At 41.5% G+C, this 576,716-nt stretch overlaps 9 protein-coding genes and 1 long non-coding RNA gene across 22 annotated transcripts; 5 read left to right on the top strand and 5 right to left on the bottom strand.

Moving 5' to 3' along the window:
• Positions 1–106,857: 106,857 nt before the first annotated feature.
• IPMK (inositol polyphosphate multikinase) lies at positions 106,858–147,367 on the bottom strand (the record flags this gene model as incomplete). Its single annotated transcript, XM_083866203.1, has 6 exons — positions 106,858–112,503; positions 113,469–113,550; positions 121,265–121,437; positions 127,047–127,143; positions 143,000–143,085; positions 147,142–147,367. 6 exons carry the CDS (start codon positions 147,365–147,367, stop codon positions 111,869–111,871), a joined length of 1,299 nt encoding a protein of 432 aa, XP_083722329.1. The 3' UTR covers positions 106,858–111,868.
• An 8,027-nt stretch (positions 147,368–155,394) lies between these two features.
• Positions 155,395–168,736, bottom strand: CISD1 (CDGSH iron sulfur domain 1). Of its 2 annotated transcripts, none has more exons than XM_083866491.1 (3): positions 168,606–168,736; positions 161,573–161,778; positions 155,395–157,322 (listed from the first exon to the last, which is right to left on the bottom strand). In XM_083866491.1, the coding sequence occupies exons 1-3, from the start codon at positions 168,616–168,618 to the stop codon at positions 157,233–157,235; spliced, it is 309 nt and encodes a 102-aa protein (XP_083722617.1). In that variant the 5' UTR covers positions 168,619–168,736; the 3' UTR covers positions 155,395–157,232. The 2 variants fall into 2 exon arrangements, with proteins under 2 accessions (XP_083722617.1, XP_083722616.1); XM_083866490.1 differs by lacking the exon at positions 168,606–168,736 and adding an exon at positions 167,259–167,375.
• A 126-nt stretch (positions 168,737–168,862) lies between these two features.
• Positions 168,863–184,801, top strand: UBE2D1 (ubiquitin conjugating enzyme E2 D1). Of its 2 annotated transcripts, none has more exons than XM_083865908.1 (7): positions 168,863–169,005; positions 176,728–176,791; positions 176,877–176,908; positions 179,529–179,606; positions 179,841–179,946; positions 182,142–182,235; positions 183,922–184,801. In XM_083865908.1, exons 1-7 carry the CDS (start codon positions 168,982–168,984, stop codon positions 183,965–183,967), a joined length of 444 nt encoding a protein of 147 aa, XP_083722034.1. In that variant the 5' UTR covers positions 168,863–168,981; the 3' UTR covers positions 183,968–184,801. The 2 variants fall into 2 exon arrangements, with proteins under 2 accessions (XP_083722034.1, XP_083722035.1); XM_083865909.1 differs by lacking the exon at positions 168,863–169,005 and adding an exon at positions 172,968–173,082.
• Positions 184,802–186,826: 2,025 nt separating this feature from the next.
• Positions 186,827–195,100, top strand: TFAM (transcription factor A, mitochondrial). Its single transcript, XM_083866262.1, has 6 exons — positions 186,827–187,109; positions 188,877–188,947; positions 190,812–190,961; positions 192,291–192,386; positions 193,188–193,244; positions 194,203–195,100. Exons 1-6 carry the CDS (start codon positions 186,842–186,844, stop codon positions 194,413–194,415), a joined length of 855 nt encoding a protein of 284 aa, XP_083722388.1. The 5' UTR covers positions 186,827–186,841; the 3' UTR covers positions 194,416–195,100.
• Positions 195,101–195,812: 712 nt separating this feature from the next.
• On the bottom strand, positions 195,813–235,580 carry REEP3 (receptor accessory protein 3). 2 transcript variants are annotated; one of them, XM_083866263.1, is made up of 8 exons: positions 235,506–235,580; positions 216,544–216,616; positions 212,262–212,338; positions 211,642–211,762; positions 210,195–210,308; positions 203,053–203,200; positions 200,460–200,611; positions 195,813–199,714 (listed from the first exon to the last, which is right to left on the bottom strand). In XM_083866263.1, exons 1-8 carry the CDS (start codon positions 235,535–235,537, stop codon positions 199,658–199,660), a joined length of 774 nt encoding a protein of 257 aa, XP_083722389.1. In that variant the 5' UTR covers positions 235,538–235,580; the 3' UTR covers positions 195,813–199,657. The 2 variants fall into 2 exon arrangements, with proteins under 2 accessions (XP_083722389.1, XP_083722390.1); XM_083866264.1 differs by lacking the exon at positions 235,506–235,580 and adding an exon at positions 223,874–223,954.
• An 18,431-nt stretch (positions 235,581–254,011) lies between these two features.
• JMJD1C (jumonji domain containing 1C) lies at positions 254,012–411,888 on the top strand (the record flags this gene model as incomplete). Of its 7 annotated transcripts, XM_083866739.1 has the most annotated exons (26): positions 254,012–254,152; positions 305,124–305,288; positions 354,730–354,843; positions 371,842–371,947; positions 376,941–377,065; positions 378,350–378,493; positions 378,611–378,797; positions 378,886–380,552; positions 383,632–383,804; positions 384,122–386,307; positions 388,860–389,061; positions 390,736–390,950; positions 391,880–392,032; positions 394,808–394,897; positions 396,204–396,331; positions 396,512–396,725; positions 398,076–398,287; positions 398,555–398,833; positions 399,240–399,408; positions 399,822–399,912; positions 400,007–400,137; positions 401,249–401,371; positions 402,398–402,537; positions 405,234–405,410; positions 410,524–410,655; positions 410,989–411,888. In XM_083866739.1, the coding sequence occupies 26 exons, from the start codon at positions 254,012–254,014 to the stop codon at positions 411,076–411,078; spliced, it is 7,554 nt and encodes a 2,517-aa protein (XP_083722865.1). In that variant the 3' UTR covers positions 411,079–411,888. The 7 variants fall into 7 exon arrangements, with proteins under 7 accessions (XP_083722865.1, XP_083722866.1, XP_083722869.1 ...); XM_083866743.1 differs by lacking the exons at positions 254,012–254,152; positions 305,124–305,288 and adding an exon at positions 349,594–349,678 and having other exon boundaries at positions 410,989–411,886; XM_083866745.1 differs by lacking the exons at positions 254,012–254,152; positions 305,124–305,288 and adding an exon at positions 349,982–350,017 and having other exon boundaries at positions 410,989–411,886.
• A 5,235-nt stretch (positions 411,889–417,123) lies between these two features.
• Positions 417,124–432,619, bottom strand: NRBF2 (nuclear receptor binding factor 2). The gene is made up of 4 exons (XM_083866817.1): positions 432,024–432,619; positions 421,186–421,270; positions 419,760–419,800; positions 417,124–418,692 (listed from the first exon to the last, which is right to left on the bottom strand). The coding sequence occupies exons 1-4, from the start codon at positions 432,075–432,077 to the stop codon at positions 417,976–417,978; spliced, it is 897 nt and encodes a 298-aa protein (XP_083722943.1). The 5' UTR covers positions 432,078–432,619; the 3' UTR covers positions 417,124–417,975.
• Positions 432,620–506,207: 73,588 nt separating this feature from the next.
• On the top strand, positions 506,208–508,220 carry EGR2 (early growth response 2; the record flags this gene model as incomplete). Its single annotated transcript, XM_083866928.1, is given in 3 exon segments — positions 506,208–506,465; positions 506,467–506,674; positions 507,022–508,220. Coding segments are annotated over 3 exon segments (1,665 nt in total).
• Positions 508,221–512,829: 4,609 nt separating this feature from the next.
• ADO (2-aminoethanethiol dioxygenase) lies at positions 512,830–513,579 on the bottom strand (the record flags this gene model as incomplete). The annotated part of the gene is made up of 1 exon (XM_083865849.1): positions 512,830–513,579. The coding sequence occupies one exon, from the start codon at positions 513,577–513,579 to the stop codon at positions 512,830–512,832; it is 750 nt and encodes a 249-aa protein (XP_083721975.1).
• Positions 513,580–513,645: 66 nt separating this feature from the next.
• LOC310912108 lies at positions 513,646–571,211 on the top strand. 4 transcript variants are annotated; one of them, XR_014590622.1, is made up of 10 exons: positions 513,646–513,733; positions 514,264–514,407; positions 532,394–532,537; positions 533,218–533,328; positions 535,179–535,374; positions 545,028–545,123; positions 547,010–547,137; positions 566,768–566,810; positions 568,605–570,034; positions 570,075–571,211. It is a non-coding gene; the product is annotated as an uncharacterized lncRNA (long non-coding RNA). The 4 variants fall into 4 exon arrangements; XR_014590619.1 differs by lacking the exon at positions 535,179–535,374 and having other exon boundaries at positions 532,394–532,533; XR_014590621.1 differs by lacking the exon at positions 535,179–535,374.
• The last annotated feature ends 5,505 nt before the right edge of the window (positions 571,212–576,716 follow it).

The raw sequence follows: 576,716 nt of genomic DNA, 5'->3' as shown, positions 1-576,716 counted from the left end.
TGATATTTTTGAACTGATAAACAAATCCACAGCTGTGACTACTACTGAAATACCCTGGTGTACTAAATGGCAGATCTTCAAATTATTACAATTTTACTACAAGTCTGAACAGAGTTATCTTGGGGGAGCTTGCTTCTTCAGCAAGCATCAGACAGTAACTGCTAAAATGGAGTTGTACTTGCAAATTTCAGTTAATATATTTTACCTGAATTTCACTGTCTCTGATATTTCAGTCCAGCTGAAACCAGAAGAAAATTAAAAAGCTTCAGTATTTAAGAGAAGAATAGCTCAATATCTCATGCTATTTCCCTTTCCATTGTGCTAGCCAATTCCATGTGCATGTGCCCTGAGAGTGCAGCAGAGGATTCACGCTGGTGCTGAGCATTGCACAATTACAGGAGTAGAGCAGAGTGCCCAGGTCCTGCCTGTCAGCAGCAGTCCCCAGAGGCACACAGGGCTGAGAACTTCCCTCATGGCCCTGAAGTCCATATTGCCATGGCAGCTGACAGGGCTGAACATGAACCAGGATGATAGGATTGATTTTGGAGCATGCCCAACCAGTAATCAAAATTTTTGTGCAGCAGCATGAACACATTTTGCTGCTGTATTATTTCAAATCTTTTTTTGATAGATTTTTCTCTTAAGGTTCTTGTAATACATAGGTCTATTGAATGAAAACTTTCTCCTACTCCCTGTGATGATCAACCATGTTCAGTGAGAGCACTACATAAAATACAACACGCCAGGAAGAGAGAATAACTGAAGCTTTGAATGAGGGCTGCCACATACTATCAGTCTTCTCTAGATAGAAATATTTCATGTATAAGGTGTGAAGTAGTTTCAGTAAAACTACTTCAATGATTTTTAAAAGAATTAAACTACCACTTCCATTCATTTCAGTACTGAACTGTAGCTGCCCAGCTCTGTTCAGTATTTAGCTCCTATAAAATATTTACAGTCCAGACTCCTTCCATTAAGAAATGAAACCACTTAAAATGTAATCAGCCTCTACTGTTTTATACTCAACACTAAAAATAAAGGTAGGAATTGATGCTGAGATATGTTTATCCACAGCAGCCTACAGGACTGGAATAATTATTCAAAAGAGACCAAGTCCTTATACTTTAATAGAACACTTCATGGTCAGAAGACGATGTTCAGTGACAGTGTCAGCATCCCGTTCAGCTGAAGAAACACAAAGGCAGCAGGGGGAAAGAATAAGGTGAACCAAATGGCAGGCAAGTGATCACCAAATCTAAATAAAGGTCCTTGAAAAGGCACAAATAGCAAAGCTTCCAACTTATTTTCATCTTTTCTTAGAAAGCCATTCACACCTCTTCAAGTAGAGTGCACATTATAAGAAAAAAGAAGGGTATCATGACTTAAGAGATTAACAAGAGACTAGGCCTACAAGGTAAATGGAGAATACCTGAAAAATCTTGCTTTGAATTACAAGTAATTACAAAAATTTGGGGGAGTATTGCAATCTTGTCTTCCAAGTCAATAGATATCTGCCTGGAAATGATAACCCAAGGAGTCACTTCCCACATAAAGAAAGGAGCTGTGTGTGCAGCCTTGCAATGATAGTCCCCTCCAGGGGGAAGTTTGGATTGGATATTAGGAAAGAATGTCTTCAGAAATTTATGTAAGAAAGCGCTGTCAAGCATTAGAATAGGATACCAGGGTGATGGCAGAGGTGGAGTCACCATCCCTGGTAGTGTTCAAAAAAAGTGTGAATGTGGCACATGGGAATGTAGTTTAGTGGTGAACACGGTAGTGCTGGTTAACAGTTGGACTCAATGACCTCAAAGGTGTTTTCCAACCTTACTGATTCTACAATTCTATGGTATTGGCACTATGACTAAGAATGCTCCCACCAGGTCAGAGGCTCATTGCTTCTCTGCCTGTTTCTTCTCATCTAGAGAAGCAGTTTACTATTAATAATATCACTGAAGAATCATTCAAATACTTTTGTTCATAACTTCCCAATGCATCATTTTAGCACAGTGGCAATACACAATATTTAATTTGATACTGCCAGATCTTGAAGATTTGCATCTGACACACTGTGCTTCATAATATCTATTGTGTTCATTCAGCATCTTCCCCTGTCTAGCAAAAAAAAAAAACCTCTGAATAAACTCTCTTCCCAGCTCTGCTGCCCCCCTGAGCCAGAGAGCATAGCTCCTTCCAGGTCAGGTTAGGTGGCTCCAAATCAGCATTTTTGAAATAATGAGCTCTCCAAATAAAGAGGTGCCGTGGAGTGATGGATACATGGTATAGCAGAAGGCAGAAGAAAAAAAGATTTCCTGCAATGAAAACCCTCACTTTTGGCTACTGTAGAAAAATGAAAACCAGTAAAGACAAAGTAGAAAGAAGAGAGTCATGACTCTTCTGGATTTCCTTCAAGTGTATATAACAACATACCATATTTGTTTCAGGCTTGTCCTAAATCATTAATAGGGCATCCTCAGTACCTCCCATTCCAGGCAGGACAAATATTTATACATAACGTATCTCTGCACATATAGCTTCTATATATATATATATATATCAGCCATAATACTAACTTTATACTAGCAGGTTTCTATTACTTTATGGCACAAAATACAGTATTTTCTAGAGGAAATAAGAGACACTGTCTTTGCCTTGGCACTCTGCAGTTTCATTCAGTGACAGAATGCATTTAAATACCCAGGGACAGGCATTATTTTTGGAGACATCAAGTATCTGGATTCATTGCTGACCAAGCTGAGCCAAGCACAGAACATAAGTCTAAACTCTCATCTATCCTCAACAGACTGAGGAATATCTTCAGGAATAGAAAGGACTTGTAACAGCATTCAAGCAGAAAGAATGTGTTTAGAATTAAATGCTATCATACACCACTCTAATGGGCTTTGTACCCTCCTATTATCACATATACTGAAGCATAAAGTAATCAAGCTAATTATTTTTCTTGCTTTACATTGTCCTGTACTTTATAGTGCTTTTTACAAGAATTGCTCAGAGATTATAATCACTACTCTGTGTACAATCACACCATCTGAAATGTTCCTGCTGTCTGTTCAATCATCTGAAGCTTTACTTCTGTTCTGCCCAACAGCCTTGACCAAATGATCAGCAGTGATTTCCTAACATCCTTGATGTAGTTCAAACATATTGATCCTATCGCCCTGAAGTCTTTTCTCAGAGATAAATAACTTCAGGGTTGTAGATCTTTTATTAATATTTATCCACCCTCATATGATATGCCATGTAAGCTTCCCTAAGCAAAAATAATAAAGTGTATTTCAAGTCTATTTTGAGAAACTTTCTTCCTGTAAGTTTAGGGTACATTGTAAATGGGAGGTGCACTGCTACAGTTTCAGAACCTATGGTTCTGTCACCCTTCAGTCTAATTCTTGTGTGTGATTACACACTTAAAATTCACAGCTCATACTTCCAAAAACTTCAGTAAAACCAGAAAGAAAGTAGTTCAAACTATCCCCTTTCTATTAATGGCATAATGACAATCCAACATCTTTTTATCAGCATGAATATTAAAATCATGAATTATAACAAACACCAACCTCTGGAGAGGCAAATTTTCACACAAGTTAATATAATGCTGAAATGTATACAAAATACCAGTACATACATCTAGAAACTTCATCATATCTAATAATTCTCAGTAAAATATTATGGTTAGAACATCACATTGGCACCACAACATACTCTTACATAATTATTTAAGTACAAGCATTGCTGTATTTCCACAGACCACTGGAATCTAGATTCTAGCGTCTCAAAATATAAGGTCTTTGACTTCAAAGATTTAGTAGATTTTATTTGCGCCAGACTACAGCAGTGGGTACCACACAGCATTCATTCTCCTGTTAATGTTCTGCAATAATTGGTGTGAGCCCAAATAATTGCCAATTTGTTACCTAACAAGTGGATAAAGTTTATCAACCCAATACTGCAAAATACTCCATACAGGAAAAATGATGGCACTAACTGGAGTATCTGATCCTCAAATAACCTGGGGGTTTAGGGGAAGAAATTTGACAGAAAATCCAGAAAGCAGAAAAGCAACTGTTTTGGAAGTCTGGGGAGTATTTCAGAAGCAAAAATATGGTAATTTTATTCCAGTACTCTGTTTCTAATGATCTGTCCATATTTTCATGCTGTGAGGGCAAAAAGAGTTCAAAACTCCACAAAGGACAAGATAAAGTTCCTGAAGGTACCCCCTGAAGTTGGGAAGTCTGTGTTCTGTGTCTGGCCAGACCGAAGGACACAGGAGCAGCTCCTGGACCTCGCAGCTACTGGTGCCTCTCCTCTTACACCCACCCTCTCCTTGCAGAACCTGTCTGAATCATGTCCTGCTCCAAACCTATCAAAAGGGCTGCTGAGATGGTATTCTATGATGAGATGGTATTTTATGATTAGCCTTCTCAGTCCTTACCCCATTTGTTCCTAATTCAGGCAGCAGCACTGCTCTTTGAGGATTTATTTATTTATTCACAACCACATGTGTATCAGATGCCTGAATATCTAAAATTAGCACAGTTCAAAACAAATCCTCCATGTTGACCTCAAAGTCACATCAACACCTTACCCAGTAGATTTCTGTATGCATTGGAAAATTGCTTTTCACAATAAGCATCACAAATTTTAGCAATGGCCATCTCTAACACTTGACTTGCTCTCTTCGTTTTGTTTTCTATGACAAAAGAAACAGATTTTTTTATTTCATTCCAGCAGATTCCCTGTAGCCACCAAGGTGTTCCTACATCACAGCTACAGAATTGTATTATGTAGCTTTGAAAAAAATGTGAGGCAGAAGGAAATTTGAAAATTGAGCAGGAACATAGATATCTACATATTTCAGCATGCAAACGAAGGCACATGCAAAAAGCAGAAGAGTTGTAGTTCATGTAATACTGTTTGACTTCTTCACAGTGATTTTGTAACATTTTAAATTCAACCAAAAAGCTGAATACTTGGTGTTTATGTTCTTTACCTGATGATGGTTTCTTTACTGAAACAGAGAACATACTCCCTTCTATTCCTCTAAATCCTTTCCTAACACTTGCCATTTCCACAGCACATATACAACTATATTTTTGAGGACAAGTCATCAGCCCTTCTGACCTCCATCAGCAGCTCCAGCTTCCTTCACACAATGTTTCTAACATTGCCCTGCTCCTTCCACAAACAACAACATCTTACCAAACCCATCAAAACATTTTGAACCTTGCACTGTCCAACCACCAGTGTCCAAACCCCATCCCAGGAATAGGGTGAGGCTTCAGAACTCAACACACAAAGCTCCTGTGACACCCAACCCATGCTACATAGTGGTATGTGACATAGTGAGATCTGCTCAAGGAGGTTAATTCAGCTTCATTATATCCAGCTGACTTTTTGGAAAAGTTCAGTGGTGATAAAGATGAAAAACTTGTGAGCTGATAATGTCAGAATAATTTCTACTCTCTCTTTTTAACCTTACTGCTGTATGGGCAGAAGCTCAGGAACACAGATTTCGCAACAATTCAAAAACAAATGAAGTACAAGATCACAAGAGCCTTGTGAAAACTAACACACATTTAACATTTTCCAAACAACAAATGAAGAGAATTAGGGGATTCTATCTCACGCAATGTTGGAAACCTGTCTCAGACAACTTGTTTTGGTAGTTTAGGTGTCATCCACAACCAGATTTCTGCGTGCAAATGTCTTTCCAAAGTGCTGCAGTAGCCACATTGGTCCGTGAAATCTGAGGCAAATTCTTTTATCCCCAGCCAGGTAGACACCAAAAAACCCCACCAAGGTGAGTGTGTACAACCCCCGGAGAAGACTTCCACCAGCTGCCATAGCAGATAACCACAATGAAAATAAATTAATTTTCCTCCTAGTTTTGCCCAGGCCATTCTTTTCAGAAACTTCGCTAGTTACACTCTTCATGATCTGCGTTTATGTGTTCACAGGGAAGCAATTAGAAAGGAAAGGACTGCTTTTCAGCAATTAGATCACCATTTCCATCCAAATAAGGCAATTTAAAAAACCAAATCAGTTAAGTTTCATTCCGTGTCACAACAGGGACAAACTGCTCAACAAAGAAACTTCAACTGGTAATACCCAGGACAAATACCTAATTAAATCCAAATGAAATGTCACTAATTTTGGTGATGAAGCATCTGACATCCTTCCTATCTCTTAATTACACAAAGATCTAATAAACTTTATGTTAGTATAAATTTATTCTTTTACCTCAGACCTAAATCCCAGATTTTGAGGAACAGAAACATCTCTTTTCTGTTATTTTAACTTTCCTTTCACCTTTCTATAGAGGAGGTGATTTACAGCCACAAATCACTAAAATTGCACCTGCCACTGTTACATTTTTCTGCTTCTTCAGAGCTAATTTCAGCACTTTTTGATGTCACAGGATAAAACATTTTATTGACCAACAAAGCATCCTGAAATACAAGGATGTATTTCATCATCCCATTACATTTCCATCACCCTCCTATTGATTTCAGTCAAACCTGGCAATCATTTCAAATCAGACACTTTACAGTCAGCCAGAACAATCTGGAACAGCCAACAATAGACAGAGAAAGTAAAAGTGACACCAAAGAAGGCTTCAAGCATCAGTACCTTGTTATCTAAAAGTGTCTCATACCTTTTCTGTGTAGCCTCCCATGGGCAGCTCCGCACAGCTCTGGCTCTTTCTCTCCTTCTTCTCTCTTCTTTCTGCAGCTCCAGCTCCCTCCTTCCTGTCCCCAGCACAGCCAGCTAACCCTGTCTCTCCCCCATACAACACCTTACTCTCTTCTATCCCTCACAGGATCTCCTCTCCCTCCTCACAGCACAACCAGCAGACTCCAACTGACTCTCTACCAGCCCACTCACTCTTTATCACACCCACAGCTGTGAGGGCAAGGCTATTCCCACTCTTTGCTAATTAACACAGCTGCAATATATCAGGGGCAAGATTGCCTTGAGCATTATCTCTGTCTCCCCATAAACAACAACAAAATTGTTTGTGCACAAGTGAGTACACAGAGGGCTCAAAAAACCACACGACAACATGTGGGGGCCTTTATTCCAAGCTCTTTGAGTCTCATCCCCAAAGAATCAGTTCTCCACAGTCTGTCAAAGCACACAGGCAAGGTAAAAGACAGGAAAAAATGCCTTAGAGTAGAAGATCTGAGGAGATCAATCCATTTGGAATATCAGATGAAAGGTTTAGTGGTGGCTTGATCACAGCCTCTTGCCAGCTGCAAAAATTTGACAATCCTGGAATCCAGCATGCTAAAGCAGACCAGACTGAGAGTAGCCCAACAAACCAGATGCAGAATAAAGGGTAGTTTTGAAGTAACAAGGTAATAACCAGCTGGAATTAGAGGTCATGGGCTGATGTGGATCTTCTGCATCTAGTGGTTTAAAAAAAAAGAAATGCAGTTTGTCAGTGACTTTCAAATTGTTCTATTTGTTCACGTCTGAAAAATTTCAGAAGATGGAAACTTCCCAAAACCTTCCTACAAATACTTCAAGGCTACAAATGAAAGTATATCTACTCTTTTTTTGTGTTACCTTTCTGTGGTAACTAGATGTAATATTAGGACCTAAAAAGATCACACAGACCACTGGTCTTATTCACTAGCACTTAGTTCAGAGAAGCTTAGGTGACATAAGAGCCCCCACTATAAATCACTAGATCACCCTCATCATCTCCTGTTCGAGCTGCTACAACAGGGGGAGGACACAAAACTATGCCACCAGAGATAATAACACTTCAAAGGTCCTTTGGAGAAACCAGCAGCTGGAGAGGTACAAAGAAGATGATGCAGCAAGAAAAACCAGCACGGAGGATAATGACTCCCAATGGAATAGCCCCAAACTTGCCAAGCAGCAGTAACAGCCATAAAATGCATATTTTCTAACTTATGCAACATATTTTCTAACTTATGTTCCCTGCTTGATTTGTACCTAATATGATCTACCTCTGTCACTCCAGTTTTTACTGAATGGTAAAGAATACACAAGGGAAAAATCCAACATTGAAATTTCTGTCATTTTTGTAAGCAAAGCCACAAAGAAAAATGTCTGGCAGGCTAATCATTTCTGAAGCCTCATAATTGTTTTCCAATGGAAACTCAGGATGATTTGCTGGCTCTCTGAAGACCTATATTCAGCAAAACTACTTTCCTATTGTTTCATGCATTCACTATAAGCCTCATGAACAGCCTCATACTCTAGGAAGTATTTTCCACGCTACAACTGAAAGTTTGTGATGTACAAAAAGTGATGTTTATACCGCACAAATCTCTAAGAATTACATAAGCACACACAAAGCTACAGGTAAAAGAGCAAGGCCTGCTGCCTCCTTCAGCATCTCCTGCCCAAAACTGCTCAGCACACACTAATGGGACAGGGCTTAGAACAGCTCCACAGGTATCACAATGCTCTAAAGACCTGCTATTGAATATATGCAGATATTCGTTATTTATATGAAGTCATTTTACTGTAAAAGTTATGTTCATGTGGAAATCATGTCTACCTTGAAAAGTTTCACCAAAACTGTGTCATTTCTCTAACAGATATAAGAGTCTTTGGTTCTTATACACAAAATTAAGGCAAGTATCTAAAAGCTAAGCACAGGAAGGGTTCACAGAGAGTAGCAATAAATATCATATTACATTCTTGTTCTTTTAATTGCTGAATGACATTGCTTTAATTGCTTCTGACACCAGTGTCATAAGACCTCATTTGTGAAGTCAAGATACGCCACCAAATTACTCAAAAGATTCATGTTTAAGCTGAGCTGCAACTCCTATTAAAACTAATACATGTAACACTTCTCTATCATTAACCAGCAGAATAAGGCATATTAAGTATAAGGTATATGACCAAATCGAGGGTACAAAAGGCATACATGGAGCAGACAGTTTTTACTTTAGTTTTAAATGCGAGGGGGTTGTTCATGTAGAGGAGTGGCTCTTTTGAAAGATTTCTCCTGTTCTTGCCTTGCAGTCATCAAGCCATAAGAATTCTCAGTGTGACATTAAATGAGGGGTCTCTTGTTCAATGCATGTCTAACCCAAGCAGTGGAGTCTGTCAATTGTACACTCCCACAAGAGCATAGAATATTTCCTGTGGTACCTCCACGAGGCAATTTAAAAGCACAGGCTTGATTCAAGAACAGGTCTTACTTTTACCTTGCAGCCTACACCCAATTTTCGTGGAACAAGCATTTAAGCTGAGGTGTGCAGAGAGGACATAGCAGTGATCCCTGTGAGAGGGATGAGGTGCCAGGGCTCAGGAAGGGTTCAGTGGGTATCAGACCACACGCGAAAGAAGGACCACAGGCTGGTAGCACTCTTCCATGTTACCTGTATACAGGTCCCAATGGAGATTTTTCTCCTGGCTAGCAGCTGGACCGGAGCATAGCACAAGGAGACTGCTTAGGACCTGTCTGCACCACCCTCTTGGACATCAGGTTGTAGCAAGGGCTACAAGTTACATCTCCAAAGAGATACTACCCATGGGAGCAGCTGATGGCAACAGCTTCCTTGTCTTTGCCTCGGCTACTCAGGCAGCAATCACACAAAGCTAAATGATTGCCAATACATGCAGCAATTATTAATGCCTGCAGTGGCAGAGGTGCTGATTCTGTGGTGCCAGAATATAGTACTGACCCACAGAAGAAAGAGGAACAATGAGATACAAAACTACTAATAATTTAGCCTGACTCTAAATCCCAGGGTGCCATTTTCTTCTAGTAAATATCCCATAACAACCATCAAGCGATGAACCAGCCATCATAGAGCTGAGCAGTAGAAAAATGCAGAATGACTAGCTAATGGTGTGTGCTTTTATATTAAAGGGAGTTTTCTGTGTCACAGATGCATAGAGAAAGGAAGTAACATTACCAGGGATGAGGGAGGAATATTCAACCTTCCTTTGGGATAGCCTACAAGCACAGCAGGTCTGAGCTGGGTACCTACCATTTGGCATTTTGGTGGTATTCTGCAGTATTTATATAATGCTGGTTTCTGGCTCCCTCCACTGCAGCTACAGAGACACTAACACAGATGCTTAAAATGTGTTTGATTTTAACTTCCAAACAAATCACCATGTGCCAGTATATCCAAAAATACAAATTTTTAAAGCCAGATTTCAATCCTAGGGGCATTTTCATGGGTTTAACTTGAAACCACAACATGGGATCTGCTCCTCTTTTGCAAACAGACCTTCACAGTACTAAAATATGTTTCCCAAGTTTGCAGAGCCCACTTAGGTCAAACACATCAGAAGTTCTGGCTGGATGACCTAGGTCATAACCTATGTTTGTTTTTACTTTGTTGGTCTTTCTTATAGATATTTACTTTAAATTGAGAACATTTAGATAATGCATTGAGCATTGTCAGTGTTAGGATTTTTCCAGTGTCTACAAGTTCCCTGGCTGGCTGCAGTGCCAACTATGATCTTGTTTTTCTGAAGTCACAGGGAATCCAGTCCCACATTGCTATCACTAGCTGTGAAATTCAGTTCAGTTTCAGCAGCACTTTTTCCTTCCAGCAGCTTTCAAAACCCTAGGAATGACAAAGTTTTCTAGCTAAAATGATGTCAAATTTAAATGAGTGGTTTATTAAAATTGATTAAAAGGGCTTAAAGAATATTTTGAAAACTACTAAATGTCAACATCAAGTCAAATGTACTAATTATTTCAAAACAATTATTCTGACATGTAAATAGAATTTTGTGAACAACCAAGTACTGAATGATATTCCAAACCTGCCTTTTAGGTTTGAGAAAAATTACTATTTAGAACCTAATAGATTTCTAATTAAATCTCATTTTCCAATTGACTATATTTTCAAAGAAATTGGTCACATTAAGAATAAAGGAGGCATTTAGACCAGAAAAGTATTTATAGAGCAATTAGTAATTGTAATGATAGACTCAGTCTAGTAGAAAGCAAAAAGGGAATAATGTTGGAGGTTAGACCCAAGATATTTGATACAGCTGCCTCCTTTGCTGGTGTAGATCCAGGGAAGGCTCAAACCCAGCTCCCTGGCTACTTCTACATTGCAATGGCTCAAAAGGAAAGCTGAGGGAGGGGTGAGAAATCAAACTGGGCAAGAGTGGAATTTTTCAGTATCTCCACCACAATTCAAAGCAGGGAGAGGAATGGAAGAACAGGCTTCAAAAAGGGGGCTGCTACAGAAACAATGTTCAATGAGAAGGCAGTTTTCTCAACACCGAGCATCAAGGAAGTAATGAATGGCTGAGATCACTCCAGGTGCCCTGAAAAGTAACAAATCCCCAACTGTAAAGTCCCCCAAAAACACCCTAAGCCTAGAAAACATTAGTCTATTACACAAAAGTCGTCTCTTCTCCAAGGGAAAGCAGGCAGCACTTGTGAGGACATTTGAGAACATTCCTCACCTCTGTTTACCTACTTCCTCAGTCAATTGGCATCAATAACACAAGGAACACTCACAGAGGTGGCAAATGGCCTTTACTCCGAAGTCTCCCAGGAAAGGAAAAAAACCCCTAGTTTCAAGAGTGAGCATATACTGACAGCAAATGGTGGAATAAAGATTCCTTCACTATTCTCTGTAGGGTGTCCCTTGGTTTGGAACACCAGTTTCCAATCTGAGCTATTTCCCTGAAGGTAATGGCCATTTACCCAGCATTTTATCCATTCTCCTCTGCTGAAGGCTTCAGCTTGCTTTAATCAGGAGGAAAAAAAGAAACAAATTAAGGGGTGCATTTCTGTATTTGCCAGGAGAAACATGCTCATTTGCCTGACAGCTGTCATAATTCATAACCACAACCAGAGTAATGGATAATGTGCATTTTACTCACTTAGATAATAATGATTAACGCCGATCATTAACACCTCAATGCATTAGTTAAGACATGAGAGTGGCTAATCAATCTGACTCAAAGTAGGGATATTAGATTTAGCAGCAGATCAAAGTGAAAGCTTCCAGGAAATCATAGCTTTTCTAACACCTTTGAATCTCCAGCATGGGTGCTGAATAGGGGCATTCGAGAGGCTCTTAATTATGTAACAAAAGTATAAAACAAATGTACAAAGCAACTGCTAAAAATGCAGAGGAACAGTACTCTTTCATATGTAAACCAGAGCCAGTAATTACGAATATTTTACATTCTTTAATTGTGAAAGGAAATCAAATTCCAGATTTATAGCCAAAAATGCAAACTGTGTATCTCTTCTGCAGGTTCTGTGCACCTGCATGAATCCATGCATACACACACACACACAGAGTACTCTGGAGAGAGACTCACAGCACTTGGGCTATTAGTTAGGATCCCTATTTCTCACAAAAACAGCTTTGTATCCCAGCACCATTCACACCTTGGACATTCACTACCAAGACCTCCATCCTGTATCAGAAAGGGATTGTTCCTCTTGGTTTTCCACTACTGAGTTTTCCACTACTGGATTACTGTGTCCTGATTTGGGCTCCCAAGCATAGGAAAGGCATGGATGCACTGGAATGAGTCCAGTGGAGGGCTACTAAGATGCTCAAGGGCTGCCTTGGCACCTGAGAGAAGAGGCTGAGAGATGGGTTTGTTTAACCAGCCAAAGAGGAAACTCAAGGGTGAATCTTACTGCTGTCAAGCACCATATCAAAGGAAGTCCAGCAAAAGGGTTATCAAATGCAGGGATTGAGAGACAGACCATGCTATGCAAGCAAGCCACTTTATTACACAATTTCACCAGTATTTACATGTCTCTAAGTTCATACAAAATTTTCCACTCAGACCCTTTTGTTCTCTTAGTAACAAGATCTTCTCAGTTATCATTCTTGCGACAGCAATGCCCTTGCTACATTCTTTTGCCAGCAATGTTCTTGTTAGACCTTTTCTCCTCAGAGTGACCAGACCTGATGTCTTCACTTTTGTTCTTGCCTTGAGTTTCGCTCTCCCACAACTTCCACTGTACCAGGGCCAAGAGGTTGGTGGCACTACCCAGTTCAGCTTCCATTCCAGTAGCCATTCTGATCTTCCACAACCTAACGCTGGAACCATAAGAAGTTGTGAAATACCCCATCCTTGGACTGGACTTAGCCAACCTGATCTATCTTGCAAGTTGAAGCAAATCTTGAAGCCAGCCATGTGGAAACAACCTCCCCACAAAAGTCATTCTGTGCTTCTATCTTCTGGAAAACACATTAGTTGTGATAATTTAACACTTTCTACTACCTTGCTGTATGCAGGCATTTTCCTTCAGAAAAGAGAAATAGTCTAATAATCAATAAATTAACAAGCAATGAGGAAGAGATGGTCAACTAAACCAGAAGGAAATGTATCATGCAAAAAGTCCTCTCAATGTGTGTTGCACACTCCAGCACTTAGTCTGGTTTTTTGGTGGTTTTTAATTCCCTTTTTTCTCTTCTTTTTTCTTACACTAAAGCTGCACATAAATAAACACTAACATGCCTCAGAGCTACACCAAAAATAAACTTACACAGAATCCACAGTGAAACAAATTAATCCCTGGCACTACATCCTGTGTGTAATGACAAAGAGATGAGCACAACCCAAGCACAAATCACTGCAAAGCCAGATGCAGCTCCTTTTTGGAGTCCTCTTTTCCCTGATTTTCTTGCCATCTTCCAGCAGTAGGACTCCTGGTCAGGTGCCAACTCTTCAATTATTGCATTTTCTCCAGAGCCCAAATTCTCTCTAATTTCATGGATTTTCAAGGTGACACCCTGTGTACTGTAGGAGTTGTCTGGCTTTAATCTCAGTTTTCACACCAAGTTCAGCCAGCAAATCCTTGTCCACTACTGCATCAGCTCAGCTGTTTCATGTTTCTTATTGCAAAAAATATTGACACCAAAGACCTTTTCAGAGGAAAGGGCTGCAAAACCCAGGATTAACAGTTGGAGCCATCAGTGCATCATGAACCAATAGCTATGTGGATTACACCAGACAGATTCCTGCTCCAGGGACAAAATGCTTTCACACTGCAGCTACTACTCTGGCCTTTGATCTGTGTGCTGATTCTTTAATCATGAGCACTTCTCAAGCTGCAATTGGTAATGCAAACAGAGGCTTAGTTATATGCAGAGAATATTTTCAGCATAATAAAAATGTTCTCTTCTAAGGTTCAATTGTTTTTCTTTTCTGCGATTCCAATGCTGGTGGTTCATGTGGGCACGAAGGGAGTGATTTTCCCTCTTGACCTCTGAAGGATTTAGAGTCTGCTGTCTGACTCTGTGTCTCTGTGTTCTGTGCTGAGCTCGGTGTTTGGTGCGAGAAGGATGAGGAGTCTCAAGGTCTTGGTTTTCTGGTTTCTCGCGTTGTTTATTAGCTCTTATCTTACAATTCTCAGTATCCGGCCAGGGTGTTCACAGCAGCTCAGACACGATGTGATTCCCCTGTGTCTGGCCAAGGTGTTCACAGCAGCCTGGACCCGAGGTGACTCCCTCCCATGATGGGAGGTTGCTACCTCTTATACAGTTAACTATGTACCCATTGTTTACAATTCTGTGCTAATGTCTATCACCTATACTAACAGAGTCAGGTCTACTTTGATCCAATCCACTGAAAGTACTTTGTGCCCACGTCACTGCAGAAGATGAATGCCAAGGGAGAAGAAGAAGAACCCAGGGCACCGCCCAGATTCCTCCATCTTGTCCCCTTGCATCTACATTCTAAAAACCCAAAACTACAAAATCTTCTACACAGTGATAATTACACTACTCTCTGTAACACCTTTGTGACTTGCAATTCTTCTCTCTGTTAGATTTTTTTCTCATGGACCAAAATCAAAGACTGTGTCTTTCTGGGCTCTGTGCCAGGCAAATCCCCCTGCACAGACCCCAAACCCTCATTTTCGGGTCCCAGGCCTCTCTACTGAGGTCTGTGACTTTCCAGGGTGCCCGGAGGGATGCCCTGGACTCCAACATTCTCTCATGTTCCCAATGAAACAGATGTCCTGTTTAATTGCACTTGAAATGTAAAAATATTTAGAAGTTTGCATAATAATAAAAGTAGAAAGTTGTATAATAAACAAAGTAACTGCTATCTTCATAGAATCCCAGAATGGTTTGGGTTGGAAGGGACCTTAAAACTCATTCAGTCCCACCCCCTGCCATGGTCAGGGATACCTTTCTACTATGCTAGGTTTTTCCAAGCTTCACCTAACCCAGCCTTGGACACTTCCAAGGATGGGGCAGCCACAGCTTCTCTGGGCAACCTGTGCCAGGGCCTCGCCACCCTCACCTTCCCAATATCCCATCTAACTCTGCCCTCTGGCAGTGGGAAGCCATTCCCCCTTGTTCTGACACTCCAGGCCTTTGTCCCAAGTCCTTCTCCCCCTCTCCTGGAGTCCCCTTAGGCATTGGAAAGGGCTCTGAGATTTTCCTGGAGCCTTCTCTTCTCCAGGTGATCAACCCCAGCTCTCCCGGGCTGGCTCCAGAACAGAGGGGCTCCAGCCCTTGGAGCATGTCTGTGACCTCCTCTGAAATTGCTCCAGGAGTTCCACATCCTTCTTGTGCTGAGGACCCCAGAACTAGAACTCCACGTGGGGTCTCACAAGGGCAGAGTAGAGGGGGGAAATCATCTCCCCTGCTGGTGACAGGATTTTTGATGCAGCCCAAACACACTTGGTTTCTGGGTCCACAGCACACAGCCACGGAATGTCCAGCCTCTCATCCACCAGCATCTGCAAGTCTTTCTCAACAGGGCTGCTCCATCTGCTCATCCCCAGCCTGGACTGATACCAGAGGTTGCTCCAACCCAATGCCTGGAGAAAGGGGTCATCCTCAGTGTGTTCTACTTCAACCCCACTCATGGATCCATCCCACCACATTTCCATGATGCCAGTAAAATCACAGACCTACAGATGTACATGAGTCTAACCCCTCTTGATTATTCCCCATGCTGCATAAAGGCATTGAGGATCCCTGATGCCCTGAGTGTCTTCAGTCAGTCACTGATGGGTCTGATTGGAGTAGCTGAGACTCCTTTGTGCTGATCTTCAGGTCTTCTCCTGCTGACCTGAGACCTCTCTCCAGGCGTCTCTTGATGTCCAGGTCTTCAAAAACAGGGCAGTGGGGCATGGGGGCATAGCAAAGACTAAAAAAAAATTCCAACACACTTTATATCAGAGCAAGAAATACCTTTATTTTTGTTGTGATCATGAGCAATAAAATATTTGCTAATATTGGAACCTGCATGTCAGCATTTGGGAAAGAATGCAACATCAGGCTAAAATTGCACTTACAGAGTTTCTCAACTCACCCTCAGCATAAAATAATAATTAAAGCTATTAAAATTTCTTATCAGGATTTTTAGACTGTTTGGATAAACTTTCAAGACATGCAAATCACTTACCCTTCTTATATAGTTCTGCATTATGTTCAGGCACACGGCACCATAGAAAATACCATACAAGGGAAATCAAAGGATGCTTAGATTTTAGTCTCAAAATAATGCATTGTTCAATTACTTTTGTAAGTTACAAGAAGGGACACTGGTGGGGGGGGTTAAAATTTTTCCTTTTGTTTTATTTCTCTTGGGGAAATTTCTCCCATTTGTTGCTAAGGAACAATAATAACCAGTACTTAAGAGAGACAAGAGATGTAGACAGGGAAGAGGGGGGAGGAGTGCAGCTGGCTGCTACTCTCCTACCTGAGGGGTTTTTCTCTTGGGAAGGGCAGAGTTACCCTGAGATTTTGGGCTGGGGGAAGGAGCTGGGTGCAGCCTCTAGCTCTCTCTCACACTCAGCATCAGAGGAGACAGGCTACAGTCCCTGTTGGGAGAATTTGCCAATACTGCAGGCTTCTGTCTGCTACTGTCCTCTCGTACCATGAGTGAGGCCCTGCTCATAAGGGCAGCCACTGATCTGGGACCTTATTAACACCCGACCTCACTGAAAAGGACCCTCACTGTCTACTTGGGTGCCTCAGGGGAAAAACCAGCACCCCGAGCCCCTCCAAGGGGAGTCTCTCCCGACTGTGTTCAGGAGCTGGGCAGCTGCCACTGCCTGGTCTTGCCTTTTCTCTGCCACAGCTCTGCGTTTTTCCCTACACTGTAACCCTGCACCCCCTGCCTGCCTGAACACCCTTCGGCTCCTGCTACAGCTGCCAAGTTTCTGATGCATTTCATTTAACGATCCCAGGTCTGCTCGCCTCTGCTGTTCCAGCCTGCTGCTTCTGAGGTCCCTGCTACAGCTCATTTCACCATATGGAGGGGCACTTGGACCGGCTGCCCCATGGGTTTGTAAAGGTTTGTAATGGGTTTGTAGAGGAAGCCCCTTCCTCATCCCTTCCACCCGCTGCACCTGCCATTAACCACATGGATAAGGGATCTGAGCCCGCGCCACAGCGCCCCCTGCAGCCGCGGGGGAATCACTGCACCTGCCCTGCCTGGAGCCACCAGCGCCCCTGCTGGCCGTGACAGGAACTGCACCAAAGGGGGAGTCACCCCCACCCACCCTGCCTGCCTGGAGCCACCAGCGCCCCTGCTGGCCGTGACCGGAACTGCACCAAAGGGAAAAGTGCCCCAGCCAGAAACAGGCTGGGACTGGGATCCTGCTCTGTTTGTTGGTGCTGCCATTGCTGTGGTTTGTTTGCCTTGTTATACATACACAGACTAGTAAAGAACTGTTGTTCCTTTTCCCAGATCTTTGCCTGAAAGCCCCTTAATTTCAAAGTTATAATAATTCAGAGGAAAGTGGGTCATGTTCTGCATTCCAAGGGAGGTTCCTGTCTTCCTTGGAAGACTGTCAATAGCACATGAAACAAAGATGCTTGACTCCAGTCAGAAGGCAGTAGAAATCAGAAGGCTTTATTTACAGTTCACTCAGTCCTTTTATAACATGCTGTGCTAAGAAGGCATGTTATTGGTCCATTGGGCTGACACCTCTCCCATTGGCTAAGTAACAGAAATAGCAAACAACACCTGTTACGGGAAAGGAATATTGTTTACACGAGGTTGTTTTGGGGAAAAGAAAACTGTGAAAAGTTTTGAAAGAAAAGTTGAAGTTTCCCTTGGAAAGAGCTAGCAGTTCTCAGGCTCAGAAAATATCGGGTCCACAGACATCTGTCTCTCAAACCAAGAGAGATACCTATATCATCCAGACTTCCACACCATACCCTTTATTTACTCCAACTAAAGCACAACCAGAAAACATTTCACTAAAAACTAGTAAAGAGATGCAGCCACAATGAATTAAAGAAAGACAGCTGCTACAAAAAAAATTACCTTCCATTTCTCCCCTTCATTTTGCTTAATAATTTCCTAAATAAATCTCAAGTTTGCTTTCTTAAAAGCTATTGGCTTTTCACCTTCCCACTCTTCCTGTAAATCCTCAGTCCAGACACCACCTTTTGGCTATTGCAGCTCAAGCTACTGCCTAGGGCCATATTTTTCCACCAGATACTGTCTTCTGTGTGCAACCAGCAGGTTGGGAAGAGTGTTAGCCATTTTTTTTTCAGTGCATTAGATTCTCACAGGCACTTGTGAATGCAGCCAAAAAACTGTTCTTGAAAATCTGCCCTTCATCTGGACAGTCTGGTGGCATGGAGAGAAGACAGGAGATGAAAATGAGCAAATTTCTCTCAGTCTTCAAAGCCAAAGAAGTCCTGCTGCTTTCCAGGCACTGGGAATCCATGGGGCCATCCCCACAGGAGAGATGCACTGCAATTATTACTTTGGGGGCCTTTCCTGGTCTTTTGGAGGTGCATTTCCCCAGAATTTCATAAGGTCATCTTTTCCCAGGTCTGTCTTAAAACACGAAACCTGCAGAAGTCCAAATGCCCTGGACACTGCTGCAGCCCTGGACATTTCTTACCTGCTGCGGACAGCAGCTTTCAGAGCTCACCTGAGTACGCCCCATCAGAAGGACAAGCAGCTCCAAAGGCCTTCAAAAGCCCAAAGAGAGACTCTGCACCTGTGCTGTGGACCTCCTGCCACACTCCTTGGTGACTGGGATCCAGGTGCACAACACATGCATCCCCTTCAAGCACAGAGATGGTTCTTTGGATTATTTTTCTCCTCATCATTCATAATTTAGGTGTAGCTATTAGTGAGTAGCTCTCTGTTCAAGTCAGAGTGTTCCTGGCTTTGCATTATTTCTGACAGGGTGACTAATAATTTACACAACATTGTGTCTCACAAATATTAAATAACCAATAAGAAGTATTAATAAAATGGACTTTTCACTTCCCATTTTTGGTCATTAATAGCATTAGGGGACAAGTTATGCATAAAACACATATGCTGTATGTCTTCCTTTAAATATTAGTTGCAGGGTTAATTAAACACTCCAATCTAATCTCCCTGCACTGGCAGTGCAGCATGCTATACCACATCAGCATTTTCACTTGAGCTTATTATTTTAAACAGCTACAACAAAACAGTGACACCAAAGAGAAAAACAGCACTGGGGGGAAATATTTAAAAACAATGGCCCTGTTGAGATAACAAGAAAGGCTTCTATTTTAACAGGCTTAAGAATAGCATTTTTCATATTTCAGCACATTTTTACCAAGCTACTCCTTCATATTTCCTGAATTCATAGTCTGTCCTGTATCAAGGCTATCCTATACAGGGTACAAGAACAGAGCAACAAAATCACTAAGGTCACAATGGTATCGAAAAGTTATCTGGACTGATAGACACTTCAGTCTGTGTAGAAAATCACACTATGGAAAGCCAGTGTCCATAAGGGAGACAGAGGACTCCGGCAACTTTATTGGAATAAAGGGAGGGAGTCCACTGGGGCACACACCCGCAGGGTTTTCTCCCTCAAGGTTTGGGAGGGCACAGCCTCCCTTTTATCCCAAACTCCCGGCTCCATGTTGCCCTCTTCCTTTCCCCATTGGCTCTGGTACAGGGAAGGTAAAGCCTTCCCAGGCCACCTACCACATAGTCCCCCTTAAATATATCATTTCCCACCAAAGTTCAGAAACTCAGGCTTGTGTGGACCCATTTGTCTGTTTTAGGAGTCAAACTGTTTGGGTTCTGCAACAAACCTGTGCCTTGAAGTTAGTAGAGACATTAAGACCCATTGTTTGTAAAGACATTGACACACATTTTTCCTATCAAATCCATTTGATGATGACTTTTGAGGACAGGCGTTTATTGAGGACAGGCATCAATGTTAAAATATCTTTTAGGACTTCCTACCCATTCCTAAAATCCTCATGGTTCACAGAATTAATACAGTTTTTTGTCACCAAGTACATAAACTCCTATTGTATCACCAATATTCTCACAAACCCTTGGCTATTACCAGTTTTATATATATTGGTATTTCCTTTGATATCTGACTGCTTGACTATGTAGTCATTAGCGCTATTAAGTCCAGAAAAAGACATCTTATTTTACAAGAGTGACATAATTTTAGTAAAAGGGCCTTTCCTGAAATTCAGCCAAGCCAAATCCAAGCCAGCTAAATCAATCTTTAAAGCCTGTGCATTTTGACATATAAATAAACTGTCACACCTTTAATCCATATGTTGCTCTCTGTGTAGCTATTTGTTACATGGATTATCTCAGTAAGTGCTGGCAATAGCTCCAGACCTCCGCAGGGCACAGGAGAACAGCCACCTCTTGCACTTAATAAAACCTGACAACAAAGGAGCTATCAGCTTTGTCAGTTTTCAGGGCCTTTCTCAGCAAGGTTCAAAACCAGAGCACTCCTTTCTCACTATAATGCTGAAAGAAAATGGCACTAAGGCAACAACACCTACCACTAATACAGACCTCTAGCACCAATTGCCAGCACAAACTATTCACACCTATTACAAACAAAACACATCTGACAAAGCGCACAGAAGGGTATGAATAGCTACTATACAGTCTTAGAGAGTCTCTGGGCATGCATATTCTAATTTTTAAGTTTTTTTGGGTTTTTTTTCAAAACCAGTTAATTTCTTAGCAAATCACTGGATTCTTTTCAATGCAAATTGTGTCTGAATTGTAAGTCAATGGAGCAAAGGAACTTATTCATGGGGAGTGGTTCAAGAAATCCTGTTGTTAGACAACAAAGGTAACTCTTCAAAGTAGGGAAGTGATGAGGACAAAGCACTCAAACCCTTCTATTCTCAGACCTCTTACTGAAAAAGTGAGATAGTGATGATGTCTGACTCACCTTCCATTGTCTCAGGATTAACATGTTCAGTAATATAGGAAGTCAAAAAGGCAGAAGCCGCCTCTTCAGGCAGGAGCATGCAGTCAGATTCCAATGGGAGAACGATGGTGCTTAAGGCAAGCAGAGAAACCTGGAACCAGAAGCCTCAGCTGTTTGCTCACAAGCACAGCAGTGGTTGCTGCTGCTGTCAGTACTGGCAGCACACTGGTCTGCACTGTTACAGGGTTGGAAACGCGTCATTAACGAGCGGGACTGGAATAGCAAAATTTATCAGCTTTGTTTCTAATGTCTACAGACAATAGTCAGGGGCAATATTAAAGACTCAATGACCATCACTCACTTTTAATCTGCTCTCTATTCCAGACTCATTTCCTTTAGTGAGCACAACCACATGTCCAAATGAACTCATCCAGCAAACAACATAGGGTGTAAAAGCCACCTGGCTCTAGATCTGTATTGAAGGGTTGAGATTTTCTAAGTATTCACTGATACAACTAGCACAGTGGGTAGGCCATTGCTGATGCAAGAGGGTAAACTTTAATAGGGATTAGAGAGATGGAAATACCCTGTCACACTACGAAGGTATTCTGTGTGCTATCTAGTAATTAATCTATTTCAAATGCAACAGGAGAATAATTTAAAATGTCAGTTTAAAATTCAAAGAGATGAAAACAGCAATGAGGTCAAATTTGAAAAGAAGAAATAAGAAGAAACAGAAAGCCAGCTATTATAGTTGCAGAATAATTTTATAAACATCCTCTATTGGATGAAGCCTTATAAAAATGAACATAGAAGGATCTCCAACAGAGCCAAACCAGCAGGTAGTATGCAAATACAAGTTTAAAAAAAGGAGCTGAAGAGTGGCTTGTAGGTATTAAATTAAACTTTCAATATGCAAAATTTATTGTAAGCTCTTCATAAAACATACAAAAGCAAGAATTAAATATTAGAGTAATATACTCACAGCAATTGCCTCGCGTTGGAGATCTACCTCACCAGACCCCAATGAAATACAAGCAAACAGCAGGAATAGTAACAGAAAAGTCAGTGAATTTACTAATTATCTCTTTTAAAGCCTCTTACCTTTGTTTTAATCATAAAATCTCAAAGTAAGACCAAAATATGAGTCCCGCTGGTGTCTTCCCTCTCTATGCAAAGAGCTGCTAAAAGGAAAACTCCACACCATCAGCAACACCTGGTTTTTAGCATCATATTAATGTGCATGGAGGGCAGCATGGAGTTTGGCTCACAGCTCAGGTCAGGTGCCCAGCAACCTTCATCTGCAGTTCATGAGCTAGATAGCTTTAAACACAGGCATTGGTTTCAAGACCAAATACACAAACCACAAATTGAATTACAGCTGTAGGAGAACTATCTGTAAATAAGACATTGCAGGAGTTTGTACATTGTCATGCAGACATTTCATATTTGAATTGGTGGCTTACGTGCTTATACTGCAGCAATAACTAGGCACATGCTGTTTTTAAGCCCCTTAAACAGAAAAAAAACACCTCAAAATAGGACAAGGACATGAACAGAAACACCAGTTTGCAGCATGTTTTTCATCATTAATCTTATGGGTTGTTGACAGTCCAAGTTCTTGTGTGGGATGGGGTTTTTTGGTACAATTGGAGATTGATAAAGAATTCCAATCCTGCATATGACACACAGTCTTCTTGGCTATACTGAATTTTAAAGGTTTTCAGAAGTTGAAAAATTATTACATTTGCCAACGGAATGTTATATTTATCAACTGTGTGTCTTCAGGAAAATGAATTTGCCATTCTGTCAAAAATTGTCAGCTTTAGGAGGTGTGATTAGACTTTAGCCATTGGTGTAGAAATGTAATTCTCTCTTGCAGTTCATTGTTTCCAGCTCAAAGGTTTATTCATGGACTGTGGATTATATGAGACCTTAAAATGAATTGTGGGTGTAGCAACTGTTTATAAAACAATCAAACCTGATTTCATGTTTTGAATAAAAATTCACTTTTGCACGTAAGTGTGTTATGAGGAATCTTTATCTCACTCATGCCCTAAAGGAAGCACATGGCTGGTGAATTCCCTGCTTGCATTTTTGTGAGTAGAAGCTTGCAATGTGTAGAGGAGTCCACAGACATGCCAGAGCAGCAGATTCAATACAAACATTAGCAAGAGACAGGCCATGGAGAAACCAGAGTAAGCACATCTCAGCCTAGGAGAGAAATAGCCAGTAAGTAAAATATGAAAAGGCTAGAGCTATTAATCTGTCACGCACTACTTGACAGCTCTTGAAGATACTCTACCAGAACTCTTTTCCCATTGCAACAGCTAATCTTTCATAAGGCTAATACTTAATCACTAACATTTTTGTTAGGCAGAAAAACTAAAAGACTGAGTTCTCTATGTATTACATTATTGCTACCTAGAGATGAAAGCAATGGGATTGCTTTCATTAACCTTTCATTCTTAGAAAAGGACAAAAATCAATATCGAATTTATTCAGGCAAGTGAAAAGCAATTTCAAGTGGTTTCACAAGGGATTTCACTACCATTGCTTTTTTCCTCCCACAAATTCTAATTAAAAATATTATGATCTGTCCACATGTAAGACAAATAGAAAAAGCAAGATATTGTCAGCTCCTCAAAGGCATAGGATAAAACTGCCTTTTTACAGCTGGATAACTGTCATACTAAAAATATTTTCTTTGGAATCCTAAGCAAGTCTGCACCATCTTACTGACAGCCTGTGATACACTTCTTGCACAATACTAAGCTGATCTCTCTTTTAAAAAGTACCTGTGATACAGACTTTTTCCTTTGGTAAATTAAACCCTTTCTTTTTGGTGCACTTTGCCCTTTTGTGCCATGAATAGAGGTTTGAATTACAGGGATTTTTATGCACTTTCTTACTTTGCTGATATGTTTAAATATTCCACGGCATTTTGCCTTTTAAAGAACTAGCTTTGAATTCACAGGCAAACATCTGACAAAAGCAATGATAAAAACCACAAAGTGATTTGGCAGCAGCTCCACTTTCCACAGAGGACAAAATATGCTCAAATCCAAACATGATAAATAACTGTTTAGTTTAATCTGTGACTTGACCCCTTTCCATGAATTCTCCACGCATCCTTTCAGAGTCTGTCACAGTGCTCCGAGGGGGAGGGAGGGAGCAGAGGCAGTCCCAGCCTGGTGCATCAGGTTCCCACAGAAAGCCCACCAAACTGGACTCTTCCCTCTCTCTCTTTTTTTTTTTTGTTTTTTTTTTTTTTGTTTTTTTTTTTGTTTGTTTGTTTGTTTTTTGTGTTTTTTTTGTTTTTTTTTTTTTTTTTTTTTGTGTTACAGTAGTCTTTAAAAATACCTTTTAAAATAAAATTCTAAATTACTTCTATCAGTACCATTGTTCCATAGATGCATCTTTACTGCAACGGTTTACTTTTGGTCCCCTTGCCCATGGTGATGCATTTGGAGAGTTTGAGGTCAGTTATAACTCATTTTCAAATGTTCAGCATCTAGGGAATCTTATGAATTATTTATACTATGGAAAACGGAGCTAAGATTACAAAAAGTTGAGCAGAATTTGAATGCCAAACTATCACCCATCAACAAAGGTGTGTAAAGTAAGATCAGCTCCTGGTGGTGCTTACCCTTATTCAACTGTTTAAAGGTAACCATCATCTCTCTTCCTGTGGCAGAAGTTAGGGTTGCTGAGTCCACCAGGGTGGGTTCCTAAAACCCTCAGCTGTCCTCTGAGCTCTGCCAGCCCACTGCAATCACATTGCACAGGGACGTGCCTCTCCTCTTCCAGTTCCCTGTGGTGGTACAAAAATTGTGTTTGCTTTGAGGATGATGGAAATAACCAGTTTGTTACTTCTTCCATTATGTTTTTGATTGGGCAGTGGAGCTTGCAATGCTGGGAAACGTGCAGGTTTCCTGGAAATATTAATGGATAGAAAAGCAACTCAAAGTTGTATCAGTGTGCTGAAGGCCTAAATCTGCTATGTATTTGGGCACATTTCAATAAAACCATGCCCAAAACGAACAAAAAATATGTCAAGATCCACTCACTTCTCTAAGCAGAAATCCAGACAAAGCCCACTCAAATTCAAGTGAGAAAGCTCATAAAAACTCCCAGAAATATCTCCAGGTCTCTGTGAATAATGTTACAAGGCTACAGGGCAGCCAGTCTATGCAAACTGCCATCAAAAAACTTTTGGGAATACTGCATATAAAGATACCTGTGACATTAGTGTGACAGTTATATTGGAGAACCTCTGAAATGCTAGCAATTCTGTTTGCACTGCTAAAAAATTCCCAGAATCTGTATTTAGATTTATTCACTGTAAATTAATTATTATGCACAAGAAGATTAAAGAAATTATAAGGGATAAAAATTTGCCAGTTAAAGGGATCTGATTCTACTAAATGTCTTATTTAATAAAAAAAGTTACTGTATAAATACTACCATGCTTTTAGGATGCTGTTAATTCATCACCTAAAAACAGGGAAAAAGTAGATAGCAAGAGAATATTCTGGGGAAAACTGAAGAGGTTCTTCTTTGGTTTTTAATTCTGTTTAAAAAATAACAGCAGGAAAACAGAAAAAAAAGTACTTGGAGGTGCAGAATGCACTTCAAAGCCTTCTCATTTTCTCTCAGCAAAGTGTGAGTTGGCAGGTGTGAAGGACCTGCCTTTGACAGGCTATCAATCTACAAGGATGAATCTACTGCTAATTAAATTTAGCTAGGTTAATCAAAGAAATACAATATTTATATTCTCATTTCAAGTATTTATGTAGAAACTTCACAGAAACTTATAGCTATTCTCAAAGACTACTATTATTATATAGTTATAAATTTATGCTTGTAGGGTTATGAGAGTCAAAGCTGAAGTCACACTGTGGTTTTCCCACAAGACACAAAAACCCATTTCCTATATGAAGTCATCAACAGTCCCGTCAGCAAGAACTAGATCAGCAGAACTGCAAGAAGGGCCATGGATTATGTCTTGGTTTAGAGACAAGTTTAGGAGAAAAATACTTAGGAATGAGTGTTTCCTCAAAAAAGAAGGGTTCAAACAATCCCTTTCTGTCAATAAGAAATTAATACTAATGGATGAAAGTGAAAAAACCCAACCATTTACTGACAAATAGACTGCCCACATGGCCAAAACAAAACAAAACAAAACAAACAAAACAAACAAACAAAAAGAAGAAATGCTAGATATTGAATCGTCAGACCTTACCCCTCACACATACACAGAGGCACAAAAAAAAAAAAAAAAATAAAATAAAAATAAAAAGCAGGGAAAGAAAAATAAAACCACAACAGCTGCAACATGGTGGGGGGAAAAAACAACAAATGGCACCTGCTCCTGTCTCAGGGAAGGGAAAAAAACAAAGGGTTCACACAGCAGCTCAGGAAAAACAATTGAGAACTCAGTGAATCTCTGGTGTGGGTTCCCTCTCCATAGCAGATGAAGCTGGTGGATTTGATGCCTTTTCTCTCATTGGCTTGGCTTTTCCAAGGTCTGGGGCCAGGATGGAGCAGCCCCTCACCACCTCACTAGTCCCCAGCCGGTTCCTCTCATGTCAGTTGTTCTCTCTGATCTCAGACCAAAATCAAACCCTTCTGTTGAAGGAAAAATAAAGGACGCTGAAGGATTGCTGTTGCACTCTCCAAAGCCAAGGAAAGGCAAAGAATCTTCTTGCCTAAGCTAACAAAAACCAAGCTAGCTAAGGAAATAAAAAAACCCAGTCTGCACAGCATGCCCAACAGCTGGAGATGGAGGGTTCCCTCCTCCCCCAGACCCACCTTGAAGCTACAGCAACCATCTCTGAGCATAGAAGAGACAATCAGGGAATAGAAAAACCACCCCAAGACAGATCAGCACCCAGGTACACCTCCCTAGAGGACTTTAAATGCAGGTTTCCTAAAGGGATTATGTATCAGAAAACATCCAAGCCACTTATTTCCACTCCCAGATTTGTCATTGCACATCAGATAGCAATTTTAGAATCCAAATTTGCCAAAGCATCACATGTATGTCACCTTTTACCAATCATTAGAGACCAATTACCAATTATTGCCCACTTTGAGTTTGTTTTCAGATCTAAGGCCTAAGGACTAGTATTTAACCCAGCACTGCTCAAGCACAGGGCTGGAAAGGGCACAGATGATCACCACTGAGCCCCTAGATACGCTGTGCAATTGTTGTGCATGGAAGATGTTAATCCCATTCATCTTCAAAGAACTTCACAGAGTTCTTTGGAAGAACTCTCATAAAAAACTTTGGAAGAACTCTCATAAAAAACTTTGGAAGAAGATGGAAGTGCTACATTTTGCCATGCCAGTGTTTGCTACTGCCTAATTATTTCACCTATAGCTATAAAGAACTTCCCTCACTGCAGTTTAAGCCTCATTTCTCCTCATGCTACACACTTTGACTTATGAGAGCACATGATATTTACGATCTTTTGGAACCAGTCAATAGTGTCCCTAGCCCAGACATGTGCTTTCTACATTGTCAGACACAGCCAACCCCAAATACATACAGATCAACTACTTTCTCACTAGGGGAAACTTTTCTTCGATGCAAGAAGAGTTTTAAATTCCACTGGGAAATTTTACTGTTTTTTGGGTAGCAATGCTCTTCCTGGTCTGCTGTTAATCAAGCTGTCAAGTTCATTCAGGTACCAGGGCAGATGATTGCTTATTTATGATGAAATGGTCATGATAGTTACAAAAAACAAAAAACAAAAAACAAACCAAAAAAAAAAAAAAAAAAAAAAAAAAAAAAAAAAAACAACAACAACAAAAAAAAAAATAAATCCAATCTGCTACTTTAGGCTGGCTTTTGTCTTTTAACAGTTCCTCAGCAAGCCTAGCTCCAGTCATGTCAGTATCAACTGAGCCCAGCTCCTTTTGTGGGCTTATGTGCTGCTAAATTTTCCAAATCTTTATAGTTTCAGTCTTCCACATATCCTCCAACTGGCTCAGCTGTGCATTCAGCTGGCTGGCTTCCATTCTGCTTCATGGTACATTGGATACATTATAGACATCAGATTTGAGGTCCTCCAGATATTGCTGTGGTTAATTTCAGATTATCCAGGCTTTTCAAAAGCTCCTCTCTCATACCTCTCTCAAAGCCTTCCAGTTAACAGCACTGGAGCTGCTACCATTCCCACCATTGGAGTCTCAGTGCCTCCCAAATTGGTTTAAGAATGCAAAAATACAAAACTGACTTGGTATCCCTTTGCTCACAGCAGCTGAGGTACAAGGGAGAGGCAAGAGGCAGCCCACATTTACTGTGCTCTTTCCAGGCTGATTCCCAGCATTTCCAAGAACCTCCCCTGACATTCCCTGACTCAAAGGGCAGGGTTTAAAACTGTAATTTCCAACAGGTTTTAACAGAACTTTTTGTTTAGATTAAATATGATGCATGCATGGCCCTTTCAGCACAAGGCAGAACCCTAGAATGGCTGATTTATGGCCTCTCTCAATGGGCCCAGGGTAGAAAGTTCTTCCTGCTCTCACTGCAGTCAGTTGAAGATGTCAGTGGGCCCTTGTCCAAATAGAGAGATCAATTAAACCACTTATGCACAGAACATAGGCTGGGCTTCTTTCCCTCATGACAAATGAGTAACAGCTGGCATACAAAATTAATCAATTATTTCTCCTCCAGCAATTATTATTACAATTGATTTTCTTTTTTAACTAACAATTTTGGGGAGAAACAGAACTCCTTAAACATCCCTCATCCTATGTCCAGAAGCAAAGAGAGTCTAAAACTGACAATCCCTAGGCAGATACAAAAGAAGGAGAATAAGGAACCATGCAATCCTCCTTTAGCTCCATCCTCCAGAGGAGGAATTTTTCCTTTCAGTGAAATAAGAACAATGCACAGGACACCCAGAGTACAGGCCTGGTCAGTCATATTCCCAATACAAAGGATACCAGAATTCAAACTGTGCTATATTCTGAGAGCTAAAAAAGAACTTTGGGGTTTCCAAATAGTCAACAGCTGAAAAATCGTGCTTGTTCATCTGCCAGTATTTTCCATGTCTCTTTCACTTTCTTGCACTGCAGTGTCTGCTCTCCTGGGAAATTAAGATGTTCATCTTATTAGAAGATATGCCTAAGATAGCCCTTAATTTACCTCCAGTTTATTTATTTTATTAGCTGCAGCACTACATATTTTTTTTGCTTTTGAATAATCCCATTTTCCAATCCAAACATTCCGTATTTATCACAACATAATTGCTGATATTTTGGCTATATGGTTTTGCATGGAAAATATTATTTTAAAGATATGCTACAGTCCTGCAGTGACAGGACTTTATTCTGCTTTGTTTTTCTTACAGGCATTAATTGAACTTTCACATAGCATTTTTAAATTTACAATTACTTGGCTGCCTATCTTCCAGCTAGTGAAGCATAGCTGTCCATGTACCTTACAGACTAAACTTGCTACAGTCTGATAACATAACCTGAATCATCTCCATCCTCATCCACAGGCAGATTCAACGTTTTTTATATTTGTAATCTTATTCTAAAATACACTTTGAAGTTGTCAATGATATAAAGCCAGAAAACTTTTAACCAAAATACCCTGACAAATATCCCTTTCTAGACAGTCAAATTTCTAAAAGTGCTTTCTAATTCTGACTTGTTTTAATAAAACCTTACTAGACAATGAGAAGGCATAGAAATCTATAATAGTAATTTTTTAAAAAATAAAAATACGTTCTTTTCTCCCCCTTGAGGAAGCTTGCTCTCTTATATCATGTAGATTTCCGTACTGAATGTTCAGTATCAGTTACACATCTCTCTGCAGTGCCAGAACCAGATCATTAACTTGCTTTTTTTTCTTTAATTATGAAGTTAGACAAATTAATTTTCCACTTCCTTTGAACAGGAGAGACAGGTTCCCAATTAACTCAGCATTCAGGCTCCATGAGTGTTGAGCTTGAAAACTTTTCCAGGCACAATGACAGCAGCACAACTGACAATTTTTCCTATTTATAGATCTTGTACTTAGCTCAGCTGAAAACACCCAGGGTCCCTTAAATAGGCATCCACAAGTGAAGGCACTTTATGCTTTTCTTCATATACCCACAGCATTTCTGCAAAGGAGAGCATCATTTCATCTCATCTGGACTGAGTTACTGGGAATCAAGCTGTTCTGCTTCCAGGGCAGAGCATTTGCAGCCTGTCAGAAGCAGTGAGTTTCTGCTGGCACATTTTTTTCATCTGACACTCCACTAATCACATTTCAACTGTTTCTGCTCTTCATTCATCAATTATGTTGAATCTGAACTTCCCCTTACTGTCACTGGGAGAAAAAAAGCAATATACTGTAGCACTAATTCCCTTCCTTTTCATTTCATTTTTGATCTCTGCATTATAAAATGCTCTGTAAAATTTGCTAAATGCGTTTCATTTAAAATTGCTGATCTATTTTGGTATAAGATCTAAACATTTATATGCTTTTGTTATATTTTCAGCAGCTGGAACATGATGAGCAATTTTTTTCTCTGAGGATAGGTGGGCATCACCTCTCTAGAGCTATTTTTTTCTTTATCCCCTTATCCTCAAAATAATGTTATTTAGATGAAAGGAAGGGCTTATCAGTATCCAAATTTTGACTCCTATGACTTGTGGTTCACAAGCTCGGAAGAAAAGTCTCCCAACACAGTCTGAGCCTTGTCCTGTGGGACTCATTACAAAGAGCAGCTTGGTTCAGTCATCTGGTTCATCTGCTGGGTTGGCTTTTCTTCCCTCAAACATAAGTTGATAGTCACAGGAAATATTCTGTAATTTTTTATGATATGAAACCTTAACACCAAAGATCTCACATTAAGGTTTGGTGATACACTGCTTCTTAGAGACAAAAAGCCAGAACCATTTTCAACTTCTCACAGACCACTGAGTTTGAACACTGAAGAATGCTCTCTTACAGGTTTTCACAGAATCCCAGAATGAACTAGGCTTGAAAAAGACCTTTAAAATTATCTAGTCCAACCTATCCACACCAGCAACACCAGGACAGGGGTTCTGCTATTTCTGACAATAGTAGCAGACTTCTAGGGAAGTCTTCAGGGACCGCTTTGGGTATTTCAAATACATCAGCAAAACTAAAAGTGAAATCTCTCATACCACAACACCAGGAGAGGGGAAATATAACATTAGAAGGGAGAGAAAAAAAAAAAAAAAAAGTAGAATTCCTAGTAAGATGGAGGAGGGGCAGGGGGGGAGGAACCAAAACAACCCACACAGCATGCACTGAATGTTCTAGATTTCTGCCAGCATGCTTGTAGAGTAGGCTTTGGGGATATTCAAACTTTAAGGGTGCAAATAGGCCTTTAGCCTCAACCAAAACCTTGAACACCAGCTCATCTCCCAGACTGTTCTTGCTGCCTTTCAGCACAAGTCACCTCTAGTACGGTGGCAGTAACCCATATAGCCTTAAACCTCTTCCTCCTTCTTTTCCTCCACATCATCACTTCCTGTGCACCTCATAATTATTCTGGATGTTTTTCCTACTTCTCTATTTTCTCTCTTTCCTTCCTCTTTTATAAATACTAAAGTTGCATTATTACTTTGGATCCCAACATTTAACCCTGTTTGTATTTAAATCTTGCTCTTGGATATGTTTAGAACCCAGCTCCTTTCCAAAGTTGGGGATTGAGGCAAAACTTGCCTCTCCTCGCCTTAAGAGGATCAGAACAGGGACCACTTACCAAGTATTACTTAAGTTGTGTATCTTCCATCTCTGCCAGAAGAAGATACCCTTCACTGAAGGCACACTAGGAAATACTGTTTTGGTTTTAGTCCTGTCCCAGCTAAGTCTCTTTGGTCAGTCAGAGACAGCTTTATGTTCTGGCTGTAAAACAAGGGATTTCTGATATTTTAGTAACTGGATCATTAAGATATTGGATACACAATTCTGTCACAAAAGCTTTTGGTTTTGTTTGCTTGAAACTCAGGCGATGAGTACTTGAGAATTTGTGTACAAGGCAGTCAATGCCAGAAAGTAAGGCAAGAAATCTGGCTAGAAACTGAACCTATGCTTCACTTTTTCATTAAAAGAATCATCACATTGTTATTTGCAATATGCTTGCTGTTTAATCAATTATTCCCTAAGAGTGAATTATGCTCAGGTGTCAAACCCCTAAGTAACCAACAATTAGTGCTCAAGAAAAGGATTGATGTGCTCATTACTCAGCATCAATAAATCCACCTTAACTGACAGCATGAAATTGCTGCTGTCCTGTCAGCAATGCCCACAGCTCTGTTAGGCCTTTAAGACAGCTGTGAATATCCAGCTATTCCTCTGAAGGTTTGAGGAATGAGGAAATTATAATCCCCATAGACTTAAGTAAAGGCATCTATTTGTGATAGGCTGCAAAGAGACTGCAAATGCATTTGTGTGAAGGGTAGGAAACCATCCAAGACTCCCTTCAAATCCCTCAAACTAGAGTGTCATGTTAAGCTATTCCCACGATGCTCACAGGAAAAGTTACAAATTTAACACAGGACCCATGTTTTATATTCTTCATGGTATGTTGTATCCTGATTCAAAAATAGGTCTTCAGAAATGCTGAGGTGGGAATCTATCAAGGTAGCAAACACAAGACAAAAAGGAAAGGGATGCAAGAAAAGAGGTCATATACCAACACATCCAACATATCTCAGGTCTCAACATCAAGACAATAGGAGGTGAGGTCTTGCAAGGCCCTACCAGGGAGGGCATTTGGCTTTGACACTCTTGTTCACCACCACTAAGGAAAAAGGACTGATAGTAATGACTCAGACCCAAGTGGGAATGAATTATAAAAGTTTTATTGAGAACAATAAAAAAAAAAATCACAAAGCAAAAGGGACAGTGCTGGAAGCGTGTCTGACCACCAGAGGCTTGTCCACAAAATGGTGGCTCCACCTTTTGTACCCCTGGTGTTGCATCAGCTTGATGCATATTCATTTTGATTTTACATAGTTTCAGTCCATGTCACTCTCCTTGGTACAGACTGTGGTCCTTTCATCTCTGTGGTCCTCAGGGCCATCACTGGATGAAGTTCTGCTCCTTTTAAGGTCATGTCTCAAAGACTTGGCCAGCAACAGTCCATCCACTGTAAACCAACACTGCAACACACAAAACCATCACTGCAAAAACCAACCTCACAATCAGGCCACCACAGCATCATCAACCATTCCACAACATTGATCACTATCCCAACATTAACAACATCACAATATTTAATCAACAGTATAACCAATAATCTATTATCAATTCATATAATACCCAGCAAAAGTCAACTTCCATTAACTTGTTTCTCACAAGGACAGAGCTCATTTTGTATCCTCCCTTTCTCTAGAGGGAGGGACAATGTAAGGCTAGAAGGCAGGGACTTCCATAATCAAAGCAAGAGAGTAATTTCAAATAAAAGGAGGGACACTTCAGCTAAACTGGGGTGAAGGAGAGTGTAGCAGATTGACCTGACTGAGTGCCAGGTGCCCACTCAGTCACTCCTTTTCCCACTGGGACAGGGGAGAGAATAAGATGGAGAGCAACCAGCAGGGTGAGATAAGGCAGTTTTATTACAATAGAAGAAAGAAATAAGCAGAGATCTGCACATGCAGAAAAAAAGTCAGTCTCTACTTCCCATCAAGAGAGAGAGGACTGTGTCCCCATAGAGAGTGGCTTGAGAGCAGATATCCCTGGAGGCAACAGCAGATCATCTTGGCTTTCAGTACCCAAGGATAACCAAGAAAGCCATCCAGGGCAGTTTGTGAAGATATCCAACCTGCAGACATCTCAGAGGTACCTGTGATACCACTGAGCCCAAGTCAGCTCAATCTTAGCCTTTTGCAGGGCTTTGACTAACTTGTTTTTCATAATCTGTGTCTTAATTACTGGAGGACAATTTTTTATTTTTAAACTCTGTCTTGCATAAGCCTTCAGAAAACGAAGGTGGCAGGTATTCCCATCTGACCATCTTGCTGTGAAAATTGTCATCTAATGACCTAGTCCTTTTACATCAGCTTATGAATACATCTCCACAAGAATGGCTGCCAAAAACATCTGTTCTTGCATATATATTTACAGTGGCCAAGTCTAAGAGATTAATTAGTGATGACAGAATTCAAAACGCTAAGTGTGAACAATGAACAATTTAACGCCATTCTTACTAAAGAAATAATTTTTCAGCCCAAACTAATCACTGGTTTTGTTCAGAAGCATCTCTTGCATTACAGCAAGTATATTAAGTGTCAACTTCTAGTACATTTTCAGAGCATTAGTTTCGAAAACAGGCAGAGTGTGCAGAACATCAGACCAAGTATACCTAATGAAATACCACTTTTCCCAATTCAATAAAAAATATAAAATCCTATAACTTAACTTCAGTAATTTTAGAGATATATCTACGTTCTCCTTCATTTTAAGCGATAAATTCTCCATAAATTTTATCATTTGACTTTCTTGTAGAAGACTGGCATTTGAACAATAAATCAATAGTGTGTTATGAAACATTAACTCACTGCAGAGATTCTCTGAAATGATATATTCAAGATAAATTGGATTTGCTAGAAAGACTCTCTATTTTCCCTTTTGGGATAAATAGCATCTGACATTCAACATCACTTTCACTTTGACCAAAGCAAAGAAGCCATCTAAACTCGCACTGACAGTCACAGGAAAGCTGTATCTGAAAGGTCAGCTACAACAAAAAAAGGGAAAAACATAAAGAAACTTGGACTCTAGAAATACAGAGTTTAGTTCTTACTGTTGCTGTCCAAGACATCTTGCTGGACACTGAACAAGCCATTTCTTGTTCTGTGGGGCTGCTCTCCTTCACACAAGGGGACATACTCATTTTTAAAGACAGTAAACTGGCAGATGAAAGGATAAAGTCTCTTCTGAAAGGAAAGTCACATTTTAACAAGCACAAAACATTCTGTCCTCAGCATAGTAGCTGTATATTTCGAAGGGAAGACCTCATTTAATGAGAAAGGAGATTTTGAACTCTTTAGAACTAGAAGCATTTTTTTTTTTGTATTAGCAGCAAAAAAGTGTAACAAATAGACAGTAGTTAATCAGGAAGTTACAAGTATTCTTATCAGACACTATCTACAGCAAAAGCTAACTCATCCTTTGTTATTACACTTCTTTCTGTAAATACTATATTCGATATCCAAATAAAAGCACCAAAGAAAAATTCCAGTCAATTTCTCACTTAAGCTGAAATTCAGTCAGTAACTTGTACTGGCAGTGGTGACATATCCCAAACAATGTAAAATATCAGCAGCCAAGGAGCCAGGAGCTCAGACAATTCTCACTAACAGATATGCTTGTTAAAAGACTTCTCAGAGAAGCTAAAAACAAAACAAAACAAAAAACCAAAACAACCTATATATATATATGGTTTTAATTGTCCAAAGCAACAATTGGCCAGTTAGGAATATTCTGGGATTGACCTGAGGGTGTACTAATGGCAAAGTTGACTCCAGTTCAGTAAACTGGCTGCCAGCAACTCAAGAGGAGAAAAGGGGAAAAAAAAGCCAAACCCAACTGGGTTAACAATGTCGCTGGAGAGCTCATTAAAGTGTCTTTGCTTTATCTTTTTTCATGGAGGTAAAAAAAACCAACAAAACAAACAAAAAAAACCTATCTGGTTTATTAATCAATCATTGTTGCTTTGTGGGAAAAGATACTGTCTCAAAAAAAATCCCCTTCCCAGCCTATTTCCTATTATTAGCACCAGTACCAGTTGTTATCTGCTGCATTTAAAATGTGTTCAATTCCTTGTCTGTAAAATTGCATTAGGAGTTTTCCAGACTTGATCTAACCACACACATCTATGCATTTAACACACTGCAGGCTGTATCTTGCCAGCACTGTCAAACAACTAAATGAGAACAAACATTTTCCAATGTTTTGTTTGGAGAAAGTGGAGTTACCAATATAGCTTACAAACAATTTGCTGCTCCCAAGGCAGCAAACCTCTCCTCAAACAATATCAAGGTGTTTTTTCTTCCATCTCTCACACAACTTCTCACAGCCAAATTATATACACATAACTCATACTCCTTTCATCCCCATCTTAGACTTCTCTTACCTGGACTCCCACCTGTCTAATTGTCTCCTCTTCTAATTCAGAATACTTCCCTCCTGTTATCAGTCACTGTGCAGAGACAACAGCCACATCAACCTCCTAACTGCTCTCAGCTGGAACTGTCAGTTAAAACTGAAAAGTCACTTCTTAACTTGATAAAATAAAAGCCATATACAATTCTTCTGGCTATGGTGATTTCACTTTGTTTCCTGGAGAAACAAACCTCCAACAAGCATCCTCAGAGAACTTCCAAAGAGTACATTGTGCCATTCCAGTAGGATGGTCTGTACAGACCCCTAGAGAATAAAAAAAGCCCACCTTGAATAGAAAAGAATGCACAAGCGCAACAGAAAATAATGAGGTAGGATAAACCAATGTCATGCTTTAGGAGTGGTAGTCTCCAATTTCATACTCTCACTAAAAAAAACCCCTCACCACTCCTGCTCCGCTCCCTCCAATGGGAGGCAAAAAAGGTAAAGATCATGGATTGAGACAAGAAAAATTTACTGGAAACAATAACGAGATAAGAAAATGAACAATGGGAACAACAGTATTAATAACAAAAGTGTGCAAAAGAGAGAGCAATTCACATGCAAAAATGCCCATTAAAACAAACAATACCAGAAGGTTCCCCCCACCCCTTTTTCTCAACCAGAACCCCTTCTCCTCAGAAGAGAGTCCCTTTCCCCCACCCCCAGGAATGACATTAGGTGGTATTGAATAACTTCTGGGTCCTGGCCATGCCCCTCCCTGCCACTGCAAAAATTAACCCAGTCCAGGCCAAAACCAGGACAACCAACATGGAATCTAAAGGCTTTTTTATGGTAGCCCTTTAATTTTGTTTTAAAGAATTCATTGTTTTCATTAAGCTGCTTCTCCTGATGTGAGAAACTTTTGTGCATCTCTTCCCATGAAGGGGACAGCACTGCTGCCAGATAGAGTAGGCACAGCCCAGCATCTCCCAGAAAATATCCACTTTAGAAACTGTCTCCTCCTCACACAAAAATGCTCCAGGGACTGTCCAAAGGAGTCTAAAATGGACAGGCAAATTCCCCAACAGGCAGTGCAGATGTTCCAAGAAACAGAATGTAGCATATATACCAAGCATGCATAGTAAATCAAGGCTGACCACCTCTTTGGAGGAATTTTGCACTAATTTAGGCATGGCACATAAGTGATGTACACCTTTGCACAGATTTTCTCCTTAACACAGTGGTGTGCATGCTTGGCAAAGGCAGTGTGAGCTGCACCTGCCAATCACCATCAAAGCACAGAGATATCAGGGCCAGCACAGCCTGCTCACAACAACAAAACCCACACCACAGAGGAGGCAGGAGGAGAGGGGAGAACTAGACAGGCCCACAAATTTAGCAGGAAAGTTACAGCATTGCATTTAGCACTCCAGGAATTTTGTAGGAGTTTCACCCTTTGAGCTTAGCAGACTCTGCTGATGCACAGCACCCATTTATCACCTGATGCCAGTGGGATTGACCAAAATCTCCAATCTCAAATGCTCTTTGAGTCCCCATTAATGTCTAATTTGCATTTTCAGGCTGGGCCTAATTTATATGTATCTATATAACATATACATTATGCAAATGAACTTCTCCTTTCTACATTTCAATGAAAATAATTGAATGCAACCAATTCAGTGAAGCAAATGAGATAGAATAACATCAGTCCTGGGCCATGCACTTGGCAAACATCTCAGGCTTTGGAAGCAAAGCCAGGCTACTGGGCACAAAAACCAAATACATTATTTGTGTTCACCTGAAAATAATTTCTGGACTGGACAGCAGCTTTAGATTCACTACATCCCCCACATCAATTTGTGTTCATTTCACTTGCATAAACTCAAGGGGCAGAAGATAAATATTTTTCTCCTACTTATTCCGATTCACCTATCTGCAGCATACAAATATTAAAACCAGCTACAACAATAAACAGCCAAAGGCTATTTCTTGGCAGAACATGGTTTGCATTCACATTTCCACTGCTTGTAAGATAGGAGGAAAATTCTCTCAGATATTGTGTGCAGGAAGTGACTCAAATCACAGGCCCTCATTCAGAAATGTGACCCCACTGATAGCACAGACAGTTTTGAGAGACACCTCCTCCTCTGTGGGTTTATATTGTATCATAGATGGGATTGGAGGAGATCAAAAAGCCCTCCCAGTTCATCACCCTGAGCTGCTCTGAATGGTAAGTCAACAACAGTTAGCCCAGGGAGATATCAGACTTCCACCAACTTCAGGGAAGGCACCTAATGTTGTTTGTTAATTTTGCATGTTGACAGATACTTTTCTGCCTCTCAACAAATAAGTTTCTCTTATCTCCATATTTTTAAAATAGAACCTTGGCAGTGATTTTCCCCTATCAATTATTCAAGATACAGAAAAAAATTTGCATAATATGAATGACCAAGAAAGCACGTTTTCTAAATGCTCCACATAACTTTTAGGACTCAGAGCATACATATCTAATTGAGCATCAGCATCCAGCCATGCTGTAATCCTACACCAGCCTCTCACTTTCACATCCTTTTCAGATCATTCCAAGATAATGTTTGGGTGCAATTACTGGAGCTTGTACTAGCATGCTATCAACTGCATATAGATCATCATTTCTTCCCCAAGCCAATAAAAGAATTACTCAGGAGGCCAATATTGGTCTCAAATCAGCGCATCCCAAGAGCCATCTGTAAATACAAGAGGAAGAAAATACTGTGACAGGATCCTGACCTGTTCCAGGCTTTGAGATCGCTATCCTTAAATTATCTCCTTACAATGAGCTGTCTGCCATGATTTCTTTTGAATGAAAAAACAACTTAGATTTTTAAACTGCAAAACCACAAAGCAATCAGGAAAGACAAACCAGAAGCAAGCTGTATATGCAACCCTTGACCCCTGAAACCCTGTAGCTGGGTCTGTGATTCAATCCTTGGGTTCAGCTGGGTATAAGTGACCTGCAGAGCAGCTTGTTGCAGCAGCCCTCTCATTAGAGTGTAGAAATGAGCCAAGACACAGACTTCTTTTTTATCACAGCATGAAAAGGGTCCTGGTTTGTTCCTCTTCACAGCTCAGCCAGCCTGACTCCAAACATTCACTGACACTGGCTGCATAAGCTCCTGCTGGAGGTTTCCCTTGCAGCCTCTGACTGCTGGTTATTTCCTGCTGAACTCTGACTGCAGGGATCAGTGTGCAGAATGTGACTGCAGGCTTTTACCCAGCCAGACTGTGACTGCAGGGATCAGTGTGCAGACTGTGGCTGCAGGCTTTTACCCAGCTAGACTGTGACTGCAGGGATCAGTGTGCAGACTGTGACTGCAGGTTCCAACAACAGGCTTGGACAGCACACCCAGACTGACCTCACAGCAGGTGAATGACCTCTCATTCCCTCTTCCTCAAGGTTCCTCCTCCTTTATGAGCCTCTCTCCCTTTTATCACATATCTTTATTGGCTACAGCTGTGACTCATCAGGGGTGAGGCCGTATTGGGTAATTAACACAGCTCTTACTCTTCAGGGGCCAGGTCACCTGTATTCCCTTCTCCTATAGCAGCTTAGTGTCTTCTCAGTCCTTGCAGGTTCCTCATGCCACCTCGTGGCTGTGGACTGATGCTCACCACATTCTGCTGCCTCTCAAAACTTCCCCAAACACACAGGAATGGGACGCAATTATGAACATAAAGACACAAAATGGAAGGAAGAGCAAATGCTGTCTGTTAAAAATGGGCAGAGATAATATTTTTCTCCTTAAAATGCCTTTATTAATCAGCTTTTACAAGGGTGGCTTGAGGGACAGTCAGCCCTTCCGGGTTCACCCTGAGGAGGAGGGTCTTGTTCGGCTTTACAGGCTCAAGTTGCTGAAGAGTCAGGAGCCCCTCCCTCGTCAGCGGTCGTAGGACTTCATCTTTCTTTGGGTTGGTCTGGGGTCCTGCTTCTTCTTGGGTACTTTTTAGGTTACAGCGAGTTACAAAAAATTGTTCATTAATACTTTAGGGTATACACGGTTTAGTACTGTCTTTTGTGGGTTCAAATTTTACATTGGTTTGTTTTGGTAGGTGGTTTTTGGTTTTAAAAGCGTCCCAGGGTACAGTGGGGTTTTTACTTTGCATGTTGGTGGCCGGGGTTGCCTGGGGGTGGTAGCGTAATTGCCGCGGCGGCAGTCCCATGGCGGTGGCCGGGGTTTGGAGCGGCCCGCTCTGGGAGCCACGGGGCGGGCTTTTGATGGTGCCGGCACTGGCAGAGTTTCATGGCAGGAGTCAGGCTGGGGTCTGGCGGCAGCGGAACAGCCGCGTGGTGGTGGCGGCCAGGCAGCCGCGTGCGGGGGAGCGGGGCGGCCACAAGCGGGTTTATTCTGGCGCACCGCGGCTTTGGGAGCAGCGGCTGCGGCGGCCGCAGGAGCAGCGGAGTGGGATGGCCATGACATGGCGACGGCAGTGCCGCGGGGGAGCAGGACAGCCGCATGCGGAGGGGACCCGCAGGGCGGGGGGGCTTGCTGCACTGCGCTATCTCGGCAGCTCACGGCCCCAGTGATGGGGCGCAGCCCCCTCCCCCAGCCCTGACGGCGGGCGACCAGCCTGGAGGGGGGGAAAGTGGCAGCGGCGGCAGCTTTCACTTTCGTTTAGGTTTCTTCGGAGGCTCGGGAGGGGGGTGCGGCACGCTGGCAGTCGCAGGGGCTCCCCCTCTCCTCTGGCTGCTTGGGGGGGGTTGCGGCTGCCGGCCTCCAGCGACCAAATAGGCCCCCCTGCTTTTTCAGGGGGACTGTGGAGGTGGCTCTCTACTGCTACATTACAATTTAAACATTTAAAACATTAATACACTTATTATACAATAACCAAGGGGTTTAACACTTTAAATTTTTCAACATATACTTAGGAGTTTTCTAATTTTTATTTCTCTCACTGTCAGTCACCAGGAAGATCGGTGCTCCATAGCAATTGAGAGCTCTTCACTAACAAGCACCAGAGTTTGTAAAACAAGCTTTGGAAATAAAACACTCCTGCACTTACTTGCTTGGCTCCCTTGGGCACTGCCTGTAGCTTCACAGGAGGGCCTGTTAGTACACTGAAGTGGGACGTTTAGGGGTAGCCATCACTCTTTACACAAGGATAACATGCTGACAGAAATAAATGTGGCCCAGACAGTATTTCACAGCTCAGAATAAAAAAAAAATGTCACTTGGACAGAGGTCTCTGCACCCATTTCATTACCATTCACTACAGGCCACATAGGGTCAGACAGGGAACAGACACCCCAGCAGTACAGATCACAGCTGCTGCCACACATACACAGGGAGCAGAGCAGGACCCACAGGCAGGCAGGGGAACACTGGTACAGAACAGGTCTCCAGTTACACAGAACCTGCTCCATTAAAATTGGTATCACAAGAGGACAAGGACTGGGATGTCACATGCCTGGCTCATGCCTCGAACTCTCACACAGCTGGCAGCACACAGTGTGCCTCAGAGACACCATCCAAGGTTTCTGTTGGCACCATAAAACTTAGTATTCAAACTGGTATGCAGCGCTGGAAAACTTCTTTACATGAGCCTTATCCTCCCCAGCTCACACACTTACACATCTTCACAGCTAACACAGGGAGTGGCACCACAGCAAGTTTAATTCCTCCTTTTCAGCTAATCAGTGGAATAGCTCTTTTTTGGCAGGATTTAGAGGAAACTTCACACTGCTTCAAAGGAATTAGCCCCATAACCAAAATAAAAATCAACTTTCAGTCTTCTTGCCATCATTCCTCTCCTAAAGCCACCCCATAAAGCTAAACCACTCTTTTTATACCTTCTACTGCTGCATCAGTTTTCCCCATAGCAGTTATCCCTGTACCCCTTCTGTAGAGATAGGGCTCAGACAATATTTACTTAGCTTTCACTGAGTAAGAACTGTACATTTCATGTATACATATATGTATTTCATATATATATGAAATATTCATATTTATTAAATATTCATATATATTAAATATTTCATATACAAAATACATATATGTATTTCGTATATATTTCTATATTTCATGTAGACATAAATGCATTTAATATATACAAATACTCTGTATCAGCTGAATTCCAAGATACCCTAGAGTAAAGCCCTTTGGAGACTCCTCAGTTAAAGTAGCAACTGTTTGGATTAATAAATTACATCATTTTATCTGTCTAGGAAAAGGAGAGATGGAGACTGACCAGACAGGAGTAGTGCTGGGAAAGGGCTGTGGGAAAACAGCTCCAGTTAATTTGTTCTGGACTTACCTGATTTTCAAATATATGAAGATACACAGACTTAAAACTCTGTTCAATGTCTTAAAATATCAGCAAGGGTGAAACAAAGCCAAAAATGAGGCTACAGGTTTGGCAGACTGTAAAACTTTCATGAGTTTTATGGAGTTTTTTCTCATAAAATATTATCTTGTCAAGTGAAAATATTTTGAGAAAACAGCTTCATAGATGGCTTTGTCCCTAACTATAAATAATAAAAATGAGGCAGCTGGGTGTGTCAAAATGGAGCCAAACACTTAGCCTAACCCCAGCTCTACTTCTTTCAAAGTTCCTGGTGAAATTCCACTGCCCTCTACCAATGCAGAGCATCTCTGTATATCCTGCCTTTTAACGTGCAAGTTTATTGGGAAGGACTCTCGGCCAAAACAGAAACCGTGTGCTGAGTTTGTTTTAGGCTTTTATCTTCTTTATTTATTTAAAATAAGATAAATCAAAAGACGAAAAATCATCCACTACCCTTTTCTTTCAATGACACTAGGACCAAAGAGCTTCAAGAGACAAAACTCCTGGTGACCCAAATCCTGTTCTGGCTCCTCCAGCAGCATCACTGCTCACCTAGAGGGCAGCTTCTTCTTCATTTCTGTCAGAGAAACTCCACTAATGATGATAAGCATGCCAAGTTGCAAGGAAGAGAAATCTCCTGCTTGCATAATCCTTATTACTATGAGTCACCTTAAAAATTTCTTTCAAGAGAATAAATGAAAAAGAACAAAAATACAGCAGAGAAATTACTATAGCATAAAACAAACTCTCCCTGGTGGCTGCTATTTGAGAGGAATACACCATTTCTGAACAAAACTGTTTCTCCCCCTGATTACAAAACATATTTTCAAGTATGACTCATATTTGGAGAGGAAAACTTGCTCTCAAAATCTAGTGCATTATGATCTGCAGCCCAATATTCCCTCAAGGATTAAGTTTTACATAAATGCCAAAAGATACCTCTGAGGCCCATCTCTGCTAGTGTTGCTGCAGTCTGAAGGAAAGCCCCTGTGCCTGGTCCCAAAGTGCTGTTTTTTCAATTTCTATAGTGCCATTTGGACTCAACACTGAAAAGGCAGCTTAAACAACTCATCTCTGGTGCAGAACACCTTTTGGAAAACCTGGAATTGCAGAGTGGCAAGAAAGATCACTTGCAGCTCCTGCTGCTCAAACTCATTTTGCTCCAAGACATGGATATGCTTTCCCAGCTCTTCCAGGATAAGCCATCATAGATGCACACTTAATGCACACACTACAGGATACAAATAACCCTTGAATTATTTTGTCAGTGAAAACTGTTTGGAAACACAAACTTCAGAGCAAACCTATTATTATGACATTCTTAACAAACAAAGTAAAACTATGGAACTTCAGACATCCTATAAATTACTCCAGAAGAGACCATTACTTATTCAGCTTGACCAACAGCAACAAAGAGGATCTTTTTTAACATCTCTCTTCCTTCAGTTTAAGGCAACATGCATTTAGTCAGCTCCAGCAAAACCAGGGCAAGACAAATGCTAAGAGCACTCAAGAGCCCAGCACACAAGCTGGCACTTCTCCAGGATACCATTAATGTTACTCCTTGCACGTACCCAGAGAGCTGCACTATCACATGATTTCAACCAGGCATTCTCAGTTTAAATACTTGCTACCATTTAAAGTCACTTAAATGTATGATAGTCAATATTTCTAATCAAACTCTTCTGGCCCAACAAAGTTTGTGATGTTTGATTAAACTTATACTTCCATGCAAATGCATTGGCATCTAGAAATTTCTGCCTGCTTGCTATGCTGGAAATCACAAATGTCTGCACAGAACCTAAATCCCATCTGTAGCCTTAAATCAGCAAAACACTGCATTCAGTATAATAATTTATACAATTATTAAAATAATGCATAATATAAATTATGGAAATGAGTATGTATGCTTTGAGTTTGGAAAATGCTCTGCAGTTTTGTAGGGCAGCAGAGGCAGAACAAATAATTAGAAATAAATAGCTTTATAACCCTCTTAAGTTTGGTTTGGTTGCAATCAGGAAAACATAAACCAGTACATTAAGGTTCAGCTTAGGAAGAACATCAATTCAGACACAATAGCTGTTTGCACTGCTGGAAAGTTGCAGTTCTTTTAAATGAAGTGTAACAGCAGTAATTTTGTTTCTCTGAGTGAGCTAAGAGGCAAATGGTGCATGAATCAATAATGATGTGGCTTGTACACCATTTATCTCTTTGTATGATCTACAGGAAATCCAGTTGCATAATGACATTATTCAATCCAACTGCAATTATGCCTGTGAGGCACAGAATAACTGGTCTCATTAGTATTTACCCCATTTTCAAAGGGCAGACATCCACCAAAGGGGATCTGGTGGGCTATCAGCCTAAGCTTCCACTAATAACGGGATCGCATTCCCTGAAATTACCAGTGCTGCACAACAGGACTTAATTATTACTACCACAGAACCAATTGCTATAAATATCTTGAACACTAAAGACATTTTTTGAAAGCTTCAAAGCCTTTCAGCTGCTATAGAGCTGCTAGAGTACTACCAATATGTCTGCTGACTCCAGAAATCAGACATTGAATTAGGACACTCAGACACAGATACTTTAAACGAATATAAATCCCCTGTTTAGATGTCTGAGGAAGCTGCAGGTATAGAAGAAAGTTTGCAAACCAAGTTCTAAAACATTAACCAGTGCTCACAGGAATGACCTCTGGTGGATGAAGTGTTGTGCTGGGGCTCAATAATCCATAGTTTGAGTGATTCCCTTCCCTCACTGCTGAAACATACATGAACAGTGTTGAACAGTTTCTGATGAAACATTTCAGTATTTCCGTTTAGGCCACTGGGAATGGGACACTAGTGCCACTGCTGATGACAAGCCCAGTTTTACAACACACATTTTAAAATGCTTTTTCAACCCACAGTTACCTCCCAGACAAACGGGAGCTCAGGAAAGGCATCTGGTCCTGACCAAGCATGCAGCCCCTTCCTCTGCTGGCTGGCCAGATAACCTCTCCCCTCCAATCTAGTGCTGTCAAATATTTATCTCCTCTCAGTGTAATCTACCTTGCTCTGCAAAATTTCTATATGAAACCACAAGAACCAATTCTCCTGGCCCACTTGATATAATGAACTGCTAATTTCTACATATCTTTTATTGATTTGGAGAACACTAAACAGTAGCCCACTTGTGGTTAAGGAAAGAGAAGCCTACAGCTGCAAGACAAATGTTGAGCTTCTTAAGTTCAAAAAATGGCCATAGTTCAGTCTTCTGCATTTAGAAGAAATAAAAAAGAAAGGAAAAAAATAACACACCTAAATATAAATTATTTAGGAATAAAAATTATTCCATGGCACAGTTTTACAAGTTGTTTTCTGTACAAACTGCCTGCTTCTTTATAATCTAACCCAAATGAAGCAGTTATTGACAGCAGTATCTGAAACTCCAGAGTTTTAGCCAGGAGGGTCACTGAGCACTCCACCATGCTGCCTTCATCTCCTGCAAAGAACTTCTAATCCTGCAGTGAGATTCTCAGAGGCTATCTGCAGTTCAAACCTTTTTGCTGTGCTGTGCTGCCTGCTCTTTCCTCCCTATATCAGAATTAAATTAAAGTAAGCCTGAAATATTCATCACAAATTATTTCCTTTAGTCATGAGAGTGTTCCCAAAGAAGTTGTCATAGACAAGTAAAGGTCTTCCCAAGGCACAAGCAGAGAGTTACATTTATCCATCTTTATGGAAACAGGGAGAAATGTATTGCTTAATACATCTGGTTCTGTCATAGGACTATCACTTCCACAGTCGACCTACTTAAAAGCGATACTGCAGTTTGCTGTGGCTAAAGGAAGTTACTTTTATTAACAGGATGGATTACAGTTACATGATATGAAACTAGGATAAGAACCCAACCTTATACTGTGACAATAATTTAATTTTACTACTAGCCCTGAAGGAAAAAATAGGAAATGGAAAAATTCGGAAAAAAACACAAAAACTGTCCAGTAAGTCTTAATGGACAAAAGAAGACTTGAAAAATTCAAAAGCTGAAAACAGCAAATACTTTTTAAAGACACCAAATGAAATAATATGTATTTTTACTACAGTCCTAGTTTTACCACAATCCTCACTTGCAAGAGAACAGCTGAAATGCTTTGCTATTCAGCATCTGGTAAATCAAAACAGACCCCAGAGCTTGGCATCATGCATATGAGATGATGGAGGAAACTGGGAATTTTGCTTTGAGGTCATAGCAAAAACCACATGCAAAAGATCACTTCCTATACAAAACCCACTTCAAGATGAACTATTCCTTAAAATAGTGCAAAGTTTGTGAAAATTTATCTATTGATAAAGATGTATAGTCTCTTCCACTCCAGGGTCTTTGGGATGCAATCAAAGGTAACTTCAGTTCTATGGATTCACAGGGAATTAGGGGGCATGAATAAGACAAATGTTTCTTTTTTTGACAGGTAATGGTAGGAGACATTAAGAGGAAGGAAGGAATACATAACCACATCTTGCAACAGGCAAAAATTTTCCATACAAACCACTGAAGTGACAAAATAAAGTAGGAGACAAAAATATCAAATAGATATTTTACATCAGTGATATTGAAATGCTTTATTTTAAAAACAAACAAACAGACATACAAAAAAGCACACCAAAACCAGCCTTTTTGTCACAGATTCTACCAAGCCTTTTATGTAATTTTGTCTTTACCAGATTCCACCTTCATTACTCGTACAATATGGTGTTCAGCCAAAGCCAGCCACATCAAGAAGACCAAAAGTTCATATGAGAGGTGAAATGCTGGTTGAATTCTTTATAAAAAGAGTAGCTTACACAATTATTCACCTTTTGTATGTATAAGTACACTCACACTGTATCCCAGCACTAAAAATGTTGACTTCAGCATAATAGTCTGCAAAAAGGAATTTAAGGAGCTCCAAAAGGATAGCTCCAAAATATTTGTCTGTGGACATGGTCATCATTCCCAGCATAATTTGAAATGTTTGTCCCAAAGCATTGGACTGAAATGAAACCACCCAATTGCTCTTATCCGGCCCCAGAATGCGTTTGCTCTTTAGAACAACTTTGCAAATCTGCAGCTCCCAAAGAGTCCTCTCACATTCCTTGAGGGGAAGAGGGTGTTCAGGGCTCTTACATTCCCCAAGCAAAAGACATTGTCCCATAGCTGAGTCTTCAACAATAAAAGCAATGAAAAATTCTGAAGTGGATACCAAGAAATAATTGTCACTTCAAAGAGACCAGAAAAGCCAAACTGCACGAGACTAAAAAATGCACATCTCTGTGTGACCTAAATTCTGCCTGAGCTGTGTTTGTAATACACTCTGGTTTTCCATACCAAGCACAAGGATAATCATTCTTGCTACACTTCCAGTAGTACGTAAAATAATATTTTGACAGATGGCCATTACAAAAACTATAGTTTAATCACAGGCTTTTAAAACAGTCCAAGATCAAAGGTTTGGTAGAGTTACTCACACCAGCACAGCTCCACTAGTGACTATCAGTCTTACATTCAATTTTGGCCCAAGGATATTAATTTATAACATCTATAAAGCTTAGACAATATTAAAATTTACACAAAATTAGTCCATATATAGAGCACCTACCATGTATCGATGTACTGACAGGTGTAACATTCAACAGTAACACATCAACTTGACACAAGGCCAACTGAAATCAAGGAAATTAAATCCCCTCAAAATTGAGGGGTGTGAAATTACTATAAATAGACTGCTCTGCTTCTCACTCTTTAGGATGAAACAATGGGTGCTGAGAGCTACTGGTGAGAAAGCACTCGGGGACCACTCCTCAAAGAAGTAAACCAGCAGTAACACCAACCTACAGAACAAGTTAACAAGACAGGTCTTTCCCTTCTCTAGTTTGTGAGAAGGATCTTTCTGCTGAGAAAGGCATGAGATGGGCAAGGGGGAAGATTCTTTAATTTTACCTCATGGGGCATAGGAGACTGTCAAAGTTTTCAGTCTTATGTATATCCAGTAATTTTCTTCTTTTAACAATTCAAAGTCCAAGATATCTAAACTGTCATACAGAGCAAGGCACATATGCAAAGACAAGATTGTTGGATTAATGGAAGCACTCTTGTGAGAAAGCTGAAATGGATTTTGTAGGCAAGAGCAACGATCTGGGTCTGATAATTTTGTATATTCTGAACTCATTTTTGACTCAAAAATAAATACAGAGAATAACTCAGTTCCCTAAAAAGTGAAAGATTCTCCTTTTACCAAAGAACTGTAGCATCTGCCAGCGGGAACTCAAAAGTTCCTCTAATCATGAAAGTCCACAAGCTCCTAGTTTTTCCTGATCACCATCAGAGGCAGGACACGAGGTTAGGCAAACTTTTGGTCTGAGCCACCACAGTCACACTTACATTATTTTTGTATTCCAAACAGAGGACATTTGAAATATCCCCCTGCAACCTCCTGGGTCTCCTTGGCTAGCTCAGTTTCTTGAGAGGCTTTGGAGGAATATTTCATGGACAAGATAAAAGATTCCAAAAGATGCTCTTCCCCTGGGATTATTCCAAGGCATTTATTCTTGAAGGGTTCCAGCGGGGAAAGAGGGCAAACAAGGAAGAACAGGGTCTTATGTAGTCTCCTGTTCAGGAAAAGATAGCTGGACCTAAGCCAATGAGGTCAAGAAAGGAAGGAAGGGTCAAACTACGTGGTTACAGACTTCAGGGGTCCTGGGGAAAAACCATTCACCAGAGAAATACAACAGACATTTACATATGTAGGACTTGACAGTGAGTACACAAAACACAGCATTGCTGAGGGCAAAATGCTAATGCTGGATATAATGCTCACTCGAGCACATATCTGTGTTGCAGACTCTGTACTGTGCCAATACTCTTGTGCTGTGAATTGTTACAGCCTATGGCTATCGAGTGTAGGCTCTGCAGTGCAAGCTCCAAGAGCAGTATGTCATTTTCTCAGGTTATCAAACACCCAGCTCAGCTAACAGGTCATTTATACGTGGGTCTAAACACACCAAGGCTCAGCTGCTCAGGGCTAAAGAGCTGCAAGAAAGATAACATTTTAAATTATCTAAGCAATGCGAAGGCTTAGAAGCTCCTGACTGGAGGAGTTACAAACAGCACACACCCAACTTGATTTCAGACATGCTACATAAGGCTAATATGAAACAGAATGAAGAGAACACAGCAGAAGTATAAGATGCAAACAGGAGTAGTTCCAGAGACACATAAAGAGGCACTTTTACCAGCAGAGGTTAGCAAAAACAAGATGTACTTGTCCAGTAGAGATGTAAGAAAAAACAGTTCTGGCAGAGGACTTCCCTTCAAACTGACTTGATTTTCACCCTCAAGTTCCCACTGACAAGATCACTCACAATTTCCTTTGAAATGAAGGGTCAAATCTCAGCCAGAGATAAAGAAAAGTACTTCTTCCTTACAGATTGCTCTTTGCTTACCTATACCACTCTATTGCTCTTCATCTGCTCATCGTGCCATGCCTAAATTTTTAAATTAAATTCTTTCTAAGCCCCCAGTATGGGAGTCTGGTATCTTGGGGACAAACAGTTTCCTAAGTTTTTGGGTTCCCAACTTGCATGTTCTTTAGCTGGAGCAGCATGCAGGGATTTGTGTGTTGAAAGGACACTTTCTTATTATCAAAGTACAAGAACATCTGGAGAGTCGCAGCTGAAACTGTGAAGTCCTTTCAGTCTAAAATCTTCTATAATCCACAGTTCAATTTTCTTGGGTATTATCCAAGCAGCAATCAGTTCATTAAAAAAAAAAAAAAAAAAAAAAAAAAAAAAAAAAAAAGGGGGGGGGAAGGGGAAATGGACACAACACATGACTTTACCTTAGTATCAGAAGATCCCCAAAAACATGCTTAACATGAAATTTTACTTCATCAAGGAATTCCACAGTGTAATTCCTCCCATTGCTAGTAACTCTGGCTCAACTACACCAAGATAAATGATACAGCAAGGCTCTTGGGATATTAGCAGCTCCTCTTTTTAAACAGCTTCTGCAAACCCCCATGTACAGTGGGACACTAAGATCAGACTCTGGCCTACATCTGCACTGACACAATGTCTGGGTTTTCGCAAAATTTCTCTGCCTGCAGATAAAACCTGAGAAAAATCTATTTTATCTGTAGTTATGTCCAATGAACTTCAGAAAGAAAAACAAACTATGCATAAAATGCTCAGTTACTAGAGTACAAAGCTGGTTAACCAGGCAAATAAAGTAAAAATATTCTGGTGACAGAGAAAATACTTGAAGGAGAAAAAAAAATATGACATCTTTCCTTTTTCAAACCTGCACACATATTTTCATCTATTATGAATTTAACTGCAAGTTTTTCGTATGAAAGCAGTGCTTATCACCTGATCTGGATTTACCCCTTCCACGTGGCTAATGAAAATGGGTTCATTACATACAGTCACTGGGAAACCTGGCAAAGGGCTCCTGATTATCCATATCCATGGAAGTGAGAGAAAACAGAGGGAGACACTGAAGTCAATTACTTAACAGAACGTAGTAAAGCACAAAAATGGTGCTTTTCTTCAGTGGAAAAAATTCCAACATTACACCACATAATGGCATTTTGTGCTGAAGATGGTATTGCATTCTGTTTTCACAATGGAGACATTTGATAGGTATTTAAGGGATTTGAAAAACTCAAAAGAGCTCCTTGAAAAATAGGGTAATATTGTGGTCTTCAGTGTTACAATCAAATGCTGAAATTCAAGCAGCAAAAAAAAAAAGCATATTATCAGAGGTATCAGATCAAATTATTAATCTGCCTGTCTATATTGTAACAAAACAAGAAGCAAATTAAGTTTCACCTGCTTAATCTGTACCAAAGTGAAGAAGGTGGTGTGGGGTTTTTCTGGTTTATAAATATTTAGACACTTAAGAAGTGTCTTTAACACCACAGGGCAATTTCTCCAAAACACACGGAAAAGCCCATCACAGAGTAGACATTTATCTATTTGGAGAGATAATCAGTGCTTTTTGCATTTTAATTCTTGTCTTCATCACTACATTTTTCTTTTGTTTCCCCTGCAGAAAATTTGTATGCAGAGCACAGCTGTTCAAGCTGCACAGATGCAGGTATTACTGGTGCCAGGAAATAATGTACAAATCTACAAGTATAATAAAATTGCCTTTCCCAAGCAGGTGTTTGAATGCTAGTTTGGCTGCAATCCCAAGCTGCCAAGGCCCTCTCAAAATGGCCTTTGACATATCTACGTTTGGGTTCAGCTTCTGTCCATTCCCCTGAGTTGAGACCCAAGCTGAATGCCTGTCTTTACACCTTCAAGTCACCCAGGAGCTCTCATCCCAAACCCTGGCAGCATTCATAACTTTTGCAGCATATTTAGGACTCTCTTGGTATGAATGACAGGTGTCTTCCAGGGAAGGCAGGAACCTTCCTTGGAATGGAAAGTATGAGCCCCTTACCTCTGAATTATTGTAACTTTGAATTTAAGGGGCTTTCAGGCAAAAATATGGGAAAAGGAAAAACAGTTATTTTACTAGTACATGTATTTATAACAAGGCAAACAAACCACAGCAACGGCAGCAACAACAGTCAGTCATTCACTCAAACATGCTGCCTCCCAGCATTCTGGAAGGCAAAGGAAAAACATTCATACATGGTATTTGTGGCTGTAGTCATTCCTCTAGTGTGCACCTTCCCCAAGAGAACAGAGGGGTTTATCAAAGTTAAGTGTAACAAGCTGCTCTTCTACACAGGACTCTCATTAATGCCAGCATGGCTGCTACAGGTCTCTGCTTCTACACTTCCTTCCCATAATTTCCCAAATGCATATATCACCCCACAAGCATATTTACAATCAGCAAAAACATTCACTATCTTGTCCCAATGTAATTCACAGGCTCTCAACAAGCACATACAGCTGTGTTGTCGGAGCTGACCATGTGGGTGGCAAACTCCCCCCTTCCTTTAATTCCCTTCCATTAATGATAGTGTATCCTGTAAAATCACTCCCCTTCTACCACCCTTGAAGACCCACCAATAAACACATTTTCTCTCTCAGGCCAGGGAGTGTCTTGTGCATCTTCCCTAGCCCTGGTCTGGAGATCTATCACCTGAATGCAGTCATGGGTTTCTTCCTGCCCCTCTCTCTTCAGGGCCATTCAGACAAGAGATTAGGGTAAACCCTTCCCCACTTTTCAATTCAAAATCCTCCTGTTCCATTGAACAAGATTCATACTGTAATAACCGAATGCTGGCCATCCACTTAGAGGCTCTTTCCTTTAACAAAGCTTTAACTTAATGTGAAACTTTAACAGTCACATATCTTTCTATTGTCAGTTTTTGGGCCTCAGTCACCATCAAAGCTGTGATTGCACAGTTCTGCAGACAATGAGGCCAGCCTCTGGCCACTGGGTCTAATAGATTAGAAAAATAAGCAACAGGTCACCATGTTCGCCCATATTCTTGTACCAAAATTCTTTTAGAATGGCTCTGTTTAATATCCACATATAACTCAAATTCCTTTTCTGAGTCTGGAAGAGCTAAGACTACAATATTAGGACTGTCTTGGGTTAAAAGGTCATATAAAAGTCTGGTTAAAACAGGAAAATCAACAATCCATGCTCTGCAGTACCCCACTAAGCCTAAAAACTGCCTTACCTCCTTTTTTATCTGGGGTAATGGTACTTGTAAATTTCCTTCTATTCATTCTGGATGAATACACTATAAACCTCCAGAAAAAATGTGTCTCAAATGTTTAACTTTTTCCTCTGCCAACTGCACTTTCTTTTCAGATATTCCAAGTCCCTTTTTAGCAAGAAAATTAAGCAACTTCACAGTAGGCTCTTCAATCACCTTTTCCTGTTCCCCTGATAAAACAAATCACCCACATACTGCAACAATCTGACTCCCAAAGGTGGAGTAAACTCTCTTAGTATTCTCTGCAAGGCTTGCCCAAACAAAACCAGTGACTCTGTATATCCCTGAGGGAGGTCTATCCATGTCAATCATTGTTTCACCATCTTCCCTCCTTCCTCCTGTTCCCACTCAAAGGCAAAATACTGTTTACTGTCCTCAACAATTGGACACCCACAGAAAGTATCCTTCAAATCCAGTGCTGAATAATACTGATGTGAAGAAGGGATCTGATTCAGGCTTGGTATAGGGATCTGGAACTGTCCATGCCTTGATTCAACAATTTCATTTATTAGTCTTAAGCCCTGCACCATCCTGTAGGTTCCATCTGGTTTCTTAACTGGCAGGATAGAAATATCATAGGGAGACACCCCTGACTCCAAAAGACCTGTCTTTAGCAGGTACACACTGACTGGCTGTAGCTCAATCCTTCCCTCCCTTCCAATACGGTATTTCTACATCACTAGTCCTGATTGTTTCAAAGTAATTTGGAGAGGCTCCATATCTAATGTTCCATATTTCCTTGGGGCTGCCCACACTTCTGGATTTATTTCAGCATAAGTATTTTTTCAGACATTTTACACAAAGTTATCAAAGTGTTAGATTCTGTACCATTTTTTACAATACCAATTTTTATTCCCACTTTAGCCATCAAATCTTTTCGCAGTAAATTACAATCACAATGAGGAACAAACAGGAATTCATCTCTTACAAATCTAATCGCCCACATCTACTAATAGCAGTTGAACCTTGCAGCTGCTGACAGCTCAGCCATGGAAAAGACGAAAGGAGGCAGCAGGGACTTGCTTCTGGCTGCTGCAGACATGGGAAAACACCAAGTGTGGCAGAATGTTTTTCCAAACCAGTTGGAGCTACCACCGGCTCCTGACAGGCTTATTTTCACTTGGAGAACACAGAAAACACACCAAGGTGCTGCTGCAAGCAAAGCTAGAGAACCCCTCCTGAGAGGCCCCAAGCTCTGTGTGCAGAGTTGCTTCTCTCCGCAGAAGTCTGCAGCACAGTATCCAGATTTCTTTGTTTGAACATGCACCAAATGAATGAATGCACCTCACCATCCAGAGATGTCTCACCTCAGCAATGTTCTGAACTCCTGTCTAATTTAAAAATTTTCATCTTAGCTCAGACACCTATCCAGGTGAGCCTCCCAGTCTAATACATTCAAGTTATGAAGCTGAAAGGAAACCAGCATGGTATTTCTGTCTGATATGCTGCACATAGGATTTTCCAGAGTTAAATCCTGTTTGCATTAAAATCACATCTTGTAGAAAAATAGGCCAATCAGTTTCTAAAATAACCAGTGTCAGAAAATCCTCTATTGAGAAGAGCAAGTTGTCCCAAATCTTAACTATTCATCCAGGAATTAAAAAGCTGAATCTTATCTGCTGAACGGTTAAATACCTGTTCCCTTGGATAGAGATTATCACCAAGTCACTCCTCAAATTCTCCTTTATTAAAGCAAGCCTGAGCTGCTTGAGCCTTTTTAGTCAACCCTTGCCAGTTCTCCAGACAACCCTCTGACTCTGCTCAGCTCTCTCTGGTTTCCAGCTTCCCACTGAACTGCAGGACACAGGGCAAGCTCGAGGGTGCTTGGGTGGGTGACTCACAGCCTTCCCATGCCTGTCCTGGATGCTGTACATGCAGCCACAGACCACACTGGCTCATCTTTCCCTCATTTCATGTTTAATCCTCTTACAAGGTATGTCATATGAAATTTACCAAGCAACTGAACAAACGATCCCATCTGCCCATTACTTATCATTCCAACTTCCCTCCCCTAGGTTAGAAGTTAACAGTGGTTATTTGTGCTATCTGAAAATGTCTGCTAGTATCCTACTAGGCTGCTATTTCTTCCTTAAACTACTGATTTAACATCAAAGTAGCATGGAGACAAAGCACAAGTTCTGTGAAATACACAAGGAAAACTGCTCTAAACTTACAGGTGAACAATGTCTATTTAATCATGACCTCTGCAGTCCCACTGCTTAGCTGATTTATAATGCATTTGGTATTGGATGGTTAAATTCTTAACTCATGATAGCTGAGATTGTATCCCACAGAAAAGTGTACTTTATCAACATTATTATATTTATCATTTGTGATTCCATCAGTTTTACAAGATGTATTTTCTGCACCTATACAAGATCAATTACTTTCTGATCTTGTATTAATCATTCAAAACCTGTATCAGTATTTCACACCATAACCAAAATCAAGGTAGATCAAGTCAACAGCCACCTAAGGCTCTTTCCCTGTGTTCAGCTGTATTCAGAACAGGAACCTTTAGCCTTTTGCCTTTCTCCCTCATTTCAACATACGCTAAATAAAATAAAATTCAAATCAATTCAAGCCAAAAGTACCTTCTCTCCCTCTCTCATATAATGCAAACCACCATTTACAAATGACTCCATGTTACCTAGTATCCTCATATGTGGTCATACTATGAATGATAGAGGTAAGCACTGTGTGAAATACAGGTGAGCAGCTCATCTGCATCAACATCTCCAGTACCTCAGAGCCCCTCCTGATGTATGTGAGGTGGTGTAGCCAGAAACCAAACACTACTCAAAGGCAGAAAATCAGCACTGAGGGGCTCATAGTGGCTTATCCATGGGCCCACAATACTGGTACAGCCATGCTGGAGAGAAATAAATCACCACCTCCATGACATGACCACATCACCTGGCTGTTTCCCAGATACATTACATAAGCATGTTTCTACACACAACTGCCAAACCCCATAATTGTTATCAATAATACAAGTGGTATTCTCGGTCGCAGTTTTCTGTAAACTTAAAAAAAATCTATATTATATTCAGTATTGATAACTTAGAGTTATTTCTTGTATCCTGTTTCTTTCTTCACCAGTTTCTGCTCCTATTGAAGCATCTAATAAACACCCTTACTATCCATTTTTCCTTGCTGTTTTGGATATATGCGTGCTTTATATTATATCCAGATTTAACAACACATTTATTTTACAGATAGATTTATTCTTGACTGAAGGTTTCAGGATATACAGCAAGATACTCCTCCGGGCAGTTTCAAAATGCCATTTATTTTTTTTCCATTTAGACACCATCTTCCTACTTGCTTGACTAATAATCTTGTCAATTTTTAGAATGGGCCTTCTAAGGCACCAGAAGCATAATTGGTCGCATTTTTTTCTATGCACATCACACACACAATCAAATTACAATCATTGTATTTAACTTAGCCTCAATTTTCAATTCCATGTTTCATTTTTAATCTGCCAGGGCAAAATCTAATGTAGGTTTTGCCCTTGTAGGAAATAGGAAAAAAATTTGCAGCTCAAAACATGCTGTAAGTTTTTTTTTTTTATTTTATTTTAAGAAGGCTCCTGCCTTGCACAAGGAAAATCATACTGGCACTTTGGGGAAGCTGGGCAATGCAGCCTCTGCCTCCCACACAACCATCAGTCCTCCATAGCAGCCAATTCCACAAATAACAGCCTCCTGGCTTCTTGGGCATCCTGCCTCAAGGGAAAGAAAATAACCTCAAGACTGCTACTGAAAGGGTATCAGCCTCTCTGGAGTGACTCGAGCCAATAACTCATTTCTGATCAGAGCCTCTGAAGTGGTGATGCCTTTCCTGAGAGTGACACTCACACTCTTCTCTCACATTCAAACTCTGCAGAACAGGTCAGACAGAGGTTTTAATATTCCACCCATGACAATTTTACCACAAGGTCTCAGTAATGCAGCCATGCCCAGTAATTAGCTAGTTTAGACCCAATACCCCCCCACCCCTTCCCCCCCCGCCTATTTTTCCAGGTTCCTAGCACTGACATGGAGATAATTAGAAATTTTATTCTCTCTACTTCTTCTTCACCTCAACTAATTTTGTCCATAACATCTTAATTTTGCACTAAATGGACACTCATTTGTTCCCTGTTTCACCCTTTCTTCCTGTGCAAGTTAAACACTCTCCAGTTTATTTCTTTCCTAAGCCACAAAAAGTTGCTTCCCCATAAGGGTCAGAGGCCAAAGTCACCATGTGTGGGGGTGCTGAAATGTTATCATAAGTTTCTTAGTTGTAGGTTTGATGTGATTTGGACTTTAACCCTAGCCTGGTAAAGTTCCTGTCTTGGATTGTGCTTATCAGAGGTTGATAAGAGTTGCCAAGACAACTCTAATCCTCTGCCCTGGGTTTCGATCATCCTATTGTATTTTCCCCCATCCCATTGTATTTCTCCCCCACATGTCCACCATCCCCCAGGCCCCAGAACCTTCAGGAGAGGTGTCTGACAGGGATTGGTGGGTCTCACAGGACCACATCCCAAATTCACCTGATTTGTTAATGTTGTGTATTGCATTTTGACCTTACCCACCTGGCCTTGTTTCATTGGTCTGGTAACTTGTGTCCACCCCTGAGATTTTGGGGGAACAAAAACCCCCTGTAACCGAGGCTGGGGGTCACTCCCCAGAGGCACAGGCCTGGAACCAGGGGCTGCCCCTGAGTTACCCGAATAAAACCTTTTCTCCCTGAGCCTGGAGTGTCCCCTCTTTCGAACCACGGCCGAGACAGCTAAGGCAAAGGTGCTGCGGAGCCAAAGACCCACGCAAAGGTACTGTTGGGCGTATCACAGCTAGCAGGGTGGCCCAGCTGACGCTGAGCTGACCTGAGAGACAGATACGCGAAGCAACAACCATGCTCTTCCCTGTGATAACTTGTGACCACAGCATAAAATGCCCTCTGAAGAACAGCAGTCTCTTTTGTAGTAAGCAATTGCCAGATGTTTCTTACCTAAATTGTTGAAACATCTCATACATTTTGAGATTTTCCTCAACATCCAGAACACCTCCTCAGGAGCTGTCCTCAAGACCAAAGAGAAATCATCAACCTCAATAATTTATGTATTTTTGAGCTGCAAAAAGGACTTTTCACATATTTACACCCACAAGAGCTCAGACACAAATCTGCCAGGACTAGACTCAACATCCCTGAAAACATTCAAGGTCAGGTTGGACTGAGCTATGAGCAGCCTGGTCTGGATGAAGATATCCCTGCTCATCTCAGGGGGTTGGATTAGATGCCCTTTGAAAGTCCACTCCAACCCAAACTGTTCTACAATTCTATTATTTCATTTTTATCTAGGTTAACCGAGGAGAAATGGAGCATTTGCCCAGAACCATCTTCCCTTAGAAGGACACTTTCCAGACTCTGTGAAAGTAACTCCTATATTGGGCACCCTGAATCATTATCAATTTGAGACCAGATGATGTCTTTTGAAGTTATGTCTGATCTTTCATGAAGGTAAGATTTCTGTTAAATGTCAACCCAAGTTTCAAAACAGATCTGACCTTTTCCAAATATAGATAATGTTTAGGTCTAGAAAACTGAAAGCTGTTCTGTAAGTAATTTGCCACAAAGAAATGTAACACATTTAGGGAGTCCTGGGTGATGCTGCCTCCTCATCAGCATTTCCTTTCAGATCTCCACAATGAAGCCACCCTACAGCTAGGCGAAGGTCACTGAAGTGGCTCTGCAAAGCACAACTTCAAAGCACCTTTATGTAAATTAGTCTTGTTCTTGACCTGCAAAAAAAGCAAAAGCAAAAATTCGGCTCTGATAATGAATGTTGGACTTGAAGACAAATAGGATATAGGGTCACCAGCATTTTGCCATGGAATCTCCCCCGAGCAGAGGCACAGTGGCCCACATTCTTCTCCCAGTACTAACTGTGCTGAGATCAAAGCAGGGAACCTTAATGAGCATATTAGGGAGTTTCAATTTCACACGTCTCACCAGATCTGTGATTCTGTGAAATTTGAAAAGAAAAATGCAGAATTCGATCTAAACAAGTGATAGGCAAATGTCTCAACATGCTGTGGGGTAACTGGCAGGTTTCACTAACCCCAGAGAGAGAATAGGGGCACCCAGACATCTCTCTCCCTTCATATCACACAAAGTCTATAGGTCCTCACAGCTGCTACAAGCTTTCTAGCTCTGTTTAAAGAGATTTATTGTCCAATAGAGGCTTATGGAAACCGAAAAACTGGAAATGCTGGCTTCTTCCTAGAAGTTTGATTTACCTCAACTTGCAGGAAGAGGCCTGTCTAAGGCGATCACATCTTAACACAGAAATAAAAGGTAGCCCCAGTAGCACATTGACAAAGGAAAAAATAGAGCTAATACCCTTGCTAAATGTATATCTTCTGACAGTGACCCTTCCATATCTAAATCTGCCCCCATTCACATTCTGAATTTATAAATAAAAGTTAGCAGTGTATTCAGGTGACCTTGTTTCTCTTCAACATACAGATTTCAGAAAGTGAAAGCTAATGAATCCTGGAAAGAGAGAAAAACTACAAGCAGTAGCCATGTGGAAATAAAACAGCATCTTCTCTCAGAACTGAACATGCATAGGCTGAAAATATGTCAGAAAATATGTTAAAGAGCTCTGGTAAAAGTGGCATTCTGTAGATGAGAAAGGAAAACCAAGATAAGAAGAAAGAAACAAGGACATACAGCATATAAAGGGCTATATTGTCATTTCTTTACTGCAACACAGCAGAGGACCAAAGGAAGAAGAACTGTCTGTGTTGGGATTGGAAGGCACATTTCGGATGTCATCAACACTACTAAAAAAACAATAATTTCTGCAGAGATAACAGAGCCAGGAAACAACAACAACAACAAGTTAATGTTGGTAATGTGCAGGGTGTTGAATTGTGGGGAATTTTTAAGGGGAAAAAAGCTGTCTTAAGGCAATGATAGCAGATTCCACTGAATAAAACATATAGGGACATGCAAATGAAAAAATTAACCCAAGTGCTCAAGTTCATCTCTCCTTTCATGCTCTGATATGGCCTGAGCCACCAGAGACTGGTGACCTCTCCCATCTCCGAGAATTCAAGGCAGATTTGATGAAAAGCATGAGCATTCTTAGAAGCTGCCACAGAGACATTAATTCTTGGGTTGATGAAGTGCAAACAGGAGCAGCTGGAGATGCTGGGCCTGCTGAGCCACCTGACACAAGCTGCTGTGCTGTAAGAGAGCAGGGGGACACCACCAGGCTGGCTAACCAAGGCATCCCACTATCCTAATTAGAAAGCACAGTAAAAATTAAGTTGATTGTATGCTACACTGCCACGTGTCTCAGCTTGAGACAAGCTAGGAGGAAAAGTCCCGAAAGTAACATCTCTGGAAAAAAGGCAGGTTTTGGAAGTCCCTCCCCCACCAGTTCAAAAGGAATTACTTGGAGGAAAGTAGAAAAAAACCTGATTATTTAACAAGTAGAGTGCTCACGAGGAAAAGATTGAATAACATTAGATATTAAACCTTTCTTGCTGCAGAGAAAGCTGGTGGATTTCGGAGTCCTGCTTGGCTTTTCCCAGGGTCTGGAGCCAGGATGTGGCACCCCGGGCTCTCCCCTCCAGGCTGTGGCATGGATCTCCCAGCGATGGTCTGGTGTTTTGGACCATGGCAAAGATGAACAGTTCCAGGAAAACTTCTTGCCTCAGCTAACAAACAAAAAGCTAGCTAAAAGCAAAGAATGCAACTCCCTTTCCCTGCTGCACACACAAAGCCAAGAGCTGGGAAAAACCAGGCAAGTACCTGTGTTTGAGCACAGACTGCCAAAAGAATTACCCCGGCTTCTCCTCACTCTCCCGGTCCTACCTTAATGTTACAGGACCTATATCTGGCCATAAAGCAGATGATAAGGGATACAGTATCATGAAGTCTCCCCAAGACACCATGTGAGTCTGGGGAGGAAGATGTCTTACATTTAAGGAAAGCAGGAGTGAAGAGGGAAAATTAAGTCATTTTTTTTCTTTACCTTATTAGTGTTAAAACCATATTCTACCAATATGATTAAGTAATGCGTATGTGGATAAGGCCTCATGATTTCTGATTGCATTAAGCTGCCAGTATGTTGCAGTAATAGATTCAGAGCATTCATTAATTTTGTAGCAAATTTCTATATTGGCCCTGCAAGAGAATATCCATTTTTACCAGGAAGAAAGCTAGCATATTGTTCAGCATAAGAGTAAAATTTATTTTAGTCTCTTTGCATAAGCCATATCGGAGCAGTCTGAATTTGTATCCTCAGAGCATATAAACATCCCATATAGATTTCAGATCCTAACTACAGTGGTACAGACTTAGACTCTGATCTTCACAAAGCTTTCCTCCACATGGACTCCTCTTAATTCCAGCTGCAAGATGAAGACACTGCAACACTCAAACACTTACAGAACAAAAAACATCCAAGGAATAAAAATCAAAAAAGAGATGAAAAAAAAAATATATATAATGTAGAGGTAGTATTTCAGGTGACTGTTAACCCCACACCACCTTTATTATCTAGAATAAGGAGGTGGTGCTTTGAGTGTTGGAGCAGAGATTCCTCTGCAAGCCATAGTGAGGACTATGGTAAAACAAACTGCCCCCTTGTAATGCATGAAGCCCATGGGGGATGTAGAGATCCACTCACAGCCTGTGGGAAAAGTGCTCACTCTGGAGTGGGTGAAAAAGAAAGAGAAAGCTATGATCTAGTTGGGAGACCCAGCTAGAGAAAGATAGGACCCCTGCTTCCAGAGATGGAGAAGGAGGGCCCTTGCAGCCTATTCTTAAAAGATTACACCCTGTGGATGAGTGACCTATGCCACAACAGTTTTGGGATGACTGTTTGCCTGGAGGAGGGAGCATAGGAGAAAAAAGATTCCTTTCCTTGTGCAAATGGAAAAAGATCTTGAGTGATGAACTGATGAAAATCCCCTGATGCCCAGATAATTCCACCTGAACATAAGGAAGAATGTTTTTTCTGTGCAGTGCTTAAGCCCTGAACAGATTTTCCAGAGAGAGTATGGAGTCTCTTTCACTGGGGATACTCCAGAGCTGTCTGGACACAATCTTGTGCTATGTGCTCTGGGATGACCCTGCTGGAGCAGGGAGGTGGCACTGTGGGCTCTTCCAGCCTGAGGCATTCAGGAATTCTGTGATATGCTGCTTATTAAAAAGGTAAGAAAAAACAGCAAGCAGCCTTCTGGGGAAAAAAAAAAAAAGTACTTGCAATTTTTGAATAATGTTCAAATTTATTTTGCATTTTTACTTTGCTTCATGGTAGCTAACTATTGCTTGGAAATATTGATTTTCTCTAACTGCTGTACATAGTGTCAGACAGGAAAATGAGGGTTCTGGCTGGTGTTTGAAATGATGTGGAACTGTGTTGCTTATGTATTGGCAGTCATCAGTCTTGCTATGCAAAGTGGTTTGTTGTAGCACACAAAATGTTTGCTCTATGCCACAGCATAGAGGTCTTTGCTAGTTAAAAAATGTGAGCCTTGTAGTTGATGCTCTTGCATGAGAAAAGTGATAGGGAAATCTGTACGTATCCACGTTGTCAGCGTAGGCTTGGCAAGTGCTTGGAAATATCTGTAAAGAGTGCAGGACTTAGGGTGTTTTGGGTTTTTTTTCCTTCCACAGGAAGTCTTGAAAAAACTGATTTCTATATTGTGTCATTGAAAGACTGGCTTAATTGCATACAAAAGATATATAATAGGGACCGAGTCCTTCTGCTTGATTCAGAAAAAATGTTTCTTGTATGTTGTAATGCCAGCTTTAATATACATGGTTTCATTGTTAAATGTATAATTGTTAAATGATACTTTGGCAGTACAAGGTTTAAACTGTTACATTGGTGGGTTTTTTTCCTTTACATTCTGCTATTCAGTTGTACCTGTGTAACAAGTCCTTTATCTTTTGCTTTGTATGGGGCTTGTTAAGAGGATGGCTTTGGGCGAATATTTAGGGCAATTGATTTTGACCACTCCAGTAAAGGACCAAATTGTCAGCTTTATTGTGGAGTGGCAGATTCAGATGTGGATTTAGGGACCTTCTGAGAAAATGCTACTTCACTCTACTTCAACACTTCAGTTCTTCCCTGGAAATAGCCAGGCTGGGAAATGACCTCTTGTTCCATTATCTGTCTCTGGAATACATGTGTCCCCTGCTCCCTGTCCTCCTTTGGATCAGTGCTGATGGTCCACACTAGACCTCAGCACCACACCGTGTCATCCACCAGCTCTTTTTGAAAGGGTTTGAACAGGATCAGCTCTGTTTTCTTTATGCTGTTGCTGCTTTTGTCTCTTGAAGCTTTGCAGCATACCCTGTTATTAAGGTGTCAGATAGTCTCTATGTGTTTACACCCTCATTCTGTGGGGCCTGTGTTCTCTGTTAGGGTTTGGGAATGTGCTCGTTGGCATGCAGCCAGATGAGTGCTGCTGCTTGCCCAGCTGTCTTCTGCTGGCCACTGATGACAAATCTGTGTCACACTGTGGAGGTTGTAGAGAAGCTGTCATGAGAACAACAGCCCTTGCTCTCCCTGTGCATTTAATGGCTTGAGGAATTGCATCAGTCTTCTGACTTTCCAAGCGTGCCAGGGCACCCTCTCTCTGTTCTGCTTCTCTTGTTCTCTTCAAGTATTAACACGAAGTATTCACCAGGAATAAAGCCCTATGAGTTCTGCTGAAAACATGAATTGATGTTTCTTATCTCTATCCTTCTTAAAGCTGCCTCCATTGTGTCTTTAAAGTCTATCTCCTGTTTTGTCACAAAAGTAAATCCCCAAAACAGTATTTTAAAAGTTCCAGCATAGTCTCCCCATCACATCATATTTGTTGGTCAGCTCCTTGGACTTCTAAAGCTTTTAGCTGAGGTTGGGCTTGTAATGAGGCTAGTGTTGTCTGTCTTCTGCCAGTGGTTAAATGCAAAGGTTCTGCTGTGCAGTCAGCTAAAAGCCTCTGCCTTTTCCTCATGCTTGGACCCTGAAAAGACACTCCTCCTAACTTAAGCACTACAATCAAGTCAGCAGGCAACCAAACCCAAAAAGGACTATCTTACTCCTATGCCATCAAGAACCTGCCTCTCATTCTCATCTGCTGCTGCCCTACTGCCTCTGCCCCTTCTTCAGCCAAAAGTTTAATTTATTCCAAGCAAGGTGGAAAGAACAGTTAAGAAAAAAGTCTTATGCAGTAAAGACATAAAAGTGTAAATGCTTTGAAGAGGTTTGTTGTGATGGATTTCCACAAGTATTGATTGGGGTACACAGGTAGGTCACTTGAGGCAGTGATGTGTTAAATGAAGTGGGAAAGAGGAGCTTAGTCCAGTTATTGGTTTTAATTGTTGTGAAACTGATAACAAGTTTTCCATAATCTGAGTTTTTAAAGCCCAATCCTTTTGCTCTCCAGGCAAGATAAGTAGAGATGGGTTTCTCCTGTTCTTGAGAGATGGTTCAACTGATGTCAGCCCATGCCCTTCTCTAGTACACAGGGGCACAGTGGGAGAAAAGTGGTGGTAGGGAGAGGAGCAAGAGCAGTGACTCCTGCCAGCTGTGAAGGAAGCTGGTATCCTGCAGGAACGACTATGCAGTAGTCAGTTTCAGAATCCAAGTAAGACTTCGAAAATAATTTATTTAGTACATTACCCTTTTCTCTTTTATTCTAAGAAAAAAAAACCCAGTATATGAAATGACATACTTAAAGAATTGCATGTCATGGGAGCAAAATGAATGTCTAAAGCAGGCTGCAGAAATTTGTGTAATGCATCCGCTCATACATCAAGGAAGCCTAAGGAAATCAGCAGGCATCGCTTGGGATTAGGAAGTACTTGCATCCTAATTTTGGGCTGACTTCAGTAAAGACACTTGATTTTGAAATGAATACTTAACTTTATTTCTAAATATTTTTCTATTAATTTCCCATTTTACCCATGGCAGTGAAGTTGAGCACATCTATAGGTTTATGGCACTTTGGGGCCCTGTTTGAACTGCTGCTGCTCCAGAAATCATATAAATGATAATGTGAGGTGCACTTCATTCAGCCTCTGTGAGTAGGGAATTGTCCTGAATAGCCCTTTCATGGGATTTTTGGGATGTCTTTGGTTATTTCACCTTTGCCTGCTTGGCTTTCCTGGGGACTAGGAGTGTCTTGAAAAGTTTCTGTCTTACCTTATGTTTTTTCTGTCTTGCAGATTACTTTTTTTATAAGAACCCAAAACTTTCTTTTGAGTTGAGAATGGAAAAAAGTTTTAACTTTCATTCTATCATCTCTAGGTGATGTGAATTTCTGAAATCTGTGCTCAGCAAAAGTGAGGTCAGCTCAGTAAATCCTAATTAATTGAAATGATAAAGGATGCCCAGCTTTACGCAGTGGTCAAAATTGTTTTTCAGCTTGAGGAGTCACACACCATCAACAGTAGACAGCAACACATGAAACTTCAGTAAAGTATGTTAAGGTCCTAGTCAAAAACATTAGATGGCTCTTAGGCTTAAGAGGTTTGCACAATGTTTCTCCTTTTTACCACTGACCTTGGTGCCACCATGTTGTTTTCCTTCACATGTCCTCACTTCCTCCTCTTCACTGACTAGAAAAAAAACTGCTGCTTGTAGGTACCATTGCTAACAAGTTCCACTAATTCAAAAATTCTTGCAAGAGCTTGCAGCACCAAGAAGTTGATCTCATCTAGGTTCCATGTCAGGGAATCAATCACTTGTCATGATTCCACTGCCAGCCATGCAGTCCCATCACCATAGTGCAGGCCATGGGCAGCCACCACAGAGCTGGGACTGCTTAATGACTCTTTTTATGTGGGGCAGCAGGAAAGGGAAGCTACCACTGCTGCCCCAGCCCTTTTTGCCCACAGCAGTGTTGGCTAGGGGTGGCTAGGCAGGCCAGGCTCATTCTGGGCTACACCAAGATGATGGCAGCCACAGTACATTGCTGCACACCATGCTGGGGATGGCCTCTGGCAGCAGTGCTTTGCCACCCCAGAAAAAAACTGTGCATGTGCTGTTTTGATTTTCTTCCTAAATATGTCATCACAGAGGAGCTACCAACCTCTCTAAGGGCCAGCAGTATTTCCATCTTCAGAGCCATCAGAGATTGGCTCTGTTGGACATGGTAGAAGCTTCTAGGAGCTTCTCAGAGAAGCCACCCTGTTGCCCGTTATAAATGCAACGGCAAAAATCGGATTAATAAAGAAATAATTTATTAATAAAACAATCCAAATCACCAATAAAGAGAGAAACCACAAATAGGACGGGCAGCACAGTGCTGGGTGGACAAGAGGTCCGTACTCTAAGGTACAGATTTTCCCAAATCCACACAGAGTGGATCGCAGCCCGGAGTTTTATAGGGTTTTTCATGTCCCAAGGTGAAACAGGTGCATGGAATAGTCCGGCAAATAGTCCAAATAATCTTTGGATGGGTTTCCCGGATTTGTCGAACTTTGCAAATTGTATTCCGGGAAGGTTCCTTTCACATGCGGATCGGGCTCGCCAGCCCATGGTTATTTCAATGTGTATTCCTCGGCGGAGAATTCCCCTTCATTCGGGGAGGAATTTCTCTGTCTGGGTATGATGCCGATTCTTATCTGGGTTGGCCAGTGTCTTTGTCCATCCTGATGGCTCCTGTCCCGTTCTTTGTCCCAGGACTGGGGGGCGGCAGAAGCCTGGCTTGGAGGGAATTTTCTACAGACTGTACCTTTTCACATTTTTTATATTAACACCAATCTAACATATATTTCTATATTCTCTTATCACAAATTTTTACCCCAATGTCACATTTATCACATCCCCACTACCACAATCCAGGCTGTGCCAAACAAACACAAAGAGGAAAAGGGTTGGGATCCCCAGGTTTCTCCCCAGAGGCACCCAAGCAGATGGCGAGGGATCCTTTGTTTGGTGAGGTAGGGTGTTATTAAGGTCCCAGTGCAATGGCCACTCTTATGAGCAGAGCTCCACTCACGCTAGAAGGCAGCAGGAGAAAAAATCCTGCAGCAGTCGTGAATTCTTCCCACACCGACTGCAGCCTCCTTCCCTGCCAAATGCCAAGAGTGAAAGAGGGAGAGAGAAGCTGCACCCAATCTCTTCCCCCAGCCCAATTCTCTCAGTATCTCCACTTCTCCACAAGAAACCCTCGGATAATAGAAATGCAGCCAGATGCCCTCCTCCCCTGAGCTGGGCCACTTCTTTTATCTCTCTTTAGTACCGGGTCGTTATGGTTCCTCAGCAACAGATGGGAAAAAATTCCATGAGAGAAGGGAACATAAGGACAAATCCTAAACCCCAAAAATGGTCTACAACAAACCAGAGCAAGAAAAGCAACAGAGTCACTAAAGTTTCTCTTTCCAACCCTCCCACATTTGATTTCTGGAAAAATAACTTATTATGGAAAGACTATTTGATGCAATTATTTCTCAAACAGAACCATGGTGAGACATTATTAAAAAGATATTTATTTTCCACAGGATTCTTCAAACCTTACAGAAATGATTAATTCAGAAAGAAAAGATATAGCAGCACTCAAATAAGACTATCAGGAAAACAGATTTTAAAGAGCTTAATTTTTTTCATTTATAATTTCTTGTACTTTTTGACAGCTGTTCATGAATATTATGGGTTATGGGTTGGTGTTTTGGGGGTTATCTTTAATTTTTTTTAGAATCATTTGTTATCCAGTTACCTTTTTATTTTTAGCACTTGAAGGCTACAATCAGATAATATACAGAAATATTTCCCATCTCAGTAGGTACAGCCATGAGCATTCCACACTCTGGGAAACACAGAAGATTTAAAAGCCCCTACAGTAATCTTTGGAATCACAAACCCAGTTAAGAATGTATCAATAGCATGAAGGTGACATAGGCAGCTCAAGGTAACACACTTTTTATAGAAAACAGGGATAGAATAGAGGGGACCACAAAAATTCTGTCCCAGCTCTTTTCACAGGGTACAGTAACATACAATAGAGTAAGACTTCTTTTAAGTATAGCTGAAGAAAGCAGAAGACTATTTTGAACTGATTTTTGTACTATATTCAGAAACTTACTAGGTTTTTTGTCTGCTGATAAACTTGTCAAGTAAGAAAAACTACTTGACCCAGCTCAAATATTTGACCTAAACCTCTAAATCAGCCTTCTGGATTTCAGTGGATTTTGAGGAAACTTCACTGCATAGTTTTATATCTACACATTGCCACAAGGAGTAACTTGTCTTAACATTGGCTCTCCATAATGCACTGCAGACTTCTTTTACAGAGAACATTAAAATCCACTTTAATACAGGAAATAGCATAAGCAAGGAGCCAAAGACTGGTGCATATTTCTTAGCATGGTACTCAGTGGTACTCAGACTCCTTTCTAACACTCTCCATATAACTGCTACCTTACATAGGATTTTTCTTCTTTTACCTCTGCTATCATAATTAAAGACCCAAAATTCCATAGTATTCTGAAATTCCTCTCCAATGCACTCTAGCTATTGGAGAGACACTATCACAAATACTGGAAAAAAATTGCTGTTAGGACAGAACTCAAATTTTAAGAAATACCTGTAAAAAGTAACACAGAAACTCAATGCAGTTCAATAAATCACATACTAACACCAGCTTATAGCTGGTGTTAAAAAAAAAAAAAAAATTGGCATACTCATCTCAGTGAGCACTTCAGACTACATTAACTTCCCAAGGGACCCCTAAACCACATCACCCAGCAACAGATCAAGACACCTCTTGGACACCTCCAGAGTGGTGAATCCACCACTTCCCTGGGCAGCCCCTCCTGATGCCTGACAACCCAAACAGTGAAAATTGTGGTTTTTTAATATCTGATCTCAATCACCCCTGTCTCAGCTTCAGGCTGTGTCCTCTGCTTCTCTCACTGAAGGCACAGCAAAAGAGGCAGCCCCACCTCACTCCACCCTCTTGTCAGAGAGTTTGGAGAGGTGCCCCCTGAGCCTCCTCCAGACTAAACAGCCTCAGCCATTCACCAGGCTTGTTTTCTAGATCCTCCCTGAGCTTTGTTGCCCTTCACTGGACACGCTCCAGAACCCCAATGTCCTTTATAAAGTGAGGGGGCCAGAACCGGATACAGCATTTGAGGTGTGGCCTCACCAGTGCCCAGGACAGGGGGACGGTCACTGCCCTGGTCCTGCTGGCCACACTATCACTGATACAGGTCCAGATGATGCTCTTGGCCTTCTTGGCCCCCTGGGCACACTGTTGGCTCATGTCCAGCTGCTGCTGACCAGCACCCCCAAAGCCCTTTCTGCCTAACAGCTCCTGGGCCACTCCTCCCCCAGCCTGGAGCTGCAGGACCTGGCACTTGGCCTTGGTGACCCTCACACCATTGTCCTCAGCCCACTGATTGAGCCTGCCCAGGTCTCTCTGCAGAGCTCTCCTGCCCTAAAGCAGATCCAGACTGGTGTTGTCCATAAATGTACTGAACATACACTCAATCCCCATGCATGAATCATCAGTAAAGGTGCCAAACAAGATCTGCACCAAAACTGAGCCCTGATGAACACCACTACTGACCAGGTCTATCTCCACTTTGTTACTTCTATGATGCATGGGAGTATAACAGCACAATATTTCCTCTGACTAGGAAAATACTAGGATGAACTTGGACTGAAATTCAAGAGGAGGGGAAGAGGGCCAAGGTGACCCTCCAGACAGGCCCTTGCTGCCTCCGAAAACCCAAAGCAAAATGAATGGTGCCCATTTGTATCACAGTTAACTGCTTTAATGTGCTGAGGCTCCTCCCATAGCCCAATTTCTAGGGCATTTTTCCCCAGGAATCTGCCCCACCAGCAGTGGGGGGTTACTTGCAGCCCAACCATGGAAGCTTTCTCTGCACTGACTGGCTATCAAGGCAAAGCCTCTCTGGGGAGAGGTTTCCCCTTCACCACCTGTACAACTTCCAGAGTAATTTTTCACCCTGTGTATAACATGTGTTGATGCACAAATGAAAATCAAATTGGTCTGTCTCATCAGGTAACAAAAAATCATGTAACACTTTGAAACAACTGGTTTCCCAAACAGCAAGGACCTCTTCTGTATACTGCTAAAAACTACTAAATCTAGTTTGACTTATCTTAACATCTTTAACCTTGAACCACAAAGGCCCTCAAAACATTCTAGCGAATGCTTTATTGCAGCAGGAACCATTATTACTGCACAATCTCCTGGTCACAGCTATAAATGAAGAAAATCTCATTATTTCTGAACATTAGCCTTTCCAAATGCATTTATAATCAGCATTGGTATAGTCTGAAAATAAAGGCATTGATAATAAAGAGTTTAAGAAATGAGGCAGAAAAATCCCACAATTTCTGGACTTCCACATAGTGCACGTTATTTGAATAAAGCTGTGTAATGGAACTGCAAGAGCCAATTCCATTCATGAAGGCAGAATTAAGTATTTCATCATCAAAAAATAATCAAATCAAGCATTAGCTAATTAGGGATTACTTATGGAAGCAGCACTAGCAAAGATTCAGGTGTGTGATCCCAGTCACAACAGCAGGAGGGGTGGGACTCCCTCTGCGACACACAGATGGAGGACCAAAGGCAGTGGGGACTAACAGCTGTAAGAGCATCTCTTCAACAGTTTCCCTGCATGTATTCGAGTTATCTCTCTAAGACTAACTAAAACTTTTTTCCCCCTCTCCAATTAATCCAAACTGCTCTAAACTTCGTGCAAGTTCCTACTCCTGCAGCACAACAAGGCAAAAGTATTTTTAGGACGATCACTACCCCTGCCACACTTAGAAGTTTTATGGGTTGTGTTAATAAGCCAGCTTTTTTAAAAGTAACTTGAAATGCAGGATAAAGCAAGCACTGCAGAAGTGGCTGATGACTGCCCCAGTTCTTTGGACTACCTGGTGGATAAGTGGATTTAATGACACCACCTGAGTTATAAGTTTCCATAATGGATTTTCAAAGTGTGTCTGCCCATGAAGCTTCAAATCATTTTCCAATTTTATGCTAAATAAAAAACACATACAAAAATACTGAAGATAAATCTTCCCTGCAAGTATAATTGAAAAAATGCCACTATGCAAAGATAAGTTTGTACGGAAGTTTTTTTTTAAATAAGATATACATGAAATATTATTTGAAATATTTCAACTGAAATATACTTTTTCCCTTTGGAGATGTTTAAAAGATCACATAGGAGTAGAGATTGAATAATTTGGCATTGTTTAGCCCCAAGAAAAGGAGATGAAAGAGGAACAAAAGGATAGACTACAAAAAAAGTTGCTGCACAAAGGCAAGGAATAATCTGTTCAGTGTCCTTGTGGATAGGGACAGAGATAACTCACTTCTACTGGTGAAAAGAAAATCTAAGTCAGGTAAGAAGTGAAACTTAACAATTAAGTCCAAGGCAGTACTGGAGGATTAGGCTTCCTAAGCAAGCTTAGAAATCTCTGACATGGGAAATGCTGAAGAAGCAGAACAGAGCCAACATTTATCACAGAACAAATCAGGAACAGCTGATTCTGGAAAGAAGACAAAAGCTGGCATCTATTTTTGTCACTATGAATTTCTACAGTTGTCTCCAAAATCAGTAACTAGTGTCACCAAGCAGCAGCACCCAAAGAAAATTCCAGCACGCAGTGCAAATGAAACCACGAAAGAGAGTGAGTTAGCCATTTAAACCTCTCTTGAAAAGTAGCAGCCACTAAAGGGGCTTATGGCAAGGGTTTTACACCTTATCCTGTCTGTAAGAGTAGAGCAGGAGGGGTTTCACACTGCAGTTCAGATGTATGATTAACAGCATCAGCAGATTGACACAGTTTTGCTTGAGTCTGAGGCAGAGAAACACAAATTTCAGCAGGTGCCCAGGCTGAAAACCCAGGTGTTCCTTGGTTAGAAAGCAGAAGCCTCACTAAGAACCTTTGCCAGGGTGGAGAGGGGAGCATCAGCTCAGCAATCTCCCTTTTAACAGCTGTAACATACCCAGCACTCACAGAATATGCTGAATTGAAAGGGACTCACAAGGATCATCAAGTCCAACTGTGCCCTGCACAGCACCATCCCCAAGAGTCACATCATGTGATTGATTGAGAGCATTGTCCAAATACTTCTTGGTCTCTTTCAGGCTTGGTGCCATGACCACTTCTCTGGGGACCCTGTTCCAGTGCCCAACCATCCTCTGGGGAAAGAACCTTTTTCTGATATCCAACCTAAAGCTCCCTGACACAACTCCATACCATTCCCTGGCATCCTGTCACTGGTCACCACAGAGCAGGGATCAGTGCCTGCCCCTCTTCTTTCCCTCATGAGGAAGTTGTAACTGTGATAGAGGCCTTTTCCAGCCCTAAGGATTTTTGGAATGGTCTGCCTGGTGTCACCATCCCTGGATGTGTTTAAAAAAAGACTGGATGTGGCACTCGGTGCCATGATTTAGTTGAGGTGTTAGGGCATGGGTTGGACTCAATCTTGAAGGTCTCTTCCAGCCTAGAAATTCTGTAGAGTCTCTCCTCAGTCTGCTCCAGCTGAGCAGACCAAGTGCCTTCAGCCATTCCTCACACATCTTCCCCTCAAGGCCCTTCACTATTTTTATGCCCTACTTTGGACACTCTCTAATAGTTTAATGTCTTTCTTATATAGCAGTGGTCAAAACTGCCCCGAGGTGGGGGCAGCACTCGAGGTGGGGCTGCACCAGTGCAGAGCAGAGTGGGATAATCCCTCCCTGGCCTGGCCAATGATGCTGGGCCAGATGCCTCCCAGGATATGGATGTCCCACCTGGCTCCATAGCGCTGCTGTTCAACTTTCTGTTGACCAGAAGCTTCAGGTCCCTTTCCATGGCACTGCTCTCCAGCACTTCATGCCCCAGTCTGCCTGTACATCCAGGGCTGCCCCATTCCAGGCGCAGAATCTGGCACTTTCCTGAACTTCATATGGTTGGTGATGGCCCAGCCTTCTAATTTGTCCAGGTCCCTCTGCAGGGAGTCAACAACTCCTCCCAGTTTTCTCTTAGTATCCCTTCCAATCCCACATCCAAGTAATATATGAAGACATTGAAGAGCACAGGGTGAAGCCCTGTAGAGCCTCACTATTCACTAGCCCAACATCACCCCAGTCACTGTCACCCTTTGTGGGCAGCCCATGAGCCAGCTGCTCACCCATCACAGGATGTGTTTATCCAGCTGTGAAATGGGCATTTTGTCCAGGAGGATCCTGTGGCAGACAGTATCAAAAATTTTGCTTTTGTCATCCAAGATTTTAAACTCAATGGCTTTGTAGCCCAAGCAGCAGATCAAGAAGGGCATCTTTCTGAGTCAGCTCCCTTAGGACCTGTTCCATAAAGTTGTCATCCAGGTGTTTAAGGAATCTTCTGGCCCACATTGTATCATCTATGTGGTGTTCCCAACTGATTTCTGGCAAGTAGAATTCCCCCATAAGTACAAGGGCAGTTGATAGGGAAATGTCCCTGAGCTCCTCAAACAATAATTCATCATAAGAGCAGAAGTCAGCCTGAAGTTTCCCTGTTGGTACTCACTGGGGGTGGCAATCCAATAGGAAGGGCTCACATGCTAAGGGTGCTCCTTAGCAAGAAGAACATAAACAGTTCACTTAAATGCATACATCAGAGCTCTTTTTTGGGACAAAGTTTCAAATCACAAAATCCTCCCATGTCCTTTTCAAAATTTCAAAGTACATTTTCAGGAGGTAAAAAAGAAGAGTAGGGGCAGAATGCTCTTGGTTCACAGCCCTTTCATACTCCCAAGTTAATAATTAACATCCCCCCAGTGGTGTGAATCCTCCCTATTTAGTACCTGTGACAATTACATGAAAAATAGCTATTAGAAATGTGTGACCTGTGTTTGACTTTACATCTTTACATATTCTCTACTCTGAGAAGGAAAAGAGAAGCAGAAGATAGTACAAAAAGACCATCTAAATTGCCACTGACAACATATTTTGAGCTTGGCTAACTGTGGAAGTCTCTCCAAAGAGAGACTGCTAGTGGAAGCTGATCAATACCATAGTAATAGAGACCCAGCTGAAGAATTAAGATTTTTTCAAGAAACATCTGAGGCAGGAAAACTTGCACATCCCTCAGTCAGTTAAAAACAATGCCCAAAGCTGGACAGAGTCTGTCAATCCACTCTGACAACACATGGCCTGGAAAAGAGAGAAATCCAAATGGTGCAACAGGCCACACAACACAAATGTGTGTTCAGGCACAGCATCCTCTGTCCCTGGTGTGCCCCAGCACAGTACCACGAGGCCAGAGCACCACCCAGCAGAGCACAAGACATGGATTATCCATCACAGCAAACTCAACATTAATTTTCTTGAAATGGAGTGCAAAAAGCAGTGGGCTGCTGGGCACTTGTGCCTGACTTGAAAAGCCACTAAGCATTGGGATCTAAGAAGGCAACATCCCAGATTCCACAGGTCAGCTCCAGAAAGGAATATGTGATTTAGCTATATGGGTAAACATTCCTTTAAGTTTCATGTTCTTTTTAAAGAACAAAGAGACTACAAAGTCGTTGATGAAGCACTTAAAAACATCTTTCAGGGAACAGAAAAAACAGAAGATGAAGATCCCAGCCTCTTCCCAAGACTCATGCCCACAGGAAACTGTTCTTCTCCTTCCAGCAGCAGCCAGAAGAAGGGCTGGAAAAGGCCAGTTTCATGTATAATTAAAAAATGACAAGTAAAAACCAACAAGGCAAGCAAACTCACTGGTCAAAGCAGGAGAAACATCATCCCTGGCAAAGCTGATTTTTACATGAGGGGGAAAAAAGTAATTTTATCGCAGTCCTACAGGAAATTATAAAGGACAGCAATTGATGCCAGATGGTTCCCACACTCTGTGTCACCTAAGTATGCTGAGGAAACCAGAGAGAATGTCTATGCTCACCCAGCTCTCTTTTTGGGATGGACTCCCTCCACCAATTGCCACTCAGGTACAGCTACTACTGTTTTGGCCCCAGTGGCACTTTTCATCACAGAGAGAGCAGGAAGTCTCCATCAATTGCATAACACAGATATTTTACCTAGGGACACACTCTAATTCCCTTTGAATAACTTTTATGCATCATCCCTTGAAAAACATCACCACCTCAGTGGGCAACAGAGGGATGGACTAACCTGGAACCTAACTTAGTCCTTTCCTATCAATGCAGAAATGCCTTTCTCAGCTACAGCAGTGTCCCTGACAAGGGGTGCAGAACAGGGATGCTTCTGTGCAGTGCTTTGCAACAAAATGGAAAGGTGTGCCCCTCTTTTTTAGTTGCTTGCTGTGTGTTTAAAGCACCAAAGGTGGTAGTGCTTTTGGATCAGGTGAAACATTTGCTTTCAGTTTTAGTTCTTTGGCATTGAAGGAAGTACTGACAACACCTGATACCAGCCATAAACAATGAAACCTGTGAGATGATGGCTAATGATAACCATTTCCTTTAGTATATCAGAGCTCTCTAAAGCCCTGTGTTATGTGCAATTAACACCAGAAATGGTTGGTCTCACTTCCTGACAGTTCTCATGGCTATATAATCACAGGTGATGAGCAGACAGCAATGCAGAAGATGCTGCAAACATAAGGAGAAGTTGTTTGCCCTTATTAAATGATTGAGAACCATAAATATGCAAGAAGAGCTATTAGAGGTCTTACATCTATTAAATAAAGGTAGCATACTAGATTAACAGTTGGACTAGATCTTAAAGTTCTTTTCCAACCTAAATTATTCTATGCTTCATCCCTGGACTCTCTCTTTCCTTTCTGGTATAGGGAGAAACTTCCCTGCCTGACCCATCCCCACTACCACAGATATGAACCAGGAGTAACACAGACTGTTTCCAGATTCATCACCACATAGGTTGAAGAACGCCTTCTTGACACTGAATCTGCTTAGAAAATATAAACTTAATCATCTCATTGAGATAGTTATACATAAATAAAAAGCCCTTAAACAATATGCAAACCAGATGGTGTCACTGTAAGTGTTACAGAAAATACACCTGCTAAATAAGTGAAATAAGTCAAAATTGGGGTTTAATCAGGCACCTTTCTCACCCCCTCTCTACCTCCTCCCTAACCTATCTCCCCATCCTCTCCCTCCTCCTTCTCTGTCTTTCCCAGACCTGTTTTCTGCAGATGTTTTCTCAGGGCACATTCATGTCTCACATCTCCTTTCATACCTTGACCTGCAGGCCTAAGCTCTTTAAACTTTTTTTCCGCTAAACATGCTAAATTTTAGAGCCAAACTCCCCCAGACCTGGAGAGTCCGGACAGATTACATCCCTTCTACTGACATGTATTTTAGTTCCTCATATGCAGAAAAGTACACAGCTTTTGCTAGAGACATAATGGCTCATCATTAAACCATGTGCTACCCCTTGTCCTACCTCAAGCCAAAGCCTCTTTGCTCTGACAACGCATTCTATGTCAGCATAGCAAACACCCTGCACACGGGGAGCTGCACAGGACTGATGTGCTTGGCACATTACTGACTTCAACAGAAGGTCAGACACAATGGTATTTAACCACTTTGTGGTGGCAATGCTTTTAGAGGCAGTTGAACTCTTTCTTTCTTGCTTCCTATATTGTGAGCCACTAGAGTGCTTAAAATCATCTCAAAGTTTGCTGTGTATAACACAAACACCTCCTATCATTTGAGGACAAACAAGAATCAGGCTCCAAATTTAGTCCTTCTTTTTGTTCCTTTTATTTTCATAATAGTATTCAAAATTAGGTCAAGTTTAGGAGGTGCAATGATGATTATGTTAAACCACATTTCATAGCCCTGCCTACAGACACTATTACTATCCTTGAAATATAAGGATAATATTTTTATTCTATTCCAATACATTATGCAAGACAAAGAAGTAGCATCTGGAATGTTACCACAAGTTAGATATTTTTATCTTATACAGACTGATACCCTTCTGTGATAGGATTTTGCAGTTTCACATACTCATACAATATATCTATATGCCTGGATCAAGAGGTAGAACTGCTTCCAAATAGTCTCCTCTTCCTTCTAACCACAACTGGTGAGACACTGAGTCACTTAGTCAGCTGCTCGCCATGTAAATGAGATGCAGAGGTTAAGTAGCTTATTGAACTGAAACTCCACAGATGTTCTAGTTTACTTGCCCATTAATGAGAATTTAAGCACTTAGTTCATATTTTCCCCATCTCAGTTAAATAAAAGGCTTTGGTGACAGCAAGGCTTAAATAAACATTGGGTTTGTTTCCTCATGAAGAACTGTACATGCCATTTCACATCCTGCTCACCTCTAGATTTGCTGTTATGGATCTACATAATTAGGCTGCACATTATAGTAGTAGTAGCAAGAAGCTTTACAATAAGTAGTTCCTGTGCTTGTTCAGCATTTCTGTCTAAATTGTGTATCTGTACCATTTAATCTGAAGACCACAGCAAGCACCTAAAAAAGCTGGCCATAGCTATTACATAATTCATCTTATTTAAACATTTTCTTGCTTTTTGGGTTCTCAGTAAGCAAATTGCCCTTCTGTAACATGCAGAGCTGAGCAGCAGCACACAAAACCCAAAGTGAACTACTTGCTCTGCAAAGTTTTACTGATCCTGAAAAAAATCCCCAAAAACCTTATATTTTCACAAGGAAACCCAGAAGTGCAGGGATTATCTCACTGGAGGTTATATTGGCAATGCAATTCACCTGAAGTGATAATGTATTTTTATCAAGGGAGTTGGAATCTAACATTCATTGATTACACTAAAATGTTAATTCTAAGACAACATGCAATAGCTTTGCATAACACTTTTAGTTTAAAGGCTGTATTCAGTCACATGTTGGGCTTGGACCACATTTCTAAAATAGTTCTAGTAAGATTGTTCCAGTCATTAAAACATAATTATAACAGCAGTTTACACCATTAATTCTTCTCTTAAATGTAGAAATCATTTTACTACAAGTCAACTGGAACAAGTATCCCAGACACTGCTATTTAAGCCGTTAATGATTTATGATCATAGTCATTTCAGAAATTATTTTCCAGCAATTTCTTCTCTTTTTTCCTTATGTGAAAAATAGCAAACACTTTGTACTGTCCAGAGGTGGTAGAACTAATCATCACTGGTGCACTAATTAATCCACTCAAAATACTCAGGAGAACTCCTTCCTTGGGATAGGGAGAAGCTGGGTCACACACCCTATCAACACAACAAACATTTAAAGACCTCCATCAAAAACTGCAGCAAACACCATCCTAAATCTGTGTTTAGGCACAGTAAGATATTTGACTTGATCTCATTCACTGAGACAGATAAGCAAAACATTTTCATCAAATCCTTACTAAAGGAATCAGGTCAACTGAAATTATTCACAGAACAATTGTATTCTTCTATATTTCACTGAATTGAGGAGAGATCCCATTGTGGGTTTTAAAATGTGAGTATTAAAAATGAAATTCTTTAATTTCTAAAAGTTATCAGTAACTATATTTGCCTAAATGAAACATTTTCATTTCAAGTCACATCTCACATCAAAATTGAAAATCCCAGCACTAGGAAAATCAAAATATTTTTTACTCCTTTTCATTTAATTCTTATCTACGTCTGTGATTTGCTTCCTTGTGTTTTGCCAAACTCAATATACCAGTTTATTCACAGCATCCTGCTGATTACAAGTGCAGCAAAATTTTCTTTCTGAAATACAAACTTGAAACCAGATGACATCCAAAACCAGCTTACTGAGGAAGGGCCAGTGATAAATCAGGCAATGCCCAACTTTCTACCACCAGTATGCTCCCTTTCAGCAGAGGAAAGCTTTTCCATCTGGTGCATCCCAGGAAAAGGTTTCAGGTACATCCTTTCCTGAGAGCCCAAGGAGGAAAAAACTTCTGACATTGCAGGAAATTTTTTCATTGTCTGAGTTATGCCTTGGACCCTAAGCCAAATTTTTAATAAAATGAGATGGTATAAGAAAAAAAAAATAAAGAAAACATTTCTCTTATCCCAAATGAGAAACAACAGTGCCTGAGAGCCCCTTAATTTTGAAATTACAGAAATTACAATAATTTGGGGTTTTTAATTTTTTCATTCCAAGGGAGGCTCCTGCCTTTCCTAGCAGACACCTGTCTTTCAAAGCAAGACAATCCTTTAACTGAAATACATCCCTAAGGAGACCATATGGCATCCTCTTTGCTCATGTTCCCTCAGTACTTATCTGGAAAAAGTGCCTATGGCTCAGGATTGAAAAGACAACATTGACAAAGTGTTTTGTCTGTGCAGAATTAATACCAGGGAAAAAAAATCAAATTCACCTGCTGCAGTTTTGAATACTAGGTTTGGATAACAGCAAATCTTCTTTTATCAAGCCTACACAGTCTGATGGAACAGACATGCTGCTATCCTTGTTTCCTCCTGTATAAGTAACCCAGATTTGCATGAGACTGGATTGTTGCTGGCACTGGCAGAGCCTGCAGCCATCCTCTTGCCCCATCCTCCTCTCCTCCAATACCACTGCCAAAGCTTCCTCCACCCCAAGTTGACTTTGGGGATGTCATTGGGGCCCTTTTTCTACTCTGGCACCTCACAACAATGCCACTTTCTGTTCTCTTTTAAATCACATCTCTCTCTAATTTGCCTTTTCAAGATCATTAGCAGCAAAATTGCCAACACATTGCATTCTGTCTAGGTTGTCTTGCCAAGGGGACACTCATTCCTGTCGACTCCATTCCTGTATTATCTGGGCTTCACACATCTGCAACGTACCACCTCATTTGGACCACATGCAGGCAGTCCTTATTCTGGGCTCTGGCTTGTTGAAATACTTCCAGTGTATGGGTTTATTTGCCTGCTTGAGTCTGACAGCAGGCCAAGCTTGTTATTTGCTCTTTGCTCATGTGGCTGACTCACCTCTGCTCTGGTGTCATACACTAAATTTTTAATTCTCATTAATTTTTAATGCCACAATAGCTTATCACTAGGTATCATACGAGTTAGTCTGATATTAACAGGGGTACAAACCTGCCCACCTGTACACAGCTTCTGAACCAAGCCCTTCTTTAAGAACTTTGTAACTCTCTTCTGTTTACACCAGGCAGCAGCTCCAAGGCTTTACTTTTCAGACCTTGATTAGCTATTCATTAATATGGCAAAGCCCAAGTCATTCAGCACAAAAAATGTTCTTTTTATCTTATGTGTCAAACTGAGAAGAAATCATTTCCTGCATTGTGAAGGCTCTTTGAAAACAGCAGCACTGAATAACCATTAAATCACAGCCAACAGAGGCTTTACAGGAAATATTTTTGTACACAAACACAACAACTGAAGGATAATTGATCTCCATAGAGCCAGCAAATTCTGCAGAGGTAAGAGATGTTTCACCTAGACAAATAAGAGATGCCAGAACATCATTTGGAAGAGAAAACAACATAAAAGCCCTCCAATAATACAGCACAGAGACTACAGCGTTGCAGGGATTGCATTTGTGACACAAAATGAAAAGGCAGGTTGGCTGTGCAGTGCTGCACCATTGCAACACAGTACCATGCATGTCACTGCATTGCAATATAGAGGACACAGTCCCTGACACCACGTCACCAGATACCAGCCTGACCCAACTGATTGCCACCTCCTCATGAAAGACTGCAAAAGCCCCAGATGAGTGTTCTGCAAAACCACCGGACAAATAACTTCAACACTTTTCTGTGAGTGAAGGAAACCAACATTTTTTCCTCCCATGCTTCTACCCAACCTGAGTTCTGATAGCCATAATGCTGCAAGGAGAGACAACTTTTCCTAGTGAATAGCCAGGAGGAAGAGGAAACTCCCACAATCAAGCTGTTGTTAATGTCTGATGTTAATTAGAGGGAGAGATTTTATAATGCCATGTTTAACATCATGAAACATATGATAAATAGTTTTAAGGAGTAAGGACTCCAGAAAACATTACTTCCCTGTTCATCCAGATACAATTCAGTAACATGCTAGCTTAGATTGCTGTTTCTCATTTTTACTAGTCTGAATTTAAATATGCTAAGCAAACCCCATCATCTAACCATTTTCTATATAAATCATTTAAAGAAAAAAAAAAAAAAAAAAACAAAATTAAGGGGACACATGAACTGACTTCATGAATCAGTATTCTAGACTGACCAATAATAATTTTTTTTCTCTTAAAAAAACCCCAAACATTAGTGGGCAGTCTTACTTTTTCCACTGTGCTCCTTCAAAAAAAGTTTTAATTTCTGTCATAATTCAGCATTTCCTTGAGAAAACCAAAGTTGAGAGCTTAAGGCTTCCCTCCTATGCCTGCCTTACCTTAATAACTCACTTCTCTTACCTGTCAGTGAAGAGAAGGTTTAACTTACCAATTTCCTCTGAGAACTCTTACTATCACTTGATGTTTTATTCACTTCCTACAAAGTATATTCTTAAAGTATATTTTTTATTCACAGTGTTTTAGTACTTCTGCAGCTTTGTTAGATTTTCTCCCTTGTGTGATGCAGCCTTCTTCCCAACACCTCTCTCAGCTCTGAAAGAGATGAAAGCTGAAGGGAAAGAAGCATTTTGCAGAGTCTAGAGTGACTGGGGATGCCTGGGAGGAAATTAAATGAGTTTCTCCAGTGATCAAAAATACCACACTAGCCATTGTTGCCTAGTGCCAAGCAGTTGGATTTTCCCTGATGAGCATTTGCTTTGCTGCAGCTTTTTTTTTTGCATAGTGTCTCAGTGTGAGGAGCTGCACAGAGATCCATCTGTGGCAGCAGAAAGAGGGAGAACATGCTTAGAGAGAGCTCCAGATCACTGGTTTTCTCTGGGCTTCAGCATTACTGCACAGAGCATCATGCAATCTGCTTAGATGAATCCAGAAACAGGAACTTGTCAGAAAGCTGCTGAAATCCCCCACAAGAAACAAGGAGTTCACTGTAAAATGGATGAGAGTATCACTCAGACTTAAAAACCCATATGGATTGGCCCCCAGGTGTAAAAATCATGAGCTATTTTCTCCATTATAAGGTTGTTCTCTCATTTTGCTTTCCCAAATCTCCCATGAAGACTGGGCTACACTGTGCTAATTGCTGTATAGAAGCCTCACCGCAGAAACACAGTCCGTCTTCCAAACAAGTCATACTCCTGATCACTCAATACCAAATATGAGCAGAGTTGGCAGCACAAAGATGAACCCTAGGGGTTACTCACACCACCCTCATGAGGTTGGATGATTCCACAGTAGCATTTGGAAAAGAGTTAACAATAAAATACATAAAGTGACACCTTGATTTTAATGAAAGAAATGGCCTCTGGATGTCAGAAATCTTAGAGGGACCCTGTCATTACGTAGGTTTAAGTTGTTACCTAATGTTTTGAGTTTTCAAGGATAAAAATTTCATGACTGCTATATTCTACTGTAGGCAGAAACCCTGGAAAGGGTGGAAGGAGGAATGAAAAACCACACAAAAACTTAAACATAAAAAAAAGCAGGAAAAGTGAGAAAACATCCCATGCAAACATTCTTTTTACTTTAGCACTAGAGGATGTTGTTTTGCAGATCTCTCTTCTTTTATGGAGCAGGCAACAGACCCACTCAATCTTTTAGACAGTAAAAGACAGCAGCACCTGTCTTATTTTTTGAAGCAAGGCAAAAATGCAGTTGAGATGGAATGAATCTGCTGTTATGATAGTCCATGTCCGTTTCTTGAAAGGATGAAAAATGAAAAATCAAAAAGCAAAGGGAAAGGTTCTGCTTGAGGCAAGCTGCTTTTCTGCATGCAGCCTCCTATCCCGAGGCTAGAAGGTACAATGCCTAGGCTTAGACCTCCTCCAAAAGCTGGACACTGTGTGGCTGCTTGGTGGTCATGAACTCATTGCAGTGTTAAAAGAAGTCACCTGAAGGTTTTTGAAAGAAATCAAAGAGGCCCAAAAGGAAAAAGAAATAACATGGAGAAAGATGAGGAGGTAGGCAGGAGTCAGAGGATAAAGGGCAGTAGTCTCAAGCAAGTTCTCTGTGGCTGATTAACCTTACCCAAACACAACCCTCCCAGCCACAGGGGAGGAGAAAATGGGGCAGATTGCAGATGCTTTAGAGGAAGAGATTTAAGAAACAGCTTACATATTTAGAGAGGACAACAGGGAGGAACACAAATAACCCATGTCTTGACAGCCTGATAACAGGTCAAAATGCACTGGTGTCATCTGTGGAGAGAACAGGAGGAAAGTTTGGGTGATTAGCCTTATCACTTATTACTTAATAGTATCAAATTTAATCTGACAAATATCCAAAGAGAAGTGTCAGTGGCAGAAATGGATGAACTGGTGGAGGAAGACATACAAAAAACAGAGAAAAGTGGAAATAAATCTTCCCCAGAGATAAGCAGAAGCTGCACCACATCCATCCCACTGTCCTCACCCTCAAGAATCTTTTCCTGACTACCCTTAGCACTGTGCTGCTGTTGCTGCTTTCCTCTCCTAAAGCCAACTCCATGCCTCCTACGCGTGCTCCTGCCTTCTCACCTGGGAAGGGCTGGCCAGCTCTGCCACTGAGCACAGGCACCCACACAGTTCTATAATGCCTGTGAGTCACAGGACTGAGTAGAAAACCTGAACTTCAGCTACAGATTTGCACTAATATACATATAAATAAAAGTTTTTTTTCAAAACTCCATGAAGAGCTAACAGCTGCTACATGCAAGACTGACACCGTCCCACAAATACCAACAGCAACTCCTCAGCTTAACTCTGGCACTGAACAAATTTGTGCCCTAACCCCAAAGTTATATTAAAATAATTCTCTGCAAGAATTTTATTTTAAATTATGTCATAGCCTGCCTAGTGATATGAAATCACAGATAATACACATATTTGCACTGAAACCATTATCCTACAACAGTGATTTGTGCATTGTAATAGATTCATTAGCCTCCCCTCAAATAATTTAATGCCATTTCAAATTTTAACAGAACTGTAATGATATTGGAATAGGCTGTCCATACACTTGCATTGAAATAAGACTGATATAATAATCACCATTCATCAAGCTGCTTACACTAAGTATCTACAGACTTACACAAAATTTTGCCACTGAACTCCAGTACTCAGTAGATTTCTAGCAATATTTTTCATTCTGGATACCTTTTTAAACCTATATCTACTCCCTCACCATAATCCAAATGTAAATATGGATGACTGTTGAAGACAGAAGGTATGTTTCCAATTCGAGTGCCAAGGAATACATATTGCAACTATAGCACAGTCACTATGTGTGACCACCCCTTACTGGGGATGCATTTGATATTTTATTGGGCAAATCATTGAGAGAGCAAAGGGAGAGAATTTTACACCAATCAGTAACAAAGGTATGCATGACTAGAGTCACTCAATATCCACTTAAACATAAAGAAAGAGTCTAAAAGTAAGTTAAGAATGGGAAGAAATCAGGGAAGACTCCATTGTAACTTCTGGGATCAGCTGAAGGGTTGAACCTGCCTTCTGCCTCACAGGTGCCCACTGGGTAAGACCTGCAGTCTGTGAATACTGAATGATTATCTCAAGCTCACTTTTACTAGGGATTACAACTGGTCTGTATATCACTTTGAATACTTTCTTGCAGCCAGATACTGTTACTGGCAAACCTTGAACCTTAATCTTAACAAGTCACAATTTTCTATTACCAGTGTGTGTAATAAAGAGTGTTATTCTATAAACTGTGAGGGTGATTCCTTCACAGGTGCTGGCAGTCACTAGACAGGAGGAACCCACAAGACTCTGAAACCCCTTCTCCTACAGGTACCACAGAAAGGAAGCAGGGGTGGGACTTTCTGCTGTCCCCACCTGCAAATATCCCTTTAACTAACCTTCAAAAAATACAGTCACTGAAGAAAACAATCCAGCAAGCTGTGGTACATAACACTGTTCCAGCCCCAAAGCTTACTTGTTCAAGCTATTACAGCAGTATTTTTCCTTAGAAAGTTACCTAAATTTATGTATTTATCCAAACATTGGACTTACTCCTACCTTTAAATACTTCATTATAGTTGTTTGTTTTGCAGCAAGAAGTTTGCAAGAACAACAAATTTCTTCAATGTCATTCTTATTATTGACTAATATGAGATGCTCTGAGACAAAAGACAGCAGCAGCACATACTCAGGAGCAGCTACAATATGTATCCAGGTTTTAAAGAACAATGTAAGTTTGTCTGCAAGGTTCGGGCTTGTAATTCTTTATTCCTCTAAACACCCAGAGCCACAGCATCCACTTCACATTCACTAGGGCCCACTTCAAAAAGCAAAGACAACCAATAGGTGACAACCACAATTTCAAATCCAGCAGGTCCCCAGAGGCAGGCAAAGGCTAAGCACAGCAGACACAGCTTTTTCCTCTCTATAATCTTGCTCCTCAAACATGCAGACTTGTTCGATGCCCCAAGAATTAATGAAATTTTTGAGCATGCTCATGCATAGCACAGAGGTGGCTGAGAAGAAATTAATTTGGCCTGTGGTATCCAGAGAAGGAAAAGTTTGCACTGTAATGTGCTCTCTTTACATGTAAGGGCATAGGGTGAATCTGCCACTTAATGACCCTTTTTACTTCATTAATGGTAGCAGATGAGACAGCTCTGAGGTGCTATTGCTCTCGAATGAATATTCATCACTTCTACTGCATCCCAAGAGTGTATTTTGTCGTGGCTTTTGCTATCCAGCAGCTACAAATCACTAAAAACCACTAGGATTTCCTTACAGGATTTAGGGATTCTCCACACCTAGACAGCTTCTAGGACAACACAAACCTTAGTCAAACAAAAAAGCACCTGAAGCATGTATACATGCACCCCTGCAGAAAACAGTCTCACTGAGCTAAATTCACATATTTCAAAGACTTCAAGTCAACAAAAAACTCTTCTAACTTACTGCTATCAACTTCACTAGAGGGCACAGACTTGTATCAAAGGGAAAACTTTTACCCTTGTAGCTTTGGAGCAAAGAGATGCATTCAAGGAATCCCATAAAGTGAATAACTATCCCCATGTCGGGACTGGGATGTGATACAACGTCTTTCTCAAAACATACAACTAACAGAGTGCTGTTGAGAGACTCGGATTTGTAATAAACACTGGTTAGAGGGAACCCTGATTTTGCTTCTCTCACTACAGAGCCACTCCATAAATTTGGAATGAATCATCTCTCTGCACTTTATGCACAAATGGGATCCCACATTACTACCAAGAGGAATAGTGAATATGTACAGTGGCTCACTTGGAAAGAGTTAGAATACCAATTCAACTGTCTTTGTTAAGGAAATCAGTGTCTAGTCTATCAGCATGGCAGGTTGGGAAAAGCTTTAATGAAATAAGGCAGGAGCTTCTGATAAATATATTCCTCACTGTCTCAGTGTGATTAATACCTTTCAGCTTGCACTTACCCAGATAACCTTGTGAAGGTGTCTGGTGAACTCTTGGTGTAAGTGTGCCTTGAGGCCACTTGGGCAATGAAGCAATCCCAAATTTTACTGCTGAAATCTTACTAACCGTTTCCAGCATTCTGTGTCTATTATATGTCAGTTTAAAGCTTCACATTCTTTGAACCAAAAATCTTTTAGGAAGTTCCTCAAGACTTCTACTTTTTAAATTTAAAACTGATGTTTTTAATTTTTTTTCAGATACTGAATTCTTACTCGCTATCAATGAAATGATGGAAAGTTAATATTATTGCAATAACTGGACACTAGGTAGAGCTCTAGGGGCATTGCAAGGCCAAACTCTCCTGTGCCAGAGAAAGCTCTCCAGGACATTGGCTATTTCTCTTTAACTTTGCACAGGCTGTCAGTGACTACCTTTGCTTAAAAGCACTTACATATGGAAACAGCCTGAGCTCAAAAAAAAACCCCAAACCCCACATATTGCCCACAATTCATCCCTATCACTTCTTTCTCCAGACAGAGGGACCCAAAAGACCATCAAAATAGGCTCAAGAGCAGCATTTCTACAGCAAGTAAAGGAAAGCATACATCCTCTTGCTGCTGAAAACCATTTCACTGAATTTGGACCATCAGAAGATGGCAACAGCTCACCCAGTAATTCAACAGGAGCTGCAGAGAGAGGCATGCAGGAATACTGTGAGGAAAAAGCAGTGTTCAGTGGTGCAGCACACAGAGCAGGCTGTGGGCACAACAAGCTGGTTTTGGACCCAACTCCAAGGACAGCAGGGACAGTTGTTGTTAAACACTATACATTTGCTCTTCTCTAAAAGGGGCTCTCATGAAAAAATTATTTTGTGCTCAGGTCGTGTTGAATTTAAGTGAACAACACACGCATTCTTTAGAAATAATTAACATATCATTCATATAATGTGAATTAACATTCATCAGTGTTTGTGGTGGTGCTTGTAAAGCATTCAGAGAACTTTCCACAGGGCCACAGAACAATGCCAGTAACTTTCATACTTTTCATTATGAAAAGCCAAGTGCCCACCACTAAAATGAAAAGCAACTCGATGCAGACAGTGAAGCTATGACCTTACTGGGAAGTTCAAATCACAAATCTTAAAACAGTTTAATCTTACAGACTGCTGCCCACATTTCCATGTGGAATAAAAAAAGGCAGGACAACAAGAAAAAGCAAGCCCATCAAAGGATGCTGTGCACAGCCTCTCCTTAACACACTGCCACACAAACTGACTCCAGTTAAGGAGGTTAAGCCCACAAAGGCAGACACAGAGCTGCACTTTTCTACTAATCAGCCCAAGGTGCCCTGACAGCTCCAGCACAGTCACATCTCTCAGCCTATTCATGGAAAGTTGGAAATGAAAAAAAAATTGCCCAAGAGGTAGGGGGAAAAAATGGTTTTCTCAGTTGTTCAGAGCTCCAAATAGTTGCTTTTAATCCTCCCTCTTGGGCTGGGATATTTTTCCAACCACTGTCAGCCCTGCACACCCTCTGTCAGGGACTTTGCAGAGGGATTTCCATAACAGCATTCCCAGCTGCTGCACTGCCAATGCCCACTTCTCTGTTCCTCACTGTCCAGCCTGACCACCTCAGCTCAGAAACAGCAACCAGCTCCCCCACCTCAGCACTGTTATTCTGATTCTACCAGCTTTGCTTTCTTTTGCAGTCTTCACAGGTTTCCCCCACTGACCTTTCTTACTCTTCTCTTATCAACAGCACATATTTCAAGGCACAAAATCTGCCTAATGAACATGAGGAGAGTCAAGAGCCAAAATCAGTTGCTTTCTTCTGGAAAGAACATTGATATGAGAAAGTCCCAGAGTACTCAGACCCTCAGGCTATGTTTCCTAGTGAAATTTCCCACAGTTGCTGTCAGAAAACCTGCTCTATGCTTTATGGAAATCCTATTCTGTTGTACAGAGAGACCCCAAGAGTAAAACAGCTTTGAAATCTCAGGCTCCCACAGCAGGTATGGGCTGGTCACATATGAACACCAGCTGCTGGGTGAGCATCTTTAGTCTTCATACAAGAAGTTCTGTTGGTTTTTTCTGGCCCCATATTCTCCAAGCTGAAGGTAAATACATGTCTTGATACACTATGAACTTCACAGAGGCTGGGGAATCACTGATGTGCCCAAGCCACACGGCCCTTACTAACACCCCTCTAGTTGTGTTTGTTCCAGGTAAGGAAGCTCCACCTGGCCCACATCACCACCAGAACATGGATGCATGTCTGACTACAGGAGATGCTCTCACCACACTGGCTCTGTTCCCTTTATTCTGTTACAATAAAGTATTCTTTTCAAGTTAAAAATCTCTGCTTTAAGGAACTCAGATTTCATTTTTCTTTTCATAGTTGCTCATACACTTGCTCCATTCCTTATCCTCAGGTATTTTCTGCTTTTTAAGTTACAACAAATCAGCTTTTAAAACTTTTCAAAAGCCACTTCTGATGCAGTAGGTAGTTTTCTTTTGTCTATAGCACAAAAGTCTTCAAATTTAGTTCTATCAGTATATCAGTACAGAGAGGAAGGCTTGAATCTAACAAAGACTCATCTTCTTCACTCATATCCAGCAATTAGCAGATGTAAAATTACCAGGTGTTAAAAACAGCATCATTTCTGAGTGAGCCTTTCCACACTTACATTCACATGCAGGAATTAATTTGGAAACTTAAACTTAGTACAGCCTCATAGTTCTCCTGGCTGCAGGAACACTTAGGTTGGTTCACCACCACCATCATACCTCTTCCAAATATCTACTGCTGCCTTCAATTCCCTCTCTGGTACAGCAGATTGCTTTTCAAATAAATAATTATTTACATCCAGAACACTGCTGCCAGCTTAACAAAAATGGCACCAAAGAGTGTCACCTCTATCACATCCTCTACAGTTCCCCATGCATTTTAAAGATTATTTCTACCATAGAAGTCTCTGCTGTTTCCTGCCAAGGCCTTGAATGCACACACTCTCCCTAGCAGGCTGGCCTAGAACCAAAGAAACACAGTCTAAATACACAAGGCAGAGGATGAAAGGAGAAAAACACAGAGATGTGAGGTCAACAGCAAAATCAGGGACAAAATCATCTCCCGTGAGTCAGGCACAAGTGCCTTTATCAGCACAGCCCTCCTTTGCTTTGTGAATCAAAGGCCTCTCTGGACTGCACGTGTTCTACTACTCAGGGAATTTACTTGTTTCTACATTCCATTCTGCCACAGTTTGTACGTCACTAACTGCTTCCAACTCTTCACTACAAAACAAGCAGTAGTTTCAAGGCATAAAAATCTCCTCCTTGCCAATCCACCCCATTTCCTCCCATGGGGACAGTGACCTCTTGTTTGTCTCAGTACTGCTAGATTATCCTCCTTCAGCAACTCCTGTATCTATTCAAGTAATTTTACTTTAACATTGCAGTTTATTAAATCCCATATCAAATACTGGAGTACTTTTTGACCAAGTTAAGGAAATTTCGCAATAAAATCTGTAAACACTCTCTGAGGGCTAATGGAAGGTTTCTGATACCTTATGTATTTTTATGGTTTTGAGAACCAGCATTTGCAAACTGTTCTACCTGAGACCAGTCACAGGAAAAGGTGACTGAAATGCTTGGTTCCTTCCCAACAAACCCATCCATGCTTGGAAAGGAACACGTATGGCACATATCGATAGTATATTTTGTCTTTCATAAACATTCAAGTTTGACCAAACAATTTACTGCTTGGTGTAAATCCACCTCCTGCTTTTTGGAGTACAATAGAGTGCTTTGTGTTCACTAAAGCTTTTTGGGGTAAGCTGTGTGTGCTAATGGGTTATTTCTATTTCTACCACTGAAAACTCATCCCTGAAACTACATGCAGGAAAGTCACTGGCAAGTTCCTCCTGCTTAGTGAAGGACTCCTCCAGAGACAAAGACCCCAGCAATCTCTCCTGGAAGCAAAAATTATGACAGAGCTTTTTGTGACCCTTCTTGAAAATGGTCCCAAGCAAAGCCAGGGGAAAGTCCTACTACTTGAGGACCTGATATTCTTTCTAGTGTAGCAGTAAGAAAGCCCACCAGAAATCACAAGGAGAAGTTCGTGTGTAGCAAAACCAGGAGGGACAGGGTAGATGCAAGGGAGCTCTGTCCAGAAATGCCAGGGGGTATAGCATTGGGAATGACCTTAAAAAATCACTGCCTGTAGTGTCAGAGTATACACTGTCAGGTAACATTTAACTTCAAGAGCCCTATCTTCCTAAAAATCATACATGAATCTGGAGCCCCTCATTTGAGGCCCTTGTACCAACGCAAGGGTTTCTCCACAAGGTTTCTCCAGTTTCATTCTTGACCACCATGCATCACCACAACCCATCTCATTTTCCCAATATGATAAAAAAGCTTCAGCTAGCAGAGGTAAGTAATCCACCATGGCAAGAGGTGAGGTGGGACCTCAAAAGTATGACAACACCAGACTTGCCCATTAGAGAATTTTCACACCACAAATTTTTAAAAAAAATCTTTCATTTGCACTTATTTTTCAAAAGTTAAGGGGAAAAAACCCTCAACCTGTTCTCAACTCATTAACGGATTTGAAATAAGACCACTTAGCCCTTTAGAATTTATAACCCTATTTTGGAGAACAGGATGAAGCTCAGCATCCAGGAAACAATTTAAGAAATTGTAGAAGAATTCCACTTTCATTTCCTGTTCTAAAAATCCAGCTGTCCAGTTACATAACTCTGGTTTGCTGCTTAATATATGGGGACACACTGAGGAAAAAATAGTGAGAAGTATAAGCAAAAACTTCACTGAAATCACTCTCAAGTACATTACATCTTTACATACATAGGTACAGCTACAGAATCTACTTTATTAGCACCAGGCAACCAGATACTCTTGCTAGCAACCTGAAAAGCTAACACAATCTTATTGTAAAATGTAGTTTTGCAGGACTCAAATAGCTGTTTGTACTGATTAATTCAAGTATATATCTTCTTCATATTCACAATACTTGTCTCTCCTTATAAGCTTTTAACACCAACATCATCCATATTTACCACTTTGCATCTTCCTACTGCTCTTAACTAGAAATGCAACTATTTATTTCTGGGAATGATAGAGCCAGTCTGGAAAGCCTTCACTTAAAGAGTAACACCTGATCAAATTCCCACTACTAGAAATAATCACACAGAAAAAGCAAACTGTACTTGTTTTAGAGACAGTCTGTGTACATAGAATAACTAAACAGCTTTAAAAGTTTTGGTTTTGGTTTTTTGTTTGGTTGGTTGGTTTTTTGTTGGGTTTTGTTTGTTTGTTTGTTTTTGGGTTTTTTTTAATACTTTCCTGTCCTTTAGCTGCAAAGCTCAGGTCAGCTGATGCCACCAAGCAAAGTCACAAAACACATTCATGTTTTCATGAGAGCACCTTAAATTGAGCAACACTAGATTATATTTAAAACAGTGGGATCCCAAAGGGCAGATTCACATTTGGATTAACTTTTCTAACCTTTTTTTTAGCTTTGGTTAGTATTTGACAGTAGTTCACAGTGACTGGACAGCAATGTTCACTACCAGGTGGAAAATAAAATCTCACAAGTGTTCCCTTCACCCCAGTACAACTGTCTTTCAAAGTGACAGCATATTCCTTCTCAGGAGGGATCAAGAGTACCCATCTTTAGTGCCAGGCAATATCAGAGTACATCACTCCAGCCTCTGTCCCCCCCAGTGTAATCCTGACCCTTTGGCAGATGGATGGTGGCAGTTTTTCTCAGACTGGGACAGGACAATGACTCTGGGTTCCAGCCACCTCTCATACATACACCTGTTTGAATTGCAAGGGATTGTGCACACAACATACAGAAACATATACATGGATTCTGTATGTCACAAATACCTGTCTGCAATGGACAGGAGGCCTCATGTTTCATTTCAGGTTATCTTATGATTAGTTTATTTCAGCTACTGTTGCAGCAGCCCTCCTGTTAGAGAGCAGAAATGAGCCAAGACACAGACTCCTTGTTTATCACAGCATGAAAAGGCTCCTGGTTTATTCCTCTTCACAGCTTAGCCAGACTGACTCCAACCATTCACTGACTCTGGCTGCACAAGCTCCTACTGGAGGTTTCCCATGCAGCCTCTGACTGCTGGTTATTTCCTGTTGAATTCTGACTGCAGGGATCAGTATGCAGACTGTGACTGCAGGCTTTTACCCAGCCAGACTGTGACTGCAGGCTTTTACCCAGCTAGACTGTGACTGCAGGTTCCAACAAGAGGCTCTGGCTGCACACCCAGACTGACCTCACAGCAGTGATTCTCTCTCCTCAGGATCCTGATCCTCCTCCTGATCCTCTCATTTCCTCTTCCTCAAGGTCCCTCATGATTCTCCCTCACCAACTAACCCACTTCCTTTTATCACACTTATGTTTATTGGACACAGCTGTGACTCATCAGGGGTGAGGCTGTGTTGGGTAATTTACTCAGCTGTTACTCTTCAGGGGCCAGGTCACCTGTATTCCCTTCTCCTACAAGTTATCTTACACAATTTAGTAGTAGTAGTAGTTTCTCAGCTCTTTTCCACTACAAAAAAAGCATTTCTGCATGACCAGTATGTCTATCCATAAACTCCTATAAACAGAGCAAGTGTTTAATAGGAGAAGTTCATAACGAGCTCATAAGAACCACACTCAGCTACATCACAAATTGTCTTGCCTGTTTCCCAGAAGATGGACTGACCTTGTATTGGGGTTCAGCATAGAGAATGAAACTAAAAGCTGTGCTTCTAGATCATAGGCTTTGTTGGTCTTAAGAACAACAGCAGCTACAAACAGCCCACAGAGCTTTTTTTGTCAAGGGATGCAAACCCTGGCCTGTAATTTAGACTGGGCAGAGTCACAGAGTCACCCTTTTGTAACAGCTGGTGTAAAGCATGGCAGAGGTGCTGTACAACTGCAGTGCAAACAGGCAGCAACAACATTTTGAAGTTTTAAAGGACAATTTTGTCAGTCCCTCAACAGTGACATAGCTCTTGCTGATGGGAATCTGCAGATCTGGGACCCCATACCACAGTCAAGAAAGAGAGGAGAGAAAAAAGGAAAAGGAAAGGAAAAAATAAAAGTTCAAGCTCTCAAATTCCTCACCTGCTTGGTAGGCACACGTGGGAACAGTTTGGGGAGTCACCCCATGCTGGTGGAACCTGGCCAAAAAGCAGGGTGACACCATACCACTCCTTTGCCCCCCAGCACACACAGAGCACAGTCTTTGCACTATGATGAATACACAGGACAGGAATATTTTAAAAATCTTTCCTTTGCCAAGCTTCTCTAGTCTGCTCAGGAACTCACAGGAAATAATGTTTCTTGTAGTCCTTCTGCCTGTCACATTTACTTTCTAAACACATCTGTATTCTTAATCACTTCTCTTGGAGTAGACTGCAAAGGGAAGTGCCACACTTGCGAAGTCCAATCTTCTGCAAAACAACAGCACTGAGCACATTTTTGTAATATTACTTGACAGACCCTGAACAACAGGCCCTAAGCCAAAAGTGACTTATAGGTGATCCTTCCAAACCAAATGTGATACATATACACTCACTCATTAACAAAGTATTGTTATATGTGCTCATTTACTGGCAAAACATGTATTCACCTTTGCACAGCTAGAAACCAAGTAAGGCCACATCTGGCCTAACTAGGGGGTATAGGATCAAAGACAACTCCCTGGTTCCTCCTTGAGCCCTGGCTAGGCATTGGGAGAAAACCATCAGAGGAATGAAACAAGAATTTATATCAGCTTGTTTGTTGAACAGTATAAGAGCTGGGCTACTGTCACAGCAAATTTGGGGGACCTAGTGGCCTGCAAAGGTGAACACAGTGCAGAATGTGTTACCATGGTCCTCCAATCTTTCACTGTGACAGCTTCCCCCAGCTGATGTTTCTGTGACCTGCATCATGTCTCTTTATTGGGATAACTGGTGATGTACCTTTCTGAATCACTATAGGCATTCTTTTTTTGTAATGTTTAGGTGCATTGGCTAGACTTTCTTTTTTGTAATTCTTCACAGTTTCACATTATAGTAAATTACACTGTTCCTTAAGTTGGTGTCTGTGTCTCTGACCCCACTCACTGGCAAATCAGAGCCACACTCATGAACCAAGAGAGTAAATTTGATAGAAAGTAATTTTTTTAATTAATTAATTTAAAGGACTTGGAACAACTGTAACAGCTGAATTTTGTCTCCAGAAACAGTCTCATACCCTAGTGATAAAGTACTGAAAAACCATTTTATGGATTAAAGTTGCCAAAAGAGTAAGTTAATCTGTTAAAGGGTTTCTGCAGGCATTTTGCATCATATATGAATTATGACCTTAAAGAAATATTTCCTGAGTATGCCTAAAGCTGCTTGATGAAGAAGAAACACCCATCCCCAGATTAATTACTCTTTCACCTGTGGCTGCAGTGGAGAACACCACAGTGTCCTACAATACCACAGACATCCAAGTGGTTTTCCATAATACATACTCCGTACAGACCATAACAAATGCCAACCAAGAATAAACACAAAGACATGAGCCTGTCCAGCTGGACGACCAAAACAAGCTGAGTACAAAGAAACACTGTTTCAAAAAGAAATCTCAGGAACAGAGATAAATGGATCAAAAGCCCTATGTTGCTTACACATATTTCAGTGGAAGGAAACTTCCTCTTTGGGCTAGCAGCTGCCTTGGAGTTACAGCTGTATCCAATCTCAATAACATAGCTCCCAAAGAAAGGCAAAGAGATGTCACAAAGGCAAATATTACACTTCATCTTCCATCTTAAAATCAATGGCATAAGAAGTGTAGATAATGTCTGCATACCTACACTGCACAGGTAAGGAACTTACTGTAACACTTCTTTAAACTTTAAACTCCCTTCTAAAGAACTGTTAATTTCCTCTTTTTTATGTTTCTATTAAGAATTTACTAATCATAATAAAAAATAAGTTCTTCATGCAGGACAGCTTCCCCTGGAGTTGTGTCACAGAGTGTTGTTTTTCTCTGATCTCCAGTAAGAAGGAGTAATTTGTTTTTCCCAACAGAAATCCCTTCCCAGATGCTTATTCTCACAAAAAGTTGCTTGTTTCTTTACATAAAGACAGTAAGACTGGTAGTAGGGACAGAGGGACCTGCTGCCTGATGTCCCAGGCTTGATACCCCTCCACTAACCAGACAAGGAACTGCTTCTCCCCATGTACAATTTCTGCTAAGGCTATTGCACACAATCCCCTGCTCCAAGGATCAGCAAAACCTGCATTTCTTGTCCCTGATCTATCTTTATCTAACATAAATTTTTATTCCCTTTTCCAGCACACAAACTTTTGCAGTCCCCAGCAGGAGCAAACCCTCCAGTTTCACAGAACTTTGTGTAAAAGACATCCTTTGCCCTGAACCTGGCAGCTATTTCATGTTGCATTCCCAGCTGTTGTATTAGGAGAAATTAAAAATGTCCTTCCATCTCATTAAATGAAATCCATACACAGATTATTGTAAAGATTGCTGCTCTCAGCATATAGGGAAAATTAGAAATTTTTGAAGTTTCACTCTGTGATTAAGATTCCTCTGGTGTATTTGATGAGCTGAAGCCAACTCCCTCTATACAGCTTCCTTTTTTTCCCCAAGTTTACATCTCTCCTCCCCACACTGTGGAAGTGTTGTATCCAAGAGGTGCAGCTGGGATCAGAACCCCATACACTGCCCAGCATTCAACCACCCAAGGACAGCAACTGCGTGGAGAGGCTGAAGTGACTTTGAGGGAGGAAAACAAGACTAAACATTCAACACACTTACATGTTAAACTCCATTCTGAAGTCAAACAGCATAACAATTTGATACAGGTTTTATTTTTACAACAGCATATCCATGAGAAATGACCACAACCTCCAGAAGCTCTTTCAATAACGGAAATTTGGGGTCAGAAATTTTATGTTAATCTGTTAAATATTTCTCAGGAAGAAGAAGCAAGAATCATAGAATCCCAGAATGGTTTGGGTTCGGAGAGAGCTTAAATACCATCCTGTTCCAACCACCCTGCCATGGGCAGGAACACCTTCTAGGCCAGGTTGCTCCAAGCCCTGACCAATCTGGCCTTGAACACTTGCAGTGATGGGGAAGTGGCTATATCAGCCAGCTTCTCTCACAACATTAGACATAGAATTTTTTTACTAAGAATTATGAACCAGGAAACAATCTAGGATCACTATGAAAATGCACTTCCTGCTTTACAGAATTTTAAGCAGAAAAATCTGAGTCTTTCGAGCAATTATGCCATCACCTTTTTATGCTAGCTTTCCTGAGGAGTGATAAAGAACACTTCATTAAAGCACCATGCTGGCAGTGGTCTAGTGCAAGTTTAACAAAGGCAAATAAAAAGTTCTTTGGTAGTGTTTGAATCACTTTCGAAACTTTCACACCTGTATTTTAATGAACAAGTGTGACAAGAGTGCTATTTGCCAAGTTATGAGCCCAAATGCAACTTTTACACAGAAAGAACTAAATAACCTATGCATGACCTAGGGAAATGCCAAAAAACATGTTATTTTTGAAAGCTGGTGACCTAAGATAGTTATTCATCAAGTACAGCAAAGTACGGGAAAATATAGTTTTGAAGGACAATATACTTGTATGTATTTATTCTTGAAAATATGGAATAAGGAAAGGGCATCATGTGCCAAAAGCCAGCAGCAAATAAAACCCATAAGGGCTGACACAGATGCTGGCAAAGCATTACTGACATCTAGTGCTACACCACAGCTTGTCAGCATTGAGCAGGCACTGCAGAAGCACTTATTTCTTTCTAATCCAAAAAGAGAACTCAAAGCTATATTTGAGACAACACTAAAAAATTTTTACTAGTTAAGACTTTTAAGAACAACAGGTCAGGACTTTTCCCATTTTGGCAAAGACCAGAAGCATCGTTTCCTAGTAATGCACTACAAAGGCGTTGCAGTACCCATCAGTACATGGAAATCTTTGTTTCTACAAGATGTTGTCTCACCTGACATTGTTTCAGCATAAAAGCAGGCAGCAGCTTGCTCATGCTCCTGAACTCTAATTTGGCCTGTGCTTGACGTTCCTCTGTCTACAGGAACACAATATCCAGGCAGGAGGTGAAGAGTGCAGGCAGGCAGGAGGTGACAAGGTGCAGGCAAACCCTGCCAGACCAATGCCAGAATTTGAGCCCTCAATTCACCTGATTGAACCACATCACTCCCGCTGGCAGCACCGGGACATGATTTCACTGCAGGACTTCAAAGCAGATCTGAGCTTTGATGAAGGAAGTGTCCAGCAGCACACACCAATGTGATAAGCTCCAGGCTCTACCTTTTCGCACTTTCAAAACAGCGAAACAAGCAACACAAGGGAGTTTTGTCCCCCAGAATGCCGTACGTGTCACCCAGAGGCAGCTTTTCCTGTCATTGCACAGCCCAGCCTGCAGCTGCCCTCAGCCTGGGGGAAAACAAATAATCCAGGCTCCGAGGGGTAAAACAAACTCTCCATGAGCCAGGTTCCAAGGGGTAAAACAAACTCTCCGTGAGCCAGGCTCCAAGACTGTGGTGAAGGCAGAGTCCTGAGCACTGGCAAACTCCAAATTCACCTCACAGCAGGTAAGTGCCCTGCAGAAAGGAGTGACTGCAGGAGTCTGGGTCAGCTGAGCACTGCCCTGAGGGCAGCCTCAGACATTTATCCACACACACACAGCTCACATATGGTCCTTCCAAGCTTGTCTTCCTGGCTAGCTCTGCTCTTCAGATACCATATAAATGAGTTATTCCTTTGGGTCCAGATTTCAGACAGACGTGACTTTGCTTGGAAAAAAAGGAGCAGCTCACACTTGGTGGTACTTAGGAAGGTGTTTATTCAGGGCAAAGGCCCAGGTGGTCAAAGTGTGAGTATTTTGGCTCTTACTTCCTTTAAATACAGGGGCGTTACTGATGGAAATGAGGGGGAGTGATTCAGGTACAGGGGGCATTGACATGGCCATTTAGGGGTAAAAGGGGTGTGGAGATACCTAAGCCTTGGCTGAGCCACCTGGCTCAGCCAGGGCCATCAAGCACCAGGGTGTGCCAATAGGTAAGATACAATAGGGGTACAATACACTGGGACAGGGCTATTGAGGAGGTGCAATGGAAGAGAGCCAGGCCTATTATGTGAGTTAACGACAGTGGTTAAGGAAAGGGGTGTGGGGGTAGGAATGAACCATTACAGGAACTTAATAACAAAAATCATACAGAACTTTAGAAAACCCAAAATGCACACTGCAACACGCACACAGGCAGTGACAGCATTTAAAGTCCGGCCTGGCTTATTCCCAGCATGAGCTTCACCTACCTGGGAGCCGCTGGATCTTTCCCTGTGGGAGCCCCAGCTGAGGGCCAGGAGCAGATCCCACTGCTGCCCCTCGTCTGGCACAAACCAACCTGACTGGCATTTGGCTTATCGGGGTTAGAAATAAACCAACTTTTACATACAATCACATGGGGACAAAGTCATTGAAGCAAAAGAAAACTGTTTATTAGTAACGGTTCAGCTGAGCCAGGTGGGTGCCTCTCACCACACATACTCCCGCCAAGAAAAGGGCTACATTTTATACTCTATCCCCAGTCAGGAACTTCCATTCTCTCCTGAACAAAACCTCCAGAGAGAAAACCCTGTGCCCTAGTGGACTCTCTCCCTTATTCAAATATGGTCCTTCCGAGTTTGTCTCCTGGCTAGCTCTGCTCTTCAGATACCACATAAACGAGTTATTCCTTTGGGTCCAGATTTCAGACAGAGACGTGACTTTGCTTGGAAGAAGGAGCGGCTCACACTGGGTGATAATTAGGAAGGTGTTGATTCGCGAGTGTGAGTCCTGATTTGGGCTCTTACTTGGCCTTAAGTACAGGGGCGTTACTGATGGAAATGAGGGGGAGTGACTTAGATACAGGGGGCATTGACATTGCCATTTTGGGGCAAAAGGGGTGGGGGGATACCTGAAGCCTTGGCTGAACCATCTGGCTTTGCCACAGCCATCAAGTACCAGGGAGTGTCCATAGATAAGATATAATAGAAGGTACAGTAGACTGGGACAGGGCTATAGAGGAGACATACAATGGGGAGGGCAAGGCCTGTTGAGGGGGATAATGACAGGGATTAAGGAAAGGCAGGTGGGGGTGAGTGAACTTTTACAGAAACTCAATAATAAAAATCATACAGAACTTTAGAAATCTCAAAATGCACACTGCAACATTCAAATAAAGTTGCAGGTGTATGGAAAATCACACTATGAAAAGCCAGTGTCCATAAAGAAGACAGAGGACTCCTCAAGGTTTGGGAGGGCGCAGCCTCCTTTTACCCCAAACTCCCGGCTGCATGTTGCCCTCTCCCTTTCCCCATCGGCTGAGGTACTAGGAAGGTACAGCCCTGCCGAACTCCCTATCACATATTCCCTCTTGAATGTGTCAATTCCCCTGAATTTCAGAAACTCTGGCTTGTGCTGACGCATTTGTTTCATTGTTTAAACTGTCTGGGTTCTGTAACAAACCTGCAGCTTGAAGTTGGTAGAGACAGTGAGACTCATTTCAAAGATGTTAACACCCACACTGTCACCCATGGAATTGTGTAAAGACAATAGAACACATCTTTCCTATCATCAGCACAGAGAGCCAGCGGCCTCCAGGGCTGGGAACAACCCTCATCTGAAAGGAGTTCTCAACAACCTCCAGGTCAGCTTCTGACAAGACTTTTTCCAGTGTTTTTTAGCCCACCTTTGAGATTGGTAACTTCTCAGCAGTAGTCTCCCCACCACCACCACCCACCCACACACACAAAAGTCCTCCCAATAGTTAGTCAATAAGCATTGCAAAGCTTTGCACAGGTAGCTAAGTGCTACCTTTGGTCAGTTTTGGTTTTTAACATCTCAGGTTTTAAAGTTAACCATCCCCTCCCCTAATCACCATCTCTAAAATAGCAATAAGTCTCAAAAGCCATCACCAAAAAAAAAAAAAAAAAATCCACACCCACTGTCTATATTTTGTAGTTTTATCAATCCCCTTGTTTCTCTAGTCCAGAGGAAACTGACACCCAGGACAGAAAACAGAGGTGGTCTGATGAAAACACTAAAGCTTGACCAGCAAAGACACAGGTGAATACTGTGTTCAGAGACCTCAGTAACTACATTTGAAGGTTATAGGTGCAGGACTAAGTAAAACAATTTCATTTTTAATCACTCAAAAGTCTATCTACACACAAATGCCTAACATGCCACCTCTTTAAAGTTTCATTGTGGCTGAGAGGAAAAAAAATGAAAAGAAGTTGTGCTGAAACACTGAGCTTACAGCTCCCTCCAGAGTTTCTGCTGCTGGAGCCAGCTTGGAAATGCTGCTGCAAGTGCTGGTAGAGCTGTGAGTAACTCCCTCAAATTTTCACCAGGGAGCAGAAATTTTCCCAACAATTCCCAGCCACTGTGACAATAAGACTGCCCCAGATTTTCACGGCTGGGACAAAGCTCCTACTAATATATATCAGTCACACATTGCCCTAAACATGTACCCTTGGGAAAGTGCTCCTGCTTATTAGTAGTAATTAATAATTAGTCCAAAGAGTATTTACTACAAATCCACTGATAGAAGAGCTCTATTATTTTGCCTCATCTGGTGAGATAATCCCATTCATGTATAGATTGGTTTCTCTAATAGACATTTATAAAGCCAACAGATAAGCAGTGGTAAACCTGTCTTGGTCAGGTTTAATGCACTGTCTCCAGTATTTATTGAGGCAGAGCAGCTCTCCTTATTGTTGGCAGTATCTCAGCTGCTGCCTCCAAAGAAAATAGTTGTAGATCTCCCATCAGGGGAGAGAAATTCAGGGAGGTTTTCAGGAGTTGTCTGTAATATTGTTGTCTTTTCAGGGAGGTTTTTAGCAGCCCACTCAACAAACCCCCTTTGTGCTCACCTGTTTTTACACAATACACAGAGTATGTCTAGCACCAGGGGAGCTCCACCAAATACTCTTACCATTAACAAGCCAAATTTTTAACCTTATTTAACCAAATCCCCAGTACAACCTAAATGCTGTACAAAGGACTGACAAGTGTTGTCCTTTCCTCCCCATGTAATTCAAACACCGACTTTAGGATGGACAGGACACTGAAACATCCCACAGCTGAAATACAAATACACAGCACTTTCCAAAGGCTCCTGAAGGATGCAGAGCCCATCTCATGCATCTGAGTGGGAAAAGAAAAAAAAAAATTTAAAAAAATTATTACTAACACAGAATAATCATTATGTCTGATAATCTTAAATTAAAATAATTGCAGGTCAAAACCTAAAAGCTCCATCGGGAGTAGCCATCTCTGCCAGGAATTTGGCAGGTCTTAGTCCAGGACCACTCCAGGCTTTCTTGTCCTTTGTTAGCAAGGTATGAACATCCTCACTAAGAACAGGACCAGGGCTGCAGCAGTGCCAGAAAGTGTGAGAGAACCTGGGAGACTCCAAGGCCTCCTCACTGTGCTGGCAGGCAGGAAAAATGCAGAAAAGACTGTTTGCCCAAACCCCCCCAATAATTCTCTGTGTGTAAGAAAGCTGCATGATATATTTCCCATGTTTAGGATTGCACGAGCCTGAATAGCTGTTAACATGTTTGGAAAGAATGTGCCAGTGGTGGAACTCAACAGTGTCTGCTGCTGGTAAATTTAGCTCCTGCAGAAAGACAGGGAAAGAGAAAAAAACCCTGAAGCAAGAAAAGAATCTCAAGAGGGTCACTGGAAACGCTGGAACCAGACAAGCTGAGAGGCACTGAGCTGAAATAGGACCAGAATTTCTATTACTACACTGTTACGCTGGTGTGCTGTATTGCTGTGTAGAAACTCTTCTTTTTGTTAAACTTCTTTTATTTCAATGCACTTTTCTTTAAGGGGGAATGTCCAGTTCCCTGCAAATGAATTCCTCCTCTTCAGCGTGGTTGTCTCTCCCTGCCCTTTCTTGAATTGATTGTTCATTCTGCCTTGGGTTCTATGTAGATATCTTCACTTAAGAAAACTAACATAATTGAGGACTAAAAGTGGAACCTTTCTTTCCTGGTGGCAAAAAAGTTTTCATTATAAATAGTTCCTGGTTCACTTCCTGGGCTTCCCTGGCTGTCCTGCTGATTGCTCTAACACGTAGCACAGCAGTTTTTGCACTGTTACCAGGTGAGGTGGAAGCCTTTAAAGTGAAAAAATACTCAAATAAAGAAGTGCAAATCAAGGGTGTGCACAGGACTTTTGTGTCTTTGTTATTTTCCTAGAGGCACAACAGCCTTCGAAAAATCAGATAATTCATCATTTTACTTCTCAAGGCAGAGTTTTAAATGTTTATACATTAGTGCTTCTGGTCATGCCCCACACAAATGGATGTGAAAGCTGAGCTGTGACAAAGCCTGGCTGGTTATCAGTCTCTGGTAAGGCATCACCATTCCAGGGGAGACACCTGGATTTCCTCCAAGCTCCAGCTCAGATTTCCTCCTTGCTCCAGATGTCAGGGTACCAATGTTCAAAATGGACCCAAAAAGCTTCCAGGCGGGGTAAGAAGAAGCTGTGAGTTCCAGCTGATTAAATGCCAGTGTGTGGTTCCAGTCAGTGGGCTGAATTCTGTAGGAGTCCTGACTGAGGGGCAGTGCAGGAGAAGTGCTGCACTGGAGACTTGCCTTCTCTCACTGCACAATTAATCTGAAAAGGCCACTGAACAAAGAGCTGTCTCCCTGAAAGGAGTGCATTTTACATTCCCTGAGAGTACCTCTCCCTCATGAGCAAGCAAATTCCAAGGTTGGGTCAAACTTAGAAACTGTCATTAGCATTAACATTATGTATGTCAGCTCCAAGATTTCAGAGATAGCTCGAGCTGAGCTGCTTGAAAACCTTCAGGTTACTTCAGAAGAGCCTCACAGACTGTGTGAGCTGTTGGGTTTTAATTAGACTGAAAAATCCAGTTACATGAGTTTTGATCAGCTTTAAGGAAGAACTAATTTAATCAAAGGTTATGTATGTGCCATCGGTTTGGTTTCATTTGTTAAACACTGCAATGGAAAAGCTTGTCTGAACTGCCCAGCTTTCCAATGATAATTACAAGCACATTGTCTTAGGTTACAATGTAAGATGTAACCAAAAGTATGTATTCTATTACCATCTTCATAAGGTGTTAAAAACAGGTGGGGCAGTGTTCTTCATCTCTTCTATGACACACCCCTGATAACTCCCTTTGTTAATGGGCCATCAAGTCTCACTGCATGACTCACAAAATTATACCATCCCATGGTGAAATGCTGTGCCCAGGGGGAGGAACCAAGCATTCCTATCTGGATATAATCTGAGTTTTGGAACACCACAAGCAGCCTTACCTACTGCATTCCTAGAGGACAAGAGCTCAATAACTTCTACTGGACCTTCAGAGGAAGACCAGACCCCTCTACAGGATCACCACTTCAACAGAACCACATCACTCCCTTCAAGAGGACTGCAGCCACCATTTAATGGGACTGCTACCACCACCCTGCAGGTTGTATCCCAACTCTGTCAGTTTAAGCCAGCGTTTTTTGCCTCTATTTTTATCTTCCTATTAAGTTGTCATTCTGACTTGGAATTTCCCACTGCTTTGTTTTTAAACTAGTACTCATAAAAATACAGCTCTAGACCCAGACAAATGGTAACTATTGCTTTGATGCTTGATCTTTTTCCACTTCACTGCTGCCATCTTCCTCATACAGATCACGAAACAGTATAACTGATAAAAACCAATTATGTTTCTTAGTTAATTTTTAAACTGTGGTTTTAATGCTAAAGTTTATTTTAAAAGCTTATTAAAAGTATTTGAGTATCAGAGTATTTGAGAACAAAAGGTTCGGGCTGCCCAAGCCCAAGTTACCAGCATTTTCTTTGTAGCTGTTCAGATTTGTTTCTTTCTTTTGAGAAGTAATTTTGCAAAATTAGTACTTGGGCGTGGTATCTATTTGACAGCTTCCCATCTGCTGGCCCAATTTATACCCACTGAAACTGCTAAAAAATCAAGTTTTTATTGCCAGCCACATTGCAGTTTATATAGCTGTGGAAAAATGGGCTGAACTCAGTTCCCCCTTATGCTTCATCAACCAAAAGGTGTGCACTGACACCAATCCTCTACTGCCATCCAGGGCAACAGGCAATTGGCTGCTCTTCAGATACCATGCACAACACACAGGTGCATTTCTTTGCCCTGTTCAAGGTCAAAGAAAGTGCAGAGATAGCCAGAAAAATGTATATAGGGCAGCTATTTTACAGTCCTTATTCTAGATAATATTTATCCTCAAATCTTGTGCTGGCCTAAACCACAAACTACAGCTACATTTAGAGGAAGCCTAAATTTGGGGATGGCAAGAAGGGTGAAAAGTATAAGCAAAACCAGCAGAGCAGCAACAGGAGATAAAGGAAATGTCTGATATTAAAGGTGAGACTTTTAAATGGCTCTCTAGAAAACTTCCCTGCTGAGCATCCAGGATCACTGTGACAGTCACTCTTGTGCATCACCTGAGCTGGACTGAAGCCCTGCAGCTCACACACACACACACACACTCTGGCTTTCCATACGGGCTTAGACCCAGGGTTTCCGTGGCGGAGTCCCAGACACTCAAATTCTTAAAATAATTTCATCCTGGTGCAATGACCAAATAACTAAATAACAACTCCAGCTGGTTCCTTTGAGGAGGGGGCCCAATAAAAAGGAACCCCTTGGCTTTTATCCCCTCACAGTCTGGACACAGCAGTCTGGGGTCCTCTGCTCCTGCTGTGTCTCCGTGTCCAGCCCCTTGGCCAAGCCACAGGTCCCCAGGGCCCTTGTTATGCGCAGAGGGTCAGCAGGTCACAGCCTCTGGCCCTGGGCTGCCCCAGAGTTCAACCTGCAGCTCCACTGCAACTGCCCCGGACCTGCACTGAACAGATTCTTTAACATGCATTCTCCTCCCACAGCCCCAGTCTTTCCTCTACACAGAAGAGGCACTTCTCTCCCTAAATGAGAGCCAAACTGAGGAAGCCAGGAGAGCATAAAATCAGTAATTGATATGTCAGATAGGTGGCACTGTAACATTCAGCATCTGCCAGGCATCAGTCACGCTGTGCAGAGGCAGTGAACACAAACCCAAGAGCTACACTAGCAGAGACTCAGGGGGAGGTCTTTGTGCTAAGAGAACAGCAGAGAACAGCCGTCACACAGGGTCATATCCCAACAGCCTGAACTCCATGTCCATCCTGGATGGGATATCCTTGTGTGGGGGCTCTGGGCAGCTCCCCATCTCCTCTCCACATCTCCCCACACGGCATTTTCTTAATCTGAGGCAGTTCTCAGCTGCATCAGCTCCCTGACACATTTCACTGCAGCTGTTCAAACATGCACATGTGTGAAAGGAAGGAGAGAGCAGACACAGTAACCCCAGCCAGGCAATACCTCTGACAGGTGATGTGAGCAGGCATTGAAGGAGTGTGATTCCTTCCTCACTTTAAACCAACAAGGAAATGGGGATTTCTTTAAAACATTCTTCAGTGCATAACCGCTATTCATTTTTTAAATTCAAAACACAAACCCCCTAGATCCTCACACTACTGTGGTTTTTGCCAGTTACAGCCTCACCCCATCAATTCTTTCAATTCTGGAGCACTGGAAGAAAGGCTGCACAGAGCCATGGGACAGTACTTATGACTACTGAACACATTTAGAAAGCTTTTAGTAGATAAGCAAGACAACACATTAAAAAAAATAATAATAATCCCAAATCCCAACATAATCCTCCCTCTAAACCAAACTTAGAAGTGAAGCACTTTTCACTTTTAAGGGGAGGCTGTTCTTGCATGCTTTCAGAATTTGGGACTCATGTTATGCAAAAGGACTTGTAATCAACAACATACACAGCCTCTTGTGGCCTTGTTAAGGGTTTTCCAGGGTGGAATTTTTTTTTTTTTTATTTTATAGAGATGATTCTTGTATACCCAGCAGGTATTCCCAACAAACGATGGCAATGGATGGTGTGACAAAAATATGGTGGTAAAGCAAACCTGGTAAATCCAAGGGAAACCCCTTATAGAGTGCACAATAAAAAGAAATAAGAAAGAAAGGAGGTTTCATCAGTGCAGGTAAGAGTCAAGTCAACTTTTTCTCAACAATATTCTTGTATTTAAAAGAAATCAATTATACTTGCAAGTCACTTACAGAAAATTTTAATAATTTACCAAATATACAGCTATTAGAATGACCCTAAATATCACTAATTAAGTTACAAAAGTTGGTAGATAGCACAGTACAATGTTTTATAAAATAAACATGGGTAATATTAACAATATTCCCTGTGACCCAGGAATGTCAGAAAATAGCAAATGAAATTACAAACACATACAGATCAGAGGAGATTGAGGGGCAGCTTTAGACACTTGGATCAAAGAAACTGAGACGAGACTAGACACATTCATTCATCAACCATAATGAATGTAGAACTTTAAATCTCAAAAACTATTAACAACACAGCATCAGGTGCAATTTCACATGGTTTTATCTATGTTCCAGTACAGTTCCCAGAGGATTAAAGTGCCTTTGTGCACTGTAGTTTCATTTAGTCAGGTACAACACACATTGTATTTGGAAGTTACTTTTTTTAAAGGTGACCTATGAAATAAAATAACTACTTGAACCAATGTACGTAATTCAAACTAAGGTGTTTTGAAATACCTTTGTTCTGACTTTGCTACTGAATGTCACACAACAAATTAAACTCCAAATCCACAAGGCTCATCTCCACCAAACAAGACCATAGTAAAAGGTATTTATTGAAACATATTTTTCTGCAGTACAACCCTTAGTTTACTTATTTTCCCCTTTCAAACATATTTGCCCTTTGGATGACAATTTTCTACTGCAGCTTTAATTTAAAGATTGCTGTGAACATGAAAAGCAGACACAACTTGGCCCATGGCTATGGTGATGAATGCACTTCCCAGATAACATCCTGTTCTAACCCACTGAAAAAGCACAACACATTCTATCTGTGGGACACCTGAAGAGCTGCAGCCTTTGGATTTTACTTGTAGCCATTCTCTATCCCCACAGCATGGAGCCAGTGTCCTGCTCAGGGCTCCTTAGGAACTCTCACTGCTCCCTGCTGTACTACACCTCCTTAAACCCAAACCTGCACCTGAACTGCAGTGAGAAAACTCCACACAGTTCAGCTGTCACTCACCTCACCCCCAGAATGTCCTCTTCAATGAGTAAAGAACTCACACACAAAGTCTACAATCCAGTCTCCCATCAAATCATGCTGTCCACCAGCAACCACTCTCCTGTCAGGGGAGAGCATATTCCCACAGTATTTGAGGCATTTTATGGTGTTTTTCAATAGTGGCACTTCAAGAGCAGTTATGGAGCATAAGCTTTTTAGGAAACACAGATTCCCATCATGATGCCACCTGCAGCAAGGGCACTCGGGAGGAAACTGCATGTAGGGGAAAAAAAAAAAACCCTAAAGGAATTAGGAGGATGAACAAGGAATCCTAACTTTAAACAGCAAGTGTACATGTGAGTTTCCACTCTTCCAGTGTCTTCTTACATTTGACTGTGCTTCCCATCACGAGGTGAACAAGTCCCTCCAATGGTTTTAGGCTCATAATGTAAACAGCCCTGCACACCTGACAGGTGACACCATTCCTCCACCACTGCTGCTGGCACACCTGAGGAGGACCAATTTACACTCTGCACAATCCAGACCTGGATCAGGAGCTCCCTGCAGGTGAGGAAGTTTTACTGGGATTTTAGATTTGTAGCATGTCAACACTACTTACAATATTACATGCACTGAAATATTTTAAGACCATACACACTCTTGTTAATCAAATTAATGGGAATTGGTGATTTTCTAATCTACTCAGTACTTTTAAAAGTTCTCCATGGAACTGTGAGATTATGGAAAAGAACACTCTGCTTATGCATTACAGTAGAAAGAAATAAAACAGTACAAGTTTCATCAGAATAACAACTACAAGTAAAGTCTCCAGTTCAGCTTATAAAACAAATTATTTTAAGTATTTCATAGTGGTAATATAGTATTATATAGTAACTTCCAATGCAATTTATGCAACAAATTCCACCCATATTCAAAAATACATTTGTAAATGCTTTTCATAAAACTTTATACAACTCAAGTTCTCCTTAGGTAAGCCTAAGCCCAGTTCTGACACCACCCAGGCAGAAAGGCTTCAGAAGCCTATATTCTCAGAGTCAATGAATGACAATGCTGCATGAGTTCTTTCTTTTTGAGAGTCAGCTCTGCTAAACCCAAGTCTTATTGCTTAAAATCATCCGTTTCCTCAGCAGGGCAGCACCCAGCTACACCACACTAGTCTGGGGCAGCAACCCACTGTTGGATGGGACATAAACACCTACAAGCCTTGAAACTATTCCAAGATTTCCATGTAATGGTTGCCTGTCCTGTATACTTTGTCCAGAGAACAAAAGGGGCATTGCTGAGAGGGAAGGAGATCAGTCCTTGCGAGCACATCAGTACAGTGACCCACTGCCTCCCTCTTTCTCTTCTGATTAATTATGTATTCTGTTTAATGATTTCTGTGAATTAATTTCCAATTGTAACTGAAAACAGTTGGTTCAGACACAAGACACTAGATACACTATGTCTAAAATCTGCAAGTGTGAATATAAGGCCTCTGCAGGCTCAAACTCACAGCTGGTACTATGCCCAAACATCTCCACGGCAAGCTTTATTTACACAATTTCCAATTAAAAATACTGTTATTTCTCAAGCTACATTTTAAATTATCAGGAATACATTCATAATAACTACTGGTACAAAAACCATGATAAATTTTTTTTTATTCAAAACATTCTGACAGGTTGACAATATTCCAGGCATGTTACAAATACTGCCATAGCCAACAAAACAATCAATACTTAAAGAACATTCAAACACCAAGGACATGTATCTTAAAGCAGAGACAGGAGAGTGCATGGTATTAAGTGCATACTAATCATTTTCCAATAACTGATTTGAGGAAAATGCCTCATTTCTCTGGTACAAAATGGATTAAAATCCAGAAGAGATGAATTACAGAGGACAAAAATGATGATGTTGAAATGTTTTTGTCCATATATTCCTATAAAACCTTGTAACTTTATGATACAAGGCCACTACTAGTCCGGACTACCCTCGTGTTGACTATTTACGGGATAGAACAACAAAGTCATAACAGAGAAACCAGCGACAAAGCAAACAAAACCACAAACTCTTTCTAGAATATGGCTTAAATTAATTCACGGAGAGTTGGGAATATATTAACTATAAGGTGCAAGAGAAATACCAGGTAGGAAAGTAAGTCCCTCTGTTCCCGGTGTTTTCCCCCTCAGACTTCACTGTATTTCCCATAAAATTTTCCACACACTGGTCTCACTTTTCCTGCAAGCCCCGTTTCCCATACTTCTAAAACACCATGTTACTAAATGGTTGGTTTCAATCTTGAATGTATTGGCCAATATGAGCTCTAAAGTTTAAACCATGTAATTCTACACATAGTAATACCCTGTTTCTCCCAATTAACCCAAGCTCTCAAATGGAACTAAAAATTCAGCTTTATTTAAACCAACATATTTGCTTGTAAAAGTAAGAATCTCTTTGTCATGTAGAAAACAGATGTCCAATGAAGAACTTGTCAAGATGTGTACACAGCTGAGTGCATAGTGCAGAACATCATACAGAGAGAGCAGCAAGGCCACAGGGTCACTAAGTCGACATGAAAAAAATGTATGTTTCCAATGACCAAATTAATTTTAAAACATTTTTGTCCTGGAAATGCTTTAAGCATTAAAATCTTGCTCTAGGGATGGCAAGACTCCTCCATTCCCACTTTTCACACAGTTCATTGTAATATGCATGGCAGCACAGCCACATACTCCGCATACAGAAGGGACATACCAAAATTGCTTTGGATACAACATCATCCTGATCTCAAGTATTCCATACAAAAGTTGAATTTTTCTTGTGGAAAGGAAGGAAATGGGACAGCTTTCAAATTCCACAGCTTGCCTGTGTGTCATTAAAGAGACAAACCTGCAGTGTATGCAGCCCAGGACGGGAGAGCCACAGCTCCAGTGGCACAAGGGGTGGCACAGCTCGTGGCTCCAAGGCTGAACGATCCCACAGGAGGCTCCTCTGCCCGTATTGCTTCTGGTTCCAGTCAGTGCTCCCCAGCAGTGGGAGCATCAAATGCTCATTGCAAGAATACAAGTGGCTTACAGCCAGCACAGCTCTGTACACTCACCCAAAACACTTGTTTCCCCATTCTACTAGTTTGCTTTTTAAAGCAATGTTGTTGGAGAAGGGCCATGAGAACAGAGTGAGACATTTTCCTTAATCACAGCATCAGACACTCCATTAACAGACTAACAATCTCCTAAATCAAATTAGTTCCTGGAACATCTTGCATTTGCCTTCTTTCACTCGTTCTTAGGAACAAACAGTTTCTCTAGAAGTTGTGCAGTTTAAGCCTGTTATGGTATTGTACTCCAGCATTTTCTTAGCACCTCAACACAAATTACATGGTAGCTCATCTGTGGTGAACATCAGCTACAGACATCCACAAAAGGGGAAGGACTGAAAGAACAATGATATTGTCCCATGACATGGAAAAGCACTTTGGGATGCACTGGCTTCAGGTGAGACTGCTGACTCAGAATGGGATTTCTCTCCAAGCAGAGTTACTCCAGTTATTCAAATACAGTAAACACAAGGGCAGTACTGAGGACATCAATCCTGCACCTTACAACTTTCAGTCTATTTTCTAAACACCTCTTAATGGAGATGTGGCTCAGTGTCAAGGCTAAGCGGGCAAAAATGTCATCTATGCTAAAGTCATTAGAGGAACTAACATAACCCTTGCTTCTGGTGGTCCTAGGACTTAAGCCAACCACATACATTTCATTCTATTAATTTATCTATCCTGCTTTATCTCAAGTATCTTCATCCTTTCACACTTCCTAATTAACTATCAATATTTTTCCTGAGTGAAATTATAAAAAGTTAAACCCTTCTACCAAAAGTACAAAGACAAATAAAATATAGAACAATACAAACCCAGTTATACAGAACTACAAGTGCAGAAATTCTTCATGTTGTTGCTCTTTATCATTGGCCCCCAATAAAAAACATAGCAAAGAATTTAGTTATCCAAAATATTTTGCAGTACTGTGATTAGATTCTTCAGACCATAAATATAGCCCTCATCCTTTGTGTTGCTAGGAAACACATGAGCAAAATCAATCATTCGGACTTCGACATTTGCACTTTCCTTGGTCTCTGCTGGCACGTGATAGAAAACTTTTTCCAGTTGGGGTAGAACATTTCCATTCAGGTGCTCCTGCGTAATGCATGTGCTGGTTTTCCACACATTATCCTGCTCTGAGTTTTCAACTTTCAGCGAGAGCTGACTGTGGTGCCTCTTCGAGCACGCCTTTTTGTGAAGTGCATAAAACTTAGACAACCCTTTGTTTACAGAGGCTTCAATTTTTCCATTCTCTGTAGAATTGATTACATTAATATTATTGTTATACTCCAATACATCTCCACCTGATAACAGGCCTTTGGGCACTCTTCTCTTCTCTGCCAAGGTGACGTCACCCAACCGCACAGTTGTCGCTTGACACGAACCTTCATAGACAAACAGCAAAGAGCTTGCGTAGAAGTTGAGCTGTGTCTGGCCCTCAAACCACTCCAAAATCTTTTCAACCTTCTGAATACTGGCAGCTATCACATCTTTCCTCAAGCAGTACCCACTGTGGAAAAACTTTGAGATGCCTGCAAGAAATACACACATATTGGGATTATTTTAACTCCTGAACAGAAAACAAGCTGTTCTTATTTCTCTTGGGAAGAGAATAGTTTTTATTTGAAGGCATAGACATCATTCTGAGAGCTTCTGTTCAGGCAATTCCTAACTAAACCCAAAGCGAACCTAAGAACTCTGAGACCTTCAGTCACATCACCTGTGTAATATTACAGCTTGGGCTTGGGTTTTAAGTAAAAGTCAATTAATCAAGAACACAGTAAATGAACATGGTTCCTGCTCCCACGTCAGCTTAACAAGTGTCTGGACAGTTTTGGGCAGGGACCTATTAAACTCTCCATGCATAAACAGGCTCAAGCAGCTTGCTATTTATCAGTGTGTTTGTGTGTGTACCTTCTGTCCCTTGCTGGGGGACAGATGAGCAAGTGTCAACTAATAACTAGTTTGCAATAACAGTCAGCAAACAGCCCCATGATGGCAGCATTTTTACTGATTGTTAATATAGAGCAACATGTGGATTGACTTCAACTGATAAAGTCCTTTGAATTGAAAGATGCTTTTGTAGTAGCTTTCGAACAGAAAACACACTTAGATATTCACAGAAGATAACTAGAGAAAAAAATGGATTTATAATAACAACATGTAATACTTTTAAAATATTTCTATTTCATTATAGTTTCAAAGCTGCAAAGAAGTTGAATTCTAGAATCCTCTCCCCCTTATTAGTGGTAAAAGAAATGTGAAGAGAAGTTCCTATAGTCTGCACTGCTGTTACAGCCAACTGCACACTTAATTTCAGATTGACAGGCAGCTCAAATACTACAGGGAACCACCAAAGACCTACCTGACATGAGGACAAAAAAGGACTTTTAAAATGGGAACACCCAGACCACTTTTTCCATACAGCTCTATAAATAAGTATTTAAATGAAAAACTCAAGCACACCAAGTTCTGACACTCCAATGCCCTTACTTACCATCCTTTACTGTTTCCTTGGTCAAGCTCCTTCCATAGTGCTGGTTTTGTGTCTCGTAGCTGTCTGAAGACACGTGGTACACCTGAAAGAGGCAAAGAGGGGGGATCCCTGTGTATTTTGATCCACTAGTATTTCTGCAGAGCAAGAGACATCTCACAGACAAGCCACAAGACATTTAGCCCTTGCATTTCTTGCTGTGCACTGTAGTGCTCTCCAAAACTCTCCCTTCAGCCTTTGGTCTCAAAGCTACAGCTTTCCTTCGCCAGAGACATCCTGGTGGTGACAAAAAGCAATGTACCCATTAGAGGGAACTCTTTTATAAGGCCTTGCAAATCACAACTGAGATCTGGAACTATGGGACTCCTATCTCTGTTACTGAGGATGTAAAATCAGTAAGACAACAAAGCAAAAATTTCAATGCAATTATTTTGAGTTGTTGAAACTATAAGACTATTAGCACGACAGCAAATCAGTAACAATTACTGTATGCGACCACCAAGGCCCAGCTCTGTAAGACCCATCAGAGCAAATGAAGCTGCACTAAAGTATCAGCAGCCAAGCAAAAGCTGGTTGCAGCATCAACAGCAGTACTTCCGCTCCCAACTGAAAGGGAGGCAACTCACATGGGTACAGTTTTGTCCATATCAGGAATTGTACAAGCTTAAGAACTTCAAAACTGCTTCACATATAGACATATTTTCTCTCACACTGAAATGTTTCCATAGCAGAAACGTGCGAGGCAGCAAGGCCCAAGTATAATTTGTTTATGAGAGTGTAGACAATTTTTATTTGCAGAAATAATGGTGTTACCAAGCAGGCAGTTGTCTCTTGCAGGAACTTGGTGCTTGGCACTTGTTCAGACCACCCACCTCTGTGGTATTCACCCCATCCACAGCCCTGCCCTCCCTTCACTGCTGTAAAAAGAGAGGATCCCACTGAAAGAGAGTCAGGGCACACTACTGAGGTGCCTGCTCCTCATCCCTCCTCCAGGGCCTTATTCTTGCTGAAGCCAATCAATGATGTCCGTGACAGTGAAACAGCACCAATAAAAAGGAGCATTAAATAAAGAAAATAGAATTCCCTGTTTTCATTACAGCCCATCGCCCTGAAATGTTTCTCCCCTATCCAAACAACAATAAATCCAGTATGATTACACAGATCCCCACATCCTGTTTTGCAAAGCAGCTGGGAAGAACAGTCTCAAATAGCTTTTATTTTGACAAAAAGACAGAAGTCATTATACTCAGTGCTTGAGGAACTTAAATCATAGTGTGTAGAAACTGATTTTAAGTCACCAACCATGAACTGATGTAAACAGTTTTCATTATTCTAAAAAAATAGAGAGCTGTAAGTCTAAATGTTCGAACTCAGTAGCAGAGACACTTCAAATGCTGTTAGGATAGTTGGAGAAACTGAGGCCTCCATGTCTATGAAATGAAGGCCATAGTACAGAGGAGTTACTCTAAAACTGCATCTGACAACTGTGATTTTGATTTCACAAGAACAATAATTTTTCTCCACTCAGTTTTTGCTGGCTTTTTTTCCAAAGCACCTAAAAGTAGTACAGCATGACAAAGAAACTCAAAGGTTACTTATGTAAACACTTCAGATACCAAAGTAACCTTCAAAAACATACCAAAAGTCTCAAAACTTTTTAAAGAGCTGCAAGTCAAATGTAGTTAAATAAAGAATAATATTGCTTAGAAAGAAAATCAAGAGTCTGATAAGTACAACTAAGTTTTCACTAGCTGTGCCTTCAATTTTAATGATATTAAGCATTCTCATGCAGTTGGCCCAGAGGCAGCTTTCTGCAGACATCAGCACTGCAGCAGTACCCCACAGAACCATCTTGTTTACCAGAACCTTATCTCCTCCCGTAGGAACTGCAGTTTTTGTGACATGGGCACTACCTCAAACACGCTGATTAAGATCTGCAAGCTCATTCTGTTTTCTGAAGAAACGCTGGAGCAGCACATCAGACCCTGAGCTTCTGAACTGGGTTTCTCAAGAAGCCACCCCACTTCTTCTCATAATTTGAACAAAACCATTCCCCAAATGTCCTTCTGTATAGCTTATAAACACCAAGGCAGATGTGCATGCTGCATTAACAGCACATTTTTAACTATACAAAATAGTGACCAAGCACCAAGCCCCATCACACAGCACAAGTGTAATGTGTGTGTTTAACTGCCTTGTGCACTCAGAAGGCCCTTGGCTGCAGCCAGTGGCATTAAATGACAACAGATCCAGAGAATCACAGAAACTGTCCCCTACCACCACCTCGAGACTCTCCGCAACTGCAGGAAATGACTAGTTGAACATTCCTGGAAAACCTCACTCAAATACAAACATTCTGAAAGCAAGGGAGCTGAAAGCCAAGTTCAAACCCAATCAATCTCTCACCAGCCCTTGCTCCACCCTCACCGCCCAAACACAGGGGTGGCTGTGCTGGAGGAGCAGGAGGCTAAAATCAACTTCCTATTGGACAGACCTCTTCCTCTACTGTGCTTTTGTTCACATGGTCACCACCAATCCTCTGCTATTAACCCTTCCCAAAACAACACTTGGCCTTTGAACCAGCTTTTTCTGTATCCCTGTTGCTGCAGCTGTCTGTACTAGCCCATTTCTGTCAGAACAAATGACAAGTCAGATCTGTAACCTTAACAGCAGTCAAGAAATTATTAGACAGGAAAATCTCACTTCTTATCCACCTGCCACAGCTTGTTATGTGTTAGCTCTGTATCCACTGGCAGATTTCCTGCAGAGTGCAAGAAAACTTTCTGTGAGCTGCAAAACACTGCCTTCAAGAAATCTCCTGCTTCATCAGCCATTTTTACGTATTCTTACTATGCAAGTTCAGAGCTGTTCTGGCTGACAGGGCAAAGGCTTCTCCTTGTGCCTACAAGTAGCCCCACTCAGTTTCCTGCACAAATGGCTCTGGAATCCAACAAGCTAACAGGTGCATTTTACAATGAGCCACAGTAGTGACTCTGTATGGGCAGGACATCAAAAAATCCAGACCATTAACGGTTGAGGGAAATCATCTTTAGATGTTATAAACCTGCACTTGGCTTTTTCTCCCTGTGAGGTGTTCAGTCATTGCTGTTCACATACCAAAACAGCTTTCTGTAATTTTTTTCAACTACAGTTCCTTCTTTTTTGTACCCTTTTTTCAGCTACAGTTCCTACATCTGATGTTCCTGGACTGATGGAAACCTTGAATTAAAATAAGAAGTTGGTCCAGCAGAGTCCTTAAAAAAGCACAACCCTTGCAAGGTCTCAGCAAAGATACAGAGTTTGGAAACCTTGCATCTTCAGCTTTAGGACATTAAACTGAAGGCAAACAGATACTAAATGTTATGTAATGTTAATTATAGTAATACAGTATCAATGTCCATGGTAAGGCAGGAAAATGTACACACTGTTCAAATTCTTACTGCGGCAACTCCCTGACTTCCAGAAATACAATTTAAATACATGCTAAGAACTATTTGGGGGAGATACTGCTGGCACAAATAAAAACCCCTATTCAGTAACTTGCAGAGAGCTCTTTCACATCTGCGAAAAAGATCTGCTAATCCACATCACTGAAACTGGGAAAAAAAACCCCAAAAACCCAACCTATTTTGGGCAGGCCTGTAGAATACCACAGAGAACCTGGAGAGCGAAGATCATCTTGATGACATGCACAACATGGACCTGTGTGGCCCTGACATTCCCACAGTGCCTGGAAAGCTGCCTCCTGTGCAGCTCCCACTGCCCATCCCTGCTCCCTTGCACGCTCCGCACAAGGGCAGTTTGGGATCTGCTGTCCTCAGCAAGGACATGGAGATTGGAGATATCTGCTCTGATGTTGAGGCACCCAGACTCCACAGGGCCAAGGGCTGAGCTTCCCACCCCTCAGATTTTTTCTGTAAATACACTCACCAGCTGCATACAGGTAGGGGTGAGCGAGTGCTTAGACATCACACAGAAGTTTCTGTTTACAAAAAGGCACCTCTGCACTCTGGAAGGTCAGTACCCAGCTGCTACCAAGGCTGGAGCCACAAGCTGAAGGTGGGGCTAAGCAAGTGACACCCCAACTCATCTGGGCACATCCAACACCAGCATCCACCCCCAGCTCTGCAGGGACCCTCCTGCTTTATAGTAATGCTCTCACATCACCACCGCTGCTGAGAGTATGAGCAGTTACCCAAATCCATCTTATCTAAACATCTCATTCTCTAATTTTTACTTTTTTTTAAACTTAATTTACTGTTGCTAGACCACAAGTGGTTAAAGGATGTATACACACCCCTGCTTGCTGCTGAAGGATGCATCCCTGCTCCCTCATTTCCAAGACTACACTTAGGTATTACTCTGCCCATTTTGCTTCTTTGTTCATCTGGACTACTTTGAGTGCTTCACATGACTAAGTGCACCCCCAAATGCTCAGACAGTCAATATATAGTTTTAGCCAAGTCCTTACATAAACAGGTTGTAGAATGAAATGATGTTGGAATTTTATCTAGTGAAAAAGCAGACTATTAATCTCCTAAATAAAAGAAACAACAATACTGCAATTAAATCATGAACCATCTTAAAAATAGTTTAATACAGTATTTTTAGATTTTTAGATTTAGAACTTCCATGAAGCATCTCATTAGAATAAATTTATTTTAGGGAATAAAAGACCACCTGCTCCAGCTAGGAAGATTTCTTTTTTCAGGGATTTCAGTTGGTTTCTTTGGGCTATGATTTTATTTATTTATTTACTGTTTCATGGAATTTTGTTTGTTTGTTTTCTTTTAGGTTTTGTTATGCTTTGTCTTCCTGTTTTCTTGAACATCAAAGGTTGAATTAGACTTAAAAATGTAAAAGCTCCAGGTAATTTTTTAGTGTAGAAGAATCTGAACCAGATGCAAGATTTAATTCCAACTTCCCTCCTAAATCTTGTTATTAACAGATCAGAGCTTGTGAAAATTACCACAATACTAGAAAGAGTTCATAAAAACCTCATAAAACAGAGTCAGCTACAGTCAATTTGAAAATATCCTGCAGAATCATGTGCTATAGATGAGAAAATTCACTTGTAAAACCAACTTTGATTACTACATATTTACTGTTCATAGGGACAAACAATAGAAGTCAATGATGGACTATATTAATGAAATTACATAATCATCACTTTGTGCTTTTAAAAAAGTGTTTCACAAATATTTGGAGTAAGTGAGATTGCAATTGATGTCCTGGAAACAAAAGAGAATCTACAGAATCTGGAAACTGTGGATTGCAAAAGGACTGTGAATCTGAAATGAGAGCACAGCCCACACATTGTGCTTGTACTCATCAAGAGCATGTAGAATGCTCTGCATTTAACACTGCCTGTGCTGCTAAGAGATTTCGTAACGTTTGTATGTCTACTACTGAAACCATCTTACTATTTGTATTTTTGCTATTGCAACAGTACCTGAGACTTCCAATTTCTATATAAACTCTAACTAGTTTCATAATAAATCGTGTCCACTCTGACAGAATCCCAGAATGATCTGGTTTCAAAGGGACCTTAAAGACATCCCAGTTCCAATCACGTTTCATTACATTAGGTCACTTCATGTCCCATCCAACCTGGCCTCGGACAATTCCAGGGATCCAGGGGCACTAAGAGAACTGTGTTTTTAAACAATGTTATTGAAATCACTCTGCTTTTTAAAGGTATTTCCATGCATTCAGTGTGTTTAGCTAAATACAGGTGAAATGCCAGAACTGTGTACATAAATTAATGCTGGGCTAGACAGGAGACTCCTATTTTTAAGGACACACCATATGTATTTTATATATAAACAGATGACTGCTTGTTTACCAATGCATAAGAAAAAGCTGCTTCAGTAGCCTTTTGGGTAAAAATAGATTTTGGGGTAAAATCTCCATCTATAACACTTTTTTGTTTCTATCTCTTCCTAACAACTTATATGATGGGAGTTTTAGAAAAAGCATTGTTTCGTTCCCTGTTTTTCCTGGCCCTCTCCTTCTTGGTCTAGTAAAAATGTACCACACAAGCCCACCTCCCTGGTAAAAAAAACACTGAATGGAGAAGTTAAAACCAAACCCCTGCACCTCCTCATTACATCATGTTTTGTGCAACAAACAAGAACAACCAGCACATGAGCTGTTCTGAGCAGTACAGATCTGTGTAGGAGGGTTTTATAGCATGGCCAGAATGTTGCAAAAATAAAGCAAGCAGACAAGCTGAGAACATCCCATAATGAAGAGGCAGAGAACATGCCTTGTGAATTCAGACTTTGCCAAGTGCTCTGTGAGGGCAGGAGGAATCTTTCGATTCTCTTTGGAAAACAACTTCCAACATGCCAAAGGCAAAAATCCAAATCTCATCTAGTTAAAACTGGATGGAAAACTGCACTACTTGGGAGAACCATCATTATACATCCAGCCTGAATTAGGAGACTGAAAAAAACTCTGCAACAGGACAGAGACACACGTAAGTGACAATGTTAGAAACAATAGTCACAAGCACACCATAGAAACAATCCATCATTCTTTTTGCACTGTCATGAAACAAAGGACATGAAGCACATTGTTTTACAAATGAGATAAGAAAGGTCATGTAATGACATCAACCAAATCCAAAGCTATAACCTGTAATCTTCCTTTTCCATCCAAACTGTTTGGCTGTTTTTTGACTTAACTCCCACATTCTTGCTCATAGGCTCACATAATTACCACTCATGACCACTATAATTTATATAACAGTTTATCTCAAAGCAGAGTTATGGGCTGGGAGGATGGGCAGTTCTGCACAAAACATTACAGAGATATTAGAATTATCTTGAACAATGGTGCAATCTGGCTGCTGTTGCTATTGAACAGCAAAGAGGAAGCTTATCAAAGTCTCCAGCCATTTGTGCATGTTGATGCAGAGCTTGAGGAGCTCTGGCTTTGTGTGTGAGAAGGAAAGCAAAAATCTCACATCAAAAAGAAAACTATTCCTGTACCTATCACTGCAGAAAACTTCTTTGGAATTCCATCAGTGACATCGACACATTTCTCTTACTGAGCCACAAATGCCCTGTACAGCTTTTCTTTACATTGAAGTTTTAAAGTGGCCAATACACATATATTGACTCAGTATTTCTAAGAGTACTAAGAGTTAACAGGGATGTCTGCATGCTCAACTATCCCTGACTACCCCTTGAGTGTGTAAATATCAAAGGAAGTTTCCTTCTGATGTAAAGATTTTTAAATGTAAAACATAAGCAGCTGTTCATGGCTATATGCATCACTTATGAGAGCTCACTTACTCTTCCCTAAATAGAAAAATTATAAAATTTTTACTTAAAAACAGAATATCAAGATGAAAAATGTGGAGGATACAGCTCATCATTAAATTATTAGAAAGACTGGTTCACTATCTGTAAATCTCTGATATACACCTGAAAGAAAACAAACACACAAAAATCCTCTTAGTAATCTTAAATATCTGTTTTGGTGGTGAAGAATTAATTGCAACTATGTTCAGTTTTAAATACTCAGCCCCTCTCTTGTATACATATACAATGCTCAGGTTGCAAACAGCTTGCCCTAATGGACAGAGTCAAGTTAAATCATTGTTTTGAAGCAGAGCAGTGCTTTGGAACAGGTTGCACAGGACAGTTGGTACCAGCACTACCAAGACCTTCAGGTAACACAGTATTCATGTAAAACTCAAGAGGATTGTTGTTTGCTAGGGAAACCAGCTGCTGTACCAGGTGTAGGACAAGAGGCCTGAGCATAAACTGGAAGTGAAGACAAGTTCTTACCCTCATTCCAAGAACCAAAAAGCCAATCTCTTCCATCAGTGGGTACTTGCTGACCTGCTGCTGGATCTTCTCTGCTGAAGCATAGGGGTCATAACTCTTCTGCCCTATTTTGACATCCATTATGCAGGGCTTATTAAACTTCCGAGTCACATCTTCCAGTTTTAGATACGTATCTGTCCAAAAACCAAGACTTTTGTTAACAGTGCAAAATTATTACACAGCTTCTGTGTGTTGAGCACCTGTGGAGGAATGTGAACAGTTTAAGGCTCAACATCACATGAATTCTCTAAGAGTCAAATTTGTCTCTGAATGCAGATTAAATCATGGTCACTGACATCCATAAATTCTATTGCCATGAAAATCTAAATGCTTTCTTGTTCAGAAAACTGTATACAATTAACATGTGTTAACCTAGCATTCAAATTCAAATTATTGCCCAGATAAAATCCATGAGTAACTTTTATTAAGCCATTACCATATCACACAGAGCATTACTAACCACATACAAATGCAGGTTTTGCAATTCCAATGGCCTCTTGTGTCATTTTACAAATGAAGAAAACATTTCAGTCCTAGCCTTCAGGGGCTGAAGTGCAGCTCATTTTGCTTCTTTTTATCCCACTCTCATCTGCACTCATTTCTCCTGGCACACCTTTTGGAGAAAAGGCTCTTAGAATCCTAGGCTGCCTTTCATCCATTTCTAACAGTCCCTTTGGGAGGGTGGCCAGACTATGAAACACCAAAATTACCTGGAGTGTCTGAAGATTTAAACGAGTATGAAAAACCTGATGAAAATTATCATAATCAGCATGAGCCCCACACTGACTATCAGAAATAGAAATGGACTCTCAGACAACTCTGCCTGGGAGACAGCTGCACCCACCTCCAGCCCTTGCCAGGACACGGCAATAGAAGGCAACAGACAGCCTCAACACTGGTCTCATTCTTCATGTGTGCTTTGTAAATCCTTCTGTCACCAGGGACAAACTTCAAGCCTGCTTTTCTTTCCAGTACAGCCTATTCCATAATTTTGTTTGTTTGTTTTAATGCAGTTCAAATACAAAAAAACCCCCACTGTATTATACCCCACTCATGCAGCATGATCTCAAATGGGATCGTGAGAGAAAGCAAAACTAGTTCAAATTTAAAAAGAGGCACAAAGTGCCTTGTTGGAAAGCTGTACAGACAGGTAACAAAACCATCTTAGTCAAGGTAAAGTGAACAAGCAACATTTCATTCACAGAATAAGTAGAAACACTTTCTTAGGGAAAAAAATGAAAGGGATTTTACTACTTTAAGTCCTACTGAGAGCTTCAGTTTTTACACCATCATGATCAAATGTCCTAATTTCTCACAAAGTATGTAATTATTAATTTAAACAGGTTTGATTTAATCCTTAGATACCTGCTTTCTGTATGAATGGAACTAGGCACCTTGTTAATGTAGTCATTTTTAGGAAAACATGTCAAACCAATATACTAATTTAAAACAATCAAAACAAAACTACTCTTCCATTAACTCACTTCACCAGCTTTCAATGTCCTTTGGGCTACAGGACCAATGTAGCTACAGCAAAAAGAGTTCTGTTATAGGCTGGCTCACCCACTAACTACAACTGCAGGAATACATCCAAGCTGAAATAACTCCTGGTTAACTTTGAGGAGCCCCAGGCAGGTAACACACTTGATATTTGGTCACTGAATATCCCCAAAGGAGAAGCAGGATAAACGCTCTTCCTATTTGGCAGGGTATTCTGTATCACCTGAACTGCAGGTGCTACTTTTACTCTTCAAAGTTGTTATACAGAGGTCTAATTCAGTCAGATATTAGCACAGCTTTGCAGGACTTCAAGAAACCACTATCAATACCTGGGAAGTCCATAAAATATGTTAGCTATCTCTAATAAACCAAAAATTGTAAAAATCTAAGTGCTATCCTTCTGACTCTTTCTGCATATTACAAAAATCACTGCAATCAACAGATTTGTGTCATTACTCTAAAACAATGCAGAAAATAACTAAATAAAGCTCAAGGTTTTCAGTACATAGCTCTCAAAAGCAAAGAGCCATAGATTTACATGGGAGGTGAAGAAAGACAGTAAATGCAAAAAAAATCTCAGAGGAATGCAGTCCTTCACCACCAATTACAAAATGCTTTGGAGCATGTTGTGAGCACTCCAGAATCAAACTGTTAGAAATAAAAAAATTATACTAATTGTTTAGATGCAATGTTTTCATCAGCTCTAAAATAAAGCCATACAGACAGTAGTATAAAACATCTATTTCCATAGGTACTCGTGGGTATCCCACTGTTCTCTACTGCACCAGTCTAATTCCCACTTTTTAATTAGACAGCACCAACATTCAGCACCTCCCAAATACTTAAAAGTCCTAAATATCTCTCACTTCATTCCCCCTCCTTTTCAGATTTCTTAAACCAGACTGTCTTTCTGACCTCCTAAAAATGTAACAATAACTATTTTTTAAAAATTTAAGCATTAAAATTACCTTTGTAGATAACACCTGCCCTGGAAAACACTAATTATTAGGAAAAGCCAGTAAGTTATCCAGAAATCTCTCATCTCTCACACACTTTTTGGAACTAAATCTTTGTTAGGTAACCACTAGCTCAGAGTCAGGCCTGTTAAATCTGTTAACACACCTCTGCTCTCTCAAAGCTTGTTGGCCTTGTTGGCAGAGCAATGCACCCAGATAAAGTACCATATAACAAATTACTTTTTCTCATTATTGCTTCAAACAAATGGATCAAATGTTTACACTCCCATTTTTCCTGGCACTGTTTGGTGCTTATTTGCACTGTATTCAATAGTCTAATGAAACAGCTCCCAAACCCACAATATTGGCACATCTGTAACTTCTACTTCCAGCAGTCACCCCTACGATACCTCCAAGCACTGAGGGAAATGAAGTTAAGCCTCAGATCGGTATCAACTGCTCTCCAATTTCAAGTCAATTTCTGCAAGTCTCTGCAGCTCTGACCATAAATGTCCTTCTCAAGGGCATCAGTGAGTCTGCACCTCAGCCCAGAGTGCTCTCCTCCCTTCTCCTTGCTGGGTTAAACAAAAACCTCCAGATTTTTCAAGCAATTCAGACTTTCTAAATTATTATGTAGTGCCCTGCTAACCCAGTGTGCTTCAGGAAATTATGCATTTGCCATCTAAAACTAGATTAAATTAATAAACCCCCACGGAGAGAAGAATTCATCAAGATTTTTATATTAAAACTTGCACTGTTAGATAGTCTTAACCATACATTTCAAGGATTTAAATAAATCATTCATCAGAGACTTGCCCTGCCCTTTTCTATTTACCAACTGCAGGAAGGTGTGGCTTAACACATTATTTACATATTTTTTACAGTTCCAATGAAGATAAACCAAAAGACCACTAAAATTCAGCAAGTATCCATGGCATGAACCACTGCAGACTTCAGCACAAACACGCCAGTGCATTCAGTCCTCACTGCAGGCAGAAGAGACAAAATCACTTAAGGCATCTGATTCCTTCTCATAACTTAGGAGACATTTCTCAAAACAGAGGATTAAGAGCCTCAATTGCCAGCAGCAACAAAGGAAGAAAAGAAAGGTTTGAAGTTGGGTTATTTATATCTATCCTGTTCTCAGGTTAGGCAACAAAATTAGGTAACAGTATGAAATGAGCAGCAGTGAAGTTACTTTAAAAAAAGAAGCACAGGCAACAACTAGGCAGCCACAAAGAAAACTCAGCAGCAGATGGCTCCTACATCTTTGTAACAACTTTTCCACTGCTTTGTGAATAAACTCCAAATATACACAATGCCAGTGAAGCTAAATTTCAAATCCAAGCCATTTTAGATGAGCTTAGGAAAACAGCATCCCACCTCGACCTCCATTTCCTTTGCAGCAGCATTGGGTATGTGATTTCAGTAGAATTGGAGTTATTGTACAAATTGTATTGATACTGGGAGTCCATCCCTTCTGTCACATCTCCTACATTCTCACACTTCCTACATTTCACCCCTTTTAGCTAGCAATTTCATCCACTGACCTACTTTTTCAGTAGAGAATGCTGATGCTTCTCCCTAAATATTTCTCTAAGGAAATAAATTATGTTCTTCACCTGACAAACTCCAGTTCCTGATTACCTGTCACATGGAAACCTAGAGATGGTCACAAATCAAGTTGAGAGCAGACTATTGTTTTCTCAGAAGTCATCTATGACCAATTTAGTAACAATAGGAAATTACTGGGTTCACTACTACTGAGTTGCACAGAGCTGTGATCCCAGAGCCTGCAGAGCTGTGACTGCCAAGGGAAAGGTCGGCTTCCAATGTCAAGGCTGCAGCAAACCTACAAATTTATCTTCAATCTACATTTAAGAACAAGATACACACACACTCTGCTAAGCTCCATCATCTCCAGTGACTTTGATTTCTATCAAGACTACACAAAGCTCATTAGTACTACAGATAACAGAGTTGGCAGTGCAGTGTTTTGGTTGAACTGTCGCCATAGCTTTCTATGAAGAGGACACATGATAGTGCACAGCCTTTTCAAGAAGCAAAACAAACAAAACCAAGAGTTTCTCCTCCTTTAAACAGTAATTCCTACTGCCTCTGTCTGAATGACTGGTGGTGACCTTCCAAAATCCAGCCCCACGCTGCACAGTGCCTTTGAATCTCCAAATCAAACGAGCAATGTGTTGAATTACTGTCTCTTGCTTAGACCACTTATGTTCACATCTTAAGATCATACTGCAAATAGAAAAAAAAAATTGCAACTGAGAGGGAATATTAAGTGAACTCCATGACACATTAAATTGTGATGGAAGTAAAAAAATAGCTCTTGTTGAGCTATTTGATTTAGTGCCAAACAGGAAAGCATGAGGGTAAATCTGAGCTAAGAAACTGCTGGTACTACCACAATCTTCCTTTCATTTTTTCTGTAGATATCATACCATGTCTTTGGATACTGTCTTACTACTTCTTTGGAAAACAAGTGACAGCATAAAGAGAAGGCAGTTATTTTAAAGAAGCATGGCATCTAGTTTGGTGCCCACATACTAGAATAGATTTCATGCCATCCCTTTGTTTCTGTGTGTTGCAGAAGCTGCACGTCTCCACTGTGAATTAGAAAAGACCCCAGAAGAAAATCTAGTTTCTAATACGAAATATCTATTTTCTCTTGAAGAGACAATCTTCCAATTGTTCTACCAAGACAAACTTTTCTTCCCAACTCCTAATGTTATACTAACACAAATTTTAAGATCTTTGTTTCATTTAAACAGAGGATGACAAGCAGAACTCCCCACCATAGCACCTGCTGAAGTAAGTGCTGTGGGTGGTAAGGTACAGTGATGGGATCCAACCTCTGGAGACACAGCAGCAGTTTCCAGTTTGAATGCTTCCTCAGCCCCAGAGTGTGCATCTTTCCTTTCTCCCAAACCCACAAAATGCTTCTTGCTTTGATCACCTGGCTGGACACAGGTGAACCACGCAACCAGCCCACTCTTCCACCATGACCCCACCCTGAGCAGGAGCTCTGGGCCAATGTGCATCAAGCCCAGCTACTCAGGAAACCTTTGCTGTACAAACAGCCACACCCCATCATCTTCCCTGGGAGGAAGACTCCAAAGACCTAATCCAGCCACAGGACTGCAAACTGGAACCAGCTGTTAGAGGGAATGTCAGTGTGTTCCAAAACAAGTCCAAAAAACCCCTATGGAGCTCACAACTGCCAAAAATGAGTCTCCAGAAAAATTTTCAGGATAAAATTAGAACAGTACCATTTGGTGCAGTAGGTGGTGACCAGACACCGAAGTATTTTGGCAGATATTCCCGCAGCTCCAGAAGAATGCTGTCGCAACAGTCGGAGTCATAAACCTGAAATAAAATAGGGAGGGTTGGAGAGATCATAATTTTAAACATTCAGTCTTGCTGGTGGGGGAGTGAACACGTAGCTGCATGGTATTTAGTAGCTCTCTGGGGCTAAACCATGACAATTTCCAATTGTCCTGTAATTATACTTTATTGTTTTCATAAGTCTAAGATATTTACCTTACATTTAAAAAACATACCAGATGAAGATGATAATTATCACAGTCCAACATAAATGAATGGCATCCTCTCTTTCAAATTTTAAAGTGGCAACGATGCATCAACCCTAAGCACAATTTATGGCTTAACTTCAATAAAAATCTAAACTGTAATTGTTAACTTCAAAGCCTGGCTATTGAAAAAGGTGTTCTCATATTTGCATTCAAGACTGCATAGGATTACCGCATCATATTATATATCCAAATATTTTTAATTTATATCAGGTAAAGTACAGAAGATTAGACTAGACAGCATTTTCTCCTCTTCTCCAAGAGAATTCATGGTGTAGCTACATTACACACACTATGCACAGTTCAAATAGATTTCTTTTAATTTGCTTTAAGGCTTTCAACATTTTTTTCTCAACCTCTGTAGGAAATAACAGCAACAGTTTGGAAACAGCAGCTGGCTTATATTCCTGAAGGAACAACTCTGCAGTTAAAAGGAAGCTTTGGATCCCATCTGTTACGGAATTGCATGACTGTTACCAGTTTGTGGCATTGTTAAGAGGGTTTCAAAACCACTCCTTTGCCCAAATCTCCCCCGTCCTACCCAGTGACGTAGTTCCAGACACAGGGGACTGCCCATATACACTTACACATGCCTTGTAGACTGAAAGATCTCCATCCACACCACTACAGGTTACAAGGATTGCTACTGCATTTAGGAGCCATCTCATCCCACTCCCCATAGAGATGTCCCAGTTGTGCTGCCATTGGAATGCTGTCCTTCTCCTCAGCCCTACATGGGCACACAGCAATCCCCATGGAAGCTGCACAGTGACCAGGGCATGCTCATGGCTCTGCTGTCACTGCAGTGCAGCCAGAGCCCACTGCAAAGTTGGCAGCAAGGCAAAGAAAATGTCAGGTGTTAACAGCTCTGCAGAGTTGGCTCAGCTCATTGTGTCAGGCCACATTTAACCACAGTGGGGGATACCTGGCAATAGCAGCTACAAAGGGGAGGTATGCAAAATACCCACCTGTGGTGTTGCTATGTTAATACAGCTAGGGAGAAAAAAAATGGACCTGAACTCCAGATGCTATTTTAGGGCATGGAGGCAAGCCTTGGCTATCCTCAGCAGGGCCAGGAACTAGAGACAGAGCCTCATGCAGCAGCAGTATTAAAATTAGTTAATGGGAGTTTGTCCTAAATTTAAGCTTCCCTGCAAAAATCTCAAACTAGGTAAATTCAAACCAGCAGTGTGCTTCTAACAGAGAGACTTCCCCACCACTAACGCAGGGCTGTCCTGGGCTTGCACCAGCCACAGTTCTGACACCCTCACTGTTAGTGGGTAGTGATCAAGAGTATGATAAATCCATGCTGACTGTAGGCTAAGGTATTGAATTTGACCCATTCCTTTAACCAACCCACGGTATAGGCCCCATTGAAAAGATCCTAAGGGAAGGGGCTGAATCCTGAAAGCTCAAACCACACAAATATGTGCACAGTGTATTGCAAAACTCTATGGTATGCCCAACACCACACCCTCTGCCACTACTGCTGTTATCTGAAGTATAGAGAATTGCTGGGTGTGTATCTTTCAAGTCACAGTGTCACATCACCGGGCACTGATCTCTCCTCACGTCATGACCACTGAGGATGACACATAATTGTATGTCTAAGTCCAGTTTCCCTCCCACGTTAGCACAAGCTGGTATGCTGGTACACGGCACTCTAAGACAAAAGACCTTACTTGCCCCTGTGATCAGTGTATTTTTGCAGCATTTCTTCACTGTGCCTCAGGGCTTGCCAGCAGAGGACAGTGCTTTCTCCAGAAGACTGCAATGGAGCTTGATCTTACTCATTTAAGGAAGAAAAGAAGCAGCTAAGAGTGGAAGAGAGGGGAAGATTAGCAGCAGGCAGATGCTGAGGCACAGACTTGATCTCTGCTCTCTTTGATAACTGTTCAGTGTTCCCCACTGTACAGACAGCAGTTTCTGGGCCAGCATGCCAAGCACTGACTGGTGCCATAATTTCATGCTATATAAAAATAGTACAAGCCCAATTTTTGTTTACTGTGGTGGTTTATGATCATAGCACCCTACATCCAAGGCAGGGCACTCCACTGCTCCCAGCACTAATCTCTTTTCCCAGATGAGTTTGGGGAGATCTGAGAGGCAGAAATCATTGTACATTTACAGGGGACCAAGTGCATATATTTAGGTCAGGACCAAGAGGCGAGCAATAGAAACCAAAAGTGCAACAGACAACAAGGAGAAATACTGAATGCATCTGAAAAAACAGGCAAACATAATAACTAATTTACTTAATTTATTAGCAAAAGATTCTGAGAAAGTGAAATGTCAGGACACCACTTTACTTTTTTTCTTTAAGAGAGACAGGGCTCCTGATTTATTTTTTATCACTATTAGGCAATTAAACTTTGCAACTTAGCAAGTAAATATGGGTATCCTCCTGGGTATTTCAAATAGCAAGATACAACAAAGATACACAGATAATTTATAATGGGGTATAATAACCCAAAGTCAAGAACAAACAGGGAAAAGAGCCCCAGAAGTAGTATCTTCCAAGTAGTCTGTTCCTCAATACCCTGATATAAAACATTTTAAATGGAGACAGAACTCCCAATAATGGATTTTTCAGTATCACTACTTTGACATAACAGAACTAAGTGCATTCTGTTTCTCGAGAAGTTATCTTGCTCCCAGAATCATTAAGAAACTCCCCTCAGAAGTTTTACATAACATATATACAAGGCACGTATTTAACCTTAACACAGACCTCAGTTTTAGCTGTCAAACAACAATAAGCACTCAATTAATAAAGATCAGAGGAAGTCACTTGGTGTGTGAAAACAACAAAACTAGAGATTTCAGGAATTATGCTCATTCCTATGCAGGGCAAAACCACTTCTGCTCGTTAGAATGGGGCCTCATAAGTAGTACACATGTCACAGGCATTTCTTCTCATTTCATACAACCTCATGTCAGGCACAGAATACCAAAACACCAAATATATCATGTAAAACCATGATAAAATCATCCCTAAAACCACACAGGGACTATACCATGCACCTCATGACCCAGAAAGTATTGCTACTAATACTTCTGGAAGATTCATGAAAAATGCAGGTTATCACTTGCCTCAGGAAAACTTTAACGAACAAATCACTGGATTTTTACTCACATCAGCAACATTCCAATTTTGCTTCAAGACAAAATGTCTCCAGAGAAGCAAGTAAATAGGATGCTGACATTTGGAGGGCTCACAACACGACCATTACAAATAAATCCTAGGAGGAATATGCTCCAAGTATGTTCTGTGGCAGCTCAGATAGTCTAATAGAAGTCATAATTTCCAGTCATGCAGGAATTTTTAATTCTGAGGTGAATTTACCATCCCTAAGTTTTTAATCCAAAGTAAACTCTGGGGTTTCTTGTAACAAGTTCATCTGCTTTTAATGCAAACAGGGGCTGCTTAGGATAATGGGAATGTTCTTTTCCTTATTTAAAACAGAACATTCAGAGTTGTTTTCTGAAGACTACCTAATTACCTAAATGATAGAGGGAGGGTAAAACAAGTGTTTAAATTTCAACAGGAAACTAGTTCTGGCAGTACAGACCTGTCTTCAAATGTCCTGATGAAAAAAATATCACTTTGACAGGAAAGTAATCTATGGAGAACCTTCTAAAGTACATTCAATAATTAGTTTAACAGAACATGTATTTTAAAGCTCTTTGAGTAGGAAACTTTAAATGTCAGAGTAGGCATATCAGTCTGAAGCACCACCTTTCTGTGTAGCCAGCTATCATAAAGTGTCCCTAAAGGCAGCAGCACTACAGCCTGCAGAGTCTCAGGATACACAGACACAACCAGCTGCCAACATCAGGCAGAGAATTCACTGTCCATTGTGGGATTTGAGACTTTTGAGCAGTTAATGCAGCTAAGTCATGCACTTAAATTAGCAAATGCAAGATTTACAGATGCTAGGGCAACCTTAATTCCCTCTTCCAGTGGGTCTGTCATATATCACAGACTTTAATTACCTGAGCACACACTGCATTTCCCTCTGGACTCTTACATCAGCCAGTTACACCAGGAAGTGGAAGGGTCAAAAAATTGAGGTTGAAATAGCAGCTGTGATTTTAGCAATTCATATCTGCTTGGTTCTACAACTCAAGACAGCCCTGGCTTTTTTTTTTGAAGTCGTACCATCATGGTTTGAGCGTGTCCACAGAACCTTTTTCCACAAAAGTGGCTGGCATTGAGCCAGCTCTGCTTATATTCAAAATCTCATACCACATTTACTTCAGAAGTTAAATATTTGTGAATGTTGTTACACTAAATGCTATTATACCAAACTGCTAAATTAACTATCTAATATGCAGCTATATTAATGAGATTGCAATCATTTTCACTGAAAATACATATAGAAAGAGAGTGTGTTTAAAACAAATGAGGATCTATTCCCACAATCTGATCACATAAATGGGTTTTCAAGTAAAGATGGCACACACTTCCGACAAAGTCAAAGGTCTTTCAGGAGTCAGGAAAAAAACCTCCCACATTATAGAAAGCACTTAGCCATCTTACCCTCCAAAAAAAGAAGGCTGTGAAAATAAGCCTCAAAGACCTCACAAAGAGACACTTATTTGGTGATGCGTATCAAGAAGAGAAATTCTATCAATGCCAAAAAACCCAGCAGGTTTCATTTCATCCACTTTCACGTTTTACATAGTCCAGTTTAGGCTTGACCCTAGAAAGATTTGAAATCCCAGCCATGGAAACATTTTTAAAAGAGACAAAGCAAACTCTAACTCATTTTGAGGGTGTGGTAGAGCTTCAAAACTTCAGTAGACAAGAGAACCACCCAAAAGGCTGTGGTCAGGCACAGCCACCAGCAGCAACACTAAACAAATACCGCAGCCTGGCTGCAAGTAGAGCCACAGGCATCATCTGCAGCAACTTGGTAGAAAATGGTCAGAGCTAAGTTGGGTAGAGACAGATCCTGCAGTTCTTCTTTCTTCCCAACAACCACTTACTACAGAGGCAAGGCAGTGAAGGATTCTGAAAGACATGAGCAGGCATTTGGCCATACCCCATCACAACTAAAAAAGGGTTCACAAGACAGCAAACTCCCATCTAATCTTTCATCCCACAAGATTTCTGGGCAACTAAAGATTAACAACAAACAAAGTTTAAGTTGCTTACTCTACCCACACTGCCCTACAATTTCTGCAAGTCACCCCACTGAGCATGGAGCAGGGCAGTGGACGTGTAAGAGCCTTCTTTGTCAAAACTGCAAAATTATAAATCATCTTTCACCACCAATCCCTTTCCTTAGAACTGAACTTTCTCTTGCCTTTCAGCCTCTCTTGTGTTCACAGCTCACTAGCACAGTCAGGTATTATGTTCAGCTTCAACTGCACAGGAGCTGGAGTCTTCAGTGAACTTGAGAGCACTCTGAAGTCAAGGACAATCCTTAAAGACACTCAGGAAAATGTAGGGGCTGTTACCATCACAAATACCTGTTAAGCAGCCTCTTAAATAGGTTATGAGACTCTCAGGTGAATGGTCAAAAAATACACAGCTAATTGCAGACCAAGGTCTCTACTCCATAATTTAACCAGAATTCAGTTCAGTTATGTCAACATGCATGTACAACAAAATGGAGCAGAATTCACATTAGGTACTATCCACTAGAGGCCAAAATAAAGAGAACACAGACTAAAAATATGGTTAAGACTTACTACCACTGGTCATCTGATAAGGAACTTTCAATTTTAACACACTAAATATTTCTCCCATTCTTATTTCTCCTTTCTTCTCTGACAACACAGAGCTGGAGAGATGCTGACCTGAAGTGACCCACTGCAAAACTCAAACTACCAGCAGACAAGGAGATCCAGCGAATTTCAAGGCAGAAAGTCAAGTACTACTCCCTTGCAGAGGAGAAGTACAGTACAACCAGTTTTCTCATCTATCTTCACAAGTGCTGTGCCAAAAGGCAGCTCTGTTACTGCAATGCACTATGTGCTGCAATTTGAATATTGCTTGAGATTTTGAGGGGAGACACAGACCTGGTCAAGAAACCACCACCATATCCAAGCTCACAGAGCCAAAAGTGAGTTAGGCAAAGCCAGCAGCCAGAGTGTTTTAATACAAACTCTCTGCCCCAGGAATAATTTTTTTAAGCAGCTCCAACTATTCAAGCTTAAATTATCACTGAAATTACTGAAAGTGGGATGGTAGATTATATTATTCCCTTATACAACAAAAGGGAAAAGAGGCTAGTATGCCTGTCCCACTTTCTGACAACATTCAGCCTTACTCTTTTTTTTCCCCAGAAAGCAATCTGGTCCAAGCTGAATATTTACACAGAGGAGTGAGAGAGAACAAGAGTTGGAAGGAATTCTGAAGCACTTGCACTTAAATAAGCAAAATTTAATTTTACATTTCAGAGAGACAGAAATGGGAACCAAGTCCTGACAGACTTATGTACCTTGGCTTGTTTTTCCCAGGACTGCAAAAGGTAGCTATGTTATTTGGAGCTATGACACGACAACACCACTAGAATCAGTTATGTCCATTCTGATGTACAGCAAACAGGGGAAAAAAAAAAAAAAAAGAGAGAGAAAAAAAAAGTATCCACTGGAAGCTGTCCATGCCGAAGGAGACCACAGAAGGAATGTACTGCAGCAACTACCATGTGGGGCAGACTGATGGTGGGTTCAGTCATTGAGAGACAGCACCACCACAGTCCCACACACATTTCTATGCCCTCCCCAGCAGCAGTGACAGCACACAGCTGGTGCCACAGCCTCCTGAGCACCTCAAGCTGGCTCACCGCCCATATGCCAGGCCAAGGCACCCCATTTGAACTGCCATTTACAGAATCACAGGATGGTAAGGGTTGGAAAGAACTCAAAGATCATCCAACCCAAACCCCCAGCCATAGTCAGGGACACCTTCCACTAGATCAGGTTGCTCAAGGCCTCTTCCAATCTGTCCTTGAACACTGCCAGGTTTGGGAAAGCCACAACCTCCCAGGGTGACCTGTTCCTGATGCAGGGTGTCTCTCCAGTCACCCTGAGGCCTCTTGAGATCCTGGAGGGTGCTTTGAGGTCTCCACACAACCTTGTCTTCTACAAGCTGAACAGCCTCGACTCTCTCAATCTGCCTTCACAGGAGAGGTGCTCCAGTCCCCTCAGCAACTTCACAGCCTTCTCTGGGGCTGCTCCAACAGTTCCATGTCCCTCTTATGCTGGGGACACCAGAACTGTGTGCAGCACTCCAGGTGAGGAGAGAGCAGAGTAGAGGGGGAGGATCCCCTCCCTCAACTTGCTGGCCACACTCCTTTGGATGTGGCCTAGGATTCCACTGGCTTCCAGGGCTGGGAGCACTCACTGCCAGCTCATGGCGAGTTCTTCAACAACCACAATCCTCAAGTCCTTCTCCCAGGGCTGTTCTCAAACCCTTCTCCATCCAAGCTGTCAGTGTGTCTGGGATTGTCCTGACCCAGGGCCAGGACCCTGACCTTTTTTGTTGAGCTCCATGAGGTTTCCACTGGCCCACTTCTCGAGCCATGTTCTCCAGGATGGCATCCCTTCCCTCAAGTACGTCATCAGCAACAATATTCTCATATTACAAGCCTGTCTGGTGTTTTTTAATCTGGAAACTAGAACTCTTTTTGGAGACTGAATTTATGCTGTTTTTCTTTCAAGTAGGCAACCTACACTTTCCTCAATCTCATTCTGTCAGCTCACGAACCATATCTTGCTTTTAAATGAACTTATAACGAACAAAGTATTTTCTGTGTAACACCAACATGTATTAGTAAGTTGATCCATATTCTGAAACATTCATAACTGAAGTCTAAACAGCATTTGATCCAGGCTGAAAAAGCACTTTCATGACCCTCCGGCAGAGCAGGAGCACTTTTCTGGGTCTTAATTCAATTTAACATACTCTGCACTTTACACACTATGCATTTGCACTTTATTTCCAACCAGATCTACTCTTGGTAAGAAATCTACTTCAAAATCAGATTGCTAAGAGAACTGGATTTTTTCTCCTGCTTATTTGCATAGACTATAGACTACTCAGTCTGTTGCCAACTCCACCCAGTAGCTCCACCATTGCATCAAATTTACTGTCTCCCTTTTTAAAGGGTTCCTTAGATTTAATTAAGTGGGTTGTAGTTTATTCTGTGATACACAATCCTCAGAGAGCATGGGAAACACTCACCAGACTCCTCTAGGTTAACTTTCTACTGTGTCATGTACAAAGCATTTCTTCCAAACTTGTCTTTGCTGCAGAGTGCAAGAACCACAAAAATCAGCCATATTTTCCAAGTCCTACTGTCCAGTCATTTAATAGTGCAGTACAAAAAAAGTATTTATAGAACACTAATAGGACCTCAGCAGATCCTTACAGCTACACTTCATCCTTCATCTCTCTTAGACAACTCCTAATATGAAAAAAATATCCGAATAACCAGCTGCCAGTATTTCACAACTTTGTCAAAAAGCCATTTTCTTCTCATTAGTTAAGAATTACTACATGCCCTTCCTTTTATTGCATATGCCCAGGCTCATGGTTTAGAGTCAACTTCACATGCTGTTTTGCTCATTTCCCCAGCAAAACAGGATCCCTTCTAGACAATTCCTCAGCAGAGGAATGATGCTGAGGGCAGCAATGAACTGCATCAGAACATGCTCACTATGTTTCCCAACAGGTAATTTGTACACTTCAGTACCAGTATCCATGCTGTCAATGCGGAGATCCAGATGTACCAGAATAAGGCACAGCCAAAAACCCTTTTCAGCTACAGCTCCAAATGCAGTACTAATGAGAGGCAAGGGCAAGGCATTGCATCTCCAAAATAAGATGTTAAGAAAACCAGGCATCCTGTATTTTTGTCCATACAAGACTGAAAATCAAAACCTTAGCCAGAGACGTGATCACAGGATAAGGATATTTTCGTACACAACAGCGGCACAATGGCCATCATCCACTCCTTTTTCAGCCAAGGATAATCAGCTAAATCAAGAGTACAAAAGCACTTAACTGAGCTTACAAAATAAGGTAACTTATCCTGAAACAAGACGTACTTTGCCTCCCCAATCCCTTTCCTGTCAGTAGCAGGGAACAGTTTATGGAACACAGGCTGCCTTATCATGATTTATGCTATATAGGCTTAAAGGGAGCTGAGCCTTATGAGTCAGTTCTTGCAATTCTGTGCAAATCCAGGCCAAAACCCATCTTTCAGACTGTTGGCTTCATTTTATGCCATGGAGGGCGGGGGGGGGAATCACCACAAGTCTTCTGCACTGCCTGAAGCTGCTGGAATGCTAATTAAAATTAGACACTGCAGAAAAGAAGCAAGCATCGAGCAGGAATGAAAAGACACAGCCCAGGAGCTGCAGCAGGTTATTGAGAACAAAATAAATAAAACAGTAAGGAGAAGATGACTGCTAATGGTCCAAATGGGCACAATTCCTGCACATTTCTTCTCTGTAACCCCAGAAGCACAAGGAACTGTGGTTTCAGAAATATTAACATAACTTAGGTTTCACTAACACATTATTCCCTGGTTACAAACTCAAAGAATGACTGTTAAAAAAAGAGACAGTAAAGTTGGACAAACAACATCCATTCTGCCTTGTTTATCAGGCTGTAAAATGAGCTAGTGAGTTCTTGAGGGAGAGCAAAACAAACACAGGTCATTGCCCTATGGAAGCTGCATTTCAATGCATCCAAGGAAATTTCAGAACAATTGTGTAGGCCATTCCTTCCTAGCTTTCAAGTGCCTAACTCTCACCTAACCACTGTAAATCTCTTTTACATGTCAGAGCTATTTGTGTCTCTTATATCCTGGCTTTGTTTTTAGGACGCATAACAAGAGTGAAAAACATTTTCTGCTATCTCCACTGGTAACAACTTCCTTGCATTCAGATGTCAGCAGGACTCAAACCCTGAACTCACTGCTACAGCAGTTAACAGAGCCATCACTAACTGGGCAAGGGTGGAAGATTTGTTAATCAGAAGAGCCAAGTGATTAACTGAGTTATCTTTTCACAATGCTGTGTACAGTTAATCAGCTCCCTTGGTTCACCAACATTGGCCGTATGTAAGAGGTTACTAGAGCTGAGCTGAGACTGAGAGAACCCTGTCCACCTTTTCATTCCAGCATTCCAGCTCCTCAAAATCATCCTTGCACGTGGGACAGAACTATCTCAGAATTTGGGTACGACTTGCATTACAATAGTGTTGGAAACCTCATACCACTGCAGCTGTATTATTTGGAGCCATGACATGGCAACACCACTGGAACCAGCTATGACAATCCTGATGTACAGCAAACAGGGGAACAGAAAAAGCTATCCACTGGAAGCTGCCCATGATGCAGGAGCTTTCTCAGGACAGTTTTTGGCAGGCAGCAAGAGGATGGAAAGCGTACTACACTTGCCCCAAATGTCACACAGTCACCACAGGAAAATAGAAGGGCAAATCAAATAAAAGTTTACAGGAACATTTATTGATCTGTTAAGCATAAAATCCCAGTTTATTAGCTGTTCCACTAGCAAACTTTAAACTTCAGAAAGCCATGCTCAGAACGGTTACACACAGTAGCAGGTTTACAACCACACTGAGTGAAAGTCAAGAAGTTAAAGAAGCATTTCAGAACAGTTCAGCAACTTCTCTTCTCTTGTTCTACTGGACATTAAGATACACACCTTCTCTTCATGCTTAACACACAGCTTGTAGGAAAGCACAGCTACAAAGATAACAACAACTGTAAATTCTCTCTTCCTCTGTTTTCATAGACTCACAGAATGGTTTGGATTGGAAGGGACCTTAAAGACCATCTTGTTCCATGCCCCTGTCATAGACAGGGATGCCTTCCACTGTCCCAAGTTGCTCCAAGCCCTGTCCAACCTGGCCTTGAATACTTCCAGGGATCCATGGGCAGTTTCTCTGGACAACCTGTGCCAGGGCCACCCCACCCTCACGGGGAAGATTTTTCCTTCCAATATCTCACCTACCCCTGCCCTCTGGCAGTAAGAAGCCATTCCCCCTTGTCCTGTCCCTCAAGGCCCTTATCCAAAGTCCCTCTCCAGGCTCTCTTGGAATCCTTTTAGGAACTGGATGGGGCTCTAAGCTCTCCCCAGTGCCTTTTCTTCTCTAGGCTGAACAACCCCAATTCTCCCAGCTTTCCTCAATACCAGAGGTGCTCCAGCCCTCTCATCACCCTGGAGGCCTCTTCTGGACTCACCAAAAGAGGTCCATGTCCTTTCTGTGCTGGGACCCCAGGGCTGGAGGTAGCTCTGCAGATGGGGTCTCACCTGAGCCAAGCATTATCCCCTCCTTGCAGCCCAATTTTCTCTTTTAATGCCCACAAAATCAGCCGCCCTATTTAAGGCTTGACATTCCAGCATCCTCCCTCTCTACAGGAGAACAGTTTCTGCAATGCTTCATTCTTGACATGACAAGACAGAGCTATGCTAGCACAGAGTGCTCTGGAGTTCAGCCTGGCATGGCTGAGACAGGAGCTCCACACCCAGCTAAGCTGCAGGTTACCTCAGACAGTGGCTGCACTAACCTTTTCAAAGGACACTATTCTCACATTTTTCAACTCACCTGGTGTATGACAGATCACCATACGAGTGCTGATAGGTTCCCTCCTTCTATCAACACTGCTGAACTAAATCAGAGCATTTCAGCATGGATAAAAGAGCCCTGGCATAAATCAGGCTGAAGCCAAATCCCAAAGCACACTGAGGAGCAGGCCACTGCTGTGGATTTCTTAGCATGCTTGTGTAGGCTGCCTACCATACGCTCATACTGCCTTTTACCAATTTAGTCTCTTTAATTGAAAAAACTACATTTTCAAACACTATTTCCCTGTTCCCACATCACTGTACATCATTCCCTCCTGAAACCCCTTTAAAGGTAGTCCTCTGGAGTACCTCCACCTGGATGTTCTCACACAGCATTGCCATCACACAGAAACAAGTGATCAGCAGTGTAGATAGCCCTTAAATAAACATCACCTTTATACCTCAATTAGTTGCATTCTCTTGCTGCTCATACCTATTGAAAACAAACTATTTTTTAGCTATTCAAGGTTAAAAAAAACCCCTCATATTTCTTTCACACAGATAAGGGTACCAGAATACCAAATAAAGTAAAACACTCCATGGTTATGCAGGCAATGTTTGTAACGAGTTCATACCCTCAGGTACAGAAAGGAAGTTTGCAAAAACGAAATTGAAATGCTATTGTTTTGATTAGATAATTACTCAGATTTCCAGAACTCAACAGCAAGCAGACATTGGAGCTAGAAAGTCACACTCCAACAAAAAGCTAAGCAGTGCACAGTAAGCTATAAACACAGCAGTACAAACAGCCCATTGTTCTACTATGTTTTATCATAGAAGGTATTCACAATAATCTCATCATGCTCTGTTTCTCCCCTCCCTTGTAACACATGGCAAGCCCCTTTCCTAGCAGTAGAGAATGAGACATAGTGCTATAGTAGATAAAAATTTGGTTTACTTTGTGAAATAATCTCTTACAAAAAAAGACCTCTTTTTTTTTTTTTGGACTGCTAAAGGGAAAACATAGTATGAAGAAAACAGAAAGCAGCCTGAGCAGGATTTACTTCAGCAATTTTCCAGATTTGACAGGGACCTGTGAAATTCTTCCAAATTTCAGCTGCCACCAGCTTCTGAGCAAGTTCTGGATCACTTATTAGTATTTTGCAGTACATGTCTCGCCCAAGTTTCCATTCCAGAATGGAAGCCCCTTTTGTTCAGGCTCCACTGGTGTCTTAGTGTCATGCTCAATGGAAAATAAGCCATCAATAACAAGGGGAAAAACACCTGATTCACTGACATAGACTTTTACCTCTGTCATGTTCACACATCGAGCTGCAAGCAAATCCAGCAGTTTCAGAAGGAAAGACTTCCTTGGTCCAAACAGAAGATATTATCTACCTGGTGTCACATTAAATATACCAGAGCTCTAGTCAAACTTGTCTCTTAATGCCTCATTATCATCTATCACGACACATTCCCTGCAGCCTTCAGCTCACAAGCACTAGGACTGCACACTGAAATACCACTTCCTGGTCCTTGGAAGACACTTCTGCTTCAGATCTGTGATAGCTGCTCTCCAGCTGACTCATACAGCTGAAACTGAGACATGCTCATCTTCTTGTTACCATAAACATCAGAGTTTCTCAGTTCCTTCACATGAGAAGGTGTGCTGTTCCAGAAGGAAAGATACCACCCTTGTTTCTGACCCAGCTGGGACACTAATTTTCATTCATGATAGTATAAGGTGGAATGCAAAGGGAGCAATAACTCACCTACCTACAGACAAAGCACTTCTCAGTACATATGAAAAAACAGGAGCAAAAATTTAAAAAAAAAAGTCACAATAAATCAACATACACTAATGGACATAGTATGGACATATACCTGCTTTGATCTTACCAACTGACCTGCTGCTTTGCCCTGACAAAGTGAGAGCTTGGGACTCATCAGTCTTATTTCACTTGTTTCATTTCTGCACTGTTTCTCACCATCTCCTGTACATGGCCACCTTTCAAACAACTCCCTGTCTCAAGGAGCAGTAAAATTATCCTTCCCTCAATTTCTGGAGGCTCATCAGCCTTCTCCAAGGTGATCTCTCTTTGATTATAGCCCACAAGATGGGCTGAACTCAGTCACCAAAGCAGGGCAGCCTTGCTGTTGTTCCTATTGCTTGTCAGTTTAGTCAGCTGTCAGCTAAACTGCCAGCTGTCAGCTAAACAGCCAGAAGACTACCAAGACAAGGAAGTTTTGCCATCTTTCAAATAGGTCAAATCAGTTAATAAATGTCCAAAAAACACCATCATGGTGCAAGGTAAATGGCAGGAATGGGAAGAAAGGCATTTCCCTTTTAGCAACGATGAGCTATTGGATCAGCTCAAGCTGCATGTGAAACTGTACCTTATCCTAAACCTCCCAACCCAGAGCAATTATCATCCTATGACAGTATGGAGTGCAACAATATATAGGATCTCCATAGGCCACATCACACAGTTCTTGCCTGAGAGAAAACATGATAACAGTTAATCATTGAAAAGCAACAAATCCCCAAGACCTTTCTCCTGTACTATCACCAGCACAACACACATGTACGTGCTCTCCTCCCCATCTCCCACTAAAAGGCCTTTTAGTCTACACATAACCAATCATGTCTACACCTTTCCCTTTCTCTGTTATTTTTCAAGAATTGCCCAACCTCTTACCAAATTGCTTATAACCAAAAAAATTCAATGTTGGGAGCAAACCAGCAAGTCCTTAGAAAACAGAATAGAAGGTTACTTTGCAAATCACCAGCATTGAGCACAGTAACAAGCACACTAACACAGACATCCTATTCTCAAAGACTTTGCCCAGGGTCTTGCTCATGGCTTGTCACATGAGTCTAAGCTTAAACAGACAAAATCGTAAAGTCTCTGATGTGAAGAGTTCATGTCCAAGCAATGCCTGAACTTACCCCTCTTATCTGCTGGCTTTAGGCAGGGACAGTGCGTTACTGTCTCTGTCTGAGGATTTCACAGCACAGGAAGTAGCCTGGTACCCAAAGGAGTCTGTTCTAGCTTTCTCCTATCCAAGTTACCACTCAGGCTGGACCACATATTTCTTAACCTCATCTCAATGAGAGTCACAGACAAACTCAGAAAAATATTTACATTTACTGGCTCCTAGTAACTCAAGAGCTGCTGTTCTGTCCCATCATGAGAATTATCAAATAATCCTAGTATGCAAACACACTGTGTTCACTTTAAGCACCTTGTTTTGTTTATGTGAGACATTTTCACAAAATCTGCAAGGTCTTTTGCTAACTTAAATAAATACCTTTTTAGGGAAAAAGAAACCAACTAATCAAAATCCCAGCCAATCACCAGAACAAGCAGAGGTTCTCAAGACTCCTCTTACACCAAGCATGAAGATTTTGATAGGTCTTTTTACCCAATAAGCCATGGAAAGGCCTGGCATATTAGTCTGACACACATAAACGACATGACAGACTGCCACTGGCAGGTAGGACAGAGCAAGCTGTAGAAACTGTTCACAGGAAAGCAACAGCTTTCCTGGTCTGCACTTGTTAAAGTCACTGATAAAGCAAACAGAAGATGAGTAATAGGAAAAAACACAATTGAAGTTAAAACAACTTCAGAGTTTTTATTGACTAAATTTTTTAAAGGAGCTGAGTTTTAATACAGTGAACAGAGCAACACTTCTAACAGCAAACCAGGCTAGGATGATGCATAAAACATGCTAAATTGAGTTGCAAGCAATTTTGAGAGACTTAGCTTAGCGAGAAAGTTGGGATCAAACACACAACCCCTTAAACATAGACAGGAGATAAGGCTTTCCAATAAAATCTTAGATGCTGTGAAAGTCTGTCCTATGAACAAATAATCAAACTTAAATCCTGTGAGTGAAGTAGGTCTGGCATGGGACTGACATGCAAGGAGCAGAAAGTTCCAGAGAGCACATAGATACCATGGCAGGGTATTTAGGTTGTACTTTCCCAACTTTTCCCAATGTACTTCTACAGGAAGCACAGCCCTCACTTCACCTGGAGCAAGCCAGCCTCCTCCACCCTGTGGGACCCTCACCTTGTTGTAGAACTCCTGCTCCCTGGGACCACGAGGTGGTGGCTGCAACTGCTTCAGGACAGTTCCATCTGGATGCTGCAGTATGCCTAGAAGAGAAGCATTTCCTTCAGGGCTTAGTTTTAAGAGGTACAGCTTCCTTTTTGCCTTTTTCTTTTTTCTTTTTTTTTTTCCCCAGAAACAGTGACTTCACCATCAAGGACAGCCTGTTGAAAAGCTGTACTGCTTCCACTGCACACACAATAGAGATAAAATTGTCAGCTCCTACATATAACCCTTAGCAGAGGTTTGCTTGCATTCCTCTTATTTCTACCCACTGAATGATTTCCTGGGTGTAGTTCTGCCCAAGGCAAACACAATACTGGGATTTGACATTAAAACTTCCACCCCAAAAACCCCATCATTAACTAAAAAAGATTACATAGACACTCCCCTTTAAAACAATTCATAAATTGTTTTCCAACAATGCCAAGACATTAAAGGAGTAGCCCATTTAATGCATTTCTCACTACTAGAACAGAAGTAAATCTCCTGTGGATGTATATCATACTAGTGGCACAGAAAGAATACGTCATTACTGAACTCCAAGCCATCAGATGCTGCTATTTGTATCACCCATAATTACAGTACAGAATTTCATCTCAGCCAGGCAGCACCTTCATCAAGCCTGCACAAAAAGCCCCTCCAAAATACTCTTGTGAAACAGCCTTATGACCCTCCAGTCACCAGGATTTCTGAATACCTGCAAGAAATGCAGCTGAGTATCTAAGGATACTCAAGATATGGATGTAGGCAAGAATAGAGAGAAATCATTTGTACTGTGTTGCACCATCAGGTGCAAGGGAAAACCAAAATCCCACTTCTGGAAAAGAAATTTTCTCCTAGGATTAATTTCTAGCTTTTCAGACAGGAATTCATTTTGTTTAGAAGGATAGCAAAAATGTCAACTGTATCTAAAATAGGTTCTATTTTCACTACCATGTGAGAAAGCAGAAAAATGAGCCAGGAGCTTTGCATCCCAAAGAGAGTCTGCAGTTATAATAGCAATTGTATTTTTCACCCCTTAAAAACCATTATCTATGAATGAGCTCTGTTGTGCAGTCTTGGAAACTAAACAAAATCTTTAGAGACCAAGATATTTACTCTAAAACAACCACCAGACTTAGAACAGTTGTCTCAATAGTTTGCTATGCCTAAGATTTTCTTTTAAAATTTGTGTAAAACAGCTCTCAAGCCATGTTTCTTGCTTAAAGTGGGATTTTATATACTTTCCAAAATTAGAAAAATATTGCCACACATGCAGACTACCACAATATTTTCAAGACACAGTAGTTTGTGTTCCCCCTCCCTGTACCCTTTTGCATGTGCTGGAAACCATTCTGCAAAGTGCACCAAGTACTTCAATGGCATGTGTTCTATAGGTGAATTGTTAACCATCATATCACAAGAAAATAGGTTAAACATTAAAATAGGTTTTGTAACACATGCTCCTCAAAAATCTGCTTTTTGGCTTTGATAAGCAGACAATCCACAAGGTAGAAAGACCAGGAAGAGACTCCTGGAAGCAGAATCCATACACTGTTGAGTTGATACACTTAACTTGACGAGTTTATTATAAACTAACAACTAAAGTTCCCTCATTATCTGCATTCTTGCCAGACTAGAGCACTAACTGCACCACTCTGTCACTGTGACTGGGGCAGGCCTGAAAACCAGAGCCATGTTTCCACATTCTCCATGACCTTCCCTCTGATCTACAACAAGAAGTAGAGATACCATCACCTGCAGATCATACTAACATATGGATGTCGGTCATGGGCTTGTTGTAGGCTGCCTGGGATTTTTCAGCACAGATAGGGAACAGGACTCTTTTAATATATGAGAAAGCAAATATATGAAAAAGCAAACAGAACTATGTTGAAAATAAAATCCTGAAACATCTGACACAAACATTTCCCTCTGGCTGTGGATGCAAAGCAGCTGCCATTCTGAAATGAGCAAGTCACTGTGAAGAAGGATAGCCCCTTTAGCTGCAGAATCCCACCAATGGCTTGGGGACCCCCAGCATTCTGCAGGTACAGGCACCAAGCCATAGCCAGGAGCAGGAGGCTCTACCAGGTGACAAATCCCACCAGCTTCTGTCTCTCTCTACCCGCCTACGGAATTAAGGCACAACCCAAAGCCATCACTTCACTCACTACACACGATTTATCTGGGGGAAGCACTACTGCACAGAGCACTCAACAAAAGGGCAGTCACAATGCACAGAAGCCTAATGTCTACACAGTGTGAGAGGCCTTTCTTTGCAAGGCAGTAACAGTCACAGGGAACAAAGGGGAAAAGGAAGGCTATTCAGGAGAAATTTTACAGTGTACTTTTATTAAAAAAAATAAAAGTTAAAAATACTTTGGATACCTTCAAGTCCTTTGTCTGTTTGTATGTGGGAATAGAAGGGAAAATCGAGTTACAAAAATGAGAGCTGTGAGTACCAGAGCAGCTTTGGTCTTCAGTTAAACATAAAAGTTTCCAAGATGTCAACCATGGTTGTACCTCTTCAGAACAGTCTTGGTCTTGCCCACGAGATGCAAAGGAGCTAGCTTTACTAACCCATTGGAGTGGCACCAAAAATACAGATGATCACCTGTGCTGTTTGATTTAACTGCAGTAAGACTGATGTGCCAAAGGTGAAAATCTCCCTGAAGTGAGGATATTCTTTTGCCTGATCCCACCTCATGCTCTGATGTATCAACACAGAACACGTACACCTTAAAGGATCCAATGCACCTCCAGCTACATTTTATTGCACCATCTGCAGCTGGGGCAAGGGACAAAAATTACTTTTCTGTGGAGATTATCAGCAGCAAGACATGCCATGGAAACAGGCTGTAGATAAGACAAACTCACAGCACCCTTAGTGCTGTAATTCCAGTCACTGATGATCGAAAAGGTTCTGAAGTTCAGCCCTTGACAGGGGCAAAGTAGAAGAATGACTTTTTTTTTTTTTTTTTTTGAGATTATCTGCAGCAAGGCACACCACAGATGCAGGCTGTAGATAAGACAAACTCACGGGGCCATTAGTGCTGTAATCTCGCTCACTGACGGCTGACAGGGCTCTGTAATCCAGCCCTTGGCCTATTCAGCAGGGGCAGTTCCCACCGCCAGGGCTCACAGGCAATACACCAGCAGGTTCTCATTACATCTACTCTCAGAGGGCACACTGCAAGCTGAATGGATGTGTACCTTCCACCTGCCGGAGAGGCAGGAATTACCCAAAATTCGACGTCCCTCAAAGGCAAGAAATGCCATTTGGTAACATGAACTTGGCCACCTGCTTTGGCACTGACCACTGCCTATGCTAAAAGGCCCCTTCATCAGAAGGGCCAACACCTTACTCCTCAACACAGAAATAAAACAGCAATTAGAGCTGGTGGAGGTATACTATAAAATGCTCTATCCTCACGCATCTGTATTATTAGATCACTTCCTAGCCATTGGTTCAGGTTTATCATCAAATAAACAAGCAAATAACAATACGCTGAAGTTTCTGGTGGCCACAGGTTCAGCTGGTCCCGTTAGATGAACCGTGTTTTTGACATATGTTCTGAGAGAACCACCGTGCTGTTACCTGAATTCCCACGTTTAAAATCCTGATAAAACGCATCTGAACGGCAGAAGTCCTTTGGTTCAAGGGTGCCTGATAACTACCACGTCCTGCCTTATGCCCTTTAGAAAAAGCACCATAAGAATTAAGCCGGGCAGTGGTTACCCCGCTCCACGCACGGCCTGCGGGCGGAGGGGAGCTGGCCCGGCCCCTGCTCCGGCCTTCCCGGGGAGGCTCCGCTCCCCGGGCACTGCCCCGGGCCCGGCCCGACCTCCCGCGCTGCGGCAGCTCCGGCGGCAGGTGCGGGCCCGGCCCGGCGCCCGGAGCTCGGGAACGGCGGCGGCGAGCCCCGCGCTCCCCCTCCGCCGGCCACGGAGCTGCCCCTTCGCCGCCGGGGCGGGAGGGGAACCGGAGCCAAACCCGCCCGGTCACAGCCGGGCTGGGAGAATTCAGATACACGGAAGGGAGGGTGGGGTGGGAAGAACCCCCTCACGGGTGCCCCGGCCAGGCCCGCCGCCCCCTCCCCGCGCCCGCCGCCGCTCACCGCCTTTATCCTTGCCGTACATGTGCCCGGCCACCTGGTGCGACAGCGGCACGCACCCGTTCAGCGCCCGCCGCCGGCCGCCCCCCGCCGCCGCGGGGCCCGGGGAGGCGCCGAGCACCGGCTGGGCCGCGGCCTCGGCCTCCTCCGTCTCGCCGCGCCCGCCGCCTGCGCAGCACCCGCGCCCGCCCTCGGGGCGCCCCGCCGGCCGCGGGGGCTCCGTGGCCATGTCCCGGCGGTGCGAGGCTGGGGGGCTGCCGGCGGCGGGCGGGGGGCTGCCCGCGCTCTGGCGGCTGCGGCCGGGCCTCAGCGGGCCCCGCGAACCAGGGCGCGGGCGGAGAGCGCCCGGGACTCCATCACCCCGCACCGCGCCGCCCGTCCGCCCACCCCGCCGTGGGGCAGCCGCCGCCGCCCCGCCCCGCGCCTGGCTCCGCCCCCGCCGCCCGGCACGGCCCGGCCCGGCCCGGCCCGCGGATCGCCGCCGTGTGACGGTGACGGTGACGGTGTGTGACGGGGCCCGGGACGGCCGCGGGGGGCGCGGCGCCAGGAGAAGGCCCAGGCAGGCGGCGCCGGTGCAGCGGGCGGCGGGGAAGGCGGCGGGGAAGGCGGCGGGGAAGGCGGCGGGGAAGGCGGCGGGGAAGGCGGCGGGGAAGGCGCAACCGCCGAACCCCGCGGGCAGCCCCGGCCCGGCCCGCAGCCCCGGCTCCCCTGCAGGGCCCGCAGCCTCGGCTCCCCTGCAGGGCCCGCAGACCCGCGCGGTGCCGGGAAGGGGCGGTTCCCCTCCGCTCGTTCTCGGTAGACTGAAATGCCCCCGGATCCTCTTGGTTTTTAAATCAATGTACCGTCATGCCGAGGTTTGTTCAGTTTCTCTGCAGCAGCACATGGGAGCGACTGCAGGCGAGATCCAACCGAGGTATGCGAACAGTATAAACATTTACAGTTGACAGGGAGCCCTTAAAGCAGCCTGAACCAGAACCTTTCCACACTCTGTACATGCTGGGCTCGCATTAGAGATGAGTGAGTGCACCTGGCCCAACACCAGATTAAAGTGGATAACAGATTAATCACTAAATTGAATGTTTCCTCCCCGTGGACAGAGGGAGGTATACATGGCCCTGCATTCACTCCCAGGACCCCAAAGCTTGGCAAAGAGGCTTCATTAACACTTCACAAGGGTTCATACCAGCTCCATTTAGCAGCCTGTAATTACTGCCTTTACCTTTTGCTGCTTCCTTCCCTTATAAAATTAGCAGATCTCTGCGAGTGTTAAATCTGAACTTTCACTGTGATACCTGCCAGTATCAAGTTCTGTTTAGCCTTAGGAGGACACAGAAACAGGAAAAAAAAGGCGAGAGACAGGAAAATTAATTTTAGCAGATATAGATTGTTTTCCTAGGTTTTATAAAATGGCCTGATGCGTATTTGCAAATTGGCACTGACATCAGAGAAATCTCAATATGATGAACTTGGCTATTTACCACCTCTTCCCCATCCCATAGCTGGGAGATGTGGAGATGTGGCAGGTGGTTGGGAGAAGTGATGGCAATTTAAGGGATATACTGGGGAAATTAAACTACCAAAGAAGCAGGAAGGCCACAGGGAAAATTAAGACTTGAAGAGAGAGAGAAAGGAGCAAAATATAAATTTATTGAAACTGACTTTCTTAGTTCACTGTTCATGGAACAGTTTGTTTTACACTCTTACTTGGATAAGGTGGTGCAGACAGGTTACAACTCAGCAAGATCCTTTCTGAAGTAACAAGTTTGGGCAGAAGACATTTCTCCCTCCCGAATATCCCCTTCTCATCAGTCATTGCTGTCCAGCCCTAAAGATTAGGAGCTAGATGGGTGCAAAAGGAAGCTCTTATTTCAGATACCCAATGATGAATTTTCCCAGGGGGCTGCTAGCACAGGAGAGAAATACCACAGATTGACCAACTCTTGCACAAGAATTAGTGAGGTGTACAATGAAAAAATCACAAGTGTGTGTGTCTGGCAGAGAGAAGGCTCCCAGTCTTGACAGCAGTAGCTGCTGCAATGTTTGGATGCCAACCTGAGCCTTGCAGAAAGATACTTTCCTCTGCAAAGATGTGAGGCACTTCAGCTATCTAGGTCTAAACACAGAGAGAAAAACAGAGATGGCATTTCAGACTTGTCTAAGTGCCCATCACTGCCCAACACTGCAATGTGCCTGAACTCAAAATTTTAATGGAAAAAACAATGGAATTAAAAGGCAAAAAAACACTGTAATTTAAAGATTATTCAAGCACCTAGTCCTCAACAGAGAGTTGCTACATATTCTTGCAGCAAACAGAAGCGTGCCTGGAGGGCATTAAAAGAAATACAAAAGCATGAGTAATGGGAATAAGCAAACACTGCCTCTTTCCTTTTCCCTGACATTTGCTTTAGTCAGATTTGTGCATACAGAAATCAAGTGACGTGAGACTATCCTCCACTCACTCATTCCGCCCTCACACTTCAGCACATGGAGTTCACTCATCTATCTGGGAACTTCTCCTAAAATGAAACAAGTGAAACAGAGAAAATAGCAGAAATGGCAAATAATTCCTTTCTCCACAGTGTGATACTGTGAGAGGTTGCACTGAAAACTGAACCTACCAGCGAGATTCCTGAGGAAACTTCTCTCCAGGCTCTGTGACTCCACTCCAGGAGAAAGAAGACACTGTGAACAACTCCTAAAGGAGGGGCATTTGTTTGAGAATCTCCTCCAATTCCCAAAATGCATTTGGAACAATTATACTTAATTCTGGATTATTCTTTCTCACTGTTGCTGAAAATCAGTCTTGGCTCATTCAGTCTGATGACAGTGTACAGACTGACATTGCCTAGAAAACACCAGGACTGCATTTGTGCTGCGAGAGGATGTGTCATGGGCAGACTGCACAGCTGCCCCCAGCTGAGCGAGGATTACAAAAGACTCACTTTCTGCTGAAATAAAGGCTTTTGCAAACACAAGCTAGTTAATAACTAACCACAAGATGCACAGTACTTTAGTACAGGAAATAAGCTCCTATGTAAGTGGAAGTGCAGGAGGACATTAGGTAAACAGAGTAGTGGGGCTGGGTCTTCATCAAAATGTTGGTACTCTTAAGTATGCTGACAACAAACTCTGCTGGATTTTTCACTGTGCCTTCACATGGTTCAAAGCCACCTCTTCCATACCTCTTTTGCCAGAGCAGTGCTTTCTGCACAAGGTCTGTGTGAGAGACATGGGTCCTGCTGCCCACAGAGCCACTTCCTGCCTCAGGCTGCTGCATGTGTGTAGCTCCTGCCAGCCCAACAGATTGCAACAGAGCTGGCCAGGACTGTACATGTGGGCCTGAGAACAAATGTCCATCACCCAAACCAGTGTTTTGCTGGACAGGTGGAAGCACCTGCAGTGGGGCTCCTGTGGGCAGGGAGGCCTGTCCCACTCACAACGCAAGGCAGACACCATCACAGCAGCGTGGAAGTTGCAGCTGCATTGCAGCTCTTTTTTCTTGCCATTTCAAAGCAGAAGTGTTGCTGTATTGTGACCTCTTAAAATCACTCAGGGTGTTTAATCCTTTGTTAAAGTCACAGAAGTTCTGTCCTGTTTTGGTCTTGTTAAGTGAAGGAAAATCTAAACTTGCCCTTACCTGCTTCAATTGTAAAATCCAGGGGTAAAAGTTGTGCTTTATTTCCCAGCTATAGCCTTGTCACTTAGGCATCATGTCCCACATTGATTAATATTTTACCAGGCAAATAGATGCAAACTCTTTGACACTACTCTCCTCCCTGGCAACTGGTCCATTTGGGTTTTCTAGAAGAAAAACAAAGGCATGTTGTCAAAAGCCAACCTACACTCTCTGTGATAACGTGGTACATTTAAAAAATTACTGCAAGGTTAACTCATGGCAGTTGTGTATCTTCTGGATCACCTTTTCTACAATCAGAACTGTAGCTGTAAATTTGGGGAGGTCTGTTCTGTATTAGAAAGATACAAGGACTGTAAAAGTGAAAAGTTCATTTCAACAGTTCTTCTGAATCCTTGGATTTTATTTTCTTCTTAGTGATCAATAAACTAAGCCAAGTATTTGAAGGAAAAATTCATTTTTGAACTGAGAGTAGGTTAAGGGCTGGGAGGCAAATGAAAGGGCTTTGATGGTGGAGAGGAGGCAGCAGTGTTTGCTGAGACTGGTTTTATTAAACATCTTCATTCACAACGTGCAGAAAGTAGAGTGCACAAGATCTCAAGGTGTATGGTTATTCCTGACCTCCTTAGGGCAGCCAAATGCCATGCCAATGACAACATCCTGCAGGATCTCACAAAACTGAACAAAAGGCACACTGTTGGCATAGGAGTTTCAGTATAGATTAAGGTAGGGTAATGCACGTAGAGGAAAATAATCCAAAGCTCTTTGCTGATGATGGATCTGGCTGTCATGGCCCAGGAAAGAAGCCTGAAGTCACTGTTAACAGCTGCCTGAGATCATCAGCCCAGTGTGCATCTGCAGCAAAATTTTTGGGAAGCAGCAGGAAGAGTGCTGAGGGAAAGACAAAAGGTGTCATTTTGTTGCTCTGTCTACCCTCAGCCTGACATATACTGAGTCCCAACTTCCATGCCTGCTCTCACAGACAATAGGAACATACCATTAACTATCAGTATGAAAGATTAATCCATGATCTGTGGAGAGTCTAAATAGCTGAAATAGGCTTTAGCTGCCTCCAGTCCTAGAAAACAGTGGTGACAGATGTGTGTGCTTTGACATCCTTGGGAAAGGAGCTGAGTTTCTATCTGAAACAGAAACATTAGATCAAAGTCTTTGGCACCATCTCCTGATCTCACGGCTTACACACAGATACAGATCCTCCCTTTGTCCTTCTGAACAGGGATTTTTTTCCAAGTACAGTGTTGTATCATTATGAGGGGTTGCTCAGGGTTTACAAATGCATTATGGCATTTGGATTTTACCAGTTACATCCTAATGCTTTAGGATAAACCCAGAACTTGATTTAAGGTGATTAGCATGCCAAGAAGTTTATTTTAAATGCCTGTTTGTCTTTCCCTAGAGGTGACTTAGATTGCCTCCACTTGCAGTAAAATTAAACACTTACTTATTGATTAAACCCACTGGCATTAAAAAAGCCTGTTCTATTAAATGGTATTCTACCACCAAAATTGATTTGCAAAACAACAGTCACAACCCTTAAAAAGTAATTCAACCCACAGAGCTGTTAGAGCCAAGAATGAGACTGAAATAACACACTGTTTGAAAAGAGCATCAAATTTAATAATTACTGCAGTGGAGGGCTGTGCTGGCTGTTGTTTTGGTACCCAAATCTTGAGCAAGAGCCCTGGCAGTGAAGAGACAGTACATCTTGAACATGTCTTACCCATGTATGGTGATATTTTCCAGCTGTAAAAAAGTATTTGAGAAAAGTTATGCAGTGTGACCTTATCATTCATTTTGCTGTCTGTTGCCAGCTAACTTGACTGAACAGAACAAACATTGCAGTTACAGAGCAGACCCTTGGAGTACAGATTTTTGAATGCTTTATACATTAAAGATGTCATTTCTGGGATGCTGAGGAAGCTTTTTTGCATAGGCTGCCCCTGGAAAGGGAAGACAGTTTTTTTGGTGTAAGTCTGCCTCACATAAACAACAGCAAAAGAAAACCACAGTCTGCATGACAAAAAAGGATGTAGAGTAGAGTGGATTAAGGGCAGTGCAATGTCAAATAACAGAGAGGGATAGAGCTGGGAAAAAAATAAAAAGAGACATGATTTATCTGTGCTTATATGAGACCTTTGCAGCTTCTATATATTGAAGGAAACAGAAGTTGCTTGAAAAGGCAGGTAAATCCCTTCCTACCACTGCAAACTCGTGGACTGCATCCTGCTTTGCTAGTCCTGTAAACCTACTGTGATTTTACTGACTTCTGGGGGCATACCAGTTAATACTCCTTCTATTTATTACAACTGCACATCTAATTAAACAGCTTACAAAGTGGGATGTGGAGGAACAGGAGACTGCTAAAGGGATCCACCACACTAGTGTGTGTTGCTTTCTGTGTCCAGAAATGCTTTCTGTCCAGCATTGCAGGATTTCACAAACAGTTGAGGAAGCAAAACTCCAGTAGGAGATGTGTGCTCAAACAGATAACCCCTTCAACTCTGAGAAGCACAGGTTTTGCTAACAGAACTGCCACTTGATACTTTTTATGCTTGGCTCTATTAGGGTATATAATGAAATGCAACATACATACCATTGTGTAATTTGATTTACCCCTTTTTGCTACCATGTAGTACTGTTACATGATGGTAAATCTTCCCTGGCTTATGCTGTCCTCCCATCCACCACATCTGTTTTTCTCCCTTCTCCTCTTCTTATTTCTCTTCTCAAATTTGTTTTATGAAGAGGTAACATTTTTATGTTATTTAGTTTTTACTCAGCTGCTCTCTGCATTAGCCTCAGCATTAGGCAGCTTGGAAATCATCCTGCCAAGAAATGCACTACACACTCAGCAGCTATAGAAAACTCACATCAGAAAGCTTCAAGCAGCAGGCCCAGGTACCTATTCTAAATTAATCATGGCTCTAGGAAAATAATTACGACAGTGCAAAACAATTAAGGCACTCATCAGTGCAGGAAAACCATGGCAGAAGAAGCCTGGATACAGAGAGCAATTGGGGATATCCAACACTGCTGGAGTGAACATGTGTCAGAGCAGATCTGTGGGAAATGTTCTGCCTGGGCTGAAATAGTGATGGTGAACACCAATGAACTCAGCTGCCTGAGTTGTTGGGCATCCTCTCTCTGCCCACAGGCAAGGGGGAGATTGTCCTTGTCCACCTAATCCAGTCAAGGCTGTGTGGGTTTTTTCAGCCTTGAAGCTTCAGGAGTTGAAACAAAAGCCAAATTTAGAATGAGATTTCCAAATCCAGGGTGGCTAAGGAGAAGCCAGCTGCCAAGGTTCCTTTGCAAAACCAATGTTTAGTTTCATGCTTACATTCTCATCCTTCCTGCCTTTGTAAAATGTTCTTCCGTTTCTTGGGAGTGAGCAACTGTGATACAATGGTGACTCATGTTTCCATTTGTTTAGCTGCATTATGCTGAGAGGAAAATTCAAGTCTAACTGCTGCACAAATGCACAAGGTCAGTTTTAAAGACCCCAGCAGCACCAGAACAAGGCCCCAACAGCAACAATGTGGTAATTGTAGGAGGCTGGCTGTTGGAGCTGGCAATATAACTTCTGTACTCAAAGTGCATGAGGCTCTGGGTATGAACATATGCCACTAACATATTTATGCAGCACTTCCAGCTGCCTGGGCTCTGGAATAGCCAGCACTGCTGCTGAAACCCCTGTTAAATACCTGACATTCCCACTATTTTGATGAGTCACAGTTACTCAAGAATCAGTACTTTAATTTCTTGACCTTCCCAACAAACACTTGCATGCTGAAAATAACAATGAGGAGCAGAAATGATTTTACTCTGCAGCAGGGATTTTTCTCTGCTTTGATTTTTGAAGGACTTCTATTAGAAGTTTCAATCTGAAGTCAAAATTGCACATTTGCATCATTTCTTTATGGTTAAAACTGGTAAAAATGTAACCAATGCACTTCATAGTCTAGAGATTATTTGAGAAAACAACTAAAGAAAGAGACTTGAGAAAACACTGGAACAGTCAAGCCCTCTGCCCATTAGAAGGCGGTGACCTCTTATGGTACTAAGAGAAAAAATGAAGTGTTCTCTGTGATGCTCATTGAGACTATCTGATTAAGTTTGTTTCCTCAAACCCAAGACTCTCTTCTCATCATCACATTTGAACAGCTTGCATAAATAAGGTACAGTACAGGAATTGTACGTGCCTCTAATGAGAATCTGACCACTCAAATCAACATTCAGAAATGCAACACTTTTCCAAAACAAAAGTCACCAGGATGCAAATCAACACAGACTCTAAAAAAATAAAAACTTCCCATGGGGCCCACTTCGCTGATGCCCAAACTCCCAAAAATATTTTATTGGCAAACTCCACAAAATAGTTTTATGACTTAGGAGACTCATCTGAAACCTCAGGACTTCATTTCTCAGACCATTAGCACTGAATTTCTATTCCTTCAGGAGCAGCCAGGCTTTGATGTTGACAGGAAAAGGAGTCTCAGAAGGAAAATCCACTCAGACACAGGTTCATGACTACAGCAGCACTGCTGTACAGCACTACTGAAAGAAAGAGCATACCCATGAGAACACACTTTGCAGCCTTGAGATTAAGATGAGATCAAATGTGTATTTGACAAAAATACAGAAATATCCATCCAGTGTCATATTCTAATAATACAGAAGTTACTTTGCTTTGGATAAAATGTATTTGATAATTTAAGGTTAAAACAACTTTCAATATGCATTAGTACTCAGCAATTTAAAAAATATCAAGTGACTTTACACTCAAGACAAACAGAACAGACAAACTAACATACTTGACTGCAACTTCTTTCAAGTAGAGGTCTCTTGGACAGTAGTGCTCTTACTTGGACACTTCACCTTTTTCTACCTGTGCCTCTTTCTTTATGTTTTGTGCCTTCTGCCCAAATCTAGACCAGTTGGCCAAGACCTCAGCCTATGCCAAACATCTTCAGTTTAAGCCAATTGTACCAACCACCCTTAGAAAAATAGAACCTCCCCTGCCCTGATCATCTGAAGAATCCTTAAGGGTCCAGGCAAAAATGTCAGTTTCTTAACAAGGCCTTTCATCTAGCCCTGAGGTAGTTTCTGTCCCAGGATATTCAGAGCTCAATCTTATGCAGGCCACAGTTACACTAATGGACTGGGTTTAGTAGAAAATTGCCCCCTGTTGCCCCACTGTTTGGGTTTTGCTTTGTCCTTACATGCATGTTAATAAATCAAAGCTATTTAAGGAAACCAACATGACAGCCATTAATGCAACCATGCCAAACAAGAAGACAAGTGCCATGGGTAAGGAGGGTAAGAGCTCTCTGTCTCATCCTTCCCTCCCTTCTTGTTTTTATCTGTTTTTGAAGCCTTTCTTCATCCGTGCCGGGGGTTTTTGGTAAAATCAGCTGAACCACATTAGCAGCCCAGGGAGGCAGGAGTTAAGACACATAGAGCCTAAGGCCACATAGTAAGAAAGGTATGCCTCCTCCCTTCTCATGGGGAAAAGCTTTCCAGAACCAGCAGTGCAATGGTGAAGCAGATGATGATGGGTGGGGGTTTAGTTTTTATTTTAGTTTCTGTAATTAATCAGCATAGCCACTCCACAGAAGCATCCTGTGGTCTGGGGAAGTTGGCTTCACTCAAAGACTGCAAGTGAAACTAAGGCTTTCTTCAACAGCAAGAACAACCCTGCTATTCCCTGCCCATCGCTCTTGGACTTTGTGTCATTCCACTCCTCTATTAAGGAATCTCTCAGAGACCATTTCCCTAATCCTACTCTAAATACAGGTCTGCAGTTGGGGTACTATTTCTTGATACCAAATAGAAGTAAAGTCAAGTTTCAATGCTGCTGTAAAATCAAAGGTAAAGTTGCCCTCTAGCCCCATCTTACTTTCAGCCTTTCCTGTTGTCTGTTCATAGCAGTTTTGAATTTGTTCTTTTACAGAAGCCATACAGCACAGTAGTGTAACAGGACAAATGTGACACCTGCAGAAAATGCAGCATAATCAGGATTAAGATGGCACTGTGATTTCTTCCCTGCCACTGCCTTTTACATGGACATCTATTCAGCTCTGTGACTTTAGAATATCTCCAGGATTTTCATATCTACCTTTTAATACATGTATTTGAAAATAACTTAATACCTATTTCCTGATGAAGTACATTCTGTGCCTCATTTTAGTTTCACACTCAGTGAGAGGGTACACACACTTTACTGGACAAAAAAATTAAAACATGACTACTTAGTAAATTATGCATTTGTAGTGATTGAAAGACAACAAGTACCAGAGAAAATATACATGCTGAAGCCTGATGTATCTACTACACTGGGAAGTCTTCAGTGATATGACAAACAATTTGTGGGATTTTTCCCCCAATTACAAGAGAACAGAGGATTTGTCAGACATTGATTCTGTAGCTTCTACTGTCCACTCTAGGCCTCCTTCCTCTTGATGATCAGAGGCCCAACGTTGTCGCCAGTTTCCTCGTTGTGCTTTGTGTGAGCGCCATCACACAGTGGGAACTGAAAAAAGAAAGAACAAACACATCTAAAGTACATCCAGAGTCAGAACTAAGAACCTAGGCTGCAAGTTTATTAGGCATCTTCTCATTAAATCCACTGAAACCACAGAGTACAACTTTTATGCCAGCATCTCAGGTCTCCCTGTGTTTTGGCTAAACACTAGCTTGATCCTTATTAGCATAGAGCAGACAAGAGGCTTGTTCTAAAAAAAGCAACCACCAAACTCCGCTCCCCTTGGTGTTCCTGCCTCAGGTGAGCAGGAGAAAACTCCAGCCTGAGCAGACCTTCAGCTGTAACTTACCTGGAGTATCTTACTGTCACCCTTGCCCCACTCTTCCTCAGTGCTGCCCTTAAGAGCCACATCAGCTGCAAGTAATTTGAAGAAATATTTGTTCCATTAAAAAACCTCAAACAAACCCCACCCTAGGACAGGCTGGTCAGAGCAAGAATTACAAGGACTCCTTTAGCCAGCTCTGACTGCACAGGTCACAGAGAAGTGTGAACTGCTGTTCCTGGGAAGCTCTTATCACATGGAAGAGCTGAAAGACATTCTGTGAGGCAGTTAAGAGTGAGGATCCCATCACTTCTCAAGGATGCAATTTCAGGGCTACCCCACCTCTGCAGAGGAAACTCCGGAGATGATCACAGAAATCACACACCAGTATTTTGCATTCAGTTACAGTTTTGTTTGCATAGAAGTAATGGGACTCAAAGTTGGGCATGACTCAGCTTTTGCCTTTGCAGCAGTACTATTCTCTTGCAGAATTGTTCTCTGACTGTCACAGTCAGTATTCAACATTCCAGTGATCTCAGTGTTCCTACTTCAGTCACAGCCTTTGAAAAACATCAATACCCTACCACTCATGCTTAGTTAGAATAAAAGACTTCAATGTACTGCACAAAACCAATACAATGAAACAATATACAGAGCTTTAAAAATAATGCCACCTTGTCTGTAGAGTAGTATTGGGAGGGAAGGAGAGAGGTGAGGGTTTCTTCTGGCTTTTCACAGTAATGAAATATCTAAACCTAACCTAAAAATGGCATGTAATATTTCTCAATAAAGAAACCTTGAACTCAGAGAATTCTCATATAACTTGATTAATGGAGAAACTTTCTCATCCCATCAGTCACTTGTGACTCAACGAATAAGCAGTGACAGATACTTGGGACAAAATCTGAGCAAACAGGAATGTGTGTTTCTGGGACCACTTTTCAACAGCAGACGTTGCTGGGCCAGTTGTTTTTCCATGCAACACCACAGTGCACTGGTCTTCACAGATGCAATGGCACAGCTTCCATCAAACATTAACATCAAAAGCTCCAAGGAGGCAACTCAGAATTCAGCTACAGCAACATCATCACTTCAAGTTTCCAAGCAACAAAAATGGTGGGATTGCTAGGTTCAGACAGCATCCAGACATCTTTACAGCTACCAACAGAGACTGCTCTGCCTCCATCCTACTGGTCAGCAGCTCTCAGACAGTGGCTCCCAGGGGCTGGCACATTGGACTTGAGCTTCTCAGGAAAAAACACCAAACCAAACACCAAGACTCTTTCCCAGAGCACCCACTAGGTCACCTTGAAGGCCAGATATGGCATAAGAGGATATTGGGCCTGACACAATGTGTTCATTCTCGATTAAAAACAAGGCAGGCTTGCAGCAATAGTGGCCAAAGCTCAAACCCCAGGGGAATTGTTCAGTGATCTGGACAGCTCAGCTGATTTCCCGTGACACTGAACATGTTTGGATTCTCTATCACTGTTTCTGCTGACAGTCTGCAGTAGTATCCCTCAACCCACAACCTGGGGACTAAAACTTCTCTGGAAGACACACAGGCTGCAGGTCATGGTAAAAGGACAGCAAATTAATTTCCCCCTCCCCCAACTCACACCTAAAAACAAAGAAAAGTCAGGAAAAAAGTGTTCTAACTTTAAAGACAAAACTCTTGCCTCTACACTGCTAAGTTTGAGCACTGGCTTTTTCACTAAACTGGACAACTATGAAGTGTCTGCAGAGCACAACACTGAATAGAAAAAGGTCATTTAAAGAACCACCCATTTATTATTAACAGATAAATTACATGCCAAGACAAACTTAGTTCAAGATACCACGTTGTTTTTTAAAACACATACATTCCAGAAAGATTTTGGCCTGCACAAAAGCCTTTCAAGTTCACTATTTCAGAAAAAAAAAAAACCAAAACCAAACTGCTCTTTTTCAAGAGTTACTCTAAAATACTCTGGTACAGCCCAACAGTTTTGTTATTCCATGTAGAGGAGCAGCACCATGTGGGGTCAGCTGTAAGTGCATGCACACCATCAGTGCCACAGAAACATCCTGTGGTTCCTGAGGCTACTGGTTCTACCAATGGCCTCAGGTGAGCCTGAATCCCACAAGAAGTGCACAGAGTGACACAAAAGGACTTTTCTTCTAGCCTTTATATGCACTATTTAACAAAAACACAGCAGGTACTTAATGTATTTGAAGTAACTGTAACTTCCTGCATTAAGGCACACACATTGCACATTCTGACACCATAAAATTACAAATTGCAACAGTCTGAGAACTGTAAGAGCCAGATAATGCTTGTGACAACTTCCAAAGATTACAGCCATGTAAGAATGATGTATTTTATTGCTGTTGGGCAGTAACAAATACGAAAAGCACACAAACCCTATTAAAGGTTATGCTACCTATGCTGCAAAGTCAGCCCATCAAGGCAAGAGGAAGGCAACAGAACTGGGAACTATAGTCTTTGAGGTGGAACATGTTCACTAAAATACTTATTAACAGCAGTAAAAGGAAACGAATACCTTCCAGAATTCCCACTCACCTCCTAAATGCCTTTACAAGACCTTTCAGATCAGAATTCTAAGAATGAACTCATTATAGCCTCATCTACTTTCTTTCTAACTTGGTATGGCAATATGTTCCTAAACTGACAATACCCCTTAAACATATGCCAAAACGTACTTCTTAAGGATTTTATTTCACACCAAAAAGAGGGAAATATCAAACAACAGCAAACAATTGGTAGGGGCTGCAATGAACCAGTAGAATCAGACATTATCTTTCATTTCTGTTTAGAAGATTGAATAGGAAGCAGAAAGGACAAACACCAGTGTTCAAGTAGGGTTTTTCAGTTCAGACTCCTGACAGAATAAAGAAGACAAGGCCACTTCCACAAGACTATTTCAGCATCAAATTATAATGCTGTTTAATCCTTAGCAGTGTTCCACTGTAAAACTGAATTCAGGTACAAATGTGTAAGTTCCTGAGTGACCTGCAAGGTAATGAAGTCAGATCTGACAACAGCAAGAACCTAAAGTTACAGCATCTGGCAATTGCTGAGTTTGGCCTAAGGAGACCAATGTCTAACACCTGAGAAGTTGAATATTCACCTCCCTGGAGAAGAGAGCTAAATTTCAAGGCAGTTATCTGGCTCTGAAGGTCTGTATTATTTCAGTCTCCACACACTGGCACCTTCTAAAAAGGTGTTTAAATGTGCACCAGTGGTAAATGGATAGGATTAATCATGCAATCTGCTTTCTCTCATTACAGATCCCAGAACTACCATTATAGATGAAGTATAATACATCTCAGCTACATCAGGTGTCACATATCTCTAAGATCAGATTTAAATCTGAGGTACTGTTGCTGATAGGCTAAGTTATCATTAATTTAAGGCAACTGAAGCAACCCAACTTCAAATGCAAGCAAGCTGGACCAGTATCTAGGCCAGACTTTTAATTGCTCAAAAATAGGAGCTTGAAGTGTGGCACTGTGATTGCACTGGCATACACCATGTACTACTACCAAGGTACTTTCTGACTAAGCTTCCAACTTTCTCCAGAAAGAGGTGTTTAAGATCCTCACAGACTGTGTTTCCTGAGTTCCTACTGCCAGCAGGCCAATAGTTTTGGGTAAACCTCAGTATTAGCACAGGTAACACACTAAATGGTGTCTGTCATTCATGATCATGCTCCAGACAGTCGCTCTCTTTGCGAGAGATCTTCTTCAGAGATACAGAAACATTTGGTCTACTATTAGCACTGATCTGCAGGCTTTACTCTGAGCATCAGCAGCAATCTGCATAGTTCTACGGATTAGAATATTGCCACATCTCAGTGCAGAATACTTCAGGTGAAAAGAGGTTAGTTTTCTCTAAATAAAGCAGTCTAAAAATAGTTTTGCTGAAAGGTGCATGCACCATGAACAACACTGGACCCATTCCTTCTTCTCTTACCTTCTTAGACCTCCAACAACGACAGTACACAGCCTTGTCTCCCAGATCTTCCATATCAAAGGCATGGACTACCTTGGGGTTATCCTTCTGGATATGGAGATTCACCATTGCTTTGCAGCTCTTGTCTTTAGAGAGAAGTGTTTTGTAAGCTAGATATCCAACAGCAGCTGCTCCAGCAGCTAAGGAGACTGCACCAATCCATTCAACTAGAATAAAAGAAGAAAAAACAAGAGACTGTCAGGTTTTGACCACAACATTCTATTAAAACCACTAAGCAGTAAATGTTTTCATGCTTGCAGCAACACCCTTTTACTTTCCAACAGATCTTTTTGTTCTGTTGTAATAACTCTACTTTAGAAGAGTATTTTCCTTTGACAGTCCCCTAGTTAATATGCTCTTTTCTAATGATCAGAGTTCTACTTCACCCAAGTCCTTTATACACAAGGGTGGGAATTAACCAGGCAGGGTTTTCATAGTTTTGTTTTTTACTCCTCTATTTAGCAAACTCTGATATTAACATCAGTAGAAGGTTGTTTCAAGGTTCAGCATATTAAACCAGGTGTGAGTACATCCTGTAGCAGCAATAAACCTGTGGTGTTTATTTCAGTTGCAAGAAAGTCATTAAAAAGAACAGTCAGCACCAACAACCCAAAAAAAAGTTTCTCCCCTCAAAGGCATGGGCACTGAGTAAATTTTAATAAAATGCATCTTGTAACAAAAACAAAAACAAACAAACAAAAAACACCAAACCACCACAGTTATTTGGCAACAGGGAAATAATTAAATATACTACCACCAGCAACAAAAGCCATCTTAGATTAAATCCCTATTGTGGTATAGAAGAAGGAACAAGGATCCAAAAAGATGATATTTAAGAATCATAGCACATGTTTACGTTAACTAGATTAAGTCCTGAATCTCTGCAAAATTCTCCTGCCACCACTCCTCATCCTCACTTTTCCTCCCTTTATTTACCGATAAAATTTTTGCAGTTTCTTAGTACGTCCATTCCTACAAGAAGTTTTCCTACTTTTCTGTGGCTCTACTGTTTTCTCTCTGCTTCATGAAAATATGCTGGTCTTTGGCTCAAAGGTTCAGGCTGCAGCACCAGGTCTGGTTGTTTCCTCTCAGAGTAACAAGTGGCTGCTCTCTCTTTGTTTTTTATTCACCACTTCTACATACACTGCAAGTTCTGTTTACAGAAAAATAAACAAGAATTTAAGTTTCAGCAGATTTATGGAACTTAATAAAATTAGAACAGTCTCCAGTTGGGAATTTCTGTGTTTTAATTGTATTTCTAAGATGCCAAGCCAGACGGCATCAGTGGAGCAAGAGACATTGCTATGTCCAAGTCTAGGACAAAACAAAAACCTTTGTTAGCTCTTGCTACTTTCCGTGACCAACTGACTTGCTGTATTTCCACTGTGAGCTTGGACTGAAAGTCCCACAGACTCTTCCTAAAATCTGCATCAAGCCCTTTCCTCAGCTAAAGCACTGTTTTAGCTTAGGCACCACAGTGACCCACAGGTGTAGCAGTATGTGGAATTAGCCAGCTATCTGTACAGTGCCTGCAGCCCTGTAAGATCGGGGAAGGCAGGGATTCCTTTAGAGTCTAACGAAAGGAGTAAAAGATGCAGAAATCCTTCAGAGTTAATTTTCTTAGTAAATGACACAAGAGACCAACAAACACTGAGACCTCCCCTGCTAATGAGTGACAAACCCTGTAACACAAAAGTGATATTAAAATACAAAAAAACCATCTTTAACATGGAAGAATTTAGGGCAGGCATGTTTCCCTGCTCCCCAACTCCTTTAATAAAATCCCCAGAGACCATGTTGTGAATGCTGTGTTTTATATCCATCCAGTGAGTTCTCACCCTTTATTCCACAGAGTAATGCATTAATTTTAGTAAAGAAGTGAGGAAATTTTAAAAAGGATTCTACAAAAATCTACTTTAATTTAGCACAGCACACCAAACTAATCAAAAACATAACTAGTTTAAATCCAAACCAGCAGCTCTCCCAAGAAAAGCCACTGCAGCACTGCTGCGCTGTCTCACTGGAGCAGGGCTGTGGCAGAGAGGAGGTGCTCAGCAAGCTCAGGGACCTGCTGTGTCTGACAAATCTGAAGTGACCCCTGATGAAATGTCAAGTGCAGCTACAACAGCCAAAGCAAAACTGAGGGACTGCTCATGGCCTGGCTTTTGGGGAAGCAGCAGCTGCAGGGATTGCCCAAGCTGCTACAATGCACTGCCATAGGTCCAAATGTTCACCTACGCTTTAAATAAGTGATAAGGGGATGGGGAACCATAGCCATTCCCTTATGGAATCTTAGGGGAGTGAGTGACTTTAATGAAGACCACAGGTGGTTCCTGTAACTGAAGCACCCTTTGAGGTACTGCATCTTAAGGAAGCTGATCTTTACCTGTACTTACCCAAAAGTCCAAGACAACTTAGCAAACGAGAAGAGGAAAGACAATTGGTAATATTTCTGTGACTCATTACAAGCAAGAGAAATCTGTACTAAAAATGAGCAGCACATTCAGAAGAGCTGTTCTGCACATCTGCAGCCAACCCAGACCCCTGTGACATCCCCTGGGCCATCTCCCATAACTGTGCACATCAGATCCAGCTCAGCAGGCAGAGATCATGAATTAAATCATCATCTCATCTTGCAGTGACCTCTACCTCTTCTCCCAAGGGCCAGAGTCATCCTTTACACACACAGGCAAGTTGTATACATATCAACAGCCTCAGGTATTTTTTCTCATAATAGAGGAATTTCTTTTCTACTCTATTACCTTTTCTCACTACTTCCCTGAAGCCACTTCACTTTTCCCCTTTCAGGATGGAAAATTATGCATTAAAACCAAACATTTAAAGCAGTCTTACTCTTTAAATTCCAGAATTGCCTTAATAAATATAATGAAAATTTAGAAGAAATATTTGAACTTATTCAATAGATTGTAAAATCATGCTACAGGGTTTCAGAGGCAGTGAGTTTTGTCTTGTTTCACACAGAGATCTGGAAAAGCTGGAACACCTGTTTAATCTTTCTAACTAAGTTAACCATAAAATGCACCTGGAAAAAAGAACACTTTTATTTTTAAATACTCTGAACTGTTTCAAAAGACCTCTGGTACCAATTCAACAGTTTGCTGCCAAACCTTAAGGTCATGCATGAGGCATCTGTTAACAGAGTGACTCTGATGTGGAGTGTCATGGGGTTTTTATTTCTTCTTAAAATAAAAAGCACTAGGAGCAACTTTTGAGTTATTATTAAAGAACTCCCAATTCTGGTATAATACCAAACCACAGTGTTACAAGACAAGACAAAACAGCCCTGTGTAACATGGCAGAAAAAAATGGTTTTGTGTTGTAAGTACTAAACAATGGGAAAAAAGTTTGGCTAAACCTCCAGAAAAATCAACACACAAAGGAGAGAAGAGACAGCAAGAGAGATGGAAAGAAGGAAACAAATTCAAAGAATGCTTCCTCCCAGGAGAGCAGGCAGTGCACAGAAGTAAACAAATCAGAGACAAGAATGGCAATAAGACACTGATAGGGATTTATTCTCTTCTGTATTCTTTGGATATATCCTAATAGAAGAGATTTAGAGCAAAGTTTCTCCTCTCTTCTTTCGCTAAACATCTAGAACATTGCTCTGGATGTTTCCAGAGGTAGTTTTTGGATCTCCTAGAGAGCTGAGAGACTTTATCCACAGGAAAACACCCATTTGCCATCTGCACGGAGAAGTGCGCTAAGAAACTGAAATGGTCTTGCCTCCACCAAGATCCTTGTTAAGAATCCAGATCAATTTACATTTTAGCAATTATCAACAATATGGAGGAGAGCTACACCAAGTTAGTCCAAGACCATCCTAAGAGGCAACATTCAACTTACCTCTGCTGCTTGGAAAGTATTTATGTTACTCCAAAGTCATAAAGTAATAACTTCAGACATGAAAACCTGTGTTTTATGTCTCCAGAAGTGCCTGTAACTTTCAAGCGTTTTTTTCCCCATTTTGTTGCCAATGAAGAGACTACTATTGTGCAAGAGTTGCTCATGACAGTCCAGCAGTGCCACTGCCCTCGACAAAAGGCAATGCTGGAGAAACACACGATACTCACTGAAGAATCATGCAGGGTAATTGGATGTACAAAAAGCCTAACAGTAAAAGACAAGCAGTCACGCTGACAAAATCACTCCTACCCCTCCACAGCATCCACAAAAAATGAGATCATGACCGGCAGGTTTAATTTAACTGAAGCTGTGTGGTAAAGAGGCCACCTGAGGGAAAAGGATTGTTGGATTTCTCCAATAAGCAGTGAGAGACAAGTCACCGTGATCAGATCTGTGGTCGGTGTGGGGTCACACCCACAAACAACCACACCTCTCAGATAAAAAGCATTACCTGTGCTCCTCACTGCCTTCCAAAGGGCACACATGCAAGAAGCGATTCACTCCCCCACTACTACCATGAATTAAATCTCACAAAAATATGGTAAGTTTCTGGTGTCTAGTTTTCAGTAGTGAATAAGTGATTTTCAAAATTCACCAGCCTGAGACTCATGCCAGCTGTGGGAAGAACTGTAACCTACCAGTCACAAGGCACTGATCAAGTTTAATCTTTTCAGAAATCACCAAAACGTAATGCTGTCTACTCCTAAACAAAGCACCCTCCAGACTGGTCCCACCAGCTGCTCCCATACTTTTCTTAGACAATGAGAATATTTTCAGGTTTTTTTAGGGTTATGTTCTTCTCCCATCTCCACATGTTTTTTTTCTGCTTAATTCCTAGAGTCTAGGAACTGTTCTAGTTCTTGCAACATTATAAGATAGCAAGCTACAGTTGGGAACACAACGTGGATGGAAGCTATTACCAAGTCATCTTTTAATAAGCACAGTCTTCCATCTCAATAGGCCATTTCAGACTACTGTCTTTGCCACCATCTTCTGTACCAGCAGCCTCCACCCTCCCCCACCCCTCGAAAAAACCCAAACCATCTGCCCCCTGAATTAAGGACATAAATCATGAGCAGCTTTGCAGGTGGAAATCAGTCATGCACGCGAAGGTCGTTTTTTAAAGAGAAAATTAGGTAATTCAGCTCTCCATTCTATCCTCCACACGGCCGAACGCTTCCATCCCGCCCGGTTGTGCAACAGCATTGGAAACGCACAAGGTGATCTCCGGCATGGCTCAACTCAGTCATTACACAGCCCAATGTCACCGCTACCTCTACTGAGAGCCAGACAAAACCCCTGAAATGTACAGATTTTCACAGGTTTTTCACTAAACGGGTGGAAACGCAAAAATAAAACAGCAGTGTCTGAAAGGGGTTAGAGATAAAAGCCGGGCCGAAGCACCGGCAGGGCCCGGCGCGGAGCTGGGCGGCCCCGGGCCCTCACACCGCAGCGGGGAGAGCGGCGGGAACGCGGCTGGGCCTGAGGGCTGCCCATTCCCGCCCCGCCGAGGGGTTTATCCATGGCGGCTCCCCCCGGCCGCCCCCAGACCCTCCGCATCCCGCGGGGACGGCGGGGGGAGGAGGCAGCCCGCCATCTTGTCCCGGGGCTCCGGAGGGGCACCGGCCGCCAGGCGGAGCGGCCCCCCCGTGCCGGCCCCGAGCGGCCCCGAGCCCGCCGCGCCGCTCGGCCCATCCCCTCCGCCGGCCCCGGCCCGCCATACCCCGCAGGGCGCCGCTCTGTCCCGGCCCCATGGCTCCCGCTCCGCTCCGCGCACGCGCCCTGCCCGCGATGGCCGCGGCTCCGCCCCTTAAAGGCCTCAGGCAGGGCAGGGGGTGCGGGACACGCGGGCCGGCTCTGGGGAGAGGAGGAGCGGGCCGGCCCTGCCCCTGCCCCTGCCCCTGCCCCTGCCCCTGCCCCAGCCCTGCCCCGCCGCCCGGCACAGCGCTCTCAATTGAGCCTCCGCAGCTGTAAAATGCGTGTTGAGCACCGCTGTGCGTCCTGTGCAGACACGGGCTCGGCACGGCCCCGCCCTTCTCCTCCGCTCGTGGTGCCGGGAGTGCCCCACAGCTGTGCAAAAGGCTTAGGACAAATGGCTGTATGAGCCTTCTCCTGTGTCATTATGGAAAGGGAAGCTGAAAAGTGATATCCGCCGAGTGACCGCCGCTTCGAACCTCATAAGCTTGGGTATTGATGTGAGAATCGCTACTCTTTACCTTAAAAAAGTGTTATCAAAGTTCTACACCTGTTAAGCACTCGCTACTCTGGGATCCCGTTTATGGCTGGACTTGATAGGAAAGATGTGTGCTTATGTCTTTACAAGCAATTCCATGGGCGAGGTACGGGTGTTAATGTCTTTGAAATGCGTCTTAATGTCTCTACCAACTTCAAGCCGCAGGTTTTTTACAGAACCCAGACAGTTTAAATCCTGAAACAGACAAATGGGTCAGCACAAGCCGGAACTTTGGGGGAACTTTATGAACTTTGGGGGAATTTACATATACAAGGGGGGAACGAATACGTGGTAGGCGGCTCGGCAGGGCTGTACCTTCCTAGTGCTTCAGCCGATGGGGAAAGGAGGAGGGCAACATGCAGCCGGGAGTTTGGGATAAAAGGAGGCTGCGCCCTCCCAAACCTTGAGGGAGAAAACCCTGCGGGTGTGTGCCCCAGTGGACTCCCTCCCTTATTGAATTAAGTTGCAGGACTCCTCTGTCTTCTTTGTGGACGCTGTCTTTTCATAGCGTGGCTTTTCTGCTCAATACTTCAACAATCTAGTGCTCGTCATCCATTTAGAACTTGATGCCGGACTTTAACAATCCCGCCAGCGGTTACCCTGAAAGCTGCAGCTGCACAATTGCGCAGACAACAGACCCTCAGTTGCCGATAGAGCAAACAATGGGGCCATCCCACACCCTCACCCATCGACACTGGCTTTTCATGCCGTGATTTTCCTGCACAGACTCGATCTAGAGGTTTCTTTCAACTTTAATGATTCTATGATCTATTCAACAGACTTTTCAGCCACAGGTGTCTACTGCTTTTCTCGCACACCATCACCAACGTGACACACCTTTTCCTTGCATGCAGTTGGGAAGCTCCACACAGTTACCTTCCCCTTCCTCAGCTCTCCGCGTGTCGGCAGAGGGTGACTTTCACGCCCTTTATCCTTAGACACGGACACTCACTCTTTCACGCCCAGCCCCGCAGACCCTGAGGGGCGGGACGGGGCCGGCGCGGCCGGCACTTCCGCATCCGCGGACTACACTTCCCGGCGAGCCCCGCGCGCGGCCGCGGCTGCGCAGACGCGGGGGGACACAAAGGGCACGGCGCTCGCGTACCCGCCCCTGCCGCTCCCGCGGCGCGCGCTCCCGCCGCCCCGACCCGCCCCGGCCGCGCTCCCGCTCCGCGCTCCCGCCGCCCGCTTCGCGCTTCCGCCGCGCGTTCCCATGGCGCTGAAGCGGATACAAAAAGTGAGTGGGGCCGAGCCGCGGGAGGGGGCGGAAAGGGCCCCCTGGCCCTGGGGTACTCCCCGGAGCTGCTCCCCCCGCCCTGTTGCCGGGGGCCGAGGCGGCGGCCGGACCGGGCTCAGCGAGAGGTGTCGCGGCAGCTGCCGACGCGCACTTTCTGTGCCAGGAGCCGTCCTTCCCTCGCCGGCAGCCGGGGAAGGAGAGCGGGCGTGAGGCGGAGGAGGGGGGGCTCTTGCCGGCCGCTGCAGGGTTTGGAGGCCGTGCCCCCGGGAAGGCCCCGCAGCCTGTGGCCGCCGCTGGGGCTCCGGGCGGGGAGAGCCCGCGGGGGGACGGCACCCGTGCCCCCAGCCCCGTGCTCGGCTGCTGCCAGCCTGGCTCTTGGTGTGACCTCGGAGCGGGTCCCAGCTGTAGCGCTTTGGGCTGATAGTTGCAAACGGCCTGGTTCGAGTTGCGAATTCCTAGTTTCCTTTTGTTTGCCAGGGCTGAGCCGGCCGCCGTACGGCACAGACAGGGGAGCGCGGAGGGGAGCTAAGATTAGTGCTTTGGCCGGGAACGGAATCCCTGGTGTTTGGTTGCTGTTGATGTGCCATATTTAGGCGGCATTGGTGCTGTTGCTGTCGGAAGCCATTGGCATTGCAGAAAGAGGATTCTGTAGTGACCGATTAACCCCACAGTAGGCAGATCCGGGGTACCCTACAATAGGTACCAATTTATTTACACAGATTTCTACTAGAAGCTGGTAGTCCTTCTCATGTTGCAAAGCTTATGCCTTTACAGGTAGTGCAATTACATGACAGTTTTGTTCCTTCATATCACTGTTGGTCATGAATGTTGATTTGACCATTATAACAATAATTAGCAAATAACTACAGTGTTTTTCTTTAACAATAATTTCGTCATGCTGCTCCATATTGTGGGAATGGTTTGCCTTTTGTTGCCATTTTAATTTCTCACCTCTTCTTGAGTGTCTCCTTTGCCTTATTGAATTATATTTCCAGAAAGGGATTGTTCTGAATACCATCTCGTTCCACTTCTTGTTCAGCTTCTTTCTGCTAAGGTAAACAGACAAAGGGAAAAGTCTAGTAATCTGGTATTTTTGAGATGGAGTGGTTGTTTAGGGCTTTCCAAATGAGGTCCTGGTAGAATAGGATTATTCTTCATACTTTTATTATGCTCCCTGCATAACTTCTCTTTCTTCTTTAGAGACATTCATATATTATATTGGAAAGCCACAATTTTCTTTAGTGTGGCATTTAAGAACTTCGATAGATGTGAGATTATGGTTACACTTTTTATGTAAGTGTCTTTCACTCTGTTAGCTTTATTAAATTCTGTTTCTACTCTTCCAAAATGAAGCGATGCTTTCCAACCTGCTGGCTGCAAAGTGCTATGAGATTTCTTGGTTATACAGTTAACTTCTATCTGAAACATGAAGAGATACTGGGTAAGGACCTCCAAGAAGAATTGAGGCTAAATCCAGAACAAGTTGCTGCTTTGCTTCTTGTTTGCTGCAGAAATGACTTCTGCTGGTTTTCTTTTTTTTCATAAACTACCTTCTTCACTCTCTTCTGCCTTTCCAGGGGGAGAAGAAAGTTCTACTAGAGAGATTTGGCTAGCAGCCTGTCTCTTGAGAAGAGGAAAGGGAATGGCAAGGAAATAGGTTTGTTTCAAATGAAAAGTTAAAATGAAGTGGAGAAGTTTGAAGAGACAAACTGTTTTGATGTCACTGTAATACATAAAATTCTTCCTGAAAGTCACAGAACTGGAAGTTTAATGGTAGATGAAATGTATTTGTATGTTGGTGTATTTTATCTTGTCCACTTTCCTGGTTGTTTCAGACTGGCTGTAAAGGCTGATAGTTATGTTGTATCCCGAGGTTAGGAAGGGATAAGATGTGGAGTAGAGGAAATGCTGTGGTTTCACAGAGTTCCTAGAGGAATTCTTTGGAGAATAAAACTGTCAGCAAACACAGTGGAATTGCTTGGGAGCTCGTCAGTCTAGACACACTGTCTGAAGTTAAGCTTGGGTGGGTTTAGGGTGGTTCAGAGTTGTGCTGAAACGAAGCTAAGGGATTTTGGTGGCAAGCTTGAGTGTTTGTTCACAGTAATTTTGATAATTCGTGTGTTCAGTGTGACGTCACCTATGAAGGAAGCAAAGCTATGATATGTCAACCTGTTAATAAGCACTTTTTTGTCATGCTGGTTGGGACTGTGATTTCTAAATAAATTGCCATTGGGATCTGTGTCATTGCATCCCGCCTTTGGCTGATCCTCTTCGAGAGACTCCTCAAAGGAGGACAGCGTATGGACTTCCAAGAATGTACCCCAGTTACAGGGAGACATATTGTGCTTGGAGCTTTCTGAAAAAATGGGCAGGTGAGTACCCAGTGAAGAAGCTGATCAGTGCACATGGGCATGTGCTGATCTTAGTGCTGTAGGTGGAAGAACAGTGGGGACATGAAGCCCTGCTCTGCAGGCACAGCTGTCAACAGTGTCTCCATGACAAACTCATCTCAGAGTTCCTCAGAGAGTTTAGGGCTGGGGGATTCTTACTCATCATAATCCTGTGTTCATTTACCTTGTGAATGCTTTGCCATTGTATGAGAGAAGTACTGAATTTCTACACTGTCAACAAAGTTCAGTTACTCTGTGTGTGATGTTCCTTGGGGCAGTGAAAGAGCAGCACGTTTTTGTGGGCATTGTAAAGTCCAGATGTTGTAAATGATGAAAGCAAAACAAATAGTGTAGGTTTTAGTTGGGAAGGAATATTGTGCAAAGAAGCCTTTATTCTTGCCACCTCTGGAAAGTGAGATACCACGACTTTTGTGAAAGGTGGAAAATAATTCAGGCTGTCAGATTCTGCAAAATAGTCTGTAGGTCTCGGTTCTGCCCATCTGTCTTGTGCAGAACCATTTTTTGGGGTTCCTGTTCCATATTCTCTGTTCCCATAGCTAATGTGCAGAGTTTGCCATCCTGTTAGTTCCATATCACAGCTGAGACTGGTTTCATCATAAGTCTGTACCTGGTGCTCCTCCAGTGTTAGTGGGGGGTTGATGTGGTTGCTGATGCTCAAGCTGTCTTGGACATACTTTTGTTACAGGCATTTAAAAAAAATCAGACTTAAAGAGATTTTAGAAGACATTTTCAAACCAGAGAGGCAGAGGTAGATTTGAACACTGCTTTAAGAATAGATGTTGTTTTGATCTTATTGATACTTAGTGCTTGACTGTTTTTCTCCTACAACTCAGTAAAAATGGAAGCATTCAAACCTTCCGTTGTTTCAATGAGCTGCGTGTCTCTGTGGTTCAGTATGTTTCAGGTATGTGCAGCCTAACAGGACATGCTGACTTGAAAAGTTATGTTGAAAATAACTTTTGTTATTGTAAATTGACTCAAATAAAAATCATTGATATTTGTGGTTCAGATTTTGACTTTAAAACTGCAGTCTGTAGACGGTAATTGACGTAACAAGGAAACTTTTTTTGGCTCTAACATGTTTGAATTTGCTTTCAAAACCTCAGCTCTGATACTACATATTTTAGCTTTTTTTTTTTCATTAAAACAATGTATGGAAATAGAATATTCATTACTGACTACTCATTATAGCATTACATCTTATTATAAATATGTGGTTTATATTTACCAGATTTGTGAAGAAGCAGAGAATTTTTTAACTGGTCTTAAGTATGATCACTGTGGGTTTTTTGGACAAATGGTTCCAAGCAGCAGTGTACATGGAATTGGTAGGAAATGAGTCTGTGGTCTACAGTGCATTTTGTGCAAGAAATTAAGAACACAGCTGACACATATAAATCTATGTTTTAAATAATAGTGTGGAGAAAGATTCTGGTTGTGGTTGTGTGTTGTTTGGAGAATGAAAATAGCTTTTAGTGATGTTGTCTGCAGTTTATTTTAGTCTTCAGATAATGTGCAGTCTTTTTTTCTGAATTTTTTTTAGACTGAAAAAAGACATGTTTAGAACTTCTATGCCGAGAATTTTTATTTCCTTGTCACCAAAGTATCCTTTACAATGTTGTTCCAATAGCTTTTTGGGAGAGACGCCTGGATGCTAATCAAGCATGTAAGTGTTAAATTGGCCTTGCAGTCTTCAACTTGGTTCTTCTATGAAAGAAATCCTGTATTATTCTTTGACCATGGGTATTAGTCTGCACATCCAGAACATCTCCAATGTTTATAGCTTACCACAGCCTGTTTGTTACAGCTGTTTAACTTGAGCTTTTGCTTCATGCTTTTTACTGGGCTCTTCAGGAGTGTGTGTGGTGCAAGGGAACGTGGTTATTTTGAAGGCTTTGCCCATCTCCAGCAGTATGTGAACCATTAGTATTCTGTTCTACCCTGAAATGTTTTGTGTGAGAGGATTAGAGGATTTATTCCTACCACTGTCCCCAGCTTAGGTATTTTTCTCTGTCCACGTTGATCCTGGCTGTACTGGGATAGTGTGGCACGTGTTGGAGCTCTTGAGAGATGCTTTTATCTGTCACGTTCACCAGTGTTTGAAATAACTCATACTTCTGATGCATCCCTTGCAGACAATTTTGAGTTTGTGTATTCTCATAAAAGATGTTGCACCAGTGTACACTGTGATTTATAGTGGTGACTTTCTCTTTTGAAAATGAATCTGCACTGCTTTGAGCTATAGATCCTGTTTGTCAGCACCGGCATTTTCTATACCAGTGACCAAAAGTATTTGTGCAGACCCTTGGAGTGACCAGACCTGCATCATGCAGCTCCATGGTCAAATAATCCATAAAGCTTGGACGAAGCTGCTGTAACCAATTCACTCAAAATTACAGGGCACTCTCTAATGTTGACTAGTGCCTTACACGCAGCTATTGTGCACTTCTTGATGAGGCTTCAGCACATGAAGTTTTGTGAATCTTCAGCCTTGTCCCTGAACAAAGTTTTGGCCTTCTTCTTCTAAAGAGCATCTGGGCTTTGTATAAAGAATTATTGTATTCAACATCTCATCCTTTTGTGAAGAGGTAAAGTCATGAAGAAGTTTTTCTACATGTATTTAGAGGATCCTCGCTGCTGTTCTGCAGTGTTCAATTCTGGGCACTGGCAGGTCAGCCTGATACCTCTGAGTATCTCCTTGCCTCCTTTCAAAAGGTGTAGGAAAGCTTGAAGCCTGAATCTTACAGCTCTCCAGATAACTTTGCTTTGAATCTAAAGCTTAAACAGCATAATCAACAATATCAATCTGAATAGTTCTTCATTTTTATCACAGCTTAATCTGGATTTCTGTATGTAAAGATTCAAACTGTTCATACTGTTGGATCATGTTACCACTCGTATTTTTAAACCACATTAGTTTCATGTATGGATGTGAGATACAGCTTGAATTTGCTCTACTGATTTTGAAGTTTGATCTGGCTTTGTGTTTCATAGCTGCAGAAGCTCTCTGAATGTATTTGTGAACATTGCTCTCATTTGGTGAAGTTGATTGACGAGAACCTTTTCTTCATTGTTGTTAGGAAATATTAATAACAGGAGTTTATAGTTCTGGGTCTCATCAATGTATGATTTAAAATATTTGCTGGATTTTATTAATCATGAATAGATGTCAGTGCCTTTTTAGCCTGAGCAAATTGAAGTGTAAACCCAAGGAGGATTCCCCAGTTCTGTTAATTCTTAAGTACATGTGTACATATGAAAGAAAACAATTTTGTGTGGTTTTGGGGTATGTAAAGATCTTGATGAATACATCTAGCAACAAAAGCCCTTGTGACTCTAAGTGGTTGCCTGGTAGTCCCTCTATGCCTATGGAATGTTTATATATACTGTAGACTTTCTGAAAAGTTTAAGCTACATAATTTTTCCAGTTACTGCCTTGAATTTAGTAGTCAATAAAGGCTGTTATAAAATGCAGGAGTGTTAGTCTGAGTTCTCTGTTTTGGTGCTGTAGTGTTGCTGTTTGGGTTGGGTTGTGTTGTTCTAGTGCATGTAGAAGACTTAATCTTCTCTTAGGTTAGATCTTGAGTTGGAAATTAGAGAAGACAGTGCCTGTAACAGCTCTGCTGCTGGTCATGTTTGTCTCTGGTGACTGCTGGAAACCTGAGATTTGTTGACTCCCTGTGTGTACTGGCAGTGGCTTGTACATAAATAGCTGGTTCTCTGAATCACTCCTTAATGAAATTTGAATCCTCTGATTAAAATGGGAACTGCTCTTCAGAAGTGCCTTTATTAGTTAAAGTCTAGCCCAGAGTGTTGGTTCTGGATCAGCACAGTGTCACCAAGAGAATAATGTTAAAGGGCAGACAAGTAATGCCCGTTGACAACCTGAGCTATTTCATATATGAAGAAGTGTCTCTCTTGTTTGAAATCACAAGAACTGTGAGAAGTGACTCCAGAGCAATAGTAAGATATGGTGCAGTGCTTTTCTTTGATTTCAGGGCCAAGAGTGGACCTGTAAGTCTGGCTGAATTTAGGTGTCAGGTCCATGGTAAATTGAGTTGAAATATTTACTGGATATTATAAATGGAAAAATATATCACAGCAGTTGAGAAGTGCAGATTTTTAACCCTTCAAATTGTATGTAAGGCCTGATCACACTCAGTACACCAAATTCTACACTTGAGTTAAACTTAACTCCAGTTTAAACCTTGATTTTTTTGTAAGCAGTTGCCTCGACTAATATATTTGGAGTATAAATGTTTCCAGTGTTACTCCTTAAGGTAAACTCACAGACCTACTTGTGCCTGTTGTTGACTTAAATGTGCATTAAATGTGTTTTGAGTAAGGAATTGAGTTAGTTACAAACAGTGATTTAACACACATCTTTTAACTTATTTCAAAGGAAGTACTTGCATGTAGTCATTAAAATTCCTACAGCATAGTTTATATTAGCCTAAAATTGGAAAAGTTGTTTGTCCTTAGTACAGTAAAAGTTCAGACATCAAAAGGAGTATATTGAATTAAATGAGGAGAATGAACTAGCATTACTGCCTCTCTTGTTTTCTGTTTGAAATAGTGCTGATAAATCACATGAAAAATTGACCTGCTTTTGTGAAATCATATAATAATTTTAAATTATTTGGGACTGTGTGGACTCATGCAAGAGAAATAAATCAGCTGACCACTAAAAGCTCCTGAGTGCTTAGGTCTCAACTTGGGAGGTTTTTAGTAGTCATTAAAAAAAAAAAAAAAAAAAAAAAAAAAAGCATGGAATTGAATCAAGGTACAGTAAGTCAGGTGTAGAGCTAATATTTTTACTTTAGTTTCCAGTTTAGTTAGGAGTCTTTATATTCATAAATTCATACATCATCTCCAGGGAGGTTGCAAAATTTTGTGAGCCAGTTTAGCTCAGCTGATGTCGATAGACTAAGACAATCCAGAAAGTTTTGTAAAATCACAAACTAAAGGAACAATCAGATTAGCACCTAACTAAATTAAACTGTGAGTTTACAGACTAACCAAGAAACCCTTTTTATTTGTTTTGTCTCCTTGAAGTATATTGAAGGAGTATATTGGTTGCAACTCTTAAATTCTTTCAGATATTAATTTGTAGCACGGTGTTAGCTGCAGGCCATTTGGCAGAAAGCCTTTTTCAGTTTCAGTGGACATTTCAAGTGTTGACTATTTTATCAAAGTAGCACAAAAAATGCCCATGGGTTTAATAAAGTTGGTTTATGTTCCCAGCTTTGAAGGGATGCTGCCAGGTGGTGTGGATTTTCCTGCCTTTCAAATATTTCTGTGTTTCTTGCAGGAACTGAGTGATCTGCAGCGAGATCCCCCAGCCCACTGTTCTGCTGGACCTGTTGGAGATGACTGTAAGCTCTTCCTAGTACATTTAGTCCATTTCAGTTCTGAAAAGGCTCAGGAAATCTCTAATTGTTGTATCTTTTTGCCTTTCAGTGTTTCATTGGCAAGCAACTATTATGGGACCTGTAAGTATAGGAATTGTTCCCCTTAAAATGTAAGATCTTGCTTCTCTTTTTGTTACAGGAGGATTCATTTGGGTTTGTGTAAAACACAGCAGCCACACTCAGCTGTGCTGTGTGTAGCTTAAAACTTCAGGGTTAGTAGTCTGGTACCAGTTGTTTTCTCTAACTCCTCAAAAATCTCTCCTCTTCATGAAGTGTTAGAGGTGTGTAATTAGTCAGTGTTTGAGTTGGTGTGGGCTACAAAGCAAAGAGCTTGCTTTTCCTAGATGGGTAGAGCAATTCTGGAAGGTTCATCCATCTGAAAGGAGGAAGAGTGGATGGAATCTAATATTAAAGTTGGTAACTAAACAAGAGTGGAGCTGCAGAGGGCTTTTAGATGGATCTTATTTAATTTGAAAACTGTGATGTGACTCTGGCAAAAGCATGTGGCTTTTGCAAGCTGCAGGCCAGCAGTGGGGTGCTTTTGTTGGTTTTTGTGTGAGAAAGGTGAGAAAATTATGACTCTTTTGAAGGCAATTACATAAGAAATGACAAAAAAAAGACTAAACCAGAATGTTTTGAAGAAAAACTGAGAAGAATTTTAGCAAGAAAAATAATAAAGAACATGATCTAGGGGAAGGTGTGCTTATTAATATCCTGGTAAGAAGTTTGTATTTCTAGTGTTTTCCTTTTAGATTTAATGATTTGGAAAGAACAGTCTCTAGTTTGGAGAGTGAGCTGTGTGAGGTGAAATTTTGAGATAATACTTAATCCATTAAGATGCAGCATTAAATAGTGGAGAAAAGTGGAAATGTGTCTGCTTTGAGAGTAATTCTCCATTTTCAGCACAGTTGTTCTGAAGCAATGAAAGATCAGTCACTAACTAATTTGCTGTGGTGTGCTGGAGTCTGTTTTCCACCTTGTCCATGGCCCAGCAGTAACTGTTTTCTGTAGTACACTAATGCTTTTGCCCTTTTGCTTGAACAACAAGCATGTTGGTGTGTTCTTCCACACACCAAGGTCTCCTGACTTTGGTGCCCTGCCAAAAGGGGAATGGCAAAGCAGCAATGAAGAATTAACAAAAGCTTGTGTGCTGGTTGCCACCGATAATTCTCTGTCCTGAATGACTCTGATGACATGAGTAAAGGAAATACTACCGCATAAATTTTGGCCTAAATTCCATTTTCTTCTCCAGCTTCCAGTTCAGCTTTCATATTCTATAGTGGAAAATATTCTTTACTTTGCTTTAAGTTCCTCAGATGTCTCTAGTTAAGGATAAGAATGAGCACCTCTTGCCAACCTTTCTCAGCTGTATCTGCAGAGATACAGGAACAGAACACTTCAGATATTAATGCTTTATCTTGATAACAAAAGCAGTTAGGGGTGCACATTCTGTATGTTTCCTGATGGCCTGAGGGAAGCACAGGACTAAAACGTGCCTTCAGAATTCACTTCCTGTGTGTGGGAGTAGGGTAACCTCCTCTGTCTATGGGTATCATCAATTTGTTTTACATACCTTGCTCATAAAACATAGAGTGACTTCACTTTGCCTTCTTTTTGACACTGAGCTTGTCTCATCTTCAGCTTACTATAACTTTGAAAAATCCATTTAGTATGCAAGCAAGAGATCCTTTCAAACCTAATTGGAAGTACAGTGGCAATCCTCTGAGGTCATCTAAAGCATGACAGTATATAACCTGCCTTACTCTGCAGGTGCCTCTCTGCGCTTTGAGCATGTAAGGCAGCAAGGCTTAGCAGACCATTTGTGACATTGCCTCTTACAGTCGTACAGTCATCTCTAAGACTCATTTCCAAGGTAAAGGTTTTACTTAGAAACAGTCTGCCTTTCCTTTCGTAGGAAAACCCAAAAACTTGATCTTCAGCTTTGCTACAATCGAGTTCCTACATGGTCATTGTAAACTCATCATGTAATGAGAGCAGTTTTCTTTTTTCTCTTAACCAGAATGGCCAAACTGCTCTCTAATCACTTAGCATCAAGACTTTCCACCTCACCTTTTTAGTTAATAAAAATGAAAGTTCTTCAACACATGACTACAACAAAATTATTTCTGTCTGCTAACTGTGTGCAACCTGGGCGTGAACCTGTGCACATGTTGTCTAACAAAATGCACGTTCACAGATCTGTACAGGTCACAAAGATTTTGTGTGTTTTAAAACTCCCTGGTATCATCACAATGAACTGAATTATATTGGAAAATCACACTCTTTGCATCTGCAAAGAGAAACCACTGCTTGGGGTAAGTATGTTTGTAGCTTAAGAATGGAGGAAGATCAGAGCAGCTGTGGTCTTGCAAGGAGACAGGATTTGGAGGCCCTGCTCTGGTTTTTGTATTCCCTTCAGTGCAGTGAAGCTGCTGATCTCCCTCTCTTTTTCTCTCCAGAAGGGCAGTGCTCAATAACTGTGTTGTACTGCTGCAGTAGTAGCCACAGTTGGCTCTACTGTAACTCTGCAGGCCAGTGGAAGGTTCAATTCCCTCTGTGCCTTCCCAATTTATGGCCCATAGTGGGCTGTGTACTGGGGAAAAATGGATTTTCTCTAGGAGAAAGGAAGCTCCAAACAGCTGAAATATATTAATGTGTTTTATTTGTTTTGTTTTGTTTTTGTGTTTTTTTTTTTTCTCAGCCTGATAGTGCATATCAAGGGGGAGTGTTTTTTCTCACAGTACACTTTCCAACAGACTATCCTTTCAAACCACCAAAGGTGAGTCCTTTCTTTTAAGGAAAGAAAGTTTTTTGGTCAAAGTTTATTCTGTAAAGCTTAATTTTGGAAATTAAACTGGAAAGGTGAGCAATAGTATGCATGTTCACCATGGATGCAGGTAAGACTGTAAAAAAAATGTTGGCAGATCTGATATGACTGGAAGGAAGGGATGATAAGGATTCCAAATGTAATAATCCTACTCTGATGTTATTTGTTTTTATTTTTTTATTACAGATTGCTTTTACAACAAAAATATATCACCCAAATATAAACAGTAATGGGAGTATTTGTCTTGATATCTTGAGATCACAATGGTCACCAGCTCTGACTGTTTCTAAAGGTAAACTCACTGATTTGATAATGCCTTTATGAAGCTGCATACACTGCCATGGCACTTTTTTGTGTATTGTTGCACTGTCTTAAAGGTAGCAGTGGGAATTAATTTATCCTGCATGTTTCAGAAGATGCAAATTCCATTGGAATTCTTGTTATGATCCAAAATCTTGTGCAGTTTATTGGGAGTGTCACATTAAAAAAAAAAAATGCACAGCAAAGAAATATTCTAAACCAAGTTGGGTAGGATAATAAATGTACAATTAGTCTGAAATGTGGTAGCTGACTGTGCCTGCTGAGTGGAGGAGAAACTGATGAGCAGGGTTTCAAAATCACAACTTGGAAGTAAGTGTGAAAGGGTTGAGGTTGTGGGAGCTTACATGATTGCCTGCTGATGACTCTTTGAGTTGCCTGAGCATCCTTATGTGGACTGAGGTCTTAATTACACCTTATTTTAAAATGAGATGATTTGTTCTAGTTTGCATTCCTTTGTAAGAAGAATATTTAAAAATGTAGCTCCTTTCACAGTCATCAGTGAAAGATTTATTAAAATAGTCTCATCCTGTAGTTAAGCTTTCTCAAAACTTGAACACTGTAGATATTTGGACTATTGAGTTAAGAGTTAAGCAGTTCTTCTGTTGCAAGCATTTTGTGTCAATTCAAAAGCTACTTAAAATGTGGGTGCTGTTGTTTCTCCTCACCCATCTCCAAAATGCTGAGGCACACTTAGTCATATTACAGAAAATCCTCATGTGACTCTAAAGGTCAGGCCGTATCACATCTCATGTACTGGGGAGCTCTGAGCCATGTGCAAAGTGTCCTTGCATTGGGTGTACAAGCCAAAGAAAAACTGTGGGGCCTTGTCCAATGGGAATGGCTCTGTGCAAGTCCAGTTGCTGTTACTCCTTGGAAAAACAACTTCTCATGCTTACAGGCCTGTGCAGTAATCTCACAAGCCATATAACATCTAAGTTTAATACTGTTTCCTGTAGTCATTGCTAAAGACATTCATTACACTTATGTGTAATTGGAATCATTTTCTTACATAAATTAGTTGTTTTATAGCTATCCAAAAATTGTCTTGTTTCTAGTTATTAAGCAAATGAAAAATGGTACTTAGATTTAACACTTGGCAGCCACAACTGAAAACTCATAACATTTTTAGATCTGCAGCATTTTTCTATCTCTTTACTTGTTGAGCACTTCTTTGGTTGTAAAGTGGAGCAGTTTCCTGGTCTCATGTTCAGATATTATGTGCTTTTAACCTGCTTGCATGTTATGTATGTCATAAACTGGAAATTAGCTCAGTGACTCATGGATGTTTCTCTTTCTAGTCTTTGTTTAAACTGAATCAAAAGTTTACAGCGTATTTTAGCACCTCTGACCATGTGTGTGACCATGTATTCTAACCTGATTTTCTAATATTATTGGCACTTAAAACAAGTCAGTATTGAAGTGGCTGAACTTTCTACTCCTGAAAATAGGTGTGGGCTCTTGGGTAACAAGATAAAGCAGGGGGGAAAAAGGTATTCTACAGTATATTCTATGGTAGTATGAAGTTCCCTTTCATAACATATTTAGAATTACTTAACTGTGTACTCTTGTATGCATATTAGTACTGACTGATAAAATAAAAATTGCCTGAAAAGTATGGCCTGGAAATGTTAGGGGAAAAAAAATTAAACCTCCTTGGTTCAATACCAGGAATATAATATGCAATTATAATGTGAATACCTGTATTTAATGCAGATCAAGTATTTCCCAAAATGGAAATCACACTTAGGTAAAATGTTCTTATGATTGTCAGCACAGAAGTGGAAAGGGATATGCACAAATAGAGCACTGCATGGCAATGTAATATTAATATTAGCCACCTTAACTGCAGATGGGAAGCTTAGTTTGAGCAAATATCTGTATGTAGATATTCTTTAGTTTGGCTAATGTTCCTGGGCTAGGATGTGGGAGAGAGATCATAACAAAAGGTACAGATTCATGGTTGCAAATTCCCTGGGCTTGTGTCAGTAGAAAAATGATGCTGTATAAACATTTCTGGGCAGAACTGTTAAATGACAGCTTATACTACTAATATGCATTCTTGTTCCAATACCTTCCTACCACCCTCCTTCGATGTTCTGGAATATATTAAAGGGTTATAGAAATAAAGCAAACTAACTTGTTTAATCTAGTGTCTCTTTTATTTAGTTTTATTGTCCATATGCTCCTTACTTTGTGATCCTAATCCAGATGATCCTTTAGTACCAGATATTGCACAGATCTACAAGTCAGACAAGGAAAAGTGAGTATAACATACGTAATTGTGTGTGTGGTACTTGCAGATGATTTTCTGCTATGCACCTTCAATATTAACTTTAGCAATACTCTTTTCCTTGTTTTCTACAGGATTAGCTCTTTAATTATTGAGAATAGTGATGGCAAGTAGAAAACTGTAGCCATACACAACTGTTGGTTGTGACTAATTTTTATGTACATAGTTACATAAAACCTTCATGCTTTTGCATAACATCTTAGATTTATTGCATGAAAGATCATTTTCCCAAATACGAGTTATTTGTCCCTACTGCAATCCTCTGGTTGTAAAACCTGTACAGAAGAATTATTGACCTTCTGTTTAACCTGCTGAGTTGTTTGGTACCTATTTTTTGGTGTTGAGTCATTGAGGACTTCCTGCAGTGTATGCAGTGGCCCGTGGCTCATCAAATGTCACGGATTTTGAGTATTGCTTTTACCTTGAGCCACAGACAGCAAAGGAGTGATGTACAAGTTACATGGATGTCTGTGATCTAGTATTTCTCTGCCTAGACTAAGAATTATTAAAATGGCCTTTTTCTCACAGTTCCATGTCTGCTATAGTCAAATCATGTAAGTTCTGAAGTGCTTGAATGCTGTAGCTCATTTTATAGAGTAGATAGTGTTCTGAGGATGTTGTGCATCAGCTTCTCCACATTTGTGGCTCAACTTTTTTCCACCCACCTACTTATTAGTGATTTCAGCTGTTGTGCCTCCTGTTTGTGAAGGAAGTGAATGAGGGATGGTTTTCTGTCTCCAAATCTCAAAATTTAATCCTTGCTAGGGAAAGTGAGAAAATACATAGTCTTGACTATAGTTTTATCTTCTTACTGTGATCAGCTATTAAATCTTTTTTTTTTTTTTTTTTTTTTTTTGTCTTATCTTGGATTTAGGAGATGAAAGCTATGGCTGGTTACTCATGAGCATTTGTCTATGAGTATTTTAAGTTAAGATCCAAAGACTTGTATGGTAGTATATTCTTAAGAAGAAAATCAGCTAGTACATGAGCTATACTGACGTTAAGAGTTAAAAACTTGTCAGTGTTTTTCTCTGGACTCAAGAAAGTGAATCCAGTCTGAAGAGTAGAATGTAGCAAATATAAGGACCAGAGAGCAAGCTGTCAACTCCCTAAGGACATTTACCCTTGGGATTATGGAATTATAAGATAATCAGCTTCATACCAGAAGGAAAAGACCCAAGGCTTAAAACCTAGTAAAAAATGCTTTTCAGAAAATCTTCTTTTCGAGTTCTGAAATGTAGCTGGCAGTGCAGAATGGAGAATAAAATCCCAGTTAATTATACTGAATTTTATGGAACTAAAATGTGTAAACTTTGTTAGACTCTTAATAGCACATGCCTTTAGGAGTGAGTGACAACAAATTCCTGTTAAGGTGCAAATAAGGGAACCAGTTGTGAAACACAAATGGAGGATTAAATTGCTCTGCAATTTAATGCAAACCTGTAAAGTTGGGTTTGAGTCTGAATAGCTATGATAGGTTACCTTAGAAACTGAATGTGTAGTGGGTATATACTTCTTGGGTTTTAGACTGTTTTAATGTTCTTGACTCAGCTCAGATGTGAAAAGCTCAGTAACTCAGTATAAAGTAAATATGTGGCCATTGTCAGTGTATCACTAACAGCTCTTCACTGTAATGCCTTCTTTCTGCACGTACAGATACAACAGACATGCGAGAGAATGGACTCAGAAATATGCAATGTAAACTTTTGAAGACATTTTCATATACCACAGAGTACTGTAATATCTAGGTTTTTTTTCAAAATTAGAAGGAAATGGAGCACAGTTTATGGTTTCAATGTGACACTCTTTGAATTTTTTTTTTACCCATATAAGTGTGTTTCTGGAACAAGAGAGAACAAACTTCTGAAAATAACCTTATGACTTTGATAAGAATATTTATCCTCTTTGTATGCTTTGCAGAAGACATTTATTATAGTTTTTAAGAGTTGGACACCTGCATCTTCAGACTGCAAGATCTATAATTCAGTTGTAAATCAACGAAATTATTTTTGCTGGAAAAAACTAGCTGTTTTCATGTGATGAATACTGTATGTGTGTCATTGAAGTATGTTGTCTGTTTCATAAGTGTGTTTGAGTTTCTTTTTGTTAGTTCTCTTATATAATTTGTATTTTTTTACTGTATAGACTATTTTATTTACAACGTAAGTCATTTCATTTTAGACTTGCTTGTGCACAGTATTGACAAGATACAACTCTAATAGTGAAAATGATTGGAGTATCTCACCCGTTAGAATAGTCTGAAGACTGACTGCAGACTTGTTCAAACCTAAAATGATCTTTGCACTGTAAATCTTTGTATGCTGATTATGGAGAAACACTTGGTTTTGATTCTGTAGCATACTTGACTTAATTTTATTGCAATGTGAACTAATTGCACTGGTATGTAGAAAGATGTAACTGTTCTGTTGCTGTTCACAACTGATTTTTGACGTGTGGGCAACATAATACTATCACAGACCTTTTACAAATCTAGATGTAGCCTTTTCCATATAAATAAAATACATTTTCTACTTTCCTTGGCTATTTTGTATCTTCTCTCATGCATATCCTGAAAGTAGTTGTTCTAACATTCTAACAGTGGATCACCAGTAGTGTGTGTGAGTCTTGGAGACAGAATGTCCAATAAAGCCATGCATCATGTACTCCTTAGAGCTGGTTTGCAGTTTTTGTGCCGGCTCTAGCCTAGTGGATTTAGCATACTGTGCCCATTGTTGGATATAGGATTTCAAATAGATTAATGCCATGCTACACCAATATTCATCTGTGGAGGAGATAATCACAAGAGTCTGCTAAGGTGGGGTATTTGCAATATCAGAATGTTACAGAATGTAAACTCACTCTTGAAAGTGTGTGTTTTCTCCCCACACTTGAAAGTGACTTTGCCATAACTTGCACTTCAGTTGCTTCAGACTGTGCATGTGGAAAACCAATAGTGCTGGAGAGGGGCAATCTGTTCATAAAACATGGATCAAAAGTGAAAAAAATCTTCATTTCCTACCATTCACTCTTGGTTATTTGAAAATAAAAAAAGATGACAAAATACTTTTCTCTGTATGAAAGAAAAATTACTTTCAGTTGGGAAATTTGTCATCCTAGAATACATTGTTAAGATGACAGATACATTTGATTTGGGGTGGGTTTTTTTGTTGTTGTTGGGGTTTTTTTTTTTTTTTTTTTTTTTTTTTTTTTTTAATTGAATACATGTCAAATTTGAATCATGTTTGGATATACATCAAACTGGAATGTGGGGTATGGGTGCTAAGTGTGCACAGTAGGAGCTTTTATTCCTACCAGTGGAGTATTAACTTCATGTTTGCTGATTTACTGACTTTAAGTTGGTCACATCTGGGAAGATGTAATTTCTGTGCTAGTTTTATCTGTGATGGAATGGTGACATTTGAAACAGCAAAGATTGAGAGTGGTTCTAATAGTCTTAAAATATCCCTGTTCACTACATTTTGCAAGCTGAATAAATGGATTTTTTTTCTTTGCTGGGTGCTTCATTGTACTTGAACTAGGGCAATGTAGCTAAGAAGGCAAAGACATTATTTATACTTCTTGCTCAAATGATTGTAGAAAGCTGACCATCAGAATATGTTCACAGTTATTATTTTCTCTAGGTAAAAGTAGTAATCTGTTATTTAATAAAGGTTATTTAAATTTTTGGAATATGTGTACTGAACTGTGTGAAATCAGAAGTTTGACTTGGTTTCTTTTGGTTTGCCAGTTTGTGTTGGGGATGGTTTGAAAACATTTACACTTTAACTGGTGATGTTTCTGCCTAGTGCCGTGCAGCAATGCAGGGATGACTTTCCTTTCACACTATGAAACCAGCAGGAGGACTGAAATTCAACTACCACCACCCCTGTGTAAGACATATTAAACATATGTAAATATTACAACAGGAACTTTTATGATCATGCTGGGTTAGGGGTGTGAAGCTGAATCTTTGATCCTTATGATACTTGAAGCAGTTCAGCCTTTCTGCTTTTGAAATTATTGGAATGAAATGATAAATACATGGTTGAAAACTTCAGTCATGCTATGAAGTGACTGGGTTTAATCTGTGGAGAGAAACACCTCCACTACTGCCCCTTCAGAGCTCCTCCGGTAATGCTTTTTATACAAATTCTGTTTCCAGAGCTGAAAAGTTGACTTTATTTTGTGCTGTTTACTACGCTAAGAAATAAATAAATAAATAAAGGAAAAACAGAAAAAAAATAAAAATAATAAAAAAAAACCCACCCTAAGTAAATCTTCCTTTTTCCGTGAGGGCTGGTTGGAGCTGCGGCGTGTGCTGGTTCAGACACAGCAGCGCCCAAACTCTTGTCATTGCGAAGCCGGCAGTGACCCCGCGGGGTTGGTTTGTGGCCACGCCTCCGGTACAGCCGGAGTTCCTTAGTGCGGGTCGGTGTCTGGTGGCGGTGACAGTTTGTGCCCGCCGTTCCCTGTGCCCGCCGTTCCCTGTCCCGTGTCCCGTGCCCGTGCCCGAGGGCGCGGCCCCGCCCCGCTGTCCCGGCGTGCCGCGCGGGGCGCGCATGCGCGGCGGGCCGGGATGGCGGCGGCCGTGCTGGGCCGGGCCGCGGGGCTGGGGCTGGGGCTCCTCACGGCCGCGGGCGGGCGGCGGCTCCTCCGCTGCGGGCCGGGACAGGCGCTGCGGGACCTGCGGGAGCGCGGCCCGGGTACTGGCACCCTCCTGGGCGGCGCGGCCGAGCGGTGCTTGTCCCGGGGGATCAGCTCGGATCAGCGCCCGAAGCGGCCCCTCACCGCCTACCTCCGCTTCGTTATCGACAACCGGCCGGCTTTCAGGGAGAAAAACCCAGGTAGGAGCTTTGAGGGCAGGCGGGCCCGCTGCCGGTACCGGGGCTCCGGTAGGGCGGCCGGGAGCGGTCCCAGGCCGCGGGGTGTGTGTGTGTCCGTCCCGCCCGGGCCCGGCCCCGCCGCCCGCACGTGCCGCCGCTCCCGCGCCCCGGGGACACGAACGGCACCGGGGGGGGGGGGTGGCTTTAAAAACGCCCCATGAGGATCTCACCCAGGGAATACCTGTTAACAGGCAATTATGGTTCTCAAGTTTGGGCTCTTACGTATTTGAAGTACATTTTTTGCCATATTATGAGCTGTTTGTTTTATTTTGAGGCTTAGGGATTGAGAAATTGCAGGTACTAGATTACGTCACTGTATGTGGGAGGAGAAACAGGTGTATTTAGAGAAAAATGCTTTTCTGTGAATATGTTTGATTTGCTATCAAAAACTTCACTTCTGGGCAATGCAGTGACTCTTGCCAGAGCTGCAGAATAGAAAGGTCTGCTGGGTTTGAAATACTGTTGAAGGTTAAAGTGTTCAAAGAACCATGGTCATACTGGGCAAATCCTGAGGAAGATTTAAGTAGGGAAAACCATTTGGTGCCCTGTTTAACTCACCAGTTCAAGTTCCACACTTTTACAGGCGAGCTGTCAGAGTATGTTGTAGTTACACACTACACCAGTGTTTTCCATGTTCCCAGAATTTGAATAATCTGCAAATAAACATACTGGATCTTACATACAAATTGAGAATTTGGGGTTTTCTTGTTCCAAGAGAGGTAGTGGTCAAAAAGCACCCAGTAATTTATTCTCTTTTATCAATAGTCAAAGCATCACATTTTCTAAGGTTTTAAGGTTGATCTCCTTGCACTAAAACCTTCCAATTGCCTTGTTTTTCCAGAATTCTGAAGGTCAGGTCACTGAGAAGAGCTTGGTTATGCTTTTCCACCACTGAGGTGGCTGAGCTTTACATCTGAGGGGGGAGAAGAAGCTCATCTGTTTTTTTATTTTATTGTGAAGTAGAGGGAAAGCCTGGAAAGGATTTTTCAAGAAAAGGAAACCTTATATCCTCTTTGCACACTTATATCCTCTTATCACACGTGGGTTTGTTTGCTTGGGGCTTGTTTGTGGTTGGTTGTTTTTTAATTATTCTTTTCCCCTTCACAAATTCAAGTCTGGCTGGAGCCTCATCAGATCACCCTAGTGCAAGAGCCAGAGGCAAAGACAGCCAAAAACTAAAGCAGACTAAAGTCACTGATTTTGTTTGTTTGAAAAGGAAATTACTTTTTAAACTTCATTTGAATAATATTGTAAGTAAAGGATAATAAAATCAAAGTATATGTCTTGTATTAAGTGAATAAAGTCACGTTATACTTGAATGAAGAATTCAACAGACTATTTTGCTAAAAAACTTGGAACTGGAAATTTTACTTTGGTTTTTTTGCCTGCTCCCCCCTTCAAATTCAGACCATCTTGCATTGTATAGAAAAGGATCCAGCTCAAAAAGGCAAAAAATATGAAATGGTTGTGGAGTAACAATAGCTGCCTTGAAATGGTGCTTCAGTTTATAAGTGCATGTTGTGTTCCAGGTGAGCAGAGACTCTTCCCCATCCCCCAAATGCTGCAGAGCTCTTTAACTGCCACAGTGAGGGAGTTTTATGAAAGGACAGAAATGCATTTGTGCAGGAAGATGATACCTGTGACAGCTTTCCTTGGGAAACACTGAAGAAGTTCACTAAAGATCCAATGCTGATCTTTATTTCTGACCTTTCTCGTTTTAATGTACAGGAATGAGCAACCTGGAACTGATTAAAAAATTAGCAGGTGCCTGGAAGGAGCTACCAGCATCACAGAAACAGGTATGGTTGTGTCCTTTCCCTGAGTGCTTTGAACTCTACAGGTGGTGGGATTTTATTTTGTTTGGTGTCTTTTGTGGGTTTTTTGTTGAGTCTGGTGGGTTTTTAAAGGGCTTGAAAAAGCACGTGTGTACAAAGGTTCAGACATCAAAACAGGTGGGAGAATTGGGAGCTTTTAATAACTCAAGGGAAGTGTGGTGGGGTGACCCTGGCTGAAGGCCAGGTGCCCACCAAAGCCACTCCCAGCTGGGCAGGCAGAGAAAACAGCAAAACGTTTGTGGGTTGGAATAAAGCAGGGAGAGGCCCCTCACCAGTGACTGTCAGGGCAGAACAGACTTCACTGGGGGAAATCAGTTTGTTACCAACCAAATCACAGTAGGATAATGAGAAATAAAAACTCATATCCTAAGACACCTTTCTCCCCTTACTCTCCCCTCTTCCCAGGCTCAACATCACTCCCAGTTTCTCTGCTTCCTCCTGCCAGCAGTGCAGGAGCCCAGGGAATGGGGCTGAGGTCAGTCTGTCCTGTGCTGGACTGACCTCAGCTGCTCCTTCCTGCTCAGTGGGAGAACGTGGGGCCCCTCCCCAGGGGACAATCCTCCATGGGCTGCTCCCAGTGTGAGTCTTTCCATGGGCTGCAGTTCCTCAGGAACTGCTCCAGCTTGTGTCCCTTTCCATGGGCTGCTGTCCTTCAGGAGCAGGAACAGGCTGCTCTGTTGTGTCCCCCACAGGGTCACAGCCCCTTTGGGCACCCCCTGCTCCAGTGTGGGATCCCCCCTGGGCTGCAGGTGATCTCTGCTCCCCCCTGGGCTGCAGGTGATCTCTGCTCCCCCCTGGGCTGCAGGGACACAGTGGCCTCACCATGGGCTGCTCCCCAGGCTGAAGGGCAACCTCTGCTCTGGTGCCTGGAGCATCTCCAGCCTCTCCTTCCCTGGTCTTAGGATCAGTAGAAACATTCTTCTGACATGGTCTCCCTCCTTTCTCTGGCTGAAGTTGTGCAGTTTTCTTTTTTGCTTTTTTAACTCTGTTATCCCTGAGGTGCCACCACCAATGGCTGAAGGCCAATAGCAGGTGCCCCTTGGAGCTGGCCTTGGCCATGGCAGCTTCTCATGGAACCATCCCTGCGCCCCTTCACCACCAAAATCTGGTCATACAAACCAGAGTAAAGAAGGTACTTTGCTACTTGCATTTGTACATGACCTTGGCTTTAATAATTTTAATCTGTTGCCAGAGAAATGACACAGCTCTGGCTCCATGTGGCTGAGGGGCTGCAAAGCAATTTCTTCTCCTTTTTGAATGGCAATATTGCATTACATGTACAGAAGTTTTGTAAAGTTGTTCTGCTCTCGTGTGTGAGGTAGGTGAAACCTCAGGGAATTGTGATGAAAGGACCAACTTCTTTTGCTTCATGTAAATTTCCTTCAGAGTCATCAAATTAAGTCATGAGTAGTGAAGTTTCTCTTGAGTGGCAGTTTCAAGGAATAACGTGAAGCAGCTTTAGAACTTGCTGATCATAACTGAATTTGAATGCCATTTATGACAAAGTAATGATTGTTCTTCCTTGACTGCAGTTAGCAATTAGAGGCACTTAGGAACTAAATTCCGTTTTCGAAAGGAAATGTCTTTGTTCACTAGAATTGAGGTGCTCTCACATCCCTTCTGGACTTCTCACTCTGTGCACCTTTCCCCTTCTGTCTCTGAAATCTAGAACTGGGAATCAAACATGAAAATCTGATGTTCTGGTGTAAGTTTTTCAGTCTGTAATTTTTCTACTCATAGGTTGGAAGTGTTAGTTTGTCTAGTGGTCAAGCCCTTCTGACTGAGGGCATCCTGCTTAAGTTTAAAGCTGGTGGTGTTTGTGTTGTAGGTTTATGAGGAAGCAAAAAATACAGATTGGAAAAAATATGGAGAGCAATTGGCTGCTTATAAAGCTCAACTGACTCCAGCCCAGGCTGCAGCTTTGAAAGAGGAAAGGAGAAAACTACTGGCAAAAAGAAGATCATTGAGGGCAAAACGAGTAAGTATTTTGAAGTTCAAGTTTCTTTTCTCTCAAGGAACCTGCAGTCTGTTTGTCTAGTACACAAAGCAGAGGTGAAGCGTATTTTAGAAAAACAAAAGCAACTCAAAATAGAAGAAAATACACAACAAACACAAACCTCCCAAAATGCCATGGACTAAAACAGTTACTGGTGTCAGCAGCTATTTTAGTGGCTTTCCCATGCTTGAGGAGCACAGAATTAGCATGGATCTTTGTGCTTAGAGGAAGCTTCTCTATGCATTTTTTCTCCCTGTTTCTAGAGCTACCAGAGACAGGACAGGCACTAAATGGCATTTGGACCAGCAGCACTTTCTTTGGATGGGCAGACATTCAGAAATGGCTTTTCACAAAGACCTTGTACTGTTACCTCATTAGGCCCTACAAGGCAGCAGCTGTTTGAAGTAGCCTTTTTTCCTTCCTTTTTTGGCCTCTGCCACTCTGTAGCTGCTGCTGTGACATCTGTTTGTGTCCTTTACTGACCTATTTATTAGGACCATCTTCCCTGTTCCTTTTGGGCTGGTTTATGTATAAATCCTTAGAGACAGAACCATCTGTAACAGTACAATATTATGGTTTGTCTGGAAAAATCAAAGGGGTAATGTGTTGTTTATTAATTTCTGTGAATTAAACTGTGACATTGCCCTAATCAGCAAAAGCAAAATGAATTTGGTTTTAAAGACCCCTACTTAGAGTTTTTAATCTTAATGATTCTGCTGATCCTTTTTAGAGGATGGCACCACAAGGAATTCAGTTGTCCTATCTAATACCTAAGCAGATGTTAATTTACAGCACCTGGGCTCCAGTGGGAATGTGAGGACTGGAGAAAATAGGAAGTGTATTTTCATTCTCTAGCCATCACCCCTGTAGGCAAAGCTTTCTGGTAGCAGAAACAGCTCTCCTCCACCTCCTCACCTCCCACAGATCAGTGTCTGCCCTCTGCTCTGCACACAGGCAGGATTTCACACCACAAACTGAACCCTTACTGAAGAATAATAGAAAACCTGTCATCATTTCTTTCTTACAGATTTGAATTTAGTAGCACTCTTTGGTTTCTGCAAGACCTAGACCTGTAAGAACCAGTTTTAAATGCCTTTTTAACAACTTGTGAAAAGTCAAGTTAGCTTTTTGTAGTTTAACATTAGTCTTGAAAAGCTTAAGAGCATTTTGACATGCAGTCCAGTTCATACAATAAAACACCAAAGAAAGAATTTGTGTTTGATTTTTGCATAAAATACAAAGATAAATACTGAGTTTAGTTTTGGAGCAAATGCTTGGTAGATGGAATAACTTCTCTTGTTGTTTTTACAGGAATTGAGTCTGCTTGGAAAACCTAAAAGAGCTCGTACCAGCTTCAACATTTTCCTGTCAGAAAACTATCAAGAAAGTGAGGGAATTTCACCTGTGGTAAGCCAGGAAAGATTCTTTTTCTAAAATATATCCACTGTATTGAGTAAAATCTAGTTGAGATTCTGTCATTTTCACACTGTTCAGTAGTTCACTATCTGGATGCTGCATTGCTTAGGTTATTTTTTTTAACCTGTGGCAATCTGGCCATGCTGCCAGCACAGCCTGTATAAAGTGCTATGTGGGTACACAGACCTAAAACATCTGTGCTAGTTTTTGCACTTCAGTGTTACAGACTTCATCTCTTCCTTTTGTAAGGAATTCTTCTTCCCTTTGTTTTGCTGTAGAAATTCAGTTTTTCAATGAGTTGTGGTGGCTGCTCCTCTTCTGGTAGCAGCAGTTTATTGCCCCTCCTGAGGTTCAGTTGGGGTTATGGGAATACGAGAGTTCCTCAGCACACTCACAGGTTCTGCTCTAAACTGCTTTGGGGTGATCTAAGTTACACTGGTGGATTTTAACTTGAAGCGCTGGAGCCCCACCCTGTGTCCTCATGTGTTCCTTACCCTACACATTTTGTGGATATGGTGGATAGGGTTTGTTCCTCAGTTTTCCATGTACAAAGCAGGTTTCTCCAGTCAGCTGAAATGTGGCTCAGATGATGATGCCCAGAAGCTTGTTTTGAGCTACACAGTTTATTATTTGCTTACATTAAAAGAGTAAATAAGGAGAAGCAAACTTTTGTGACTTTGTGCTTTTTTTGCATTGGTTTATGCGTGACTTTCACTCATGCAGTATTCATCTGTACCCCTCTGAAGTCAGTCTGCTCCTAAAATAACTCATTGCATGTTCTCTGTCCCCTAGGCAAAGATGAAGAAACTATTTGATGCGTGGCAAAAAATGTCTCCTTCTCAAAAGCAGGTATGTCAGGGGATCTGCATGAGGCTCTGATCTAAGCAGAATTAAAAACTTGAGTCAAAATTGATGTGTTCATACAAAATCTTGAACTCAGTTGCTTAAAATATAATACTGAGGAAAATACTCCAAGATCTTCATGCATCTTGAAAAAGATTGTCATAACCTTTATTCCAGTAGTGACCATTTAATTCATAGTGTTGTTAAAATGTGAGTCAGGGGGATGGGAGGGAAGTTTGATGTGCCTTGAAGTGGATGCTAAGCAACATCTAGAGATGCAACAATTTGATTTTTTTCTAACAATCCATAATATCTTTAAACACCAGCATAAGATTTTGCTGCTCATGGAAAGACTTTTTACAAGAGAAAGTAACAGAAATCAAGTGATGTGCACAGGGTAATTGATTAACTTTGGTTGTCTGGGGGATAATTCTCTGCCAGCTTGTTCAGTGTATTGAACTATGAACTGTAGATGAGCAAATCCAAAGTGGAGAGGTGCTGTACTGAAATCTAAACCTTGACATTTTCAGGTATTCTGTACTCTACTGTCCTTCCTCCTGAATGGAGGGTTTAATGGTTTTTAATGTGGATTTAGGACACACCTTAGGTTCATGGTCTTACTGCAGATCAATAATTTGAAACAATTCTACAGCAATGTCTATTCCTGTGCCTCATGTAATCTAGCTGTCTCCAACTAGTGCTCAAATAAAAAAGCCTTAACTGTTAGTAGCTGTACTGAATAAATTTCCTCTTTAGGAATGGCCAGCTGTTGACCCAAGTGCAATTCAGTGCTAAAGCTTTGTGTTTTTCTGCAAGTTTGATTGTTTATTTTTCCCAATTAGCTGGGGGTAAAAGCAAATGCCTGGGCTGTTCACTGCCCAGGTGTTCTAAGTCACCTTTGTGTGGTGGCAGTTTTCCAGAAAAAGCCCCTTCTACATCCCCCTGATCCCTGATGTTCTTTCAGCCCTACCTGCAGCTTGCTCAGGACGATAAGGTTCGCTACGAGAACGAAATGAAATCCTGGGAATCAAAAATGATCCAGATGGGCAGAGAAGACCTGGTGCGTTCCACCAAGAAAAGGGTAAGAAAGAAACCTGCTGAAACTGCCCAGAAGGCTGCAACAGCCAAAGCTCCCTCAGATGGAAAGAAGGCAAAATTAAAAAAATCTGAAGAATAAAAAAAGTCCCCTTTGGTTGTCCTGTTTCTGTCCTGTGTTTATGCTGCAGTCAGCATTAGCACTGAAATTGGGGAAGCCCATGAAGGGCCCTTTGGAAAGGTGATCAGGTAAGAGAGGAGTTCCTGTCTCTCAGAAGTGACTGAAATAATCACTGCAGGTATAGCCTGAACTGTAGAACTGTAGTTTATTAATCAAGCTGTGAATACAGATACCCACTGACATCAGCAGAGCTCTCCAGTAATGGTAGATTATCCAGCTTCTTTTATAAGATATTTTTTAATGAAAAAAAAAAATCTTTCTTGAATGAAAGACTATTCTGCAATGTTACCATCTCAATTATGTAAATAAGAGCTGAAATCTGAGTTAACACTGCTGTGTTTTATTCCCTCCATGTTATTGGTAGTGAGATGTTCTCCATTTCAACAGGCACAAGAAATGTAAAATGCTACATTTTATGCATCTTTTTGTATCTGTTAATCTGTGTATGCCACTTCCATTGCATTTAAAGACCATGTGAGTTTTGTATGAACATACCTTGATTGGACTTTTATTTTGTGGGTTTTTTTGGATACATACAAACAGATTTGTCTTGCTGTTGGCACATTAGGGATGACCCAGAGGGAAAAGAAATAATGTGAACGGTTTGGACTTTGAGTTTTGGTGTAATAAATACACGTCTTTTGAAGAGGTGGTTGGTTTCTTTGCTGGGGTCTGTCAGTCTTAGTTTGTCTCATAGGTATTTTGAGGAATCTATTTTTAGAAGGCAGGCCAACTTTTGTAGTATTTGGTGGATCTCATCAGTTCTGAGTTATCCACAAAATAATCCTGGAATTCTAGAAAGGCTTGGGTTCAAGATCACATGGATCCCACAGCCCTCCCTTAGGAAGGGATGCCATTCACTAAATCCTGAGGCTGCTCAGGGCCCGTCCAGCTTGGCCTTGGACACTCACCTAAAAATTACAGTTTCCTCAAACCCTTTGTGTTTGATCAGTCTGTCAGGGCCCTGGGGTTGACTGCAGGAATAAATTGGAAGGAATTATAGACAAGCTCTGATTGCCAGTGCAAACCAGCCTGAGATAATCATCCAGTGCACATGGAATATCCTGAGTTGAAAGACCCATCAGGAGGATGAAGTCCAACTCCTGGCCCTGTACAGGACACTCCAGGAACCCCCCTGTGCCTGGTAATGTTGTCCAAACACTTCTGAAATACTGCCAGGCTTGGTGCTGAGGCAGAACCTCCAGGGCAGTTCAGTCAGACTTCAAAGAGCTTTAAAAGTTTCTCCAAAGCTCAGATAGCTGTTTTTTGTGCTTGAACCATTTTAACAAGTAACAATACAGATTACATAGTGACTAGTTTGTTAATAGTAATTCAGGTAATAAAATATCCACTGCATCTTGCTCAAAGCAGCATTTATTAAAGATAGCATCAAGATAAGTCAATGCATAATGAAGTTTCCATCCTACAAATATGTAAACAAGTTGACAGCAAGTTATTATTACAATATAAAAATTAAAGCTTACATTGCATTTTTTTAAAGCTACTACCTTCAGTCCAAATGTATATTCTCTGGTTTGTAGCATTTAAAAATACAAGTTCTTGAAAAATATTAAAGTATTGCCTTTGCACATACATTTTTGTAGAAAAAATACTTTAAAATACCAACTTCCCATTAATAAAAGCAACACCAAAAATAAAACGCATTTTTATCATGAACAGCACGCTGAATGTGTCCAGCATTTTCTCCACCATTCTCTTTTACCAAGTTATTTTCTATTTTAAGATTCATTATAGTTTGTATGTTGGATATTATTCAGTTACTTTCACATACCAAAGGAATCAGCAATATTAGCAATTACATTGTAATCAAAGTCCAGCCTAAGCTGATTTGCAGCTGAGGCCACCAATTTAATCCTCATCTCAGACTGGGTATTTTAACAAGTCCAGTAGAGGCTCTTGCTAAAAGAGCTAAGTCAGTTCAGATATATTTTGGAAAGGTTTGAAACCTTGATATGATTTAAATGGAAATACATATTCTCTTTTAATGCACTTTTAAACCCCAAGTCTTTGTTTAACTACATTAGCAGTCCTGTTGGTGGCAGTCAGTCAGTTCTCAGAAAACACTTTGTTCAGAAGATTAGATAATTTGACATGAACTACATTTTACATTCCAAATCCAAAAAGAATGTTAAACATAAGTTTTTAACTTTTTTTTTTTCAAGAAGTTTCCTGGCAAGAGCTAGACAGATGACTTCTGCAGTTGCTAAGGCAAGAAAAGTTTGAAAATTCCCTGTAACCAAAGTTAAAGTATTGCAGTATTTCAAAACCAAACTAAATTCCACAAGGAGAGAGAACCACGTATCACTGGGATGAAAGCCAATCATGCCATTGTGCCCTGACAAGCATCAGCTAACAATGAACAGTAAGAGGAAAAAAATGAAGATAATCCAGTGAACCAGTTTGAGGATGAATTCAAAGATCAAAATCAGGCTGGCAATAAAATATTTTTATAGTTGGCTATTAGACTGAAGGACAACAGCTAGGAAAACATTGAAGGTTTGATAATGTAGAAGAGTTATCTGAAAGAACAGAAGTACATTTATATGCAAACAGTAATGAAAATGAATAACACTGCCAGTTTTTCTAATTCTGTGTAAGTTCCAGAAAGAGGAGGATTTATTTAGCCTTTATCACTACTGAGTTAGCAAGTTAAATCTGCCAGAAGTTACAGCCTCAGGTACTCAGAGACACACAGAGCAACTTCCTGGCAGGAGTGTGGTAGAGCCTAAAATACTTCAATGATCTCTAGCCTTAGAGATGTGTTAAAAACAACCCCCAGAACAGGATCTACATGAACTTGTAACAGGGACTGTAATTCTGAAAAAATGGCTTACCCTACTCCTTCGGGCAGGATTATGATTTATAGAAAGATGATTTTTTTTTTTTTTGCCATGCTTGCTGGTAAACCATGATTAGTCAGAGCAAAATGTGTCAGCAAGTGCTCAACTGTACAGTAAGAGTTAGAGATTCCAGGCCCAGGTTAGTCTACTGTTCAGAGAGGGGTGAGATGCAAATACAAAAGCTTTGGGTTCCTTAGTGTCTTATATGCCTTAACACACAGACAAGCCTCAGGGAAACAGAGGAGAAGCACAAACATTCCTGGGGCAGAAGTCCCACACTCCCAGAGAGGTTGCTTTTGTGATCTCTTCTTGCCCACAGCTCCTTAGAAAAGCTGGATAACAAGGTACAGTTTTGGAGAGGGGATGGGATTTTTGCACTGTACTCATTTGGGAGGGAGCAGCCTTCCTGCCTTCTGCTATCAAACTCTGTTTGTGAGTCCAGTATTAAAAGCTTTAGCCTTTTAACCACACCTGGCCTGCTGGGACTTTTCACTAAAGCACTGAGGTTCCTCACAGAGGCTCAAAGGGCTGTTGCACTTGAGCACAGCTTTGCTCAGGGCTTGCAGACACTTCCCACCAACACAGACCAGCTGCACCCAGACCCAGAGAATTCAAACCCTGGCCCAAGTGTGCAGAGGACCACTCTGAATGCCAGTCTGTGCTGCAGACCACCAACTGCCTGCCAGCAGTGATGTAACAGAAAAAGAACTGCAGCAGGTCCAAGCCTCAGGAATATATTTAAAATCTCTGCAGAAGACTTGCAGATGCCTGTCAATCCCTGGGGGAAGGTCTAAGGACTGAAGTCAGAGATCCAAGGGTAAGAGGAATCCATGCCATTTTCTCTTGGAGGGGACTCACGAGCTCTGTCCCAAAGGTACATAATAAAATACAGTCTGCAAAAAGTGAGTGGTTTCTCCCTGAATCCACAGGAGAAATAGAGTCACACAGAAAACTAAAATCAGCCTAATTCTCAAAACTGCAGAAAATAGTACCAAAGGTGGCCTAAAAAAGTAATTTTGACAAGTTACTGCACTGAAAGACATTTCAAAATTAATCCCTGTGCAGGTGTGCCATGGGACTCCTGGTTATAAAATGACTGACTAAATCAACTAGACTCTTAGAAGAAGCTATTTATATGCAAATATTATAGTAATAACTTTAGCAATAAAAAAAGTACTACACAGACCATTTTAGAATCCACATATGGTATGAAATACACACTCATACATTTTCTAAAGTACACATATATATAAATATATTTGTTCTTAAAGCAATGTAAAGCAAAACTAAACCAGGGCCTGACTAAGCTATCATACATGCCTTTATGGCAGCATGACTTGAACACTCAGCTCATGGGCTGATCAGATCCCTGAGGGGTATCACTGGAATTGCTACAAGTTTTACTTACCACCATTTTAACCAAAAACTGACTGAAATCAGGTTACATCTCTTTAGATGGAGGAAGACAGACACAAACAAAACAACCCCACAAGCAAAAAAAAAAAAAAAAAAGCCAAACCCTAGCTCCCCAAAAAACCACACAGACAAAACCCACACAGCCCTATAATACATAGAAAGGCACCTGATAATATCATTAGTAGCAGATATCTACAGCATCCTTAGTGTACTTAAGGAATCAATTAAGTTTAAAAAAGATCATGAAATACAAGAATTGCTGGCATTCAAAACATAACTCTAACCTACCTAGCAAGTCAGTAAAATGACATGTGCAGTTGTAAATCAGTGTGCAAAACCATACAGTTTTGCATAAAGTGCTGTATGTACCCCAGTTTGCTAAGCTTGGCAATATGATGCAGGATGATTATGTTAAGGATGTATCCTACCCACCTCATCTTTCCTTTTTCTTTCCCACTATCATCCATTGTCCTTTAAACTGTACATTTAAAAGTTACACAAAGGCCTTTGCAGGAATTGTAGTTGAGAAAAATATTTCAAGTATCTCTATCTTTCAATGTAAACTTGGGGGCACTATGGTCAGTTTTCACAAGCTCTAGATACTTACAGTTTCTGCTAATTGAATTGGAGTTGCAATGATTTCAATCTGTTCAATACCTCTGGCAAAAGAGTATTTCCTATTACTCATTTAACTCCTATTTAAGGAGTGCTGAAATTCATGCTGTCATTTGTCCAGATTTAAATCTCAACAATAAGTAAGTATAGAAAAATAGAGTAATACTTTATCTGATCACTTGGGCTCACAAAACCAAGTCCTACCACATCTGTCCATACAGACTCATTTGGGAATTGGACACAGATCTTTAACACTTGAATTCAAGTTATTATAGTACAGCAGTTTCTCTTGCAGGCATTGTGCAGTACACTTAGAAGTATACAGCAGGTCTCTTCTTTACTCTGTATTTCAGTGATCCATATCGTGTCTGAGGGGAAAAATAAAATCATTACAAGGAGCTGAGTCACACCAAGCAGAAATATGATCCACCTCCCCACTAATCCTATTTAGCAAATGTCTTTCGATGTGCTTTGGACACCCCAGTTTCACTAAGAGAATCCACCTATGACTGAATAAGATAATTTCAACAGAATTGGCAAGAAGAGTAAGGATCAACTGTTTTCCTGGAATGACCCAAAAACTTTTAAGAGACTCCACAGAGATTTATCCTGATGAATCTTCAAATTTTGTGATGCATACACATATAAAGTGCATTGAAGGCTAACTAGGGTCTTTGTAGATCAAAAAGATCAGGCCATGTGTCTATGAGAACTAAAAAATTCTGAATATTTTCTATCCATTAAACAGCAGATGTTTAAATGTGCACAACATGCAGATGATAGTACTGCTATCCATACCCCTTTCAAGGTGAGCAGTTCCTGAAACCAGGCTTGGTGGGGCCAGAATTAGCATTACGAACACAGAGCCTGTTCCATCTCCTCTCCCTTGCTCCTTGCTTCCTTCATTTCATTCACGTGTTCCCCTAAACACTCCAAACTACAAAAGCTCCAAACTTAGATATTGTTATCACATACTTCCTTCCCCATTTAGCATTCTAGAACCCAGTTATTGCTGACAATTTCTACAAGATTAAAAAGAAAAATAAATTTCTGCACTATGAAAAATGCCAATATACACTGAAAAAAACCTCAGTTTGTTTGTTTTGTACTTGCCTCTTTACGGCCTTTAATGGTTTTCACAGATTTCATACTCTGAGTTCTTCTAAGGCCTCTCTGAGCAAACATTTCATCTTCTGAATGTGTCCCCTCCATCTCTTCATCTGTTTTATCATCTCCAGGATTTTTTTCCAGTGGAGTTTTGTAACCTTTAAAAAAAATAATTTTAAAAAATAACTAACTTTTTGATTTCTAAGAAAGCCATGATTTTCACCTTTAACACACATGATTTCTCCTTTTAAATGATGTGCTCATTTCAAAACAGAAACATCTACCCTGCCACGAGTTTGGTACTTCTAATCCTGCCACTTGGTCCCACAGGTGTGTAATGCAGTGATTGTTCAGCTGTCAAACCTAAAACCACAAGTCTGCTGACATCTTCTGCTTTACACTGAACTGCAAAAACCTTGGTGGTCATCTTAAGAAGTACTTCAGATTTTTGGACACAATCAGCAAGAGAGGGAGGTTACACTTATATAAGCCTTTAAAGGTCCTTTCCAACACAAACCAGTCCTTGACTCTCATTCATAGATCTTTCTCCATACCCTCGTCCTCCTGCATTCTAACACCAAAGCTCCTTTCGGATCCGTAAGACACCAAAGTACCGTTGTTGAGGGTTGTTAACATCCTGCAAAACCAGGACCAAGGTTATTACCTCAGACTCTCGCTAGAGGGCACAAACTGCTTAAAAACACAACCCCAAAAGCTCCTTGGGGTCCAACAGCCCCGATTCCCCATCACAGACCTGTCACAGCTCCCAAATCCAGTCTGATTCCTTCCTCTGCCAAACTCTCCTTTTATCTCACAATCTATAGGCTGTAACACTCAGCAACACCTTTTAGACTCCAAACCAAACTTTATCAATGACCTGTGTACATTTCATCTTAAGCCAATATTTTATTTAGGCTGAGCTAATTTTTTTCCTCTTTTTTTTTTTTTTTCCCTAGGAATTAGAATCACATCCTCTATTCCACAGCAACTTGAGGCAGACATTCTGTCATTCTCCTCTGCCATTTTAGAGGCAACACATCTCTGCTTCCAGTACAGCTTCAATTCATCTTTTTCAATACAAAAGATTTGAATCATATCTGTTTCTCTTTTTCAGAGTAGCAGTGTCTGCAGTGACACCAATACTTCCTTATCTGTGTTTGTAACACCTGGTGCATCAGCATCCCATCCACCTTTTTCACAGTAAGCACACACTGCCAGCTCAGCATCCTCCTGTGATCCATGTCCTACAACTTGGCCTTTTCAAACAATCGGCACACAACTCCCAACCCAGACCACAAAAAATATTCTGTTGCTAAGCACAACAGAATATTGCTGCACAGTGTTCCTAAATCTATGTGTACTTTTGATCTTTTAAAAGTTTCTAATGCTGAAGAAAATTCAAAGAAAACATGAGAGGTGTATGCCAGACAGGAGACCAGGAGCAGAAACAATTAACTAAATTCAACTAACTGTAAGAAAGCTTTTTGACATTTGAGATAGAATCTCACAATCAGTGATTATTTATACAATATAAACTGAAGCATTTTTTAAAAAAATCAAATTTAGAGCATTTTCAAGCTATTTCAAATAGGTAAGTAATGCTGTCTGACTGAGGAACAGACCCTGCACAACAGCTGCAGTGACATCATCTCTAGTGCAGCTCTTCATGAATTCTTGGCTTTCTCTCCAGCCAGAAGCTCCAGTTCACACTGCCCTGCACAGGATCCCTTCTGGAAACAATGTGCAATTCAGCCCAGGTTCCTTCAGCTGGCCATCTCTTCCTCAGAATGGGCTACCACACTATTCATGGAATCCCTTGGACCCCACAAACACTACCCCTCCCCAAAACAGAGGTAGGAGAAGGAATGACAGGCTTAGGTGAAAAGAAACAGCCCAGATCTACTTCTTCTGTGGGAACTAACAGCTCCTTTACATCATAGCCTTGCCATTTAAAAAGCTGTAGTTACCAGACTTGCAGCAAAACCTTCCTTCAAGCATCACAAGCTCAAGAGCAAAGTGATGATGGCAATAACGGTCCATGTAATATAATAATGAAATAGTAGTATCTCTGAACAAAACCATGTATTGGTCACCACACACCATCTTCTGAGTGTTAATGGGCATCAGTCCATTATGACAGCTTGATGCCTTTATTACCCCTATCACCATATACAATTTTACATTTTGATCTATTACTACAAACTTGGTGAATTAATTTCTATTAATTTTCTCTTCTATTTATGAGCTTCCATATGTTTTCATGTTTAACTTCTTGTATATTTGTCACAGAAACACCACTTAATCACATGTTTGACTTACAATTAAGTTTTACTTTGGTAATAAATTCTTGTTGCCAATTGGCAAAGACAGGAGTAATGAATACATTATGATTACACAGAGTGGATGTGAGAAGAAAGTAATTAAGGAAGGATTTCTTAACTGTCATCATTTACTTGGCTTGAGTGTACTCTGTTTTAGTGTACTGGAATTCTTTGAGGCCTTTTCCATTTAGAAACGGGGTAAATTAATTTCTGTCTTCCACTTCTGCTTTGGGTGAATTTTTCTTTTAGGTAGGAAAAAAAAAAAAAAAGATACATACCTGAAGGTTCACTTGCAGAGGCTCTGGTTTTCTTTTTAGCTTCTGGCAATGTCTGATAAGGTCTCTGTCCAACAGGCTCATCTCCTTGTATAGTAGTCAAATCGTGCATACTGAAACTTCTCAGTTTCTCAGTTATTGCACCTTGGCTCTGAAATACAACAACAGTATCTTTGGAAACCAGGCAGAGGTTTAACTTTGCTGCTCAGCTTGGATTAAGATGTTTAAGCCCATGCTTCCTTACTGCACAACAAAACACATTGAGCGTACACATGCAGCTGCTTTACATTTGATTTAGGTATTGCTTTTACTCACACTGAACTGTACATTGCTCCCAGCTGACAAAGCTCCACAAGCTACCAGCTTAATTACAAATGCTGCATTTCACTCCTTTAATCTGAGCAAATAAAGACTTCTTGAGTGAGGGCAAGTGTTTAAAAGAAACACACATCAGAAATGCTCACTTCAAACACGGTAGTTCAAGGTAGCAGGACAGTAACCCTTCCACTTTAAACAGCATGGTTGAAGATAGTTTTCTGCTATTTTGTATTTATCCTCTACAAATTTGAATAAAGTTAAGGAGAAAAGTGTTAAAAATACATTCTGTAACATTAACTGAGAAATGTAACAAGAACTGAGAAACTGGCAGCACTACAAAAGCAGCTTCAGTTGACAGAAACTTGAAACCACAAACCAAAGAGGTCCTGCCTGGACTCCAGGCTAGCAGGTCCTATTACTAATATAGCTTTACTGACATAATACCAATGCAAAATCTAATGCCACACAGGAGAATAGTTAAGCACATATGAACATTAAGTATTCCTTCTCCAATTGTCTTCACTTCTTTTCTATATGGAACATATGGAAATTTCCCTGTTGGAAAGAAAGGTCATCCAGCAGCTCTTTCATCTTACATCAGATGATGTTATTATTAAAGCATTAAAGATTAATTTATTGCATAAGCAACTAAAAGAATAAGACCATGAGAACAAGTACTCAAAGTCATGTTAAAATAACACTTAATTCTTCCCTCTCTGGCATAAGGCAAAAAATAACCATTTCAGGGAAAGGTTGACAAGCCCATGCATGAATTCCACTTCAAGCAAGTGTTAAAGACTTTGTTCCATTCTTACAAATGAAGCTTTTAAGTAAAATTCTTCCTTTGAGCAGCACGTTAGCTAGCAGGAGCACAAAGCTGGGCACAATTCCATACACCTTTCTCCAACAGCACCAGCAGAAGGGAATTCTGGTGCTGCTGGCCACAGCCATTTGTTCCCACTCCCATGACAACAACTGTTTGCAATTGGCAGAACAGCACACTGAATTATTCCATGTTAAAAATAGCCATGTAAAGTGAAGAGAGTTGAATTAAAGCTCCTTAAGTCTGGGTGGGTACCAAAGGGCAGGGGGGAAAGTGGCTGAAACCTAATATTGACTTTCTAATGACTAATTATTAATACAATATATAAAATTAACACAGTGGACAGCATGCTGCTCAAGCATGACAAATTCCTGCCCCACCATTCATACATTGTAACCAAACAATAGCAAAAAAAGGTTTCTTGTGAGAGAAGTAGAAGCCTTAACTTTTCTCTCTCTTCCTACATACTTGTAGATTACCCAGTTCTCAAAAATTTAATCACAGCTTGCCTTTGAGTTAAAATGCACTACGAACACTGTACAGTGTCTATATTAAAGATTACAGAAATCCAGAAGCCAAATTTATTCCCTGAAATGGCTTAAGGTGGGTCTCCTAAGGTTCCTACTAAGGCAGGAAAAATCCTGCCCTTCCACTACTCCACTTCTTGCACTGAAAAAAGCATTTCAAGTCAATTACATCAGGAACCAGCTGTGCCTGAGAACTTTATCAGCTGCCAGGACACGGAGAAGAGAACTGGAGAAAGAACTGCTTCTTTTGACAAGTAACAGCTCACAGTATATATGTTACTCTGCCATAACACACAAGACTGTTCATCAGTCTGTGTCCAATGCTTAAAGAGGTTAAACAGGACTCAAGTCTCAGTCACTGAACACTGGGGTGAATACATAAAATGGAGACTTAGCTGGTTCTCAGCAGAATCCATACAAATTCAGCACAATTCCACTCACCAAGTGTGAACAGAGTCTGCTTAAAATAGTGACAGAAGCTGGTTTTGGCCAGCAGCAGATGTATAGAAAGACACTTGTTTAGTTGCCCAGCAAGTTCATTCATCATGTGATATACTAAAAAAAGACATTTGGAAACTGTACAGAATAATGCAATTAAGATTATAACAACTAACATACTAAGAATTCACACCACAAGCCTGTATTTCATATTCCACTGTAGATAGAGGACTAGATCCAAGTCAGGAACATTCAGCTCTATTTTCTAGTGCAGCTTTTGGATACAGAATTTTGTTTTTCAAAGGGGAAAAAACATCAAGTATATGCTATAAAATAACATTGTGCCCTTAACCAAACTGCACCGTTGAGCTGGAGCTCCTGTGGAGCTCTGCCTCATTCAGGGAGGACCTGATGGCTTCATACAATGGGCCCTTCGTTCCATAACTTGCCAAGATGGAAAGTTTTACTCAAGTTACACACAGAAAGCATTAAGAAGTTTGAAAGGATATATACACAGATAAAGATGCAGCACACATGCCTGAGAGCCACAGCAGGAATGGAAGCTGCACAGCCACTGCTGTGCTGGACAGTCCCCATCACACATTACATTAATCCTGTGCAGGTACTCCCTACAGTGCCCCCAGTCCCTATCCCACCCCTGGGAACATCCAGTCCAGCCAAATCAGCATTGATTTCTACTTTAATTCCATTGCACAGACTGAAGGACAAATTTCAAAGTGTTCTGTGGGAGTGTACAGATCACTGTGCTCACACTGCACGTAAGACTTAAGAAGATTCTTCCACCCCCATGCCCAAAAAGCAGCAGTTAATTGCTTTTTGCTGAAACAAAGCATTCTGTGAAGATCTGGATTACTATCAGCTCAGGATGGAAGTCTGGCTGAAATATATTAAATTCCTTCCTACTGCAGGAAATGTGAGATTAAATACCCTCTACTGCAGGAAACGTGAGAGCAATGTTCACATTTAGAATAATAATGCTTTAAGAGCTTTGATATTTTGTTTAAAAGGTCAAAGAGTTACGGCTTGAAAGCAACTCGTTTGCCCTAAAAACTGAAAGCAGAGCAATTCAGTTGTAGGTGGAGCTGAAGAGGCTCTCTTGCCCCCACTGCCACGCCATGGAGGTGGCAGCAGCCATCCCCTGTCCCCAGATATGCACACCCTGAGATGCTGCTCGGGAGAAGGTGGCAGAGCAGGTACCAGTGGTGGCCCATTACATCACACATCAGGCTGCACTCAGCCCACAGGCTGGTGACTAAATTACAGCACAAAGGATTGGGACACATACATTTCCAATTACAATGCCAGTGGGAGAACAGAATTAATCACACACCTTCAGCACTAAAATTTCTGTGTAGGCAAACACTGAAGAGAGATGAACTGTGAGGTCTGTGTGTAGTCTTAAACAAAATGCAAGTCTTAAAGAATGATTTTCTTCATTATTAAACAGCATTTCCTAAAACATACTAAACATCTTTTGGAGTCCACGTTCATTAGCAATGACCAATGTGAAACACTAATTAAAGTTTCAATTTGTTTCTTAATCATTTTTTAAAAATAAATATAGCCTATTTAAGGGTCTCCTTTCAAGACTACTTGGCCTCTAGTAAGCTATTAGTGTGCAATTTCATCAGCTGACCCTCATATATGAAATGTCACTTTCTATTCTTTTATTGACCATGTACTTTCATAGTCTGTATGCTTAACCCAGGGAAGCTGCTGTAAACAAACACCACGATGTTTTCCGCAGGGACTCTTTGTTTTTTAAATTGGACTTGCACCCCTCCGTGGCCAGGATCACTGACTGAAGCTGCCTGCCTTCCCTGGACGAGCATGCAGCACCCACATTCTCAGCTGTTCTCCCCCGATCCCATCCAAGCTGACAGGGAATGGCTTCTGCTCCCTCTCAACCTGGAGAGGGACTGCTGGCCCGTGGATAACCTCTGCAGCACGCCAGGCAGCCCCAGCAGGGAGCAGGATGAAAGCAGCATTGCTCCCCACAGTGACACTGGCTGTGTGCCACAGCTGGCTGCAAGACTTCAACCTCCTTCCTCTGCCATGTCCCGAGTGGGGCCAAGGGAAGTGTCATCAGGCCAGGAGAAAAACATTCCATCAGCAAAAAGGCACTAGATTCAGGATGACTAGAAGGCATTCAGAAAACATAGCCCTCAAAACATTATCACCACCACCACACTTTACAAATTAGCACTATTTGTGTGACCTCATAAAGAGGCCAGAGTATTTCACAGATTAAGAGCAATCCCTCTGCTCATAGTGATAAATGTAGCAGTTTTCACCAAGAAATGTGAATTCATGAAACTGAAACATAAAGGTAGCCATCATCTCAGAAGACCTGAAAAGCAGATGCATTAAAGTATGACATGACTATTGAGCTATTGAGACATCTTGTTTCTGATTTTTTTTTTGTTCAGTATGTAAAAATCAACAGGTCTCTAAATCTCCTGAAATCCTGATTTTACAAAGATTTGTTTTCTGACATGCTAATTTAACACAATTTATTTTGCTAATGTGTGCTATTTAGCAGGCTTTGAAACACTACATTTTATATGGACAGTGGCTAACTAGTACCAGCTAAAAATATCAGCATGAGAATGTAAGCTATAAGCCACTACTCCTGCCAAATACATTCAAATTTAACTATAGGGGAGCAGGTTTAAATCTATGTCAAATTTCAGTAGAGTGACCTGGCTGGCTGCACCAGCCTCCCTAACAGAGCCAACAAGTCTTTTAATTGTAATCCCCTATTCCTTTGACAATCCTTGAAGAAAATCACTCTCCCCATATTTGATATTCAAAATACATCAGCAAGTTTCCAAGCCACTTTTAACACCCTCCTAAAATCAACATAAGCAGCTTTCTTGGATACTTTAGTGTCTTTTGACACAGGTTTAATTTTGTACATGTGTTTAGCCTCTCCCCCTCTCCTAATCTGAGATCTGCTATGTCAGAATAAGCATGTGTGCTGTATTTTAAAAAAAAAAGGTGAAAAAAAGAACAGTGATGAAAGTGTCTCCTCTTTCCCATCAAGAATGATCCCACTACTACAATTCCACTGCTGAAATCCTATAGCAGGCTCCACCAGCTCTTGGTGACGGGATAATCTTTCCACCTGCTGGAGGCAGCAGTCAGCTCTTGAAAAACAGGGAACAAAATCAAGAACACATGCATTGTGTCCATTTGCCTGCATGGAGCAGGCACACTCAGCATTTTGGAATGGCAAACCCAAGAGGCTTAACATGCCAAAATAAAGATCTTTTCCAGTGAGTCTCCTCTTTCATGCTGTTTAAAAATCATGCCTATTTTAGGTCTTTGGTATTGTGGTGGTTGTTTTTCCGAAGCATCTGATCTGCACTGAACTAATTCTGTACAAATATTCATGAGCATGTTTAACAAGTTTTAACAAATAGAGCAGGCATCTTGCCAGTCACAGCTGAATAGCAATGAAATCTAAACACAGACAATTCAGAAAAAGTTATTCATTGTTTCAGAACAAAGTGGGAGGAGATATTAGTGTTATTTATTTTACACCCTAAAAATTAACAAGGAAATATCCAACCATAGCCAAACATGAGGAAGAAACACAAAGCATAAGAACCCTTACAGGTGCTTACTGTAATAAAATTGTAATGCAAAGAACTTTGCATTTTAGCAATTAAATTTTTTTCCCAATAGAGCACTTTGGGTGTGTGTTTGTTGGGTTTGTTTAAATACCCTATTTTCACTCTGGATACTTTCATCCCTTTGGAGGTGCACTCGATCACATTCTAAACTATTTCATGTCTCAAGGCAATATTAAGAATTTGAATAACAAAAAAACAACACCCTAGTGATCAAACTTAATCACTTTCTCAGTATTTTAGGCTCATTATGATCATATTTAAAAACAAAAGGTTTTAATGCTACCACCCACATGTATCTTTAAAAATAGAGAAAATGAACAAACAAGATATGCATGACTAGTTTTCCAAAGCTTTTGGAGGTACCATCTGAAAATGTAGTTGTTAGGAATGTCTTTTATTTATAATGCAGGAAGTTCACATGAAGCCCAGACATTTAAGCTAAATGCCAGCTGTACATACTCAGCTTTGGCAGCCAGGGATCTCTACACTGTTTTCTGTTATCTACTGACAGTGTTCAGGTTTTCAGTGCTGTTACTATGAGCACAATGGTTCCATTTATTCCCTGGAAGAAATTAATCCTGATTGCTTTAAACCTGTGATTTCACTTGGACATACACCTTTTTCTCCCTATACTTTCTTTTTTTGTGTGTGTGTTTCGGTTTAAATTACTATTAGGTTGGATGCACGTTGTCTGAAGTGTATTCCTCTCAGTGGTGCACAAACTGTTTAGAATCTTACACATAAGCTTGTATTTTGTCTTCCTAGACCCAGAGCCCTCTGAAATACTGAAGGTGATGAGGTTTTGTAGGAACGTAATCTGGGAAAAACTATCTCATAATTTAATGGAAAATACATGACAAAGCAAGTGTATGCTAAACACTGACAGGCAGGCTTATGCTTAGTATATTAATTTAATAATTCACACAACAAGTGGCAAACAGGTTAATTGTGTCAAGATAATTTTTATCCATGGTAGTAGTCTTTCATGCCTTAATTCATATGTGGCATTACCTCAGGTTGATTGGAGAAAAACAGTAGAAAAGCCAGAAATCCTTTTAAAAGTTTGTTTATCAACAAGAAAGCACAACAGAGACAGAAAAGAAACAATGGTCATCTTTATTAAAAGCCTGCACAGAAAACTGAATGGTACCTTTTGAATTAGAGTAAACTGATCCCCATCATCCAAGAAATAACTACAAAACATCTTAAACAAACCAACAAACACAGTATGAGGAGGAGAGGGCTGCAAGCTTTTGCTTGTGTCCGAGGTTTTCAATACACTTGCAGAATTTATCTTTTTATATAAGAGTGGTAAATCCTCAGTACAATCACACTGTTCTATATCAAGCTCCAAAACAATTAATGCAAGCAGAAACTTACCTTTACAGCTGCTGTCACTGCAGCAGTTGCTGCCAAATTCAACCCTTGCCTTCCAAAATTCACCATGGTCTCATAGCCTCTCTCTTTGGCTTGGACGATGTACTCATCAATCTCCTAAAAGAAAAACATATTTAAATTTTAGAGGGCTGTTTATAAGAGAGCAAAGGTACCCCACAGTATTATTTTTCCATCAGTAAAGGACTACAGAAGAAATATTTAAGAAAACATTTAATGGGATATATATTTGTATACAGATATTTCATTCATTACAACTCCCTCATTTTAAAAAAAGATTATATGTGGTCAAACAAGAAGATGAAGTGGATCACTTTTGTACAGCTCAGAAGCATTGCAATAAGTTCCTTACAGAGAATCAGCTTAACTTGTTGGACGGAAATTTTTCAAGAAATAACCTCATCTAACATGAAGTCAGTGAGCTCCCTAGAAAGGTAGAGCAGACTTACAAAGAACTTCCGAAGCCACAGCTTTGAAACAGTTAAGTACCACGGACAATCATGAGAGACATGTTAAGTACCAATAGTTAAGTACCAAGGACAGTCACGACGTTTATCTCCTGGTAAATGCCTGCAGTTGAAGATAAAGTCTGCAAGGTACTTCCCAACACCTTACAGACTACAGGGAAGTATCCCTCCAGTTTACAAAGTTGCAAGTTGTTTATAGCACAACCTTCAGAAGGTCAAGATGACCTCACTGTTCCTATCAGTGGCAATCTTGTCAGATACCTGCTTTGCCTAATAAAGGCCAAGCCTAGCACCGACCTTCAGGAATGCTATTTTCTGTAGTGTGAGATTTCTCAGTGCTTGTCTTCACACCTTTGCTAATTGCTCTTTCCACACACCCAAACAGGATGCTGAGAAAGAGCTAAGCAGAGCTGTGTCCCTGTCATACTTTGACTAAAGCTAAACATCTTCTAGCTATTTCTATGTTTGGGTATTTACTCTTGCAGGCTGGTGTACCCTTAAAACTAAGTAACGAGTCTCCTATTTCGTCAGTTTGCAAACCAAAAAAAGTTCTCGATGTCAATCATCCTGAGAAGTGTTATTCCTAGTTTATGGCAGAAAAGAATGTTAACATTAACAGCTTTTAGTAAAGCTGTGTTCATAATTCTGCACAGAAAACACTGTACACATGCCTGCAATAGAAAGTCGAGCTACATCACTTCCACTCAACTGGGCTCCTCAGAGTGCATCGAGGAGAGCAGGGAACACAAGCTCTCCTGTCAACAGGAAGCAGGACTTGTCTGCTCAGGCAAGTTAAAGAGGTATAGACATCACTCATGTCCATTTGCCTCTGCTCATCCAAACCGTGCTGCCTGGCAAGGCAGTAACAAGCTGATCTGCTTTTATAGGGTATCCAGCAACAGCTTTTATTTCAGCATATGGTGTTTCCATATTAGGCATTAAAAATCCGAGAAGTTATTTCTTACCCTTTCTTTAGAAGAAAGCAGTGGGTGGAGGAATTTTCTGTAGATTAAACTTGCCCCTCTAGTATATGGGGAAAGGAGCCAGATAACGAAAGCTATCTTCAGTTCATAGTACAGTGGAAACCTACAGACAAGTTAAAGGTTGCACAAAATCAACAACTGCAGTAAGAAAATGCATAGTAATTCATCATTATGAAGAGATCTTTTCAAAAAACCACAATTATATTAGCATACAGGATTCTTCAAATACAGGAAGTTACATTAGACAAAAATTAAATGAGTTATGGATTTATGGACTACTGCCATTTAAGAAATGAAAACAGTTAATATACTTGCTTTTCATTACACATTCCTGCACAGAGAAATGCTAGGCCATCCTATTAAGAGTTCCATTTCCCTATTCAGTTTCTACAGTGAAGCTGGAAATGTTCTAGTCCCTACTTCAAGTGACAGTGTACAGCAAACTTGAAAACAAGTGCTGTTCATCCATGCACCAAGATCTTTTCCTGTAAAAAGGGCTATTCAACAAGCACAGCTTCTCTATCAAAATGAATCAGTACAAATCAAAAAACATCAGAAATAAATACAGTTTCCTCTAGAGTTCATAAAAAGCAGAGTCTTACCAGGAGACTGTTAGGTCAGTTATAGTTTCAGTAACTGTATAAAGAGCAAACACAATCCAGTACATCATCCAGCGAACCTGAAAATTAAAAACCATTTTCATTAAGAGCTTTGATTTCACCTTTACACATAATATAATACACACTGTGCAGTTTGTTCAGAGCTGTCAGAGCAAGAGAGTCAACGGTATCTCAGTCTTCATAAACCAGGTTTCAGGTGAAATGATCAGGGGAAGATCCTGAAAGATTTCTGTTCACAAGTAGAACTGGAGGCAGCTGCAACAAGCTCAGTGAAATGGTTGTGTCACCAGGGTCACCACCTCACCTGCTTCACAGATTAGATTCTGTCTCTACGAAGCTTTAGTGATATGGAAAAAAAAAACTAGTGCAGAATTGGCAGATTATCCTAAGTTTGAAGAGCAAATCCCACCGTAACACTAAAGGATATTTCACTCTCTTCCACACTCAACCAAGTGTTCATACCATGCACACCAAAGTTAGCATTAGTGACCTGCTTTCATTTCACAGTATGTGTTATTCAGCTTTACACTGCCATTAAGTTCTATGTGTGCGACTACTGGTATGGTATTAACACTGAGACAAGGCAACATAAAAAGCATTTCCATGGAGATTTTAATTCTGTTCACAGGCCAAGAACTACAAGATTCTTGTTAATAAAATAGCCCACATGTTAATGCTACAGGGGTTTACAGTTATAAACCTTTTTTTTTGTTTAAGGTTTTCACTATATATCATTGCTTTGAAATCAGACAGTGTTCTTAAAATAGCAGAGTTTGTTTTATAACAGTTAAGAGAATCACTTATTTTTCTAGAGCATTTGTTCAAATTTGGTTGCCTAAGCTGATTACATCTTTCAGAATAAATACTACGGAGTTCCCATGCATTTGCCTTCCCTAAGCTATCAGATGCCAAATGCAATGTATTTCCGAAATGGGTCACTGCAAACCACCTCGGTTGTTTGCACAAACTGAACATCCACATGTTCTTTGAATTCCTAGAAAAAAACCCTGCAAAAACACAAAACCATTTAAAAACAAACAAAAACCCAAAACCCCAAACCCAGCAAAGAATAAAACAAAACCACCACAATTGTTAGAGACTAGTTTGAGGCCTAAATTCATGGTACTCTCCTTCAAAGGGAGGAGATATATATATATATTCCTCCCTTTGAAAGTATATTTATATATATATACACCCCTTCCCACAGAGGATGTGGCTCAGATTTAATCTTCACTTTTAAAACAATCTTTTTTGAAGTGGATTTAAATAACTACTCAAAACCTAATGACACACTGCTGCCTATTTCATGGATGTGCATTATAGTTTAAAACCACTTCCTCTGTCAGAACCTGAGACCCATTTATCTTAAATGCTTTTCTGTGCCTCTGTTTGAAAAGAAGCTCAGTCATGTGCTAACATTCTTCACTCCAACCTCTCAGAGGATTTGGATATTTTAGGCTTAGAATACACGAAGACAAAGGTACACAACAGCTGAGGTCATTGCTGAGAGGCCATGTGATATTTAGACTGGTGACCCTTCTGTGAACCAGAGCCAACACCTGAAGGAAAAGAAAATTAAATCCAACCTCACCCTATCAACTGAAGCATTATGTAATGTAATTTCTAAGATGCCATGCAAGACTGTATTTTTCCCCAATATAATTTATCCAGATTGTTGTTTCTTTAATCAACATCTATTTATCCAATTAAGGACAACAGTGGAATTTCTCCTGGGCTGCTAGGAACAGTAAAAAACCACCCTGCAGAAGGGCACAGGAGATCTGCCAGGAGTCCTGCTGAGGACTGGACAAAGATTCTACAAAACACAAATTATATTCTAGCACAACTAATGGAGTAGGTACCACAAGTATCCCTGACAAATGAACCTGAGTGACTTAGAGGGGTTTTCATACCAGAAAGAAAAAAGGACATGAAAAATTGAAGGTCAGATTTTGCACTACCCAGAACATTATCATCATCTACTTTAAGGAACAGAAGGTTCAACTGAGTTTTACTTTTCTTCATGTTAAGTGTGATTAGAAATTTGTTTCATTGAGGTGTTTTTTTTTTTCCTAGCATGCAACTGTTAAGCTCATCTTTGTTGGCTCTGGCTGAAGCACATTCTTTCAGGTCAGGATTTGAAAAGGCTGGTCTGTTCAGACTTATAAACTACATTTCAGATGCTTACTTCAAGCACTTTGGTGCAACACAGTGAAAAAACGTCTCAAATATCTTAGTCAACTCCATTAAACCAGGGTAATTACAAGAACAAATAAATCTCCTCTAAGGCACAGATTCTAATTTTGAAGTCCATAAGTCTTTTAAATTACTATAATCAGCACAACACCTTTTTCCCCCAGAAACAATCTTTGACCAATTTGCTGCATCATGACCTACACAAGTCAAGATGTCTATTCTTTTTGTTTGGTTGGTTTTTAGTGGTGGAAGTAGTGGTTGAGTAAAATACTTTACTGTTACAAAGCTCTTTTCAATTCAGTAACAAACACAGATGACTCCTGAGCCACACAAAACCCTGGAAAGGAAGTTGTGCTTGGGCCATAATGTGAGTGGCAGCAGACCTGTGCCACTTGGAAAGCTGCACTTAAATCTAAACCCTTTACTGTAAAAGAAAATGACAGCCATGGATCATCCCTAAGATTTATCTGGACAGTCAATCCAACCAGCAGTGGAGTGATAATTCACTGATGAATCATTGTCATGCCCTGCTAATGAAAAAGTAACTGGGATGGATCTTATCTTGGCCCCATGAATATTTTGTAAGTGACTGCAAGTTCTGGGACTGTTCAAAGACCACAGGTTCACACGAAAAGAGCTGAAAAAATGTAATTCCAGGCCCTACTAGCAGGGGTCCTGGGTAAGGATGCCCAAGTAAATTAGGTCATAGCTAACTGGACAACTGAGGTGAGAAAAATCTCTCAGCATTCTAAAACAGTACTTCTCTTTTTCTAGAAAACATAGTGCAAGAGGCAATGGTAACCTCTTTAAGTGATTTCCTTTATTTTAGTTGGAAACTGCTATGCCCTACTTAGTCTGTGGATCCATTTTAAAGAAGCAGGGAGGAAAAGCAGATTATAAATTCCTTGCATTGTAGACTTCCCTGACCGAGTAATGCAAGCATGAGACAGAGAAAATTCTCCTCTTAGTTTTGATGATTTTTTTTCTCCCATGAGTTTAGCTCTGGCAGGCAGCAACTCTGCCTCACAAATAAGCTCAAATCAGCTTTTACACAGAAATCAGAAGTACAAATACGATGTCCTTTGAGCCTTGACAGGGTGATGAGATTAAATTAAGACATTCAAGGGGAGGAGCAACAACTACCAGACTCCTCAACTACAGCCAAGTAAAAAGGTACAAGTGCTGTCTCACTCACCAGACATCAGCCCCAGATCACAGCTCTGGTTTATGGAGGGACTGATGGCCCTGACCCCACCCTGAGCCAGGCAGCCAAGTCAAGATTCAGGGCAGATTAGCTGCTGAAATCAAGTCAGGCTGTCTCTTAAAAGTAGCTCAGTGACTAAAGCTCCTTGTGACTGCCACTGGTTAACATCCTCGTGATTATTATCATTGCTCATCCTGACAAGTAAATAATTTAACAGCTTAATTAAAAACTGAAATAAATATATTGTTCTTCTCAATTTTTCTCTTCTGCCTGTGCTGCTTCTTTTCTCCACACCACCTTAACCAAACCTTTTCCTTCCCTGGTTACATGTTTCTCCTCTTTGAGGAACAAGAGATTAACAAGAACTACCTTTTTCTTAGGTAGATTTTGAGTCCCCTATTGAGCTCTGCACAAGGATATTAAGTTGCTGCAGCTCTTCTAGTGGTCACTGACAATCACTTTCCCAATACTTATACTTTGAGGCAGTGGCAGAATTAGGAAAGTTTAATTCTACCCCCTGACTCAAAGTGCATTAGTTCTTGTACTTTTCTGAAATGGAACCAAAACTTTAAGGTTTACATTAAAAATACTCTTTATATATATATATGTATATATATATATATATATATATATATAGCATAGTGTGTTGAACATGTTTCAGCATAAAACTATGTAAAGTATGAAATACTTTAACTTCAGCCTTCCAAACAAAATCACAGGATTACCACCAGGTTCACACCAGTGTTGTACCTAACAGTAACAGAGTCACTTCAAGCTTTCACATGATTTATTGCACAATGAGAATGTCAAAGATCTATGGCAGCAAAGGCATTTAATTCAACAATGAAAAGGAAAGAGACTTACATATTCCTTCACATTTTTTGTCTTCACAGCTTTGTAGGAGTAATATGCAGGATATAGCATTCCAAACACCAGCCTATTGGAAAACAGAAAGAGCCTTTAGGATATGTTACACTGTATATGACAAAACAGTGACAATACATCATGAGAACAATGCAGTCAACTTTATATCCTGCTCTCTAGGTTAAAAAAATTTAAAAATCAGTGTTATTTGTTCCTTGAAGGAAGTTTCGTGATAGGTAAAACTAGAACAACATGAAGATAAAAGAGTGTATGCCCTAAAGATAACAATCTGTTCTGTAAGGATGCTTCTAATAGATAATGTGAAAACAGTTGTTCTGGTTCATTTACAAGGAAAAACCAGTCCTGCAGCCTGTCCACACCAGAAGATAGTGCTGGCAGTGCTATCACACTTGAAGAGCCTCTGAACCTATCAGTAGTTAATCACAGTCATCTACTTTTATCAGATCACCAGAAGTTTATTTCTGAAAGAATTTTAAGACAACACTGCCTTACAAAATTTCATCTCCTTTTGCTAGAACTCTGCAACAGTAGCATTTAGAAATGGAGGAAAAGTGGAAATTAACCCACTTTTGCTCAGACAGCCATTGCTGCTAAAATCCATCAAAAGCAAGGTGCAGAGCAGGGTGAGAAGGTGGGTGCCAAGCAATCCATGCTGAGAGCAGGGTCAGAACAAAGATCTGCTTCCACTCAACTTTGTTACAACACAGTACAAGCCTTGGCCATAGACTTGGCCATAGTAGTTACCATCTCCTCAATAAATGCAAGAGCTCCATATTTCTGTTCCACTGTGGGAAATCAGAAAAGCCTTACAGAATAATGACCTTTTTAAGCTTTGCTAAATCCTGTTCACCAGAAAGCATCCTGGGAAGGGTTCAGCTGTGGGTTGGACGGCTGGGGAGTGGGTTGATGGTTGCCTGGTGCATGAGGCACCAAGGATTGTTTGGGGAGACACACAGACACCACTGGATCAGAGCTGGCTGGTACAGGGATGTGTGAGCAGTGACACTGCAGAGGCAGGCAGCCAATGACTGACAATTTCCATTAAGTTTGGGGTATAAAAAGGCTCATTATAATAAAGATCATCTTCAGAGCAAGCAAGGAGGCGTGGATGTCTTTTTGTTCCCCTGCTACGTTTCACCACCTTGCTACACTTTGGGAAGTTCAGCAAATCACCTGCCCTTAAATTCCATCTGGCCTGAAAGAGCCACTAGAGGAAAGTCTGGCTACACCCCTACAGCATCACTTGCAACTTGCTCTAGGTGGTTAAGTGGGAGAAATTTACATTTGTAGGGATATCTAGAGATTCTCAACGTTCAGAACTTGTAAGTAATTTAACAGCTCATAGTCAGGCAAAGGACGATGCATCACACATATATTTTGGTGTTGGTTTTTTTTTTTTTTTTTTTTTTTTTTTTTTTTTTTTTTTTTTTTTTTTATGTCCACCTGGAACAGACTTGGCATATAAGATTTGAATCCAAATGTATTTACCAAAGTAAATAACTGAAATTTCATATTTTATTGTTGCCCCAGGCAGCTTTAAGTAAGTAGTTCTACCTACACAGCCACCGCAGAAGACTGCCAACTACCACAGACCTTTGCAAGTATACAAGACAACAATGTAAGTTTGGATTCAACCAGTTTGAAATACACCATTTTCCAGGCATCACTCTGGTATGTATGCACAAATCTTCTGCTTGGTAGGAAGCCAATTCAGAGTACTAAAGTCATCTCCAACAGTTAACATACAGTACATAAGTGGGGGGAAAATGGACTTGCTAACAATAAAGACTAATACTTCCTTCAACATCAGACACCACACAGAAAATGTTTCTCCACCCCTTAGTGCACACAGTTACCCCCTGGAAGGAAGCCTCTTGCAGAGGGATAACTGCAGAAGTTCTAAAGTTAAGCTGTAAATGCTTCAAGTGAGAGAGGCTGACAAAATTATGCAGAACCCTTCATGTTTGGAAGGGTCTTGTGAAGTCATCTAGTCCAACCTCCTCCTGCTCAAATCAAAGTCAATATCAGATTTGGACCAGACTTCCTAATGTTTCAGCCTGTCAGGTCCTGGAGCCTTCCAAAGAAATTCCACATCCTCTCTGGGCAACCCAATGCTTAATGAACCTCTTAGTGCAAAGGTTTAGTTGTATTCAGCCAGAACCAGAAGTTTATGACCATTGTCTCTCTTGACTGAGCAGAAGAGCAAGAGAATGGGCCTGGCTCTCATAACCACAAAAAAGTTACATGAAATTGCCACCAGTTCTCCTCAAGTCTTCCCTTTTATGGCTGAACAAGCCCAGTTTGGTCAGGCACTCATCACAAGTCGTGCTGTGATTACCTTGATGGTCTCCACTGAACTTTCTCAAATAAATTAACATCTTTCTTACTAAGAAGCCCAAAGCTGAGCACGTTCAAATAACTAAACCTCACATCTACATCACCATCCTCTTCAATATATAATTTGTTCTTAATTTAAAAATTACAAAACTCAAAATCCTCAAACATTGATCCCTGTATTTTCTTAAACAGCAAAGGAGGCTCTAATATAAATTATGGGTTTTAATACAGAACAATAAAAAACCCACTACTTGATGACAAGTGAAAGTCAAAGCTAATTAATCACACATAACTCTTTCACGAAACAAGGTGAGATTTGAACAAAGCTTCTGGGCCTCATGTGCAGTCCTAGCATGCACTGGGCCTTCACTCATCCAACAGATTTGTTACACCTCTGCTGTTAACAGAGGAGCCAAAGGGCACTTCAAGCCGCTCTGCACAAGATCAGATCCCTCTGGAGTGGGAAGGGACTGGTCACTGCAGATCACTCAAATCAGTACAGATACAGAAAAGCATCCACAGGGGCACCAGTGGCACTTTCACACCTGGATCCAAGTGCTCAGGACTCCACAGTTCACTGGAGGTAACACAAGATGGATCCTGGAGCTCCTTAGTCTATATGAAGACAAGCTGCTACTCCACTGGAGCAAAGCTTACACCTACACTGAAGATGTTGAAAGGCCTTTTGACAGTCAGAGTACCTGAATTCCAGCTCAGCCTATCAGCCTGTAGAAGCCTATCCAAATACAGCTCTGCTACAATCCTCGCACCTTTTAACCTAAGGCCAAGAAAAGCAACAGTAAAAAAATCCAACCCTGAATGGTTTTATTCACAGCTATGAGAAAAGCCTGAGAACACAAGCTAAAAATCTCACTTCACCCAAATAATGTGAGATCCAGAAACACAAGGAATAGGAGACCAAACACCTTTAATTTTGTTGAAATTCTGTAGACAACAGCTCTTCTTTTGATTTTTGTCTTTGTGGAAATCCCTGTTCAGTATCACACCAGCTCTAATGTCTCTCACCTTCCCTTGTTCTGGCTGAAATTATAAACATTAAGTATCAGAGATAAGAAAAGCCTTTATTAATCCTTTACCCATAAAACAGACTTTATAAGGGTGGAAATTATTTGTTCAAAGAGAAGATACAGAAGATGTTCCCAAACACCATAACCACCACCAACTGTCTGACATGCATAATAACTCCACCAGCTACTGGTTATCTATGCACCTCTCCCTAATTCTAAAAATCCCACTCCAAAATTATTTAAGTAACTATTTGTAGTCTGCTCATGTGAGTGTCTTGCAATGAAGCATATGAAAGGGGAACAGCTTGGATCTTTCACTTTACAGATTTTTCAGCTACACTTTTCCACTCACTTTACTGTCAGGTAGCATCACTTCTATAAAGAAAAAAACCCAATATATTTTTAAATTTAAACAGCAATTTATCCTCTCGAACTGCTATAAGCATGAACTGAGATAAAACAGAATTTTGAGAACACTTCCTCAGAAACAACTCATCTTAAGCAGAAAGCTTATTACAGCAACAGTAAGACAATCCTAAAACTAAAGATGACCTCAAGTTAAATAAGAACACTAGCACAAGACAAGCACAATAAATGCAGCTAGTTTTTCCCACCTAGAAAAATCTGTTACTCAATACTAGTCAAATCAGGAGTGAAAAAAATACCTATTTTAGTAACCACTTTTTCTTCTGAAGGATTTTTCTAGAAATCACTTTAAAAGTACAGAGTGCAGAGTGGTTAACACCACAATATATCATTATTATATTATTGAATAATATTGTTATCATTGTATTATATTATATATACACACCAATATATAATAATTTAGTAGTGTTTTCAATACTGCTGTAAAATGGAAGTGTTATAAAAACTTCTAGAAGTTCACTAGAAGTGGGTAGAGATAGGATTAAAACAAACCATGTAGTCAGTAATAACAGGAACCAATACTGTGAAGTTTTTATCTTCTTACAGCCAGAGCTGACATTGAAAGGGTGGCATGATGCTGCTGCCAGCTCTGGCACATCTGTCTTCTTCACACAGGCAGTCCCCTAACTTTAGCTAAATTTATCAAACAATTTTACAGTCCCAAAGCCAACCTGTCAACAATGAGTGTAGCTGAAGACCAGCAAATTGACTTTTCCCTTCCATCTCTGCAAGATGGATCAGTATTCTGGCCAGAGAGACCAGTGCAGCTGACTGGGGCAGAAACACCTGGAACAGGAGCAGCAGGGAGCCTAGGCACAGGCATGGCTAAGAAAGCCCCACGTGTTCTAGTCCTTTTCCTCTCTAGATCCACACCTCCAGAAAGCTCAAAGCTGTCAGCAGCACCTACTGCTACACATCAAAAGCACATCCATCCTCTGGTATTTCTACAGTAACCATACAGCTACTTCAAGGATGTTCCCAATTATTCTATGGCTTTTCAAATTTAAAGCTCAAATGTTGTTCTTGAAAGTGTGGTTTGTATTCCACACTGAATATCTGCACACTGCACGAATGTAGCAGACAAAAACAAAGGCAGTTTCCACAGATGGAAACAGATTTCAGCCGAGTGTGACATCATTTACTTTATATTACTAGTAGATACTGGATAATCCTGCTTACCAATGTAATTTCCCTGCCAGTTGTAAGCCCAGCTATTTCAGGTTTTCAGCTGGACTCAGTAGCTACCACAGGATTCCATTTTTGGTATAGCCACCTCCTCTACATTTTGCTCATTTAAAGAGAAATGTTTCTCAAATATAATAGGAGATTAGAATAAAAATACAAAGAAAAAAGTATCAAAAAGCCTTGAAACATGGATAAAACAATGCATTTGTATATCCATATAGCTGTATTTTAACAAAAAACCAACCTACTGGCTGTATTATCACAGGATCTTACAGTTTTAATAGCTTCAAAGTGAATAATTGTTTGAAAGGCTCATTTATGAAGCAAAGCAACTGAGTTTGCATCTGACTGATAACTGAAAAATCATCTGTACACATATTGCTCTGGCACTGAGCATATTTGACCTGGATAGTAAACAACTCTAGAGCCACAGTTTAAAAAAAATATTAAAAATGAAAGAAACTAAGACAGAAAAGCCACTATATCGCTCAAAAGTACTACTTGCATCCTGACTCCTCAAACACTAAGTCATTAACATTAACAACAATGCATTTTTAAGAGTTCAGTCTGTTCACATTGCCAAAGTATTGCCCACAGCATGGAATAGTGTTTGGCACTTAATTCTTTCATTCCTCCAAAATCCAAAAAGGGAACACTCTCTGTTCCTTACCTAACAGTTACAGCAATCAAGGAAACTCTGAGTATGAGATGCTTTGGAGACAGCACCATTCACTAAATCCCCTTTCCTTAAAAATTTTGTAATAGGGATGACACCCATTTAAAGGCTGAGTATCTCCACAGACTGACACAGAGCCAGACACTGTGTGCACCTACAGCAGGAATATGTACCTATTGAGCGGCAGCCTGGAGAATAAAAGAATCCTCCACATCTCCACAAAACCATGGGCCTGAATATAAAGGCCTGATGCACTGCCTTGTTTTGCTGACCATGCCCAGCTCCCCTTCTCAATACTAAGTGTTTCCCAGGTACATTAGGAGCAGCTTTCCATCCCTGTCATAAACATACACAAGTTTTTTCCAAGAGCTGGTCAGACAATAAGGAAAGACCAGAAGTCATGTAGGTGACACTGTACTATCTATGCAGAAACCAGGTCTGGGGGTGGTAATACAATCTTACTTCTAGATGAACTATAATTACTATTCCACATATGGTTAGCAAGTTTAGCCTAAGCAAGATTTCATTTGAAAAGAAGTTTGCTAATGAAAACTAAATAGCAGAATAAAAATCTAATGAACAATGTTTGATTCTTTGGCTGGCTGTCCTTGGCTGTAAAAAAGGCAAATAGAGCCACATGCCTTAACAATGGGATTTCAGTCAGCACACACTAGAAAAGCAGAAGCATTTTTGCTCAGACTGTATACTGCTCATATACTTCCAAGCCACTCCCACCAAAGATCAGCAGTCTGGATTTTTCTCTCCTTTTTTTATGGCTACCAAGTGATGGGGTTACAGTTATGGAGTAAGGTCCAGCTGCTGTGCACCTCTGTGGCACTCTCAAGCTCAAAATAAGGCATAAGGAGTATATGGAATAATCCTATTCAGGGGAAAAAGCCAAAAACCGTGCATGTGTTGGGTTAACCCAGGCTGGACACCCAAAGTCATTCTGCCACTCCCCTCCTCAGCTGGGCAGGGGAGAGAAGAGACAACAAAAAGCTCAAAGGTTGTGGGGAGAGATAAGGACAGAGATCACTCACCAGGTACTGTCATGGGCAATTACCGACTCAGCTGGGTTTAGGTAGTTTGACTGTTAATCTATTACCAATCAAATCAGAGTAGGATAATGAAAAATAAAACCTTGACACACAAACCCTGACACACCGCCAAAAAAGCAAGACTCTTAAGTCATGCCTTACCCCTCCCCATGAGTGTTACAGCTGGGTAGTGATTTCTAGACTAAGCCAGCTCCCAGCTATGGTTCACATGTCCAGACAAACAAAAGCTTGCTCTGGCATTTTTGCCCTGAATGTTTTTGAAAAGCACTACACTAAACAAAATCCTTCGGTCCAGCACCTGACAGAATTTAGTTCCATTTTGCTATTCAGGTACACAATAGTAACCACACAATCTACAGTAAAACACTACATATTCAAGTAACTACAAAAACTACACTGAGCAAAATACTAGTCTGCTACAGGGACAGGAGCATGAGGATCAGCTCCTGAACCCCACAAGAAATTGTATCCCACTCTTCCTTCCAATCCCCCTGCCTGGGCAAGGAGCAGGGAAAATCATGTAAATCCTATTAAAAGAACATGTCTGCTAACAGAAGCGAGCTTTAAATTCAGCAACTCCCTTAGCAGATTTCACTTACCAAAATGCAGGAATGCAATCAGAAACAGGTCTGTTAAAATCTTCATAGCATTCTTATGACCAGAATATAAAAGCCAGAGAAAGAAAAGTGTCTTAACAGTTGAAGAACAGACCCAGAAGCACTGACAGAGCTGAATAAAGCACATTCTTGAACAGAGCAAGGCAGTTATTAACTTTCCAACTGAGAAAGCTGGAATTCTCCAAAGCAACTGCCAGATTCTTCCAAAGCACAGCATAACCAATAATAATGCAATTACTCAAGCAGTCAGAAACCACCTTAGAATTGTAAGAGGAAAAGTGACATCCCTGCTGATTCCTCCAAAACGTGTGACTTTTCTGTGCCAGGAACTCTTATTTAATGGGTCCCAAGTATAACAACTGCAAGCAGTCTGATAGGAGTCAATTAAGCCTTCCTTCCAATGCAGACCTCTAGGCTCTGTTACAATTATCCCATCCACTCATGTTTATGGACCAATTATTGATCTACCCCAAATTAGGGAGCCTGTTGCCAGATAACTCTTCAAGTTGTCTCAACATGGAAATATCCCTGTCTGAACCTTGAAAGAAATCTTAAACAAACAAACAAACAAAAAAAAACACCACAGAAAATTCTCTTCCTTAAGGGATGTTCTGCACTGGAATCTGTGTGCAAGTGCTGATGTAGTTATGGGCTCTAACAGCCATTTCTCTCTCAGGGGCCTGTGGCAGTCTGGAACAAGGAACTGCTAAAAAACAACTCCTGAAGCAAAATCCAGGCCACCCTCTCGAATGAGTCAGTCTGGAAACTCACATGGTCAAGCTGCATTAATGTTTTAACATAGTTCTCCCAGTCACCCCTATCAGGAGTTGACAGGGCATTACAAGTACATGAAACCTGTGCATCGACTCACCTCCTGTTCACACATAGATCCTGTACAGCACAGAAGTACTTGGGGAGAAGCTATTTGCATTTCATTCTAACTCAAAGAATCTGCACCTGTGCCTGGAGACAGTGCCCAAAACTCAGTTGTGTCCACAACTCAGCAATTTTTCTTCTGCTGCTGGATAATAGGAGGGCATAAGTCTGGAGATACCATCACCATATAATAATAATAAAAAAAAAAACCACCCAGAACAACAACCCACACCCATCAGATAACAAATCCACTTCAAAACACAGTCAAAAAGCCTAACAAACCCAGCTGTAAAGAAAATTCCAAAAAGCTAGTACTGGAAGGCAAATAGAAACTCTCATAAAACCCTTAGTCACTTCTCTGCATGACTATCTATTCACCTCCAGCTTTTATGGTACGTGTTTGACTCCTGCTGTAATAGCGTCCTGCCCATCCTGGTATTCCTTCCTGTTTACAGTCTGACAGAGCTCCCCACGTGTGCAGGGCAGTCAGCTGAGCTCACACCCAAGAACTGAAACCATCTGGAACACTTCCTCGTGATAAAGAGCAAACACTGAATGCCTTCAAATACAGAACAACCCTTATAAGAGAACTTAAATCTCCCACCTAGCTCTTACCTCAAACTCAATAGCAAAATTTCATCCTTGCTGGAGAAGTATTCCTTTTCAAAGCTGCTCACACTTAAATCTCAAGGAAGTTTTTTTTTCCTTCAAATACCTGAAATCATGTCCCGTTTCTCTGTTGCTAAGGCTGCTTACCACTGGAAGTAAAGTATTTGTGGTCCCATGTCAGCCAGCTGTGGTATCAGGCAGGAACACAACTGAACACTGAGAAATAGCCAAGTTAGGAATAATTGCAGGTACTTCTCAGACAGCTGTTAAGACAGCCTTGTACATGACTTTGTTCAAAGAAAAAGATGTGTCCTTGTACTGAACTGTGCTTTTCTTCTAATGAGCAGCAAGGACTGACAGCTGGATTAAGGATGTCAGAAAAAACAAATTGACTAATTTGCTATTTTTCATTTTTTAAAAAACATCAAACCAAGCCTAGTTTTCAGAAGATATTTTCTATTTTCATTTAGTATATGCATGAATAAGCTTATTTCATAAAGCAGGTGAGCAAGATACAATTAAGACTACATTTTTTTTATAAGCTTAAAGATGAAAGCTGATACCTAAATGCATATTCAAAGAAACTGTCACAAAGAGTTTACAAAATAAAGGTAATTGAGAGATGACAGAGAAACACACTTATGAGCTTCCTCGCTTTGGAAAAAGTTCTTTACACTCACTGCTCTTGGAGGTATCACAACCTACACATGCAGTTTTCATGAGCAACACGATCCTCTCCATTTAGGATACTTCTGAGAGCTCCTAAAAGACATAGGTAATTTAATGCAGATGATGTGCTGAACAAGATTAACAGGAACATTACAGATCTAGAATGAGGTGTTTCATTTTGTTATGAGGTTTAAAGTTACATATACACTTGTCAGTTTCTTGGCTTCCATAAATTTAAGTAAAAAACTATCAGTTCTCTTATTTATACTACTTAGTTTTGTGCCTAATCTCTTCAAAATTATGTTGGAAGCGTCTACAAATGTTCAGGTCTTTATTTCTGTGTAAGAACATGATGTCCTTGATAGCAAGGATACTAAATAATCCAGAAGACACCTTAAAACACCTTCCACTGCAATTTATATGGTATATTGGCAAATTGCTCATTATAGTAACATCAGCTAACTTGTGTCAAATCAGCAGCCACTTTGTCTCAAAGGTTTCTCTGCTCTGTGCCACAGCAAATTTTGAAACAAGGAAAGTTAGATGGATGTTTGGAGAATCAAAGCTACCCTAAAAAAAAACAAAGCAAAGACTCATCTCAGTACCGCCAAGTCCTGCACATTTTTAAACATGTTTTACAGTCTTAAAGCTTCAGCTCTGGGAAGTCTCAGAGATCTCAGTCCTGGTGAAATAAACAAGTAACAAGACAAGATAACTCAGTGTTTTAAGTGGCAATAATCCTTTCACTGCTGTTGGGGAAAAAAAAACCCCAAAAGTGGTTGCCTGAAAGGATCCAAGGCCAGCTTTTTATTTATTAAAGTTTATTTGGGCATATTTACTCCCAGTTATATTCCCTTCAATCAAGCTATAGAAGTCACAATGGGAAGCCCACACATAATCATACACTACAGGCATTAAGTCTTGACTGTAGGAGATGGAGAAGAATTCTTTGCAATAAAGTGTTTAAATATCTCTCCTCTATTGTCCAGCAGCTGCCCAAGGAGAAAGTTTCCTGATGTACCCAATGCTTGAACTGTAGGATCAGGAAGCCAGTACTTTAATATTATTTTCAATATTAGAGGAAACCCACTTCAGGGTCTCTCAAGACTGTGAAGTCATGCCCATTCTCAACTATTTTTCAAAACTAAAGCTTAATTCAGCTTTGATAAGTGGCTTCAAAGCTAGCTACTCCACTGGAGCTCCTCGTCCAGGCTTGGCCATCGCTTACAGCCTGGGCTCATTTCCTCCAACACCTCCAAATGCCATAGTCAAAAAATGGATTTCCACTTGGATTCTTACCTTTTCAGCTTTGATTTTCACTCTACATCAAGCCTTTCAGAGACTTGAGCTAATTTTACAAGTTAAAATCCACAGTCATTGTTTGCTGCTCTAAGAATCTTCTCTAATTTTGAAGGAACAATCTACATCAAAATAACTGGCTATAGGAAACTAACATTTAAAATAGGAGTGGTCTCAAATAAAAATTGCTTCTGATTATTCCAAGGGAAACCACATTTTATTTTTGTCTGTTAGTATAAGGCAAACCACATTGCATGTAACCACCCAATCATATGGGTTGCGTTTAAAAATAAGTGTCCACGCTGCTATAGGTCACAGTCTGTGGAATATTAATCTGTCCAAGTGGCTCCAGAGAGAAAAGTGAAGTTCATAACCCAAAGGCTCAGAAATGTGCTACTTAATCATTACACATTCTTGAACCCAAGGGTGTCATCAGAGCCCAGCCTCAATGTCCTGCCTCTCCCAGAAAAATGCTACAAAAATACCACAATCTGAGCAAAGTGGTGAGTGGAAGCATCTAACACCAACTCTTGAAGTAAAAGTAAGCATGTCCCATCTCTACCCCAGAGAGCTGGTGGATTTGCTTTTAATCATGCAAAGTTAGACATGTTAATTTTGTGCCTTAAGGTCCTTGATTTCCAAACAATTCTGTTAATCTTCTAACCCAGAAATGTACTTCTGGAGCCTCTTAGAGCACTCAAAAAACAAACCTCCCCATTTACACACCGGAAAAGGTTTCTAAGAACTTGGTATTTGGCAGATGCTGTTGAGGGAGCATCTGGACTTGTCATTCCAAGTGCACATGTTTCCTCAATTATACCTGGTATGAAGAGAACTCTGAACAGTCTATTGGACACCAAGTTCAGACTGACAAGCAGAATCTCTACCAGCCTTATTCATGCAGTTCTGTTAGTAACTTAACCTTACTGGCAAAAATACCACGCTACTCCTTTTTGAACCCAAATAATTCATGTTTTTTTCTTTAGATTCTCATGCATTAATTAGTTTGAGGGTTAGGTTTTGCTCTCTAAAGCAAATAAAGTACACTATGCTGATTAACCAAAAAAAATTTTTGAAAAAAGAATTCTATTAACACAAGTATGTTTCACTGTTTATATGTAAATGGGCTTAGAAACCAGAAGATACAAAAGAAATATGTGCCTTTTCAGAAAGGTTATTTTCCAAATGCAAATGTAAGATAATTTGCCCGATTCACATTATCCTCTTTATACAAATGTAAATTTCACTTTGTCTCAACCATTCAAGGGTAACTTTTAGGCAAGAAAAACTACCCCTCAAAGTTCTGTAAGCAGAATAGCAAAACCAACACTGCTTACATTGCAACTACAGCAAATTAATGACTGTCAAAGCAGTCATATAAAACATATTTTATGTTTTTGTGGATATATTGTCTTCCAAGTGAACCATAAACTGTTCACTGCTGCAAATTTTGACTAGGTCAGCTTCCAAAACATTCTAACACTAAACACACTGCAGCTGAGTACGTGCCTTTAGACATAAAGGAAATTATGCATTCTAGAACAAAATCCTAATCTGGGAAAAAAAAAAATATTAGCAGACAGAAGTGAATAATGACAGCACAAAGCCAAATAATAATTTTTTGGGGGTTTTATATTAGTTTAAGGTAACATTACCATACTGTAAAAATTAATCAGGATATCTTTAAGCCAGTGACCATCTTCCCCACTCTCCTTTCCATAGTTTTGATCAAGGAGCTCCAAAACAGGGTGGGGGGAGGAAATAACAAAAGCAGACAGTGGTAGGAAGGCACAAGCACAAACTGTTTTCTGATGTTCCCGTTGGAGCACTGGAAGTTCCAACAGCTTTAACACAAAAAAAAAAAAAAAAAGTACAGCATTACGTCAAGCTTCTCACATCAGGAAAAATTCTGCTTGGGAAATCCCTGCACTCAAAGCCAGGTTGCAGGCTTTTGAAATATATTGCACCTAGTTTTCAACAACAAACACAAGTTCCAACTGTCTTCAAGATGCATGAGCAATGCTCCAAAGATGATAAACACAGGGCAAACATTCATCCAGTTAAACCCACCTCCATGTTGATACTTGCAGAGTGCTAGGAAACACAAGAGAAACAGAAGTAACACCCTGTTATTTTGTCAATGATAAACTGAGCAGCAAAGCAACAGAGATGGCAGACAAGAAGCTCAGTGCAGAGATAGCCTCTGTGGGGTGTTTTATTTCCCTCATAGCCAAAACCATCTTGTCAGGTTGGTTGTTCTGTGCCACTGAGGCCAGTCATGTTTGAAGTCATCCCGGTCAGCAAAAAACCTGCAATCACCTTTCCTGCCCAGACTCCACACACCTCGTCTCATTTGTACTGCAGTAAATTGTTATGATCTAGTCTGGCAGGTCTTGACAACAGAGGGACTGTACTGTTGGCAGATGGAATATTTTCTTCTATAAAAACCTAGTGCTTCCACAGGTTTCAAAACTTTGGAATTTCAAAAGCAGAATTAAAAGGACCAAAAAGCTCAGAAAAAGCTCCTTTACACTTAGAACACCAAAACAGAGGACTTTGCCAGATATGTTTTTACATACATTTTGAAGATAATTTCTATCAAATATTAAAATCATTAAGCCAAAGGAACTTCGTTTTTAAAAAATCAAAATTTGGCTCAGGATCCACCTCAGCCTTACACAGGCAGATCAGCAGCTGCCTCTGTGTACAGAGCCAGGAAAGACAGGCCATTCTGTCCAGGCTGCAGAAATGTTTAGCAGCCTACAATGTGCTCACTCAAAGCAGGCATCGGTTTGTGGAATACTGCGAGAGTGGAGCTTGTTTGTTTTAATTAGAAACATCCTTTTGTGCCAGACCATGCAGTTCTTGGTATTTCTTTATCTATAACACAGATTAGGCTATCAAGCTCTAGCTATCTCTTCCACACACATGGTGTTATTGTTCCTTGATTCCATCCATGAGCTGTGATCACTTCATAGGGGTTTCAGCACATTTTGTAACAGAGTACATGCCAAGAGCATTAAGTAAGAATGTCAGACTCCCCAGGACACCTCTAGATGTGCTCCATCTGTTTTGAGCAAGCTTCAGTCCTCCTGCCTGCCAAAGGCTGGGCACACTGACCACGCATGCTCTGCACCTACACCATCCTGTAAACAGGGGAGAGAAAAGAGCAGCCAGGCTGCAGAGCAAATATTGATTTAAGGCAAGGTGTTCCAGAGAAGCAGTAGGGGCACTTCTTCCTTACAAGTCATCAGAGATAGTAATTTTGCATTGTACTAACTCAAGAGGTGTTACAAGCCACATACAAGTAAACAGAAATTTCTCATTGTATACATTAAGACTGTCTCACTGAGAAGCTGAACTATTGGAGAGAAGTGTTCTGATGATTTCATTGCTCAATTATGTAAATGATTTTAAACTTTCACACAGTCAGAACAATACACATAATCCCTTAGACTTACACATGCTTACAGATTTCAACACAAGAAACTGAAAACCCTTGAAAAAATCTGACACACTGTTTGATTAGAACAGCTGCACTGTTATTACTGGAACTAGATTCACAAGAGGAAAGAATAAGCAGCAATGTGAACTCAAAGAATGCAGTTTCAGAGCACGCTTTTACCATACCCTAAAGCCTAAAATAATGCTGGTTTTGTCCTGCAACCTTTCATTCTCAACACAGCACTCACCTAGCAACTACACAACAGCATCATGAGCTGGTGCAGTTCATTGCAACTAACAAAAGATGAACTTCTATCAACGCTGATTTTCATTCTACTTGACAAAACAACCAGACTTATACAGTGGTCACAGAACAATGTTTGGATCCTGTGGAAAGTGCATGAGGAGAGGCTGAAGGGTAGGATGGCCCCTCCCAGCAAAAGGACAGGGAAAACTATTTAAGCATAGCATGAAATGCCGAGGATAACTGATACACCATCACTGATTCATTCCAGCTCTGTGATGAGACAGACACTGCAGCACATCTCACTTAGTCACAATGACAGCAACCCCTTTTTCCCCACAGGTGCAGCAGCAATTTATAGGCCTTTAAACTGAAGAACACCATCAGAAATTCAGCATCCAACAGCAGTCAACACCCTTCATATTTCAGCTGCAACCACTGTGCCAGAGAGCAGGCTACAAACAGTCACAGAAACTCCCCACAAATGGCTATTCTGACTTGAAGATGAGGCTATTAGACTATAGCTATTCCTTGCATACACATGGTGTTATTGTTACTTGATTCCATCCAGTGAGCTGTGAGCACTTCAAGACATGTTTGACAGCATGTCAATTAGCAAACTAGAGGGTAAATACTTTTGTAGTTCATGTTTTTCATTTAAAAAAAAAATGTATTCCAAGAACAAGACATAATCTAGGTTTACAGTCAAAGCATACACAGTTACATAAAACATCACCTACATGCTAAGCCAGGTATTCCTGACAACAACCCAATCAACACAGAAACTGTGGCTTCAGCCCCCCATTCTCAAATATGTAATAATTCTAGGGGCAGCTGGACATCTGGATATGTCAAACAACAACAGAAGCATTAAAAGCAGAGTAAGATAATGGAAACTATCATTAAAGAAACAGCTCCAATCTGTAAAGCAGCAAAGGCTGAAAGAGGCTAATACTACTAGCTAGCTTCAGGTCACCTCCTGTGTCCCCAAGACAGTCTTTGTCCAGCTTAAAGTATTTAGTTATAATCTAATATGAGAATTAAGGAATATTTGCAAGGCTCTAAAACTGAGGTGAGGAAGACAGACATTACAAAGACAAGCAAAGAGAGAACAAACTACTAGTACCTAGGACAAATACATCCTTTCTGTGGAGCACTGCAATCTTCCCTTCCAACATTCATGGATGCTAACCTACTTAACTGGAAACAAACCATGTATTTAAACACGAAGGGAGAGAGCGTGTTGCAAAGCAACACAGATGGGGGAACTTTCATTTTTAAGTGAGGAGGGAAAAAAGTTAACAGATTACAGCAGACAGTCTGCTTTAACAGATTGCAGGAACAAAATGGCCATCTACTTTGTATTTAGGACGCTTTCACATCTTTGCTTGGCACAAGAGGATGGTCTGATCTCATCCATACCAGGCTGTGACTGACAAGTATTCAGTGTGTTTACTATTAAATACTGTCTCAGCAACTGACGTGTACACAGTCACTCAGACCTTACAAATGACAAGAACGAGCAACCCAAGTGAACTAAAAGTCAGGCACAAGCTCTATTTGAAGTTAACAAGATGGGCAGTCACAAATTAAAAGAATTATTTCCACCAATAAAGACTAAGAACAAGATGTGCCACTCTGAGAAGTTTTCTGAGACCCTGAATGAAATAAATTATCTTCTTGTTGGTTTTGTTAAGTGAAAAAAAAAAAAGGGGGAACCTGAAGTAAACATTCCAAAAAATGTTGCAACAGCCAGTGTATTTTAGAAATAATAATGAGCTATAGTTACTACAACAGCATCCAATTGACACAGAATTTGAAAACAGAAAGATGTTTTAATTATGCACTTCAAGTCTTCTGCTTCTTGACATAAAGATATGCAATTAGTACAAGGTACTTCACAAGTTTAAATACTTAAAAATAATAGTATTGATACAGCAAAGGGAAAAGACTTCATTAAAACAAAGTTCTGCCGAAGATTATTATGTGGAACAGTGAATTTGAACCACTCCCTGTTTCCTGTGCATGACTCCTCAAGACAATTCACATGCAATTAAGAATTCAAATTCTCTATTAGCTCCATTCCTTAGTTCCTTAAAGCGTTAACCAAAGTATTTTAGTGGAGTTAATGAATTCAAAATTGCAATGTCTCAGATTGAATCAGAAGACAGTTTGCTGGGGACACACATGTCAGGACAAGTCCAGCACCTCAGAAGTCAGCAGAGGGCACTGCGACACACCTACAAATTAATATTTTGCTGCTCTTTTGGCCCTGAAACATAGGAGGTCAGGGAGTGGAGTGGAGAACTCTGCCACAGACAGAAAAACTGCTGCTCCTTTCCATCAGCAGTCAAGATGACAGGTATTCCTGCTGCACACACACGGGCCTGCTGAGGACATATGCACCAGGAAGTCACCACACCAGAATCAAAGCGCTACATAAGAAAGAGCCTCAGATCTTCACAACCACATAGTATTTGAAAATCAGTTTCTCAGGGCTTCTAAGGGAAAGACAGTACACACCTTCCAAACTCCAAACACAATTCAGAGACACAAAGTCACTGAAATAGGCACATCTGAGAAGAAACCAGAACAGAAAACAGATCAAAAAAGGAAGATAATGGACACTTTGAAAACAGGACAAGAAGGACATTCTCAAGGCCATTGAAAGTAAGACCTCTCATGTCACACCAGATCTGCTTCAGTGCTACTTCTCACCTTCTGTTTCCATGTGAATTTTGCCTTATTAGCAAAACTGAACAATAATCTCAAAGCTGTCCAAGTTTTCATTGAACACTTTCACCTTCCTGAGAAACTGAGCATTGGCAAACTATTTAAATCCCACATCTAGGAAACAAGGACACAAGAAGGTGGAAAGGATTTATAAATAATATTTAGGACTCCCTTTTTAGCAAAAATAATTAGGGCACACAGATAAGTGACCAATGGCAACAAGGAAACCAAACTACACAGAACCACACAGTACATTATCCTTTACTGCCTTTTGCAATAAATCTGTGCAGAACAGTAGCTCTTCTCTTCCCTCCCTATTGGTTAGGCTCATAGAGGACTTTAACTTCTGCAAATAGAAACATTAGGAATTCAGAGGGGAAAAAAACCCAACTAACTACACGAGAATTTGGTGATCAGAAATTAAGGTGCTCAGCACTGCTGCCATTTCCCTTGAAACCAACCAGTCTAAGGAGTTAAAATAAGAATTCTCTGGTGGGTGCTCTTACGTAACAAGGCAGGAACAGGTTGAGCAGCGCCCTATGATGTACAGAAAGCAAGAGTTTCCTCTTGCCTACAGCACCGTGTACAGCCTATGGGAAGACCACACTGACAAAGTGCCCCAGCAGCAATTCCTCCCATAGACTCTCTTCCAAACCTCTGCCGTCCTCTGGCAATTCTGGAACATGATGTTCTGCTCTCCAAGTCGCAATTATGTGACGAATCTCAGGGAGGGCAGCAAGAGGGAGAAGGACTGCTACTTATCTAGGTGGTTGGACTGCAGCAGGAAAATATACGTGGCAGTATGAGAAAGCTTCCTGACAAAGTCTGCAGATGAAATTACACCAGACAGCTTTAGGGGGATGTCCCAGGAACATCCTATTATGCCCGGCTGTGGGCCACACACTCCTGCTACATATTTTATGCTAATTCGGATGTTTGTTGGATTGCTTTGTGAGCAGATTCGCTTCATTTGCCTGGCAAAAACTCACACACAGCAAATCTCAGCTCAAACGACCCAATAAGCACTGGGGACCCCAGAGTCACAGCGCTGCCCAGCGAGGAGCACCAGGAAGATTCTGCTCCCCAAATATTACCCAACCTTTATGAGGGAGTATTATTCAAATGAGCGCAATAACTCATCAGTTTCAGGAAGGAATAGTACAAAGCCTGTGAAAAAAATCCGAGTAAGCTGCAGTGCAACCTTTTTCTCAAGCAGAACTTACACAACAGGTAACACGATGCTTCTCGCCTAAGGAAGGTTCCCTCTTTGGCTTTCAGAAAGTCAAGTTTACCAAGTCAGATAACCCACACTCAGCACAGACCGCCATCCCACACTCGCGGCATTCTCCTAGTGCTCCCAACTCTGCCACAGGTTATAAAGGAAGAGTTACCTGATTTTATAGGTTAGTTTTATAGGTTACTATAGGATCCATTTACAAGCAACGCTTGCAATTTGTGCGTGACAGGCACAAGCAGCGCGACTCGGCTGGCCCCGCAGCGCCGGGAAACACGCGCTTCAGAGCGAGGGACACACGGACTAACCATAACCCGGTCGGTGCATGTCCTGGGGGAGTTTTGGGGAGCACAGGGACTCTCTGAGGCACAGAGACCCAAGGGGAGCGCAGAGCACCCGCCTCATGAGGCTGGGGGAAGAAGAAAAGGGCCGCCGTCCCCCGCTCGTCGCGACCACCCCTGCCCCGGGAAACAAGGCGCCTCCCGCAGCCCTAACCCGGCACTCACACGACCGCCCGGGAGATCATCCAGGACACCATCGCGGCGGCGGCAGCGACGCCTTCCCTCCGCCGGCCGGGCCGCAATGGCCGCAGCGCTGCCCCACCCCGCCCGCCCCATTGGCTCGGGGGCCGCGCACCTGCGCACTGCGGCCGGGGGGCGGGGCCGCGCCCGGCGGGGCGGGGCGTGAGGGGGAGAGAGCGGGGCCTGAGGGAGGAGAGAGAGGGAGCGGGGCGTGAGGGAGAGAGAGGGGCGTGAGGGAGGGGAGAGAGGGAGCGGGGCTGGGAGAGGTGCCCGCTCCTGCCTCTCCACACAGGACCTGTCCGAATAACAGCGGCCTCTTCCCCACACCCCCCCACACGGATACAGCCTTTGCAGGGAACCCGGGAGAGAGAGGAGCAGAAAAGAAGTCGTTAACATTGCAGTAAGGCACCTTTCTCCCCTTCTCACCTCTATTTGGAACATAATGACCAACTCTAGCAATAAGAGGAGTGGGATGCTCACCCCTTGCCTTACTCTTTGCTCCCCGTGTGCTCGCAGTGCTGTAGGATATTTGGTAAGCCCAAACCTCCGTGTCATGCACTGGAGTCGCCCCAGGCTGGCCGGGTGCCCAGCTGGTGGGGTTAGATAAGGTGTCACCCTGTGTGTCACCCGGAGCCCTGCCCTCTGAGCACAGCGGGGCCGGCCCGTTCCCTGCGCTCCTGCACCCCTCTGGAGCACTGCGAGGAGCTGCTTCTCCTCTAAACTTGCTGACAAGCACTCCTAAGACTGTTTAAGGTCACGTTCTTAGGTGGGCCACACAGACTACATGCAGTTAATCCACAAGCGCACATGCAGGAAGGTACGCGTAAGTATTGATGTATTAATGCCTGTCTGCCTTGTTACTTTTGTTTCTTCCCCTACACATGTTTTAACCGGCTGCCGCCCAAGGCCCAACAACAAGCAGGACAGTCCACAGTGTAACCCAGCCCAGGTCCTCCTGCCAAGGTCGTGGTCTGGCAGGGTGAGACATGCGGGAGAAGCCGATTGCTCCCTGACCTTAATGACTTAGTTAATCTATTGCAACCCATCTCTGCGTGTAAGTTTTACACTTCCTGCAGAACTGCTTGGGCGCATAAAAGGACAATATTTTGCTGAAACTGACAGCTTTTTCTTTTCTCAGAAGACTGGGTTGTATGAAGTCCTGCCCAAGCCATCGCTGAAAACATTCCATTTTACTCTTCTGATTGCAAGAAGTGTAACAGAGCAATATCCAAAGGGATAATGTTGATGCTACTGAACGTGACACTTTGCAGCTAAGGTAGGGAAAGAGCAGATTCCTGCTGCCCTCTCACAGTAAATGACATGCCAAAGTCAGTGTCACAATCTCTAGAATAAATTAGTTCTTTTACATAACTTTAAGTGGGGATAAAACAGTTTCCCTGCCTGCCATACAGAAAGAAGAAAGAGCTTAACCTGCATCTTATTCAGATGAGAGGTGCCAGGTAAATGCAGGAAGGTTTCTGTTCCACAGACAAGCACCAGAATTACTCACCTCCACCCACCACTGAAACCCAGCCATGGGCATCTTCACTCCCCTGCAGCCTTCAAACACACCACACACAGTCAAAAGGCCAAAAGGAGGGAAAAAAAAAAAAAAAAAAAAAAAAAAAAAGGTAAATAAACAATTGTGGAACATTTCAACAACAACAGTGTTTGGAAACTATTGTTATAGTTGTATACTGTGAAATTTGAAGCCTGAAATGAGAAAGTAGACAATGTGAAAATAAATTATTTTTAACCATGCAGAAATTCTTGCAAACAATGATACTGCCCATCTTGGGTGTCTCCTCACACTGGCCTTTGTAGGGGGTTACTGATGCAGGAAGAGGTAGAGAGGAATTTGTTTGTGAACAATTTAAAAGCACACCACTCATCAATCTTATTTTTGAAACAGGCCTAACCTGAAAGCATTCTTCCTTTCATTCAGTGAAGGAGAAATCCAAACCACTGCCTCTGTGCTCTTGAATAACAAACCTCTCCAGTGGTGGACTGTGCAGAGGAAGCTCACACAGCAAAGCATTTGTAATATAAATGACCTGGCAGGGATTACATTTTAGGCTCCAGTTGGGTAAACTCCTGCTGCCTGCCTGACACTCTGCTGAAGTTTGTAGCATTCCAGTGAATTCAGAGCAAACTGAAAGATGAGAGCTCTAGCTCATAGCATATGAAATTAAGTATACAATGCATTTCTTTACAGCAAGCAATTATGTTTGGTACTAGCTCAGAGAACCATTCCAGGAAAAGACTGATACTCTTTTTTACTGTCTGAGATTGTATATACAATAATTCCATAGCTGCATAATTTATTTTATATGGAATATGTTTATACAAAATAAAATGTGGTTTTCCTCTAAGAGACATTTATTTTTCTTGTGTTTGTTACCATGGCAATACTGTCTCTGGTGGAAAGCTAAATTTACATTTAAAGAGACATTTTTTTTTAAAGGGTAAAGGCAGATGGCTCCTAAGAGTAATTTATCTTGCTCAGAAGATTACACTTTATTTCACAGAATGTTTTGAGACTTAATTCAGGGCAACAAGCTGGGTGGTGGTTGCTGGGCCCTCAGCAGACAGGCCCAGGGATGCCTCATGAACTTCCCTGTACTCCAGTTCACACAAAATGCTAATCCAGGCTCCTACACGGCAGAAACACAGGGAGCAGCATAGCAATTAAAGCCATGCCATGTACTTACTCAAACTTGGTCTGTCTTACTCATATGTCTATTTCTGTGTAAGGAAGAGACTTATAGACATCTCATTATACGATATTTTTAACATCCCTTCCAAAAGCCACTTAATATAGTTAAAAGTTGCTTTAAGTAGTTTTAACAGTGTTTGAAAAACCATTTGTAAAGGCCACCTTTATTGTATTATATTCTTTGATATAATACAATGTATGTATACAAACACCAGTGTTTAGCTTTCACCTCTTTTAGAGGTAAACAAACATTTTAATTACATTGCACCTGTGCAATCAGTGAATGAGCAACCTTTAGGAAGACACAAGCTAGTCTGTGACAAAGGGATTCAGTTCCCTGCATTACAAGGAAATGCTCCCCAAAGACAGCACCACTTGCATCACATATATTAAAAATACACGTAGGTTAATCACAGGGGTGGGGTTTTCTTAGCTTCACTGTTTTATATTCATCTATCCTAGATTAGTCTCAAATCTAGAATAATTTGAAAAAAAAAATTAGAGATTTCTTAAAGTTCTGAATCATACCACACACATTTGTAATTTTGGGATCAGAACACAGAACAGATGATGCCAATTTATCTATTAAAACAGCAATACAGAATGGGTGATGACTATTTTTTAGACTACTCTAAGCTGATGTTATTACCATGACTGGTTATTAATTAATACAGTTGAAATTTATGGTTTATACTACCTGCAAGTATTTAACTCTTCATCTGCTTTTCCTATGCATGAAGCAACAGCAAAGGTAGGCTCTGATCTCTAGATAAAAACCCCTTCTGCCCCAATGGAATTTAATTTGAACAGGAGTGTTGGGCAATGCTATGGACATTTGAAGAAATCAAAGCAGCTGAAGCTTTTGCATGGAATTCTGGACATGCCACTTCTTGCTCACATGTGTTTCAGCCTCTCAGCACAGCATCTTGCTGAGGAACACGGCAAAGCCAGTTGGTGTCTAATACAGCTGTGCCTTAAGTTTTATTTATTCCAGCACAGAGACAGAATGCTAAGAGACCATAAGTTTATTTCTTTCAGAAATGTTTGTGTGAAATATATTAGCATTCCAAATAGAAATGTAAAACACCCAAGTTAATGAAAAAAACAAAGTTTCAAATTTATGTTTCTGCCTTTTTTTTTTTCATTTGGCAGGTTTAACCACTATTGTTCTCAGTTTTATTATAGTCTGAGATTCCTTTTAAAGTTCTTGCTTCAATATGAATAAGTAAAACCCTTAGGTTTTGAATAATTTCTTTCCCTCATGTTCACAGATATACCTGCAAATACAAAACCTGAAAACACTAACTGCAACATGATGTAAAATTTATGGTTTAAGGTGTTTCTTGACGTCAGTTTCCTGACTTTCAGGGCCCTGACAATTCCAGTTAGTGTTGAATTTTAAGCAAAATGGAATTTGGAATTAAAAAGGCATCTAGGTGGAGTTGTAGGATGACTGCACTGTGTAGTAGAGGGGAATCCTTGCAAGCAGAGGAATTAGCAAATGCAGCAGGCCCGGAAACTTATTTTTCAAGACTATGAAAGAATGATGTCTAGCACTGTTTATTCTGTGAGGTCAAGAAAAGCAGATAAGGCTGAGACAGAACACTGAAAGCAATTCAGAACAGCCCTATCAATATAAAGCCAAAGTGTTTTCATCACTCCAGCACCAGCCAATTATGACTGCACCAGTCAATTCAGACAGAATGCAATTAATCTTATAAGTACAAATATTAAAAGGCCACCCCACTTACTGTTTTAAAGAAAATTCACCATGCTATGAAAAGGTTTATCATGCAACTGCTGATTGGTTTTATCAATTTTTAATGGGTTGCAATGGGTTAAGTGCCTCCAGTTCCTCCTTAGCAGAAACATAAAAGCAACCCATTAGGATTTTTTTTTCTTGAGGGAAATGTGATCTAAAGCAGAAGGGGAAAGTTCAGACTAGCTCCATCTGAGACTTTCTCCTGGCAGCAGTCATATGTCCATCCTACCTTATTGCTTCCATTTGGAGTTGAAAGCTTATAAAATGCAGCCCCCACAAGGGCAAGCTGAGGCAACAGAGGAGCTCATTTCCAGCCCAAGAGGCTCTCACAAAGCTGCTCTGCTGTACCTGTCACTTCCTTGCTTCTGTGTTGATGAGCTATAGACAGAAATGTCTCACATGCATTGCAACTGGCCCTTCAAACATTACACCGTAGATAAGTGTCACCATACCAGCACATTCCACCAGGGCAGTCCAGTGGAGAGATTTATCTAGTTATTTCTCCCATATTCCCAAGTAGAGGGGCATTAAAGCTGTAACTTGTTCAAAAGGTGCACCTGAATGTTTCAGTAAATATACACCTCCCTCATGACAGCAGACCCATTTTAAATGATGAGCTACACAATATCTGGCTGTTGATGATCCACTCTCAGGGATTTGGAATCTATAAACAGAGATGGACACCAAAGCCATATTATTCCTTCCTGTCTGGGTAGTATCATCTCAGCTATATTCCATCACTACTTGCAATGCATCACATTTAATAATTATAGCAATCTGTTGGAGATTGTTTTTAAATGCACTTTTCTGCTTTTGATGTTTCTGATCCCTATGGAAAGCTTATGTTATTTTACAGTCTGCTGACTAAGCTCATGTGCACACCAGCTGCATTTTATCAGGGAACAATGATTGCCTTTTGAACCGGCTGGTAGATTTTACTTAAAATGGAGATATACCTTCTTTGGCAACACTTGGAGTGTTGTTCAGCACAAAATCTTTTTGCAGAATGTCACAGTCTCCAGCTAAACAGTGTTTGTTCAACATTGCCACCAGCTCAAAAGAGGTGGAAAAAACGTACCTTAGAAACAGAAAGGACCCCAAGTTTTTCTGCTGCATAAGGAAACAAGGATCACCTCACCTCATTTGGACAGATGTCTTGTCCTACCTGTTCCTGAAGCCTTGCAACAGCAAGTACACACCTCTTCTTAACTATGTTCACCAGTCCTTCATTATCCTACTGGGAAGCTTTTCCTTGTATCAAAGCTGAGTCAAGGAGTATTCAGCAGTTTTTATCCCATCTTCCCCAAAGTATGGAAGAAAAAGTGTTAATTTCCTTTGCAGCAACTCCAAAAAAACTAAAACCCTGTACTTAAGTTATCAAATCTTCCTCTGAATAAAGAATTCCTTATGGGATATTCTGTAGTCCTTTTGATTCCTTGTCTAACCCAACTTTCTTGAAATGCAAAGCCCAAACCCATCCACAGAGCTTGAGAGGAGCATAATCAGCACCAAGAGCTGAAGGACTACATCATACATTATCCAGCAACTCAAAAGGCTGCCAGCAAAGGACACTGGGCTATCAGGTTTCCCTTTTCTTCTTTCCCACACTCTCAGGGCAGCACAGCACAATTAGCTGGGAGAGATACTCAGGGGAGCCTCTGCTGTGAGGCAGGATGGCAATTCCTGTATACAACCCCAAAATTAGCCTTTAGCCAGCTCACCCCACTATGCCTTCCTTTCTCATTCCAAGACAGGTCTAGTCAAAGCTGCTGACCAACAAATGCATTTAAGGAAGCTGTTTTATTAAACAATATCCTGATCTGTTTTTCCCTTGGAGCTATGCTTTCTGTCCTCTCATAACTCAGGTTCCTTTTTTCCCCAAGGAGTGTCATCTCGCTGCATTCTCCCGTGAATTGGGGAAAAGGTCTCTCTAGATTTTAAAACTGAAAGGAAAAATCAAATCATTTCATCCAACTTAAACCCAGGACACAGAATCATTAATCATGTGTTGTGTCAGATAACCTTTGTTTCCTAGAAGCAGTGCTGCCAACAAAGGATATTGATTTGAAAGCATCAGAACATTGGAGTTCTTTTTTTAAATTTTCATCAGTAAATTGTTTTTCCCTCTAGAAAACTGGGCCCATGCTTTTAAACTTAGAATTTGCCTTTAGTTTCCAGTTTAGGTTCCTGCTATGCTTTAAGTGACAGATTAGAAATGCCTTTCACACTCATTAGGTCTCCACAAGGGTTTATGCATGCATTAGTCACATTTCAATCTCTTGATAAATTAAACTGCAAGTTTCTTTGAAGGGTTTTTTAGTCCCTAAATGCTTTATGGTAGATTTCTAGCTCTAACCCCAAATTTGTCCAGCATTTTCATATACCGAACTTTGTAACCAGATTTCTGTTAACTTTACAAACTTCCTGTTCGAGCAGCATAAGATAATAAATCTGCCACCCTCTTTTGTTCTCATTAATAGAGAAAACCAAATGTTCTTGGGTGCTCATACTCTGTTGTTTGTCCTCTGATCCAGGCACCTTCCTTGCATGCTGCTTCTCAAACTCCCAGCTACCAGTCTGAATGTTTTGTTGATGTCTGTTCTTGGAGGGCTCACCTAACACAAGAAAAATTACTTTCCTTTCAAAGAGCCCAGGTTATTAAAACTTGCACAGGGATACTGTTCTCCCTTACTGGAAGTTAAGAGAGTTAGCACAAGGTGTCCCAAGATTCTTCAGGCAAAGGGGAAGCAGGATGGACCACAAAGGCACAGCTGGATAGGAGCACCCATGTCTCCTCACTCCTGCTGTGCCAGCTGACTGTCCTCTCTTCCTCCCCACCTCTGACAAAGCCCCCTAGGCTTGTCCTGAGGTGCAAAATCAAAGCATGTCTCTATAGTATGTGTCACAATCATACAGAGTGTGCAGTAGACAGCCCTTATATGGTATCTAACTGGTATCTAACTTTCAATTTGCAAAGCTTCTGGAGGCAACACTCATTTCCACCCTGCAAGAAACAAGTACTTGCTTCTTGCTAATGAGAGTGACTCGAGTCAGAACTGAAGAAAATAAAGATTACATAGAAAAAGAAAAAAAAGTTGGCACTTCTGTTTGCCTTCTTGTTCAACATTGCCAAAACCAGCAGATCTACACATCAAAATGTCTCTCTTGGTCCACAGGTCCCTGCACAGAAACCGTTTTTGCTGCCTCAAAAAGAATTTTTCCATATTCTGTGGCAAGGAAGTCACCCTTTCGTTTTCTCCTCTGTTATTTGAGTAGAACATTGCCAGGTAACAAAATACATTTCTGTGTAGTCTGGTATCCTCAGAAAACAAGTGCAAGCTGTTTAATACATTAGCAATTATTGTCAAAGGTTTGAAGCCTCTCTGGGGAACAGCAGGAGGTTTGCACACAAATTTTTGTGCACTGCTAGAAACCCCTATCAGTGTCTATTACTACCCACTCAGAAGGCAGCCTGAAGAATTGTCTCTCATACTCAAAACTCTGCCACCTTTGCTTTCCAAATAGCCTTTTAGTTCTTAGGAAAGTTGACTCTGAGAAAAAGAGCACAGTCTAGACATTCTGGATGCTCAATGTTTAATAGCCTAGTGTAGCATAGTTGGACTAGAGCAGTGGAAAGTGATGAAGGCAGGAAAAACAATAGGCAGACCTTCTGGTTTAACAGGCATAAATACACTGTGTCTGTAGCTGCTCTGAGCTGGTAGCCTGGAGGAGGCTAGGAAACCATCATCCACTTTATGTCAAAGAGGCTCTGTCTAGACAAACCAGAGCTTCACCTTTTTTGCATACCCCTTGTCTCCCAGAAGTTGCTAGAAATAACTGTTAGACGTCAAAATTTACACAAAAGGCACTGTCCAGCAAGTCAAAAATGAGAGTCAGTAGTTGGTTTGTTTTGGCTTCCTTTCACACAATATTCATGTAAGGACGCAGTTCTTCCACATGCTCTTTTTTCATCCTCTCTCACACATTTTGGAAATTAATCCATCAAGATACATGAAACCTGATTTTAAAAAATCCTGACAAAACTTAAGGGCAACCTAAAATTCAGGAACCTCAGCAGCTGATCTCCAGAGTACTTAGGACCATGAATTACACAAATGATGGATGCTCTTCAATTAAATGAGCACCAATTGTTGATCAGCTGAATTAAAAACCAAAGTCACCTTTACGGTCTTGAGTGGCTTTAATGTTTGTGGTTGACCCACTGGGTTCATAGGCATAAAACAAGTACTCAAGTTTCACTATCCTTAGTATGGAACAAGTCTTGTAGCTTATGCAAATGCTGGAAAGAAGACATGAATACCTCCCCTCACTTTATTTCCCTGCAGATGAGTTGCATCACAACTGTGAGCACCACTAAATTTCTCTTGTATCAATTAGTTCAGTCTTCAATTGGTTCAGCAGTTATCCAACACGTGCTTTCAGCCCCCTTTTTCGTGTAAAGAAAGTTAACTTAAGCAACATGAAACACAAGTGTTGAATTGCTGGGTTGTAACTTAGAGGGCTCAAAGCAATTTATGATGTAAGAAAATTGGAGTCAACACAAAGCTCTGAGGTGGTGCTTATTTTCTTGAACTTCCATTTCATCTTTCTATTGACATTAACTACAAACAAGAAAGACAGTGGATTTGCATTGCATTTGGACATATGAGAGTCACAAATTACAGATTTAATAAGAGTCATTTAAAGCCTCCTCCTGCAAAGGAACATCTCTCCCTGGCCCAGCCACACAGGCTGGCTCGCCACCTGCCTTGGACCTTGACCTTTCTGAATCATGTCAATGCTGTGTGCAGTCAAGTCTGCTTCAGGTAAATAACCACTGGCATTACAGAGCCATCAGACATGGCTGGATGGCTTTTTCTGAAGTCCATGTTAATGCAGTGCTTTTAAATACAGACCAGACCATGCTGGGGAATATTCTGTATAATCTCATTACAATTGCAACTTGAGGTTTTGTAATTTGGGGTCATCTTTTTAAGATATGGTCAAATAATGAACATTAACAGGTAGCTACTGCTGCAACTTAGTAACACCAAAACGAATATCTGGGAACATCATTTTGATTGAAAGCGAAAAGATGAAAGGGAGGGGGGAAATAGAGGACCGAGAAAAGAAGATATATCTTCAGTTACTTTAATTTTGCCTTTAATTTACTTTCAGTTACTTTAATTTTGTCCCACTTAAGCTACTTCTAGTATTTAAGCTAACAAGTATTTTGGTCTCACACTCTGAAAGTAGGATGAGTGTCTAAACATAGAAAGGGTGGCACAGCACTCCTGCTGGGACCCAGGAGGTTCTTGGTTTAGGACTCAACAGCAAGAGCAAGCCCATCTTCAGACCACTCACTGAAAGGAGGCAGGTCTTCTGCCCACTTGTACAGTGCATTCATAGTACATGGAACCACCTGCACACATTTTGCTAAAATTTCTTCAGCAGGTCTTGTATTATGAGCATTTTTTCATATTAAAAATCTGCACATGCTAAAGCAGATTGCTCCTTTGGATTCCTGCATATCATCCTACAAAATAGTATGGGACAGGACCAGATAAGTTCTTGTATAGATTAAAATTCAAAAATATTTATCTCTCTAAGTAGAAGCTTCGGGTTCAAAAGTCATATGCAACAGGAAAATAATGATACAAAATGTGATTGAGCATCAGTTACCCTGGGAACAGCAGCAATGCAGATACCTGCAACTACTGAGGACTAAGCACATCTTTCTCCACTAATCCTTCCCAAAATTGTTTTTCCTATTTCAGTCGTGTTTACTGTCAGTGGTGCTACAAAGTGCATGCTTTTCTAAGTTTTACCTGTAATTAGAGACTTGCCTCAGTGAGAAAAACATCTCCCTGGTTTGTACCCTACAGCCGCTAGTGCTTGCATTCAGAGAGTTTATTTACTGAAGACAAATGAGTTTTCTGTTGGCTGAACTTCAGCCAACTGGGCAAGAAGAACCAATTTCTGCTTTTACCTTTTCCAGTAGGCACTACAGGAGCAACAGCAAGGATACAAATGTAGGAAGCAGGTCCGAGCACTCCTGGGATGGGAATGTGTGGAAGAAAACTTAGGGAGATGGAAGACAGAGAATTGGATTCCTTTGGTGCCACAGAAGCAGTAACAAACGTGTAATAATGGGTACTAATCAGGATTATAATATATATATAATATAGATATATAATGTATAATTTATATACAAATTATACAAATATTATATACCAATATTTTATTTATACAAATAGCAGTGATTGCTAGAATCTTTTTTCAAAGACAAAATAGAGGAGCCACCTTTTTGCAGTGGTGCCCAGGGAAAGGATGAAAGGCAACGAGCACAAGCTGAAATACAGGAAATTCCATTTGAACTTAAGAAAATACTTTTTCCACTGTGATAGTTTGCCCAGAGAGACTCAAGTCTCCAGCCTTGAAGAAATATTTAAACTTGGCTGGACGTGGCCCTGAGGAGCCTGCTGTAGGTAGCCCTGCTCTGAGCAGGGAGGGGTCAGACTAGACAGTGTCCAGAGTTTCCTTTCAGCCTCAACTAGTTCATGACTCCAAGACAACTTTCTCATTCAATTAAATGTCACAGCAACAGCCAAACACCATCTACTGCTCTTAAAGCCAAGAAGACATGCAAGTCCCTTCTCATCTCTGTGCCTATGTAGGTTTGTGCCCTTTCAGATTGTCATTATAAGATGTAATGTTTCATTACAGTTCTTGCAGCAAGGGCAGACTTAAATCAATTCCATTTATAGGGCCAATTTTGAATGTAGCCTGAACAACTGTGACAGACAAACCCTGGAACACTTCTAATGAGAACAGTAAATTAATCAAAGAAGTTACTGGCCGAGTAGGAAATTTGTGATCGTTTTAATTGGGATAACAGTGCCAGGAAAAATACAAAAGTAGCACTGCTTGATCAGCACAGAATCAGTAACATAATTTGTTTACACCCTCTGCCAGACAACACTATGAAATATTAAGACCTAACCCTTACCAAAGAGATAAATATTGTTAAATAATAGCTATTACTGAATTGCAGAACACATTTAACACTAATTTGTTGGCTTTTCCTGATACAGAAACACAACAAGACAGGCAGCTGGAATACAGGAAAGAAACCTGCGTGCCAGTTTTAAGCCAATTGGCAGGCAATTTGCTGGCAGGAAGAAAGAACTAGCATCACATAAAAACATTCATCAGACAAGTTTGTTAAAGAGCGCTTACCACACAATAAGCACTCTTTACAGGGGATATACTCCAGTACTTGTATGCACATATGTAAGAAAACACAAAGCATTTGGGATAGAAGAGTAGTAAGTGAGGATGAGAAATGATGTTATGGAAATTTCAAAAAGAAAATGCAACTAATTTTTTTTTCTAAGCCATTAAGAGCTTTTCTTTCTACCTCAGTTTCAGAAAGGCCCAATCATCTTCCTGTTAGTATTTTTTTCTTCCCCAGACAAGCATAAGGAATATTATCATCTTCTTCATCTAGTACACGCTCTAATGGTAGCTGAAATCAGTTGTTTCTTACCTCAGCTTTAGACCTTTCCTAAACCCCAGTGTCTCTAATTTGCTTTTTATTGTGCATACTGTAAAGCAGCATTGTAAACCATTTCCTTACCATAACCATCACCTGCTTTACTTATGTCAGGATAAGCAATACCAGCATCCAAGTCATTTCTGTCCAAAGCTGCTGTTAACAGCAGCCCTGCTTTTGAAGAAGGCACCACCCCAACACAAGTCATAGAAAAGCAGAGGTTCAGACAGGAGGCAGCTTCCTACTCTACAGTACCAGTACAGCTCTTAATAATTTTTTTTTAAAGTACATAGGAAATTTTAAAATAAACAGTAAGACATTTAGGTACGGAATATTATTAAAATTCTAGAACTTCTGTTCCAAGTCCTTCAATGCACTATGTGCCCTTAAACGTCATTCATCCAACATAGAAATTACTCTACAATATTTTGAGAAATTTTAGTACATCTTAAAACTGAGATAGAAGCCTGACATAGAAGCAGTAACTGCCTTCACATAGCTGTTTATGTTTTTAGGGATTTTCTTTTTAGTGTTACCCATCTGCTAACCTTCAAAAGCCACTAATTGTAAAAACACAGAGATAGCAACAGCCAAGCACTTAACATTAGGTAAAAATACTCACACACTAGATAATCCACAAAGCTGGTGTGCCAGGAGCCCATGTGAGAGGAACCTATGTTTCTATATACTGAGCTAATGCTACTCTAGCAGCAGAAAATGTTTTTTACTGTCTGCCCTTTTAACAGCTTAGGTGTGAAGGAGGAAGAAGCACCACTGGAAATAAAGGTTCATGGGAAGGTGATTAATTAATTTTAAGGATGATTGGTTTCAGGTTTAATGTGTGAGTGATTGACAGGAGAAAGGAGCATTGTAGCTGGGCACAGCCTAAGGTAAGGCGAGCCCTTTCTGGAAGACCATCAGCACTGCAGGGGCTGCTCAGGCCCTGAGTAAGCTCCATCTCTTCTGGTGTTTTGTTCTGTAGCTGGATCCCCTCAATTAAATAAAAATTTGTTCTCAGTTCTTGTGCTGTCTTCTGGGCATTACATGTTGTGGGAGAGCTGTTATGGGCTGACTGATAAGCCTCAAGCTCAGTCTGATTCTTAAGGGATACCAAGCCTCAAGCTGGCATCAACAGCAAGATGAAAAACAGGAAAGAAACTTGATTGGAAATCTAACATTGCCAGAATGGCCACAAAAATGCCACACCACTGCTGCTGTGCATCATCCTTGCTCTTCATGCTTTCACCTGGGTTGAGTAACCAGTAGAAATGGCATCCTCCATCTGTGCCTTGAAGAAACGGAGAGCATTTTCCTCCAAACAAATTCAAAGAAGTTGTTTTAGATAGAGACATCATCTGATAAGGTCAAAGCAGGGCCATTCAGTTTCACCTTCGGAATTAAATCTGTAAGTATTCAAGGGGAGGTGGAGACTGAGAACCTTGTTATCTCTATTGCCCCACCCTGTGCATTTTACCTCTGCAGGGTGTAACCCATCAGGAGTGGGACAGACTGTTTGACACCGAGGTCTAGTGCTGGTCTAATGATGCTTTACCCTCAGGCTGCACTTACTGCAGAAAACAGAGGCAGCTGTTGCAGGTGGTACCATCCCCAGCTGGAGAGAGGTGACCAACCCCAGAGCAGGGTCAAGGGGTGAGCACATCTCAGCAGCTCCAGGTCTCAGCAGAACCCACCCCAGCAGCTCCATTGGGCTGAGCTGGCTGACTCTGTATTTAAAGCAGATTTGGGGTACCCAGGAGTTCTGTTTGCTGACTCAAGTGTAAGGCAGGGGTTAAGGGTGGCAGGAAATGGGGCCAGGGGTTGTGTAGGGACAGGTCGATATCTTAAGATGTCAGCAAACTTCTGAGGAAGAGAATGTACTGAAGGCTATATTTATTCAAATTGTTCAACCATTTTTTGGTGCTATCTCATTAGCTGGAACAGGAAGAAAGGTTGGAATTGGACTATGCTGTATTCATCTGTTCTAGGCTATAAATTGATTGTGAAACATCACATGGAGGCTCAGTAGTGCTCCTTGCTGTTGTCAGCATTGATGGAGTGGCACCCTGTGAACAACAATGTTTTCTTTCCAGATATGGTTGGAGTGATTCACAAATGCAGTAAACTTAAACCTTCCTCTTTTGTGTGCTGTAGCAACAGCTGGGATGGTATTAAAGAAGTCCTGAGGATGATACCTGGACACAGGTGCTGTCTTCACCTGCAGTGTAAATATAGCAGCACATTTGCAGCCTTTTTACAACTGCAAAAGCCAAGACACAGGAAAAGATTAGGAGTGGTCAGTTGACAGACCCAGATGGAGAGTGACTGTAGACAGTTGGAGATGGAATAAATCACAATATAGGACCTTAGTGGCAGAGCTGGAGAGGTAATGCCACAAACCACAACTTTTACTCTCATCCACCTTTGTACTCCAGGTGTTTAATGCAGCCTTTGCACATACATTAAATAGATGTCTTCAAAGAATCATGCTGTCCCACTGATTCTATGTCCCATTCAGTGTTCAAGGACTGCCTCACCACTCAAATAACTGTGCTTTCAAGGAGGATGTGTTAAGGAAAGCCCATGGTCTCTCTGTAGAAGATAAGACAACTGGAAATCAAAAGTTGGCTTTGTAGCAGAAATAACTGATGTTTGATGAAAAAATTGTTTTCTCTTGGCTATGGATTTTAAAGTTACAAAACTCTTAAACCAACCTGTTAAATATAGATTCTTAATTTTCTGCTGCTGAACACTGGAAAACAATAAATGTGACTTTCCAAATTTCCAAGGAATTATGAATTCAGAGGAAAGATAGATTTAGAAGTATATAGCACATATTTTAGAAAGAATTAGTTCAATATTAATTCCGCTTAAGAGCTGTGACACTGATAAGTCATTTTGTCTTTCTTTCTCCATTTTCCTTCCTGTAAAATGGAAATAATAATTTCTAAATGTGGCATTTATCTGTATGGAGAAGGTGCAATTACTACTAGTACAGGCTGTGCTGCATTTCCATCTGGAAGTTAGAAAAAGCTCTCAATAAATATCTTGATTTTGCACCTAACCCATGTGTATGCTTTTCAGGGAGTAAGAGGTGAGTTTGACCACAGCCAATTTCCCAAGAGAAGCTCTCCTTCCCCGGGGCTCACCCTAGACCTCTTTTTTTTTTTTTTTTTTTTTTTTTTTTTTTTTTTTTTTTTTTTTTTTTTTTGTGTGTGTGTGTGTGTGTGTGTGGACTTCTCTAGCCTGAAGGTGTCAGCTCTATTTTGTTGTTGCCTATGGACATCTGGCTCTGAGTGTTGCTCCTGAGCTCCAAGAGGATGATTCATCTGGTCTTTTCAGAGTAATCTACAAGAAGAGGCTTCCTTATACCACTTTCTTCAGAAGATGCATCAGTTCATAACATCCCTAATCCTTTTAATGCTGTGAATTTTGGTGCTTTGACTTTTCAGTTCAAATATTCCTTAATATTTATCAAAGAGATAAGGGAGGTGTTGCTTTGAAAGGGGAGTTAATGCATTGGTTTGATGCCTGCAAAGGCTTCTGAAAAAGGAAGAAATCCTACTAGAGTGTGATAGGGCACAGGCTATTTAAAAAGTTAGTGTCTAAGCTATTTTTAGGCCTTGGGCCACAGCACCGTGGCTTTATTTTGTTGAAGACAGAGGCTCTGAGTTAATTTATCCATATCCTGAGCATTTAGTGCTCTCCCAATTTCTACCACTTCACAGAGAAACAAGGAGAGAAGGAAGCAGCAAAGAAAAAAATGGATAAGTGAAGAGAGGCCAAGAAAATACATTGCTGGAGGTGGGAAATGTCCAGCAACCTGTGGGTCTTGTATGCTGATCCACCAGAACATAGTCATTTTGGCCTTCCTAAAGCACCTATGGGTTAAAAAAAGCTACTCCAAGATGATGAAGTGAAAGAGAGAAGAGCTGAGGTGTGGGTTGCTGGGGAGTGAAGCTGCCCTGCAATATGCCAAGGCTTTCCCTTGAGCTGTCTCCTGCTCCAGCTCAGTGGGGTCATGGGGTGCAGAGCAAAGTCCTGCCCATCTCACCTGGCATCTGGGAACTGACAGCTAACCGTGGGAATTGCCACCTAAATGTCCATATTACTTGATCTTACTGATATTTTCAGGTGATTAACAACTATAAAATGGTTTTGCATTGAACAATAGCCTTTCATGAATTCTAATCTATAATAAAACATAATTCTAGTGTCAGTGCCTTGATATTAATTTTTGGAACAAATTAAAAGTATTTGTTTCTTCATAGTTTGGTATTCTGTGATAAATTCACAAGTTCAGTCTATTAGAATCGTGTAAATTGGCTTTTTTGGGGTATACTTAGTGTTTTGTTGCACATTCATGTCATTTAATTCTAGATTTCAATAATATCTCAAATTACTCTTTGATTAAACAAGAAGGAATGAATACAAGAACTTTTGACATGATTCATATTTATTTAATCAGTTTTGTAACTTCTCCTTATACCCTTTATGGATAACTGCCGTGTACTTGCATAATTTTTGTTGTTTCTGCAAGATTGCAGTGCACTTTTGTTGGTTGTAGCATTATCTTGGAACGTAAATGAAGATCTCATTTAGCTCAAATGTACTTTGGTTGCTTCTGCAGCTCCTAAAGAGTGCACCTCCATCCATTCCACCTTGGGATGCCAGGCATCTATAGCTTCTAGTATAAATGTTATGTCTTGTAAGTTATTCTAATCCTGTGAACAAACTTGTCATGGTGAATGATTAATTGATTTCTTTTATTTTTGTTTGTTTTCTGGTAATTAACTTCTCTTGTACCAGAAGTTATTTGTTCCATTAAAATATACAGGAATGTGGAAAGTTTGCACTCTTGATTTATGGCTTTCACCTCATAATTTATTTTTCAAAAATGCACTATTCAAATTTGCTTTTAGTGCTAGATGAGAGATCATTAACCTGCTCTCTTGAGGGCAAGCACACCAGTAAAGGCAGGCAGAAGTTCAGGAAAGCTACACCTCCAGATAACATGAAGGAAAAACTCTTAAAATGGCATTAGCACGGCATGACTACGGGATCCATGGAAAGAACAACAAACCGATAGCAACTGCTACAGACCATGGCTGCGTGGCTTCCTCAGGTGCTGCAGCCCAAGCTCTCAGCTGGAGCCCCTGTGAGTCTCTGAGCTGACTTCTTGGATATCCACTGTTTGCTGGCATTCAACAGAATTCAACAGCGTCTTCTAGGTCTGAAGTGTTGTGTCTCCAAAAGCCTCTGAGGGACTAAACTGACATTACATTCCCAGGGGGTTCCGTAGTCTTTGCAGTAGGGAAAGGTGGATGGATTGGATGCCTTTGTTGAACTCTCCAACAAACTGATTTTAGGGGAGAAGGTGCTGCAGCTGGCAGACCTGGTCCTGGCTCTCCCAGTCCCTGGAGGGCTGGGACATCAGCATGCTGGTGCCTGGCTCTTGGGATACTCTTGCCAGCCTGGGCTATCACAGGATCACAGAATGGGTCAGGCTCCAAGGGACCACAGGGGCCATCTGGTCCAACCTCTCTGCTTAGCAGGGTTGTCCTGGAGGACATGGTACAGGATCGTGTCCAGACAGCTCTTCAGCATCTCCTGCGAGAGAGACTCTGCACCCTCTCTGGACAATCTGTTCCGGTGACTCGAGCGGTGAAGAAGTTCTTTCTCTTCTCCTAGTGGAACTTCCAGCGCATCACAGCACCACCTCGCCTGTTGCTTCGTGTCCTACTGCCCGCTGCCCCCGGGAAGAGCCTGCTTCTATCCCCTGCTACCCCGCCTTCACACATTGATTACATTAATGGGCTCTCGGAGACGCGCGCCTTAGTGGGGTGTGGGCGAGCCCGCGGAGAACGGGCCGCCGCTTCTCCCACCGAGGGGAAACACCCCGGAGAGGCCGTGCCCGACCTCCGCCCGCGGCACCGGAGGCAGGGAGCGGGTACCCCGCCACCGTCAGACCACCGCGGGGCCGCCCTCGGGGGGCGCCGGGGCGGTAGGCGAGGGCCGTGCCGTCCCGGCCGGGGCCGGGCAGGGGGCGAGGGGCCGAGCCCCGGCGGGGTCCCGGTGCCGGCCCGGCGGGCGCGGACTCTTTGCGGCGCGGCGGCTGCCGGCCCCGCGCTGGCTGGCGGAGGGAGACGTCGCGCGGCGTCGGTCTCCATGGCAGTGGGGCTGCGTGGGCGGAGTGGTCGGGGCCGCAGCGCGGCGGGCGGGCGCGCGCGGGAGAGGGGGAGGAGGTGAGGGCGGGAGGGAGCGCGCGCCCCCGGCCCGCCCCCGCCCCTCGCTCGCTGTTTGTGTCGGGCTGTGGCGGCGGCGGCGCGGCCCCGGGGCTCCGACCCTCCGGTTGCTGCGAGCCCGAGAGCCCCGCGCCCGTCCCCGCCCCGCGCCCGCCATGCGCGGTCCCTAGAGCGGCGGGGCTCGGCGGCTGGTGCGGTGCCTGCGCGGCGGCGGCCATGGCGGTGGAGACGCGGCCGGAGCTGGTGGGGAAGCGGTTCCTGTGCCTCGGCGGCGAGGAACCGCCGGAGAGCGGGCGCTGGCGGGCCGGGGTCATCCGCGCCGTGTCCCAGCGGGACTCGCACAGCCCCGAGCTGGCGGTAAGAGCCGCGGCTCGGGCCGGGCCGGGGGCTGCGGCGGGGGGCGGCGGGCCCGGCGTGACACAGCCCCGCGCCCGGCCGGGCACAGTGACGTGGAGCCGGGGGCACGGCCGGCGCCAGGCGCGGCTCCGGGGCGTCAGCGGCCGCCCCGTGCCCGGCCCCGCGGCCGCCGGGAGGGACAGATGGGGCCACCGGGGACAATCGGGCTGCCCCTGTGCGGCGGGGGGAATGCGGCTGAGCCGGGGGAATGCAGGAACTGCCGCCGCGTAGCACTGTCCGACTGGGTCCGGCGCGCTGCTGAACGTTGTTATTAAAAGAATGTCATTGTTTCCCTTCCTTTCATGCCCGCTGTCACTGTTTTCCTAAGGGGTGTAGGAATGTGCGCGTAGGTTAGCGAAGGAGGCAGGATATGCTCTGTTGTGCTCGGACACACTCTCGCTGCGGGGGGGAAACACGGCCAGGATTTCCTTGGGTTGGTGTTCTGAATGCATAATCTGTAAAATGGAGTTTTATTGTGCTCCCCCGACTCGGTCGTTATATTGTTGGTGAATTCCGCAGTGGCGGGAGTGCCGCGTTACCTCCGCGGCTGTCTGCTTCCATGGTTTTGTGTTATTTAGTGCGTCTGAAAGCACATTTAAAAATATCACGACTATGTAAATGGGCATTACGTAGGCTGAAAAAAGGAATCACCGGACTGCGCTGGGCAATCCATATTGCTGCTGGCAGAGGGGAGGCGTTCACAGCCCGGGACTGATCGGGGTGGAATGTTGCTTTTTTTACAAACTCATCAGGCAAACAATTGTCTGGCGTTAGAGATTATCGATTGCTTAGTTCGGGAAGTGTGAATCGCAGAATTAAGAACTCTTGTTTTCATTCGTCCCAGACTTCAAGCTTTGTTTCAAAAGCAGAAAGTGGACTTGAGATCCTACTTTTTTTGCTATATTCTGGGTTAGTTTTCTTGGGTTTTTTTTTTTTTTTTTTTTTTTTTTTTTTTTTTTTTTTTTTTTTATGTTGCTCAGAATTTTTTCCCATTCTCCAGCTATAATTCAAGGAGCCCTTGAATCCAAGTTCGTAATTCAAGTTCATGCCCTTCTTTATGAAATGGTTTGTGTTTTCAGCCTTTGGCTATATGTGAGAATCGTCTAGAACGCTTTATTTTTAGAACCTATTTTGAATGTTATTCTTGCCAGCTAGTCTCTAGAATCTATATACAATTATGGAAACATTGAGTAAGGTTTAAGGAGGTATTTACTAACATTTACAAGTCAGAGCCATAATTTGTAAACTCTAGGGGCAGAGCTGACATAAGGAGAGAAAGGCATTTCAGGGGCAGTGTCTGTTATGTTAAATGAAAGATGCATGCTGCCGATTGTAAAAACTTGCTCCTCTTCTCGACTTTGGTGCCTGTTCTTCTCTTCAGATGCTCCTTCGTTACAATTTTTAGTAATTTAAGGCAGAACTGTCGCATTACAGCTGCTTTCCGAGGCAGGATGACCAAGGGTGTGCTTATGTGTTGTAGTGAAGCACCATTTGGCTCAATCCAAACTACCTGAGGCAGGATGGGTGCTCCAGCTGCACTCCAGCCTGGGTGCAGTGCAGTGCTAACGTGGCCATATTCCTTGTGGTGTTCGAGACAGCTGCACAGCACTGCATTATGCTATGTAGATACACTCCTAGTCATCTGTGAGGGCTGGAAGCCTGGGAAAGGTTTGAAAATAATGTTTAGGTCTGGAGTCCTGCAGTAGTACTTTACTGGAACATCATTGCCCTCTAAAGTGCAGCATTTGGGGTTTGTGTTACGTGTTCTCCGGCCCCAAAGCACAAAAAAGTGGATAGAGGAAAAAATTAAAAGGTTTATTTAAGCAACAGGTAGTTTCTGTAGGTTAGACTCTCTTTCTGCAGTTATAATTAACATTAAGTTGTTGTTAGTCAATATTTGCTAATGTGATTTTCCTCTTCCCCTGCCCCCACCAAAAGACAAGGATGTTTTTCTGTTAGCCCTGTTCTGTGTGTGCTCTCCTGGCTGGAATTACTACTGCTCTTATCCTTCCATGGCTTTTGTTTTGAGGTGGCCATCCCTGTAAATAGCTCCAGACCCTTCTGTTCCCTGTCACTCTAGTGAAGCAGTAATTCTTGTTGACAGTTTCATTGCTGCCCACAGGGTGCAGTATAAAAACGTTGGAATTGACTTTTTGTCAATTTTGTGTTTTCCTGGTCCTGCAAGAGTGGGATGGATGAATGAGAAATGCAGAATGTGCCCTGAACCACGGGACGGGAGGAGGGCAGCAGTGGGCATTTTCAATGTGGATTGCAACTGGCTGGAACTGAGTTATCTCCTAATCCTGGCTTCGGAAGCAAGTGCTATTTGCATTAACTTTGTGTCTTTTCTTCCTGAGTAAGTGTGAAACCCCCCCCGGTCAATTTCAACCAGTTTAAGAGCAGGGAGAGGTTTGAGAAGGACTGCCTTCCCCTAGTGTGTGAAAGCTGACATCTGAGAACCCTCTCCCCAAAAAATCATACAGGCAAGGAGGTCGTGGCATTTGGTGTTCTCCTGGAAGGGAAGAGGTGATCTCCAGCTGGCCATACAGCATGCACCCAGCTTCAAACCAGCTACAGCAAATGCTGTCTGTCTTAGCACCGTGCAGAGATAGGGGATAGAACTGATGGAGTGAGAAGGTGGGTTGAAGGGCATGACAAAGATCTGAGCGTTAATGAAAGTGTGAGAGCAAGCCCCAGTGTGTGAATCTGGGAATATATGGACAAATGGGGAGTTGTACGGGGTGCAGGAGTTCAAGGAAATGTGGGCAAGCTTAGAGGCAACTGATGTAATTAATGTTAAGTGGCCACAGGGCTTATAGGAGCAAATCTGGAGGAAACTGAGCTTCATTAGTTCTGCTGCAAACAGAACTACTCGTTAAATCAGGAACTCAGACCTGAAGGCTGGACTAGCTGCTCTACACCTTTGAGCAGGGAAATCAAGAGGCCAGTTTTCATATGCTGCTAAATTTCTTTCATGATAGTATTTTTGTAGCTAAATTAATGGTTATTTTCATAGTTGAAATTATTGTCCTGGTAGGAAAAAGTAGGAAAGAAATCAATTGTTGAGTATTTTCTTCCTGCTGGGTCTCCCCTACTCCATAAAAGTATGTGAAATAACTCTTTCTTTATACTTTTTCATGACTGCCATATAGCTGATGTCTAATATCTTTTTTATAATGTATTTGTTTACAAAGAAAGAGAACACTATCAAAGTCTTTTCTCCCACTGCTTCATAGAAATTTTGCCTTTCTCAGCTTTCCTATTAATTCTCTACTAGTGGGGAATACAGTGAGAACAGCTGGCACTGATTGTGAGTGCTGTTGGTCTCCTGGAATATGAAAGCTCTTGCCATTAGATGAGACACCCCCATGCCAGGATTTGGAAGCTGTGCCTCTTTCTTAGTCATCCTGCAAACACCTGCCATACAGGTATAATGTGAGCAGTGCATAATATCTAATCCAGAAGTTTTCTTTCTGGTTTTCATGGTCTGAGTCACAGCTTTATAAATTAGACCTCTTGATCTTTCTTTCTTGGACATTGCTGTTGCGTGCAAAGCATTTGTTTAAAAATAAAAACAAGGGCAGACGTTTCATATATGTGTTTGTGTGTGTATGTGTTGCATAGCCATTGAGAGAATTCATAACTGTTTTTCAGCTTCACACGAAGTGTTGTTAGAGGAAACTGGGAGCTCTGTTTTTCCTTCCTTTTAACTGCCTGGAAAAGCTTGTGTGCTGCTCTGATTACAGTGATAACTCTGGGCAAATAAAGAAATGGCCAGGAGGAAAGAGGTGGAGTCCATGCCATATGATCTCCCTGGTCTTTACTGTCCCATAAGAATTGCCTTCTGGGCCACAGGTTGCAGACCTTGGACATGGTAATGAAAGAGAAAATGGAAGTGAACTTTTAAACATACAATGTGCATCTTTTAATAACAAAATCTCATTAATTTTAAGATACTGAAATCTCAGTAATTTGTAAGTATTGATGCGTGAATTTTTCTGCCATGATGCACATAGTTTGGAAGACAGAATAAAAATTGATAAAAATTGAGTTGCTGGTCTTTAATGCATTATGATAGGCAGACTAACATCTGATAATTGTGCACAGGGAATATATTGTGCCAATAAATTGCCATATCAGATACTCTTCATAAAAGCCTAAATATTAATGATAGTTTGAAGGAGCTGGGTGATTTTTATTGACAATAAAGTCAGTAAGATATAGTGGTGTAAAGAATACATTACTGCTTTTGGTGAATTGTAGTTTTTTGGTATCTCATATTTAGTAATTTACAAACAGGGAATTGTTAAAAATTCAGTAAGTCTGGTAAAACCATTTGAAGAGAATATCAGCAGATTGTGTATCTGTTTTAACTGAATTTGCCTCCACTTAAAAGTAAAATGGAAGTTTGCAAAATGTAATGAAAACTTACCACGACTGTGTTACAGTTAATATGAAAATAAATTTAAATAATTTTGGATAATTGGAAAATAAAATATATTTTAGAAAAGTACTCCATACAATTATAGTTTTCACTAAATTAAGTTAAATTTGCCTTCACTGTGTGTGGAGCTGCTCTTACCTAGTTTTTTAGAAATTGTAGCTGTTTTCATCTTCCTGTTTCTGCACTCCCAAAGTTTCTGAATGTGATCTGGCTTTGTCATAGAGGCACAGAATTGCACCTCTGTAGGTTACACTTGGTTTCTGCCATATATTGATTTTTAGTGCAGTGTTGCATGTTGTCTTCTCCTTTTGCTCAGATAGTATTATAAAGTACATGTGTTAATTTTTTGAACACATTTGAGCTGGTCTGTTTTAAAAATGAAATTTATTTTCTCATTCTTTATTTTAGAAGTACATGCTCTGCAGCTTTGACTTGTTAGCCTTGACATAAACTGGAAGAACAGAAAAAATCTTCAGTAAAATTATTGTAGAAAGTAAACAAATAAATATGCTTTAGACTAGTTGTGCACAGCTTGTTGGTGGTTAATGGAACTTAAAAATTCTTTATGTTTCTGTACTAGCCTCTGGGTTAAAGGTAAAGAGCAAGTAGTTGGTGAGGATCCTGTCATGTTATTTACTTCACTTATTGGAGATGCCAGAGTTTATCACATCACTTCCACCTCTGAATGAAGGAATGTTTTAGGATGTGTTTTGTATGTGCTTTGAATCTGGTTTGAAATGAGTGGGAGAAGCTCAAAATGCAACAGGGATGTAGACAATTTTCTGCTGTTTCTGCTATCAGTATTGATAAGAGTCTTGTATATCTGGTGTGTGTCAGCTGGGCAGTCTTTTCTTGGCTGAGCAGTAAAGAAAACTTCCTATTTCCTTTTGTGTTTCTAGTAAGGTTGAGCTTGTGTCTGTGGATGTCACCTCATCTTCTTCCAGAGATAGTTCAGGAAGGAATATCTCTTTCACAGTAATTTCACAAAAAGATCCAACAGAGGAGTATTCCTGTTAAATTGAATGGAAGGATTCAGTGCTTCATACTCTGCCCTTCCCTCTTCACTTCTTTTACTAAAAGAAACCTGAGTATGATGTAGATCAATAAGTAAATGTACCTGCACTGATGGATTTTGAGTAAAGTTTGTTTGAATGTCAAGATTGCAAAGAGAGTTCAGGTGTCCTGAGCCAGGGACGAATCATTTAATTAATTTTCTGCCTAATTGCAAAGTAAGTGACAGTGAACAAAGTATGGAAAAATAAAGGTTTTATCCTATAGTTAAATCTCTCAGGAGGCTTTTAGGAAGAGATATCAGATATTTTCTTAACTAAAAAAAAATGCTTTTGCCTTTTAGATGTTTTGTATATAAATATTGTATTATTCCACATTTACGTTACCTCCGATTTTTCTTTTTCCTGAACTTTGTGTGAGTCTTTGGAGCTGTCTCAAAGCATGGCATAGCCATCATAAAGAGTTGTAAAGAATGAGCAGCTATTTTTCTTCTTGTGCACCTTCCAGGGTCTTTAAACCTGCTGGAGACCAGCAGAACTGTTACTTAATTTCAAATTGAATCAATTGTACAAGTGGTACTTGCAAAATTTGGCCAAAAATCAACTCGGCCTTCTTCTAATCCTACTATCAGTGAACTGTAGAGAGTGAGTTTGAATCTCTGCTGGGATTAGGCTTGACTTTCCCATTCAGTTGGGCTTGGTAAACTGCTGGTGCTTTTGCTGAAAAAAGTAATGACAGATAATCCGAGGAGTTCAGCTGAAGTTGGCAGCCAGTCTCTGAAGGGACACCTCTGTGACATGCTGTCACTGCCCACTGCTGAGCTCTGGGCATTGATGGCCTGTGTTGCCTCAGGGAGGGTTTCCCTCCTCACACTGCCGAATGGGGACTGAGACCTACCCTGCCTGTAACCAGCTTGTTCTTGGAAACTGGGGGAGAATTCTAAGCTCAACTAATGCTAATATTGCTTCATCATATTGGTGCCTCCAGAAAGTTACTATTGTTGGTTGATGTTATACCTGTGCACCACGGATTTTCATGTTATAAGACAGAATAAGAGCAGGGAATCCAGAGAAGCCTCAAGGATTTTGCTGTGTTTTGCTTTCTAGTAATCTTCTTTAAAATATTACTATTTTACTTAAAACAGCTGTTGCTACATTTCAAAATTAAGTGGAATGAAACAACTTGTTTTGCTCCTGGGGAAGTTACTTTCATGTACATAGAGCAACTGGCCTTGAGCTAATTCATGTTCTCTGTTTGGAGCTTCGTGGGCACAAAAGATTTGGGATGAGCATTAAATCTGGAGCTTGATCCTCCAGTGGCAACGTTTTTAGAAGTTTTGGAGACTGTGGTTCCACAGACATTTCTCATGGTGGCACTGCTGGCTTAATTTTTTTTTTAACCCTGAGCAGTTTCCTGATCCATGCACCATATGGCACTTGAAGCACTTGTGCCGAGGCTGAGGAGGTGCCATGGGTTCAGTCCGAGGGTAGGAGCAGCTTAAGGTGGAGCTGTGTCCAGGGGAAATGCCCCTGGGCCATGGCCTGAATGAAGGCGAAAACTGACTTAAGTACCCTTGAGGGTTGCATGCAGTAACTAGGAGATGTGTTCAGTTGTACTGCAGTTGAATTAATGATACTTAATCACATAGGATGAGTAATTTCTTCTTTCAGCTGAATAAAGAAATAAATGTTCACAATAGCGCATGACATGATCACTTGATGTCTGCTGATGCAAGACTTACTTACAAAAGCAAGTTTTGGAAGAATGGATGTGAAATTAAATGCTCTGAGGGAAACCTAAGCATCTCTATGTTAAAATGTCTAAACCTCTTATGACTCAGTAAAGTATTGCCTGTAATTCTTGTGCATCAACGAAGATCTTTTTGAGTGTTCTGAACAGCACTATAGCTGATGCAGATGTTGAAATGACTGCAGCCAGGCTTCCCTGCAGGTAACTCAAGTAGACACTGCTGACTTAATATTTAGATTGGCTCACCGTGGTTGTAGTTTTTTGCGAAGGGAACGGGGCTCTTCAATCAAACGATGGTTTAAAACCTGAAATTTGATTGCTCTGTGAAAAAGAGGGCACTTGCTGAGTCATTGCCAAGTGGTCCAATCTCTTCAGTCCTCCCTGTCTGGTGAGGAGGGACTGGAAAAGCTGTATTTTGGAGGAATGTTGGTAAGGACAGTTCATTTTGAAACATTCCTCCAGCTGAATTCCTTATTTTTTTGCTTTTCTTGGCTTCTCTTCTTTCCTGAAACATGGAATGTAAATTTACTACCTTTCAAAAACAAACAAAGCAGCCCAAAAGCCTAAGTCAAGCAGACAAAGAAACTTGTTGGGGTAATAATAGAAAATACATGATGTCAACTGTTCAGTCAGTATAGAAAATCTTGGAGAAGGAGAACCAGAAAATGGTATTGAAGTCTTAGCCTGGACTTTGTCATTAATCTGCACTTTTTATTGCACCCTAATTCTTCCTACAACATAACTTGAAGGCTTCAGTTTTCCAGCCTTGTTCTTCATCAAAGACAGGAACAAGTGTTTACAATCAAGACATGGTGCAAGCAGCTTTTAGAGGGGAGGTTAATGAGTTTGAGGCTATAGACCCATGGTGAGATTTAAAGATTTAGGAACTAACAGTGGTCTAGTTGGCAACGTTTTAGTCAAAAATGCAAAAGCTGATATAGTTGAAGACTGAATGGAATGAGGTGCCGTGGCCTTCAGAGCTGTTGTGATGCTTTGCTGTCACACCTCTACAATTCTGGCATATAGCTGCACTTCCTCAGTGTTGTGTTACAGGGATTTGGAGCTCAGGGACTTCATCCAGCAGAGATCTTTGAGGTTTGTAGCCCCTCCTGGATTTCTCATAAATGAATTAGTTGGAAATATTCTGGAATCTCTGTGAACTTCTCAAAATCGTGTGACAAAGGTCAGGCTTTACCTGTACATCATACTCAGGTTTCCCTTCTGTTGGATCAGATATGCTTTGGTCCCTGCATTGTGAGGTACAAGTCCACAGTCACCCCTTGTTTGCCATTAATGATTTTTTCATTACTTTTACGTAGCACTCAGGTTTTTGTTCTGTGAGTCAGCTCTGCTCTGTGAGTTCATATTTGTCTCTTGGAGCTTATAAATGTGGCAATTTTCCTTCACTGTTTCTTAACCCAAGAGAAAAGGAGGTATCTGTTCTGTCAGTCCCTACCAACCCTGTCCAAATAAATGTCTCTTTCAGCTAGATTATTCCAGAGAGTGCAGTTTGTTTGCTTATCTTAAATGGCTGTCTCCACCAAGATGTGAATCTTCACATGGTTCCCTTTCTGCAGGTTGTTCTGAACAGATTTAATTTAATATTAATACTGTTGAGTTAATTTTTTTCAGGAAATAAAGTAACATTATAAATGAGTTTTAAATTTTAAAAAATTATAATTAATTTCTTCACTGGAGTATATAGTTGATTTTTCAGTTTTGGTAACAAAAATGTCTGTTAGGAGGTACATTTACATTTAGTATACCCAGATGTTGGTCAAACCTTGGTGGTAAACTATGTAATAGCAGTTAAACAATGAGTAAGGTTTAAAAAAAATGTGGAGGTGAAAATGAAATATTTCTGGCTTGCTAACTGTTAATTCAGGTGTGCTGTCCTAAATACACCTGAACCTTCTGAATATTATCATATTTTAAAATTTGTATGTAGGTCAGAATGTGATACGGGAATATTTTTAGATAATGTCATGATCACTTCTCAATTAAATAGGTGGCTTTCCTGTGTAATGGGGTACTTACTTCCTTCTCTGTGATCTTTTAAAAGAGAGAACACATTTTGACTCATTTAGAGAAAGTTCAATTTGTTTTTATAAATAGAAAATGTTTCAAGTGCTTTGTTACTTTGTAGTATTTTTTTCCTTTAAAAGTTTGGAGTTGAAATTAATCCATTTGTTACTGATTGCTTTTAACAAGATTTCAATTTAGTGAGTCAGGCCCAAGACTCTAGAAAATGAAAAATTTTGTTTCATAAATTATTCATTGACTAACTTTATAATTTCATCAGATGGTTTCTTTTAAAACTGAATGTAGTACTTCGGTAAATGCCTGTAAAGATTTTTGTATTTAAAATTAAAAGATTTGGCTTTCTGTTGATGCCTAGAAAAATGGCTTGCTGATACTGCTTAATTTGTTGGTTTTTTGGGGTTTTTTTTTTTGAGTTCTGTAGTCTTGCCTTTTCAGGTGAAGTGAGATGTGTGTGTACCTTGGCATATTTTTACCTGTCAAAATTTTTTTGACAGTAAGTTTTCTGATACCTGAGATTTTTTAAAAACTTTTAAATGCATTTGAGTACGGCTTATGTTTCAATGACGTGGCAAAATTGACTGCTAAACCACTGAGCAGTGGTTTAGTTTCAAATGTGATACACAGAACACAAGTGTTAAGTTTGCCCATATATTACTTTTCTGCTAGAATAATGGCAGAACTTAACAGGGCTCTTCAGTTGGATCCTCTGAAATGGAGGAAGTTTGTATTTCCAGAGGGTTCTTAGGTTTGTTGGCTGAGGTAAAAGAACTACATTCAATACCCTTTTAGGTTCTTTTCTAAGATGTGTTTTGTATTATGGTAACTACCCATTTCCAGGTACCTGAAACTCGTCTTCCAGGGTTGTTTACTGGTGTATTTGAAAGAGTTTAAGGCTTCAGTTGACATAACCATTAGGTCTATGTCTATGTTTTTCCTTCCTTTTTTTACAGAAGTCTCATTTTGTCTTGTTCTGCACTTTAGGAAGTAGTCTCCAGTTAAGAAGAGGACAATGTAAGGACATGCAGAATGGCCCTCGGGAATCTTAGTAGTGAGTTGGCTGGTGTTTGGAGGCAGGAAAGAAAGAAAAAGAACTTTCCTTTTTTCTTCCCCTTTTTTTTCTCCTTTTTTTCCCCTGAAAACTTTTTTATCAGTTTTTGAGCTTTCTTTAATCAGAACTTCCTATGAAAAGACCAGGCAGGCACATACAGAAACAAGAAGGTATGAGTCAGTCAAGAGAGGAGGCAAGGAAAGAAGAGAGGACTCTGATGGTTTGAATACAGAAACCCATACGGAATTTGATGTAAATTGACAAAAGGAAGGCTCCTCCTGTCTGCACAAAAGGCAGCTTCCCTTCTTGGGAGGCTTCTGGCTGCTCTGGGTTCATTCTATAGCATAAAGAAATATTAAGAAACTTGTAAATAAGGAAAATCTAAATGTTTAAGTTTAGTACCTGAATTGATAGCTTTACTTAAACCTAGCTCAGGAAAAAAGGAAATCCCAAAAGCATTGATCATTTAAGGTCAGAGCAGAGACATGAAGCTGGTATTCCTGTGTAATTAATTACAGCTTGGGCCATGTGCAGTTTTTGTTCCTAAAGCTGTCAGTTTGGTATTTCTTATGTCAGTTGTGGAACTGAGGGGGGTTTTGTGGCTGTTCTTAATTGCTTTGTTTACTTCTCTTTCCAGGACTTTGCTGTATCTGCTGGTTATTTGTCAGCTCTTGGTTCCTGTAAAAGGAGACTCGCTTGTAACATAGCAGGCATGAGCTGTGCTTCCTTGGGACTGCTTGTATAGGACACAGGGCCTGAGTCTTGGATTGCAGGGTCTCTGGGATACACAGCTATGGGCTGGTGATCTAAGTACCATGGATAATGACACAGCAGCATAACTTGGAGAGTTAGGAAAGTTTCTGGAAAGCTGGTCTTGGAAACAGCTTCCCTTAAACATGTTGTGGTGGAGGGAGATGGCTCCTGTGGTAGGTTTGGGTTACCTGTGGCACACATAAAAGTGTTTCTGAGTGTGTCTGTGCTAACACACACACATTTTCTCTGAATATGTGCTGCTTGATTGGCCTCCCTTTCAGCTGATTTAAAATAAAGCTGCTGTTGAATTCTTTAAGTTATGAGAGCTCAAACAGGCAGGTAGCCTTGAAGGGGATTAGTTTATCAGATGTCTTGTAAAGTGCAAACTCTTTCTGCAGCTTTATCCACCTTCAGGCTATTCAAGTGTGATCTTATTGTCTGAACCAGGGAGGCTACAGAATTAACCTTTTTCTTCAGTGTGGAGAAGTTGGTGGTTTTTTTCCCTTTGGGCCTTAAAAGACAGTGATGTCTAACTTAAATATGTGTTTTGCTGAAAGCTACTTTTTAATTAATAGCAGATGTTTTTTTCACCACATCAGTATTCCATACCTTTCTTTATTGGGCCTGTCAGCTGGGCAGTGGCAGCGTGAGGTTTGGAACTGCAGGCCTGCCTTTTAGGCAAGCAGCCAGCTCACCATCAGTACAGTATGTGGATTGGAGAGTCATTGGTTTTGCAAGCCTCATAAGAAATTCATTTGTGGGCAGAAGCATCCAGATCCTCTGAAATTTCTCAGTTGCTGAAACTTAATAAGGAAATCTTGACTGGGAAACATGCTTAAAAATTATATCTATGTGTATGTATATAGACACACACCCCTAGAAACAATAGTAGAAAGTAATAAATTTGTGTGGTAATATTTGGTCTACTAGTATTGACTTTTATGGTGATAAAAACTAGAGATATTTCATAAGAAAATGGATATATCCACTTTGCAGCAGAACTTGAAAATTGCTGCTGCAGTCCTTGTGCAATGGACTGTGCAGGCCTTTCCTCTGCTTTGCTTTATTGGCATTGTTGATTGGGAGAGGAGCGCTGAGGGTGTGGGGTTTGTGTCTGTGGCACTTGTAGGAGTTAGTGAAGGGTGATGTGGGGAGCAGTAAGGATGGTCTGGGGGCAGTACCTGCTGTCGGGTTGTGCTTTGAAGTCTATTTTACTCTATTGGTTGCTTCTGTGTAATCCTTTTATCTGTTTTCCAACACTGCTGACATTATTTAAAATGGCAAGTACTTACTCAGCTACTCTAATAAAAGATTCTGCTAACAATCTGGAAGAAAATGAAGCCCTGTTTTAGCAGTCATGCCAAATGGGTTAACACTTTGAAGGCTGGTTAGCCTGTGACACTGGTTTGAGCTTGCAGTGGTCTGTAACTTAAAGTTATGTGCATTATGGGAAATGCTTTCCTAGAGGAAAAAAAACAATTAAAAATTTTCTACAGCTTGTAATGTATAAAAGTAATTTGCAAAGAAATCTTTAAACACTTTCATGGAACACTTAATATCACAGTCATTGCAACTAGAAGGCATTGCTGATGTGCTTTGAAATGAGTGCTGTTAAATAATATCCCCATGTGTCTTGCTGTGTTCTGTGTTTTTTCTTACCTTCTAATTTTAGAAATATCAAACCAAGGTAGCCAGCATGAGAAAATTGGCAATGCAAAGTGTTATGCAGGGAAAAGGTGTCTTAAAATAGCATATTAGACAGAGATTTCTGAATACATGAGTGAAAATTATTGACACTGCTTTTAATCTTCTCTCATACTGTTTAGCACCAAAGCACCAAGTCCTGTTTAGCATTTCTTATGCCCTACCTCCCCCAACGATGAGTTGTATTTTAATTTTTCCTTAGACCATGTTTCTTTATTGCATCTTTCTATGGTTAGAGTACTTCAGGATTCTCATAATCACCTTGGCCTGTCCTCACAGTTGGAAGACTCCAGTAAAACCTCCCTTCTCTCAGGAAATAAGTTATAGTTAGCTAATTAATAACTTTGATTTTTATTGTGAGGATCAAACTTACTGTAACTACTGATTTCTCATTTTAAAATAAAAGGCATGAATGTTGCCTCTGGTAATGGTAGATGGTTACACAGGTCTGTTGGCTCTTTGCTTCTGTGGGCAATAAATTGATTTAGTAGTGGTGTATATTTGCTGAAGATGATCTGATGGGTTGGGGGGTGGTTAACTACAAAAATGGACTTCTGTGTATGTGATTTTGTTTATCTGAAGGTAAGACTGAGATGTTCCAGTGTAAATAGACTGTGTATTGCATGATAAACTTTGGCCAAGACTCAGTTTTGGAATTGCTGAGATTACAGTTTCTGTATCCATGCAACTCTGTTTGCTTTTGTAGGACACTCTTTGACCAAGACCTCACTGTGGTAGGTGCTGTGCAAACCCAGAGCTAAAATTGTCACTGCTACAGAGTGTCTGAAATCCAGAATGACAAGGAGCTGAAATGAGGTTATAAGGATGTATTGTTTGTGTCCTGCAGCCTCAGCTTTGGGAAATCTTTTGACAGAGGAGAGCAGGAGACATTTTTGAGGTGTATTGCAAAGTAGTTCTACTGGAGTTTCTCAGTTGTCTGTCAAACGTGAAGGATAGCCAGGGATAAAACTCCAAGGTGGCAGGTTGAAATGGAATTTTCCTTTTTTTTTTTTTTTTTTTTTTTTTTTTTTCAAGTGTAGCCAGTGACAGGTTCGGAGTATGCATCAGAAGTGGGATTTGGAATTTTGTAGCCAAGTCTGAAGTCTTTGAAACCAAAATCCCAGTAAGTTACATTTAATAAAGGAAGGAGGCAAAATAATGTGGAAAAGACAGATACTGTCATTATGAACAATTATACGGTTATTAGATAACAGCATTGTGAGGTGCTGTGTGTGAGCAGAGTTCTGTGAAGTCCAAAGGAAAAAATGATGTAATAACTGAAATACAAGCCTAGGGCAGGGCTTGAAGGTACATAAGGATAAGGACCTTGAAGGAGATGACAGAAACAAATAGTATTGGGATAAATACTGAAAGTTCTGTCTTAAGCATGATATTGAGGTGCAAACGATGCATGTTAGTATCACTGAGGGGGTTTTAATGGGTTTTGTGACCCTAACCATAGGATTGTGCTAAGCAGTCTGATTCAGCTCCTATTAGAGGTACATTCTGGACTTACTTCCCCTCAGCACAGAGAATGTCTTTTTCATTTCTAAGACATTTCTTTCTGTGGTATCAACTCAGGAAATAACTTTTGAAATGGATTAAACTCGTGACTTTTGAACCGTGTGCATATAAGTTGTGGTCTGGGAGACTAAGTGGTAAGTGGAACGAGGTATTTCTAATGCAAGTTTAAGTGAATACTGATCTCAAAGTGTGAATGCTACCTTTTCAATCCTGAAGGCTTTGGAATCACTGTATTTGAATATTTTTCTGAAGATCGAGTAGGCCTACCCTCATTGACATCTTGATGACAGAGGCTGGTGGCAACTTGAGTTGCCAGCAGACTTTTTCATATATCACTTGTGATGCTAGTTGTGTTTTTATGTTATAGATGCAGCAAAGTCCCCTTGGTTTTTACTTTATTGTTGAAGTTTTAATAATTGGGAGTGACAGAGGAGTTGAGTAATAATCAAGTTAACCTGGATTGCCTAAACATGTAACAGTTGAGATCCTTTTCTGTGAGGAACTGACTTGATTTGTCAAGATGTCAAATTGGTCACAAGCCAAGCTAATCACTTCTGTGGGTTGCATCAAGAAAAGCAGAAGTGCTCCATATGTTCTGATCTGTATTCATTCAGTTTTGCCTAACAAAATTTTAGGTGTTAAATAGGGTTTGTGACACTCCCTTGTTTTAACATTTCTAACCTGTAGAGGTGGTGAAACATGGTGAAATCTGGACTGTGCTGTTATTAAATGCACTCACAATTAAGTTCTGAATTCTTCCACAAGAGGACAACCTTAGGGAGTTGCTAGGGGAAGAACCAGCATTGGTGTGCTTGCAGTTCTCTGAGACTTTATGCTTCTTGAATTGGGAGGGAGTATTTATCCTAATTTGATAGATTTGGAGCTACTATGGATATTTTATATTGACCAAGTTATTGGAACGCTTAACTGTGTGAACATATTGGTTTAGTTTAATGGGAAGGAGGAGGTGGAGGTGTCTAGGGAAAATAGGCAGGAACAGAAAGAATTTTCTGTCTTGGCAAAGAATTTGAGTGCTGTTAAGCCAGTGACTCTGTCATCCCTTGTGTTTTGGTTTTTTTCTTCTTTGCTTTTTTTGGCTTTGTTTTTAATTAAGCCTACAGGACTGCTGTTGTAAAAGAAGAGTTTAAATTTTTTTTTCCCCACATTTTCAGCTCCCACTCACAAGTGTGGGTTGTAATAATTCAAGCACTCGGACTGAGATGTAGGAGTCCTGAAAATGGGTGTGCCTGAAAAAATAACATAGCCTTAAGTATCACCACAAGATGTTAAAATAGACATTATCTAGACTTCTTTCTCAATCTGTCTCTCATTGTGCTTAAAGAAAAATAGGAAATCAGTTTGGTTACAAGTTCCCAAAAGGATAATGTAAGATATCAGTCAGTAAACAAGGTAGAGCCAGTAGTGATGAACAGTACTTATGATGGGTCACAGGGTTTTGTCAAAGAGCACAGTCAGAGGAATTGCATGTTGCAGCATCTGGGTCTCTGGAGCTGTGCTGAACTATGAGTGAGAGCAAAACTTAGTTCTGTAACTAAACCAAATTTCTACTTTTCTTCAATTCCCTGCTCAGAGAATTGGTTAAGTTTTTGTGCCTTATAATGGGAGAGAGTGTGCATTTTTCAGGCAAAACCTTGGTGAACCTGCAGCTTTTGTATCCTGTGCTTATGGCATGTGTATATATAGTAGGCTGTCAGTTAAAAGGGCTACTGAGAAGGGAGGTCATCTAGATTTAGCAAATGTGTTAAGAAAAAATAGGAGCTCTCAAAAGATGGGCATTATTGCATGATTGTATTAGAGTACAGGCAAATGAAATTTCAGGTAGAGAAGGCTAGAAACCCTTATTAAATGTTTTGCTGTAGGTGGTGGGTAAAAAGCTAGATGTGCTTTTCATCATCTGAGTCTTTGAAATAAAAGTGGTGGGGTTGAGGAGATGGGAGGAGGGAGTGAAAGAAATGCTAAAATAAGTTATTCTCCAGACAAAAAAAAAAAAAAAAAAAAAAAAAAAAAAAAAAAAAAAAAAAAGTTGGTTGGTTGGAACATGAAGGGAGTAAAATTACTGGGTTTATGGCACTTTACTGAGTTTATGGTTTTTGGTGTGCATTGAAGTTTGTCCTTAGGCTCATTTTTCCAAGTAAGTTTTGTAGGCTTCCTTCGTGGATAAGAGCAGAGAGAGCAGAGATTGTTACTCGCTGAATGATGTCTTGCTCTGGCAGCTGGATATTTCTGTCCTTGGTAAATGTCTCTTTAATGAGCTCCACTATTACTGCGGCTACTTAGCTTCCATTAGGCATGTAGTGTATTGGCTGAGGAATGTTACATTCTAGAAAGTGCAGGTGCAAGATCCCAGGATTTTGATGTCTGTGCTACAGAATGTGTTTACTGTGGTGGCATTAGATGTGCTGGCAAGTCATTGTCTGGCGCTAATGTAGCTGCTAAGCGTTGGGACAGAAGCCAGCTTAGTATTTCGTGTGGAAGAGAACCCTGTAAAACAAAACTGTAAACTGATTCATGATGTTCTGTGCTAAATCATCTGTTTATTCACCATCAGTCCTCCTCACAGTTTAACCTGTTGTCGTGCATTGGCTGAGAACCCTGACAAACCATAGGCTGCACTAACTTGTAGGTTTGAATGCTCAGGTATTGCTTGTGTTTGCATTCACAGATCACTCTGACCAACTTGAGTCAAATGTTTTCTTAGCTGGTCTTTGCCCACCTTTTTTCCAGAGTTGGTTTTGCTAATGTGACACTCTGAGCTAATAAATGTGTTGCCAGTTAAGTACCAAAACTCTTGAGTTTACTTAGGCAAATGAGCTGCTGCGCTCCAGATGCAAGTCAGCTGCAGATCCTGTATAATTGGCAATTGCTGGTAAATCCTGTTGTGGCTTATTGATGAACCTAGCACAGAAAGGCAAATCTAGGTTTCTTACAGTGGAAATGGCTATTTACTTGTAAATTCAGCAAAATTCTGATCCATAGTGTTTAGGATTCTTGGCAATAAAAGTAATCCATTTAGGTAATCTAGTAATAATCATCTCTTGAATAATTGAGATGATGAAGCTTTATTATAGGTTGTCTAGCTGGGTTTTTAAAGTGCATTTAATGCAAGTATATTTTCCAGAAAGGGCATTTAGGCTTGATTTGGAGGTTCTGAGTAGTGAGTCCATTGTCCTTTGTTGGTGGTTAATCATTGTCGTTAAAGTACTATTGAATTTCCTATTGAGAAGCACAACAGGGTGAATTTCAAGTCCTGTGATTCCCCTCTCACTGCTCTGCCACCTGATACCAAAATTGTCTATTGCTTTTGTGATTCTCACATTTAGTTCTTGAGCAGAAAAAATTGAAAAGCCCATGAGATCTTGGAATCCTCCGGTGCTGTCCAGAGGCAAGCTTTGAATGCAAACCAGCTAGGTGAATTTTCGAGTGAATAATGTGACACGTTTGTTTAAGTATGAAGCTTTTTGAAAGATACAAAGCATCAGTGACCATTGCTAGTATGCTTCGCTTGGTTCTCAGTCAGCTGTGAGAACTCATGGAAGACATTTGCAGCCAGTTGGAAAGAAACGGAGTTCCTCAGTTCATCTGGGCTCTGTCTTCCCCAAACGGGAGCTCATACGTGGGGCAAAGCAACTTCATGAAGATTGAACGTACATGTTTGCTGTGAAACTTCCTGTTTCCCAGTCTGCATAATTAATTACTTGGGGATATAAATTTATTAGCATTCTGCAAATGAAAAGCTGTCTGGTGTAACATTAGGTTTTTGTCATGAGAGAAGGTCTCCGATCCTGGCAGCACAGGCAGCATTATCACTGTCTTCTCAGCAGATGATTTGTTTGGGTTATGCAAATATACTTTGTCTTCACAAACAGCAAAGGAGAAGAGAATCACATACCAAAGAAGTTTCTATGAAACTTCAGTACCTATCTGTGCCAAAAACTTGGGAGCTGCTGACTGTGTAGACATTTTAATGATGATAAGAAATATTTATTCATTATTTTAGGCAGAGAATAAAAAGAAATAAAAAGAAAATTTTGAAGGACCTCTCATTGTGACTTTGTCATAGTGGCCTATTAGTATCTAGTGTTTTTCTGTGAAGTATTTCCTGGCAATATTTGCAAGTTAGAGTCAGATTTTTCTGTCTTTGTTAGTAATTTGATTATATGGGACTAAATGGATTTTCCTGTCCCTTTTCAGTAGCTTTTCAGCACTCTTATATCCTCCTTTGTTTTTTTAGCATGCTTCTAAACATGTCTGAAATAGATGCAGTACTTCAGCTTCAGTCTCAGAAGATGTTGGGTAAAATGATTTTGTTGTTTTTGGTCTCTGATGTTCTTCAGAGTTTGATTGAAGGAGCAGGTATTCACTGTCTCTCACTATGGCGAGATGCTGCAAATCGTTGATGTCTTCTGGTCTCCAGTGTCTCTGAAAGTGGGGCCTTGGGCTCCTGATGGGGTCCAAACTCGGTGGGACAGTTACCAGCATGCTGAGCTCCAAGTGTAAGGGAAAAAACAATGCTATCTTAAGTACGATCTTACTTTGAGAAGTTGCCAGTTTTACTTCCAGAAAAAGAAATTATGGTAAACTGTGCTGGTTTCCCAGGCTGAGAGGGAAGGGGCTTTTGGTTTGTTTGGAGTTTTGCTTGTTTTTTATATATATTTATTTACATTTAGATTTTTACTTTTATTCCCAGAGATAGTGAATTTCTACATTCAAATCCACCAAAAAAATTCAATACCACAAAGAAGCAAGCTAACACTTCTTAGTATCTTTTTGATGTGGTTGTGACTCCAGATTTATTACGTTTCTTGATCTACCTCTGTTCTAGAAAGTGGCCTACCCTCCTGCTATCTGCAGTTTTTGTTGTAGAACTGCTCTGATTGGCTGTCCATCCTGCTTTTCTTGGTGTGGCTCTTATAATTCTTTACACGTGTTTTATTTCTGTATCTTCAACCTATTTCTTATATGGGTTACTTTGAAACCATGTTGTAAATATCTGAAAAATTTGTGAATTTAAGAACTTTACAGAAAATCTTCTGTTAATTGGTCATTTACCTCGTTATTTTCCATCTTCATGCAAACACCCATTTGCATGGGCAGCTTTCTTCACTTTGAGAGGCTTGACAGACCAGGACTAGCTGTGATCAAATAGAATCTTTTTCTAAAATACATTTCAAACTACAAAAGCCACCTTGGATGAGAAAGGAGAGCATGTAACTGGTGAGGTAACTAGGGCTGGACCCCTTGGCTCCTTCTTGCTCCGTGGAGCCTGAGTGGGGTGACAGCAGGGGCACAGGACTGCACAACCCTAGTGCTGTGAACCAACTGCAGGAAGGACGTGGTGAGGAAAATAGGGGAACTTGAGGACTAAAATGGCTGCATCCCCTCTCTGGAGCATCCTCACTTTGCTTCAGCACAGACATTTTCATCCCAATTTGCTCTTTCCTCATCTCGTAGCTCTGAGACCCCTGGCATTGCCAATCCAATGCTCTGACAATAGCACTAGTGTGATCCAACCTTTCACCCTGCAGATGGTCTTCCCTGTTTTCCTTTAGCCCTTTGTCCTCCTGTCAGTCTGGAAAACAGCAGTGACTCTGTATTTCACCAGGGAAGGTCACATCAATACTCTTTGAAATGTCTGCATGGGGAAAAAGTAGGATTAGCTAAATTGATTTGTTTAGATGCGAATAGAGGGTTCCACCTAAGCCACCAGTGTACTGAAAATAAAAAACCCAAATCAAACCATCCCCAGCCCCAACTGGTAGTCAGTATCTCTGCTGTACCTTGCTTATTAGTTATAGAATGAACTGCTTACTAATTGTTCTCTGAAGTGAGGTGCAGAGAAGTTGCACTGTCTTGGCATAAAAGGCTGCCTTTCCCTGGGCTCTTCCCAGAGATACTTAATCATAATTTCTTCCTAGTGAAGGAACTTTTTTAGGTATGTGTGATGTGCATTTCATCTCCCTCCCCAGTGTTACTGCACACTCAGATCTTATGCTTTATTAAATAGCATCTGTAAATTGTTTGGCATAAAACATCCTGCTTTAGAAAGACCTACTTTTAAAATGAAATGTTTTACTAGGATAAATCCTTTTGAATTTTCGAACAGCTATCAGCATTAGAGGTACAGTGATGCTGGAAACGTGCTGTGTGGTCTTCATATAAATGTATGAATTTCTCACTGAAAGGGAACTGTGGAGCTATTACTGGTATACTGTAGTATAATGGTCTCAAATGCAGTTGTGATTTAGTAAGCTGTACCAGATTTCAAGCTGTCTGCATTGCAGCCTTTTTGTTATTAATAGTTAATGATACTCTCTGTAAGCAGATCCTTGCTTTCAGCCTTCCCTCCCCCCTCAATCCTTAGGACTTTACGTTTTTTCCTCTTCACTGGGGGTGGGGGAATGGTAAAATCGCTTTCAGTCCAGAGCTATCAGGGCTGTTTCGTAGGTACTCTGGAGAGGTTTTGCTGAGAACAATGCGGCTGCCCCGTGTCAGGTCTGCTGGGCTTGCCTGGGCTGCAGGCAGTTTATCATCCCCACACTGATCACACTGATCGCCTTGCAGGGAGGGCAGTGCTCTGGCTTTAGCCTGCTGATGACCCTGGATTATATTCTTGTTCATGACATGTCTGCAGCCAGTGCAAGGTTCCAATTATATTTGCCTTCAGGCGGTTCTCAAGAGATGGTGGGGGGAGGAGAGGGCAGGAAGAAGAGAAATCATTTGTGTAATTTAGAAAAGACTTTGGACAGACTGTTTCAGGGAAGAAACCTGAATTTCCAGTGTAATCCTTATCTCAGACTTGTACATCACAAATACAAATAAATTCAAAATTTGAGACTACTGATAACATAACTACATAACTTGGGTTATGTTTCTTTGTTTTGTTTTCCTTCACAAAATAAGGTCTGTTAAAGTGATCTGTTTTGTTTTAAGGATAATTTAAGGAGACACTACATCGCTGAAAAAACTCACAATTTTCATGTCATGTACTTTGGAAACAAGTAAGACAACAATGAACTCTGAACTGGAGCTCAGAAAATGTTTTATTGTGCCACGTTTTTTTCTTTTTTGCAGATTGAATAATGTCATCAAAACTGCTTGGCTAGTACATTCTTTTTCATTACCTCTCTGCTTGCCTGTTATCTCTTCAGTTTCGATTAACTTCAGCTTTGCTACTGCTTTTACTGGTAAGCAATCTCTTTCCAGACCTGGGGACAGAGAAGCACAGAGCAGTGAATGGGCGACATTGTTGTGCCAGATTAATGACAACATAAACTATAATTGAGCCATCAGTGAGACTTTGGAAGTGACTATTCATAGCTTGTCCTGCAAACAGACACTAAAGAAAAAAGGAATTGTGTTTTCAGTTACAGCAACAAGTTCTACAAGCTTAGTTTGTAATTTCAGTTAGAAGATTTTCCTAGTAAAAATCTTAAGAGCAACTTGTGAAGAGAAGATGTTCCAAAACTTTGGAGCCAGTTGGTCATAACTTTGTGTTAGTGTTCGGGTTACTGATGTAGTGGCTTATCTGCATTTTGAAAACTAATTCCAGTGGAAAGATGTTCGATTTTTCATTTTCAAAATATTTTCATTCTTATATGCAGAAGCAATGCAAAATAGTGGCAGGCACCCTGTGCATGAGAGGTTTGGCAAGTTTTCATTAAGAGTACCCATGAAGGGGACTGTGTGTGGAGTCTTAATGTCCTTGTGCTGTTCACAAGGGCATGGAGGGCAGTTCAGGCTGTCAGTGTGTCTGTTGTACAGTGCTTGGGCAGAGAGTTGGAGTGAACTCATTGTGTCTTATATGGGGAAGGTTTGTTCTTATAAACTGCCTACAGTGAGTGGTGTTTCCTGTAGTTTTATGTGGACAGCTAGAACCAGCTGTCTGGTGTCTGGCAGTGTCCTGGTTTGGCATTTTCTCTTCAGAAGAGATACCTGTATCACTGGTGAGCCCCAAGAAAGCAGCAAGATGTCTGCAAAACTTTATTGCCTCTCTATTTGAAAATACTTGAATTGCAGTAAGGTGTTCTGTGTATGATACTCTGAATGCTGTCAGTGGTCAGATCATTTGGGAGCCACTTAAAATAGATAAAAAATAGTAAGGTCTAACCACTTCCCTTAGAGATATTTTATAGACTGCTACTCTTGCTGAGCAGGACTCCATCTTTTTATTAGGATACTCAAAGTTCAGAGGCAGATTTCTAAGGGAACATATGCAGAAGGCTAGGGAGCCTTCGGTGGTAAGATATCTCAAAGGGAAATACAAGTGAAAGGATTGTATTTCTGGAAATACAATTGAAAGAATCAAGTGAAAGAATCTGTATTTCCAGTTGTAAATCTGGAAAGATTGTCCCACAAAGCCTATTTAACTTGAAGCCAGATATCTATAACCATCATATCCATTCCAGAGCAGTGGAACTTTTAGAAACATCAAGATGTTCTGTAGAAAGGGGGTTGTGACCAGTGATTTGATGGCTTTAACGGATACCATTCATGATCAGGTTTTTGCAATCAGTGATTCCCTTTGCTTTAAGAGGGGACAACCAACCTTCAAATGTTATGAATTCTGTCCCAAGGACAAAGGAATAAAAGACCTCTTAATTGCAGATTGCATCTTGCATTGGCTAAGACAAAGAAAACACAACCCTCTCGTGTGCTGTTGTATGTGCTTTGATGTTGCAGACATGAGTGTTACAGTCGCTGTGTATTTGCAATTGCCAGCAAGAGAGTTTTTACTACTTATTTGCAGTGCATTAACTTATGACTTGTGTCCTATTCTAAACTGACTTCATTTAGCAACAGGACATGCAGCTGCCTTTTTACTTTGAGCAGCTTTAATTGGTACAACAGCTCTCCATACCTCGGATTTTGATGTGTGGCAAAAAAGTAATCTGCTTTTTTCTGGCTTGACCTTTACCTATAGCAGTCCTCTACCTCTATCAGTGCTGTTGTGAGCTTTCAGGCAAGGCAGTGTGAGGCTAATGGTATTCCCTCACTTAGGGGCTGTGGCTTGAGAGAACCTGTGGCAGTAGAAAGTCTGAGAAAATTCCAAAATTCATGCATTTTGGATGTAATAGGGATGAGATGAGAAAGAAGCTTCACTGAAGGTAGGTTAATAAAAAAGTAAGGGAAGGAAATGCCTGCTGGTTTTCAAGTCTGCAATGCTGTCTTGAGCAATAACTGTGCAGCTAAGTAACTCAAGTCAGAATATACCTTGCTCAAGATCTTTATTTTCCGTGATACTCTTTTGGGAGAGGAGGATCTTTAAATGCCTCTTGTTTTTACAGGTCTTAAACCGGATTTCTGCCTGTAGCTTCTAAAGCAGGTTTTTTATGGTTCCTTCAAAGTTGACTGGTAAGCAAGACTTTGTTCATTTGTTCTCTGCTGTGGCCTCAGTACGAGGAGTGGTATCAGTGAAGTAAAACAGGTGGTTAAAATCCGAGTTGTTTCTTACCCTGACAGATCTCAGTGTGCAGATAACTGCTGTGCTAGGTAGGAAATCTTAGAGAGGACTTTGAAAAACTATTAAAAAGAGCCAAGAATCTTTAAATTCTTCTAGAAATGCAGCAATTCTCTCCACAGCAGTAGACATCAACCCAAATGCCTTATTAGGTCCTTTCAATCACCCACTTAAAATAGAGTAATTTTATGATGAAAGATGATATTTTAAAGCTTGCCAAAGATCTGTGGGCCACATTATCTTCTGTTTCCACATCATCACACCATGCTAACCACATAAGTTGGATACCTTCCAAGAGGGCTGAGTATCTTTACAGTACTCTCCTAGTCTCTCTAACAGTCATGGCAATTAAAAATTAAAACAACAGTGCATAAGAAGTTTGATCTCATGGGCAGATGGATGTCAGTAATTTTTTTCTTTTCCTTCCCCCTCTTATTTTCTAGGCAGAACAGTTTAATGTTAACAAAATTCACTGGGGAAACATTCGCCAGTTCTTTTGTCAAACCAACAGGAAGCTTGATAGCAAACTTTGCTGGATTGTTCTGGGAACAGTTAATGGCCAGAGCAATGCTGCAGTCTCTTTGTGTTGCAGATACTGGTGTTACCACAAAGACAGAGTTCTGATTTGCAATACTTTGCTGTTCCTGGAGGGATACTTGGTGATAATGCAATAACTCTCATTTGAACAAATTTTCACTTAGTGCAGAACCAGGGAAAACTGTGGTATGGTTTACAGACTCAAATACTTCATTTATTGCATGTCTTTGTGGTTAAGCAGCTCACAAAATTTTATGAGCTGTCTTTTGGTGGCAAAGTCTGTAGGTGTAGTTATCCATTGACAGGAGGATGCCTGAAACTTCCTTAGTCAGAAAACAGAGTAATTTGTGATTTGTTTTTGGTAGAGGCTTGTGGCTCGGTGTTACAAGGTTAAATCAGGCTGTCCCAGTCCATAATTTTCTGCAGCAGTTGTGGGGTTCCAGAAGGTGAAAGATTTCCATCGGGATACGTTTCAAATGCAAATCTTTGTGGTTAAGCTTACAAAGCCACCCACAACTAGCGCTAAGAGATGTCATTACCTGCATTCAGTTATGTGCATACGTGATACTGCTCACAAGGGTTGCATTGGTGCACCAGCCTTTTTTTAAAAAAGGCAATTGTAAGACAGGTTGTTTTTCAACGGTGAGCAAAGTGAGAAGACGACGTTTGTCTCGGAAATATATTCACTCTTGCATTGCCTGACAGTCATTCGATCAGTGATTACTATCTTCCACATGGGCTGTTTTGAAAACAACCACTTGTAAACACGAGGATCCTTCTGTCTGATTCTATGTGGAAAACAGAGATGTTCTGAGAAACAGCTGGGTTAGGTCAGCGTTACATGACCGGAGAGACAAATACCTTGTCCAGAGCAGTCCAGGTGTGGGAATGGTTGGTTGTAAATCTGCAACATTTTATGGCTGTGGAGCGATTGACAAATCAGCCAATCTTCCTTGTGGCAGAACCTCTGGTTCATAAAATAGACAGAAGTGTTCTGAGCCTGCTGCCCCTCAAATGAGTAATTCCTTCAGTAGGTCAGCTGCTTCTAGAGAGGTCTGTACACTGGCAGGAGAAAATCTCAGTGTGTTGCTTGTGGATCTTAGGCTTAAGTGTTGTGTACTTCTCTGATGTGTCTGTTCAACTCCCAGGTAATCTCACTCCTTCTGGCTCAGCCTCACTGGTTTTGTTCATCAGACCTTGTACAGCAAGATGTTTGTGGTTACAGCATTATTTTTTTGACAGAGTAATAAACACACTTAAGATTTCTCAAGGTGTCTTTGAACCTCTCTTTCTTCAGTCCAAAGAAGTCCAGTCCAAAGTGCCTGCCTCTTGCTTATCAGGATGAAGCAGAGTGATAGATTCTGATTTTTTGGAAATGCTGGGTTTGTGTGGAGCAGGATCTGTTTGCTTAAAGCCTATATTGTTTTGTTTCTTTTGGTTGCAGAAGGAGTAGTTTTTGGCACACGCTACTGAAGTGGATTACAGATTGAGGCATAACAAAGGATGATATCAACAAATACTCCACTGTATAATGGAAGTTTTTCAGCTGGGTCTCAGACTGTCTTCATAGCTTATTTTGGTGAGGTCCCTGTGGTGAGGGGTTGGAGAGAGGCTACGTGGTCTTCGTGTATGTGCTAACCAAACAATGTGCTGATGGAAGCACTGAGAACAGATGCAGTGAGAGTTGCCTCTCTGAACTTTCAGATGAATTTTTAGCTTCCATCTCCTACACGACCAAGCTGCTAAGTAAGAGTCACATGCAGGGATACTCGAGCAAAAAACTGTTACTTAATATAACAATTGTGCTTAGAAATGCTCTGTATTTGTGGATCCAGCAATTTGCCCTCTGCTCGTGCAGCTCAGTTTTATTTGCAGTGGGGCCCATGTGGGTTGCCTTGACCCTTCTGTGCTTGAGCCTGGGAGCTGAGGGCAGGGAGTGTGTTTGTGTGACCCCTAACGGTGGCTCCTGATAGATCCCATACATACATTATGTGTAGATCCATAGTTACAAATGACTGGAATTGTAGTTACGACTTTAGCATAACTTCGGGGTGATTATAATGCTGTGGTGTAAATGCTTTTGGCAGAGATGAAGCAGACACAATTGTTTATTTCAATATTTAAGTAGATTTACTGAAAATGCAGAATCGTCCTTATGATTTAATGTCATTTTAAAAAGATAATTCTAGAATGTGAGTTCAGTATAAGTGTACCTGAAAACGCCTCCTGCAACTGATATTCTTTACTGCAATAAAATATGTTCTTGCTGTCTTTGTTGTGTTACTCAAGAAGTTTAAACTCACTTTGACAAGGAATTGTGATCTGCTCCCTGGAGGTTATCCAGTAGAAGTGGTAGACAGCTTTGTTCACAAATTTGATGGCAAACATCTTCAAAGTTCTATTGGTAGGGAAGTAAGAAAACCTAATAAACCTTAAACTATAGTTGTTTTTATTGTTCTCCACTTGTAGATCTGCATTTTCTCACCTTCTCAACATTGGCAAGCATTTTCAAATGAAAAGTGTTACTATATTGAGTCCTCTTTTATGATGTCTACACGATCCAGATCTTTCCAGTTATATTTGAATATGTGGTTTTACAGAAATACATCATTCAAGTATGGTGGGTTTAACTCGCTTCTCTGACTTAAATAATCCTTGCCTTTCACATGCAAAACCTATTTCTCTTTACTGCTTGACTACTCCACCTTCTAGCATGAGCTTTCCAAAGTGTGTTTAATTCCTTCCACTTAAAAAAAAAGAATTAATCGATATTTTCCTGGAGATGTAGGCATATATTTTGTTCCTGTTGCCTGGTGTTGCATGCCACTGTTGATTCTGAGCAGAAGGAAAATGAAATTAATCAGGAGAGTCTCTTTTTAGACTTTGCTTTCAGCTGTTAGGTGCAGTAGTTAGCAGACTAATGCAGTGATGTTCTGCCTTTAAAATGCTACCTTCTCCTAATAGAAAATTCCATTTCTTCATCATAAACCTATTGGTATTACGGATTTTTTTTTGGTTTCTGTGAGAAAGTTGATTGGTAGTTTCTGTCTGGCCCATTTAATTGTTGGAAGAAATCTGATGCCTGGCTCTTGCCATTTTGGCAGTCTCACAGAAGGGCTAAATTACACTGCAGGTCCCGACTTGCCAGTTGTATGAAAATATCTTTGTGCACAGATAAATCAACAAGCTCTGTAGTATTTTTGTACCTAGTACTGCTGGGCAGGTACAGTATTCCTATGTAAAGTTTCCCTTTGCAGAAGGAAGCTCCCCAGATTACCAGGTTTGCTGTTTTTCCTTACTTTTTGAGTTTCTGGCTCTCCCAGACAACATGCTAAAATGTTTTAGGGGAAAGGGGGAAGGAAGTGACTTGTTTTGTGTGTATAGATATACACAGATGACCTGGCACCAGCTAGCTCTTTGATAATTTAGCTTTTACAAGATGTCTTTTTTTTTTTTTTTTTTTTTTTTTTTTTTTTTTTTTTTTTTTTTTTTCCTGAAAGACTTAAAAACTCCACTCTTATATGCGGGAGTTGGAGTTTTGGGGTTTATTGTTGTTGAGGTTTTTTCCTTCCCCAAGAAAGTGTTTAAATCATTATGTTTATTGTGCACAGGTTTTTCTTGGCAGTGATGTCAGAACAAGGCGCTGTGATCAGTTCGGAAATGCCTCTGTCACCAGAGCTGGTGCAGCTCACAGGGACTCCTGGTTCCAGCTGACCCCCAGCAGCTGTCAGCTCAACAGCTACAGCATTGATGGATGTTGGATTGCTCACATTCCTTGTGGGATCAGTGTTGCTGTTGGTTGGCAAGACTTCTTGACTGCTTGAAAAGTCAGGCTTGAATTTTATTGGGTAGAGGAGCCTGTGAGAGATCGGGGAAGATGCTCAAAATATTGTTTATATGTATGACTTTGTATAGATTTTTGCTGTTTTTACAGTGGTTGGAATCTTCTCAAAGAAGGGTATTTGAAGTGAGTTTGTGCCTCCTCTGCTGAGTACAGTCATCTATCCACCCAGGAGCTTCTTTTCCTAGAGTATTTTTGTGTGTTATTGCTGCTTAGACATCCCCCTTAAAATGATTAATTTTATGTACCATAGTCACACACTTGAGGAGAAGAAAAGGGTTGTTTTTTTTTTCTTTCACCTTCAGCTGGCAGAAATGTAATTTTCAAGATCTGCTCTCTAAAAGCATATGGGTGTCTGGCCAAGAGTTTCTCAAGAATGCAGAGAAACCCTGTTCTTTCCTGCTCTGTAAATGTTAACATACAGATGGGAGGCAGTTACTAGGCAGTAGATACACTGTCCTGAGAAATGATTATGAGGAGTTAGACCTGTAGTGCTGAGATTTTTCACTTTTCTTTATCCATTTTTATAGGTGTTCCAATTTGTAGTAGCACAGTTGGAAGTAAGGACTGTACAGTGTAGTTGATGCTGGATGTCTGAGAGTGTATCTGTAGTCTGGTGTTGCTGCTTTATGACTGTTATGTATAATAAGAACCATTCCACCTCTCCATGATTGAAGTAGAAACTTGGAAAAGTTTCTAGTCTTCACTGGGAAAGAAACATCTGTACTTGAAGAATCTGGTTTGTTGTGCATGACTGTCTTGATAGACAAGAATTTCCTTTCCTGTAACATTAAGATTCAGTGCCCTTTCTCCTCCAGCTCTATCGGCTTCTCTTACAGGTAGCTTTGGAGGACTGTGTTGGTGGGCACCTCCCTCCATTTCAAGGGCAAAGGTCTCCAGCAGTTTGCTTTATTAAGCTTATTTCAGCTATGTGTTGTTTGTTTTGTTTTGTTTTTTTTCTTCCAGACTGGTATTAAGACAGATGCAAAGAAAACTGTGACAGGGCTGTACAAGCTTAAGCATTTCCATAATTTTGCCTTGTTTTTCTGCCCCTTCTTGCTGATGTTTGAATCCCTTGACCATTTACAGTACCATATATGGTGCATGAAACTATGGTAACTAAAGACATAGAGAATTCAATGAAAACTGATGTTTAATAAATGAACGTGAGTCCAAATTAACACTTTGCATACAAAGGCACGGGGAGGTCAGCAGGTGATGGTTTAATTTGGTCACAAAGCAGTTGTGCAGTCATGTATGCTCTTAAGCCCCAGTGTGTGCGGTCACATCCCCATGTCCAGGCTGGATAAAGCTGCAGGATGGTGGTGGGGAGGTAACATCACAGCATAAGAGAGGAAGAAGCTTTGGCATCTAGTTAGATATTGGAATGTGTTGTAGGAGGAAATTCAGTTTTGCTACTCCTAAGGAATTCAGAGTAATACAATGAAAAGTATATTTGGGAACATAAGAACCTACACAGTTGTCCTCTCCTCCTGAGGAAAAAAAAAGAGTTCCAAGAAACCAAAACCGTAAGAAGGCAGTGAGTGATGTGAAAGATGTCTCTTCAAGCTACTTTTTTCAATACAAAAGATGAAGCAACATCAAATTCCTGAAGCAGTTTATCTATATGATGTGGAGAATGTAACTGAGTCTTTTTTCTTTTTTTTTTTTAACATATTTGCACCCAGGTAACGTGGTTCGAAATTGCACTGCCACAAATTTTCTTGATAATTTCTGGTATGAAAATGTTGTAGAAACTCAAGTTTTAGTATTGAAGTATCTTGAGAGACTTGAGGGTATGTAGTAACAAATCAAAATTGCAGACTGCGTGAAATTTGTTCATGCTTCCTGAAGTCTTTGCTGTCAGGTAAGGACAAAATCACTTTTCAGTGTATGGTAGTATAAACTGAGGAGACTAAACAAAATTAAATGAGCACAGTCCCGTCTATATAGAGTATTGTTTTTGTTAGATCTTCAGTGCTTTCTCCTGCAGGTGGGAGGCAAATTTAAATATTTAATTGGATTTCTGTAAGAATTAAAGACTTGGAATTTGTCCATACTGCTTGTGAGGCTTGAGCTCTGCACAAACACAAGCCAGGCAAACCTTGCAGTGCAGCATTCGTTGTTGCCAATGGAATACCTTAGTATTTGCATTTGTGCCTTTATTGCTGTCAAGTGTTGAACGCTGTTTGGGAAGGTAGGCTTGAAACATCAGAGTAGAGTTCTCTAGAAAAAGCCTTGAAGTGCTAATCATTGGGACTTGTTTCTTTTTTCCTTTCTTCCCCTTCATACATTGAAATTTAGCTGACCATATGATGCTCTTTTGTCTCAGCTCATTTCTTCAGGGAAATTATACAGCAGGCCAGCTGATAGATGGATTAAATAAGAAATAGATGATTACAGTTCGTAGGTTTATGTGATGCTGTTCTGAGAAGTTATTAAATGCTGCCTGGGTATTTAAAGAATTATGGAAACATGCTAATTCTCGGAGGCAAGAATAAAGGAAGCCTTCTTGTCAGAATTGGTAATTGCAATACTTTTGCCTGTCTGTCAAATAATCCTGAATATGCTTGCATTTCGAGAAGGGACTTGTCACCATACTAGAAATGCTGAGGTACTGCATACATACAGCATGAACTGCAGTGAATTGGAAAGAGATACAAACAGGGTGTCTTGGGGCTGTTTGGGTGCTCTTTGTTTTCTGGGGGTCAAGCACTCAAGAGGAAGAACCAATGCAGCTGTACAAGTGCGTAGCTGTTGCCATCTTGAAGTTTGCTCTTTTAGTCTGTGAGAGTCTGGGTAAGAGACCTCTAAGATCCTTCAGCCTTTGGGTTGCAGGGGGTAGATCTCTAATTCTTGCAGTTGATCCAAGTGAGTATAATTTGGTATATTAAGCATAAGTTATACTCATTCAAAAAAGGTCTTAAAAGATTTTAGGTTGTACCGTAGCCATGAGCGTATGTCAGCTGTGGTGAACCTCTTGGATGTTGCTTAACTTGTCACTTGCTTAATTAATTGGCCCTGCAGAGTCTGTGGATTACTGGTCACATAATGATGCCAGAGCAGCGATGAGATCTGGCATTTGCAAGCTTGGGTATGGTGAAACTTCTTCCTTGCAATAAACATGGATTTATTGCATTTGTGCATCTGTTGTAAAAATATTCTTTGTACTGTGTGAACTGTGCAGAGTGATAATTTAATTTCCTGATCTGTGTAAGCAGATGATGTTACACTAATCCCATTTTATCTCCAGTGAAATAAGAGGCACCATGTGTATGGTGACAGTTTGGCTGTTGGTGTTTTTGTTTGCAAGCACATGTTCTGCTTTCTGCATTCTGCCCAGCTGTTGGGCATGCAATGTGGACTTTCTCTTAGTTCCCTTGGTAGTTTGGGGCCTTTGGTTTCTGTTTCTTTTTTCTTTCCCATTCTGCTGTCTTGTCTTCTGAAGGAGTAAATTGGTCCAATTGTTACTTTATATGACATGCTTGATTAACTTTACAGACTGCTGCTTTTGCTGACAGTTCAACTAGTAATCTAAGTGTTTATGTGCTCACAGATCAGAGTGTAATTATACTTTCTAAATTGATTTCGTTTTGATACTTCAATTAAGTTTTCTTATAAGTGAGTATTCATGTCCTTGCAAGTGAGGAGAGGAGGGAATATTGCAAGTGCTACATGCAAGAATATTTAATGAAACAAAACCCATTAAATTAACTGGCTGCCTAGTATGCTTCTCAAAATTTTCAAGAAGGTTTGAAACTAAAGTGCAGAAGTCCTGCAGGCATCTCTGAGCTTAAAACATTTTGACAGCTCTAGTTAAGATTATCATGTATCGGTCTTTAGCTTTAATTTCATTTTGCACTGGAATAACAAAGAACATAAAACGATATGAAAGCAATTAAAGACTACAAAATGTAGCACTAGAATGTCAGGAAATGGTAATGCTCTGTCAACTCAGCAGAATAATACTACCTTGCCATACTTTGTAGTTCTGTGCATTGCAATGAAATGTTAAGGACTACTAAGTTAAGGCACAGAGTTTCATTGGTATTTTAGGATGGGGAAAGAAAATGTAATCTTCACACAAACAACTGGAATACTAAAACCATAAACTTCCTAATAGTATTTTACATAAACAATTGCATAGCCATTTTTAAGAGAAATTTTGAGAAAAGTGGAATTGCCTGTGTCTCTTGTTAAAGTCTGCATTTTTCTATCTGTGCAGTTAATCATGGTAAATACAGTTGATATTTTAAATGTTTAAAGGTTGTTCTGTAAGTCTTTGTCATTTTGTCCACGTGTCAGTGTTTCCCCAATCCCTAGTCTTCCCCAGTAAAATGCTCCCTTGGATTTTAAATGAGTGACTTGACTTCAGCCTTTATATAGTTCTCTTCTGGCAATTTCTTTGGTTTGACCCATCTTTCACACTTCACGTAGGCAGCATTCTTATCCGATGTTCATACAAAAGCAAATCCCTAAAGAGTGAATCTGTGTTAAATAAAGTAGACTTCTAACAGTCAGAGGGTCAGATTGACTGGCATGTGATGGCTGTTTTATGCATTCTGGAGCCACAAAGCAACTGGAGAATGCAGAGCTGGTTCAGACAGATTTACAGCTGCCTTGCCTCACTCAGGGCAACAAGACCTACAGTTTATTTTCATTCTTGATACTTTATGAACTCTTGATTTTTCTCATCCTTATTTCCCTCCCCTCTCCCTCCCCTTTAAATACATATCTATTTCCCCTTTCTGTATGTCCATCTCGTTGGTGAATTCAGATGCAGCCGCTCTGAGGGTGTTTGGGACTGAGATTAATTCTTAGCAAAAGGATCCTAAAAGTGCATTTCCCTCCATTGTGCCTGCAACTTCTCATTTTTCTGTCTGAAGCCACAACTGCCTGAACAAAGATAGTCACTACTTGCCTTCTGCTTTTGCTACTGGGAATGAAGCCAACTGCCCCCAGGGGAGAAAGTGGCTTCCTATCAGTAGGGATGGTGACTTTGAGAAAGGATGAAAGCAAAGTAAGTTATTCTTTGCTGAGGGGCAGCCTATGGCATCCATCCTTCTGAGAGAGTAAGTAAAGGGCAGCTGTTGTGGAAAAAGGGCAGTTATTTTAAAAGGTTCTCTGGAGAGCATTATTCTTCATTTTCTCAAGAGCCATGGGAGAAAATTACTACTAAATCTAAATTTTTCTCTATTTCACTAAATAAACTGTAAGATACTAGTTCTTAAATGTACAAGCATGGAGATGATTTTGGGAGCAGTTCTGGTAGCACATATTTAAAGAACTTTTTACATCCTTTGTGCTAGTGAACTTTTGCAAATTCTTTTTTAAAAATCCATTCGGTACAGAATGAATAAGTGCTGTAATTCTGTAGGGGATAGCCATAGTTATGCATGACTAGAAGCTTTAAATCTTAGATTTAAGTACTGAACTCCTTCCCAACTATTTGAAGCCAGGAGAGGAGAATATCTGATGGTGACCTACTTGAGCTTTCCTTGGGTAAGTCATTCACTACACAGCTCTTGTGGAAGCAGCATTTAGGCAGCTTTTCTCTCCATCTTTTCTCCCTACATAATTGAGGTACAAGGTTACCTTGTGACTTAGGTGTGTCACTGACGGTTGTTACTGACGGTTTAAATAATTTGCTTCTCAGTGGATTCTCTAGGAGCAGCCTGAGTGAGTCGCATTAGAGCAAAGCAGAGCAGGCTGACGAGTCTCTGTGTGCACTGCAGTGCACAGCAGATGTACTTGAGCTGGATTTAAGCTGTTGTAGCCATGGTAACACTGAGTTCAAAGTAAATGCTTTGGCAGTTGGCCTGCACTCATAAAACTGGTCTTTACAGATCCTCTAGCTCTCCTCTAACATCCCTCTTCCTCCTTTGTTGGATAATGGCCAAGCTGTGCACTAAATCAGTAAAGGTAGCATAGGTGCACTCTAAATGTGCAGTTTATGTTTATCAGGCATTACAGGCACTTAATTTACTGCTTTGTGGGGTAATGCTGTGTCATCAGAAAGTCCCTGGAAACTGGCACCCTCTCTGAGCTAGAGGTGGACATTCGTGTCCTGGAAAGCTGGAGAAATTCACCCTCTTCAGGATCTTTCCCAAAAGTAAATTCTGCTGACTGTTGCTAATACAGTTCCATTTCATAGCTGAGAGTTAAGCATGCCTTGTCCTGCCTTCTGTAGAAGTGTAAGTAACAGGAATGACAGAACAATATCCTTCCACACATGTGTGTGGAGATATGAAATACTGTAAGTACTTGGGGTTCATATATGTATATATTCTATGTTCCCATCTGGCCAGGTTGCTTCTTGAGTACAATATTTTAAAAAATAAAATCTATACTCAAGTATATCAATGCAGTTGCTAGTGCTTACATATAAAGCACTCAAATTCTGCAAGCTGTCATTGATCTGTGATCCTTACAAAGATTTACCATTGGAATGTATATTGCTGCATCTTCCTTGTGGGTGATAACCCTGCTTCCAAATATCATTTGAAGAAGTCTCTTTATAATGGTGACTTGTACAGACCTGCTGAAAGGAGCACAGAGCGTGACAGAAATTTATTGGTCCTTGTGCTCTTCCCTGAAGCATCTCATACAGATGTTTGTTCATTTTCTTGGCTTCTCTTGAATGGAGAATTGCTTGAATGGTTGAAAGTTAGGAGACAGCTGGATATTGATAGGCCTTTCTGGGGCTGCCTTCCAGTTTTGGAAATGTGACAAAACTCTGTATCTCTGCCCACAAAAATGGGATCAGCCCAGACAGTAACAGCTAGATCAGACAGGAAACATTCAGGAAAAAAAGGTGATTTAAAGGAGTTGAACGCATTTTTCAAAGAAAAAATGGAACTAATACAGAGAAATAACTGTCTCCTTGAAATACGCCCATGTCCTATTGCTCTTCAGCTTTAATAAGGCAATAGTTAAAAAAACCCACCAAACCAACTATCAGAGTCTTTTATTTGCGAGACGGATTTAAATTCAATTTTAATAATTTCATTTTTATGTCATGGATAATACCAAGGCTTATTATACCATTAAAACTTTCTAGTAGGTGTCTGTAGAAGCAGCCTTTACTCCATTGTTTTGCTGCTTCTGCTGGTAAACAGCCCTTTCCAGTGAGGCTGGTCTTACTGTGGGAGTGTTGGTCCCTTTCCCATGCCTCACTCAGGGACGCTCCTGATTCCTGGCACGGTGTTTCTGTTTGGGTTTGCCAAGGGAGCAGTCCCTTTGTAAGGAGTGTGGTGCCCCTCAGGTTGCTGCACTTTGGACCACTTGGTGGATCTGTCCCAGATGTAGCAAGGGGGTCAGGACCTAACTGAGCACCACTGGGCTGATTTTAGAAAGGAAGTCTAAATTTGTAGTTTTAAGATCACTTATGTGACGCATGATTAACATAAAATAATGCCCTGAATTCTGCCAGATTGCTTTGTTACTGGCCCTTCTCTTCTGTGTGCAGAAGGCTTTACTTGTAAATCAATGCCAGATTATCCATATATAAAAATAACATTTTACATGTAAAAATAGAACAAGCTCAGCTTTTCAGCAATGTTGGAATTGATCATTTATTTCTTCTATGTGGACTCTTGCTAAAGTACTGGTTTTATGACACGTGATAAGCTGTTGAAATAAAGAGCATGTTGTTTTTAGCAGGAGCCAACAATTCCCTAATCTGTTAGGATATTTGGATTATATTTCTGAGGTTGCTTAGTAAGGATTTTAGGGCAGAACTTCATGATTTCAGACTGTTTTTTAACTTTGAGATCTGTTTTTTAGAACTCCGGGGGGAGGAAGGGGGGGCGGAGGGGGGAAAGTGTTGTTTAAGTCACTGAGTTGAAACAAAGGCAGCAATTATGTCAATTTTCATTTTCTGAAACTTTGTTTTTATGTTGATTAGCATTTAAGTAAAGCCCCTTCCCCCCCCACCCCACCCCCCCATAATGTTTCTTTGTATGTGGTATCAGCTGCCCCACGGTTTAACAATGTGGAAATGGGCTGGCATTAAGTAACTGGGTTCTGCTCTAAAAAGCAAAACTAGAATAAATCTTAACAGGCACTGCCAGGTAGACAAGTACTAAGTGGCGATGGGAGTGAAGACTTTGCTGGTAGTGTTTTGGAAGATTTCAGACTGCGTTTCTTTGCTTATGTAAAACAGTCGTCTTTGTTTGGCGCTTCCAATGGCGCTGGGACTGCTGTGTAGCTTCATTGATTGGTTCCATGCAGTGGAAATCTGACCTTTAGCAGATGTTTGAGAAATTGCCAGCATTCAGAGTGATCAGCAGACTAGACAGTTTTTTCCTTATGTTGATGAGAACTTCCATTAGATTAGTAATGTGCGTGACAATGCTAAGCTTTTAAATTATTAGTAAACTTTTTGAAACAAGGCAGATTTTCCTGCACTACAGAGCTGCATCAAGTAATTTACTTCCCTACATGCATCATTTTGCTAATTGGTTAGCTAATGGAAATATTTTGATAATGTAAGTGGTGTGGGTTCTTTCTTTTTGTAGTAAAGACATTTGGATTTTAAGTTTTAGTTTGTCCGTATTTTTCTTAAAAGATCAGTTTTAGCATGCTGTTACAGCATCAGTTTGGGATAAATGCTTTCAAAGAAAAAAGAACAAGCTTAAATGGGCTGGGGAGGGGGAGGCAGCAGTGAAACATATCCCATCTGGAGCATTTGGCTTGGAACAGGATGTTGCATGACTCCATGTGAAGTCTGCTCTCACGAACAGTATCCTAAGCAATGTAGGAGATTCAGCTGCTTAGTGGTGGGAGTTTAGCATGAAACGAGGTCTGTTTTCTCAAACTGCAATGGTTAGAGCTACAGGAAAGAGGTGGGACTTAATAAGAGATTTATGTGTTGAATAACTCAACAACGCCAGCAGTTGCCAGATTAAACCCTTTTCTGCAGGTGCTGGCTTTCCTCAGACCTCTACAATTGCTTTTCAGTCTGATGCATGTGGAAAGAATAATTATTTAAAGGATTAGGAGTTTAAAATGAGAACAATAAAATTACGGAGTTGTCTATTTCTGATTCTAAATTGAAAAATCAAATAATTCCAAGAGGATTGATCTTGTCTTGGCATTAGATATCTTGTATACATGTGTGCTTTTTAAAAAAATTTGACTGGGTGGAGTTTTAAAGGTTTTTAGTATCATTTTGGGTGCAGAAAGCATGTTAAGGAAATAGACTGTATTGAGAGCAAGGGGTAGTCTTGACAACCAGTCCTGCTATTGTGGACTCTTGGGCAAAACGTATCCAGTGTATTCTGTGAAAACTTTTTTTTTTTTTTTTTTTTTTTTTTTTTAACACGAATATTAGGAGGGAAGGGCTGTGATGGTAAGAGAAGCCACACACATTACAAAGCCTGGAAATCTTTGCCCTTTGCTCTCAGTGCTCAAGAACACTTAATTTTTTCAGTGCTATGGAACTTGTCAGGTATGTCTCTTTATTTTATGATTCCCATGAATTTGTGCCAAAATTCCTTGGCAGCTCATTTTGTTATCTAATAATCTATGTACCAAATCAGATGAAGTTTTTTTGCAATATAACTAATATTCTGATTTCTTTTTATAAGCAAAACTAGCAAAGCTGTCCCTGCTTGTATGTAGCACATTTAATGTTGCTTCTGAGTCTTGTTTATTCAGCCTTCATTTCCTGATCTAAACATCAAGTAGTGGGAGATGGTAGAACTGAACTGATTCCCTGAGTGGGTGAAATATTTGTTTGTCTGGTTCATCAGTGCTGATCTCCTTCCCACCCTGAGAGGGAGACTTAAGAAAACAGGTTTTTGCTGGGGCATTCCGTCTTTTTTTTTTTTTTTTTTTTTTTTTTCTTCAGTGACTGGGGAATAAAGGCTCTTGATCCCACTGGTTTTGTGGGAAGTGAAATGAATGGGAGAAAAATACAGCTTCCCCACCCCCCCGCCTTGGCCCTCTCCATGCAGTTATTTTCATACATGCACTGAATAAAAATATTGGTGTATGTACTTGTTTGAAATGCTGGCAACTGTTGTCTATTCAAACTATATCAGAGTTGTAAGATTGCAGGTCTTGGCTGTGCTTAAAACTCTTCATAATTATGATACGTGAGTTGTTTGTATCACAGTGACATAACTGAACCAAAAAGCTGTAAGGGATCCAATAATGAACATTACTTTCAAAAGTATTTATTGCATATTCCTTTAATTTATTGCAGTATTAATGTTTGTTGACTGTAAGAGACAGACTTCTCTGTCTTGCATTTTTGTCTTGAATGCTAAATGGACTTTTTCCCATGAGTAATTGTTCCTTTCTTGTGCACAGTGAGTTGATTGCAGCAGAAGGTATATTTTACATACAATACACAAGGAAATGAGCCTGATTGTTAGAAATAACATCCAGATTTTAAACAGTTCATAGAGAGAAGTGGAAGGCATTTTGTAAAGCAAGGTAAAAACCTCAGTTGTCATTCCCTGATCTGTTTTGAAAACAGATTCACTTCTTTATCACTATCAATAAAAGCTGCAGTTATCTGATACCACAAATAGTTCTGCAGCTGATGACTGTAGTCGAAAATATCATCTTACAGTGTGTTCATTCTCCTGAATGGAACACTCCTGTCCCTTAGCTTGAACAGTAATTTTATTGCTCCTTCCCTAAGGGAATGGGAACAAATGTGATGTGACTGTGCTCTATCTTCTCTTGCACTGATTTATCATAATACATAACACAGTAAAATTGTCAGATTCTTCACTGCAGGAAGGCTGGGGTTGCTTGAGTTACCTCTGGAGGTCATGAAGGCCTTACCTAATTTCCTGATGTCTTCCAAAAGTCTTGTCTGTATTCTGTGTAATTGTAACTGTAGGTACAGAATCAATTGCAAGTTGTAGGATGGTTTTGTTTGTTTTCAAGATGTTTTCTGATTCAGAGAGCTTGGCGTAGATAAAGTTGTGCTAACATTTATTACAAAAAAAGGGCTTGGTTACATTCATACTTTTTTTAAAGATTCTGAGCAGAAGTGATTATTGGAATTCAGAAAATAAACTTGCAAATACAGATGGGTGCTGAAAACTTGGGGGAAGTTGTCCTGCATTTTTTGTGTATAGAAATGGTTGATTCAGGGGATACAAAACACTATATCTTAATTTTAAGTAAGCAAGATGATAGTGGGGAAATAAAGGGGAGAAAAGAAGAAGTAAACAGTACCAGTCCTCATTTTGTGGTACATTTATTGTGTGTATCATTTCTAGCATTAAAAGCTGTCTTGGACATACAGTAAACCTTGTTTTGTTCCAGGAACTTGAACAGATGGTGAGAAAATTATGTACAGTTCTGAATTAATGATTTTTTTATTCTCTTCTCTGCAGCATTTTCAGTTGTAGGGAGGACTTTGTTTTAAATCCCAGTCACAGCCTTTATAGTTAGTCTGTAACACCATTGTGCATAAACAAACTTTTTAAAAAAAATTTATTATCACAGTCGTCTTTAAAATGCCATTTATTGAAAAATATTATTCTTGCTGTTGTGACAAGGAGTGTCTGACATTTTCACTAGTAAGTTACCCAGAGATGGCTAATGCAGTCATTAAGGTGATTAATTTGGTTCATTAGGCAGCTTTTGATGTATACTCATTGCCAATATTTTGTTCTTATGTCTTTACTTCTGCCCTTAAGCACTGAAGGTTGGATTGTGTTATCTGTTGGATCTGTTGTTCTGTTGGTCTTATCAATGGATCTATTGTTCCTCCTTTGAAAAGATCTTTGAAAGGAATTACTAGGAGAACTGAAAATGCATAATATTTTGTTGCCTTCACTTTTTTGAGTTGCAGTACATTGGATATTTCTAGGACAATTTCTAATTAACAAAAGATATGCTGCAAGCTTTAAAATGATCCTGCACTTAAGGTAAAAATCAAACATTTCTCTGTAGTTTGAACAATTGTGATATTGAAATAATTAGTACTCAAGAAGTAAAAGATAAAATGACCTCACATTTTTGAGAAATCTTATTTAAGGCCAAAAAGTGATGTTAGATGACAGAGCAAAAGTCTCTTCTGAAAAACACTAGTAGACAAACACATTGAAAGAGAATTTTCATGTATGTATCACATGTATCACGAGTGACTTCTGTAACCGTAAGTGCTTTTCACCCCTGTTTCCCTGAAGCTTTTCTGCCTCGGTAATTCTGTTTATTTGAAGCCATTCCTCCTGTGCTGTAGCCTCAGCAGCTGCAACAACAAAGTGGGCAGTTGTTCAGAGGAGCTGGCTGTCTTTGTAGTTAGTTCTATTATGATCCAGTTCGGTTTGTCTTTTAACACCTCAGTTGCACCTAAAACCCCACGGCCATTCAGTCTGCAATACACCCAGTGTCATGTAAACATCAGCTCACTTCCCAAGGAATTGGCAGTCAGGCGAGGCAACACTGGGCTGAAGTGATTGTACTCTTGGTCTAGAGGATGGGTATGAAGCACAGACATTGTGACTTGTTTGCTGTCATAGAGTGAGGGCAAAACCTCCCAACTCCGTATCAGTGACTGAAGTTTTTGTTTGTTGGTTGGTTTTAATAAAAAAACCCAAACACAAGCAAACTACTATTAAAAGACTTTTAAAATACATTGACAAAAGATAAGTGCTCTATTAAGTTGGGACCAGACTGTTCACATTGCTTATGTCTTCATTCTGATGTAAACCATTTCCTTAAGACTATGAAATGGAAAAGGTGATTTTCCAAATTACTTATCATGCTGCTGTATTTCTCTATAATTCACCTAATATTTATAGAGGTGTAATTTTTTTTGCTCAGACATTTACGTATCTGTGACTCAGGAGTGGCCACTATGGCAAAGAGGAGATTGAGAATGTGGGTTAAGGCAGTCCAAAACCCCAGGAAGCCGTGGTTACATTTCTTCTCCTGCTCCCAAAATGTTGCTTAACTTTGGCAGGCTGTTTCCTGATGTCATGTTTGCCCACATGTCCCACCAGCCCTGCTCTTAATCTCCTCTGGCCTTTTAGTAATAGTTGGAGATACCTCAGTTCAGACTTGAATGAACTTTGATCCCAGTTTGTGGACATTTATGCACTGGTGAACTATGAACTGTAATGACCCAGTTCTCTGTGAAGTCTAGCCTTGCAGTTTGGTATCAGATGGAAAAATAAAGGAAGATCATATAGACCTTAAAAGTCTATATGATTATCTTTTGAAGCTTCAATCTCTTGACTACAGACCTTACTTTTCTGTCTAAGGCTGCGCTTAACCTATAGGAAAGAAGTAGACCTGGGTAAGTTATGTTTATGAATGTCTTGTTAGCAAGTGTCTTCATGTTTTTGGTTACATCAGAAAAATTATATGGGAGTCTTTTTGAGTGAGTGATGACTCTCCAGTGTGAAGAACTAGGTAAGAAGGAAACTACACAAAGAGATGTAGTATAGAAAGACGACTTGTAGAGAAGGTTGAAACTCAAAAGCTGGAGTAGTTACATGAAGTTGACTCTTGAACAACAAAACAGTAATTCAGCTTGTGAGATAGCACTGAAAACAGTCACAACGCTACAAGAGAAGACTTTAAGAATTTGGATTTCCAAAAAAATAGAACTTGAATGAAACAGCCAAAGTCAAATATCTCTGCATCTCAGCTAGGAAGGATTTAGAAACTGTTTGTTGTTATTGTTCTGCTTAGAGATAGTTTTGTCAGGACCAGGAGAAACAGTTTGCAGTGTGGTTATAGACAGCATGTGAAGTGGAGGAAAGAGGACAGCAAATTACTGTTAAAACTGTAATATGTTCTTCTTTAGTTTAAGAGATAAAGCTTTAAAGTAATTGATATGGCACACTTACTTCCACACTCAAATATTCTAGTCCTCTTATAATGGAAAAAAGGCCTGGAAGATATCGCCAAAGATCTTAGCAGATGATCAATGAAGTAGATAAGTATATCACTAATATTTTGTCTTGCTTCAGAAGATTATGATTAGTATTACTATTACTGCTATTTTCTCATCTGCTTGCTGAGGTTTGTTTGATTGGCTTTTGCCTAAGATTAACAAGGCTTGGTTACAAGAGCAAATACCACGTTGTTTGCAGAATACAGAAAATTACCATTTTGTAATTGACAATAATTTATAAAAATTCCAATGCACTCTATCTTTTTGGTTGCTGAATTTTTCTCTTGGTTTCCTGGTTACTCTTGTAATAGTCCTCCATAGTTCTCTTAGTTCCTGTAAGATGACCAAAGAAAGCAGTGAATTGAGTGAGTTTGTCTGCTGGAATTTTTGCTGTTGATATGAGTTAGGCCTTGGGAAAATAGCTCCAGTACAAACAAAATCTACCAGCCAGCTTCCTCTGGTGATTTGTCACACTGCTAAGGATTTGCTGATGTCTTTTTGGTATCTCTGGCTTTATCTGACAAAAAGGAAACTGTTTGTGAGCCCACTCCTGGTTTTGTTTGATTTGTTGTCTGGAGAATGATGTGGGCACTTGGTCTTTCCTAACCTGGATTCCAAAGTATGAGTATCAAAAGTTCATCTCAAAACCTTGGTTTTCTTTTACAGTCTCTCTTCTGTTTCACTTCAAATAAAGATTTGCTGTTCCAAAGTAGAGTTCTTAATCAGTGTCTGCACTGTGGATTTGAGAGGACACCACTTTTTGTAGCAGCATATAAATCAAGTTGAACCCCTGTCTGGATGGATGCTGGGATGTACTTTTAGGCCCTTAGTCAGGGTCAGTCCTTTGAACCCTGGAAGGTTTTAGCTCCTCACCTATTGAAGGTGGCTGATTGGATTGTCTTGGTAGAAACAGGGAAAATCCTGTGCTTTCAGCACTTCTCTTGATTCCCTCTAGCAATGCTTCAGGTTTGGGCTATTCAGCTGGAGTGAGACATCAGAAAAACTCCAGTCACTGTGGCTCCCTGCTCAGGTCCTGAACATCTCCCAGGTGCTTTGCGCATTTAGACTCTCAGGAGGACTGAAGTTGAGCTTTTCCCTGTAAGTGCCTTTGCCGCCATACCTTGCTAGCTAAAGCAACAGCCAGGTTTGTTTGGTTAAGTTTCCTGCCTCAGGAGAGGCAGATTTCTGTTTCTGTCTCAGACTGGGGATGAGGAACAATAGCAATTGATGAATTCTGACTAGGAGGCGACCTATTCCTTTCACCATTGACTTTAATTTCGCCTCCTGTAGTGCATTGTGATTGCTGATGGCCTGGTAGACAAGCTTTGTCTGCATTAATAAGCCATTACATTGTAAATACCGACTTAAATCTATTAATATTTAGTCTTTTAAATAGTCTGATAGTTATTTTTTCTTGGTTTTAGTCTCATCTTCAAATGACAGATATACACAGCATAATAATTTAAAATTGAAACTTGCCAGCAATGGTTCCTTATTAAGTGACAGGTGTTGGCCTTTTTAGTGTGACATTACAAATGTTAGTATGAGCACAGATTAATTGCTTTTAACAAGTCATCTAAATCACTGAAGTTTTTAAACTGGCTTTTAGTTTACCTTATTTAAAATCACATCTGATTTGAAAACAAAAATCTATTTTTAAATTGAGTGTGTAGGCTTTGTATAATATGTGTGCTTCTTAACTACTGGTTTTAGACATGATCATTTAGAAATTTAGGTATAGTAAAAGTTTCCTATGTTGTGTAATAGTGAAAAGAATTTGAAAGATTTTTTCAAAGCTGAAGGGCCTGCAGGTTTTTGTGTGATGTGCCTATTTTACCTAGTTATGGTTCAATAGGCTATGATTTCTTAAAATAGTAAGTCACTTCTATTTCTCACTTGTAATAAGTAATTCAGTACATTTCTGTAATGTAAAACATCTTTCAAATGGGGCTAATTGACTTTGGTTTCTTTGTAAGTCCAGTAGAGTCAGGATTTAATTTCTGGTTTGTGTGTCGCTTCACTTCGCTGTTAAGATCTGAACTTGGAAAAAGATTTGCAAAATAGGTATGCCAAGTAATTTAAACACTTACAGTGATTTAAATAGCTTGTAAAGTAAAACTTGGCACTCCCATAGATTATCTTTTTATCAGAGAGAAGTCTTTCCTTGAGAAATTAATTTAAAACTCACGTACAAGAAGTATGAGGTTTTATTCCTTTCATTTCAATGTGGATCATATTTTCTCCCTTCAGCTTTCTGTTCAGAATATGCACTTTAAATTGTGGGATGAAAGTCACATACTTGTGTTAGATGGTTTTCTTTATTTTCAAGGATGGTATTGGGGCATGCAAGTAGGATGCTTTTTTTATTCTGTCATCTTCTCTGCAATCTCTACTTCGTGCTCTACGTGATGTGCTGGTTGCTTAGCAATCCAAGCTACAGACTGCAGCAGGCTGTTGCAATACTACTGGTATTTTTCTTCAGTTTTGCAACCATTTTTTTCTGCATTTTTCTTCTGCAGTATTGCCAGTGTTCAAGCATGCATTTTGGGAATGAGAATTAAGGCCTGAAAATTAACCATAAATGGTACATGCTGATCGTTTCTTATCCTGTAATGTACCTTGAGATTATTTTCTGGAAATAAATAATTGTTTTAGTTTCAAGGCCTCTCTGTATTTGTAGGATATTGATGTTTAGAAGCTTCATTTAAAGAAGCTACCTGGAAAATCCATGTTTATTGGAGCATGTATTTGCTACATCTGGTCCTGTTCCCTTCTGCACATGGCATATATTTGATATGTCTTCCAGTGAGTGTGTACCTCTGCTTTATTGAGAAGCCCGTGGAGAGAGCAGAGTTGTCTTCCTTATTCTGCCGTCTCTGAAGTGTATTGAGCAATGTTGGCAGGAAAAGTGTAGCCTCAGCTTGAGTGTGTCTGTCGCTGTGTGACTCAAGCAACGATACAGGCTCCTCCATAGCTCTATAAATTTTGAGCAGATGTTCCTGAGGCTGCAGATTTTCTTCTTCCCTCAGCAAGAGAATAGTGTTTTTGGAGAGATGGAGAGATTTTCTCCTTGCATTTCAGAGGAGCTTTAGCTGGATGCTGTTAGGTGTACTCTTTCAATGGAAGGAAGTAAGTCTTGGTGTTTTCCAGCTGAACACACCTAAATTAATTTTTTCCACCAAAAAAGTTTCCAGTTTCCAAGCAGTTGTGAATCCTGCTCTGCAGATAATGATCCAGGCTCTCTTTTTATACACTTCAACTTTCCAACTTCTTATGACTGAGGACTGCTGCTGGGTTACTATACCTATTCCATTTTTCTTTTGAATAAATAGAGAATTTAAGCCTTCAGAATTATTAGTATTATGTTTCATGGTAGTAGGGCCTATCAAACAGGATTTAATCTTTGAGGAATTGTCCTTTTGGTTTCCACAGCTCATCTGAAAGTAGCAGGACTTTCTCTTCTCATATAATAGAAAATTAAGTCTTCTGCCCTTAAATTTGTTACTTCTTGCACAAATAATCAAAAATCCACAAATAATCAAAACAGATGTGCATATTTGAATATTTCTTCAAACAATTTCACGTTTTAAGAGCTGAAATAGCACAAAATAACTCACGCTACTAGTTTGTTCCATCTAAGGAGCTTTTAGTGCTCATGTTGTAAAATATCTATCTGATTCTACAGCTTTTTTTTTTTTTTTTTTTTCTAGTTTGAGAGTTAGAGGGTGGGACTCTTGCATTTTACAGACAAGCTATTATGTTCCTTAAATTGTGGAATACCAGTTTTGTCAAGAACATTTTCAAGTCTTCTAGAGACTTTCTGTGGTATTGTGGGTATCTACTCACCCTGGCTAAAAAATACATTTACAAGTACATTTAGTACTTTTTGTCAAAACTAGGTACTTTCTTGACTGCAAATATAAATGAATGAACACATCTGATCTGCAGTAAAAAAACTGTCTGTTTTTCAAGAATACATGGAGGCAATAAATTCCATCTTTTAATACTAAAGTATTTGCTAGTTAAAGACCAATTTATTGCCATTATTTCAGCTGTTTCAGTTGCTTTTAGGCTATATGGGGAATGCCAATGTGTTTTAAAATGCCTTTTTTTTAATGAGCTCTTTTTATTGTAGAGTGACTGTGAAATGCTAATGTGAAAGACAGGAAATTTTGGTAACAAAAAGCAGCATTGCAAGCCCTTTATTAAAATCCTGACTGCTGCCTTTGGTTGCTATTTCACCACTTTTCCATGTGGAAATGGGTAGCACTCACATAACAGAATAATAATTTTCCTGTGTTAAGCTCTTTTGCTTTATAGTAACTTATGCTTTGATTGCATTTGATTAGATTAAGATATATTTAGAAAGACTTAACTGCTGGGTAGTGCAGTCCATGAAAGAAACAATTTGTAAAAACCTGCAAAGTCAAGGATATTGGGAACAGGATGGGAAGATGAAGTTTTATTAAAGCACCTTTGCTATCACCGTTCCCTATGTACTTTACCACTAGCCTTAGTTTATAACAGCTAGATGTTTAGCAATTGCATCCATCTCAATCAGGAGATGGACAAGATTGTCAGAGTCTAGTGTACTTTATTTTAATTTTCAGCTGTGTACTAAGCTGAGAAGGCACACCAGAGCTGAGCAAAGTGTTAAGAGTTGTCCAGGGTTCAGAACTCCAGACACATTACTGCTGATTTCAAACCCCCATCCCTGGCTTTGGTGGCTCAGTGTGGGATCCGTGGATCCCCCTCTGTGGGCAGCAGCAGGAGCTGCCTGCTCCCTTGGCTCCCTGGATTTTCTTCCCTGTAGGTAGATTTTCTTTCAAAAACAAGAAACTTCCTGAACCTTGTTACTGGTTCAAGAATAAACCTTCCTTAAGCATCCTGTAAAATGCTTGTTCCCCAGAACTAAAATTTGCAGGTTGCAATTAACATTGGGGAATATGGAAAGGGAAGGACTAATTTTGACTTGTATTTTGAATTTTGCCATGGCATCTTGTAATGTCATTTCTGATTCTTTTTGTTACTCTGTATAACTTGGAGATGTCAAACAGAAAAGTTTTGTTTCCCTTCAATGATGGTACCATGGATTGTAAAAGCAAAACGCCTCTCCTGTTGTAAAAAGGCTCTCTATTTATTGCCACTGAAACATGCTTTTCTACAGTTGTTTTTTTTTAAAGTAAATTTCTGTTAAATTACCTGCAAGGTTTACATTTGTGTATTCGCTTGACCATATATCACAAGGCTGGAATATTGACAGCTAGTTTTTGAATCTTGATTATATGCTAAGAGGGCTTGGTGTGTCTTAAGTTGCATAACTAAGAAGTTAGAATTGCACAGATAATTTTTAGCATCTGAGCTGGAGTTCTCAACACTTATAATTTGCTTATGAAGTATGTATGTGTAATAATTGAACATGAACATACTCTGTCTGTTTTAATATAGAAGTGTTAGGAGTGAAATCCAGTGAGATGCACTCTTGAGGCTCACCTTGAAGTCAGTAGCCAAACTGGTGTTGATGAAGGACTATTGAATATTATACAGAAGTAGTGTTTTCTTGGCCCTATTGACAACACCTTCAGAAAGATTGCTTGGATTTTTTCCTTCCTAGAAGTAAGCATTTTGCCAACAATTGTTAGTTGATGAAGGGAAAGCTCTACTCTTACCTTAGGAGAGCAAACAGAACTTGGGTAACAATGCACCTAAGTAGTTTGAAGCAAGTGGATGATGCACGGACTATGCTTTTTAAAGCAAATTGTTTGGAAGTCAAAGCATTGCTTTTGTGGTAGTTCTAAAGGGTTTCAGAATTTCTTTGGTCAGGTGTATTTATTTGGAGTAGAAATTACTGGAAAACTCTGGATCACAGCACTGCATATAGAGAATTGCACCGTGATTGTTGTGTTTGGGTTTTGAAATAACAGTATGTTGTTGCAATTGCTTGGCTGCCTCCATTGGAAATAAGTTTGTTGTCTTGCTTTACTTGGAAAATCATGCTAAAAGCTTATGCTGCTTCCTGTTGGAAAATAGCAGTGAGTTACAAAATTAGCACATTAATGCCAATTATAAATATAATATCATCCCAGTGGGAATTTCTCCTTTTTATTCAAGAAAATGCATACGTGATGAGAAGACTTCAACTACTCTGGGAACATGAGCATATAATATCTATTCACAAATAGCTGACAAGGCAAGGAAGCAAAATTTGGCTGAAAAATCTCAAAATCAACATTCATTCTTAGGGAGGCAAATGTCATAGAGTTTCTTGCTGTATAGAGTTCTGTCAGTGGAGCAAAGATTAAATATTTTTAGGCTTTGCACTCCTTAGAGGGTCTAACTTTGGCTCTATATTTTATTTTGTTGGCGTAGGTTGCTGGATTGCTTCCTTTCCTCATCTTTTTCCCTTTTTACTCCCTTTCATAAATTGTGCTGTTTGAGATAGTGCTCATCTCTGTGTGGGAGGTCAGCGTGTAGAGAAGAGGGAAGCCTCTATTCTTCAGAGGCTTTGCTTTTGCCTTAGAAAAATTAATTTCCCAGCCAAACAGAGAATGGGCAATGACTGGGCACTGTATTTTTGTCTCTCTTGCTCCTCCTTTTCAAAAAGAAACTTTGAAAAGCCAGCAGATAGTTAATAGTCTTGGCATGGAAACCTGCAAGTGGTGGAAGCTGGCAGAAGTAATTCCCAAGTATTGTGTGTGTACGGTACTCGAGGCGGAATGTGGTGCCCTGAGCAATGGCAGACTGGCTCTGTGCCATGCTCCCTTCTCCACTTTTCTTGGAACTGCTCCTTTGAAGATCTAATTATATGGTGCCAAGAGACTCTGCAGATAGCTCAGCAATAACTCCCACTGTCGCTGCACCAGAGTTTGGTTTATTTGGGGTGCAGAACTTGCACACAAACACTAGATTATATCACAGCTATCCACAAGCTTTGGCCAGTGTCCAGAAGATACAGTATGTTTTAGTGTGGCTGTTTCTAAACTGCTAACTCCACTTAGACTTATCTGTGTTTTTCAAAAATATTTATTCACTTGATTCCTCTTGCCTCGTATTTTTTTAAAATCTACTGCTGTGTGAGGTCTGGTGCTTAGCCTCTTAACACCTTGCCAAAGACTACCCAAGTGAAGTGTCTTTCCAGATACTAAACCAAAATTATTTGACCAGTCTGAAATAGAGTGGAATTTGCAGGAGGAGAGGCCAGGAGGAAGGTGACTTTAGAGAATGATTTTTAATTGTACCGTCACTGAAGATTGTCTTTACAATTGATCAAATGACAAAATTTACCAATAAATGTTTCTCCAGAAGGGTTTATAGTAGCTGCAAATACAAGATAATGAATGCTGCTAAAGTGATTTGGGATATGATGTGCTTTCCTGCCAGTGTTTTAAAGTTTTACCCTGTTTACTGTTAACTGTTCTTGTTAACTCTTTTGATTAAGAAATGAATATTCTGTGACTTTATTATATATTTTAGAATTAGTCTCTAGAAACTAAGTTATTAAAAAGTGGGTTTTTTAGTGAAAACAGTGTTTGCTGCTGTTTTCTGTTTGCTTTGTTAGAATAAGAGGCGATAGCTATAGTACTGAACAGTGGGATTGAGAGGATCTTCTTGATTTGATGCTTTAAAGAGGGAAGGGAAAAGGAAAGTGTGTGACAATGGAGTGGGAATAATATGGCTAAAAGAATCTGTGGGGAAAACTGGGATGATGAACTTGGGTACAGGAGTGAGAAGTCGCTTGGTGGAAATTTGTGTTCTCAGAAGGGAGGACAAGATGAGAAGGAGCACAGTGTAGTACACGTTTGAGACAAGTGTGAGACAGAAAGTCTAGACAAGAAAGTATGTTGTAGGCCTAAAATTAACCAGAGTTAAAAGAGAAGAATATTTCTGTGACAGTGATTTTAAGTTCTCAGAAGCAGATAGAGGAAGAAACTCCAGTTTTGGAAATTGCCTTGGGTGTGGCTGAGGGCTGAAGTTCAGAAGGATAGGAAAGCATCTTCCCTCCTTCTCCACTTAGTGTAACAAGCAGTGATTTTTTCTGTATTTTGCCAGCTGATTTCTCTTACGCAATTTCTTATAGTTGGGAAAAGAGAGCAACGTACTACATTGAGGTGTTTTAAATTTTAAAATAAATTCAATAATTTTGAAATGTAATGGGTTGAGCAGAGTTGTGTTTGGTAATGCAGATAGCTCTTGGATAGCTTTGTGAAACCTTTGGTGTACTTAATAGTGAACGCAGCTGAGGGGAGAAGGTCCGGCTGTTCTGTGCTGGGGAGGGACAGGGATGCACAAGAGCAAATAGTTACAAACTGGCTCCACGTTAATCTAGCTGGAAACAAGATGTGGTGGTATTATTTCTTGTTTGGTTTGGTTTGGTTTTTTGAGCTGGATTGCCAGAGGACAGAAACAGCAAGAAACTGAGTTGCTTCTGTGAGCTGCTGTGTTGGACTTGGCTTGTAGTAACAAGGTCTGCAGGCTCAGTATGTCCTTTCTGGTGCTGTTCCAACTGACTTCTTTTTCCCTTAAAACCACTTCATCGGTTGGTTTGTATGACATGACATGTGCTTGAACTGAAAATGAGAAGTATTCTTAAACTTACTGATTGTGCAGATAGCTGTATGTATTATTTGAATGTTACTATTAAATACTTAGTGTAATGCTTTTTGTTCATGCGATAAGACACTCAGTGTTAGTGGTAATGTTTTAGTAAATGTAACTCTCCTCTCTTCAGCACAAAGGCACGACCAAGAAAACTGTCTTCTGTGGTGCAGGAACTGTGATTATATAATTTCAAAACCGTAGCATTAAAGTGGGTAATAAAAAAATCTTGCATTAAATTTTTTAACGTATGCATTGAAAAGTGCACGTAAATGAACATACACTGTGTATGTGCAATAATGTATGTCCTTTCCTTCCTTAAATTTCCCCAGGTATATGTGGAATTTGATGACCTTGAATGGGAAAAGCGAGAATGGGTTAAAGTTTATGAAGATTTTGCAGCCTTCTTGGTGGAGTACCAGCTGGTCTGGGCGAAAAGAAAGGACCCAAGCCAGACTCAGGGATCAAAGATCAAACAAATTCAATGGCCTGCATTGGTAAGATACTTTAATAGTTGCATTTACTAAAGCATTTAAGTCCCTTTAATTCTGTCCTTAAGGAACTGTCTAGGTTACTCCAGTGATGGTGGGAAGTGGTGAGCATGGAGGGGGAGAAGGGTAAGAAAGGATAAGAAAAAAACAAGTAAAGCATGTTTGTGTTGGAGGGATGGAGTGATGTGATAATAGTCACTCTTCTTCCTTTTTGAATCAACCTAAAGCGCTGCAAAAGTGGTCTCTGAGCGATATAATAGGATTAATGTCAATTTACATAGTCAAAGCATCTTTCAAATATAAACTTACCAGTAACACATCTTACTGCTCTGGGGAGGATTGAAATTAAGGTGAAAAATAAACACTTAAGCTTGTGATACTCTCAGCTTCCACAAAGAAGGTATCTGAAATTCAGGTCAGAGTTCAGAAAGACGAGAAAAGATTAATCAAGTAAGTGGTAATTGTTTGCCTGGTTTATGAGGTGATACTTGTGACTCTGTTCTTTCTGGATTGGTGCCCAAGCATTTAAAGCTGTTGAGATAACTGCTAGGAGGCTGTGTGCATTTGTGACATGCCTTTAGATATATCTGATGAGATAATCTCAAAAGCATTAAACAAGTATGCCTTTTTTCTCCAAAGAAACTAGTGGCGCTATCAGAGCCTTCAGAAAAGCCAAATAGGTGTGAGATTTTGGGAACCTCCTGTATTGGATGATTTTGCTTTGTATGCAGCTGGGGAAGATTCCTCACAGGCTGGTGGGGGAAAGGGGCCTCCAACAAATTTGTGAAAATGATGAAGGGAAGTCTTAGATATATTTGATAATAAGCTTAACATCTGTAACTTTACTCTTGTTTTTTTAGATATTTAAAGTCAGAATAAATTTAGATGATTTTTTTCCTCTGGCTTTTGCTGGAAAAAAACATTAAGAATACTCTTCATATTCTTGTCTCTGAGCACCTCTTGGATTTCTTGGAATGCTGCTGCAGGATAATTTTTTTGAAGCTGGGGTGGGAACAGTCACGCTGAAGGTCATGAAGCAGTCTGATCCAAAAAGCCATGGATGATTTGGGATTGACTTACTCTTCTTCAGTTAATATTCCTGCTTGACTCAGTTTGTATGCTTGTGCTAATGTACTTGAGTAAAGTACAAAAATTACCTTTTTGGATGTACAGGCTGTCATAAATTTGCTTGTGCAGGCAAGTTAGTATATCCTTCAGCAAGAATTTTTAGTTTTAGGGAGACATGCCATTTGCTCTTTGAAACCACCCATCTCTCCTTGACTGAGATGGGTATTTTAAAATCTGTTAAAAACTTAGCTTAGTACCTAAGTACTCTGCTCTTTTACATGCTTTTAATCTCACCCTCTAGGACAGAGATGCTTCTGTCTGGCTGCTGATCCTGTCCACAAGTTGGAAGTATGTATTTGTTAATGTGTGAAAGTGTTTAGGTTGAACCTTTCTCCCAGCAGACGCTTTTATCAAACAAAAAGGCAAGACTTTTTCTTCCATCTCTCTCTTATCCATTCCTTTTTTTTTTTTTTTAATGCTTACATTCTTAAGGCAGCTGATAGGCATGAGAAGGAAGGTTTTTAAAAGATCTGCCTCCTGCTTTTACAGTTAAAAAGTTGAAATCGTATAGTCTGAAATGAGGCTCAAATAGCTTGTTAGGTCACAGTTTTCAGATGTTAAGGATGGCAAGTTCTCAGCATTTGTACTTGGCCTGCCTGCAGATGTTCTGGCAGTTGTTTCCTGAGTCAAACCCTCAAGTCATCCATTCCAGAAGAACCATATTTGAGGGAAAGTACAGATACAGGATATTAGCTGTAGTTAGAACAGATTCCTTCTGCAGAGACCTCCCAAGGTTTTGCTCAGTATCAATAACAACTCTGAGTACACTGTGGTGTGGGGAACAGTGAGGGTGCTCAAACTTTTGGGTTTTGTCACCAGACTGTCGAAACACTCTGGTGGATTAAAGTGGATGAGCTCCGTGAAGGTTTGTGTGGTGTTTTGGTTGTGGGGGCATTTTTTGTTTATTTTCCAAAACAGGACTTACTAAAAAAAAGAAAACGTGGAAAAGGTGGTAAAAAAATTGATTTGCCAAACAGCAGTAGGAATATTTGCACTTTTATGTGAAATCCTAAGTGTGGACATGTTAATACGCACATTTTGAAAAAGCTGAGTCTTGATGTAGCCTTTAAAGGAAAAGTCTCAAGCATTCCCATGCATGTGAATGATATTGAAAATAAATCATACCAAAATAAAAGTTTTTCATACAGTTTTATTTTGGATGCTAACATAAATGCAGCGAAGCAATATTTTAGAAAATTTTATGTAGTATTTCTCTAGGATCTTTGCCTTCAGTGGAGTGAATGAAAACTGCTTGCTTATTTAGATGGTTCTTATCACCGTCTCCTCTTCTTTGATTAATATACCCTGTGTTTACTGTATGGTATTCAGGCCTGATCAGAAGACAAGGTCTACAGTTGCTGTGGAGCTTTCTATGTGTAGTTATCAGTCTAGTGTCTGAGTACTCCACAATTACTGATTGCTTTCATCACTCAGTTGTGTGATATGATGTAATCTCCACTTTACAGATGAAATTTCTAGACTGCAAGTTGTTCACAAATGTTGCTATTTTAAAATGCCAGAGTGCCTGAGGTGCAGCTATTCCTGAAAGCACAGCATCCACTGACCTTGTGTAACTGTGCTTTAAGGTTTTAGGCTCTATAGTCAGGCTGGGAAAGGGACCAGATGGGAAGTATTGTCTCTTTCTCCTTGTTTAGAAACTCAGTAACAAGAAAGGGGTCGACTATCACCTGAATTCAGTTTCTCTCATGATGAGATTATCTTTTTTTAAGTGAAGTTCCTGCCTCAGGTAGAGTTGGCTGTAAATGAACCTGGAGCCCTATAAGGAGCTTCACTGTGATGACTTCATGTGACTGGATACCTCTGTCACTGTGCAAGGCTGAGAAGGAGGGAGGAACTGTAGTGCCTCAGGCTGTTCACGCTGTTATCAAATGCTTTTCCCTCTTGTGAGACCATTTCCTGGGAGCATTGGAGGACTTGTCTGCCTAGCTGGTGTAATTGGAAATCACCCTGCATGTGAGGTGTCTGCAGTCATAGAAGAAAAGCCTGTCAGGAAGCCTAAAGAAATGGCAATAGTGATAAGCAATGTCCGTGTATGTGTAGCCTGGATATTGGGGAAAACAAATGTTTGGTAAACAGTGTTTGCAGTTTACCTTACAGTAATAGAGATGCTTCACAGATGTCAGTGCAGGAGAAAACTTCGTGGCCAAAGTGCTAGCATAGGAAAAAATAAAAGTATGGATTTTGAAAAAAAAGTGTAGGTAAGTGGAAGTGAGTGGTGTGCCTTCCCACATTAAAGGATTTTAAAAAGTAGCCAAGAAAAGGTGTTGAAGTTGAAGGCATCAGTTTGGGTTGGTAGATAAGGGAGGGGTGCATGTCACAAAGATACAGAAAGGGAGTAGTGATACGCTCAAAGTGGTGGGTTAAGGGAATCACCAGTACTTCAATAATGAGGCAGAACTGGGTTTTGAATTTCTCAGAAATAACTTTGCATCAATTGACGTGATGAATAATTTTTTTGACCTATATGTACATAAAGAATAGTTGTATTTTAGCGTGAGTAAATTAATTTATCTATGTAGAAATAGTTTGGGTACTGTGATGTTAGAGATCAGTGATAAAATCATGCCTATGATATAGTTCAGTGTGAAGTCTTAGGAATATGGTGGTATCCCCTCAGCAGCCAAGAGGAGAGATGGAAGTATGTGTGTGGGCAGGGTGACAAATTGGAGCCAAGGTTTTAATGTGGACTGAACAGAATGCTTCTGTGAGCTGTCAGTTTGAATTTAATTACTGCCTCTCTAATTGCACATTAAAATATCTAGAAAAAAAGCGTAGAGGGAGAAAGATGACAAAGGATAGAAGCAGCTAGAGACATTTTAGAGAGTAATATAATAATGTGCAGGAAAAGTTTTAAGGTGATAGACTTATTAGCAGAGGGCACTGTGGAAGAAACATAGCAGCTCACTTTTTTTCACAGCATCAACTGTACATGTTTTAGGCATAGGAAGGTGCAGGCTGAGTGTCTTTTTCTTAATAATTTTGTTTGGGAAGAGGGTTTTGGAAACCTGAATGATATGTTGAAACAAAAATTTATTATTGAAGGTCTACAGATAGAAATGAAAGAAAGACATTTCAGACAGACATTTTAAGAAGCATGTTCCATCATCTTGGAAAGAAAATAAGGAAAGAACAGTAATGGAAAATGCAGTTATGATTAAATGAGTTTAAGGTTGATAGGTTATGGCAAGTTTGTGCTTTCAGGTAAAGGATCTAGCAGAACACAGGAGATTGGAAAGAAAAGGATTGGAATTTAATATAGAGAAAAGTGAATGCATTGAATGAGAGCACACATGAGAAACTTCAGCAACAAGAAAGGAAGAGGCTGTTGTAGAAGAGAGAAGGAAAAGTATTATCTTATTTTGGCCTTTTCCTTTTGGAAGAAACTAGTGGTCTTGTCCAGGACAGATATCAAAGGAGTAAACAGTTTGACACAGTCTACTGTGATGAAAAACAGGACTGGGGAATGGTACATTTAGCTGGCAGAGCAGAGCTGGGTGCCTGGGATGTTGATGAATCAGGGTGTTTCATGTGTTCTACTGGGTATGCCTTGTTTTGAGAAGTCTCTGTTGCCTTTTTTTATGCCTGTAAACCAACCAGTACTGCTTGTGAATTCAGTATGAATCCATATGTAATAAACCAGAAAAAATCACAGTTTGTTGCTCTGAATATGAAGACAATGCTTCATTAGCTTTAGAATACTCACCTTGTCAAACCAACAGATTTATCCTTTGGTCTCAACTAGTACAAAGGCCTGCAGTAACTATCATTCTCAGTTTGGGGTTGATATACAGCAAGAACTAGTTCTCCTGCAATTCTGTGTTTCTGAGGAATATATAGATAAAAGCTAAAATATATTTTCATGAGGAGATTCTGAATATTCATATCTCCTAAGGTAGGGAGGCTGGAAGAACAACTCAACCTCCTCCTTGCCCCAGTAAAAAAGACAAGAGCATATCTGTTTGCCTGTCTATCTTTCTTGGAACAAGTGAAGTCATTGCTAAACCAGTGGCTTGAGAACAGTCTTTCCTGGGACTCTGTGCAGGTCTCTGCAAGAAAAAGGAGCTTTAGCCAGACTTAAAGCAAAAACAAGGACAAAGAGTGAATCTTCAGTGGCAATGACGAACCCTTTTCCATGGTGAGAATCTGGAGCTGATTTACAATGGCCAGTGGCACATGTGGGACTGTGGGCCTTCAGTCTGACTGTCATGCTAATGAGGAGAAGAACAAGATGAGGTTTGTTTTGGGTGGTAGTGGATGTGTTTGTTCTGGTTAGATGTGAATGAGTCCGATGTGTTCCTGTGCTGACTGCATGTTACTTGGTGGTAAAGTGTATGAGGAGTGGCATTCTCGGACACATGGAAGAGAAGGTTTGTCCTCTGACCTTATGTAGCCTTTTCCCTCCTCCCTCTCTGCCCCTCTGGCCCAGCTGTCAATTGCAGAATCCCTTTGCTTGACTGCATTCAGCTTCAGCTGCTTTGACTGTGTTGGATTTTGAAGCAAACACTTTTAAAGTGCCAGTTTATTGGCATTTGTGTCATGATTAAAGAAGAAACTGTACAGTTTCTACAAGCTTCTACAGGGCTTCCAGAGGTCATTGAGACAAATCAAATTCTTACTTTTTGGCATGATAATGGAAAGTAGAACAGGTTCCTTGTTCATTTCTGTTTATACTGTGACATACTATCACTTTTTCACTCCCCCAAGGATTTGTTTTCTTCGTCTTGATGATCTAATTTTAGCATTTCTGAGTACGTTCCTCTTTTATATGTTGATCCCATGGCTCAGATTGATCCCTGTCAAAATAAGGAGCTTCTATAGGTTTTGCTAACGTTTCCCCTGCATATTCAGTTACTTCATTGCAGCCTGTTCTCTCTCTGCACTATGAAAAATAGAGGTATACACTGCCAGATACTATGATTAAATCCTCAGCGGACACTCGAAATACTCCAGCAGTAAAAAGAAATTAATTCACAAAGGATTACTGTGTACATGGAAAGTAAGGCAAAGAGAAGACTTGGTCTTCTGAGTCCTAAAAATAAGTAAAAACTTCATGGGTATTTCAAAATTTGAGGGGAGGAAGTGCTGCAGCTTCCAGGGAAAACAATCAAAAACTAATAGTGTTTTTTTCAGGTACTCCATTCTCTGCTTCAGAATTCTAATGCTTGTATCCCTTGGTAATATGGGGTAAAGATAAGATATATGCAATAGAGGAGAAAATGTTTGGAAGCTGTCAGTTTCTTGGAAAACTTTACAGCTTGGGGAAGAGAAAATTTAAGTAACTGACTCAGCAGAGTATAAATGACCTGATTTTTGCTGCATTGTGAAAGACAGTAACATGCAGAAACAGCACTTGGAGATGGTTCAAAGATGACTTTGTTGGAGAGTACGTTACTGTAATACTCCCACAGAACATAAATGTCTCAAGCAGTACCACATCCCGCCTGTGTACTTTGGCACTTGCTGCTTTTAAACTGCTGCATACTGGGAGTCACTGCTCTCCATGCAACCTTCCAGGGAGAGGCCATTACCTTCCCAGGACATGCCTCAAATGAGGAGCAATAAATTGAAATCTACCTCCCCAGATGCTTTGTTATGAAATATGGGTGTTGCCCTGTGGCTTCCCACTCTGGAAATGAATGATGGGGTGGAAAGCCTCACTGCAGTGCTGTTTCCTATGGTGCTTTCTGTGCACTTTACAGTACTGCACTGGTTGTTTCAAAGTTTTTTCTCTTGAGATGTTGGCTAATAGCAGTCTTCCTTTTTACTTTCTTGTTCAACTTCCACTTGTAAGCAATGGGGATGCTTGTTTTGTGTGAAAGGATTTAGTTTCGTAAAAGCTTGCTTACATATATAAAATAAGTGAAATTTTTTTTGTAGTTAGAGAAATCTGCTTGAGTATGTCACAGCATCCTGGATGTCTTTGTACCTCAGCTTCTTTCCTGCTAGTGAAGCACTTCTTGTTCCCCAAGGGTTGTGCCAGTTAAAAAATCTTAGACACAGTTTAGTGTCCTCCATCCTCAGCTGTAACTGCGTGATGCTCGCAGTTGAGTGTGCCTCTGTCTCCTGCACCTGTTCCTCAGTCAGACAGCAGTGAAATGCTGGTGATCATTTACATGTCTTTCTGGAAAGGACAGACATAAAGCATCTTGAGGTTCCTTATTCAAGCTTGGCACTTGAAGCAGAGCAGTTGAAGCCACAGCTGCAGGGAGCTCAGTGCAGAGTGACTGCTTGCATATTGATATTTATAACTGTTGCTGAGACCTAGACTGGTTTGAGATATGGTTATACTCCTGTGGATAGCCCAGCCAGACTGGAGTTAGTGTCAGTGTATCTGAACTGTGTTCACACTTTGGCTTCAGTGCTGACCTGCTGCACAGCTTCTTTGTGTAGAAGATTCTGGATTCTCTGGAATTCACTGGAAAGTCTTAAGTATTTGATTTTTTTTTTCAACAGCCTTTATGAGAACAAAATTTTCACTTGTGCTGAAGAAAACAAATTGCTTTGTAGCTGTCTAGATCATCTGCACTTTTTCAGTGAATTAGAAAGATCATCTCTACTTTGGAGATACCACAGTGAGCAGGATATAGGCTGGTAGATGCAGGTGGTTATTTCAGCACAGTATTGTGGAAATTCAGCTTCCAGACTTTGAGCTTCGGAAGATGACTGTGTATCTCCATCAGACTCATCACTCACAGTCCTACTTGTTGCTGTTTATATAAATTATGACTTGTAATATAAATCTTTACATTATATGTATATATGTGTGTGTGTGTATTTATAGATCCTGTGTATAGAGATATACACATAGACAGAATATTTTTCTCTATATGTTAAAAACATTTTTAAAAGCCTGTCTTTTGAGGTATACCTGTTGAGAGTCTATACAGTGAGGGAGAGATGTCAGCATGGTACTTGTCCTCCATCCCAAGAGTGGCTGTCCAGAGTAAGGAAAGCTGTGCCAGAAGACCTCCATCCCCAGATCCTGCTCAGTGTTTCTCTGGCAGGAGGAGCAGCTGGGCTTCACACCTGTCAAATCCACTTAGCAGCTAATTTTGAAAGCCACCCACTCTTCAAATCTCCACTGCTGTTTCTGTGCATTAATAACTTGTCAGCTGTGCAATACTGAAGCACTGCTCTCATCATGCTTACTTGAGTAAGATAAGTTATGGAAAGCATAATTAGATTTTTATGAGTTTCGTGTTCTTCTTTCCCAGAATTCCAGCAGTTTCTTCTGTGCTTAACAGTGAATGATACCATGACGTGTTGTATGAAGTCTCAATATCCAAGTTACACATATAGCAGTGTGGAAAACCCACCCAAAACATGCAGGACTTTCTCTGTAAAAGGTACTTCAGTAGGTTACATAACTGTGGATATACAGGACCTGGTGCATTCCTGTTCCATTCTCATAGAGCTGAGACATTGGACCTTTAGGTGAAATTCATGTCTCAATAAAGTAAAAATGTTGCAGTCAGGACCAGACACTGTGTTTTCCTAGTTTAGGTTAAAAAAAAAGTATTTTTTCTGTCTTTTTCAAACGAAGGAGGTGTTTTTGGTATGCTTAAGAGAGTGTATCCTTGAGCTTCCCCTGAATGTGGGTTATTGACATACAAACAAAGCAACTGTTGCTGCCTGGGTCTCTCACTGATGCTGAAAGGGCTTTGCTGGTGCCTCCCCTTTTTGGCACTGCAGCTTTAACCTACCTCAGTCTCAGATCCAGAATCTCTGTCCCCTCCATTACATAAATTATTCTTTTAGTTTGCACTAAGCCCTTGTGAACTGAGCAGACATATGTGAGAATGAAGTGCTATTGTTTATTTCTATTATGCACTGTCTGTGCTTGAATTATATTGATCGCTTCTGATGTATTATTTTTTGTCAGTTTGTTTCATTTTGTCATTCTCAGGGCACTGCATTTGTAAAAGATTTTGAAATGAGATGTTGGTAGTTACCTGCTATTTACAGCAATTTCTTTTGCTGACAGATGTTGCAGGCCTTCAGTTATGCTAAAATAGGTGAAATCAAATACTTGGAGAAAAAGGTCGTAGGTGCTAAAGCATTAAAAATGGGATGTCCCTGATATATTTATCATGAGCAATCTTCTTCATACATGGCAGTTTCTTGAGGACAGGAAAAGTCAAATTTCCACAGCAACCTTGTACACTGCTGAAGTTGTTCTAGCAACAATTTGATGCTTTACATCTTGTATGTTTGCTTTTTAAATTTATCTTAACTGCTAAGGAGAAAACTGAACATAGGAAAGTTCAGGAACAGACTGTCAGCTTGAGGTATTTAACTTGCATGAGGAGAATGGCTGAGTGGAACCTGTATTTTGTATTTTTAGCATCCTAAACTTTCTGCTAATTCATTTTGTAGTAAAGTGACCATCATGTACACTTTTTTGAAAAACAAACCCTGAAGTAGTAAACCCCCTATGTCCTCAGTTCCTGACTTCACTGTCACAGGAGCAGGACTTCTGAAGTACTTGCCAGCTTTCCCCATTTTTGTATGGGAACACGTTACTTTCTGAACTTTGTGTTGCACCATTTACGTTGGCTTGGATGTGATCGGTGTTCCTGAAGCCCTTCCTGGATTTGGTGGCTCTGCATTTGCCCCAGCTGGGCAGGAGGAATGGGAGTGTTGGTTGGCTGCAGGTCATACCACTCGTGATGGCAACTAAGATGTAGTTGCTGCCTAATCATGGATTACCTGGAATTGTGAGGGAGTATTGATGGGGAGAGGAGGATAGAGGAGAAGGCTGCTGAAGGCACAGGTTGGTTTCTTCTGCTGAGCAATTTTCCTGTCCTCACTTAATACAGGTTTTATGTCTGTGCTGTGGGTTCAAAATCTATTTGCTGTGCACATGCAGAGCCCAGGGCTGAGAACATGTTTTACCACTTCCTTTCTCGTACCCTTGGATTAATATCCTTCAGCTGCTGGCCAAATCAGGAAGTTGAGTCAAGGGCTAGAAATGGCAGAGACATGTCCAATGACTTCTGAAAGAAAAAGCAAAAACTTAAACTGAAGACACTTGTGTTTCTCTTGCAAAGAGTCTGTCCCGTTAAGATGATGTCAGTCCTAAACAAATGATGAAATAACACTGAAACCATTTAATTTTTTGAAATTCGTCAGGTATCAACAAACCACTTTGTTCTCTGTGGGTTTAGAACACTTCTGGTTTTCTGGCATCTGCTGTGTGATACATTCATGTAAATGGGGGAAGGACATATACTGAAACTTTGGGTTTTGATTGTTTTTCCCCCTCCTAATTTATCTGCACTTCCTTGCAGTAAAGCCTGAGATTACTTCAGGAATAGTTATTGTTAAGTCTTTGAGGTATTGTATCTTATTTAATTTGCATTGCATGTTTAAAGTGTTGTTACATACAGTATCTTTAATACCAGAAGGTGAATAAATGTTAAGAACTATAAATTTAGGGCTATATAAAGTCTTGGGGAACCAAAGCAATTTCAGAAAAGTATTCATTAGGCTGATTTTGTTAGCAATTGAAATAGACTCCTATTGATTAGGGAATTGATGTTTGTTTGAAAGTAATATCCTTTTGCAGTAATTAATACTTTACTAGAGAAATATAGCAGACCTCATCTAACCTTGAGTAAGTCTGACTTCTTATTTACAGATAGGTGAATTATTAACACAGTTAATGATATAGTGTTTATTTTTTGTCTACCAACTCTCAGAGGGTCCACCAGTCATGGGAAAAAAAGTATTGTATTCAGGTTTTTTTGTCTTTTATTAGCTGCTACTGTGTTCAATTTTGACTACTTTATGGAAGAGTCTTGGTCTGTTAGTTAGCCAATTTTTTAATAGATCTGTATAAGAAAAAATTAATTATTCTTACATATAATGTATCATTCTGAAAAAAATCCTGACAGAGTATTTTAATTTGAAATTTCTCATCAATTTTGAGTCTAGGACATTGGGTAAGTACCTAATTTCTTTTAATAAATGATGCAAAATTATATTTCTGTTCTTGGCTCTAGTTTCAGATGGGTTTGAAAAATTCATACATGTTTAATTTGAAGGGCTTTACTGAGATTTTAAATGCATTTACTGAATTGCTGCAAACTGTATTAGCACCATCACAATAGGAATAAACTACTGATTAGTAGGGCTGATTGTGACTGGATGGATGTTGTTGGAATCACTGAAACATCCTGAAATGAGCTGAATAGTACTTCTTACCATTGGCTGATATATTTAGTTATTTTGAAAGTATAATAATAAAACTTTATATTAATATAAATACAGCTAAAATCTCTTTGTGTTCTACAGAATTTTTTTGCATTTGAGTGTGACCAGCTTTTTAGGGAACTATGTTCCTGTGTGTTTTGGTGAATTTGCTGGAATAGGAGATCTTTGTAGGTCTCTTCCAACTCAGCATAATCTATGATCAGCATGATCCTATGACTCAGTGTTCTGTGAGGCTCTTAACAAAATAAAGCCTGTTGGTTTTGGTTCCAGAATTTCTATTTGTCCACATATGCTCTTGCTTGTAGAAGTACTTTTGCTATTCTAAATTACAGTACTTTTAGTACCTGTAGTACTTTAGTCCAAATTATTCATTAAACTTTTTAATTGCTTCTAAATTTAAAATCAACTCTTTTTTTTTTTCACATTATGATTACATAAAATGCTACAGAAATGACAGGATATATCTTTGTAGCTTAGAGAAAGGGGAGTTTGAAAATGCACCATAAGACACTTCCTTTCAGGAATCTTGTTAGTAGTGAATTGTACATGAAGAAGCATCAGCACCTCTGTAAAGTGCTTGTATGATTTTACTGGGATCAGATGCTTTACTGAAGTTTGAGGCAAGATGCTAATCCTTTTAATCCTGAAGAATGGGTATCCCCATTCTTCAAAACCACCCCTCCAACCTCCCCTTTTGAACTATCTCCTTCTGTTATAGATTACTTAGGACATACCTGATCGATTCTGTTTTACTTCCTGGGTAAGACACATTTACAAGGTGGTAATGAATTGATTGTTTACTGGCAAGTAGAGTGGTAGGCATTTGTGTGCAGTCATCTCCTAAGATTCCTGGCCCAGTTTATTCAGGAGCAGTACTTGGGGCAGTTATGGACAATTGTGGAGGGATTACATTAAGTCAGAGATGTCTTTTAGAACTCTGTCATCTTGAAAATAACATAAAACCAAAACAGAATCACCGTGTGTGTTTATTTATTGATGTTTTCCTACTGTCTGTTAAGATGCTGTCCTGTGGTAAAAAGTAGTTATGGGTTTGAAATTGCATCAGAACTTTCATTGAACTTCCTGTCAAACTGATCTCAGGCTGTCACCCAGACAGGCAGAACTGTATGAACCTCCACCAACACCATCAGCTTTGCTGGTGAAGGTGGCAGCAGCAGTGTCTGATCAGTCAGGACTCTGGTGCACTTCCAGCAGAGAATTGTGTACAGCTGGAATTGCAGGTGGAGAGATCATGGATGGTTTTTATAAGCCTGACTAATATGTGCAATATACAGAGAACTTGCTGTGACTCTGCTGTTTTTCCTCCCCCAAAATGTGGTCAGGCAGAAATGTAGCTCTGATGTATGTCTGAATATGCAGCAATTTGTGTTTCCTTTAAACTTGGATAATCTCAGGTGAGTTTTTGTTAGGGAAGAATCTACAGAGTTTTCATATGGTCTCTTATTAATAGTTTTGATTTTTCTGTCCTTTATATATATCTTGGAAACCTGTGTCTTGGAAGTTAATCAACCTATGTAAGTGCTGTATATACATACTACTAGAAGGTTAGGCTTCAGGCGGGCTTGATGGCATTCTGAATTGATCATATGGTTTTTCTATGCCAAGTTGTTCTTCCTGTGTTACTGTCAAAATACCCAATGAACTGTAATTAATCTTATTTTTGCACACAGCTCTGAAATTACTGCCACTGCTGTAGAATGCAGTTTTCAACATCTTTGGCTGCTGCAATTGCGCAGTCTTTTACTTGGAGTTCCTTCAATACAAATGACATTATTGGCACATGTAGGATTGTATGCTGGATTATTTATTAGAATAACCAGTGTACTTTTTATTGTGCCTTTTAAATCCTCTGAATATCTAACCTAAACTTCCTTTCACAGTGACAAAATGACCAGTGTCATATCCTTAAATGCTGTAAATGCTCATGGAATGTACAAATGAAAGCAGCAAGGGCAACCATTCCACACATCCAGGCAGGGAAAGTTGGTGTTATTGGGTGTCATTTGGCTGCTCTGTATTTGCCTGCTTTTGGGGCTGGTGTGGATGACTCTCACCTGCCCAGAACACTGGAAAGCTGTAAGCTGTTTTGTGTCCATACCACATCTTCCTGTTAGTGTTATTTTAATCAGATTTTGGATAGTAGGGAAGATAGACTGGCTTTTTCCCTGGTTTTACAGGATTCTAACCCCTTTTATATGTTAATGGTATTGTAGCATATGTTTTAGTGTATATGTTTACAGTGAGACACAGACAGGTCTGGTTTCTTAATCTGTGTAATTTAACTGTATAAAGAAAATACAGGTCTGTTACTTGGCCATGGATATTTCTGGCACAGTAACACTATGAAAGGTAGTTATTTCCTATCAGGAAACTGGTTCTCTTTAACATATATGCACCTTTTTCACTAGTGTTAACCAGAGTCTTAGCATATCCATTGTGAATTTAAAACTCCAGCTGCAGTTTGCTTTCTTGGTACAGTTTCAGTGTAGAGTTTTCAACTAATGTCATCCAGATTTTTGTTGGTTGCCTTTAGAGTTTGTCTTTGAAATGAACTAAAAGATCTGTTTATCTTCATAAATGAGAGATGAAGGTGGGAGATAACAGGAAAGTCATTGCAAGATTTATAAAACACAGTAAATCATGAATACTGTTATGTTGGCCAGCAACAACATTTTGACTATAAAAAGTAAATGGAGAAAACCCAGTAACTGTTTATATCAAATTTCTTATGGAAAATAAGTCATTAGGCCAAAGCAGATACTTGCTTCACCCTTGAAATTGTTTTCAACAGTGATCCAAAATAGTGAGAAGCCAAAGAATATTGGTAGCCATGTATGCATGTAAACACAGTGATTTTTATTTATCAGAAATCGAGCCTCATTTTCCATTTCCAAGGCAGGCATGAGAAGGTGGGTATGAATTACCCACAAATTAACTGTAATAAGGAAGGCTAGTAAGATTGGAGTTGCTTTTTAAAGCAGTGTTGTGCTCAAACAGCCTTCCCATTAGAGTAGTGACAATAAGAGGTTAAAAAAAGAATTCTTATGTAAAGTGATATTCAATCCTGTATGTTCTCAACTGTTATAATTCTTGGCCATTGGTTCTGTCATACTCTTCAAGTAATTTGTTGTGCACAGAGTTGTTTGGGTTTTCTTAGTGCAAGGTTTTGGGTGTCCCATGTCAGACTGTAGCTTGGCTCCACCTTCACTGGATCTCCCTATGCCTTCCCTCATCCTCGCTGACTTTGATGAGTTCACCAGACCATATTTCTGTCTCTTCTGCCTTGCAGACAAAGCCTGTGCTCTCTTTGTTCTTTACATTTTACTGCTCATTGAGCTGTCCTGCACATTAGTCACCCTCTGAGGGAATGAGTTTGCAAGTAGGAGCAGTTGTGGAGTGGGGGAAATAATGTAGTTCCTGTCTGAGACCAAGTGATGAAATTCATTAGCCAAAATTTCTTTTTCATACTGGATGTTGAGAAAGGCCAGAGTTCTACCTCATGAATATTGACTTAGTAGTGCTTGGCTTTGAGATTAACAAGGCAGTTTACAGATCTGATTCACTTCTCCAGATTCATGAAACAATGATTTGCAGCCTGTTCATAGTTCTAGGCTTAGCTTTTCAACCATGAAGTCTGGAATTATAATTTTATTATTGAGAAGTCATTCTCTTGAGTAGTTTTGTGAGAAGAGATGAATTCAGTTGTCATTTCTTATGATCCAGAGGCACAGAAATAGTAGAGAAGACTTATTTTCCTCACAATTTGTCTGATTTCCAATTCTGGTAAGATTTTAGCAGTCATGCAAAAAAATTTGGCTATATGTTCTATAATTCCTTCATTTGTCTGTTGGGATTGCTGCTCAGCTGAGAAAGGATTCACTACTTCCTTTGCCTCTAGGATGCCTCTAGGATGTGCTGCATATTTTGAGATAGGAGGTTGTATCTCACTGTTTGAAAGGAGATAGCACCAGTAACAGGATAGGTGTGAAAGCAATGGAGTTGTCTACTTAAACTGCTCCTCTTTGGTTCCAAGCTGTGACTGCAGTCTGCTTTAGTTCTCTGCTGCTGTTTGCAAGCAGTGTTGGCTCTTCTAGAGCTGTCTGTGGGGCTTGGGCTGGGATGGAGGCTGCGAGCAGAGGGAAAAAGGGATTGTGGAGTTCATCCTCAAAGAACAAAAAACCCATAGGTGTGAGGGGAACTGAGGAAAGAATGCTCTGTTCCTGTGCCATTTACCACTTCTTCAGGTTGTTTTGACTTTTTGCTTCTGTTTCAGCATCAGTTTTGTCTATATTGAATTTGTTAAAAGACTCAGTCTCCAGGCATTGATGGTTTGCTCTTTTCCCACAGTAGCCAGAATGAGGTATAAACTAACACATAGCTTCCCCAGGTAAGTGACTGCTCAAGTATAAGGTCATCATCTTACAAATTCAGAGAACTGTTGTAGGAGCTCACTGGTGTCAAAAGGGGGAGTCTTTGTTCTCCCTGTTCTTTTCTCTGAAGGTGGTTTAAATGATTCTGCTCTTTCACTAGCACACATAGAGCCAACTTGCTGAGATCAATAGAATCATACAATATCCGGTGGTAGCTGCTGTCTCCATTTCCCCTTTGAAAGGAGAATTACTGCTACCACAGAAGACTTCAGAACAGGATGAAGTCCAGTAGGTTTTTCCTTTTGCTTCCTTGTAGTGATGTTTTCATGTTGTCTTTTTTGCCATTTTGGGAGGGAAGAACAAGAGAGAATACTTTTCCTTGATTCCAGGTGGTGGGTTTGAATAGAGGAGTGGATACTGAAAGAAGTATGTGTGTTTGTCTGTGCAGAGCCTCAGATTACCAGTGACATACTTGTACAGCTTTCGTCAGAGCTCTGGGAAGAAAAACTGAAAGCAGGAAACCTCCCCCACCACTTATGCATAACAGAAACTGGGGTGATAGTCACAGGCAGAGCAATGTTGTCATTTCACAAATGCATCACAATATAATCCAGGTTTGAGGAATCACTGATCCCTTTTCTGTGATGCCCACAAATTCCTCACTTTGGACACATGATCAACTCCATTCTCCTCTTCACCCTCTGTTTTCTTCCTCATTTTGCCAGGTCTTGTGCAAGGATCTGTTTAACAAGAGTGATGACTGTAGGGATGTCATCTCAGCCGGACTGGAGCTGATTCTCCATGTAACACAGAGAAAGCTTTTCATTCCCAGCCACACAACCTCTCCTGCAGTGGTTTTAGAAGAGGGTAACCAGATTTCTGAGGAAATGTTCAGATGTATTTAACAGCCTTGTGACGAGTTTCTTCCTGTGGCCATAACAGATAAAAGGTCTTCTGGACCACAGTTTTCAATCTTGTTCCCATAGTTTGGTTTTCCAGGGCAGTGTACAGAACATGCTCCTTGAGGTCAGGACCAAGGCTCAGAGTTACAGACACCTTGTCTTGTGCCATGTCCTGGCTGCTACAGCTTTGTCTTAAAAACAGTTCTTAGAACTCTTCTCCTTAAAGATTTCTCACTAGTTTCAAAACTTCCCTTCTAAAAGTGCTCCCTCTGTGGAATCTCTGGTTCTGCATTTTGCTAATTCAGCTTCAGTAACCTTAAATTTGTAAAGAAACTTGAAACCGTAATAGTCTAGACAAAAAAAAAAGTTGACATACAAATGCAGACATATGTGTCAATGTGCCATTTGTTGTTTTTCTTTTACTCCCTTTACAATGTCTGAGAGCCATTTGGTATTTCTTCACTGTCCTGGATCCTTGATCCCCTCTTGTGCTCCTCAGCTGTGTTTTCATGGAGCTGGTACCTGCTGCCTGCATAGGGTGCATGTCCCTCTTATAGCTGTGCTTTACATGTGAGCCAGTCCAAGGGCAGTGGAATGAGAGCTCTGCATTTTCTGTGGAGTACAGGATTATTGGTGAGAATCTCCTTTATGTAGGCTTTGTTTTTCTCAGAGGACAGGATGTTTGATTTGTTGAGTTCCTCTCCACAGCTCCCTTTTGGAGCTTGAATGCCATGTTCCAGTATTGTCTGTACATGGTCAGTCACAGCAGTTCACAGGACACACAGGATGCAGCTGCCTCCAGGAAATGCTTCTCTGGAGTGGTGAAGGGCACATTTGCATGAGACAACTCGTGTTCAGTCACCTGATGAGGGTGCAAGTCACCATGGCTAAAATGCAGGCTTTTCCCATGTCTGCTCATGTGCCTTTGCTGCTTTGTCTGCTGGTGAGGAAGGTGGTGAGAAGAGGTGGGTTGTGGCCGGTTGAACAAGTCTCCTGTGGATCTCCTTGCCCCTGTGCAGCTGGGGAGGCTGGCAGAGACTCCCACTGGCTGTGAGTCACAGGTGGCTGTGCTGTGCTGTTCTTGGGTATTGCCAGGATGGGAGCTGACTCCTCACAAAATCCCACCGGGGCTGGTGGTGCAATCCCCAACACGCTGTGCTGACATGGCACAGGAATGAATAACATCTCTGAGAGGAGCATTCCCGGGACCTTCTAACAACTTAAATACTACCACAAAGCCTATTATGCCCCTAGGATGGTGAACATGATGTTTCAGCCTCTTGTTCATCTCACTTTGAGAGATAAAGGATCATGATTTGGATGGGAGAGGAATAAATTACTTGATGAGTATAAGCAACTCTCACAAATATATTATAAGGGTGAAATATTGGCAGTTTAGGTGTTTTTAGTGGCAAAACCATTGTAAATTGATCTTTATTACAGTATGCAGGCTGTCTTAATTTGCAGAGTTGTCATTAATTGTAAAAACAGATAGAGGCATGAAAAGGCTCTTTGAACTAAATGCCAAAACCACATGATGACTTAACAGATCTTGAATTTATGGAGCCCAAATTGGGGAAAGGGATCAAAAAACTAGAAGGATACAGATCTGAAAATAAATGGGTATTTCTGTTTATCAAGTCATGGTGTGCAAAAGACCTATGTGTCTTGGTCATACAGTTGGCATGATTCTTTAATAATCACTGATGGTGAAAAAAAGAATAGATCTAAATTTATATTCATGGATTATGGCACGGATTTCAAATATCACTGGACAAAATTGTTGTAACCATGTAAAATGTATACAATTACTTGCTGATCTCCATGTTAAGAACAATCTCAAAATTTATTTTCTGACCGAGTTATTTATCGCTTTACTAGAACCCCTTTTAACTTACATCACTGAAAACTGCAAGTTCAACTTCTTGCTAGTGAAACCTTCTAAATCTAGGCAGCAAGATCAATTATTCTGGTTTCAGAGTCTGCATTATACCATAAGATGGGACTAATTAATCATAAAAATATCAGCAGATGAAAACACTTGGTTTAACACACAGATTTGTTCTTTCTTAAAGAAAAAAAAAAGAGTTAGGAAATGCTGCTGTCCCTGGATTACAGCATTTTCTTGAAAAATAGTGCAAGTGATAGGTAAATCTGTAGCAGCTATTTTGGGAGTGGTAATGAGCAGTGGAAATTAATGCATTTTTCATTATTTATTTCCAGCACTGTAAGTTAATGGAGTCAATAGTGTCTCTTTTATTGTAGAACCACATCCTGTCTGGATGAAAAGGATGGGATTATTAGCCAAGTCTGTCTCTCTCTGTGACTTTTTTGTCAGGACAGGAACTGCTTCATGTCATGCTGTCTGACAGCATTGCTCAAAAGCTCTTCTGTCATGTGTCCTCCTTTCTTCCAAAGGCACTGGCTCCTTTTCTGAGGGGTAGAGAGGAATGATAGATTCTCTCAAATCTGAAGGTGTTTTCTGGGAATGGTTTTAATGGCTTTTAATGTCAGTGCTTTCACCACAGTCTGCTAATTACCAACCAACAATTATTATTCTGTAATACCAGTTGATGCAAAAGTGGCATATATTTTTACCTTACTTTGGTGTCAGGCATCTCTGATGTTTCTTTTTGGGTGCTTCCGTGGTCAGACTGAAGGTGTGTTTGTACTAAAGGTGGTAAATTTGTAACGTCCTTACTGAGGCTGAAGGGCAGGTTGCTCTACGCAGAATTCTACCAGGTTATTTGCATGTCATATTCAAAGAAGAGCAGGCTCAGAATTTACTGTCTGCTAATGTTGATCTGTTCTCTTGATTTTGGCACTGTGCTGCGTATGAATCATATTTAATGGCATAGGGAAGGTACCGTGCTCGGTGAGGGAATGAGGCAGTGCTGCATCTGTTTGAGTCAGCAGGCAGCGCGTGGTGCTGCAGCCCTGATCGGAACAGTCTGGAGGTTATTTGAGGGGACAGTGAGTCACCGTGGTGCCTTCTTCACTCATCACCAGCCTGCAGGGTGACACACAGCTCTACTGCAAACCTCTGGCTGGCTGTAAGAAAGCCATTTAAAATTAAAAAAGAAAGTGTCATTACTTGAAAAGATTTCTGGTTATACAGAGGAAAAAAAAAGAACTCTATAACCTAAGTCAGTCGTATTTCTGAGTATTGAGGGTCTGCAAGTGGAAAGATTTCCTTCATGTGCTGAAGGTCTAACCACTCCATTTCTACAGAACTTGCATTTTCTTTATATGAAAACAAATCTGGATGATAGATCTCTAAAACTGGATTACTGAACTTACTGCTTGAGCTGACTAGATAGTTTGTTAAACATAAAGCCAGAATTCTGTGGAAAGCATAAGTATGAAAATATGAAATAAATTCTGGTTGTGGCCACCTCTGCTGTACAAATCTATGAAAAATTATGCAGGTATCAGCTCATCCCCATTTCACATAACATTTATGGGAAAACCTGTGAACAGCTGAACGAGAAGTACTGCAATTTCTCTTGTTCAAGTGGGAAGAACGGTGAAAGCAGAAAGAGGCCAACTGGGATTGACCATAAAAAGCATACTTCCTTTCAGAACTAAAAATAAAACCTGTGAATCCTGAGTACCAAAGCTTGTCTACTAGATAATTATGACACTCATTTACATAGTCTTTTATCTCCTTCTAGGGACTGGTCTGAACAGTCTTCTCTTAAAAACTCTTCCAGCTTCTGTGGTTGCCTTCCAGCATAGGTTTTCAGGCTCCTGAGCTCAAAAGACATCTGACAACGTAGGTTGGTTTTAAGCAAGGTCTTGTGGGTTTGTGTTGTGTGGCACCCTGCCAGGGATTTCTGGTGCCTCAGTTACAGGGAGGAACAGAGCTCTGAGCAGAACAACACTTGGTATTAAGTTGTGGAAGCTGAAGAAGATCCTCATCTCAGGCTGTCATTTTGTTTTAGAAAAGAGAGTGTTTTAGAGTAGGCGAATACATGTAGTTCCAGACAGGGGCCCCCATGCCTGCTGTTCTTCCATTCACTTAATTTGGCTAGTAAATGAAATATGAAAGTTCAGATTAGCATTGTGAGCTCTGTGGGGGTCACTATGTTCCTACATGTTGGGGTTTCTTTAATACCAGTTTCCATTTTGAGTTTAGGAGATCACAGACCAAAAGACTCGTGCATTTAAAGCCATTGATCAGGTTGCAAAGTCAGCAACTTTGTCAGGTTGGAAACTGAAAACTGGAATACACTGTTTTCCTATATGTGGATGAGTCTGGAGGTGTAAACTGTCTGTACAAACTTTCAATCTTCTGTTTCTGAACTTCAGAATTTCCTTTCATTTTAGCTGAATAAAATTATAATTAAAGCTGCATACATAATGAAAGGATGACAGTATCTATGCCTAATACTCTTTCTCAGTCATCTCAAAATTCACCAGTTAGGATAGATTCACCCAGAACTGATGATCCACCAGTTTTTCTGTCAGTGGTGTGTTCTTACCTGAGGCCTACTGATTCACTATGCATTTTCCATAATTTTCAAACTCTTGAATACTTCTTTAAATTTTACATGATGCAGATGACATATTCTTCCTTCTGTCCATTACCCTGCATGCAGTTAAGGGAATTGCTGAGAACATGCTTATTCCTAAAAACTGAAAGTTTACTTAATAGCTAGGCTGGGTAAAAGACAAATGAAAAATGTTAAATTTTGCTGGAGTTATACAGAATACCATGGTGGAATATGTCAGAGAGCATTATATGAGTTGCAGTTTTATAGCTGTAGCTGAGACATAGCTGGTCGAAGTATTTCACACATCATAGAATTTAGAGTGCCTCATAGTTATTCTGCATAAAAGTATTTTAAAATATTCAGAGGACAGATTTTGACTATATTTTTGCACTCCAAGAAAAAAGGAAAAAGCCAGCTGAGCAGGTAGCATCATAATACATGATATATTAAATGTTATTCAGGAATGGAATTCTTCTGTTCCATCACTGGTGTTATAAAAATAGAAGTGGTCAGCTAGCTTTTTAATATAAGCATCACTTCTAAAATGTTTACTTTAGGTCAAGAGTTATATAAGGTTTATTCCTAGTACTCCTGAAATACAATTTCTGCTCTACTTTCCAATGCCAAAAATAGTTTTCCAGTTAAAAGGCATTAATTATGAAGATGGCTATACCTTGGCTATACCTGTTGTCATCCTTTATAAAACTTCATACCAATAATGCTGTATTCAGATGAAATTGAAATCAGGCTAATTGAATTTTTTATGCCAGTATAGTAGAGTTCAAGCACACTTTTAAACTCTGAAAAGAAAAAAATGTTTTTATTTATACTAAAAGCCATTGTTGGAGAATCAACTACAGTATTGTCTTGGTTTGAGACAAATTGGGAGGGAACATCCCAAAATGAATGTGTCCTCTAATAAAGGCATGTTTCAGCAACCCCTCCCTTACCCAGATTTGTAAAACAATCTCTGGAAGAAGGGGAAAAAAACCATGTTTATTTAACAAGCAGGGTCCTCACAGGCATGAGAAAGAATGAATAATAAATAATAAAACCTTTTGCTGCAGAGAAGAGCTTGGAGATTCAGAGTCCTCTGTGGAGGTGTGGCTCAGCACTTCCCAGGATCTGGAGCTGGGGGAGCCACTGGTGATTCAGACCAAAGAAAAGTTGAACAATTCCAGAAGAAGAAGCCACAGTCCCAGGAAAAAAACTTCTTGCCTCACCTAACTAAAAAAACTAGCTAAAAAAAAAAGCCAAGAAACACTCTGTGTCCCTCCCCAGAGAAAAAAAGGCTGAGAGCTGGAAAAGACAAGCGAGTTATCTGTGTTTTGAACACAGCTGCCAGAAGGGTTCCGCCCCTTCCCTCCCTTTAGAACTTAAAGCTACAGGACTCATGCCTGTGCACAAGGAAAATGATGGGGATAAAAAAAATATACAGTCACTCCAGGACAAGTATGGATGGTTCCCTTTCTGATCCAAAAGGGATTTGTTGATAGATAGTCAATGGGATGTGGTTGCCATTAAGAATCCACTCTTACAGATAGAACCTTAGGGCTTAAGGCTGTCTTTAACTGTTCAGGAAATAAAAAGAAAAACTTTCTCTTCCTTGTCTGAAGGGTATTGGGGTCTTTTGTATGATCTTGAAAATAATATCAGTATATCTTTCTTCTGCTCAGTCTGTATTTTTACAAGCTGCTTTGTCAGCAAACATCCTTTGGAATAGCCTCAGGAAATATTTTCCAGCGAAGTTCACCCAAGGCAAAGATACAAAATACTGTTTTGGTGTTTGTGCAAAGTGAGATTTATCAACCCAGAAAGACTTTGTGAAATAAAGTAACGGAAATGGAAAAAGTATGACTCTTTCTCTCATAAAAGGTATGGATTTCTGGTGGTCTAAAGGTACTGTATTCTTGCAGTTTCCTTCTTGTTTCACCTTTTGATACTCTCCCTATAAGCCTTGTCTTGCTAAAGCTGTGGGCTTTTTCCTAATATTTTGTCTAGAAGACTATGAAAATTTTACAGCAAATTTAAATATTTTGTATGGCAAAAATAATTTTAGTATTTGTGAGATGTTTCAAATAAAAACAACAGAAGTGTTTACCTCAGCCATCTTTTTCAATTATGACAGTAAGAAAGAAATCAAATCCATTACTGCAGCCTTCTTTCTCAAATATGGGTTTTTACAAATGCAGGCTCATTTCAGGACCCTGGAGTAACACTGACAGCTTAAAATGTTTTACTTTGGCTCATTCCCACCTCCTAAGGGAAGCAGACATTTATTTGATACAGGTGTTGACAGTGTCAGGCACTAATAGAAATACACTATTCTGGTAGATCAGCCATTAATCTAAAATAACATTATTTCTCATTTCAAATTTTTATGATGTTGGAACTCCATGAAATGAAGAAATTTTTTTGTCAAACTTTCCACCTTTATTATGTAAGCCTTTCTGTGAAGTTCTTTGTCCTGGTTTTTGGGAGGGCAAATTTGAGAGGAAACCTCCAAAGGGGTCCCTCTAGAAAGCAGATTCAAGTGGCCCCTCCCCTTACTGGTTCGAAAGACATAAATCTCCTTTGAGAAAAGTGGAAAAAAACTGTTTATTTAAGGAGCAAAGTATTCACAAACATGAGAAAATTAATAATATTGAACAATGGAACCTCTCACTTCTGAAGAGATGGCAAATTCAGACAGTCCTTGTCGTGGGGTGCAGCTCTGCTCTCCCAGTGTCTTATTAGCCGCTCCTGCACTGGAATGGAGTGTCCAGCCCTGTGGGCCACAGGTGTGAGTGAGCTCCTGCTGTTTTCTGGGTTTTTCAGTTCCAAGAAAAAAAAACACCACAGTCCAAGGACTTCTTAGCCTCAGCTAGCTAGAAGAAAAAATTAAAAGCTAAGGAGAGCTTTCTCCCACTGTCTGTGCTACAGACAACACACACCAAAATAAAAGGAATTCCAAGGGAGTGACAGTGAAGTTTCTGCACACACAAACTCTGCATCACAGCTTCCCCCTCCCTCCACTCCTGGATCTAATTTTAAAGGTGCAGAACTTATTTCTGGGCTAAACAGATGAATGGGGATACAATTCAGCATCATAAAGTCATCCCAGGACACTCTTTCATTCAGAAACGCCTAGTGGCATTAAAAAAAAATACTTAAATAATAGAATACAACTAGCTCTCTAAAAAGTTGTCTTAATTCTCAGTTGAAGTTACCAAGTGTTTTAGCATCATGCTAAAGAGCAGGTAGTGGTTACATGTCCTCATTTGACCTTAACTATGGTTTGCCTTTTCCATCTTGGTTTTAGCTCTAGCGATCTGCTGAATAACAGCAAACAGTGGAGAAAGACTAAGTGTAAGGACAAAGTGAAACTTAAAATTATGTTCCAGTAGGAACTAACAGTGCATGTCTGCCTGGCATAGCAAATGCAGGTTATCTTAAGGCTTGTATAGTAGAACTGTAAAAGTAAAGAAGACCAGAAGAAAATATTCTTGTCTGGACTTTTAAACAGGCTTCTTTCTGTTCTTTGGTTTGGAAGAGGGCTGGTGTTGGGGGTAGCCTTTTGTATGGCCATGAATGCTGCTGAGGGAGCACATCAGAAATGACTGCCTTGAAGTACCAATGGATGCCCAGTGATGAAACATGGGAGCAGCACATTCACAACAAGCAAAAGGAAGTTCTTTATCAGCAAAGGGAATGATAGTTACTGCCATGGTGCCCTTGATGCTGAATGCTGTGCTGGAGTGGTAAAAAATGCTCATGGATACGGTAAGTGGTTATGGTGACTCAGGGAAAGGATGATGAAATAGGATGCGGACTCCAGCTCAGGAAGTCAGTCCATAAACTGCTGTTTGCCAGGAGCTGCTGGATCATTTTGGGTTCCCCTCTCCAGTTTCAAGGAGAGTGTGTGTGTGGGAATTGCTGAGACCTGGTGTGACCTAGGATCACTGCTCATAGTGAGTGAGATAAGATATGGGAATAACAGTAGTTAGCAGTTTTGTCTGCTATGAGACACCACTTGGACAAGATTTTGTCAGTTTCTTTGGAAAAAAATTCTTTTTTTTTCCTTTTAGGTTTTTGATTTCTTTTTCCTTTTAACATCCTTTGATGTGGTCTAGTGAGCTGTGTGTGTGGTCAGAGGGGGAATTATGCTCTTCCATTTTGATATGCCTTTTCCAAGTCTCTTTCTGCCCTCTTGGAAGTTTCTCTTTATGTCCTCTTGTGCCCCTGCATTAAAGTGAACAACTCTCTGCAGTGATTTCATCCTCAATGAAGACAGGACAGATGATGTTAACAGCACAAATTAGTGAAGCTGTAAAGTAAAAATTCTCTGCCTTCCCAGTTTTCCTTCCTTCCCCTTACTAGCACGAAAAGTCAATTAGCATTGCTTCAGCAGCTGCCTGGGTTGTAAATTCCCACTGCTCTTCCCAGCCCCCTCAGGACCATCCCAGCTTTAATTCCATAGCATTAGCTGCCATGCATGGCCATGGGTATTTGTCAGCCTAAAGTTCATACCTAAGACTTCAAAGCATGGCACGTATCTGAGAGTGGCTTTCTGATAGATAAAAGTCTCATCCAAATTTTCTGTGACCAGTTAGAAGTACACTGTACCAGGAAAAAAATAACAAGCCCATACAACAAGACAACATAATCCATAGTTTTCAGTTTGTGATTCATGGTTTTCGCAGGAAATCCATATGTTTGGATATGGTTTATTTTGGGCTTTGAAAATGCGAGGTAAGTTTTCTGGCTTGAATTAGTCTATGCAAAACAAAAAACCAAAACAAAACTCACCCAACAAACCCAAACAATAAAGCTGTTACTGAGGTTTAGCTTCAAAGTTGTCGTTGTCAGCCAGTGCTGAGGGCCACTAGCACACGTGAGACATAGAGGTAAACCCAGTGTGTCACCAGCTCCCCGATGGCCTCAAACACACAGAGCCCCTGAAAGCCTATGAGCCTGTGGAAGAGTCTTCAGTTGGAATATACAATTTCTGAGTGCTGCTCTGTGTGCCTTGAACAGAAAAATTGAGCTACTTAAAGATAAGTTCCTGCCATCAATTAATTGACATGTGCAAGCATCTGTTCTGCAACCATCAGAAAAAGCAAAAGAATTAGAGGAGCTTCCGGATGAAGGAGGTACCAGCTAACCTCATCACCACAGCAGCTGCAACAAAGCCTTTCCAAAAAGAAGGGTTGAAATCTCGGTGCTGAGAGAATCAATATGAGAAAGCAATTTTTACTTTTGCAAACAATGCAAAATTAAGGGTAGTAATGGTTCTGCCACAATACTTGCGTGAGCTGTTTTTAAGGAATGGTAGCCCATGATCTCTCCATGTAAACTTGGCAGTGTTTTTCAGTCTCAGGTGTGTACAAGGTACAAATCCAGAGATGTTTATATGGAGCTCTCAATGTGAGCCCCAAGCTGTCTCCTAGGCCAGAAGCTGGGCTGTACGATTCCTGTGTGAATCCACAGGCTGCTGCAGTGCATGCACTGAGATCAGCACTGGATAAACTACACCAGACATCTAGAATTTCACATTAAAATAAGTGAGCATCCACCTGGCGTGCTTTGTGTTTTCCAGCAGCAGTGTGGATGCTGTGATAGCAACTCTGCATGTTGAGACCTGTGATTAAATGCTGCTTTTTGTCAGCCCCACCTGGGTTGCTTTTGTCAGTCGGAGCAGTTCTCATGTTTGAGGTTTCTCAGCTGGGGTGATTATCTTTGTGTGATTGAAGAGGTTATTCTGAATCTAGAGAAATGTGAAGGGCTGATGCAGGTACTGCTTTGGCCTGCTACCTCACACCTGCCGTTTTGAGGAAGGCAGATTTTTTTTTCTTAATTAATTCTGGGAAAAAAACCCCAAACCTCATGTTTGGAAATGAAGTCCTGAAATGTGGTGTGAATGTAACAAATCCAGGGACATCTGCTTGCTGCTTCTGAGAAGCTATAAGAGGAACCATATACTGCCTTAAGGAGTAAATGCCAAAACACGTGTCTCCTCAGGGAGACTTGCCAGCACCAGTCCAACAGAATACTTCTTGTAGGGAAAAGAAGGCTGCAGTTGCTTACCCAGGTCTTCTGCCCTTGTCATGAGGTTAAGATTTCCTCTCATCCGAAGTGTGCTAGTAAAAAGGCTGTGGATTTTTGCTACCTGCAAGCAAAGAAAGGAAGCTGCTGTGTTTAAGTGCCCCGTGATGCCACCTCTGCTTCTGTAGGAGAGGAACACACTTGGTAAGTCAGTTTGAGGAACCTGGACTTGTGACCCTGTGGGGATAAGCAACAGCATCAGGGACCAGCTGGGACACATGCAGTGCCTGCTGGAGCACGTGACATGGAGCAGCTCAGCGATGGCCTCAAGGCATGCTCTGGGCATTTTTGTTGTCTCATCTTCCAGGCAGGAGCTCCCAGTGGCAGTGGGAGCTCCTCAGGAGCTTGTTGTGGGTATTCTGTGGGTGCATGGCTTGTGTTCTCAGGGTGGAGTGTGGAGTTTTGTTCCTGACTATGCTCTGACACCAAACAGCGAGGTCTTACAGACCTGACTGCAGCTCCTCCAGTCTGGCTTTAGGGGATCGTTAATATGTTGGCTACACAGTTGACAACTGCAGTGGAGGAAGTCTGTGAGTATCCTGTGAGTATTCAGGAAGGCATGCTCCAGTACAGAGCCCTGGTGAAAGGAGTGCTGACACTCCACAGTTCCTGTGGTCTGACTGGCTTCTGCTTTCCACCACACTGCCACACTGCTACAAAGAGACATGTGGGAGTCTGGGTGTGCCTCTGCCCTCTGCTTCTTGCCACAAGTCAGGTTGTGGTCTTCCTTCTGTGGCACAAAACCTACACCAGCAAAGTTTGCATGAGGGAGAATTTTTTTTTTTTTTAATATGTATACACAGATATATATTTCTCCATATATTTTTTTCATCCTCATTAAGCTACAAGCTACTGTGATCCTTAAAATGTAGTTTTTAAGCCAGTGCTAAGGGTTCTCTGATTGGAAAAGTAAGATTGTGCAGTAAAATGTCAATTCCAATAAAGTATATGTTTCATATTATGAAGACTATTACAATCTAGAGTTCAGTGGGGTGTGTCTGTGCATCACAGAGGAAACACTTCTGAAAATAAATGTTAAGTTTTTGTATCTGGGAAGTAGGGCAGCAAGGTATTACCAGACCAGACAACAAAACAGAGGGTTTTCCCTTTTTTCTCAAAGATGATTGAAAATTTCTCCTGGAAAGAGAAATAAAAAGCTGATAACTGAATGAATAGCTTTGTCCTTTTAATTTCTTTAAAGATCTAGAACTCAGCTAGTTAAACTTCACTTTCCAATTTCATATGCCTCCCATCTTCTACAAATTAGTTTTAATGTTGATGTTATAATTACATTTGATACACATCATCATTACATATAAATTTCTTTGATTGCACTCTTTTGCCACTTACTCGTGTTCAGGAGCTTCTGCACCAGCTTCCTATGAGTTCTTTTGCCCTTCAACTGAAGCACATTACTATCCTCAAAAGAAAGGTGGTACTTCTAAATATAGAAACCTAATTTAGATTCTGCTGTGACAACTAGGGGTCCATTTCTTTCTTAATACAATGATGAGGTATTTATTGCTGAAGTCCATTAATAATGTTACTTAGGTCGTTTAGCTTGAAGGCAGACAAAAAGTTGCCACTATGGGGGTTTCTTTTGTTAAAACCACTATTAGAGCCAATTAGTGCAAAGCATCTTTACTGCTGCTGAAATAGACTCAAACCTGTGGATGTGTTTTTCCTTACCCCCTTTCTTTTCAGGACTAGTAATCTTACAGAGAAAGTCAGGTATAACTCAGTTTTAGAGAAACCTAGAGAGTTCCAGAGGCTGAATAATGACTGAGAGAGAGAAATGAAGCATTTCTCTGCAGGTATGCCAGAATGATTTTGTCATACGAGAAGGTAGTTCTAAAAGTAATAAAATAACTGTGCTTCTTTCTCAAAATGTTCTTAGCTTTCATATTCATTGGAAAACATCACACTTACTTAATTTTTCTGTACCAGAACAAGTTGAGGGGTGGGGATGTCGGGTGGTGGGATGCAGGAGAGTTGATGTTTTTTGCTTTTTATAGGCCAAATGGCTACGTGATTCACTACTGGGATTTTTGACCAGAAATGGGTCATTTATTTTATAGATTCTCCTGAAGTAATTCAATGTGCAGTGTTATAGCACTATGCAGTTGTAGGGGGGAGGGAGGAAGTGTCCTAGAGATTTAGTGCTTCCTCTATTGTCCAGCTCTGTTTGTGAGTCTTGGTCTGAAATAGCTTTCTTTCAGAGAAAAATGAAAACCTGTCAGTGAGAGTTACTCTTCTCTTCCCTCAGTACCTGGCTTATGTAAAGCTTGTTCTTGTTACTTTGGGGTTGAGGAAGAGAGTAAAGTTCTTAAAAACATTTTATAGGTATGAGACTATAAAGAGCAAAGGGAGGCTTTGTTTTAAACTTGCATCTATTGCTTATGTCTTTAAGCTCAACTTGAGGATATCTTAAATAGGAGTAAACCCGCCTAACTTTGAATACTTTGAGATTTGAAGCTCTTACCTGATTTATTCATTGGCTAGTTGGGCCAAAAAAAAAAAAAAAAAAAAAAAAAAAAAAAAAAAAAAAAAAAAAAAAAAAAAAAAGTAATTTAATTTAAATAGTAAATTGAAATACTGTTACAAAAAATTAAACACGAGTAGGAGAATTATTTTAAATAATAATTACTGCACTAAGTTGAAAGGCAAAAATAAAAGACAGTGTTCTCATCCTCACATATGAAGTGTCTTGCAAGTGGCAAAAAATACTCAGAAGTGACACAGGCCAGGAAAGAGAGGAAGGTGTTGAGCAGAACAGTGTATGAGGAGAGTGCCTGGATGATTTCTGCTTTCACACTGTTGTGAGCAGGTGGTATTTGTAGAAATAAAATGCCAGTCAGTTTGGTGTAGGGAGATCCCTGAAGGATACCTGTTTTAAATGATGGAGAGAAGGGAATGAGGTAGAAAGAAGCTTAATCCCTCTTAGTAGTTTAGCATTTTACAGAGCAAAGTGCTTTTTTCCATATCAGTTGGCTGGCTGGTTTTGTAGCCCAGGTACAAAAGAAGCACTAAGTTGTCTTTGTAAAAAACCAGAGGAATGTTGCCTGGGGTTTCTAGGTGTGTTTCCAGTTTCCAGGGGGGATGTGTGCTGGTTGTACACAGAGCTTTCTACTCTTGTTAATCCATTGCCAGCTGTTTTGTGTGTTCATTCCTTCTCACCCACCTGGGTGGTTCTTTCCCTGCCCCTGTGCCTTCTCCTCTGCTTTTGTCTCCCTTTTTTTTTTAGTGCTGGGTGCCAGCAATGGAGGAGCACCTTTTGTCCTGATCTCTAAGACCATAACCCTCAGTAATCAGGAACAGTGATTGTCAGCAATGGAAACAGCACCTTGCTTGCAAATATTTCTCAGTCAGACATCTGTGAAGTCTTTTTTTTTTTTAAGGCCTCTAACTGTGCCAAATTTGGACAGACTTCCATGGGAATAACCAAAACAGACATCTTTGACACATCCAGTTTGTTATAAGGCACTGAGCTTATAGCAGAGGTCAGCAAAGCCAGCACAGCATCCTTCTCCTGAGGCGTTGGGAAGCAAATCTTGTTTCTTGAGGACCAGTGACAAGTGTTTGATTTGAATGTAATTTATAGACAACATTTCAACTTAAGTATGAGGCTGATGCCTGCTGCTACCCACAGCTGATCTAAATGAAAGGCTGAAATGCCTTTAGACAAGAGGTTTCAAAAGTCAAGCAGCTGGTAAGTAGTTGCTGTGAGTATATCAAGGGAGTCCAGTGTGTCCTTTTTAAAGGCAGGGACTCGAAACAAAGGAGAGTTAATAATCAAGGGAATGGTGGAGGAAACCTAAAAAATAGTAGATTTAATAAAGATGACTAAATATAGTATGCATGAAATTACTAGTGCAGTTCAAAAGTGAAGAGGAAAAAAAGCCAGAAAAGCAGGGAGGCTCAAGATGCAATTGGCAATGAGGCTGGAACTTAAACCAGATCCAAGAATTAAGGGAAGCCTGAGGAACTGCAGATTTCTTGGTGGGACTTTTGATGTTGCTGAATGGGAAGATAAGGAGGAATGAGAAAGCTGAGAAAGATCCTGAAGGGATTTGAGTGGGAGTGGGAAGGAAAGACTCCATCGTTAGCCTTCATGATAGGGTAAACGATAGTAAATTTTCTCCCGTGGTGGATTACAGATGTGCATACCAGCCTGGAGAAGGCAGAGGAGATGCCTGACAATCCTAAGTGGAAGTATGGTACCTGGTGGAGAGAGCACTGAGGAGATAACTCATAGAGAGGCTCTAATCCCAAGCACCTAGAAAAACTGCCTTTGGAGAAGGTGGCTAGTGCAGTGGCTGGGAACTTCAGTGTAAGGAAAGCTCTGACCAGCAATGCAACCTCCATTCAGACCTCAGTTTTTAGGAGAGCTGTTGGGTAAATACTGTTTTTATTCTTGGCATATGGCAACGTGCCAGTGGGTAAAGACTAGTACCAACTGAGGAGGAAGAGTTCCAAGATTAAGAAATGACAGTCAGGCATTGCAGCTAGGGAAAAGTTTCTACTGGACAATGGTACGTGATTACTAAGAAATAACTGAAATGTTGAGAGCCTGGACAACAAAATGGAGAAATCTGAGTTTCTCATAGAGGTCAGGCTATAAAACATCCAAGTATCAGAAGGTTGGCAGAATCCTGTTACTGACTGGACTAGGTGTGTTTAAAAGGCTTTATGCTGTTCAGAAATAACAGAACAAAACGAAAAGTTGTGCAGTAGTAATTATATAGTGGAGTAGAAAAAAGGCTTTGGTGTAAAAAGGTCAGACTGAAATCACTTTGGCTGAAAACCACTTTGGAAAAAGATGACAGAAGGAGTAAAGAATCTGTGTTAGCCCCAGGGTTAGACTCGAATAGGGGTAGGGATCTTTGTATGTAGTGTTGTTAGATAAATACTGCCTTATTATCAGGTGGTTTACTTTCCCAGGTGGAGATAAGAGAAGAAGTGATAGGGCCAAGGTACTCCTGGATTTGATTGCTGGCAAGTTTCTTCCTCAAACTACTCACTGAACCAACAGGAAGAAAGTGTTACTTTAGCCTTCACTTTGAAAAGCAATGAGGATATTCTAGAAAATAATTTTGGATTCAGTATTCAGTTTCCCTTTATGCTTTATCATCTGCTGAAAGAGCTGGCTTCCCTCTCTCTGCCCTGTCTAGCTCATCTGAGCAGTCACGCAGCCAAGGATGAGTTACACCAGCAAGGTGACTCCAGTGGGAATGAGTCAGATGGGGCCGAGTTCCCATGGACCAGAGAGCTGCAGCCACTGCTTGGGGCTGCTGGGGCACTCGGGCATTCCCAGTCAGTGCCAGCTGACACTTCAGCAGATGGAATGGAGTGTAAAATTGCACCCTTAGTAATCATGAGTTGATTCAGTTTGAAATACGTGAAAATAATGCAGAGAACTTGGTTTGGAAATCTAGGTTTTGAATCTTAGGGGCAAAATTAAATAAGCAAAACTCGTCACAGGTGTTAAGGAGCCTCAGGACTCAATTTCTGGAACTTACACATATAGAAACTTGCTGGAAACTGAATCCTCTGTAAAGAGTTATCCTGGTCTGTAGCTCAAAATGGATGAATAGTCAGCCTGAGAATATGTAGTACAACTAATGCAGGAATCCTGCAAGCAATGGGGTGGGGGAAAGATGGAGGGAAGGAAGAGGACAGGACAAGTTAATTCAGATTTATTTCTAAAAATTAAACTTGATCTTGCAAATGATGTGAAAGCAAATGAAAATAAGGTTTTGTGTGGTGAGAAGGATAGAGAATAACCACACTACAGAAATAAAACATTAAATATTTTTGGCTTAATACTCAGTAAGGATAATGATAAATAGAGGAAATTATTACATGTGTGAGAATAACAGAATGGAAATTGCTACAAGCAGAGGGAACCTAAGGATTGTAAAAGAGAGAGAGACCAAGAGAAATTTTCATCTCACAATTAGGAAAAAATTAGTCTTGATTGTAACTATTTTGGCTAGTTTTTCCTTCAGGGTGATACCAATCACTGGAGAAAGCAGTGCCAACATGAAGAGGGAGAAAGGAAGAATTAGGCAAGCAATTAAAAGCCTCTCAGTCTATCCTCACAATATGTATAACTTTGGAAGGCACTGCAGGGTGAGGGACAGTCAAGGATTTGGGAGATTAGAGAAAATAGAGTAAACTACAATCTATCTACTTCAGAGAGTGAATTTTATTGACCCTGTACTTGTCCTTGGGGAGAATTAATCTTCAAGACAAGGAAGGCCATTCTATGGCACTCAGGTCAGGCATGATCTGCCAGAACCTTTCCTAAGGTCTGCAGGTAAATCTTCCTGGCGGGAATATGGAGGCTGGGATCAATGCAGCCAGGGAATGCTGGCACCTCCCAGCTCTCAGGAGCACAGGAATCCTGCTGCCAGGGAGTGAGGTCTTGAGACTCTTTTTGCAGTGCAGCCCTCCCAGGAACAATGGTTTGTTGCTGTTGAGAGAAGCCATGAAGTAGGTGATGTTGGGCAGAGAGGTGCATGGCATAATAAAAACAGACTTAAATATATTATTAATTTGGCTATGTGTTTCCAAATGCTGTTTTATTTGGGAGAGGTGAGTCGGCAGATACTCTAGAATCATATGACTGAAAAAGACCTTGAGATCATCTAATCTAAATTAAGGCAGTTAAAACTTGTTGTGTCTGCTGTAGAGATTAAGAAATTATTCCTTGCAGCATCCTGTTTTCATAACTGGAGGCACACCCAGCTGTTTTCCCCTCCCAGTCTCTTCAGTCTGTATTCATCTATGGTATTTTCCGAAACTATGTTCATTTTATTGTACATTCCTATCTTGAAGAGCAATATCCAGAACTGTGCTCTTTATAGTACTCTAACTGAGGCTTTATGAATGCTGAACACAGGTTGTACAAACATTCATATATCCCTGTACTGTGTTATATTTTTACAGTGTGATACTGTTAACTCAGTCCATATATTGAACCTAACCTCTTTTTCTATGGAATTCTTCCTTAGCCACTCAGTACTTTTGTTGTTGACTTCTGCCTATGTGCAATGTTTTGTATGTCATCTTTTTTCTCAGACCATTTGTCCAGCTTTCCTTTTTGTCCACTAATATCATTTGCAGTCCCATCAAGCTGGTTGGTTGTCAATTTAATAAATGTAGTCTCTGTTCCATGATCTGGGTCACTAATAAATACAGTGAGTAAGACCAGACCCAGTGCAGGTGACTTTGGGAACTGCATTCTACATGCATATTTTGCATATTTTGACAGATAATGGTGATTTCTGAATGTTTGGAGGTGAGGGTTTTTTTTAATTGTTTTGTTTTGTTTAGTCTTTCTTTTTTCTTGATATGCATCTACATTCATTTCATTTGGGTCTAATGTGTTCAGCTTGCACACATGAGTATCATAGGAGGCAAAGTATCAGGATATAGATCTGCTTCTCAAGCCTGCTTTTCCATTTGCTTTGACATTTTTGATTTAATGCTGCCTTTTACTCATGGTCTTGTATTCTTTAAAGTCTTCACAAATAGACTGATTATAGCTACTGTATGTTTCCCCCCTCTGCCCTTAATCCCAGTCTACTCTTACCATCAGTACCTTGAAATGCTGTATCATGGACCCACCTGAATAAAAACTTTGGCTGGCTTTGTTGTGAGGCAAGAAAATGCAATTAATATAATTCATCTAGACTTCTGTAATACATTCCACAGTATGTCAAGCAATGAACAATCAGAGGAAGACTGGGATTAGTAGAGTGAACAGTAAATTAGGTAGGAATGAGTTTATAAAATGTTGGCTGTGTGGTATTGAAACAGGTGGAGTGTTGTGGTGAAATAGTTTTGTCTGCCAATAGCTGTTAGCAGATTTTGGGAATGACTTGCTTCGTGTTTTTACTGAAATGTTTGGACTAATTGATTAAATTTTATTAAAGCACTAGGCGGTGCAGAATAGGAGAAGCCCTTAACACAGAGGATGAGGCTTTTTTATGCAACTAAAATTGAATATCCTTGAGAAACAAAGTAATAAAAATGGAACAAAACAGCACTGCATAAAACAGGAAGTGGTGATTTAGGACCAGATGGCAAATGCAGACAAGAGCTTATCCAGCAGAAGCACTGGCAAGGAGAAGGTTGGAGTCTTCTGGGCAGTCAGAGGAGGGCAGTGAACTGGCTGTGTGATGTCCAGCTGATCACAGGTGTGACAGTGGCATGTGTGAGAACAGAGGGATGCTTGTGTCCCCCTGGAGCTGCCCCTGAGAGCCCTTTTACACCAGCAGACATCATTCTACTCATCCATGCTGGAGAAAGATCATTTGAAGCCAAACAGGATACAGGGGAGGACCATGAGGATAACCAGAGTGTAGAATACAATCTAACATGAGAGACTATATGGGAGGAGAAAATGTAGGTTAGTAACACTGCCATGTATGCTAGTATGGGAGGAATGAGGGAATGCAATCACCACTATAAATAGATCTTGGAGGTAAATACTCTCTGATAAACTGTACAGATGGATCCAGAAGATCCCAAATTCACAATACAGACCTGAGATATAACTTGGAAAAAATGCAGAATACAGTGCTTCTTTCTAAAATACTAGTAAGTTTGAACTTAGAAAAAACATTTCACGTTCAGTAGAAAACTTCTGAGTGAGACATGTCTGTGTGACCTTTCAGAGACCCTAGAGAAAGGAGATGAACAAGATCTGGATCATTTTGATTTTATCTTTAAACTCACAGCTGTCACAGTTTGAAGATAAGTGAATTTATAAAAAGCGGAAAACTTGTTATCTCAGAGAGAAATACTTTGAACACCATCTGTCCTGTGTTTTCCTGAACAGAATAAAAAGTGTTTGTCCATCAAGGTTGCTACTGGACAAGCATGTAGGGCAGATGTGAGAATCTAAAAATAACACTGGGCGGGGGGTGGGGGGGGAGCAGAGAATCCATTATGATATCTAGGTTATTTTCTAATTTATTTACTAGATAGACTGATGGTGTTTCAACATTATTTCAGCATTATCCTGATGCTGGGATATATTGACTAAAACCCTGTCTATTCCATCAGACTTTTTATTGTCAAATATAAACTTTTAACCTCACCTTCTTAGTGGCTTATGCTTATAAGGGCTTTTTTTTTTTTTTTTTTTCTTTTCCCCAGAAGTTCTCTCAGGCCTTTAATGCTGTAGATTCAGGGATCAATCAGTGTATTAGCAAGTGTATCTGTGTAGGAGGTTTGACAGAGTTAGAGTATGATTATAAAATAATCATAGCAGGAGAAAATACTGCTCAAGAAGGTTAAAATGCATTTCTGTGTAGTCTGGCACTTGACTGTTTCCCTCCCTCACATAGGTGAGGTGAACAGTCTGGTGTTTTTATTTGAGGAGTATATATTAGCATGTCTCAGTACAATGGAGCTTTTTCATAAAGATAATTAAAACACAATGCACCACTGTTGCTTAAGTCTTAGTGTTTGGAACTATGAAAATACTACTTTTAAGATACCCTTATGGGTAAAGTGTACAATGTTTAGAATATAAAAAAGATCTATTGCAAAACACAGACCAGTGTTCCAGTCTGACCTTACTCCCAACAAGCTGGACTAAGAGCAAGGAGGCACTGAGTCCAAAATGAGTAATCCTCCCCCTCCATGAATGGCCTTTCCCTATTATGGGAATCCATAGGCAGCCAGATAAGAAGCCTGAAGAAATGGCAAATGGGGTTTCTGCTTTTCTGGAGACAGTGAAAGTAGAAAAGGAGGAAGGAGTAGAAGTTGCAGCCTTTTAACTATTCACCAACACCCCTGGACCATCCTCTTCCTCCCCAGTTCAGAGTATGTTGCAAATTGAATGTGCTTATTCTACAGCTCTTACTGTGTCTGACAGTGAAATGAGGAGTGGCCTTGAGGAGTCTTTTACTTCTCAGAAACTGAATCCAGATCTATGTACAACAATTTTATTCACATGATAACATGAAGTAGGTATTTCCTTCTTTCAGCTTCTACAGTATGTTCTTTTAAAATACTGCTCTTTATTCTTGATTTTTTTTTCAGTATTTTTCTTCACCTTCTGTACCTTTTTGAGGCTTTTGGTATAGCAAACAGCTCCAAAGAGGAGCTCCTCTTTAACGTATCCAGCTCTGTTTCAAGAGCCAGTTCCACTCCCTGTAGAGACTTCAGTGAGTTGTCCCAGCCTACCACTCCAGTGACCATTTTATAGCATGGTGTCAAGAATGCATTGCATGCCCTGGGTGTGGCGTCAGGCATATAGGGAGCATTTGATGTTCCAAGAGTCCTGTGGGGCTATAGGAATGGAAAATACCAGCATGGCTGCATGCTCACCCCTGCCCTAAGAGAGGAAGTGACGCCTGCAGTGAGACTCCCTCAGAACCACACCCTGATTCGCCTCCCATGGAGCCAGTGGCTTCTTTCCAGGAGGCGTCCCTGGACCAAAGGGCCTGCCAGCAGCCTGAGCAATCGGCTTCAGTGGGAAACCTCGAGTTCAGTGGGAAGCTGAGCTTTCTGTGGTGAGGATGCTCCCGAGTTGTTTTGAAGAGCAAGTAGAAAAATGCAAAATAAAATACAGTCCATTAAAAACACAGGAAGATGACTAAGCTGCTGAATAAGATGCTCTAGACAAAGGACAGGGAGTGGCAGGGCAGAGGAACTGAAAAAAAACCCAGCAGAATTGGGAAAAAAACCAGTGCTCTGGAAATCCAATTTAACAAATATATAGGGGATGAGGTAGAAAAAGTTGAGGCAGGTATTTAAATTCTGGGGAATAAGAACAGAAAGGGACTATATTGAAAGCTAGATCTGGGTGACTCAGGAAGCAAGATGAGCTTCTGAGAGGCAGTTGGGAATGTAGTCTGAGAGGAACAGGAAATAGTAGGAGGGTGAAAAGTGGACTCCTGATCTGTAATGGACTTCAATTAGAGGGAAGAATGAGAGGGACACAACGGTGCCTCTGAATCAGAAAGGATGAAATTCAGTGGATGTTTAGAATCCCAAAGCTGATTTTCTTAATAAGGCTGTTTTTCCCGAGGTGAGACTGGAAGGAGGCCAGGTAAATGAATGTTACCTCCAGTAAGATATAGGGGAAAAGGATGCAAGAACATTGTGAATGTTGCTGATAGGGTTGGAAGAACAAAGTAAAGCCAAGAAATGAGTTGGATGGAGTTTGGCATCGCCGTGATGCAAGAAGGCTGAAAAAGCATGAATACTGCAAAACATGGATGGCACCCAAGTTAAAAAGGGTTTGATGAATATTGCAGACAGAGTGTGGGTAAGAACATTATGAACTTGAAGCTGTTGTGCTTGCTTTGTACAAGACAGAATCTGTCCCAAGGTTAAAGAATGTTTTGGCACATTACCGTGACACTTGAAAACACATGAGAGTCCAGAATTTCCTTGTCCAGTGAGTTGTACAGCAAGCACAGAATGAAAAAGGTTCCTTTCTGCACAGAGTTAAAATCTGAGAGTGAGTCAAGGGCAGATGACACACAGAGACAGGGAAATAGAAGGCATTGCTTATGAGGGAAGATGAGGCTTCCATCAAGCAGTGCCCAAGCCATTGTCAAGGTTTCAGAGGTCAATATAGCAGGCAGAGTTTTAAGGAGAAAATGGAAAGATGTCAGTGAATCAGCTTTGCTAGTGTTGCCAGTAAATTGTTCCTGAAATTCGTAAATGAGTGATACCAGGACTGGAAGATGCTGTGTTGGAAAGTGCAGTGTGATGTGATGGGGCTGCTGGGGAAAGGAGTGCAAAGAGTGGGCTGGGAGTGTTCATGACAGCATTTTGCATGGTCTGAACATGTGTGCATTTATTAAGGCCAGAATGAAATGCAGAATGAATATAAGCTGGTGCTCTGAACTATGGGGATGGGTAGAAAAATGTGTTTTACATGCTTTGTTAGAAAGACCTGCACCCAGAAGTGACAGAGAGCAGGTCACATATAAGGTGATGTGGATGTTACTCAATTTGAGTGAGTGGCAAGGGTCCCAGCATTTTTGCTCAATTAATGAGGCAAGGGGGCTTAGAAAAACACAAGTCTGTTACAGTGATGTTTGGCTTAAAATGAGACATCCACAAAGTGATACCTGAGAGACTGCTCAATATTTTGTATTTGAACATAAATCTGGAGTTAGAGCACTGTCCAGCAAATAAGAAAACTCATATAATGCTATTGACTACAATGATGATGATGGGGTTTTTTTAAGGCCATGCATCTGGTTTTTCTTTTACCACAATTATTGGTCTCCTGTTGCAGCAAGGACAGTGATTCAGCCACAGATATAGCACCAGATCACTAACAGGACTTATTCCCAGAGTTGTGTTTACAATACTGGTATGATGAAGTAGATGGGTATGAAGTAATGGGGAAAATTGCACAGTCATGTTGATGCATGCAGCATTAAAACCCCATGATGCCTGCCCAGGGAAGGACAAAATTGGTTTTAAAGGTTGATTGAAAACATTAAAAATATAGAAACCATATTTTAAATTGGATTAATTTGAAATATACTGTAAAATCTGTTAGCACTGATTTCGACTGTATTAACTCTACTGTTGCATGTGTTCCTTCACGTACACTCCTGTCCTCAGCTTCTGCATTTTGAAAAATTACTAAAGACAGTCTGATTAAGTTTTTGCATGTCTGATTTGCCCACCTCAGTAGCCAAAAAAGGAGAGTTAAATGAAGAATTTGCCAAATGAACTGGCACCTGAATGCCAGTTACTGCATTTCATGTGTTGCAGTTCCAGTAGTAATGATTGTTTCACACACATTAATTCCACCTTTGGACTTTGGCTTCTGCACTTAAGTACAGGGTCTGAACTCGATGGGTTGCACAAATGCGTAATGAGAAAGTTAATTTCTCCACTAACGTGAGGCTGACCGGAGCTCTGCCCTTACACTGCATTATTTCTGCAGGAACTATCTGCAGGACTATCACTATGAAACAGTTCTGCTTGCTAAGCAAATGTGGAGCAGCACAGACAGGAAGAAGATAAGTTAAAAAAAACCCAACTAATTTAAATGCTGAAGACTGATTTAACTAACCTTCATTTGTTTTGAAGTTTAAATATGTACTCATTTGCACTATTTGCATGGCTCTTTGCTGGCCCGCAGCGCTGCGCACGTGGGTTTCCCTGGCTCGCAGTTGAGGGGTTCGCTGCCTGCAGAAACCAAAGGAGGTCACAGCAGAGCTCCCCCGGTGCCAGTGCGGCATTCCCGGTGGCCGCGGCTCCCCCCGGGGCGGTGGCACAGGGCCCGGGCGCTGGCTGCCGGCCAGCCCGCAAGTGCGAGGGCTGCAGCTGCCGCCGGCCCCTGCCCGCGCCGCCCCGCTGGAAAACCTGCCAGCCTCACTAACGGGGGGGAAAAAAGAGCAGCTCTTGCACCACTGTGCCAGCACAACCCGCCGTGCCTTCCGCCTCAGAGCAAACAAAAAACAAACTGAAAAGCTCCGGCGGAGGACGGCAAAGCCATCCACCACCTGGAATTTTTCATTCAGTCACTAAAAATACAAAACCCGCAGTATTGCTGTCCTCACATGTGTGGCCTGAGCCCGGGCTGTGCTGCAGAGCACCAGGGAAGTTACATTTGCGATTTTAGGAAGGGAATGTTTGCGTTTTTCCGTTGATTTTCATGATTATCTGTAGTTCTAGCGATTATCTGCAAAATAGGGCACGCTGTGTTACCAGTAATACATGTATCCTGTGGCAGTGAGCCAAGGCAGTAATTGAAGGTCAGGGATTGTTTGTCGAGTGCAGTTCAGTGTGCTGCCTGATTCCATAGGGGTCTGGCAGTGCCAAAGAACAAAGGCAGCTCTGTTCTGCAAGCTTATAGTATGGCTTGTTTGACAGACTTCAGGCCCAATTGTGAGAAGCAGCAAACAGTAGTGGAAAACAGTTCTAAAATAATGTGACTACTAAATAAGCCTTTTTAAAACATAGTATTTTGCAAATGTCAAAACCAGGCTTGGATAGACACTAATTTTTAAAATTCTTGTTTAAAAATTGGTTAATACCTTTACATGGCAAATCTGTGTTTTGTTAAGAACATACAGATATATTTTGTAGTAAATTTTATAAGTAGTAATCATGTAAATGTCACTTTATGTTGCCTTAGTCTAGTTAACATTAACAATTGTACCAGCAGCAAGTTCCTAGAGTTTTTTTCCTTTACTTCCAAAAGGTGTTTTACCACTTTGTGGATTTTTCCTGAGGATGTCTTTTAGTGAAACTCTTGGAAATAGAGTTGCCCAGTTAGTATTCCATACATAGCTGGTGCAATTTGAGAATTTTTAGCAAAATCCCTCTGTGGTAATGAATTGGTGGTGCTGGACTGGGTATTAATAATCTTTGTTACTAAGTTGCAATCTATTAATAAAGCTTTGTCCAAACAGGCAAACTTGCCTGTCCTCCAGACCATCTTGTGATTTGTATTTTAATAGTGTGTGTCTTGGATATTATTAAGGATTGCCTGTTTTGACAGTTGTACTACATACCACACAGATATCACAGCACCATTAGATCAAGAGTAGCATGAACTATGTTGTGCTCTGTAATAGCCATTTTTCACTTGTTTGCCCTTCCTGAAATAGCCATTAAGTATCTGGGCTCTTCAGAGAAATGGGAAAACAAAACCTATAACTGTATGAGAAAGGTGGGAACCTGGTGGTGGAAGTACTTCTGGTGGGATGCTCAGTACTTCTTGGAGGTAATCTAAGATGTGCTATAAAAGTTAAATTGAAGATCATACAAGTACAGAATTAAGTTTGGGAAAAATACTTTGTTAATTGATTACTTGGCAAACTCTTGAGTTCCAAGATAATTTTTTGTGTCAGCTATTACTGAGAGGTCAAGGTTTATTTTTTAGAGGTGATGAGGCCTCTGAAGGACCAAGTCTATGAAAGACTGTCCTGCTCACATAACAAGTGGCTCTGTGGCTGTTGGGTAACAGATAACAAGGCACAATTCTGCTCTAAAGGGCGAACAGCAGTGCCAACTGCAGCCCCAAACCTGGAATAAGGTTTGCTACTGCATGACCTCTGCCAGTACTGGTGAAAGTGACTGAGGTGTTATTCCCCCCTACCCAATGAGAGGTGGTCTGGAGAAAAAAAGAGGTCAGAAAGGAAGTCAGGTCAGAATGGTGTCACCAAGATGTTTAATTTTTTCTCAGGAGATAAGGCAGTGCAGCCCTCCCATGGTACGGATGGGGCAGGAGGTGTGTTTTGGGGGAACCAAGGAGGTTAGTGAGCTGTGTTCCCCTGGTAGCAAGTCCTGACTGGATCTGGTGAGGGGCTGTGACATGGGCGCCAGAAACCAGAGGAGCAACTGTCCAGTCTGGGTGGTCAGGAATAGATGGAGGCTGCTCCAGACACCGCTGCCTCCCCGCAGCCTCACTGCCATATAAGGCTGCTCAGCTGCCTTGAGCCAGCCAGGATGGAAGACCACTTAAAAAGGAAAATCAATACAATAAACTGCCTCTGCTAGTGTCCTTTCCAAGCAAAATCCAGGAGTCTTGCAGTTATGTGGTTTGAGCACAGGCCGGGCAGTGTACAAATGCCACGGCCAAGTGTTCCTATCCTTGCTTGTGTGCATGCAGTGTCACAGACTGTTAATGGAAGAAAACCAGTTTGCTGGAGAAAAGCCTGTGGTTGGTAGAGAGCCTTCCAGTTCAGCTGTAATGTTTAGTATTTTATTTCTGAGCTTAGTATGTTATAGCATTCCAGTACACCTTTAAGCTTACATCATTTGGAATAATTCAAGATGAGAACAGAGATGTAGTCATGCATTGATTTCCCATTATGCTCAGACTTTCTTGGCAAATGACATGCCTTGTATTTTTTCCATGAAGTGAAAAATGTACAGCTGTTTATGTTTAAAGAGTTTGGGGAAAACAAATGTCTCTATCGCAACCTCCCTTGTGATTATTTTTTCGGTTTTTTTCTTACTAGCCATGTTTGTGTATGTGAGCTAAGCTCGAGGAGTATATTTACAGGTGCTTTTGCTAAATTTCTCTCTGGAAACCATTTTCTCATTACAAAGTGTCCCCTGAACATTTTCCCTTTGGACTATTCAGTTGAAGTTTCCATGTGAACTGTAAACAACTATTTAGTGACATTAGGTTTTGTTGGAAAGTGGGAAAACGCGTACTTGATTTTGGTTTGTGGTGGTTGTTGTGTGTGGGTTTTTGTGGGGTTTTTTTTGGGTGTTTTTTTTTTTTTTTTTGGGGGGGGGGGCGGGGTGTCGGTGGCGTCAGGGAGAAAATAGGTTGTGTATTAAAAATGAGAAAATCGTGCTAGAAAAGCGTTCCAGCAGTTCCCGGGCCGGGTCCCCGCTGAGCGCTGTGTGCTCTCGGTGGAGGCTTTGGGCCTGGCGGCGCAGGGGGCGCGGAGCCGCCCACCGCCCTCTGCTGCTGGACCCAGACCAGGCCCTGAGCTCATGCCTGACCCGCCCTTCCTTTTTATTACTTCTTTTTTTATTTTTCCCCTCGGTTGAATGTGGACGAACTGCAGCCCTCGCTTGCTAACTTTCCAAAGCCCACCCGCGGGAGGGATAGAGAACAGCTCTCCGAGGCCGGGCCGGGCTCCGCGGGGGGAGGAAGCGCTGAGGCCACAACCGGAGCTGGAGGCTGCGGCGCGGAGCAGCGCCCGCAGGAGGCTCCGGGCTCCCGAGCACGGCCACACGTGTCCCGGGACTCCGCCCCCGCGGGACGTGGCCGCGGGCCGCGCCTGCCGAGCGCCACCTCTTCCCGCGGCGTGCTCTGCTCTGCTCTGCTCTGCTCGCCGCTCCCCTCGGTGCTTCCCCGCCCGGCTCCTCCCGCCCCGGCACCGCGCACCGCGCGCCCCCCTTATGTAAGCGGCGGCATCGGCAGCGCGCCATGACCCAGCAGCGGGGACGCGCCGGGGCCTCCGCAGAGCGCACAGCTGCGCGCTAATCCGCGCCGGCCCCACAAAGGGCGGCCGGTGAGTCGTCCTCCTCCTCCTCCTCTTCTCCCTCCCCGCCGCCTCCTCCTCCGGCCCTGCAGTCTCCGCCCCCGGCACGGCCGCCCGGCCCGACCCGGAAGCGGCGCGGCGAGAACCATTTTCCTTGTGAGTTCAAAGGCGGAGGCGGGCGCGGAGGTCCCGCGGGCCGGGCCGGCGGACGAGGTGCGGTATCGATCGACGGGGCGGGGGCAGGGGGACGATCCCCCGCTGTGCTCGGGGGGGCGGGGGCGGCCCCGCGGGACGCGTACCCGAGCAGACGCCGTAACTTTGCGCCGGGCGCCTTTGTTTGCCCTCCGAGGCCGCCGAGGCGGAACGGGCCGCGCCCCCGGCCCGCGGGGCTGTGGCGGCCCCGAGCCCCCCCCCGGTCCGTCCCGTCCCCGCGGAGCGCGGAGCGCGCACGTGACGGACGGGCTCGCTCGGGGGCGCGCGGCGCGGCACGCGGCCGGCGGCGGCTTTGTGCGCGGCCCGGCGGGGCCCAGAGCGCGGCCACCCCGGCACGGCGTGAGTACCGCGCGTCTCCGCGCCCCTCGGGAAACGGGAGAAAGGGAGTTCAGGGAAAAATTGGAGGCTTTGTGGGTTTTTGTTTCCTCTCTTGGGTTAAGTTTGTGCCGTTAAGGCGGGGTGCGGGAGCGGCGGGACTCGGTGCCGGCCGTTAACGGCGCGGAGCCCGCCGTTAGAACAGCCGGGGCGCCGTTGGAGCGCCCTGCCGTGCGGGCAGCGGGCCCGGCTGGCGCTGCCTTCCCCCCGCCGCCCGACCGGCACTTCCTTCTGCTCCCCCCGGCCCAGGGCTGCCGGAGTTCCGCCCGGAATAGCGCCTTGGCTGGAGACGGGCGCTTCCGTAGGGATTGCGGGCAGGGCAGTCCGCGAATGAGGAAACCCCGGGCTCGGTTTTAACGTCAGATCTGCTTTACTGTTTGTCCGCTCTTTTCCACTGGGTAATTCTGCCTCTGAGTACAAACCATGGCAACAAACAGGCGTTGGAAGAGAGCTACAGCTATTTTGAATGATTAAGTGTCATAATGAAAAGGTGCCGGTGTTTGCGCTATTGCAGACTAAACAGCGAGGCTGGGGAACAATATGTGGAAAAGTTTACTGAATAGCACGTAAAAATTAGGTTTAAGTGATCTTTTCAATTTTTTTGCTTTAAAGAGGAAGGAGTATAGAATGTAGATGTTTCAGTGTAAGAATAGCTTTCTAAATTACATTATTAACTCTTTAAAAGTCTGTTTGCTTTACGGCATAAATTTCTCTAGACAGATTTTTTTAAAGGGTCACTGTGGTACATGTGCACAGTGGGATGTGCTTTTGTGGTGCGGGGAGCTGGCTGGAGGCACAGTGCCCAGCCAAGCAGGCCGTGAGCTCCAGCGAGGCAGCTGAGGCAGTGGTACGTGCGGGATGAGCCGGGCAGCAGCTGCGAGCTCAGCTGTAACCCGAGCATTTGCTGCATTGAGCCTGCTGGGTGTCACAGCCTGGCAGCGCCTGGGCTGCAGCAGCCGGGGCGCGGCGGCTCCTGGAGGCCGGGCCAGTGCCAGGGAACTGCCTCTCTCCTGCCGGAGGCACATTACACCACTCCAGCTGCCTAATTGCACCAGGCAGAGGTGAAAATGCAATGTGTGCTCGCTCGCTGCTGCTTCCCTGGGAAAGTGGGTCCTGCGATTGCTCTGGGGGTTTTGGAAAGATAAATGAAGAGATGACTTGCGTTATTGGGCATTAGAAAAGGCGGTTACTGAGTAATCTGCTGTACTGGTATTTGGTGAATGCTGTTGAATTATTTGCTGTGAAGTGATGATAATTTATGTCTTCTAAAAAATTATTTGAATTTCCAGAAAGTCCAGAATCCAATTCTCAGACTCATTGCTGTGCCAGCTGCCTCTTGTAGGCAGGTTATTTCTGGCATGAGCTGGGGTAAAATCATGGTGAGGGGGCAGAGGAAGAAACACTTTATTCAGCACCAGGGAACTTGTTAGCAGAGCAGCCAAAGAGTGTGTATATGTGTTCATGGAGCTCTCGTCTGCTAAGCAGGGAAATCTGGTGAGGGGAAAAGGTGGTGTGGGTCGTGGGTTTTTTTTTTTTTTTTTTTTTTTTTTTTTTTTTTTTTTTTTTTTTTTTTTTTCCCAAGCATTCAGTTAGAATACTGGTAAAGCCAGATGTCACTTCAAATTGAGTGTTTGAGTCCTTTGCTTAGTTGTGGTCTTTGGGGAATTGGGTTGATATATAAAGCTTCCTTTTACAAGCTACAGGTTTGAAAGGGAGATTTTAATTTACAGAAGTTCAGTTTTTCTTGGTTTCTGCCAGTATGCTTGGTTGTCCTTAAAGTTGTCCTCCACTTAGGGAATGGAAAGAGGGAGTATCTGCAAGGAGCTTTTCCTCTGAAAATCTGCAAGGAGCTCGTTGGACCTTCTTCTATCTATTTTCATGTCATTACATGCCTCACATGCTTACCTCTAATAGCTGACTCTTGCCTGCTGTGCTCTTCGTCTGATTTTCTTTGTGCATGTGTGATATGTAGAGTGAAATTTGGTTATGTCTTCCATGTAAAGTTTTTCAAATCCCTGACCTGTCCCAGGCTGAGTATCTCCTTGGTGGCCTGCCTATCTTGTGGAACTGATGGAGTCTGGACTTTGCTTTTCCAAGAAGGCGTTTACTTAAGGGTGGCATTTTGTTGTTCTTTGATAGGGGGAATGTTTTTTAATAGTGTCTGAAAAATCCCAAGTTCTGAGCAGCTATCCACGTAGGCATGTGACATGGCTTGGTTTTGCTTTATTTATTTACATATTTTTCTTCTGTGCAGTAGGATGGCCTGCATCCTCCACATGAGTATTTTGGGGGCGTTGACCTGTCTAGAGGCAGAGATCTATGAAAGTAAGGGAGAAGGCATTACGTCTCTCTTCTCAGAATAATCACACTCACAGATCTATATTTGGAACTAGTTCTTTTAATACCAGTAGGAAGATAAACCAGGGGCTCACATGTACCTTAATCTGTAGTGTTGTCTGAATCCTGAATGATAACTGCAAGCCACATTCCACACAGTTTCGTTTCAGCTAATGATACGTAATGTCCTGTTGTTTGTAGTCGGAAACTCATTTCTTGACCTGAATAATAGCTCAGAAAGTTAGAAAGAAGGCAGTATGGAAAAAGTAGAACAGTCTGAGGGAGGACATGGGGGCAGATTAGGAGGTGAGAGACTACAATGTTGGCTTTTTCAAAGAAAAGTTTGTCTGCTTGTTGAGTTTAAACGCTTGGCAATTTGGTGATGTGAACTCCACCCTCTTAACCATGAGCAATACAAGATCCATTATAGGAAAGTGATGCAAGAGCAAAGGTCCTTTCTTAGCTATTAGAGGTTAAATAATTATTTACTATTTGGACTCTGTAGTTGGAATATTATCATATATTCTTGCTTCTCCAGCCCTTCCATCTAGTTACCTGTTGTGGAGATGGCTGACTGGTGGAGAGATTTGGCTTTTTTTCTTCCTCGTCAGAGAGAGAGTAGCAGCTGAATTGAAACCTTAAATTAAATGGCAACAAGAATGCTGTGCATTCAGTTGGAGCATTCATGGAGTTTGATAGATTTATTAGAAAGTATAATGTATCTCCCATGAAGTATTCTCTCATTTGTTTAGTAAGTGCCAAAGCTGAAGCTCCAGAGACACTTGGGTTATATTTAGCCTAATCGCGAGGCAACACCTTTGAAAGTAGGTAATGAAGCCTGATAAAACCTTGAGTGCTCTCTTACTGGCTGCCTGCAGACTGGCTGAGGGCAGGTCACTGGCGCTGCTGCTGCCCTGCTTAGTGGCTTTTGTCAAGTTATGGGATTGCTTTGGGCCTCAGTTTCCCCATCTGTAAAGAGGTCGTGGTGATCCTGCCTTCCCCTTGTAAGTACTTGGGGTCTGTTGCTGTGGGACATGGTATGTGAGCTGTGATAGCAGCGTTTTACAGATTTTGTTGTAGCATTTGACAATGCTCCGTGTGGTCTGACCTGCCCTTGTTTCTCCTCTTTGTCTTTTTCTCCTGCATTTTAAATTTAGAATCAGTCTCAAAGGGCTTTTTTCTTTTCCTGTTTTCCCTCATTACTATTTTTTTTGTTCTGTAAAATAACTTTCCTCTTATTTTTTTCTGTCCCTCCTTGTTTTTTCCCCCCTGCATCCTGCACGTTGTTTCTGCCAGTCATTTCTTTTGTTCACCGATGTCTTCCTCTCGCTGTTCCTGTCTGTCCTCAGAGCGGCATTTCTCTCCCCTCCATCCGCTGGGATTTCCTTTTCACCTGACTCATCCCCAGTAGGTACATCCCCGCTCAGTCACGCTCTCCTTGTGCTGCTGTTCCAGGAAACGCAGCCAGCAGGGAAGGGGACCGCCTGCTGGTCCCCTCTCAGGGGAGATCCTCCCTGCTCGCCTGCTGCATCCTGCTCTACCTGGATGAGGGCAGGGGTTTGGGCAGAGACTGTACGAGGGTGTAGAGGAGCCTCTCTGGCTTCCTGCTCCCCTTTCTCTGTGCCTGGCTTTTGCAGCAGAGCTGGGAGATTCCTTGTTTCCTCCGGCAGCGAGGGTGGTCAGCACCTTGTTGCTTTCCCAGCACATGGGGTGGGTGAATGGGGAAAGCTCCCGGCCGTGCTGTGAAATGCCCGTGCCTGGCGCTGGGAGCTCGGAAGGCGTTGTGCTGGAGCAGCCGGTTGCTGCAGGGAGGAGCGGCTGCGGGGGCGGCGGGAGCACAGTCAGAACAGTTCAGAGATGGGCAGGGAAATGAGCTGGTTGACTTGAGGCAAGGTGAACGATTTCAGAACAGGAAGGGGGGGAGGGATTTCTCTGCAGTCTGATTCCACTTGAGCTGTCCTTAGTATAATCACTGCTGTGCTAGCTGGTCCTGCAGGCAGGGAGAGAGGATCTGCGGGCTGAGCTCAGTGTTTAGGATGGAATGGTGCTCCTGTACTTTGAGCTTCTCTGGTAAACAATCTTGCTCAAGCATAGGGAAGGAAAGAAGGAATGTGTGGTGTAGTTATCTTTTCTAGCTGGTTTTCCACAAACAACACAAAGGAAAAGAAATGACAGAACACAAAATCCTCCTTTCTTGTATAACTAGTAACTGTTTTAGCTTATTTTGATGGAAAAATACATCAGTCTTTATTCAGATTTGGGGGGTTGATGTGCTGAAGGGTTTTTTCAGTTGCCTGATTTTTCTCTTTTTTTTTTTTTTTTTTTTTTCCCCTTGATAGACATTCAAGCCCTTGGTTGGAAAAAGTGTATACAATTCAATTACTGCAGTAGAATTCCTTGTGGACAAACAGCTGGATTTCATAACTGAAGATAGTGCCTTTCAGCCCTATCAGGTAAGAAATTTGACTAGAGCATAAGTACTACCCGTTTAACTTATTTAATTTACTATTGTTTAAGTGTGTTTTATGTTCAAGTTCTGTGTTACAGGAACAATTTCCTATTGGTTATTGCAGAGATTGTTCCTTGCTTTGAGAAAGGTTTTATTGGGTACTCTGTATGATTCTAGTTAATCTAATCACATCAAGGACTACTGTGCCACGAATATTACTGTAGCACCTTCAGTTAAAATACTTGACCTATTTAAAGGTTAACCAGTACTATTAACTGTAGAGCAGATAGAAGATAGTATCCCTTCTTCTGAAGCTTTCATTTCCAGGTCTTTGCGTGATTATAGTGATATTCCATTTACTGATTTTTGGTTCACTTGGAAAATGAATAACAGAAAATGTTAGTTTCTTAAAAAATAAGCACTTTTCTTACTGTTGTTTTTAGGCCTGCTAAAATTTCCGGTATCTTTGATTTTAATGCCTCTCCATTAATTAGAAACACATTAATATATTAATGTGTGTGTATTTAAAGAACAAGAGAATTAGTGATTCCCCCCCTTGCTGCTTCAGAAGAAGGTCTAAAAATCTCTTCTATGACAAATAGAAAAAATATCTGATACTTCAACATGTGCTGAACTGATTGCAATTACAATAGCCATAAATTCTTCCTTATGGCTTGGGTGGTACACTGTGGTGATAAAATATATCTTATTTCATAAGAAATAGTACTTGGTGGCTTGGAATAACAGATGGCCCTGAATAAACGCTGTGTAATTTTGTCCTGACACCCCTTCTTCCCTCCTGCTTCAGCAAGATGGTTTTTTTTTCCCTAGTGCCAAGTACAGAGCTAGAAAAAGAGAGTGACTGAGAGAGAATCCTAGAGAAAAGAGAGGGAGGTTCAGTTCATGGAAGGGCTGGTGCTTTTGTGTGTCTGTGGTAGGGAAGCCAAACGAGCTGAACATTTCTCATCACGGTGAGGTTACATGTTATGACTCGAGCTGCTAGAACAGCTCGGCTGTGCCGCAGACAGCAGTTCCCACTATCAGACCCCATGCTGGTGCCTGCAGTGCTCTGAACCAGCACAGCCTTGATTTTCCAACACGGGAGGGGGGGACACGGCGCAGGGGAAAAGCCTGTGATGGTGATGAGCTGAGCTGGATTAGCCCAGGGTGCATCCAGTGCTGTGCTTCCTTCACGGAGGGGGTCAGCATGACGCAACACAGAGTGGGATATCCTCCTTTGGCAGCAGCAACTTCTTAAATCAGCTGAGCCATGAAGTGTAAATTTGTCCTCAGAGTCCAGTCGCAATCTTCCAGATTCATTTTACAAAGCAAATACTGCTGCCAGTGTCTGTCCTTTCCCTGAAGTCTGTCAAGATCATGTGTCTGATAATGCTCATTCCAGTAACAGTGATCAATCTCCTCTTGGCAGTGGATCATTTCTGATCTGAACAAACCAAACTGAACATGGGAGGACTGCCTTTTGTTAAACAATGCTATTGCCAGGCAGTGACATATCAATGCTCTATGCATTTTAGGCCCTTCAAAGAATATTAACAGAACATTAGACTTGGAAGCACCTTAATTTGGGAAGGTGCATTCAGGCTGAAGGTGTCATTTTTTAAAATATGAACAGCTGGCTTCATACTGTCTTGATTGGTAATACTGAAATTAGCAGTGTTTGCCACTTCACTTCTCAAAGAGATACTCACCAAAAACTGCTACAAAGCAGTAGCTTGTCAAAAATAGTTGCAGAGATAAGTTTGCTCTCCCTAACTCTTGGCATCTCTTTTTGACACGTAGAGGGCAATTCTGTTTCCTCCTCCCCTCATGGAGCAAATACTTGCCTATTGAAACCTGAGATGGAGGCTGTATCCATTATGAGTAGTTTGGTGACAAGATTGTTTAAATTGTTTATTTTAACATTACAAGAAGTTTGCTGATGGAGATAGCTGTAAGGCACCCAGAATTTGCTTTTTAACTGGATATTACTTGGATATTGAGTGTAGTAGCATAAAACAGCATTGTGCTCACCGATGAATAGTGCAAGGATTTCTTTATTTGAATGATTATAAAAAGCTCGAGAGATGTTTTTCATAGGAATGTGTTTGCAGGGTTAGCAATATCTCAGTGCCAAGTTTTACAGGTTAATTGTACAGATAAGAGCTTTACTGAATGATAATGTCTTCAAGAGAACAGAAACTATATATACTAACAGTATGTTAGACAGAAATATTACCTTTATTACTGAGACTTAGTTTCTGCTCAAAGATAACTGAAGTGGGAGGATTGTTTCTATTCCTTTTGTGTGCTGTTTTTTGTTAATGCTGGAAATCACATTCCTAGCCATTAGTCACTTAATGTAAGGTAGTTTGCACTTGTATGTTTTTTCTGAAAGATCTCTCTTTTCTTTAGCCTCTCTTTTCTTTGCCATAATACCAGATCCTAGACAAATCTTTGGTAAACTTCTTGTTACTGTCTGCTCTGCAAAAAAGTGGCATTTTTGTGCCCTTGTTTAGTCTGGAATAGCATTGATCTGCAGAACATAGAACTGAGGAATCATTCTTTGCAGGGGATGAGTTAACTTTAAGTCTTCTGAAACGTATTTGTTTTTTGTTTAAGCTCTCATGGCTGCACATTTTCAGTATGAAGTCCTTAGAGACCATGGTGACCTAAACACTTTTTTATTGCATTTTGCTGTTAGTGCCTAAAATTCCAGTATCTTCCTACCAAAAAAAACAAAGTTTGAATTTGTGTGGGAAGACTCCATTTCACTTCAGATACAATTCCTAACTACCGACTAATTTTTCCCATCATTACATAGACTCATAATACTGGTAATGGGCAGCAGACAAGTATGTGGTACAAATTCTGCTCACATCAGTTCTGATGAAGAAACAGTGGTGTTTCACATAACTGTTGGGCCAAAAGTCTTCATGAATAAGGTGCTGCTGTCCAGTGTAAAGGTGACAACTGCTCAAAGCAAAGAAAACAGCACACTTGGCATCCTTTCAGACTTGGCAGGAAAAACAAAGTTTGAGTAGGCAAAGAACTAAATTACTGTTGTTACCAGAAGTGGTTCTTCCAGAACAAGATTAAAGAGACTTTGGCAGGACTTCTGGGGAATTGTGACCCATGCATTCCCATGCCATGTCTGCTCTTTGCATAAATAAACATGTTTCAGTTGTTAAAGAGATTCAGTGACCTTGCTGAGGGCTAGATGAATATCGTTATTAAAAGCAGGGTATGCAGCTGCATTATATGAGCCCACTTCCATGTCTTCACAAGGTTTGCCATACCAACTATAACACTAGCCAGTGAATTTGTTCTTTACTGCTAAACATGCATGTGATTCTGCTTTTCCCTTATGTGTGTACTGCTTAGAATCCTGCCCTTCTCTTTAGAAAGTGCTTGGATTCTGTATATGTGGTGCCTCAGACACCAACCTACAACGTGCTTCCGGTAGCTTTTATCTCTGTTGCTTCATGGAGGATGTAAACTGTATTAGTCTCTATGTGAAACTTGTGTGTGACTGAGTGACTCATTCATTAATCTGGGATGGTCAGACCATTTAGTCATGTAGTTCTTTTTATGGTGGTGACAAGGGGATATTGAGGATAAAGCAGATGTGAACGTTTGTTGTGGTACTTTGCTCAGCAATGGAATGAAAATTCTGTCCTATGTAGGAAATAATAGACATAAAGTTTACAACATGCATTTTTAATGTCAAATTAGTATCTGTATGAAGTGTAGTCTTGAAATGGGCATGTAGGTTAGGTCCTTAATGTGAATTCCACTTTGCATTCATAGCATATCATGTGTGTTCTGTCTTTAAAAATTCATAAGTGTAGTGGGTTTAATAAAGTCTCTTGCCATAATCTGAAAATGAACACTTCTTCCAAAAAGCTGTTTTAAGGAAAAATTACAGTTAAGTCTACACACACAAGTGTGACCTAAATCAAATACTTTGAACTGAATTGGTTTTCTGTAATAAGTTATTTGTACTGGTGTGTGGCATCTATGTGTGTCTGTTTTGTGATACACATATTAAGTTAGGCAGCAGCAAAGCTAATCACGCCTTAATTTGTTTAAGCACTGTCGTTTACTTGAAGAACTATAGATGGGGATGTGAGGCATTAAAGCCCAGCATATGGTATGCGTGACCTCATCAGAGTGGTGTTTATGTCTGGGTGGTGTTTGGCAGTGCCCATCAAGGACATTGTTGAGCTGAAGTGTGTGATTCTGCTGTTGCTGGCTGAAGCAGCTGGAATCAACTGCATTATAATTCGGACAAGCAAATGAAGAATAACAAAAAGTGGTTTATATTGTGTTTTTCCACAGTAAAATACGCTTGTGGAAAGATCTGGAAAGACTCTGCCTGAAGCACTGAGTGCATTTCAGCTGTGTGTCTGGGTCGGGCAGAGCAAGGGTGCATGATTGATTATATACTTCCAAATACGTACCTACTGTGTGTGATAATGTATTTCCAAAGGATTTCTGAGCACACGGTGCTGGAGCAAATGTGCACAGTGGAGGCAGAACAGAATTCAAATGAAGTTCCTTCAAAATCATTAAACTTCCTACAAAGGGTATTTTACCACTCAGGGAGGAGGAAAGTGGAAGGAAGGGTGCACAGTCTTTAAAAAGTCTTCTTGCTTATTTGGTATTAAAAAAAAAAAAAAAAAAAAATCTTGCAAACAATGAACGTTAGTGATGAAATCTCTCTTCAGGCCTTACACTCTCCTTCAAAACTTTTCTCTGGGAGACAAGCCTGGTTGCTTTAGTGTTTCAAAATGGTACAGTCTGCCTATCTATCTTTGTGTTGAAGGTTGCAGATGTAAAGATAGGGCAATGAGAAATCCCCCGTGGGAGGTGTTGCATGAACAGTGATAGGCACCTGTACTTTGCTCTTTTTCTAAATGTGTGTGGCACGTCTGAATGCTGGCAGGTCAAATGTCTAACACGCCTTAAAGATTGTTGAAATAATAAACGTTCTCACTAGTCATGAAGTAGGTACATCAGATACAGGAGCTAATAGACACTTATCTTGATCTGTTACAAACTCAAGTCATACATGCCATTAAGAAAGACTTGAGTGAAAGGCCATGGGCAACTCCAGTGCTCTGCTTTTCTGTTCATCATGGGCAGACTTTGGGTATTTCAGACCTGGATGCCTTTGGGTTCCATGACTTGTTTGCTTGTAAGAGCAAGTAAGCTGGGCTTGTGTAGTAATGACATGTGCACATAAAAAATTCTTTAAACATCTTGAAACAGGGATAAAATAGTATTTTTCTGTCTGTATTTTAAGCACCCCATAATTATATGTGCACTCATCTTTCAGACTTCTTTTACTTTAAGCTTCAGGCTTAAAAATAACTAGTGCAGCTGAAAATTGCTTTTCCCATAAACTTGTGGCTCCACTGAGGAGGCAGGCAGGAGCTTTTGGGGTTGGTCCCACCCTTGGAGGTTGCCAGAAGCAGCTCAGCAACTCCGGGTGCTGGCCACAGAACCTGTCTGCTCCTCTCCTGCTTTCAGTTCCTCCACAGGCAGCCCAGGCACACACAGCTCTCTGCATCTTTAACTCCTCTCAGTGCTGTGCTGAAGGACTGTCTCGATTCTTTCCCATGTCTCTGGACCACCCATAAGGAGTCCAGCTGGCTTCCCTGGCAGCCTCGTAAAGAGCCGTGGTGTAAACAGCTTGTTACCGACACATCTGAGTCGGAGTGTAAGGCTCCAACATGTGGGGAAGCAAAAAGCTGCGTCCAGGAGAAGTGGGTCAGATGAGTCACCCCAGTCCTCAGGACCAGTAACACGTGCAGGACAGAGGAGTTTCATCAGAGTGCTCACAAAAGGAGAGGAATGAGGGAGGAGGGATTGGCACCTTCCATTTGTAGGGTCAGAGGGATATGTACATCATCTACCCTAAGCCTGTGTTTGTGCTTCTCTTTGAAAAAGAGCTTCTTGCTTGAGAACTTTCTCTATTTTCTCAAAAGAGGTGGAATAAAATGGCACCTCTCTGTTTTACCTTGATCTGTTAAGAAGTAAGGGCTTCAGTCACTTTTTTTTATCTCTCTCAGCGTGGTTTGATGCAGGAGTGGAGCTCTTCAGATCTGCCAAGTCTTAGGGAAGTGAGCAGTGTGGAGGGGAGGCTATCAGTCAGCAGGAAGGTGACGTAGCTGCCACAAATAGTGTGGCTCCTCCAGATGGGAGGGAGCTCCGGTGGAACTGCTGAGGCTGTGGGAAGGTACACAGGGAGGAAGGAAGGGGGAAAGGGTTGTGAGGTCCTTGGGATAAGCCGAGGTTGCTACAATGCAGATGACACTCAAATCCATAGGAAAACGGTTTTCTTCCTCTGTCATATTCTTCGTACAATTTCCAAAGAACCAGTCAGTTAAACGATTTGATTTCATTAATCCTACTCAAGGAGGTAGTATTTAAGTAAGTAATTAAAAGTTTGGATATCAGAATAGAAGAGATGGAACAAAACCTGCTTCTTTTTTGAAGGTGAATATCACATCCTTTTACTGAAGTATTTTGGTACTTTCGAAATGCCATGCTTGGGATTACTGAGTTTAAAAATCTACCCAGTGTTTCTGGGTAAAAATTTCCTGTGTTTGATCACAAGTGATAACTTTTTCACCAGTAAAAATCCATGGAAAATACCACTCAGTATTAAGTGCAGGAAGCCTTATTCTTGGTTCTGTGTCCTTAAAATTTCCATTTAATCTCTGGATGAATACTGATTTCCATTTCATCTAAAAATGAAAGTTTAAAGTATTTTTCTCAAGTGGTGGTCTTGACCACCCCTTCTTCTGTAATCCAGACTCCAAGTCAGCTCCTAGAAAAGTCTGTTTCACGTTATAACCAGTTGCTGCTCTGCCCGTGTTCTTGGTTTCCCAAGTTGCTCTTTGTTGGGATTGGGAATCCTTGATGCTTTAGGAATCCCAGAACTGTGAATGCAAGTAAACTCTGCAGTGTTGCATGGGAGTTTGTACCCAGAGCAGGAAGAGAGTAAGCATTCCTGCATTTCAGGTAGGGGGAGACTTGAGTTTCATGAAAATGTGTTCTTACCCAAATTAAGCCTTATCTTGACGTGATAAACACAATGGCTCATTTGCTGAAGTGCTCATGGGTTTGTTTGCTTTTGTTCCTCCCTTGGATACAATGTCCCTTTGTTCTGGCTGCTACTCTAGACCTTTTTCTTACAGAATGTTTTTGAAATAACACTAATAGAAGTAATAATTTGTAGTCTGGTGTTATTGCTTCCCAGGAATCACTCCACAGCCTTCAGCAAGCTACAGTTGGTAGAGGCTGAGAGCTGTAGCAGTTCCAGGTCTGTGTATCTAATACTTTTTCCAGGCTAGACATCTGGGGAGAAACTCAAGTAATTTTATACAAACTTGAATTTTTAAAATTAAAACTAAGTATAAATATTGCTATTTTCTTAGACGTTGCAGTAACTTAACTACGGGCTTGTGGAGGGCTTGATGTACAGAGCATTTTTTTAAAACAATATATTAGTAATTACAGTTAAAAAGTCTCTTTACTACTATTGTTTATAAATACTGACACCCCCATTTCAATCTAGCAAACATTTCCTGTCCTTTGAATGGAATTCAAATGAACTATTCCTATTCTTCCCCTGTAACCTCTTCTGCTTGAGTGTATCTGCTAGTATTATTGAGGGTGGTGTTTTAGTGGTTTTGCTGAGCAAATGGGTTTCAATCACAGTAATTTCTGGGCATCTCAGTAATTACATTTTTTGTGATTTTAGTTGTGAATTTTAAGCATGCAGTTTAGAAATTACATTTCAAGCATAGAGGCAGGGGTTTTACCCCATTTGAATGTTTTCTTTGCTTTTGTGGTCTTCTTATCACCAAGTCACACCATTTTGGTATACAGCAGTTAAGATCAGGTTAAAGCAGGTTTCAGAATGCATAACACTTGGTGGCTAAATTATGGTGGCTTAATTATGGTGCTTGACAGGCTTGAGCTTTTTTCTTTTTCCCCAAGTGATGTAGTTCAGTTTTGAATTAAGTCTTCAATAGGAATTTTTTGGTTCTGCATGCTGGGAGATTTATCTATGGAAAAAATATTGTGAAATAGAAGATCATTGAATCAATTTTAAATTCTGAATGTCTTTCCTGAGTTTACCCAGGGAATTTATTGCAGCAATAACTGAAACATCCCTGTTTTCTGATTAGCAATTTAATCTTTCCTCTTTGCAAGACCGTTTTTCATCAGTTCTATAAAAGGCATATCTATGGCTTTCTCCAGAGTTGCAGAGAGCTGTAGTGTTAATCCAGCTGTGATATATGTTCCAGCTGGTCAGATCTGTTATTTATAGGGAAAATTTCTAGAATGACTTCAGCAGGTCATAACAGGGCTCTCTACAGGAAAAAAAAAAAGACAGTTCTGCCTTAAATCCTATTCAAAATTAACTTTAAAAAGTTCCCTGCAAATACAGTGGTACTTTTAAAATGTGAGAAAAATTAGTTTTATTTTTATCTACTTTCATAATACCAGCATGTGGGCCAACATGTATGTATTCATATTCTAAGAAACACATTATCAAATAAATCCCTGAAAGCCACTTGAAAATAAAACATTAATGTAATTCAGTGGACTAAAACACACTGGGTTTCAAGAACATTTGGATGGTATCTCATATATTATTTCTGCCTTAAAAAAAAAGAAAGTTGAAATATTTTTATTATTTGTAGGGATTTGTTTTCTGCCCATAATCCTCATGAGTATAGAGAAAAGGAACTGGAAAGTTATGTTTCCAGAGTTCCCATTTGGTAAATAGGATTGAGGATATCTGCAGAAGAGACTAGGTAGCTGTGAGATTACTGTTGGCAATCTCAGCTGGTGGCAGTTCAAATTCCAGAGCAGGGAGTCATCCTAAGAGTGATACACTGATGGATATCTCTGTGAGGTGGTGTTAATTCTAGGATCTGTCATCATACATAACATGTATTGGTTAGTTTTCTGGATAGTTCTCTTCTGCAGAACTGAATTGAGAGGCCTTTGTCCTTCACTTGAGTAAGCTCTCAGTTAACTGTAGTCTCATCAAGGAATGTTGTATTGCTGAGTAACCCAGCTGCTAAAAGACTCTATGGAGGTGACTGCTGTGAGCTAAGAGAGATGGTTGTGTGGTCAGTCATTTTGTGTGGTGGTGGGACACAGCCTGCCAGCTGCCACAGGTAACCTCTGCTGTCCTTTGTAAAGTGCTCAGTGTCTGAGCAGGCCTCATGTCTTGGCTTGATTTCTGGTTGCATTAGACTGCCTTTCTAGTAGCCCACTCGTCCAGACAACTAGTGATGCACAGAATGTACTTCCTTTTTTTTTTTTTTGCTTAGAGATGCTTTCGTCCATACAGCTTGTCCTTCAGCTGATTTGGGTCTTGTTGAGTACCTTCTGAAAGCTGTTCACAATTCACAGGGTGTCTGGTTCTCACTTTAAATTTTAGTACCAATGTACAAAAGAGATTTCTTCAATCTACTTACTTAGCAGGTCTCCTTGTTAGCATCAACTTCATTCTGCTAATTGCTTGCTTCAGAGAAATGTCTGCACTTTGAGGTTTCTTTTCCCATAGTGGCAGTGAGTTGCTCAGTGACTCAAAGGCTTGTTCCAGTATCACCACATGACTGAGTGGCTTAGGACCAGTAGTACTTCCTCTCTGTTTCTCTTACAATTAGAAAAAAATAGTACAAGTCGCATATTGCTGAGATGGTGATGATAAATCTGTGGAGCCTGCTGTGAGGAAGCGGAAGGAAATGTGATTCAGTGGAAAATGAAAGAAAAGCAAATGTGTGGCTGTGTCATCAAAATGAGAGAGAGGGTGGACATGGAGTAGTGTAGTTCATTTGACCTTTATTTGTCTGTATGTGGAGAATATAAGTTGTGCAAATGGTCACCACAGTGTTCTAGGTGGAAGCTGAAAGACCTCTGTTTTGTGGCTAGGAGCCACTTTTTTTGGGAAGTCTTAGATGCTAAAAGATACCTGACTTCAGGGGTAGACTTTGCTTTTCTGACCCAGATTGTCCTAGCTGCTCAGAGAGAGAGTAACGTAATTTGTGAGCATAAGGGTCATCTATTTTTTAAATATCTGTTTTCAAAAGTGCAAGACTATTGTAGGTGTCACTAGAGCAGTATTTAGGCTGGTTATTGACAATATTTGTCTAGCCCAGGTTTGGTTTTGCTTATCCATTGGTTGTTTACTTTCCTGCTGAATGTTCATCCTGTCCATGTTCATGCTGTTCTGATTGCCCCTCTGCCTTCCCATACCAGATTGTCATCTACAGATAGAAGAATAATAAACTGACTTGTAAAATGTGAGTTTTACACCATGCCCCCTTTCACCTGAGGTATTGATAGTTTTATAGGAAGGCAAATACCTCGGTTGAGTTTTGTGTTAAAGTCATGCAGAATATTAGACTACAAGTCAGATTCCCCCCCCCACCCCGTATATTTATGTTCCTAATGTTAGTATATCAGTTATGCTTCCAGAACTGAACAAATCAGTGTAATGATCCATCTTCAAGCCTGAAATCAGGACTTGGAGAAGTAAGTGTATGTAGCCCTGATCCCCTGATTCTCAAACCTGATAATTAAAACTTTAAAATCAGTTTCAACTCTTGAGATAAAACGAGGAAGGGAGTAGGAGTGTGTGGAGAAGTATTATGCATAGGGAAGAGTGGGGAACAGCAGAAAAATCGTTGATAGCTTTTCCTGAGAAACGTTAACTTTACTGACAGTTGGAAAATCACTAAATTTGTATTCCTCATCTTTTTTTCCCCTTGTAATTTTAACTTCCTACTCACAGAAACATAGTCGTTGCTGTCACACACTGAAAATAACCCCTAATCTTTAAACGTTTGTGGTCTGAAATATCTATAAACATTTGTCCTTGGAACAGTGCATTCAGAGCCCCTTGCTGGGTGGGGATTAGTTCTCCCAGTCGTCTGTGCTGGCCCCTGCACGCAGGGCCAGCGTCACTGCCCGGCCCTGCTTTCCCCATGTGGCCATGCCTCTGTGCACGTGTAACTAGGGCTGACCTCGGCTCGACTTTGTTTCTGCTTTAGGGGTCAGGGTTGTGCCTTCAAGCTTGACTTAACTGGTTCAGATGTAGCCCAGCAGCTGCCGGGTTTGAATGAGGTAAATTGTGACTGGGCGCTCAGAACAGCAGAAAATAGGTCAAGTGTGGGTTGGGTTTACATAGAAAGCGCTAGCGTCGCCTGGTAAGCCTAAGCTGCTTCTCTCAGCTCAGACAAAGCCGTTTAAGGTAAACTGGGAAGTTCCAATCTCCCCAAAAAACTTTCTAGCCTTTCTAGCCTTCCAGCCTCAGTGTAAGTAGGCGGCGTTGTCCTTGCTGGAGGAGCAGCGTGGAGCGGGAGGGAGGTCGGTGTGTTCCCCAGAGCAGCCGGCGCTGGCGAGGCGTTGCTGCTCTGGCTGTGTGCTGCAGCACGGCCCTGCAGCCTCTCTGACCTCCTGCCCGCCAGCTGCAGGGCCATGGCAGCTGGGGTAGCCTTTCACTTGTCAGAGAGAAATCAGGAATATACCGTTTGCCGGTGGTTTATACTTGCTGTGTGTCTGGAAGGAAGCTGCAGCAGAGCTATATTTAGACTCATTTAAATTTGGTTGTTTCCCTCCTAAGTTCTGGTGTGGCCTGTGTGGCAGCCGCAGTGCCTGCCTGGTAATACCCTCAGGAGTGTCAGTCGCTGCCAGTTTTTCTGTGTTTCAGTTAGATGCATATCTTTTGCCACTCTGGTAGAAAGGTAGAGGGATACTGCCAGTTCATAGGTGATGCTCTTGTTATGATCTTTGGTATTCTGCCTGTCTGCATTTTGTGTGTTTTTTCTCACTCTGATGTCAAGCAGGACAACGTTAAGATTGAAGGTCTGTTAAAAATTACAGTCAGTGAAAGAGATTACAGATCAGTGATACAATCACGTATGTCAGGTGACATGATCAGTGAAAGATGAAAGGAAAAGGAAAGGATTTTGCTGGTTATCAAGAAATGAAAATAAGGAGAGAGTTATACAGGCCTGCTTTCAACTGAGGGGTAGAAATGGGCATGAATGTGTTTAAGGCTGGGTGCAGGTACAATAGTTAATCTTTTAAAGGGAGAAAATAATTTAAAAATGGCATATGGAGACTAGTATGAACTGTCAGGAGCTTAGATTTTAAAAAGTGCTTTTTTGCTGCCCCTGTTCTGCTCTCTAAAGGCTTGTGGCAATCAGTAGGGAAGTGTTGGCTTGTTTTCACACTGCAGTTCTCATACCTAATTTCCATGCAGCTGAAGTTCAGTGCAGTTGTACCAATGACTTACTGCAAAAGGGAAAAAAAAAGGGGTTGGGGGCTCATTTTATAGAAGCTGATATTCACTTACGAACCAGGAACAAAACTGAAGGTTCAGGACACTTTGCTCTTTGAGGTTTTCTTTTGCACTGTTTGAATTTAAATGTGGTCCCTCTATCTGACAAAATGCTTATTTCAGTGTGCAGTGCACACTGTGCAAACACTGTAAACAGGACTGTCTAGTTGGTTATGTACTAGTTTCCATCTAATTTGTGTCCCAAATTATCAGAAAACCTCTAAGCAGCCAGAGGAAGCTATAGTTAATTAAGCCACAGATGGTGAGGACTAATGTGGCGTTGACCTTTGCGAGGACTGCAAAATCTACTTAGTCTTTCTCTGGAAAACACTAGCTGAAATGAGTTCCTCCTGATATTAGAAAGATGTCCTTGATGCATGAAGCCAAATGCAGAGACACCACAACCAAGGAAGGAGGTTTTGCAGGTTTTCCTAATGTGTGATGTGCGTTGGGATGTATAGTCTTCAGGGCTCTGATTCAAGCCTTTTTAGTGTCAAATGCCACTGTTTTTCTAGGACTAGCTTACCTGGAATGCATATTGTCAGTTCTTCTTCACTAACAGTGGAGAGTTGGCAGCTGACTGGAGTCTGTGTATCCTCCCACAAGCAGCATGCTTGTAGGGGCAGCTACTGGAATCCACTTTTTAATTCCTCTTTACTCCAGGATTTCATCTCTCAGTGAACTCATTTCTGCCCCTCCAGTTTCTGAACAAGGACTTGTAAGAGTATTTTAAAATGGCGAGGAAATCTGTTGCTTTAGTAGTTCAGGTCTTGTGGAGGAGGTAGCTGTGGGAATGCATAGGCCTTCCTATCACAGTCATACCTGGCTGCTCAAAGTGCAAAAGGAACTTCTGCTCATTTGAGCCTTTCAGAGCATTTTGTATGGTCTTTGGGCAGTGGGCAGGTTCAGCACATCTGGGGATAGCTCTCAGTGTCTTGGACAATATTTTTTTGTGGGTGGAGAGTAAGTAGGAGTATTCTCATTGAGATTTTGATTTGTTTTCCTGTGGGTGCTATCTCGAAATTCCTGTTTGATCTCAAAGGAATTTTGATGTGTGACAAGTGATCTAAGTGCTTGTTCACCTGTGACTCTGAGTGATAAATTATTTTTGTCTGAATAAACTCTGAAAATGCTTCTCTGAACAAAACTGTCCTTCGTGGTCAGACCAGTGTGATACCTTAACTTGATGGTATTGTCTGTGGTTTCAACCTGCTTGTATCATTTTGCACAAGGATAAAGAACAGATACACTCAGAAAAGTGCAGCATCTTTTTGATACTTGGGGAAAATTTCATTCGCTGTTCCTCTTGGGACATCCTTGGAGTTGAACAGGTCCCCAGCAGGTGAGCATGATCACCCAGAGAAACATGCAGCTGACTCAGTTCTTTGGATATTTGAGTGTAAAGTCCAGTCCACCAGAAGTGAATTCCTCTTTTTATCTGGAAAGAAGGAAGAATATCAGCAAAGATGTAAAAAACTTGTCATAGATTGACAAGCTTCTGGTAGTCACATTGCCTCATGTGACTGTTTTCCAGAAGGGCAGGAGGGGTTATCTCAACCATGTTTTTCTAGCCCATAGGCCCTTTGTCTTCTTCCCAGAGTTGCATATAGTCATTTGTGGAGCAAGGGGCGCTGCCACTTGAGATACATAAAAAGCTTCCTACAGTAGGTTTGAAGAAGAATATAACAGTCCCCTTTATTTGATTTGCATCCTGATTTGCATCAGGATTTCAAACCAGTATTAACATTCTTCTGGAGGAGGTATTCCAGGACTTGTTGAAAAACTAGTCTAGGAGAGGGTGCCATACTTACTTTTGTTTGTAAATCTACTTTCAAATGAGGAAAAGTCTGGAGGAAAATCCTGTAGGGCATTTAAATCTTCTGGAGGTTAGTCTGTCAATCACGCTGCATTAACCAAGAAGAAGAGGAAAACTGAGGGTTACAATTTCCAAGGTTCAAATCTGTAGACAGTAATTGTTCCTTGAGCAATATAAACACAGGGTAGGGAAAAGAACTGGGAACTGCAGAGTCATCTGCTTGTCTTCAGCACTAAACTAGGGAGGAGACTGTAAATCATCAGCCTTGCCTGTTGTCCTTTCCCTGCTTTTGCCAGAGTTTGAGATGTGTGCTGAAACAGTGTGGTTAAGGCCACTGCTTTATAGTTTAACACATTATGCAAATAATTTCCTGGGTTTTGCATATTCAGATTTAAGACTAAAGATGGAAAAAGGTAAGTCATGGCACACACGTTTTTTCATAGATATATATAGAAAAAAGAACAGAATTTTTGAGATTGCAGAAATTTGCTCTACTAATATCTTCCCCCTACTCTGTGATTGATGTGTTAAATATGGATTGTGTGTATATTTAGAAACTCTGGGTTCTCTTTGATATTATCCACATAATCCCAGTCACACCTGCGTGCAGTTTGTGTGATGGGTCTTTGACATAAGTTGTGCCTTTTGTAGCTCATCTTTGAGCTTGTCTTTCTCCAATGGTGAGGAGATAAATACAAAACAGATTTTACAGTCTCCTTTTCTAAGTGTTGACATGGAGCACTCAGCCGAAGATGCTGATGTCATGCATATGAATAGGAGATAGAGGTTCAATGTGTAGGATGGACATATCTTCAGTGTCAAGTTCAAAGAAGGCCAAGATGCTTAGGAAGGATGTGAAATCTGAAAAAAAGCACCAGTGTGTGTTGCTTGCAGGAAACAAATCAGAAGTAGCTTATGATGACATAGAGACTCAAAGACTTCGTGTAGAGAACTCATGAAAATCGTACAATGTTAAGAGTAACAGGTTTGATTTCATGATGCTTAATCAATGTGTATAATCTCAAAGTGAAGGTAAATTTTCTTAGATGTGACTGAAGAGATTACTCAAAATGTACAAGATCTGCTCATTTGACTACATCCATAAGTCAGCCAAGCTCAAGTGTTGCAGTCCTTGGTCTGTTACTTAGATCCAGTGCATGTGGATCTGAGTGGGGAAATTTCTGGTGCAGGAGTCTCTTGCAACTGCTGTGAAAGAAGGTGCATGGGAAGGAGGGCAGATGACTGATCATCACACAGCTCCCCTTCCAGGATCTGTTGTGTTCCCCTGGCAAATCATTCCCCCTTTCTGATGGTGGTGGTGATATTTCTGTATGTAGGATTGTTGCATGAATGGATTTGCACATGTAGATAAAATAGCTAATACTCTTTTTTAAACTGCTTTGGGGGAGGCCATCCTTGAGTAAATTTTAGTTATGACCCTCTTGTGCCTCTGGTAATGCTAGCAGCATACTTATCTGGTTGGTATTTTGAACCTTGTGGTAGAGGTCCTGTTGATCTTCCTTCACTTTCACTTTGTTCTAATTTACATGTATTAAAATGGTCATCTTGACCATTTCTTCCATCCAAGGTCACATCCTTTTAAGAGAGAGTAATTTTCTCTAATAACCAAAGCATTGGTGCATTCTCCATAGTAGAGCACAGCAAATCTCCAAGTGTCAGGAAGTGAATTTTGAATTGAAAATAGATATCCTGTCATCAGTAGGTTAGCAGGAATAATCTCATCCAGATGAATAGAGAGAAATTGTTTGTGTCACTGGAGGGCCTGGGAGCAATGCACGATTCTCTGGGTGTTGCTTGTATCTCTGTGTTCTGTGGCTGGAGCTCTTCATAATAAATTGTGAAACATCAAGGAACGTGTTGGAGATCAAGGAAAGAAATTGCTTGATCTCAGCTGCAGTACTGATAAAACATTCTACATTTTGTATGTGGAGAATTGCACTCATTATTTTAGCTGTCTGAAGTTCTCTTGGTATAAATGAATGTTGCTGCTGCTCACAGATTTCCAAGGCCATCTTCTGCGTGAGGAGCCACCAGGCTTTTCTTTCTTTGCCTCAAAGACAGAAATAGATGTTCTAGGAGTCCAGAGACCAATGGTGATTCTTAAGCCATGCTTGCAAGGACATGAACCAGATTCTGTGCCCAATTTTTTTCCTGTTAGAAGGACAGAGCCACTGAATATGTCTTAATTTCTCAGATGATACCCTACCAAATACTGGGAAATAATCTTTTCCAGGAGAACTGATTGTAATAGAAATTAAAACATGTCTTATTTGGAACTACCTAATTAACAAAGGCCAACATATTTGAAAATCAGCAATGGTGTTTCTCTCAGAATTGCTTGTTTCTCTTAAAATACTGCTTATGTATTACGTTTGTAGATTTGATATCTGTGTTCATGCTCAACATGTCCATATTACATTTTAGAGATAAGGAAAACAGATTTTTTAAAATTAGTCATTATTCAAACTATTATTTGTGCATACCTGTGTGCATCTAAGTCTTTAGAGGGCATTTTTAGCTTGTAGTAAGACAGTATGAAAGTGTGATCCTATTAATAGCTTACAAGTCTGGCCACATGTGGGATCTGACATACCATGTTCCCATGAAATAACTTCTAGCACTATGTTATGCTTTTAAGTTTTTTCTAAAAATAGCACAGGGATTTGTAGGCAATCAGTAAAATTAGCATCTAACTACTTAATATTGTATTTTAAAATACATCTAGGAAAATAAACAAAAATGTTACAAATAAACATAACATATGGTTCTTTTTTTAATCTCTACTTTAGGACGACGTAGACAGTCTAAACCCAGTTCTCAGGGATAACCCGCAGTTACATGAGGAGGTAAAAGCCTGGGTAAAGGAACAAAAGGTTCAGGAGATTTTTATGCAAGGTAATTATGTGGGAAATTGTGTTATTTATATTCTGTGTTAGCTAGTTTAAGGCCATTACTTGTGTGGGACTCATCCCATAGCATTTGTGATATAATGGAGAATATATTTTTTAACTTGGAAGTTATTTTTTGGAAGTATTTGTTAATACAAGAAAAAAAGACTGTAAGAAGCTATTGATGATTGCTTCAGACTGTTCTTTAACTTATTTGATGTTTTAGTGGTTACAGCAAAAGCTGAATATCATTAGTCTGTAGATATTTTATAAATTTTGTTGTGAAAATAAGTGTGTATGAATGGCATCCACACACATTTTGGCATGTTTAAAACTGTTCTGTGCTCTGTTAGTGTTACTGTTACATGCGATAACTTCTCAGATACCTGTCTGCTTGTAGTTCTCCACAGTTTTGTCACAAGATGAAGAATACTTTCAGATCCCCACCCTATGCTCTCTCCTCCTGACTGAAAAGTTATTTCAAATCAGTTAAAATTTGTAACGTGATTCTAATGCTGGAAGGTTGCAGAAAAAGCTGTGTACAATAATATTTAAGCTGTAGATACAAGTTACAAGAAAACTAGTATGAATTTGAGGAAATTATTTTAGTGCCATCTTGCTGATAGCAGAAATGCTGTATGAATTTGCAGTATATTCATGAAGTATCAGGAAGCTCTGCAGAGGAGTTCCCATTACTGAGAGGCAGAAATCAACCTCTGCAGATCTGGGCTAAAATCCCTGGGAAAGCAGTTTCAGAACAAAAATGCTGAAGCAGTCATTTTGTAAATGAAGATTAGGAAGGAAGCTGTAAATAATCAGGTATTTTAAGGATGGCTCTGAGGTTTCCTTGCTGTCTAGTCTCTTTGATAAAACCAAGATCAGAAGACAAAAGGAATATGGTAAGTATAATACTGAACTTAGAGTAAAATACTTCTGTCTTTCCTTCTGTGGAGTTTCTCCTTTGACTAGACCTGATTCTTATGGGCCACAGAAAAAGGATGCTGAAAACACGAACATGTGGAATTGTGTAGATAATAAGCTGGTATGTTGGTGTTAGATTTTAGAATTTTAGATTTTACTTTTGATATCTTCAGATGCTATACAAGTTAATAGTCTGTTGATGAAATTTGCAGACAAAACTGGATTGAGAGGTGATGCAAAATGAAATCAGGGCTATATGAAAAGGAAACTGAAATCGAGCTTGTTTATTGTATTTCATTAGAGCAACAACAAACTGTTGTAAAAGCCTCTGTGTACACTGGTACAGAATCAATAGTTGAGCAAAGCTCCAGCAGTATTGAAATGGTCTCATTTAAAGTCTCATCTAAATGAGACTACCAGCCCATCACCCCTGCAACTCCCTCCCACCATTCCAGGAACTGTATTTTTGTGTTTATAGATACAAATTCTCAGAGGTTTCTGTGCTTAGAAGGGCACAAATGAATAGTAACATAGATGATAAGATGAATCTCCTGCCAGTGTCCTTGAAGGCTAGCTGTCCTAATCTGAGGAGAAGCTTTAGATCCCTTTGCTCCCCTGATGTGATGTGTGACCTGAGGAGACATATGGTTCCTCACGAGGGCCTTGGCAGTGCCCCACCTCAGCCCCATGGGATGGTGGTCAGCCAGCAGAGACTGCTGCCACGTTCTCCTGCTGCATAATCTCCTCCTGGTCACGCAGACTTTACATTGGCACCAACCTTCCAGTGCTTTAGGGACAGCCCTCTGACAGTGCTGCCTGCTGTAATTGAGTCATGTTCTCTTCCTTTTCTCCTCCTCTCTCTTCTCTGGTTTGCTTCACCTTCTCCATTACCATTTTCTTGTTCCCTGCAATTTAAGCTACATCTCGGTTCTGCCTTGTCAAGATGCATCTGTTAAGGTTATTACCACATTCTCGTTCTTCATCCTCTACAACATTTTTAGTATCCAGCCTTTTCCTTGTTTTCTGTGATGCTGAGACCTTCATATCATAACTCAGTATTTTCTACTTTGACTCTTACAGTTAAAACACAGTTAATCTGAAGAAAGAGAAGGGTTGGATAGAAGCATTAAAATCTGCTTCCAAATGTTTGGAAAGAAACATGCCAATTTGAGGAGGGAGAATTTTAGGCAAAACCAGTCCAATTATTTACAAGAACGAGACTAAAGAAAAAAATTGACTCATTTAACTTTTTCTTTGGGCGGCAGTCACAGCAGCATGCTTTGCAGTAGAGACTGTAGCTTTGGCAGGAAAGTAGTTTGTTCCTTGTTTAATAAAAAATGAAACTCCTCCCAAAATTGGGCAAGTTGAAAGCTTTTGGGACAAATAAAACTGGTTCAAGGAACATAGTGAAGTGTCTTTGATTTTTAACAATTAAAATATTTGATTTCTTTCTTCCGATTAGATTTTTTTATCATTACGATCTCAGGCTGCATGTATAATAATCCTCTTGAAACACTGAGTGTGCTTCAGCTCTGAACATACTTTCTCATAGTACTGCACAGGCTGTTTCAACAATGTGTAGCTGGTGTGATTCAGCCAGGGACAGGAGACAAAGCCAGGCTTTTCCTGTAATGGCTGCTTGGGGCCGGGCTGGGCTGGGCTGGAGCTGAGCTGGTTTGTGTCGTGTGACTGCAGTTTAATCTTTCTCCTTCTTCCTGTCACCCCATCAGCATGTCAGGAAAAAAACCCAACCCACTGTTTTTAAAGGTAGATAAATTCTGTTTTAAAAATAGATAGGGTAATAGCTGGGATGAAGGACAGACACAGATTATAGAACAAGGAGTAATAGGAAAGAAATTGGCACTGTGTCAGTGTAGGGGAGTATGGGAGAAGCTGGAAGCTGTTGGAGAAGGAAGGATGGAGCTTGTAAGCTGAGAAGACTGGGGAAAAGGACTTAGAAGCCAGTGGCCTGTAGTCATAGTAATGCTAAAACGAGACAAGCTGGGGGAGATGCTGGTTCTACTTATGCAAGAGACTGAAAATCATTGTGCAGTTAGCAGTAGGATGCAAGAGAGGAGGAGCTTGGATAGGAAAGTAGGAATGGCAGATTTATACAAAGACACAGGCAGAATTTTACTGAGACTGTCTGAATAAGGCAGAGCTTTGGGACAGCCATGGAAAGTTCAAGATGTGGAGAATGTGGATGGGTCAGGCAGTCAGAAGTGTGGGAGCTGAGCTGGAGGTGTTTTGCAGGGGCATATGGAGTAAGGGTTGGAGAGAAGCCATCAGGAAATGTGTCCCCGTGGGAACCGCGTCTGGTCCGAGACCAGAAATGTGAGACATGAGCTGGTGGATTCTTCCTCTTTTTCTGCCCATATGTACCTGTGATTGGCAGTGCCTGTCTTGGCACACTGCTGGCCCTTGTCTGTGGTGCTGGAAACATACTCCAGCATGAGTTAAGGCTGGTGGCTCAGGGAGTTCAGGAGGTCTCAGGGTTTCAGTTGTGCCATGAATGATGTGGATGGGGCTAAGAAAGCTGCCGTGGTGTGGTGTTTCTGTTCCCAGCTGGTTTTAAAAATGAGATAGGCACATGCAAAAAGTATTTCAAGAGACCACTTGGAAAGTACTAAATAATTACCTCTTTTGCACTTCCCTTAATCTCTCAAATGTTGACATTAAAAACAGTCCTTACAGTAGCATGCTGTCACATGCAGAGGGTATAATAAACCCAGTTGTGTGATCCTGGATACTTTTTGCTAGAGAAGGCTGCCACCTGTGAGGTCCCTGGCCTGTTTGCTGCAGATGTTTGAGCTTGCTTAATGTACTGGGTAGGGCTTGGAAAAACTGATCTTTAGCAAAGACAGGGGAATTCTGACCTTGCCTGTGTGGTTCAGCAACTGAGCAGTCTTAAATCACTTCAGTTAGGCTGTTTGTAGTTGTCACTGACTGGTTTTTCCTCCCTTCCTGTTTGCCTGACCCGGGACCTGGGGTTTGATTGCGGAAGTAGCGAAACCCACACAGTTGGAACTGAACTTGGTGGCAGCATTGCTTGGTCATACCAAATGCTATATAAACACTAAGTGCAATGAAACTTGAGGGTTCCAGTGATCAAATGAGATACTGAATATGAATAAAACTGTTAACTCCTGATTTCTGGGTCTTGAAACAGACTGTAAAATAGGTGCTGTCTCATAATAGCTCTCCATCCCCATGGGCTTTTGGAAGTGAATTAAACTGAGCTTTGCAAACTGAGTGAGGTTTCTTTGGATTTGGTGTGTCTGAAAACAGGAGCTGAAGACTTTATAGTGTGTGTGCTTGAGTGTTCTGTGTGGCCATAGCAGGCACAGGATCATTCCACTGCCTTTCGGCTTGTTGAAACAAACTGTAAAATTAGGTACTGTATCATAATAGCTTTCTATCCCCATGGGCTTTTGGAGTTGAATTAAACTGAACTTTGCAAAATGTATGAGGTTTCTTTGGATTTGGTGTGTCTGAAAACAGGAGCTGAAGACTTTATAGTGTGTGTGCATGCGCTTGAGTGTTCTGTGTGGCCATAGCAGGCACAGGATTATTCCCCTGCCTTTCTGCTTGTTGTAATGGAGAGAAACTCTGTCGTCACTTATGGGAAAGACTTGGCAGATGCAGAGCCTAACCACCAGGATGTAAATCTTTTAGCCAGCAAAGCAGCTGGGCATGTGACTAGCCTGTTAAATGGCTTCTGTATAACCTGCTGCTGCCACTTTCAAGCCTTTCAGATTACTTTTCTGTGGTTGCTCTGTGGAGGCAGGAATTTTCCCATCGTGTCATCACAATTGCAGAAAGATTTAGTTAGATAAGAAAATTGTATGTTGAAAATGTTAGCAGAATTAACCTTAAAGCATACTTATATGGTTTATTTGCATTTCAAAATGTCTTCCTGAATCTGTGGTTAGCTGTCCATACCATGTGCAGCATAGATTTGCTGTGAAGCTTAAATAAAAGGCAGGAAAATCCATGTATGCCTTTTTTTTTTCTCTCCTTTTTTTTTTTTTTTTCTGCGTTCCTCAATGGCTTTTTTTTTATTTCTTCCCCTTCCAAAGGTCCGTACTCCTTAAATGGTTATAGGGTGAGAGTGTACAGACAGGATTCTGCCACCCAGTGGTTCACTGGCATCATCACTCACCATGATCTCTTCACCCGCACTATGGTGGTTATGAATGACCAGGTGAGTTGGTGGATGATACTCAGGAAGAAAAGCTGCAAGTAAACTATGCCTTGGGAGGTTCTAATTTTTGTTGGTAGCACTCAGAAACACACCAAGTTGGTTCAGTTCTGGCAGGTTGAGGGTATTGCTGTGCTGAAACTACAGCACAAGTGTGTTGGGCTATCAGTTAAATCCTCCTGAAGCTGAGCATTTGTGCAGTGGTATGATTAATACCAGTCCTACAGTTTCTTCTGCTGTTGCTGTTTGACTGGTGAAGTCTTTGAAGTGAAGCAATCTAGTTTGAAGAACTGGTCTTCCCTGTCGTTCTGTTGAGAATTTCTTTTCACAAGAATGAAATCTTTCAGCACTGCAGTAATGGTTGCTTTTGCCAAGCAATTGAAATAGTCACGTTCTTCAATTTATTGAATTAAGCATTTACTGCAGCTCTAATTTATATTTGCTGTGGTGGATTTTAATTTTATTTTGGAATTTGATGTTACAAAAGGAATTAATACTGATACTTTTAATGGCAGTAATGAATTCTATTTCAGGAGAGTAGAGTAATGACTCAACAGTGATAGAGTGAATTGCCTTGAAATGACCCATCTGCCTTGAAATGACTGACAAAACCATGCGTGACAATAAAAATTTAAGAGTAGTCTATTACTCAGATAAATTCTTTCCCTTAATTTGCTCAAATTAATATTCCCCAAATGTTACTTTCTCACTTTGTACCATATCCTTTGAAGATCTGTTTAGCATTTCCTACTTTATGAAGTATTTCTCACTAGTAGTGTTCAACAGTTCTAGAGTTCTTCTTTCCAGTAATTTCGGTTCTCTTCTTGTTATAGTTTTACTTCTGTTGAAAGCAGTACTGAAATGTGTTTCTGCAGTATAATTTATAGTATATTTTAAAAAATTTATAAAATATTTGTATATTGTAATTACTACTTAGGGATTTTTTTTGTGAACAGCTTGTTAAATCTCAAATTTGCAGGTCAGTCAAGGGGGAAGGGATTGGTGGTGGGGTACTTTTTGCTTTTTTTAAAAAATTAATTTTTTCAATGACATGTAAAGACACATTTGCTTTGGTTTGACACTGTTCCCAGCATTTGTTGTGTCATATGTCAGTTCTGCTTGTCAGGATTAAGTAGGCTTTTCTCTGATTAGTCTTTAGCACACAAAATAGACTGGTGAACACTGGTACAGAAAATACAGATTAGGCATTGTCTGAACATCTGTGGATTGTTATTTTCTCTCTTCTCTTTTTTTCTTTTTTTTTTTTTTTTTTTTTTCATGAACCAGGTGTTAGAACCTCAGAATGTTGATCCTTCTATGGTTCAGATGACCTTTCTAGATGATGTTGTTCACTCTTTGTTGAAAGGTGAAAATATTGGCATCACTTCACGCCGACGGTCTCGTTCCAACCAGAACAGCAACACAGTTCACGTAGATACATTTATCTTTTTACTTAAGTATTTTCCTATATTGCAAATGTTAAAAATACCTGTTTAAAGACATTAATTAACCTTGCATTTAAGTCCATTAATAACGAATTATTTTTAGGGTCATTATACACGTGCACAAGCAAATAGTCCCAGACCAGCAATGAATTCCCAAACTGCAGCACCAAGACAGAATTCTCACCAGCAACAGAGGAATACTCGGCCAAATAAGAGGAAAGGCTCTGATAGCAGCATGCCTGATGAGGAGAAGATGAAAGATGAAAGATATGATTATATAGGTCGAGGAGGTAAAAGTGGTTAATGGAAAGGGAGGGAGAGCTTCCTAAAACTGTATTAGACTGAAAATCTGATTAGATGTGTTTTTATCTTTTGCAGAAAACCCCAAAACCAAAAATAAACACTTTCTTAGTAAAAGAAGAAAACCTGAAGAGGATGAAAAAAAATTAAATATGAAGAGACTGCGGACAGACAATATCTCAGATTATTCTGAGAGCAGTGACTCGGAGATTTCAAATAAAAGATTAACAGATTCATCCTCGGAGCAAAATTCAGAAAATGAGTTAAAAAGCAAGAACTCTTCAAAGATAAATGGAGAAGAAGGAAAATCCCAAACTACTGAGGAAGTAGAGCAGACACTAACAGATAGACAATCTCCATGGGATGAAGTACAGCAGGATAAAAACCATGAAGAGACAGACAGACTGAAGTCGTCAGTCTTGGATCATCAGGAGAAATCTTCGCTCCATGCAGCGGAGCAGCCAACACTTTATGAGCAGAATGCCAAGGATCCACCCGTTCAAGAGTGTAATGCAGAAAAACATCATAATGTGGAGTTAAAAAATGAGCAGATTTTACCCAGACCTCCTACTCCTAAGTGTGTTGTTGACGTTACTAATAAAAACAACTCTGAAAAGGAGAACCAGGATAATGCTGCAAGTACCTTTGGTTTGCAAACAGTTCAGAAAATAGAATCTCACAGCAGTGATTTAAAGCAGCAATTTGCAAATGCAAATTTCCTTGAAGGAAGAAAACAGGAAGCTGATCAAAGTTGGGTTAGCAGTGTTGGTAAAACGGATTCGATACAACCTGGGGTTGTAAAAACATTACCAGTAAATGAGCACTTAAATTCTGAAAAAGTGCAGTATGGCTCATTTATGTCTTCTTTAAATGTAGCTTCTCTAGCAGAAGAGAGTAAACTGCGTAAACAAAGTCCAGTCCCCGATTCTGGGAAGTCAAAATCTAGTGCTTCAGTTGATCATCCTAAAACAAAGTCACCTGATGTTAAGCCTAAATTCACCCAATCTTCTGATACTGTGAAGTCTAAGGTTAGTTCCCAAAACAGCCATGCTACTGGATTAACAAGGTCAGCCAATAAAACTGATCATGATTTGCCTAGGTCTAGTTTCCATCCAGTTCCAGCTAGAGTTAGTGCTCTAGAAGCTACTAAGAGTCCTCTTATCATTGACAAGAATGAACATTTCACAGTATACAGGGACCCCACTCTGATTGGACAAGAAACAGGAACTAATCACATTTCACCTTACTTGCATCAGCATAATTATCCTCTGCATTCCTCATCCCACCGAACCTGTTTAAATCCAAATGCACATCATCCTGCATTAACTGGTTCATCCCATCTGCTCGCTGGGTCTTCAGCTCAGGCTCCCTTGTCCGCTATTAACACTCACCCCCTTAGTAGCGCATCTCACCATTCTGTTCATCACCCTCATCTACTTCCCACAGTGTTGCCCGGAGTGCCTGCTGCCTCCTTGCTGGGTGCCCACCCGCGACTAGAGACTGCTCATGCTAGCAGCTTAAGCCATTTGGCATTAGCACACCAGCAGCAGCAACAGATGTTACAACACCAGTCTCCACATCTTCTTGGACAAGCTCATCCTTCTGCTTCCTATAATCAGCTAGGGCTTTATCCAATTATTTGGCAGTATCCAAATGGAACACATGCTTACTCAGGACTCGGTCTGCCCTCCTCCAAATGGGTCCACCCAGAAACTCCTGTTAACGCGGAGGCTTCCTTGAGAAGGGTAAGTTAAAATCCTTTCTTAATGACGTGTTTAGCTGGGCCTGGTGTCTCCCAGCAGTGATTTCCTAGGTACAGATGTGGTAGTTTGTGTCATACTGTGATGATGGGGTTTTTGAGCAGGCAGGGAACTAGGACTGGAACTAGAGCAGTGACCATTGTTTTATGGTGGATGTGTGTGTGTACGGAGGTTTTCCAGACCTCGATTTCCTAAGAATTCTGAAGAAAGATGAAATGTTTGTTTTTAATTTATGACTAAAAGTGAGGTCAGTGAGCTTGTTTGGAACTCAAGTTCGCAGGGTAAATATTTGCTACCTCGAACTGTGTACCATTGTGTAAGAGAAATGTTAGGAGAGGTGGGGCATTTGTCTTCATAGTGAAGTTTCGTGCATGCTCACTCAATAATGGTGAAAGACAGAGAAGGAAGGAGTACTAAATCCAGTGGGAAGTTCTGAAGAGAAGCACTCTTGCATTTATAAATGTTTCATGCACACTATACACCCGTTTCTCTCGTCTTTACACCTATCTGTGTACCCTTTTCTTGGCATGTTGTTTTCTCCCCTTCTGTTTCTGTTGACACACATCCCTGCCTTCCATTCTGCTTTCTACTCCTCTGTATTCAAGTCAGGGTGATTCCTCTGTCTGTTTGCTGAGTGTAACCACTGAAGTCCCAGAAGAAATGGTTAGTGTTTTTCAGCCTAGTGCCCAGTGTGGTGGTGGGGTTTGGCAGGCAGACGTGGCAATTACAGGAAAAGTTTCCTTAGCTCCTGAAGGCTTGGGATATGGCCTGCTCATTTGCAGGCACCTCAGAGGAATAGTGTGAGATGAAGTGTGTGTAGTGCAGACAGAAACTTTGGAGAGCTTTACTGCCAGCTTCAATTAAACCACCACTGAGCACATGCACACTGATCTTTAGAGGCTTTCAACTTGGCCTAATTTGGGCAGATTTTCACAGGGACTACAAAAAGCATGTCACTGACAGTGGTCCTTCTGCCAAATTGTAAGCCTTTGTGTCAAAGCTTGGCGTTCTGAATGGTTAGAAACATTATTTTTTTTTTTTTTCCAGTCACGGGGAAGGCTGTTCCTCCTCCCCAGATTGATTCTTTAAAAAAAAAGCCAAACATTGTGGCTAAGACTTTCCCGAAAGAGTCAGTTTGAGTTGGCCTTGTAATATGAAGTGAGTTTGATCTAAAATGGTGATAAAATCAAAATGAAGCAGTGAAGAAAAGCCCAAGAGAAAAAGATAGGTGGATTTATCTTTTCGTGTTGCTGCCTGCTCCACCCCATACAGAAGTCCATTTTAAAAGAACTTATGATAAACATTTTCACTTTGGCTGCCTGAAGAATGCAGCCCTGCATACTGAGGCACGTAGCTTTTTAATTATGTTGATATGTGGCAATTGTCTTGTGGTGACTTGTCTTCTGGATCTCGCACTGGAGGCTTTTTTAAAATAGATCTTAGAAACCAGGAATGGGCGTTTCCGAGGTCGGTTTGCATGGATGCCACAATCTCAGACAGGGATCTGTGTTTCAGCTGTAAGAGCAGCAGCAGCAGCATCCACCCTTAGCTCAGGCTGAGCCATGTCTCTGAGCTGAGGGAAGCCTGCCCCAAGCCCACCTTTCCCTGCTGTCCTTGGGTGGCTGTGGCAGCTCCCATGTTTGGGCTGGGCAGTAGATGGTTGCAGGTGGAGTCACGGAGCTGTTTGAGCAATTCTTGGTGCTCAGGCAGATGTTCCCCAGCTCCTCTAGGGAGAAGGCGACGGGCCTTCTTTGCATAATACTTTAATGCAGCTTAGAGGCCGTTCATGGGAACTCACCACAGCGTGGGAACTCCTGGCCTAGGAAACGTGTGCACTAAAACTGTGAGCGCAAACCCAAGTGGCTGCTTTAAATATTCAAAAACACAGAAATCAGAACTTCAAAGCTGTAGCACCTGCAGATCTATTCTGTGCTCTGTGCATGTGTCATGAGAGCTCTTGGCTCCCTTTCTGCTGCAGCAATTCCCAGCTGGAGTTGCCAAGTCTGGGGAGAAGGATAGGGATGGACTGGTGAGGAGTGTAGGGAGGGGAAGAAGGTGGGGATGGACGAGCACCAGGAGGCTTTGGGGTGTGCACAAAAGCTCACTCCTGTCCCCAGTCCCTTCTTGGCTTGTCCCCAGCACTTGAGCCCCACTTGAAAACAGGTGCCCTGCTTTTCCCCTCTGCTGTGTGCACTTCTGGTAAGCAGGCCTCCTAAGCAGAGGAGAGAGACGGAGAGCTGCTCCTGGTCTTTTCTGCAGGCTGTTACACAAGTTTCAGTAAAGATAAGATAACAGAAACTTAACCAAGTAGTAGGTTAAGAAGTAGTTTCACAGATTAGGATTTACCAGTGTGTCTAAAAGAGGAGGCCCACTCTTTGGAGTGTTTAGGTACACAGCATAAAATTGGGCTGCATGTTTGCCATGCTGCACAGTATGGCAAGTATGTACATTTATGGTGTTATTAGTGTGATGATGATGAGCAAGCCAAATAAAAATGCCTGACTAAACAAAGCAGATTAATTAGGATTGTCATACTGAATCATTTGTTGGGGCAGAAGAAGAACAATCCAGGAAAGAGATACTTACATGCCTTTTATTGAGATTTGTCATAAGGCTGGAGATAAAATTGCTTCCAGAAATATCAAACCATACTTGTATTTTTAAAGAAATACTTCTAGCAAGTCTTTGAAGAGGTAATGGTCTTTTTACTAGTAACTAGAATTTGTGTTGTCAGGTTGTCATTGGTTTGTTAATTTTGATGAGCTTGAGATGCTGTTCTAGAATTAACTGCTCATCCTGAGTGCTTGAAAATTAAATGGTTCTAAGAATGCTTCTGAAATGTATAAACCGTTTTGTAGGCTGGAAGTCCAGGGGAAGTGCAGTCGTGTTTTAGTTGGTCAAACAAAGTGACTTAAAATGTTAGATTTTATTTACTGTCTATGATTTGATACTGAAATACATTACTTCACGTTGATGATTGGTAGGACTTGGTAGAGTTACTCTTGTGGTCCCGTGATTATTTTGGAATCAGATTTGATTTTTTTGTTTTGGTCGGTGTCAGCAGAATACTCCCAGCCCCTGGTTACACCAGCCCACCCCAGTGACCTCAGCTGACAGCCTTGGCTTACGGAGTCACATTCCTGTGCGTCCGTCCAGCGCGGATCCCCTCCGGCCTCTCAAACTGACCACGCATTCCAGCCCGCCTTTGTCCAAGAGCATCGCGGAGCATCGCAAAGAGTGAGTTTGCTCTTGAACTCTGTGTGCCAGGGTATATTGCAGCAAGTCATGTTGCCTTGGAGCTTTCTTTCAGTTTATTTGTAGATGTGGATGCCTGTGGGGGACACAGGCTTGTCACTGTGTCGCCTTGTTGACTTGGTATGGTACTTGAGTTCATGAGTCATTTGAAGACTTCTGAAAATTGTACTTAATATAGAGAGAAGTTTGTTCTGTGTTAATAGATAACTTCGTTCAGGGCATGGGAAGAAAGGTCTTCTGTCTAGCACATTGTACCACATTCAGGCTAACCCGTGTTTGCTTAACCTTTCTTCAAACAGAGAACTGGAGAGGAAAGGGTTTGTTGAACCTTTGCGTTCTGTTACCACTGCACCAGTGAAGAGTGAACTAGAGCAGAGCAGAACGCAGACAGCAAAGGAGAGCCATATGCACAGACATTATGCAGATCCAATGTTGAACCAGCTGCCAAGGCCATCACAGGAGACTGGGGAGCGACTGAGCAAATACAAAGAAGAACACAGGCGGATTCTCCAAGAAAGTATTGAAGTTGCTCCTTTTACAGCTAAAATAAAGGCACTGGAGGGAGAGAGAGAGAACTACTCCAGGGTAACATCCTTATCTTCAAGTCCCAAAAGCCATTCAGTAAAATACGAAAAAGATACTGAACGCTCTGTGTCAGAACTCTATAAAATGAAACATTCAGTTCCACAGAGTTTGCCACAGAGTAACTATTTCACTACCTTGTCTAACAGTGTAGTAAATGAACCACCAAGATCATACCCATCAAAGGAAGCTTCAGGTGCATATGTTGATAAGCAAACTAATTGTCCTTCAACAGCAGCTAGTCCCCAGGCTCTCCCCTCCTACATTTCTTCCCTTTCAAAACCGCCACCTTTAATTAAGCACCAACCAGAGAGCGAAGGCTCTACAAGCAAGATACCCGAGCAGCTTTCACAGTCGGTGCAGTCTCACTCTGTAAGTTCTTTCAGAAGTGACAGCAGGAGCCCCACTCAGTTGTCAATCTCATCTTCAAATACACTCCGGAGTATGCCTGCCTTGCATAGGGCCCCTGTGTTTCACCCTCCTGTGCACCAGAACCTGGAGAAGAAGGAGGGCAGCTATAGCAGCCTTTCACCTCCAACTCTAACCCCTGTTCAACCTGTTAATGCTGGTGGTGGCAAAATACAGGAGCTGCAGAAACCACCAACTTTAGTACCTGAGCCCAAGGAAGCCCAAACTGTTTACAAGGGCACTTCTGAACAGAATTTATCAGAAACATGGAAGTCTAACAATGCCCCAAATAATGAAAAAGTGGATTGGCACAGCGAAAGAACGGGTGGAAAGTCACAGTCCGCTACAGCATCTGTTATTGTGCGTCCTCCTTCTAGCACAAAATACGAGAATGTACCAGTAATGCAGTCTGCTTCCAAAGACCGAGTCAGTGAGAGACCTTCAGCTGTGACAAATCCAGCAGATTGCCTGAAAACAGCGGAAGCCAGGGAGACTGGAAGGATCATACTGCCAAATATGAACTCAGACAGCGCTCGCACACAGTATGAAAAGAAATTCGCAGCTGTCTCGCAAGGCAGCGTTCCTCGTGCTGTCACCCCTACCACAACTACCGTGTGCAGCACCAAAATGGATGTGAGTGCCTCAGCAGCGATGACAACCAGCGTGGCAAGCCGGGGCAGCTCTGAAGTGACTTGCTCAGTGTCGAGCGCGCCGGTGGAGTGCACGACCCCCAGAGCGGCCAGCCAGGCCCAGGCACAGCCCCAGGAGTGCAAGGTCAGCACTCCAGCTCCGGTTACATCCGCTGCTGGCAGCACTGCTCAGCCCAGCTTGGGATTCTCCACCTCTGCTGACTTTGTCCATTTGAAAAAGCACAAGGCGGCGTTGGCCGCGGCTCAGTTTAAAAGTAGTAACGCCGCTGAGACAGAGTCCAGCTCTGTGAAAAATCAGACATTTTCAACCTCTCTCTCCCTAGACAGCACTATCGTCTGTAATACAATAAACAAAGCGAACTCTGTAGGCAGTGGGCAAACTTCCCAGACGAGTCAGCCAAACTACCACACTAAGCTGAAAAAGGCTTGGCTAACAAGGCATTCAGAGGAAGATAAAAACACTAATAAAAAAGAGAATTCAGGGAACAGTGTTTCAGAAATTATTAAGCCGTGTACTGTCAATTTAATAGCTTCTACATCAAATGATTTGCAAAATAACATAGATAGCAAAATGTTGGCAGATAAGTTTGTAAAGGAAGATAAGCACCCAAGGAGAAAAGGAAAACGAACTTACGAGTCTGGCTCTGAAAGTGGTGACTCTGATGAAAGTGAGAGCAAGTCAGAGCAAAGGACTAAACGGCAGCCCAAGCCAACTTACAAAAAGAAACAAAATGATCTGCAGAAAAAAAAGGGTGATACCGAGGAAGAAGTGAAACCAAATGGTGTTCTTAGCAGGAGCGCCAAAGAGAAAAGCAAGCTGAAGTTACAGAGCGGCAGTAACAGCAGTGAGTATATTAATCTGATTTGGAAGACACAGAAGCATGTGAAGTCCAACACTGTTAATCCTGGAGTGTTAGCTGGGAAAAGAGCTAAAAAACATGCCTGTGTAAATAAGTAGGTCCAGATTTGTCTGTCTTGAGGTCATTTGAAATATCCTGGTGTAAGAAATAGAGCAGTTTGTATGTCTGCGTTAACAAACTGGTTCTTGGCCTAAAAATAAGCAGTAAACCATCTCGTTTATTTTGTCCATCAGAATTGAGCAGGCTGGTGCATATAGTTGTACCACTTGTATTGAGCTATATATATGTTGGGGTTTTTTTATTTTAAGATCTGATGCGTTTATTTTTAGAGCACTGCTGGAGGGAAAGATTCTCTGTTGTTGAACTCTAATTCATCCTTTGATCAGAAAGCCAGAGGCAGTTCCTTGAGAGCCTGATGCCACTCAGTTACGATTTGGTTAATTTAATGAAAGGTTTAAGGGAGAATAATTTCACACTCCTAACTAGCATGTGTAGTACATGGTGTTAACATCCCTCTTGTTTAAGGAATAAAAAAATTTAGGGAAATACAAATTTCCATTTAAATGTAATGCTATAACGTGTAGCAGATTGTAATTAGATTAATATGAAAAGAGAAACTGGTCTGCCAACATAAAGGATTTGATTTAAAAACTTGCCTTATTTTTTATCCCAATTTATTCTTCTCCAAGGATTCTTTTTTGTCTGTGGTCTGGTTAAGTATGAGAGAATCTACCATTAAATGACTTCATGTAAGACTTTTTAAGTACAGGTAGCAAGAAAACGAGCAATACTGCCTGTAATTACATTCTGTGGCTTTTCACTGTCTGGTGTATAAAGTTACTCTTCTGGTATCTGAGAGTACTTGATCCCTGAATTGTTCTGGGTGATGAAAGTGTTGTAGTCTGTCTGAAGTATTCTGGGTATTTGGTCCAGTGGTAATAGTATTGCTTTTTCTCTCTGCTTCCAAGTAAAGGGAAGATCAAGGCAAACATGCCTCTAAAATCCTTCTCACTTTCCCTTCTTAAAGTAAACTGTAAATACATACATTTAACATGTTAAGTGTTTATGACCTTTCTGTTGTTGCAAAAGATTTTTTCATGGTAAATTTCTGCAAGAGACCTGGCCAGAGATTTTTCTTTCAAAATGAACTTTCCATTAAAGATTTACACAAAATCATGGTCAACCTTGAGGAGCTTTCAGGAGAGATGATGTTCCCTTGGAAAAGCTGCCTGGATTCTCTGTAGGTGGCTGGAAGTAACTCTGCTTCAGGGTCTGGGGCTCAGTGGCAGTATTGCAGCATGGGCAGTGTGTGGATTCCTCCAGGGCTGAACAGTGTTTTGTCCTGGTGCTGTTTTGGAAAGCCCCCCAGGAGTTTGTGCTCTAGCCAGAGCACTCAGAGCTCCAGGCTGTGAGGCTCCCTCCTGCAAAGCAAGGCATTTCACTGCCCTGCAAGTGTTGGGGGTCTTCCAAGTGTCTACTCACAGAGGTTGAAGTCTAGCAGCTCCCAGATGACACCCAGGATCTCTGCTTCCAAGGCAGAAAACATTGTTTTGGACTAGTAAACCTGTACTTGGGCCTTTTTTACTCTTCAGGTTTTAATCCCAGTTACTGTCGTGCCCTGGGTGAGTATGGAGTGTGGTTTCTAGGCCAAAAACTGAGGCACAGGCAGTCTGTCACTTGCAAAGTTTGTACAAGTCATCTCTGGCAAAATACCAATCTGAACCCAGGTACCAAGTCCAAAGTTAGCACCTGACCGTTTTATCATCCTACATCACATCCCTGTTTACAGAACATGAACTTTCAAGAGCAGTGGTAGATGAAATGACAGATAATTCTCTCTGTCTGCAGATAAGAGTGGTGCCACTTTCAAGACTCCTTAAAATGAAAGCTTGGTTAAATAACAACAGGGCTCAGTTTCAAAACCTGTATGTGAAAATTGCACTTATTACTCAATAGACTTGCTCCTCATGTTACTTGGTGTCAGATCTGCTGACTTCGGTATCGAAAATAGATTTATACTGCTTGGCCTTGCAAAGCCAACAAACCAGACAGAGTGTAAATGGATTCTGTGAATATAGCTGCTATTCTGTAGTCATATCTGTAACCTTAAAAAAAATTTGGTTTTAAGTTGTTTTTTTTAAGCTTTGCTTTTATTCATTAAAGTGAGGCCTTTTTTGCCTTCACTTGAAACAGTTCAAACCTGATTTTCTTGCAATGTTGTATCTCTTTGCTTTTTTTTTTTTTTGTCAGAATGAGATTCTGAAGATGGTTTTAGTAGAATATCTGGTGAATGATGCACCTAATATAAGGGACAATGTATTGTCTCGAGAGTTTAGCAGTTATTTAACTGTGCTCCTGCTTGTGTAAGTTGAGTTGGTACCTTTGCTTTTTTTAACTTTGGCAGGCAAGTGGAAATAAAAATATGATTTGCAGGTAACAAATGTACCAGAAAAAAATGTTGACCACTGATTATCTTGGCTGTGATGTGTGAGGAAGCAGTGCCAGGACCTCACCTGAAACTCTCCTTACCTTTGCAGCTGGTATACCTCGCTCAGTGTTAAAAGATTGGCGCAAAGTAAAGAAGCTGAAGCAAACGGGAGAGTCCTTTTTGCAGGATGATTCTTGTTCTGAAATAGGACCAAATCTGCAAAAATGCAGAGAATGTAGGTTAATAAGAAGTAAGAAAGGAGAAGAACCAACTCACTCACCAGTATTTTGTAGATTTTACTACTTTCGGCGGTAAGTTTGCCTAGTTTCATGGTAATGGGGTGTTTCAGCTTTTAAAAATAATACTGACAAAGGACTGGCATACTTGAAAGCATGTCTGATGTTTCTGTCTCAGTCCACCTGGTAAAAGACTGCATCTATTTTAACAGTATTTACATTTGCATTTCTTTTGTGGATTGACTTCATTGCTGTTTAAAGCTTTAGAGCAAAGACATCAGAACATCTGCCTGGTGTACCTTAGGCAGGCAGAAAATGCAGCATATCACCTTCCACAGGTGTCTGACATGTGAAGTGGGATCTCCATAAGGCGTGCTTCAGTTTTTCTGGACAAGTTGTACAACTGCAGAGTTGCACTTGTAACTGTTCTTATGCCAGTGTACGGTGGGAATATTGCTCAGGGTTTCTGAGGACAGAGAGGAGTTGTGACCTCGTTTTTTTGCAATTAATGGCCCATCAAGGAAAACTCACAAGGAAGAATATTTCCTGGAGTGCAGGAAGCGCCAATAAGGGGTAAAACAGCTTCAATTTGTGTATGGATTGTGCTATCAATATTAATCTAACTTGTTTTCAACAAGAAACTCTTCCCTAAATGGGGTTTAATTTTTTATAACGAATCTTCAGTTAGAAGGCTTGGTAGATCTATAGGAATCGTTTCAAGGCTGAACTCTGAATACCTTCTCTGTAAGAATATTTGCTTCCACATTTGGCAAAGTTGGAATTATGGTTCATTTTCTTCCTTGTAAAGGAGAGAACATAACAGTTTGCCAACATTTAAAAAACTAGTATGGAATTAAAAAAACTGAATGTTTTTATTATATTGTGGTAAATTTTACAGCCGTTTAATTATTTTCGTTGTGTGTAGATAATAGGGCTTGAATTTAAAAAAAACATTTACACTTCTTTTGGAAATTGTTGTTTTGGAAGCTGAAAGTTGATAATTTCATCTTGTTCATTTGAATACATATCTGAATGTTATTTTTGGTACTAAATTCAGGACTTTTTCACTGGCATAAATTCTTTAGCTGTTATAATCCCATCTGTATAATGACTTATCCTGTTTTTGATAAGATGGAATGATTAAGTGTTACTGCTTAAAAATAGGCTAAGTATAGCCATGGTTAGTGGCACAGCCCTGGGTAGGGTAACAGGAAAGCCTTTTAAAGGTCAGAGTTTAGGGGATACAAAAATGTTGCCTTCTATTGGTGATTTGTTCTGCCTAGAAAAACTTAAATGTAGCGTTTGAACTCGTGTTTTCTCAGTATGAGAGCAGTAGGATACAAAACTCTGTAAAATACAAGTCAAAGTGAGTGACTGCTGTCATAGACATTCCAAAAATGGAAAGTGAGGAAGAGAAGTAGGTGGAGCCAACCTTTGACCAAAATAAAAAAAGATTTTTTTTACCTGCAATTTTAAAGGAGTAATAAATGCTAGAGAGAGAGAATGATGAGTGAACAGAATGCAAAGAAGTTCCTAAAAGGTTAGTTTTAGTTTTCATGCTTTCTTATTTATCATTTTAAAGCTATTTTCATCAGTAGGATTTATTTTAAAATTAAAAAAGGATGTAGGATGATGAGGTGAACAGAAAACTTCTGTGTTATAAGATTAAGCAGCAAGGTAAAGTAACAAGTAAATTGGAAATCACAGAGTATAATGATACATGTAGTCAAACGATCTTTTCATTTTTAGGTTGTCTTTTAGTAAGAATGGAGTGGTCAGGATAGATGGTTTCTCCTCTCCTGATCAATATGATGATGAAGCACTGAGTTTATGGACACATGAAAACTATGAAGATGATGAACTGGACCTAGAAACTTCTAAATACATTCTGGATATCATAGGGGATAAATTTTGTCAGTTGGTAACGTCTGAGAAAACAGCCATGTCCTGGGTGAAAAAAGACGGTAAGGAGCCCTCAAAGCTCTCACGTGTTCTGCAGTTTTTCTTGTATGACCACTGCTTTGTTTTGCATAGCTCTCCTCCCCGGCTGTTGGATTTTCCTGGGCTGTTTGCTAGGAAGGGTTCCTTCCTCAGTGGGCCAGCCCAATCCCCTCCCTGTGCTGGTGGCTGTGCCGGGCGGGGCTGGGCTCCTGTTGGGTTTGGAGTAGTCTCCATTCCCAGCTTGGCCTCCAGCTCTCCAGCCAGAGCAGCCAGCTCCCAGCCAAGGCCTGTGGAGAGCCAGGTACTGACTGCTGCCAACAAATGGTGTGTTTCTGATGAGTCTCCCTCTCAAAACAAAGGAGAGGAGGGAGCAGCGCAGGTCCTGCAGAGCATGTGCTGACACTGTCACCTCCTCCCCACCAAAGGCACTGGCCATCCTTCTGCCCACAGCAGATGGGCACAGCCTGGTGGCTCTGCTCATTCCAGGCTGTGTGAGGAGGAAGTGGAGCAGAAAACACACACTAGCCAGGTCTCCTGAACAGGCACCTCCCTCCCCTCCTGCCAGCTGGCCAGCTTGCTGGTTTGGCTGCCCTTTAGATCAAGCATGTCCCGTGGGCAGTCAGGTGAAAAACCCTCTTGAGTGCATGGGGTTAAAATTGTGTGCTAAAAAAGTTCTTCATGCTTGCAGCAATATCTTTTCTGTATTACTTTAGTCTGTGTTTTCTGAATGCTTATTTCTTTATAATGTGTTGATAGCAGCATTGAAGGGGATGCTGTGTAATGGAACTAAGGGGGTAGCTCTTGATAGCCTGTTCATGAAGGATCACTTTCATCTCCCAAAAACCAGTTGTGTCTGAAGGGAAACTTGGGAATGCTTAATCTATAAAGACTATTCATTCTGTGCTTTGCATTTAAATTTCAATCCTTTTATTCTGCTTATTTTGTATTTCAGCCAAAATTGCATGGAAGAGAGCAGTGAGAGGAGTCCGTGAGATGTGTGATGCATGTGAAGCCACATTATTTAACATTCATTGGGTCTGCCAAAAATGCGGATTTGTGGTCTGCCTAGATTGTTACAAAGCAAAGGAAAGAAAAAGTTCCAGAGGTCAGTTCTTTATGAATTAGAGTATTGTATAGGCTGTTTATTCTCATTTGTTGCAGAGCTGCTGATCCACTAGAACTGTCTTTCTGTAGAGTGTTAAATTACTTCTTGTGTGTATTGGTTTCTCTTAGATTTTTTTGCCTCCTTTTTTTTGTCTGTAGATGTAGAATCAGTCATTCAGAAAGCAACTGCTGTGGGGGCTATTTTAGCTCTTTGTCCACGTTTCAGTCTTTTTGTGTGGATTGTTGTGGATTGCTTGATCCTTATCCCTCAAGGTTAAATCTTGTTCTTCAGTTGTGAGACTGGTGCTCAGTCACACCTCCCTCTTTATGGTAACTCGCTGCTGTTAAGACTTGCCTTGATTTGAATGCTTTCTGGAGTCCTCCCTTCAGAAATGGCTTGTCACACTGACATAACATCCTATTTCATAGTTTTATCACAAGAAAGAGATGGAGAAAAATACTTTGGGTAGTATTTAAAATGAATGCTAATGGAAGTTTCACAATCCATAAGCCTACACATATACGTGGCTTATCCTGTGCTCTGATGGAATGTCTACTTTAGTCTGGAGAGACAGAAATATGACAGGACTGGCTTGCAAACCTGATTTCTGGGTGACCCAGCTGGGTTGCAGCTGAAAGGAGGAATGACTTGGAGGATTGATTTGGGCTTGGAGCCCTCAGCTGTCACTGATGTGCAGGCTGCTTGGTGGAATGCATTGCCTTCCCTGGTAGGCAGGCATTGTGCCCTGGCACAGTTCTGTGGTCAGATGCTGTGCCAGGGTCTGATTCAAGGATAATGCTGTTTGGAAAAGCAGTTCCATGTTTGTCATAGCCTCGTAATGTCACAGATGTGTAAAGTTTAACTATTAGGTTGCAAAGCTTTGCCAAATGGAGAGTCTCACTCACTTTATCCCAGGCTTGCAGTGACAAGCCTCCTGCACTGAAGTTTTCAGAGAGCTCATGTCAGTATTTTCCTGCACTGAGAACAGTTGTTAGTGCTTTAATGCTGGAGGCTGCTTCAGCAGCTCCTCACTGGCTGAAGTCTGTGTGTGCGCACGTGTGTGTGTGTCTGTCTGACGTGGCTTGGGATACATGCCAAACATTATTTACTCTGGTGGGAACACACAGTCAGAGGCTTTTTATAGTATGTGTTAACCAGCCAGGAAAGTTTTAGTAAAATGTCTTAGAAGTTTGGACAAGCAGTATAAAGAAGGAGGCTTCTCTTCAGTTTTCTTACAGGAGGACTTTCTCCTTTCTGTTGATTGCAGTTTTACGTGTGAAAGCAGAAGTACGACAGCTTCCCTCACTGCAGCTTAATTTCTAATGATGCTGGAGGATTCATGTGAACTGTGTTGCTTCTTTGGCACTCTCTTAAAAAACGTTCAGAACCACCCACCCATCTCTATATAATAGGACTTTATATTACACCATTTTTCCTGGAACCGGTAGTTGTTTTTACAGTTGCTGAATGTAACAGAGAATCCCCTGGTTTTTGCCTGCTTCAGCAGGAATGTTAGAGGTTTAACTATTCCAGATTCAGATACTTATCAATGACTTCTCTTATCACTCTGCTACATGAGTGAATGAATATGCAACCATTGTTACTGTCAGACAGTTCATGGCACCATCAAGTGGGATGCCATGCTGCAACATTTCCATGAGAAAATAGATTGAGTAGATACACACTGTTTTGTTGTCTGGATTAATTTGTTTGTGACCAGTTGGATATTTAGGTGTTTTAGATACTACAAAAACTACTGAATAGCTTACAAATGTAGTCTTTATCTGAAGGCATGTTTGAAACATTGTTTACCTACTACAGTGTAAAACAAATGCCTTAAATGTGTTAAATGTTTGCTTTGTTGTGTTCCTTAGTTTAAATTGCTGTAGTGAGCAAACTGCTAAAAGGCTTGGGAAATGTCTTAACATTAGCAATTTAGTGGATAGAACACTATCCAAGATTGGGGATTGAGAAAGAAATTGTATTCTTTCTGCCCCAAAATCACATAGCAGCTTGATGACCAGTTGCTTGGCCAGACATTTTTTGCTCTCATTTTTGTGTGTTTCCTTTACACTGCATATTTTGGGATAGTCTTCCTTGAACTTTTTAGAAAGCCTCTCTCCTACCAGTTAGGCCCTCTCTGTTGGCAAAAATGATTTTCAGCCAGCACATAAAGACTTAGGGTTTCATGGTTGCTTTAATGTGACATAAGTCCATGAGGCAACTTCCCTGTCCTTTGTGCCACCAGTACCACTGGTGTAGTAGTTGATGGTAGGCTGAATCAGAGAGATGACTTGGTTAGAAGTTCATCTTCTTGGCTTGTCTGGCAAACTCTGGTTGAAAACAGATGCTTCTAGTTGAAGTGTGGATCCTGTCAAATTAGGTGAACTATACAATCACAGCCTAGTTATGTCTCTCTCTCATGGCAAGATTCATCAAGGGAGGCTCATGGCCTTAATAGCAACTGTAAAGGATTTCAGCCTGTGTTAAACTGGCAACTCACTAAATGTGATAAAGGGAATACACTTTGAAATTTGGAGGTAGTTGGCAAAGGCCTGTGTTACAGGTCCAGCTATTTCAGATTGCAGTACTGTTAAAATTCTTTTAGTTAATATGAAAAGTAACTGTTGTGTGCAAATCTTTGTCACACTAGAAACCCAGACAGAATGCCTGGATGTGCAGAGAAATGTTTCTAACCAAAACCAGTCTGGAAGGCCTTAGGTCTGTCTGTGTGGAACATAAAGGAAGTAAAACATTGGCAATATTATTTTGCAGATAAGGAATTGTATGCCTGGATGAAGTGTGTGAAGGGACAGCCTCATGATCACAAGCACCTGATGCCAACACAGATTATTCCAGGCTCTGGTAAGACCATATGCAAACAAGCAGGAGCTCTTTTTTCCCCCCCATGTCTTTCTGTGAAGAGAGGCCAGAGTTGTTTCTTGAAATGTCTCATTTTCCATTTGAAAATCTGGTAATTGGGTTAAATTGTTGCAAGAAGGCACGTGGTTCTGGGCAGTTGGCAGCACTGGCCACGATGGTGATGGTGATGATGAGAGTAAGAGGAGTGTGCTGACAGATGTGTAAAAGGGGGTTTTGGGGACAGGCAGTGAAGAAATTAAAGGCCTTTTTTGTGATGGAATTGTACCTTTTCAGAGCAGAATAAAACATTTAGAATGTACTTCAAAAATCTGATAATTAGCTGTTGAAAGAAAATCTTTAAATAGTACCACTGAGGCAGTGGATTTTTGGAGACTTGTTTTTCACTGTTGTCTGTCCCATACACAAAAAAAGAAAAGAAATGTTTTTGTTCAGATGATTGAGCAAAATGCAGTGAATGAGCTTGTCATAACTGAAAAACTAAGCAGGAATCATAAACCCAGCTAGATTTAGAGTTCTGCTTACCAAGTAAGTTCTCTGAAGTTGTGCCATTCAGTGTAGTGGTTGTTAGCACAAAATTTCTGTCAGCATTGATGCAGACCAGAAGATGGAAAACTGAAATGTGCCCTTAACATCGGAATTTACTTTAGTATGTTTGTTTTAAGCTGAAAATACAGAACCAGTCATTATTCTGGTTCTGTATATGACTGGTTGTTGCATGTTAGTTCAGGTAGAAGTGAAGGTTGGGTAGATTCCATAACAAATTCAAATTGTGACATTTCCCAGAACATGTTCTAGACTGAAACTGGTTTTAATTTTACATTGTGAAAGTGGACCACTCATCTGGAAACAACACAATGAAGACTGCCTACTTAACCTGTTTTGTTCTTCTGTGCATACCCATTACCAAACAGCCTTCATTTATATCCTCACATGCTGATTTTTTTTGTCAAGACATGGCTTGCTTCAGTCTGTAGCTGATGGTTTTATTGAATGAAGCAATGATATACCCATTGAACAATGAGGAGTAAATAATTAATGGCTTGCCTGATGTGTGCCATGCAATGGGAATGCAGACTAAAACTTACATTATTCAGAAGAGTAGTGTGCAATTATTTAATTGAATGTCTCTCTGAACAAGCCTAAAGATTAACTGGGCAGTCATTTTGGAGTAGTTTTAAATGGTAAATTCAGCATTTTTAATAGTTCAAAACATTGCAGTGTGTGTTTTGTAAAGAGGGTCACACAGTGATTGACAGCTACTGATGTTTTTCTTCTTAATTGTCTTCAGTTTTGACAGATCTTTTAGATGCTATGCACAATATTAGAGAAAAATTTGAAATTAAATCCCATTGTCAGTGCACCACCAAGCAGAGCACACAAGCTGGCAAGCTCCCTGCAATGAATGGTGTGTCTCAGGTGAGTCTAAAATGTGTGTATATATTGCATCTTGTTCAAGTGTTCTCATCCTGGTGGATTTTTGTATTTAATTAGTACCAGTTGCATTTTAGTTTGCGTATGTAGGGGTTAAGTGCTGGCCATGTCTCTGAAATACTTTAAGTGGAGCTATGTAGTTAAAAATAAATTTGTTCTTTACAGGTTTTGCAGAATGTCCTTAACCACAGTAATAAAATTTCTCTGTGTATGCCTGAGTCTCAACAGCAGAACACTCCTCAAAAGTCTGAGACAAATGGTAACGCAAGTCCAAGGAGTGATGTGAGCACAGACAGCAAGTTAACACCGCCTGAATCCCAGTCCCCACTGCACTGGCTGGCTGATCTTGCAGAGCAAAAAGCCAGAGAAGAAAAAAAAGGTATATGTATGAAATTGTCATATCATGACCATGACAGTGGGGGAACTATGGGTATGCTGCAGATGACACTGCGCTGGGAGCTTGTGTTGATCTGTTGGAAGGGAGGAGGGCCCTGTAAAGAGACTTGGAATAGTTGGATGGATGAGCAGAGTCTAGTAAGATGAAGTTAATGAGTCCAAGTGCAGAGTCCTGCATTTTGGCCACGACAACCCCCTGCAATGTTTTAGGCTGGGGAAGGTGTGGCGGAAAGGGACCTGGGGGTGCTGGTGATAGCCATGAATTGAGCCAGCAGAGTGCCCTGGTGGCCAAGTAGGCCAAGGGCACCTGGCCTGGATCAGGAATGGTGTGGCCAGCAGGAGCAGGGGGGTCATTCTGCCCCTGTACTGGGCACTGGTGAAGCCACACCTCGAGTGCTGTGTCCAGCTCTGGCCCCTCAGTTTAGAAAGGACATTGAAACACTTGAGCGTGTCCAGAGGAGACAACGAGGCTGGTGAGGGGCTGGGAACACAAACCCTGTGAGGAAAGACTGAGGGAGCTGGGATTGTTTAGCCTGGAGAAAAGGAGACTCAGGGGTGACCTTGTCACTCTCTACAACTCCCTGAAAGGTGGCTGTGCTCAGGTGGGGGTTGGTCTCTTTCTCCAGGCAGTAACTGACAGAATGAGAGGACACAGTCTGAATCTGTGTCAAGGGAAATACAGGTTGGATATTAGGAAGAAGTGTTTTATGGAAAGAGTGATAAAGTACTGGAATGGTCTGCCCAGGGAGGTGGTGGGGTCACAATCCCTGGATGTGTTTAAAAAAAGATTGGATGTGACACTCAGTGCTGTGGTGTGGTTGATGTGGTGTTAGGGCGTGCGTTGGATTTGATCTTAAAGGTCTCTTTCAACCTAGTGATTCTGTAATTGAATTAATTAAAAAAACCCCCACCATTTGCTGTTCACAAAAAAAAGACAAGACAGTGTTCTTTTCTCTACTGATTCCAACCTTGAAACTGCAATGTGACATCAGAATCCATCACCAGAGGATCCACAGGTGGAATGCATGTGCACTGTGCAAGTATTTCCAGCTACAGCATCTCTCACTCAGGATAGGTACTCACTCAGCTGTGCATGCTGAGATGCTGAGGAAGGGAAGGCCTTTGCTTACTCACACTGACTGTGTTTTGAAGGATGTAGTTCATCCTCTAGTGTTTCCAGGTGAATAAAGCACCAGTGCTGCATAGTTTGTTACTGTAAGAAAAGCAGGATACTGGTGCTGTTCCTATGCGTGCACCATGATACAACAGTGTAAACTTGATTTTTTTTTTTTTTTTTTTTTTTTTTTTTTTTTTTTTTTTTTTTTTTTTTCAGAGAACAAAGAATGTCCTGGAAAACATTCAAAGGAAGGGAAGGACCAGGATAGTTTGGAGTCTCCAAACTGTAAAAATTCCCCTCCCTCATCCCAGAACAATGAGCAGGGCTCAACCTTACGAGATCTGTTAACTACAACAGCAGGCAAACTGCGTCTGGGATCGACAGATGCTGGCATTGCTTTTGCTCCAGTTTACTCTACAGGAACAGCAGTAAGTGCTTACAGGATGCACAGTTTTTCTCTTAGGATTTGAAACTCTGTCAATCTGTTTTGGAACGTTACAGTTGGAGCAGTTTGATAGGTATATTGCTTTAAATATTCATAATTAAAACTTCATGTATGTATGCACACACACATAAACGTTTTATTTGTTTTTATATATGGTGATAATTTATACATCAGAAATGTTACTCTCTTTCAAAAGGAATTGCATTAAGTTCCATTTATGTTATTCAAGCATATATTTGTTTTCTAACAGAGTGGCAAGAGTGGAAGGACTATGCCAAACATCCTTGATGACATAATTGCTTCAGTAGTAGAGAACAAGATTCCACCAAATAGAGCACCAAAGATAAATGCAAAATCTGAAATAAAAGAAGAGCCAAAGGATGATAAAAATTGTATCCAGGATGACTGCAGTAAACGGTACAGTGATATCCAGTATTCATGGATCTGTGACAAGCACGTTCTGTGGCTCAGAGACCATAAAAACAGTAACAACTGGAAGCTCTTCAAAGAGTGCTGGAAACAAGGAAGGGTAGGTATTGATCAGGTTGGTCAGTGGAGTGACATCAGCATAAGCTCTGGGGAGTTGTGTATTAAAGGACAGAAATGCCTCACTCCATGTTTGAAACTGGGGTTTCAAACCTGCCCCCCCCAAAAAAAAGGTTGTCAGGTATAGCCCACAGATTAACCTTGTGTAGGTAAACTTGAGTTAACCAGTAATAATAAACAAGACATTTCTGTTGTGGAGCTTCAGACTCCAAAAAGAGATGACACCTTTGGATGTGGGTGCTGCTGGAGGAAGTGGTAACAGCTCATTAAGGCCAGGGTCTTCCATGTGTCTTCCAGACATAATTGTATTCCAGTTCAGTTAAAGAATTTGTCTACTTGCAAATCATAAGTACTGATTTTTAAAAAATATTTTATTTTACTCTTTACAGCCTGTTTTGGTGTCCGGTATGCATAAGAAAATGAATTTCAGCCTTTGGAAAGCTGAGTCAATCAGTCTGGATTTTGGAAACCAGCAAGCTGATATCTTGAATTGCAAGGACAGTATCATTTCAAACACCAATGTCAAGGAGTTCTGGGATGGTTTTGAAGATGTCTCGAGTATGTTCCTTAAAATATATTATGCTATTGATTCTGAACATGATCAGTGTTAGAAACTGCAGTTAAAAATTATCATTATGGATCTTGAGGCTTTGGAGAAACATTAAAAAGAAAGCTCTAGGTAATCCGTTTCCAGAAAACGTGGTGGAAACTTGCATTTTGTATCTCTGTGGAATTAAGGACGCACTATTATACTAGCAAGGTCTGACTAAGAAACCAGACAAATGTCCTTCTTACTTAACTAGCTGAGTTTGGTTTGTATCATTCTTGAGTCTTGAAATCAACTATCCCCTGTTTATACATGAAATTTTTGATTGTTGGCAGGTTTAGAGTTAATGTTTATATTTTAGTTGAATAAAGTAAAATGTCTACAGTATATTAGTTTTTAGTTAATCATTTCTACGTTATTACAGAACGGCAGAAAGTAAAAAATGGAGAAACAGCTCTACTAAAACTGAAGGACTGGCCTTCTGGTGAAGATTTCAAGGCCATGATGCCAGCAAGGTATTTTGAGTTTAATATTGGATGTTCCTAAGTCAATATGAGTCTGTTTACATAATGGCACAAATTCAGTTATATTCTTTCTTTTCTCCTCCAGATATGAGGACTTACTAAAAAGTTTACCCTTGCCTGAGTATTGTAGCCCAGAAGGAAAACTAAACTTGGCTTCTCATCTGCCAGGATTTTTTGTCCGTCCGGATTTGGGACCCAGATTGTGCAGTGCATATGGTGAGTCTGCCCCGCAAGTGCAGCAGTTACCTCTTCCCTTAAACTTGTACAATATCACACATTGCGATGCTTGATAGAAAGCTGAGCTTTCTTGAAGGATAGTTGTTAACTGAATGTAGGGGAAATACTGACTGTAGGGGAAATACTGGCTAACTTTGGTATTTAACAGCACCTGGGCTAGGAGAGTCTATTTGCTTCTCCATTTCTTTCCATCTTTTCTTACACTGTTACAGTCTTGTGAAGCATATAAATGGTTAGCTGCTTCTACCCAGCGATAGAACCTGTGTTTAGTAATGCTGTGGGACAAAATACTTCATGAAACATCATTGTGTTCATAATTCTGGTCATAGATGAATCTCATTGTGCTTCTCATAACTTATTTTGTGTGCCATACACTCAAAAACCTGTTTGGAAAAGGTTGATTCCCTCAGACACTTTCTGTCTGCTTCTTTTGCAAAGAATTTTACTCAATTCTGTTTTACAAATTGTAATAGGACAAGAAATGAGTAGTAATTTGTGACACAATGGCTTTGATTTTAAAAGTTCTCCAAATATTCTGTGAAAGAAGCATATTAACAGTAGTGATAATGGCATGGGTCTGAGAACTGCATCATTAATGCCACTCTGAGGTAATACTGCCCTAAGGCTCAGTGTTCCAGAATGTCCTTTTGACTTAAGAATGTTCGTTTCCACCTCTTAAAACTGAAATTAATTTTCCTCTTTGGGCGTTATTTTGATTAAGAACTCTGTTACAGCAAGACATAAAAGTGACAGATTTGATAGCCCTGTGTATTCATTGTACTTGTATTCTGCCCTGAACAACCTGCAGGGTTGAAGAGGAATGGAACATAGTGGTCAGGAAATGTCTCTGACTATTCTGCTGAAACATTTTGTTCTCACACAAATGCTGTGCAGGGACAGGGCTAAGGGAGAATCTCAAGGACTCTGTTAAAAAGTAATATTTTCTTGTTTAGCAGGTGAACTGAAAACATGTTCCTTATTTGTCTATCTCAGTGATGCCAAGTGCACTTCAGAAATTTCTTCTCCGTTGTTGCATGTTCTGATTTGAATATGCAACACAAACAAATCTGAATTTTATCTTGTAACATAGGTGTGGCTGCTACTAAAGACCATGACATAGGAACCACAAATCTCCATATTGAAGTTTCTGATGTCGTGAACATCCTTGTTTATGTTGGCATAGCCAGAGGAAATGGAGTACTTTCCAAATCAGGTAATATGAAGCTCCCTCACTGTAGGAGGTATAGATGGACTGAATGTTCTGCCCCTTCTAAAACTGACACTGTTCTTCAGAAGGCAACGAAAGAGATCTGTAAGAACTTGCTTACAGCTGGGAGATTCTTTGTTTCAAGGGTTTGCACACACATTAGTTCTATATAAAATACACTGCAGTTCATGAATTATGAAATGGTATTTCAAGCTCTTCCCACTTTTTTTTGCCATTATGTATAATTGATGCACTATTCCCATGCTGGGACTGGCATAGCTAATGGAAGGGCAGGGTGAAGGATTTTTTCTGGAAGCTGTGCTGGTTCTAACAATTATGTCAGGATGATGTATTTGCCAAACCTTCTGTTTATGCTGCTTCTTCTGGATGCATTGTGCTACTCTATTGAATTTAGGCTGTAATGTAATTTTTCAGCACTGGAGAACTTAAATTGGTGTATGTTAGTCATCTCTATGAGATCTATTGCTTATTGGAAGCAGTCTTTAAATCACTGAAATAGTTTTGTTTCTTTGCCCTTTTTCTTTTGTCCTCTTACTCCATAATCAGCCCATGTAGATTTTGGGTGTGACTAATAGAGCTGCAGTAAGGTTTGTCTTCCCTTTGCTTTGTTTTCACTTGTGTATGCACCGAGTTAATAGCAGCAAACTTGAGCATCCTGGGAAAGCTCTGGCTGCAACAACAGCATGCTAAACACTGCTTGTGCTGACCACAGGAAAACACCTTTTTCATCTTTCCATTTTTTGGTACCAGCCTTGCTTGTTTATTTCAGGTAGGAGATTGTGTTCTGTTGAATTCAGGAAATGTGAAAAAGTTTCAAAACTCAGTGTATTTTAAGGTATCCACATCATTCATGTTCTAGTAACACTGAACAGAAAGATCACCTGGTGGCTTCTGTTGTATTCAGCAAACTTTCATCTGCTCAGTCTCACACAAGAAATTTGAAAAGAAGGTATTTTGTTTGAACATTTTTTCTCCTTCTCACATTTAAAGAATATTTTTGTTGAATCTTAGGAGTTTTGAAGAAGTTGGAAGAGGAAGATTTGGATGACCTTTTAAGGAAGCGATTGAAAGATTCCAGTGAATTACCTGGTGCTTTATGGCACATTTATGCTGGCCAAGATGCTGACAAGATAAGAGAGTTTCTGCAAAAGGTTTGATTTATTGCAAATAATTTATAAATATAACCTGGGTAATTGGTAAATCAAAGGGGACTGGCAAAAACCACAAACCCCACCTCAGTGTTAGAGAAGGGAGGAAGGCAAAATTATTTCCTTTAGAGCACATAAATACTTGACCTGCTGCACCACCAACAAATAAAATATGTAGCACATATATTCAGTTTGTAAGAGTGACAGGTGGCCTGTAACTGAAGGCTCAGGAGGGCATGGAGATCTACTCTTGCCCTGCTCTAATACAAAAATTAGTTTGTGGGATGATGTTTTTCTGTCAGTGATCCATTATTGTATTATTGCTGCTGAATTTTTGGTGGATTTTCCCATGCCAAATCCCCTGACCTCAGTGGCCACCACTCTTTGCCAGGACTCTGTGACATCAGTCAGCACAAGGAATGTGGCAGGGCTCTTGGTGAGGGCGGAAGCAGTGGGATAATGTCCCCAAGGGCAGCAAACTGCCCTGGCTGTGCTGCAGATGACCCTTGAGCTGCTTGTGGTGAATAAGTTAGAGCCACATCAGAACCTTTCAGGTTGTTGCCTAGGATGAGTATCATCAGTGCATTAAATGTAGGGATACCATGTTGGAAGCAGTTTTCTGTACCTTGTCCATGGCACATTTTTGTTCTGGAAGGTGGCCTTGATAGATGACACAAGAATACCAAAGTGTCACTGAAGTGATTGCTCAAGGAGATGTCTTTACTGTCTCCTGTGAGGAGAGATCAGATGAGTTTTAACTGGCTTCAGCAAAGGGGTCCATAAACAAACCTGAGGCCAAGGGCTCTGCTGTGAGCAGGGAAAGGCAAAGAAATTCAGCTGTGAAGATTCCCTTGGACAATAAAGCAATGTTTCTGTACCAGGCCAGCTGTCCTCCAATGACTCAAACATTTGCTCTTTGGCAGGCTGAACTGTGGGGAAAAATGAGCACTGATAAATAAAACAAAGCTAATTCCAGGAGATTAAAAATTATACAGCAAGACTTTCTTTATTCATTCAAAAAGTAGATGCTAATAAATGGTACAGTGGCTTTTCAGCTCAAAAAAAAGAGTTGTGAACAAAGTCACAAATGCAAAGGAATAGGTGGACATAGGGAGTATTGAGCATTTCCTCTCAGAGCACTTGTGAAACTATTTGAGCAGCAGGTTTAAAACAGAAGCATTTAGGATGCTTTGTAAAAAAGTTTGTCGTTTGCCTACCACAGTTTGTCCTGGTATCCCAAATGAATTGTGTACCACCCTACCATGTATTTTAGGCGAGGATATTTGGGAAATACTGAATTGTAGATTAATCAGTGGGTAAGCATTGGGACTGCTTTGCTGCTGCTATGATATAAAACTTCAGTATCTTGTTTGAAGGGTGAAAATACTCAAGGAGAGTTTAAAGCTCTGCATCACATAATTACATTTATTTAATAAATAAAAGCAAAAAATCTCTGTTTTTAATGACCTACTTGTTTCATGACTCATGGCAGGTGGATTAGGTGTGTGTCCTTTATATGTAATGACTTTTTTTTTTAAGTGATTAGGATTGATTTAGTACCGGTTGATTAAGAGTAATATTTTTTGCCTATGGCTCACTTGATGAGAAATGGTTCTGCGATTCCATTTACCAATGTCAGGAAGCATTTCATGTGTTCACCATCTTTTCTGAATGCCTTCATAGGATGGCAGGAAAGCAGCTTCTTACCCCAGCATGGTGTAGTGGTTTGAAAGCAAAACCAGTGAGAGCCTCCAAGTCAGAAATACAGTTTAATAGAAAGAAGGTAAAATAAAATAAAAAGCAATAGTACAGAAGACCCCCCGATGGAGTCAGAATACAACCTGACACCCTCTTAGTTAGGGTGGTGGAAGCAGTCTAGATGAAGTGCTCTCGTTTAAGCAGTGATCCCATACAAATGTCTGGTAGCTCTGGTCTTCCAGTGGGTAAGGGCAGTTTGTACTGTCCCAAATCCCAGATTATATCCAGGTGAGAATGCTTGGCTCCTTCTCCTACGTGGAGCATCTCACAATGGGATGATATCTTTGTCTGACTTATGCAGTGGGTCTTTGATGGACCATTAACAGAAGAGAGCCCAAAGGCAGGGGACAAGGGAAACACTGCCCCACCTGGTTTCAACAGATCATGAAGATGGTGATAGAATAAATACTTTGTGCACATCCTACACTACAGCCCAGGACACATGGTTGAGGTTGGAAGGGGCCCCTTGAGGTCCCTTGTCCAGCCGTGTGCTCAAGCAGAGTCCCCTTGGAGCAGGTTTCCCAGGGCTACAACCCTTGGCTTTATTGGCTGCTTTTTCCCTGAGCTGAGGTAGTGATGTTGTGTGTCTGTGTCAAAATTGAAGAAGGTTGTAAGCCTGAGGAGCTGGCAGCATAGGAACTGCTGAGCTCAGATTTTATTTTCTGGATGAAGGAAGTGACACAGAGAGCATGCTGCTTATTAATAGATTACTGTGCTGAGTTCTTTAAAGCCCTGCATTTTGGAGCAGGAGTGCTGCAGATGTTTTCAGTTCACTGAGACTTCCCAGACCCTTTGGGGCTGTTTTGAATCTCTTGCGGGAGTTCTTGTTTGGGTATTGGGAACTGAGTGACGTTGCTTTGCGAGGTGGGCATACATTAAATTTATCAGCAAAAGGTTCAGTTCTTTTGGAAATGATTTGAGATCTTTTCTGTACTTAACAGATAGCAAAGGAGCAAGGCCTAGAAGTTTTACCAGAGCATGATCCAATCCGTGATCAGAGTTGGTATGTGAATAAAAAACTTCGCCAAAGACTTTTTGAAGAGTATGGAGTAAAAACCTGCACAGTTATTCAGTTCCTTGGTGATGCTATTATTCTACCAGCAGGAGCACTTCATCAGGTAAAGTACCTCAGGTTAAAGACACAGAAGGTTAAATTGCACATTTGCTGTAAAATAACTTTTTTCCAAAGACACAGATACATCTGTGCTCAATTACGTTTTATTTTTTATCAGTATCTCTAAGCATGTAGGAATGTACCTCTGCTGGTGTAGCTGACTAATGTACTGCAAATTGAATGCCTTAAGTATTAGTTCCTTTTTTGCTTTACAATTCCAATGAACAGACCGTTATTAACCATTGTTTTCCACTTTCCATTTCTGTAGCAAATGTCTAAACAAACTGAGTCTAGTTATGGCAGAGTCAGGTTAGTAATTTTTCTCTTCTAAGCTAGAAGTTAACCTAATCGAGGAGGGGCAGGGAGAGCAACTTGAGCAGGTAAAAACACCTGGATGTGTCATAATTTTCATCTTTAGCCATAAGAGAATTTATATAGTGAGTGTGTAGGTGTTTCTGTAAGAGATATTTGGTTGTTTTCCCATGCCACATTTAAGTTCCTTTTAACATAAAAGGTACATTAGTCACCAGGAGCCATCATGGTCTCTTCAGCAGCTTTTACTATGAGAAAGGGTGATTCCACCTCTGCAGCAGCTGAGCTGATTTAATCCATAGTGGGGTAAGAAAAGTACTGCCAGTGGGGCAGTTCTGGAAAAACAGGATCAATTTATGTTATTCAGCCTCAGTTGCCCCCTGGCACAAAGGGTTTGTTAGTGCCATTAGGCCTTTTATTTTCCTCACAGTATGAACTGCTGCTCCTTGGTGAAAAGAGAGAGAAAGTTCAATTGTTTCGATGAGATTTTTGGGCTATTCTAGATTTCTTTCTTTCCTGCTTCAGCAGGAAATGGAGCTTGCTGGCTTGCTGTCTTGCCAGCTGTCAAGCACCACTAATGAGGTCATTGGCTGTCAAGGAATGAGGAGCATCCCCACCCTGCCGTTGGTTGTAACCCATTGTGATGTTGGAGTTCTGTCACTGATCTCCCTGCGGGTTCAAGTGAGGCCAGGCCTTTCTGAAGAAGGTGCTGTTTGGTTTCCAATCTGCACATCAGCTTCCAGCTGTGGTAGAGAAGAAGCAGTGGCTCACCATATCCCTGTGGCCAGGGCGCTGGGGTTTTCTCTGTGAAATACTGACTGGGATGCGGTGATGGCAGGGGTTGTGTCCCTGCTCTGGCTCTGTCTGTTGGTGGGGCATTGAAAGCAGCCGGTGCCTTATCCAGACCAGGCTCCTCCTCATCCCACTGCGTTTCTGAGTGGGTTTGACATGGTGGGACATAGCTCTGGATGGTCTGTGGGGGTTTGTTTCCTGGCACAGGAAAGAACCCAGACAGTCCCAAGCAGACCTTGGGGACCCCAGTCTTCCCCTGTACTATGACTCAGGGCTTCATGTTGTTTCACAAATGTGAAGGAACATCTGACATTGCTGCTGTTCTTGGCTCCTGTTAGGCTAAAGAAGTTGGCACTTCTGTTGCATCCTCCAGCAGCCTTACTCTGATCTTACAAAACAAGAGAGATGTAGCCCAGATAGAAGAGTGGAAAGGGAACCCAGGGGAAGTAACAAATGTACTGGGAAATCTGTTCTGTATAACATGTGCCATTATAGAAAGCATACAGAATATAAAACATGAAGTAGTGGGACTGTTCCAGGCTTCCCTGTACTTCATATGTTCAAGGACCAAAAATAAGACCACTCTTATCTTTATCTCCTTGGCTTCAAACTGCAGATTGTGTTTGAAGTGGTAATGTTCTAGCTTCTGGCACCAAGGAGTTAATAATGTGGTGTTTTTAAACCTTAGTGGGTGAAGCTGAGAACCTTTTCATCTTCAGTAAGAAGTTCCTGTGAATCTGCCACGTAGGAGGAAATAAAAGCATCGTGTTCTTTCATGTATGTACATAGCACTCTCTCTGTAGAGATGTGTAAATACTGACCTTAGGGATCAGCACCAACACTTCAGAGATACAAAGCACTTGTCAAAACTGAAAAATAAGTCTGCACAAGAATACATACCATCTTAAGTTTACACATTAAGTGTTTCAGGTTTACATGCACATTATGAACCTTTCAATTATTAAAACTGGGTGAGAGTTGATGCTGAATTAGGTGGTAAATTAACATTTTTATTTGCTCATGAGTAATGTTGTGGAGCAGAAGAAAGCAGACTGAGGGCTGGAGCTAGGGAGCCTGGCTACCTGTGGTCACTGTGTAAGTGTAGTTCTGATACTTCCACTCTGGAGCCAGTTAGGATTGTTGGCACACTGCTGCTTCTGACATGCTGGTCTAGAATTTACTGCCCTACCATGAAGGAGGTTGTGTCTGTATATTGTTTTTCCACCCCTCCCCCAGGTTCTCTGGATTCATGTCTGGCTTTTAAAGTAACTTATTCTTAATATTGCATGGCAGCATATAGCATTCCTCTTGCTTCCCAGCTTTCTCCCCCTCTCCGTGTACTTGCAGACAGCAGTCACATCCTTCTTGTGATGACTGCAGCAGCAAAGTCAGACTGTTCCCGGCTGGGATGGGAGAGACAGACTCTCCTGTGAGCTGTGACGGGCAGGGCAGCCTTGTCAGCTCCTCTTGGAGAGGGAATTGCTCTCTCGGGAGGAGAATCCAGGAATAGATACAGCCTTGGACCAGTCACCTCTGCAGATGATTCCCTGAATGCTCTGTGAGGGGCAGCTCCTTTCTTCTTGGCTGCACTGTTTGGGAGCTCAGCAGTGTCCCTGTTGTGCTAATGGCTGGGCCTTGTTGCTTCTGTGGCACTTGTGACAGGGAGCCCCTGACCTCTCCTGGGAACTTGCCCAGCTAAAAAAGGGTGGTGGTGCTGTTCTTTTGAGAGATTTCACTCTCTATGCTGCCCCACTGTGGGTTATGCTGTATCACACACATCTCTAGGGGTGGCCTCCCTGGTTTTAACTTGGTAGCTCCAATTTGGCAAAATATTCTAACTAAAAATTAAAAGCTAGAAATACCGGAGTCGATGATAGAAATGTGGTTTTCAGGCGCCCTGCAAAACTTGTTCATAGTGGAACAAGTAATTACAACTTTGTTTTTTTATAGAGGCATTATCTTGATTTAACAGCAGGATTATAGATTGTAAAATAACATACTTGGAGATAATGTGACGTCCTGGCAATGTTTGATAAGGATTTGGGATAAAGGTCTGGGCGTGGCACAGGCAGAGCTCCGAGCTGAGCCTTGCAGGAAGTGGCTGATGCTGTGGCCCTCAGGATGGGTGGGTGGCCCTTTGTTCCCTCCCACTCACCTTTCCCTGGCCCGGCCCAAGTCTGGGGCTGTTCCAGCCCCGCGGCCTCCCGGGCCCTGCCCCAGAGCGTCTGCTGTGCCTGGGCTGGGTGTGAAGCTGTTCTCAGTTCAGCTGGAAGTGGCACAGGCGTGGGAGTGCTGCACTCCTCGCCCCACAAACCTCAGGGGAATCGTTGCTAAACGTTTTTGTGTGTGTGTGTCACTGCATCAGCTTATGTTATAAATATTATAAATAGAACTGCCTGGGGGCTGTCAGCGGGGCATTCCCATGCTAAGTACCAGACCAGCTGGGTAAAATCTGTCCCTGCAAACTTTCACACGGATAAGACAGGCCCTGGAAGGGAGGGAAAAGAAGGCTTAAGGCACAGCAGAATTAAAGGTCTGAGGGAAACAAATGTTTCCTATTCTGCCGTGGAGGGATAGGGAGTCAGTAAAACCTTGTCTTAGTGAGGAGAAAGTGAATGAGTGGTGTGGGATTTGCATGGGCTGGCAAGGAAACCAAGGGCAGGAAGAGACTTGAAAGCGGTGTGGGAAGCCTGGGAGGGAGGGGGCTGGAGCTCTGGCTGCACAGTGCAGAGGAGCCTCACCCCAAGCTCTAGAAAATTCCCTCAGTGCTGGTGGGAGCCTCGTGGTGGCACTTCTGCAGCTGCTGCCTCACCCCTGGATTTCTGCTGTTTGCAAATTGTGTGGTATCAAAAAACCTTCCTCGTGCACAGAATTAGTTCTGTTTTGATTAATTCTCAGGAGGGCCCAGCACTGCTCTGTCCTTGCTGATGATGAGCTGTCAAAAACCCTGTGTGCAAAATGACTGCTGAGCTGGAGGTTACCTGCTGGGATTTCAGCTGTACAGGGGGAGCTGCTGTGTAAAATCAGACTTGGGCAGGGGCTTTGAAGAAAAAAGTTATTTTTAAATAAAGTCCTGTGTCCTCAACTGTGTAGACCCCAGTGGTTTATTTGAATGTCAAGTGCCATAATGGAAATTTTTAGAGTATGCATTTAGAAACTGTAGATTTCTAGGTTTCACTTTAAATACATAGATCTCTGTCAATTCTGAGCAGGGTGGGATGGAGTGTTTCCTGGGATGGCTGAGGCTCTGCCTCCCCACCCCCAAGTTTTGGGAATTCAAATTGATGTTACACAGCTTCTGTGAGGAGCTGTTGGAGTTTGGGGAAAAGAGGGCTTTGACATGCAGAATTACAATTTGCAGTGTAGTTTGTAACGTTTTAGGGGCGAAAACACAAGTATTTCTGAAGGGAGTGAACTAGTGGTTGGGTCACAACAAGGAAGCAATTTTCCCCTGTCCAGGTATGACCTGAGTGGCAGGAGATGGTGTCTGTTCCTCAGTAGTTACCTCATGCCAGTAAGATGAAATGTTCAGAGAAAGAAGAAAATGTTCTTTCCCCCCCTTCTCTGTTCACGATTATTTCTTTCAAGTCTTTGCACTGGCAGTTCCTTTTCCATGAATGTGCCAGTTCCAGTGTGTGTGGCCAGAGGCAGCAGGTCCTGCAGGGCAGGGCTGCTCCCAGGTGGCTCAGCAGAGCAGTGCTGGGGAGGCTGTGGCAGTGGCAGCAGCAGCAGCACCCGTGCAGCTGCTGAAGGGAGGAACAACACCTCCGTGTGGAATGAATGCCAGAGCAGACTGCGGGAGCACAGGCAGCTGTGCAGTGTTCAAAGGTGCCTTTGCCAGGAGCCAACTTATCTAAGTCAATAACACATAATTGCTCTCTACCTGTAAAGGTGCCCGTTAGTCAGATAAGGCTGTGGTTCAGGGAGCTCAAGACCCACTCTCTCCTCAGGTACCTCTGCCAAAGAATAACCTCAAATACTAATTACCAGTCTCTCCTTGTTATTTTGGATAGGTGCAAAATTTTCACAGCTGCGTTCAAGTAACAGAAGACTTTGTGTCTCCAGAACATCTTGTACAGTCATTTCACTTAACGCAGGAGCTGAGGCTGTCAAAGGAAGAAATCAATTATGATGATAAACTGCAGGTAGGAAATGAATGCCGCTCTGGAAGTGGCTGGGAAGGCAGGGCGTGCTCAGGCTCATTGAAATGCCGAGCAGTTCGTGGAGCTACTTCCTTGCTGCTGTTCACACAGAATAACAATGAGCAGCAGCATGAATGCCAGGGCTGTAAATGACTCTCCCTTGAGCTGCTGGTTTTATTTCACATTACATTTTAAAATGTGTAAAAAGCTGTTCCTTTTGCACGGGCTTGATGAAGCCTTTCTTTTTTCCATCCACTAAGCTTAGGGCTCAGTCCTAAACTTCACAGAGTTCTTCAGGTCGTAGGCCTTGCTAAAATCTGTCCCATGTTCTTGCAGGTTAAAAATATCTTGTATCATGCAGTTAAAGAAATGGTGAGAGCTTTGAAGATTCATGAAGGTGAAATGGAAGACATGGAGGAGAACTGAGCACACTCTGCTTTCTGGAGGTAGCATCACTCAGAGGTTCTTTCACCTGATCTATGAAGGCTTTACACACTAATTGAAGCTTCACAAACCATCAGTGCCAAGAAACCACAGTCATCGTCTTTACTTGTTAATGACACTGCGCCGGTTGAGCTTTGCATCACAGCCACTGTGATTCCATGTTCCACTTGCAAACAGTTGAGCAGCGTTCTGCTGTCTGTATTATAATGTACATGAAGTTTGTGAAATGTCAAAGATTTAAGATGATGTATTTATTTTTGGAAAAAAACCGACAAAATTCTATGCTATATTGTTGATCAAATGTAAATGTGACTTGTACAGTTTGCTAAAATAATTCAGATCTTTTTCACTACATTGAGACAGTTACTGTGAGAGTAGGACACAAACACCAGCTATTGCCTGCATTTGGGATCTTGCTGAGTCCGCACAGCAGTCATGTCATAATCTGAAAATTACTGCCAAATAATTGTAAACTTTGTAAAATATAAAGTATATAAAGTAGATATTAAATACAGACACTTCAGTATTTTATTGAAGCTATTCAGTGTACAATTAAACGTTTTCAAAAGGTGTAATTTATTTAAAAATTGTCTCATTTTGGTAAAATTTATGTGAACTTTTAAAGCTTAAATATTAAACTTAATATGCTATGTAAATATATACATATATACATTCAATGATGTATTTTTTTAAAACATTGGCTTGCTTTAATTTGTTAAAAGTGCAAGTGTTACACATGCTTTGTACATTGAAGTTGAAAGGGGTTTTACATTTTCCATTAAAATGACTTTGTCAGACTTGTCGCGGTGTGGGTTTGTTTGTTCCGCTGCTGCCGGTGCTGCCCCCTGCGGGCCGCGGCCGGAACTGCGGGCAGGAGCCGCTGCCGCTCTCCCCAGGCCTTTCTATAGGATTTTGTAACAACTTGCCTTTAATAGTTCAAGTAGTACTACAAAATAATGGATGCTTTATTTAATAATGATAAACGGTAGCAGTTCAGCAGAATTCTAGGTTTTGGAGTGAGTTTGAAAAGCTTCACAAGAAGCGTGCTTTAAGTTATTAAAACTATTTAGATACTTAGATTGATTATCAAATGTTAGGCAGAGTCAGTGGCAGTTTAGGCCTCACTGACAGCTGCCCCTGCCACCCTAGAGTGCTTAAGAGACAGGGGCAGGGATCCCTGGCACCTGCCTGTCAGGCTGAAGATGTTCTTCCCTCCTTAGGGGGAGCTGGAAGAGTGACTGAACAGTGCCGGAAGTTGTTAAAGTTCACAGGTACTCCAAATGCTACTAAAAGACACGCACACAAAAATAGGTTTAATTACTTGGTGTAGCACATTCTGCTTACTCAGTATCTTAAGGTTTGTGGCTGTGTCACAGTGAAGCCGAGCTCCCTGCTCCCCTGCAGGAAATGAGAGCAGGAACTGGGGCTGGCCTGGTGCTTGTGGCTGTGGGCATGACCTGAGGTGTCCATGGCTCATGTCTGACACCAGGCAGGGGTTTGTGGGAAGGTGTTTTGTTTTCAGGTTAATTTTTTCCTCTTGACCATTTCTGTGTTCCTTGAGGTGTTACTGGGCATGTTTTTCCCATCTTTGCTAAAGACTCTTGGGGGGCTTTCTGCTCTACAATCTCAGCTATTTTAATACAGCCAAAAGTATTCAGTGAGATCATCTGAAGCTGTTTTGAGTGCAGGAATGCTGTCAGCTGCTACAACACGGATATGAAATACTGTGTGTCATCTTCTGCCACGTTGTGTTGAGCACAAGCTCTGTCTTTGTCTGCTTTGCTCTCCATGAAACTCCTTCTCCTTTCCTGTTCTTGAAAGATCACAATTCAAGAGTCATCAGAACTGTGAGCCTTGCTCCCCACACCCCCTCTTTCCCTCCTTTCCAGCTCCTTATCCTCATCTCCATCCTCAGCACTGCTGTACAGTAAATGGCCACAGCAGTTTCTTTCCTGCAGAGGTACCTAATGAAGAGTAAGTTTTTAGCGAAGAACGAAGCAGGGCTGTGATGGCCTCAAGTATTTCAGCACAGATGGCTGCTGTGCTTATGGTTTAGCAGAAACAGAAATTGCTGGAATTGCTGGCAGGGAAATGGTGGTCCCTGTTATGGAGGTCAGACATAGGGGTTTAGAACAGTCTGATTTGCAAATCTATTTATTCTACTCCCCCAGCTTCAGGCAAGTTGCTAAGATCTGTGTGTGTAGGCAAACCCCCATCTGATCAGCACTACATTCTCATGCTCTCTGACCTTTTTAGTAGGTGGTAATTTTGTTTGTAGCCTCTCCCGTGACATCCTGTCAAGGCCTCTCCTGCTCTCACAGCTGACAACCTTCCCTGCCCTGTGCCTGTAACTGGGAATTTCCCTTCCTTCCTCCTTCCACAGCTATCCTTGCCTGTTCTGCTGCTTTCCAGAGCAGGATGTTTGTGCTCTCCCTCACATCCATGCTGGATGAGCTGCCTCACCCTATTGAGATTCCCAGAGTGTGGCTTTGCTGTGCTTTCCCCTCCTAACCGCCAGCTTTGCCTCAAACCGTGCCAGCTCTGCCCTGTGCTCCTGCTCTCCTGGCTGTGCCCTGTGCTTTGCTGGCCTGTGCTGTGGTGCTGCCATGGCCTGTGAGCCCCAGCTGGCAGCACAGCACACGGGGGCTGTGGGGGGCCCTCGTGCAGTGGCCACCACCACGTTCTTTTCTTCCCACCCCAGCGGGGTGGCCCAGGAAACTGCCCCAGGAGCAAATGCCCTGTGGCGTCAGCGGCGCACACAAAGGAACCTCTGTACTTTCTTAATTTGTTTCTCATCGGTTTTGAAAAGGAAGTCACCGTCTATAAATAGCTGGTAGGAAAATCTTGCCTCAGAGCTGACTGAAGATGTGATTCACCTGATGTGTTGTGTGCAAACAGTTGCATTTTAAACACGAGCCATTCTAAAGGTAAGTGTGACTGAGGGATTTTTGCTGTTAAGTTTCAAAGTGAGCATTTCTGGTACCTTCCAACCATACCCAGGCTGTATCTTCTTGTCCCAGGTGCCTGTTTCTTTTTCCAGTCCCTGGGTCTGTGCAACCTTAGTGAAAATAAGGAGTAGGGTTTAGTAGCTCTGAGGCAGGAAATCCTGTATTTTCACAGCTCTAAGGATTTCATATTGTTTGATCTCAATAATATCTTAAGTCCTGCAGCAAATGGGCCTGAGGGAACACTTCAAATGATTACAAGACAAAACCCCTGAGTAAGCTGAAGTTACCTGTGGTAAAACAAACATGAGAGACAAAGGAGGTGGAGGAAAAGGTGGCCATAGCTCTTGATTTTTTCGGGAACAGTGAACTTTTTACACAGTTGAACTTCAGTCCTCATACTTGGGCAGAAAGGTCTGGCAAATAATGTCCAGCCTGTACCTGGCTTGTGGCAGCCACACCACTGCTCTGATTGCTTTGGAACAGTTCGATTTTGTTTCCTGCTCTAGTTTTAGCCCGACTGTCTTTGTCTGCCCTGCTCTCCATGAAACTCCTCCTCAGTTGAAAGATCACACCTCAAGAGTAATTTATTAGGTGTTGTGGCTGTACTTGTATTTCTCCATGTACAGAGTCAGGTTGGAAGGGGTCTTAAAAGATCCAACCTTTTGTGGGAAAGGGAGTCTAGATGAGGTGTAGCTACTGCCACTGGAAGCAGGTCACCAGGAACTGCAGAAGAGCTCCTGCTGAGAGAACAGCAGGAAGGAGTTCACTACCACGGTTTCTGAACATGGAAATACTCTCAGAGGAAGCAGTCACAAAATCCTTTTTTCTCCTCTCAATAAGAGCAAAATGTAAAACCAATACTTCTGTATTTCGGTTTTAGCCAGCATTTTAAGTAGCAACTGGTAGTGGTGAAGTCTGCACATTTTATTCTCAAGAGATTCCACATTGCTTCCCAGTTGCCTTTCTTTGGTTTCTTTTTCTGTGGTGGTACAGCCAGATTGGATAATTACAGTCTCTTTCGGCACAGCATATGTTGGCAATATTGAACAGGGCCAGTATTTCTGTGTGCCAAGACAAGGGTGGTTTCTGTGGTTAAAGCAAAGTCTATGAATAGAAGGCAGTGTCTGGATGCGTATTTAAAATTGGTTCTTGGTGAGACGCTTTGAAATAATGGACCACGGGATTGTTCAGCTGTATCCATTATAAAACAATGCAGCCCAGCCTGCCCAGCCCTGGGGATGTCTGCGTGTGCTGCGCTAGGCTTTGGTGACACGCCGTGTGACCAGCAGTCACTTACCGCTCCGCTGTTGCTGCTGCAGCTCTCCGAGCCTCGCTCCCCTTCCGCACTGGCACCGCGCCTGTCCCGCGCCTCTCCCGCGCCTGTCCCGCGCCTCTCCCGGCCCGGGCGAGCACAGCCGGCACGGCCCAGCCCAGCCGGGCTCCAGCAGGAGGCAGCAAAGGCTGCGGGGAGCGGATCCGGACACCGGACACGGCTGCGGCACCGCGGAGCCGCGCCCGGCCACACCCCGCTCCTAAGTTTAATAACTTAAAACAGTTTTAAATTGATATCACCCGAATTAATTGCTGACAGCCGTGAGAGATGAATTTCCTTCGGTATATTGCTATGAATCTGTAAAACCTGTCCTCTAGTGGTGAGTGTTCTCGGTGCAACCTACCTCTTTCCTGTGCACTGAGTAATGCTTAGCTCGGGATTCAGCCTGAAGAATTCCTTACTTAAAAAGATTCAGCATCACTCACGAGAGTGGAACACGCCCGTGCTCAGCCCTATTGCCTGGAGGTGGGATTCAGCAGCAGTCATGTGTTGAGTAGGCAGACTGCAAGAACAAACAAACATTTGCATTGCAGGAGAGAGAGAGGTTTTAACACCACTTTCAGAAGTGGAAGTGGGGAGTTTTGCCCCTACTTGGCCATTCTTCCCAAAGAGAAGCAGCTTCTTTCAGATCTGGTGTTTTGTTTATGCAGCTACACATGAAGGGACAGTTTAGTCTTAAAATCAATCTTAAATTCCCATGCTCCCACCTCTGAAGAATCCTGACTTCAACAGACCTAAAAATTGCTTCCTTCTCCTACAGCTGCCATTTGCAGACACCACCACCATGTCTGTCTTGCAGTCAATAAACCTGAGCTGTCACCCCAGCAGTGGCATGAGGTGGGTGCTTAAATAATTTTATTTCCATCTTGTGAGCACATGCTCTTTGCTTTATTTACATGACTAGAGACACCACACTGCTCTGCCTTGTCACCTGGAGCAGTCATCCAGGCAGGGACTGGGATTTGCCCTTTGGTGGGACCACTGAGCTGGGCCTGACCTGGAACACGTCACCTCATCACAGCTGGATGGGGCTATTTGCTGAACTGCTCCCCCTGAAAAATAACTTCTTTTATTTCCTCAGCAAGACTAGATTCCAGCTACAATTCAGCACAAGGCACCTGCTCTACTGAACTTGTCTTACCTCTGTTTCTATAGACTTTTTCTAACCTCCAGTCCCTATGCTCCTTCAAGCACAGAAGACGCCAGGTACACAGAGGTAAGGGCAGAATTTGCACAGCAGTAAGGTGTTCTTGCTGCCCTTCCAAGTCTATTCTGGAAGAAAAATGCACTCTTAGAAAGCAAGCTTACCTTTTAACAGCACAAAAGTAACTTAAAATGGCATAGCTTGCAATACTGAACACTTCACTAACCAGTAACAGCAGAAGGTAATCAATGCCTCCCCTACACACTGGAACAGCTCCTCCAGGGCAGGGGCTGGGCCATGCTGGAAGGGAAGGGGTGTGAGGAGGCTGCACAGCCCTGCTCAACCCAGCACCCTCAGCACTGTTCCTGCAGCTCCTGCTGGGCTCTGCCCCAGCACATCCAGGGAGCTGCTCTGTTGACGCTCCAGTGCTCTGCACGGCTGGAACCCAGCTGCCAGCCAGGCCACTCCACAGAGGGGCAAGGCCCTCTGAATTCATCCCAGCTTGCTTGAATTTGCTGGATGATGAACATGGAAGTTTAGCTGTAGGTGTATCCTAACACTTAGTACAAGTACTGATTTGTTCTTTATACTCGACAACATTTGTACACATATAACAGACAGTGTCAAAACACCTTGGTTTTTATTTTCCTATCCTTTTTGAATCAGGTTAAGCTGTAAACAATTTCTTTTTCAATCAAATACTGCCAGCTAGAATTACTTCCATTCATGCATCACTGAAAACAAAAAGGGTATTTTACCTTAAGTATAGATTTTTCATTTTAAACCATGTCACTTTATACAGAAACCAATAGCTAGATTCAATGCACCCTGATTAGTTATGTAAACAGATAACCCCCCCCCCCCCAAAAAAAACCCCCTCATCAACAGAACGAGTAAGTTGGTTCCTTCATAGAATGAAAATTAAAATCTCTCCTGACTTGAGGCTAACATGGTCAGGAATACAGAGTGTGGCACATAAATCCATCTAGGAGGTGTATAAATTGCACTGTATCTGAAAAAACAAAGTTATGCATAATGAAATGCACAGTTTAAATTCATGCTAGAAAGCATTTTTCAATATGACATGGCGGCCAACTGGCAACCATAACAGTTAGGTTCTGCACCATCATTTATGGCATTATAGATAACTATTACATATAGCATACTTAAAAACCCTGAAGGATTGTGTTACTTGAAACATTCTCCAGGCAGTCGTTTGGTTTGAAACATTGGGCAAAAGACTAAAGAGCTCACTGTCTTATACCAACTATGGTACCTTTAACTTCCATGAAGTAAATCAGATATGATGTGGATTTCACAGTAACAAAGTTGCTTAATGCCTTTTCTCCGACAGTAGCATTGTGGAAAATGTTTCTGCCCTCAGATAACCATTGTCCTGGTGGCTTTCCCTTTTCTCAAGTTTGGGTAACTACATGGAGCACTTTTCCTGGTTTTTAACTGTTCATCAGTCCTTTCAGTATATCGTCGGAGAGTTCCAGCAGCGGGAGTTCAGGGGACGGGATGTCCAGCGGGGGAAGGTTGGGAATTGGAATGTCCTTTGCCTTCCCAGCAGTTGTTGCAAACTTCTGCCAAGTTGCAGCTGAAGAAGCAGATTCCGAGTGCTGCTGCAGACCCCACAGCTCTGACTTCTCGACAAAGTCAGTGTCTACATCCAACTCCTTGTCTACTGGAGATTTTTGGAGTCTAGCTCTTTCTGCTTTCAACTGCTTATTCTCTCTCCTTAATCTCTCGTTTTCAGCTACAAGAGATTCTATGAGCTTCTTCAAATCTGCAATTTTGGTTGCCTGCTCTTCTATAATCGTTTTGTCATCTTTTGGCGCTTTACTCCCAATGCACGCTTCCACTGGCTCGTTTTTTTTCTGAAGCAGAAATAAAAGTGTATCTGGGTCCCTGTCAAAGACACCCCGAACATCCTGTGCATGTTTCTCTGTGGAAGAGCTGTACTTCTGAGCAACAGGAACCAGTACGTTTTGATCATCAGAGTCTTCAGCAGACGGCTTGTAAGAAGCCTGAAGATGTGCGGCTGCTTCCTTGTCAGCACTCTGCTGGGCTTTCAGCTTTTCCTCCCTCTTCGCCCTTTTCCACCTCTCCTGGATGAGCAGTAACTGTTTCATATGACTATCCCTTTGTAATTCCAGTGATAGCTGAGCCTGAGTAAGAACAAGATTAAACAATTTAGGTGGTGATCCCTAATCCCACCCAAACATTCACACACGCTGAATTACATGTGTGTAAATATTTACATGAACAGCATCACTGCATGCCCGAGGGAGGGAGCTTTTGTTATTCAGACATTAAATCCAACAGGAAGTGCTCTCTGCTTGTTCAGTGCAACAGATTCAGATATGTCAAATTTAGCATTAACTACTGATCTTTTTGTTTGCAAGTCACTGACCAGGCTACAACACCTCTGGGCAGGGACACCCACAGTTTAACTGACCTACGACCAACACCAAGAAGGAAAAGATTCACCTGGCATGCATGGCCACACTCTGGCTAAACAATGCAAACTTTTAATGCTTCTATGATGGTGTCTGTGTAGACATGTCAATTACACCCAAAATGAAGCAGCACATTGCTCCAAGGCCAGGAATGGTCCCAACTGATTCAGCCATATTTAATGAAGGAGGTGGCACAGCAGTTATTAACTCACCTGGGAAAAAGACCATTTTTCTACAAGAATGACCCATTGGAGCAAAGACAGATGTGATTTCCAAGGGTTATTTGATTTCATAATATTGGCTAAATCCAAAGCCTGTTGGTACAAAAGTGCCGAGCAGACTACACTAGTACATTCACAGATAAACTTGTGCAGTGAATAAGACAAAGTGTCAGGGCTGTTCTAGAAATCCCTCAGTCAGGATGCATTAAACCAAAATGACACACTGTATTTGAGATGCTTGGCTTTTTGTCTCAGCAAAATACTAAGTGCCTCACAGATCAAGTTAAGCATGACACTGGTTTTGTCACCTACTTGAAGATGTCTGGCAGACTAGAAAGTTGGAGACCCCTTGGATGGGTTAATATTTCTCTTGTCCTTGCTCCACATAAACTTAGAAAACCTCTCCAGGAGGATTACTATTACCACACTTGTGAAACTCCTGGTGCAGTTGTCAAAGGTTCAGAAAGTTTTGCAGAGGCCAATGCCCAGGAGGGGTGTGATCAGACACAAGGGACACAGGGGCACACCAGGGGCTGTGGCTGGTTCTGGTCTCACCTGCTCCGACTGGGTCAGCTTCATGGCATCTGTGAGGTACCCTGTGGGATAGAACATCCATCACCACTTACAGCATGGCTCAAAAACATGAACACTTCCAAAAAAGCTAAGGAAAGCCCTCAGACCTGTGTGCTCAATCCCCACACAAAGGCAACAGGCTAGAGGCAAAGTATTTACCAAGTTACAGCAGCTGGAAACACCTGCAGTTTTTCAGAAGTCTGAAAAAATGACTCTGAGACCTTGTAATACACACTACACCCTTCCCATGATATCCTGTTGGCTTGGGTTGCTCCAGTTTTTTTTAGAACAGCAGCAATTTCCAGAAAGACTTCAACCATATCTTACAAGTGCTGAAAATGACAATGTAAGAGAAATTCTCAACCAAATTTGGAATTATGCATGACAATGGCACAGAACCAACAGACAAAGAAAACCAAGAAACATTCAGTGCATTTTTGGGTTTTGTCTTGGTATATGAAGTGAAAGAAAACAAAAAGTATGTATTTTAGAATGTAAGTGCAATCCCTCATCACTCTGAGTAGTCATAAATACCAAAGAAACTATTAGTTTCTCATTTTATGGGGTTTTCTAGTATTTCTGAATGGAGTAAGAATGCCTGGTATCTAGGTTACCATGTTCAGAGCAGCCACTTTGTCTCCACACAAGCCCTGTCACTGAAAATGTCCTACTTGTTGCACCAGTTAAAACCTCCTTTCTTCTTCTGCCAAGTAGCAGGGAGTTGAGGGACTCCAACACAAAAATGAAGGACTATTTAAATGGACAGGTAAATGCACAGAGGAGAGGCTGTCCCTGCAGTGTCAAGGTCTGAGATGCAATCTGCTGTTTTGCTCCAGTTCTGGGGAGCTCATCAACTGTTCTCAGCTGCCTTGGTGCAGACATTAGAAGAGGGAAGTTTTGTAAGCAAACATTTGTCCTTTACCAACAGAGAAAGCACTGGGACCTCGCCTATGAAAGCAGTAAAGCAAATGCAAAGTAAAAAGTGAAACTGGCTTAGAGCAGGTGCACAACTTCAGTCTGTGCACACCACAAGTGTTTGCTTCACCTTCAGTCAACAACTGCCTTCACAGTGATAATCACCCCAATCTAAAAAAACTTTGGAAATGTCTGACTGTAGCTGCTCATATGAGGAAAAAAGTTTTCAAAAGAGTTCTTCATCTGAACAAGAAAACAAACTCACATTTAAAAAATAAAGATTTTGCAAGACATTCTACTTACACAGACTCACAGAATCTGCTGAGTTGGAAGGAACCCAGAAGGGCCATAACTCCTGGCCCTGTGCAGGACACCCCAAGAATCCCATGTGCCTGAGAGCATTGTCAAAACTTCTTGAACTCAAGACAGGCTTGGTGCATGCAAATCTGGAAACTGATTTTAAGAGCTGAAATGTGAGAAATAACCTACTCACCAGCAGCTTTTCTGTGACAAGAAATTGCTTCTTCATATTTCCCTGCTGCCAACAAGCGGTCTGCTTTTCTGCTTTGCTGGTGAGCCTTAAAATGAAAAAAAGACCATTACATCAATGAGGGTCAATGGACAAATAGTTATGCCTGTCTTAAAAGTAACCAGTACATCTGGAAAACTTGTACTGATTCCAATTCTCAGGCTTTTAGGCTCAGATCTTCACTCCCTTCCAAGCTTTGTAATTGGACTTCTTTAATACTACCTTGCAAGAGTATGTACTGGTAAGAACTTTTAGTTTGTTAATGCAGCAAACTGGTGTGTACACAGCAAAATACTTTTGAAGCTGTTCTTCAGAAAGCACATCTTCTCCTTTCTAGGCAGGCATTTACCATAGTCATGTAAAAAGAACAGGCCAAAAGAGGTTATGAGAAGTTCTAAGTATTCTGGACCAATTTACCTGGCAGAATGCTAGATATCTGAATTGTGTTACATCTTACAGCTGTTTTGACACTTTCTGCTGCCCCATGCCCAAGACATTTTGCCTCTTGGGTGAATAACTTGCCTTTTTTTTTTTTTTTTTTGTCTCTAGCTTACACCAATTAACAGTAGAAGCACAGCCATAGTTAAAAATATGAAAGTCATGTTCTTGCTGTACAACAGTTAAATCTATACCAGTATTTGTAAACCACTAATGTAAACCACCAACATAGACTAAACTAAGGTTGTTGCTGAAAGCAAGCATTTGATGCAAGTATTTGCATATGCTCAGTGAGAAACTACTGCATAACCAGCACTGCAACATTCATGCAAGCAAGTCTTTTCTGTCATTCCAACAAGACATGGATTTTATGGCCCTTCCTCCAGGACAAACTGTGTAAGGTGAAAAGCCACAAGCACTATCTGGTGAGACTGTCAGTTACACTGCTCAGGACTGCTTTACTACATTGTGAGCTTGAAGTAAACAGACTCAGGGACTGACAGTTACTGATATTAACATCTGTTTAAAATACGAGTCCCAGAAGGGAGGTCAGTTTGTAATTTTTGTCTGCCAAGTGGAGTTATACACTACAGTATCATAGTAAGTTCAGTTTTTTACCAGAACCTTAGCAGCTCTGACACCACAGAAGAGAATGGCTTCTACAGAAAACACCTGTTTGGGCAGCAGCTGTTCTTAAGCAATCCCTGGAAGTTACTTCACTCCATGAAGACATTTGGCTTTCCTAAAACTGATTTCATATGCTAATATGGTGTGTTTTTAAAAAAGCTAAAACACAACTCCCTTGTTTCTTTACAAAAAGTATTCTTTGTTATATTCTTCCTCACCTTCTCTGAATCCTCAGAGCATTGTAAGCATTTCTCACTTCTACCCTGAGGTTCTCAGAACAGGAAATGTTTTTCTATTGGAAAATCATTTGGTTTATGGCCTTTTTCTATGCACTCCTACAAATGACATATGCCAGAAATATAATTCTTCCCCATTGATATGAACAAACAGTATCTGCACAGAGAGAGCAATCTCCTTATTTATTCCTGGCAGCTTGTCCCATTACAAATTAGCTATGTCATGGACATAAAAACACCTGAGCTAGTTCTTTGCAAAACAATTTTTCAGTAAATTAGTATTGATACAGCTGCTTCTGCAAACTGCATGGGCTGGTCTAAAAAAAACAGGGAAAGAGGAAACAGAACAGCCAGAGACAGAAGAGCTAAGAAAGAAATTCAGCAAGTCAGAGGATAAGTTCTATTTACTAGTTTCTACATATAAGAATTGGAGTCCCACTGTTTTCAAAGATTATTCATGTATGTTTTAAACTGCTGGAGTGTGATCTTACTCAAATCACTTAAGCACATGCAGAACATCTGAGGACATTCAGTTCTTATTTGATTGAGCAATTAAATTATTTCCATTCTCAATTAACTTCCAGTGAAGCTGAAGGGAGTCTGAAGAAGTTGGGCTGAACTGTGAATAACATTAGAAAAACAACAGCCCATAGATGTGGGCAAAAACCAAACCTAGGGTCCTCTGATGACAAGGTCAGAATGCCTTTCCTGCTCTTACATCAAAATACACATATCAGGCCATCTTACTCTGATCCAACAGACTTCCCAATGGAAACAACAGGAGCCACACCAGAAAAAAAAATCAGGTTTAAGCACAGCCCTGTGTGAGAAAATCAGCTGTTTTGCAGTCAGTCGTGGGCAAGGAATCCCTCTTTTCCTGTATTTTACTGACAGGTTGACAAGAAAATACTTGCTCGTTTATTCTAACCTGTGTTTGATCCAATTTGTTGATTGTGGAAGGATCAAGGAATTCCTCCCACTTTCACAGCAGTTTATTTATCAACAAGCAATTTGAAGAAATTAGTGGTGCAGTTTCCTAGCAGCAAGTGATGAAGCTGCACCAGAAGTGTTTGGATGTTTACTAGCCGTTATCATGGATGAGCTTCTACATCTTGTCTAGTGTGATGCTTTATTCTTAGTGCTCAGTTACACTCAGCCATACAGCTTCCAACCATTGTTACCATATCTATTTTGAACTCAGAGTGGCCTGTATCCCATTGGAAAACTGGCAATGGAAGAACTGGTCCTCTGTAATAAAGAGGAGAAGATTACTCTCAAGTTTACCCTTGCTCTGATGTCATGCTAGAGGAAGGTATTTACACAACAACTCTGGAGCTGCAGTGCTGGTTCCCAGCAGATTCAAGCAGGATTGCTTTGACTTTGGTCTTGCTGCTGTGATTACAGAAAACACCCGCTGCTTGACTTTGGTGGGTTTATAGATCTGATTTCTCTTTCCTCTTCCACTTGCAGTGCTGGAAATTAATGTAGGATGGGGGGTACGAATAATTATGATCTATTAACAAGCTATGGAATTTAAAAGGGGAAGCAGGTTGACAACTACTTTCAGATGTCCCTCCCAATCCTGATGAGCAGGAATTCCCAGTAGGCAAATGGACAGGTGTAACAACTCGACTCTTGTAAAAGGAAGCAGGTGTGAGGGAAGGATGGCCAAGCTAAAAAGTTTCCTCACCTTACTCCAATCTATTTAGTACTTAAGAGATTTATGTAAGCCTTACTGTGTGACCTGAAGCACTCTGAACTAACTGCAGAAGGTAAGGCAGGCTTTTTTTCCACACACTTTCTGAATGTGGTTGAGATGTTGAGAGATGACACTTGTTTAATAAGTTTGTACTGCTATTCTACGGAAGTGTTGCTACTTGATCTTTCCACCTGACTAGCCCAAATCATTGCCTATGTAATCTCTGAACAGCAGAATAAACCCCAATCAAACAAATTCTCTAGAAGAGCAATGAGAGTCTCCTTTATACCTACACTCTTCTTTAACCAAAATTTAACACTTCACTTCTTTGTTGGTTTTTTCCCACTATAGACTAAATAATGATGTGACTGCAGGCTGTGAGAAATGAAGCCATAAGGCCCCGTTTCCAGATCTATTACTGTTCTCTCAAAGGAAAAAAACCCAATGTTTTCTTTCTAGGCATAGCATACTGTTAGAACTTCAAGGACTACCACAGTATGATCCTGGCTTAGATTGTGGGGATAAGGAGGGAAAGCTGCTACTCCTCCCATATAACTCTAGTGGGTGGCTAGCTATTGTGGAAAGGAGCATAACAGGAAAAAACCTGTTTGATTCAACAGTATTTTTAAAAGCCAGATACAGTACTACTCATTTTTAAATAGAGTGGCCCACTACCCTCTCCTAAGAGCAGTCCTTTGCAACAGTGCTCCTGTAGCTGAGATAGTTTTGGTTTTCTCTGCTCTACCAATGGGAACAGCTCTTCACTGGACAAAACATTGCACAAGAGGTTAAACTTACAGCCTTCACTGTATATGACAAAGGACTCACCAGAAAATGATGTATTTTAATGTGATTATGGAGCACAGATTATAGTGCTTTACTTAAAATGACAAAGGCAGGAAAAACCCAGCTGCTAAAATGATGGGGCCCAATGAAAGCTGGACTGCAAAGAAGTTTCTGTTTGTAAATGTTTTATGTGAAACCAATGTTTGATGCTGCTATCATCTATTTTATGTTATGGACTGTGCATACCAGTTATTCTTGCCAGAAAAGATTATTACCTGTGCTCTCTTATTGCTGAAAACAAGGAGGAAGGGTTTTTTTTGAGAGATGAGGGATCTATTTTAGGATTTGTTTCCTTAAGGATATAGGTCTGATTTCTATTTTGAACAGTCAAACTGCACACTGCATTGCCTCTCTATTATCCAGAAGAGGGCTAAGTGTTTTCCATGTGGGTGTTTACAGCAGCAGGCCACAGAGGGTGGGATGAGGTGGTGCACCATGGTTCTCCCCTACACACACTCTGTCAGAGGCTACACCTACAGGAGCCTCTTTCAAACCCATTCTACCAGGAAATAGGGAATTTAGAAAGGTTTGAATGTGTATGTCTTCATATGCAGTGAAAAAATGTAATGAAGAGAGAATACAAGTGCAAAACTTGATCTGAGAGGTCCAAGAATAAACTATGGCCATCCATTTATTTTAAAAAGTGCAACCTTGATCAGGGTGACTATGGAAAATGCTTGTACTTACTGGCAGCTGTACTAAAAGTAAAAATAATAAAGAGTTGTACTGTAACTTATGCTAAATAATGAGAATATATTTGCAGTAAAACTAAAGAAATTGCAATAGTGTAGCTTTACCAAGAGAAGCAAGCCCCCATTCTTAAATACTTCTGTAGACAAAGATGACTAAAGATCAACCAAAAAATGGCAGAACCCATTGTGGCTGTTCAACCAAGACCACTAGTCACATGCTAGCTCCATTTTCTGTTTTTGAAAGCCTGTATTTAGCAAGGTTGACAGAACAATGACTCAACTGTGTAAATTATAGGTTAGTGTTCCTATAGAGCAAAATAAGTACGTGACACTATCATGAGACAGTTAATGCTGAGAATACAGACTCTGTATTGAATTGTAAAGATGCTTAAGTTCAATTTGTATGTAAGCAATAGTATCAGACTTTAAATATATGGGCGGGCAAGCAACCAGCTGTTTAGGCAACCCCCATTAATTGAATGACATGGTCTAATTGACTACATGTGTGTTCTCAACCTATTCCAAGTTTCAGATAAAATGGTTAGTCTGAGTTCGTCACCATGCAAATGCAATTAAAAGATCTGGAATGAACCCAACTTGCATTCATACTGCTCAGGTTAGGTGGAGTCTCCAAAACCCCATACAAACTGCAGCCTTTTCCCTGATCACCTGCACCCTGATTAAGGTGTGGTATCCTTTTACCTACTGCACAGTCAAATCAACCTCAACCCGTTCCTTTTCATCCATTTCGTAGGATAAAAGTGCTAAATGCTTCAACTTGTTTTTCAGAGCCATTTTCAGACTCACAAAATGAATTACTTTGGAGAAGACAGTGAGATGGAGTTCAGTCTGAATGAACACCATTGTGTCAACCAGACCATGGCACTGAGGGTCATGTCTAGTCTTTCCTTACCCAGGGATGGTGACTCCACCACCTCCCCAGGGCATTTTGTGTCCCTACAGTTCTCAGCTGCTTTGGCAATGTTCTTCTTGTCCCCAAATATAATGTGTCACAGTTGGTACACAAGTCTTGCTAACTGGAGGTTACAAGCTAAGTGAGAACTGTTCCACTGCCCTGATAAACAAAACCAGTCTGGGCTTCTGTGTGTAGCCCTAAACCACAAGGCTCAAGTTGTCGCAGCAAATGAGCTTCCTCTCAATAGGAGCATCTGAACCATTACAACAAATTATCCAGTAAACAAGCTTCCAAGAGCAACAATTTCAAAACAATGAGGCAGAAAGGCTTCAGCTGCGCCTGCAGTCTGCCTCACCAGGCTCCTCTGAGATGGCTTCATTTGGGTCTTTGAACTGCTGGTCATGCTTACTCAGAGCTGAACTCTGTGGCCTGGTGACAGGACTGTACTGGCAGTGTGACACAGCAGTAAGGCACTGCTGGTAGGTACCCAAACAGCACAGGTACAGTGAGGAAATGCCTGTCAACCACCCATCACTTGGCTAATTATGGTCTTGACTGGGAGCTGCTGCAAGTTGTTTTATGTGCCACAAGGAGCAGTTTTGTGTTGTGCTTTTACAGCAGTTACATGCCTGCACACAACACTGGTGAGCTTTTCCAATGTGGCTATTACTGATCTGGCTGTTCAGCTGAGTATCTGATGCAGCTCCAGCCACTTTACTCAGATATGCTGCTGCCTCTGTGGATTCACACCTTTCTGTTCTCCTACCACTGTGGTAAAAACAGACTTTGTGTTAGGCATGTGTATCTAGTGATACTTCCTCTTTTGTTACCTCACAAACTTGTTCTCTCTGATTTGAGTTCAGAATTGAGTGCATCTGCCTTTTTTTGGTTTCGTTTTCCACTGGAAGATCAAGTATAGCAGCTGTCAGGTTTAGATTGAAAAAAAAAAAATCAAAGAAAACCAATGGGGTTCCATGGATGTTTCTGTGAATTAACATAATATTCCTGGTGTTCCAATGAAAATAATGGAAGTGCAGGCTGGCATTAAGTCTCAAACATCAGCAGGTGTGGTTTAAATTCTCTGGTCTCTAGTGAAATTTCATAGATGTTTTCTATTTTCTCCTCCTACACTTCCATATTGCATATTTATTCTGCTTGTTATTTTGCCTTTTTGTGGATGTAGCATTACCTCACTTTGAAATGCTTCATTAAAGTAAACCATTGACTGGCTTGCACTGCAATGGCTGCTACCAACAGCCAGCAGCACTAATATTAAAAGCTTTCTTTAGATGAGATTCTCGGAATACACATTTTGCCCTATTCCCACTCCAGCTACTGGTCTGTGCTTTCTGGTTTTCACTAAAACAGCCATTCTTCAAGCTGGGTCCTTCATGCTTCAGGAAACTTAGAGGTGATAGTCACCAGATTTTGGACTGTATTGAATTATAAGCCATACAAATACTGCTACCTTGCAAGAAGAATACAAGGTAGAGGTGGTATGGCTTTTTAGCTAGAGGACAATACTGAGCTGTTAAGGTAGAATTTGCAGGATTATGAAGTCCTGGGTATCAAACTCTGTTTAAGGAGCAATTTCTAGTCTCTTCCTGAGGTTAATACTATTTGCTTCACTTGTACTGTGTTATTTCCAAGCTTCTGATGGTCAGCAGTGTGTGGCTGTGCTTCTTAACTTGTAACTTTTGTTCCTACACCTAAGGGTAAAATTATGGCTGGATGTGAGATCAAAATTATTTGCCAAAATCAGATGGCAGTAGGAATTGCCCCTACAGGAAGCAGCACAGAGAAGCTCTCAAGACACTCTGTAAAAACATGCAGTGTCCATAGAAAACTTAACTTCATGATTTTACAGTGTAAGTTTTAATTTGTAAAAAGAATGTTGAGATGTTTTTTGGGTCTGGATTATGTGTGAAACAAGTAATCAGCTGGGCTAGGTACCTGCTATATGGCTGCCTGCTGGTGCAGGGACTGCACTTAGTTCATGCTGGTTTTAAGTTCCATGGCATAACCTAAAATTTTTATTTGTGACGTTGAAGAAGACTCAGCTCCATAAAGACATTATTTAGGGAAATGTATCTTTCAGAACTTTCAGAAAAAGAGCATAATTGAAGCCAGGAAAATATAAGATATGGCATTAAAGTGTAAGAGGTGGGGTGTGGGTTTTTTCTGTTTGTTTGTTTGTTTGTTTGTTTGGTGTTGATGTTTTTTTGTAGTCAGATCAACTGGCTGGCAAAATCGGGACAGTATCCATGCTTTCCAGTAACTGAGAATAGATGCTCCAGTCTGCAATTAATGGACAATTTTTACAGGACGAAGAAAGATTCAGGTACTGTGGTAAATTCTAATGAAAAGCTTTAACTGATGAAAAATCAGTTTTGTGAAAACTGTCAAGCTGTGATATACTGGAAGAGGGAAAATATCTTGTATTTAAGCCATTGATAGCAGTTAAGTCTATCCAAAATCACTTTAGTAGTAGGTGTAGTAGTAGTAGTTTAGGTGTTGGGTGGTTTGGTGGCTTTGGTTGGTTTTCCTTTTTTTTTTTTTTTTGTTAGCTTTATTTTCCTCATTGGCATCTTTGGGAAAAGTCACGCTTTTCCAATTCACAGGACCTAGATTTAGGTAAGAGAAGAAGTTTATGGGAAACAAGAGTGCAACAGGTAACACTGGATAATATCAAAAACTTAAATGAACATTCTTATTTTGGAGGTTGGCACCTTCCCTGAATGTTGCTGTCAATCTGAAGCTCCGGACAGAGAGGGACTGTGAACAGAAGAGCTTTGCAAAACTGTACTTATTCCTTCCTGTTCATGTCCTTGTAAAACTGTAGGCATGTTCTAACCATGGTGCCATACCCATTCAACCCTCCTATCATGAGGAGTTTCCATGGTGCCTGGCACAACCTGAATGGATGTGTCACTTTTCTGTATATGATGATCCATGACTACATCGCACAGCAGTTTTGAGAAAAGTTTTTGTAGTTCAGGACCCTCTCAGGCAGTAACAACATATTCACAGGCAAATTCATAGTTTTGTGTATGAAAGCGTGTAAAGAAACACTTTATCATCCGTCACACAGAAGTGTCCTGACCTTACTGTCAGCCTGGAGCTAGAGAGGCACGGTAACTGCACACTCCTGTTGTGGTCACAAGGCCATAAACCAGGCTTTAGTCACAGTCGTGTCACTCCTACAATCCTTCTACATGGTCTCAGTAAGGAATGTCACTGACTGGTGATATTGCCAAGAAAGTTCCTACTTTCAGACATTTACTAGTGAATACAGAATTACAATTTTCTCTTTAGAACCTTATGCACTAGTGTCCTAGGGTGACTTTATGATGCTTGTATCCTCAACAGTCTGTCCTGTTGATGCTGGATATTCAGTTCCGCACCTTTAAGACTGGTTCTGAGAGAGAGGAGGGCAGAAAGAAGCGGGAGTTTGTTTTCAGAACCTGCACCTGGCTCCCACACATTCCTGCCATGGACTGTGTTTTCTGCAGCATGGACAAACAGTGGGAGAGAGCTCTCCTGTGCTTTCTAGTTAATTAATTTTGGTTTTTTAGCTAGCTGAGGCAAAGAAGTTCCCCAGACTGTGGCTTTTCTTTTTCTTGGAACTGTTCAGCCTGCTCTGGACTGAAAACTTGGAAAACACCAGGAGCTCGCTCACACCTGTGGCCCACAGGGCTGGACACTCCATTCCAGTGCAGGAGCAGCTGATAAGACACTGGGAGAGCAGAGCTGCACCCCACAGCAAGGGCTGTCTGAATGTGCCATCTCTTCAGAACAGTGAGATGTTTTATTGTTTAGTATTCATTTTTCACGCTTGTGACTACTCTGCTTGTTAAATGAACAAGTTTTTTCCACTTTTCTCGAAGGAAATCTTTTCCCAGTAAGGGAAGGGGCCACTTGAATCTGCTTTTTGGAGAGACCCCTTTGGAGGTTTCCTCCCAAATTTGCCCTACACTAGAACAACTAGATCTACTTTTAAAAAAAGTTTTTACAATGTCTGTGAAATACCTATAGTTTAGCCCTCCTGTATTATCAGGTTGTAAGTTTGCCTGATTTTAACCCCATGATATCAACAGGTTACAAGAGCTTTCCTATTTCCTGCTGTTCTTTATTTCAATTAGTCTTTCAGTAGACAGAGTAAGAAGTGAGACGGTGTGATGCTGATGTACCCAGAGTGGTTCTGCACCACTGCAGAACCTACAGATATAAACAGACCATCTTCCTACTACACTGTCAGCCCTAATTCCATAGGTGGTCTGCAATGACAGTGGTAGAAGTCTTTCTGAAAGTAGGGAGAGAAATCCAGAAATACCTGACTGACCCTGTAGGCATAGATTTGTCAGGGCTGACACCATCCCAGTACAAACAAGCCTTGATTAAAACCTAAACTGACACAAGTCTGAGGTTTGCATGGTAATGTCTAAACAATTCTTGGATCACACTCATTCCTGGAAGCAGTACAGCTGGGATACTCTATAATCCTGGAATACTCCCAGTGTGCTGCCTCTGGCTATCTGGACTGCTGGACTAAAGCTTGTTTTCTAAGGGAATGCTCTGTGTATCACCACACAGCCAAGATACAACTTTGGTAAAACCCACAAGGCAGCAGAGAATTAACTCTTCTTGACCTAGATCTTGTTTGTGGGACAGAGACCTGCCAATTTAGACTGTTTAACATCTGATTAGCTTTTGTGAAGAATCATTTTTTAGCCCATCTGTGTTTCAGTTCAGGCCCCTTAGAAATTCAGTTTAAGCAGAGCAATTACTGATTTAAGGCGTTTTGCCCTCTGAAATTAAAGGAAGCACTTAGCCAGTGCTAGCCCTGACAAGCCTCTAAAACTCTTGAAACTCTCATGGCTATGACTTGTGTCATCTAGACGTTTCCTCTAGACGTTCCTTCCTGAACTTCTCTCGTCCCTCGCTTTTGCACCGCGCTGTCCCCACACGCCCCTCCACTCTAACCATGCCACTTCCATCGCCCCCAGGCGTTCCCTCCCGCCGCTCCCGGGCCCGGAGCAGCGCTGACCCGCCGGGGCCAGCGCACCCTCCTCGTCCCTCCCTCCCCGGAGCCGCCTCCGGCCCGGCACGGCCTCTGGGCCCCGCTCCCGGCCGGGCAGGGCCTGACACGAGACCTGAACAGGTGTTTGGGGTGAAAGAAGCGCGGCAAGAGCCCCCTTGCTGCTCAGGTCGCGCCTCTCCCAGCGGTTACCTGGGGGTAGGAGCCGAGGGGTGTCACCCTCTGCCCGCTGTCTGAGCGGCAGGAGCAGCGGCGGCACGGGCTGACCCGACGCGTCCCCCCACCCTTCCCCTCCGCTCCCCGCGCTCACCAGGTTGAGGGGCCCCTCCATCACTTCCATGGGCGGCGGGGGCTGCGGGCACATGGGCGAGGGGCGCTGGCCGGTGCCCCCGGCCCGGCCCGGCGCGTCCCGGCCGCGGCGCGGGTTGTAAACACGGCGGCGCTTCCGCCCTGCCCGCGAGAGCCGGGCCCGCCTCGCGAGACTTCGGGGCCGCGTCGCCGGGGCGACGGGCGCCGCGCGCGCCTCCCGCCCTGAGGGCAGAGCGGGGCTGGGGGCGGTGTCTGCGGGGAAAGCGGGAATTGGGGGGGATTTGTTCGCCGGTCCCGTAAGGGTCTGTGCCGGACAGCACAGTGAACTAAAGTATAGAAAAACATCACCTTCCTGACTTCTTGGAGAAGTTAAGCCTTAAAATGGTGAAGGAAAAAAAAAAAAAAGAAAGAAAAGGAAATCTTAGAATCATAGGATATGCTGAGTTGGAAGGGACTCACAAAGATCATCCAGCCCAATTCCTGGCCCTGCACAGGACACCCCAGAAATCACACCGTGTGTCCAAGAGCGTTGCCCAAATGCTCCTGCAGCTCTGTCAGGCTCGGGGCCGTGGCCACATTCCCGGGGACCCTGTTCAGTGCGCGACCACCCCCTGGGGGAAGAGCCTTTTCCTGACATCCAGCCGGACCCAGCTCTGTGCCGTCTTCTCCAGTCCTGCCAGTGGTGACGAGGGTGAAGAGATGAACGCCTGCTCCTTTGTTTCCTCTCATAAGGATGTTGCAAACTGAAATGAGAGCTCCCCTCGGTCTCCAGGATAAACAAACCAAGTGACCTCAGCCCCTCCTTGGGCATTGCTGCTTATGATCTTCATTTAAAGCATTTCAGCACTAGTGGTTGTTCTGTAAGGATGATTAGTCTCACAGAGAGATTTCTAATCCAAGTTTATGGCCATGTATGTACGTTCATCTCAACTTTAGTGTGGCTTTTGATGATCTCCTGTAACATCAGTGTATAGGAGGTGATGAAGCATGATCTAGATGAACAGACATACAGATGGACTGAAAACTGGCTGAGGGGCCAGGCTCAGAGGGCTTGCTTTCATTATCATCGGTGGCAGAGTTCCACGGGTGTCCAGGGATTAGTGACATACCCCAAAATATGATACTGGGTCCAATATTATTTAATGCTTTCATTGTCAGTATTACTTAATGTCTTGCACCACCCTCCTGTGCGGAAGGCATTAAGTGACAATGAGCCTGCTGGGGCTCACTGAGGGGAAGAACGGGGCGTCTGTGGGGAAAAGTACCCCCAGCATGGCCCATAGAGGCTCTTACTGCAACACCAGTTAAATAAGTGCCTTTTACAATGCAGCACGAAGAGGACGTAAAGAAACACACATGAAAATATGAATGTCTGGTCAAAACCTTGCCCAGGAATAAGTGACATGGCTCTGAAAGAGTAAGAAATGGTTATGTTTGAGTTGTGTATCAAGTCAGCATCCCCAGGTCTTTAATAAATGTCAGGAGGATATAATTCAAGATAATGGATGTAAGCCAATATAAGGCTGAAACTGGCATGTAAAATTTGTGTATAGCTGTATGTGGACACCAGAAGCTGGCTACTATACTGTCAGTCTGAGACCTCTAAAGCTCTGCACTGCTCACTGCCACACAGATGCTTTAAAACTAACACGAAGAGCAGCACTGGGTGAGTTTAATTGAAATGCTTTTTAAAGAGAGAACTATCTTGCTCACCTTTTTGCTATATTCTTTCTATTTTTCTCTGAGTTCAAATTACCATGATAGCTCTTTCTTCCAGAGGGTGCTCATTGATGGGAATAGAGCAGAATGTGAGGTAATAAAAAAGGCTATGCTACTAAACGCTTCTATCCCATGGGAGCTCAAAATACACTTTAAAAGTTCTAGGTACAGACACCTATATTTAGGCCAGACTTAAGGGACAGACACCAAGGGCTGTAGTGAGGGGAGAGTGAGATTCCTGGAGGGAAAAGTTCCCCCAGCAGAGTCATGAAGCAGTAAAAGTGCAAGGGCTCCTCATGGCTTTTCATGGCAGGAGTTGGAGTGCATGGAAACAGGTGCCAATGGCAATGCTACTAATATTGTCACATCACCATGTATGTGCTAACAGTAGTGTCAATTCTCCCATGTAATAAGTGATAGACTAAGAGGAAATGACCTCAAATTGCACCCAGGGAGGTTTAGATTTGATGTTAGGAAAGATTTATTCACTAAATGGGCTGTCAGGCATTTGGTAGAAGCTGCCCAGGCAGTGATGGAATAGCAGTCCCTGGAAGTATTCAAAAAACTTGTGGATGTGGTGCTTGGGGTTTAGTGGAGGACCTGGCAGTTTTAAGTTAATGCTTGGACTTGGCCTTTTCCAACCTCAATGATTCTGTGATTAATAATTCCAAATACACTGTCTTGAGAGAGAGACTAGAAAAGCAGGACACTGAACATGGTGACAGTCGTGGTCCACACAACTTTGTGTTTTGTGAAGGCCAGAGAAGAGAAGTGTGATAGAGGGATTGCGTGTAGCTTTGTCAGGTGGAACAAAGGGTGGCATGAGTTCATATAATAGTCTAAAAGGGGAAAGGAGAGGGAAAAAAAAGGGAGAGAGAAAAGAAGGTAGGGCTAAAGCTGAGACATCCAGAAGATAAGAAGTGAAAAGCTAATTGGCAGCAAGTAAAGAAAGCACAGAGTCCTTCTGTGCCCTTTGTAGCTGCAATCCTCAGACGTGAGTGGCATCTGTGGGTCTCTAAGGGAGCCCACATGGCCTGTTACCCATAGCTCTCAACTCTGCCTGTGCTGTAGGGACTAGCTCTGCAACATGGGAGTGCTGGGGGGGATTTTCCTTCTGACATAGGTGGTTAGACAAGATAGTCTCTTCTGGCAAGGAGCTTCCCAAAGACGCCTTGCTGTTTCCCATTTTCATTTGCAAGAATTTATCTATCACTTGGTTTCATTATATATCAGCAAGTCAGATCCCATGTAGTCCAGAGGGGTTTTGATCTGGAGCCAGTTGATTGAATGGAGATAGGAGAAGTTGTCCTGTAGCAGTTGTTAAAGGCATAGGTTGGCCTGGGTGAGGGAGAAAGGGTAGTTGGCACTTCACTGTCACCACTTACACTCAGATATGAGATGGTGAAATTGAGTTGTTTCGTTGTACTGAACCATTGTGTTTCTCTTCCTTTTAGCTCATGGACAGCTACTCATGAAAAGGTAATATTTAGCTGTTATCTGTGTGAGTATAGTACCCATTTTGACCACCACACTTGGTCACTGTACCTCTTCACAGTGACAAGCCCTTCTCTAATCCTATGTCCTCTGCAGCCTGGCCTTTTCCTCTCTCCTCTGGTAGTGCTACAAAGGGAAAAGTTTGCCAAAGGTCTTTAGATTTGAGCACAAAACTCAGTTGCTTAGTTGTTAATGAAGTTATACTGAATTAAATGTGTCACAATTTACTGATTTTCTTGCATCTAAACATCAGGTCTTACACTTAGCAAGCTGATTATCCTTTTCCATACTGCATTAATCCAGAGGCAGATGTTGATGATCTTGTTAAATACTATGTAGGATGAGATTTTCGATACCCTGGCAGTTAAATTGCATACTGTCAAGCTGTTATTTCCAGCCTCTTTGCTAACTTTTTTTTTTTCATCTTTTGTGATGGAACTTGAGATTTTAATTTATTTATTCATTCAAACTGTATTCCTGATCTGTTTGTGTATAATTTTTAATTTTGCATAAAGTATTTGACTTGTGACAGGTAATTGCATAGCTGGTTTTTGCTGTGTGCTTATCAGTTATCCATAAGTCATACCAATTTGCTGAAACAGATCGTTAGGTCAAACACTTTTGTGGAAATCAAACAAACTAGTTCTGAGAAATGTTTTCCATTACTCCTGTTGCTGGCTGAGGGAAGACAATTTAATTTATTGGGTTTTAAGTGACAGTCAATGTTCATTTCAAGGCACATTATCTTCAGTGGAAAAAGGAGTAAGATGCTGGGCCAATTTACCACTTGTAGAATGGGAGCTAAAGGGTTAGGGGATATTGTATCAACAGAATAAAGGTTTTAGGGGCTGTGTTGTTGAGTCAAGCCAGTGTGTGGATAGGTAGTACTTTTTGGCTTTAGCAAAGTGAAAATACCAGTGTCCCCTGGTCCTTCAAGAAGCATCATGTTGCCATGTCCTGAAGTGGCTGCAGAAGCCAGTAAAACCTGTAACCTCATCTTTGTGAAATTAGCTTTAATGTGATACAATGACATTATTGCCACTTGAAAAAAATCTAAATTTATATGAAAGTTTTTCTTTTCTTAGAGAACAGTCTTGGGCATTTTGTGGATTTTTGTCCAAAATACCAAGATCCTGGAGTGTTGAATGTCACATATTCGTTCCAGATGGCGTGCCAACCTCCACTGCACTGGGCTGAAAATGGACACTGTTTTCTGCCAGTCTACAGAGTTGATCCAAAAGATAAAAAGTTGCCCTCTGGAGAAAACAGAACTGTAGTAAGTACTCTACTACGTTATCTACAAATTTATCAATGAATACAGATTGATTATCTGTTTTCATTACCACCCTTTCTGTGTTTTGCATGTTTTGCTCCTCCTGAGGGACTGAATGGAAATAGCATGTTGACTATAAGTATAAATTAAATGTTTGTCTAAAGAAGAACTATTAAAATGTAATCCTGGGCAGGATGTGCCTGTCAGCAGGAAGCTTCCTAAAATACCCTGTGTTTTAAGGGTGGAATTTTAGAGTAGGAGGGAAGTGTAGAATTGCTATTTACCTGTCTGATGGTGCTTTTGACACACATGATGAGCCAGCTTCATTTGACTGTCACCTCCTTAGGAGGCAGAATTCCTCGGCCCACACTTTGCTTAGCATTGACTACTTCTTTATTTACTCTTTGTGTCTTTGCATTTTATCTGGACTGTGCATTTTCAGTGAAGCTCCAGTTAAAGACAGGCTCCTCAGTCATGGCATTGTAGGAGGGCCCACAGAGCCTCCCACACAGTGCCTTCCTCAAAGAGAGACAGGGATGTCTGTTTCTTTGAAGAAGCATTTTTGAAACAAAACGGATTCCCCTATGCCTCTGACAATTTTTTTCCCACCACACATGTACAGAGCCATGAAACCGATGGGCCTCCTTCCATTTGTCAGCTTTTTCAGAATAACCAGGTTTTAGGATTTCCCCCTGGATGTGCTGCGTCTCTGGGGAATGCCTGAGAGGAGCTGTGGGTAGGGAGGGCTTTGACCACCGGGGCTGAAGGAACCTCACTCATTCAGAGGATTGGGAGTTTCAGGACAGTGAAATCTTGGAGAAGGTGTAAACTAAATCAAAACTTCTTCCAGTTGCCTTTTCCCCTTTTGCGTCTATTTGGATTTTGTCTTCTCAAGGTCCTCAGAGACCTTTTCCTTTATAATTTCATGTGGTCAGCAATAAAAACCAAAAGAGCAAGTCATTAAAATGGGCTGAAAACTTGCAGTTACAGTGCCTTGGCATGAGAATTTTGTGTCTGAAAGAACTTGAGCACAGCTTAAAAATCAGCAGCGACAGTTTTGCACTTTTCTTAGCTACCACAGCAACTGACAGAATTTGAAATCAGTCAGATTTGCAGGGAGGAAAAAACTGGCGAGTTAAAAAACAAGAACACAACAAGACCATGTCTGAATACATTTCCAGTCATCTGTACATAGACCATTTATTGAGAAAGATAAGAAAAACTAAATTTTCATAATCCTGATTACATGCAGAGGATTGACCCAGATGCATGATTTTAGCTGTATTTGTTATACTTAAACACAATGTATGCCTTCACATGTGTTTACTGAAAGGAGGATCCACAACCACTTAAATGCTTCTTAAATATTCCTGTTTAAAAAAGGAACTATTGGATTCATGCATACTAAGAAGTAATGTATATGGCTGTGGTGCTCTAGAATTAATTAGGTCTCTTATTTTAGTTTTAGAATCAAGAAGATATTTTCTCATTGCTTGCAGAATAAAATAGTTAAATTCTCTGCTTAGATCTGAAAGTAGTTTTGCCCACAGCAATCAAACTAATATTTTCTTTATAGCTCATTCTCTCTGGAAGCCTTATGCTGATTTCATTAGGCTTTAGATCAGGTTCCAAGTAACTAATTATATTTATAGTGTGATTTCTTTGCTCAGAACAACTAATTTAGTTAAAGGAGTTGGTGGGAATGGTGAAAGGTTAAGTAGTATTCCTTTTCATTACTTTGTCCAGGTGCAAGATACAAGAAAACTATTTGTCTTTGTGTTCATAAGCCCTCAGTATTAAGCTGAGCAGCAACTTTCGTGTTTTCAGTATTTTGTGAGAGCATAGTGATGAGCAGTTGATATACTGACTTTCTTTTATATTGGGTAGGGCTGATACATTTTTGGCATCAAAAATGGGGTCAAAAAAGGACTGGCCATCTGAAAGCGATGAGAAGTCAAAATGTGAGGATTTCCATGTTTTTCACGTATGCTTCATTGCCACAAGTCTCTTCCTAACATTTCTTAATACATTTTTTCTCATACAGCTCAGTTGTAAAGCCACCACCCTCCCTTTTGTCACTTTCCCACCCTTGCCACAAATCCCCTCTCACCCATAACCCACAGGCCTGCCCCCATTTCCTCAACTCAGACCTGCTGCTCCACTCATGCTCAACTTTGAAAGGGCCTGCACTGCTTCTGTTACTGCCTCCCTAAATGCTGCCACAGGCAGCTGAATAATGCTTCCCTCAGCTGGCCCTATCCACAGACGTAAAAGACCCTTTCAGCTCTGCTTTCTGGGATTCAAAACTTGGAAAAAAGTAGGTTTGTTTAGCATCTTTACTTTGCTAAGGGATATGGAGGGATATTCTATACTTGCATCACTAGCACTGATTTTAAATGGGCTCTCTTATCCTAACTCCACAGCTGTGTTTCTCTGGACAGAGCATTATTGCTTTACTTGCTCTTAGAAATGAACACATTTTCAGCATACAGTGAACATCACATATCCAGAGTGCTCATTCAAAAATTTTCTGGATTCTTTTGTTGTTCCCCTCTGAGGCTGTAATGCAAAGAAATAGGCCCATTTCAAGTTGACTTTCTGACCAAAGGTCTGGTATTTGACACAACCCTGTAGACTACAAAGCTATGTTGAGTCATTAAATGCTGGCTCTTGTTAACATTCTAGTGGAAAGCCTGCAGTCCTGAAGGCCTGAGCCATAACATCATGCTCAGATCTAAATTTTACTGAGAACGTTGGGTTACCTCTTTTTTTTTTTTTTTTTTTTTTTTTTTTTTTTTTTTTTTTTTTTTTTTTCTGGTATGTTTCCATTCCTGAGAAAAGCAAGAGCTGCAAGACTGACTTTATATATATCTCATTCAATTAATCAAGTGAGAGTGAATCAAACCTTTCCAGGCAATTTTGTTTGAAGTGTCTGTACTCTTCTCTGTATCACATGAGGTGCCAACACCAGTGGGAGTTTGCCTGAGGTAAGAGCTGTGGGTTTGGATGTATTCTTCCATTTTTATTAGGCCTTACACTCACAGGAATTTTGTGCTTTTTAATCTTGTAACTGTACAAAACTTATCTGGGTATGGAGGAAGATAACTTTGAGAATTGCTTTAATTATTCTCATAAGTGTTCACATTAGGTTTTATGAGTGAGTTGCACTTAAAAAATTCCAAACTCACTTTTATAGCGTGAAGGTGTTTAACTGAAGTCCTTGTGCCATGCATCTAACCAGTAATAAACCAGTAACTCAACTGAGCTACCAAGATTTGTCAGTACTGTGTGCTTCTTCCCAGTTGGTCCTTAGTTTCATTGTATCTATTTTTAAGCATTTTAATTTCTTTTCTGCCTTTATCATCTATATGCTTTTCTTTGAAATCCTTTATTGAATGACTTCTAGCAAAAAAGCAAGTTGTCAAAAAAAAAATCCAGCTAAACATGTTAAATATTTATTGCTCTTAATATTCAGAGTATAGCTGCAGAATTGAGTAGTATTTATTTGCAGTGCAGTAACACTGAGATTTTTCATGCTGGTAAACATAATACGAGGCAATCATACACCCCTCGTAATCTTTCAAAACAAGAAAAGGGATTGAAAGTGATCCCAGGACATGAAGAAGCAAACAGCATTTTGGAGAGGTCTTGTGGCAAGTACTATGCAATGCATTCATTTGTGAATACAATTAATTATTAAGAGTTGTAAGAAGGACTTGTATGCTACTTCACATAATCAAAGTTAGATCCAGTAATATCTGATATCTTAGCATAAGAGTCTACCAAAAAGATGGTAATATGCTAGACTGTATCCCTTTTATTTTTATATATAAGGTACAAACAAATGAAAGAAGAGACCTGTTTAGTCTGTACTGTGGGACTGAAATTCTACACAAGAATAGTCATAGATTGTTACACTGAAAGTTTTGAATTAGCACCTCAGACTATCTATTTCTAGGAGCTCTAAATTCTTTGGAATAAGTTTTTTCAGGAGAGGTTAATACTTGAAATGTTTTGTTGCAGTCTTTTAGCCAGTACTCCTTCTAGTAGTGGTTTTTAGGATTCATCTGATTTTATGGATTCATCTACTGGGTTTTAGGGTTCATCATTTAGCTTCTAAAGGGTCATCTAACTTTCATGAGATGGAGTTTAACTCTGGGTAAATAACTTGTTTGTTATAAGGAGTAATGCTCAAAATTGCAAGTTAAATCTTTCAGTTATGGGAGTGGGGAGGTGGATGTTCAAGGCAGACGTAGGACAACATAGGCAGATCCCATCTGAAATTTGACTAGAATGGGAAATGTAAGTGAATGAATACAATTAGGTCTCTTTCAGCTTCAAACACAGCAGTGAAAGGACAGTTCAGTGGTTTGTTTCCTGTCTGTCAGTTAAAAATGCAATATAGAATTATGGCCAAATAGGAGTACCAATTTTTCATATGAGCATGTTAACTACTGGAATAAAGCTGAAAAGAAAGCTGCTGTCTGGTTTTCCAGGGTGAAACCATCTTACATTTGTAGATCTAGGCTGAGAATGTGAACCCCCATCTATCTCTCTGCGTACCTCCTGCAAAGCCACAGAAGTGTAATTTAGGTAAAAATGAACAAAATAAGTGCATTCCATGTGCCTGACACCCTGCAATCAGAGCAAGGTTTTAAATAAACTGGGCTAATTTTTCCCAACTGCAGTGGGGGATAATGTTTCTTTTCCCTACACAGGCCATCTTCCTTTGGTAAAGGCCCTTGTGCAGAGCATATGTTAATCCATGCTTTTTAAAGAATGAGACGACTTGCAGTATAAAAACCCAAAGCATTCATATCAGTTACAGATACTGGAATACTTTTGATGGATCTAATATTCAGCTTTTGGCTGGAAGGCAATTTTAAAAGAACCAACTAGTTAAACTTGAGATACTTCTATTTCCTCATAAGATTTACTTCTCCTCCTTAATCTGTAACTCCATAGTGAGTTTCTCTAACCATCAATACGACAGTACAGCAATATTGCCTCATCAGTCATGATTTACTTAATGTTTTCTGAATTTAGTAATATTTGATTAAAATTTAATGTGAACATATCATATCATGCCACATATATTATTGCATCCATTAATCAGGTAACCATAATAATGAAATGTCGGAAGATTGGATGAAAAAGGAGCTGAAGTCTTTGATATATGTTTGGCATGGGTTTGTGAGTGATTAATGAAAAGATACCCAGTCAATTGTGTAAAGCTTCATTAATATACATTTACAATCATCTATGTACTGTATCATCAGATATTTTTAACCTTAGTTAAACTTGATTTTTTAATTTACTGAATGACACTAAATATTAATAATCCTGAAAATATATAGTATTCTATTAACTCTCATAATGCCAGAATGATTCATAATGTGTCCTAATGCTTTTGTAGCAAACTATGTACTAAAAATATGGTCAGAGTTAAGGGATCAATTTTGTTAAAGGTGGAATGACAAATGCTTTATGCATGGCTCTATAAACCTCAAATTTCACAATTGTATTAAAATAAATGTAAATTGGTATTTCCATCTACTTTTTTAATATGCAGTTATATATGATCTAATCTAGCAAAGTATCTACTCCAGTTTGGTAGAGGAGGTGTTGATAACAGTAACACCTGAGTTCCTACTCATAAGTATTTTGTTAAACATATGAAGACTTTCTAGATTAAAAAAAAACCCAAATCCAAACCAGTGTTGAAATCCTTAGGCTCCAGGTCGTGAAGCAGGATTGGGCTGTGTTCTCCAGGCAGACTTTGAGAAACATGTCATTGTTTTCTTGGTATTTGTCAAATGAAACAAGTAAAGCAGTAATCCTATAGCCTGGATCCATGTAGGAAGTTTTTTATTGTGCCATGGATCTTTCCTGGGGCTGTTTGTCATGGCAGGAGTGCACAGGTGGCTCTTGAGTCGTGTGTGTTCTTGCATTCAGGGCTGGACACAGAACAGGTCAGAGCACATGTGCTGTTGGTAACAATTCTGAATGCTCCCAGTGACTTGCAGTGTGTGTGTCCCTCATTGTACAGGACATGGAGCATGTTTGCAGTGGCTGCTGGAAGTACCTGTAGAAAAGCTGCAGCTGTTGTGCATCTGATATTTGTCTCGTATCTTCTCTTGCTTTTGGTGAGAATTCAATTAATTTCGTTTTCATATATTGATTACTGTGAATCATAACACAATAGTTTTTTTCATTGCAGCTGCAGGTAGCTAAGTACATGTTTACACTGCAACAACTTCAGAGAACAGATCTCTTCAGAATAGTTTCAGAACAGTGTTGCCATTCATCTTTTAACACAGCCCGTGGTTTTGAGGTGTGTTTGGTTAGAAGCTGGATGCTGATCTCTAAACTGAAATATTACCTCTTTGGAAGGCTGCTTGGAGATGACTGTTGTGTGATGTTGATCTGTATAAGCATCGTGCAGTATATTAGCATCCAGTATACGTTTGCAGCCCACAATGTCTTGTCCTCAGCCGATTTAAGGATGCTTTCTTCAGTAGTGTCTAGCGGGCAAAAGCTGATAACGGGGTTTGGGAGCTTGGGTAACAGCTTAGTTCTGAGCAAGGCAGATGAGTGTGCCCATCGAGCTGCTGACAAAGGGCATTAAAAACAGTCAGGCCAGGATCTGTGCCTCTTCTCAACTAAATTCAGCCAAAATAAGCCTATGTTGCTGCATCTGGTACTTGTTCTACTAAGAAATGTGAAACGATGAGTTGAAGGAAAAATTGAGGATGGTTACTACCAACTTAGTACAAATGTCTTTGTAAACAGTCTTACTGAACACTATACAGAGCCTGCTTACTTGGAGATTGACAGAGACATAACGAAAATAGTTATTATTCCACTTAAGTATAAAATTATCTACCTGTGCTGTCAATATTTTTAATATGAGCTTTATAAAAAAAAAAATTATGTGAGTGCACAGGCTCTGTATCGTGTTGCATTACTCATTTTACACCACCTAGTTCACATACTGCCCTTAGCACCAATAGGACTCAGCATGTATCTTGAGTGTGCAGACTGGTGATGAAGAAAAACACATTGTGTACTTTCATTATTCCTGTGAAGAGGAATTAGGGAGACACAGAGCGCAGAATTCTTTCTTGGGCTTAGGTGGACTTTTGAAAATGAATTTGCTTCTGAGCTCCTGTCAGTGAGAGTAACCATAACTCATTTTCTGTGGCTGTTAATCCTGCCTGTGAGGGGGTAGGGGTAGTCATTTTCTTTGTAGTTGAAGGCAGGAACAGCATCATAACAAATAATGACTTTAGGATAAGCCTAAATGGATGAAGTGCAATTGCAGTTGTCCTTCAAAATTAAAAACGGTAGGACAAAAAAATGCAGAAAATATGATCTAAACTAATAGTGCTCTCTAGCCTAAGACCTGTCAAGGCTTGCAAATGCTAAAGCAATGGATGTTGAAACATCTGTGTTAAGCAGTTATTTGTTCACTTTGTTACAGGTGGGGAAATCAGAAATATGGGATACAAGTGTCCCTTGTACAAATAGCAGTAACAGAATAGGGGGTTGACTTTTAGACACTGCAGTTCCTCACTGAAACAGCACATTGAATATAACATACATTCCCAATCTTTTCAGTAAAGCAGACTCTTTTCCTACACATTCACAGATTTCATACAGGAGAAAACCCATCAGAGATTTGGTGATTTTAAACAGTGTTTCCTCTTTTCATCTTTAATTATAGCTGGGCAAATGGTGTCAAGTATAGGTATCGAAAGCCATGGATGGGAACTCCTAAGAGTCTGTAGAAAGATTCTATTTTGGTAATTCTTTTTGATGAAAGGCATGAGAAGAAGTTGTCTTTGGGAATGTGACAATTGCTGCAGAGCACAAAGTTATTTCCTCCTAGTGGCATCTGTTTTTCAGGAGAGAAAAATGCTGAGATTATGCTACAGCCTGAAGCTCTAGCATGTTGATGAGATAGAAGGAGTCCAAATAAATTAACTGTTGTCAGACTCCGATTCCAGTGACTGGGATTTTATGTGGTTGAGGAAAAAATGGTCTTACGTATTTGGAAAATTGTAGTCTGCTTTGGCAAGATGGAAAGTGAGCAGATCAGAGCCTGTTTCTCATGTCATTGAAGTGTTTGAGGACTTGCCTTCTGCTGAGATGGGAGAGAACTCACTGCAAAATTATAAGTGTTTGTTACATCTATCTAAAATGTTCTTGATGTAAGAAGATTTGCATGGCTTCAATCTGCTCTTCTGGCCTAGGGAGGTCTGCCTCTAGCAGTTAAAGGAGTTTTTTTCAGGATTGAACTCTGACAGTTCCTTGAGTTTATGTTGCTGAATTATGTAAATATTGATGTGGGACTTGAGGAAAAAAGCAATGTGAATTTGCCAGTGCTAATGGCCTTGCCCTGTCTTTTGCAGCTGTCTCTGATATGATGACTGAAGTATTGCAAATATTTTAGTTACTCCTTAATATTATGATGCAAAAAAGGGAGGGGGGATTGTTTGCAGCTGACTGCATCTTGGAAATTGAGAATTATTTGCTTGAGTTCATGTTTCTGTATTTTTATATTCATATGCAGTGTGTCTCTGATGGACTTATGAGAATAATGGGGAAATGCCTCTTATACTAAGATTTGGATATGAAGATGAACTCTGAGTTTGGAATTTCCATTTTTATGGACTTGCACCTTTTCAGCATGGTGTTGGAGAACCTAGTGGTGACTTAAGTACAGGTTCTTCTCACCCTTGCAACTAACTGGGAGAGGAACTGCATGCATCATAGGTCCTTGTGCACAGCACAGTGGGGCTTTAGGTGGGTGCTGTAGAGTTTTAGTTTGTTTATGTGGAAATGAGGGTGCTGCTCTTTGTAAATCAGGGCAACCAAGGTGATGGAAGGTTTCTTAGCAGGGAGTGATTTAGTTGGGATAACTGGTAGATAACAATTCATGCTGCACACTGAGAGCCGGCCATTGAGAAATTTCTCTCTTCTGTGGAAACACAGAGGCACTCAGCAGAGATCCGTTTGTGCAGCACTGAGCTGAGTTACAGTACCTGTGATTTCAAATGACAAAAGGATCTTGCTGTCAAACTCTCTCTGCTGAGCTGCTGATACAAAGGGCTGTGGGAGGTGAGTAGGAACACCAAAGCATCTCCAATTGTTCTCAGATAGCTCTTCACAGAAGGGTCTTCCCAGAGTTTGCTGCATAGAAAGCACTACCCACACATCATTGTTACTCATTCGTTCAGTTTAAGAGCCTTGTTTTTCACAGATGTGCTCTTCCTGTTTGGCATTTGTAACTGAGGATTGTTGTGAGTTGTAGAAAAGTGTCATCCAACTATAAACTGAGATTTTCAGCTGATTCATGAACACCTTTGTTAACTACAGCATAAAAAGGAATACGGTTGACTGTGGAATGTAGATTAAGCTGTATTTCTACCCCAGTATTTTATACTACTTGGGAAGAATGAAAAAGAAATCTTAATTAACAGCTATGCAAAAATTCCCTCCCCACTTTATATCTAATAAAATTGGTAAAACAATTAGAAGGTAGGGTTAATTTCTATATGTTAGCCTGTATTATTCATGTGGAGGCTATATATAGAGATGTACATATATGGATTTTAAAATAATTAACCAGAATTGCTGTACATGGTAAGTAAAGAAAACAATCAATTGTTTGAGTAAGGCTTTCATGCCAGAAAATTGGCCAGACATGCTAAGAAAAAAAACTTGGGAGAAGAGGGAGAAGTTAATTCTCTCAGAATAGTGGGACCAGAACCATTCATGTCTGTATAACAGATAATTTGTAGAGCTTATAGTAATGTGATTTTGAAAGTTTTTATTTCTATGTTAATGCTACAGCCAAGTAGGATAATCACAGATAAGCATCTGTTTATTGTTGTTCCAGGGAATAATGATCAGATGTGTGTTATTTCTGCCCAAGTTTCCTTCAGTATATGCATATCATCTCATGTCTAGCTTTAGAAAAAGCATCTAGATAAAAATAATAGTAAAAATGCTTTAGAAAGTGAGTTAAAAATAGTTCTTGGTACCAAAGTACAACTGTGAAAACACTTCTGAATTGAACAAGCAGCTTCCTTTGGGCATATGGATTAAATGTGCTCTCTGATGGTCACACCTGTATCTGGCTGGGTACTCCATCTCTAGGAATTTACACTCTTTGGAAACAACATTAGGCCTGAATCTGGCTGCTTGTCAGAAGGCTGTCCTTGCTTTGGCTTCCTTAGACCACTGTGAGATTTTAAAATGTAAGGATATTTTTTAATGCATAAGTATTCTCCTAAAAATTGATAAGCGCGTAGAAAATGTTAACTATCAAAACAAGAAGGCTAAATAATGGCATTTGCCAATACCTTTGCAGCAGAGTGAGAACCCAACACATATCCCTTGAAAGTTGGTTTACTAGATTAAGTGTAAAACAACTGAATTATCTAATCCTTTTCATTCTCAAGGTTTTATTTTATTGTTGCAAGATTCTTTTTAAACCTGCAATCAAGGGTCTAATTTCTGGTACCTGAGCATTGGCAACACATTGGAGAGAAACATCCAAATGCGAACCAAATTTATTCAGTCTGTAAATTACAGCGGTATTTAACATTGAGTGTTCTGGTATTATTGGAAGTCTTCCTTTTCAGTGAAGTTAGGACTAAAATGCCAGCGAATCAGTCTTAGTGGTATTGATATGATATGTGTTCAGTTGGAAAGAATGAGTGAAAGAGGGAAGAGACATCTGGATGGTGTTACTTCTGCAAAGAAAATATGTACCCTCCATCGTAAGGCAGAATGAAACACCAGAATGACTTTTCTGATGCTATGCAAATTGTGGTTGTCCTCAGCACATTCAGTTTCTGTTCTGAGACATGATTTTTAACATCTCTTCACTCCTAGATCCAGACATTCCACATGAGGTTGCTCTCCTTCAAGATTGCAAAGACAACTTGTCTTAGGCTGAGATTTCCAGGGGTGGGGGCTGTAATCTTCCTGCAGCTGGCCCCAGGCAGTGACGTCCTGGAGAAGAAGGGCACCAGCAATGTTCCTTCCCAGTCAGCCCTCCCGTCACCCAGAGGGAGGGATTGTCGTTATGCTTCCTTCCCAAATGTCCACACCGTGTGTCTGGGTCTCCTACCAGTGTCGTGTGAGGGAACAGTCCAGGTGTACTCTCATGCCTGCAGCCCACAAACAGCCCTGGGACTCCTCACTCCCGGATCAAAACATGAGAACTCTCTTTACATTAGCTTTTCTCACAACGACTTTCCCAAATGTGCAGAACAGCAGCGAGCCCTGAAGCAGCCTGTCTCCTCATCCCTCTCAAAGCCACCTCCTTAAAGGATCACCTCATAATGGGGACTGATTGCCTGTTTGATCTTGGTGAGCCTCAGTTTCACACTAAACCGCGCAGAAGCCTCAGGGGCCCCCACAGAAGCACCAGTGATGAGGGGGTATTAGTGTGTACCTGGATTCCTGCGCAGTATCTGCTCTATAGTTAAACACCTTAAATAACCCTTGGAAATTATTCTGCCTGTATTCAAAAGTGGTAGCTTAGCAACTGTGAGGTTTTTTTGTTTGGTTGGGTTTTTTTGTTTTGTTTTTTTTTTTTTTTTTAACCAGACAGTAAAGGAAATGAGTTCTAATCCTCTTGAGGGTGCTGTTTATTAAAATTTCCAGCATGGAAATTAGACAGTATCTTCTTCTTTCCCAAAACAATTCTGAACTAATTGCAGCAGAAACATTTTTTTTAGCTGAGGTGACAAAAATAGATGTTAGAGACAGTAAACAAAGTTGGTTTATTTTTTTTTTTCCCACAGAAAAATGGAAAATATATGAGGTTTGTTAGTGCATCTGTTAAATAATGGTTTTATGAAGTTAGATAAGAGAAGATAGAGGCTGTTTAAGTGCTCTATATAATGGGTCAAGAACCCATACTGAGAATTAGGGTGCCTGGTAAATTGTGGCAATCACACCATCAAGATCAAATGGAATTGCCCAGTCAGCAGTGTGGCAACAGGGAGTTGGTGTTCTTAAGCCCATTCTGGATTTTGCTTTCCTGTGGTTGGTAAGGGTTGAATTCCATGGGAAGTGATCTGCTTGTAGGCCATGTTACTGGTGTAGGGGAGTTAGATGAACATGAATTGGGATTTGGGGTTTGAATATCTTAGGTGCGCATCTTAAAAAAAGAAAGTGATATGATTTATTGTGGTTGTGGTTTTTTTGGTTTTGTTTTTTTGTGGGTTTTTTTTTCCCCTCCTGTTCTCTCTTGCTCTTTTTAATATAAAATGTCTTAATATAAAGCACTTCTGCACTGTGTACGCTTCTAAGTGTCAATCCATTGAAGAACTTCATCCTGTCATTGTATCTTTGACTTCAAAAATGCTTCTGGCTTTGGGGAAAGTACACAAAAAACTACAAATAAAGCTGAGTCTGTGCTTTACCGTGCTGCACCCTGATATATTTCCTGTGCAGACAAATTTGTACTTGGTGGTGTATCTTGAAGTCTGTAATTTCACACTGAATTTATGATATTGAGTCATTTTCACTATATGTACAAGGTATTTAGAAATGTATTCTGTTAAATATTCTATTCATATTTGAAACATTGAAGCCAATTAGAAGTCCTTGTGTGTGTTTTTTGTATGTTTGAGACATCACTGATCCTGGAATGGCACCATTTGGTCAGTTAATCACTGTTTTTTATATCACCCTTCTTTTTTATGGTATTTTATTGGTGTTCTGTGGGGAGAGAGAGGATAGAATTGAGGCACAGGCTGTGGGATGTGCCCACAGAGAGGCACAAGGCAGCACAAAGAAGCTGATCTCCACCTGACTTTGGGGGAAAGAGGTGCCACAAGGCAGACACCTATGGAGAGGAGCCTGCTGGAAGGTGACAGACCCCTGAATAGCAGGTGATCTCCCCATACAGGGACATTAGGAACGCGTGTTGCTGACACGGTAATGTGTGATAGATGGCTTAGTGAGAATTGCCATATAGGGAAATACTGTGTCCTGAAGAAGTATGTAAAACCAGCTTATTTCTTTGAATGAAGGATTCAGATCCCCTGCCAGTCTAAGTCCATGTCTCAGTCATTTACAGAGCTCCCTGTTGCAGACATTATCCATTGAAATTCAGATTACTCACCATACTGTAATCGTTGCTTCCTCACACTTCTTTTGTGCACCCATTGGCATGAGGTTCTTTGGAGAATGCTTTAGGGGAGGAAATGCCAGAATAAAAGAAGGGGGAGAGAGATCTCTTAGATCTTTAGAGTGGTTCTTCTTGACCACTTTGAACAGAGATAATTACAATAATAATATCCATAGTAAGTATGCTAAATGTCAGCAGTAGGTTAAAATTGTAGAATTGCTATAACTATCTGTTGATAGCTGAGCTGTATCCAAATGTATATAATGTAATAACCTTGTTATTCTGAAAGCTCTTCTAGTACCTAGGGTGCCCCTTTCCCCCCCACAATGTAAACAATGTGCATCTCATGTCAATCCAGACAGGTTTTTGGACAAAAGGTAAAATAAGGGTAGCTGCGGTATTGAAACAGATGTGCAGGTGCACACAGAAATGCAGCTGTAACACAGGACATGGTAGCACACTCAGCTGGCTAACCATTGCTCCTTGGGTAGTGGCAGACCCTACCCACCCCCAGATACTCCCACCTGTGCCAGGCCAAGGCACAAAAACTGTTTCCCTGGGAGGAATTGACTGTCTCTGGGCTGGGAAGTGAGGAAGGGCACCAGAGGGCTCCTGGAGAGTTTCTCCCAGCTCTTGCCAACTTGTTGAGTTGTGGTGCCACGTTTGCGTGTGTGTGCCCTAAACATTATGGGATGTAAAGGATTGAAGGCTCTGGCAAATACCTGTGCTGGTCTTGCTGCCTGTCATACCCAAGGTCAAGACCTCACAGGGGACTTGTGTCTCCAACTCATCACCTGAAGGGCTGTAGTTCATAGTGCATAAATTCCTGGAGTGTTTCCATCTTGCAGCTCTGCAGATAGAGCAGGAGACAGCTTGGCATGATGCTATGGCAGGGTGCAGTATCCAGAGGAACTGTGTGAGGGAATACACTTCCCAGCTCCAGTGGAACAGGGCAGGCCTTTTTATTATGTGACCTGGCAAATGACCCACTGCAGGTTAAAAGAGGGTCTGCATTTGCTGGTGCTTAACTTTAAATGCTTATGTAGATGCTAATGTTGCTATGAATACTCCAAAATAGCATTGAAACTTTAATGTTTCAAGCCCACATTGCTTAACTAGCCCCTTGCAAACCTATGCCCAGGGAAAAATTATTCTAAATCTCCCATGTCCAAATTCCAGATTTGAGTGGAAAGAATTACAAAATTGCATGCAAATGTTTTGGATTAAAATGGATTTTTACAGTGAAGCCTTACAATTATTATAAAGTAACTGCTATAAACGAATACATTATTTTAAACTAGTTTGCAAACAGAAGTAATGCATTGGCTCTTGCTTCAGAATCAGAGATCATGGTTTCTGAAGGGCTTTGCTGTTAAAGCTCAATGACCATGTTCCATTTGAATTGGGAAGAAAGTGGTATCAGGTACCCTCACTTGAAAACACAGTCATTGAACCACCCACCACTCATCAGGACAAGGAGGCCTGGCTGTGCATTGCCAAGATGAAAGAAGAGAAATTTCTTCTCTCTCCCTTGGCAATGGTTTTATGGTGCTTACCTGGAACAGGCTCTTCCATTTGAACATCTCCATAGCCACACGCTAAATGAGAGCACAAGATTAAAGCAGAAATCTTGTTCTTCCATCTCAAGAGACAATCTGTCATCTGCACAGCTTGTTTTCATAATACAAGCATGAGTGAAATTTTGTAAATGCTTTTCATTTCAATAATTAAAAGTTTATGTAGGTGAAGGAAGACATTTTTAATAATTTTACTTTTTAAGGCTGGGAAGGGGAAGAGGGGAATATGCCAGAGGCCAAATGGGTGGAATTTTTGTGAGTAAAAGAAGGATATGGTGGTTCAGTCTTATCGATGTTACAAAACATGGGGCAGGTGCTTGTAGTAGATGCAAACAGCATTAACTCAGTAAAAGATCAAGGAATTTTTTTAAGGGACATGAAGTAGTGTAAATGTGACAGAAGCACATACTCCTCTCAAACATTTGAACTTCAGAAGACTGCATTAAACTGTGTTGCACACAGTTACAGGGCAAAATGAACCTCATTACTGAAAAGTATCTGGGCTATCTCAGTAATGATGTAAGTCAGCCTTGGATTTATCTCATATATACTGCTTAAGAAAACCACGTGCAATGTAATAAAAATGTTCTATCTAAAACCACACACTGAATTACAAAAGAAAAGGTTTTTGCCCTTGAAGAGGCTGTGAAGAACAGAAAACTTCACAAATTCTTGTGTTTAACATTACTTTTTAATATCCTTGCATTAAAAATGAATGATTACTTTTTAATATTACTTGTAGCCAACTATCCCCTACCGTATAGATAAATTTCTTGTATGATTTTATTATATGCTCAATAATAGTACCTATAAGCTCAGATTTCTTTTGAATATAAATGATTGGAAACAATATCTACCCTAAAGCATCTTTAATGTCATTATAGATGGGTAGGAGTAAATTAAGCGGTATTTAGCCACCAAAGTCTTTAATTTCATTGCATTTGAGTAGGAGTTAGACATTATGAGGTCCAATTTAAAAAGTCACTAATGTTTTTACATCTGAGTAGGAGTAAATTAAACAAAATCACTCCTGAGCTGCTAATATAATTTTAATTGAATGTCATTCAGTTTCTAACTGCTGTTACAACACAGTAGATAATGAGTCAAGCTCAACAAATCATCTGAGCTACAGGTACCATGGCTACTAGGGGTGAGGACAGAGTTTAGGGATGGAGAGGGAAACCGTTGGAAGTTAGGAAGCTGACAGGAATGATAGCAGACCTGACATCTCTTGGTTGCTGAGACCTGTGTTCTTCTAAAAATATCACCCTAACAAGAGCTAACCTAGCAAGGCTGCAAGCCAGCTCATTATTTCTAGTGTTCAGACATTAAAAAAAAAAAAAAAAAAAAAAAAAAAAAAGAAGGCAGAAAAAGGGCATTTATCCAGAAGATGTGATTTACAGAGTGAATGCTAGAAAGGCTAATTCCATTTATTCACACCTCATGAATAATTCATAGTTTGATTTAATGTTAATCTTGATGATGAGACAATGGTGAAACAATACCAGACAATATATAGATTTACGTACGTGAAAATAAAAAATCCTATCACAAGCATTATTTTTTTGATCTATAACAGATAATATTGCATTTTCCTCATGTGTGGAGATCTTTTCACTTTGGTAAATAGCAGGTTTAAGACAAGCTGTGGCACTTTGTATAGCAACAGTGAAAGAGACTAGAGTGAAAAATCCCCTTGTAACTCAAATGACTATGAAACAGTAGATGCCCTAAAAGCAGTTCAAGCCATTACACAATGCTGGGCTTCCATCTGGAAAAACTGCAGGGTTTTATGCTTACTATTCATTTGTGAGCACCAGATCTGTTCTGATGGTGCTCTATGTATACATGTTTGACTGCTGAGAGCAAATACTCCTTTAAAGTGTGCATGCAACACCGAGAGACCAGGGTCTCCTGACTGAGGCTCAGCCCTTGATCCAAACTTAGGCTGGGTGTTGGCTTCAGGTATAATCACACACCTGTGTATAGTCACACATTTTCATTTGGCCTGTGTGATAAGTGCGGCTCTGGTCTCTCCACAGAAAACAGTCAATTGGCCACTGTGGTCTGTGTGTTTGCATGTATCTGGTGCTGTTTCTTGCTCATGTTCAGAAAGCCCCATCAACCACCTCTTGGCTACTCAAAATCATAGGGAGGGGAAGCTTGCAGTTCTGACTGTTTCTTTCTTTTGTATGAGAAAACTGGAAGGAGATAGCAGATACCATAGACCTTTTCTCTTACCCCTCTGCAAGACTGAGGCCCTTCAAAAGCTTTGATCCATACACCTTGTCCTTCCTCTAAGGGTAGGGAGAAAGGAGAAAGTCAGTGCTGCTGGAAGGGGAAAGCAACTGTGGAACTCCAAGATGTCTTTCCTCAGGGCTCTGAGGACACCCTGTTATAAAAGAATAGATTTTATGTAGGCACAGCAGCACCCTTTTCCCCAGGGCTTCTCCTGCAGCTTCTATCTCTAGATAACTGAATGTACCAAGGCAGCGCAGAGTTGCCACAGGAGAGATATCTTGTGCCTTTCCAGGATGGACTTCCCTATATTCTTCATCCTAAAGGTTAGTTGCTTAGCCCAGGCACTGCTAGGTAGATTTGAGGTATATTCCAACACTGTCCTTTTGGCCATATATCATTACCCAATTTTTGCAGAGAGTAGCATGGGTCTGAGGAGGTAACTGTAGAACTTCAGTGGTAGGATAGGAAAGTTACAATTCCTTCTTGACTGGAAGGACAGGTTTCCTATTGCCAAGGACACTGTCTTTTCAAATATGATGCTTTGACAAAAATGACAATTGTCAAATTCTGCTTCTTCCTAGGTATTTCTCATATTTAATTGTGAGATTTTCCATATACTCTCTCAGCTACAACATGTTATGTGTCACAGTGTAGTTCTGCTTTTACTTTTCTTGCAATAAATTGATGTCTGATAAGACATTCTGGGCAACTTGAAATAAGTGAGTGAACTAAAAGAATCTGTCAGTGGATGTAAAGAGGGAGGCAGACCACTAGACTCTGGTGCACTTCTCAAATAAAAGGCTGGAGTTTGGGTTAATAGAAAAGAGGATGAGAGGTAAAATTGTTCATTAAGTAGGTTTTGCTTTTAGAGCTGCTTTTCAAATGAGCAAATATGGGCAGAATTTCCTGCTTGGGATTCAAGTCTGGCTACTTTTTGCATTCACATTCCGTGATGTGGCACACCAAAGAGCCCCAGTACTGAATTTTGGCTCAGCATTTCCAGCAGGCAAGAGAGTGAGCTCTGTGAATTAAGACTTAAAGCTTTCATGCAGGGTGTGTGAAGAAAAGTTTGAGATAGAGCGTGGGCTAAACTCTCTGTGTAGATGTATTGTTGCAAACATGCTCTGGGACATATGGAATTATATTGTTACTTGGGGGAACAATGATGAAATGTTTTGACATAGCCTTTTGTCTTTTCTGCGTAGATTGCACTGGAACATGTCTCAGCTTGTTTTAACTAATGTGCTACATAGCTTGGTTGTGTCTTGTGTCTGTGAAATTCCAATGGTAGCACTGCAAGAATAATTACTAACAAATCTCTCACAGCTTTTACTTGGGGAACTCCAAAGAAACCTAATGACTTCCATCATGTTAAGATCCTTAAATAGACAGGATTTTTAGTTATTGAAAGGCAAGGATATAGACTTCACTTTGGAATACCTGCTTAAGGCCCTGCCTCTGCCTAAGTAGCAATTTGTGAAACATTTTGCATCTGCACATGAAGTTCTTCCACTTGATCTCTGTGTCTGTCAATCACAGAACAACAAAACTTCTTCAAGAGGTCTGAACACTACTAATTCAGTATTACAATATTAGACCTGGATCTTATTTCCTGGGGAAAAAAAAAGTCATTGCAGTCTTATATTGCCATTTTTCTCATTCTTCCACTGCAATTTCAACCTCCCAGAGTCCAAGGGGTTTGTGAATTGTATTTGGAAGCATTATGAGACTGGGATGCATTCCTGGGTAAGCAACAAGTCTGTCACCCACAGAAGTATTGCTGGGCTAGAAGACTGCTGGTGGCTGATACTTCTGCTTGCAAAGAGAGCAGTTTGCTTCAGTAAAGGAAGTTGTCACAGTGTAGTAGAAGATAAAGTAATACATGTTTTCAGTTGGTGTTTTTTTTTTTTTTTTTTTTTTTTTTTTTTTTTGTTGTTGTTGTTGTTGTTGTTTTTGTTTTTGTTTTTTTTTTTTTCTTCTGACAATCCTAATTTGAGCACTTGCTTGCTTGAATTGCTTTTGTTGATCAGGCAAAGTTCCTCAGCTGTTCAAGTCTCTGCTCTCTCTGGTTTAGTAGTCATGTTGGAGGTTTTTACCTTAAGCTTAAAGAGGTTGGTCAAAATTATCTTTCTTTTCAAATCGGCCAATTTAAGTCAAAATGGATATGTTTTTCAAAATTTTCTAGTTGTAGATGGAGTTAGGCATGTCTGATGTAAATTTAGATTACTGATGAGTCTGCCTTTGCCTCACATTGCTCTTGTAGTCAAGTATTTACTTTACTGACTCAGAAATATTTACGTCCTTCATAGCTGAAAAGTCAAGTTTTGCTTGGTGTCTGTTAGTTCAGAGCCCAGTTACTCTTTCCCCTGCAACTGGAACATGCAAGCTATTCTCTGCATGTAACATGCAAATACCTCTGAAGTTTGTGGGCACAAAATCAGGTAGAAGAGCTCTTGAAAATGCATCTGGTCTCAAATGAGGAACTTCAATTTTTTCCTGTAATCATAAATATGAAATTAGTTTGATGATAAGCGTTATGTTTACAGTGTGTCCTTAGTTCTTGCTTTGAAATATGTCAGTAAATATAAAAATCAAACTACTTGTTGTATTAATCACAGGTGAATCTAGTTTGACCTTTTGCAAATGACAATACATTCAGTGCTAGCTGAAGATGGGAATGGTGATCCTTGAGAGAGCTGTTTGTTCACAAAAATCATAGAAATGGCTCTTCTGCCAGCCTTGGCCGGCAGAAAACTGAACCAATGAGATACTGGGGGCTCTGTGCTTGAATCACCTCCCCTGTAAACTAATGTGCTGGAGTTGATGAAGTTATACTCTTTGCAGGTTTTGCATGGTTCTAACAGGTGAAAAAATCATTGCAGGTTGTGATCCATGTCATCTGCTGCAGGCATTCACTTCATGTGTCTTTCAGAGCATAGTTGGAGCCACATGAGGCCAGCCTGTGTTTCATCTGGGCAGTCTGGGTATCTGTGTGCTTTTGAAGTACTTGGGTTAGAGAGAAACCTGGACCATTAAAGGTCTCTCTAGAAAGGACTCAGAGCTGTTTCTTTGAAGGAGGAAGGAGGACTGCTAACCCCCTTCCCCCGTGCTTGGGCATGGCAGTGGCCTGTGACCCACTGTCCTCACTGAGTCTCAGGGAAGAAGAGATGTGACTTTGCCTATTCAAGCAGCTAACAGTTCTAGGTGGGACTTTGTCTTTCTTTTGGGGGATTTGGGAGAACATGCACACACCACTTCCATCCTAGATTTGAGCCCAGACAGGCAAATTCTCTGCATATGCACCTGCAGAAAAATGCCCTCAGAGTACAATTTACGGCATTTAAGTCAGATGCTTAAAATTAGACAGTCTGTATGCATCCTCTGTCTGTATTTTGTATACTAATCTGAAAACCTGGATGATAGGAATCTAATGCTTCCTAAGCCTTTGGGCAAGACTGCCTGGCTGATCCACTGTGTGGATTCTCACACACAAATACACCGTGTTGTCTTTCATCAGCTCTGCCAGGGAATGACTTGTGACGGACTGAGACTTGTGAAGTTTGCTGTCCCTGCATCTCTGTCTTTCCCAGGTATGCAGTCATCAGAACTGCTGCCCAAACAGGACTGTTCTGCTTACCATCTTACAGGATGCAGAAAAGCAAAATTTTGCCTGTAATGAGTTACACAGCGTTTTCCTTAGCAGATTGGAGTTTTTGATCAGCTTAGAGAGTTTTGTATGACTTAGTGCTGACTTTGGTTTGAGTATCTAATTCTGTATGAAACGAACAGAAGTGTTTTGTGCTTTTGGTGCATTTTAAATTGTTGCTTCTTTGTACCCTTTAAGATACAACTGCAAAATGATCTTTTAAACTTGAACAAAGCAGAGTAAGGTATGGAGTAGTGCATTCTGAGTACAAGTTAGACTAAAATTCTTTAATCAAAGTCCACAGTGTATCACAGACTTAAATAGCACTCTTTGGGAAACAAGTCACGAGCTAGACTTTCAGATTATTTTAATGACTTGCATAGGAAAGTACTTACCTATACTTGTAGTTATTTTCTCTGATAGCATCTCAGCTTTCAGAGTCTGTGTACCTATGTGATAAACATGAATAGATGGTGGCAAAGGGACATCACAGCACAAATACCATGTTTCTTTTTATGAGGCTTAGATGGACTCATTCTTGTCCAAATCATTAAAAGCTGAGTTCAGGCAGTCAACAACTTAAAAGAAATGGGGCTGCCAGAAGGGATTTGGAAATATAGTCTTCCCATGCACAGTACACGAGACTTAACTGTTCTGTCATCCAGGTGGAATGTGTCTGTGGTTCCCTGCTAGAAACCAAGTACAATGCATTGCTTTTAACATCTTGTTCTGAGTATCCTGGGTATGTTTAGAAAACATTGGTGCCAGCTGGCAGATTGCTGGTGAGGCTGAATACACGAGGCTGCTGCTCTTGCAGTGTCATTGCAGCTCCACAATTCCTTCATCCATTTTTCTAATTTCTGTAATTCAAGAGAGGTGCTTTGCATGCACCTTCACTTGAGTTTGCCAGGAGTGCTTTTCTTTATCAAACCTCACCTTTGCTGCAAATTTTTATTGCAGGATTAAAAAAAAATCATTTTAAATCAAATTCATGCAACTAGTTTCTTTTTTTCCCCCCTCACTAATTGCTTTTACGTTAGTCTCACTAATCCATAAGTGCCAGTAGTCTCTGAGATACTGGATCTCATTTAATTTCCAAAGAAGCAGAAGAGAGCTAAAACAAGAAAATGTCACAGCATAAACAGACAACAGAAGGGAAGAAAAAACTAGATAAAACAGTTTCTTATCCTCCTACTTTACATTCATTCACTCAGCCATATCACATGTAGCATCGGAGCATTCCCATCTTTTGAAACTTACTTATCACTCGAGTGACAAGTTGATCTCCCTTCATGTACACAATTGTGCAAACGTCACAGAGCCTGAGGAGAGAGGATTGTCATCCTGCCCAGTAACCATTACAGGTTTAAAGGTTAGTAGAGGCAGTCAACTTTATTTCAACATTTTTCCCCAGAAATGAGAGTATAAATCAAAGGTGGTTTGTCTGGTTTTTGGTTTTGGGTTTGTTTTTGTTTTACGCTTGATTTTTAGCACAGTATTTGTTTTTTTAAAAATACAGAATAAAAGCCTTGGAACTATGGAAGTATTTCTCTGGATTTATTTTTTTTTTAAGTTACATTTTTAGTCCAAGTGACTTTTCATTTAGGAATTTAAATTGATTTTTAAAAATCAAAGTGAAATGTTTAAAACATCTTGAAGGATTTTGATTGACTTAATCACTGTTGTATCTGGATCTCCATTTGTGGAAAGTTTCATCTTTTTATTCTGATTCCATTATTCCATTTTCTAAAAATAGAGGGCATATTGAAGAAATTCAAGTTTTATAATTTCAGCCATTGAGAGGAAGAGTTAATATTCTGACTTGAAATTATATTACCCCATTTAGTTGAACAGGTAGCAAAAAAATCTAAGATTTTGCAGAACTTCTATCTAGTTCATAGGACTACTTGGTTAAAAAAAAATCCTAGGTTATGTATATAGGGAAATTTCACTGAGAAAATAAGAGATCAAAGAATCAGAAGAGAAGAAAATTTCCTTGCTTAGTCACAAGACCCTTTCAGCCAGTGCTACCCTAAAGTTTTTATCTTTTTGAAAGGCCCTTCATTTAGCTTCCCAGGTTAGCAGATTTGGATTTGCTCTTAAGAAGTGGATAGCCGGTCCTACTGCCTAAGTTAGATACTGATATATTTTATCCATCATAGTTAGCCTGACCCCAAAGTTATGGTATAGCCTAGGTTAAAAAATGTAGCTAAGGATCACCAAATTGAAGTATAATATTTACTTAACTTTGACAAATGCACTGGAACTTCTGATTTCAATCCTTGCCTTTTATAAATCAGTATTAGTAGTAATCTTTTTACAGTTAAAAAAACGTGGGTTTTGCTGGTCAACACAAAAAGGTTCTACTCAAAACCAAATGTGAAGTAAAAAAGTAAGATGTTGTCCATTTTAGAAATTAAGTACTGCAAATTGAATGATTGAAATTTTGTGTTGTTTTCATTCAAAAAAAATGTGTCAAGATTTTGGCATTTTGCTTACATTTGAGACAGAAACTGTTTTAAAAATCTTATATTCTCACAACATGGAGAAAACATTTTATTCTGGGTAGAAATTATAAAGGTAGTGAGGGTAGCTCTGTGATTTATCCTTCCCAGGGGCATTGACTTAGTGGATAAGTCTAAGAGAGAAAACTTAAGAAATATTAGAGACAACAAACGTAAAGACAATTCTTTATCTGGACATTAATCTCTGAACAATTGTTTAGTGGAGAAGCTATTTTTCTCACACCTGCTTGAGGCTCACCATATTCACTGCTGCTCTTCATGTTTTCTAAGCTGTTTTTCCAAATAATGCTTGCATAGAGAAGTATTCTATTGCCTGAAATGATCATATGAGCCTGAGAGAAATGGCAAAATCAGCTGCTGCACAAAATTTCAGAAGTGAAAACTGAGCACAGTTGCTGGTAAAGCCACAGGTAAATACCAGAGTGTGAGAAGAAGTGTAACTCATAGTATAATTTTGAGGGTAGTTGTCTGAGTGGATCTATAGATTGAGGAGTTTTTGCCTGCTGTTGTTACACATTCATTGTAGCAGAAAATAATTTTGTAGTCAAACTGTTAACACAATGCAGAACTACTTGAAGAATCATAACTCTGAGGAGAATTGCTAAGCACATACATAAGGGAAGACACTTATGTTCACAAGCCTTTGTTCTCATGGAGACAGGCCAGCTGTAGTGTAGTGCTAACGATTAGTATGGAAAGGCTTACTTTTCTCATATCAGTATAAATAATACCCATGAGAAGTACTCTGCCTTTTAATTTCTTTTGATGATTTCCTCCATGATGGGCAGCAGCGCCAACCCTCTTTCCTCTAAGCCTCAAATGGATGGTCCCCACACAGCTCTGTTATGTAACAGTCTGCCATGGACAGGATTAGGCCACCTCAGCAAAGCAGAGACTTTTGTCTACTTTCAGCAGCAAGAAGATGTTTAAAAGCCCCTCAGCCCAGAGGCTGTCACACCAACAGTCAACCTCATCCTCATCTTGCCCCTCTGAATGGAAGGTTGGACTTGTGGTCATCCTACAGCAGCTGCAAAACAGCAGATGAACATGGGATGGACATCTTTATTGCTAGAGGAAAAAAGACTGCTCCTCCAAAAAGCTGAACATTTACCTTATACCTGGGAGCTCTCTGGGGCATTTAGCCCCTCACAGAAACATTGCAAATCCAGCTGTTAATATTGCTATTATCTAGTTAATATTGCTAATATTTTTGAGCAGGTCTTCTGAAAATAGTGATAATTTGTACAGTAAATGAATAACTGAGAGGCTTGCTGTTTTAAGTTTAGAGCATATTTTATGGGGTAATGGTTTCTGACAAGCAATGTGAAAAAATGCTAAATTGAAAAAGGCAATAATATATGGAAGCTCACAAATGTGAGTGTCAGTGGCAGCAATTTGTTCTTTCTTGTTTGCTACCCAGCCACCTCTCATTATGTTATTCTTCATGTCTTAAAGTCAACCAATTCCAGGAACAAATCAATACCAGGGAAATCCTTTTGTCTTCTTCTAAGGCATAACATGTAAAGAAAGCTCAGTCAATATGTCTTTTAATAACATCTAATGGAAATGCCTGGATTTCCCTTCATGTTCTATAATTAATTGAGCTCCTTGCCACCCACAATGTATAGTTGTTCCCCTTTATATTCTCTTTTGGCCTAATTGTCATTTATTTTTCTGTTCAATTTGTCTTTAGCTTTTTTTTTTTTTTAATGGTGTTGGATGTGCTTTGTACTTAGTTTTATCTTCCTGTGCTTTTGCTTCTAAATGTCAGCATAATTTTTCTGCCTTATAATATCGGAGAAGTTATAACCATCAATCAGTCCAATAGAAAAGCAGAAAAGATTAGATACCATTTATCTGTATTGGTTGCCCATTGTAATGACCCAGTGGACAACATGAACAGATAATCTGTTGCTTTGATGGAAACTAATTATTCTTAAGAGTGACAGCGTCGAAATAGCTTTTGTGACATTGTTTTTAAAAATGATGACTACCTAGTCATTGCTAGTGTAAGACTGCAATTTTTGTGCTGTTTTCCCTATATAAGCAGCAGGAAACTTGGAAATTTTTTTCTTTCCTTTTTTTTTTTTTTTTTTTTTTAATTTTTTTAAGGAAAGAACCCTATTTGCAGAGACAAAAATATCTGACATCCCATGTAAAATGCCTATTAAATTTAATACAGAAAACACTGCTCTAGCTGCTGAAAAGTAAAAGTGCACTGCCATCTTATTTCTGTCGCCTGTAGTTGATCTTGTTGTTCTGTGAATATGAAGCCTTTTTTATTTTGACAGCTAATGGTTCTGCTAGTGTACTGTGCTGGCATTCCACCTCTTGAAAAGAAAGTTTCCTGAAACTAAAAATATATGCCTAATTGAATGATGGAATTAAAAGCAAGTGATACAGTTAAAAATAGCTGCTTCCAGCCTTTCCAGGCACATGTAAATCACACAGCTTTTACTCTGTGTCAGTTAAAGGACTGGGGGGCAAAAAAGCAAAAACTTTCAAGAACTTCCTTCAAACTTGCCTGTATGAGGACTTGGTAAACAGCAGGATTCTTCAGTGTGTCCTGAAATTCAGCACATGCAAGCCATTGTTGACTAGGAGAGCGTGAGGAAAGAGTATGGGGAATGGGTTCTCCTCACCCGTACAGAGTCTGTGACCTCAGATCCTTGTGCAGTTCCAGGGCTGTGTGTGCCACAGACCAGGTGGGCAGTGTTTGCATGGCAGGTGCCAGACAGGAGCTTCTTGAGTCTCCTACAGCTGCTGCTCAGCTTGTGAAACTGCTGCTCTTTGGGGCAGAGTGAGCAGGTTTGCCGTTTGGTAGGTTTGCTTTCAGTTGCACTTTAGCTGTGAGCTGGGCAGCCACAGGGCTGGTGCTGTCCCCACTCCCAGAGGTGTGCAATGGGTAGCTGGAGATGGCAGTGGTTTTGTCTCTGCTGTCTGGCAAATTGACATGCCATGGAGGAAGCAGAGCAATATCCTTGCCTTCCTAAAGAAATGGAGGGGTGTATTAAGTCAAGGAAGTACAGCTGACTCCCCTTAGGTAGATGAGTGCTTTTTCAGTACTGTCATTTTATTTCTCTGCTCTGTGGGATGTCTGGACACACTACCTGGCCTGCTCAAAATGTCACCTTGGCCACTTGGTCAGCTCTGATGTGACTCAATCTCACTTGGGCAGTTGTAAATCAAGGTGTCAGTTCCACCATTCTGCAAACCCATGCAACTGGGCTCATGGAGCTCAGACCTCTGCCCAGCACTAAGTGCAAATCACTAGCAAAGGTCTGTGCTCTTCTGTGGTCTTGGGTCATCCAACCACAATTTGAAGAAATTTGAAGGCTTTGAGGCAATATCAAGCTTTGTTTGCTGTGCCCTTTTCTGCACTGCTGTCTTGGAGAGATGGGAAAAGGAAGCTCAGAAGAACTGACTGACTTATTGGAACAATTAAAACTGATGCATACTGTGACTAATGTAATATCCAGCACTAAACTAGATTTGTTTTCATGGGCACTAATGAAAATTTCTCACTTATATCATTGTTTGGAGTTGTGAGCAACGGTATGTATATAGACTGCTACTGAACTAATAACCTAAAATAACATAAATGCATAAAATATTCCATAGCAGAGCACCTAGAAATCCTTCAGAAGCATCTGAGAATTAAATTGTGATGGTATTTCAGGATGGAAAGAATCAACAGTAAAGAAGATTTCAAGTGGCTCTGCAGTGAACACAGCACATTGAAAACATGTATTTTAAGCAGCACACTTAGTTCAGTGTGGCTTCTGCAGACAGTCCTTTGCCATTCAGGCCAGTCCATCTCTACCTTTTCTTCCACAAGTGTCTCTTCTTCCCTCTGCAAAAGCAACATAAACCTATGGACTGAAGAATTTTGCTGATTGCTAGAAACTGGTTTTGCATGAATTCTCAGCAAGGTTTGCTTTAATCCCACGTATGTATTTTATTAGAAATACACTCAGTAGAGGCACCTCTACACACATCTCAAATGTGCTTGTCTCTGTGTGTATGCATTCTTTAAAAATTCTCATAGAAATTCCACCATCTCTTCCTATGCTTTTCTTATTCTTAAATTGCTCTGGTGGTAGAGCCTGTGTAATCAGCCTTTTTTAAAATACACAAAGCAATCTGTCATCTTCTACATGGCATTTCAGATCTTTCCAAAGTGTCTATCTTAGCATCACTGAAAGAAAAAAAAAAACAAAAAACCCTGATGTTAAGAACTGCAAAGTTAATGGTTAATCAGTGGTGTCTGGTCGCATCCATGGGACATCTTGTAGAACAATCAAGCCTTGCTCTGTCATAGTCCCAAGCAGTGATTGCTTCTGCGTCCTATGAGACATGAGGCACTAGGGATGAAGATGGAATACCTCAGTAGCTAATTAAACAAGGCAACTTACAACTAAAGTACATGCCTGCCTAAATAGGCTGGAGTACAGAATCTGTCAAGCTGATCTGTCTTTAAGTGCTTTGCACCCTTCACTGTACCTGGTTGAACATTAACATCCCAAAATTGCTGATTTTCACCAATATCCTGCCACATGCAGAGAACTTGCTGAAAGGAAGCTGGTATTTTTTTGTAAAGTAGCTCCTTGAAGCATTATCCTAAAAAGACATCAATCTTCACTGTTGCAAAGAAAGAGCACAAGATGTTTTAAGCATTTTGAAGGCAAAATGCACTGTCTGTACTTTCCTATTTCTCTTCTACTACTTCCTTGCTCACTGGGATGTATGTTTTTATAAGAATTCAGAAAAGGAGTACCATAAGGAAAATAAAGGAACAATAACAAAGCAAGCTCTCTGCTCTTCCCTTCCTGTTCACAGCTTTTCTAACCCTGTCTATGGCTGAGCCTTCTAAAATTATTTTATCCGTGCATTTCAAGGGTCACCAGGACTTCTTTCCAAAGAATTGGTGAAGAGAATCATGCAAAATAAAAGCAGGAATAAATACAGGAGTAAAGCTTTTCCTCAAAACATTTTATCTTCTTCTCCTCATCCTGTCTGGATCAAAAGAAACACATATGCAAAATCTAAAGGCAATAAGCAAAATATTTGTTGGAAATATACATTTAAAAGTATGGGGAGAGTTGATAAACGATATAGATGTAGAAGCAGGAATGTGAGGAAAAACAGCACCAGGAAGCCACTGCTACTGAGGTTGTGAATAATCTTCTCTGAGTGAGGACAGCAGAGATCAGAGTGGTGTTCTAAAAATCTGTGGAAAAGTCTGTGCTGTAACAGAAAGATGTCAGTGTAGAGAAAAAATATTTAGCAAATTTGGCAATAGTTCCTGAAATAGACCTGCAAATGAAATTTTCATTTTTCTAGAGAAGGTTGCACCTTTAGAATAAATTATCTCCTTAAACAAATGTGTTGACCCTGGACCAAGAACTGTGCAAAGCAATTGGAATAGACAATACTGGGGCTCAAGACTCTTAGATGATTTTGATAGGAAGCTCAATTCTTGTTAAGAGCTAGGAGTCTTCAGAGTAAGTGAGGATTTTGGAAGGTTTGGGATGAGCACCCAATTGCATTAGGCAAACTTTGTTGAGAATTAGTATTGACTGTACCAGTGAAAGAGTAGGAATGGTTTTGAGTAGAAGATTTTGACCATCGATTGTGAGTGATGTGAATTTTGAGGGATAAAAACAGTTAGCATAAATTTGTGCAGATTGCTGGTGATAGTGTACAGGTAGCTGTCAAAGGAACTGTTTGATGTAGTGGAGGAATGGAACAAATGTGGCAGAATAGAAATACAAAAATTGTAACTGTGCACACTTTTGTACCAGTATTCCTAGGAAATAGAAGCAGTTCAGGCAGATAAAAGTTCTGAAAGTTTGTGAGTGAGACTGGGAACCAAATTCTGTCTTCAAAAAGGGTTTAGGCCACACAAGGCTCTGCGTTGTGTGAGCTGAAATCAGGATGTCATATACAGAGAACACAAGTAGTCCTTGGGCAGGGGCTGGGCTCCAAGCCTTGCTGGGAGTGTTGTACTGTATCTCAGATGCACACTCTTCCCTGGCCCCTTTTACAAAGCAGCTTAAATGGGAAAGCTGGAAATTGCCTTTACTGCTGAGGAGGTGGGGTGATGGAGGCTTCTCAAACACAGCTGAACGTATTTCAACCATTTGACAACTGCAATCCTAGATGTGCACTATTACACCAAGATCACCAAATCCACCTCAGGTGCTGAGCAAGAGTGTACAGAAGAAATAGTCTCTGCATTGTTTGTTGCTGAAAGATGCTCTGAGCAAGTCATTCTCTGGGCACTTTGACAAGATCTCAGTTCTGTAATTACAGAAGTTCCTGGATGTTTCTGCCCCCAAGAAATTACTTTGGATTTGTTTAAATGTCTTAGTCCTCAAATGTCTATTTCTATTTGGTTTTTTTTTTTTTTTTCAAAGCTAAGATATTTCTAAAGCTACATTTGAGACCTTTTATAGAAAATGGTAGGAAAATGGAAAGCTAAATTTTACTAAACCATGGGCCGAGGAAGTACAATATAAAATTACTGACATAGGCTGAAGTCTGGAAGTGCAGATGCATCCTTGCAATAACTTTCATCTTAATTGTCTGTTTTCTGTTAAATCAGAGAGAAAATGCAAATTGCCATGAGATCGGACTTAATTTATATTCTGTGTAGCTGGAGTGTTTTATGACTGTTTTCCCCTAAAAAAAAAAAAAAAGTCTTTTGCGATATAGAAAATATTCACAGCCATTTTCAGATACAAGAAGATATTCCTGCTTTCAGTATAGTAATTCAAAATGGAAAATGTTCTAAGTGAATCCGAAGATAAAATAAAAACATCTGGGATTTGATTTACCCCAGTAATTCCCCTTCTCCTCTCTTTTCACTAATGGGAAAGAGGGGGGGAGGGGAATCCCAAAAGCAGAAAACCAAACCATCAAAACATTTTTTTTAAATTTAGTTTGTTTCAAATCCTCTTTCATACCTGTGCTAGACTCCTAAAATTAAAATTACTCACAAAGTAAGTGGAAAAGGTTTTACTCCTACTGACATTTGAACTTTGCTACTTGTTTCTTCCAAAACACAACTGGCAGAGGACTGAGCCAGACCATCTCTGTTCAGGACAAAAGCACTTTTCAAATCAGGTGCCGTATCAGCCGTGGTTTCAAAGGTGCTTAATACCCCCTGTATCTCCTGGCAGCTGTGAAGACTCACCTAATCATTCTGCATTACTGTAAATAACTACCCAAATCATGATTAATAGACAATTTGTCCTTAAGGCTTAATCTTAAAGCATTTGCAAGACAAGTGCTATAAGAAAACGTGATGTCCCAGTTGTACACTGGAGCTCAGTTTTGGTCTGAATACTGAATGTGCAGAGTTTGGCTAATAGCAGTCAAAGTTTTCTCGTTATGTGGATACTCACTGAAACACCTAAAGTAACCCTGGGCTAATAAAACTAGAAGTGGAATCAGCAGAATGCTGCAAGACAATATTTCATGTCCTGAAAATGTTTTTCCAGCTAATAAACATCTGCCAGAAAGGACTCCGTGGGGACAAGAGCATCTAAAAATATGGAAAATTCAAAGAAGTATTCTTCTGTGTTGCTAATGACTTGGTCAACTGAGAGTGTGAAACACAGCTCATTTTTGTTTGTTGTTAGGCAGAACATGCTTGATTCCTAAGTACAGAAAATATGAGCTTTTGATATCACTATTTAGTCTAATTGACTCATCTGAGTCCTGTTTGAGCTCTATGATTCATCATTTTTCAAATTAGTAGGGACATAGGTAGGATAATATGTGGGTATAATCAGTGAAACATTTACAATGCTTTCTGCTGTAATGGATTATCCTGTCATTTACAGTATCTCTTATTTCTGCTATTATCAGGGCTTCATCTCCCAATTAAAAGCTTCATTAGTTCATTCTTGAGGAAGCTGCCCCTCTGCATTGCTGCTGACAGCTGAAGGAAGTGTGTCAGCTTGTTGTGCAGAGCATTATTTGCTTGAAGATGACAGCTCGCTTTAGCATAGACGTCCTCCTGCTACACAGGAGATACTCAAGTGTCAAACGTTTTCAGGCCATCCATCTTCTTTGGCCATTCCACCCACCCATGCTCGAGCCACGTCCACCAGTGCTGCTGCCCCTCTCTGCCTTCCCTTTGTCATCATGTCATTGTCAGTTGTTCAGTTTATTCAGTGATTAATCATCATTTGGAAGGTTCTGCTGGGAGTAAACAAAAAAGGGGGTATTCCTGCAGGTGGTTTCTCTCTGATTAGTTAAAGCTACAATGGCTGGCTGCTGAGCCTTTGTTTCGGCTTCTTCTGAAGATCGCCTGGGGTTTTTCCTTACCAGGATCTAACTGGGCTGGTAACTGTGGGCCTGCCTTGGGTGTCCTACTGGTGAATGCTGAGAAGTAGGCCTGTTAGGCTCAGTGGATTTGTGTCCCTCCAATAGAGGAATCAGCTCTTTAGCAGAGATTGCTGCAGGTTTTTTGTAAGGAGTCCCTTGCTATATGTCCAGACTAACCCTGATAGAGGTTTAGCAGCAGAGCTTTTCACTCTTCATTCAGAAACACCTGCCTGGCTGCTTTGTGCATAAAGGATAAAATGTCACCTGGAAGATAAGGGCAATTCAGCTTCTCATGCTTCCTTTGTATTTGCACTAACTATTTGATGAAATCAAGTAATAATCATTTTCAATAACCTTTGAGAAGTGAGAACAATAATATTCAAAACTGTGGAAAACAAGGGAGCTCTTTTAAACTTTGTCTTCTGCACAGTGGCTTAAATGCTACTCTTTCCCCATCTAATAAAGCATGGTTAATTTTACACCTCTTTGGATCACATGAAAAGTCATATATATTCCATGTATTCTCTCTACTTCTGTATTCCTTGAAACTTATACTCAGTTAGAATGGTTTGATGACAGTAACAGCTATGCCATGGTTCCAGATCTGTTAGCTTGCATGAGTATTAAATTGCTCTTCATATTCCTCTTGCAGATTAATATTTCTTTTTATGCTGCAGCAGCTTTTAATGTCATCAAAAGGAGACAAGATGAATAAGATATGTGTGGGAGGATGAAGCAGTGGTCACTCAAAGTATCCTGCTGTTTACTCTGGCTGCAGAGTTTATAGTCCCTCCCACAAGGCAGCTGGCATTGGGCTATGATTTTAGTACTTGCATTATTTGTAATTCACAGCCTCCAGTCATGAAATAACAAACTCTGAGCATTCAGGTGAACGCAGCAGCTGCATTCTGACAGGCAGACTCGTGAATGTGATGGGGTAGCTCTGAGTGACATGGTGAAAGGATTCTGGGTTTGCATGTTTACTGTTTGTTTTATTATATGTGTAAGAAAAGGGTGCATGAGTGGATAGCTGTGGGTGGAAAAGGCTTGAAGAGCTGTGCAGCTAGACTTACTGAAATCTGAAGAAGATGCAGTCCATGGCTTAGGTGGTTGTATGTTCAACTAAAAGCATTCTCAATTTCTGCAGGAAGAAAAGGCCTCCTTTTGGTGTGTTTGACCAAACCACTACGTGATTCGCAAGGGCTCTGCTCCACCCCTTCTCCATCTGTAGGAAGTGAGAAGCAAGAAATCCAAGGCAAGCAAATAGCAGTGGTGAATGGGATAGCTTTGAGAAGAGTTTTGTCATGCAGACCTGCTATTCTAGCTCTACTGGGTAAGGCCATAGTGAGCATTCCTCTGCCTGGGAATGATTCTCCGGGGGTGTTTCAAAGAGTGAAAAAGCAGCCTGCATGCCCTTTATTGTCCCAAGGCCTAAGCTGGGACATTTCGGGGGAGGGAGGAGGGATAAGATGGGCCAGCAGTCCCATGTATGAGTCTGTACACGGTCCTGTGTCCACACCAAGTATGCAGGCATGGGTGGTAGGTAATGTGCCAACAACTGCTGCTCTAAGCTGCCCCAGCAGCTCTTCGATTCTGCTGAAACAGTGAGTCAAATGAAGGGGGGGAAAGAGAAAAAGCAATCTTAAAAATCATTAAGATTTTGAAAACAAGTTGTTTGAGAGTTTATTTGCCCACCATACTTCTGAGAAGTTTCTGATATTTCTCACCAAGGCCAAATTTTTCTACCTGGCAGCATTAAAAAAAAAGAAAAAAAAAGAGAAAAAAAAAAAAAAAAAAGAAAAGGAATGGACTTTTCCAGAACCAAATGCTTCTAAGAGGGAGCAGCACCATGTGGTAAAGCACCAAAACCCACATGGCTTTTAATATCAATACAAGACCTGATAATATCATTAGCTATTGCCATGAGGAGGCTCACCCACCTGGTTGGATATGCAGAGCCCTCTTAGAGTTTGCGTCTGTGAAGCACTCCCAGGGTACCTCCACAGAGGGGAATTGTGCATATGCTGATGGAAACCCTTTGGATTTTGCAAACCCACATAATTGTTCAGCCCAAAACAGGAGCCTTGGACTAAAAGTCAAGCAGGAAGAAGTCTTGAGAGTCAGGTCTTGACAATCAGTAAGACTTTTCTTCCAGGACTTGCCTGAGTCACATGCAGAAGTAGCCTTCTTTGGCAATTCTAGCCTTGGGCCTTCTTTGCATTATCCATTATCAGAAAAACCTGTCTATAAACACTTGTCACACATAGTATTCATGTTTTTCCAGTTAATAATTGACTTGTGCTACACCCCAGCTGTTTTAGTCTTTTGCAACTGCTGTTTATTGTAGTACACAAATAAATAAAAATCAATAAAAATAGATTGTAACAAAACTTCATAGAGTCAGAACAAATTGCTGTAGGAAAGACTTGAGTTGTACTTTCAGAGCTCATGTGGGTCCTTCAGTTCACAAAGTTGGCTGCAGTTTGTTTTTCATGAAACATAAAGAAATAACAAAGAGGGTGGCATGGGGTAGCTATCACAGGACCCTTCACCCTTCTGGTCTTCCCCTCCCTTGTCATCCCAGGGCCAGCATGGAGGAGAAGCAGTCAGCAAAAGGCAGGAGCCAGGGACACTGGGGATACAAGGGACCTTTCCTATCTTCTCTTTCTCTCCCAAGGCAAGAGCCTCCATGAGGTGTAGCCAGAAGCCATCCTGGGTTTTGGGGTCACCATCAGCCTGTCAACACGGGGTGCATTCACTCCTACTGCACTCAGTTTGTGCTTGGTGGGGTAGTGGGGACACCCCAGGGCCGGGAGCAGTGCCTCCACCCTGGGACCAGATGGTCCCTACAGCCTCAGGAGGTGACATGAAAACAATGCCTGATTAATGTTTTTGTGTTGGATACTTTATAAAATTGACATTTCCCTTTTATTATTCTTTTTGTTTACTCAAATTCTCCTTAGTGTGTCATAAAACAGTGTGAATATGCCTCCACCCTATTGTAATGATTATTGTCTTTTAGCCAAGCTACACAATCAGGTGAATTTTGTATGGAAGCAGAGGCTTTACATTTTTCAGTGAAAGGTAGGTTAATTTTAAAAATGTGCCAATTAAATTGGTGTGTTGTCCTTAAAGGGTATCTAATTTGCCAAGGTTTTGTTTGGAAAATAACATTACGTTTCTGATTGAAGATGATACTGTGGAATTTTTTTAAAGGCCAGATTTAAAAGAAAACCTCTTAAAAACATAGAAATGAGGTACCAGGGAAAAAATGATCAACAAAGCAAGCTGACTACAGGCAGATACTAACTTTAAAAATATAAAATATTATTACATTAAATACACAAAATAAAGTATTTGCACTGGCTTATGTCAGAGAACCTGTACATACTGAGGGATTTCAAAAGTTTCTGGTTTTGTTTTTTTTTTTTTTAATGTTTTTGTGAGTTGATTAATGCTGTTAATATGCCTGGTAATGTACAGTGAGCTCTACCCTGCTGATAATAGCACAGCCCCCTCAATGTAAGGACTACACTGAATTAACATATAGCTGCAGGTGACATGGCATCCTATTTTTACACAAATCAAATATGCACTCTGATCTATCTATTAGATGCTTTTCCTCAGACCTCCTGTCACTGAAGCCATTTGGGGAATGGGGTTTGATGCTGTGATTAATTCTAGTTCAAGCAGCTATTTTTGGTGTTTGGATGTTTCTTGCAATGCAGAGCCCAAGACTTCACTCAGATGAAATCTGAACTGATCTGGTCACATGTGATCTGTATCTGAAGGATACTGGAATAGTAAAGGAGTATCATGCTTCAAAATGGAAGAAAAGCCATGCATCCTACTCCTCTCAATTTTCAAATGTGATTAAACTAACATGCATCTATAATATATAGAAGAATATTTTATGAGGCTTTTTAATATTTTTATTAAATATATTTATGTCTGGTGGGTGTTTTTTGAGATATTGAGGGCCAAATAGTAGCATCTGAATTATATCCTATCCTTCCCAGAGTGATGTGCCTTTTGAAAATAAGATCTTTTTGGAAAGAGGGTTTAACTGGTTTTGTCCAGATAGAGCTCATGAGTTGAGTTTTTGTGGCAGGGGTTCAAAAGTGCAGCTACATTATGGAAGAGCTGGGGGTAGTTAATCCTCTCACCTCTTACTCTCAACCAAATTATACATTGTAAATGGCACTGAGTTTGTCACAAATGGAAACATCTCAATCAATGTACTGAAAAAAAATCATTTATTAATATTTTACTTCAAAGATAATTTTCCCCTCAGTTATTTTCTTTGTTTCTAGCAATATCTTTTATGATCATAAGCCCCCAAGAGAGCTCATTAATGTGTGTCATGTGCATCACTATATAAATAGCTTCTACTATGTGGAGTAGTCAGACCATGTTTGTGGGCTGGAGCAGGCAAATAATGTTGGTTGTGTTTATTCATTCTTACACTCTCACTGCTCTCAGAGTTTATATTTATGTGTTCTCCCCGTTGATGCAATTTTGACTCTGGTGATGATGAAAAGTACAACTTTTGGTTTCTCAAATAAAATAATGAAGGAAAACAATTGCTTCACTAAGTATTGTTAACTATATGATACTGGAGTTTTGAATGGAAGTATGATATGGATAAAAGCACAAAGCTTGTTATTTAAGGGCAGTTATTTTCTGGGAACAAGAGAACAATGCAACATAAATACGTGTACAAAAAATTTGTCCCAGAAAAGATTTGCAAATGGGCTTATTTCTGAAGAAAAGGAAGTGTATTTAGCTGAGCCCATGGAAGACTTTGAACTGCCTGAGGACTATTTCTATATAATAGAAGCACTACTATTATATAGAAATAGTCCTCATGCAGTCCAAGAAATACTTCTTCCTATAATGATAAAAAGGGAAGCACACACAGTGACTGGCGTCTCCTTTCCGGCCCAGTAAAACTGATGGAAGTTTTTCAGTCAAAACAATATCTAAATAGAAGATGGAATTTGGTTCAAAATTATATTTTCCTTGTGTAAAGGATGCCAATATGGGTGGGAAATTAATTAAATGTAAGGATTTCAGTGCCTTGGGTTTGTGTTTTTGTTTTGGGTGTTTTTTTTAATAGGAATCCCTAATTACATATCTAAGTCTTAATTTCACTATTTTTCCCCCTTCCCTCTATAATGACTTTGCAATGTACTTGTCTCCTCAAACTTCAACAAAAAAAAAAGACAGATAAAATGAAATTATTTCTCATTCTGCAAATCTTGAAGGTTAATGGCAGTAAAAAAGTATTTTTGCCTCTCTAGGCTCAATGTCCAGCCTTCTAGGCAAGACCCCTACCCAAAGACTGGCCTGAAATGGTTAAGAATCTAAAATAAAATAAATCTAATAAAATTGAGACAATTACCCAGTTAACTAAGAATTATTCATATGAATATATATTGCAGCTTGAAATACTGTCCCTCAGCTGATAAAATGTTTTATAGCAACGATCATAAAACCACATGTCATTTTCTTTGTTTATATTCTTTCTGAGCTTTGAGAACACGCTCCAGAGATGTTGAATTGTGTCTCCTGAAATGACAAACCTACACAATTCAAGTGCTGTCACGCGATAGGTGCACGAAGGAGCGGAAATCTCTGAGATCCTGCTGGCAGCCGTCAGTGCCAACCGCGTTGGCTGGAGGTGCGAATGCTCCTGCTGGAGCCGTTGTGCTGGAAATGTGCACCAGATGAACAGCTGCCCCTCCTGGCTCTGCTGAAATAGCTGCCACATAAAGCACGGAGAGAAAAGAGCACATAAGCACTATTTCAGCTGGAAAGAAGAGGAAGATGTGTTTCCCATTGTAGCTATAAAAAAAGTATTTGAATATTTATGTCGGATTTATGCTCATCTCTATGAGTGGGGGATTTATATAGATTATTTACTGTACATAAAGATAGGAAAATACCCCAAATATTCCATTATAGTAGTTATTCCTCCACAAGCATCCATTATGTAGTTAATTTTCCAATTAATCTTTACAGTCAAACAAATGTTATTCTCCTTCTCCATTCCCAGTAGTAACTTTCACCTTATGAACCATTTTTGCAATGGGTGAATTAATGAAATTATGTTAGGTGATTTTGTTGCCTATATATATATTGTATAACAGCCACTGGGAATCTTGCTGTTTAAGAATGATCATTTACAAAAAAGACAAAATACAGCAGTCTTCAAAAAGATTGTTTTTGTGGCAGATTATAACTGAGATGCATATCTGAAAGAAGGAAAATGGGAGATAAGGTAATGGAAGTGGTTTGTTATTTCTCCTTTCTTCTCTTCCCATTTTAGACTTTTAGTATGGCCCCTCCCCAAAGCTTCCTAAAGAAGCTGAACTGTGAAAGATGGAAGTTCTTCAAGAAGTTAATTAAAGGTAGAAAACAAGGAGCAAGAATAAATTATTAGTTTGCTCAATGGAGAGACATCACAGGAGAGTCCTTTGAGAATGAGTTGTAGTCCTGGGCTGCTCTACATCTTCATAGATAATCACTTGTAAGGTGGGTGGTGGTGTAGTGAGAGTGTTCACTGATGAGACAGTATTAGGACAGTTAGCTAAAGATATTGAAAGAGTAAAGGTTTTAAAAGATATATAGAACAATTTCATCCTATAGAAGGTGTAGGAAATTAAAAAGTGGATGACATTCAATGCAGATTAAATTAAATTAAGGTACACAGGGAAAATACCTGATACTGCATGCACAGTAATGGGCTCTGAACTGCTTACTGTCATCTTGGCATTATCACAGCTCTTGAAAACATCTAATCTGTGCTCAGTAGCAGGCAAAACCCACACAAAATTAGGGAAGGAGCAGGAAAAAAGATAGAACAGTTTGATCATTGTAGTTAACCATGAGTGCAGTTGCACGGCTAGCATTTCTCTGCACAGAAGAGAGGGAATTGAGGAAGGGATTATAGAAAAATGTAAAATCCATTAAAAAAAATCGAGTTGGGAATTACTGTCCCTTGTCTGCTATGCAACTCCCAGGAACTACCTCAGGCTGTAGACTGAAAACAAGCAAAAGAAGTAAGTTCTTCCCACAGTGTGCAATTAAACTTTGGAAGCCACTACCATGGGATGCTGTGGATTGTTACAGGCTTACATGTTCTAAAAGCAATTAGAAAAATCAGTGGAAGAAGAATCCATCTACTAAGTGCAAAGGTGCCCAGCCTGGCTTAGGAAGATGCAATATATACACATCTACCCTGTCTTCTTTCTTTCTGTGTCAGGGCACAGGATTGTTAACACCTGACTCAGTTGTTGCTGCTGGCAGGTGGTGAGTACAGGCAGGAAGGTGAAAGAAGCAGGTTGCCTTTCCTCAGAGCTCTGGAGGTCCAGTTACAACAGGCAGTAAAGAGATAAAAGGCAAGACAGGTGCTTGATGCACTTTCAGAAATGAAGTGGTGATTTGGGGAGAAGAAATGGAATAAGTTACAGTGAGAAGGGAATTGAGAATGTTGAGAATCATCTTGCCTGTTGATGTTGGCTTTTGCAAGGAGGTGTGTGTTACTGCATTTTCACAGTTATGTGAGGCAGAGTTAGTCTAAGGCGTGTGAAAATTGCTGCTGCAGGGCTGAGGTGGGTCATCACCTGCCACGGGGACCATGGCATGGCTTGGAGCCAGGAGTGCCTCACCTCCTATCCTGCACAGACAATCCTGAGCAAGAGGCTGATTTGTCAGGGCTTTTGTGTGGAGGTAGGGCTGACTTCCATGGGTATAGTTTGGGTTTGCACATTGCCTATGAAACCTCATGTGAGTGGAGGTTTACAAGGCCGGGTCCACAAAGAGCCTGGTGGACTTTGGATATGTTTTTATCTGTTTAGGTAAGGATTACTTCATTTTAGTCAGTTTGTTATTCAAGTTTATATTTGTCTTATGAAGAACAAGAGTTTTGCTTTAGTCTCTGAAGAAGAATGCAAATAGGTGGGGAGTCTGTTTTTTACATATTGAGTATTTGGTGGCTTAAAGGTTGAGCTCAGTTGCATAACTTGAGGGCTGTATGTCTTGATGCACTGAACAGTTAAAAAGAAGTCATTGTTTTCTGATCTTTTTTTTTTTAAGTAAAATTCAAATTTGAAATATCTTTTGAGCACTGCTTTGAAGTAGAGTGTAGCTCCCAGAGGTGGGTAATCTTCATGCTAATTTACTATACAACAATGTGCATTATTAAAGCACATCTGAATGATTCATCCAGTGAATGAAGAAAAATTATTCCAAATTATTATTGATGAGTTAATCAAGATAGCCATGTCAACTTTCTTTTGTCCATTAGTGTGAACAGTATTTCACAGTCATCATAATAAGAGCCAAATGTTAATGGCTGAGGTAATCAGACTCTAATGAAGAGCAGTGAAAAGTGCTCTCTTTAAATAGTTTACAGTTTTCCTAATCACTGGAGTGGTCAGTTGGTCCCATGATTCTTCATATTTCATAATGTACTTCACTATCAGATTTTTGTTTTAATTTACTTTTTCTTTCTTCAGAAGGTGAGTGAAAAAAAAAGTAAGAAACATAAAACTGTGTAATAGCAAAGCACATAAAACTGTTTTTGTAATGTGAATACTTTCTAAAAGAAAATGTTTTTTCATGTAGAATTACAGGTATCTGGGAGCTTCCTTCTGCTTTTAATTTTTGTTCTTCATATAATTCTTTTGTTGAAAATCACTGTAATTTTTAAGAGCTCATCACAAACTTAAACCTCATCCAGCAGACAAAGATCCTTGACCAGTTTTGGGGAAGAATATTTTAACTGCTATCTGTGTTTCCCAAGTAGTATGTATGTGATCCACAAATAGACAGTTCAGGAACTGGTTTGTGTAACTGATCCTGTGAGTAAATTTACTCAAGTGGCTTTTCAGGTTCTATGTCTTTCTCCTTCCTTGTATACTTGTCTTTCTCTCCCTGTAGTATCCGAGACTGTTCTTTGAAAGTATGTTTTCTCTTTGAATGTGACATTTTAAAAATTAATAAAAATTATATAATTATGTGTCATTTTAGGCCAACAAACCTACCAAGTGCTCACAGTTCTCAGTGGTCCACAAAATATCCATCTATCCATCTATCCTCTTTCTATTCCCAAGGGATGAAACTTTCTAGCACCATCTGATAAAATGGAGACCATTAGTGTAAAAGCTCAAAAGCCACTGAACTAGAGCCCCAGGAATGGCCTAGGTCACTGCAGTGATAGTAGATAGCAATATGAAGGGAAAAAGTAAGCTTGGTCTGGGGGAAAATGCCTTTCTGACTCCAGTGTTTCTTTCCAGTTCTCTTCTCTGGACAAAACCCTTACCATCCATAGGTTTCTGATTTGATGGATTGCTCTGAAGGCTAGAATGAGTAACTTGAATGGTTCAGCTACTCACAGTTTGTAAGGTGGGACAAGCTCAGTGTTATTTTGCTCTGCCACATATCTGCACCAATTCTGAAGACATTTGGACCAGGACATGGCATCACTAAGTCATTCCTCAGGCTGCCAGGGACCAAGAACCAGCCAGGGAACAACTTCCCATCAGCAGGCCCAAGCACAGCTGTTTGCCAGGAGACACTGGCCCTGAGCTTGGACAAGGCTGAGGTGTCACAGCAGAAGGCAGAAACCTTCTGCTTACAGATACATCTCCAAGCCATTTGCCTTTGAGGGGGACTGTTGGGCAGGAATACAAAATCTCTGAGTATTTAGAGCCTGCCCAGGCTACAGGGAGGCAACTAGCATTCTTCTTTATGTTTAAAATATTTTATTGAATTTTCCAACTAAACTCTTCAGGAATGTTCTTGGAAATCTGGGGGAATAGTAGTTTCTGGGGATGCATAAACATGCCAGTAATTACAGGAACTGTTTGCTCTGGCTCTTACCCACTCCAACAACCTGAGATACTAGAGATGGTGTCAAATGAGGAGTGAGAAGGAAGATCCAACAAGGTGCGAGAAGCCCCTATGCAGGTAGTAAATGTACCCTGTATTTAGCATGTCCTGCTCTTTCTCCCCAAAGAGAGAACCTCTTGGATTTTTCAAATTACCAGTCCTGTAATGTAGGTCACAAACATGCTAAAAATAAAAAGTAGATGCCAACATTTCTTTTAAAATTGTTCTAAACTATCTTAGATATATGTCCATGTGCATACACCAGCAGGGCATTAAGAAGGCTGGGGAAAGATGGTTATTTTTCCTGTTAGGGGCTCACCAGTAATAACTTTTCATGTTTTGTTAGCTTCTCTTGCTAGGCTGAATTTGCCATGGTGTGTGTGCATTTGATGTGCTCTCTAGGGATGGAGGGAAAATGCAAGCTCAGTTTTTGAAAGTGTGGCCTGTCTAAGGCATAAGGCTACATGTGACACCAGGCACTGTCACACATACATCAAAAGGACCAGCTTGTCCTGGCCTGGCCTTCAACTTTTGAAGTCAAGCTTGCCTGACAAGCTATAGAATAAAGGTAGTCTTGTAAGTTCAGAATTCCTCTTATGCTGGGTACTGCAGGTTTTGGGAAGTGAATTTCATAATTAGTTCTCATTTTATGTCCTGAAATGACATGTTCAAAACAGGATGTGGCCTTTCTCAGAGTCTGGTGGGAGTGAAAATCAGATCTGGAGCAAAATCCAATGGTTTAACACATCTGTACTGGAAAGATAATATTATACTTTTATGTTATAATTGTTTGGTATACTTGTATACTGTATACTCTCTTCTGCTCTTTTATTCAACGATCAACTTGGGATGAACTGCCTTGATGGAAATTTCCTGAGTTTTAATCTTGATCCTGTCCCACTGCTTATCCTTTCTCACTTGCATACTGCTTATTTTTTTAATAAACAACATTATGTTATATAAGCTATTAGTAGGATACTCAAATTATCACCTGGGTAAGTTTTCTATCCTTTTTATCTGTTCTTCTTTGCATTATCTGACCTTTAGAAAAATACAATTAAAGTACATTTTAAGCTGTTCATAAATGATTTAACATGAATTGTTTACTCGATAGGTGACATTTACATGCAGTGTGAGTTACTTATGCATGTGAAAGAAGGCGTACAATGTATGTTAGGCGTACAATATCACATTTATGTTAAATGTCCACCTGCCATCAATGGCCTTGTAAGACCTTTGATATTTGATTTACAGGTTGCAATCAAATTTCTTGCCCATTGCTGTGCTGTTGATGGTTTTACTTTCATAAACCCTTGTTGTCTTGAGATACTTGTTTGTGAACTTAGTCAGAGATGCACCATGATGCTGAATTCTACTGTGTCTCTGTGAGCTGGTGATTTCCACCTATTCATGGACCCATCTGGTTCCTTTGGAGGCTGCTGCCTTTGATTGACCAAAGCTTTGCTTTCACACAATATAGTATTGTTTGTGTAAATGTATATATTGTTTAGCTCTCATGCTCTTAGGAATCAATTAGTCAGTAGCAAAGGCATATCTTACCTCAGGAAAGGAGATGGGGTAACAATGGTCTTCTGGAATGGTGTTCAGCCTGAGGATGCTGATGGCTTAGTGCAGCAGCCCGATGCTGTATTCCTGCTGGAAGTTCAGCACCCTGAGCTGTAGGAATAAGAAGCAGGTCTCCAGCTTCCTAGAGAAGGTGCAGCCCAGGAGATAAGGCAAGCCTGCTCAAAGTATTTCATGCCCATTCCCTGCAATCCCCTTTTGTATCTTCATGCATGTTCCCTCTTTGTTTGGAACACTCCTGTTATATTACACATCTATTCAAACATGGCACATAATCAGCTGGCTGTAAAGCAGCATGAGACTGACTGTGTATGTGAGAAAGACAGAGGTAAAGTCAGGCTGGTGGAAGCCTTCCCCAAGCTTTTTGGACCACTCCAGTGTCTTCCAAAGGCATCAAAATTGTGTTAACAAAGTGACACAGCTTCTTCTGTCTTTGGGGCCTCTATCATCAAGGTGCTTGTAAGAACCACACAGAATACAATATTGGATTTTTGTATTTTTCTGTTATTTTTGTGCTTGGTTTGTCAGATGTTCCTGTGTACCCATTCAGTATGCTTCCATACATCTTCTGCAGATACTAATATGCAGCATACAGTCCTTGTAAGCACGTTGGCTCCTGTTTATAGGGTGATCTCACTACTTCTGCTCTCCTGCTTCAAAACCATTCACAAATGGGGGTACAGTGATGCCCAGTATCTCAGAATTTACAGAATGGGAAACTTCATACTTAGAGGAGTGTCTTTGCTACAGCCAAATCCTCTGCCAATTTTCTTGGCTGTGATGACACTAGAGCTTGCTGTATTTGAGAAATATGTTCTGTCAAATGATTCAGTGGTGGTGTGGTTTTTTTTTTTTTTTTTTTTTTTTTTTTTTTTTTTTTTTTTTTTTCATCAAAGGTTCCTCATTTTTTTTCCAAAACAAGGAGGTTGGCACAGGGAGTACCACTGACCATCAAAGTGTTTGTACTTCATGGACTTACCTGATGCTTGATGTTCGTATGTCTTTGCTGCTTTGATTCAAGGAAATACTGGGATTGAATTTGGCTAATTAACATGACAAAGTCAATGTCAAGACTCATTGCAATGAAGAGAGAGAGAATTCTTATGTGCAGGGTAGTTTCTCAACAGTCTGGTTGCAGAGAAACAACCTCCTTGAATTGTGTGGGTCATGTAGTCTTAAGGAAAATAGCTCAGTGCTGATTAATTTGTTGATTTTTCACACTGGTTTGCTTTCAAAAAGAATTCCTAAGAAGGCAACAGAACTGTCATTTATCCTGTTCCCATCACTCTTCTAGCTTAATTTTTCAGAAGTACCTGGGTAACTGTTTGTCATTCCTTCATTCCTGAAGTTCTGTTTTATTACTTCAGCTGAGGAAGACTGGCACCTGCTTAAAGCTCTTTTGTTCTTGAGAGTGGGATTACTCTGTCTGGAGATGTCCCATTTGGCTGTCTGCAGCTTTCAGCTGGCTCTGATGGCCATACCCTGCTCTGGCTGCATCTGTGCAAGGTTTGTTACCATAACTTCACTGTGCTCACCTGCATGTCAGAGAGGTGGCTCTTAAAGGCCTCATTTAGTCGTGACGTTTAAATGGGTTCTTTCTCCTGATTATGAGGACTGGCATATTGCCGTCGTTTGATACTGGCCAAACACCAGACACCCACAAGTCATTTGCTTACCCTCTCCTGCTGCTGTTGGGCAAAGGAGAGGGGGAAAAAAAATCATGAAGGGCTCATGAATTGAAATAAGGACTGGGAGAAGGACACTCTAAGGGCAAAACAGGTTCAAATTCAAAAGTATAAAATAAATTTATTATTAACAGCGTCAGAAGAGGGTAGTGAGAAGTAAAATAAGGCTTTCAAACACCTTTTTTCCCCTCAGACCCTCCTTCCTTCCCATTGACAGCACAGGGAGACAGGGTGTGGGGGTTTTGGTCACTTTGTCACTTGAGATCTTTTTCCATTTGCTCAGGAAGAGGAATCCTTTTTCTGCCCTGCTGTGGGTCTCTCCTATGGGCAAGCAGTTGTCCCAAAACTGTTGTGGCATGGATCACTTGTCCACAGGGTGTAATCTTTTGAGGATAGGCTGCTCTAGCTGGGAAGCAAGGGCTCTCTCTATCTCTGGAAGCAGGGGCCCTCTCTCTCTATTCAGATTGCCCACTAGACCACAGTTTTCTCTGGCATCCACTTGCTCTGGCATGAGCACTTTTCCCATGGGCTCCTAGTGGATCTCTGCATCCCCTGTGGATTCATGCATTACAGGGAGACAGTTTGTTTTACCATAGTCCTCACTACGGCTTGCAGAGGAATCTCTGATGCCTTGAGAGGCTAACTGGAACAGAAGTTAGACAATTAAAGGAATAAAGCAGGTATTTATTAAAAAGGCCTTCAAAGGATACACCTTGGGCAGTACAAGAGCCCAGCCATGGCTCCACCCAAGAGGGATGCCAGGTAACAAGTTTTCACACTTTTGTAAGTTTTGGTCCATTTACATATTGGGGTTAATTGTCCAATTACAGCTTCAGGTTACAAAGTCCCATCCTCCCAGATTGCTCTCCTCAATTTGCTGTTGTTTATACTTTTGAAGCCTGAAGCTGCAACGGTGTCCTTTGTTCTTGGGCTGGAAAAGGATTATTTTGTCTAATTAAACTGTGAAGAGAACTTGCTAACACTTTATATGAAGTTCAGAGTTATACTAATGCAGTACAGAACCTGGAAAATATGAAAACTAAAACTTTAGGCATCATCTTGTCTCCAATGCTTGGAGCACCTCCTCCTCCTCTTTCTTTTCCATTGACCTTGGTGCCTCCATGTTGTTTGTCTCTCAGTCCTCACTTCCTCCTCTTCTCTGATTAGAAGAAAAGCTGCTGCTTGTAGGTACCATTGCCAACAAGGTACACTAATTCAAAGATTCCTGCAAGATCCCACAGTGCTGAGAAGCTGATGCCATCCAGGTTCCATGCTGGGGAATTTCTGGCCATGTTCTGCCATTGGCCATGGGCGGGCAGTGTCGGCTCTGGGGCTGTTTAACACCTCCCTCCATTCAGGGCTCTGGGAAGGAGAAGCCCCCCTGCCCCTCTGCCCGTGGCACAGCTGGGAAGGGGTGGCCAGGCTGGCTGCAGCCATGCTGAGATGGTGACTGCCATGGTGGCATGTCACCACGGGCCACACCAGCGTGGTGGTGGCTGTGGTGGCGGGCACGGTGCCTCCCCACTCCTGGGAGAGAAACTGTGTGCACTGTTTTGATTTCCTTCTCAAACATGTCATTACAACCTCTCTAACTGGGCCAGCAGCATGTCTGTCTTCAGAGCCATCACAGATTGGCTCTGTTGGACGTGGTGGCACCTTCCAGCAGCTTCTCACAGCAGCCACCTCTGTGGGCCCCCCAATACCAAAAGTCAAATCAACACACGTCTGTTGACTCCTGCAGCTTTTCATCTGCCAAACATCCTTGTACAATCAAAGGAGCAGTGCCTGTGCTTAAACTAAGTGACCAAAGCAGGGCCCTTAGCATCTGTAGAGGTGACTTAACAGAACCACTACCTGATGTCAGTATTCTTCATACTGTTCCTGGAAATACCACATTTTGTGCTAATTGTGCATAGCTAAAGAGGTATCTGGGTGCAATTCTTGTTGGAGTAACATCCATAAGAGGTGCATTTAGGCACCTAAATAAGTTCCTAATCTGTGTCCTTGAATTCACCCTGCCAGCACCTTGAGTTCATGGCAGGTGTGTTATAAAACTGGACTAATTGCTGGTGTGCTGTTTTACCATAAAGCTATTGGCCTCCCATTGCCTGGCAGAAAGATATTTTCCATTTTTTCAAGGTAAATGCAGGTGGTTTGTCTCACTGAGGCTGCTGCATGGAGACATGAGTGGGGAAGTTTGTCAGTGAATCCTGCGGCTGAGGATGAGCAGTGTTGGGAAACCTGAGCCTTCAGCTGTCTCTGCATTTCAGAAAATTGTTCCAAGTTTGTTGTTGTTCCCCACTGCAGAGAATTAATTAGTTATGAAATTAAATGCTTAAAAGGGTTATTTTGGGGCTTATAAAATCTGTATAAACCCAAATAGGAATGATTCAATTGTTTATATAAAGAACATCTTCCAAGAATATTTGATCTCTTTACTACAGTCCTCACTATTTCCTACATCTCTGCTTAGAGAAAATAGACTCCTAAAATAATAGTTTTAAATCTTCTTCACTACCCCTTCCTTTTAATTTCTTTATACTATGTGACTGTGTAGTTCCATGAACACAGCACGTAAACAAAATGACACTATCTTCCAAATATAGCTTTGCTGAGGAATGTCTTTTTCTGACAGTTGATATTTGGGTTTGTTGCTCCTTTGGCCCCTCCCTTTGGAGCTGTGGGGTTTTTCTGGCAGCTTTGGGTAAAAGGAGTGTGTGTTTGTATGAGTGCATGAGTTGCATGCAGGAAGGGGGGTTGTTCTCTTTGCTACTGCTATGTCAGTATAATGAGGTTTTGTTATGAGTTTAATTGATAAAATAAATGTCTCCTATTTGATAACAAATACTGCAGTGTTTTTTAAAATTTTGTCTTGCAATTTAAGACACTCTGTTTCATTAATGGAAAAAAACCCTGTATTTCTAGGGATAGCACTTTAATTCACTTCAAAGTGAATTCCAATCTATAGAGTTAGGTTTTAATAAGATGATACAGCTTTTCTCCTCAATGGCAACTACTCTGTGTTATTGTTCAGTAGTGATCTACATTTTAAAACAAACTGAATACAAAGGTTTTGAACAATAAAGAAATAGCAAGGGAGCTACCAAAATATCTTTTACGACTCCTTTTTTTAAGCAGGTAACTTTTTGAAAGGCTGTATTCTCGAGTGTCCAAAATATTTAAGTTGCTGTCATGTGAACTCCTGTGAGAGAAGGAAGACAGAGAACTCAAGTGCCTCATTCTTATAGTGTGAAATGAAGTTTGTGGGTGGACTTTTCACAGAGCTGCATTATGCTTTGTCTCCATGTGACATGCTGGTTAAATGGACAGGACAAGCCTTTGTAGTTTTGCAATGTCCCAGTGTTCTTTAGCACATAAGGAGAGTGCAGTACTGGTGCAGCTGTTCATAAACTGGTGATTGAAAACCTTGTTCAGGGCAAGACAGAAAATGCTACATCATAATTCTGAATCTGAATTTTGAAGATCCTTCTGGCAATGTGAAACACTCCCTTTCCTTAAAAACATGATTACCTCTAATCCTCGTTGTGTGATGCTGCAGATGGAAACAGTACTAAGCATCTATTAGCAATTCAGATACACAGGGCTGAGGTTGAAGTTTTGATCTTTTATGTTCTCTGAGGATCTCTGAAGAGTATTTTTGGCCTGGGGGTTTTACACAGCCCTATTTTGTGAGAAGTGCTGAGTTCCCATTTCTTTTCTTTCTGCTTTGCTGAGGGTGGGGTTCTGAAAGCCACTGCTGAAAACTTCAGTTGTAGCTTGTCTTTTTGAAGTAGTTGCATTTTAAATACTTAGAGGGCTTAAAGTATTCTAATTTCTCTGGTAATAGTAAGCGCCTTCCTTGAACGGTAGCCGAGAGGAGACTCACTAACAACACTTTTCACACTCACTCCCCAGCTCATGTAAAATCTCACACCTCAGGGTACCAGAGCTGTTCTTCAGTGCTGACCTGGACACTAACCTCTTACTGTAGGAAGGAAGGAAGGGTTTGGCCTGAACTGAGACCTGGAGATGTTTGCTGGAAGGCTGCAGTGTATAAACCAATAACGAGATGTTACCTGTTGCAGCTGCCGCCTTGCGCCAGGTGCTCCTGTGAGGTTTTGCTGTTTGTAGAGTCCCAAAGAGCTGGTGCCATGCAGGGAGAGCAAACTGAAGGGCCAAGAGAATGTCAATTATGTGCTCACCTGAGGGGTGTCAGACGTCCGGGAAAACCCATACAAAAATGTTAGGATTCATCTGACACCTTCCTTGCCCAGGTTGTGGAGTGGGACAACACCACTTTGTGGCATTTTAACCCCGATCTGGTGAAGACTAGATGTTTGTCTGGTAGTTCTGTGCCGGTGATTTTGAAGTTTTCTCTATACTGAGAGACTGGTTTTCTGCATACTTGCAGGTTTTATCGTGATCATTGAAATTCAATATAAGAGGACAAATCTGTCCTTGCTATAATTTTATTTTTTTACTCATGGTTGGTTGGTTTAGGAAGCAGCTATCATGGAACAAGGTGAAAATATCAATTGCCATGTAGATCACATGTGAAGGCAATATTTCATACATGTATATCGTCTGCTGGATGTGTACAAATATGGGACTCATGAGATCGTTTCTGTTGCACTGGCTGCTGTATAAAAGATTAAAGCTTGGAGCAGTTTGTTTAATTAATTCCACTGTAGCAGAGCCTGCTGCTCGGATGTGACCAAAGGCGCAGAGACAAAGGAGGGTCTTCAGAACGTGTTAACTGCGGGGCAGCGGGGGCGGCTTCACAAAGGTCACAGCAAAGAGCCTATCCCAGCTCGGGGGTAAGTGATCTCCCTGCAAGGGAGACCAAATGCTGCTTTCACACATGCGAGGGTCTTATTTGCTCATGATGTGACAGTACAAAAGAGAATCAGAATTAGTTCATATAGGCATTCTTTTATTTTTTTCTTTTTGTTGATGACTCCCTGTCATTACTGAAAACTAACATGTTTTCCAAGATTAAAATATTGCATGGACTATCAATATTCTAGTATACTCTTTCATGTTCAGAATGTGAAAAGGGGTTGCTAGAAGAGAACTTCCTGTGTTTAATTAAGTAGCTTATATATACATGGTAATTTTCAGAAAAATGAACCAAATAATCTCAGGATATTTCAGAGTGCATAGTATGAAATTATATATTACACTGTCCTATCATATCAATATTTGTTATTAAAAGAAATCTTAAAAAACAGCTAGCCTCCCCTCCCCCCCAAATAATGTTTATTCAATAATTTTGCCAGTTAATTTTCCCACATATATGTATTCTGGGTTTTTTCTTACAATCAGAAAATAGTGCATACAAAAATTCTGTTGGTCCTTTTATCTTTGCACAGAGTGACCTGGAATGATCTCAGCATTTTCATACAAGCAGCAAAGAGCTGTTCATTCTAGTGTCAGACTTGCTTTCTGGCCCAACAGGTACTGAATTACATGCTGAGATTCTATTACTGTCAATTGTATATTTATAATCTTTAAAGCACCTCTTTTCAGAAGGAAATCAAACTCCTTGGACAGGATTTGTAAAGTTATTGAGGTTCCTGAAATGCAGATAATCTCTAGCTGGGACTTTTAAAATATGACTTGGGACTCCCATATACCTCTGAAAATCCAGGGTAGTACATCACTTGCATCTTTAGGCCAAATGAGGTCTCGCTTCCCAAGGATGGCATTTAGGAAATGCTGTGTCCATGCATGTGGATATGTGTCCAAAAGCATGCAAATATTTTTGCTGAGTAAGACCAGCCTTTAAAACTTATGTTTTAGTGTTTTGTGTCATTTGGCTGACAGACCATGCTTTCAGCTCTGGAGGATGTGTGTGCCTGGCTGAATTTCAGTTCTGTGTTTCCTGAATATGCAGGCTTTGTGCAGAAAATGGTGAACCTTACTGCTAGCACCAGTGTATGAAAGGAAGGTTTTATTACAAGATGCCTGATATGTCACCCAAAGTCTCTTAAGGTAACCACTCTGCTGTTGAGCCTGGGCTTGCCTGAACTTCATAAGCAAGTAGCTTTAGACTCTGTGTTTTTGACATGTTCTGAACAGTCTGAGGTAATCTCTCAGACTAGCATGTAAAGACCTATATAAATGCTAAATATTCCCAGAAGTTTGTCTTTGTGGGCATCCTTGTTCCTTGCTGAAAAAATAAAATAATGCCATTAATATATTTTATAGAAAAAGTAGCCCATCTTTGGATTTTTTTCCCACCTATTTCCTTCTTGGTCATGAGAAGAAAAATCAACCTTTTGATGACCAAGATATGTTTGCAGGTGATACATATTATGGTTTTGGAGCTCTTGGCATTGCCAGGGCATGAGGTTTAGGATTATGAACAGCTTTAAGGTTCATCGCTTTAGCAAAAAAGTTTCTCTGCAAAGCTGCTGTTGCAGTATCTTTAAAGAAACTGAACTATTTCTAGTCTCACGTTGGGATTAGGAGTAAGGATTACATTTCTCTAACTTTCTCCCATTTTGATATAATTTGAGAATATTTAGGGTTGAACATATTGCCGTTGGAACTTTGCAGTCAGTGTTTCATCACAAAGGTATTCACTGTTAGAGGACAACTTAAACCTGTAAGCCTGGGAGTATCCCTAAGGAAGTATCAAATGGGACATTTGCAGAACCATTTATAAAATCTTTATAGTACTGCTGAGAGATGAGGAAGCATCCTTGTTGGTGGAGACATGTGATTGGGTGCCTGCTTTTTTTGCTTTTAGAAAAGAAACAAGCAAACAAACTGTGTAGAGGAGAATAAAAAATCATAGTGGTAGAAAGATTCAGCAGAAAACCTGACATTCTTCTAGTGTTCAACAGAACTCATAACAATAAATGTTGTTCTTCTGCAGTGTGTCAGCCATCTAGGGTATCCAGATCAGCAATGGTAAGATTCATGGTCCTGCAAGAAAATTTATAATCATGACAAAAATGGAATGAAATCCAATTTCCCCCCTTTTTACGTATTTTATCTTGAACTGTATCTTATGTGACAGGGCTGCAATTAATATCTCTTGAAAAACAGAAGGCTCGTTAAATTGGCCTTGTTGTGGTTGCTGAGGTGCTGTGCTGCTGCTGAAAGGGATTCCCCCATTATCTGTGTTTGACACAAACTCTAATCAACCAGGCCAATTCTGCTTTATCAAAGGTCTGTCACATGAGTGGAGATAATATTTATTCTGACTTGTACTAGCGTAAAAAATGTAGGCAGCTACAGAGCCCTCTGTCAGAACTGGTCACACAGAGCATTTATTGAGGTGTTCCCTTTCTGCAGAGGTGATTCCAAATATAGCCCTCTTCAGCACTAGGGATCCAGGTCATTCCACTTCTTTAAAACCTCTGCTCTCAAAGAATATTTATGAAATGAAATATCACAGCAAGAAGTGTCAAAGGGCAAGATTAATATCAATTCTGCAATTCCCTCCACAATTTATTGATGAAAAAAAAAAAAATCCATCAGCCCTACATATCCAGCTTGCTTTGGAAGCTTGTTACCAATATATATATTCTCCTTTCTGAGAGGTCTTAATATGTGGCACAATATTACCTCATTTGCTGAAAATTTTCTGAGCACTTGGTTTTGCTTCCTATTGATAGTCAGTTTATCAGGGACAGCAATTTTCTCTCTTTACAGAACTGCTCATAGAAAATGGATGAGGTTTAACAGGGGCGATAATGTGTCAGCCCATTTGGTTTAGCAACACTAATAAACTAACTCAAGGCTTGAGGACATCACCTGTAAAAGGCTTGCACAGATACTTTCATACTATTGCAGTGTTCAGTGCTCAAAAGAAACATTTGTAGCTGCAATGCAGCCTCATATGTTTGCATGAGAAACACCTGCCCCAACCGCAATCCAAATGCTCTCTTATTTACATGTAAGAAATTTTGGATAAGAAACTAGATCCATACAAATTACATACATATATATATGAGAGTGTATGTGTGTGTATTTATGTATGTATAACCATATAAATACTAGACATACTTTTGATTCTTCATTCTTTTCCTTCTATACTTACAGCATCTCTAACCAGAGGAGGATGCTTCCTTATCTCCAGTAACACAAAGCATTTTCTGATTTGAGGGAAAAGATAGGGACTGGGAGGAAGGGCAACTGACAGTGCTCATGCCAAATGTTAGAATGATGCTGCAACACCCTGTCCAGGACTGATTGCTGGAAGAATGTCAGAGAACTGAGTCAGAAGGGTGTTGTTTTCTGGGCAAGTCATTATTTGGTTGTTTAAACTTTTTCTTTTGAGCAGTACAATTTCCTGGATTATCAGGAAACTGAGAGAACACAGATCTGCATTTTGCAGCAGACCTCTTGGTACAGCAGTATCTACCAATACTGGCTGATACTTCAGATATTGGAGCCAGTAGAAAACAAGTATCCTTCCTCCCCAGAAGGAGTGAGAATGTGCCTGTTGCAGAAGTTACCCTCACACCAAGGAGGAATGTGAGAAGTTGTAAGGGTGCTGAGCCTGAATGAAAGCAGATACTGTCCTACAAGTGCCTGGAAAAGGTTTTGTAGCAGAGTCCTTATGAGCACAGCTCTGTGCCAGAGCCCTTGGCCTCCCCCTTCCTATTGTTTTGGGGCTGATGGCTGAAATGCTGGATGTCCAGGAATCAGATGATTTCCCAGTCACTATTCCATTCCTGGAAAAGCTGCTTCTGCTAATGAGGGCCTTATGTTTCTGATTTGCTTTGCTATGCAGAAAAGCTTCTATTTGGACTGTAATTCAGAAGACAACATTTGTCTCCTTCTCCAAGAGATGATTTGAGGCAGTGAGAGAGATTGCGTCCTTTATTTGCTGTTGAGGAGGAACTTCCCATTTTACTTTCTTTCTTGCTCTTCTAAGGCAAAAAGCTCTTTAGTATTTCTCTCATCCCACACAGAATGATGTGGGAATAGCTATATTTTACAAATGAACAGAGACAGAACACTGCATTAGAAAGACTCCAGTCTGATTGTTCTTAGGTACAGTATGTTGAAATATCATATGGAGACATCATATTTTAAATCAGTTCATCACAATTGGAAATTATTGATACAATTTTTGGTCAAAACATCCAAAGCAGATGAAGCTAAAACAAATTGAGGTTTCTGATCATGTAGATAATAATCTTTCCTTTTTTTCACACTCATCTTCCATGAGCTCCCAGTACTGTGAGTACTTCTAACATCATGTATCTTGATGCATAATTAACAAGCTTAGTATAATGCTATGTTTGTTTATTCATGTCTACTTCAGATTTATTACAGAAAGTATCCTGAAAGTCAGTGTTGGAAAGAGAAAGCATGGAACTAAGTTTTTAATGAATAATTTGTTGTGAAGTTGATGCTTTTGCAGATGTAGATCATCAACTAAATAAACATGGTTACAGACAACAAAGTGGCCCTGGTGGGGTATTCTGCACTCCCTGAAACATAACTAGTCCCATTTGAACAAAGTTCTTGCAAGCTTGTAGAGCTGCTGCCTTGTGCTTGAAATGATTTGCTTGTCAGCTGCACCGTGGCAGTCTAGGGCAGCAGAAACTCCCCAGGCACTGCCACGCTGGGAGCACTCAACACCTGCACCTTAAGCTGAGGGGGGAAACTGCTCCTGCCTTCAGCAAGGCTTGGAGCCAGCCAGACCTCTTCTTAGCCATTTACAGTACTCAGAGGTGACACCTACATGAACTGGGGTTTGCATGGATTATCAGAGCAGAGCTCTGCTTGTGCTTTCAAATTTTCATTCATTTTTGTTGCACAATGTCTTAAGCATTTTGCAAGATGTGGCAGGAAGGATGCAGAAACGTGGCCATGTTTCCTGCAGTCAGTCTGTCATTCCCACTGTAGTGGACTGAGGTCTCAAAGGGAAAGTCCAAGAATTGGTATTGGCTGGGAATAATTCAGTTACTCATGACTGAGTGAGCAATGCTGAGAAAGTTGTAATTCCAAGCATGGTCTGATGCAAGAGGTTGATGTACTCTAGGCACTTCTTAACATAATTAGCAAACAACAGTGGCCAAATTTTTTCCTCTGCGTCTTCCTAATCTGAAGGAAAGAATGGAAAGAAAAATCTTGCATATGTAAAGTTCAAGGCTGTGTGTTATTCCAAAACAGTGGGGCTAAAAATACAACTTTAAGTGTTTAGAGAAAGATAACCCTTTAAAGTGTCTTTCATTTGGAGATCTGGCAAACTAGAGAAATGGAAGTTAAGATTACTGCTTTCACTGAGAGCTGACTTCTTGAGGTCAGTGACATTGGGGTCAGTTTTAGCTGATTGTGAGGAACTTACTTTTTTAAAATAATTGCACAGAGACATCTAAATATTTTGTTAAAATAATTTAATGAAACCAAATTAAGTGGTTTATCTGAAAATACTGAGGCAAAGTATTCGTGTTTTTAATGTTAGACTGTAGGAGTCAGGCTGGTATTTTGCAAGAAAATGTGATTTTGGGGAATTCTGTGGAAATTTCAAGAGATTATATATAAACAGAAGCTGACTAGTAAAAGGCATGAAATTCAATGTCTTTGTCAACTGAAATATATTTATTTAAGAAATGCTATAGATGTCAACAATTGAATGGTGCAGGGAGTGGAAGAATAAGTCCTGTTCATCCTTTAATCCTCCTTAACTTCCTTCTGATCATTCTAAGTATCAAGATGACAGATTTCTATCTGCACCCAGCAAAAAAGATTTGTTTGTTTTTACCCTTCAAATTTTAAGTTTGGTGTGGATTTTTAGAAAGGAATGTCTTTATGGAAATTGGCTATGCCAATGGACATAGAATTTTTGAAGGATGGAATTCAAGGAAGTTAGACTTCAGTGCAGCACCTTATGTAAATATTCCCCACAGGTACCTACATATTCAGCTGACTACTGCTAAATTAATAGCTCTCCTGGAAACACTGTCCTTACACTTCAGAATATCAGAAATACTTTCTGTTTTAATTCTTTATACATAAGGAAAAGCAGAATGGGTTCCAATAGGAATAGGACAAGGAAATGGGATGCACATGTGTGAGAAGTTTAACATATGTGTAAGTGCTCAAAGTACTGCAGCCTGTACTAATAAAAATTACAGATTTTTAGAATTTCAATTACTTTTTCACTCTGAATGGTTGTTGAATGGCTTTCTAGTCTTGTTTGAAAAAATATATATCTTTTAAAGTTTATACAGTATTTCAGACTGCACAAAATATACAGTTCTTAGTTGCAGAGCAGAGAACAAGTCATTATGCTGGAAAACTACTCTATCTGCTTGAGTTTTCTCCCAGTTTCTCTTAGCTATTACAGACGGCTTGAAACACCTTCCTTTTTTGCACTTATGCCTATCTTGCATTTGTATTTTCCATCCTATAGATCAGACTATATTAAAACAGTATGGCAGTTAAAAGTGATTGTGGCAATATAGCAAAGTTATTTCAGGACTAACTTGGTTTTTAATTTTCTATTAATAGGCCGTATTTTTTATAATAAGTTTGGGGTTTTTTTCTTTCTGGCAGTCATTATTCATCAAAAATTGTGATGAATTGTGAAAGATTTTTGTGCATCTCCAAAAGGGTGGCTCAGTGCTTTTTTATTGGCTCTAGGCCTAAACTTCAGCAAGTGTGTGATCAAGTATACCGGAAAAATCCTTTGTCCATTGCTAAACCTTATGAAATTATAGATCAAAAGAGTTTTCCTATCTTACAAGGACTGTGGTACCATTCATGGGCTGAAAATGACTGTCAAAGTAATAAAACAACTACTGTTGTCAGGGAAAGATTAAAAGCAGCAGCTGGATTGTACACAGTCAACTTGAAAATCTTTCTCTGGGAAGGTAGATGCTTTAGAAATTGATCTGGCTTTTCAGTTGATATGCCATGATTGGCAGCCCCATAAAATGGCTACTGACACAGGAACTTACAAAAGAAAGAACCCTTTTTTTCCCCTATAAAGAGCATATTCTGCTTCTTGCCTTCTCCCAAATTGGACTCTGCATTTGGAATTGAGATGTGATGCAAGTGTCATGGTGATGATGGCTGCCAGCCTTTCCGTTGTTTTATCCAATTTACCTATACTAGGTTTTTTCTGAAATCATTCCAGCTGTCAGTTTTCTGCAGCTTGTGTTTTAACCTATGCTCATTTTACTGTTTTAGTTTTGTTCGGGTTCATCTGTACATTTTGCAGTTCTCCTTAAATTCAGTATATTGCCACATCTATTTCCATGTTATTTTTCCAAGATCATAATCTGCTGGAACAATACCAAATACGTTTAATCTCCATTCAGATTCTACCACTATCCCTGGTATAGAGGAGTGATTATTTTTAATTATCTCCATACTTCTAGCCATCCTTCTCCTCAAATTAGCATGTGTGCAATCTTTGAAACTTTATTTATGCAAGGTCAGCACTAATGATTTCTTTAATTAGTTCCTTTCTTTCCATTTAATTATCTCTTTATTTCTAGCCATCCAGACTTTCTTGTTCTTTTGAATGAAGTAGATTATCTTTCTATCTGTATCACAAGTTTTGGCCATCTGCCTTCCACTTGGTGATTTTTCCCAGATTGTAGTTGTCTTAGGGGTTTTCTTTCCTGATACCTTTTTGATTTATATCTTTTTCTTAATGTCTTCCCTCAGATATTTCTCACTACATAACATTGACTTGGAGAGTAGTTTATCTTTCTTACATCCTGACAAAACCATTGGAAATTAACTCAATGATTTGCCAACCTTTTTCTCCTTGCTTTCTGATCCCAGTGCTCCTTGTATTGTAATTTTGGGCTCCACGTTCCCCTGTGAGCATTGCTGGACCTCTCCTCACCTCTGCTTGGACAGATTTTCAAATATAAGACCTGTTTGTGTTGTTTCCCCTTAGGATTATGTGCAATGGAGATAGGAAATGGACAGCTTTGTTTCACGGTATCCCGTTTTCCATGCACTGGTCTTAAAACCATTTGTGTTTGGTTTTTGTGGGTCTAAGAATGCATGTATAATTGGTCACATCTCAAAGGCCCCGTGGTGGGTGTGCCAGACCTGCAGTGTGCCTGGTTTGTGAGCAAGAACAAGCTCCTCCTGCCCATTCACGTGCTGGGCTCAGCACACACTGCCCCAGCTTCATGTAAGGTCAGCAGTGTTCTTCCTATCTGTGATGAGCATGGGAAACTTCAGCTGAGAGCCAAGAACTAATGTCCTTTCTGATCTTTTTTCAGTGCCTTGACTGAGAAACACAAGCTCCCACAGTAGGTGCCAGTTTCAGAAGGAATGGTGCTCAGGGGAGGTGCTGAGCAGGGGAGGTGCTGGACACAGCCTCTGGCACAACAGCAGGCACTAATCCACCCCTTCAGCAGTTATCCTGCTTAAAAGTCCTTTACCCAAATCTAAAAACTAACTCTCTGAGTGCCTTTAACTTCTTTTGGGGCTCAAGCTCTAACAGCAGCACTATGCCTCACACTTGCTGACCGTGGACTTTGAAAAAGAACAATATCGGATGTTTTTTTCAGATCCTTCTGAAGGAGAAATACAGATAAAAGCAAAGCTCTTTGTGACTGATTTTATTTTTTTTTTTTTTTTTTTTTTTTTTTTTTTTTTCACTATCTACTAGAAAGGCAGCGGGTCAGAATTAAGGCATTTTTGCTGCGGAGGAAACGTGTGGGATGTTGGCTGCAAGCCAGTAGCCACTAACATCCCCGCTGCACCAGGAATAATTGAATGAAGTGGGCGTCAACCTCGGGAGAGCAGGCACTTGGTAACAGACTACCTACATCAGAGGAAAACCTCTTCATTGAGATTCAAGGAGTAAAAATATTGAATGGAGATAAACTGGTTTGGTAGATTCTTCTGAGGGACAGTGAAAATGGAAGAATTATCATCCAGTCTGGAAGATCATCCTCTAAGCTCCTGTGTTTGTCAGGTCCCATTCATCCCGCAGAGAAGAGATCCATACAGTCCCTGACTTTTCTGACAGTATTAAAGTTTCGTCTTCCACTTCTGTTTCCTCAACATAAAGAATGATGAAATAACATCTGGAGCTTTCAGCCAGTAATCCATGCTATCGTCAGTCTTCTAGGGGCTTTTTTTTCCAAAACCAGAATAAAAATCTGAAGTGTGTCAAATGGCTCTATAAAATATAATTTATTCAGACACTCATTCTTCTTAGGTCCAGCTGGATATCCACTGGGAAAAATAAAAGTAATTTCTAGAGTTTCTTTGTATCACTAAATTATGAATCTGAACTATCAAATAGAATACTACCACTGTTATCATTGTTATCTGTCCTAGTTAAACTATCTTGCTGAGTCAGTCATCAGTGCTATCCAATCAAAATATGAACACATTTCCCTGGAATCAAGTCCATCATCACAACATGACATCTATGAAACTATTTTTCTTTCCACCTCCAGTAATGTGATAGGTAAGCAACAGATTTTTTTTTTTTTTTTTTTTTTGTCTGAAACTGCAAATCACAAGATTTGTGTAATGGAAAGGAGATTTCCTTCTCATTTGTGACATCACTGAATTCATAGAAAATAATATATTCATTTTTTTTTCAAACACGGAAATGACAATGATGGAAAAAGTGAAGGGAGCATTTTGGTTAAATGTTGGCAATGGACAAAAGTGGTCATAAAAAGACTGAATGGCTAGAATAGAACATCCCAAATATTTTGAAAAGAGCTTCTCCTAGTAGAGAAAGAGATCCTGGATAAGTGACAAAACTATATTTGTGTAAATCTAAATATTTGCATGGTAAGAACAATTTAGATTTTGGATGCAGCTGTGCGTGTTGGCTCAAACATGTCTGGTCCAATAACACTGAGGTTACAGAAAGCTGGGGGATCTATGACAGCTAGGTTACATGGATGAAAAATAAGTTAATTTTAGAAGCTTAGAGCAGGATTTGGGAAAACTAGACCCATAAACTGGAGCGGGTCTACCTAAGTAAGGTAATTGTTGGTTTTAGTTTTACTATGGGTAATAGCTTCATATTGACAATCTGCCCTTCAAATTCTGGTTTTGGAAATGACCTGTACAAGGTATTTGTGGGCAGTTGATTTGCAGTGTCCTACCTCCTGGGTAGAAAGCCTTGGGGCAGGGGAAAACAGCTTTAATGCCTCAGGGCTGCATAGTTCCTGTGGCTGGCAAACTGGAAATCACCAAACAACAGAACAGGTTAGGTGGGTTGATGGCTAATGCCTGATAGGAATCAAGCCTGAAAGATTAGGGAGAGAAATGTACTTGCCAGAGCAAAACTAATTGTTGGACTTATAATGAGTTGGAAAAGTGTATTAGGGTTGCAGCTTGATAAAAGGTGTGAGGCTGAGCAGCTGCAGCCAGGACAGCCCATGGACTGATGGACTGGGGGGAAGTAGCAGTTGCCAGCATAAATGTGGACATCTGTGAGAAGAGACAGAACAGAGCCAGGAGTCAAAGTCTGAGATGAGGAGAACCTGGAAGAAAGCTTAATGGCAGCAAAAGACGAAAGAGGGAAGGAATGATGGAGAAGGTGTGGATGCAATATTGGAAGATACTTACACATTTCAGTGAGAAAAATGGTCTGAGGGGTAACTTGCTCAGGAAAATGGAAGAAGAAAATGTAACTGTAATGACTTCTTCTGTAAAGAACTCTTCTTTTTCTGAGATCCTGGGGTGGCAAGCAACAAATTAGCAAATTCTCAAAATGACTTTGGAAAGCAACCACACTGTCTGCTCTGAGAGAAAAGTTTAAACTGTCTAACACAATTTTTGTAAGGAAAGGAAAATGTGCCGGGGGGCTCAGAGTTCTTAAGACCAAGTGATGAACCTTTGAAAATAGGATTTTATAATGGAAATGCAGAGATCATTAACTACTGTAAGCACCTCTAAGAATGACACCTCTATAGTAAATTACATTCAAATTAATATAAAACTGTAAAGATTCTCTGACAGCTTTGATTATGTAAGTTGATTTTAGTAGTTAAATGTTGACTTTCTATAATGCATTCTCCAAATATTATACTGAATGCTGCATCATATATAACAATTACCATGTCACAGTGCTATTTTGTGTAAATTAAATTATTGACAGCAATATAATTTTGTATTCACTTTATTATTTTGATCCATTTTTCTGTCAAAATATACAATGACTCTTCACTAGATTTAGAAACCAGAAAAACTCTTTAGATGGTGAAGTATTATTCTCCATATATTATTTTTCCTTAGCCTGTAATGAGATTGAGGAAGGAGGGGGAAGCAACATTTCATTCCTCCTCTGACATTGTGTGTGTTTTTAGACATGTTGTCAACTTTGTGTTTCAATAATTGTGCTTATCAAAAAGTCTGCAAAGTCCATGGCAGCCCTGGTCAGGCAGAGATGATGTTTTTAGTGTGCTCCAGCACAAGTGCTGTCCTGAATCATAGCATGGAGTATGACGTGGTTATGATCTAGGTTATGATGGGTTGGACTTGATCATCTCCAAGGTCTTTTCAACCTAGTTGATTCTTTGATTCTATGATTGTTCAGCTTAGCTTTAAGGAGGTTCTATTGTACATCCCAGGGTGAATACTTCCTGTTTGTTGATATCTCTTATGAGTTAAGGTGAAAAACATCACCTGTGTGGAGCAGCTCTTTCTTCACACCCTCTTTTCCCATGTCCTTTTGCAGGGGGGTTATGGCAGTAGTGGTTGACCATCCTTGCATGCCTGGAAAGTACTTGCAGATTGTGGTTTTAACTACAGGTAATGCAATATTTTAGAGTTTTCTCATTCACCTTTCCACAGATGCACAGCCTGTTAGCACCTCGTGACCTGCACAACACTAGAGTGCAGAAATTGGAACACAAGCTCCAGTTGGATCTGGGCTCTTCTCCAGGCAGGTACCCTGACCCCCAGTATGAACAGTCCAGCTGGCTCACTTCACATAAAGCCCAAAGCCTTGATCATAAAGACATGGGGAGGCACTGAGAGCAACTCTGGAATGTGGTTTTGGGTGCTAGCCTATAAGATTAAAGAAATAGGCTGAGATGCCTTTAGGCAGAAAAGAGGACTGAATCCAGCACATCGCACACCATGGGCAACGACTCTACATCTGGGTACGAAAATTCCCTTCATTCTGAATTGTGGTAGAAAGACTCAGAAAATGCTCAGCTTGTCCAGACCAGGGAGGTTGGGGTGAACATCTCAGTGGGGTTTAGTTATGGCTTAGGTACAACCAAGCCACAGTCACATCTACATCTGCTCAGTGATAAAAATCTAAGACACATCGGCTTCCTGAGAGCCTGGGAAGTAGTTTCTGGTCCCTGGGCCAGTGAATGCAGACTTGTTCGTGGCCATACAGCTGTGGGCTAACTACTTCTTCAGTAAATTGGCCCAGGTCTGTGTCCTTAATGCCCAGTGAGCCTTAAACTCAAGATTATTTTTCAGATGCTCTTTGCAGTTTTTATCCAGAGGTAACAGGGGAGGGTACTCTGAGTTCACCATTTTTAGCAGTGCTCTCTAAATATACCAAAGCTCATATGACTGTCATCCTTGGGTTGGGAACACATAAATAAAATATATGTCCTTTCTATGGCATCACAAAATTACAAAAACTCATCTGATGCTGATGAAATGCACTTAGCCATTGCACATGCACTTAATTCAGTATGAAATGTAATTATATTGTTATGTCTGCATACACCAAATTCCCTTGTGCTCAGTTTTAAGGGAAAGAAGACCAGAGACACTTGGCACTTTCCTGGGAATTGCTTCTAATGCTGAAAGTAGATGTTGCTTCTTAGCCTGGGTCATTCATCTTTCCCTTTGCTTAGGCTGTTTGTTGTTGATCTACACTCCACATTCAAGATCTGCAGTGTGGTGGCAGTAGTAGTAGTGTGAAGGATCTTCTTGCTTGAAGACTGATCTGTTTTTATATTAGTCTGATAGAACAGCGTTAGAGTTCTGTCAGCCTTGCCTAAGATAGTGGTATTGACTTACATTCTGTAGGCAAACGGAGCTTATTAACAATTATTGCAGACACAACTGTTGAAGTACCATGTCAGAATGACCATTTCTGTTAGCTGGAACATTTATAAAATGCCAGGAAATCATCAGTGGGTAGAAGAATTACTTCCTTCTAGTTTCTTGTCTAACATTAATAGCCATCTCTCCTTTGAATGTTTAACTTGTAAGGGAAAATCTTGTCTTCACGCCTTTCTACATATAATTTCACGTATCTTCCCCTGTATGAAGTTGTTTCACACACAAAGACATTACAGGAGCAGAGTTTTGATAGAACCAGCTTCACTTGGGTGTAGACAAATAGACTTGGGTCTTCCTATGGCACAGGCACACAATGCTAAGCCATGGTGCTGAATTTCTTATTTGGCCTAATTTCTTGTTTGATCTGCCAGTGTGGGAGTTAATTGTATAAACACAGATATGAGAGATGCGTTCTGTGCTGTCCTGTCTGGGTAGATCTGTTTCTTGCTGGCTTGGTTAATGTGTTGCTTACAGCAGTTTAAATGGCAGGGGGGATGAGCAACAGTTGGCGATGAGAAGGAGTTAATGTGAGAAGACATGAAGAATTCCTATTGCTCATTAGGAAATTGTTCTTCCCAGCATATTTCTGTGCTAGCCCATGTAAGTGGGACTCCATAGCAGTAGCTTGTGACTACACCAGAAGATGTAATGGCATTGAGTTCAGGTGTTAAACAAATATATAACCAGGTTCATCTAATTTTGGCATCTGAGATTTTAGGTGGCAGCCATTCCCCTTGATGTCTGAGAGCCCAGACATTGTGGTGATGAGCTAAGTCTTTGTTAGCACCTCGGGTATAACCTGGAGAGAGGAACTATGCACAAAAGGAGGATTTAAAGCTAAAACAGAGCAAACAAGAACTAACACCTGATTAAGTTATCCTGAGAGTTGGGAAAAATGAACCTGCTGGGCAGGTATTCCCTAATGATGCTGTTTTGACTTTACTAGCTTGTCTTCTCAATGTATCCTCTATTTATTCAAAGAAAATTATCTGCTCCTTTCAGTTATTTCAAAGTAAAGTCACAAGAATAGCTTGCTCCCACTCTATTCCAAATATAGATGTTGGCAGCAATTGCTTATACAAGGGGGAAGAAAAAGGAACTACCAAGGAAGAGAAAGAGAGGAGGAGGAAGAGGGAAAAGAGAGCTGAAAAGGTTGGACAATGGAGTAGAGAGAGAGAGAGACATGAATGAGAAGGGAGGTGAAAGAACACAGACAATACATCACAGCAGAGAAAACAAATCAAAGATAGCAACAAACTCATGCGAAACAGGTGGGAGCCGCCCAAATATAGGATGAAAAGGACCATGCCTGCCCTCAGGAGAACCTGGTGTTTTAGCTTTGAAAAGTAACTAAATTGTAAATAAAATAATGTCCAATTTTCTTGTTCACTCAGATGGTAGGGGTTACATGATCAGAAAACTCAAGCTAACTTATACCACTTAAAAATCTGGCCCAAGAAATTTTAAAGCACACATGTTGCTTATTTTAATCTCTTGGAGGGTGTGTGGGGTGGGTGTTTGTTTGTTTATTTATTTAATTCTCTGCTGCAATAAAATTTGCTGTCAGTTCCTGACAGAAAGCCATCCATTGAGTAACTGTGCTGAAAATGGATCTGAATCCCCTTGTCCTAAAGAATTCAGTCAGGATGTTCTTCTGGTGAAAATGGAGCTTGTAGGCATACCCTCGGAGCAGAAAATAAATGCTGATAAAAACTAAGGAAAAGCCAGAACCACACACAGTTTGACTTACTAAGAGCAAAGAGATGAGGGTTTTCAAGGCTGAAGGCAGACTTCTTTAAGACCAAAACACAGAGAAATGAGACATAAATGGAAACAGGTTCTGAGAAGTGGCACATAGAGCAAATGCGAACTAGTGCTTGGCGATTTAGAAGTCTTGTAAGTGGCTCCAGCACCCCTGGAGGGGGTGGGAAGTTTCTGGGAAACAGCCCACAAAGCTCTTCTCCATCTCTTGTCAAGAGAAGACTGCTTGGAAAATAGTGTTAGAGGTTTGCTTTCCCTCCTGGTTTGCTGGAGAGAGATGTTATACCTCACTTTACTTGTCACCTGAGGATAAAAAGCTATGCCCAGTTCTGAAGGCACTGTTTCCCATAAATTGAATATATCCAGAAACTCTTCTGACTTTCTAGGCCTTCTAAGCATTCAAACACTAGGTAATGGGACCAAGAGAACTGAAAATGTGACTCCTCCTATACTTACTTTATTTCAGTCTTTCAAGGAAGAAGGCCCCTTGTGCCATGAAGGCAAGTGCTCGATCAGCCTCTCTCTGGACTGAAGGCTCAGCCATGGATGAGGCAGCATTTACACAAAACACAGGAGGCACCTTAGAGCAGGAAATACAAGGTTAAGTGAAACTAGTTTCAGAAGAAAGGACTGGAAAGTAAAGCTTTGCAGGCAGACTATCACTATTCAGAAACAAAGCTGTCGTTATTTTGAGTCGGGTCTCATGAATGACATGTGTACCCCAGGAATTTTCACAGTTGAGAAGCAACTTTTTTTCTCCCTTTTTAATTTTTTTTTCTTCTTTTCTTTGTTCCCCCAGCAAAGCAGCATGCAGACTGATATTTTAGCCTTTCAGCAGGGATGCTCCTGTGTGACTTGCTCTCAACACTTCACTGCAGTACATGATCCCCCATCGACACTGTTGGGGTTGTGAGGGCTCACAGGCTGTGGCCCGGATCTCTGACCCCAACAGGATCTCTATAGGTAGCACGACTGAAAACCCTTAGGGGTGCTGTTACACGGTGAAACACCAGCAGAACTGAGCCCAGCGCAGCGCTCTTTGCTCAGCGGCTGTGTCCTCGCTGGCTCCCGGAGCGCCTTTCCCCAGGAGAGGGCAGTGGAGCCGCACACGCTCCCCGCTCCCCTCCCGACAGCGCCGGGAGCGTCCGTTCCCTCCGCTGTTCTCTGGCAACTCGTGGGGTAAGCGGAAGTAGGACTATGGATTTTATAGATGTGCTAGGAAACGTGGACAGGAACATCCAGGAAATCTTCTACGTGTTTAATAACGAGAATAAGTTTTGAGCAAACAAGTTTGTTGTTGCTTTTATTTGACTGGAAGTTTGCTCTGTCACACGTACTTGTTCACAACCACACAAACTTAGACTAGTAGTTTTTTTGATTCCACATGGGTTTATTTAATTCCTATAGCCCGAATTAGAAAAAGTTATTGACATTTAAATAGCCCTTTAGAATGCTGCTACTGCTGTCCTAAGCCAAGTTCTCACAATAAAGTTATTTACTTATTTCAAATTTACAGGCATTCGTCCTAAGACAACAAGCAGCCTTGGCTGAAAACCACAGAGTGGTTTCAAGGTACTGTAATTAAGGGCAGACTGAGATGCCTTCTCTTTTCCTCAACCATCCCCTTCCCCTAACATGCCAGCAGCCAGCCAGATGTTTTCTGTAGGTTCATGTTTACAGCGGGTTTCCCTGGCTGGATTCCAGGTGTTGGTGACTGGCCAGTGCAGACTAAGAGCCTATATCAGGCCTTGGAGGGGCAGGCAGGGCAGACTGAAGGGAAGTGGCTTTTGACAGCAGCCTGGGAATCCAGCAGGCACCCTTGGCCAAAACAGAAGGTGAAATAGTAAACAAGCATTTCTTCCTGTGAGGATATGACAAATCTTTCTACCCCCAGTGAAAAGGGGCAAATTTAGAAAACTCTGAAGTCCAGCTTTGGAGAGAAGATTTTCTCTTTTACATGGAACACTAAAAACCAACCAAACCCAACATCAATCTAGCCCAGACTTAGGACAGACATTCTTTGCTGTTCTGAGGGTCATTTGTCTCCAATCTGTAAACAACTCCCTGTCCCCAAATGAGTTCTACTCCTTAGGGCACCTGCTGATCTGGGGCCACCTTAGCCCTCCTGAAAGCAGTGGGATGCAGAGTGGAAGTGGCAGGGTGTGTTTCCCATGCAGGCCCACTGACATCACTGCTGTTAGCACAGGAGGTCGGGTGAGTTTTGCTGCAAGAGCATAGTGACCCCCTGGAGAGATGACTCAAATGTGTGATGCTGAGCTGATTAAATGTGTTGCCAGCTCTACAGATGATAAGCTGCCTTTTCTTCCTCAACCACTCTCAACTCAGGTATGGAGGCAAAGATGATTTTATCTCTACAACTCCTGTCTCAGGTACTTGCGGTAGAGAATGACTGCAGGAAAATATACCCCCAGTGCAATGTCAACTTGTTAAAAGAGCAAATATGGTAAATCCAAAGGGACCTGGTTTCAAAGAAGTTGGGAGCAGGAGAGAAGTTCTGCCTTTCAGCTCAGAACCCTCCTCAATCACTGCTATATCCAGTAAGAGGTCACGTGTATTGGAGGCTCTTGGTGTGATTGGGGATTTGGCAATTTGCACCAACAATCTGTCCGTCATATGAAACCACGTGGTTTATAGGAACCACAGCAGGATATTTCTGCATGTGAGGGCCACTGATGTCAGTGTGAGCTGGACAGTCCAACCCTCAGAGTCTGCTGTAATCAGCCAAATGGGGATCAAAGGCACAAAGCACATGCAAAGCAATAGAGCAAGGATATCTGAAAAGGGCCGAGAAACATTTGAGTTTCATCTGTCAACAACTTCCTGAAAGTGAGCATTAAGTATGCTTCCATCTTGCCCCGTACCAGATCCTGCTGCCATTGAGACAAAGCCCCCATTGAATGATGTCGAGTGATTTGATTGTCCCTGGAAAGGCTGAAAATCAGGCACAATTTATTCCACTCTTAAGAAGCCTTTTAAAATTAACCAACCAAGTCAGCTACAGTAGTATTCCACAGGTGAAGTTAAATTTTATTTGTGTCGCTCTTTCATTGAATTCTTTTCCATAGTGGAAGAAACATTAAATTAGTCAAGTTAGTTCAAAGCTAGAGTTGATTCATAGGGGGATTAAGGTGGGCTGTGAAACCTTAGCTCTCCTTTCTTCTGTGTGCATTATGATTTAGTGTCATCAGCGGGCATGTGGTATTTTGAATTAATACAAGATGATGTAGAATATCCATAAGCCCTAGATCTGAGATATCTGCAATGTTTTGCATAAGGAGGATACTGCACTTAGAGTTGCCGTTTCTCAAATTCATGTAAAGTAACTCACCCCACTGCACAACAGATTCCAATATTTTGTTCTTTCATAGTAGTGATTAGACCAATTATAGCTCAGCTGTAATGGAAAGTTACAATACAATTGCTCCTACTTCTCAGTCAAACTTCCCAGAACCTGTCTCTCTGTCACACTTTTAAACTTAACCTTTAAATTGAGATGGTTTTTTAAATGAAAATATCTAGAATCCCACTGAAAGCTTGCTTTCAACTAAATCTCATATGTCAAACTGTATTGGCTGTACGTTAAGTGCTAGAAAGGACTGGTAACAAAAATCTACATTAAAAAGAATTCTACATTTAAATAATCTACAAATATATATATATATATATATTTACTAATTACTGTGCATACTTCGCTGGTCTCCCATCAAGGCAAATATCTAGGTTTATGCCTACTATTCCTTAGCAAATGCCCCTAAAACCTTTACTTTTCCAGGGACACTGCTGTCTCTAGTCTGGACTCCATGGTGCCTGGACAAGTAATGAACCTGGAGCATCACCAAAGGCGGTGAACTGGAGGAACTGAAAGAGCCTTTCTCAGCGGGGGTGTGAGGTGTGGCAGGGATCAAGAGAGTCCTGAGAGACACTTGTGACAGTGCTCAGGAGCCAAGGCAGAGGTAAGTCCATGCAGCACAGGGATGCCTGGCCACACCCCTCTTCTATGGCACAGGCTGTAATGAATTGGACCTGTACATATCGGTATCTGCAGTTAAAAATGAAAGTGAAAAGTTTTTAGCCTTCCTATGTATTCTCTGGCTTGTTGCTTTGGAACAGGAATGCACTGTCATAATATCTCTCATATGTTGCCATGTCTTGCTGCTGCTTGGATTGTCAATGGGTTTTTTCACTGCAGACTATTGAAAAGGGGCCTCACACGCTACAGACCATATGTGAGAGTTGCTTTCCTAAATGCAGTAATAAACAGCCATGAGATGAAATATCCCCAAGTAATGAGATTAGTGACATGGGATACAGCTTTCAAAAATAATTATGTCTGACACCCTCATCAGCAAGAAGATGTAGGGGCTGCAAGCTCTAAGCTTGGGAACAGCGTATGAAAGATTGGCTTCTCCTGGGAAGAGAGACACAAGGGAGGTTATTTTTAGTACTTTGCAGAAAAAGAAAAAAAAAAAAAGCCAGAATTTAAGCACTCTTTGGTTTGATACCCTCGTTATGGAGGAGATCATGGGGAAATAAAGCAAAAGCGGGAGTGGAAATGTTACTGAGGATGGCAGCTGGGATCCAGAGATTGAGCTGAGCAAAGCAGGAGCGGTAGGGCCAGAACGGAACGAGGTGGGGCGGCGGGGGGACACTCCTATCCCCCGTCACTCTCCCCGTCCGGTCCTCGCTTGTGCCCGTCGATACAATAACAAGGCAGCGACGACGGAGCAGGCGGTTCCGTTTTCGCGACGGTATATATAGATCAGACACTTTCCAAAACAAGCAGCGCCGCCGAGTCGCTCTGTTCGGCGGCTCTTTCCACCCGTAATTCAGAAAAAAAAATTATTTTTAAAAATTACTTTTTCTTTAAAAAAGGAGAGGCTCTATTCCGTGAATGCGGCTGTTTCCTGACCCGCCGCCGCTTTGCGGTTACAGGCTGCTGAAAAAGTGAGCGGGGTCCGGCGGGGCGGCCCCGGGACCTCCTCTGCTTTTCCGAGCCTTTTAAAAATTTTCCGGAACGAGCCCTAAAAGGGCAGGCGGGGCGGGGCCGGATCCTCGCCTTTTTAGGACAAGGGCCCCGCCACCGGAATACCCCTCTGGGCGGCGCGGCGGGCGGCGGCGGGGGCCGAGCGGGCCCGGGGCGGGTCGGGGCCGCCCCCGCGGGGCGCGGAGCGGGTGCGGAGCGGGGGGGCCGGGGCGGGCGCGGGCCGGCGGGTCCCGCACGCGGGCGCCCACGTGACCGCCGGCGCCGTTCCTCAGTCCTTATATGGGCAGTGACGTCCCGGGTATTCAGGGGGCCCCCATAAATAGTTACCGCCAGACTTGTCCTCCAGCGCGAGCTGCGGCGGGAGCGCGGCGCTCCCGGGGCACCGCGGGCACCGCACCGCCGCGACGGGGCGGCCGCCCGCCCGCACATGCCGCGCCGGCTCCCCGCGGTCCCCCCGCGCTGGTAGTGGGAGGTAGGGGGAAGCGCCCCCTCCTCTCCCTCCCCTCCCCGCCCCGAGTGCCCACCGCCGGCCGGGAGCCCCCGCTCCCCCGGCCGCCCCGCCGCCCCCATGATGACCGCCAAGGCGGTAGACAAGATCCCGGTGACCCTCGGTGGGTTCGTGCACCAGCTCCCCGAGGGCATTTACCCCGCGGATGACATCTCCGCCGCCCTGCCAACTTCGGTCGCGATCTTCCCCAATGCCGACCTGGCAGGGCCGTTCGACCAGATGAGCGGTGTGGCAGGAGGTAAGCGGAGCCCTCGCAGGTGCGGGCCGGGCCGTCCGCGGGGCAGCGGCGGGGCGGCGGAGACTCGGGGCGGCGGGCGGGGATCGGACCGGGACGGGGCGCCGGGACCCTCTCCGGGGCTCTCCCGCCGCCCGGCCGGGGTCGCCGCCGCCCCTTCGCGGCCGCCCTACCCCCGCACCCAGCTCGGGGGGGAAAGTTGCGGTCGGCGCGGAGCCCCCTCGCATCCGGAGCGCAACATGTGCGCGCCGCAGCCCCGCGCTGGGCCGGGGCGGGCGGTGGCTGGGAGCCGGTGCCGGTCGTCCGGCGGGTGGCGGCGCGGAGGGCTGACCTGCTCCTTGCCCCCCCAGACGGCATGATCAACGTGGACATGGGCGACAAGCGGGCCCTGGACCTGCCCTACGGCGGCGGCTTCGCGCCCAACGCCCCGGCTTCCCGCAATCAGACCTTCACCTACATGGGCAAATTCTCCATCGACCCGCAGTACCCCGGCGCCGGTTGCTACCCCGAGGGCATCATCAACATCGTGAGCGCGGGGATCCTGCAGGGGGTCAGCACGCCCTCCTCCGCCGCCTCCTCCGCCGCCTCCTCCGCCGCCTCCTCGGCCACCGCCGCCTCCGCCACCTCCCCCAACCCGCTGGCCGGGGCCCTCGGCTGCACCATGGCACAGGGCCAGCCGGCCGACCTGGAGCATCTCTACTCGCCGCCGCCGCCGCCTTACTCGGGCTGCGGTGACCTGTACCCGCAAGACTCCTCCTCGGCTTTCCTGCCCGCCGCCGGCGGCGGGGCGCTGCCTTTTCCCCCGCCGCCCTCCTACCCATCGCCGAAGGCGGCGGCGGCCGACGGCGGGCTCTTCACCATGATCCCCGAGTACGGCGGCTTCTTCCCGCCGCCTCAGTGCCAGCGGGAGCTTCACGCCGGCCCCGACCGCAAGCCCTTCCCCTGCCCCCTCGACTCGCTCCGCGTCCCGCCGCCCCTCACGCCGCTTTCCACCATCCGCAACTTCACCATGGGGGCGCCCCCGGCGGGCGCCGCCCCCGGCAGCGCTCCCGGCAGCGGCGGGGGCGAGGGTGCGGGCGCCCGGTTGCCCGCCGGCGCCTACAGCCCGCACCACCTGCCGCTGCGGCCCATTCTGCGGCCCCGCAAGTACCCCAACCGGCCCAGCAAGACGCCGGTCCACGAGCGGCCTTACCCGTGCCCCGCCGAGGGCTGCGACCGCCGCTTCTCCCGCTCTGACGAGCTCACCCGGCACATCCGCATCCACACGGGCCACAAGCCCTTCCAGTGCCGTATCTGCATGCGGAATTTCAGCCGCAGCGACCACCTCACCACCCACATTCGCACGCACACCGGCGAGAAACCCTTCGCCTGCGACTTCTGCGGCAGGAAGTTCGCCCGCTCCGACGAGAGGAAGCGGCACACTAAGATTCACCTGCGCCAGAAGGAACGGAAAGGAGCCGCGGCCGCCGCCGGCGGGTGCCCGCAACCCGGCGGCGGGAGCGGCGCGGCCGGCCTGGCCCCCTGCGCTGCGCGGACGCGGACGCCCTGACGGCGCGGGACGCGCAGGAGCCAGCGCGGAGCCGCCGCCGAGCGCGGCAGGCGCGGAGCGGAGCGGAGCGGGGCCCGGCGGGGCGCGGCGAGCACCTGGCGGCGCCGCGGGGCTCCCCCGGGCCGGGCCGGGGCGGGCCGGGGCGGGCCGGAGCGGCGGGTGTACATAGGGGCTGCGGCGGGAGGATGGATGCATGCAGTGCCGTCGTGGTGAGGTGTCCTTGGTGCCTTGTGTGGTGTAGAGCCCGGTCCCCTGTCTGCATGTGGGGGGTGCCTTACCGATCCGCTCCGACGACAGCGGCGACACCGAGACCGGAAAGTTTTGCCCTCCCTGGTTTTAGTATGGCTGTACATTTCTGCCTATTAATATTGGGATCTTTTTTTTTTTTTTTAGAGACTATATTTTTGTACGCACCGGTTTGGGGTTTTGTTTTTGTTTTTCTTTTTGGTGACTTAAAAGTGTTCCGTTTGTAGTAGGACTTGGGACAGGATGTAAATACTCGGGCTGGGACCGGCGCCCGTGGTCGGCCGGGACCCAGCGCGCCGCAGGTAACACCAATAATGCACAACCACTAACGGGGGCTGGAAGGAGAGAGGGGGGGGTCTCTTTCTCGCCACTCTGTAAATAAACTTTTCGACAATAGGATAGGTGCTTACAAAGTTTATAAAAGACGACAAATAAATCTCCTAATTATGCTAAGTTGACATCTTTATTTCTGTAGGTTCCCTGGCCTGACCCAGGGAGGGGATGTTCCCCGCGCCGGGTCCCGGGGGCGGAGGGCTGCGGGCCAGGGGCACCGCGCCGCCCCGCAAAGCCTCAGCGTGGAAAACCTGCGGCCTCGGCCCCAGCGTACTAACACTCGCTTTTGAGTGCGGGAATTTCCCTCGGAGACGAGAGACGGGATAATATTAACCAGGGAGCTGGGTGGGTTTTTTTTTTTTTGACTCATTCTGTTTTGTTCCGCGGTTACGATCCGCCCCAGGCAACCTCCGCGAGTGGGCTCCGGAACAGTGAGTACCGCCGCCCCGACGGCCGCCCCGCCGCTCGGGGGAAGCGGCTCCTGGCGGCGCGGGGCTGCGCGGGCGGAGCCGCGCCCGCGCCCGGGGGCTCGGCAGCGGCCCGGGGCGGCGGCGCTCACGCCCGCGGCACAGCACAACTGTTTTTGCTGAAGCTGAACCCACATGGCCGCAATATCGTGCCTTTTTTTTTTTTTTTTTTTTGGTAAACTTATTTTGGTTATTGTTTTTTAAGATGTTATTCTAGCCTGGGCCCACTCTCGGATCCCACCATCGCTGCAGGGCCCTAAGCGCCCTGCGGGCTCGCCCCTCTGCCATACCGATCCCCAGCGCGGCCCACACTGCAAAGTGAGCTCTGCAGGACGGACCACACCGCTAACGCCACCAGCGCAGCAGGGCGAGGGGGTTAAGCCCTTTCTTGGTGCTTCCCAGCCTCTGCTTGCCCAGTGTTAGGTTCCACAGTGCAAAGCCCCAGCAGCACCCGCTCTTTCTGTCTGATAGAAATCCCTGCTCCCCATCTTCTGGAACTTATGCTGGCTTTTGGGGCAGCTGCTCTTCAGTGGGAGCTGAAGTGACACGTCTGGTTCTGAATCAAGACGGCTTCTAACGTTGGGCACGGACCAGCCTGTGCAGAAGCCACACTCACTGCCCTGCCATCCACTTTAGCAGCACAAGTAAGCTTCACCTCCTGGGCTGCAGTTTTGCCACAATCTCATGTGGTCCTGGCCCCCAAGAGAACACAGCCTGCTGCTGGAGGGATGTCCTACAGAAGCTGTGGCCTCCTCGCCTGCTGGGCTTCTCTAGATACCGCCACAGCCTTGGTCACAGCCAGAGCATCTTGAGCAAAACTAGTATCTCAGCTACCCAGACACACAATCCATGGCTCCCCCTGCAATCTCCAAACTATTGTCTCCAGCCATGCAACAAAATTAAAACCCAAATCAAAAGCAAAAATTATATAAACACAGAAATCGTAAGAGGTGAACTAAGGAAACTGCTGTGACTAGTGTACGGCTACAAGAGCACCTCACATGGCATAGTATCAATGGTCCTACACTCCTGTCTCTGCCTTACAGTGAGAGCCAGCTTCAAAAGCAGCAGTAGTGTATGTGCCTGTTTTTGCCTGCAGGATGTGGGCTGAGAATGTAGTGCTAACCATTGCCTCCCAAGGAAAAGCCAGTCACACTGCTCGGACTGTCAGGCAAAAGAAACTGTACCGTACTTGGCTCGAGGCTGTCATACTTGTGAAGGAAAGTAATGACTGGTCAGTGGTGAGATATTCTGTATTTATTCTACAATTCAGCAATAACAGTTATTTTGCTGTTGTGAAAACACAATAACCAGATTGCAGAGAGAAGGAATGGCATTACAGACTTAAACTGTCTGCTTACAGATATCCAGAACATAGGAATAAGTTTCAATTAGTGAGTAAGCAAGAAGTTACACAAAGAGGCTTTTTAAAAAATGCATCTCAGATTTTCTTTGCTATTTTTCCAGCTTTAAATGCTTTGATACAAACACCTTAATTAAAAAAAAAGAAAAAAAAGAAAGAAAAAGGTTTTGCCATGATTAACAGCACTCCACAGCATGACCATGCTGTCCTCTTCAGAAAGATGCATTAAATACTGTCCCACTAAACATCTTGATTAGGTTTTACACATGAAGGAAAAAAAATAAACTCTCAGCAGAGAGACCTAAGGGGAGGGCAGAGCAGATGGGATAAAAAACGCTCACTGTCGCAGTTTGTTTTTCCAGTACAGCTGTTTGCACGCACCGTGCTATCTTCTTTGTAGATTTCTGAAAAAGGATAACTGTCTTCATTAGGCTTGGAGAGAGGTAGAAACAGGCTGTAACACAGGGAGGCATTGCCTTATAATTAATGACTACATTCGATCAAGAATTGTTAAACATTAGCTAATGCTAAGCTGCAGGGGAATTCCAAGAAAAACAGGTAAGCTGGCTGCAGAAATATCAGACACCTTTAAGTGCTCTAAGAATAAATGGAAATTGCCTGAAATAATTTCTACCAATTTTTCCTTGCAAAAGAATTAATCCATGCATGCATAATGCTGACTGTATATTACAATCATTCTTTCGCAGGCCAGGAGAAAAAAACAAACCAGCAATGCCATATCGGAATCATTTAAAAATTCACACATTCAAGCCGCTGTACAGGAAAAACAAGTCTGCTTTTATAAATACACCGAAAAGTAAAGCCAGTTGAGAAATGATTTCTGGAGCAGGTTGGTACATCACTTAGGAGGTTGCTAAGTCGTGTTTTCTTACTCGACTTCTTACATCATGATTAAGACGGCCGAGGCTGCCCTGGCCTGGGTTTGTGGTACGAAGTGTGCGTTAGGATCAACAGGCACAAGACCAGTCCCTACAGCACAGATGGGGCATTTCACCTGTAGAAAAACTTTCTCCTGTATTTAGGAAGATTACATCCCCTGCTGCGGACAAACTGCATCTCCAGATCGCTTCCATCATAGCAAGGCGGAATTCATGGTGTCTCTTCTACTCTACGTTTATTTAAAAGCTTCATGAAAAAGTAGTCTTTATAAATAGTATAAAGAGGGAAACTGCAAGGCTTCAAAAGCCCAAAGCGTTCACATATAAAAACACAGACCACGCTTTAAAGAGAAGACATCAGGTCAAATCTTATCAGTACCAAGGGTATGTGCTGCTGTATACTGAGGGTTTGCAAATACGCTGTGTTTCTAGAATAGCTTCCACAAGAGTGGATAGTTGTTTTTTCTCTTATGATGCCCAGTTTCTGCCACTGCTGCGTTAGAGGTTCCAAGCGAGGTTAATTAGCAGCTGTCTCCTTCTTGCTGAAGGAAGTATGCATAGATGCACTCAGTAATTCTCAGTTGCAATAGTGAGATCTTGTATATGACACTTAAAGAACTGTTGAAAAGTAACTCTGAACCTGACAGTGTCCATTTGGAGCAGTAATTTCCTTAACTCCAGCCCTGGGGACTGATCACTGGCATTTACTGGAGGAGTATGTCGTGGCTGAGGAGTTGTTCTGGATTTGTTTTTTACTAGCAGGGTATGGCTCTTCTTGAGAATCGCTCTGGAGACAGTCCCCAAAGGCTGCAGCCAGACCAACCCCCCTTCCCAAACTCAGTGGGAACAGACCCCTGGTCCTGTGGTGCCAGCTGACTCATGCAGTGGGAGCCCCACCGGGAAAAGCCGGGGCACCCTGCGACAATTCTTATTGCATTGACTCTCCCTTTGGAGCCTCAACCCCCCTCCCCGATGCGTGGCCCGCACTATTGACACAGGATGCTGGAATATTTCCCCGACCTTTCGGCTGAGCAGCTTAACCGTGCTGCTCCCGCTTATCGGCCCCGAGGGCATAAACACGTCCTGGCGCTTTATTTCCCCAACTCACGAAGCCCGCGATCAGAGGAGGGCTCTGAGCCGCAGCGCTCCCGCGCAGCTCCAGCCAGCAGGGCACACCGCGCTCCCGCGGCGCCGCTGTCCGGCGGGCCCGGGGGAGCGGCCGGGCGGCGGGCTCCCCTCCCGGCGGGGCCGGGCACATCGTCCCCAGCGGCCGCCGCCCGGCACGGGCCGCCCGGCACGGCTCAGAGGCAGACGCGAGGCCCGGGGTAGGGCTCGCCCCCGCACCAGAAGTCGGCGGCCTGCGGGGTCTCCACCAGCCACACCTCCCGCGGCAGCGCGGGCGGCTCCGCGCCCGCCGGCGGCCCCTCCAGCAGCCGGTAGTAGTGGCAGTCCCGGCCGTGCTGGGGGTCGTAGGGCGGCGCCAGGATGTCGAGGAAGGCGGCGGGCCCGTCCACGGCGTCGATTTGGTGGAGGTTGTCGGTGTGCGGCGAGAGCAGGCAGGGCGGCGAGGCGGGCGTGTAGTTCTGGCGGGAGCGGAAAAGGGCGCGCAGGCACGGCCCGCTGCCGGCGGCGGGGGGCGGCGGGGCGGCGGCGGGGGCGGCGGCCCCGGCGGGCACCGTGTCCATGCAGGCGATGCGCAGCGTGCCGTACAGCACCTTCAGCATGCCGTTCATGCCCGGGTGATCGTGCAGCGGGATGCAGGCGCCGCTCCGCAGCAGAAACACGCCCATGCTGAAACTCTCCGTCTCGCAGATGTGCATGTAGCTGACGGGAGGCACCACGCCGGCCCACGGCGGACCCCCGCTCGCCGCCGCCGCCGCGGCCGACGGCCCCCGCGGCGCCAAGTGCAAGTCCTCTGCGCGCACCTCGTCCAGCAGCTGCTGCAGGCGGTGCAGGTTCTCGCCGAAGGCCGGGCCCGCCGGGCTGCGGAAGGTGATGCGCGCCTGCCGCGCCACCCGCTGGATCAGGGAGGCCATGTTGTCCCGGGGCATGGCGGCGGCCCGACCCGGCCGCGGCGGGCGGAGCCCGGCACCGCTTCCGCCGCCGCCCCCGGCCCCGGCCCCGGCCCGCCGCGCAGCCGCGCCGCCACCGGGAACCACGGGGCGCGTAGTCCGGGCCGCGGGAAGGAGAAGGAGCGCGGCAGAGGTGAGGCGGCGCGGGGGGCCGGGCTGTGCCCGGAGCCGGTGGCGGCTGCTGTTGGGCGGTGAGGGGAGACGGGCCGGAGGGAAGAGGGGCCGGCGGGAGCGGCCGCTGCCCCGGGCTGAGGGCCCCGCTGCCCCGGGCCGAGGGCCCCGCTGTCCCGGGGGCCGCCTGCGGCGGGGGAGCCACGGCAGCAGGGTGCCCGTGCCGCGTTTCCTCCCGCACCGCTGTGGGGGCTGAGGAAGCACAGGAGCAACTTGTTGCTTGACTTGTAGTTAAGCCGTGTAAAACTGAGCGAGGCGGTGCAAGTGCGGTGTCATGGGCGTATAGCAACTGCCCAGAGACAATTTATCTTTTATCACTAACGGCTCGATATAACCACGGCATTTGGGCTAACTTATCAGACCGGAGTTTTGTGGCGCTGCCTATCTCATTGCAGTGTTGGGTCGATAGTACAGCACGTACTATCCTTCATGCATCTCATTGTGGTCACTTTTGAGTGTGGTTGTGTCTGAATTAATTATCTTTAACCACAGGTGAACACCGACGAGCACACAGAGTTCCTGATGCTGATCCTCAGAGAATCCGTGTGTGGCAGAAAGGATGGATAATCTTTTGGCTCAGCTCCAGCCTGGTGGAGCAGCCTGCATGTGGTTGTTTCAGGCTAATGTACAAAAAGGGTACTGCATTTATTCTGCCAGGTTTTTATCTAATTTGTGTATTTATGGCAATGATCCTTTTACTTCTTTCTAATTAATGTGGCTGCATGTAGCAGATCATGCCTAAAAATCCTCCAAGTCAGAAATTAACCTGTGTGGGGGATATTTTAAGCACGGTTAGGCTCTGGTCACAGAAATATACAGACTCATTCCACCTTGAGTTCAATTACTTGCATGGTTGTGAAACATTTAAGTACCATGGTAGGTCTAGGTTCTGAGAAACAGCTGAATGATAACAATCAGATATGACTGCATGGGCTGCAGCTCACTGGTTAAAAATATTCATTTTAAAACCAGGTAAACAAATGTATTTTCTTGATTAAAGGCAAACTCAAGTTATGGGATATGTGTTAAGCTTAAGGAAGATATACATGGCTTTACAGTATTCTTACACATTATCATAGAATGGTTTGTGTTGGAAGGGATCTTAAAGATCATTTGATTCTTGGAACATAGCACCATGGGCAGGGATGCCGCCTGCTAGATCAGGTTGCTCAGGACCCCATTAAACCTGGCTTTGAACACTGCCAGGGATGGGGCATCAACAGGGTCTCTGGGCAACTCCTGAAATATCTCACCATCCTCACGTGAATGATAAATACTCTACATGAACCAGAAATACAAGTGCTGTGACATGTGATGGCCCAGTAGAGGATGAAATACTGATGCTGTAGACAAAGATGTGTCTTGGATCTCTTTTTACAGAACCATTTCCTGCCCTCTATAAATAAATTTGGTGCACAGAATGCAAATTCAGGTCATGGCATAACTGCATCTCCCTCCACAGAGAAGGATGTTCATTTGACTTGCTACTTTCAAGTTCCACCTGAAGCTACAAAGCCTTGCAACCTTCAACTGTTTGTTAAGTGCTAAGTGATTTGTTAAGTCTGCCCCTTGCCAGTGTTGGGAGCACAGGGTGAAGATTGGATGTATTTCTGTACCTGGCAGGATGCTTAGGATGAGTGGCATTATCCTGTGTGGAGAGGGGGAGTCTTTAAAGGTCTGTGAGCCTTCCTGTATGGCAATGAACTGCTGAGGAAGCTCTCATTGCTGTTGCATTGGGTGGCAACTGGCATTTTGTCAGAAATGGAGGGATTGGAAGGCTCCATGTTCAGTGAGCTCTTCTATTCAGCCCCCTTCACAGGGACAGTCAATTTAATTGTGAAAACGTGCGCTGGAATTTTTGGCAGTACTGTTGTCAGTGACAATGATAAATTCTTTATTGGCTACCTATTTGTGTCCTGCCTCAATGATTGCACTTTGCTTGCAAGTGAGTGCTAGAATACTCACTTTTGGGCACACTGGTTCTTCTATGCAGCACAAAAATCAGCTCTTTTGTGGAAACAAATGCTTGGTATTTGTAGTACATTGGGTACATGGAGTAACTTGCAGTTGAAGGAAAGATCAGCATGGAAAAGCAGGATCCTGGGTCTGAACTCAGCTTGCTCTTGCCTTGCTGTGTGGTATTAGCTGAGTTACTTGACTCTTTCACTACTTATCACTCTGTAAACCATGAATCATAGGACTTACGTACAAGGATATTTATTAAGATTTTAAGAACATCTTTACGTGGACAATCCTGGTGCCATGTTAAACTGGTGATGAAGTTTGTACTTTGTTATTTGTTGATTGATCACCTTATGATCGTCAATGTTTTTAACTGCTGTATTAATTGCCATTTCTAACAGATACAGACAAAAATATAATAATGTTCTAGTGAAATGCTATATCACACCCACGTTTTTTCAGTGCAGTAATATTCAAATAAACCGACAAACCAACCTCAGCAGAAAAGCAAACTGTCCAGCCAACTGGAAATTAAATTGGTATGTTTTTTATTCTGAAAGGCCATATTCTTAGCTGGTCTCTACTATATTTAGCATATGTGAGAGGAAAAAAATCATGATGTAGTTGCTTGGCTAGGCTTTGGGACTGTGTTGTGTTGGTCATGCCATGACCAAAGTTCAGCTCTGAGGTTTCATGATACAGCCAGTGAGCACGAGGTCAAGTTCAGGTTATGGTTTTGGTCTCCTCCTGCGTTTACTTTGTTTCTCCACACACCAAAAGAGAATATGCTGAGAAGTCTCACGCTGTGTTCTCCTGCCCAACCCCACTACTTTCTGTCTCCTCCCCTTTTTACCTGGACTCAAAACTGTGAACAACTTCTTGCTTCTTTATTGCTGTTACATATTACAGCTCCCTCTAAGTTTGTGAAAAACCCTGGTTAATTTTTACTTTCTTCTAGGGGCTGCTCCTCATATCCTCCTAATTTCTTTTGAGAAGTTAGAATTCCCTGTAAGCATCAGATAAAACCATCTGTAGTGAATGAATATGACAGCTGTTTGTGTAGAAAGTCAATGGTTACCTGTTGCTAAATGCTGTGCCACAACACCAGAATATTTTACAAGATACAGAGTTTGGACAGGGAGTGCAGAAAGCATCCTCTGTTATAATGTTGCCAACAGCTGCAGATGTGTATTTACACAGGACGAATCCCAAGAATCTCTGTCAAAGAGCATCTTTTCTGCACTGTTCCTGCGCCACTGGTTCTTCAAAGGTGGGTTGGTTTTTTTTTTTTTTTGTTTGTTTTTTTTAAATTTTGTTTTGGTTTGTTTGTTTGTTTGTTTTAAGAGCTGCCACCAATGAAGGAGCTAGATAGGAATGCTAGCCAAACATGACTCAGATGACAACAGGATTAAAAAGAGAGAAGATAAACAGCTTGTCTGTAATATTTGCTGGTTCTCTAGTAACGGCTTATGTAAGAGAAAGTTGGTTATCAATTATTCATCAGAGAATATATATATCAGTAGAAACACAGGGGAGTGCTAGATGTAACTGCACTGAAATCAAAAGGGGAATTAGGTTCATATATATACCAAACATCAAGCAGATCTATGTAACATTAAGACTCCCACCCACCTTTACCACTTCTTTACTGAGGTGCATCCTGCATTCCATTAACTGCTGGAGAGAGTCCAGAGGAGGTGACCAAGATGATTAGAGGGATGGAGCAACTCTCCTGCAAGGAAAGGGTGAGAGAATTGGGTTTGTTCAGCCTGGACAATGGATGGCTTAGGGAACACCTAATTGTGGCCTTCCAGTACCTGAAGAGAGGCTACAAGAGGGATGGAGATGGACTTTTTACAGAGGCATATAGTGACAGGAGAAGGGAAAATGGATTCAGATTGAAAGAGAGTAGAATTAGAGTAGATAATATGAAAAAGATGTTTACTGTGGGTGTATTGAGGCCCTGCACAGGTTGCCCTGAGTGGCTACCCCATCCCTGGAAGTGTTCAAGGCCAGGCTGAAATGGGCTCTGAACATCCTGGTGTAGTGGAAGATGTCACTGCCCGTGGCAGGGAAGTTGGAACTAGATGCAGATAATCTTTAAGGTCACTCCCTACCCAGGCCATTCTGTGGTTCTGTGAACCACGTAATTCACCCCTCACTGCACACTTCATGTGTTGTAGCTCCTAGGTTAAATGCACTATTTCTATATAAAGCACATAATTAATGAGTTTTATTGACAGTTTGCTACAGAACAGACTAAAGCAGGAGTTGGAGTGACTCACAGTAGGAAAGGCTGTGCAGGATGCAACTCCCTGTGCATGAATTTGCAGGAATAATGAACCTTATTCTGATCATCTGAGTTCAGCTCCATTGACTTCACGCTTTCCACTGGTGCACAGTTGGTCTGTGCTGATGTCTGTGGTGCCATCCAGGTTAGCCTGTGGTGCCGGGTGCTGTGAGGTACCTATGGCTGTACTCCTTGTGAACTCCCTGGCTCTCCAGGGCTGACCCTGGGTGTGAGGAGGAGGAGGGAAACTGCTCCCTTGCAGGTAAAGCTCTGTGTCTCTGTGCATGTCTGCTCTCTCATTATCACTGACCTCAGAGCTGTATTTACTTTTACCTGCCATGTGATAGGTGCAGTAAAAGAGCACTTTTGTCCTAGGCTAAGGTGTGATTCCACTCTCTCAGGAGAGCCCAAGAGTTGGCAGTAGGTTGTGCACTGACTCTGGGGTCCCAGAGGATGCAAGCTATGAGTCTGCCACTGCTTATGCTACGTTAGGGAGTGGTCACACACCAACTCTGGAACATCCTTGTTAGCAAGATCTAAAGTAATCCTGTTTCAGTGGCTTAAAGAGTTACTGCTGTGCCACTGAGTCACACTTGCTCACTCATAGCCTTCCCTCATTGCCAAAAATGCTTCAGCACAGAGATTTTTGATGCTAAGCCTTTCTTTCTCATGATCACGAGTGAGGACTGGGTATGGTTGTCACACAGGTAAAGCCATAGTAACTTAATTGCCTTTGGTTAAACATGTAACGCATTATTTTAAGAATCATTTTTCAGCAACAGAGAGAACTACTTAATTTCTTAATGATTTGGGATCAAGTTTATCCCAGTGGGGATCTGTATAGGGCTACTCAACAATGATAAATTTTAGAAGGGAAGAACAGCCAAAGAATATTTTTCAATTTTAAATAAATAATAGATATATTTTTTTCACAGAAAGACTTAGTGTTCAGCAGCAAAAGAGGTTAATAGTAAAAGTTAGTGGGTAAGATATTAAGTAGTTGGAAATTTCTTTCAGTGTTTTCAGATGTTTGTAGAGTTTAGGTTAATGGGTAAATCCAATAAAATCATTCTCTGTCCTATAGGTAAATGGGTCTGTGATAGACTCCATGCCTTAGTGAGGAGGAAGGAAATGTTATTCAAGTGTTGAAACAAGTGAAGTGGACTGTGGGAAGCAGAAGAAAAAGGCCAAGACCCACAGAACTGTTACAGCCACCCATGCATAGCACTGATCTCTCTTTGAGAGAACAACCAGTGTCTGACTACTTCCAAATCAAAGAACATCAATTAGAAATAATTTGCTATTAGTAGAGAAAAATATCAAGGAAAAAGAGCAGGAAGAGATGCTATCATGAGTGAAATACCAGTGAATGAGGTCAGGAGGATGTTCCAGAGGAGCAGCATGAAGAGGTGAGTTGGTGTGGCACAGGGAATGAGGGAACAGGGAAGTTTGATTCCAGGACTTAGGGCTGCAGATGAACAGCTGTTAAAGGGGACATACACAAGCCTTTGGAAGATTAGTGCAGTGTGTAGGCTGGGTTTTGAAGTGTGGGTTGAAATGATGATATAAAATTTTTAATTTCTTTAGAAATTAAGACAGTGTGTTTGAGGACAAAGTGACAAGTCACAAGATTGGAAATGACAAATCTTTGCCAAGGCCATGATCTTCACTGGTTGTGGTTTAATGCTCAGGGTATTTATGTGACCACATGCCCTTTTTGGGGTAGAATAATGTAACTATCAGTAACATGCCACTTCTGCATATGTGTAACTCAGGATGATTGAGGAAAAAACCACAAAGTTATCAACATATAATGACCAGTTAGTTCAGATACTAAATATCTGAATATTTTACTTTTAACTAAATATTTTACTTTTGCATTTCAGAGCATGGTAACAGGAGTGTGGTAGAATTTTCTTGGAAGATTAGAAGGAATTCCAGCAGAAACTGATGCAGAAACTCCACTTTTTCCTGAAAACTAGCTTCCACCTTTTCCCATAACAGGATCAGGGCTGAACAAGCCACACGTCCTTCTTACTGTTGGTTTGGGTGTTTTTTTTATCTCTAGGAAAACAAAATTCTCCGTGTCTCTGTGTTAAAATGATTGGAAATTAAACTTAGGGGGATCTAGCATGTGATTACTTTTTTTAGACAGGATTTTCTTCGTAGCTGAATTGGGCTGTGTTTTTTTTCCCTCACAAACCAGATGGTAAGTGATTCAGTACTTTTAGCAGTAGAAAAACGATTCGATTTCTTTCCTCAGTAGTTGGTGTGAATGTACTTTATCTATTTACATATTACATAAACACACTTTACCAGCATTTCTGTACATAGGTTACAGTCCTGATCCTGCAGAGCCGTGCACACAGGAGTTGACATGGCTGATATAGAACTATTTGCATGGAACTCGTGACAGTGTTGTTGCTCTATTTGTATCTTTATGTATGTTCTTAAATTTGCTACACTGTATGAGGATGCCGGCATGATTTTAAGTCCACAAAACAATTGAGTAACTTTGCATACTTTGCTTTCTTTTCACCTAACAAAGCCTCTGATCTTTTCTGCTGTGTTCCTGTAGTAGTCTGTAGGTCCTTGTGGCTTTTGCGTTATGCTAAAAGCTTTGTCCTTATTATCCAATGTAAGTTCTTCCTGGTGTGCAGGGAGAGTGAGGTTCTCATTCATGTATAACCTTGTGGACTTGTACTGGTGCTATTCCCTTTGGGAGAGATTGCAGTAACAGTGGCACATATTTGGGAGAATATTAAGAATTCACATAACTACCCGATTTATCAGGGTTATATGCATCTATATTTGTTGGGGTATACATAAGGTTAAATAGAACATATGTGTAACCCATCTATGCTGTGTCAGCATACAGCTATTTGAGGCAGAAGGCTCTGAAGCTGTTCCTGGACTTGCAGTCCAGGCAAATAGTGTATTACAGTGTCCAGTCACTCATTCCCTGTACAAGAAGGTGCAAGTAAGGTTGTCCAAGCAGCCTGACCCATGTCCTTTCCAAGCAGTTAAGAGCTGTTTAGTGAATTTGCTGTGCTTTTACCCTGAATTGAAATGTCGAATGCATAGTCTCATCCTGCTGCTTTATTGAGGTGATAATACTCCATTTCAAATACAGTAATCACGTTCTCTGTTTACAAATCTGGCTGTGCACAGCTGGAACATAATTACCTGATTCTCTTCTTGGTTCTGCCTCATGTAGGTATGCTCTGGTGGAGTCACTGGGGGATTGTGCACAGAGGAGCTGGCTGGCCCCTTGCCTTGTTTTCCAGGTTTACCAAGGAATTAGAACTCACTTCTGAGCATTTCTCATTTGAAAAATGTGACAATCTTCTGCTTCCATGTATTCTAATAGGGGAAAAAAAAGACATATGAATTAGCATCAGAGATACTGTGCTGTGACATGACAAATTTTTCCCTTCAATTAATTTTTTCAGTGGAAGGGTGTCAGAAGGAGGTCCTTGAAACTAGCACTGTTTGTTTGGCATGGATCAATAATCAAGCTGGGGTGATCCAGTGTGCCTTGTATTTGTGAAATAAGTTACTTTTCCCTTTATGCAAGGGGAAGCATTTTGGGGGGGTTGCCTCTTAGGCTGTGTGGTCACACAAGGTGGCAGAAAACTCTGTGGGGCACATAATCCTGTGGGATGATGGTGCATAGGGTGGTGTGTGCCTCCAGTCTGAGGTCAGACTGCCTAATGGGAGGAACAGCCACAGATCTGTGTGCTGCATGCCAGGATTGTACCTTCTCTGAACCTCATCACTGTCACAAATGGTCACATTTCTTGTAACTGGGAATTTCTTTTTTACACTACCAGAAAGAGATAGAAGCACAAAGCAATGGTTACACACTTCCAAGCACTGTGTCTGTGGAAAAGCAGAGCAGTGGATTAAGATTTCTGTTCCCTCAGGCTGGCTGTACATGCTCTTGTGCTGGTTGTGAGTGACTGCCTGGCAGCAGCGTGCTCATTTCTCAGTGCACTTGTCCTGTGCCCACTGGCACCCAGCTGCTTGTCCCTCGCTGGCCAGGTGTGACACCAGGAGTGTTGTCATGCCTGGGAGTGTGACACTGGGTGTGACATATATAGAAAAGGGGTCCAGGAGAAGTCAAACCAGGTTAAATTCCCCCTCAGTGTGGAGGGCACTGAAGAAACAGTGTTGCAGACCAGTTATTTGTTGACTTCTTTGGGTACCAGGGAGTAAATACTGTGGAGAAAACTTGGCTCAAAGCTTTGAGGACCAAGTAATTGATGTAAGCCCTGGGTTACACAGGGCATAAGCATGCTTTTATAAGTACTGGAAGTACTGAAGAGAGTTTCCTCTGGTTTTAGTTAATGATAGAGAACGTTGGGTACAGTTTGTTTGCTTGATTGGTTTCATTTTATTGTGTGTAAATACACTGTAGAAACAAGTTTGCCTTTTGTCCAGTGGTACTCAGTCAGTGTGCTTCTGGTAAATCCAGTGAATTAAGGGGAATAAGTAATGTGTTCTGATCTGTCAGTGAAACAAAGTCCATTTAAAATTAAGGCCATGAGGGATATGGTGAGGCTGCAGAGGAGTTACAAGAGAGCTGCCTCAGTCAGAAGGGAGTGGTGCTCTCCCATGTGTGCTATGAAACTCTGGCTCTGCTGATCTTAATGAAAATGATGTGGTTTTGGACTGGGACAAATGAGAACAGAATCTGACCAACTGTTAATAGCTTTTTGTATTTGAGGCTGAAATAAAGTGGCTGTGTGTGCAAATAATTGTGCAAGCGTGACTTCTGAATGACTCCTAAAAGGGGAATTCAGTATTTAATTGTTGGAAATACAAACTGTTTGGCACAAATCTCCTGGTTTGGCTGAGCTGTACTTGACCCGTGACAGGGAGAGCAAAGGTGATTTTGAGTCCTGGGATCCGAGGGGCCAGTGTGTAATGTAACTTGAGTCAGTGTTGACTGCTTTGTAATTATAGATGCTTATTTTGTGTATAAACCCAGTTGATTCATTATCTTTTAATTCCATTATCTCATCTCAATCTTTCTGTGTGAATCTGAGCTATTTGAGTTCAAGGGAATGGCATATAACTAGAATTTAAAAAAAGGAGCTTGATAACAAAAGGTTGGTTGTTCTGATATAAAGATGTTCTGATGTAACCAAAATGATGAAATTGGTTAAATCTATCTACAGAATCTGAAAACTTTGTGGGTAATCTAAGAAGTTCAAAATAACCTTTCTTCTACTCCATGACCTGCATTTCTTGCAGTATTTTGACCCATGCCTTGGAACAAGGATAGTTTAGCTCTTAGAATGTAAGAGACAATTAGAAGCAAGCATGATGGTGTAGCTTAATACTCTGTCACTGTGCTTCAGGAACCCGCTGAATTCCAGGAGCTCTGCTCTTTATGCAAATGGTGAAGATGGCTTAAGCCCCCTTCATTTTGTTAAATTCTTCAACTGTGGTAATCTCACCATAAGTTATCAGATGTCCTTATGCCTAGAAGTGTGGGCATCTCATTTTAAACTCTGGAAACCAGAGAATGTGCCAAGATCTACAAATGCTTTCAGCTTTCAAAGAGCCTCCAGTATCTGATAGAGTAAGTTTTACTTACACAAGCAAAATATTGCCACTTTTAAGTACAAGTGTTGATGGTGTGGAGAGATGTGAAATTTTGTTGGGATGGAAGTGTGAGCCCAGAGTTGATGGGGTATGTTTGAAAGTAGTTCCTGGCAGAAGTTACACTGACTGAGAATCAGGTCCTCACACTCATTTGACATCATTTGAAGATGCACACATGAAGTGAAAGTACCATGTGGCCTTTCAGCTTCTGCTCCTGTGGTACATGAGGTTTTCTAATACACAGAAGAAAGGAAACATTCACTTTTCCAGGTAATCATTACAGAATGGGTGTCTGATCTATTCCAGTCTGCTCTGTCTGGGGAATGTCTCCACAGCTTTAGTGAAGTGCTGTGCATGCACAACAAGGAGGCTTTTTGGATGGAATTTGTAATGCAGGAGTCATTAACTGATGATAGTGGATAATTTGGAAAGAGATGAGTACAGCACTTGCTGCTGACTTAGATCATAGAAATAACTTGAGGGAATATATTCACCAAACTGAGATGTTTTCTAAAATGCTTGCTAACATGTTACTTATGCTTCTGTATGCCAAAAGCAGGAGCTTTTTCTCCAAACCAAACAGAAAATTAGAATATCTTCTTTTTAATTGGATAAGGAGCAAGTGTGAAAATTGTTTGGATTACCTGGACGCATGTAAGGGTCACTAGAGGAAATCAGGCCCAGTGCTTGTGTGTTTGTCTAAAGGAAGTGGCATTTCCATTTCATTTTTCAAGACCCCTGAGGTCTTGTCTGTAACTGTATCAAGAATATAGTCACATAGAGAAAAATCTCCCAGTCAAGTTTCCTGTTGGTGTGTGTCTCCTCCCTTTGGCTGTTTGTTATTTTAGATGCAGGAACTGTCGGTCAGTGCACCAGAGCCTGTGGGCACTGCTGGGATAAACAGAGCAGCTTTCCTTCCACTCTGCTGTTTCATGGAACTGAGGGCTGAGCTGGAGGGCTGGTGGTTTGCTTTTCTAAGTGAACCCAGGGAAGCAGATGGGTTCCATGAGGAGTCCTACATCACTCTGGCTGGCTTTGAGTGTGGCTGGATACACATCAGAAATCCCAGAGCTTCTCAGCTCTGTCTGTGTGTCCTACAGCACCACTCTCCAGGGAACTGAAGTTACTAGATTGGAAGATAAGAATTGCATAAAAAAGTCGCAGTCCCTGGGAGTTTAGGAGTGATAGCAGAATAAATACTTATAACTTGCTTTCATGTTATATATGGCATGGGACTTGCTCTTCCTTGCAGATGACTTCTCCAGTGCTGTTTGGATGTGCTGCGGCTCTGTGATTGCTCCTAAAGCCTTGATTTGACAGCAGCCTCTGGCATGCTGTGGGCCAGCAGATCTGCATAGCAACAGACCCGCCAGTCTTCCTACAGAGAGTTAAAGGAATTTTGGAGAAAATGAGTGAGCCAAAAATTTGCCGTTCTCTTCTGTGGCAATTTCCTGCATTCAAAGTGCCCCTCATCTCTGGCACAGGTGGGCAACAGGCTGGGGAGGAAAGCAACACAAGTTTTATTGTCTTTCTAATGCTTGGGGCTGCTGATGTTAGGTGCTTTAAGTGTAGGTTTTTGAGTGAAGAGATGTAGGTGAGGGAGAAGTATCACTGTTAAGTGAACTGGAGGGATAGTACTTTGACCTCTTGGAAGACAGAGCAGGCTGAGGAAAAGGAAGAAGATTAAAAGAAAGAAAATCCTCTTAATCTGGGTGATGTCAACTTGTCATTGTCAGTTCAGTAGTTCTGTAGCTGCAAGCCTCCTGCTGCCTGCTGTGCAAGGAGCAGATCATTAATTAAAAGGCATGGCAGAGTGCAGCATACTTAGGGCTTTGAGGTGCTGACAAACTAATACCGCCCAGCATAACTGCAGAGAGCATGTCCAACACGAGGTACTGTTCTAAGAACTAAAAAACCTGTTATCCAGTGTGTCATCCTTGAGGACTCCATGTGGCATACGTGCTGAAACCTAAAACTTCCTTGTTCTCTGCCTCCCTAGCAGCCTCATACGTGAATCCAGCTTCTCCTTAGTGTGAGCCACAAGGCAAGAATCTGTGTAACACAGGGTTGGGAGAGCTTTGGGGTTTCCTAGGCCACCTGGCTGTGCAGCAGTCCTGTGCCTTTTGACCTAAGAGCACCTGGGTAATTATGCTGGGCATGGCAAAGGGTAGGAGCAGGTGTGCTGCTAAGGTGTTTAAATCTCTGGCAAGACTGAGTGCCTGTTCTGAGATGCAGAGATGTGGGTCAGAGAGCGTAGGACTGAGTTAGATAAGAGAATGTGAGAACACGCTCACTATATGGCTACTAAACAAGGAGCAGGAAAGGGTTTCACTGGTTTTGGCTTGAGAGATTAAGCAAGAAATGATGGATCAGGTAGAAAGGAATCTGGTTTGACTGTGGTATAATTTGTACAATATATAGTCTCAGCTTGCAATTTATCAGCAGACCAGATTGTGAATGTTCAGTAGTGTGTACAAGCATCTGATCGTCAATGCCCAGAGCAATGACACTTTTCCTGCTCTCAGTTGTCATCTACACTTGCAGATTTAATACTTTTATTTTGGAGAATACAGCACTTCACTGTCCTGTGAAACAATGCATTTCTTCTGCTGTTCTCATGGAGTTGTGATGCAATGATATCACTTCCTAGTGAGGGACTGGTGAATCATTTTGTTGGTGCTCACAAATCTCTTCTTTGCTAATAGTTTCTGCGCTGGTCTTAATAGAATTTTCAAAAGCAAAATCGTGTCAGGGACTGTTTTAAAAAACTTTTTGTAAAAAAGGCAATAGTGCCGTTATTTGTTGCATACCATACTGAACTCAAGCTCTCAGCATGCTGCTGAAATGCTGTCCCAAATATATTTGTGTAGCTCAAGGTACTGACACCTATCCAGTCATTCCCTCTCCAGTAGTGGGAAGCTCTGTTGCTAGCAACAGAGTGGGAGACAGAGGACACATATTTGTCTCATGGGCTCAGGTGGGTAGCCTGAAAATTTAATGTTTAAAGCTCTCTCTCTGTAGGTCTGGTAACCGCTTGTATGGGAGCAGAAGCACTCTGAACTATTATGTCTCGGTATGCAAAGGTTCTTCTAGTTGGGAGCCTCTGACAATTTATTGTCTGCCTAGGAGATGTGACTGGTTGTTCATCTCCATCAGCTTTGCACCTCAGGTGGTGTAAAGGACGCAGAAATCAGGAGTAAGTAGGTCCCTCAGAGTTGCCTTGTCCTGGGGAGAAGAGATGACAGGCTGTGTGGTTGTAGTGAGGCAATGTGCAAGGCCTTTGACATCTTGTACACTGGTGAAGGCCTTTTTGTGGGGAAAAAGGAGTTACTTGTTGTAAGATACGGGGTTATAATTGTTAAAGTTATTAAGGCCCTATTTACCAAAGAGCCCTGTAGGAAGGCACAGCTGCAGGCTCACGGTTGGAGGTCAGTTGAAGGGTGGGAGATAGTACTCACGGACAGCACACTGCAGCTGAGCCAGCCAGTGGGTGCTCTTCTGTTATGTTTTGGTTTTGTCTGGTTGAGATTAAAGGTATAAAAGGGCAGCAACTTCTGCACAAGAGGGTCTGTGCCTTTGTTCCCCATTGCTACAGCTTCTGGTGTGAATATGATCCTCTGAAGGTAAGGGCACTTACTCTTTATTAGGTTTTTTTATTGCTAGGTTTATTCTCTGCCAAGCCTGAAGCATCTTGAGTTATCTTTAAAACAGCGCTAATCTCCCGGCAGCTGCCGAGTCAGGGAATTGCAGGAGAAGCACAAAAAGTGCCTTTGCACCTTTCCCTGTTGATGGGCCAAGAGTTCCTGTGTCACACAGGTCCCGCCTGCTTCTCCAAGCAAGCACACAGCCTGCTCCAGCAACCCACTGGAGGGTGTTTGTGTTACTTGTACTGCCCATTGCGCCTCTCCTTTCCTCCCTGATACATCGCACATTGCCAGCTGGTATTTGTAACATGTTCCATAGAATTCTAAAACGAAACTTCTTTGGAGGAGGTCAGCGTGCTGTGCGGGACGCATCCTGTGTGTGGGCTGCATCTGACAGATTCCTGTCGCTGTTATCCAACAGGCTTGTCAGAAACGACAGCACCTGCCCGTGGACTGCCCTAACACAGCAATACCAGCCAAAGAGGGAAGTGTTAATAGTATTGTTTGCCCTTGTGTGCTCATATTTGTAGTCTCTCTGCAGGAGGAGAGACACAGTGTAAATATCTGGAGGGATAGTTACATGTTTTGGAATAATGATATCAGGCACCGTTCAGTTCTGAGGAGTCAGTGTACAATTATTGCAATAGAAAACAACACAGGAGGTTGCTTAAGAGTTTTTCAGTTATCAGTGATTTTCCTACCCACAGACAGGTGAAGAGGTGACCTGTCTAAAAGTTTTGTCATCCTGGAAATAGTGCCAAAGATCAGATCTTCCTGATCCATTGCTGGGAAGATTTGTTCTCACACTTATGCCTACATGCTAGAGATTTTTCTGTTACATTTCTTTTCTGTGATGGATGAAATCACTTTTTTGTGTCGTTATGTAATGTTTGACTCCTTCTGCCTGTGTTGCAGCCGTTAGTGCATTTGACATGTGTTACTAGCACTCTATAGCAGTGCTCAGTGGGGGTTCTCAAAACAGCCATTGCTTCACTCTTTCCCTAAGCTTGTCTGCATTCCAAGCCACTTGATCTTCCACTGTTAGCCTCCCATTACAAATTATCTGATCTCTTAACTCACAGCCTAATTTTTCTTACTATATCAGTGGAACTACTGACCACTGAGTTTAGCAGATCCAGGTTGGTGTTATACCTGTGAGAATTTTCTGGTTGCATGATTTCTGCTTATTTTGTAAGTTTTGCAAGGCTTTTTGCTTCCCTGCTGCCTTGATTTCAAATGTGTGATCTTGAAATCAGTTGATATGAAATGACTTCCATTTTCATTTGCCTTCCCTAGAGGATTGTACTTGCAGAATTACCTTGTAACCTTGTGTTGAATTTTAAGAGCCAGAGCCCAGCTGAAATTCCCAGACCAAGGGATATTATAGTTTCTAGTAACCTTGGTGCCTTTCTTATGCTTTTTTTCTAAACAATGCCTTTTTGCCTTTTATATGATCGGTGATTTTGAAAAATGTGGTTCCTTAGTTACCTGTTACAATTTAAGAAAATAGTGTGTCCTCTTCCCACTTATGTGCACACTTTTTTCCTTCCTTTGGTGTTGTAAATTGACCATCTCTTTCCATTGTTATAGGAAAACATTTAATAGACACCATTTTATAGACAAAGCAAGGGAAAATCTACTTGGTACTCTGCCTTGAACTCTCAGTCTGAGTATGGCAGAATTGGCAAACATGAAGTGTAGGCCAACAGCTAAGGAGAAGAAGGGAAGAGAGTTACAGACATTAAATAAAGACAGGATGAGGCAGGAGGAAGGACAGGAGATGTGTGGCAAGAGAGCCCCAATGATATGGGTCAGCTTTACTCCCATTGAATCTGAGTGTTAGCCCAAATTTATTGAGATAGGACATCCAAAGCCTTCCCAGGGGGGTGATCTTAGCCCAGAGAGCAGCATGAGATAAGGCTCAGAGAACAGAGGAGAAAAGAAGACATGCAAGGACAAAAGGAGTGAGAAAAACAAAGTGAGCAAGTGGAGAGGAAGAAAAGCAGAGGGGTTGGGAACAGCCTGAGATAGGACTTTGTAAAGGCAAACTGGGATGAGCACAAGAACTTGAATTTGACCTGAAAGTAGAGGATGACAGCATTTCTGCTCTGTGTTAGGTCTGCATTCAGAATTTCAAGCTTTGTTTTGCCTCTGGAGTCCTCAGTCTTGCTCAGTCCTATTACAGTGGGGATGGCAAGTCAGGTTTTAGTGACAGTGAGTTTCCATCCTTGGGGTGCTGCACCAGTCATGCCTTTTGGTAAAGGTTACTGGTGGAACTGAGAGCAGCTTTTTGGAAGGCAACACTGATACCATAGTCATGTTTTCCTCAGCCAAGCACAGGGACAGAGTGGAGAGCTGTGTTTGATGGCACCTGGGGCAGCAGAAGGGCACACAGGTTATTCTGCTACTTGCGTGTCTGCTGGAGAAGGTGGAGGTGTCCTTGTGCCACACTGGTAATACAACAAAACTGCTGTGAAAGCTCTATTAGAAGATGAAGTGTGATGCTATAAGTAAGGTAACTTACTGACTGAAGGAAAACTAATGAGATGAACAATTAGCTTATCTTCCACTTTTCTAGATACTTTAAGAGCTAAAGATTTAGAATTAATCTAGAAGAAGCTGGAGAATTATTTTGAAGCTGCTTAAGGCTTCTTGATTGATTTATGGTACTCTTCTGGAGGAGGAGACTTTTACTTGAAATTAGCTTAATCCTCACTTTATTATTGTTACTGGTCAAATTAATTGTCTTTGTCAGAAATCATAAACCCTCAACAAATCTGGTAATGTTTACTTGGGTATTTTTATTTCTTGAAAGGTGAAGATGTGTAAAAAAAGGAATTTTGGTGGCAGTTTGTTAGTATGAGGCATCTTAGTAGTATACATGAATCTATACAACATAGCCTGAAATCCTATGCCTTTTGAGGTTTGCACTTTTTCCACTTGTGTTTTGTTTCTTTTCCCAGTCATAATTTCAAAAATATCAGAGTAGCCACAACAGAGCATTTTTCCTGTTTCCACCTGTGATGTGAAAAAATAATATTAGTACACAGAGATTTTGACTTTCTCTTGAAAGCATCTGGATGATTTTATTATGCAGTCCACTGTGCCTGTGATCTGTCTGAGAGCAGCTGGTGATGAGCATTGCCAAGATATTGAACTGGGCTGCTGATAATTTTGTGTATTTCAGAAAACTTGAAAAACTAGATTCATGAAACAACTGTCATAAACCACAGCCTCACCATGGAGACATTGGGGTGGCCGTGGCTGTACAAAGTATCTTCACCAGCCATCTTTCACCCTTTCACAAATCTTTTCTTTTTGAAGGTATCTGTGGGTGGTCTTCCTTTGTCCAATTTCTGTAAATTTGGTACATCACTTTCTAGTTATGCAGCTGATTCTTGTGTTTATGTGAATGGCTATTTAAAAAAAAGGAAAGATCAGATGTTTGTTGTTTCATTTCAACATAAATCAAACTTTGTACTCACATAGCAATTCTAGTTTAGTCCCAGGAATAGCTTTAGTATTGCTAAGTGTCTGGAGAGTATTGACTACAGAGCCATGATTTTAAGCAGGCTATAATAGTTTCTACAGCTGTTAACAGTTCTCAGAAGAAAGGCACTATTATTCATCGGTATTTAAAATGTGCATGACTTGCATTGCACAGAAGTCAGATTGGGAGAATGTCAGAATTTTTTTTTTTTCTGAAATTCTGCCAGGAAAGTCTTCAATAACTGGAGAAATTCTTTTCACTGGTGAAATCAACATGCAGCACATTGTGTTATTATACTTGCTTATAGCTCACCATGAAAGTTGTCTTTGTATGTGTGGATGTACGGCTTGTACTGTTTTGTTTTTATTTATTCTGCATTCTTTATTATAATGTTCTTTCCTTTTTTCCATACCAGAAAGATTGTTATTGAGCCTTCCACAAAGCTGAAATAATGCTGTGTGTTAAAAAAATGTTAACAATTCGAAGAAGTTATAAAAATTTATAAGTTGACTGAATACTTTGGAAATTTCTGCATATTTTAATATAAATAGGTAATGCAAATGTTTGTTCTTTGCATTTAGAGGTGAGTCTCTGTTTTCTAAAGGTCTTGTATATAAATTTGATTCTTAAAATTACATTAGAACAAAACCAGTATTTTTTTCAGATTGTATAATAGGAAAATGTATTTTCTGAAAACACAGAACATACATGGTTATCTCTGAATGTCATATAGTCATGAAATTCAACATAAATAGCATCAGTTGTTTGAATGACTTCATTAAGTGCATTAGGGGACTGCCTCTTGCAGTCAGCTGAGGTCCTTCCATTCAGTTTTGTGGATCCTGGGTTAGCTCACAAAGAGATGCTGCAGTTAACGGAGAGAGAAAAGGCCATGATTTCTCTAAAGGTAATGTGAAGGTTCAGATTGTGCTGGTACAACTTTCATAGAAATTCAGTCACATGAAATCTATGAAATCACAGAAAATTGTGGTACTTCAGATTAATTTGGTGTTAATGATGAGTTTCAGATTTATTCATAGCTAAAATCATAATAACAGGACAAGTGAGCCCAAAAGGAAGAGCAGAAATAGGTAAAAGGGAAGAGGTGAATGTCAGAATACTGGCAGATGGGCAAGGACATGAATGATGACAATTTTAATGACTACTCCAAAATTATAACAGTTCAAATGTTATGATCCAATGGAGGTGCTGGCTGGGTAAATATCTGAAAAGACAGGCATCAAGCTGGTTTTTGGAGGGTTGGAGGAGAGCGAAGTAAGTTTTAGATCTATGTACAGAGCAGAAAAGATTTGTTATGTTTGCCTGGAGGAGAAAGAATGTCTGATACACAAGTGATGGTGGTAGGAGCTAAGAGTGGACCTGGAGACTGCAGTTGTGCTCAGGTCCCCTGGCCTGCACACTGTGAACCTGTGTGTTTTGCCTGTGCTGCTGGGGTACCTCTTCCAGCTTAGTTCCATCTGAAAGGAGTCTGCTCTGTGCTTGGGGACTGCACAGTAAGTGGGGCATTCTGCCTTTAGAAGCACACTGCTACTCCAAACCTGAACACTGATGTAATGGCAGGGGGCAGAGGGAATACTCAGAATGTTTTATTTCATGTTACAGGTGCTGGCAGCATCTGGAGCTGAGAGCAGTGAGAGTCGAAAGGACTGGGGCACCAGAGGAGGTCACCAGGAGCTGTCATGCCTTATAAGCCCTGCAGGAAAGAGAAAGGGAGAATGATACATTGGTTGATGCAAGCCTCTGTAGGTAAAGTTGGTACCTATCTGAAGTCTACTGTGATTTAGTATTTCAGGTGGATTCCCTTCTGGCATGTTGCCTGGGAAATTTTGGTGGGGCTAGAAGCACTTTGTAGCACCAGCTCCATTAAGTGTGCAAAACAAATGCACAAGAATCCCAGGCTTTTGATTGTGCAGTTTTTTTGTAGATCTTTTTCTCAAGACATCCTGGAACATGCTTCGCTGAGTTGGAAGGCTTCCATGGTCATTGACACCAGTCCTATGAAATAACATTGCTGCTAGCTGGCAGTTTACTCTGTAGAAAGATGCTTATAATTTTCAAAGACTGCTTTCCAAATGGAATCACTATGGTAAATGAACCCTTTAAAGCTTATACTCACAAAACTGAATTCAGTTCAGGAGAATGTTGATTCTTCAGTCTTTTGTGAGTCACTTCCACTGTAATGTTCTCTGGAATCATTCATTTTTGAGTGTTTAAGATGACTGATTGGTAATGTGGAGTTATCATAGATTCAGAGGTATTTCCATGTTCTCTGTCAATGTGCCACTTCATACCATATTCTCACAGAGACTGTTATATAAAAGTACCATTTTACAGAGCGGGGGCACAGAGAGAATAAATGATGGAGATAAGTCTGTGTAAGGAAATATGTTGCAGAACTGCTGATCCTAGTTTTCCTCATGTTACAGTATTTAGCCTCTGGACCAGCTCTCCTGTTCTGCAGCGCAGGTTCATCCCCTTTGTGCTGCAGCTCTTGGTCACCCCATCCAGCATGGACAAAAAGGCTGTACAGCATTCAGGTGAGTCTGGAAGCTGACAGGATTCTTGGCTTTAGTGACAGCATTCTGTCAAATAACGTGATGGTTAGCTGAGACAAATGTATTTAGTGCCCAAGTGTTTCTGTATGCCAGCACTTTGGAAAGGAGGAAAGCAAAAAATGTTTGGTGATGTTGTTGTCAAGAACTGTTCTTGCTACAAGCAGTGGGCACAACACTGCCTTTTAAAGTTTGCTAAAATGATTTGCTGGTAAGATTGTGGCTTGTGAAAGGCGATGAAATGCACCAGCACAACACAGACATCCTTACTAGATCTTATCAGCAGTTGTGAAGACACATTTTAACAATGTTAAGATTTTCCAGGCAATGGCTGTGATGCCTCCCTAAACATGTCCATTAACTCTCCAAGAGCAGTTGACCTTAATTGCTTCTGAGCAATATTTCCTTGAAACCTCTCAGATAACTAGAGGCAATCCAGAGAAGTCTGAATGGATCTCTACTTAGAAACTGGCCATATTCAATCTGTAAAGTATGTAGGGTTTTTTTTTTTCCCTTGAGGAAAGGCTGAAGAGGGCAATAGGTGCAGGATGTGGAAGAAGCAGTGCCCTGACCCTACAGCATTTCTGCATGTTGAGTCAGGGAGTGACATTTAAACAACTCTCACTGCACCCAATATGCAAAACTATAGCGCAGATCAAATTGCTGGCCATGCTCTGAGAGAGATGAAGAAAAAAAAGATCAAGGCATCTCTCAATAGGTAGCCTCTTTTATGTTTTAAGTGTTGGAGGAGCTTACCAGCAAGCTAAAAGGGTCTTGAGGGCCTCTTTTTTTTTTTTTCCCTCTTTTTTTCTTTCCTTGAGGTAATGAATGGCTCTAGGCTTTCCATCTTTAGAGCTGGTGGTTTCCATACCACAGTGATTCAGCCCGCGTGAACTCTTGACCAAATCCCAGTTTGTTTCCTGGTTTTGTTTTTCTAAAATATTTTACATTTAGCAGGGCCTAAAGGCCTCCCTACTATGTGATAGTAAGAAGGAGAGCTGTGGTCCTTCTACTGGCTAGCTCTCAAAGGACAGCTCACTCACTGTTCCCCTGAAAACTTTGCAGCTGAAGCAGTTAAAAGGAATCATGGATTTTTACTGAAATGCAGACTGAATTCTTACATGCTCCTGGCTTTTTGATGCTGTGTTTTTATGTGGGATTTCCTTTGAGGGTTAATAAGATCTGATTTTTATTTGAGAAATATGATCTGCCTGAAATGCTCCAAGTTTAATCAGTATGTTATTGCATGGGAAAGTCATGTACATTTGTCTACTTGCAAGATAAATAGATTAGGATTGCCAATGATTTCAGGGGATAGTAGGTTGTTCAAATAGCATGGTGAGCCCTGTTCCTTTGCCTTGCTGGATGTGTTTTGTGACTGAATTCTCTGGGGTGCCCTGGTGGTTATCCCTGTTACCTTAGAAGTGGTAGGCTCAATAAGGACTTACAGTAGCTTGGCTGTGGAGTTTTAGACACTGAAACAGAGATAATAGAGAGGAAATCTATAGCCTGGGAAAGCTACAAATGAAAGAAATTATATCCTGAAAATTAAAACTTTTAAATGTTAACTGACTTTCAGAGTTTAATGCTTTGCAAAATCAGGCATTTCACTAAAGGAAATCAGACTGCTTTTGAGAAACCTGGTGTTTGCTTCAGGTGACAGAGAATATAACTAAATTGTCGTATTGAACAGGATCCTTCAGGATACAGTGCTGTCGCTGTATTGGAGTGGTGTGGCCACAGGTGGGACTCAGTTGTCACCTGAGCCAGCACAGGCAGCTGTGCAGTGCAATGTCCCAGAGTAGTGAAGGCATAAATGCTCTGCTCCATTACAGCCTCACTGCTGCTCCCAGAGAAGGAGCCCAAGCCTTTTGTGGTTCAAGGTGGTGACCCCAGCCTGCTGAAGACCAAATCCCCACACTGAGGACCCTGGTGAACCTGTGACCATACCAGCTGCTCCCTCTTGGCTCCTGCCAAAGGCTCTGACTGCCTATTCAGCTGTGTGTAAAATCATCTTTCAGCCAAGAAAGTGTGAGTAATCTTGCCCAGCTTCTTGGCATTTCTTGGCATGGAGTTAACCTTGTGACTCTGAAGGAGGTTTCAAAGGACATGCATTAACTCAGGGATCCAGTGCTTCTGGGGGTGAGTGAAGCATGAATGATCAGGGCATGGTTAGGTTGGTTCAGTGGTAGAAAACTGGTAGGAGACAACACCTCTGCACGAGGATGAGGAGTTACTGCTCCCCCTGAGGGTCAGGGGTGAGTAGGTAAAGAAATGTGGACCTCCAGATGTGGAACTGGGATGGGGAAGGGAGAAGCCAGGGGCTGGGGTATGGAAATCTGCCATGATGCTGGGACAGATCCAGGGGTTTCAAAAGACATTGAGAGATATGACTGGAGAGGCCTTGAGGTCAGTGGTTGAAAGAAGGGCACCATGCACTTGCAGGACTACAATAGTATATATTGATATACTACTTAGTACTTGCACTTGCCCCTACAAGCAAGAGAGAGATTCCTGTGTGGGTCTGTAGTTTTAAAAGCATCTATTTATTTTGTATACCTCCATGATTAGGAGGCAAATTTAGGGCTTATCTACTTGGGGAAATCCCTGTAAAATAGGTTGGGTGTGAATTTACAGCCTACTTAAGACCCAGAATAAATGCAGTGTAAATTCACACTTCAGCTTACTTCACAGGAGCTCCCCCGCAGAAACAAACCCTCAGAGTCACCTCTGTACCTCAGTCTGGTGCTAAAAGTGTGTGGAAGCTTTTCAAAGTGGGCCTCCAGTTCCATTTTTGTAGCTGGGTTTTTTTGTAGCTGGTCTCCTGGGGCTTTTTGCAGATGCTGTAAATCACTGTCGCTTTGCTGGGGTTGGAGAAGCTGCTGGTTTACACTGCTCAGGATCTGACCCTTTGCCTCGAGTAACCTTTTATTATCAATTGGCCAGAGGGCATTTTCCTTTTTACTGGCTTCATTATTAAGCTTGTTCATTCACTCCCACCACTACCAATGTCTTTTTTTTCTTTTTTCTGTTTTTCTCCCTGTGAATTTTATGTTGTGTCTTTCCTCCCATGTAATTTCCTAATAGTGAACTAGTGACAGAGTGGGCTGATGGTATTTAATCTTGTGGCTGGAGAGGTCAGGGTGTTTTTGATACAGACAAATACTCCATTACAGTAAAGTCACAGAAAGTTTCCTTTTCAACCTGAAAGGAGAAGGAAATGCACTCTCCACCAATGGGCTTTCAAGAATTACTTCTGTGAGCTGAATTTACACTAAAGGCCAGTTTAGTAATGTTCTGTGAGCAAAGGGAAAAAAAAAAAGAGGAAGACAGAATATTTTTTCTTTTTCTTTTTTTTTTTTTTTTTCCTGAGATTTGGCTTGAGTCTTGGCTCTTATTGGATTAGAATCTTGCAGGGAAAATAACAACCCTTTGCACTGTGAGTTGTTGAAGAAATGGATATCACTGATGTCCAGCTGAAAGAGCATAAGGATTCAAAGCTTAAAGTTCTCTCTCTGCTTCTGGTATTTAGGGGAACTTGCTCCTTGGCAGGAAGAACTAAGTAATGAGGGAAATACATAGCACAATACATTCCTTGCTGTACTGTAGGGCAAGACTAAAAGACTGCCTCTGTCTACTTTATGACAATTTAATTGAAATTTATTAGACTGCTGCTGGGTATACACAGGAGTCTAATCCTGTGATCCATGGATGGCTGTAGGTATTGCAGTGTTCCCTGTGCATAAAATGTGCTTTCTGCTTCTCAAGAGAGAGGCAAATATAACATCATATTGTCTTACTCTTCATTACTTGGACTTGGCTGAGTTGCCCTTTATTAGAAAGGGTTGAAGGAACAGAAAATGCAAGATAAATATTTGTCCCAAAGATGACCTAGTATAATAAATCATTAATTTTTGAAGACATTAAATTATTCTTTCTGCCTAATTACATGATTTGTGGTACTAGTTTGCTTAAATTTGTTTCTGTGGTAACCTGAGTTATTTTATGACTCTTTCTTCTACAGAAAATTTAGTATTGATTCACTGATTTCCTCTTTAAATGCAGTCAAAAAATCCTATTTGCTAAATTAAGAAACCAATAATTGGAATGAAAACATGCATTACCCTGCATTGCCTGAGCTGTTTGGTTGTTGACTTTGACACGTGCTGTCAATTACTAAAGCACATATTTTTGTTAAAAGGATATTTTTTCATTTTCCCAACTATTCTGGCATTAAACCTGTACAAAAAAATCGGCTGAAGTTAGTTAAAAGTTTTGTTAATTTAAGTGTGGGAGCATGTTATCAGTTGAAAGATGTTATTTGAAAGCTGTTCTATTACTGGAATGAACACGGCAAGGTCAGATGCAGACCAAGTGAAAAGAAAGTCAATTGATGTGATGTGTTGGCACACATTTCTGGTAGGTGTAAGTCACGACTGTTGCAGACACTTGATAGTCTTCTCCCATCGTTCATAGACTGATTTGTATTATTTATGATATACTTACTGGGAAGAAACTCCGTCCTCCTGCTGCTCTTGGTTTGCAGTGTATCTATCCACAGCACATGCAGAACTTGGTCCAGACAGCCTGGTTAGCTTATTAGCCTTGGAAGTAAGATGCTACAAGAAGTAGTAGAGGACAAAGTGCTGTAAGTAGTGCTCTCAAAGCACTTACATTGCATAATAAGCATATTTCAATTGGTGGCAGTCACTTTAATGTGACTGAGCTCTCAAAAGCTGGTTGGTGAGGGATGTTGTCATAAGTGTTGGGACCTCAGTGGAGCAGTCAGTTCCTGCCTACCTGATGCTGTGTGCTGACTCAAACAGAAACCCCTTTTCTTTCTAGATGTAGCTGACACAGACATTTGCTCTTCTGCCTCAGCCACAGCGTAGGTACAATCCCAGCCAGATCAATATCTCACTGCCATTGCAGTCTCTATGCCAAATCTATGTGTGACTCTGGTCAAAATTCCCATGTAAAAAGAATAGTTAGGGTTTTCCAGAGGGAGAACAATCCACAAGTCAGAGATCAGCAAAGTGTTCAATGAAGAGTGATGCATGTCACTTGCAGACTTCACACCTACAAGAAGTTTTTTTCAGAGCCTGACTGTGCTGTATTTCATCTAGCTACCTGCTTTGTGTGTTTAGAATGAAAATGTGTAAGTCCCATTCCCTCCAGGAGATAAAGGGACACACCACACAGCTGGATGTGTCAGAGCCAGTCACACTTGATCCAGTGCCTGGGCCTGTTCCAGTGGGCCTTGAACAGCCCTCTCATGGGTATGGCAGAACCCTCACTGCAGAAAGGGGCAGCTGCTCCAGGAGCACTGGAGCACAAGGTATGTAGATATTGCACCTCTGTATGATGTAGAGGATCCCTTGGGTCATTTCTGGCAATGCAGTTCTTGCTGAGAGGAGCCTGACAGCCTGCCCTGCCTGGTGTGCCCCTGCAGAAGCTTTGAAACCAGCAGGAGAGTCTCTCTGCTTTCCCACTGCCAGAGCCTTGTTCTTCCCTGCCACTTGCCCAGAAGCACAGGTTTATATGTACTGTAGAAACCAAGCAAAGGATATGAATCAAAGCTGTGGTGAAAGCGTGAGGTTACAGGTGTTTGTCTGGACAGGAAGTTTCATCCAGGACACCAGGATCATGCAGAAGGAATCTCACGACCTGGTTTCCAGACCTTTATATCAATTGCTTCATTTCTTTTCTGACTGAAAACACACAGCATGTGAATTGACAGTGGCCAGTTCAATATTGGGCAGATGTATGGAACACATCTACACACAGGCTGTGGCACATTTGAGTTTCACGTGAAACAGCTGTTGACTTCTACAGGAGCTGCCTCTTGTGTTACTGTAATTATTACTAGTGCCTTTGGATTACTGCTTTCATTGTATCTTCTTAAGGTTATTGTGTTAAGAAGCCACAGTCCAAGTTCCTTTTTCATTTGCCTTGATCACGGGATACATTCAAAAGAAAAGGCCATTCAGGTAAGCTGTATCGTAACCTTCTTGAGCTTTCTGGAGGCCAGGTCTGTAGTCTAAGCCCCGTGTATGGGCACTTTTATATGTCTCTCTCTTCACTGAAGGTGGCCAGAGGGATTCATTATGGATTTAGGAGAGTGAATCATAAAGCATCACTGCTTGTCTGTCTTGGTGATGGAGGGAGCCAGGACAATTAGCTAGGCCTAGGCATTAACTCTAAGCTAAAGGGGTATGCTTTTCTTGCTCAGAGCCAGGGAAGTGTGAGTTTGAGTTCCAATTAGCAGTATTTAAATGCAAATGAGCATAAAAAGAGCTTGGAGTGCTGCATGTCTGCAAAGGCATCTGTTGCCCACAGACAGATCGATTTGCTGCAGATGCCTGAGCATACTGCATATGCCCAGAGCTCCTCTTTGCCATGTCTTCAGTGAGCATCTCTTGCATGATGAGACACAGAGAGACCTTCCCTTGTGCTGACTCTGCAGGGGCAGTTGTAACTTCTGGCAGGATGTGCATAGACAACTAGGTTGGACATATCTTAAAGCCTAGTAGAATGGTGCCAGTGGAATTCATCTATCAAATCTCACTCCTGGTTTTCTTTTGCCATCAGTATGTCTAGGTCAGTTAGAGGCTGGAGAAGAGAGAAGTGTACTGGTGTGAACATGCTCTGCACTGAAAGTTTGTTCTCCTTCCTGTGGGATACATCAACACCTCTTAGGTCAACATTGCTTCATTCATTCACCAAGCAAAACTGGGACCAGGTCAGAGTTAGAGACCTTTTATGTTGTTAGACCTGTTATGTTGCAAAAAAGGCATTCATTATAATTGCGCATTAGAATATAATTAAAGTTGTATCTTTATAGTTTCTGAAGATCTCTCTTTCCCTGAGAAAAAGAGGGCTACTGGGAGTCTTATTTCATTGTGATCAAGTTATTTCTAGTGGACAGTGTGGAAAACAAATCAGGGAATCTTAGATACCATCTCTTGAGGAGAATCTGGATTCAGTGCAGCTGGGTGCAGAAAGCTGAGGCCTAGCAACAACTGCAGGGCACAGTTACTATTCCAGTTGTCCTTCTTTATCTTCTTTTTATAGATATATAAAAATGGTCTTAGATTATCTGATTTATCTAGTTCAGGCATGTTTTAGTTTTAGGGTTGGCATTCAAATCTAAGACTTCTGGAGATAATCATAATTATTTCATAATTATGAGACATCCTGGGGAAGTATCTCAGTGTTTACAGAGGAATATCTTGCTGTACCACACTCCAGATATATCAACACAGCCAAATCTCCTTCTAGTATGTTATAATTTAATTAGCTCCACTTCTTGAGTCATAATCTGTTTCTCTGGGGCTGAAGCACACACACACACGCAAAAGACAAAATGCAAAATTTGAAAAAGTAATTGTGATCTTTGCCACTTGGATTTGGTACCATCTGTTAACATGACTTCTTGTAAAGTCAGTTTCCAATTTGTTGAATTGGAATTTCATGCCATGAGTAACATTTCCTTTCATTGTGAAGCTGTCAGATGCAGCTCCCCTGAGAAAACCATCCTACCAGTCTGAGATCTGGGGCATAACTCTCTCCTGCTCAAAATCATCCTGCTTCTGAAAAGCAGCAGCACAGTTTACTCTAGTTGAGGATCTGGCCCATAAAATCCTTCAAGGGCAAATTCTAACTGGGCAATGAGCCAAAATGTCATCCTAGAGGACTAGATGACATGAAAACTTTGGCAGAGTTTCTCAACTTCTCAGCCACAAATCTTTCTTTGCCTTCTCAAGAATATTACTTTACTATTAACTTGCTCTGTTTACCCCTCTCTTAGAAGGGTTGATATTTCTGATTTTTCATCCTCTTTTTCGCTACCTCTGTCTTCCAAAAACAAAGTGTTGGAAGGATTTCAAGAGTCAATATTTCCAGAGCTGGCCAGCCTGTGCCTTGGAGATGTATGTAGCTGTTGAGTGCTTCTAAAGTGCCTCTCACATTGGAAGAACATCATGTACAGAGATCTCTGTGCTCACCAGGGCACTGGGTAGTCTGGTCTCCTGGCCAGGGGTGAAAGTGATAGGTGGCTACACCAGCATCTCTGGGATTCCCAAACCATCCTGCTGTTGTAAAGTAGGGTTTGATCAGCCTCTCCTCCTATCACTTCCTCCTGGACTTCCCCCACCTCACAGCTCACTGAGATCAGTGGCACTTATTGATCTCAGTAGTGTGGTTTGTTAGGCTGGCTGTTCCAGGGCAGTCTGTCTGCTGCAGTGTTATTCCTTGATGTGTTCTTACAGTCCTCCACTTTGAACCCTCTGCAATTAGCATCTCCTGATGCTTTACTGTCAGATTTTTGGAAGATTTTCCTTGAGTGTCCACTTTTCCACATGTTGGTTTCTACTTCTCCTGCTTTTCTAAATATTCTCACTGGTGTGCTGAGTCATGGCACCATGTATGACAACTCTCTCCTCTGTCACTGTTAACCAGCACTCACACCTCACTCATCTTGCCCTTACAAGCTGCAGAGGCTAAAGGCAACATTTTCTGTCCCATTTTCTCTCTGGGCCATGTGGTGATCAGGGAAGAGCAGAGCGAGTATGAAGCAGTTCAATGAAATCAAAGTCTCTCTTGTAACCTGCACAGAGAGTAACCACCATTCTCCTAGAAAAGGAACAGAAAACAGAAGCTTGTGTCACTTTGTGTAACAATGATTGCAAAAAGAATGGGAAATAATACACTTCCCTCATGTCTTCTGCAGCTTCGGGAGTAGATGAATGACAATTTTTGGTTCCTTCTCCTCAGATTGAGAAGGGGATGACTAATATCATTGTGACTGATGCCATCTAATTGGCTCAAAAGTGTTTTCTGGTGGTTCTCATGATTGGCATCACTTCCTATCATGTGCAAACCATTGGATAGCAAAGACCTCCATTTGAACTGTCGTGGTATGAAGAAGATCTAAAAGTACTGTGTTTCTAAAGCAATTCAATGTATAGAAAGTATGTATGAATCAGTATTCTGATCTTCCTGTGCAGCAAGTCATGATGATCTATTTCTACAGTTGCTAATTATATTATGTCAAAAAATACTGGGTGTTCAAGTGACTTTTATGCAAAATTCTGTGAGACTGAGATTTAAGGAGGACTTGCTAATGCTAAGAGGGTATTACTGAAATAATTTGCTTTGACTCAATTTGATCTGTTTCAAAACAGTTTGTTGAGCTGGATTGCTGTGTGTTACTTAATATTGAGTCTGAGCCATTTGTATGAGCTGCTGTGGTATTTTTGGGACAGGAAGCATTGTATCCTGATTATTTCTTACAGCCACTCCCATCTCTGCATTATCTAACCAGGAGGGTGTTGCAATCTCTCCTCTTACCTACTGTAGTGCCAGGTCATAGGAAAAAGCTTAGACAAAGAGGCTCACTTTAGACAGATGAGACAAACTGAAGTCAAACTGGGTCAGATCAAAATATTTTACTTTGGTTCAGCTCACTGAAATTAAATGTTTCAATTCAGGAATACCAAAACACTTCATTTTTAAATCAAAAGTGTGGAAATAACATATTTGGCACTTGCTAATGTCATATTTGAAGTCAGGGATGTGAATTTCTCTTAGAACAGAATGGACAAAGACACTTGTTTGTTCTTCCACCATAGCCCAACTTTATTCTTCACAGCTTATATTTATAGGGTTATCAGAAGGCATCATGTTTAATTCTAATTGGTTAGCAACTTATTGTAAGTCAGTTCATTGTTAGAATTTGCTAGTGTATGTGCCAGTCAAAAACTTTCTTTCTGGATATGTTTGCATTCTTGTCTCCTGGGAAGTGGATGTTTCACACAGGTAGAATCTTTCTCCTCACAGGTACAATCTGTTCCCACAGGAATAGGTTGATATGCAAGCTGGTTCTCATTGTTATAATTCTTTTCTCACAGGAACTTATCAGGCTAGCTGTTAGCTATACTTAGCCAAAGTAACAAGGCTAGTTGAAGTAACAAGGCCTGAACTGTGATTTTACAAGGCCATTCTTGTAAGGTTTTACCTATATGTGACACTACAGGCTTTGCTAAAAAGTTTGTCCCTATCTTTTTCACAAGTTCCCTTTAAGTATTCTAAAGAATGAAGTGTTAATGAAGTTGGGAATCCACTCAAGACAGAGGTTTGCATTCCTGGATAGATAGTGGAACAGATTTGTCGGACAGTTTGTATGGACCTATATTGTAAAATTATTTAAAAATGTAATTTCCAAGAGTAATTAATATTTAACTAATGTAATTTCTCCGTTTATTGGGCAACTAGTGTGCAGTAGAAATCATATAGATAGTCTGATCTTGGTATATCTCTTGATCTTGGCTTTCAACGTCTTTTCTTCATTATATTCTCTGACTCTGCTACCAATCAAAATCTGGGGGATAAAATTGGGTAATCTGATCCAGTCAAAATTGCCGGGTTGGACAAATATGAGGTGATAAAGTGAAGAAACACAGCTCAAGTATTACAGAAACATTCTCTAATTGCATGAGTAGTAAAACCATGGCATAGATTACTTAGGGAGAAAGTGGCATATTGTCTGAATTTTTGCAAGAAAAAGTGTGATGAATGTTTTTCAGAGATGGTCTAAGTTATTTGTTCTGTTTTAGAGCAAAGAAAGAGATTAAATAACCCCTTCAGATCGCTTCTAGGCATGGGTTTTTAAGATTCTCTTAAGTGGGCACTTTGGGGTCTTTTAAGATCACTGCTTCTTGGGTGGAGTGAGGACAAGGATAGACACTGCACTGTGGAAATTTTCCTTAGGGCAGGTGTTCAGACAAGAAAAAGTTTTGGGTTTTACTGAAAAGAATTATTCTTTACTTGCTCTGCAGAACTTCAGACAAGAATGCCCAGCTTCCCAGGTTGAAATACTGTGCATCAGACCAATATTCCTGGAAGCTGTGACAGATTATGTGAAAGTGTTAAAATGTTTGTGCATCAACCTAATTTTTATTGAAGGGTTGTGCTTCAATGGTGAGGAGCAAAGGAAGGGCATGTGACAGAAATGTGCAGTGTGAACAGCTCACATTCCTCTTAGCAATTGCATGGTTTTAATTGGGTAACAGATTGTGAACTGTATTTGTAAAGATTATTCAGCAGTTTCAAAAACCACAAATATTGAAGAAAACTGTGCCTTTCTGGAGGCATCTGGCAACCAGATAAAGAACCAAAGTTCATTAATAGGTGAGTCAGTGCTTCTATGTCCCTGCCTGAGATACCCACATAAACTCTCCCTGGCTTCAGCAGGTGGTGTGGTCAGACTAAAGGAGAGTGTGGTCTCTTGGCCAGGTTCTGGCCTGACTTCAGGCTCACACTGATTTGTTGTGATTTTAAGCAAACAGAGGGGAAAGAGTGCCTCAACTGACAAGGTTCATTAGCACTCCTCTTTCTTCCCTTCCTCTTCTCATCCCATCCCTCTCATTACTTCTTCTGCTCCTCATAGGGCCAGGGACTTGCGGTCCTTTTTTCTGGGTGGTGACCACATGGCCAATCTCTCTGCAAAGCCCTCACTTCCTGGTGATAGCCACATAACTTCATGGCCATTGTGGGTTTCTTCCAGACTACCTTGTCCTTGCTGCATTTTGTTGCAGTTGTTTGAAATTGTTGCTCATGAAGCAGGGTCTGATTTGCAAATTAAAAACTTTCAATAATTCTCTGTATTTTATATTGGCTTACAGAAGTACTGATCTAGTTGGATCAGTAACCAACTTGCATGGATTTGCAGCAGCTGCTTCATGAACCATCCTTCCAGGAAGGGAACATCACAAAGATGGGTGAGTTGGATGCTGAGGAGTGGGAATTGGTCTAGTCATCCCAAGAGAAAGCCTCCCCATTTGTGAGTCAAAGCCTGCTGTCTCTTGCTTAAGATGAAGGGAATCTCCCAAGGGCAGCTAATCTTGCACGATCTCATCACTTGAGATCAAACATCATGATATTGGGTCATTAGATACTTCTAAAAGTGCATGCAAACCTCATTCAAATTCCCATATAGCTCTAGCCAAAACACAAGCCAAATCATGATCCAAATAACCTCCTCCTCAGCCCACCTTCATCGCCGTTCTCTTTCAGTGGCAAATGCAGCATAGAAAAGATGCCTGAATGCTTAATTCAGAAATTTACTGTTTAAGGCATTACTTGTATGAACACCAGCGTAACACATAGAATACCAATGCCCTAAATTTAGTAGTTTAGTCTGAGTCATTTTCACTATGTGGGAGGGCTGTGAAGACACTCCACAGAGTGGAGAAACTTGCTGATGGTGTCTGTCCAATGAGATTTTTTTTTTTAAAAGTCAGAACACAGCAGAACTACAGATATGTTTGTGAGTAAAATGCAGTTTAGTTGCAGGCTCCAGCATAGGAGAGGGGCGGTGTTGCTCTCCACCCACTTCAAAAGCTGAAGTCAGGTTTGACTGATATGTATCTCTGACACTTAAATAGTGCAGAATTTTTCATGACAGCAACGCACAGAGGTAAACACTCTGGCTGCATGATTTGGAGGGACATGGTGTGGTGTAATCCCCAGATTTGTCTGAGCAATTACATCTTATTTTCAGATTTCCGAGTGATAGCAGCTGAGTTGATACAATCCTGTATGTAACCAAGCAGCAGGCAAAAATTATCCCTGGTTTCATTCGCTCAGGGGTGAAATGTTGTCCCACTGAAGCCCAGGTGACTTTTGCCACATAGGTCATCCAGCAGGGCTAGAGGTACACACAGAGTCTTTGAAACAGATGTGGGCACGGGTCATTAGGTGTGGATGTGAAGGAGGCATTTAGACTTGGTATTCTGAACTGGTAACACCTTCCTGCCAGTCTGGGTTTTATTCTTGCTCCATTAGCCTTTCTGCATGAATGCAGCTGATTTGAAGTTGGTATGAATTTAGCAATTCCATTTTGAAGATTCTTCCTGGGATTCCCTATGGAATGAAACTGCTTGTCTCCTCAAATGAAAACCTAACTTCAGTACCTTATTCGAGTCAAAATTGATAATGTTTTTATTCTGAATAAAAGTTAGTTCTAGCTCAACCTCTGCTCTCTGTGTTGAGAGGTGAAGCAAGCAGAGATGAAGGATGTTTTCATGCACTGTATCCTGTCTGATATCAGCCATGGCAGATGCATAAACATATTCAGGCTTGACCCTATACCCTGATTGTCATGAGTGGTGCTGCAGAGGTCAGGGCTCTGCTCACACAGACTGAAGGGTTGGTTGTGATGTGTTTAATGCCAGTGAGATAAACCCTGTTCTTAGAGAAACTCCACTATAATCAAAAGCTTATTAATAAGGAAAGTAGTTAGCTGCTATCCTAAACAAAGCAAAATGCCAAACAAAACCCTGTTCTGCTGTTTGTTCCCATGCCGGCATTTAGCTGCCAGGGAAGACCAATCTTATAAACGTGAAATCATATCCATGGCAACACGCAACATGCAAGCCATGTTTAACTTCGCAGCATGTTAAAAGGTACATTTTAAAAAAAATGTATTTTACTGTTAAGAATAGCAATTACGACTTTTAAGTCAGCTATTTTAACTCAGTCAGCCTGAGAATGTTGAGTGGTGAGGATAAGGGCCAGAGGCACAGCTTATTCCTCAGAGCACTTGTTGCTAGACATTCCCAGAAGGTATTATTGCTTAAATACAGCTTGTGTTTTCTTTACCCAGATTCCCTTAGCAAGGAAGATATGACAGGTTGTGATATCGGACTGCAGTGAGGTTCCACCACTGCTATTGTACCCTTCATGCCTGAGCAGTGCTGGGCTGTGCAGCTGGCAAGCTTGTGGCCTTTTGGGGTAAGTACTGGATTCAAGGAGCCTGCTTTGTGATGTGGCATCTTGGGATTATAAGCACCCTACTCAGGTGCTGTTTAGTGACTCCTGCATCATGCTAAAAAGCAGACATTGCTCACAGAGTTGGAGACCAGCTGAAGTAGGGAGTCGACTGAATTAGTGTCTGAGCTTGAAAATGTATTGGGAAAAGTAACAGAAAGATCCCAACTTGGAGCAAAAGCTGAAGCTGAAAACTGCAGATGGTTTTCTTGTCTGTACGATAATGTCAAACCCAAAAAAAGGGAGTTTTCACACTCTGTTGTCTGTTTAGCACAAAGTGAAAATTATGTACTGGAAAATGGAGCCCAGTGTCTCGAGAAAGCAGCTCTGACTGTGCCTATACAATACCACACAGGGGTCTGGGGAAGTTGGGCTTGACTGCTTTTGCAGAGGTCTCTGAAGCCTTGAGCTCTGAAGCCTTGTTTGCTGTGGAGCGAAGGGAAGGAAATAGAGGAATGGGATTGTTCTCAGTAGTTTTCATCTACTAGCAGCTGCATGATAATGCAGCATTCAGAGTGAATTGTGCTAGGAATCTCTTCTAAAAACCAGAAGTGTCATCTCTAAGGGCAGCAGAACAGCCTGTGCTGGTTGTGAGGGCAGTGCCAGAAGTCACAATGGCTACAGCTGGATTCCACAGGGCATGGTGGAAAAGAACAGGATGTTCTGGTAGCTACTGTCATGTGTGTCTTGAAGCAAAAGAGCTGGTAGATGCAGTAAACCTGAGGGTCTGGCTCTGAAAAGACAGCATCACCTTGGAAGAGCACACATGTATTTGCTGTCTTCTGTAGCTGTCCATCATGGCTCTGGTTTCTCTCTTCTCTTTTTTAGCCGCACAGAAGTGAGGCAAAGATGATACAAGGTGCACTTCATATAGAAATTTAACAGCATATATATTAGCATGTACCTCTCTCTACAGAAAAATGGGGATAATGTATCAGTAAAACCTGTCCCCTCATTTTTTAGGAGAGCCTCATACCTGTGTCTAGCTGGACAAGGAGGGTTGGACTGTGCTGTTCCTTTCCACTTCTGTAAAGTGGACACAGACAGTATGTTCCAGCAGAAGGATTTGACACTGTACCTCAGTTACTGGAGGTTCTGTGTTCAGTCTGGGAAGAAGAAGTGTCTGAGATGCCTTGCTACTAAGCTGTCTGCATGCTGGTGTGAGGGGAGAGAGGTGAAGCACCAGGCAGCAGAATAGCATCTTGGAGGCCTGAATCCACAGTAACTCGTTACATGGGACTTCAGTGAGAGTTGTCTGTTCCACAGTCTTTTGAAATACTTTATGTTCAGGAGCCTAAAGTGCCCTAGGAGCCCGAAGTACCTAGTTTTGACAAGAAAATTACTTTTGTTTGTGGAAAATTTCCTGAAAGGACTTCAGGAGTTATTCTGCAGTGAACTTCGGATTCTACCTTGGGTGGTGGTATCCCTTGTGGAATATGTGTTGCTCAGTCTGTAGAGTTGTCAATACAAGGCATATTGCTATATCAGCCCTGTGGGTGCTTTGGCCTTTGCTCTGGGTCTTAGGTCTAGTCATGCAACTCTTCTTTTGCAGGATGTTAGTATCTTTAGATCTGTCTGCTGGGTTCTTCCTGCTTTCATGTTGAAGAGTGTGTGGGAGAAAGTGGCCAGGAGTGTAGTGTTGGAGCGACCTTTTACTGATGGAGGCACAGTGGTGGTGTGTGCTGCCAACACACTCTGGCAGTGGATGCAGGTATTTCAGCCAAGCTGTGCCTTCTACTGCTCTACTGCTCAGTCTTGTGATAGCAGGAGAGAAATGCTACTTGCAGAAGGCTGGGCTGGGGGTCAGTGTGACAGCTGTGTGAGTGGGCACCCTAAGTGGGGGTGCCATGTGAGCCTGTGAGCCTTGAGTTTTACCCCTCTCATTGTAGTGTACATAGCCACACCTGCTAAAGTCACTTGTGCCCGTGTAGCTGCGATGTCTTCTGCTGCTGTCACTTCTTGGGGAAACCTCCTTTAACAGGTCCTTGAACACTGGCTAGAACTGTGGCACCCATTGGGACACACAGGGACTCAGAGACCTCATTAATTTGAAGACTTTCCTCTAACCTTAGCAGACCTTCAGCACTTGGATCCTGACCTCAGACCAAATGCCTCTGTCACGTATCTTTGAGGGGAATTGGATAGAATTTTTCTCATTCCATCTTTAAGTGCCCACTGGTGGTCTCTTCTTTTGAGGAGACAACAGGACCCACTGAAAGGCTATTTTTCCATGAGGGTAACTTCAGCATGCTGGTGATAGCTATGGTGGGTGTCTACTGAACCAAGAGTGTCAAAGCCAACATCTAAAATGACCTTTAGGCTGTTTACTCAAAGCAGTAACAGACTCGCCCCCGTCTTCCTGATAAGGCCATCACTTATCAAGAAATAAGAAGAGCAAGTGGCTAGATATGGAAAGCATTGTGGGAGTGCCTAATTGAAAACACACAGCATTGTACAGAGGTAATGCTATACACCAGTAACCTTTGCCTCTTCTGTGGAATATGTATGTAGAAACCAGGAGAATTACCAGGTATTGGAAAAAACTCCATACCAACATGAATAGAAAACCATTTCTTGGAGAGACAGATGTCTATGATTCAACTCAAGTGTCTCCTCATGCTCCATGACTCTGTCTCCTAGATATGTAGTAAAGTCTCAGAAATTAACAATTTTCATCTCACTTAAATGAAACATTTTAGAAGAGCAGTCTAAAGTAAGCCAAGAGATTAAGTAGACACTAAAAATTCAGTAAGCTCTTAATTTAATGGCTAGATGTGTAGAAAGCTAAATACCAAATAGAAGCCAATAGAAGCTAAGTACCAAATAGAAGCCACTATAATTTAGAAAATCAAGTTCTTTCTTACAAAAAAGTTTCTGCATAATCATAAGACAAAAATATACTTCAATACATGCTTTAGAAAGTATTGGTATTTTAATGGATTTACCTCATTAAGCTATTGTAGCATTTCACCATCTCAAACTAAGCTTTGTTTTAGCTAATGTTCGCCTGAATTAGTTTTTTTTCTTGTAATTAATTTTTATTATTTAATTTTTATTATTTTTTATTTGGGGTCAGAAAAGCAGCACCATCTGATCTCACTTCTGTATTTGCTAGAGAATGTGGAGACTGGCTAGCGTGAGGGTTTTTCATCCTGGAAGGTTTTAGTAAGATCCTTCTCCACTTGGTACATACGTCACATAAGTACTGAAACTGAAAGCTTTAGACGCGATACAACACCTAGTAATAAACTGTTTCAACTTTTTTTTTTTTTTTTAAAGGGGGAAGAAATACCATCCTTTGGCAGTGTTTCCTCTCAAACCTCAGAGACTTGCTGATCTGCTGTGTAGATCTGTGCTGTGGTTGCAAAGTATCAAGACAGAGCTAAGGATTTTTATATCCACTCTTCCCACCCAGCACTCACAGCTCCTTCCCCCTTCCCTGTCTGTCGGGTGGTTTTTGAAGGTGTTGAGGAGACAGGAAGGGAAGGGACACAGAGGTGACCATTGGACAGATAAATGGAGAGTAGTGTCAACAACTGAGCCTCATTTCTTTTCGAGTGCAGCCTGAAAGTGCCTTGGTAATTAGAATGGATTGTGAATATTGCAGGTTTTTGGGGGCATGAGGGGGAAGCAAGGTAGAGGCAACTGTTTTCCATGTCAGATTAAGGAATTTGCGAGCGTTTGGGGCAAATGGTCCACTCTCTTCCTTAAACTTTGAGCTTTTTAAATGACAATGATGGTTTTCTGAGTTTTGTGCTGTTGTGATACATCATGGGAACATTTGGCAAGGACACATGTTGGACATGGAGCCCAGTTGCAGCTAATAGGCCATGAAAGATAATGACATCCAAACCAGAACTCCAGTTAAGTCACTGGGATGTTCAATTTCTTATCAAATTTTTGAGTTTTCTTTGCAATTTTCTATGCAAAGCAGGCACTTGGAGTGGAAAAGGTCATTTTGATAAAAATCCAACTTTTCACTAAAATCACTTTTCTTCAGCACCCTGTCCCAAAATCTGTTATGTTCACAGTGTTCCAGAACAGTCTTGCCATCTGTCAGAAGCATTTTTAGGTAACAAATTATTCAACCTAACTGTGCCCTGTCTTTACCACACCAGTTGTGTTGTCTGTGAACTTCCTTGGGATAGATAAGCCTGAGGCTCACCAAAGGCAGCGGGAATCTCCAGACACTGAGGAGGAATCTCTAGAGCCAGGAAATAGAAGTGTCCTGAGGATGTGGGTGTTTCTGAAGCACCAGCCATCTCTGAGTAGGGATGCTTTACCTACTACTGCAGAAAGCAAGTGTGTTCCAGCACGGAGGTAGTGCTGTTCCAGAAAGGAGTGTGTCTTGCTCTCCCTTTAAAATGGATCCTCTTTTGCATATTTTGTATTTTGGTAGGAGGTGGGAGGTCACACTCAGACTCTTCCTGACAAGATCCAAATTCATATTATCCACCCCCAGTTACTGCCTAAAACATATGAAAAGTTCTCAGATAAAGGATTTTTCTCTTTCAGCCATGTGTCCTGATCACTGGGCTGAGGATTCAGCTCTCTTAGGATCAAAGCCTGAATTTTTGTTTAGAGGGGAGTCCCCCTATCCAAAACTCTGTGGTTAAGGCATTTCTTGAGGAGGTGAGAGACAAGGGTTTCAACTGATGAATACTTATCTCATGGTTTTTTTCAAGAGCATACTAATTACTAGACTGTGATACGAGAAGCAGACGGTGTTGCCACTATCAAATTGGTTACTTGGCCTGGGTTTCAAAAGCAAATGGCCCCAGCCAAGTTTGCAGTGCTGGGTCAGTGTGCTCACAGCTGTGCTGACTCCACTGAGGGCTCCGGGGTTGGCTCTCACACTGCAAACGAGTTCTGTCAGCTTTCCCAGGCTGGGGAATATCCGAGGCAGGCAGGGTGCTATGGGAAGCAGTTAAAGGACACAGATGGGTCTGGCGGGGGGCAGAGGAGAGGCCTTCTCTCGCCACAGTTAGGGAATTGACTTTCTCCAAATGCTGAGTTGTACATGCCACTTGTACATGTGTCACTGTGAGAGCTGTTGAATATTTTGTCGTGAGACCACTAATGAACTTGACAGCCACCATGTTCACCAGTTAGTGGAACAGATTTACCCATCATCTCTGAGTTTAAGTGAATGGGACTTTACTTGTGGTTAAAGTTTTTTGGGTGTTTTGTTTTTGTTTTGTTTTTGGGTTTTTTGATTGGGTTTTTTTTTGAATACACTTCAGTCTCTTGCTGGACTGGAACTTTTAACAGTGTTATTTTGTCTCCTCAAGTTTCCTTCAAGATAAGGTTTTCTTGTATTCTGAAATGATGTGGCAGAAGGCAAAAAATAATCTTGTGACTCATTAGGAAATAAACAGAGGCATAATTGCCATCTGTGTTGCAGTCCATTTAATCTTTTCTCTCTCCAGTCATGGAAAAAAGTTCATAAAAAAAAGTTGAGGTCTGGTTTTGTGATATTTTTGAGAGAAGCTAGCATAAAAAAATTACAGAAAAGAAAGGAGAAAAAAAAAAACCCAATACGGGCGCTATACGTTATCTTGGACAAAATGGATTAAATTTCTGACACCCTACTCATCAAATTCTGACCTTGATTTGACCCCATTGGCTTTTTACTGTTTGATGTTCTCAAACTATTTGGTGCCACTTTTCCTTAGCAGTGTAGTTAATTTTGAGTGTTAGATAGAGATCAATAGTCATAGCTTGAAATTGGCACTTTTGGACGAAAAATATGTTGTGTGGCAGTAACATAGATTTGATAGTAGTTCAGTTAAGAAAATGGTGTACTCTTTCATTATTGTTTTCAATGACAGTATCCAGAGTGTTTCTTCATTCTCCTAGCAAGCTTCTGACAGTCTCTTGTAATATCTTATCTATCAAAGAGTTTTCATTCCTCTCCTTTCACGCTTGGCTTCTGGAGTGGAACTTTATTTAAAAGGTCCCTGAAATTAGAAAGAATGACCATGGCACTTCTGCTATCAGTAAGAAATAAACCCCCTTTCTTCTAGACTTGCTTGCCCACATTGAAATCTCATTTACTGTGCTGGCTGTATGGTGGAAGCTTGACTGTTAGGAGGAAGTAAGTGGCCTGTTGGATAAAATTTAGTCTTCTCACAGGTAGGTGGGTTTTGCATACCGCCTTGCCCACCTTGTGAAAGTGCCCTGTGCCTTGCCTTCAACTCATTGCTGCAGTGAGAGTGGGCCTCCATTCAAGGGATGTTTGTTCCTCAACTGCAGCTTGGAGTATGTGCCTCTGGAGCGTACAGCTGCTCTGGAGTGCTGGGATGGGGCTCAGGCAGTCTCTAGGGCACAGGATTTGACAAGACTGTGCCCCTTTCTGTGGGGTCCCACTCTAGAACACTTGGTACTATTTAGGTGCAATGAAGTTCTTCTTCAGGCTTCCATCAATGAACATTTTGGGGGAGTTTTCAATCTGGCCTCTGGTGCAGGTGTGTCCTTCCTCCAGTATAACTTTGGATATCCTGACTAGTGTAATCCAAATTTGACAGGTGGTTGAAAATATCTTTTTGACCAAATTAAATTAAATTAAAGTATATATGTGGGGAAGGGGAAGAAAACACAGATGGGCCGAGGAGAGGCTGTAGAGGGAGGCACTTGGGAGAAACATGTCATGACAGTGTCAGGTGCAGGGAAATGTCAGCCATGCCTTGTGCCTTCTTCATACCAAAGAAGAGTCCAGCCTTTGGACACAGATGAATAAGGAACCTGGTTGCAGCATTCTTCTGCTCATGGAATTATTTTATTAATTTTGACATATTTCCTAGGAAAATTGTGAATATCTCTGTTTCAACAACTACTTGAAAAGACCCCCCAAGGGGTCTCTTAAGACCCTCCAAATCTTGATGAAGTAATTCATCAGGTGCCTTCTGAAGAGCTTTTTTAAATGCCAAGCACTAACAATTTCAGATCAGCAAAGTCCTTAGTTTCTTCTAGGCTGCTCATTTGAGAACCAAGTACCCAGGCAGTTTTACACAAATAATTTTTTACTACTTGGGAGCCAAGATGCCCAGTTTGAAACCATCTCAACTCCTATTGACTGTTCTCACAGTCCTGATACCTGACCTTGTTGGGGAAGAGAGTGCATAATATGCAGACCAGTGGTTTGGGTGGTTGGCAGGATATTTGGGTTGGGTAAATAACTGATAATCCAAGAAAATCAACAGGTCATTGTCTATTTAGAATCACTGAAAATCTACTCCATGCCACTAGCAATATTGTCTTTTTGGATCAAAAGGGCATAGCGAGACTTCCAAAAAGCAAGATTGTCTTATTTTGTGAAGAAACTTGTGGTGTGTCAATATCAGCCTTTCCTCGCCTGCATTCAGAAGTTACACAGAGTCTGAATGCAAATACAGGCTGCAGGGAAAATGGAAGGGCAATCAGGGCCTGTTTCCAAAGGATTCCTGCATCTGGAGGAGGCACCTCAATAGAGATGGCTCTGAAGAGAAGCAGTTGTGGTAGGTGCACCCTGGTGCTTTTCATGAAGAAGTGGGGACTTGTGTCCCAGGGACAGGCCTCTGCAAGTGGTTGGATTTTCCTTTCTGTTTTCTTTAGAATTCAGTCTCTGGAAAGTGTGTGCAGATAAAATGTGGACAAAATACTTCCCCGTGGCTTTGGCTGTTTAGCAGAGGATGGTAGTGATGGATAAAGACTGCTGAGAAGGGATATTGTAGGTGCCCATGACTCATACTCTTTACCTGACAGCAACTCTGGGGCCTGTGGATGAGGTGGAGTTAGACCTTGTACTAAGGTGCTTCACACTTCTGTTCTATGACTCAAGTCTGGATGTGCTTTGTGTACTGCCTTCCTGACATTTATCATGTCCTGAAGGCAATTGCTTTTTCACAGGCCTGTGTTCTTCCCCCTGTGAGCCCCAGCCTGCTGTCAGGAGGGCTTGGAGATGTACCAAAGCAAGGCTCTCCTCTTGTGTGACCTGAGTTTAATTGCAGCTGTTTGAGGAGATTTTCCCCGAGGAGCACAGAGCAAGTGTGCTGTGATACCAATTTCTCAGATATATGGCTGGAATTCAAACATCATCTTGTAGACAGAAGCCCATGGGTGCACATCTACATGAGGGTTGAAAACTTAATTCCTTTCAAGGGTGTGTCTTTGTGACAGTCTCTATATGTAATCAACAAGCTCATGATAAATCACAAATTCCTCTCCTGGAGACCAAGCATCAGTGGTGCTGAGTACCAGCAATTCCTATTAGCTTCAATAGCCACTGAAGGTGCTGAACATCCTGGTTACATTTGCTCACTTCCCAGGGGGCCACACTGTCCAGTTGCCCTTGGGAATATGTGCTGTTCTCATTGGCTGGGATTTGTAACTGATCGGATAAAGTTACCACACTGCTTTAAATCCCATGTAAAGCCAGGAACAATGATTTAGTGAAAACAAACGTTTCTTAAAACTTTGGCTACAGTTTTCACCATCCTCTGAAAGATTTTAGGTAGGCTAGCTTCTCACATATCTTCTGTGACTCATTTGCAACCCTGAGCAGCTGCCTTCTCTCCCAGGTTCAGTTTTAAACCTAAAAGAAGGCTCAGCTTTGCCTTCCAACAGCCACTGAGTGTATTTTAAAAAGCACTGCCACTGTAGCTGCTCCTGCTCCTCTCGTTAATACTTTTCCTGACTGATACATTTCAGTGCCTAAATGTATTGTGAGTTTTTCTAGAGCAACTCCAAAGCTGTGACAGTGGATTTTTCTAGTTTATAGCATGAGCTATTCAACTTGATTGACTCTACTTTTAGGTGATGGCATTGATTATTAAAGAACACATGCACTTACAGGTAAGATATGCTTAATAATGTCTTGCTCAGTCAGGAGTGGAGCCCTTAATCTGCTCTGCATCCTGCAGTTCACCAGGGAAGCTGGATGCTCTCTGGGAGCAGAAGCAAATTCCAGAGCACTGAAGAGGTGAACTGAAGAGAGTAATCACTGGAAGACTTGACATGAGATTTGATCACCTTGCTGGTTTCTGGGGATTCCTCAGGGATAGAATTTGTGAGAAATTCCTGGCATGGTACTAGTTACATAAAATTGATATTGATAGTGAATTGTTTTTAAAAGGGAAGCTGGCATATTGTAAAAATATCAAATGATAAAGCTATAGTAGTTGATATACAGAATGTGCATTTGCAGCCTGGATTGATACATGCTTCTAGATTTGCCAGAAATTTTAGGTACACACTTATTACAACTTTCAATGTAGGCAAAATACACAACAATATTTAAGTAAATTATTTGGAACAGGAATTGCAAAGTCAAAATAAATTACTTATTTGCTTTATTACCAGGGACTACACATGTGCTGCAATTGGACTCGTTTGTTAGAGCCAGATGTAAAAAGCTTCCTTCAGATAACTCCATCCCTTGCACACTGTCTTACTGTGATATCTTCTGTGTATACCCCTGTTGGTGTGGCCTGGTTGCACTCTTTTCTTGACTGTACAGAAGGGAGTGCCTGCGTTTGGGGACCTGGAAAGAAGCATTTTTGTGGGGCACCCAACTGGTATGTGGGGCATGAGTAAGCACAGCTATGCAGCTTTCTACATTGAGAGCAGTATTTGGGGAAGCTCAATGGTGCCTGTGCTGTTTTGGCTCTGCTGTTTTGGTCTGTGGCCGAGTTTGTCTGAATTGTGGTTACAGCCATGTTGAACAATGGATTGCAATAACATCCTGGGGCTGATTGTAGCAATGGGATAAAAGAATGGATTGTGATTAGTGAGAGAAATACTGGACTTCGGTGCTTTTAGGAGTAATAAAATGTCTGCTCTGCAGTATGTTTAGCAATACGTACAGAAACAATCTGTGGGGTTGCTTAGTGTTTTTCCAAGCTTTTATTAGGTTGTTAAAGGTAAAATCTGGGCCATCTTGAATACAGTGGGAAACTGCCTTTGCCTCTTTTGGATCAGGATTCCTCCCTTATGTCTGTGCCTATTGTACTTGGTAAATCACCAGAACTCCATCACAGCTAACCTAGGAAAGCAGGGAGCATCTGAGCTATACTTTCAAAATTCAGTGCAGTGCCCCCAGGTAGTGCTCAGGGGCAGATGTTGTACCTGGGCACTCTCATTGCTTGTCTCCATGCTTGAGGGTCTTCTGAGCAAAGAGGTGGGAAGAGCCGGCAGGGAACAAAGCTGCTTGAAAACGAGGCTCAGATGTGGCAAGAGACTGATGGCAAACCAGGAGCACAGCTGGGGAGAGACCCTGTTGGCCTGACTGCCTCTGATGGTGTAGCAGTCCGTGTGTGCAAGGAATTTACATAGGATCACAACTAAGTAAAGTTACATTGCATTAAATGCATCCCAGAAGAAAGCAACTTCTGCTCCAAAATCCTGACAAACAAACTAACTAACTAACCAGAAAAAAATCTCTCAATTGCCCAGAAGTCTGGCTTTAATGGGCATTAGCACATGGATATTCTCCAAGCGTAGGTGACAAATATTTGGAGTGTGTGAAATGGTGCCATACCCCATTTCTGAGCAATGCAAACCTGGACCAATTTGGCCATGGGCACCTCTCCTCTCATGCCTTAATTCTAAATAGATAGATGATAGTGACCATTTGTACTTTAAATGCTGCTTTTCCTCTTTTGACCTCAGAACACTTTAAAAAGGTGGGATACTTCTTCAGGTCAGTTGTGGGCTGAGAATTTCTATACTGAATGTTAACCTAAAGAGCAGTTACAAAGCCCAGTTTATAAATCTCTCGAGATCTTAGAACAGTACTACTGATCTCCCAATGATAGCCTCTTGGATATTATTGCTGAAACTTTCTGGAAGTAGTGCAAACCAGGAGGGAACGATTAATCTTCTGAGTAACCCCATTTACTCTAGCAGTTTGGCCCTGAGGGAGTAGGAGCACTTGATGTCTGACAGCAGCCCCAAATGTCAGTATTTCTCCACTCGTTCATTTGCCTGCTTGCTGTGGTAGATTTCATGCCGTTATAAGCTGTTTATGTACAGCCTGATCAAAGTGCTTAATGACAGGGTTAATTTCTACGTATAATGAGGAAGTCAAGACAGGAGACAGGTACTGTGTAATCGAATTTTTCATTTTGGAATTTGTTTCTCTCCATGTAGGGCTTAGCTTTGATTTTTATTACCATTAATGTCTGCATTTACTGTTCTTTCTAGTTTCTCGGATGATCTAAACCTACTGCAGAAATAGAGGAGGCACTGAATTGTTCCAACAGCTTCCAAGAAAGTATGAGGATAAAGTAAAAAAAGTCTGTAACTTCTCTGCAACAAGACCTGAAAGTGCAGTTTGGTTTGGGGACCAATACAATTGTATTTCTTGAACAGTCTACTGAGACAACTAATCCTCTTTTTTTGACTCAGTAGGTATGGGCACAGACAGGGATGCTTAGATATCTCTGTACACATCCAGAAAGACAAAGGCTGTATTAAAATCTGGAAATCTTATGGTTTATGAAATGTGTGTCTTCAGCAAGACTTTGCAGACTTAAATTAATCCCAAGAGCATCCCTTTGAAAGAGCTGATATTGAAAAGGAATGGGTCTCCTTTTTCTAATGGTGGAAATGGAGCATTAGATCTGTGTTTGCCCTGCTTATTTTGGTTTTCATTTTTAGATGCACTGAGCACTGTAAATATTTCTGGACATTCAGAAATCTTGGAGTACAGAAGTGATGGAGGCCTTACAAAATACATTTCTCTGAGGTAGCCAGCTTCAGGAAGCAAGCTGGAAGTGGGGATGAAATTAAACCTGGACATATCCACACTACTCTGCATCCACTGTTTTTCTCTTTTTCTCGCACTCTATATATTTCAGAAAGATAGGGATTTAAAAGTTCATGCCGAATTCTATGGATCACCGTTATACAAGTTTCCTTATGGCTGAGGTAGAAATCTTTCTTTGTGAGGAAAGTGTGCGCCTCTATTAGCACCATTGTGCAAGCCATAGTTTGCAAATGCGGTGGGAGGCTTTGCTCATGCTAATTTGGGCTCAGTCATGCACCTCTTTTCCTCTTTTACATGCAAATAGCAGCTGTGTCAGTCTCTGGGATGCCTCCTTGTTCCTTTTAACAGAGAGATTCCAGTTCATACCTTCAACCAGAGCATTGAACCAGTGCATGTATTCGTGGGCAGAGGTACAGCACAGTGGTACAGCTGCTGACAAGAGAAGAGCTGTGACAGAGGTTGGAACAAGTTAGTGAAATAGAGAAGTCTTGAAAGAAGACACTGAGCTTTTCTGGTATGTTTTCATTTATTAAAAAAAAAAAAAAAAAAAAGGTGTGGGAGTGGAGGAGAGCAGAGATCTGCACAAAATGATAATCCATAATCCTGCCCCCATAAAAAGGATTCTCTTGACTGCTAGAGAGATCCATTTCTTTCTTCTAACCCCAAGGGTTCCAGCAACAGCTGTGAGGCTGGAGCACATCAGGCACCAGCCTGTGTGGCTGGGATGGCTGTGGGCTGAGTGCAGGTGCTTAGATTCTTCATCCAAGCCCCAGTGCTGAGGGAGCTGGGCTGGTGAGCTGTCTTGGTGGGATCTGCTGCAGGCATCCTGCTCCAGAGGGCCGCTGGCCTTGCCAAGCTGTCCTGTGCTCTGCTCTCCCAGGGTTTGACATGGTGGAGTGCAGCACAGCTGCCCTGCTGCAAAGACAAGGAAGCTCATGGTACTTGCTTGGACCAGCAGGCAAAAATGGAGTACAAAGCATATTAGTATGATGGGGTTTTTTTCTGTTTTCAGCCTTCTCCTCTGCTTTATGGTTATGGCTACTTGAACCTAGCAGCCACCTTCCTTTTCCTCTCCTGCTCTTGTCACAGAAGTCAATGCAAAATTACTCAGGTGAAATAATTTCTATGACATCACTTCTGATGCTGTTGAACTTACTGAAGAAAGATGGTTTTTAGTACCATGCAGGCCACAAAATGTAAGTGTACAAAGACCAGTTTAAAAGGGTATTTGATTTAAGGTTCAAGGATTTCCAGAAGTTTGAAGTACAAAGTTTTCTAAGAAGGTCAGCTCAAAAAAATATGATACCCCTGTGAAGTTCTCAGTTAAATCCATAGACAGCTTGTCACAAGGGTTTTCAGAAGATGACAGTTCACCTCTTGGAAAGCCCGGACCCATGCTTGTTTTGTCCCCCAGAAAGACTGCCCTGATACCAGTGCCATAGCAGGATTCAGTGTATAGCCAGCATTGAGCTTGCATTCGCTTCCATGTGTGTCCATGGACATCCTTGAGGGCTGTAAAATGATAACTGTGAAATATCTGTGCCTCTGACCTGCTTTGTAATCTACTTTATCATAACCCCTGTGTGTGTGTGAAGGTGGCAGAGGTGGGGTCAGAAACAGATGTACATGCTTTAGTCATAGTAATGACATCAAAGTGGTGACGCCTTTATGTAGGGCTGGCCCTTAAATCCATCTGTAGCCTCTGCACTGATCCATGGGAAAACAAGGCTGTGACCTGTAGAGTTTTCACTGACTTCAGGTTTGACAATGCTACATTAAGTGGGTAATATGTTGTGACACAATAGGATAAAATTCTGGCCCTAGTAATGACCGTGGATTTTGGTATTGATTTTAGAAGTATTTTAGGATTTCAGCTGTAGAAATTAGTGGCAAATTCCATAATGAAATAATCTGGTTACTTGCTATCATACAGGCTCTTCAGCAACATGGCTATTCCAGAAAATGTTTTTCAAATGGAACATCTTGAGCTATTGACCCCCCAAAGAAACACATGCATACAATAGAATTACTTCCTGTCTATTTAACATTCACATGTAACAATGTGGGTGGGTCTGGTTATGTTGTTCTCCACCATAATGATAATTTATCCAAAGCAATTTGTTGCCTGCCTAAATTTTGCAAAAATACCTGGTCTCTAAAACCTTTTGAGAAAGGGCAATATTTGCACCTGGCATGTCCACAAGTAACTTAGATCAAGTTATTGATCGGTCCTGTATATGTCGCTTTCCAGTGGGAGGATGAGATGGAGAGGCCAATCCATTACTGCAGCCATCTACCACTGGAAAGCAATAGCACTAATGATACAGGTTTTCAATAGCTGATTTATATTATCCTGCAGTCAACAAGAACTCACGATTTTGTCACTGTACTGTTTAAAGGAACACTCCTGAATGCTGGCAGGCCCCAAATCTGACCCATTGTAACACAGCTGCTGTATTACAAGCTGGAGAAAACTGAACAAAACTCCACCAGTCCTCCAGAGTATGGTCTGGACAAGCTCTTTGCTCACTGGGTGCTGGATCTTGTGAGCCCCCAGTTCATATGAGGCTCTTTCTAGGGAGTGATTCCTGCTAAGATTCACTTTAGTTCCACCAGCTGCTCCCCAGCATTGTGCTACCCAGAGAGGAGGATGGAGTTACAGGTCTTTCTCTGGGCAAATATTGCACTTAGAGTCTCAGTGACTGATTGCTAGTTTGGTGGTGATTAATGAGAAATATGTGTCAGTGGCTATAAATGGCTTGTTCCCCTCTTCCTTCTAGTGATATGAGTACTTTGGGCAGCACAGAGGAAGTGTGTGCAGAGTCCAGCACAGAGTAGAGCTCTTGAGGGAAAGAGCAGCACCAGTGAGGAGCTGAATTTGCTTTTGATGAGCCATGCAAGAGCTGGCCTGGGCAGTCAGTGGGCACAGCCTCATCCTCTCTTTGGATCATGTTTGAATATGGCAATGGTCACATCAGCTTGGTGAGGCTGGGGTCTTGGTTTGGGAGTTCCTGGCAGCACAGGCACGAGGGAAAGGCAGAATGCAGAGCACTGAGACAGGGTAGTGGAGATGTCTGGAGCTCTGCAGGCTCAGATGGGCTGACCTGCAAGGACAAGCACTGTGTTTTTGTGCTTGTACACACCCTGTTTTCACACAAACACTCCATGTAGATTTGTAAAATGCAGTAGCTGCTGAGCATATTTTACACAGTCACAGTCTAGTGACTGAAGGATCCACTAATTAAGAAGCCTCTAATTAGGCTTTTAAATGATAAACTGTAATGGCTCTAGTGCAGCTGTTGTAAACTATAGAGTAAATTATATCCAGTTGAAAGAGGCCTTAATTACGTAATTATATAACATACTCTAAAGACTTTGAAAGATAAAAGAATTTTTAGTATCTGCAATTAAAAAAAAACAAGGGAGTAACAATAAAGCTCTTAAGCCAATGAAAGCAAGGAAACTCAAAGTTAATCTGAGAAGCTGTGCTGGTGCTTTCTTTTATTCTCATGTTGTTCTAATTTTTGGAGGGTTGTTTTTGTTCTTTTTTGTTTACCTGATGGATGAGATAAAGAAGTATTGTCAACCAGGAGTTTATGTCCCCTGCTCTTTTCTTGCTTTTATAGGTCCAGATACGGCATTAATGATTCTCAGCGAACTTTCTGGGGCTTCATCTTTGCAGAAATCCCTAGCAAGAACACACTTATCAGCCAGCTTGTCTCCTTGCATTCTGATTTACAGAATGGTTGGTTGTTACACATACTGTTTTGAAGTCAGCAGGACCTCAGAAGTTGGTCACATTTGGCCCTTGGAGACCATGTTTAGGTCACATCTAGCCTGCATGTTGTTGGTGCAGTGTTAGCAGCCATTCTCCAGGCTGGACTTACTAAGTGGAGAAAAGGGTTGGATGTATCTGGGACAATTCAGCTAAGTGGAGATTGCACTCTGGGCTTCTTTTTTACAGGGCTTAGTTCTGCTGCACTGAAACTGAGGAGAGTTTAGCCTTTGCCCACGCTGGGGCAGACTCCAGTCTGCCTAGCCTTTAGACACCAGCACTCTTTCTCTCACCCCAGCTCTGCCTGACAGTGCCTCCTTGGGAACCTTACCAGCTCTGTCTCCAAACCTGCATCTGCTCTCAGCCTCCCTCACTTACCCAGCCCTGTCTGATGCCCTTCCTTGCCATCTCCAACCACAACTGACATGATGTGCTGCAGTGAGCAAACACCTCTTTATAGAAAAAAGGAAAGATGTCTCTGATGCAAGCCTGGTGGCTCTGCTCATCTGTTGCCATTTCTTTTCATTTCCTCAATTACTGCTCCTCAGGACAAGGGCTGTGCTTTTTGAGCTGCAGCCACACAGAAGATGAAGACAGTAGGCTGTGAGAGAGAGCTTAGTTCCTACTTAGTTCCTACAGCTGTTCTTTGGGACTGGCCTTCACAGCTGTAGGACCAAGCACCCCATGACAGCAAACGAGTAGTGCTTTTTTTTTTTTTTGCTTATTCCAGCCACATTCAAGTATTTTTATCTGGAAATGTCACAGTGAGGGAAATAAGGAATACAGATCTCACAGTAAATTTTTATGGCTGATTAATTAGCCCAAAGAGTATTAAATTGTGCTAATGTAATTTGCCTCTTCGATGCTGTCTTTTGATTTCAATGGAACTAAATGCATGCTTAAAGTTAACTACATGCCTAAGTGCTGTGGTGAATCGGGGCCTAGGGCATTAATTAGAACTTGGCTCCGATTTACTTTCAAGGCTTTTCCCCCTCTTTTTTTTTCTCTTTTTTTTTTTTTTTTTTACTCTTCAGCGCTCAGCAGTTTAATTGGTATGCAGATGTTCCCCTTTATTGCTGGCAGAGGCCTCTGTCACTGTTCTGAAGGTACTCAGACTTCAAGGCTGGTACAGTGGGCAGGAAGAAACCCCCCCTGAGGGCTTTCAAGCTTTGTGGGAAATAATGATATATGAGACAGGGATTCCTTTGGAACCTGAAGGGAACATGACAGACAGAATAATATGGGAGGAAAACATTGTCTTCACAATTGAGACTGATGGTCTCATCTTGTCTCCTTGTTATTGTTACCAACCAAGACTGAGATGAGCTTTCTTATGAAGAACTTCATTTTGTGGCAGGTTCTGTATGTTGGGCACACTGCGCTCAGTGGTAGCTTTCCATCCGAAATACAGATATTGACAGGCTCTGAGGAACCCTTTGAGGTGGTGGTTTAGCTTAAAACCTAAAATTCCTTCCAGCATTGAGATGCATTTTGTCAGGAATGACAGTTGCAATTTGATAATCTTTTACCACTTTGCCTGCCTATATGAAGAGTTGTGGGGCACAGGAGTGTCAGCTTTATGAATCAGATTTTCTCACACTTTATTAATTTCACTTTCCAGTGGTTAGTGCATGTTTGCAAGAGACAATTGATTTGTACAGATCTGTGTAGGATGGAGCAATGCTGGAACTAAAGCAGGAATGCAAGTTGACAGCAATGCGATAGTTTTAACTGACAGACACCAAAGGCACTACTTAAAGCAACATCTCCTATGATGTTTCGGTTTAAAATGACCCTCAATTTGTCCTCAGGTTGTCATGTCCAAAAAGAAATGTTTTTAGGTATACTCATTTCAAATGGATCAGCCAAAATATCAAGTGCTCATTTTCTGTACTTTTATTTTCAAGTTAGATGATTCAAAGTGCTCTTGTGCAAGGTACTGGAAGATGGCTGTTTCTTAACTCCTCCAGAGTAAATGCTGTCTTTCAGGGGATGCTTTGCACATGTGAGATTTATGTTAGTATTTTTTGGCACCCACAGTTTGCATTCCAGCTAATGGGAGGTGGAAGGTCTAATACACATACTGTATGTTGTGGGTGCAAAAATGCAAATAGAAATTACACCCAGTGTGGAAAGGGCTAGGAACATGTACCTCCTTGGATGTGGGCAGGGCAGGTTAGGGAACATCATCTCCCTTTTACAATTGTCTGTTACTCTTTACATTTCTGGAGAACTGGGATCTTGCTGTTAATCTTACAAAAATAGATGCTGTGGTGAAGCCTCAGGCATGAATAAAATTGGATGTTAATCTTAAAGCAGATTTTTTACAGCTATGCACTCAGAGCAGTGAATCCAAATGATTTTGGAAACTCTGTGGGTTTTACTTATTTTTATTTAGATCAAACTGCCGTGGGGAAAAAGGTCAGTGGCACAGGTACATGTTGTAACATTTGGGGCTCCTGAAAGTTGAGCAGATAAGCACAGCAAATGTTAGACATCTCTAACTTGACACAAATAATAGGCAAAGCTGAAAAAAGCCTGCTGACAAGAGGAGTGGGCGTTGGTGGGTGACTTGCTGCAGTTTTAGAGCTGTTAAGTGTAGGTTTTTTAGCATTTTCATTATTTAAAAGTGGAGTGGTAGTTTCTTCACTCCTTCTAAAAAGTTACTAATTTACTCAGAAATACAGGGTAAGCCACAATGATTTAACAGATTTGTAATGTGCTTTAGAGTGACTTTAAGTAAGACACCCTCCTTCCCTCTAAGCTTCCCACTGTCTCAGCTCTGCCCTCACTCCTTTCTCTGTGTACATCTGCACCAAAATGCAAAGCAAGGGCTGCCTCATGCATGACTCTCATCTCTAATCCTGTGTCAGCTGGGATGCCTGGATGGCTGTGACCACTGGTGCTCGTGCAGGTTCACCTCATTGCCAGAGCTCAGAAAGACTGACAGTAACAGGCTGAGCTAGCTAATTCTGGGTATTGAGAATAGCAGCTTAGACTGTGGAGTGGTTCAAAAGCTGCTGCTCTGCAGGTTCTGCTGCAGGTGGACAGCCCTTTCTTGGAGGAGCCCTGACATACAGAGCCTGCCTTTTGCCTAATGCATGGAAAATGCCTAGTGGAGCATAGCCAAGGACTGTGATTAAGGTCCTCAGGATATCCCTGGGATACAGGCAGCATTGATTACTCTGTGGTCCTCTGTGTCTGATTCAGAGAAAGCAGCTGAGTTGTGTTCCTCAGGGGCTGTCCAAGAAGGCAGGCAGCCTGCAGGGGGGGAAGGTGCTCAGGACATTTTCTGTTGTCAAGCTGAAAGGATCTCAGCTTGTCGTGCCCACAGCTGTGCTGAGTAGCTGATGCTTCAGCTGCAGCCCTTTTGCATGGATGATATTTAAATCTGATGGAGCCTTGCTGAGAAGGAGCTGGTCCTGCATTTACTCAGAGAGATCTCTAGTGGTTTGTGGTAAGGAATTGGGACCTGGGGCTGAAGCCACAACCTCCAGGACCAAACCACAGAATTGACGCAGCTGCCAAAGCCTGCCCGTTTGCTTTCCCTGATGAAAGTCTGTCATCACACAGCTTTTGTACTTCTGTCTGCTCTAGTCATTACTGGTGGGGGGAAGAATCTGTTTTGTTCAATATAGCAATGATGTCTAGCTCAGTTTAATTTTATGAGCTGCTGCTGCTTTGTTGCTATTCAGAGCATCCATGGATTTGTTTAGTGTCAGTAATCAAGGGCAGAAATACTTGAATAGAAAGCTAAGTGGAAATGCTGAGTTTCTGGAGGACTCCAGGATTTCTTTTGCTCTTCTTTGTTTCCTTGTGCTAGAGGTGTGAAGAACACTTGTCCATTCATAACTGAAGCTATTCAAGATGCATGGGCCTGAAAGAGCATTTAAGTTACTCTTGCTCTCTGGTGTAATAAAGATCTTGTCTTCTAGCAAACATTATGAATTAAAGCTTCTGTTACAAGGAGGGATGGTAAGTTTGTGTACTAAACTTCTACTTAGAAGAATATTTTGATGTCAAACCTTTCTTTTTTCTTTTCTTTCTTTTTTTTTTTTTTTTTTTTTTTCTAGAGGCTTGAGTGTACTGCTTTTGATCTGGGAGCTTACAGAATGGGTAAGTTCAGCTGTATTGTGCTGGGTAGGTGTCACCCTCAGGGATTTCTGCATAGATCTCTCCCTTGGCCTGGACTGGAGAAGGGCAAGAGTTTGTTCACTTTCAGTTTGTGCCACTGAGGAAAATGAATGCTGTTCTAGATAAGCTATAATTTCTTCCCAAGTAGATGATGACTAAAGAAGGCCTGAACTGAGTATAGATAATCTTATATTTACTTGAAATGAATGTAGCTCACAACTCTTATTTTAGCACCAATCTGGAACACTACTGTGAGCAGATTTATGTCTGCCTCTTCCCTACCTTGGCATTCTGGCATTTATGCACTCACTGCACTGGTAGTGCACATTCTTGCAGTGATACTTGTGAGTTTAATGAAGCCCAAGTCTTTGAAAGGTGAGTAGGTAAAAGGTAGATACTTTGAGATCCAAACCTATTCCTTATGTGTGCTCCACATTCTTATTTTAGTTCTTAAATATGGTTTCATTCTTCTGATACTAAGTGTCAGCACTGATTTTAGTATGTGAATCATCAGGAGAGTTATTAGCTATTTTCTAGTTGCATGGTCCTTTGTTGCAGCATTGAAAATATCTAACTTCAACCACGTATTTTTAGACGGGATTCTTACAGGATGCCTTTTCTGTGATTATAGAAGAGCAGATTTAATCTGGAAGTCATTGAGACAAACCAATAAAGAACTTCCTTGATGTGATTTTTGGAGTTACTTGCTGGAAATGAATTGCATGTTTTTGGGTATAAGGGCACTTGAAAGCTCAAAGAAGCTTAAATGTAGATGATAATGAAAATGTTATTGGTATTTATAGGTCAGTTGATAAAGTCAACATATTAAAGTGATATGAATCATCTCCTTGATTTCATGGGCCATGCTTTACTCTTACTCTATAGCATGATCCTTGATATACACTGATGATAGGCTTAGCTTCATAAATTTTTTTTTAGTAATCCAATTGCCCTGAAATGCCATATCAAAAGTATATTTATTACAGAACATATACAGTTACTGTCTGCCAGTGTTATCTCTATGAAAGGAACCTAAGCTAAAAAAGCACATTTGAAAAAAAATGTGTCAAGCAGAAGTGGTTGGGTTGGTTCGATTTTTTTTTTTTCTTCCGTTAGACTTTCTGGGAACATTGATTAATAGTTGGAAAAGTGGTCTTTCAACTAAATTTATTTCACCCAGATTATATGCAAATTTCAGGATTTTTCAGGCATAAAGTCATATGCCACGAGTATGATATTAGCATTTAATAAAAATAACTTTGGAATAGGTACCTTGTTTGGTGAATTGCCTTCCTTGTCATTCTTCACAGTGTAACATTTTTGTAGAACGACAGTAACTGGAAGGAAGGAAAATACTGGACAGTGTTTCTTGGAACTGGGCTTGGCAGAGGTCTGCCTTTCTGGAAAAGAAATACTGATTTTGGTTCTTTATTTTGTCCTGGCCCTTTTATGCTGTTGTGTACTGGAAGAAAAGAATAAAAGTGAGCACTAGATGAGCTTGTGAGTTCCCTTTGGACCAGACTTTGGGAGTCTCTGCTCTGACTTGTATTTTGGGGTTACTTTATTCTGAGGGACTTTGACAAAATCTCAGAACATATTCTTCCAATAAGATTTCACATAGTTTGATAAATGTTTGGATAAATTTCATACCATCTTATCAAAGCAGACAATAGTTCTTTCTTGAGGAACTGAGTTTAAGTGAAATGCTCATTTATGTTGGTGGAATAATAATTAAGAGTACAAGATCCGAATCAGTCCTTTGTTATTCTGTTGCAGGAGTAGGCTGAATCAAGCCTCTGTCAAGAACCACTGCTGAAATACTGAATTAACATACCCAAGACCAGCACATCAGGAGGACAGCCTTCTACCAAGAATAGTGTGGAGATATACCTTGTTCACAGAAGCTGTGGAAACATCATGAGACTCAGACAGACACAGTGCATCCTCACAAGGCAGAGGTGTTGCTGCTCTCTGAGCCCTTCACACTTTGTGTTCATGACTGATGGAAATAATGTCCAGTTTTGAGGGAGTTTGGTGGTATGGGAGACAGTCACAACAGCTCTAATAGGGTAGCTTATCACTTTCTTGTGGAGCCAGGTACAGCTTCTGTTCTCTTTTGCACCCTCAAATCTGGTATAATATTAATTAGATTGTCACTAGGTTTCATTAGTGAAGCTCCATAAAACCAAAAAAAGGGAAGGTTTTATAGTCATGCTAAAACTTGGAATGTCATTTATACAGAGGGGGTGAACTACTGAGAGATCAGTAGCCATGAAACACTGCTTTTTCAGAAATATGAAATATTTAGGTAAAACATCTAGGTAAAATCTAACAGAAATTTGATTACTGCCTGATAAAATGGTGCCTCTTCCCTTCTAAATAGGTTTGAGCATCTCCTTAATGCAAGTCTTGCACCTTCACCTAAATTCCTTCCCAGGCAGCTACAGTGGATCTGCTCACCAAGGGAATTTGTCCCACCAGATTCCTTTTATTTTCTATGCAGTTGAATGAAAAGTGTGTGTCTTTTGAAGAACAGCAACTGAAAGAAATATTGATGACTGCCAGGGCATCTACAGAAAAAGATAAGAAAATTACTCTACTACAACAGTGAAGACAAAGGGGCTTTGTTAACTCTTTCTCGTAGGTTGTATATATTAATAGTAACAAGTAAAGTTTTGTATTTTTTCAGAGAAACACACAAGGCCTTGAATTGTATTGTTTTAATTGCAGCTAAGTGAATGAATTAAGTGGAAAATCGCACACAGTACTTTGATTGTCTAATTCTCTGTATGTGAGGCTTTGGGAACAGTTTGTTATTATAAAAGAACAGCACTAACCAGAAATCAGCCAACATGTAATTGCTAGGCTGAGGGGCAGTTTGGGGAAAGCTGATACTTATAAATTATTAAATAAAAGCACATAATATGAGGATCATCTCTCACTGCCTCCACACTTCATACATTACTCATCTTCCTAAATTTCATGGTTTTGTACTCCCTTAGTACATTGCTGCTTATAACCAGTGCAGGCATCAAAACCACCCACATCCAGGAAAGGAGATGCCTGTGCATTTGTTATGGTGGCAGTTTTGGTTATGGGACTCACCAAAGATTGTGAGCCTTCAGTTCAAGGAAAGGAATCTTGAATCAAGTTTTCAAGGTTGTTTTCAGTATCTAAAATACACCTGGGCACCTGGGACTGTTCAGGTGGTATCTAAAATACACCTGGGCACCTGGGACTGTTAAGGTGGCTGAAACTCTGGCTGTTGTTTCCACTCTACTATGTACCTTTAGAGATTTACAGTCAGCCAGTGCCCTAAATAGAAGACTTAAGAGCAATTTTGGCATTACATTTGACAGAGTTCTCAAAAAAAAAAAAAAAAAAAAAAAAAAAAAAAAAGGTTATGTAATTCCCATCAGTTTTGGTAAGACTCAGGTAACTTGTGGTTATCTCAAGTGGTTCTCACTGCTCACTTGTGCCTTACTAGCATAGGAAAGAGCCACTTGCAAGACACAGAGGAAGTAGGTGGTGATTGGACTCATCAAGAAGGTAAAACAGTACTTCATTCTCATTGTTTTTGGCTATTTCAGTTCTCCTGAAAGGATGGAGCTGCCATTAGTTCCTTTAGGACAAATTTGAGGGCTTTCTTCTGGGAGTCTATTTCAGAGGATAGAGAAGCATGTGTCCATGTAACAAGGGGTTGGGGAATGTCTGGCCTCACAAGTGAGATGGATGTTTCACAGACCAAGAGGCCCTTGGTGATCCGCAGCAGAGGATCTGTGGATGTGAAGGTGCACCAGCCCCTGGGGAGTTGGCACATCTTTGGACCAGCTGAGCTGCTATCCTATATACAATGACATTTGTGCTGTACAAACACACCCCACTATTAAATCACTGAAATACTGTTAATGCAACTTTAAAATGGTGGAGGCTTGTTGAAACTTACATGTCCACGCTGAAGTGGTGTGAAGATAAAATCGCTAATCCTAGTTACCAGCATAGACTGTTGCCTGAGAGGTGGAACTGGGCAGAGTTCAGCTTTGCACAGCTCTTGCCAAGAGTTATTTGGTATCCCTATTACTGTTTTTTGAAGTCCAAAAATATTTTCCCCCAAATAACCTATTTTTCTGCAAGGGAACACAGCTGCATTTATGAAAGATCTTGGCTTTTACAGTAAGTTGGGTTTGTGTCGTTTCCTCTCTCTATGTATGTTGTCTGCATAAAGTACCAACAGTCATAATGAAAAACACAATTTTACAGGAATTTTCAACAGTGGTTTTCAGTAGTTTAGAAAACATTGGCGCTACTTCCAACAAATGAAGAACATCAAAACAAAGCAGCTTTGAAAATGTTGATGCACTTTGGCAAATAAATCTTTGGTTTTAACCCTGCTCTATTATTCTTTCTCTGATACTAAAACCAATATAAAGCATTATTGATTTCAACCAGCTCAACAGAAGATACCATATGGCTTTCACCCCGCTGTCCTCTGTGCTGGGGGGCTAAATCTTGGCTGTGTTCTTGTGCAGCCTTTGGCTGAGTGTTCTGAGACAGCCTCCATTCAGCACTTGTGTGCAGTGTTAAAGCTGTCTTCAGTGCACCTCTTTTTCCAGCACAACATGGGAAGTTTCCTAGATTGAATTCTCAATCACAAAACTCATATGGAAGGCACTCAAAATGTAAGACCTTTCAAACCTTTGTGAGTTCACAGCATTTAAAGATAAGAGCACAGTATTGCCAAGAAATGTGTCTTGTTGAGGCCCACAATTAACTTTATCAAAAGAAGGAATCTTATTTTTGCCTGCTGCAGATAGAGGTTGCATCTTAAAGCAGCCTAAAGTTAGAGATAGCATCTGGTTCAGATCACGATATGATGAAAGATTCAGGTTAATTAGTATTTATTCTTAGTTGATAGTTATTCATTTTGGCTTGAGCTAACAAGCAGGAGTTGAAGTCCCACAAAGTTGTGTCTCCTGGGATGAGAGATAAGTGAGGGAGCCAGTCTCCATGGTGAAAATGTATTTAGGGATGGGAATGCCAGTAAGAAAGACTGGCCATTGCCTTGGGTTCGGATAGCCTGAAGGGAGGATGCTCTGAGGGATGACTCAGTGTCAGCAGGAGGGTTGGATGTAGGTGTGGACTGAGGCATTCCACGGGGCCAGGGGCAGGGGGGGTGCCCCAGTTCCCTGCTCCATCCAGTGCCCTCACACGTCTCTGCCCACACTACCCCTGTCCACCACCAGTTGCCCGAACTGGGTGGTTTTGGCCACAGGGAGCAGACAGGGAGCAGCTGTGGAGAAGGTGGCTCCTCAGAGTTCCTGCAAGGCTTTCAATTCCCCTTCCTTGTCCCTGTTTCCTGCAGCACCACACAGGCGCTGCCAGCAAAAACACCACACCACAGTGTAAGGGCAGCTGTTCTTCTTGGAGAATTGGTTTTTTTATCCTGAGGTCTCCTAAATGCTTATGCAGCCAGGAGGAGCCCATCAGCTGGAGAGCAGCTTTCCATGCTTTTTCAGTTCTCATTTTTATACCTTTTTTTAAAAAAACCCAAACAACTGCTGTTAGCATTCAGTTGGAGTTGAGACATTTCTAGCAGGATCTCCCGTGTATCTGGGCAGAGTTGCTCTTCTCCAGTAACCTCATGGACTGTTTTGTTCCCTCAGGCACTCATAGAGAAGATAATTTCTACATTGGTGAGAATTCTCTGACTTCACAGGTTCCAGTGGCCTGGGAAAGGGCAGTCCCAAGGGCAGGCACTGGGCCTCCTGCCCCACAGCCATAGGGCTTCACTTTTCCTCTCTCTCACACAACACTCTGAGACCCCCAGCAGGCAAGGCTGTTGGTATAGAGGGCTATGGGGAGGCCATTCCTGCCCTGAGGGGCCGAGGCGATGGCGGCAGGGCTGTGGGTGTCCCTGGGCCGAGGCGATGGCGGCAGGGCTGTGGGTGTCCCTGAGGGGCTGAGGCGATGGCGGCAGGGCTGTGGGTGTCCCTGGGCCGAGGCGATGGCGGCAGGGCTGTGGGTGTCCCTGGGCCGAGGCGATGGCGGCAGGGCTGTGGGTGTCCCTGGGCCGAGGCGATGGCGGCAGGGCTGTGGGTGTCCCTGAGGGGCTGAGGCGATGGCGGCAGGGCTGTGGGTGTCCCTGAGGGGCTGAGGCGATGGCGGCAGGGCTGTGGGTGTCCCTGAGGGGCCGAGGCGATGGCGGCAGGGCTGTGGGTGTCCCTGAGGGGCCGAGGCGATGGCGGCAGGGCTGTGGGTGTCCCTGAGGGGCCGAGGCGATGGCGGCAGGGCTGTGGGTGTCCCTGAGGGGCTGAGGCGATGGCGGCAGGGCTGTGGGTGTCCCTGAGGGGCTGAGGCAATGGCGGCAGGGCTGTGGGTGTCCCTGGGCCGAGGCGATGGCGGCAGGGCTGTGGGTGTCTCTGTCTCATCATGGCTTGGTGCATGGTGTGGGTGCAGCTGGTAAACTTTTGCCTTTGGACATGGCTGCACAGGCCAGCCAGTGTAGATTTTTGACTCTCCTCTGCAATCCTTTCTAGAAGTGTTTGCTTTAAAGTCTCAATAAGACCTAAATTAATTCCCTTGATGTGCTTTTGGCCGTCTCCTTTTCCCCAGCCCTGTGGAGGAGCTGGGGAGGTGTTGGCCCCTGTACCTGTGTCAGGCAGGCTGTGAGGTGAGGCTGAACTTCAAATCCCCCTCCCCATGCTTCTCTTTGCAGGGGCATCACTGAGGGGCTGTGGGTTTGAACAGAAATAGAATAGCACAAACTGGGGTTTTGGAAAAAATAAGGGGGGCAAAAGGACTCCCAAACTTGCACATAAGTAAAAGGAATGGTAATTCTGCCTTGGAAACACCATGGTAGTTTCTGGAGAGATTCCTGAGCAGTGAACTCCCACCTTGGAGTGCAGCGCTGGGCTTTGCAAACCCCTGGTCTCTCCCTGCTTTGCAGCCCGTGGCAGACAAATAGGAACCTCAGTGGACAAAGCTTGTTGCTTTTAGCACAGAAAAATTCTAAACTTAAGCCAAACCATGTATAATAAATGTTAAGAGCACCAATTTCACTGTTTATGCCATCATAAAGAAACTACTAAAAGAAAGAAAAGCAGGAAAATAGTTTTGTTGCTCCACTTAATTGTGGAAGCTTTATTATGTCCTGTGCTGATGATAAAGGCCTATTACCAAGGCCGAATCCCAGATAGATCAGGTGTGTTCTATGTGATTATGGTCTTGAGCATCAGCTGTTTCAGTAGTGCAACAAACTATTTGTGATTAGCAGCCCAGTTCTTTGAGAGTTTGCCCATGTACAGGGATAGACTGTTGGTTTGACCACCACTTATTGTGAACATGGTGCACTTACGTGGCTGCTGTGCATGCAAAGGTGTGGACAGATGGCTTGAAGAGTATTAAGCTGAGTTAAAACCGGCTCTGTTTCTCCTTTTCCTGCTTCCTTCCCCTGGTCATTAGTTAAATGACTGGAATGTGGGTTAAATAAATACCCACAAATCACCCGTGTCTTTCATTTGCTTCCCAGAAGGAAGAGAACAACACTCCTACCTGTTACTTCTGTGATGAAAATGGCAAGATAGATATGGATCTGCAGTAAACTCCAAGCTATGTGGCAGCTATAGGTAAGACCAGAAATTAAGCTGTTACAATGAAAAGCACAAAGCTTGGAAACAGTTTATTCATTGGGTTGTTTATTCCTCATGTCGACTGCTGGAAAATAAATTCAGTTTTGTGCTGTGCTCAAATACAGTCTTTTCCATAGACCGACTGTTCTTCAGGTTCACTGGACAGGATGGACTCTGTTTTGGAGGTATGAGGAGGCTGGAGAAGCAGGAGATGGAGTCAGGAGGTTCTGCCATCCTGGAAAGCGTTGGAACTGGGTTACATTTAGGAGATGCTAGACTTGAAAGTTCTCAGTGTCCTTCCCCTTTCCCTTCCCTTTCCCTTCTGTTTCCATCTAAGGCCTTGGATTATTAATTCCTGCTCTTTGATCCAAAGACATGGTGGTCCTCCTGCATCCTTTGCAGTGTCTGGCAGCTCTGAGAGCGCACAGACCCGTTCCAGGCCCAAACATGGATATAGTTGTTGAGTATTAATGTCTAATTATCATAGCTGGTTTTCAGAGGGAGACTTTCTTTTACTATGAAATGTATATTTATATGCTTTTCTGAACTGTTGTCTGAGATTTTGTATAGATTCAGGAAGACTGTATTGAATGTTGACAAGTGCACACTAAAGAGGATGTGGTTAAGTTCACATTTTGAAATAGCATTTCCACCACAAGCATTAGTATCTACTGCCTTCCTTTTTTGATGACTTTTATTCTTAATATCAACTTCTGACCACTTCTCTGGAATATATTTGTAAATATATTTGCCCAAGTTATATATTGGATAATTCCTCTGTTTCTAGCATGTCTGAAATGACCACATACAAAATGTAATTAAAAATTAACATGATATATGAATTGTATGTTCCTGTCAGCTTTTAAGCATTTTACTAGGAAATATCTTTTTCAGTTTTATTAAGTATTTGATTTAAGTTACTAATTAATAAATTACTAATTAGTAGTTTATTTAAATTACCATTTAAATTGACATGTGGAAAATAAGTATATGTACTAAAGGGTTCTGGCTAAAATTATTAGTTTGTGTTAGAATATTATGAAGAATTTTCACACTAGCAGCCATTACAGAACCCAACCCATTCAATAGCATAGGGAAGACTGGAAAGGAAAAGATTATACAAGAGGCTTGAGGGAAAAAGAGGTTGAATTTTTGTTTGGTGTATTGACTGGCTGACAGTTTAGACTATATACTTTCTCTGTCCTCTCATGACTGGTCAGGATTAAGCTGAAGATATCTTAGGTTCTCAAATATAATGAGTTTCTACCTGGTGGTTATCATATAACTTGCTTCATAGAGGGCTAAGTCTTTGATTTAGTTCCCTCTACAGAGAAATGGAACATGACTGTAGCAGACATTTACACCATGGCAGGTTTCGGAAGTTCCATGAGCTTTCAGCAATGCCTTGAACAAACAGAACACAAATGCCAAAGTGTTTCTTGAGATAACACTTCACCAATATTAATTTCTGAACTTGTTAATGTTGATTTCTGAACTTGTATAATTACTGAAAGAACTTGGAAAAAAAAATATTTTGTCATAAGTTTTCTGCTGATGATTTTGGTTGACTCTACCTCACTATACAAGCATGTTCTTAATTCACACTGTGTGTAAGTAGAGAACTCCATAATAATAAAAAATAGCAGGACACAAGGGATATCATACTGTCCTTTCCTTCTTCCTTTTGTTTGAGCTTTCTGCCATCTTGGTAGGAGGTCTCCTTTTTATGTGTATTCTTAATACCTAGGAACTGAATGTAACTTTTGTCTGTTTATGGGCTTTGCAGCATTTGGAAGACAACACTTTCCCACTGCACTGAATGCTTTGCTATTCTGCATGAATGATGTGCACAGTGTTGGGGTATATGTATTATTTTTCACCAGAAATAAGTTTCATTTCATAAAAGTAAAGAATTATAGAGGAAATTTGCTGACTACTACTACAACGTAGGCAGATGTGTAACAGGACAGTACAGCAAATAAGTGCTTTGAAATATTTCATTTTCTCTCTATAACCTGCTTCTTAACTCTGCTGGAATTCAGCCTGTCAGTGTTGGTACCCTGTCTTGTTGTAGCCCTTCCCAGTGTGCTCAGTAAACTGCTGAGCTGAGTGCATTTAGGAGGGTGGGCACAATGCAGGTGTCATTGCAGTCTGTGATAGGATGAAAATTGCTTTTGGAGCAGTGTGCTCAGTGTTTCTCTTCCCTGTGGAATCAGGAGTGGGCAGATGCTCTAGTGGGCATGTAACCTACATCAGGCTA

Source organism: Zosterops lateralis (assembly GCF_965231275.1).
Source record: "Zosterops lateralis genome assembly, chromosome: 8".
NCBI lineage: Eukaryota > Metazoa > Chordata > Aves > Passeriformes > Zosteropidae > Zosterops > Zosterops lateralis.
The sequence above is the reverse complement of the archived record's forward strand: the minus strand, read 5'-3'. Positions and strand labels throughout refer to the sequence as shown.

Excerpts from the sequence above, each read along its gene's own strand:
- CISD1 (XM_083866490.1), bottom strand. The coding sequence starts at position 167,289 with ATGGGGCCGGGACAGAGCGGCGCCCTGCGGG. Across the intron at positions 161,779-167,258 it reads ACAGAGCGGCGCCCTGCGGG|TTGAATGGATTGGTGCAGTC; the intron begins GTATGGCGGGCC and ends CTTTTATTCTAG. Across the intron at positions 157,323-161,572 it reads GTTGTTGGAGGTCTAAGAAG|TTCCCACTGTGTGATGGCGC; the intron begins GTAAGAGAAGAA and ends TTCTTTTTTCAG.
- UBE2D1 (XM_083865908.1), top strand. The coding sequence starts at position 168,982 with ATGGCGCTGAAGCGGATACAAAAA. Across the intron at positions 179,607-179,840 it reads ATCCTTTCAAACCACCAAAG|ATTGCTTTTACAACAAAAAT; the intron begins GTGAGTCCTTTC and ends TTTTTATTACAG. Across the intron at positions 182,236-183,921 it reads TACAAGTCAGACAAGGAAAA|ATACAACAGACATGCGAGAG; the intron begins GTGAGTATAACA and ends CTGCACGTACAG.
- TFAM (XM_083866262.1), top strand. The coding sequence starts at position 186,842 with ATGGCGGCGGCCGTGCTGGGCCGGGCCGCGGGGCTGGGGCTGGGGCTC. Across the intron at positions 190,962-192,290 it reads GATCATTGAGGGCAAAACGA|GAATTGAGTCTGCTTGGAAA; the intron begins GTAAGTATTTTG and ends TTGTTTTTACAG. Across the intron at positions 193,245-194,202 it reads TGTCTCCTTCTCAAAAGCAG|CCCTACCTGCAGCTTGCTCA; the intron begins GTATGTCAGGGG and ends ATGTTCTTTCAG.
- REEP3 (XM_083866263.1), bottom strand. The coding sequence starts at position 235,537 with ATGGTGTCCTGGATGATCTCCCGGGCGGTCGT. Across the intron at positions 210,309-211,641 it reads TGCTTTCTTCTAAAGAAAGG|GAGATTGATGAGTACATCGT; the intron begins GTAAGAAATAAC and ends TTTTTCTTTTAG. Across the intron at positions 200,612-203,052 it reads CTCTGCAAGTGAACCTTCAG|GTTACAAAACTCCACTGGAA; the intron begins GTATGTATCTTT and ends TTTTTTTTAAAG.
- NRBF2 (XM_083866817.1), bottom strand. The coding sequence starts at position 432,077 with ATGTGCCCGCAGCCCCCGCCGCCCATGGAAGTGATGGAGGGGCCCCTC. Across the intron at positions 421,271-432,023 it reads TGGAGGGGCCCCTCAACCTG|GCTCACCAGCAAAGCAGAAA; the intron begins GTGAGCGCGGGG and ends TTTCATTTTAAG. Across the intron at positions 419,801-421,185 it reads TTGTCACAGAAAAGCTGCTG|GGTACCTCACAGATGCCATG; the intron begins GTGAGTAGGTTA and ends TCTATCCCACAG.